Source organism: Pectinophora gossypiella, chromosome 24 (assembly GCF_024362695.1).
Source record: "Pectinophora gossypiella chromosome 24, ilPecGoss1.1, whole genome shotgun sequence".
Classification (NCBI taxonomy): Eukaryota; Metazoa; Arthropoda; class Insecta; order Lepidoptera; family Gelechiidae; genus Pectinophora; species Pectinophora gossypiella.
The window spans coordinates 7,174,769-7,708,857 of NC_065427.1; the positions used below are offsets into that span (position 1 = coordinate 7,174,769).

The 534,089-nt window shown below is 38.8% G+C and overlaps 14 protein-coding genes, 1 long non-coding RNA gene and 1 other non-coding gene across 26 annotated transcripts; 8 read left to right on the forward strand and 8 right to left on the reverse strand.

The window, feature by feature from the left end:
* The first annotated feature begins 4,100 nt into the window (after positions 1-4,100).
* LOC126377959 (uncharacterized) lies at positions 4,101-5,700 on the forward strand. Its single transcript, XM_050025993.1, has 3 exons — positions 4,101-4,681; positions 4,763-4,964; positions 5,237-5,700. Exons 1-3 carry the CDS (start codon positions 4,499-4,501, stop codon positions 5,698-5,700), a joined length of 849 nt encoding a protein of 282 aa, XP_049881950.1. The 5' UTR covers positions 4,101-4,498.
* Positions 5,701-21,549: 15,849 nt separating this feature from the next.
* Positions 21,550-78,982, reverse strand: LOC126377807 (uncharacterized). Of its 2 annotated transcripts, XR_007567996.1 has the most exons (24): positions 78,725-78,982; positions 65,578-65,899; positions 64,643-65,025; positions 63,020-63,199; positions 61,552-61,703; positions 60,746-60,853; positions 59,145-59,293; positions 58,513-58,616; positions 56,983-57,148; positions 56,360-56,469; positions 55,065-55,251; positions 54,157-54,323; positions 53,024-53,187; positions 51,824-51,973; positions 50,779-50,933; positions 49,416-49,909; positions 39,509-39,644; positions 38,886-38,997; positions 37,338-37,470; positions 36,296-36,459; positions 34,064-34,956; positions 33,190-33,424; positions 32,286-32,416; positions 21,550-32,154 (listed from the first exon to the last, which is right to left on the reverse strand). XR_007567996.1 is itself a non-coding variant. In XM_050025670.1 (23 exons), the coding sequence occupies exons 1-23, from the start codon at positions 78,822-78,824 to the stop codon at positions 32,375-32,377; spliced, it is 4,806 nt and encodes a 1,601-aa protein (XP_049881627.1). In that variant the 5' UTR covers positions 78,825-78,982; the 3' UTR covers positions 21,550-32,374. The 2 variants fall into 2 exon arrangements, 1 of the variants encoding a protein (XP_049881627.1); XM_050025670.1 differs by having other exon boundaries at positions 21,550-32,416.
* LOC126377944 (uncharacterized) lies at positions 37,372-40,612 on the forward strand. The gene is made up of 3 exons (XR_007568015.1): positions 37,372-37,484; positions 38,907-39,047; positions 40,168-40,612. It is a non-coding gene; the product is annotated as an uncharacterized LOC126377944 (long non-coding RNA).
* Positions 78,983-79,554: 572 nt separating the features above from the next.
* LOC126377814 (tyrosine-protein phosphatase 69D) lies at positions 79,555-117,810 on the forward strand. The gene is made up of 27 exons (XM_050025685.1): positions 79,555-79,805; positions 85,683-85,821; positions 87,892-88,151; positions 88,345-89,069; positions 89,560-89,632; positions 92,476-92,582; positions 93,519-93,625; positions 94,738-94,882; positions 95,897-95,976; positions 96,553-96,690; positions 97,342-97,590; positions 98,341-98,468; positions 98,983-99,098; positions 100,493-100,620; positions 100,806-100,950; positions 101,977-102,162; positions 103,607-103,818; positions 105,821-105,924; positions 107,801-107,949; positions 108,969-109,160; positions 110,541-110,690; positions 111,621-111,798; positions 112,346-112,461; positions 113,093-113,224; positions 114,843-114,997; positions 116,692-116,827; positions 117,333-117,810. Exons 1-27 carry the CDS (start codon positions 79,721-79,723, stop codon positions 117,402-117,404), a joined length of 4,407 nt encoding a protein of 1,468 aa, XP_049881642.1. The 5' UTR covers positions 79,555-79,720; the 3' UTR covers positions 117,405-117,810.
* A 12,079-nt stretch (positions 117,811-129,889) lies between these two features.
* On the forward strand, positions 129,890-130,997 carry LOC126377908 (protein lethal(2)essential for life-like). Its single transcript, XM_050025963.1, has one exon. It carries the CDS (start codon positions 130,064-130,066, stop codon positions 130,676-130,678), a length of 615 nt encoding a protein of 204 aa, XP_049881920.1. The 5' UTR covers positions 129,890-130,063; the 3' UTR covers positions 130,679-130,997.
* A 2,836-nt stretch (positions 130,998-133,833) lies between these two features.
* On the reverse strand, positions 133,834-139,866 carry LOC126377813 (uncharacterized). Of its 3 annotated transcripts, XM_050025683.1 has the most exons (3): positions 139,660-139,853; positions 138,727-138,957; positions 133,834-138,067 (listed from the first exon to the last, which is right to left on the reverse strand). In XM_050025683.1, exons 2-3 carry the CDS (start codon positions 138,757-138,759, stop codon positions 134,492-134,494), a joined length of 3,609 nt encoding a protein of 1,202 aa, XP_049881640.1. In that variant the 5' UTR covers positions 138,760-138,957; positions 139,660-139,853; the 3' UTR covers positions 133,834-134,491. The 3 variants fall into 3 exon arrangements, with proteins under 3 accessions (XP_049881640.1, XP_049881639.1, XP_049881641.1); XM_050025682.1 differs by having other exon boundaries at positions 133,834-138,957; positions 139,660-139,866; XM_050025684.1 differs by lacking the exon at positions 139,660-139,853 and having other exon boundaries at positions 137,927-138,067; positions 138,727-139,603.
* A 2,300-nt stretch (positions 139,867-142,166) lies between these two features.
* Positions 142,167-142,989, reverse strand: LOC126377914 (protein lethal(2)essential for life-like). Its single transcript, XM_050025969.1, has one exon. It carries the CDS (start codon positions 142,870-142,872, stop codon positions 142,321-142,323), a length of 552 nt encoding a protein of 183 aa, XP_049881926.1. The 5' UTR covers positions 142,873-142,989; the 3' UTR covers positions 142,167-142,320.
* Positions 142,990-149,650: 6,661 nt separating this feature from the next.
* On the forward strand, positions 149,651-158,832 carry LOC126377888 (uncharacterized). Its single transcript, XM_050025940.1, has 7 exons — positions 149,651-149,809; positions 151,079-151,257; positions 152,277-152,458; positions 153,824-154,015; positions 155,276-155,429; positions 155,862-155,996; positions 157,649-158,832. The coding sequence occupies exons 1-7, from the start codon at positions 149,718-149,720 to the stop codon at positions 157,948-157,950; spliced, it is 1,236 nt and encodes a 411-aa protein (XP_049881897.1). The 5' UTR covers positions 149,651-149,717; the 3' UTR covers positions 157,951-158,832.
* Positions 158,833-160,025: 1,193 nt separating this feature from the next.
* Positions 160,026-160,818, reverse strand: LOC126377916 (protein lethal(2)essential for life-like). Its single transcript, XM_050025971.1, has one exon. The coding sequence runs from the start codon at positions 160,682-160,684 to the stop codon at positions 160,151-160,153; it is 534 nt and encodes a 177-aa protein (XP_049881928.1). The 5' UTR covers positions 160,685-160,818; the 3' UTR covers positions 160,026-160,150.
* Positions 160,819-161,338: 520 nt separating this feature from the next.
* LOC126377845 (heat shock protein 68-like) lies at positions 161,339-163,643 on the forward strand. Its single transcript, XM_050025820.1, has one exon. It carries the CDS (start codon positions 161,480-161,482, stop codon positions 163,487-163,489), a length of 2,010 nt encoding a protein of 669 aa, XP_049881777.1. The 5' UTR covers positions 161,339-161,479; the 3' UTR covers positions 163,490-163,643.
* Positions 163,644-164,879: 1,236 nt separating this feature from the next.
* Positions 164,880-170,028, forward strand: LOC126377847 (probable ATP-dependent RNA helicase DDX43). The gene is made up of 2 exons (XM_050025824.1): positions 164,880-164,950; positions 165,056-170,028. The coding sequence occupies exon 2, from the start codon at positions 165,058-165,060 to the stop codon at positions 167,035-167,037; it is 1,980 nt and encodes a 659-aa protein (XP_049881781.1). The 5' UTR covers positions 164,880-164,950; positions 165,056-165,057; the 3' UTR covers positions 167,038-170,028.
* On the reverse strand, positions 170,017-171,628 carry LOC126377919 (deoxyuridine 5'-triphosphate nucleotidohydrolase). Its single transcript, XM_050025974.1, has 3 exons — positions 171,370-171,628; positions 171,151-171,287; positions 170,017-170,858 (listed from the first exon to the last, which is right to left on the reverse strand). Exons 1-3 carry the CDS (start codon positions 171,471-171,473, stop codon positions 170,656-170,658), a joined length of 444 nt encoding a protein of 147 aa, XP_049881931.1. The 5' UTR covers positions 171,474-171,628; the 3' UTR covers positions 170,017-170,655.
* A 297-nt stretch (positions 171,629-171,925) lies between these two features.
* On the forward strand, positions 171,926-203,343 carry LOC126377812 (titin homolog). The gene is made up of 21 exons (XM_050025681.1): positions 171,926-172,171; positions 173,034-173,175; positions 174,600-174,725; positions 179,006-179,176; positions 182,661-184,152; positions 184,357-184,494; positions 186,843-187,037; positions 187,974-188,171; positions 189,015-189,138; positions 189,785-189,920; positions 191,261-191,466; positions 192,933-193,151; positions 193,557-193,781; positions 195,478-195,744; positions 196,604-196,742; positions 198,032-198,158; positions 199,652-199,833; positions 200,475-200,538; positions 201,001-201,100; positions 202,033-202,174; positions 203,134-203,343. Exons 1-21 carry the CDS (start codon positions 172,082-172,084, stop codon positions 203,199-203,201), a joined length of 4,551 nt encoding a protein of 1,516 aa, XP_049881638.1. The 5' UTR covers positions 171,926-172,081; the 3' UTR covers positions 203,202-203,343.
* Positions 203,344-206,509: 3,166 nt separating this feature from the next.
* Positions 206,510-433,168, reverse strand: LOC126377823 (plasma membrane calcium-transporting ATPase 3). Of its 6 annotated transcripts, none has more exons than XM_050025741.1 (25): positions 433,047-433,168; positions 400,513-400,885; positions 344,788-344,855; positions 313,052-313,259; positions 253,721-253,921; positions 247,147-247,267; positions 246,530-246,695; positions 242,477-242,570; positions 241,395-241,511; positions 236,631-236,675; positions 235,339-235,493; positions 234,379-234,594; positions 233,851-234,093; positions 233,277-233,515; positions 232,742-232,904; positions 231,652-231,753; positions 231,311-231,490; positions 229,872-230,066; positions 229,528-229,734; positions 228,919-229,117; positions 228,214-228,425; positions 227,435-227,586; positions 226,828-226,954; positions 213,605-213,673; positions 206,510-208,918 (listed from the first exon to the last, which is right to left on the reverse strand). In XM_050025741.1, exons 4-25 carry the CDS (start codon positions 313,206-313,208, stop codon positions 208,700-208,702), a joined length of 3,579 nt encoding a protein of 1,192 aa, XP_049881698.1. In that variant the 5' UTR covers positions 313,209-313,259; positions 344,788-344,855; positions 400,513-400,885; positions 433,047-433,168; the 3' UTR covers positions 206,510-208,699. The 6 variants fall into 6 exon arrangements, with proteins under 6 accessions (XP_049881698.1, XP_049881700.1, XP_049881699.1 ...); XM_050025743.1 differs by lacking the exon at positions 433,047-433,168 and adding an exon at positions 432,741-432,871; XM_050025742.1 differs by lacking the exon at positions 433,047-433,168 and adding an exon at positions 432,733-432,748.
* Trnaa-cgc (transfer RNA alanine (anticodon CGC)) lies at positions 376,809-376,880 on the reverse strand. Its single transcript has one exon. It is a non-coding gene; the product is annotated as a tRNA-Ala (tRNA).
* A 14,817-nt stretch (positions 433,169-447,985) lies between the features above and the next one.
* On the reverse strand, positions 447,986-518,290 carry LOC126377874 (solute carrier family 41 member 1-like). Of its 3 annotated transcripts, none has more exons than XM_050025911.1 (12): positions 518,002-518,290; positions 492,513-492,602; positions 468,549-468,673; positions 464,821-464,925; positions 464,428-464,494; positions 455,676-455,788; positions 452,778-452,922; positions 451,785-451,931; positions 450,618-450,765; positions 449,981-450,186; positions 449,292-449,440; positions 447,986-449,120 (listed from the first exon to the last, which is right to left on the reverse strand). In XM_050025911.1, exons 2-12 carry the CDS (start codon positions 492,598-492,600, stop codon positions 448,938-448,940), a joined length of 1,476 nt encoding a protein of 491 aa, XP_049881868.1. In that variant the 5' UTR covers positions 492,601-492,602; positions 518,002-518,290; the 3' UTR covers positions 447,986-448,937. The 3 variants fall into 3 exon arrangements, with proteins under 3 accessions (XP_049881868.1, XP_049881871.1, XP_049881870.1); XM_050025914.1 differs by lacking the exons at positions 492,513-492,602; positions 518,002-518,290 and adding exons at positions 471,704-472,119; positions 472,829-472,870; XM_050025913.1 differs by lacking the exons at positions 492,513-492,602; positions 518,002-518,290 and adding an exon at positions 471,704-472,289.
* Between the last annotated feature and the right edge of the window lie 15,799 nt (positions 518,291-534,089).

Sequence of the window (534,089 nt, forward strand, 5' to 3'; positions counted from 1 at the left end):
CAATAATATTTAAAATCCTGTAGATCCATTTTAATACTTTACCAAATATATACATAATAATCGTTGTGATTAGTCGTTAAGTGTATGGTTATGGTGTAAAATATATATATTAAAAGCCTTCAAGACGGCTACGTCGGTCCTGGATTTGCGTAAAATAATTAGTACTAAATGTACTTAATATTCTTACACTGAATATAAAGCCTTTTAAATTACTCGAACGTCTAAAACAGCCAAAGAAATAAATATCTATTCGTTAATATTAATAAAATATATATCTGAACGGGATAATGAATTGATATAAACAATTGATACTTAAAAATAAATAAAAAGGAATATATTCAATATTTATTTGCGAATATTTATAATAATATATATATTGATAGAATTAAATGTTTCGGCAAAGCGCTACCGGACCGACAGAAAAAATGCTTTAACTACGTTTAAATGTTTCATGTTTATGGTATAGTTAATTGTAAAATAGCATTGGAACGTTAAACAGCTTTCTGTATTTATGTACTATTGGATCCTAGGTACGGGTGTGAGCAGTCTCAGGAGGGACATTGGGTAAATTTCAAATTAAATATAAATAAAAAAGAATATCACGAACAATCATTGAAATATAAAAATAAATATCAGTCAAATTAATATATATACAGTTAAATATATATCAGCCGTCTACACTTCAACAGATACTAGAACAAAAATGACATAATTTAAACACTGCCACTGTCAATGGAGGTGGCAAAGAGCTGACTCCACCTCGCTGCTCCGCTGTGAATTAGAAGACAATTAATCGCATATTGGAAATATATATAAATAAATATATAACAGTAGAATTTGATGATAATTTTTTGGAAAATGGCATGTTTATTGAAGCAACTTCACTAGGTTCAAACTTCATGTGTATTTATCAACCTTAAGCAAGTTCCACCAGGCTGATCAATTGCAGGTGGGTGCTTTATATATTATAATCAGCAGCCAACAATATGATGTTAAAAGAATGTATCACCACGTATGAATGTCAATGACCTTATTCTTATGCCTACAATTAGTTAATCCCGCGCTGCCCACCCTGTCATTATGTTTCTTCTTTCATATAACAAGTACTATGTCGGTTTCGCACTGAAATTGAAGGCTGTATATCTAAGAAAGTTGTTACCTATTTGTGTACTATACTTATTATTGTATCTATCGACTTAAGTAATGGCGTCGTACGCCGACATAACCTCACAGACTAAAATATTTGGCTTTAAAATATATTACAACATGTATTGTGGCTTTAAGCAAGTCAATGAATCCATTAATCATCTATTTATTGTAACGGACAGACGTCCCAACCTACATGTTACGGTTTAGCGAAATATCTATACATATATTTTATTTATATATTTAATAATTTTTTAATAATATTCCGTAGAGTTTTACAAAATTATTTTATTGTCTTTTAAAGTCATTGATAGTAAGGTAGTTAGTGGATAACATTGAGTAGTGATTATTGGAAGCATATTGCAATTAAATATACATAAATAGGTGTTTTAAACTAATATATATTGTTTGTTTAAAAGTAGCACTTGAGCAGTTACATATCTTCGCCACTAAACGTTCTGAATAGCACCATATGAGATTAATCATATCAATAAATTGTAACCTTTTAAAGTGTAACATGTCGTAGAGCTATCAACAGTATTTTATTTTAAAATTAAATTTAATTATCTCCCATCATAGGGAAGAATTTCCGTGCTGGCAACACATTTTTGTCGAACGTCAAAATGGCGGCCGAAAACTTAACTTCCCTTTTCGAAACTCCTTGTATTAAAATTTTGAATGTTTACATCAGGGCTGGTCAACGCATTCGATAGGAAATAAAAATAAATAAATATAAGTAGGTAATAAAGGAACATTACAAATAATTTAGCTACTGCATAAATCGATGTTTTATTCAAGCGCGGTATTTCTACAATAATAATTTGTAATGGATTGTAACCAAGTAACCGCCACCTCTGCCTACCCCTTCTGGGGTAAAGGCGTGCTATGTTATGTGTGTTGTGTACCGCCAGTCCTTAAAATATTTATGACAATAATAAATATAAAACTTAACGTCAATGACAATAAATAAAATCGAAGTGACTTATAAATTATATGACAATAAATTTATTATCTGTGCAATAAATAATTCAAATGGTTACAGGCTAAAAAATATGTTTCTGGAAAAAAGTATGATCTGGTTACGTCCTGTATTGAGACAATATTATTTATTACTTAAATAAAAAATTTAGATCGCGCCAAAAACTTAGAGATATACACGTAAACCTAACCGTAATAATTAATGTTTAAAAAATGTATATGAATTGGTGTTTTTTTTTGGAAATAAAGATAGTTACCTACTCCTGAGCAGAATTGTCTGGTTATTGGTTGGTGGTATCCGCCAACTGTTATCATTTTCATCCGTCTACTACTTAAAATTAACATACAAACTTACTTACTGTTACCTAGTATTGCTAAAAAGGCAACCGAATGCACCATCTTCGTGCGTCAACTTCAATAAAACCTATTTTGAACGTATATTTCGAAGAATTTACTGAAATCAAGGCTGTATGGTGCTCAGATCTTTGTCTGATTTAGTTATGGCGAATTAAAACAATAATAACAAAACAATACTAAGTATACAAAGTTTGTCTAAAAATCCTTCATAAAATAATTTCAAGAAGGAAGATCCATAGAACTGGCGAATACTCTTACTTAAACAAATTAGAAGAAATTGTATAAATAAAATAAAAGATGAGGCTGTATGGCTTTAATACCTTTGCCTGTATAGGATTATACGAGCTACACGTGCTTTCGAAATTCGAAATACCCGGCATTTATAAAAAATAAGACATTAATTTTGATAACTCTTTTGTAAATTCAGTGTTATTGCTTCCCATGTAAGTATACTTTTCCTATCCCCAGTTACTTTTCGTTCATTTGTCAATAATAAATCTAAGTATTTCTTACTTTAGGGCTCAGCCCACAATTTACTGCCTAAAACATTCTTACGTAGATACTTATGTTACGAGAAATATTCAATTTATGAATCGGACATTATATGAATGAGTGCATTCGTCGCTTTATAAATCAAATCAACACATTATTTAGTAAGTACCTAGACAATATGTTTTCTTTGCTTAAAATCTACTACAAAATTGTAATATAGTGAAAATAAGCGCCTTTATTCGCGCCTTTTTAAGCGTAGTTTTCTTCAACATTACCTCGATTTTTTTCAATTAATTTTGAGTCTGCGTAAAAATTGTGACTAAATTGTGTTTTGGCCTAAAGGTCTATGTAACCAGGCCAAAAAATTAAAAAAATGACTATAATATGTTTTACCTGGATTGAAACTAGCTAGTCTTTTACGAGGTTTTGTTAACAAATATCACATCTGAATGCGCTTATGACCAGGTAAGCGACTTTTTGAAAAATAACATTTAAAACCATTTGGATGCGGTTTACAATCCAGCTTCCGGATTTTCAGAAAACGAAATACTTACAAATAATGCAATGTGTACTTAAGCAGTTAGCGTTCAGTTGAATACGAACCTCTTTAGCGAGAATGGTGCTAATTACTGCAGATTACATCTAATTTTATTTTAAGTTATACCTGGCATTTTCTTATTCGTTGAAAAAGAAAGGGACGGGAAATCGATATAAAATTTATGGAATACACGTCAATTTTAAGCATAAATCTAAAACAACCGTCTAAAAATTTTACATTGCCAATAACCCGACAGAATTAAGTAGACAGCACGTCAAACGGATTGCATACCAGCGAGATGCCTATTTTATTCGCATGGGTTATTCATTCATTTTAAAATTAACTTGTTGACAAAAAACACCCGTCACCCGTCACCCGTCCCTTTCCTTTTCGGCGGATAAGAAAATGACGGGTATAACTTAATAAAATTAGGAGGTGTCTGCAGGAATCGGGGCCAATATTGAGTTTATGAATAAGGCCCGTATTTATAAACCGATCTCAATACCGCTCTCAAGAGCGATATCAACTGAGTCACTCTCAAGATGTAAACAGCGTCTTAAGTGCGACGTTAATTAATAGACGAATATTGAGCGCGTATCACATGATATCGATCTCAAGTTCAGGATCTCAAGTAAACGTCCTAATTGAGTGAACTATAGACCGAACGAATCAACGTTTCGTTCCTGCTTTAAAAAAATATTTCGGTTTAGGGCTTCAAACATATTAAAAATTGTTCAATTCTTTACTAAAATGTTAAAATTATTATAATTCAAACGTAGGTTATTTAAATTTATTATAAAAACGGTCATTTAACGTTTTAAAAATAATTTGTTATGATTTCAAAACGCAATGTGTAGTGAAAACAAAACGCAACAAACATCATTCTCAAAAAAAAAAGACGCGTCCTTCGCAACCACTTGTTTTGTTTTTGTATAGTTTAGACTTTAGTTATCAATAATAAACGTAAAGTAATTACTGTCCATAACGATGTCAACAATTAAGAAGCATATTTTTACTCCCCTCGAGAAGAAAACTTTTTTGGATATATTGAAAAGATACTCCTCGGTGATAGAGAATAAGGATACCGATGGCGCTTCATTACGCGCAAAAAATGAAGCTTGGGATATTGTAACCAGAGAATACAACGCAAGCCCTCATGCTACCAATCAGGTAAACAAAGTTATTTAACCTTTGGTGCGCGATTTCCTCTCGCTTTTTGCTAGTTTTTTATAATTGCATCCTTGATTTTAGGTTACAAATAAACAACTTAGGAGATTGTGGATGAACCTCAAGCAGCGGCAAAGGGAAGCACTGACAAAAGAACGTCAACATCGGCTAGCTACTGGAGGAGGGCCTGCAACCAGTGATGCAGTTGTAGACCCAGATGTGTCTGAGGTGGCCCCTGCTCTAATAGTTGGTATCGATGATGCTGTTGACTCTGATACAATTCCAGGTAAGTAATTTTCTTCTAATATAGCATCACGCCTATATCGCCGAAGGGGTAGGCAGAAGTATATAGTAAATACAAAATCACTACTTGCCAGCTATGTTTAAGTCTGAGGGGTGAGCCTATGGCCAATGGTCTAGAGCCAGAGCTGGGATTCAAACCTGGCAGTATGTTGTAAGCCACACATTCTCCAAAAACAGCTATCATCAATTCTATCATTTTTAAATATGTAAATTAGATCTTTTTTATATTTCTCTGTTTAAATTACTTTGTTCCAGTAACCGCTGACCTTGCCGTCCAAGAAGTAAATATGGACTTGCAGCCCGTCTCTTGTCTTCCCCCAACTTCTTCCCAAATACCATCCACCAGTGCATTTTCTTCATCACCATTCCCATGCGCTGTTGTTACACAAGCACCACTTGCCCTTGCCCCAACCCGGACAACATTGACACCACCTCCACCTGGAGTAGGTCCACTACTGTCTCTCACTACAACCACTCCACCACCAGCTCTCCCTACAACCACTCCACCACCACCTCTCCCTACATCCACTCCACCACCACCACCTCTTACTGCTTCCACTCCACCACCACCTCTTCCTACATCCACTCCACCACCACGTCTTCCTACCCCACCTCCACGTTTTCCTACTCCACCTCTTATTAACCCATCAAATACAGCTACCCAAACTTTTCAAAGGCATAAAAGTTCTATTCTGGATAAGGAATATAAAGACAGATAGAGACGGGCTAATGAGATTCATGAGTTGGAGGTTTTATTGTTAAGAGAAAGAATAAGAGAAGCAAAGGCGAGAGCAGACCTCGCAGAACTTCAACTGCAGCAGCAGTGTTCGTCAGGTACATCAGTATTATCTACTTGCTCATCATACTATTTTAAAAACTAGTATAGCTTTGTTAAGTCCTGGGATAATTAATAACACTTTTCATCTAATTTGTTTCAGATACTGCAACTGATGCCTGAAGAGGGGATGTGGCATAATATAATAAATGGAATATTGTTAATTTATTAAATAAAAGCATATAAGTCAATATATAAAATATGTTTTATTAAATAATTTCAAATACTATTCAATCACAAAGCACTGCTCATAAAGATTATTGGTAATAATTTTCAACAATTGAATTTCTAATTAAAAATCCAGTGCTAGTGCTTGGTATTAAACTATCTGTTTCTTCTTGTTCATCATTCTGATTCTCATCAAAAACCATGACATCATTTAAAATTAATGACAAGTTGTGTAATACCGCACATGATACAATTATATGAGAAACAGTTGACAGTTTGTTACCTAGGCCTCTAGATAAACAGGGAAACCTCCGCTTCCAAATGCCGAATGTTCTTTCCACAACATTTCTGGTTTTTATTTGAGCTCTATTGTACCGTACTGAGGGAGCATCTTCGGGGGCAGGTCTTATAGGTGTGAGAACAAAAGGTAGTGTAGGATACCCATTGTCTCCGACAAGTCTTCCATTTAAAATACCCTGCGTGTATTTTATGTAAACTGATGACATTTGAAATATCCTAGAATCGTGCATGCTGCCTGCCCATCTGGCTACTATGTCTAATATTTCCCTGCGGGGCCCTGCAACAACCTGGACATTAATAGAAAAATCTGATTTCCTATTTCTAAAGACTTCATGGTGCTGGCACCCTGGTGTTGATACAATTTTAACATGGGTACAGTCAATAGCTCCATCGATCCCGGGAAGTCCAGGCCACTGTCCATGTCTACCCATCTCTTTAAACAATTCTCTGTTTCTGTTAGCCTCTGCTCCTCGGGGAAACTTTATGTAGTGTGTATGCAATTGAGCTAGCAACTTTGAAACCTTCGTAATAATATTTGAGGCGGTAGGCTGTGATATGTGCAGTAAGTCTCCACAGACTATCTGAAAAGGCAAGGTTTGTGTAAGTCATTTATGTAAAATTAAATTACTACCTATTACTAACTTATTCCTGTCCTGGACACAGGCTTTCTTTCATTTACTCGTTCAGAAGGATATGGTGCATTGCTCTACTGTATTCAGACCTCAAGATGTTCAGATACATAGTAATTTCGGTGTTCATTGTGCTGTCACTTACACTTTTTAAAGACAAAAGTAGAATAATTAGTATTGAATAAATTCTAGCTTACCTGAAATGACGCTGTAGCATAAAATCTCAGAGTTAATAAAACTGCTATTTCCGGAGCAATCGGTAGACCTCTGTTGTCCTGTTTTTCTAAGTCACTTCTCAGTAACGATGTTATAAACAATACAGATTCTTGGCAGAATCTGTATCTTTTCTGGAACCGATCCGCTCGCATTTCAAAGGGATTTTCGGCGTCCCTGATATAAACTTTTGGCAAACGATACGCATCTTGCCATAACAAATCGTCGTAATGATCTAAATCGTCGTAATAATTGATTTCTTGTAAAATATTTTCTAATTCCATTATCGCGAGATCACAAAACCCGCACTCAAGTCACGGTTTGACGGCACTCAGCAAACACGATCTTAAGTAACATCTTGAGAGCACTCTTGAGAGCCGAGTTTCGTTTATTAATACGGCGTCACTCAGTTGATATCGTAACCCTAAACGCGCACTTAAGTTCCGTTTATTAATAAGGACGTCATCTTAAGAGCTCACTCAAGATAGATCTCAGAGATAAGAGCGGTTTATAAATACGGGCCTAAGACTGATTATGAATGAGCTGGCTCGGGCGTGGGAAGCAGTAGGCAGGCCGTGCCGCCCACGCCTCGTCTCCAACTTTCCACTTTAAAATCACTCGAATTTATTTTCTTTCAAGTATTCCACAGAACTTAAAACAGCTAAAGTAGTTTCTCAAATACACCGTAATAATATAATATGTGGCCGCCTATTACATGGGATGAGGGTAAAATTATATACTAAGTATACTAATATAATTCGGAGATAATACATGCGTTTCATAAAGACTTATGGATGCTAGATTTGGTTTTGCCATCACACACAACAGGAACAAATCAGTGTTACATCATATCCAATAGAGGATCCATTTTTGAAGTCAGGGGGGGTCACTATTCATTTGCCGCCATGACACCCTCTCATGAGTTTATCCTCTTAAGCCGAGATGTCGAGGCACAACAGTAAAACAATGGAGTTTGGATTTCAAAAGAACATTCTGTCGTAAGACATTATTTTGAAAAACACGAGAGCGGGTTTTTGAAAAATCACATACGGGAGTGATTTTTGTTAACTAAACCTCGCAAGCTAGCTTATGTTTTTTTTTTCTTTTGATGGGTTTCCTCTTGGCCCCAGACTTGCCCGAAGGCATTGACGAGGCCTAAGACGGAGCTCGCCCAGGTGCCTGTTCAGTCTGGCCTTGAAAGCACCCGGGTTATATGCATTCGGAAATACAGAAGACGGCAGATAATTATTATTTATTTTATTTTTCACTTAGCAACCTAAACAAAAACCACCTCCGACGGGCTTCGTCAACCATCAGTACCCCGGGGACATGGCACACCAACAGCGCGGATTGGTAAGTAAACCCTTGATATACAACCTTTCTAATAATAACCATAGACTAGTTTCCAACTAGTCAAATCAGATACTTTTTACTTAACGTCAAAACACGAAATTACTATGGAATGTCTTTTTGGCGGGAAACGGGAACGGGACAGTTGCTTTCTTCATTGAATAATCTAAATAATTAATACGAAGTGGTGTTTTGTGGTTGATGATCGCATTAAGTTAGTCGGAAGACATTCGCGAGTGTTATTATATTGGAGTATTCAATGAACAAAGTGTATCTGCCTATTTTCGCTTCGTGTCAAGAAGCCGCTTCATAACTCGAAAGTTTATGCGGACTTTCGAGTTAATTCGTTTGTGGTTCGGAGTAGGAGGCTTAGGTTTCATCATCATCACCTTTCACATTTCATTATTCATCAAGAAAAAAATACGTAAGACATGGCTGTATGGGCATAGTTCCCTTTGCCTTACCCTTCGGGGAAAACCAAAACAAAAAAAAAATACTATGAAATTTGTATGAAAAAGCAACCTGTGACGTCATAACGTGACTGAATGTCGCACTTATTTATTAAGTACATTTTACTTTTCATACTTACATAATTTTAAATAGAAAAAAAGGAAACGTTTTTTGGCACCTTTAGATCTGTCTTCAATTAGTAATCAGAATTTCATAATTTATCTTTGACCTAGGATAGGTACTACCCATTTAAAAAGCGCGAATTCAAAAAAATATTCAAAAATTCAAAAATATTTATTTTTCAAAATTAGCTTACAAAGTTAGCGCTTTTTGAACGTCAAACATAATTAAATTACATATTATGTAACTAGCTGTAAAACTACTACCACATCGGAATCTGTAACGCTGAGGGAAAGACGTGGCCAGAAAACCTCCCAGCACAGGGCCCTAGTCCTACTGTTTCATGTTTTCCTTTCTTTTCTTTTAATCCAGTTTGTATTACATAATTTATAGACTTAAATACAATGGTATTCCAATTACAGTCGGTGGAAGGAAAGTGAAACATAAAGAGTTTATGTGACTTTATCACAGAAACAGTGTTTTATGAGCTCCCTGACAGAAGCAGGCCTGTCCACATACGCAGCACCCGATCACGAGTTGACGCGAAAGCCAGCCATCGCTCCCTTCGCACATTTTTGAGGGAAAGGTGCGACCCGACTTCCGGACGCCACCGCGTACACGAACATTTCGAGGCGAGCATGCACCACTTATATAAAGAAGCTCAAAAATCCTCCGCCTGGATATAAAAAAAAAGTACTCTACTGTTCAAATATCATCAAGTGTTTCACAATCCTTTTTAATCCACTTACAAAGTTATTTCAAATTCAGTATTTTAGGGCCAAGTTTTTATTGCAAACATTCTTGTGTCATGAATATCCGAGGTCTAATAATATATTATATAGGTATGTCTACATACATACATAAACTCACGCCTATTTCCCACCGGGGTAAGCAGAGACCATGGAGTTCCATTTGCTTCGACCCTGACAGATTACTCTTGCTTCCTTATTTTGTTTTTGTGTTGTGTTGTTGAAAGAAAGAAAGAAGAAAGAAAAAATATTCATTCGGCATAACATTAATTAAAAAGTAAGATGATTCCGTGCTTCGGAGGGCACGTTAAGCCGTTGGTCCCGGCTATTAGCCGTAAAAACACCTCCACCAACCCGCATTGGAGCAGCGTGGTGGAGTATGCTCCATACCCCCTCCGGTTGATTGAGGGGAGGCCTGTGCCTAGCAGTGGGACGCATATAGGCTGTTTGTGTTGTGTTGTGTATCTGTGGCTCTACTAAAGCACGTTTTGTATTTCACTTAGTGATGTTACTAGGTTTTGCTTAGAAAAAACTCTAAACACGCTGACCTACTTTCAGTACTAATGTATGAGAGTGCTTCGTAGGAACTATAAAAAGAAACGGGCGCGGTTGTACAAAGATATATATTACAAAAATAGGCTAGTTTCGAACTAGTCAAATCAGTTACTTTTTACTAAACGTCAATACACGAAATTACTGTGGAATTTGTATGAAAAAGCACACTGTGACGTCATTAAAACGTGATGAAATGTCGGACGTTTACGTTTTTCTTAATTAAAATTCATAAATAAGTTAAACAGAAAAAGAAAATGTTTTTCATTAGTTTTAGATCTATTTTAATTTAGTTATCAGAATTTCATAATTTACGACCCAATTCACGCCAATGAACACTCATGGGGTGGGCTGAATAACACGACAATTTGCCATGTTTTTGACACGTAGTAATATTTATAATTTTTTTTGACGTGACTTATTGTAGATTTGCCGCAGATGGCATTAACTACTGTGATAATACTACTGCTCTCAGGTAGGGAGGTGCTCGTCGTAATCAAACAATTCAGCAATTCTCTTGAATAATGTTATATTTTCATAAATAATGTTAACTCTCCAACTCTTCATAACAGATTACCGCAACCGAACAAAATTCCCGTCACCGCCTTTTCAAAAAGGCGGGAAAACGTTCCCGTTCGAAAAAGAAGAAATCAAAATAAAAACAAATGAAGTAATATGCCAGTTCCAAATTAAAAATAATAAAGTCGTGACACAGATTCACGACTTTATTCCGTCTGACATTAAGTTATATACATACATACATAAACTCACGCCCGTAATCCCTAATGGGGTGGGCAGAGCCACAAGTAATCAAAGACAACTTGCAGCCACTGTTGATACGATGTCGTAAGCTGGATATGATGAACCTTATGGTGATAAGGGATCAGCCTATCGCCCATAACATTAGTCCATCATGTTAGAGGACACAATCCCTCTAAGTTATATAATCTAATAATAATTAAATAATAAAATAAACATTACGAACCCTAACACTATATTCACACGTGTAAAATACTGCCACATAAACTAGGTTTACCTGTATCTTAGGAAGCAGTGTTCGGCCATGGTGGTCATGTTGTAGGGAAGGTGCAAAATGTAACCAGAAATACCACTTGATATTAACTCAGAATGATGGTCTGAATCATCCCCCTGAATATTCGTTACGATGTCACAAAAGTAAGGAGCATACTCCACCACGCCATAATGCCGTTTACAACAAAAAAAACAGCAGAACCCACTTTAGGAATTGCACTAGTCTACGTAAAGTTACAAAGTAAAAGTCTAACTTTAAACAGGTTTCCGTTATTGCCCTTGAAAGAAGCTTTGTTTTCCAACGTGGTTGTTTATTCTTATTGAAATTGTTTCATCGATTTTGAGATTGTTATACCTACACGTGCCGCCTCGAGTGTTTTCAATTTAAGTCACCGTGGTCCTGTGTATAAGCATAGATTAAGGAATAATACTACGTATAGAACTGCAACTTTCTGCTCCCCACCAGCGGCTGAAGTAGGTTTACCTCACCAACCCCGGGGGGGCCCGAGTTGGGACTCGGACATATTTTAGTCTGGAATCGTGAAGTCTACGCGCTTACCGTTGTTTTGTTTTTAACAGTATAGTTTTTATTGTTCGAATTTTGAACTATTTAATCTCAAAGTAATTGCCCACGCCGGCGCGCCTGCGTGGCTCCTATAAAAACATACTTTTAATCGTGTTTGTTAATCAAAACATGGCAACATAACATGGCAATAATTTGCAATAAAATGAATGAACTTACTATAAACTGAATGTAAAAATAATGAAATTAAAATGGCAATATTTAATGGCAATAAATAGGCTCGCCCCCTATTATATGACGAGGATTCGGTGTAATACATCTGCCTACCGCTTTAGGGCTATAGGCGTGATGCTATGTTGTTTTGAAAAGGAAAATGAGATAGCAGAGGGACATTAAGAAAATAGCATGACTGAACTTTTGTCTTTTTTAGAATCAAATGGTAGTTATGTCAATGTGACAATTCTTATATAAAAACAGGGACTTGAGCATGATCGTGAGGGCAGTCTCAGCTGAGATTAGTTTATTCATCATCATCAGCCGTACGACGCCCACTGCTGGGCATAGGCCTCCCCCAAGGATCTCCACGACGATCGGTCCTGCGCTGCCCGCATCCAGCGGCTTCCCGCGACCTTCACCAGATCGTCGGTCCACCTTGTAGCGGGCCTACCCATTAAGCGTCGTCCGACACGTGGTCGCCATTCCAGAACCCTTCCGCCCCAGCGCCCATCGGTTCTCCTCGCTATGTGTCCTGCCCACTGCCACTCCAGCTTTGCAATTCTCCGAGCTATGTCGGTGACTTTAGTTCTCCTGCGGATAATAAGCAGATTCAAAGAGAGCAGATATAAGAGAAATCGTTTATCCCGACTCTAGCTTTTTCTGTACTTATTTAATTTATAGCTCCCATCACGTAACAGGAAAAGTCTCAGTTATAATATTCCGCAGTACTTTAGCCGCCTACAATAGTCAATCGTTAGAACTTTTCATATATGATGCCACAAGCGAACTCCGAGTAATGATTGGCATGTTGAAAATGGAATTAATTCTGATGAACGGGAGGTCTGTTGCACACGATCAACTGGACATAAATAATTATACACGACTCTATCCCCATTTGGGTAGACAGAGAAAAAGACAGATACCTACAGTATCGAGTAACGAAAGAATTCCAATACACACGATCTAATTTTATTTAAAGTTATACCTGTCATTTTCTTATCCGCCGAAAAGGAAAAGGACGGGTAATCGACAGGCATCAAATTTATAGAACGCACGTCAATTTTAGGCAGAAAAAATACCTTAACAAAATTTTGTATTGGCCAATAACACGACAGAATTAAGTTGACAGCACATGTCAAACAGCATATCAGCCAGACGGCTATTTTATTTAAAATTAACAGTGGTCAATCGTCCGTCCCTTTCCTTTTCGGCGAATAAGAAAATGACGGGTATAACTTAAGAGAAAATTAGGTGGTTTCTGTGGGAATCGGGGTCGTAATCCATAGTATGTTATGTTGTTATAGAAATTAATGTATAATCTATCGTAATTAATAACCTCTAAATAGCGTTTGTCGAAGGTAGTCTAGAAGAAATCGTTTTTAACGTGTTTATTCATTCATTCATTCTGGTACGTGCATTACGACGCACCCACACAAATCAACGTCCTATACAGGGTGTTAATGACATCGTAACGAAAACTTTGAGGGATGATTCAGACCATGATTCTGAGTTGATATCAAATGGAATTTTCCGTCGCAAAAGTATGGAACGGAAAATAATGTAAAAAAAAACACTAAAATTTTCGTAAATTTTCCGACATTTTATTTGGAAAATCCACTTGATATGAATTCAGAATCATGGTCTGAATCATCCCCCTCAGTAATGGTTACGATGTCACTACCATCCTATCTACTTGTATGTACTTGTACAGGGTGTAAGTGACGTCGTAACAAATACTGCGGAGGATGATTGAGCTCATTATTCTGAATTAATATCAAGTGGAATTTTGCATCGCAAAAGTATAGTAATGAAAATAACTAAAAAAAAAACAAAGAAATACATGCATTTTGCGACGGAATATTCCACTTGATATTAACTCAGAATCATGGTCAGAATCATCCCCCTCAGTATTCGTTATGATGTCACTAACACCCTGTATTGTAATCGTAGGTTTGCGTCAGACCTAATCGATACCAATTTTCCGAGAAGTTACTCGAGTTTAATCGGATCTGAATTTAATTAGGGTACCTACACACAGCGCAAGTTTGGTTTTGATAGCATAATTTGCCTTTCAGATTGGGACTGGCCCAGATTCCTGCTAACATCTCCTAATTTAAGTACTTTAAGATATTCCTATCATTTTCTTTTCCGTCGAGGAAAGGGACGGTTGACAACTGTTAATTTTAAAATGAATGAGTGAATGAATGAATAATCCGGGCAAATCAAATAGGCATATCGCTGATATTTGTATGACAAAGCAACCTGTGACGTCATAGAAAACCGAGTTATTATTACGTGTTTCTTGATTAAAATTCATAAATAATTAAGTTAAATAGCAAAAAGAAAATGATTTTCATTACTTTTAGATCTGTCTTTATTTAGTAATCAGAATTTCATAAATTACTTATCTTAAACCTAGTACACGACCCAATTAGATAGATAAAATCTTTATTTAGGTTTAAGACGTTAGATTAACTTCTTAATATTAAAATTTGAACATACTTATATGAAATGTAAGACTTAAAACTAAAAAGGGTACTAGCTCGGCTAATGTCGTATCGACCCACGTAAGGTGCAATACGACGCCGATTTTCAGCCAGACCCCTAAAAAATAATACAAAATACTTAAACTAATAACAATATTAATTATCAGCAACAGACTCTGTGCTGTTAAAAAAAAAAACATTATGCGCACTGTTCCAATTACACGGAGCTTAAAACATAGCTAGCGAAGAGTGTACGGTCACGAGCATTAATATGTATACACTTGATACCATGTCACATTAACTTTTTTGACAAATCAAACCGTAAGTCTCACTAAATGTCAAATATGGTAGTGCTACAGGGTTCTAAAGTGGGTACATGATATTGCTCATGACTGTACAAGTATGTACAGTCCATAAGTAGTAACTTATACCCCTCTGCCTTCCCCTTCAGGGATACAGGCGTGACGATATGTCATATTATACTAAGTAGGTACATAACGACCGTCTAATCTAATCTGATACGGTATAGGTTATTTTTAAAGTATAAGTATACAGAAACTCATTACTTCCTAACTTTCTATCAGAGAAGAAAAATAATAGTTTGGGCGCACGCACGGCTTTCACAAGTTGTTTATATGGGACAGAGTAAACCTGAGCTGTACTGGCCAAGTGTGCGCTGTACTTTTTATTAACGATTCCGTACCTGTGTACAGTCATAAACAATATAATGTACCCACTTTAGGACTCGGTCGCACTAACATATTTGACATTTAGTGAGACTCACAGTTCAATTTGTCAAAAAAGTTAATGTGACATGGTACCAAAGTGTATACATTTAATGCTCGTGACCGTACCTAATAGAGGCTTTCTTTGAGTGATATCGGGGTGCTCTTATTGCAGGCCACAGGTGTTAGAATCCTCTCTCCAAGCTTCACTTTTCTTCTTCTAATTTTAAAGTGCAATAATTTACTAACTGTCTATCACAAGACACTTCTAATTTGCACTATGCTTATATCAAAAGACCTTGTATGTCAATCTAGAGTTATCTCTGTGGAGGGGACGCACATTACGCCCACGGTCCCTTAAAAAAGGGATATTTGGGCCTCATGGAAGATTTTACATTGTACATACGACAAACTGAGGGGACCGCAAAAAAGGACCAGCTATTTGTGTAGTAACATTAGTGGAGGGTTAAATTGGATATTGATAAAGATATTATGTTCCTGTAATATTAAAAGGTAATATTAAAAGATGAAAGTTATTGTAACATGTAGGAGGTAAGTTATGAAGGTATCTTTACTTTTTCTCAAAAGAGCTTTCTATAGAGTTTGACTCGGTATGTTTTCACAGATTACTTATACGTAAAAATAAAACTTTATTTACACCATAAACAAAACAGTTACGGAACAAAAATATGAAACAAAACAAAAATAAAATTAAATAAAACTAAAAGAAATAAACAAAACTCAAAATAAAATAAATTATGTACAATTAACACTTAAACTAAACATTAATTAAAAAGCCCGCGTCGAGACGTACCTGGTGCAAATGTACCCATAATGCTGGCTGCATTTCCGCGTTGAACAGCCAGTGATATGCGTTGCACCAGGTACGATTCTGAGCGGGGATCCGCTCCACTATTCCTGAGGCGCCGCCCCAACTCGCGCACAAAGCTCCTGGCTTCAGCGCACCATACCCCACTCACCTTTACCGCGAAGGGCATGAAAATATATGGCCCTTCAAGAGCCTTATACGTAAATGATATAGAACAATTATGACCTCCGCTAATTAATGATGTTTCTTGTATATTTTTTTTATGTTAGTTCGCGGATAACCGATTTTGATAATTAAATAATATAATAAAATAAATCTTTATTTTCTCTTCACAAAGGTAACAAATTATGTAATCTTAACTAGGGCAATGATACATACTATAGTGCCTTTGTGAGAGACTGGTGTCTATACTAGCTGCGACCCTGTGTGACAGATCACCAGGCTCCCAACCTCTCATGGAACTCCTAGTTTATAACCTTAGAAATATAGGAAAGTGAAGCCAAGATGATAATGATGTTTCTTGATATTTTGATTTTGATGTGAGTAGACGAAACATGAGTCTGAAGTGTGGCTACACATGGATGGTTCATGGACAAAGGCCGTCACAGAATGGTGGCCACGAGATGGGAAAAGGTCAGTGGATAGACCCGCCAGCGGCGCGGTGGGAAGTTATGGATGAGGTTAGCGCAGGACCGGAAAGAGTGGGACAAAATGAAGGAGACCAGGGGGGTTAAAATGGCCACATCGAATCGAAGCAATTCATCTAAGAAAGCAATATTGCTATTTGACATTAGTTTGCACTGCGCACTTACTTTTATATGCGCAAATGTCAAATTGCAACATTGCTTTCTTAGATGAATTGCTTCGATGTGGCCATTTTAACCCCCCTATACCCAACCGTGGGATGAAAGATGGAAATGCGGGCTGATTGATGATGATGACATTTATGGATTTAAACAAAACTTCGCAATAGACAAGCTCGATTCAATCCATTTTAAAAAGTGTAGTCTCAACTTTTGAAATCGTGGTTTTGTTGAAGATAATCACGTCATAAACGAATTTTTCGAAAAGGCACTTACGCGGTCTTCTTCTATCGTGTGGGTTGTGAGGTGGAGTACCAACCTCTTCAAGCCTGGTGTCAGGGTTACTTTTAAGCCGCCAAAGGCCCCTGACATGGCTCATGTAGTGACTACTTAGTTATATCAGTAAGTAGTAACCGGGACCAACGGCTTAACGTGCCGTCCGAAGCACGGATCATCTTACTTTCGGCCAATCAGGTGATCAACCTGTAATGTCCTAACCAAACTAGGGACCACAAAGTAATTTATGTGATATGTCCCCACCGGGAATCGAACCCAGGACCTCCGGATCGTGAGCCCAACGCTCAACCACTGGACCATGGTCGTTATTACTTACGTGGTTTACTATAAGCACACCCTTATACTTTATACAAAACACCTCGTTTTACACAGACAATACACATTGACGTTATCGTATGACGACGATTGAAGACTAAAGTTATACCGAGGGGGTGAGGTAAACCTAGCTCAGCCGCTGGTGGGGAGCGCCGTTGGGAGTTGCCGTTCTTTTCCTTATTCTATGTTATAACGCTATGCATTATGACGCAACATTTACCTCAAATCCGCAAAGTTGAAAGCACGCCACATCCACATCGAAAGGTATTTTTAGCATCGCATAACTTTGGTTCGGGAATATCGGCTCTTTCAAACGAGGCGTATTGGGAATCTTATTTCATAGGGAGAGGACACTGCACTGATAACTTAGTACTGTAGACATGGAATAAAGTACTTATAATACTATTGACGTATAAAATGGGCCTCCGCCCACAGCTCGTATCGTCGGAGGATAAAAAGAAACCAGAAGCTCAAATGTAGGCGGCAACACTGTTGAGTGTTCTTCTTACTGTCCATTTTAGGGTGGTATTAACAAACTAATCTCAGCTGAGACTGTACCTCAAGATCATGCTCAAGTCCCTGTTTTTATATAAGAACTGTCACATTGACATGATCTTGAGGGCAGTCTCAAAGCTGAGATTAGTTTATTAATACCACCCTAAAATTCGTAATAAATTGCTATAAAATGTGGAGCAATGTGGAGTGTATGCACGCCGTCTGTAGGACGAGTTACGAAAAAAAAACAGTTGAAAAAAGGCAGTTTTGATTGAAAATAGTTCTTCTTTCCGATCTTTAGGAAATACATAAGTAAGTATAACATTTATAATTTTTCAGTTCAAAGCTGCGCAAAGGTTGTGTAAAAAAAAATAAGTAACTAAAACAATAATGTTTGTGTTTTTTTTCAAATATAGTATGACACCTGATGGGAGAAATAGTCAGTTTTTATCCTCATAACTTCCTCCAATTTAGATAGATACCTACTTAAAGTAGCTACCTATTATAATTTATTTTATACTAATAGATTCCCGCCCGTGACTTTTTTCCGCATGGACTTCGATTACGATACGCGACCCTTTTTTCTCATCTCCGGTTGCCATGTTACTCTAACCAATTTGCTATTAGTTTGTATATACGCGTGGCGTGTTATAAAAGAGAGATCTTTGTGTGTGTGGGAGTGCATATCAAATTTCAAGCATCTAACTTATGCAGTTTAGATTTCTTCATACATTTTTTTCCCGCTAACTCCCATTTTTCAAAATACAGCCATAACTAAACTTTATATATACTAAGGTATGCATGCATGCTAGATTGAAAACATCTATCTTACGCGGTTTCGATTTTTTCATACAAATATTTCTTCCCGCTAACTCCCGTTTCCGTGGGAATTTTGCAATATCCTGTTGCAACTAAGCTTTAATTTAACTAGGTACCTGCATGCCAAATTTCAAGTGTCTAACTTAAGCGGTTTAGATTTTTCATACAAAAGGATTTTCGCGCTAATTCCCGTTCCCGTGGGAATTCCGGGAATTCCATTCTTAGTGCACCTCTACCGTACCTTAGCTACGTCCCTTCCAAATTTCAAGTGCCTACGTTTAGCCGTTTAGGCTGTGCGTTGATATGTCAGTCAGTCAGTTTCTCTTTTTAGTATATATTTAGATTCCGACCGCCAAGCCCGTGACCTTGACGCATCCATCGTAGGGTTCCCAGGTACTGTCTGTCAATTACGAAGTCTATGTTTTATATTTTTTACCAAAATAAAGTCTATTGCGAAGGAAATTCCCAGTAGCTCAACTGGTAAGACTACTAGGAATAGGGGACGCATCATTCAAGATGGATTGGCTAATCTAATAACCTCTTGTCTTTCGCATTATAAAATTAGTGTGGACGTAGATATCTGTGAACGAATGTGATGTCTACAAGGCGGTTGTCTGTGGAAGCATGCGCCGGTAGTATGGAAGGATTGCGAACACACATCCACATAAAACCTTTTTACGAGCGCCACAAGATTGGTGCCTGTGTACCTACTTAGAGGCATAGAAAACTTTGCATACATCTTACGTACTCTGATACAGACAGACACACAAATTGTTTTACATATGTACTTACTTACGTAACATAATAAACGGCCAATATACCAACCGGAGGGGGTATGGAGCATACTCCACCACGCTGCTCCACTGTGGGTTGGTGGAGGTGTTTTACGGCTATAGCCGGGACCAACGGCACACCCCAGATAAGTACTTCATACGATCTCGTTTTACACAGACACCACACATTGACATTAACGTACACGCGCATCTGTGTGTGTGACGTCTGACGCCATACGATTTAAGTCTAAACTGTGTTCGAGGAGCGGTGAGGTAAACCTAACTCAGACGCTGGTGGGTAGCGGAGAGTTGCCGTTCTATACGTAGTATTACTTCTTATTCTATGCCAACGGCTTAATGTGCCCTCCGAAGCACACGAGAATTATTTAAGATTTCCAAATTTTACTGCAAAGCCCTGACTATTCTCATTGACATCGTAACGAATACTGTTTAGGGGGTAATTCGGAACATGATTCTGAGTTAATATCAAGTGGAATTTTCCGTCGCAAAATTCACGATTTTATTGTATTTTTTAATTTATTTTCAATTCCACGTGATATTAACTCAGAATAATCAGCTGAATCACCCCTCTTAGTATTCGTTACGGTCACTTACACCCCATACAAGTACGTACAGTAGCCATACAAGTACGTATGGGTATTGGTGACACCGTAACAAATACTGAGGGGGATGATTCTGACCATGATTCCGAGTCGATATAAGTGCAATTTCCTGTCGGGTATATGGTTCACAAAGGCGGCAAATAGTAAATGCGTGTTCTCAGTGAGGCGTTTACTAGCATACTGACGCTGAAGATATAATTAAGTACAAAAGTTCTTAGAGGTAGCTTATCTCTATCTAGGTACACTCGTATTATACTTATATGATTTAGGAACCCGACTAAAATTCCCGGCCAAAAAATATTTGGTCCATGCCAAAAACTCTCCTACAGATTAAAAAAAAACATTTGAGCTTACCCTCATTGCTTTGCCTTGAGTAAAAACGCAGTCGACGTACGGCCATCGCGCGCCCTTTTGACAAAACCGTTACAAAAGTTGATAATTTCGTCTAAAATCCATTGAAAAGTGCATCAGCAGGTTCCCGTAATACCCTGAAAAATCCTGTGAGTACCTTTTCTTTAGACGGTATTTTATTTGAACGATTGCAAATAGGAGTGTTAAGCGTGAGATTTGTGTGTTTACTTCTACATGTTTTGATGATATTTACTTCTATAAAAACTTAGAAGTTAGGGACAATAATAACCCTGCCACCAGGGGCCTGTTTAATAAAACTTACAATTGTAAATTACAATGACAATTTGATGTACATTGCGGAGTGCGATCACGAATATTTTGCAGTGTCATATTAGCTACGTAATGAACATCAATTTGTCGTTGTAATTTACAATTGTATGTTTTATTAAACAGGCCCCAGGTTGCTGACATTGGCCATCTACCACCAACCTACACGATATAAGGAGACTTATGTACATTCCAACAACTTCATGAACGCTAGCGCGATGGCGGCCTCTGTGGTCCAGTGGTTGAGCGTTGTGCTCACGATCCGGAGGTCCCGGGTTCGAATCCCTGTGGGGACATATCACAAAAATCACTTCGTGATCCCTAGTTTGGTTAGGACATTACAGGCTGATCACCTGAATGTCCAAAATTAAGATGATCCGTGCTTCGGAAGGCACGTTAAGCCGTTGGTCCCGGTTACTACTTACTGATGTAAGTACGTAGTTGTTTCACGAGTGTCAAAGGCCTATGGCGGCTCAATAATAACCCTGACACCAGGGTTGATGGGGTTGGTAATCCACCTCACTACCCACACGATAGAAGAGCGCGATGCTGAATTAGGTAAGGAAAACTAGAAATCAAACACAACAATATAGATAAATTTCTTATAATATATTTTTACATTGAAAATAATACAGGCGGTTAAATAAAAATAAATAGTCTAATAAATAGATTTACATGCGAATGTGACGTTATCGTTTATCTAACTTTACCATGCGATGTGATCAAAATAGAGAATAATCCGACAATGTTTGAAAGAATCACGTCTTTAAAGGTCTACGCCCACTAAATCGAGTCAACAGAGCGTCTAACTTGACCTTTAAAACTTAGGTAACTTTGATACTCGACGCACTTTAGAGAATTCTACACAAGTAATACTTATTATGCTGGTTTTTATTTAGAATTATTTTAAGGCGTCGAGAACGTTTTTAGAGACATTTGATAGCTGCTGCCTTTACTAACAAACTTATTTATGGAACTAACTTCTTTTTATGACAAATTAAAACTTGTTCTTTTTACGGTGATTCTTCAGGCCATTATAGATTCTAGGCTTAACACTGGAACATTTATAACTATTTAGAAAAAAGTGAGTTCATACATTTTTTTTATATTACAATTTTCACTTAACAGAAATGACTTGATGCATTACCGCTTTGGGTATCAACAGGGATGTTTTTTTATTAATCATTGAAAACGTCAATAATCAATGTCCAACATTGCCCAATAAACTTATGCCAAATGATAAAGAAATTACCACCAACTATGGTCTACGTAGAAACACATTGGGCTCGATTCCTGCAGACACTTCCTAATTTTATTTTAAGTTATATCCGTCATTTTCTCATCCGCCAAAAAAGAAAGGGACGGATGATTGACAACTGTTAATTTTAAAACGAATGAATAACCCGCGAATAAAACGGGCATCTCGCATGTGCAACCCGTTTGAGGTAAGCTGTCAACTTAATTCTATCGGATTATTGACCAATATAAAATGTTTGAAGTGTTTTTCAAATTTCTGCCTAAAATTGACGTGTGTTCTATAAATTTTATGCCTGTCGATTACCCGTCCCTTTCTTTTTCAGCGGATAAGACAATGACAGTTATAACTTAAAATAAAATTAGATAGTCGATACGGTCACGAGTACTAATATTTATACACTTTGAAACCATGTCACATTAACTTTTTTGACATATTAAACCGTAAGTCTCAGTAAATGCCAAATATGATAGTGCGACAAGGTTCTAAAGTGGGTACATGATTTTGTTCATGACTGTACAGGAATTAGCACCATTAACCTAACAGATTCGTCGTACGTCATGTTACGTCGTTTTACATTTCGCCTATTCCATGGTTCATTTTCTATTGGAGCAAAAAAAGGATTTTATGTACGGTTTCTTAGGCAAATTAAAGCACATAATAACGGGTTCTTACCGTGTTTAGGAGTAGGGAGTCTCATATCCCCATTTAAACGCGGTAAGAACCCGTTATTATGTGCTTTAATTATGATAATAACCGCGTAAACTTAAAACAATGTTCTTAGGCAAAGTTGTAACATTGACCTTTGAAACTTTCAAGGAAAAGCAAAAAGCATATCTGTTCAACATATTTTCTGTGTTGCGTAACTTAACGCTAACATTCGACGAGTTTTATTCATTTATACGTACAAAAGTGTTATTCACATCCCCTTACGAACTAAATTTAATATCAGGTTTAATAGTTTTACACGAGTAAAGAGCCAAATGACGAAATGAATTGAAATATACTAGATACCTCTCAGACACCAGGGGTATAAAACACCACGTTGAAAAGCAATTCACCATAAAAAAGCAATATTGCTATTTGACATTTGTTTGCATTGCGCACTTACTTTTATATTTGAATTTTATATTTGATTTATATTTGAATAACTTCGATGAGGCCTTATTAAACCACGAGGAGATAACTTGCAGCCACACTTTTAATATTGAAGGCCTAAGATAGATACGATAAACCAAGAAAAAAAACACGGGTCATCTGTAGCCGTAGCATAACACCTCGACGCGATAAATCAGCCTAAATAATTGGTTTATTTATCGCGCGCGATAAACGAGTGTTATGCTAAAGCTACTAAATTCTGGATAAAGCAACTTTCAAGTCATTTCGTATTTGGTTTAACTTACATTAGTATAAACATAATGAGTGTGATGATTTCGTCAAAAACATAAAATAATTAGTCTTTTCGCTTCAGTATTAGTCAATAGAGTATAAAAAAACAAAAATGTTACGTATAGAGTTGTAAAAAATGCGTAATTTATTTATTAAATTAAATAAAAGTGTATAAACCAATATTGTTACGGAAAATAAATTATAAAAGTAATTTAGAAAAATATTGCAAATAAAAAATGTTTTTGTGCAATAAAGCATATTTGATTTGATTTTGATGGTTACTACGGGAAAGCATAGTGTGGATTGATAACAGTCTTGGCTTTGACTACGAGTAATGGGATCAATGCAAAATATACTTTGGGACTTATTTAAGACTCGAATGAGCAAATAGTAAACATGCCAACAATGAGGCTTTCCAGGCTACGTTCGCCAAAAAAAAATATAGATCGCGCTGTATAGACATATTATGCATCTTTTATCTTTGTTTTTGGGTATAAATGATGACTCTTGTTATTCTGATCAAAATAAAGAGAAGCATAATATTGCAGTACTTTAAAAAGATCCCGTTGCAGTAAATCCTACTGAAGTCCTTTACTTACAAAAAAAACAAAAATGCAACAAAAATGTCAAGAAAATTACGTAAATGTCAGTCAATAAAAAAAGTTAATTCTATTTTTAAAAATGCTTGTTACAAGGGTTTATGGAATGCGTCGAATGGGTAGATATTAAAAAATTGGCACATTTATAGTAGTACGAAGGCGGTATTATAGTATTTTTTTTAAAGTCAATATTTAAAAAAAATGTTTTCTTTACATCTTACAAACTAGTTTCTCAGGCATCAGTACATACATCATGGAACATATTTGTGCAGTGTGGGGCTTAGGTTGAAGCTTACATAAGCTCACGACTATATCCCAATAGGGTTAGTCAGAGGTACAATCCATCGCAAGATGAACTAAGTACGGTCACGAGCATTAATATGTATACACTTTGGTACCATGTCACATTAACTTTTTTGACAAATTGAACTATAAGTCTCACTAAATGTCAAATGTGTTAGTGCGACAGAGTCCTAAAGTGGGTACATTATATTGCTCATGACTGTACCCACACCTCACCCCGCTTTCTGAGCTTTTGTTACATAACTCTAAAGTGAATTGAAATTTGCTATTTTATGCCAAAAACTTAAAAAAAAAAAACAAACAAACAAAAAGCCAACCCGCGCTGAAGTAGCAGGACTCCTCCGGAAGGCCTGTGCCCAGTTAGAAATATATAAAATTTTATATAAAAAAATATTTTCACAGATACACGGTTAACACATTTTTTCATATATTACGATTCAAAAAGTAAACTTTATGGAAACTTATATATTGTCATTTTAAAAATATTAAATGAATAAATTTCAATAAACTACATTTGCAAGGGCGTGGGTGTTCACCAGCAGCCTACAATGAAGCAGCGTGATGGAATATGCTCCATACATAGTTGGAAACCAAGGTCCAACAGTGGGACGTATATATAAGCTGCTTATGTTTCTACTTAGACATTCACCACACACTGCACAAGTTTTCTTAAGATTTGTTCTTGTAATTCATTTCAACATGTTACATTAATTACAGTAAAAACCTTCTACGTTCCATACAAAATTGTGTTCCATATAAAAATTATGCAGACTATTGTGCTTACATTAGGCACAAAATTTAATGATCGGTGTTTTAATGTAAAACTAATGGATTTAATGTAAATATCATGAATGATACACGTTCCATGATCGCATGACGTTACCCTGGTCAAATTCATTTATATGAATATTACATTTTGATTCATTTTAAATGTAGGGTGTGGGAGGCGAGTGAATCATCTTTGGATAATTTAGAAAAGTATGAAAATTGAGCCGAATTATTACTAAATACACGAAATGGTAGAATATTATAGGACTTAATTCTTATAAAAATAGGTACACTAAAGACTTTAGACAGACATCACATTTTATAGATAAATAATGGTTAATAACAGTAGAAATAACAAGATTGAAACTTAATAACAGAATTACATGAGAACCTGCTTTAAGGTAAATAACCTATAAATATGATGCGTTATGGGGGTGTGTGTATGACAGTAAGACATATTATAATCTATTTATTTATACTTGTCTTATGTGTAATATTTCAAATGAATAATGCTTTAAAACTTCAATGAGGAGAAAAATTGCCTATTTCTCCCACCAGAGGTCGCTGCTGCGGAGTGTTCTTAAATTTTGACAGTTCCCCATACTATTTGAGTAAACAAGCATATTGTTTTGATTATATTTTTACTCTATAACCGTTTGCGTAGCGTTTAACTGCAGTGTTATATTTATTCCCTAAAGATCGGAAAGAAAAACTTATGTTCAATCAAAACTGCCTTTTTTCAACTGCTTTTCTTTTTCGTAACTTATCCTTTAGGCTGGGTACACGACGTTGCTTTAAGTTCATGGAAATTTATCACGAATTTTAGCTGGACAGTACGGAGAACTATCAAAATGTATTAACATTCAACAGTGCTGCCACCTACATTTGAGCTTATATTTTTTTTCCTCATTTATTTTATTAGAAAGTCCATTCAACAAAGATACCCTGCTCTATAAAATGTCAACGGTGATCACACTGATATTGGGGGCGCCATATTCGTTATTACGATAAGACAAGTACAAAAACTAGATAATACACACATACATTGAGTGAAAACACGTTCAGTTCATCATTTGCGCTTTAAAATTGCAAAGGCAAATTCTACAAAATCTATGTTTATTTTGTGTGTTCGTGTCGAAAAATTACATTATTTAGCTGACCTTGCCAGTTAGTTACACAGTTTTCAATACAACAAGAAAACAAATATAATGCTTCTATTGGCTAAATGTCCCTCGGCAGTCATCGCAGTTCCGAATACAAACGAATGCTTCGATGTTCATCAGTTATTAGATTTATCGTGTAACAGAATTTGAATTTAGAACTGAATATTTTATTGTTATTTTGTTTTGATTCCCGCGTAAATAAAGAACGAAACAAAAATGTACTATGTTCTGAATTCAAATTTAAATTCACGAAAAAAGAAAATTAATAAACAATTGAACATGGAAATTTTAGAAATGCGATGATCGCCGAGTGACATGGAGAAAATAGAAGCACTGTACAATATTATTAATACGTAATAATATTAGTTATTTTTATCGTCTATTTATGGAGATGGACTATTCTTTATGTTATCTATTATCCGCAGGGATATCTGCGGGCTTAGCACCGTAAGCACGCGACTCTTTCTCGCCGCGACAGAGATCGTCTGTCTCTTTCTGTGCAGTACTGTGAGAGAGTGACGGGTGACGTATGTCGAGTCGAGAAAGAGTCGCGCGCACACGGTGCTAAGCCCGCTGCTACAATGTTAAATTATAAGTTTGACAGATTGTAACGTGTATATTTCATTGAGTAGTCCATAAATAAAAAATATATTTATATATTTGAGTGGTATATCAGCATCGTACCTACCCCAACGGGAACTGGGCGTGATGTTATGTATGTATGAGTAGTCGATCTCCATAAACAGCATTGTGATATTCATAATTACACGTTCCTATGCTACCCTTATCCTATATAGCTGCAACACCCATTTGCCTACATACCTATACCTACTATCGACCGAATATTTTACAAAGACACACTTCTTTGGTTAAACGTATATGGCGGTGTTTGCGCGCAATGGATAACTAATCATGATCAAAAAGTTTTCATAACCCACGTCGATAAGCTCAAGAGAAATTGTAGACGGGAGCAAATAGGCTACTTGACAACCTAGTCAAATCGTATACTTTTTACGAAACGTCAAAACGAAAGTTTTCTTAGGAGTTTGTATGGAAATACTGTCCTGTGACGTCATCAACAAAAGCGGTCAAACGTCGCACTCATTGTTACTATGGATAGTATTAATAAACTAATCTCAGCTGAGACTGCCCTCAAGATCATGCTCAAGTCCCTGTTTTTATATAAGAACTGTCTGATATTGAGGAGTTTCAAAGATGAGATTAGTTTATTAATGGGTGGTATAAATCCATAAATAAAATTTGAAAATAAGTCGAAAAGTAAAGTGAGATTGATTTTTTATTAACTTAGACTGGCTTCTATTTCTAGATTAGCATTTTATAATTTATCTTTGACCCAATCAAATACCGTATTACATTACATTCTTTTTTTTTGCCACGTTTTCGAGGTGAGCTATACATGCACGGTCACGAGCATTAATATGTATACACTTTGGCACCATGTCACATTAACTTTTTTGACAAATTGAACTGTAAGTCTCACTAAATGTCAAATATGTTAGTGCGACAGAGTCCTAAAGTGGGTACATTATATTGCTCATGACTGTACAGCACATCTACTCACTGCCGCACGCTCGTAAGAAAAAAAATCAACGTCTCTATAAATGTCATATAAATAACATCGTATAGTTCGTGGTAACTCTTAAAGGCTGTTCTATTGTTAAGTATAATCGCTGTAATTTACCCAAATAAAATAACAAAACATGAACCAATAGTTCATGTACTTCGGAAAAGACGCGTGCTTGGCAACTCCCGTCTATAATGTCTCTGAGACAAAAAAACGGCTAAGAACGTGTCGGACATGCTCATATTCTATAGCCGTTGTCATTTTTATATTGCACTGTTCATTGCTAAGTCACAGTTCACCGTAGACGATTTCATTTCACTTTTGAAACCTACTGACATCTGGGGGGGTTTAAAAAGCCACATCGAAGCAATTCATCTAAAAAAGCAATATTGGAATTTGACATATAAAACAAATGTCAAATAGCAATGTGGCTTTTATAGATGAACTGCTTTGATATGGTCTGTTTAACCCCCCTGTATCTGATAGCATAGATTAGCTTACTACTATCTGCCAGTTAAGTTTCGATGCAATCAGATACTTATCAGGTAAGAACCAGTCCTTAGAGTTCTTTCTTTAAACGCTAGTTCTCTGTTTTAAAATCGGCAAACAATATGATGCAAACTGAAAAAAAAGGCTAATCAATCATTTAGTTTACCTCAACGAGGTGCTATGCAAAATGGTAATATATGATAATAAACTATAATATTTACGTTACATAGAATTACACTAACTACGCGGTATATTTAGCTAAGCCTAAAATGGCACAACTTGGGACCGACGCACAAACACCCGCCAAAATTATTAGAAATCCAAAATTATTTGAAGCATTGTTGAGATATGAAATACATTTGTAATATTATTTATTACTTATTTAGCCTCCAAAAAATTATATCTTAAAAGTCAATTCTTCTATTACTTACTTGTCTTTCTGCCTACCTAATACAGATTATGGGTGACAATTGTGTCTGTCTGAGGTGTGTGAGTAAATATCTACCATAGACGAGTGATGGAATATGCTCCATAGCCCGTCCGGTTGAGTAAGAGGAGGCCTGTGTCCACCAGTGGGACGTATATACGATATTTATGTTATGTATGATTTGATGAGTGCGAAAGAAGCGAAAATTGTGTGTCACGATCTTAGTAAGTGGAATTCCTTGGTCTTCACTATCCCCAACAGGAAATATGCGTTATCTTATATATGTATATATGGATGTTATGTATGATAATAATGAAGAATTCATAGCCCTGAGTTTTCTGACAAACGACTAAAATGTATTTCACATCTCGACAATTCTATCCCGAAGGCTTTAAAACAGACCCCATCCTACTAGCATGACCTGACATTTCTATACATAAAGGTCAAAAATATTACGTAAATTTCGAATACGGTCACGACGAATAAACCATAGAACCATGTCGCATTCACTTATTTGACACATTGAAACAGAGTGGTTACTAAATGTCAAACATGTTGATCGGACAGGGTTCTAAACTATGACCGTACATATGTGTTTCGTTAGAATGGAGTCATACCAAACGAAAACCTTTCTTAATTGACAAACCACTAAAAAGCAGTCTTCACATTTATGTATTTACTTCTAAGATTATTTATTATTAATAATTATTATTATAATAAAAAATACTGGACCATAAACTTGATTTAATAGGAATTACGAATACATTTTCGAGTCTAATTTACTTTTACCATAGACAACTTTGATACTCAAACTATATAAATTGGCTATTCAAAAAAAGTATTAAAAAATATTTATTTTTAATTTTGAAATGCGATCAGCTATATATTGCACTGGAATACTGTATCTATCTAATGTACAGTCGACAAATATAATGATAGCATTTGACTTAATTCTGTAATAACAAAGACCCACCGTTATGAATGACCATTTCATTCTTTCTAAACAAAAGCTCACAACTATATCTAATTAGGGTAATCAGAGTTACGGCCATCGCAAAATGAACTAGGTATTCACACTACACCGAGCTTTCTGTTAGACCAACGTGATAGGTGGTGAGCCGTATCGCCGTCTATAATGGTCGAGCCAACTGTGTTAGTGAAAACTTCACTTAAATTAATAACTCATTGGTGCACGTCCGGTACTGGGTTTGAACCGACGCTCTCCGATTGAGAAGTTAGTATACCACAGGACCACAGTGACTGCCTCTTCTTTCATTCTTTCTCAAACAGATTGCATACCTTTCATGTACTTTGTATTTTATTGTGTATATTCATATTTCTTAAGCCCTCCTACAACTATACGTTTAATTCTTCTGGCCAGTTATTCTGTGCGCCAAGTGGCCGAACCTTCAAATCGAAGTTCGGTTTTGCTAGCCACATTAGAGCCTATCTTATATATAACAACGACCTGGGATAGACATTTAGGAGTCGCCAACGCCGGACACGGCTTGGACGCGATGATGATGATTTTATTGTGTGATTAATTTGTAAACTGAGTAAGATAAATGGGCCTTTTCACTCTAATATTCGAACGTCGTATCTTATAAGCCAAAGAACTATCAAGAACGGAGAATGCTACACCGACAAGAGCGTGGCAAGTAAATTAATAATGATGACTGCTAATATTGCAAAAACCCAACTTATAATCAATATCTGCAATGTTGCCAACTAAATAAAAATACCTTTCTGATCATTTGTTTTGTTGCCATTATATTTGTCGATTTGTAAAACATATACATCGAAATGTTAGAGTACTGAAATTGCAGTCCATCTAGCGCCCTACCATAGACAATATAAACTCACTGCATCCTCGCATTCATTCTATAGACATAACGAAAATAGAGGCCTAGATAAATTCCAAAGTAAAACACAAATTGTGACGTCATAAACAAACGTAGTCGAATGAATTCACATTTTTAAAATTAGAATATGTCAAAAATAGAATTGCAATTCTTTTTATCATTTGACATTATTTTTTATGCATCTATTTTTAATCTCATTGCACTTCTCATTGATCGTAGTATAGATTCATTTTAAGAAAATATCTTCTTCACATGTTAAAATTAAAATCCAAAACGCTGAAACGAATGTACCCCTTACTGAAATATTATGACTTCAAAATAAACACAAAAATACAGCGAGTTTGTGTCATTCTGCACATCTTTTGCTATCAAGACCTAAGCAACGTAAATCTATTTAAAAACAATATGCTACAATATATTCAGCCATAAAATATCCTTATACACAACCACATCTTATTTCATAAGAGACAAAGCTTTGTTGGATTCACAAACGATTTAGTGAGTGAATATTTATAATCTGTTTTGATAGGACTATCTAAATGTAACATAGAATTTACTTTTTCAACAAATGTAAAAAAAACCGGACCTGTCACATGTTTAGGTTATGTTAGAACCTGACTCGGACCTGTCAAAACGCGATAACGAGAGATGATGATGACCTATTCAAACAAATGATGTATGACCACAAATACTATGGTAGTTGAGAAGTATCAAAAACTAGTTTCAATAAATTGATAGCCAAACGCGAAAGCAACATCGAAATTCGTTAAAAATTAAAATAATGACAGCCATCCGAAATCAAGGAGTTAGAAATGGCAATGGCGTGAATTCATAAGTTCCTACATCCATTGCAATTAGTAGTATGTATGTACTTACATGAGCTATGTCAGGGGCCTTTGGTGGTTCAATAGTAACCCTGACACCAGGGTTGATAAGGTCGGTTATTGAGCTCACAACCCACACAAGATAGGAAGACCTTCCGTAGTCCTAAGTGGATATAACCACTTCACATTTAAGCCATATAGTAATCATAGGGACTTTGTTTTAAATTTAGAAAATCCTATCAAAACAGACCACAGAGAACTAAGTTTTAGTGCTAATTTTATTGTTGTTAACACTTTGAGCATTCCATTTCGACGTGAAGGGGACTAAATGTTAGTAAATGCTATATTTGTGTCTGACTGTACCCTTAAATAGGCTCCGTTCGTTCCATTGCCATTATCTTTGTAACGTGTTTTTCTTGCAAGTCACGTGCTAAGTTGTTACATTACAATGTAACGTTCAGTTTCTATATTTGAAATCGACATCAAGTTAAAAAAAACTTGCAACGAAATTGACAATGAAACGAACGACCTTAAAAAATATGTGTAAAAAGTGTCTTGTTTTTATACATCCATAGATTATTATATACTACATTCAATAATCATTCTGACTGGTGGCGTAAAATAACCCTACCAAATTACGGAGTGGCGTCCAATACGTACGGTGTGAAGATTTGGCGACTTCTCGATTCGGCCGCAGTATTCCCATACAACTCGTTGAGTATTTCACATCTATACAACTAGATAACGTTTCAATGTATTACTGAAGATCTGTTTGGGGTCCGCTCTATTGGCTGTGGACAAAAAGGTGGTATGTTAACGGAAACTATTCCTATTGCAAAAGTATTATGTGTTATGTTTCTTTTCAGGGCATATTTTAGTTGAACTCAATGTTTTCAATAATCATTGTGAAAAACAATGGTGCCTATTTGGGCGCTACAAACTTAACCTAATTTTAATTTGACAGCTCATAAATTAGTGCCGTCTTTCAGTTACAATATGTGCAAGAAAGGGATGCAGTTACTTTTAAGTCTTGTCAAATTGAGTTTTAAGTCAGTTATTCGATACCCGAATTGACACTATTGTCCACATAATTAAAAATTGGCAACAGCCTCCGTGGTCTAGTGGTTAGAGCGTTAGGCTCACGATATGGAGGTCCGGGTTCGATTCCCGATGGGGACATGGTCGAAATCACTTCGTGAGACTGTCCTTTGTTTGGTAAGGGCTTTTCAGGCTTGAATCACCTGATTGTCCGAAAAAGTAAAAATGATTCCGTGCTTCGGAGGGCACGTTAAGCCGTTGGTCCCGGCTATTAGCCGTAAAAACATCTCCACCAACCCGCAGTGGAGCAGCGTGGTGGAGTATGCTCCATACCCCCTCCGGTTGATTGAGGGGAGGCCTGTGCCCAGTGGTGGTTGTTGGCACACTTTGGACACTGTACAAAAAAACTCAAAGTAAGACTCAGGGGGTGGGGTTAACGTAGCTCGGCGCTCGATGTGAACTGGTGCGGGGCGCAGTTACCGTCGTATACGTGGTGTAACGGTTGCAGATACGCGTGCATACGTACGTCCTCGGGCGGCGGCAGCAGCGGCGCGTGCGCGGCCAGCGCGGCGTAGGCGGCCAGCAGCGCGGGCAGGCGGTGCGGCGCGCGGTGCGTGGCGCAGCGCGCGTGCGCCGCCAGCGCCGCGCCGCAGTACAGCGAGGCGGCGCGCGCCGGCGGCGGCTCGGGCGGGGGCGCCGCGCGCATGGCGCCGCACGCCGAGCTCAGCGTGCAGAACGACATCGCCTGCCACCCGCCGTACCTACCACCAACATGAACATTACTACACACGATTATTTTTTAATTTGGCCGTGACTTATTATAGATTTGCGACAAGTGGCATTGAATACTTGTCAGTTTTCAACACGGTGTTCCGGCTACCTGTACGTACTTGTACGGGGTGTAAGTGACATCATTGAGGGCGATGATTCAGCTCATGATTCTGAGTTAACAGCGGGGGAAACGTGGTAGCTCGGTTGGTTTCTACCTCTCACTTTGAGGTCACAGGTTCAAATCCAGCACAGGCCTAAATCAATGTTTGTCTAAATTGTTTTTAAATTCATCACGTGCTCAGTGGTGAAGGAAAACATCGTGAGGAATCCCACATTCCCGAGAAATGCATTTCCGGAGGTATTACTAACCTAACCTGAATTGGGCTAGGCTTTTGTAAAAAACCGGACCTCTCAAATATCCAACGGACCCTGTGAAAAACGGGATAATGTTAAGAGGATAATTCTGAGTAAAAATCCAATGGAATTTTCTGGAATGGAATTGAAAATAACCTAAAAAAACATGAATTCCACTTGATATTAACCTAGAATCATGAGCTGAATCAATCCCTGAGTATTCGTTACGGCGACCCTTACGCCCTGTATATAACATTGATTTTAACGTTACTTACTTGTCCACGACGACGACCGGCCCGTTCTTATACTCCATCTGCGCACCAGCCACATATTCTATCAACGCGAACGAGTTTTTATACGGCTCCACAAGCCTGTCTATCGCCTCTTCCCGTTCGCTCTTCGTCGTCGCCTCTCTCACCGCCCTTACGTACTCGTTATCATCAGGCTTCCCCGCCGTATACTCCGTAGTATGCCCTTCCAACCAATGCGAACATTTGATAAACTTAACGCTTAACTGATAGTCGTCTTGCAACGAATGCACACTCACGTTTATAACCTCTATTATTCTATCTGATGGTATACTTTCGGGGACTGTCTCGACCTTTTCGAAGTAGTACACCGGTCGGCGAAGTTCGGCTTCTTCTTCGACGGAGAGTGAAGGGGCGACGGGGGGCGGCGGCGGGGCCACGTCGGGCGGCGACCCCGCCGTCTTACCGCCCCACTCGGGAAACTTAAACTTCGTCGGCGAACTTAACTTGAAGTTCTTCAAAGACATTTTCGAAGGACTCCTAGGCGATTTTGGACCGTTTTTCTTCTCAGATAACGATGAAAATAAGTCTCCGTTCGCTATCGATTTTCGCGCGGATAAATCCCTGTTGCCGGCGCTTAGGCGTTCTAACCGCAGTTCGGTTCGGTCGAATCTGTAGTGCGGTTCGGTTTCGGACACGGGGGAACTATTTTCGGGTATGAGTCTCTCGTCGTCCGCGCAGTCGCTCTCCTGCCGCCTAAGGCCGTGGCCGTTCGTCTCTGGTTCCATAGGGGCAGTGGTTTCTGTCTTTCGTTCAGATTTCTTGTACGCAACGTAAGTGTCTTTTGATACGAAACTCGCTTTAAAATTCGCTATGAATAATTCCTTTTCGTCCTCAGTCGGCCAGAATATTTCGCATTCCTGGAAGAAATAAATTTGTATTGAATGAATAATGAAATAAATAAATATGTCGCTACTGTCGTCACACAATGGTTAACGAGGTATAAGATACCGCGTCTGTGGTATCAATTAACAAAGAGAAAATTTAAATCGAAAAAAAATCGGACGGGACTTGAACCCGCAGCTCTTGTCAAGTCAGGACGAGCGTGTTAACTATTACACCACTGTGTCCTCTTCCTGTCCATGCGAAATTCCTTCTATGTTTCGTCATTAAGCCAACGAAAAAACGAAAACACAAGTTTTTTTTAAATCGAATTTCGCATGGACAGGAGGAGGGCCCGGTGGTGTAATGGTTAACACGCTCGTCCCGGCTTGACAAGAGCTGCGGGCTCAAGTCCCGTCCGAGTCAGATTTTTTTCGATTTAAATTTTCGCTTTGTAAGTTTCCCTAAGCACGGGAAACAAAATCGACTCGATTTACACAGACACCACACATTGACGTTATCTTACACGCGCATCTGCGTGTGACGTGTGACGCCATACGATTCAAGTCTAAACTATGTCCGAGGGGGTGAGGTAAACTTAGCTCAGACGCTGGTGGGGAGTTGCCGTTCTGTACGTATTCCTTATTCTATGGTATCAGTCTCTCTCTTTCTCTCTCGCTTTTTAAGAGCTGCGCTCTTGTCGGTGGATTAATCGCCATTCCTCTCTTCTTGCCGCCAAAATCTTCACCTCCCGATACGACACGACCTGCACCTTCTCTTCAACAAACAAACACTGGAATGGTATATCACCACCAGCCCATTAACGTCTCCACTGCTGGGGTACGGGCCTTCCTTTCGGATGGATAGGGAGATTGGGCCTTAAACCACCACGCGGGCCCAATGCGGCTTGGTGGTTATTAACGACTGCTAAAGGAGCCGGGACCAACGGCTTAACGTGCCTTCCGAAGCACAGATCTATACGTAGTACATAAACTGCCTATATACGTCCCACTGCTGGGCACAGGCCTCCCCTCAATCAACCGGAGGGGGTATGGAGCATACTCCACCACGCTGCTCCACTGCGGGTTGGTGGAGGTGTTTTTACGGCTAATAGCCGGGACCAACGGCTTAACGTGCCCTCCGAAGCACGGAATCATCTTACTTTTTCGGACAATCAGGTGATTCAAGCCTGAAAAGTCCTTACCAAACAAAGGACAGTCTCACAAAGTGATTTCGACAATGTCCCCATCGGGAATTGAACCCGGACCTCCAGATCGTGAGCCTAACGCTCTAACCACTAGACCACGGAGGCTGTGTGTGTGCTATACGTAGTATTATTCATTATTCTATGGAATCAGTAAACAATGTGTAACATACCGGATCGGTGGTGTCACTGAGTACAAGTACCAGTTGCGCGGTGTGGTCCCAGAGTAAGCGCCATAGGTCAGCGGCCGCGGCAGGCGTGGGCGGGTGCTGGGCCACCGCGTACTCCCGGAGCCGCCGCCGGCCGCACACCCACGACGCGTTCACGTAGTCGCTACCTGGCGACACATGGAACAAATACGCTAGTTGCCAACTAGTCAAATCAGTTACTCTTTACTCTTCTTATCGTGTGGGTTTTAAGGTGGAATACCAGCCTCATCAACGCTGGTGTCAGTGTTAATATTGAGCCGCCAAAGGCCCCTGATATGGCTCATGTAACTCACTTACATCAGTAAATAGTAACCGGGACCAACGGCTTAACGTGCCTCGTCTTACTTTCGAACAATCAGGTGATCAGCCTGTAATGTCCCAACCAAACTAGAGATCACAAAGTGATTTTTGTGATATGTCCCAACCGGGATTCGAACCCGGGGCCTCCGGATCGTGAGTCCAACGCTCAACTAACAACTAACAAAGTTTTTCTTGATTCATAAATAAGTTAAATAGAAAAAGGAAATTGTTTTTCGTTAGTTTTAGAGCTGTCTTTATTTGATAATCAGAATTTCATAATTTATCTTGCACCTAGTACACGACCCAATTATCATCATAGTTATCTTTTTAAAGGACCGTAAATTCTCCTGCCTCCGTGGTCCAATGGTTGAGCGTGAAACTTACGATCCGGAGGTCACAAATTCGAATCCCTTTGGGGAAATATCATAGTTTGGTTAGGATATTACATGCTGGTCACCCGATTATCAGAAAGTAGGACGATCCGACCTTCGGAAAGTAGAGTGAGCAGATCTTCCCAGTTATTACTCGAAGCAATTCATCTAATAAAGCAATATTACAATTTGACATCTGCGCATATAAAAGTAACTGCGCAATGCAAACAAATGTCAAACAGCAATATTGCTTTTTAAGATGAATTGCTTCAATGTGGCCTTTTTAACCCTCGAGGTAATTATAACAATCTTACTAATCTATTTCCAGATCTTACCTTCAACTCCTGGTTTGGGCACGAGCATGACCCTAGCAGAGTCCGAAGGCAGGATGCCGCCGACGCGGTTCTTGTCCACGTTGTGAGCTGCGCGCGCACACACGCTCGGCTCCACGCATGATCGAGTTATGAGCTGGGGAAAAAAAGGTATATTTATGTCATCATCATCATCAGCACATTAACGTCCCCACTGCTGGGGCACGGGCCTTCCCTATGGATGGATAGGGAGATCGGGCCTTAAACCATCACGCGGACCCAGTGCGGATTGATGGTTATTAACGACTGCTAATGCAGCCGGGACCAACGGCTTAACGTGCCTTCCGAAGCACGGAGGAGCTCGAGATGAAAACTTTCTTTTTTTGTGGTCACCCATCCTATGACCGGCCTTTGCGAAAGTTGCTTAACTTCAACAATCGCAGACCGAGCGCGTTTACCGCTGCGCCACCGAGCTCCCGAGACCGAGATCACCGAGCACCGAGATATTTATGTATCTGTACAATATTTGGGAGTCCACCAGCTCTTAAAAACTAACTCTTCTAACTTCAAAAATTACAGTTCCATACAAACTTCCCACACCTGGTAGAGTTTCGTGAAATCCGTTCTAGTTCTGGGCGATGTACACTCTCAAATATTCAAGTTTGTAGGTGTTAGTTTTCGAGATTTCGAGATTAATCAGCGAGTGGTATTCCGCTTTTACGTATATACAGGGTATTAGTGACATCGTAACGAATACTTAGGGAGATGATTCAGACCATAATTCTGAGAGTTAATATCAAGTGGAATTTTCCGTCGCAAAATTCATGATGTTTTTAGATATTTTTTTATATTTTCAATTATATACTTTTGCGATGGAAAATTCCACTTGATATTAACTCAGAATCATGGTCTGAATCATCATACAAGTAGGTATGGGTGTTAGTGACAGCGTAACGAATACCATGATTCTGAGTTGATATCAAATTGAATTCATGAAAATTTTAGTATATTTTTTTTAATTATTTTCCGTTGCATACTTTCGCGATGGAAAATTCCACTTGATATCATTTCAGAATCATGGTCTGATTCATCCCTCAAAGTTTTCGTTACGATCTGTATACGTATAATATGGGTAGTTAAAAACATGCGTAGGATATTTCCACATAAGTACAGACATGTACAATCAACCACATTATTTATTTATTTATTTATTTATTTATTTATTATTATTACAAGTTCTTATAGCTAATTTACACCACTATCCAAAACAGACCCAAAAGAGCGTGTTAACGCGATAAATTGTTTTTAATGCAGTGTTACAGTAGCAACCCAAAAAGACCGAAGCCTGTGATAGGGTTAGCTACAAATTTCGTCTTAAAACAATGACATAAATATACATATTCAGTAGGTAGACAGCGCGGCGTAATTTTAATACAAAAAAAAACTTAAAATAGATATTAAAGGATTAGTAATAAATCCATGATCCATCCATCCATAATCCATCCATCCATGTATTAATGTACAATGTTGTCTAGTGTCTCGAAAAAAACAGGTTATATAAAATGAACTCACCAAGAACTGTTTCTCCAGCAGGTTGACAGGCGGCGGGCCCTGATACGTGTGATGTCTGTTGGCCAGCGACCGCATGCGTTCTAGCAACGCGTAGTTTTCCGCTCGGTTCACCCTGCAAATATAAATGATATCAAACCTACCAATTTTAACGACTTCAAAAAGGTAAGCTTGCATTTCCCCTAAAAGTTCCAAAGCGGACTAATGGTTAGGGTAATGGGCTCATGAACTGGAGGTCCGGGTTCGATTCCCAATGGGAACATTGTCGAAAATCACTTTGTGAGGCTGTAATTTGTTTGGGTATGACCATGGTATAAGAAGACCAGGTATGCTCAAAACTGACAGTTAGCATTTCAAGGTTAGCCCAGCTGACGTCATTTGACCCTGCGTTGCCATTTCCTAAAAAAATAAATTACCCACGACCAATGTTTTTAATTTACTTTGCAAGGAAATTTTGAACTTTTAGTAGAAAATTTACGTACAGTTTCGCACTAACAAATTTGACATTAAGTGAGACTTACAGTTCAATTTGTCAAAAAAGTTAAAGTTACATGGTACCAAAGTGTATACATATTAATGCTCGTGACCGTACAGGTAAGCTTATCTCTAAGAAGGAGATTTCTTACCTCCTAATCTCTTCCTTCTCCTGTTCACTGAGGTTGTTATACGCTTGCATCTTCTTACTGTACGTGTCTGTCGACCGCGGCGCCAAGTCGTACACGCCTTCTGTCTCTTCGCCGTTCACCATGGGTTCACTCCGCCCTGAAACAAAAAGAAAGTTTAATTATAATATCCCCAAGAAGGAGCTCGGTGGCGCAGCGGTAAACGCGCTCGGTCTGCGATTATTGAAGTTAAGCAACTTTCGCAAAGGCCGGTCATAGGATGGGTGACCACAAAAAAGTTTTCATCTCGAGCTCCTCCGTGCTTCGGAAGGCACGTTAAAGTGTTGATCCCGGCTGCATTAGCAGTCTTTAATAACCATCAATCCGCACTGGGCCCGCGTGATGGTTTAAGGCCCGATCCCCCTATCCATCCATAGGGAAGGCCCGTGCCCCAGCAGTAGGGACATTAATGGGCTGATGATGATGATTATATCCCAAAAAAAAATGAAACCCCAAGTTGGCACCCTCAGGCCTGTTGACTTAAATATTGTACCGCGTGAGAGCCCTCAGCGCTCCCCATTTGTCCGGCCCAGTAGTTAATGCCATCTGCGGCAAATCTATAATAAGCCACGTCAAAAATGTTAATAGATAAATCGCTTAACTAAAACCTCATTCTCCGACAGGTTTGGTTTGCTGTCGACACAAGAAGAAGAATCTTGGAACTCTATCGCTTCCTACCGTTTCCCAAATTGTTACCTAGTTGCAGTATTCCTGTAATCTTTCTTGTGTTTGTTTTAAAATAGTTTTCTTATGTGTGTGCAATAAAGTCAATTAGTTCGGTTACCGTATCCGCGGTTTCCTCTATCCGGGTTGTAGCTGAAAATCAGCGATTTGCTCGAAAGGGCAAAAACTTGCGCTGAGCTATGACCGTTTTGCGCTGCTGCAGCACACATACATACCTGGCGTGTGTTAAACATTTTGTATGTGGTGTGTATTGTTGTTGATTTGTATTGTATGCATGTGTGTCTGTAGAAATCATTTATATATCTATCTATCTATCAAAGTATAATTGTATTTGAATTAATTACCACCCCAAAGCCACAAAGCCACAGGCAACCGGAAGCCAACTTGTAACTGAGGTCGTTGCTAAGTATTGAAGTCCTAAACTCCATGTAAACATGGCATCTTGTTAGAAATACACTAAATGTTTTTTAAATACTTCTGTCGTGTAGGTTGTGAGGTGGATTACCAACCCCATCAACCCTGGTGTCAGTGTTACTACTGAGCCGCCAAAGGCCCCTGACATGCCTCATGTAACGACTACTAACTTTTACTATTAATTCTGAGATGCGAAACGGGGACAGATTAAAAATATTCTCTATCTATTTTTAATAAATGATAGTAATAAAAAAATTGCTATGTATAAACCAACCTTCATTGCCATCATTTTAAAAAAGTCATCCGAATATTTTACGAAAGTTATAAATTCCACCATCCACCATTTGCCATGTACTTAGTTAAGAGACTTTTTGTAATTATTACTTTTTATTTTGGTACAATCAAGTATATTTATTTGTATTGTAATTGTATTGTAATTGTATGTGATGCATTTTGTTTCAAACGAACCAGTCCAACTGTATGTAATCAATGAAAACTATTACTTTAAATGTATTTGTATATCATACTATATTTTCTATCATTATTAATGACCGCTAACATTGTTATGTCCTTTTGTAACCAGTAAGATTTTGTAAAGTAATTTTATGGAGTTAATGCGAGTATTCAAGAAAAATGTATGCAAGATTTCCTTCCTTACTTCAGAAGTCATTACTTTGACGACTTCTTTCTTAATCATTCGTTTATTTTACTTAACTGTTCCACTAGTTAAAAATAAAAACAGACAAAAGATAAAAATATAGTTACAGGATGCCAAACTTTCACGAAGAATTCAAATAAAAAGAGTGAGTTATTGACCCTGAAAGATTTTGAAACTGCAAGATTTAAGAATTTAATAAGATTTTTTTAACGTAATAAGCTTTTTGAAACATCCGAACAAAGTTCCATTAACACCTATTTTTATCATTTAACAACAATGACAACTGTCATCTACTGTGTATAAATAAATAAAATGGTTACAAAAATAGAGTTGTTTTATTTTGCTGAATCCCCAAAATATTCCTTGAAAAGACAATTCGACTAAATGCTCATAAAGCTCAGAATAGTTAAACAGAAAATCCCAATACATTTAATATTCAACATTAAAAAAGGTAGTTATAGAAACAGTGTCAAAATGACAGCACCAGTAGACTTAAACTGTCAAGTGTTTAAAAAAAATAGAGGCACACAAAATATCCGTATCTTAAAGAGGGTAGGTGTAGAAACAGTAAACGTCAATTGCCGACTTACGTCGTAAAAGAAGGACGGCACTTTTTAAGAACTGTCAAAGATTAAAAAAAGGTACACTAAAAATCGAAAACTTAAAGAGGGTAGGTGTAGAAACAGTAAACGTCAAATGCCGTAGAAAAGGACTGCAATATTTAAAAGCTGTCAAACATTAAAAAAAAGAATTAAAAAGGTACACTAAAAATCCAAAACTTAAAGAGGGTAGGTATAGAAACTATGAAAAGGACAGCAACAATCTGTACGTCTCACATTGTCCCACTACGTCATACGTTTGCACAAGAAAGAGATGGACATAGACAGATGAGAGGGACAGCAACAGTAAACGTCAAACCTCCTTACGACTTATGCGGCCCTGGTACTTCAAAAGTCCAATGGTCGATTATTGAGAGAAAATGTAAGACGAAAAGGTTTCAAGGCAGGAGTATCGAGTACCAGGACTTCATAAGTAGCAAGCAGTAACCGACACGGCAACCTTTATTGTCATTTTCCACCGTTTTGTCCCCTCAAAACAGGCGATTTCGAGTTTGAAGTACCAGGAGCTCATAAGTCGTGAAGAGGTGTGACGATAGTAACTGCGTCCCTATCATATTTCTCTCCCCGTCTCTGTCTTGTGCAGACTGGATGACACGGACAGACTGTGTTGCTGTCCCTTTCACAACAGCTCAAAGTGAATTTACCTTCGTATATTTGTCTTCTTTTTTCAATGGATTTATCGCATGTATCAGAAAGAGACAGTTATATGTTTGTCAGTATCTGTGAGACAGTTTTGCACGAACTGTTGCCGTCCTTATCATTCTTTATATCCCCGTCTCTATCTTGTGGAAATTGGATTATTGTTGCCGTCCTTTTCTTAACTGTTTCTATTTTCTATCTCCGTCTCTTTCTTGTGCAAATGTGTTGTTGTCTCTTTTTATCAAAGTTCATTTCTACCCTCTTAATAAAAAAACAATGTTTTTAAAATGTACCAGGGCTTCATAAGTTACGAGTCAATGTGACGTCAAAACTATTGCCGTCCTTATCACTTTCTCTATCTCCATCACAGTCTTGTGCAAATGAATGACGTATGGGGGACAGGGTATTAAGTGTGACAAGTACAGACTATTGTCGTCTCGTTTTGCACGACGAACGCAATCGGGACTGCGTACACCGTTTCTACCCTCACATTTTTGGGATAATATGAATGAAATAAAACACTAGACAAGATGTTTAATGAAATTATTATCTTATAACAAGAAAAAACACAATTTATACATATTTTTATTAAAGAACACAATACTGCAGCTGTAGAAAGTAATAATACAAAATTATAAATTACAACGAAAAGTCAAACACCGCAAGCTTCTTTGTTGAAAACGTTTCGAGCAGTAGACACTGGCTAAAATCCTTCCAAGAAGACTGTAACACGAATATCAAGCCAGTCGTGCTGATTCTCGAAGAACTGAGCCGATTCAAACACAGACATACCTACGTGTAACTACACTTTGCCGGCTTATACCTGCAAAAAAAAACAATATTTTGAGTAAGAAAATACTAAACACATCGGGAAGTATTTCAACAATAGCTCGAGAAAGTTCTGCAGCCTATATTACACAAAATAGGGATTTTGGGATGAATAACTTTTTATTTGAAACAACTAAGGAGGTATTAACATTCGAGCACAAATAAGCAACATAAAAAATTCTCACGAAAAACAACATAACTATGCATTATGTAACAATCCAATTACACTAGTAAAAATCACGCCCCGAGTTTCGAGTCTCGGTGGGGACACGTCTAACAAAAAACCCCTTTGAAACTGTCCCCGATGTGGTCAGGACATAACAGGCTGAAATCACCCGATTGTCCGAAAAATAAGATGATCCCGTATTTCGGAGGGCACGTTAAGCAATCGGTCCCGGCTACTATTTGCTACTACCTAAATAGTCGTTACTTGAACCATAGCCTTTGACGACTCAATAATAACGCTGACACCAAAGTGGACGAGGTCAGACGAGGGAAGTAACACACAGACATTTAAACGCTCATAAGAAAACATATATTTACTGTTATTTTCACGTCATTTGTTCCCTTGAACATTGTGACACCGTTTACCCTCATCAGAATCGTTTTTCCCTGTTTACACGAGAAAAGTAAAAAAAATAATTGTTAAATTGTAAAAAAGAAATGTAATAACAATGTACATACCACGTCCTTGGAGCACCATCTTGAAAATAAGTCACTAAATGCACTGGTTTCTAGAAATCGGCAAACGAAAACACGTAATATTTTTGCGAGTCATTGATGACGAGTTGGTGCTTTGTCGAAATTCACACTTTCACATTTACACTTTCTTTAACTTCTTCTTCTTCTAATTCTATTATACCCCTGGGTTGTAGGGCTCGGACAACAAAATTCCACTCCTCGCGATCTTTCTCAACATGCGAAAGGTTTTTAATTCTTGATCAACCAAGTGTTTTGGGTCGCCCCCTTAACTAATATTAACTTTAGTGCATTATAATTATACTTTTATTACTTAACGAATAAATCACGATGTTTTAAAGTACGGAGCGTGTTGAATATACTGGAGGCATTTTTTACCAATCAGAGGGTAGATTCGTATCGATTATTGTCGTATGGGTAAACTTTGTATGTTTCGATTTTGATAGTACCAGGATCGCATAAACTGTGAGGAGTGACTAACTATTGCCGTCCTTTTTATTCTTTCTATGCCCGTCTCTGTCTTGTGGAAACTGTTGTCCTTTTTACCATTCCTATTATTTCTATTTCCGTCTCTATCTTGTGCAGTGTTGCTATCCGTTTCACGTTTACTGCTGACGTTTTCACATTGTCTACAATCATAGACTTAGCATTTTGGCGTTTCTACAACTACCCTCCAAAATTTTAGACTTCGAATGTACTAGGGTTTCTTACGTCATTATATTTGTGTAGTTCTAAACAGCTCTAAAAATAATACCGTCCTTCACTTAATATGAGAGTAGGAAAGAGATAAAACTAGATAGAACTGTTAAACGAAATTTTAAGTTTGTGCCTGGTAGTATCCGCCATTATTTATTATAAAAACTTTTAAAAATATAATTAATATTTTGGTTTTTAACTTTTTCTTTTATAATTTAAAACGGATAATAAACAAATTCAGTAAAGGTTTTTGATATGACGGTTTTTTAGATTAATATAACATTCCTATCTCCTAGTGTACGACGAGAGATCTATAAGTATTTTATAAAATGAAAATAATGACGCTGGCGTGCAATAAATTCACTAGCGACATCTAGTTACAACATTGATTACTTCAATTTAAACTTTAAAAAAAAATTGGGCTCTGGTCACTTGAATAGGTTTTTTTTTAATTTATTGGGGCTCTGGGTACTTGATCATTTGCCGAAAAGTAGCACAAAATTGTACGAGATGTAAAGTGGAGTGGATACAAAAAAAAAACACTGTACTTTATACTTTGAGTATGTAAACTGCTACAAGAATAGTTATGGATATTACACAAATTATGACTTCTATTGTTTTGGTTTTCCCCGAAGGGTAAAGCAAAGGGAACTATGCCCATACAGCTATGTCTTACGTATTTTTTTTTCTTGATGATTAATGAAATGATGAAAGGTGATGATGATGAAACCTAAGCCCCCATCCTCGGAGTAGACTCCTAGTCTGAACCCCAAACGAATTAACTCAAAAGTCCGCATAAACTTTCGAGTTATTAAGCGGCTTCTTGGCACGAAGCGAAAATAGGCAGATACACTTTGTTTATTGAATACTCCGATATAATTAATATCACTGTCGCGAATGTCTTCCGACTAAATGCGATCATTAACCACAAAACACCACTTCGTATTAATTATTTAGATTATTCAATGAAGAAAGCAACTGTCCCGTTCCCGTTCCCGCCAAAAAGCTGTGACTTCTAAAACTCAGGTTGTCGTGATGACGTGCCCTTTGATGACCGCGTTCAATAGGTATCTCAAAGATTCCAAGGACGTCAATTTTATTATTGAAAATTAAGGGAATTACTGACTATGTACTTGATTACTATAATTTGTCTATAAAAATCATTACAACTGTACCTAAAAATTTTACTAAAAGTACAAAATTTCCTTGCAAAGTAAAAAATAAAAAATATTTGACAGGGGTAATTTATTTTTTTACGAAATGGAACGTAGGGTAGGATGACGTCAGCTGGGCTAACCTTGAAATGCTAGCTGTCAGTATTAAGAATACCAGCGGGCCTAGCACCGTTAGCACGCGACTCTTTCTCGCCGCGACAGAGATCGTCTGTCTCTTTCTGTGCAGTACTGTGAGAGAGTGACGGGTGACGTATGTCGAGGCGAGGAGGAGTCGCGCGCTTACGGTGCTAAGCCCGCTGGTCTTCTTATACTGCTGGTGCTGGTGATCTGGAAGATGTTCGTGTAGAGCACGCACCACGAAAATAGCAAAATTGATTTTTACATTGTTTCAGCACATCGAGACGTCTGGCAACGGAGACCAGCTTGACAGGTACTTACCCTGGAGGCGGCGGACCCTCTCAGGACAAGGACTCCGATCTGTAAGCGGTACTTTCACTGAGTCTGATTAAAACTGTATTCCGTGGAATATACAGGGTGTTGGTGACATCGTAACGAAAACTTTCAGGGATGATTGAGACCACGATTCTGAGATGATATCAAGTAGAATTTTCCGTCGCAAAAGTATAGAACTCAAAGTAATTAAAAAAATACATAAATTTTTCACGAATTTTCCGACAGGAAATTCCACTTGATATCAACTCAGAATAATGATCTAACACCCATACCTACTTGTATGGCTACTTATGGCTGGCTTATGGGGTGTAAGTGACATCGTAACGAATACTGAGAGGGATGATTCAGCTGATTATTCTGAGTTAATATCAAGTGGAATTTTCCTTCGCAAAAGTATAGAATTGAAAATAGGCGACGGAAAATTCTGGATGATATTAACTCAGAATCATGGTCTGAATCATTCCCCTCGGTATTCGTTACGGTGTCACGGCACTCGCGCGCGTCTCGAATTATATCGAGGATTTCGACCAATAGACGTAGCGAATGCTATCTATGGATAGACGACGCTATTGGTCAAAGCACTCGATATAATTCGCGCCACGCGATGTCACCGCGCCGCAAGGACCGATGTCGAATAGGGTATTTCACTGGTTCAAAGATAAATTATAAAATATTATTCTACAAACAAGCCAGTCTTAGATGATCAAATCAATCTCATTTTTCTTTTTGATTTATTTTCGAATTTTAATTACGAATTAAATTACGATGAGTACGATGGTTGATTGCTTTTATTGATGACGTCACTAGAGGAAATAGGTAGATACTTCACTTACATCATAATGATAATTGTAATACGGCCTCCGTGGTCCAGTGGTTGAGCGTTCGGCTCACGATCCGGAGGTCCCGGGTTCGAATCCCGGTGGGGACATATCAAGAAAATCACTTTGTGATCCCTAGTTTGGTTAGGACATTACAGGCTGATCACCTGATTGTCCAAAAAGTAAGATGATCCGTGCTTCGGAAGGCACGTTAAGCCGTTGGTCCCGGTTACTACTTACTGATGTAAGTGTGTAGTCGTTACATGAGCCATGTCAGGGGCCTTTGGCGGCTCAATAGTAACCCTGACACCAGGGTTGATGACGTTGGTACTCCACCTCACAACCCACACGATAGAAGAAGAATAATTGTAAAATTGATCTTTTTAATGTTACTCTTTCAGCATAGGCATATATTATATTAGCGTAATAAACAGCGTACACACGAGGGGGTATGGAGCATACTCCACTGCGCTGCTCCAGTGCGGGTTGGTGGAGGTATTTTGGCTAGTTGGTAGTAGTAGTGGTGGTTTACTAAGAGTGGCTCATCATCATCAATTTAATAGCCACGCTCTTTTCGGTGCAGCATTTTCCATGTTACTTTTTTAGGGAAAAATAGGGCAATGGTTTCCCTCTTGCCTTCCGCCCAGCAGTACTCTGTCTGACGCAAGACTACTGAGAGTGACGACATAACATATATTTTTTTCATTTTCGAATATGATACAAAATAAGCATACAAAATAAGTTGGTAAGTAATTAAATAAAATAATAAGACATTATAAAGAACAATTTTAAATATGTCTGTCTGTTGTCCAACATAAAACAAAAAACAAACTAAAATAACAATAAATCAAGAGTAGCGAGTTTTCCAATTACTTGTGGTTGTGGCTCTACCGGTTGGGATTTATGTAATTATCTATGTAAATAGAATAAAAGGAAATTATAATAAAATTGTCCACTGTTATCTGATATAAATCTTTTTTTTTTATTTGTGTCATCGATGTATATTTCGTTGTAGAATCGTAACAGCGCCATCTCTTGTTTACTTGCGGAACTAAAAATAACCACGTTATAAAACACATTCGATAATTCCAAGAGACATTCTCCCCCAATCATTACACACCATAAAATAATTTACGATTCTGAAAATGTTTTCGAATTTCTTCCTGGGGGACTAAAAATGCCACATCGAAGCAATTCATTTAAAAAAGCAATATTGCAATTTGCACATATAAAAGTAAGTGCGCATTGCAAACAAATGTCAATATTGCTTTTTAAGGTGAATAGCTTTGATGTGGCCTTTTTAACCCCCCACACCACATAAATCTTTATTAACTGTAATAATATCAGATGTGCGGCTTAGAAGAAAAATAAAAAACTGTTTCATTTTCATGGTGATGGTCATTTGACATTGTAAGCCGACTTTAATTAAAAAAAAAACTGTACTACTGAAAAAAAGAAAAAAAACAGCAAATTGGTGAGCGAGTAAAATGAAATTCGGCTTCTGAAACCCAAAAAAGCCGACATATTCCGTGGTAAACGCATTTTGTGTCTTATTTACTTCCACACCGACGGACAACGCCCGGGCTTTGTCCAGGACTTTTCAAATTTCGAAATGGTAATCACCCCGGACACGACCGCAACTCGAACCATGACACCCATTGAGTGAATGACTCAGTTTCTCTATGCTCGAATTACATTACAGACTGATCACCTCATTGTCCGAAAGTAAGATCATCCGTGCTTCGGTACGTTAAGCCGTTGATCCCGGTTACTATTTACTGATAAGTGAGTAATCGTTACATGAGCCATGTCAGGGGCCTTTGGCGGCTCAATCATAACCCTGACACCAGGGTTGATGAGGCTGGTATTCCACCTCGCAACCCACATGATAAGAAGCACGAATTATTACTATAAATAGCATTTTACTCTTCAACATGGCAATGGTGGTGTTGATGGTGACGTTAACCAGTCGATTCCGGCTACTATTTACTTAAGTTTGGCCGTTCAATAGTAACCCTGACACCAGGGTTGAAAAGGTCGGTCGATGATCCCGCAACCCACAAGGGAAGTTCATGGTGATCGCAAGGCAATAGACCGGCTTCCTTCCGATCGGATTCCTGCTTGGATGGGACACTTGCTACGGGTCATAAAGGCTTATCACTATTATAGACAAAGTTATGGACTTACCTTCATCATCATCCTTCACCGACTTGCTTTGTTCACTGTTCAGCTCATCAGTCTTAATCGACATCTGACTCCCATTCTCTAACAACTCGTTGTCCCCATTAACACAGGACTGTGCATCGTTTGCACAAGACTGTGCCTCTTGACTTTGGCTCTTGACGCTTGCTGTATCGTCTAAGCCATTCGTTAGGTCGTTACTGCTTTTAACCTTTTGGGGACTCAAGTCCAGAACAGCCAACTCATCCTCGGAGATAGGTTCTAGAAGCTTCGCCAAGTATTCTCTGGCTTTGGTGAATTCGACTTCTGTGTCGCCGGATCTGACGTGTTCCAGTAACGCGTCGTGGACGAAAACGTATTGTTCTTCTGTCTGCACGAGGTGGTTCCGTTGTGTGCGCGCCCGGCAGAGGAAGCCGAGGGGGGAGAGGGTGCCTGTCAGCTTCAGTTGGTTGAGCTGCGCGTCCAGCACTATGTATGTGCCAGTGCGGCCGACGCCGGCGCTGCAAGAGAAATACGAAATAAGCGGTTATTAAATTGACCTCTCCATCGGGGCTAGATGCGTCACGGCTTTGCCGATCAGATCGTGTAGTCTAATAGCAAATCGGTGGGGCGTAACCATGGTAACCACGATTCCGAGCTAGTGTAATAGCGTCGATTTTCCGAATCTCGTCTAGCCCGGTGGAGGGTAATGCAATGCCCTGGACCCCTTTTGAATCTTCTTGTCATTTGCAAGATGGGACAGGTATATTTTCGCACGTGAGTTGGGGACGAAAGATTCAAAAATACAGACCCTGTTCGGAGAATGTGTAGTGACTTGCATCATAGTGCCGGCTCGCGCTGTAAACCACTGAATTCTACTTTATGAGATTGAATTCACGTTTCAATCGTAGATAATTAATGTCACGTGGTTTCTAGGATGGACTTAACATAGCTGGCGAGTTCACTGAGTGTATGTATACTATATTTGATTTCAAGTATGTATTTATTTATTCAGGACCACTATACATCTCTGCCTCTTTCTAGGACACAAGCGCGATGCTGTGTATACTTATTGTGTGCGAGTGGCTGTGCGTGCGTGTACGTGGGTGTGTGCGTGTGTGAGTGCATATGCGAACGTGTGTGCTTGAGAGTGTGTGTGCGTGCGCGAACGTGGGTTTGTGCGTGTGTGTGTGTGTGTGTGTGCATATAGGAGCCTGAGCATGTGTGCGTGCGTGTACGTGGGTATGTGCGTGTGTGTGTGTGCATATAGGAGCTTGAGCTGGGTGCGTGCGTGTACGTGGGGGTGTGGGTGTGTGTGTGCATATAGGAGCGTGTGTGTGCGTGTATGCAAGCGTGTGCGTGGTACGTGCGTGTGTGTACTGATAGACACCTGCAGTGCACCAGCACGGTGCCCTCGTCGGCGCTGGCGGCGCGCACGAAGGGCAGCACGGCGAGCGGGTGCCGCGGCGTGCCGTGGTCGGGCCACACCGTGTAGTGGTACTGCACCACGGTGCGGCACTGCCCGGGGCTGCCCACCGGGCTGTCCTGCAGGGGGGAGGGGGAACACTTACTATTTATTTATTTAATCATCTACTTACCGTTTGAGGTTTACGCGGTTATTATCGTGATTAAAACACACAATGCCGGGTTCTGATCGCGTTAAAATCGAAAAAAAATTGGATAAATATTTGCATTTCATTTACGTATTTAGTCTATTTCTTCATATTATAATATTTATTCATCATCATCACCAGCCCATTAACGTCCCCACTGCTGGGGCACGGGCGTTCCCTATGGATGGATATGGAGATCGGGCCTTAAACCACCACGCGGGTTCAGTGTGGATTGGTGATTATTAACGACTGCTAATGCAGTCGGGACCAACGACTTAACGTGCCTCCCGAAGCACGGAGGAGCTCGAGATGAAAACATTTTTTTTTCTGTGGTCACCCATCCTATGATCTTTGCGAAATTCGCTTAACTTCAACAATCGCAGACCGAACGCGTTAACCGCTGCGCCACCGAGCTCATATAGTTATTATTAGTTTATAATTAATTAATAAGTACATACGTATTTCCTATACTGCACCTTTATTGTTCTCCCGCATTCTTGTACTACGTCTGGGTTGGCTGGAAGAGACCTCTCTTAGAGATAAATCCCCCGTTGTTTCATGTTTGCAAGTGCAATATAGAATATTTTGTTTTTGTTGAGGACGATAAATATAATAAATAACATATATTTACCCCCGTGGTCTAGTGGTTAGAGCGTTAGGCTCATGATCTGGAGGTCCGGGTTCGATTCCCGATGGGGATATTGTCAAAGGGCTGTTCTTTGTTCGAACTGGTTGTCCGATAAAGTAAGATAATTCCGGGCTATTAGCGGTGCGGAGTGGTGGAGTATTCTCCATAAGCACCCGGTTGGTGTGTGCAGTTACCCCGTTTAGCGCGGGCGCGGCGGGGCGCACGCGCATGCGCCGCACGGTGTAGGCGGCCCGCACGTCCTCGTGCTGCAGCGTCACGTGCACGCCGCCGAACTGCGCCGTGCTGCCGCGCCCGCCGTCCGGCCAGTACATGTCGCACTTACGCTGCAATTATCACTTGGCTTATAGACTCGCAAACAATCATGTATTACAGTATAGATATGTTATATTAATGTATTGATTGAAATGGCAACAAGGTTCAGTTGTCAGTAATTTTTCCTGGTATCATCTGCCCAAAAGTTTTGTTGAAAGAAATCACATGTGGGTTCTTTTTTTTTTTTTTTTTTCAAATAATATTTTTTCCTGCAGGTTATCAGCGACACCATAACGAAAACTTTAAGGGACGATTCAGACCATGATTCTGAGTTGATATCAAGTGGAATTTTCCCTCGCAAAAGTCATGTTTTTTTTTTTATTTTACTCTATCTGTAAACCAGAAACCTACATCAGTTCTAAGTCTTAGGCCGGGTTTCCACTGACGCGAAGATGAGCGGAGATGTGCGAATTTGACCAATCACAGCGCCCGAGAGAGCGAAAAACGAAGACGCTCTGTCACTCTCTCCCTCACGGTGATTGGTCGATTCCTGCACATCTCCGCTCCTCTCCGCCCAGCTCCGCGTCAATGGAAACGCAGCCTTATACGTCACGCGAGATTGACGAATAGATTGATTGTAGCACATTTTAATGCAAGGTAACCTAAAAATCCTACTACAGTTCGTCACCGTTTGGGACGTATTGGACTAGGGTTTCCGGACGTTTTTCGCTTGGAAATCCTACTCAAGTTCGTCTCGGACTAGCATTTCTAATTACGCGTATGGTATCACTTACACCTTGTAGTATAGTAAGTAAGTATCTACATACATCTAACACTATACCAATATATGGCTAACTGCTGGATGTCTATATTCATGTAGTAGAAAATATGGCCACGTAAGGTTATATCTCTCTCAATTGTCAATAGACTTGGAGTAAGGGAAGTACAGTCATGAGCAATATAATGCACCCACTTTAGGGCTCTGTCGCACTAACATATTTGACATTTAGTGAGACTTACAGTTCAATTTGTCATAAAAGTTAATGTGACATGGTACCAAATTGTATACATATTAATGCTCGTGACCGTACGCTTATTAGTTGGTATATTTGTGCCCTCACCCGGCCGCGCTCGACGAGATTGGTGATCATGACGACGGTGTGCACGCGATGTTGCCAGATCATGCGCCAGAACGCGTCCAGCGTTGCCGGCGTGGGCCCCTGCGTCGCGATATAGCGCCTGCGCCACACCAGCCATTCTAGCTTCACGCGGGTCTTCTCGCCGTCTGCAAGAGATAAAAATCTGTAATAACCCTGTTTGGATAATGTGTGATTAAGGTCCTAGTGTCAAAAGAATAAAGAAGGTGTTGTGACGGTGGGGGGGGGGATTGAGATCCTGATGAAAAAGTCAGATGATACCGGAGGGCACGTTAACCCGCCGGGCGTTGTGCGTTGGCACAGTGGTGCAGCGTGGTGGAGTATACTCCATATCCCTTCCCGTTGATTGAGAGGAGGTCTGTGCGTCTGTGCCCAGCAGTGAGACGTATGCAGGGTGTTAGTGACATCTGAGAGCGGGACAAACGGAGAGAGCAGCAAACTCCTTGCCCGGGAATCGCGTCTGGCTTGAGAGGCCTCACCGTTAACTGGGCCAACGACTTCATAGAAACCCTTGCGGCATTTAAGGCGCTATGGCACGGGGGTGTAATTGTGTAACTGATTTGACTACTTGGAAACTACCCTATTTTAAAAGAGTTGCAGTTTCATTTTTTTTTTTTGCTTAAACATAATAAATAGGAATAAGTAGATATTTTAGACATTTTAAAGTAACTTTATAAAAAGATAATTTAAAAAAATTGGCTGTTTAAGTTATGTTCCATACCCCCTCCGGTTGATTTAAGGGGAGGCCTGTGCCCAGCAGTGGGACGTATATAGGCTGTTTATTTATTTATTTATTGCAAAGCCACAGGTTATTATAAAAGGTGTTACATAATTAATAAAGTACAAGTGACACCCTGCAAGGGCACAGCAATTTAAAGTGTAGAGAGGCTACTAGATACAATAAAAAATAAATGATATTAGTGTTCTATTCTATGTTAGTAAATTATTTATATAGTGTTAATATGTTAGTTAGTACTTATTATCTATAATATATATATTTTTCTCTACAATTAATCAATAATAGGTATGTTTATGTATGTTATGTTATGTTTAAGTTATGAAAAAAAAATGGCTGTTTATGTTGTGTGGGAACTCACCAATATCGACATAGACGTCATCGAGCTCAGTGTCGGTGTCGCTGCGCTCGCTGTCCGAGTCCTGGTCAGTGGACTCCACTATGCCGGAGAACTCAATATTGAGGAACGCGGACTCTATGCCCTCTGTCAGGTTAGGCGGCGGCTTTGCAGGCTTTATTGACGGTTTTCTGGAAAATAAGGGACGGGGCATGATAAACACAATTATATTTTCATCAATAACTTGTTTATTAAAAGGTTTTTTTTTACATTTTCCATTTTAAAACATCGACCGCCATTTCCCTGTCATTCCGCAATCCTCTTCTCTCTTGCTCACTCGTCACTCTCTCTTTCGCACACCTTTACATTTCGTTTCAATTTGTCCGCCATTCCTACAGCTTTATGTAAAAAAGCTTATGATAAGATTAATGATTACCTAAATGATAAAAATGTCTGGTATTGAATGTGTTCCTCTAGTTATTAAATAACTTTGATTTAAAAGATGTGTTGCTGTTGCAGTTTCTTGTCATTTCTTCTCCTCATCCATAACACCATGCGAAATGACGTAAATTCAAAAATGTTACATTGACCTTCAACAAGTTTATCCATGATAATTACGTTGAATAAATGATTCTGATTTCTGACAATCTCACCTGATGGATGGTTGGATCGCGCTTACCTAGCAAATGCCTATTAACTCTAGCCTTGAACCCTGCAGGTGATTGTTATTGATTTTTTTTTGTTTTAACTACCTTTGTTGATAAATTATAAATAGTAGTAATTACGACAATTGGGATATAGTCGTGAGCTAATGGTATGTGTTATGTTATGTGAGCTATCAATATGCTATCGATGCCATTGGTTATTTTTTAGACCATCGATAGTGGCCTATAGATGGACAGCACTAGTAGGTATGTGTCTGTGTAACTGACCTCTGCAAGGGCTGCCTGCGGTGCAGCTTGCGCTGTATGCGGCGCACGTGTTCGGGCCCCAGGCTGGGCAACATGCCGTCGATGAAGTTGGCGTTGACGTAGTCGCAGGCGGCGCCGCGGCCCGCGCCCACGCAGCCGCGCGCGCCGCAGCGCCCGCCCGCGGACACGCACACGCGGGAGTGGTCGTCTGGGGGGAGCACCACAATGAACAAGACACAAATACACGAGAGTGGTCGTCTGGGGGGAGCACCACAGTTAACAAGACACAAATACACGAGAGTGGTCGTCTGGGGGGAGCACCACAGTTAACAAGACACAAATACACGAGAGTGGTCATCTGGGGGGACCACCACAGTTAACAAGACACAAATACACGAGAGTGGTCGTCTGGGAGGAGCACCACAGTTAACAAGACACAAATACACGAGAGTGGTCGTCTGGGGGGAGCACCACAGTTAACAAGACACAAATACACGAGAGTGGTCATCTGGGGGGGACCACCACAGTTAACAAGACACAAATACACGAGAGTGGTCGTCTGGGGGGAGCACCACAGTTAACAAGACACAAATACACGAGAGTGGTCGTCTGGGGGGAGCACCACAGTTAACAAGACACAAATACACGAGAGTGGTCGTCTGGGGGGAGCACCACAGTTAACAAGACACAAATACACGAGAGTGGTCGTCTGGGGGGAGCACCACAGTTAACAACACACGCACACGCGGGAGTGGTCGTCTGGGGGGGAGCACCACAGTTAACAACACACGCACACGCGGGAGTGGTCGTTTGGGGGGAGCACCACAGTTAACAACACACGCACAGGCGGGAGTGGTCGTCTGGGGGGGAGCACCACAGTTAACAACACACGCACACGCGGGAGTGGTCGTCTGGGGGGAGCACCACAGTTAACAACACGCACACGCGGGAGTGGTCGTCTGGGGGGAGCACCACAGTTAACAACACACGCACACGCGGGAGTGGTCGTCTGGGGGGAGCACCACAGTGAACAAGACACGCACACGCGGGAGTGGTCGTCTGGGGGGAGCACCACAGTTAACAAGACACGCACACGCGGGAGTGGTCGTCTGGGGGGAGCACTACAGTTAACAAGACACTGACACGCGTTAGGTAAACCTAGCTCAGTCGCTGGTGGGGAGCGGAGAGTTGCCGTTCTATACGTAGCATTATTCCTTATTCTATGGTAAAACTAAGAATGTGCCTACTAGCACGTTCTTACTGTTTCTGTTAAGGGGAAGACACTTAGCAATTTGGCTAAAAAACGTGGTACTCACAAGCAGTAATGTTGAGGTATCTGTTCTTGAGTCTGTTCTCTGGCCGGTGGCTGTGATGGCTCGTGTGGCCGAGTGCCGCGGACTTCGCTACCACTATCTCGTACTCTTTGCTAGAAGTAGATGGTGTATGGTTAGAAAACGTTTTAGTTTCTTCATTTGTAATTTGGGTGGGTATTGTGACTAATAATGGACTTGTTTGACAACCATACGATTGAACATTAAAGTCTTCTTCTATCGTGTGGCTTGTGAGGTGGAATACCAACCTCATCAACCCTGGTGTGAGGGTTATTACTGAACCGCCAAAGGCCCCTGACATAGCTCATGTACTACATACTTATATCAATCAGTAGTAACAGGGATCAACGGTTTAACGTGCCTGTAATGTCCTAACCAAACTAGGGATCACAAAGTGATTTTTGTGATATGTCGCCACCGGGATTCGAACCTGAGGTCTCCGGATCGTGAACCCAACGCTCAACCACTGGACCACGGAATGTTAAGATGGCGCTGTCGAGATTTAACGTGTTAATTACCTATTTCCTCATTACTCTATATAATTATTCAAAAATACAGCGTAGTGTAACGTGTGGACAAGCTACGAGTACTATGGAGGCGCGAGGTACCTGAAGCCGATGTCCCCGTCGGCGTGCAGCGCGGCCACGTGTCGCGGGAAGCAGCGCGCGCTGACGGCGGGGTGGTGCGCCGTGGCCATGCGCGGCGGGGCCGCCGTCGGCGCCGGGCCCGCCTCCGCCGCGCCGCCCGCCGCCGCCAGCGGGGACTGGGACACCACTGGGGGGGAGAAGTTACATCAATCTAAATACACCTCACACTTTGTATTATGTATACATCTACAAAAGAAGTTCTTATTCTAATGTAAACTATCATATTGGTATATATTACGTTCACATACATACATACTTCCGAGGGCACGTTAAGCCGTTGGTCCCGGCTATTAGCCGTAAAAAAACACCTCCACCAACCCGCATTGGAGCAGCGTGGTGGAGTATGCTCCATACCCCCTACGGTTGATTGAGGGGAGGCCTGTGCCCAGCAGTGGGACGTATATAGGCTGTTTATGTATGTACATACATACATAAACTCACGACTATATCCCACCGGGGTAAGCAGAGACTATGGAATTTCATTTGCTTCGATCCTGACACACTTCACTTGCTTCCTCCACATTCATCAATCGTTTCATACACTGTTTAAGGGTAGATGCCCTTCATCATCATTGGCCTTATACATCTGTTTCAGACGATTTATGACGTCATTGCCTCGAAGAAATGCACTTTCTTGGCTTTACAAGCCAATCCTAGAGCGGCAAACTCAACCGCACCCTCTGCAGAAGTCTCCAACTGGTGGATTGTTGTCGGTTTGATGGCGTTTCATTCTCCTGCTCGCCAGTGTGTCAAACCAGGTGTGATCATGAGTGTCGCGTCCATCGAACACACGCTTCTTCCACAGGTCTCGATCATCGGCGAGCTCCTCCCATGCCTCGTGGTAAATTCCAAATGAGCTCATGTCTCTTTTGACGCAATCTTTAAATCGAAGCACCGGTCTTCCGACATCTCTCTTACCGTGTGCTATTGCGCCAAGTAAAACACGACGTGGTAGATGGGAAGGTTCCATTCGGAACACGTGCCCCAGCCACCTCAAGCGCCTCTGTTTTAACAGAGCCCTTAAACGACGTGTAAAGATGGTATATTCCTTATAAGACACGACGTTCGCCTTCTCTTAAATTTGTTCCATGTAAGCTTCTTGGTATTCCCCTTTCTATCTTTCATTCTACGATGTTTTTAATAAACTCGTCGTGTCTTATTATCTTATTATATATTGTCTTATATCTTGCCTCTCCTGTCCTCAATAACTGTATTTGTCTCCTTTCCAGTTTAAAGAGCTTTATTCTCATAAAAAATATCTATACATGGTCACTTACCATGAGAACTAAATATTTTAACAAACATAGGTTTTTGTCCTGTTGAACAGGCGGAGAGGGTATATATAAAAAAAAAAAACTTAAGTATAATTGCACAAGAAAAAAAAGAATAAGAGTAGACACAGGTTTGGAGTAAGGCGGGAAGCTAGTAACAAAATTATTATTTGTACATCCTTTCCCTTACTCTTACTAGCACTTCTTCTATAACCCTTACCTGGTTTCTTATACGCGTTGAGCGGCGCCCGAGCAGCTCTCTCGCCGCCCTCTTCTAGGTAGTTGTACGCCGCGCTGATGCACTTACTCAGTCTGGACCGACACCTGGTATTAAAACTAATGTTATAACCCCTCCGAACAGAGGCGTGTGGCCAGCAGTGGGACGTACACAAAGGTGCACGTGTACGCACGTACGCATTAATTCGCACGCACACATTCAATGTTTACCTTTGTACAGATTTATGTAGATGATTAGATATAAACTTTGTAAAAAAGGTTATTATAAGGTTAATAATAAAAATCGTCCCCGATACCGACCCCGCCGGCGTGGTCGACGATTTCCCTCATTCAGCGCTTATCGCTATCGACCCGCTAGGGTCGATTAATTCTTTCAAATATTTTTCCTCTCAGACGACGCCCTGAACCGAGGTTCGCGCCCAACTGGGCACCCTCAGGCTGTTGTCTTAACCGTTGTACCGGGTGAGACCCTTCAGCGCTCCCCATTTGTCCGGCCAAGTAGTTAATGCCATCTGCGGCAATTCTACAATAAGTCAAGTCAAAAAAAATATAAGTGTGTGTGTGCGTCTGCACGTGTGTGTGTGTGTGTGTGTGTGTGTGTGCGTGTCGACTGACCGCCAGTAGACGGCGGCGACGGCGGCGGCGGCGATCAGCGCCAGCGGCACGACGCCCAGCAGCGCGGCCGTGCTCACGCCCCGCGCAGACGTCACCGAGCCCGGCGCGCTCACGCTCGGGGACGACGTGCACCACTCGCTTGATATCTCCTAAGGGGGGAAACAGGTATCATTATGTCAAAGTCGCCATACTGTGAATGTGGTCACCCGGACCAAACCATATCTCACATAGTGAACGAGTGCCCTCTGCACCGGTTCCCAGGTGGTATAGCCGAGCTGCATTGTGTGACGGATGCGGCAGAGACTTGGTTAGGAGAGCTTCAGCTGGATATATGATCCACGCAGGATATTTTATTTTTGTCTGCCATACGCAATAATAATAATGTCATAGTGATCTCACAACATTCGTTGTTGATTGAACGAGGAGGAAGCAGGCGAAGAGCTGCTTCGATTGTTGCAGAGGCTCACTACGATGAGGCTTGGCCCGTGGTATTAATTATTTACTGTATACTATACTTTGTGAGACTTTTCAGGCTTGAATCACCTGATTGTCCGAAAAAGTAAGATGATTCCGTGCTTCGGAGGGCACGTTAAGCCGTTGGTCCCGGCTATTAGCCGTAAAAACACCTCCACCAACCCGCATTGGAGCAGCGTGGTGGAGTATGCTCCATACCCCCTCCGGTTGATTGAGGGGAGGCCTGTGCCCAGCAGTGGGACGTATATAGGCTGTTGATGATGATGATGTATACTATACTGGATGTTAGTGACACCGTATCGAAAACTTTAGGGGATGATTTAGACCACGATTCTGAGTTGATATCGAGTGGAAATTCGTGAAAATGTTAATGTTTTTAATCCATATTGTGCTTCGTATAACCCAAATTAAAAATTAAAATGGCAAATTATAAAAAGCCATCAATCATCACTTTCCAGGCTATGTTCACCAAATGTAATACAAATGACGCTGTCGAGATTTAACGTGATAATTAGAAGACCTGTGGAGCACCCGTCCCGACGAGCTCTGACCTGGTGTGCGCGTGGAAAACGCAACGTGGCCCAGAGAGACCTGGCGACGCTCGGTTGACCGAGAGTTAAAAACGCTCGGCATATCATGGGAGCAAGCTACAGAGGCTACAAAATATCACGAGGAGTGGAAATCTGATATTCGAACCCTACATCCCACATAAACAGCCTATATACGTCCCACTGCTGGGCACAGGCCTCCCCTCAATCAACCGGAAACGGTATGGAGTATACTCCACCACGCTGCTCCACTGCGGGTTGGTGGAGGTATTTGGGCTAGTAGCCCGGGACCTACGACTTAGCGTGCCTTCCGAAGCACGGAATCATCTTACTTTTACTGACAATAAGGTGATTCAAGCCTGCAATGTCCATCCAACAGGGGATAAAATGATTAGAAGAAGAAGAAAAATACAGACAATTGTAATATGATCAATTGCTCTAGATATGAGGCGGTCCCTGCACTAAGCTCAGCTTGTAAATGGAGTGGGCAAAGCCAGAAAGTAACCAGAAGACAACTTGCAACCACGTGACATCAATTAAGTAAATTATAGACGATGAATAAATGGTATTATAACCTACCTCTGGCGGAGACTCCGACCCGTTGATGAGCATGTTGTTACGAGCCACGGACAGGGTCACCGCGTAGATCTTCACTTCGTACTGTGTCACGTTTGATAGGTCCACGTTCTAAAAACAAAAAGATAACGTTAATAAATTCCTAATAAATTAACGCAACGTCATAAGCTCACAACTATATTCCCAATGAGGATAAAAACTGACTATTTCTCCCATCAGATGTCGCTACTGGTGATGTATACAGTCGATTATCTGGCAACACTACGGAAGGCCGAGCTTTCTTTAACGTGTGTATATTCATCCATGACACAGGCCTTTGGCCTACTATGGATATCGGCTGTTTAGTTAACTCACAGATGTACAACAACCCCTTGTGTGTAAAGTTCCCTGTATTCTACAATGCTGTATGTACTATTAGTTTATCAATAACATAACATACATAACCAGCCTATATACGTCCCACTGCTGGGCACAGGCCTCCCCTCAATCAACCGGAGGGGGTATGGAGCATACTCCACCACGCTGCTCCAATGCGGGTTGGTGGGGGTATTTTTACGGCTAATAGTCGGGACCAACGGCTTATCGTGCCCTCCGAAGCACGGAATCATCTTAATTTTTCGGACAATCGGGTGATACAAGCCTGAAAAGTCCTTAACAGACAAAGGACAGACTCACAAAGTGATTTCGATAATGTCCCCATCGGGAATCGAACCCGGACCTCCAGATCGTGAGCCTAACGCTCTAACCACTAGACCACGGAGGCTGTTTATCAATAAAGTATATTATTATTATATGTATGAGTCACATACCACCGTGATGGTAGTTTCAATGTCGCTCTTGTTTGTGGGCATGGTCAAGCGGCTGCGCGGCTGCATCTCGGGGATCTTGCGCAGTGTCACCACGTACTGGTCCAACGAGTTGTTGTACTCCAGCGGTTGACGCCATTGAAGAAATAGAATTCCTATGGGTAAAAATATGTTATATTTTAACAAGGATTCCCAAAGACAACTAAGGTTGGAATTAATAAACTAATCTCAGCTTCGAGACTGCCCTCAAGATCATGTCAATGTGACAGTTCTCATATAAAAACAGAGACTTGAGCATGATCTTGAGGGCAGTCTCAGCTGAGATTCGTTTATTTAATACCACCCTAAGTTCGAAAACCGCTTAGAACTGCGTCACTGGAGCAGAATCGTAACCATGGAATTGAATCGTTTACCAACATTCTATTTTCTATTTGTTTCATTCTTTTATGTTTTTGCTTTTATGATTTTGTTTTGTGTTTTTACGACTGCCTGTCTGACGGTGCAACCCGCGAAGGTTAAAACAGCCCAATACAGGTTAGACCACATACCTCCAAAACGCATTTCTTCGAAATGTGAATTTCCTCACCATGTTCTCCTTCATCGCTCAGGACGTGATAATCATTAATCAATCAAACACGAATCCAAAAACAATTTCGTGATGAGGTGCTGGATTCACACCTCAGACCTTCGACATCACAGTAAGATGACGATAGTACAATATCTTCTATCGTGTGGGTTATGAGCTGGATTACCAACCACAGCAACCCTAGTGTCAGGCTTATTATTGAGCCGCCAAAGGCCCCTGACGTTGCTTATGTAACGACTACATGCTACGTGCTTCCGTTGGTGCCGGTTATTACTTACTCATCATCATCATCATCTCCCTAGCATTATCCCGTTTTTCACAGGGTCCGCTTACCTAACTTGAAGATTTGACAGGTCCGGTTTTTTACAGAAGCGACTGCCTGTCAGGCGTTCCAACCCGCGAAGGGAAAACCAGCCCAATACAGGTTAGGTCACGTACCTCCGAGAATGCATTTCTCGGGAATGTGGGTTTCCTTACGATGTTTTCCTTCACCGCTGAGGACGTGACTAATACTTCCCCGGTTTCTACTTCCTGATAGTACAACATGAAGATGTTGGTTGTGACGCGGATTACCAACCCCATCAACCCTGGTGTTGAGGTTATTATTGAGCCGCCATAAGCCCCTGACTCATGTAACGACTACGTATTTACATCAGTAAGTAGTAACCGGGACCAACGGCTTAACGTGCCTTCCGAAGCACGCATCATCTTACTTTTGGACAATCAGGTAATCCGCCTGTAATATCCTAACCAAACTAGGGATCACAAAGTGATTTTTGTGATTTGTCCCCACCGGGATTCGAACCCGGGACCTCCGGGTCGTGAGCACAACGCTCAACCACTGGGCTACGAAGGCCGTAAAGATGACGATGAAAGTCACCCTACCTTTGGGCTGATCGCAAGTCAAATTCAGCACAATAGGCGCAGATGGGGGCCGCACATCAGTCAGGACGTAGAGGGGCGTGGACTGTGGGCCCAGCCGGTCGATCAGGTCGGATGACTTGACGCCTTCCAAGGAGAAGTTGTAGAACGCTCGTACCCAGATCTTGTATGGAGTGAACGGCTCTGGAAGGAGGAAACGAAGGAGCTTTGTATTAGTCTTAATTTACTATACTCTGCAGCGTAATTTTACTGCAGCGCAATCTTTTTGCTTATCAAGTTTTCTTTTTCTGGCTTTTTGGACGTATGCTATATTTAAAATTTGAAATTTGAATTTGTCTCCATGGTTTGTTTCTTTGTTTCTTGACATTGGAGAGATATTCTTTGTGGCTGACTGTTGGTTTTCTTGTATTTTATCTGGAAATCTAATTTAATGTTCTGTATGTGTTTTTAAATGTGCTGTTTTAATTGTGAAACGTAAAATGTAATTTCTGGTGATATAATTATAGTATTTCATTTTCCCTGGTAAGTTCGTGTTGGTTTGCTCTTTCTTCTTTTTCTTTGATTCCTCTTTTCTATTTTATTATTTATCTTTGTAGATAAGGGAAATTCCCTTGGGTTTTGGTTTTTACCTGGAGCTACATCGTGTGCGAAGCCGCCCCATTCCCACGGATCCTATATATGATTCGAGTTGCGACTGCGAAGTTGCTACGATCGCTCCGACTCTGCGGTTCCTGTCACTTGCCGTTACCCGTTTCCTGACCCGAAGCTGTATCGCTTCAACGGTCCCTACAAGACGGACGGATCGACGGAATAACTACGGCTGCGAAGAACCAAATTGCTTTTGTGTTCCTTTTTATATTCCTGAGCGTTTTTTTTAAATATTATTTCCGCTATTTGTGAATATTTATTTAGGAAGCCTTTTCAAAATTCTTAAAGCCCCGTGCGGCATCGTTTCAGTGTTTGGTATACCTTTCGGCATAATATTTAAAACTTTCGTTGATCAACGGAGGTAGGTGAAGTTCGATCCTTTTTTACCGTTGTTACCTTTTAACTATGTTCATGTTAATCTATAATAATTTAAATTACTTAAATTGCATTTCCTATTAAATTTATTTAATTGTTAGCGACTCCTCTTCTTTATCGCTACAACTCATAGAATAAAATGGTCCCTGTGGCACACCAGCTTGCACCAATGAGTTGTTAATTTGCAAGCAGTTTTCACTAACACAATTGGTTCGACTGTTATAGACGGCGATACGGCTCATCGCCTACCACGTCGGTCTAAAAGATAGCTCGGTGAGGTGCGGGTACTTAGTTCATCTTGCGATAAGGTTGGCGTTTGAGAACAAACTCAGCTGTTCGTAAGTGAAACACGCTGGTTTAGTGAAAACTGCACTTAAGATAAATTAATAACTCATTGGTACAAGGTCGGATCAGAATCATGGCCTGAATCGTTACTAACACCTGTATAAAAAAATAAAAAATAATTGCAGGTCGTTGGTTCCCACTAAAACACAAGAAAATATTTGTGGAAGTCCGGGGAAGGTTTAAACAATGAGCAAATATGGAAAAGGGTGACACAAAGTTCACCAGGTGATCTTATATGCATGTAAACAAGATACTCACTCAAATTCCTCAACCGGAACCCGACGACTTTGGTCACAACACCAGATGTGTTCAGCAACGTCAGATTCTTCGTGGCCCTCGAGTACTGCTCCATGCCCAAATCACTTGGAAATACATTCTTCTTCTTCACTTCTGAAGAACTTTGGACTCCAAATATCGTCGACGTGTCTGACCTTGGCACCCCTTGCTCATAGTACAAGACATAGGCGATCTGTGCTGGGTTCTTAAGTGGCACAATCGGTGGTGGATACGATTTCTTCACAACTTCTTTGATGGGCATATCAACGGCTTGGTGGGTTTCCACCTCGTCTTTTTCATGGTGAGTTTTGATATCTGTCGCGTTGTTTTGACGTCTCTTTCTGTGGCGATGCGATCGGAGCTCCCTTTAAATAAAAATAGTTCAACGGTTATTTCCTTATAAGTATTTTTCTACAGCATACTTTGCCTGCCTGTGTTTACGTAGTCTTTTACAATAAACAAGTTATTTATAACCAATTTTGCATTACATTTACCTGCTTCGCATTTTATTATATAATTATTATACTTATTTCTGAAAGTGACTTCTAATTTAAAAACACCTTGACATTTTCTAAAAGGAGGCCTGCTATAATGTGGGAATGCGTAGAAGGCGATAATATTGTCGTCATCTGGGTGTATCTAGCAAATTTTTTTTCTGCCTTTGGTTATATAGTTAGTATAGAGTTGCACAAACACAATGGAGCGACTTACCAAGCTCCCAAAATAAAGATTATTAAAAACTAATAAGAGTTAAAGGAATCTGAACACTTTGCTACAACGACCAACTCGCAACCAGTGTGTGGGATTGCTCCTGCATGAGTCGAAACCTTACGAAAACGTGCGACCGGCCGGAAAATTCTTGGGAAGCATTCTGTAAGGGAGATCATTACAAACAGCTACAAAACAAAATGCCCAACCTTTTACTCCGATACTGTTCGTCAATGATGATGTCGTCAAACTTCTCTCGCCCGCTCTTGTACCAGGTGTAGTCAAAATCCTTCAGATTGACTGGCGAGTCGGACATAACCGCGGAGTCCTCTATGACGTCATTCACAGGCTCGTCCGACTGCTGTTCATGCTTCTTCTTGGAAACGTCTCGATCGGTGGTCGTTGGTGTTTGGGTCTTGAGATCTGATAGGTGTTTGGGCGCAGGGATCGAGGTCAAAGGCGGGGCCCATGATAGGTGGATTTCGTCTGCTGTCACCCTATTGGCTGTCAGGTTCTGTGGTGCGGACGGAACTGGAACAATGAGAACAATTTTAGTAATTGAAAACACGGCTGATCGTTTACCGGTTTGTTACGTAACTAAGACTAAACGCAGGAATTATCATTCCTGGTTTAAAATATTATCTGCGCCACGAAAGAAGTACACGGATTTGAATAGAACTAATGGACAAACCATAATAACTCTATGTAGTAACCTAACAACTACTGACTGTAATTGTTTATTTTTTAATGTTTAAAATACAATAGAGTTTTTGTACTTTATTGTTATAAAAAATGCATCATATAACTCTTATGAAAAGATTAGTATCAAAATTTGCATAGCTTTTTTTTTTAATAGTGCCAAGAAATAAGATCCCGGATTTGAATGAAGTAATGTACACGTCGTTATACTACTATGCAGTAACGCAACAACTAATTAAAATACATCATATAAATCAGGGTTAGTATCAAAATCTGTATATCTTTCTTTTATTTTTACTAGCGACCCGCCCCGGCTTCCCTCGGGTGCAATGCTGAGGAAAAATGAAATTATTTACGACATGACATTAAAAACCTCAAAATAACAGTATTTCTCCACTATTGGATGTTATTATACATATAAACCTTCCTCTTGAATCAGTCTATCTATTAAAAAAACCGCATCAAAATCCGTTGCGTAGTTTTAAATATTTAAGCGTACATAGGGATATAGGGACAGAAAAAGCGACTTTGTTTTATACTATGTAGTGATTGCATAAGGAACAGTTCCATCGTAACCTAACTACCTAGATTTTATACTTTTTTTTTACGACGGCATTATATGTGTCTATTTATGAAACGCTAACTTTTAAGAGCATTAAGCTAAACACTCTACATAATTTGAAAGACCCTTCAACTGACCTTGAAACTGACCCTTTGAAAAACTACATGCTCGCTTTCACAAATCTATTGGGGCGTAAGTTTCCCTGCATTACCGGGAACAGGTCAGGTTATAATAGGATACAGTTCTCAAAATAATCATCTGAACAAAAAAAGACACACTTCCGATCTTTTTTGTTCAACAAAACACGAGTTTAATTTAATTACATTTTTGAATTTGGAACATTAACATTATTCATATATTTGGGGTAGTCACAGGTACATCCATCGCAAGATGAACTATGTACCCAGTTGTGGGTACTGGGTACTACCCCAAATAAGCCGAGCTTTCTGTTAGACTAACGTGATAGGTGGTGACCCGTATCGTCTATAATGGTCGAGCCACCGTGTTAGTGAATACTGCACTTAAGATACATTAAGAACTCATTGGTGCAAGACCGGTACCGGGATGCGAACTCATCATCTCCCTAGCATTATCCCGTTTTTCACAAGGTCCGCTTACCCGACCTGAAGATATGACAGGTCCGGTTTTGACAACAAACATTTTGGAGACAAATAGAGCTTAACTTAGCCGCTACCCGGAGATATAACATAAGCTTGCCTAGTACCCACACATCACCTAGCTTTCTATTAGCCCGGATACTTCATACAAAAATCTCGCTCTCAACGCGTGCGTGCGAGCGAGACACACAATCCGCCCGCGCTCCCTTGCATAAACGTTTTAGACTGAAGTTTTGACAGGTTCGGTTTTTTACAAAAGCGACTGCCTCTCTGACCTTCCATCCCGCGAAGGGAATACTAACCCAATACAGGTTAGATCACGTACCTCCGAAAATGCATTTCTCGGGAATGTGGGTTTCCTCGTACGCTGAGCACGTGATTAAGCATTTATGATCCAAACATGAATTCAAAAAACAATCGACAATCATTGGTTTAGGCCTGTGCTGGATTCGAACCTGCGATCTCAAAGTGAGAGGCAAGCGTTCTACCAACTGTAAAATAAAAAAAATAGAGTAGGGGGCTGGTACTTTACGGCCGAGGGCAGCCAATACAAGTCTGCATCTGGCCAGAATGATAAGCAGCTGAAAGAATTATATACTTTTACTTATACATTAACAGCCTCCGTGGTCTAGTGGTTAGAGCGTTAGGCTCATGATCTGGAGGTCCGGGTTCGATTCCCGATGGGGACATTGTCGAAATCACTTTGTGAGACTGTCCTTTGTTTGGTAAGGACTTTTCAGGCTTGAATCACCTGATTGTCCGAAAAAGTAAGATGATTCCGTGCTTCGGAGGGCACGTTAAGCCGTTGGTCCCGGCTATTAGCCGTAAAAACACCTCCACCAACCCGCAGTGGAGCAGCGTGGTGGAGTATGCTCCATACACCCTCCGGTTGATTGAGGGGAGGCCTGTGCCCAGCAGTGGGACGTATATAGGCTGTTTATGATGACTTATTTATACATAACGGTCATAGGATGGGTGACCACAAAAAAAAACGTTTTCATCTCGAGCTCCTCCGTGCTTCGGAAGGCACGTTAAGCCGTTGGTCCCGGCTGCATTAGCAGTCGTTAATAACCATCAATCCGCACTGGGCCCGCGTGATGGTTTAAGGCCCGATCTCCCTATCCATCCATAGGGAAGGCCCGTGCCCCAGCAGTGGGGACGTTTATGGGCTGATGATGATGATGATGACTTATACATAAGTTTAAGCAAAGTGTGTTTTAATAACCCTGACACCAGGGTTGATGAGGTTGGTATTCCACCTCACAACCCACACGATAAGAAGATTCTTCTTCTTAGGAACTTCTGTTCCTCCCTAGGGAATTTCCGAAGCAATACAACATCTTGTGTCAACAACACGCTATCGCATGAATGATGACCACATCACAATAGTTATTGCTCTTATCAGCTCTGCCAATTTCTACCTATGTTTGTCTGCTGATAGCGAATCGTTTATTAATAGATCTGCATAGTTAGTTTACTTTCGAACATAGTAGACGACGAGATGGTTTCGAAATATAGAACACTGATACCTACTTTTTGAAAATCAGTGTTGCCCTCTGGGTAAACTTTCACTGAACCCTGGCCTTTTTTGGTGAACTGCGGCACCAATATACCTTTATGTTTTCCAACTAAATATTAATGTTATGTGTGTATATTTTAATGTTGTAAACGTATATGTGTGTCGTAGATTTTACCTAAATAAACTTTTTTATTGTTATATTATTATTTATATCTACTTATTAGTAGAGTAAGTCTCGGAATGTTATTTAAGTTCCTACCTACCTTAGTCCAATTCTAATGTTTGTTTAAACTACATACATACATAAACTCACGCCCGTAATCCCTATTGGGGTGGGCAGAGCCACAAGCAATCAAAGACAACTTGCAGCCACTGTTGGTTGATACGGTGTCGTAAGCTGGATATGATGAACCTTATGGTGAACCTTGTTTGAACTACTATATTATGAAATTTATTGTTTCTCAGTAAGCGAATCAAATGTATTCTTTTGAGAAATAAAGTATATTAAACCTTAAATCATAATATGTGATAAACTCCTTTCCCATTTAACAATTTGTAGACTCCGGCCCTCGCTCTATGTCCGTTAGAATATACGATAAATTACCTAAATTCATAACTGAAATTGAAAAAAATACACAAGCACATGAAACATAAACAGCCTATCACGTCCCACTGGGCGCAGGCCTCCCCTCAATCAATCGGAGGGAGTATGGAGCATACTCCACCACGCTGTCTCACTGCGGGTTGGTGGAGGTGTTTTGGCTAGTACGAGGCCAACGGCTTAGCGTGCCTTCAAAAGCACAGAATAATCTTACTTTTTCGGACAATCAGGTGATTCAAGCCTGCAATGTCCTTACCAAACAAAAGACAGCCATTGGGAATCGAACCCGGACCTCCAGATCGTAAGCCCAACGCTCTAACCACTAGACCACGGAGGCTGTTGAAAAAAATAGATGTATTTGTCTAGATGACGTTAAAAAAATACTTAATCGAAATATCGTTCAATATGCTGCAGGAGGTTGTTAACGAATCTTTTAGGTATTAATTAATAAATGTACGTAAAGTTTTATAGCATTCTGTGTGTGCGTGTGTATAAATTGGTGTGCGCACATGTGTGTGTGTGTGTGTGTGTGTGTGCGTGTGTCTGTCTGCTAGCCCTACGACACGGGTGTAAGGATTGATAAAAGTAATTGGAACTCACTTCTACCTTTCAAAGTTCAATGTGGTATAAAGTATGTTAATAAAACGGTACTACAGTTCATTGTTTGTGCTTGGTACTTCCGAGTCGAGATTTCTAAACATTCCGTTTCCTTTATGGTGAAACTGTGTGTTACAAGGTTTTATTGTATTTATGACGGCCATTTTAGGGTTAAGTGATTTGTTTATCAACATTGGGACGGTTTACAAATAACACAATCTCCTTATCCATCCATAGGGAAGGCCCGTGCCCCAGCAGTGGGGACGTTTAGTGGGCTGGTGATGACGTTTCCAAAAAAAAATAAGATGGCACTGTACAGTTTTCCTTCGTTTAACTTTCTAGTTACAGGGATAACAGACATATGCATCATTTATGCGTTTTTGGGTATAAATGATGACCCTTGTTATTACACCCAGGCACAACACATCTTCCACCCAATATTATTCTGATCAAAATAAAGAGAATCAACATTTATACCAACATAATTCTATACGTATCTGATCCAAATATCAAGCAACATTTTTGAATAATTATGTACCAGCAATGAGAAAATAGGTAATTATCACGTTTCATACACGCACAAAGGTTCAGAAAATAAAAGAGACTTAACTAGGTACAATGCAAATGGCGGCCTCATCGCGTGAAGCGATTTCTTCCAGGCGACTATAAGCCCAACCATAAGCCATAAACCGTTCGACGTCTATCGAAGTAGATATCATTCTGCGTCTATTGGTCGAAGCCCTCGATATAATTTGCGCCGCGTGAGCTGGTGTCCCTTGTCCAACTAATATGGATTCTAATTATAAATTTTAATTTGAAAATAAAAAATTTCGCCTCTGACACATACCTACTCACCAAGCATAAAACGCTCCCTTATTCGCCACGGTACGGCCACGAGCATAAATATGTACATACACTTTGGTACCATGTCACATTAACTTTTTTGACAAACTGTACCGTAAGTCTCACTAAATGTCAAATATGTTAGTGCTACAAAGTTCTAAAGTGGGTACATTATATTATTCATGACTGTACCTGAACGTCCACCAGCAAAATGATGAAAGACACGAAAAAATATCTTGAGCCAATTTTACGGTAGTCTAAAGCCGTTATGGTGGATTATAAAAACAATAGCATTGAAAGAAGTTGCGACAGGACAGGTCATTCGATCACGATTGGAACTTTAGAAAAGTCTACCATTCTGGTAGCATCATGGAAAGAAGAAAATGAAAATAACTGAAGACTAATGAAGATGCTCCATACCCCCTCCGGTTGATTGAGAGGAGGCCTGTTGTGCCCAGCAGTGGAACGTATATAGACTATATAGGCTGTTTATGTTTATGTGTATGTGTCTAATGAAGATTACCTACTAAAAGCAAAATAATATCCCTTCTTCTTCTTCTATCGTGCGGGTTGTGAGGTTAATTACCAACCCCATCAACCCTGGTGTCAGGGTTATTATTAAGCCGCCAAAGGCCCCTGACATGACTCATGTAACGACTACTTACTTACATCAGTAAGTAGTAACCGGGACCAACGGCTTAACGTGCCTTCCGAAGCACGGATCATCTAACTTTTTGGACAATCAGGTGATCAGCCTGTAATGTCCTAACCAAACCAGGGATCACAAAGTCATTTTTGTGATTTATCCCCACTGGGATTCGAACCCGGGGCTTCCGGATCGTGAGCCCAACGCTCAACCACTGGACCACGGAGGCCGTTCATACTTATGAGATTAAGATTTAGTACGATCTACTCTGACCCAACGTGCGTGTATGAAACGATTGATGAATGGAGGAAGCAAGAGAAGTGTGTCAGGATCAAAGCAAATGGAACTCCATAGTCTCGGCTAACCCCAATGGGAAGAAAAGTTTATGTATGCATGTATGAACATTGGGACAGACATGCATACATCATAGATAGCTGTCAAACACATAACCCTCCTTTTGTTTCGCTGCAATCGGGTAAAAAATCAAGCTTCTATTCACGATCGTATAAGAGTTCCGCTTTTCCTTTTGAGGTTCGGAACAAAGTGTAACTATGTTACCGACTGAATAAAGACATTTTTGAGTTTGAGTGGACAGCCTCCGTAGTCTAGTGGTTAGAGCGTCAGGCTCACGATCTGGAGGTCCGGGTTCGATTCCCGATGGGGACATTGTCGAAATCACTTTGTAAGATTGTCCTTTGTTTGGTAAGGACTTTTCAGGCTTGAATCACCTAATTGTCCAAAAAAGTAAGATGATTCCGTGCTTCGGAGGGCACGTTAAGCCGTTGGTCCCGGCTATTAGCCGTAAAAACACCTCCACCAACCCACATTGGAGCAGCGTGGTGGAGTATGCTCCATACCCCCTGTGAGGGGAGGCCTGTGCCCAGCAGTGGGACGTATATAGGCTGTTTATGTTATGTTATGAGTTTGAGTAAGTTTCCCTCAAAATGTACATTCGCTCTAGATGTGGTTCTTTATAAACAATAACTCGAAATTACCAATGCCATTTCGGGCGTGTTATGGAAATTAGCCGTGTCTAACATGATTGGCGTAAAAGCCTGAGATGGACAGGTAACCTTCTCATCATGGCTGTTGTTTCTTTTTTTAAAGAACGTCTAGGGCCGTGTGCCGAGGTTTTTCTTGCAGCTTCTTTTCGAGGAGCTCGGTAGCGCAGCGGCAAACGCGCTCGGTCTGCGATTGTTGAAGTTAAGCAACTTTCGCAAAGGCCGGTCATAGGATGGGTGACCACAAAAAAAAATCATCTCGAACTCCTCCGTGCTTCGGAAGGCACGTTAAGCCGTTGGTCCCGGCTGCATTAGCAGTCGTTAATAACCATCAATCCACACTGGGCTCGCGTGATGGTTTAAGGCCCGATCTCCCTATCCATCCATAGGGAAGGCCCGTGCCCCAGCAGCGGGGACGTTAATGGGCTGATGATGATGATGATGATATACGACTTAACCTACGATACGACCTAATTGGGGTAGTCAGAAGTACATCCATCGCAAGATGAACTAAGTACCCACACCTCACCGAGCTTGTCACGAAGCTCCGTTAGACCAACGTCATAGACGGTGAACCGTATCGCCTTCTATAAAGGTCGAGGCAACTGTGTTAGTGAAAACTGCACTTAAGATAAATTAGTAACTCATTGATGGAAGTCCAGTGCCGGGGTTCGAACTGGCGCTCTCCGTTTGAGAAGCAAGCCGGTGTACAGTCATGAGCAATATAATGTGCCCTAGGACTCTGTCGCACTAACATATTTGACATTTAGTGAGACTTACCGTTCAATTTGTCAAAAAAGTTAATGTGACATGGTACCAAAGTGTATACATATTAATGCTCGTGACTGTACCACAAGACCACAGTGGCTGTAGAATGACCATATTTATGTTCAAAAACTTCTACTACCGGCCTCCGTGGTCCAGTGGTTGAGCGTTGGGCTCACGATCAGAAAGTCCTGGGTCATACATATCACAAAAATTACTTTGTGGTCCCTAGTTTGGTTAGGACATTACAGATCACCTGACTTACCGAAAGTAAGACGATCCGTGCTTCGGAAGGTACGTTGAGCCGTTGGTCCCGGTTACTACTTACTGATGTAAGTACGTAGTCGTTAACGAGTCATGTCAGGGCCCTTTGGCGGCTCAATAGTAACCCTGACACCAGGGTTGATGAGGTTGGTAATTCACCTCACAACCCACACGATAGAAGAAGTTCTAAAACTAAACAGAGGGTACTCTAAGCCGGCGTGTGTGTATAAAGTCTTTGATAAGAGTGAAGGAAACGAAGGTGATGTCAGGTTCGTAGTAAATGTAATTCCGTGATCTCTGACAGACTTCCCCTCAATCAATCTGAGGGGATATAGAGTATACTCCACCACGCTGCACCACTGCGGGTTGGTGAAGGTGTTTTTCGGCTAATAGGTGATCAATGGCTTAATGCGCCGTCTGCACGGAATCATCTTAATCTTTCGGACAATCAGTTAATTCAAGCCTTTGTCCTTACCAAACAACCGTCTCACAAAGTGATTTCGACATTTTCGTCATCAGGAATCGAAACTGGACCTCCAGATAGTGAGCCTAACGCTCAAACCAATAGACCACGGAGGCTGGTTGTATGATAGGTAAGGTAAGTAATAAGTGTAAAGGACCGTCTGATATCTATACCGCGTCCAACACGTAAACAGACTATAAAAAGCGACAATACGGGCAGAAGGTCAGATCAATTATGAGTCACCTCACTCGACACACGGTGTTACGCGAGGATAATCTTCCGTGTGGAACTGTCGACTGTTTCTTCTAAATACATACAGGGTGTTAGTGACATCGTAATGAATACTGAGGGGGATGATTCAGACTAAAAGTATGTTACCACGATTCTGAGTTAATATCAAGTGGATTTTTCCGTAACAGCCTCCGTGGTCTCGTGGTTAGAGCGTTAGGCTCACGATCTGGAGGTCCGGGTTTGGTTCCCGATGGGGACATTGTCGAAATCACTTTGTGAGACTGTCCTTTGTTTGGTAAGGACTTTTCAGGCTTGAATCACCTGATTGTCCGAAAAATTAAGATAATTCCGTGCTTTGGAGAGCACGTTAAACCGTTGGTCCCGGGTATTAGCCGTAAAAACACCTCCATCAACCCGCATTGGAGCAGCGTGGTGGAGTATGCTCCATACCCCCTCCGGTTGATTGAGGGGAGGCCTGTGCCCAGCAGTGTGACGTATATAGGCTGTTTATGTATGTTGTATGGATTTGTCCGTCGCAAAATTCATGATTTCTTTTTAGTTCTTTTTTAAGTATTTTTTTTTAATTATTTTCAGTTCCATACTTTTGCGAAGGAAAATTCCACTTGATGTCAACTCAGAATCGTGGTCCGAATCATCCCTCAAAGTTTTCGTTGCGATGTCACTAACACCCTGTATTGACAGGTCCGGTGTTTTACAGAAGCGACTGCCTGTCTGACCATCCAACCCGCGAAGGGAAAACCAGCCCAATACAGGTATATAAAAAAAAAAACATTATTTGGATCGTTCTTCTTTTTTATAGACAATGATCTGTCCTTCGTTCTAAGAAGTTATATATTTTAGAATTTTATTTAATGTTTCCACTGTCCAAAAATATAGTTATCTTATTATACTCAAAATACTAATCGGTTCCTCGATTAGTGATTAACGTAGTTTGATTGGTTTTCGCAAAAATCTGTGACAGAGATGCTGTCTCCGACGATAAGGGCCACTCTGTCACATGGAATGCCCCTGCAAAAAGTATGTTACCAAGATAAAGGGAAACACTAAATTGTCCTCTACATACACATCTTTATATCATGTATTAAAATATTTATTGCGGTTATAATTTTACAGATGTCATTATGCGCACTGCTTTCTTTTTTCTTGTTTTCTTTTTTTGAATTCTCTGCCGCCTTCTGTATTTCCGAATGCATATAAACCGGATGCTTTCAAGGCCAGAGTGAACAGGCACCTTCTGGGCGAAACCCATCAAAGGTAAAAATAAAAAAAAGATGTTAAATCCGATATATAATCGATAAAAAAGAAGACCCATTTATCGATTCTCAACCAATGCTTTCGATACAGTTGATTACGCCTTCTCGATTGGGAAAGTGAATGAGAAATCATGTCCATAACATCTGCACATTATGGTTGTTATAGACGATTTACAGTTAACATTATCCACGGTTTTACATAGTATAAACTTCACGCCTGAAAATCCTTGTGGGAAGAGCAGAGTCACAAGTAATCAGAATACTCTCAGCCACGGTTGATATATTGATTGACGAAGTTCTAAGATCTTTATAACCGTATGATGAGAAGTGACAAGCTCTTTTTTTGACATTACTTAATGTAGATTTGCCGCAAATGGCATTAACTACTTGGCCGGACAAATGGGAAGCGCTGACGGCTCTCACCCGGTACAAAATTTAAGACATAAGGCCTAAGGGTGCCCAGTTGGGCGCGAACCTCGGCTCAGGGCGTCTGAGAGGATAATATTTGAAAGAATCGACCCTAGTGGGTCGATAGCGATAAGCGCTGAGGGAAATCGTCGACCACGCCTGCAGTGTCTGTATCGGGGTTCTGAAGTGTTTGTTGTCGCCAGCTGATTGGCCGCCTCTATAGCTAAAGTAATCCGGTCGTCGGGATCGTATATTACATCCTTCGCACACGTGACCTCATGACATATCCACGGTACTGAAAAGTATCGACGACTGACTGACGACTCGATTACTCTAACCTTTTCTAAGGACATCTCCAATTTGGTCAATGTACGTCCTTCTAGGTCTTCCTCTGCCAGCCCTACCGACAACTTTCGCTTTAATACCTTTGCTTTTTTATTTCCTTTTTTTCTATTTTTTTTTCTATATGCTACAGGAGTTTTTAACGAATCTTATAGGAACTGATTATTGTAAATGTACGTATTTTTTTTTTAACTTAATCTTTATTATCTTTATTCTTGGTTTTCTATTTTCATTGTGTATAATTTCAAGTTATTGTTGTAGTGCCCTTATCGGGTCCCTGTTTGTACTTTCCTCTACTTTTAAAACATCAGGAATGCAATAAATATCTTATCATATCTTAATATACTGCTAAGAACACCAACAAAATCACCTTATATTGGGCATTCTTTATATAGAGATATTTAAATCCAGATGTTTTTAAATTATATTCCATAAACACTATAAAGTGGCCATCAGAGATGAAAGTCAGTTTTTAGTTTTACTTCACCATCATAAAGTTATACAATCTAACATTGCTTGCTTATTATGTAAGGAGAAAGTATAATACCGCTCAGGTCTTAAGAATTACAGAGCAACCTCTTTAGTACATACATACATACATAATTAATAATAAAAAATATTTTTTTGTGACGTGACTTAATGTAGATTTGCCACAGATGGCATTAACTACTTGGCCAGACAAATGGGGAGCACTGAAGGCTCTCACCCGGTACAACATTTAAGACAACAGGCCTGAAGGTGCCCAGTTGGGAGGGAAATATGTGTGAGTTTACATTATATCTATCCTATTTAACATGGTGTTAGAAATAGTTTGATGGAAAGGGACAGAGATAGCACCCACTAACCTCGCACAATACACAAATTACAACTAAACAATTATAGATAACACAAATACACTTAAGAATGCATTAGGGATTATCTTTGAGACCCGAGTAAACATTTAAAAACATTAGTTAATATGTCAAATACTGTTACTTTGTAACTGTTCATTTATATATCAAGTAATAGTTTTTTTTTTCTAGTTTCTTGTAATGACGCTTTGAACACTGTTGGGTACTATACCACTAACTATAATGTATCTTTTGTATTATGTAGGTTTAAATAGTAACAGGTATTTGACCATCTTTCCTTAAGATAAGTTAATTACTCATTCTTCTCCTTGGTCTATCGAGCGGGTTGTCTAGTGGATGACCAACCTCAGCAACCCTGGCGTCAGGGTTATTACTGAGCTGCCCTAAGGCCCCTGACTTGGCTCATGTAACAACTATTTACATGTTTACTCATTTTAGCTCTTTAGAGAAAGATATAAGATAGACAGGACCTCTTTGCCCAATTGCTTTTGTATAGTCTTCTGTCAGGAAAGTTCTAGAAAGGTTATCAGACACTTATCAGCAGTATATAAAGCAAAGGTTGGTGGTATGACTGGCAGAGAAAGACCTAGAAGGACATACATTGACCAATTGGAGATGTCCTTAAAAGGTTCAGTATGATCTACTCTGAACTGGCTTGTGTGTTAATAAAATGATTCATGAATGTGGAGGTAGCGAGAGAAGTGTGTCAAAATGAAAGCAAACGGAATTCCAGTCCCTGCTTACCCCAGTAGGAAATAGGCGTGAGTTTATGTATCAGAAAATGGTGAAACAGAAGCCTTTATCAAAATGGGTAAGATAGAGAGTCACACAGACAGAGGGCAGCAGTAACTGTCAGTACTATTCAGAGGCGGAGGACAGGAGTCCTGGTAGAGCTTTGAAATAGAATACTCTGGGCGCTATCCCACTCGCGTCAGAGTACTGCGAGGCAGAAGACAAGAGGGAATATTAGATTTTTTCCTAAAAAGTAACATAGAGAATGCTACAGCGACAAGAATGTGGCTCTTAAATTGGTGATGTGATGATGAGAGAGAGCCTCTCTCATATGGATGGGCATTTATTTTATAAATGTTTGTGTACAATAAAATAGTTATATTAGATAACCTAAACATAAAACAAATTCTTCCTTAAAGATAATTACTGGCAAGTATTACCACTCATAGTTTTAATTATTAGCATTATAAATCTACAGATTTTGTTTATCAGATAGGTACTTAGGTGAGTAATTTAAATCACAAATTTATGATAATTAGTATTCAGTATAGTAAATAAATCTCAGTATGATATTGTAATCTATGACAGATAATTAAAACTGGGTTATTTCTTTTATTTATTTATATGTTTTAAATTCATATTACACAGTCAGTACAAGTACATGTGGCCCACAGTACTAAGTTGGTGCTCATTGCTCAATAGATTTATCAACTTAGTTCACAAAAGACATCAACACTAGCTATTGTAATTGGTTTATTGTTTACAAATAAACAAAAATATGACATTACCTATGTTTTTTCCTCCACACGACGATGATGTAGGTTCGAAAGATTGGAAGTTTATATCCGACAAGAAAGATAAATACATATGTCTATCACGCAAAACCATGCTTCAGGATTATTACATCTATTACATAGAATAAGTAAACAGAGAAAACTCACCGTAAATCCTCGTAATTTCGTTGTAATTAGCTGCATTATCACAATGAACGCATAAAATAAATATAGCAAAAATGGCTCCTAGCGTGCTACGAATATACATTTTCTACCACAATACGCACGTCAGAAACGTGCGTTTATAACTTAAACTGCACTTTTCAACCACATTTTCACTTCGATTACTGATAAAAGCGGAAATAATCTTGGTAACGATTCATTTATTCTTGTAAATTAGCTGCCATCAATCGAGTAAGACCCCGCCGTCTGTCATTCAACTTGTCAATAAACAATTAATGTTGCCATAATTGGTCATGATTACCCTACGTCTGTTTCTATGCAAATTCATAAATATAAAATTATCTATGTCAAAATTAATATTTTATAGATTCAATAAATATATCGGTTTACTAGACGTCTTGTTCTTAGTTTATTATTCTCTTGATGACCCGTTTATATAAAAAAATATTAAAAGTGATTATGAACTGGCAACAAATTAAAATACCACACCCGCATGGACTGTTCGTTTCATGGCTACGTAAAATTATATGTAGAAAAGTTTCACTTTTTGTCTATGATATTGAAAAAATAAGAATATTGTCTATGATTTATTATCAATGTTGCCATATAATGGTCGTATTTTTCCTCAATAAATTCTCAGAAAAAAAAAACAATTTAATATTTACCTTGCATAAGACAAACAAGCCAACATGGTGATAGATGTTACTCAAACATGTTTTAGTATTTGCTTGTATTTTGATTATCCTGAAAAACAAGATAGATTGTGGTAAACCTTTAGTCGGAACTGGCAACACTCACTCCCCAGTCGAATTGTTTGTTCGGTCGGCTTTGGGTGTCAGCCGCCCCGTATTTTGTGTAATATTTATAGAAATAACCAGTGCAATTGTTTTATATGTGAATAGAAAATGGTCTAATAGCCGTGCGATGTGTTTTATATCGCGCAACCCAGAGAATTGAACGTAAAAAGCTATACAATCCGCCATGACAATGCTTCGTATTGTCGGGAGCAATCCTGGGTTATTGCCCATATATTTCCTGTGTATTACGTTGTTTTATCCAATTTTAGGTGAGTAACAAATAGTTTTATTCATAGTTTCTTTCTTTTATTTATATAAATGTGTGATTCCACTTAAGTTTTGCGGAGGAAGTCGGTCTAGATTGCAGATACGCGCATTTTTTCAATTGGTGTGTTTCCTGTAGAATTAACGTAAACATTTTGCGGTCGCGAGATAGAGGAACAATATGACTAATTCCGTTGTTAGTTTTGATACAATCGGCGTATAAAGTACTTAGTTTCCCTAATGAAAGTACAGTTAGTTTGAAAAAGTACTTGGCTTTGTAGATACTTATCGCGCCAAGAGATTGTTACAAACATGTTTATGTCTAAAATAAATAAACACTCGTTACTTTATTTCAAAACATATCTATGTTCTTCCCTAATCGCTATCTTGCTAACTAGGTACTTACTTATTTTACAAAGATGCTGTTAATGTTTAATGAATAATTAGGTAACAATATTTAAAAAACCAAAAAGACTAAATATCCCCACAGGATTCGTCAAAAATGAAATTATAAACAGTCAATGAAGCTTGTGTGAATATCAAAAAAAAAACCACTTGATATTAATTCTGAATCATCCCTCAAAATATTTGTTATGATGTCACTAACACTCTATATCCAATGGTGGAATTATAATGGGTAATTGAAAAGTTATTTGTGGTTTTTACTGTGGAATAATAGTTATATTATTACAAATGTTTGTCTTCAAGGGTTCTGCCTCTATTACAGTAAACAATGGTAATGAACTAATGCTTGTATGTGCTTAGATAAAGGTAGGTAGGTAATTGAATAGATAGGAAAACAAATGATTTATTCCATTTTTAGATTTCTGATGAAGTATGTCACAAACTACACAATATTATATCACTTTTACAAAGAACAGCAAATATACCTTTTTTTTTTTTTTTTTTTATATAACTTGCAATCAGTCCTTGGACTTTCAGCAGTTCTTTTATATGGTATTATGTCGAGTGAGGCTTGTCCTTCCATTGTTGGATAGCCTTTATTGTGATAGGTTATCCCATATATGTAGCCGTCTAAGGCGTCTCGTATCGAGCGGTTCGCTAAGGTTCTGGGCATAGTGGTTTACATGGTGTGTGATTCTATCTTTGTATCTCTTTGTCGTGTTAGATATTTCTTCCCTGACAGTGGGTATCTCTAAGTATTCGTGGATTTCATCCATTCTCGTGAACCATGGGGCATTAACAATTTTCTTGAGCACATTATTCTGAAACCGCTGCAGTATCTCTATATTTGACATCCTCGCAGATCCCCAGAGCTGTATTCCATAAGTCCATATAGGCTTTAGGATCGCCTTGTAGATCATGACTTTGTTGTTCACTGAGAGTTTAGATTTCCTTCCGAGTAGCCACTCCAGGGATTTGAGTTTGCAATTCAACTCAACACGTTTCTTTTGTATGTGGAATTTCCATGTTTGTTTTCGATCAAGGTAAAATCCAAGGTATTTAACAACTGTACTATGTGGTAACGTATGTTCTCCAAGTTTGACAGCTGCGGTGTCACCATTACGTAGTGTGAAGGTAATGTGATTTGACTTGGCCGCACTTGCCTTGATACGCCAGTCTTTCATCCACTTGTGAATTTTGTTGAGGTGTGTTTGTAAGATGTGTGATGCAGTGTTTGAGTTTTCGTGAGATGTTAGTATGGCCGTATCATCAGCGAAGGTTGCTGTTATGATATTTTCAGATTCTGGCACATCAGCTGTAAATAGCAAGTATAGAGATGGTCCCAATACCGACCCCTGTGGAACTCCTGCTTTAACGTTATAGAAACTCGAGGTTGCGTCGTTAACTTTTACATAAAAGGTTCTGTCTTCTAGGTAGGATTTGAAGAGCAGATACATGTTATGCGGAAGTAGTTTCTTCAACTTGTAGAGTAGCCCATCGTGCCACACTTTATCGAATGCCTGTTGTACATCAAGAAATACTCCTGAGCAGTAATTCTTACATTCTAGAGCTTTCCTAATGTGGTCACACACTCTATGGACTTGCTCGATTGTTCCATGGTTTTTGCGGAATCCAAATTGGTGATCTGGTATAGCTTGGTTTATGTATTTATGAAGACGATGTGATATAACTTTTTCCAGGATCTTGGACAGCACCGGGAGAAGGCTTATCGGTCTGTAGGATGACGTTAGATGCGGTGGCTTGCCAGGTTTGGGCACCATGGTTATTTGAGACACTTTCCAAATGCTGGGGTAATATGAGTTTCGTAGTATAGAATTAAATAATTGCGTGATGTAGACTACTGCTTTTTTTGGTAGGTTTCTTAGTATTTCAGCGGTTATTAAATCAAAACCAGGGGCTTTTTTCAATCCTAGATCAAAGATCAATCGTCGAACCTCTGCAGGTGTACAGCATTGAATGGGAGGACTGAGTTGAAGATCGGTTTTAAGGAACGATTGGACTTCACTATCCATTTCATCTGTACCTAAGTCATCGTTTGGAACAAACACATCTCTCAGGAACCTTCCATAAGTTTCTGCTTTCTCTTCGTCTGTTTTAGCCCAACTACCGTCTTTTGTTTTAATTGGATGCTGTGCATGCTGCGGTTTGTCACGAATTTTGGCAGCTTTCCATAGCGAATGTTCATTTTTTGATGGAACTGAAGGTGCTAAATTTTGTAAGTATTGTTGCATTGTTTTGTTTTCTATTTCTGCTATAACTTTTTTGAGCTCAGCCGCTGCTTTATTGAAGGCCCTTTTATCTGCAGGATGTCGACTACAGTGCCATACTCGTCTGAGTCGCCGCTTTTCCAAGACTTTTTGCTTTACGTATTTCGACATTGATTGTTTTCTTGCTTCTATGCGAGTTTTACAATCTGGAGTGCTGAGCCACGCTGCCTTTTGGATGCTCTTTGTTATGTTTATAGTGGCATTCTCAATATCCATGTCTGACTTAAGTGGGACTTTGAGATTTATATTGTCGGTTAAATATTCTGCAAAGTGGTTCCAATTAGTATTCTTGTTGTAAAGGTACGGATTCTTAAGCGAGCTGGTTATAGTCGTACTCATAGTTAGGATGGCTGGTGAGTGATCTGATGAGGTGTCGTAGCAGCTTTGGATGACTAGGTGATGGGTTTGTAGACCTTTATGTATAAAGAAGTCTATTAGGTCTGGTAGTCTATTGACGTCTGTGGGCCAATATGTTGGTTCACATGTAGTGAGGACATGCAAGTGATTTCTCTCGGCTGTTCTTTTTAAACTTCGCCCTCTTGTATTAGTAACACGGCAACCCCAGTGTGTATTTTTGGCATTTAAGTCACCACCGACTATGAACCGGTTTCCCAGACTTTCAAAGAAGTGACTGAAGTCGCTATCGTTCGTTTCAGGTTCTCGTTTCTTTTTAGGGGGACAATAGATAGATGTGATTGTTATTGGCCCTCGATTATCTTGCACCATTATGGATGTGGCTTGTATTTTTGCTGTCTGGTATTCTGGTAATAACTGGTGTTTAATGTTACTTCTTATGACGATTGCAGAACCAGCATGTGCTGTACCATCTGGGTGTGGTGTTGCGTAGATACAGTATCCATCTAAGGTAATTGATGGCTGACTTGTAAGGTGTGCTTCGGATACCAGTAAGATATCTAGATATTGTATATTAAACAAAATGCTAATATCGTCTTTCTTGTCTATGAGACCGTTTGTGTTCCACGTTGCAATACGAAGAGCAAATATACCTAACACCCATCTTTACAAATGTAAAATATACTTTCATCATCACTAATTTAAGAGTCACCCTTTTGTCGGTGTAGCATTCCTCTCCATATTACTTTTTAGGGAAAAATTGGGCAATGGTTTCTCTCTTGACGCAAGTGGGATGGCACCCAGAGTAGTCTATTTCAAAGCCGTATTAGGACTCCTGTCCTCCGCCTCTGAATAGTACTGACAGTTACTGCTGCTTACAAAAAACTTGTGAAAATATACTTTATTGCATTCAAATAAGGTGACATTGGTGCTAATTCCTGTAAATACCATCTAATTTTATTTTAAGTTATATCTGTCATTTTCTTATCCGCCTAAAAGGAAAGGGACAGGTAATCGACAAGCATAAAATTTATGGAACACATGTCAATTTTAAGCACAAATCTAAACCAACCATCTAAAAATTTTACATCAGTCAATAACCCGACACAGTTAAGTAGACAGCACGTCAAACGGATTGCATACCAGCGACGTACCTTTTTGATTCGCCCGGGTTATTAATTCATTCACTCATTCTTCCTAAAATTAAGAGCTGTGAATCATCCGTCCCTTTCCTTTTCGACGGATATAACTTAAAACAAAAATTAGGCAGTGTCTGCAGGAATCGGAGCCAGTATCAATATCATTAAAAAAAAAAAATATTGTCTGCTGTATTATAGTATAATAATTATTATATTTTTCTTTATAGTCTATTAGTACTGTATCCCACTAATTAGATTCAGACTCTTTCAATCATATTACTTTGATGTATTACTTGAAATGATTAAGGAAAAGTTGGATTAGTTATTTTCCCTGTGGTTATTTATGTACTGGTGCCTATCTAGTTGTAAACCTATTAGTTAACCTAAACTTGACTTATATCTACAACTAATAAGAACTATGTAATACCTATACAGGGTGTTAGTGACATTGTAATGAAAACTTTGATGGGTGATTCTGACCATGATTCTGAGTTGATACCAAGCGGAATTTGCCATTGCAACAGTCTCTCTCTTTATTTAAGAGCTGCACTCTTATCGCCATTCCTCTCTTCTTCCCGCCAAATCCTTTACCTCCTGATACGACACGACCTGCACCTTCTCTTTTGTTTCATAAATGTTCTCCTAGGTCTACTCCTTCCTCTCTTTCCTTAAATTTTTCCTTCTTTGATGTTATGATGTCGTCGAAACAGTACGGAACTGAAAACAATTAAAATGAAACACAAAAATTTCATGCAGTATATCAGCTCAGAACCTTGTATTATTATAATATATAGTCATGAGACTGTATATTTTATAATTATGGCATTTTGTGTGTTTTCTTTCTCTTGATGTCATTGTATTATTGCTGTGTGTGGTGTCCTTTAATAATAAATCATTCTTATTATTAGACTGTGTTGCATTTAGGTATGTTATGTTGAATTATAATATACCTACTGCGAACCCCCTCCCATTTGAGGGGAAGCCTGTGCCCAGAATACACAGTTTGCATATTTGCCATTCAATGTTTTTCATGTATTTCCTATAAAAGGCATGACCTTTTAATCCAATTAGCATGATTAGTTAACATTATGTCTATCTTAAATGAGTTCAAAGAACTATTTATTCATTGAAAGTTGTTTACATGTAGAAGATAATTAACTAAATTGGAAGTATCTGTTCTAATAAACAATTTAGCCGAAAATACAAAAATACAAGAATGCAAACATCTATGAAATTTGCCACAATGTTTACAAGCCCACATAGACGATACGACTATTATGCACTTCCAACAATATTACGTACATACAGGTCCAATTAATAACCACCTTCTTTTTTGGAGTTGGTTACAAATACACAAGCACCGAAAGAGTGATATCGTCTGCGACACCAGGGGAGTCGGTATTGGGGTCCTGAAGTGTTTGTTGTCGCGAGCTGATTGGCCGCCTCTATTGCAAGAGTAATCGGGTCGTCAGAATCGTCCATGTGTATTTGTTAATCTGTAGTCAATTACGTTATTATAACATTACAATGTAACCCAATGCGCTGTATGACGAGAAAACAATATAAAAACTAGTACCTATACAAAATAAACAATGAATGAAAAAAACACTAAAAATTACAATAAATAAAATTAAAAGGAAAACTATCAAACAAAAAAATTGTATGCAGATTTGTATGTGTTTCTTTTTGTCTGCAGCCCAAGAACGTGTGGAAATTTACGAGTTGGTGGTCACGAAGAGCGAACTGGACGGCAATGCGACCCTCAATTGCAGCGCCATGCCTCCCGCCGAGCTATCCTGGTTCTTCAACGGCAAACCTCTCAATGCTTCTGATCGGTACGTTTACTCCTCTATTAGGAAACCTTTCGGCGCTGCAGTAGCTTCGGCGTGGTTTTATTGTATGTTTGTTTTGCTTGATGATTGATGGGATTGCATCAATGAAAGCTTCGTTTCTTGAGGGGGATTGTGTATTGACTTATTACTTGTACATTAGATAGAAAGCACATAGAATATAGACCGAGACCGGACGAACGTCATCGGGGTTGCCGTTGGTGAATATTATTATTGGTGTGTTCACGTTGGCGTGAACAAAACCTTACAACCTTCATTTCGTGCATTAGTGTGCAGCAATGTGTAAACTATGAGCCTGGTACAACCGAACTCCGACACCGACCCCGCCGGCATGGCTGACGATTTTCCTCTTTCAGCGCTTATCGCTATCGACCCACTGGGGTTCATTAATTCTTTCAAATATTATCCTCTCAGACGACGCCCTGAGCCGAGGTTCGCGCCCAACTGGGCACCTTCAGGCCTATTGTCTTATATTTTGTACCGGGTGAGACCCCTCAGCGCTCCCCGTTTGTCCGGCCAAGTAGTGGCATTTGCGGCAAATCTACTATAAGACACGTCAAAAAAGCTGGCATAAACACCAAGAGTAGCTCAAGCCTCGATAAAAATTTGATTAAAAATATAATGCGTGTTAGTTCCACCCGTTAAAAATATATAATGTTCATCAACATCTTCCTAGCGTTGTGTTGTTCACGGAGTTCGCTTACCTAACCTGAAGATTTGACAGATCAGGTCTTTTACAGAAGCGACATGCGGCTTACCCAATACAGGTTAACCTCGTAACGCCGAAGCATAATTACGATTTCGAAGTAATAAACGACGGTGGTACCTTGAAAAGGACCAAATTTTTAGAGTCGTAAATGCCTAGCACTTCAAGTACAAATTTTAAAGTGCTAGAGTTATCCGATTGGGTTCAAATTAAGTGGAGACCTATGTAATGATGAATAGAAGACATTTTTGAAAAAATTAGGTTTTTTTTTAGTTCCTCCAGAAGGACTCCCGGTTTAAGTCACTACTTTTAGTAAAATCTGAAAAATATTATTATTATAAAGGGTTATGTATTTTTTCATTAACATACATACCTATTTGTACGTCATAAATATGTGTATATACTTACATATTTAAATATAAAATAAGTAACGAGTTTTAGTTTTTATGATGTAGTTTGTGATTAGTCCCTCTGGAAGTACATTAGGTTTTTATTATTAGGAAAGAAATTAATTCATGGTGTCAGTTTTGATCATCATTAGAAGGAAAAAGGAAATAAAATGAAGACGGTAGTTTTTTTGATAATAAGATCACGTAAGCAAGTCAGTCTATATCGGTATGATTTAATCACATATAACAATTTAAAAAAGAGTTTGAAAAATATCCGGACATGACACCTAAAGTCCCTTGCAAAGGACTAAAAAAGTTTGCTTTCATATTGCTAACGATATCGATACGAAATTGATAAAATAACTATGTCATGTTGTTGATTATTATATTACCTGCGATTTATGAAAATAATGTGTATGAAAAACTACGAAATTCGATTATTAACTTGATTTTTGTTTACCTCGTCGCCGTGTGCGCACCATCTTTACCAATAGAATGACAAATTACGACAAGTGATACATATTTCTTTTTTATTAAAGCCACCTATTCACGAAATTGAATGAACTAGTTCATAGACAAAATATTTTTTTTCTCAATCGGCGCAAAGGTTTGAATTAAATTGACAGGCAAAGTTTTGGTACTTTTAAAAGTACCTTCGTTGATTATTAGAACAAACTATTTCAAAACCTTCGGCCTTTATGACTACAATTATTTGGTCCTTCTCAGAGGACCCCAGGGCTTACGAGGTTAAGTCACCCATTTCTCGGGAATATGGGTTTCCTACACATAAACTCACGCATTTCTTCGAGGCAATGACGTCATAAATCGTCTGAAACAGACGTATAAGGCCAATGATGATGATTTCCCACTGGGGCAAAAAGCAATTCTATTTGCTTTGATCCTGACAAACGGAACTGGTTTCCGTCTATTATAGTTCTCTCAAGTGCCAATTCCTTCCAGGATACAAGTAAAGAACACGACAAAGAAGATAATGGTGGATTCTGAACTAAAGGAGTCTTCAATATTCTTCACGAAGACCACACGTGGAGACGCCGGCAATTACACGTGCGTCGCCAGTTACGGGGACCAGAACGACTCAAAGACTGCTACCCTGGATTTGTCGTACCCTGGTAGCTTCGTGGCCACGAAGACGAGATACGAAGTCAACTCCACTTCTGACGACCACGGGCATGATGTCACGCTGAAATGTGTTTTTGACAGTGAGTACTTTAGAAGACCACATCGAGCACTTCATCTAAAAAAGGAACATTGCTATTTGACATTACTTTGCACTGCGTACTAACTTTTATATGCGCTAATGTCAAATTGCAGTATCGCTTTGTTAGATGAAGTGATGATCCACCTCACAAGAGAGAATAAGAATAGTTAAAACCATTTTTTTTCCTTTTCTAGTGTACTCCGATCCGGGAGAAGTGATATGGATACAACCAGACAAGGAAACGACAACACGCAACGCCACTCGCTCCAAACACAATGACAGACATGTCGAAAGCACTTACGATATAAACAAAGTAGCTTACAAAGACAACGGCATCCATCAATGCATTGCGTTCGATACTGCTACTTCCAAGAACGTCACTGGAGAAATCAACTTGGTCGTCTACACTGACCCCAGCGTGAAACACCTCGAGGTGATCGGTATAAGCAGAACACAGCTCTACGTAAACTGGACAATAGACCCCGGCAACTCGAAGATCGTCAGGTACTACCTAGCTTACTCGAAGCTGAATGAAAACGGGTTTCAATTCACCGGTGACCAGATCGAAACCAACAGTACTTCCTATGTGATCAACAAGCTCAATGCGTCGACGACTTACCAAGTGAAGTTGGAAGTGAAGACCATTCATGGGCGGACGCAAGCGCCGATCACAAACGGAACGACTTTGGAAAAAGATCCAGTGTTTGTACCCAATATCTCTATAAAGGGATTCTCTGCTACCTCAGTGACTATCGGATGGGATCCCCCTAGAGAGATTGAGAAGTACATACACTATTACCTGCTAGAAGCCAGGAAGAAGGATGGCGGTGCCCCAAGGAAGGCCTACCATTCGCGCGACTCCAGGAATTTACCGTACATGTTTGATAACTTGGAGCCACACAGCACTTATATATTCAAGGTATGTATAAAGTCTTGTCCATAGTTTGCAGAACGACGTTCAGCGTCCCGTGTCGTTAAAATCGACGGACCATTTTTTTTCCACTAAAACAGTTGACTCGACCATTATAGACGGCGATACGGCTCATCAGCTATCATATTGGTCTAACAGAAACCTTGGTACGGTGTGGGTACTTAGATCATCTTGCGATGGATGTACGATCACGAGTACTAATATGTAAACATTTTTAAACCATGTCACATTAACTTTTTTAACAAATCAAACTAAGTCTCATTAAATGTCAAATATGATAGTGCGACATGGTCCTAAAGTGGGTACATGATATTGCTTATGACTGTACGTCTGACTACCCCAATTCAATAGTCGTGAGCTTAATTTATGGGTGATGAGCTGATTAGCTGTCACATCATTCTCCTGCCTGAAACATGTCTTCATCATTTAATAGGGTGAAGTGAAGCAACGCAAGAAACTAAAGTATTTTTTCCTCCAGGTCAGAGCATGCCAGGACTTCACCAAAGAGTGCGGCAACTGGTCTGAAGAGATGGAGGCTGCCACCCTGGACGGTATGTAGTGTGCATAGATCTCATATTTGTTTTCTTTTAAACTAAAATTTTTAAGAGGGTCTATTCTGTACAGAATATGCCACCCTCATATAGCTTACATTGAGTTAGAACAAATGTGGGTTTTTTTTAACTGGTACACAGCTGTCTGTGTACTATCTGTATTGTATGACATAACTCGAACAGGTTTAGAACTAGTCTACAATCCAAAGAATAGTGTACAACAGCATGACAAAATAGAAAGGACAGAACTTAGGATAAACAATACATACTTCTCCAAGCGATGGAAAGACGACTTGGACGCGTTTCAGACGGAATGGAGAGAGATCGCTCAGGACAGGCAGAAATGGAAACTCAGAGGGGAGGCCTTTGCCCAGCAGTGGTGTCCCAGGCTAACTAATCCAATTAATACATTAAAAACATCACCACAAGGACAAAATAAAAATAATTAAGATAGTTAAAGAAGCAAGTGAGACCACAATAATCATTTAAACTTCGTAATATTATGGTCGAAAAGATCAAGATCAGAAAAGAAGAAGAAGAAGAAGTGTTCTTTTTACAAACATCCAAGCGGAATAGTAAAAATACTGAAAATAATAAAAAATAAAACATTTTCATGAACTTGATATTAAACCAGAATAATGAGCTGAATCATTTCTCTCAGTATCCGTTACGAAGTCACTTACACCCCGTACAAGTACGCACAGCCCATATAAATACGTATGGGTGTCAGTAACGTCGTAACAAATACTGCGGGGGATGATTCAGACCATGATTCTGAGTTGATATCAAGCGGAATTTCTTCATAGAAAATTTGTGTTTTTTTTTATTATTTTCAGTTCCATACTTTTGCGACGGATACTTTTCCACGCTTTTCCAGAATCATGCTTTGAATCACCCCTCAAAGTTTTCTTTACGGAGTCACTAACACCCTGGTATTGTTTTTGAAGAACATTTGTTTCCATTGCGCACTTACTTTTATATGCGCAAATGTCTAACTGCAATATTGCTTTCTTAGATGAATTGCTTCGATGTAGCCATTTTACGTATGTACAGTCATGAGCAATATAATGTACCCACTTTAGGACTCTGTCGCACTAATATACACTTCTCATCAAAAAAATCGAAACACCTTGCAAGTTTACGTTTTGTCAGGATTATCAGAAAAATGTGTACATTTAGGAATAAATGTTAAATGTCGTTTAATAGTGAGTAATATGAGCTTATCAAATCTTAATGTTAATGTTCTAAATTTAAATGAATTTTTCATAGGTTTCGTATTTTGTTAAATGAGTCATTTTTATTCCGTTTGGAGTATAAAGGAAATGGATAAAACAACACACGTAAATGAAAAAAAAAGCTAAAAAACGTTTATTTAATAACTTGTATTCCCTCCCCGAGCTCTAATTACTGCTTCCATACGGTTCTTCATCGATCGGATGAGAGTCACGATCACATGCTGTGGTATATTGTCCCATTCCTCTTGGATTGCATCTTGCAGCTGGCTAAGTGTTTCTGGGGCAGGATCTCTTGCTCGAATTCGTCTCTTTAATTCATCCCACAGATGTTCAATGGGATTCATGTCCGGGCTTCTTGCTGGCCATTCCATAATAGAGATATCGACTTCGTTAAGATAATCTCGTACGACGCCCGCGGTGTGAGCCCTAGCATTGTCGTGCATGAATATGAAGCCGTTGCCAATAAAATGTGCATAGGGCATCACATGAGGCTCGAGACACTCTTCGACGTACCGATGACAGTTTAGTGCAGGCAGACGTGGCCCAGACACGAAAGCAAGCTCTGTCTTACCGTCGGCGCTGATTCCTCCCCAAACCGTCCACGAACCGCCACCATAGCTGACCTTTTCTTCAATGCAGCATTGTGCATAGCGTTCTCCGTCTCTTCTGTAGACCTTGTTCCTTCCGTCGTTACCATACAGCATAATTTTACACTCATCAGAAAAGAGAACTTTGCTCCACTGTAGGTATGACCAATTTAGGTGCTCACGTGCAAAGTTAAGGCGCGCTCTTCGATGGTCTGCAGTTAATTTCGGCCCATTTGCTGGCTTATGCGGTACCAGTCCACGATCCTTCAACCTTCTTCTAATTGTAGAGTCACTTACAGCCACCCTTCGTACAACACGAAGCCGCTGCTGCAGTTGAAAAGCGTTAAGGCGTCGATTTCTTAAAGAAGTTGTTACAATAAATCGATCATCTCGCTCAGAAGTGACCCGATTCCTGCCAGATCCTGATCGGCGCGTGAACAAACCAGTCTCCCGATAACGTTTATAGACTCTATGAATAGATGACAGGCTTAGATGCAGTCTTGCAGCCACAACACGCTGACTAAGGCCAGAATCCAGCAATGCCACAACTTGGGCGGCTTCTGTGGGCGAAGTATCCATACGTTTTAGAAAAAAAACCTTTTTTCAGACGTCCCAAAGGCACAGTATTGAAATAAAAAACAAAAAGTTTAAGGATAGGCGCCAATTTTTAGTTTTTAAACGCTAAATGTACTCCAACCCTAAACACACATTTGTCTCAAAACAGTGATTCATTTCGTTTGTAAGATAAACAAATGAAATTCTAATTTTGAATTTAGAATTTTCGCTTATTACTGTAATGGCCAAACTGCCAGCTATACATTTATGTATTTTTTTTCATCGTATGAATTCATTTTTGTGTTAAATTCGGACAGAAACAATGAAAACGGAAGTGTTTCGATTTTTTTGATGAGAAGTGTATTTGACATTTAGTGAGACTTACAGTTCAATTTGTCAAAAAAGTTAATGTGACATGGTACCAAAGTGTATACATATTAATGCTCGTGACCGTATATGATTGCAGGTATCCCGGGTGCGCCGGCCAACGTGACGGCCAACTGCAGCGCCAGCTACGTGCTGCTGTCGTGGGCGCCGCCGAAGAACCCCAACGCGGAGATCAAAGGATACACGGTGAGGACCTCTTCCACATACATTCGTTCACTCGTGAAGTGGACGCCCTCACGCCACGGCTTAGGCTGCTTTTCCACCAGAGCTGTGCGAGATAGCTAAGCGGTGTGCAAGGAAAAAATCCACCAATAGAATCACTTCATTTTCCTAGCCTCGCTCGGCTCAGCTCTGGTGGAAAAGTGTTTAGCGAAGCCAAGTCATTCTACATACAAAACAAGCGAGAAATGTGTTGTGACGGAAATTCTGCGAAGTTTGCGACGATTTCACAATTTCGCAACGCATTCTCGCACCGCTACACTTCATCGAACGAGACATTTACCTCGCACAGCTCTGGTGGGAAACCCCTACACATTTCCACAGCACAGCTACACATCCTCGTACGACACATTTTACTCGCACAGCTCTGGTGAAAAAGCAGCCTTATGCGCCACGAGGTCCTTTTGATTAATGATTTACCCCATCTTTTGTAATCTTCTATCGTGTGGGTTGTGATTACCAACCTTATCAACGCTGGTGTCAGGGTGACTTTTGAGCCGCAAAATGCTCCTGACATGACTCATGTAACGACTACTTACTTACATCAGTAAGTAGCAACCGGGACCAGTTTAACGTGCCTTCCGAAACACGGATCATCTTACTTTGACAATCGGATGATCAGCCTGTAATGTCCTAACCAAACTAGGGATCACAATGTGATTTTTATGATATGTCTCCACCGGGATTCGAAACCGGGACCTCCGTATCTTTTATTTATTTGACTAGTTTTTGCTTTGCCGCTTAAAGCACAATATAGGACTGATTAAAAAAGAAACTAAAATATTGATAAATTTTCCGACAGGAAATTTCACTTGATATCAACTCAGAATAATGAATCATCCCCCAAAGTTTTCGTTACTGTGTCTAACAGCCTGTGTTGTAATGTAACCGAATTCTTTGCAGATGGAGATAACAGGGTCGGCAGAGTACAGGGACCGCACTGGGGTCATGAAGAAGGACACGTGGGGACCTCTGTCCAGGTTCAAAACCAACGAGTCTACCAGTGTCAGGTTTGTATAGTCTGTCATCGTCTTGTAAATCAAAACAAAAATCAAAAAAATAATATTCGGACAACATAACATCCATAGGGTTAGTAACAAAAACTTACATACTAATTTAGTTTACAAAATAAGGTGGACGATATTCGGATTTAAATCCGCGGGAAGGCGGCTTCCCGATCAGATGGCACAATAATGTATTTACAAAGATGTACTTCGATAAGACGTGCCGTTTTGAGCACAGGCACAGAATAAGGAACGGCAACCCTCCCCACCAGTTGGCTCATGTACCAGGTTCAAGATAAATCATGAGATTCCGATTTCTAAATAAAGACAGATCTAAAACTGACGAAAATCAATTTATTTTTGTCACAATGTCCCCATCGCGAATCGAACTTAGACCTCCAGATTGTGAGCCCAACTTTATAACCACTAATTTACTAATACTAATTACAAAACTACCAATAATTACCTAATACTACTATTAACTACTACTATTTTTTTATTTATTTTTTCTTTTGTTTTGTATTTTGTTTTTTCCTGTTTGTGCAATAAAGTATTTGTTATGTTATGTTAATTTAAGAGCCACGCTCTTGGTAGTGTGGCATTTGCCATGCTACATTGACCCCCGCAGCACTCTGTCTGACGCGAGTGTGATGGCGCCCAGAGTAGTCTATTTCAAAGCCATACTAGGACTCCTGTCCTCCGCCTCTGAATAGTACTGACAGTCACTGCTGCCCTCTGTCAGGTTCCAAGGTACAGTGTCTAAGCAGTGACCACATAATATACGAAATTTTGTCAGCTAGCGTTCATATAAAAGGACCATGACCGTAACTGTATGACACCCCCAATTTAACAGATAATTATTATATTTCATTAGTATCTTTAAAAAGATTACCAGTTAGTTCTAATTTCAAATTCCATAGGGTTTAGAAATAAAATTTAAAAAAGGTTTGTCGATACCCAAAATCGTAGTTAAAAACCCGAATTCAGGCTAAACCCCGCGTATTTCTAGAAAGTCGCCATAGAACAAAAATATCAAAGTAAAATGCTTCGAATGAGATATGTCTGGAACCTGTTATTAGAGTGGGACGTTTTAACTCATTGCCCTTTACATTACACAGATTCGATGACCTCCAACCGAACACAAACTACACGATCAGACTGAGTGCCATGACAAGGACGAGGCGCAGAGGCGAAGAGGTGGTGAGGCATTGCCATACTAAGACCGCGCCGCCCGACGCACCGCCGCGACCCAGGTGGAGGAAGGTAAGGACTGAACAAGCAGAGTATCCGGGGATTTTTGATACTGCAGTATCGATACTTGAAACCTCATGCTCTCGACGCTTGTTACCTCTAGTTATACTATTGTACAATGTATCGTCTTACACCCGCATCCTAAGATGTTCACATGACTCTTCCTCCACTCGACTCTTCCTCCATTCTACTCCCTCCACTCGACTCGCCCTCCACTTGACTTCCTCCACTCGGCTATTCCTCCACTCGACTCTTCCTGCACTCGACTCTTCCTCCACTCGGCTCTTCCTCCACTCGGCTCTTCCTCCACTCGGCTCTTCCTCCACTCGACTCTTCCTCCACTCGACTCTTCCTCCACTCGACTCTTCCTCCACTCGACTCTTCCTCGACTCGGCTGCAGCTGAGCCGTTTGGTATTTTAAATTGACATTTACGTCCTCGACTTGAGGGCTTTACTCAGTGGAGTCGAGCGTAATTATCATACTGCCAACATAATAATACTAAAATAATGACGTCATGAGTTTAGGTTGAGGCACCGTCTAAGAAAATCGATTTTGAGCCGATCTCGAGTAAGACCTTGAAGTCGCCTCGGAAGGTTGGCATCTTAGAATACGGGTCACTTGAACTAAGTCTGGTCGCACTGCATCGCACTTTCCTGAGCTTCTATCCCTTTCTGACACTCAAAATTGTAGTTTGCCGGAACGAGATAATGCAATCGCACGCAGCGAAAGGAGGTCAGAGTCCTCGTTAGTTCTTTATCTCTAGCAACGGCTCTGAGTGACAGAGAAGGATAAAAACATAGGAAAGTGCTAAGACAATACATTGTGCAATGGTATAACTAGAGGTAACAAGAGAGAATGATACTTTATGGATCATTCAGTACTGCAGTATCGAAACCTATCCTAAAGAGATTCTTCGACGTACGAGCTTAAAACAGCAGAGCATACAATACAAGAATTTTTGCAATCAATGATGATAAGTCAATTATACATCTTTATATAATTAATTTATTTGTTTGTCTTTACAGATACTAGACAAAGACAGATATATGTTCAAAATGTTCCTGCCAAAAGTGTCTGAAAGAAACGGAGGTATATGCTGCTACAGGTAAGAATTTCCACCTGTAGTTTAACAAACAGCCCTTACTTGAGCCATGTCAGGGGCCTTTGGCTCAATAGCAACTCTGACACCAGAGATGATGGGGTTGGTAATCCACCTCACAACCCAACCCACACGATAGAAGAAGGCTTAACAGTTTCTACGTAACAGATAAATAACTCTTTACAAAATTTCCTATATCTACCACGATAATAACCTACTCCGTCACGGCGATTTCATTGGAGACCGTTGCGTGCTATAATGTGCCTAAAGACTTGCGCGTACAGTTGTTATGACTTCCCACCGCGCTGGTTTTACAGGGACCCCGGACACTTCATACAAACAACCTCGTTTTACACAGACACAACACATTGGCGTTATCGTACACACGCATCTGTGTGTGTCATCTGACGCCATACGATTTAATTCTAAACTGTGTTCGAGGGGGGTGAGGTAAACCTGGCTCAGACGCTGGTGGGGAGCGGAGGGTTGCCATTCTATACGTAGTATTATTTCTTATTCTATGGCCGGTAGAAAGGCTCTTTAGAGCGTCCTGAATGTGTTCCCACGTTTATTACGTTTCAGAGTCTACATGGTGCGTTTACTCCCAAACATGGACGTAAAGGATCTCAAGAATCAAGCCATGCTGGACGTGATAGACTATGAGGAGGCCCACGCAGCGCAACCCGTGCTTGGCGCTTACATTGCTGATATATTCACCAAGTAAGTTTATTATGTAAACAGCCTCCATAGTGTAGTGGTTTGAGTGTTGGCGCTCATGATCTGGTTATAATGATGTAATTGTCAACAGCCTCCGTGGTCTAGTGGTTAGAGCATTAGGCTCACGATCTGGAGGTCCGGGTTCGATTCTGGGTTAGACAGAAGGCCAACCATTAAATACAAAAAGAGTTAGGAAATAAAATGGTAAATCGATCTTACAAGAATTTTATTTAATATAACTATTATGATCACTCATTTAAGAGCTCTTGTCGGTGTAGCATTCTCCATTCTTGTCTATCAAAGACCCATTCCTTCACCTCCTTATAAGACACGACATTCGCCTTCTCTTTAATCTGTTCTATGTAAGCTCTGAAAGCTCTTTTTGGTCTTCCTCTTCCTCTCTTTCCTTGTAGCTTCCCTTCTATGATGTTTTTAATAAATTCGTCATGTCTTATTAAGTGTCCAATCGTCAAAAATATCAGAAATATTATAAATATTGGAACTTTTATAATCCTAAGGGACAATTCAGGGTAACAAGACCACTGGTCATTCGATCTGCGTTACACTGGATAGGTCAGCTGTATGTAGTTATTTTTCACAGCGATCACCTTATTTTTTATGTCTGTCTCCTTAACCCAAACGTTTTTTTTTCAGCGACAATTTCCCTGCTGACAGCGAGCTGGTACTAGGCGACGACCACAGCATATTCAACCGAAGCGAGCCAACGTTCAACAATCACTCGTGCAGGCGATGTCTGAAGCGACCGCAGCGACCGGTGCCCGAGACCCCCGCTCCGAAGCTCGCCACTTCCCCCAGCACTACCACAGAAGAATACGAAGAAGATACCGAAGATCCGGAGAATACTGAGAAAGCACTTAAGAGACGCTCTATTGATAATGACAGGTATGTATCAAGAGTTTTAGCATGAGCGAAGCGGTCGATGCACTCCAAAGCAACTACTCGTAAGTTATTACAATGCAGGCCTAATGACAACATCAATAGGCAGTAATAGATAATCATTTATTCGCCTTATAATGAAAACGGGGCTACTTAAGTGCCTCTTTGAATCCTTTCTCAGCGCATCTCCTATGAATCGATTCTGGTCCTTAACACATCCCATTTACCCATCCTAGCTCATCTTTGATGGAAACACAACCTTACCGTCCTATACGTAGCGTTAATCATCATTAGTCTAAGAGCCACATTCTTCTGGGCGTATCATTATCCATGCTTCTTTTTTAAAGACAAATAGGGCAATGGTTTCCATCTTGCCTTCCGCCCCGCAGTACTCTGTCTGACGCGAGTGGGATCGTGGCTAAGTTCAGGCCCAGACATACGGGGTATAACGTAGAACCCAGGGATACGGGTGAAGACCTCAACGGTTGCAGAGGCGGAGATGGGAACCATCGGTATGGCAAGGGGCAAGTCATAGGGACTGTAACCTGGTACCTGACAAAGGGGAGCAGTAACTGTCATTACTATTCAGAGGCGGAGGACAGGAGTCCTAGTACGGCTTTGAAAGAAACGTTTGGTATTCATCACTAATTTGGGAGCCACGCTCTTGTCGGTGTAGCATTTTCCATTCTACTTTTTAGGGAATAATAGGCCACACACGTAGACATAGACGTTGAATTCTGTAATGTTTATCTTCAGAAATTACTACAGCAACATGGCGATAATGATGAACGCATCAAAGATGGTGGACGACCGCGACATCAACAAGGTTACCGACGGCTTGTTGGACTCGTCAGCCAACTACACTGTCTTCGTCGAGTTGATACGTGAGTTTATAAACAAATCCTCTTTTGTATACAGGGTAATAGTAACATCGTGGCGACAACTTTGAGGGATAATTCAGACCATGATTCTGAGTTGAGTTGAGAAGTGCAATTTTCCATCGCAAAATGGAACTGAAAATATTTTTAAAAAGACTAAAACTTTCATGATGTTTTCGACAGGAAATTCCACTTGATATCAACTCAGAATCATGGTCTAAATCATCCCCCTCAGGATTCGTTACGGTTTCACTAACACCCATACGTACTTGGGATCATTCAGCTCTTTCTTTGTTCTGAGTTAATATCAACTGGAACTTTCCATCGCAAAAGTATAGAATTGAAAATAATTATAAAAATAACTAAAAAATCATGAATTTTGCGACGGAAAATTCGACTTGATATTAACTCAGAATCATGGTCTGAATCATCCCTCAAGTAATTAAAACACATAATAACGGGTTCTTACCGCGTTTAGAGATACAAGCGTGATGCTGTTAAATTATATTGTTTGCTCCAGCGTTGGTAGACGACGTGCTGGTAGAGCCGATGTACAGTGTTTACTTGAACCAGCTGATGCCTGCGCCCAGCCCCGTCGCGCCTGCGCCCTCCACTGCCCTGGAGTACACTTTGAAGGTAACTAACAAATCAAATTATTTATTTGCGGTAAATGTGGTACATTGGTTGTTATATATGACTAAATTAAAGTTTCACACATTTAACCAAAACAATATTGGTATGCAAATACAGAGAGATTAATTATTACATTTTGTGATCAAGAAATTAAATAAATAAATAAATAAGAAATTCACTGACACTATAAAAAGGATTCTCGCTCAGTAGCTTAAACAAAGATCGTCTAAACACTCTTATAGGCAGGCCTCTGATACTTTCTGGCATTTTTTTATTTAGATTTTCCGCAAATAGCATTAATACGTTGACAGTCCCCATACATTTTTTTTTTACTTGTAAGTCTTGCATATACTTCAATTTTATTATGTTATTTTAGTTTATTGAAAAAGTAAAGGGGTGAGAGCCTTCAGCGCTCCCCATTTGTCCGGCCAAGTAGTTAATGCCATCTGCGGCAAATCTACAATAAGTCACGTCAAAAAAAAAATGAAAAAGTAAAGCTTAATAAACAGGTATTTTTGATTATTTGAACACTTTTACTAAACCTTCAGTCACTTCAGTCTTCAAACAGGTGAACAGTAGCATTCATCAAACATTTACCCGGAATTCCGTACCTGGTCATTTCTTAGTGACCCATGACCCGTATATGGATCACTGGACTGTCAATGTGTTAAATATTTTGCCTGACAATGGAGCGCTGCGGCTCTCATCCGGTACAAAAAGACAACAGGCCTGAGCGCTCACCTACGAGACTTCATACAAAACACCTCGTTTTACACAGACACTACACATTGAAGTTATCGTACACGCGCATCTGTGTGTGTGACGTCTGACGCCATATGATTGAAGACTTAAAGACCGAGGGGCGGTGAGGTAACCCAGTTCAGCCGCTGGTGGGGAGCGGAGAGTCGCCGTTCTATACGTAGTATTATTCCTTATTCTATGCTGACGTCGCCTGAGAAGATTGATTACATTTTAAAGATTTAATTGACTTTATTGCGCCAATAGCGATAAGCGATAAACGAGGAAAATCGTCGACCATCGTCGTCGTCGGTATCGGGGTCCTGAAGTGTTTGTTGTCATGAGCTGATTGGCCTTTTCAGTTTTATACAGAAGCGTCTGTCTGTCTGATCTTCATTCATCATTGGTTTAGACCTGTATGGTCACGAGCATTAATATGTATACACTTTGGTACCATGTCACATTAACTTTTTTGACAAATTGAACTGTAAGTCTCACTAAATGTCAAATATGTTAACGTGACAGAGTCCTAAAGTGGGTACATTATATTGCTCATGACTGTACTGGGGTTCGAACCTGCGAGCTTACAGTGACAGTCAAGCGTTCTTCCATCTGGGCTGCAGCGGTAAATAAAGTTATAAACGAATAAATATTTGCAGGCTACGTGCGCGCTGGCAGCGCTGATCCTGCTGATCACGATAATATTCTGCGTGATGCAAACGCGGCGCTCGAGGAAGATGCAGCCGCACGCGCACTTCGAGATGAATAGATTGCAAGCTGCATTGAGGTAACCATTTCTCCTTTTCGAAAAGTGATTCTGAGTTAATGTCAAGTGGAAATTTCCGTAGCATTTTTTTTTTTTGAAGAGAGGCTTGTGCTGTTGTTCGTATATAGGCTGTTTATGTTTTGTTTTATTAATTCTTTTCAATTCGGGACTATCCAATAATCGTACATTACGTTTTGGCTCATCAGATTCGTATGGCCGACGCTAGGAGGTCGTCAGCAACTTGTGTCAGCCACGCCGCCAGATATGCCGCCGATAGCGAAGGAAGATTTACCCGCCGCATATGCAGAGAGACATGCCGACAGCGACTATGGGTTCCAGAAAGAGTTTGAGGTAAATACGAGAGAGAAGCTCGGTGGCGCAGCGGTAAACGCGCTCGGTTTGCGATTGTTGACGTTAAGCAACTTTCGCAAAGGCCGGTCATAGGATTGGTGACTACAAAAAAAAAGTTTTCATCTCGAGCTCCTCCGTGCTTCGGAAGGCACGTTAAGCCGTTGGTCCCGGCTGCATTAGCAGTCGTTAATAACCATTAATCCGCACTGGGCCCGCGTGATGGTTTAAGGCCCGATCTCCCTATACATCCATAGGGAAGGCCCGTGCCCCAGCAGTGGGGACGTTAATGGGCTGATCATGATGAATTATATTTTATACATAATTAATTTATTACTCATATTAGCCATGACGATCATATTTACGTTGTTACCGTTTTATATTGTGTCTAAAATGTGTTGTACAACTAAATGTGAAATAAATGACTCTAATCTACATAATCGAATAAGATAAATTACGAAATTTCATTGAAATTATTTGTTTACTTACTCTTCGTAATGACATTTCACAGTACGCCGTAATCAGAATAAGAACTGCCTATTTCTTCCATCAGGTGTCGCTACTGTTGGGTGTTCTTACATTTTGAGCTTATAGATTTTACCCTCATTGTAACCGCTAGTTGGCGCTGGCATAGTGAACCTAGCGAATAATTAGGTCAACTAGTGGATAGATTCCTAGGTCAAAGATAAATTATGAAATTCAGATTACTGAATAAAGACAGATGTAAAGGTGACAAAATACATCAATTTTTCTATTTAACATATTTATGAATTTTAATGAAGAAAAATGTAATAATAATTGCGACATTTTGTCACGTTTTTCGATACACAGTTTGCTTTTTCATACAAATTCCATAGTAATTTCGTGTTTTGACGTTTAGTAAAAAGTATTTGATTTGACTAGTTGGAAACTACCCTATTAATTTGTTAGGTTGTTTACAATAAGAGGCTTGTTGTTAACTCTGTTAGTAACCTTTAATAATATAAATAAATACATAAAAAACATGTTAACATAACCTCCCTTCCACAGCTGCTACAGATGCTATCAGAATGCTTCCCGGACCGCACGACGCATGCGTCCGAAGCTCGCGAGAACCAGTCCAAGAATCGCTACCCTGACATCAAGGCGTACGACCAGACCAGAGTGAAGTTGTCGCAGATCGACGGGATCACTGGGTCGGATTATATCAACGCTAACTACGTCATGGGGTATAAGGTAAGTTATTATGTTATTATCTTTAGGTTCCTTGTCTATGGTGGCTTGTGGCTCTGTTCACACCGATTAGAAGTTAATAACGGCCTCCGTGGTCCAGTGGTTGAGCGTTGATTTCACGATCCGGAGGCTCCGGGTTCGAATCCCAGTGGGGACATATCACAAAAATTACTGTGATCCCTAGTTTGGTCAGGACATTACAGGCTGATCACCTGATTGTCCGAAAGTAAGATGATCCGTGCTTCGGAAGGCACGTTAAGCCGTTGGTCCCGGTTACTACTTACTGACGTAAGTATGTAGTCGTTACATGAGCCATGTCAGGGGCCTTTGCCGCCTCAGTAATAACCCTTAACCCTGTCAGGGTACAACTAAGTACCCACACCTCACTGAGCTCAAATATAACACTAAAGTACATCCTGCATGATTTAGTTCACGACACTTTCAGGGGGGTTAAAAAGGCCACATGGAAGCAATTCATCTAAAAAAAGCAATATTGCTTTTTGACATTTGTTTGCATTGCGCACTTACTTTTATATGCGCAAATGTCAAATTTCAATATTGCTTTCTTAAGATGAATTGCTGCGATGTGGCCATTTTAACCCCCCAGTTCTTATGCTTTCTGTCTGTCTAACATTCTAACCTGTGTACTGTCTGTCCTCTGTGCTTCTAAGGACCCCTTGTCGGACGCTAACCAGGTATTGCACCTTCCTACTATATTATATTCACGTGCTCTTTCTTATAATAAAAAAAAACACATACATAAACTCACACATATTTCCCACCGGGGTAAGCAGAGACTATAGAATTCCATCTATTCGTTTAATGCTTCTATGCTGTTCTGGAAGCAAATAAAGAACATAGAACACGTTCAGCTGCTTGTCTTCCCGGGCATGTCGTGAAATCCGACAGAGGGATTGTGTCCTCTAAATGACGGACTAATGTTATGGCCTATACGCTGATCCCTTATCACCATAAGGTTCATCATATCCATCTTAGGACCTCGTAACAACAGTGGCTGCAAGTTGTCTTTGATTACTTATGGCTCTGCCCACCCCATTAGGGATTACGGGCGTGAGTTTATGTATGTATGTATAGAATTCCATTTGCTTCAATCCTGACACACTTCTCTTGCTTCCTCCACATTTATCAATCGCTTCATACACGCACGCCGGTTCAGAGTAGATCGTACTAAACCTTTTCTAAGGACATCTCCAATACGTCCCACTGCTGGGCACAGGCCTCCCATCAGTCGACCAGAGGGGGTATGGAGCATACTCCACGCTGCTCCACTGCAGGTTGGTGGAGGCGTTTGAACTGGTATTAGCCGGGACCAACGGTTTAACAAAAATAATTAATTTTTGTCCAGTATTTTACAATAACAATAAGGAAGGTCAGACGGGCAGTCGCTTCTGTAAAAAACCGGTCCTGTCAAATCTTTATGTTACAGGAACGCAAGAAATTCATATGCGCGCAAGGACCAACCGATACAACGGTCAACGACTTCTGGCGGATGATCTGGGAGCACGGGTTGGAGCTGATCGTGATGCTGACCAACCTGGAGGAGTACTCCAAGGTGAAATGCTCCAAGTACTGGCCGGACGAAGTGCGCGGCGCCCGGGCGTTTGGCAACATCACCGTCCAGCATGTCAGCGAAAAACGGTAAGGATCCTATTGTCGTACAATGTTTACTCTGGGGCATGGGAGAAGCTCGCTGATGATCCAGATGTGTGGAGAAAGCGCGTGAAAGCTTTACAAAAAAGGTTATTATAAAATTAGTGATTATTTAGAAGATATGAATGCATGGGATTAACTGTCTGAGAACTGATATTGGTGCTAATTCCTGTAAATACCATCTAATTTTATTTTAAGTTACATCTGTCATTTTCTTATCCGCCGAAAAGGAAAGGGACGGGTAATCGACAAGCATAAAATTTATGGAACACACGTCAATTTTAAGCACAAATCTAAACCAACCGTCTAAAAATTTTACACCCGTCAATAACCCGACATAGTTAAGTAGACAGCACGTCAAACGGATTGCATACCAGCGACGTACCTTTTGATTCGCCCGGGTTATTCATTCATTTACTCATTCTTCCTAAAATTAAGAGCTGTGAATCATCCGTTCCTTTCCTTTTCGACGGATATGAAAATGACGGATATAACTTAAAATAAAATTAGGCGTTGTCTGCAGGAATCGGGGCCATTAGGCAGCTAAATTACTCAATTGTATACCAATATTTTATGTTTTTTGTTGTTTTTTTTTTTTTTAAAGAACGTCTAGGGCCCTGTGCCGAGGTTTTTCTTGCAGCTTCTTTTCCCCGGCTATACAGGTTGTGAGAAGCTGCAGTAGTTTTAGGCGGATGAGACGTTCGTTATGTAAAAATTGACGATTCAAAGTGTAACTATGTTACCATAGAATAAAGATATTTTTGAATTTGAATTTGTGCTCGATGGGCGTTAAGTTCACTTCTTCTTCGTCTTTAAGAGATACATAACATCATCTCAGGACTTTACATCTTTATCAGATGATTCAAACAGCGTTTCTGTGGCAGCTTTTAGAATGGCTGTAAAGTCCGATGCGAGAGCGACAGTAGCGGCCGCACGAATGGCATTGTAGTTGAGGGTTATTAGATGGTACAGGTGGTAAATCGGTCCTCTCACTTCTGTGTCGCCTCTCGCGCTTGTCGGCTAAAATCTGGAACCAGGTTTTATCGTGTGCTTTGCACCCATCGGCCAAAGACGTCCTCCACTTGTTCCGGTCACTGGCCAGGTCCTCCCATTTATCAGGGCTGATCTTAAAAGCAAGCATGTCACGCTTTGTGCAGTCTTTAAATCGCAATAACAGCCTTTCCACCTATCTACATAACATAACATAAGCTAACGGCTATATCCTAACTGAGGTAGTCAGAGGCATGGTACAGTCATGAGAAATATAATGTACCCACTTTAGGACCCTGTCGCACTAACATATTTGACATTTAGTGAGACTTACAGTTCAATTTGTCAAAAAGTTAATGTGACATGGTACCAAAGTGTATACATATTAATGCTCGTGACCGTACAACAAAACAAGGCATGCTCAATCCTGTGAAAAGCCACCATTGCTAGCCCTTTGATGACGTAAGTGTAACATGAGTGTTACCAATAAATTGGTATCTCCGATATTCCAAGGATTTAAATTGTATTATTGAAAATTAAGTGAATTACTGTCTATCGTAATTCTTCTTCTATCGTGTGGGTTATAAGGTGGATTACCAACCTCATCAATTCAGGTGTCAGGGTTACTATTGAGCCGCCAAAGGCCCCTGACATGACTCATGTAACGACTACGTACTTACATCGGTAAGTTGTAACCGGGACCAACGGCTTAACGTGCCTTCCGAAGCACGGATCATCTTACTTTTGGACAATCAGCTGATCAGCCTGTAATGTCCTAACCAAACTAGGGATAACTAGGGATTTTGTGTTTTTTTTGTCTTTTTGTGAATTTTAGTGGGTTTTTTTTATTATTTTTCGTTCCATACTTTTGCGGCCCAAAATTCCACTTGATATCAACTCAGAATCATGGTCCGAATCATCCCTCGTAGTTTTCGTTACGATGTCACTTAACATGTATGTGAGCTTATGTGGACTGAATTCGTATTTACTTGTATTGCAGATACTCTGATTACATAGTCCGGGAACTGAAGATAACAAAACAACCGACCAACTCGGAAGGCCAACCTATAGTCGAGAATAACGGCGTAGCTAAGAGGAACGGAGGTAAATAGAACTTATCACATAATCAATACTATTCAGAGGCGGAGGACAGGAGTCCTAGTATGGCTTTGTAATAGACTACTCTGGGCGCCATCCCACTCGCGTCAGACAGAGTACTGCGGGGCGGAAGGCAAGAGGGAACACACTGCCTATTTTCCCCTAAAAAAGTAGCATGGCAAATGCTACACCGACAAGAGCGTGGCTCTTAAATTGATGATGATGAAAATAATCATCATCATCCCCCTAGCATTATCCCGTTTTCCACAGGGTCCGCTTACCTAACCTGAAGATTTGACAGTACCGGGTTTTTACAGAAACGACTGCCTGTCTGACCTTCCAACCCGCGAAGGGAAAACCAGCCTAATACAAGTTAGGTCAGATACCTCCGAAAATGCATTTCTGGAATGTGGGTTTCCTTACGATGTTTTCCTTCACCGCTGAGCACGTGATAATCATTTATGATCCAAATATGAATTCGAAAACAAATTCGTCATACATTGGTTTGGGCCTGTGCGTGGATTCAAACCTAGGTTAGTGGAAACGTATACGTACATAAGATCACGCCTATTTCCCGTTGGGGTAGGCAGAGCCCACGGAATTCCACTTAGTACAATCCTGTCATACAACTCTCGCTTCATCCACTCTGATGATACTTTTTTATTTTTTAAAGCGGCAATTGCGTAGTTTCGCAGGTGTTAATGATTTCGATAGCTCACGACTGTAAATCCAAAAGGGTTGCCTTGTCGGGTTGTGAGCACTTTAAAAGATGGAAAAGGGAAACGGACTCACGTGTGATGAGGCTCTGAACTTGTCTTGGCTGGAATGCTGTTCCTGAGGGGCGCCCCTTATGTCTTGTTCACGGTGAAGTTTAGAAACTGGAGATGGTCACTTAGGTAGTTTTTATGATTTTTTAACACAATATGTTATGATGTCCGTACGCACACTTGACCGCTTCGGAAGAGAGCGAAATGGGTCGTTGGGACGAATGAATGGATGTATGGGAATGGATATAGGAAGAGCGGGAGATTTAAAGTGCTAACTGATAATTGATTACTTAACAGCAGGTCAAAATAAATTATGAAATTCTGATTACTCAATAAAGACAGGTCTAAAGGTGACTAGAAACTTTAATAAAGAAAAATGTAAGTGCGACATTTAAACACGTTTTTCTATGACGTCACTGGTCGCTTAATCATGCAAATTCCACAGTATAAGGAGGAGGAGGTGAACAGGTAAAGGCGTAGAAAGTATCTATGTGTCGTGATTGTTCCAAAGTTCACTTCCCTAATACGGAACCAGCGCGTTATCCAACACTTCATCATCATCAGCCCATTAACGTCCCCACTGTTGGGTCACGGGCCTTCCCTATGGATGGATAGGGAGATCGGGCCTTAAACCATCACGCGGGCCCAGTGCGGATTGATGGTTATTAACGACTGCCAATGCAGCCGGGACCAACGGCTTAACGTGCCTTCCGAAGCACGGAGGAGCTCGAGATGAAAACTTCTTTTTGTGGTCACCCATCCTATGACCGGCCTTTGCGAAAGTTGCTTAAGTTCAACAATCGCAGACCGAGCGCGTTTACCGCTGCGCCACCGAGCTCCTCCTATCCGACACTTTGCGACAACGAACACGCGACTGGCCGGGTCGCCATGTAAGGATGGACGATCGGGAGAGCAAAAGAAACAAGTGTTCGCGACTACATCAGATTTATTACTCTTCCAAAATGGTTACACAGGTTAATGGTTATCTTGTACATAATCTACTCCACACTATTACAGTAATTTCAACTTAGACCAACGTGATTGGTGGTGAACCGTATCGCCGTGTATAATTTCAGTTGTAACCCTTTGTTGAAAACTTAACCTTTTATTTACAGACATAAAGTCGGACGGGGAAAGCGCGCCGACGTCCCCGCGCGAGGCCAAAGACACTGGCGAGAGTCGTACCGTGCGCCAGTACCACTTCCTCATGTGGAAGGACTTCGCCGCGCCGGAATACCCACACTCCATACTTAAATTCATCAAGGTATGACTCATTCAACTTTACTACTGAACCGGGATTCACTTTGGTCCTGCAGTACAGTCATGGGCAATATAATGTACCCACTTTAGGACTCTGTCGCACTAACATATTTGACATTTGGTGAGATTTACAGTTCAATTTGTCAAAAAACTTAATGTGACATGGTACCAAAGTGTATACATATTAATGCTCGTGACCGTACACCAACCAACGATTTATTCAAATCAAATCAAATATAAAACTGCCTGGGAGGTTAAAAAAGGCCACATTCATCTAAAAAAAGCAATATTGCTATTTGACATTTATTTGCATTGCGCATCTAATGTGAATTACTGAATTACTGACTAATGTATTTAATTACTATTCATCATCAATTGAAGAGCCACGCTCTTGTCGGTGTAGCATTTTCCATTCCAATCTATCCTTGACTTCTCTATAAGACACGACGTTAACCTTTTCTTTAATCTGTTCCATGTAAGCTCTTCTTGGTATTCGCCTTTGCTTTTAAATAAGTTTGATTTCCAGTAACGTTTTTTCTTCTTCTTAATTTAGATGAAACTATAATTAAGTAGAATCAAAGATATCAACGCGTCCTCGCTGTCGGCCATCTGGAGTGAACTAACGGCGAAAGCGGAGCTGTGTTTTGACGAACACGTTACGCCGATTTTAAAACACATCGTAACATGCTAGATGCTTTACACACTCGATGCTAATATTACATTAGATCTCGTAACGTTGGTCAGTACACATGATGAACGTGATAGAAAGAAAGAAAGAAAAAATATTTATTCGACATACTTATTGTTTTAACATAAAATAATACAGTTATGAATGTATGCCGAAACGGTTCCACCTCAGCATAATGCCATAGCCTAGACTATGACGCTGGTTTTCAGTTGAAACCGGTAAGGTAATCAGGTAACACATTAAACAAAAAATGGACACGAAGTCTAAGCACATTTGATAGGTGGTGCGTCGTATCGTAGACACCAGAGAGGTAGTTATATGAATGGTCCTTCCAGCGAGTGAACGAGGCGTGGTCGAGCATGGTGGGGCGGCCCGTGGTGGTGCACTGCTCGGCGGGCGTGGGCCGCACGGGCACGCTGGTGGCGCTGGACTGCCTGCTGGAGCAGCTGCGCGCCACCGGACACGTGGCCGTCTTCAACACCATCGCCGAGCTGCGCCGCCAGAGGAACTTCCTCGTGCAGTCGCAGGTAACGTTGGCAGCACTGGAGGAGTATGCTATCGCCCTAGTGGCGACGTCAAAGTTATGCTGGCAGTACTGGAAGAGTTTGCTCAGGTTGCCTGTACGGTCACGAGTACTAAGATGTATACACTTTGAAACCATGTCACAATAACTTTTTTGACAATTAAAACCGTAAGCCTCATTAAATGTCAAATATGATAGTGCGACAGGGTTCTAAAGTGGATACATGATATTGCTCATGACTGTACCATGAGGACTGTCTCTAAATCGCTTAATTTATGAATGAGTAACAGATGTTAGTTATGAATGATAATATTCTTATATATCATTTATCTTAAGCGTCTAGTTGGATGGAACGAAGTTACGTATGTTTCTGATTATTTGACAGATTGTATTCTTTTATTATTTAATTAACAGCCTCCGTGGTCTAGTGGTTAGAGCGTTAGACTCACGATCTGGAGGTCCGGGTTCGATTCCCGATGAGGACATTGTCGAAATCACTTTGTGAGACTGTCCTTTGTTTGGTAAGGACTTTTCAGGCTTGAATCACCTGATTGTCCGAAAAAGTAAGATGATTCCGTGCTTCGAAGGGCACGTTAAGCCGTTGGTCCCAGCTTTTAGCCGTAAAAACATCTCCACCGGCCCGCATTGGAGCAGCGTGGTGGAGTATGCTCCATACCCCCTCCGGTTGATTGAGGGGAGGCCTGTGCCCTGCAGTGGGACGTATATAGGCTGTTTAAGTATGTTTTATGTATTATTTAATTACCTCTTGGATAAAAATAAATCCAAACCCCCATTGTTTAACTGTTGTGTCTGGTGATCTGCCGCAAGAGGTTTGTTCGTTAATTCCTTCGATAACCAGAGCTAGAGACTAAATCCGTGGCTGGTAAGGTGGTCAGTGCAACACAAATCTATACATAATCACAGCATGAAATAAGAAGGCCACCAACCTGACTGCTGCTGCGCCGGGCTCCAAACCACGGGGCCGAGATACCTATACCGCCGACAGTTCCTTGTTGTATTCACCAACTTAACACTCAGCTGAGTTGAATTAGGTATTGTCTAACATTAATAACACAATTTCCGATAGATTAAACAGTTTTATAATAAACAATTTCTATTCTATTCTATAGTTTCTTCACAATAAATTCACAGCAAACAAATTATCCGTGGCGGACCCCGTGGTCGGCGCGAACAGAGTGACGCCATATTGGTTTCGACCAATAGCGTGGAATGCCGCGGCTCGCGTAAGTCGAGGCGGCAGATTCAAATTTCAGCCATGAGTATAGTTTGCGTGCTCAAGTTTAAAAAGCCGCTTTCACAAGCGCAAATATCGGATCGCTTCAACATATCGGATCACTGATTAACACTCGTGTTTCTCCCACAGAAACAGTATGTGTTCGTGTACCTCGCGCTGGTGGAGTACGCCCACTACGGCGACACGGAGATATCAGCCGGCAAGCTGAAGACCAGCATAGACCGGCTGCGGAACACACCGGAGGGCGCCGACAAGTGCCTCATGGAGCTGGAGTTTGAGGCGAGTACAGACAAACAGTCAAGAGCATCAATACTCAATACTTTATGATCCCTAGTTTGGTTAGGACGTTACAACCTGATTACCTGATAGTCCGAAAGTAAGATGATCCATGCCTCGGAAGGTACTAACATGCCTCATGCCTAAATAGACCGATCCTGGAACGACACATTCGGCCGCAGTATCGACACGCAAATTGTGAGTCAACTACACTTATAAATTCCTACTAAACCCAACGTACTACCTAACGGCCTCCGTGGTCCAGTGGTTGAGCGTTGGGCTCACGATACGGAGGTCCTGGGTTCGAATCCCGGTGGGAACATATCACAAAAATCACTTTGTGATCCCTAGTTTGATTAGATTAGGACATTACAAGCTGATCACCTGATAGTTCGAAAGTAAGATGATCCGTGCTTCGGAAGGCACGTTAAGCCGTTGGTCCCAGTCACTACTTACTGATGTAAGTAAGTAGTCGTTACATGAGCCACGTCAGGGGCCTTTGGGGGCTCAATAGTATTCCTGTCACCAGGGTTGATGAGGTTGGTACTCCGCACAGGCCTAAACCAGTGATTGTCGCAGACCTTTTTTTTTATTATACATCGCCACTTTCTGTTAGACCAACAAAACCGTTGTTCCTCAAGATGTTCATGACAAAAACACACAACTAACTAGCAAAGGTGTTTATGGAACACGATGTTCGTGCGTCACCCAACAGGGTCCACATAATATCAGCGTCGTGCTTCACGCCGCGACTTGTGCTGAGTGAGGCCCTTTTATCTCAGGACGTCCACCACCACCTTATGATCATTTCGACAAACATCCGTCTTGCTTTTTTGTAATTGTTTTAGTGGAAATTTGATATGATGTTGTTGTCTTTTTTTTGTGTGTGGCCTCCTTTTATTATAAACTTTTTCTATTCAAATTACGTAACAGAAGCTGATAGACCCCCCGGTGCTGGAGCCCGTGAAGTCGTGCGCGGCGGGCGCGGGCGAGGAGCTGCGTGGCAAGAACCGCAGCAGCGACACACTGCCCTACGACAGGAACCGGGTGATGCTGCAACCCATCCCCGGCCGGGACTACTCCACCTACATCAACGCTTCATTTGTTGAAGGTACTACAATCATCACTAATTTAACAGCCACGCTCTTGTCGGTGCAGCACCATGCTACTTTATTAGGGAAAAATAGGGCAGTGGTTTCCCTCTTGCTTTCCACCCCGCAGTACTCTGTCTGACGCGAATGGGATGGCGCCCAGAGTAGTCTATTTCAAAGCCGTACTAGGACTCCTGTCCTCCGCCTCTGAATAGTAATAATAATAATATTAAAACACTTTATTGCACTCATCATCATAAATATGTTATATCGTAGAATACTATTAAATACTACTACTACACTACTATTATACTATTGAATAATATTAATGTAATGTGTGTATATTTTCATGTTGTAAATGTATATGTGTGTCGTAGATTTTACCTGAATAAACTTTTTTATTATTATTATTAGAATAAAGTAAAAACTGCACTTAAGATAAATTAACAACCAGGGTACTAAAATTTGAACCGGCGCTACTCGTTTGAGAAGCAAGCCGTCGCACCGCATGACCACAGTGACTGTTTGAAGTTTATGTATGTGTAATATGTATGTTTGTCTCTCCAGCGTACGACAACTCGGAAGGCTTCATCATCACACAGGACCCGCTGCCGAGCACGATATTCGACTTCTGGCGGATGGTCACGGAACACGGCGTGTCCACTATTGTTATGTTAAGTGAGGTGAGCTCTACTTTTGTTCATTAACGGCCTCCGTGGTCCAGTGACTCTTCGAATGCGGGAAACACTGATCAGGGCCAGACACAATGTAAAAACTATTGTGCCTCTTATCTCAGCAGATGAGAGGTTAAGCGTTGGGCTCACGATCCGGAGGTCCCAGGTTCAAATCCCGGTGCCGACACATCACGAAAATCACTTTGTGATCCCTAGTTTGGTTTTGGACATTACAGGCTGATCACCTGATTGTCCGAAAGAAAGATGATCCATGCTTCGGAAGGCGCGTTAAGCCGTTGGTCCCGGTTACTATTTACTGATGTAAGTGAGTAATCGTTACATGAGTCATTGAGTCATATCAGGGGCCTTTGGCGGCTCAATCATACATAACCCTGACACCAGGGTTGATGATCCTGGTATTCCACCTCACAACCCACACGATAAGAATAAGAGACCTGGGGCCTGTTTAATAAAACTTACAATTGTAAATTACAATGACAATTTGATGTACATTGCGGAGTGTGTGATCACGAATATTTTGTAGTTTCATATTAGCTACGTAATGAACATCAAATTGTCGTTGTAATTTACAATTGTAAGTTTTATTAAACAGGCCCCTGATGTTATTTAAACATTCCAGTTGGGAGAAGGCAAGTGCCCGCGGTACTGGGACGACGGCACGGCGCAGTACGAACACATCTCTGTGCAGTATGACGAGAGCGAGTCCTGCCCCTACTATACGCGCCGGCAGTTCAGAGTCACCAATAACAAGGTACAGTACAGTGATGTCCCGTTTCCGGTAATACACGGTGTAAGTGACATCGTAACGAAAACTTTGATGGATGTTTCAGACCATGATTCTGAGTTGATATCAAGTGGAATTTTCCGTCGCAAAAGTATGGAACAGAAAATAATTTAAAATAACACAAAAAGGAATGATTCAGCTTATTATTCGCAAAATTCATATATATATTTTTGTTTTTTAAATTATTTTTAATTCTATACTTTTGCGATGGAAAATTCCACTTGATATTCCCCGGGATATTCGGCTGACGGTAATGAGCTGAATCCTCTTCAGTATTCATTACGATGTCACTTGCATACCATACAAGTACGTACAGGTAGTCATACAAGTAGGTATGGTATTTTTTTGTTATTTATCCGAGTATGTATTGGTGTTAGTGATACCGTATCGAATACTGAGTGAGATGATTCAGACCATGATTCAGAGTTGATATCAAGTGGAATTTCCTGTCGGAAAATTAATGATTTTTTTTTCAGGTTAAAGAAATCTTTATTCTCAAAAGAAATTTACATTTCACTTCATGAGAACTTATAAACTAACTTAATGTAAACAAAATATAAACGGTGAGCGTGCATGAGTTGTAATAGGCTACTTGACACTCAGTGAAACGATAACAACACCTTGAGTAATTTAAACAAACTTATTTCGTAAATAAGGCAAAAGAAAAATGGTATTTTTTGGCCACTTTGATACGAAGTAAGAAAACAAAAAGAAGAGGGCATTCACAAAAAACACAACAGTTCGCACGTAATATGGAGGTGCTTAGCAGTACGAATAGTGCGTAGCGTAGTAATTACCTACATATTTGCTATTTGTGTGAGTAATAGCAGGTGGTCGCCGGCGACCGGCTAAACAATAGGCACTCGGATCGGAGTAAACATATTACAGGGTCGGATTTAGATGTTTTCTATAATGTATGTTTTTAATTGGGTTTTAAAAATGTTTAAACTTTTTGATGATTTTATTTTGTTTGGAAGTGTATTAAACAATTTTGCACCGTCATGACATATACTTTTCTTACCAAGATTTGTTCGGGCCCTAGGGATGTAAATGTTATCGGCATTACGAAGAACTCTTTTTCCTTGTTGTCTATTTGTTTTAAATGTAGTTTGTGTGAGTGTTTCATGATCTAATATTTTTTTAATTAGTATGCATGTAGTATAGCAATATGTTTGATAGATACTCATAATTTTTGTTTGTTTGTACAACTGCTTTGAGGGTGTTAGAAAGTCATAATTAAATAATACTTTTAAAATTTTATTTTGTTTGGTTTGAAGTCCTTTTAATGTTGTTTTATTGGCATTACCCCATACTTCAACAAGATAATCTAAATGTGGTTTTACAAGAGAGTAATAATAATAATTTTTTGTTTTCTTTTTTAATTATTTTCAATTACATACTTCATCAATTCTCAAAGTTTTCGTTACGGTGTCACTAACACCCTGTATACATACCGCTGCGTGTAACCAAGTTAGCGTTAAGTTTTCGTCAATTTCTTTGTGTGACGCGCTTCATCTACGGTGCTTATGAATTAAAGATTGTTATGGTGTTTGTGTTTTAAAGTACATTTGTTGTTGTCTGGCAGTCGGGGCAGTCGCAGGCGGTGCGGCAGCTGCAGTACCAGGGCTGGCCCACGGCGCCGGGCCACGTGCCCGAGGTGACGCGCGGCCTCGCCGACCTGGCCGACGCCGCCGCCGCCGCCACGCCGCCCCACGCCCGGCCCATGCTCGTGCATTGCAAGTCAGTACCCGCTACCCCACCGCACACACACACACGCACACGCACGCACACACGCACGCACGCACACACACACACACACTCACACGCACGCGCACACACACACACACACGCACACACACAGAGAGAGAGAGACCTACATGTCTTTTAGTTTACCTGCTAGGCAAAATGAAAAAGGAAAGATTACGATCTATTCTGAACCGGCGTGCGCGTATGAAACGATTGATGAATGTGGAGGAAGCAATCGGAGTGCGTCAGGATCAAAGCCAATGGAATTCCATAGTCTTTGTTACCCCGGTGGGATAAGGCGTGAGTTTATGTATGTATGCCACACGAAATAGAATTAAAAATGTTTATTATAAAAGTACGCCACAAACAAAACGACAATAACATCAATTAAAATGTTCACAAAGCATTTACAACAAAGCAAAACGGATGCTCGTCGAAATGATCATAAGGTGGTGGTGGACGAAATAAAAGGGCCTCACTCAGCACAAGTCGCGGCGTGAGGCTGCTGGGTGAATCACGGACATCACAAACAAATATTTATGACTTTGTAACAGTTTCACTCAGAATTAAAGCACATAATAACGGGTTCTTTCCTCGTTTAAATGGGGATATGAGACTTCCGATATTCACTCAGTATAGTATAGTTAGTAGCAGCATAGCAGCAGCATAGTTAGCAGTATAGTTAGTTTCACTCAGTATTGTACGAAAGCAAAATAGTTTTTCACCTTACGCTCATGTGATGGTGGCGGAACATAATTTTGCGTAATTTATAGTCCACTCCGTTTTCATCAGTCGTCCCGTTATCCCATGATTACGGGACGAAGACGGCAAATGCCATCACTTGCAACAGTGTTGAAATATCAGGGGTCTCATATCCCTGGTTAACGCAGTAAGAACCCGGTAATGGCCCCGATTCCTGCAGACACCTCCTAATTTTACTTTTAAGTTATACCTGTCATTTTCTTATCCGACGAAAAGGAAAGGGACTGTAAATCTTCCGATTTACAGCTCTTAATTTCCCGGCCCGGGCGAATCAAAAAGGTATCTCGCTGGTATGCAAATCGTTTGACTCAATTCTGTCGGGTTCGGGTGTCAACTTAATTCTGTCTGTTTATTAACCAACGCAAAATTTTTAGAGGGTGGTTTTGGATTTTTGCTTAAAATTGACGTGTGTTCCATAAATTTTATGCTTGTCGATTAACGCTCCCTTTCCTTTTCGACGGTAAGAAAATGATAGATATAATTTAAAATAAAATTAGATGGTGTTTACAGGAATTAACAGCCTCTGTGGTCTAGTGGTTAGAGCGTCAGGCTCACGATCTGGAGGTCCGGGTTCGATTCCCGATGGGGACATGGTCGAAATCACTTTGTGAGGTTGTTGGTAAGGACTTTTCAGGCTTGAATCACCTGATTGTCTGAAAAAGTAAGATGATTCCGTGCTTCGGAGGGCACGTTAAGCTGTTGGTCCCGGCTATTAGCCGTAAAAACACCTTCACCAACCGGCAGTGGAGCAGCGTGGTGGAGTATGCTCCATACCCCCTCCGGGTGATTGAGGGGAGGCCTGTGCCCAGCAGTGGGACGTATATAGGCTGTTTATGTATGTTATGTTACAGGAATTAGTACCATTATGTGTTTTAATTATAAGGTATAGGGTTTGTGAACTTAGGGTTTATGGTTAATGTTTGCAGCCTGGGCACGGAGCGGTCGGCGCTGTTCGTGGCGCTGTGCGTGCTGATCTGCCAGCTGCGCTGCGAGCGCCGCGTCGACGTCAGCGCCGTCGCCAGGAAGGTGCGCGCGCAGCGGCGCAGCACCATCGACACCTTCGTGAGTACCGCGCACGCGCACGCGCACCAGCCTCGCTATACAATCGAAACACCATCCTAGTTGGTTTTGCTAAAGATTAATATTAAATAGGTATTAGCATAAAATCACGTTGTGGGTTCCGCCAAGTGCGAAAAATGACGCGACGAGCTGGAGCGCTTTATGTTTTTAGTTGGCACAAATAGGCTGAAAATAGGGAAAAGTGGAAGATAAAAAGAGAGGTCTTTGCCCTGCAGTAGGTCACAGATTCGTAATATCAATGTTCTAAATTCAAATTTAATTGAACTCGTGTTTTTTCGAACAAATTCGGAAGTGTTTCACATTTTTGATGACAAGTATCCTTATTATCGAAACAGACAGACAGACATATTTCAGACTATACGTATATACCTACAAATCGTTAGAATAAAACATTCCAACCTAAAACGATTGTAATGTCGTCTTACTTCATTGGCCCTTTCCAATAATAAAAAAAAAAATATTTTTTAAAAATATATTTTTTTTGCAGTTACAATACGAGTTCTTACACCGTGCCATACTCAACTACGCGGAGCTTCACAATCTACTGGAGGACAGTTAAACACAAGTGAAGGTAGTTTATACGCACTAATGTTACGTCTTATACTCTCAACGGTAGGACTAAGTTCACGAACAAACGCCTAGACTATATATCCTTGAATTTAAAACAGTTTCACAGGTTTTATGGGGTTTTTACGTAATTATATGATTATTTGTATCGTTCTATACGTTTCTAGAATAACTAGTTGTTATTATGAATATTCGATATAGTGACCAAGAAAGTGAAGTTTTTGAATTTCGATGAAAACTCCGATGTTTTCTCTATAAGGCGACGATATGTAACAATGATTTTCATAAATCGTCAGCTACGAAAATAATTTGAGTGTAAACGAATTCAACTGCAAAATGTATGATTGCGTACCAGTTTAGCCGAGCAGTTTAACTTATAACCCCATTAGTAGGCTCTGCACGGCAACCACGCCGCGCGCGGCGCGAATTATATCGAGCGTTTCGACCAATAGACGCAACGGGTGCTATCTACGTGGATAGACGACGTACGGGTATTGGTCAATTACCTTGATATAACTCGCGCGCTTGCGTGCCGCGAGGTTTTGTTAATATTACTTGTCAAAGTAGATGTTTATTTTATTGTTTGGTTTAAGGATGTACAGGGCAATACAAAGACGTTTGTCGTGAATTACGCTCAAATATTATAATTTCCATTTGGAAAATTATAAAAGGTCCTTTAATGTTAAGTTGGAATGTGTAATTTCACAAGTTTATAAATGTTTATAATTGTAATTTGCTAATAGACTTGTAAAATTATACCAAGAAAATGACTTGAAATTTATTGATAAGCAACCAATTTATACCGTAATGTTTATAAGTAGTTTTTCTATTATATTAATCGGTTTATCATGCTAGCAAACGCTAATACAATGTTCATATACGGTTATACTTTATTTCTCATTTTATACAGGGTGTTATTGACATCGTAACGAATACTTAGGGGGATGATTCAGCTCATGATTCTGAGTTAATATCAAGTGGAATTTTCCGTCGGAAAATTCATGAAAATTTTAGTATTTTTTAAAAATTATTATCAGTTCCATTTCAGCTTTTGCGAGGGTAAATTCGACTTGATATCAATTCAGATTCTAAAATTGAGTTTTCGTTACGATGGCACTAACTCCCTGTATGGGTAGGTGCTTCGTGTCGTACAAGTATTTAAGAGTAAAAAGATAAGATATAAAAAGAGGAGTGTATCCCGTCGTGAAGGACGAGTAATAAAATAGAAAAGCAGCAGTTTTGATCGAAAATAAGTTTTTCCAACGTTTCTTCTTGCTAAACAGTTCAACACTGCGCACTGGGTTAAAGTGTAAAAAATATTTTGAATATCTTAAGTCTTCGTTTTCTAATATGGCAGAAAGTGACTAATAGACAGCTTTAAATTAATACACATATACGTACCTATGTAAGGAGACAACTTAAAATACTTGTAAGGCAAAAGAATTGCACAGGAATTTAATATTTTACATCTTATTATTGTTTGAATAGCACTTGACGTCAAGTTTTGTACAAAACAATTACCACATAGTCGGGCATAAGTTACATCGTAGTGAGTAGATAGGTTTATTATATGAACAAATCGCTTCAGCTTCAACTGTTTAATGGGGAGATGTGGCAACATTGACGTGTAAAAAATGTAGTTTAAAAAAATATTTTTTCACAACATTATCTTTGATATGTTTGTAGTGAATATTAAATAGGTTGTTTGTGAATCTTTTTAAGAAATCAGGTTTAAATATATCTTTAAAAGGCAAACGTAAGATAAGTACGTAAGATACACGACTTTATCACAATGGGATAGTCAGAGGTAGATCCATCGTAAGATGAACTAAGTAACCACACCTCACCGGGCACTAGCCTTGTGCAATTTGTTCAAAATCGTTAAATGTATATTGACAGTTCTAAGGCTGAATAAAAAAGATCCCATCATAAAAAAGAAAAGAGTAAAATGTTAATTTAATTATCTATGGTCACAACTCCCCATTGCATCTTTTCCATTCGACATTTTTCTAACGCCAACAATTTTTGGCTAGTAATACATATACATAACTATATAATTTTATACCTAGATGTAGATCTGCCTCTATTGTATTTAAAAATGTAAATTAGGTTTTTGTAATATTATTGTTTTTGGTATATTTACTATACCAAAATTGAAATCGAGTCCAAAGAGGGGAGGGGAATAAAAATATCAATGAGAAAAAAAATAAAATAGATATTCTATTTATTTTGGTACAGATGAGGCCATATTATATGCATTTTTGTATTATTATTTTTTTTAGTTTATTTTCTACCGTGGCATTTTGAAATAGTATAGTAGGCAGTATGGAGAAAAAAAAACAAAATGTATATCCGTACTTTGCACCCTATTCTTTAAATTATAAGAGCAAACGAGGGTATTTTTCTGCAACTGCAACATAAGGAGGTTTAAAACCAATTAAAAATACAATTTAACACGTTGATGGACAGTTTTTCACAATGTTTTGACACAAGTATTTTGTATAGACGAATGGGACACGTATCAGGAAATACACGATGACACGAACGGCTACAGCATCGGTATGGAATGCAATCCCGACTCGAGATCGCAAATTCGAGATCCCGCGGGATTGAAAATATCAAACCCGCAAGATCCCGGACTTTTCGGGATCTGGTCTAGGTCATAAAAAAATAAACTTAGGATGGCTGAAAATGATGAAAACTGCTTGTTTGTGAAAGTGAGGTTAATTAAAACATTTTTTTTTTAAAGAAAACAAAAACCTTTATTCTTCAATATTAATAACTAAATAATTAAGTTTTCTTTGGAAACCAGCATAATCAAAACAAAAAGTATAACTCAAGGAGATTCGCCCAATCCCGTCAATCTCGAATGGGATCTCGTCATATTATGCTTCGGGATTGATACCGAAAAATTAGACGAGATCTCGTGAGATCGGGATCCCGTGAAAACGGGATTGCGTTCCCTAATCATCGGTGACGTTTTACACAGAAATATACCTGTTTTATGAGACAGTGTTAACCGTTCTGTCAGATTTAGTACGTTAAGTACGACGGTTTGACCACTCTGGCTATCAACGTGTTAAGGCCAAAACTTAATACCCCAAATGAAAGCACAAAATTTGATACTACCGGCGCATGCACACGTATTAGGTGATATATCGGCACATGTATATAAAACCCGTTTTTCTTTTATATATAAAATAAATAACGATAACAGAACAAGAGTTGAAATGAAAAGTTATCTGTGTTACAAAGTGTCCAAGGTTCTATCTCAGATATGGTATTTCTTTGCTCTCATATTTAAAGTGTTACCAATAGAGTAAAATTATTTCCAGCCAGACAGACAGAACTCAAGTTCCCCTAATGAAGGGTGGTGTAATAAACTAATCTCAGCTTCGAGACTGCTCTCAAGATCATGTCAATGTGACAGTTCTTATATAAAACAGGGACTTGAGCATCTTCTTCTTCTTATCGTGTGGGTTGTGAGGTGGAATACCAGCCTCATCAACCCTGGTGTCAGCGTTATGAATGAGCCGCCAAAGGCCCTGACATGGCCAACAATTACTCACTTACATCAGTAAATAGTAACCGGGACCAACGGCTTAACGTGCCTTCCGAAGCACGTATCATGTTCCTTTCGTACAATCTGGTGATCAGCCTGTAATGTAATGTCCTAACCAAACAAGGGATCACAAAGTGATTTTGTGATATGTCCCCACCGGGATTCGAACCCGGGGCTTCCGGACCGTGAGTCCAACGCTCAACCACTGGACCACAGAGGCCGTAGAGAGACTTGAGCATGATGACTTGCCTCGTAAAAACTAGAAGCTCAAATGTAGGCATAGCATTGTCCAGTGATCCTAAGTTTTGACAGTTCTCCGTACTGTCCAGCTAAAATTTGTGATAAATTGCGCAGCAACGTGGAGCATATCCCGACTGTTTTTTTTTTTTTTTTTTTTTTTTTGACGTGACTTATTGTAGATTTGCTGCAAATGGCATTAACTACTTAGCCGGACAAATGGGGAGCGCTGAAGGCTCTCACCCGGTACAACGTTTAAGACAACAGCCCTGAGGGTGCCCAGTTGGGCGCGAACTTCGGCTCAGTGCGTCGTCTGAGTACCCCGTCTGATGTATGAGTTACAAAAAAAAGAAATGCAGCCAGTTGGAAAAGACAGTTTTGATTTAAAATAAGTTTTTCCAAGTTGTCTTCTTTCCGATCTTTAGGGGATAAAATATAACGCTATGATTTTGCAATTTAACGTCGCGGAAAAGTTTGTTGTTGTAAAATCTAATGTAAGCAATATCTATGTTTACTCAAATTGTATGGGGGAACTGTCAAAATTTAAAAACACTCAACAGTAGCGACACCTGATGGGAGAAATAGGCAGCTTTTATCCTCATTAGGAATATCACTGTGTCATTTGTAGTCAAAGCCTCAAGTCTTCCGCGGATAAATAAAAACCCTGATACCAGTATTGATGAGGTCGTTCATTGACCTCACAACGCGCACATAAGAGAAATAACCATTACATAAAAAAAACACTTATTCAACTTCCCAAAACTGTACATTTAATTTGCATGGTTTAAAAAAATACCAAGTGTGCATCGCTCCAAATTTTCGACGCCTATTTTATTAATTTTAAGTTATTTTGGAACATTTTTTAAGTCAAGTTGTATGAGACTTGTGACAATGTATGACTGTTTAATGTATTTTATACTTAGGCTAAGTGTACGTTAGATTTTGTATTGAGCTAAACGAAATATACAATATTTTGATGTTAAAAGTGACGGATGGAAGTACATACATTACATATAATATGACCAGTGGTGTGTCGTACCCGGCAGTAAGGCGCAAATGTTATGTAAAAAAAGCTTTATTACCTAAGCTTTAGGCAGATAAGATCAGAGTACAATCGTGAGCAATATCATGTACCCACTTTAGAACCCTGTCGCACTATCATATTTGACATTTCATGACACTTACGGTTTAATTTGTCGAAAGAGTTAATGTGAAATGGTTTCAAAGTGTATACATATTAGTACTCGTGACCGTACAAGAAAGAACAATTTGAAAAAGGAAAACAGCCAGTGTCCTTACTGTTAAAAAGAGTTTTTACTACGGGAACATTCCGTGTACTTACCAGCACATCATTGAATACTGTGTCGTTCGTAATGAGATTTTAAAAACATTCTCTTTTCAAAATATACTTAAATTGTATTCAGAATATTTTCAAATCTCAGTTCGAACTACACAGTAATAAACTAACCATATAAAATGACAAAATCATTTTAAAATACAAAAAATATGATTGCACTCGCAAATAATTTGTTAATCGGCCATTTTGTATTTTACAATGATTTTGTAATTTTTTTTATAAATTACATATGATGTACAAGTACTAACACGTTTGGATGGAGAGACTTGAATGTTATAGGGCTTGCACGTAAACTGGCAAACATTTTGGAGACAAGTAGCTTAACTTAGCCGCTACCCGGAGACATAACATACGCTTGCCTAGTACCCACACATCACCTAGCTTTCTGTTAACCTGGATACTCCATATAAAAAATCTCTTCATTATCGCGTGCGTGCGAGCGAGACACACAATCCGCCCGCGCTCTCTTGCATAAACGGCTTAAATAGCCAAAATTTTGACAGGTCCGGTTTTTTACAGAAGCGTCTGCCTGTCTGACCTTCCAACCCGTGAAGGGAAAACCAACCCAATAGAGGTTAGGTCACATACCTCCGAAAATGCATTTCTCGGGAACGTAGGTTTCCTCGTGAGCTGAGCACGTGATTAATCATTTATGATCCAAATATGAATTCGAAAACAAATTCGACAATATGTTGAAGCCTGTGCTGGATACGAACCTGCGACCTCAAAGTGAAAGACAAGCGTCCTACCAACTGGTCTACCACAGCTCATTTAAAAGAATTTAATTAAATAAAACAACGCCTACATGTCACCAAAATGTTATTCAGTGTTCCTATTTGTATTATTGTAGTTTTTACTTGCTCAATAGTGTCGACAGATCTTAATTACATTGTATATTTGTTAACAAACAAAATTGAATCTTTGAGGCTCTTTTTAGTAAGAAAAAATTTAGATGAACAAAATTGTTGTGCTCGATACTAACATTTTGTTCCTTAAAATACTATTTTGAATAAAACATTTTTACTCATTGTAAAACGATCTCTCCTTGTGTTCAATTTAGTTTATAATCAGCCCATGCGGTATGGGTTACGTATCGAGCGCGACGCGACACATATCGCCGGCTTCCACCAATAGACGTACATTGATCTAAGACAGCGTTCGCTTTGTATTGATGGTCGAAACCCGCTATATATATATCGCGCGCGATAGCGTACCGCGGGGATAAAAGGAATGTATGCAAGCCCTATGAGAGACTGAAGGTGTTTTTAGCTTTTGTAATGACACGCTGAGTAGGTGTGGCCAACGTTTTTATATAAAAAAAATAGCATAAGGTAGGTTAGACAAAGTTCTGAGGCGAGAGTTCTGTCGAGTGTGATAAGAGATGGCCTTTTTATTAAGTACATAACATAGTAACGCCTGTATCAGTACGCAGAGGTGTGTAGTGTACACTCACCCCCCGCCAGCTATGTTTAAGTGCCTTGTAATAGGGCACACGCCTATTGCCATTAACCGACCACAAATCCTGGAAACGACGAGCACTTATCTATGATCCAAACATGAATTCAGACTCACAAAGTACAGAATCACAGTACAGTTCAGTGATTTACAGGGATTTAAACCAGTGACAATACGATCACGCGTTTTAGGAACAGGGCCATCACGAATTTAACTATTTATTAACTACAATTTGTATTTACACTGACACTTACTTGCTATTACATCGCACTGCTAGGCACAGGCCTCTTCCTTATAAATTACATTTATTATCCGATCTAAAACACATCTGAATCTCTTCTTACTATAAGTAAACTTTGGAACATCACTAATATTTCCGCCTAAACTAACGTGATAGTCACAAAAAGCCTAAAATTATATTTGTAACTTTCTATAAATATATGTCAGTCAGAATCGAAGCAAATCGAATTCCATAGTCTTTACTTACCCCGGCGGGAAATAGGCGTGGGTTTATGTATGTGTTTTCTAATTTCACTCGACAGAATTTGGCAAAACTCCATCGGGGTTGCGAAATTTCTTATAATGGCGGGAAACCAAACTCATGCTTTCATAGTAGCATACTGACGCTTTTGTATCTGTATTTCAAGGGCTTTTGACTATAAAACACCTTTTTTATTTTAAAACTATTGCATTTTATTTTATATTTTAAAACAGTGCTGCCAGTGAAAAATATTTAATTTTACACGTTTATAAAATAGTGTAAGCTAACCAAGTATTCTTAAGAAAAAATACTTTTAATTAAAATGATTTAAAAACAATTACGTAGTCAAAAGTCCTTTGAAAATAGCTAGAGCATGAAACTAAGTATTATTTTTAGGATTGTTTATGTTTTTCAACATTTGTTTTGTAATATAAGTGTAACAAAAGTCAAAAAAATACGTCGAAACAGTTATTTTTTATCAAAATTGGCTGTATAAGTACACGGGAATAATTAAACTGTTACACATATTACAAAACTTAAAAAAAAACTATTATAATGATGGACGAGCAAATTGCATTTTTGTTTTTTTTTAAAAGAATTTTTTAATTACGTAACGAAAGCAAATATTGTGCTGTGTGTAAATATTATATCATTAAGTAGATATTCTGTATCGCGCAACATTTTGACTTGTCTACTGTAGGTTTTTTTATTTAATTTTGTACCTAAACATTCGCGGTTGTAACGTTGATGGACACTCGATAATTTGTGACTGTTTTTTTCTTAACCAAAATCATTTTCTCCATTTCTGCATCGTACTCATCACAGTATCTTTTCAGGTTCATTTTGACTTTTGTTGCTATTTAAATAAAATGTTTGATCCAACGTTTTTCATATGTACATGGCCTAAACGAAGCAAAACATAATGACATTTCTAATTTCAAACGTTAAAAAAAAATGTGCGAGTTTTCATAAAAAACAAACAACATTTTAATACAAATGAACGGTTTTCGAGTGTCCGCCAATGATGAATATTGATTTATATTCTGTTTTTATTTTTGTAAATAGTGTAATGCAGGTCATGTAATACGATATTTTTGAAAATATACCACTATTTAGAATTTACTTGTTTGATTTATACACTATAACACTACACTCCTCCCCAAACAACGACAGGATTAGCAGAACGAAGTGGGTAGCTCACTGGGACGGGCTCACCCATAAAATGCTACTTAGGTTCTATGACGATCTTGTGACGAAGCGAGTAGGCGCCGCTACTTCAAAAGCGCACCTCTGATGCCGGGCAGCAGCGGTATCAGTACTGGTTGGAGGCCGAGGAAATGGATTCTGGTAGGGCTCTAGCTAGAAGATCACCGATTGAGAAATTGGTCTGTGTGCTGCGGAACGGAAGGCGATTGGGGCAACCACCGTTCTACACGCCCTATCTATGCAGTAATGAAGGCGATTACTCCACCGCCAAGAGCGCAGCTCTTAAATAAAGAGAACACTACACTCGGAATGTCCGACTTTCCAGGTTACGTTCCCCAAACGAAATATGGATGGCACTGTACAATGTTGCTTTCCCTTCTAATTTCAGGGATAACAGACATATGCATTTTTATGATTGTTTTTGGGTATAAATTAATACCCTTGTTATTACAGGCCCCTCTTCCACCCATTGTTATTTTGATCAAAATAAAGACAAGCAAATAATATATATAGGTAGCAACATAATTCTGTACATATTATTATCTGATCAAAATATCGAACAACCATAATTTTTATATATTTATATTCTTGAATAATTATGTACCCGAGCAATGAGAAAATATTACTATACTGGCGTTACTACGCAAGATCTAATGCCGATTGGATGTGCCTACCCCGTAACTGACGTAGCGTGAAGGTGTTATACAAAAAAAATCGTTACTTGCAACCACAGATCATATAATAGCTTGCAACGATTTTAATTACGCTCGCCGGTTTTTTGTACATAAAACTGAAAGTAGCGATAAAAAGCGATAAGTGCTTTAAAAATATCAAAATATGAGGGGTATAAAATCAAAATCCGCTATAATGCTTAAGGACCAAATTTGAGTTAGTAGCACCGTTGGAAACCTCGTAAAAATTGCTTTAGAATGCTTGACTAGTTTCGTACCGAAACCCGCTAAAACATACAGAAATCTGCCCACTAAACATAGTATTAAAATCAAAAGCCCCTATAACAGTGCATACCAGTTTCAAAATCCTCCATAATTGAAACGACCAATCACAGCACCGCATTTGCGTCACATGATCAGTAAAACAGTATGGCGGTTGTTGAGTGCCGGCGAAAACTTGTGTGTGGTTTTTTAACTAATTTAATGTGAAAATATGGATGAATTAGCCCAATTTGTTAAAAAATGTGATCCTAAACATGCTAGGAAACGACCACGCGATCCATCTTCATGGAAGCGTGAAGTGGAGCGCAAGAAACGGTATGTAATACTTTGTCATTATTGTGTTCCAACTTCTTCCAAAAAAGTTTTATGCAAGATGCATCCAGCCTATTCTAAATAAGGTATTTAGCAGAACGATTATTTTTGTTTTATTTTCATTTCACTACATTGTGTTTTACTACTAATCCCACTAAACTGTTTAAATGATTTTCGCGATAAATTATATTAATAAGCAATAAACATAGTTCTGTAGCGATTCATTTTGACGTTTGTCGTTTGTGTGCGTTTTGATTTTTTTTATATTTTTTTTTCAGGTACGAAGCCAAGAAATTGCCAACATTTCCACAATGTGAGCACGATCAAAAATCTTTTCGCTGTACCTTACTTACATGTCAAGATATACGAAGGTTTCACAAAAACTTTTATAAATGTACGACGAAACTTCAGCAAGATAATTTTATTCTGAGATATTGCAGTATCAAGAAAGCGGAGAAATCCAAGCCGGATAGCAAGAGGAAATTAGCCACAAAATATTCTATATGTTCTAAAGACGGACTGCTTGTTCCCGTATGTCGAAACACATTTTTGAACGCTTTACAAATAAAAAAAGATCGGGTCCAAGGGGTAATGACCAGATTTTATAACAGCGAAGGCTCTCCCATTAAAGAGACAAGAGGAGGCGATCGTAAATCATTTCTGTATGAAGCAAAAAAACTCTCAGTACAATGGTTTATAGAAAAATTTAAAGGTCAAGAAAGCCATTACTGCAGATCACAAACAAAAAGACTATACTTGCCATCCGGATTAAATATTAGAAAAATGTGGAGGATCTATAATGACTCAAGAGATGCTGAACTAAAAGTTAAACAAAGTTTTTTTCGGAGTATATTTAACAGGTACTATAACATCGGATTCGGCACCCCGAGAACAGACGTATGTTCTACTTGTATATCTTTGCAGGAACAACTAAAAGTTGAAAAAGATGTTACAAAAAGAAACGAGTTAATGATTCAGAAAAGACTCCACGGTCTTAAATACAAAGCGTTTTACAGCATATTGAAGGAAGATAGCCAAGACACCAAAACGATAAGCTATGACTGTCAAAAAAATCAGCCTCTGCCGAAATTGCCCGATCAGTCTGCCTATTTCAGCAGGCAGTTTAATTTTTACCACTTTGCTATAGTGGAGGGCAATTCGAAAGCTAAACTCGGAAAAGAAAACGTACATTCTTACTATTGGAATGAAACAACTCACGCCAAAGGAGGCAATGAAATTATAAGTGCCGTTTACCATTTTCTACAGAATGTAGAGATCTCAGAACATATAAAAGTTCTTCGCATGGTTTGTGATGGTTGTTCGGGCCAAAATAAAAACACTGGTATGATCAGCATGCTAGGTAAATGGCTTTCTGTTGAAGCCCCAAGACATCTGAAAAAAATTGAATTGATTTTCCCAATTGTTGGACATTCGTTCATACCGCCTGATCGTGTCTTCGCCAAAATTGAAAAGACGCTGAAGACAAAAGAAGTTGTAACGTCTCCATCGGAATATGCAGCTGTGTTACAAGAACATGGATCATGCGTAGACCTAGCATCGATTCCAGTTTATGACTGGAAGACAGCTTATGCTTCCATCATTAAACCGACGACATCCTGGCACTTCCCTTTTATGAAATCGAAGCGCTTTTTTATTACTCGTACCAAAACGGAAAATGTTTTGGTACAGGGTGAAGAAGCTTATAGAACGGAGCGAAACACAAAAAAAATAATAACGAAAAAAAATAAAAAAATTATAATGATTGCTCCACAGGTTATTCAACCTAACACAATCGTACCAAAAGCATCGAAATTGAACGATGTTTATGGCCTCCTTAAAAAACATTTTGGGGACGAATGGAAAAATTTAGAATGTTTAAAATATTATAAAGATTTGGAGGGCATTGGGAATAATGATTCTCAAGATAACGAACGCGATGATGATGATGATGACTGTAATGGTTTATGCGAGCCAGGCTTTGAAGAAGTTGCCATAAATGTATAAAGTAAGAGCTATCTGCGCAATGAATACTAGTGTTTTAAGCTTGTGTTAATTATAATATTAGGGTTAAGCTCAGTTATTAATAAAAAATTGCTATTGAAAAGATCCGATGTTTTTATTTTAGGTATTTACCTAGCTACATTAGAACTAATCTAACTCATCTGGCCCTAATACATTTTGCATAACGCCATCCACCCGAGTTTTATTCCTGGTTGCAAAACCCGCCAAAATATGACAATTTATTTTCAAAACCCGCTGTAACGGCAGGTTAATTTCAATCTCCTCTATAACAAATTTTTAAATGCTTTTAACGGTTTCATAACTTTAATTTTTTTCCTTGTCCAGCCTAAATTAGTGTTGTCATGTCATAAACTAAATTATTAGCATAAAAAAATCCCAGTAAGTTGTATTGATTAAGCTCTAACGATTTTTTGTATCCTGTGATATTTTTGAAAAATGTGTTTTAGTGGGTTTTGATACTATACCCCTCATATATCGATCTGTCGAAAGTACTAGGCTCCATATTATGTCCATAAACACTAGAAATACTAGAATGTTCCAATACTGATGAAATAGGATAGAAAATATATTCTGTCTTCTTTCTGACTGACCCAAAAGCATGAATTTCTAGTTACTTCTTATCTGGAATGTTCTATTTCATACTAGATGTCACCACTTGTATCAAAATTGCAATAATAAGCAATTAAATTTATTTATCAATATTACTCAATAATCACAAAACAAAAAGATAAAAATATCAAAACAAAAGGTGATTATTAGTGATAATTTCACAATCATTTCATGAATATAGTTCGTATTGATAATACGTGGGCTACTCACGAAAAACCACGTCAGTTTTCGAGAACTCTCTATTCGCCGCTAGATGGCCTGACTGGTATATAAACCACAGAAACGGGCGGCATTTCATGTTGAATTCGATTGCAAGACACAACCACGAGTGCATTCTCCGAGTTTTCGGTGCGAATACGCGTTTAACGAGTGATTTTTACAAGTGATACCACTTCAAAGGAGATCTACCTTTTCTCTGATTGCAAATTCGGTAACATCATCATCTGATACAAGAAAAATGAAGAATTTAAAACTGGTAGGCGCTTTTGCTCTTGTATTCCTAAGCACAGGAATACTTGCAGACGACAAGTGCCCGCAAAGTTCGGGAAGGAGGAGTAGTTTGATGAACCAGATGTTACCAGATCAAGACTTCGGGCTGTCCTTCGGTCCTCACGACTTCCTATCCATGATGTCGCCTTTCGTGTTCCGTGACTACTACAGACCTTGGAGGCGACTAGCGGCCTTGACTAAAGACTTGGGATCGACTATTAAGACCGATAAAGACCAATTTAGCATCAACTTAGACGTCCAGCACTTCTCTCCAGACGAAATTACAGTGAAGACAGTCGATGGATACGTCGTGATCGAGGCTAAACACGAAGAGAAACAGGATGAACATGGTTACATTTCCCGCCAATTTGTACGACGATACTCGTTACCCGAAGGCACTGAGCCGGACTCTGTAGTGTCCCAGCTATCTAGTGACGGAGTCTTAACCGTTACAGCGCCGAGAAAAGCCATAGAAGGGGCTAAAGAGAGAATCATTCCCATAACACAGACAGGACCTATAAGGAAAGAGGCTGCCAGGCAAAAAGATACGTGTGAAAGTGATGCGTGTGTTTCTGACGAGTAAAAAGGACTTAAAAAGTGCCGGATTCTAATAGTTCTCAGATAATATTTTGTTGGTAATTTTAATTTACCTGTTTGCTGAATGGCGAATACCTATTTCTACTCAGTGATTGTAAAATTCTGGTACTTTACTTAAACAACTCTTAGGTATATCCCTTTTAAGCTTTAGCTTTTAGCTTAATTCTCTTATAAGAGCTTAAAATTGCAAAAATGTCACAAATTTAATTGAGTAAAGTACCAGAATTTGTCGTAGTCTAGTCTATAACACTAATAAGTTTTATAAGACTGATTTTAAAATAAATTTTAAGAATGAACAGCTTAAATTCCTGTTTTACTTGATAATAATAATTTAGGATAAGTACCTACGATTTTGTTGTTGAAGAGCCATGATAGTTCAGTTGGAAGAACGTTTATCGCAGGTTTGACTCCTAGCACAGATTTAAAACAATGATACCTATTTAGTTTCGAATTCATGTTTGAATCATAAACGATCATCACATTCAGCGGCGAAGACACGAGAAATGCCTTACGGATGTGACCTAACCTGTATGTATTGGGCTGGTTTGGTTGGTTTTCATTTCGCGGATCGAAACTCTTATTGAAATATCAGACAATCTGTAAAAGTTCATCAGTTTCTTGCGAAGTAATAAATTAACTGGTTGCACGCCGTTTCTGTAATAGACCTAAAACACCTATAAAAACATAAATTTTATAATTATGACAACTAATAAGTAGGTAGTTCATAATTTCACCACTGTTTACAAACAATTTTGCTGGTCTCAGTGACTGAACTTTTGCTGTTTGATTGTAAGTACCTGTGAAAAACGGGATTACGCTAGGGAGATGATGTCAGGCGTCATCTTCTATCGTGTGGGTTGTGAGGTGGATTACCAAATCAACCCTGGTGTCAAGGTCACTATTGAACCGCCAAAGGCCCTTGACATGGCTCATGTAACGACTACTAACTTGCATTGATCAGTAAGTAGTAACCGGGACTCATCTTACTTTCGGACAATCAGGTGATCAGCCTGTAATGTCCTAAACAAACAGGCGTGAGGCGTAATAGTGAACTTTAACTTATCCAATAGAGTATATTGTCCAAAAGCCCTTAGAAAAAAACGTTGATCCTTCGCATGTTTCCATCTCGTGGTCTCTTTCGTACCTAACGACAGTTATTTCTAGGTACAAAGTATTGATTTTCCCTTCCTACCAAAAGCTTAAAGCTTGTACAAACATACTTAGGTATACCGTATCCTTGTCAGGGATCGTACATTCTGGAACACAGGGCTCGAAATCGTAAAGTTACACGCTCTCGTAAAAAGTTAGTAAGTTATCCTGCCCTGTTTGCTATACAAATAATAAAACCTCACAGCTATATTCCCAATTAGGGTAGGCAGAGGTACATGTATTATGATAAACTTAGGATAAACTATACAGGGTGGCCCAGAAGTTCAGGTTTAAAATGAAAAATTAGAAAGAGGGGCTCATTAGCTACCAGAAACACCCCCATGTATGTTTAGCAATTATTTACGGTTTAGGAGATATGACCCATTTTGTACCTTTTTCTAGATTTTCTACCTTACTTCAGAAATAATCATTTTGTCGCTATCCCTTTTTTAATAATTATTTTATTTTACTTCACAACTATGCCTAAGGCTGTGTACCGCTCAATCAAAGATAAATCAAAGTCAAATCAAAGATAAAAAAAAAGTTATCGGAAGTCAAAGTGAGAATTCGACCAAAATTGTTACAGTTGTTAATACTCCGCCGGCCGAAGAAAAATAAACACATGAGATTGTCATGGACCCTGAAAGTATTTCTAAAAACTGCTCCATTTAATAGGCTTAGGCTTTTAGAAACATCCAAAAAAAAAGTACCCTTAACCCTTAAGCAGGCCGCGGACATATGTGTCCCACATTGATTTTTCGATGCTGTAGCCAGGTTTTGGCAATAAAGAGTCCACAATCTGTCAAAATTTAATCGTAAATATATACTCTATGGTTCCGAATTTTCAAACTTTGTGTATCCGAACGTAAGTGACACTGACAGCCATTCGAGTTTCGTCTGTCCGTTAGAGACGTGTTTTTGAGTGACTGTGGTGGTTTTATACAGATTATGGCGAAACAAAGAAAGATAAGTCGTGCAATTTTTTGATATGTTAGAGATTTTGAATTTTCCTAACAGGATTTGCATTATTTCTAGTTGATTTCTTGCTAAATTGTCTAAAACAAGGCAAATAATAATGTGGGGAACATGTGACCAAAGCCTGTTGAGTCGAACTTATTTGTGGGAGCTATATATCCTTTGCCTGTTCAAATCACCAATTTTTTTATACTAGCCTTTGCACCCGACGTTACTTTTGTTTTTTTTAAACATATTTGTTTTACTAAAAACTACGCATCATTTCGATTACAAACAAATTTATTATGATTATGTTATACACAAATTATACTAAATTCGGGATTCATAATAAAATGTGAAATAAATGGGATTTATAATAAAAAGTATTTGATTTACTTACCACATAATAACCTCTATAAATATAAAAAATTAATACAATTATTTTTAAATTAAATTATTTATAAATAAATAATTAAATAAGTAATAGCAATTACAATTTAAAATAATAATGATCTAGTAATCAAACACTAGAATTTATTATGAACAGACAAACATTCGACATTTATATATAGCTATCACATAAAGGATAGTCTCTATCCAGGCAATGGGATTATGTTTTCCCACATTTTTTTTCAGGACTTTCAGTGTTTTTTTTCTGAATGTGTTGATAAGGAATCATACAGGCCGCTATTCAAAGCCTAAATCCATATATAACACTTTATTTCTTACAGCAGTTCTTCGGGGCCTGTTTAAGGGTTAATAAGGGCATAAAACTAAGTAATTAGCCTTCAAAGTTTGCAAGACAGACAGATTTGAAGGAAAATTTGACATTCTCATACAATGTAGCTGCTTCTTTCTAACGTTGTTAAAGGTGCTCAAAGACATATTTTATTTTAGTATCCAATAGTATGAATCACCAACAGTGTTTGGGGATAACATTTTCCTTGAAATCTACCTATGTGTCAGCTGGGGCAAGTGGACTGTATGTGTAGATGTTGAGGTTGAGCTGCTTTCACTGCACTAATTAAAACACTCGGAGACTTGAATAAACACTTTTATTTCGCGTAAATTATGCGAGCAACAATGGAGCTTACAACGATGATGGACGAAGTGTAACAGGAAGTGACGTCAGACTAACAAACTATATTTTTTATTTTTAAATTGTGTTGGTGTTGCCAACATGTTGCGGCCTCACAAAAGAACTAAGTGCCATTAAGATATAGCTAAGTCTATCACAAAGAACTTAGGTTGAAAATATCTAAATTTGACCTATCACAAATACACTTCTAAGTCATAAAAAACATTTAAGTTAAAACCTAAGTTACCTAACATGCGTAAGGCTACAAATTATGTGCTAAAGGGAAACACACAAGTACTAATGTATGCATAAAAATAAGTTACAAGTAATAACGAAGTTAAGCCTTATTTTAAATCAATAATTATAAATTGGAACACACCTTAAAACTAAGTTCGTAAGTATGTGGTTTATATAAAGCTTAAACATCAAATAAAAGAGTTTTACTTATAATTAAGTTTTGGTAAGTATACATTTTACACAACGAAAAGAAATACACATAAAATCTTGGCATATCAAACCAAATAAAGAGTACACATAGAGTATATGTATTGCCCCTAGTACAAAAGGTAAATAAAGTAAATTGTAAATCTGTAAACTGTAAGTAATCTTATAACACTATTAGTCATCTATGGGCAAGACACACACTTTCACAATGGAGCGCACATGAGTATGACCATTGGAAGTCTTGACTTCTACAGCGCGCACGTGGCCGTCATGACCAGGTACAAGTTTTACAACTCTAGCCATTTTCCACTCCATGGTGGGAACATTATCCTCCTTCAAAATAACAAGAGACCCTAATTTTATATTAGGAGAAATATCTAACCACTTAGGTCTATTTTGCAAGAGATTAAGGTAATCCTTGTGCCACATTTTCCAAAAAGATTGTTTTACATGAGTACATAGTTGCCAAAATTTTAATCTATTTTGAGGTACATTCGATACATCCTTTTCTGGGTACATAGTTAATGCATTACCAATTATAAAGTGGCCAGGAGTAAGATAACTGTAATCGTTAACATCGCTACTGGATAAAGGGACAAGAGGCCTCGAATTTAAGATACATTCAATTTCTACTAGAATAGTATTGATCTGTTCATATGTTAATAAATGACCTTGTACTACTCTCTTAAGGTGGTACTTTGTACTTTTAACGGCAGCCTCCCAGAGGCCACCAAAGGTAGGTGAGTAGCTAGGAATAAAATGAAAATCGATTCCATGTTGAGCTGAATAATCATGCACTTTCCCTTGGTGGTCCCGAGAGGACTGCAAGGCATACAGTTCAGTTAACTGGCTCTGTGCCCCCTTGAAGGTGCTGGCGTTGTCGGAGTATATTTCACTGGGCAGTCCCCTTCTAGAAACGAATCGTCTTAGACATGCTAGGTAGGTATCAGTTGTGAGGTCGGACGCTAGCTCTAAATGAACTGCCTTAGTGGCGAAACAAACGTAAACACAAATATACCCCTTGCCCGTGACCGACCGTCTCACACGTGAGAGTTTGACATCTATAGGCCCAGCGAAATCTACTCCAACCTTCTCGAAAGGGCGACTTGTAGCAGTTACCCTTCCGGCCGGCAGGGAGCCCATCAACTGCTTCGAAGCTGTAGCCTTTTGTCTGAAACATACAATGCATTTATGCGTTATACTTTTTACAAACATTAAGCCATTTGTTATCCAAAATTTTTGGTTTAAATTAGTCAATAAAAGTTTAGGCCCTGCATGGAGCAGCCTTTCATGCTCACTTATAACAATGCACTTGGTAACATGCGAATTTTTAGGTAGAATAGCCTGATGTTTTTGCAGGTATGGTATATTAGAATGATGTAGCCTACCACCTACGCGCAAAATGCCCATGTTATCAATGAATGGATGTAAGCTGTGCAAGGGACCTTTAACAGGTTTATTATTATTAATACATGACATTTCCTCACTGAAATGAACTTCTTGTTCATGTCTGACAAGCAACATTAGAGCAGAATTTAATTCTGTGCTAGAAAGGAACTTGCGTGTGACTTTGTGAGATTTTAAATTATTAATAAATCTCATAACGTAAGCCATTATACGAACCATTTTAGAAATACTAGAATGTTTGTGAAGCTGTTGAAAAACAGTATTAGTAACGACCCCTGTAGAGACTGCCTGACTGATGGAGAATGCTGGACCAACCTTCGTCTCTGGAATGTCTGAAGGTAAGCTGAAACCGACATCAAAACAAAAACCAGGATCATGCAACATAGCCGGCCCACACCACCACATAGCGCAGTCAGCAAGTTCTTGTGGACGTACTCCTCTGCTTATGTAGTCAGCCGGGTTGTCTTTCGTGTTGACGTAAAGCCAACGACAATCAGCTGTATTGTTAGTAATAGCCTTCACACGATTCGCGACGTAAGCCGTGAGCTTTATGGGTTGCGTGTGTAACCATGCGAGTACGATTTGCGAGTCTGTAAATAAGTAAACATTGCTTATTTTGATTTTTAAATTCAGCGTAGCCCGCACCTTGGAAATAAGCATGGAGAGAAGCAGCGCGGCATTCAGCTCTAAACGCGGGACTGTCATACCCTTGTTCTGCAGGGGATTGATACGAGACTTGGAGCAAAGTAAACGTACATCTACGTCGCCTGATGGATGGGTAACACGTAAGTAGACACAGCAGCCATACGCCGTCGTGCTGGAAGCATCTGAAAAACCTATAAGTTCCACAATGTCGTCATCTGATACAGAGATGTTTCTGTTAATAAAAATTGGTTTCATCTCGGCAAGACTGGAAGAAAACTCGAGCCATTCTTTCCTAATGTCGTCATCAGGCGTGGAATCCCAGTCTGTCTTGGAAGACCATAATTTCTGCATGATAGCTTTGGCCTGTACCACAACAGGACTAACAAAACCTAGTGGGTCGTAAAACTTTCCTATGTAGGACAAGATATCTCTTTTAGTGATCTTATCACTATGAAAGGGCTCTGGACAAGTAATTTTGAATTGGTCATTTTTGACGACTAATTGCAAACCTAACGCCTTCAAACTACAGTCGTCTTGTTCGAGGTCAAGGTCGTCAAAGTGTTGTTCAGTCATAGGAATGTCATCGATCACTCTACTGTCATTGGATGACCACTTATGGGTCTGGAAGCTGCCGAGCTGTAATAGCTGACGGAGTTGTGACTTGGCTTCTAGAATGGTGTTTAAGTCATTGTGTGAGTATAGTACGTCATCTACGTAAGTGGAGTTACTGATTATGAATGATGCCAGTGGCAGGTCGCATTCATGTCGCAGTGCGAGCTCCTTGAGAGATCGTGTCGCGAGATAACTCGAACTCTTCAGGCCGTAAGTCACAGTGGTCAGTCTTATGCACTTGATGGTCTCGTCTGGGTGGTCGCGCCATAGGATGTTCTGTAATGAAGTATGGTCAGAGACTAGATTCACATTTCGAAACATTTGTTTTATGTCGGTAGTGAAGGTGAAAGTACCAAATCGAAAGGAGAGTAAAATATCAAAAAGATCCCTTTGAACTGTCGGCCCATTTAAAAGTAAATCGTTGAGCGAGACTTTCAAACTAGTCTTCATAGACCCATCAAAGACTGTGCGCAGCTTAGTAGTTTTGCTATCAGGTTTAAGTACTGCGTGGTGCGGCAAAAAATATGTTGCTTCCTTATTTAATTGCATCGTTTCTATATCAACATAGTGGCCATGATTAAGATTCAAGTATTCATGTATGAATTTTTGATATTCAGAGAAAAGATCTGGGTTTTTATGTAACTTCTTTTCCAAATTGAGAAACCGCTTGTATGCAAAATGGAAAGAGTCCCCTAAAGCGTCATTAATTTCTTCTAGAGGCAGTTTAAGTGGCAGTGCAACTACAAAACGATTCTCTTTCAACTGTACAGTGTCTTTAAATATAGATTCGCAGAGCTCATGCTCTGAAGATGTTTCAATAAAAGTTTCAGGAACACTTTCAGTTTTCCATAACTTATTTAAGTTACTAGAGATTTCGTCGTTGCACTGTGAACATTGTAAACTAACTTTACCAGCAGAATTAGACGAAGGTAGCTGGGGTAAATTGCCTCCAACTATGTAGCCCAGGTGTGTGTTGATTAGACGTAGCTGATGGACGGTGGCAGAGGATGCATGCTGCGGACGCTCACGCGGTGGCGCCAACTGGAAGCTCGGAGGCTCCGGCGACTCCGACGTCGGCAGCAGGACCTGAAATACCACATCCGCGCCCATTAGCAAGTCAATTTCACTGGGAATGTTAAATGTTTCGTCTGCTAGTCGTATATGTTTCGGCAAATGTAGGCTTGAGAGATCGAATCTATTTTGAGGCAGTTGACAAGTTATACGCTCCACAACATGGCAGGTAGTCGAAACCTTGAAGGGGCTTGTCACTGAATAAATATCCACAGGTAAGCAGCGTTTGACATTTGCCTTTGTATTGGTGATGCCTATTACGTTGACATTATTATCTGTGGGCTTCAAGTCAAGCAGCTGTACGGCTTTATCCGTTATGAAAGACAGCTGGGACCCACTGTCAAGTAGGGCCTTGAGGTAAATTGGAGTGCCATCTCGAGCGAAGACTTTCACCTTTGCTGTTGGCAAAAGAACATCATTATAGTTATTCGCTGCCAAAGAGGCAGGTGATGCAACGACTGGTGTGGTATCACTATTGTGTAAGTCGGTGTTGACATGTAGCAGAGTGTGATGTGCCATTTTGCACTCTGTGCACCGGAAGTGGTACCTACACTTTCTTGTGTGTGCACTTAGACAGATGTTACACAGGCTCTTCTCTTTAACAAACTGAACTCTTTTCTTTGCAGGTAATAATTTGAAACCGGGACATAAATATAATTTGTGATTCAACTTACAGTATAGACAAGCTGGTGGTTGAGCCGTAGCATTGGTAACTACTGCTCTGCCTGCTGGACCTCGATACTGCTCCCTTGGATCTCTGGGCTGCTGCAGCCGCTGCTGGCCAATACCTGGTTCAGCATTCTCCATCGCCAGGGCCCTCTTGGTCAGGAAGGCAAGGAAGTCGTCCATTGTTGGATCTTGCTGGGTGTCCCTCTCAAGCTGGTACGCTCGGCTCGTGAACAAATCTAGTTTGCGGGATAGAACACACAACAATATAGCATCCCAATATTGCGTATTTGGCTCTAAGTTGGATAATGCAGCAAGTTCCTGTCTAACTGTAGCAACAAATTCCCTAAGATTGCTTGCTGTTGATTTTGTTACAGGTTTCATATCAAGGATGGTGGTAATATGTTCGTTTACAATTCTAAACTTATTGTTATACCTATTGTCCAATAGAGTAATGGCCTTATTGTAACTATCTGCCGTCAGTGGTAAGTTTTTTATTAGGTCTAGCGCCTCATCTTTCAAATAAGATCGTAAATAGTATAGCTTTTGAACAAAATCAATAGATTTGTTACTATCAATCAATGAATTAAATAAGTTGATGAAAGGCGTGTAATCCGTAAACTTTCCACTGAAAACAGGCACATCAATTGCTGGTAATTTTAATTTACATGATGGGGACGAAGCTTGCTGGTTGGAATCGCGCTCACGACGACTAATCTCATTGTTTATTATAGTGAGAATGCTATAGTACTTATTTTCGACCTCTGTTATGTCGCTTTCGAGGTTAGCATTTTTATCTAACGACAACATTTTTATGTTTGAAGTTTCATATTCTGAAAATGCTTGCATTAGCTTTTGTTTTCTGGCAAGCAGTGTTTCAGTTTGCGCGGAGGAAACATTTTCCTGAGTCGACACAGAGTTGTAAATACGTGTAATTGTACCTTTGAGATATCCTCGCGTGGCAACCAGCTCGCTAGTCGTCGTCATCTTGCACAAACTTAGCATCAATCACTTACTATGTAATTAATTAACTAAATAATGTTATTTTCACTGTTTGTTATAATGTAAACAAACGAAAATTGCAATAAAACTCGTCGGCGTCGGCGGTAAAAACTCGCTGTGAGATTTCTGCGCGCTCGCTGGTTGAATGAACTACTCATACGACGCGCGCAGGCTCGGCCGATTCTGGGAAATAAACCTGCGAATGGGGAAGAGTGAAGCGGACGCGTTGATCGTGATTGGACGCTGTCAAATGTAAAGCGCCAATCAGGGACGCCGATTGCTAGGCAAGCTCGTGAAGTATTTTCCCCGGTGGCCTCGTGTGACGACCCCGTCGTCGTTCCCTCCAAATTTCTTCCTTTGCGCGCGCGACGTTGCCGTTCCGTGCTTGCGCCCCAAGAGAAAATGGCGGCGTAATTGAAATCAAAGCCGACCAAAATGGAAATTCTTGATTTCTTCTTATGATCGTCTTCTTGCGTGGCGGGAAGGCGTTGTACCAATAAAGATGGTATATATTGCGTCGCGCTGCGAAGTGTCGTCGCTCTGCTCCAAATCGTGATGCTTGTAGCGCAAAATTTCCGAAGCGTTACTTCTCCAAATCATAGGTTTTCGTCGCGCAGAACAAAACCATGGCTCGATGGACCATGTCAGCTGGGGCAAGTGGACTGTATGTGTAGATGTTGAGGTTGAGCTGCTTTCACTGCACTAATTAAAACACTCGGAGACTTGAATAAACACTTTTATTTCGCGTAAATTATGCGAGCAACAATGGAGCTTACAACGATGATGGACGAAGTGTAACAGGAAGTGACGTCAGACTAACAAACTATATTTTTTATTTTTAAATTGTGTTGGTGTTGCCAACACTATGTACCTTCATTAAAATACGAATACCAAAAGTGACTGCAAGTTTTGTCTTCGGATTGTTGCTATGTCTACCCTGTTAGCGATTATAAGCGTGATTTTTATTTACTTTTAACTGAAAATGTGTCTTTGAGCACCTTTAACAACGTTAGAAAGAAGCAGCTACATTGTATGTGAATGACAAATTTTCCTTCACATCTGTCTGTCTTGCAATATTTAAGGTCAAATTACTTAGTTTTTTGCCCGTATTAAGGGTACTTTTTTGGATGTTTCTAAAAGCCTATTAAATGGAGCAGTTTTTAGAAATACTTTCAGGGTCCATGACAATCTCATGTGTTTATTATTCTTCGGCGAAGTTTTAACAACTGTAACAATTTTGGTCGAATTCTCACTTTGACTTCCGATAACTTTTTTTTTATTTTTGATTTGACTTTGATTTATCTTTGATTGAGCGGTACACAGACTTAAGCATAGTTGTGAAGTAAAATAAAATAATTATTAAGAAAGGGATAGCGACAAAATGATTATTTCTGAAGTAAGGTAGAAAATCTAGAAAAAGGTACAAAATGGGTCATATCTCCTAAACCGTAAATAATTGCTAAACATACATGGGGGTGTTTCTGGTAGCTAATGAGCCCCTCTATCTAATTTTTCATTTTGAACCTGAACTTCTGGGTCACCCTGTATAATTATCCTCGCTTCATCGAACTTTTTGTTAGACCAACGTGATAGGTGGTGAGCCGTATCGCCGTCTATAATGATCGAGCCAACTGTGTTAGTGAAAAATACATCATCATCTCTCTAACATTATGCCGTTTCTCACAGGGTCCGCGCAGCCCTGTCTGACCTTCCAATCCGCAAAGGGAAAACAAAGGGAAAAAATGTCGTAATTAGACCTAGAAGAACATGCATTGACCAAATTGGAGATGTCCTTAGAAAAGGTTCAGTACGATCTACTCTGAACCGACGTGCGTGTATGAAACTATTGATGAATGTGGAGGAGATGTCCATTGTCCTTAGAAAAGGTTCAGTACGATCTATCTACTCAGAACCGGCTTGCGTGTATGAAACTATTGATGAATGTGGAGGAAGGAATAGAAGTTGTGTCAGGATCGAAACAAATGGAATTTCATAGTCTCTGCTTACCCCGGTGGGAAATAGGCGTGAGTTTATGTATGTATGTAGTATAGTATCCCGTATAATGCAAGAGTATCGGGTCGTCAAGTCAACATTTTAATGTATTTTTTTTACAGACCGGGTAGGAGTAAAAATAACATGCTAAGTCGACTAGGGGTTTTTAAAGTGTCTACTTTTGTTAGTAACATAATATAAATCAATGAGTTTCAATACCAGTGTAGAGGAGGGAAGTACTTTTACGACTTTGTAATTCTGCCTACATCGTTAGATTGCGGGCGTGAGTTATGTTGACTGAGTGAGTCTTCGTGTAAAGTGTATACATGTACGACCTATCTATTAAATTATTATTTTCTGCTGTGTTATAAGTTTGGATATTACAAAATCAAATTTCTTTTGTGTGAAATCAATCAATGAGGGTAGTAGGTAATTCAAAGAAAAAGTCAGAAAATAATTTTTAAGAGTTTATTGAACTTAAAATTAAAATTAAGTAATACTTTTAGATTACTTCAGTCTTATCACATAGAGACTAAACAACATCGAAACAAAAACAATTATAAGATGACTAAATGCATCACTGAGTTTTGAACTTCTGATTGAACCGATTACTTCGCGCCATTTTCTGCGGTCTGGGCTGGAGACTGGTCCTTGATTTCCTTCCTGACTGGGCCAGTCTGGGCGATCGGGACTGATCTCTCGTTCTTGATGGCTGGAACGACTTTCGGCGCGACGATGCTCAGCACGCCGTCAGACGACAATCGAGACTCGACGTTTTCAGGGTTGCAACCTTCAGGCAGGGCGTACCGTCTGCTGAACTGACGGGAGATGTAGCCGTGTTCGTCTTGCTTCTCTTCGTGCTTCCCCTCGACGATGACAAAGCCGTCAGCAGTCTTGACAGAGATCTCTTCCGGCGCGAAGTGCTGTACGTCCAAGTTGACCTGGAACTTGTCTTTGTCAGACTTGATGGTGGAGCCGACGTCCCGCGCCGCCGCCGCCAGCTGACGCCACGGACGGTAGTAGTCCCGGGACAACATCGGAGACAACGTCGCCGTCAGAAGGTCATCAGGAGTCAACGCCAACCCGAAGTCCTGGTCCAGAAGCCGGTGGCGCTGGCAAGGGTGGGTGTCATAACCAAGCAGGAATGGTACAAGAGACATTTTTTGACGTGTCTGAATCGAATTCCTCGAAAGTAGACGTTTAGGTTTAGATCGCTGTGCGATTGGGAATGCAATCGTACTAGTTGCTTCGAGCGCTTGTTCAAAATTGAATGCCGGTTTCGCCGGCCGGCGCGTTTATATAGTAAAGCGGGGCGGCCTCTGGCGGCGAGTAGAAATTTCTCGAATCCGCCGGAATTCGTTCGTATGTGTGCGTGCGTCAGCTGTTTGCTTATCGATTTTGGAAGGCCAAAGATGCGTGTGGATTATTCTCGATTTGTTTGTGTGTGTTTTGTTTGATGACGTCGTTTTCGCGAAGGATCGAGATAGGATGTTTTGATGGGTCGTTCGTGTTCCGGAGGGTTTTCTAGGACGTTTGAAGGACATTTGTGAGGACAAAGGCAATAGGTATTTTTTGCAAAGTTAATTTCGTCTTTTAACTCACCCGGCAATTGTAAAGGGAGGTTTCAATATTTTACTGAAGGTAATTTAATATTAAAAATACATACATAGGACGATCCAATTTACAATATGAGACTTTTATGAAATATTTTGATAATTTCCTTGCTTTTGGGTTTCACCAATTAATTAAAACAATTAAACCTAATTATTTTAAAAAATAAAGAGAATTTCGCGTGTGGTACGGCATTCATTTGATAGGTAATTTTTTTAGTAACCAAACGCTTCGTTGCTAAGTGTAAATACTCGAACAAGTGTAGGTAAGTATGCTATTCGTCTAGAATATTCGATGTACCTGACCTACCTACTTTGGTAATAAATAATACTCGCTTTATGGCATTATTTGTGTCATAAATACTTAAAAATGTTTTAGGTAAGGTAGGGCTTACTTAAGACATTTTTAAGAATCACGCTTTTTTATGCCGGGTACCCAGAGCGGCAAATACAAATGCTATCTTGGAGTTCAGGACAGTTCGAAAGAAATTTGTTTCAGACTAATCGAAGATTATTCTGAATATTCGCATAAGATTATTATAGACAGTCTACCAACAGGATAGCATATTTTAGTAGATAGGTTAGTAGGTAGGTACCCTCAAAATCCATTAAATAAACAACCTGGAAAATTCCTTTTCCTTTTGGCTTTTGATATGCTTTAAAATATTTTTATTTACTATCGAAATATAAAACTGTTTGATTGACAGCGAGCGTCTGGCATTCACTTTATCATTTTTTGTAAACAACATTTGTTGCCAAGTGTTTTGGCATGCATTTATCCGTCTAGAATATTCAGGTTGATAATATAACAAAATCTAGAAGTTTTTACGTATGTACTTTTGTCTGATAAACAAGGTTTTTGTTGTTGTTATGATAAGTACGATAAGGTGGCATAGCAACAATCGTTTAAGACGGCTAGTCACAAAAATATTAGCTTAATTAAATCAGTCGTATATTTTCAGCATGTCATAAAAAAAATAAACATTACCTTAAACTTTTATTACAAGTTTTACTGCTTCATTGTAATACTTTTTTTTTTGACGTGACTTATTGTAGGTTTGCCGCAAATGGCATTAACTACTTGGCCGGACAAATAGGGAGCAGTGATGGGCACATCCGATACAAAATTAAAGACAACAGGCCTGAGTGTGCTCAATTGGGCGCGAACGTCGGCTCAGGGCGTCGTTTGAGAGGAAAATATTTGAAATAGTTAATCGACCCTAGTGGATCGATAGCGATAAGCGCCCAAATCGTCCACCACGCCGGCGGGGTCGGTATCGGGGTTTTGAAGTGTTTGTTGTCACGAGCTGATTGGCCGCCTCTATGGCTAGAATAATTGGGTCGTCGGGATCGTATATTACGCCCTTCGTTTCATTATAAGACTCAATTCCTAAACGTAATGATAAAAACGGTAAGTTGGTAGGCAAAGAAAGTCTACGTACAATAAAAAGCACTTTTTTCAAAACAGGACGTAAGCGTGACTGAACATTCCACGATATCAGATGGAAAAATGCAACAACCAAACAATACGTTGGTTATACAATATACAATGAATGGTCTCGAAACTCGTCACTCGATATGGCCCTGACACCAGTCGTCCGATCATTGAACCAGCATTATACAAGCTATATTTAGCTCGGAATTGCACGCCACAGTTTGCAGTCTAGTGGTCTAGACTTCCAAACAGGTTTTGCTGTTGCCAAAGCAAATAGATCGAAAAGTGTACCTAGCAGATATTTTAGAGTTACTTATTGTTACAGTGTTTTATGTCACCTACCATTGGATTTAGTAAATTCTATATGTCAAGATATCCAACAGTTTTAAGACTACAAAAGACAACTAATAGGAGCAGTCCTGAAAACCAAAATTATCTTGTTTGGTCCACTCGTCTAACTTGAGAAGCGGTTTACAGGATAGACATCTTCTTTTCTAATAACCTGCTATTCATTGACAAAAGCATCTAATATCAATGAATCCATAACTCTGATTCATAGTCTCTGATTTCATCGTTTACCTCAAAATCGTAATACGAAAACAATGTCTGTCCATAATGGTAGAAATGCAATAAGAAATCGTACCATACATATTTTCTAATAGATAGGTACGTTAAAAAATAACTTGAACATAATTGTTTCAAACCATTCAAAGCGCATTCGCACCAGCAAATTCTGACGAATTACTTGCTAATAATAAATATATTATACATAAGTATATATTAAGGCCAAGGGGACGTGAAACCAGTCAAGGACATACCTATTATAACATAAAAGTTGTATTACGTCGGGTGGAATGTTCTAGATAACCCGTCTAGACTGCCGCGTAATATTATGAGACGGTAGATAAGTTTGAGAGTTCTCAGCCTAGTTTATACATTTCTATGGTAGTATGGCACCATCATCTAATTCTTAAAAGTCAAATTGTTTATTTTGATTTCTATAGCAGTATTTTTTTTGGTTAGTTTAGTAGTAAGCACTGCACGACATGGACGTGTTAATACATCTTATATTATTAAGATGTATATGATTACATGGACTGCTGTTCTTTTTTTGGGTAGTCGTGCAATAAGTAAATATTGTATTGTACCTATTGAAAGCAAAATCTGGTAAAATTAAGTACTATTACTTAATTTTACCAGATTTTGCTTTCACCTATGTGATACCTATGTATCACATACTAAGATAACATCAATGTACCTACCTAGGTACATAGGTATGTAGATTAGGTATCATAAAAGTTAATATTAAAACAGCCGCGCCTTTAGCCACGCATGCGTCAACCTAGTGCTTACATTTTACCTATATCTGTACAAATATCGAACTGAAACACAGGAGTTTTACAGGAAATTAGACTGTATTGTTAGGAAATGAGACCTGAAATGCTACAACATGTGGGTATCGATTTTCCCGCCAGTCTGGAATGTGTCCTGTCTAGAATGTTCTACCGAAAGTCATGTGGAATTTACACCAAACAAGCGAATGTTCAGTCTACAAAATCATCTGTGTGTAAACAAAGACAGAGAATTAGGTTTTTCTTGTATTTTATGTTCATGCGCGGTTTATGGAGTAGGTATTCTAAGAATGCTCATTTCAGTCGCAACATCATATTTTAATGTGATTTTCTTCCACTTAAATAAATTTCAAGCCGAAGAATTTCGACAAAGAGGGACCACTTGACAAGTGTTGCGAGGTTTTGGTAACAAAAATCATATCCGAATTACTAGTTTAGGTAGGTACCTATGTATTGTAAAGAATCTAGGTGTAACATAAACACATAAAACTTAAGGTCTAATAGAAAGCTCGATGATTTGTGGGTACTTAGTTCATCTTGCGACGGATGTACCTCTGACTAAACCAATGAGGGACTTTCGATGCTACGTTTCCCAAAAACGTGTCAAGTTTGGTGGCGAACTGTCATATAATTTTTTCGTGAAAAATTGGGAAAATTGGGAATTGAAAAATTCCTTTTTCATGTCGGAACCGAGGATCCTTTTGGATCTTTTTCATGTCGGAACCCAATTTTTCACGAAAAAATAATATGAAATTTCGCCACCAAACTTGAAATTTTGAGATTCACCCTATAGATAGCGTTGTACAGATTTAACGTCATAATTACCTGTTTTTTCATTGCTTGGGTACATAATTTATCAAAAGGATAATGTTATAGCAGAGGCATATACGAAGGCAACTCTGAACAACGCCATCTATATTGTTTTGGGGAACGTAGTTGGAAAGTCTCTCATTGGAAATAGTCTTGAGCTTACGTTGTGTTATGTTAAATTGTTTACGTAACTACTTACATGAAAAACTATAAAGTTACAAATAACAAAAATTATCAAATTACTCACGACCACGACCGGATCTACCTATGGGCTGATTGGGCTGCAGCCCAGGGCCCCGGGGTTACAAGGGGCCCCCAGATCCCGCTAAAAAGTAGACCATAATTTGAAAAAAAGTCTGTTAAAATATTTTTTTGCTATTAGTTGAGTATTAAGATAGGCCCCCAAGTAGTTTCAGCCCAGGGCCCCACAAATTCACGATCCGGCCATGCTCACGACTCGTCGTTACGGGTTCGAACCCCGGTGGCGACATATCACAAAAATCACTTTGTGATCCCTAGTTTAGTTAGGTTATTACAGGATGATCACCTGATTGTCCGAAAGTAAGATGATCCGTGCTTCGGAAGGCACGTTAAACCATTGGTCCCGGTTACTATTTACTGATGTAAGTGAGTAATCGTTACACGAGGCATGTCAGGGGCCTTTGGCGGCTCAATAATAACCCTGACAGAAGACTGGCTGAGATTGGTAATCCACAATACAATACAATACAAAAACGCTTTATTGCACATATTATAAACACATCACTAAAATAATTACAAATGTGACAAGAAAAGTACAATCAGCGGCCTTATTGTTAAATAGCAATTTCTTCAAGGCAACTAGGGTGAGTTAACTTGCTACATATTGGAGTCGGGGACAGGTATAAGTAAACCACCACACAACACACGATAGAGGAGAATAATGGGAATGATGGGGTGGGAGTAACCCACAATACGTAATAAGTACTTTATTGCACAGAAGGAACAATAAAGTACCTAGTAGAGATCAAACGGACATCAGAAATCAGAAATCATTTATTCGCTTAGAGTAGGTAGGTATAGAGTCAGAATATGGTAACTATAAGTCAGTGTTATCAGCGTGTAATTAAAAAAATCATTAATAATATAAAAACTATCAGTAGGTAAGTACCTACCCAATTAGCCATTTGCGTATTTACAAGTCATTAATTTAGGTAGTAAGTCTGTTTTTAAATTTTTCAGGTAGGTAGGCAAATCTTATTGTACCTACATAGGTACTTTTATGCACATGTTATGTGGACTTTCCATTGTGTATTGATGTCGAATAGATAGATACCTACCGCTTATTTGACGTAGGTCGAAATAAAATATTTAAAACACGGCTTCAGTTATCTTATTTACCTAAATAAATTAGAAATTTTACCTTGTTTACCCTACATCCATGGTCTGCACCGGTCATAGGATGGGCGACCACAAAAAAAAGTTTTCATCTTGAGCTCCTCCGTGCTTCGAAAGGCACGTTAAGCCGTTGGTCCCGGCTGCATTAGCAGTCGTTAATAACCATCAATCCGCACTGGGCTCGCGTGATGGTTTAAGGCCCGATCTCCCTATCCATTCATAGGGAAAGCCCGTGCCCCAGCAGTGGGGACGTTAATGGGCTGATGATGATGATGACCCTACACCCCAATAGTTACCTACGTGTACAGATTGCCTACCTAAAAAAATCACAAAATCCTGCAAAATCATCTAAAAACATAGGTCTCTAGGTACATATCATGAAGAAACCAAGCTCCTTTTTAACGACAGCATAATTCGTACTCGAGTGGTTTCGATGTAAGTATATTACTATATTACTGGTTTGCAAAAAACAGCTGCTGCTAAAATGGAACGGCCACCGTGGCCTTGAAGTTTCAGATACCCTGATTAACGTAACAACAATAATAACGGTTTACAACAGCTGTATTTTATAAATAACTGTAACTGTAAATTGCACAATTTTGAATATAATTTTTATTTCACTCGTTCGTCGCTCGTCTATCTACTACATAGGTAGATTGTGATAGATCATGGTCGAATCGACTCGAACTCTCTGGAAATGTCTCGGTCGAGGACAATGCGCCTGAAATGTCTATGTGTGTGTTCTTGTGTACAAACACGGACAGAGTTTAAAAACATTTTCGTGATACGATGGAAATGAAATTATAAAAGTGACGGTTTTTTTACAATTGTTTTTATTATGTTATAGTGATACTTATGTTAAACATGAATGTAATTTTATTTAATGATAACGGATTCCTTTAATACATTAAAAAAAGGCCACATATTTCTATTATATTTTGTCATAAAATACGATTTAAAAAATGTTTTGTAAATTTGCGTTTGATTTATGTATCGATGTTCGTTTTACTATCAACCTAAGAAGCAAAACCTGTGTTAATTATAAAATACAGGTATGTATGTTTTAAATTTATTTACTTATCATAAAATGTTTCGTTCCACTGGAGAATAATCATGAAAATTTACATTAGTTATAGCTACTTGACACAAGATGGCGCTATTTCGTGCAAATCAATGTAGTGCTCTCTTTTTCTGTTTTGTTAGATCTTTGTATATTCATCCTGCTGTCAAATGTTGCCTCTTGTTCCACTAGCACGATATTTTATGATCATGGTAAAATGAGAAAGCTTTACATGTAACACCGCAAGCTAGACAAAGATAAATAATGCAATTGAATATTGTACGACTACTGGAACATTGTCTTCAATGTTTGTTTACATTTAGTGATTTTTCAGTAAAATTGTCTGGAAATATTACTGAAAATGGTTAATTACTGTTGTGTTCAAGGATGTGGCCGTAACAGTAGATTAAATAAGCATTTAAATTTCTACAGTCTACCAAAAGAAAGACATAGGTAAAATTTTGTAACTATATTAATTCCGATATTTATCTATATACTCTACTTAAGAAATATAAAAGCAAACATAATAACAGGAATCCGAGTACACCCAATGCAGTTATCGCAATTCCAAGCTGCTGTACTTCCATCTTTTCTAGCTATTAGTTAAGAATATTATCAGAAGTTTGTTGTAATTATCATAAGATATATTTTAGGTTATAATTTCATTTTTTAGTAGCTTGACAATGATAATGTTCTTGTCAAAACCGTGACATAAGTTTTGAAGACTCACGTACCTATGTCTAACACAGTTTCAGCCTAATCATACTCAATATAATTATGACCTTAAACAAACATTTATCTAAATACTTATGTATCTAATATGAACATAACAACATAAGCTCACAACTATATCTCCAAATAGGGTAGTCATCGCAAGATGAACTAAGGACCCACACCTCACCAAACTTTCTGTTAAACCAATGTAGGTGGTAAGCTGTATCACTGTCTATTACTATTACTATTGGGACAACATAAGTGTTGATGAAAACTGCATGTAAGCTAAATAATTATAAATAAAATAAAAATAGCCTTTATTCGACATTTATTTATTTTTTTATTATTTATTTATTTATTATTTAATTATTTGTACGTAATAGAACACAGAAAGAAACACACAAAGAAAACAGACAGTACAGGTTAGCTTATCTCTAAGAAACAGATTTCTTCCAGCTGACCTACGTAATAAGGAGACATCCAGTGTATAATACTACAGATAGACATACCTACATACGCATACAAATCTTATGAAATTACAACAATTATACAGTTTTATTTTATTACTTAATTATCTATAAGTTTATTTATATGTCGGGCTGTCCTAGGACATAGGCCTCCTCCTTATAGCGCCATACCTGTCTGTCGCCTGTTGATCTTCTCTGACCTTGTGGTAGATCGTCTTCCCTTTTGTTTGGTCTCCCTTTTCGCCTTTTACCATCTCTGGGGTACCATTCTGTGATGTCTTTAGTACCCTTTTTTATTCTAGACCTCATCATGAGTTCTGTCCAACGCCACGTAAGCTAAATTAATATGATCATAATAGACGTAATAAGGTTGCAGGCGAACCAGGCTGCTTCAGCACATTAAACGAAAATAATATTAAGCATTTGATTTGCTTACACGGCAGGTTTCCCCGCAATCAACCATACCCCATACTTCATACCCGCTCCGGTTGATTGAGGGTAGGTCTGTGAGCAGTGGGCTGTTTATGTTATGTAATCCCAGGCAAGTGCAATGGTTGAAAGCGGCAGGCAGGGAAGAACTACTGGAAAAGGATCAGGCCAAGCTGTCCGTATCACATCGATTCTGTTCGAGACACTTCACACCGGCCAGCGTCAAGAACCGTCACCTGTGCCCTGATGCCGTGCCTTCGTTGTGTCTTCCAGGGTCTTGGTGTAAAGAAGGTATTGTGTTAAACTACCACCTATTTACCTATCGAACCTATGTCATCTACAAAATATCCATACAAAACCTAGCTAGCTATAAAACTAGAGATGTGTTGTTGCTACTTTGGGAACGTTCCCAGCAATAAAAAGGCACATAAATTAAATAAAACTTATGTAAAAAGAGCTTTATTACGTAACCTTTAGGCAGATGAGACCCAGAGTACAAGAAAGAGCAATTTTCGGGAACATTCCTAGGACCTGCACATCACTCTATAAAACCTCCTACCTACCTTCTATTAACAGTTTTTTTTTCACCCTAAGCTTGTTTGGAAGAAATTGCCGTTTAGCAATAACGCCGTCTATTGTACATCTTTTCTACTATCGGTAATTGTTATTTTTCTTATGTTTGTACAATAAAGAGTTTTTGTATTGTATTGTACAGTCATGAGCAATATAATGTACCCACTTTAGAACTCTGTCGCACTAACATATTTGACATTTAGTGAGACTTACAGTTCAATTTAAAAAAAAGTTAATGTGACATGGTACCAAAGTGTATACATATTAATGCTCGTGACCGTTACATACAAGGCTATTAAATTTTCCTCGTCATACTAATGTCGTATCGTCTCGAGATCGTAAATTCGAGATCCCACGGGATTGTAAATAGAAATCCCGCCAGATCCCGAAATTTTCGGGATCTCGACTAGTTCATAAAAAATTTAAAGTTAGCATGGCTGAAAACGATGAAACCTGCTTGTTTGTGATGATAGTGAAGATAATTAAAACAAAATATTTTTGAAAGAAAACAAAAACTTTTATTCTTCAATATTACTAACTAAATAATTGAGTTTTCTTTGGAAATCAGCATAATCAAAACAAAAAGTATAACTGAAGGAGATTCGCTCAATTCTGTCAATCTCGAATGCGATCTCGTCATAATTATATTGCTGAGGATACTAAGCCATGATGAAAAAAAAAATCTCAGTAACCAATGCTATAAAGAACTGTCATTAAAAACAATTCAATCTCAACAGAGGAATCGGAAGACGACCAGCCGACGCACACAGACATAGTGTGCAACAGTTGCGCCCGCGCAGTGGTCGGGTTCAGGTACAAGTGCGTCAGCTGCCGCGACTACGATCTGTGTCAGAAGTGCGAGATGCTGGAGGCTCACCCGCAACACTACATGCTCAGGATACCACGCCCGGTCAAGTTTGTACGTAGACCATTCAGTTTTAAGTACTAATATATAAACAGCCTATTCATGTCCCACTGCTGGGCACAGGCTTCCCCTCAATCAAACCGAGGGGGTGTGGAGTATACTCCACCACGCTGCTCCAGTGCGGGTTGGTGGAGGTGTTTGGGCTAGTAGCCAAGGACCAACGGCTTAGCGTGCCTTCCGAAGCACGGAATCATCTTACTTTTTCGGACAATCAGGTGATTCAAGCCTGCAATGCCCTTACCAAACAAAGGGCAGTCTCACAAAGTGATTTCGCCAATGTCCCCATCGGGAATTGAACCCGGACCTCCAGATCGTGAGCCCAACGCTCTAACCACTAGACCACGGAGGCTGTTTTAAGTTCTAATGAGGGGCTATCCAGGCCACGTACCACAAAAAGATATACGTGGGACAGGCTATGAAGGAAACTGATTATATTTTCTGTACTAACTTGTTCTTCTTCTATTGTGTGGGTTGCGAGGTGGATTACCAACCCCATCAACCCTGGTGTCAGGGTTACTATTGAGCCGCCAAAGGCCCCTGACATGACTCATGTAACGACTACTCAATTACAGTATCAGTAAGTAGTAACCGGGACCAACGGCTTAACGTGCCTTCCGAAGCACGGATCATCTTACTTTCGGAAAATCATGTGATCAGCCTGTAATGGTCTAACCAAACTAGGGATCACAAAGTGATATTTGTGGTATGTCCCCACCGGGATTCGAATCAATGAATGTCGATTTTGTTTTCGAATTCATATTTGGATCATAAATGATTATCACGTGCGGTAGGAAACCCACATTCCCGAGAAATGCATTTTCGGAGGTATGTCACCTAACCTGTATTGGGCTGGTGTTCCCTTCGCGGGTTGGAAGGTCAGACAGGCGGTTGCTTCTGTAAAAATAACCGGAAAAAAACAAATCTTCAGGTTAGGTAAGCGGACTCTGTGAAAACGGGATAATAATAATAATAAAAAAGTTTATTTAGGTAAAATCTACGACACACATATACATTTACAACATTAAAATATACACACATTAACATATAAGATAAGATAATGCTAGGGAGATGTTTCAACTTGAGACTATCAAACTTTCTTCCAGTTTAATCTGTATCTTTCGTCCATGTGTGTAAAACTTGTTTTGTATAATGTTTGTAATAACATTTGTCATAATTAAAACACATAATAACGGGTTCTTACCGCGTTTAAAATAGGGATATGAGACTCCCGATATTACATATCCCTATTTTAAACGCGGTAAGAACCCGTTATTATATGTTTTAATTATGATAAAAACCGCTTAAACTTAAAACAATGTATGAAGTATTTGTATTTAAAACAAATATTTTACTCAACAGAAATTCGCGGACAAATTGACAAAGAAATGGAAGAGGCTGTTCAGTGCAGAGCACGTGACACCGGCCATGTTGGACGCTGATGAGGCGGTGATGAGCGGCAGTGACAGTGATGACGAGCCCATCACCAAATACGCCAAGAACTATGACAGCGGGATTGACTTGTCAGAAGATGTAAAGGAGAAAATACGAAAGGTAGGTTTTTGTTTACATAACATACATAAACAGCCTATATACGTCCCACTGCTGGGCAAACGGCCTATGTGGTCCAGTGGTTGAGCGTTGGGCTCACAATCCGGAGGTCCCGGGTTCGAATCCCGGTGGGGACATATCACAAAAATCACTTTGTGATCCCTAGTTTGGTTAGGACATTACAGGCTGATCACCTGATTGTCCCAAAGTAAGATGCTCCGTGCTTCGGAAGGCACGTTAAGCCGTTGGTCCCGGTTACTACTTACTAGTTACTGGTAAGTGAGTAATCGTTACATGAGCCATGTCAGGGGCCGTTGGCGGCTCAATAATAACCCTGACACCAGAGTTGATGAGGCTGGTAATCCACCTCACAACCCACACGATAGAAGATGAAGACTGCTGGGCACAGGCCTCTCAATGAACCGGAGGGGGTACGGAGCATACTCCACCACGCTGCTCCGATGCGGGTTGGTAGAGGTGTTTTTACGGCTAAAAGCCGGGACCAACGGCTTAACGTGCCCTCCGAAGCACGGAATCATCTTACTTTTTCGGACGCTTAGGTGATTCAAGCCTGAAAAGTCCTTACAAAGGACAGTCTCTTAAAGTGATTTCGACAATGTCCCCATCGGGAATCGAACTCGGACCTCCAGATCTTGAGCCTAACGCTCTAACCACTAGACTAGATTTAAGGCTGATTTTTCAATAATTTAAGAGCCCTCATGCTGCTTTTTTAGGGAAAAATAGGGCAGTGGTTTCCCTCTTGCCTTCCGCCCTGCAGTACTCTGACGCGGGTGGGATGGCGCCCAGAGTAGTCTATTTCAAAGCCGTACGAGGTCTCTTGTTCTCCGCATCTGAATAGTACTGACAGTTACTGCTGCCCTCTGTCAGGTTCCAGGTTACAGTCCCTGTGACTTGCCACTTCCGTCCTGAAATGTAGTACCGATGGCTCCCATTTCCGCCTCAGCAACCGTTGAGGTCTTCACCCGTATAGGGATACGGGTGAAGACCTTAGCAAGGGTTCTACGTTAGCCACTATCTCACTCCGGCCTTCTGAAGCAAGAGGCGCCCACCCCCGCGGCAAGGACGCGCCGAAAAGAATTTGCCCCAGTGGAGGGCAGAGAAGATGACTCTGACCCTCCTGGGGCCGGGTTAATGGTCTTCTATGAAACCAAAACCAGAGGAATTACGTAATATTATGTTATTAAGATATTTTATAGGATTTTGATGGTAATCTTTTCCAAACAAAGAGTTTAATTCCCACAGGAAGTGAAAAGAGTAATGCAATTGAAACCAGAAGATAAGACACCTAAGAATACTATCAAGAAGAAGAAAGAACAGACAAAGAGACTGTCACAAGAGACGGAACAAGTTACGCCGAATAAGAAATTGAAATATGAAGAGATCACAGAAGTAAACAGTAAGTGATAAGACCGTTTAGAATTTAAATAGAATTTTGACTATTAATAGGGGTCTTACGATTGGCATGATTGGAAAAAAACATCTAAAAGTCCAGTGGTTGAGCGTTGGGCTCACGATCCGGAGGTCCTGGGTTCGAATCCCGGAGGGGAATATAACAAAAAATACTTTGTAATCCCTACTTTGATGAGGACATTACAGGCTGATCACCTGATTGTCCGAAAGTAAGATGATCCGATGATGATCCATGCTTCGGAAGTTTAGAATTGACGTGTGTTCCATAAATTTTATGCCTGTCGATTACCCGTCCCGTTCCTTTTCGGCGGATAAGAAAATGACAGATATAACTTAAAATAAACTTAGATAGTGTGTACCGGAAACAGCACAAATAGTAAATGTACTTAAGTTAACAAAATAGTTTTGATTTTGTCAGGATTCCCAGGGCCAAGTGCCCCTGAGGTGGTGTTTGCAGATGTGAACGAGATCAAAGATGGTCAAATTATGGTCGAATTGAAGCCAGAGTTCCGAGGCAGCGTCCCTGGGCCTTCAGTGTCCCGTGTTGGTCCTGGTGAGATTTTACTATTAAACATACGGTCCTGTTGTACACTGACTTGTAAGGTCACGAGCCTTAATATAATATGTATACATTTTGGTACCATGTCACATTAACTTTTTTGACAAATTTAACTGTAAGTCTCACTAAATGTCAAATATGTTAGTGCGACAGAGTCCTAAAGTGGGTACATTATATTGATCTTGACTGTACCATTGAGTTAATAATACATCTAAAGTGCAGTTTTCACTAACATAGTCTGCCATTATAATGTTCATGGTATAAGAAGACGGTATGCTCAATCCTATGACAAGCCGCCATTGCTAGCCCATTGATGACGTAAGTGTTACCATTCAATTGGTATCTCCAACATTTCAAGGACTATTAATTATTATTGAAAATTAATTGATTTATTTATTTAATTATCACATATATAAAAATCATTACAATTATACGTAAATCTTTTACTAAAAGTACACAATTTCCTTGCAAAGTAAATTAAAAACATTGGACGTGGGTAATTTCTTTTTCACGAAATGGCAACACAGGGTCGTATGACTTCAGCTGGGCTAACCTTGAAATGCTATCTGGCAGTTTTGAGCATACCTGGTCTTCTTATACCATGATAATGTTAGTCTATAGACTATTATATCCCAATTGGGGTAGTCAGAGGTACATCCATCGCAAGATGGACTAAGTACCAACGTCTCGCCGAGCTTTCTGTTATACCACTGCCCTGTTTATCAAAACTTACAAGCCCTGTATTACAAGAAATTTTCTTGTAAAAATGTTCATTATTACAAGAATATGTTTATCAAAACTACACATGCAAATTACATGTTACAAGCGTCAATATTTATTTCACAAGTATATTTTAGAATCCCTCTACTTTTTTGAAATTGGATTGGATTTTTTTCTTTTTTTTTAAATTGGAGATGTCCTTAGAAAAGGTTTAATACGATCTACTCTGAACCGGCGTGCGTGTATGAAGCGATTGATGCAGTGGCGGATTTACAAATTTGCCGCTAGTAGGCTATTCAAATTTTGCCGCCCCTACTGACCTCTAAAATTCGATACTAATTATAGTCGAGTGCACAGCGCTACCAAAAACACGGCGCAAAGTTAGCAAAATATGTTCGGTTGAAGCCCGTACAGACGTAAGAATGTTCAGTATACTGTGCATTACTAAAATGTTATAACTCTTGTCACTTGTTTCTTTGTGTATAGATATAATATCTATTATTTTACTTCTGTAAGACAAAAAAAAAATTGGGCCAAATTTGCCGCCCCCTAAAATCTGCCGCCCTAGGCTTCAGCCTACTCAGCCTACTGGTAAATCCGCCACTGGATTGATGAATGTGGAGAAAGCAAGAGAAGTGTGTCAGGATCGAAGCAAATGGAATTCTATAGTATCTGCTTACCCCGGTAGGATCGAAGCAAATGGAATTCTATAGTATCTGCTTACCCCGTGAGATTATGTATGTGTGTGTCTATTTTTTTTTGATATACGTAATTTACATGTACTTGTGAATAACTTGTAACTTGTGAACGTGTAGACTTGTAAGTTTTGATAAACACAGCACAGATAGGTGTGCCGTATTGCCGTCTTTTGTTGGGTTTATATGCAATGAAGTTGTTTTTCTTTTTTAATACTCCTTCTTTTTCAGCTCTCCCAAGGGTGACCCAAGCCGACATACCCGAAGTCCCAATAGTGGGAACTATCTCCACAATGTCCCACGTGTCTATACCGACTGAAAACAACTTGTATAACATGGCTTTAGTGAACAATATGCCCGGTATGTCAACAGAGGAAACTGTGGGCAATGTTACCGTCCCAACAGTGGGCCAGGTTACCCCAGGGTCGGGCGACCAACCAGTGATGCATGTAAAATTGAGCGATGACTTTACTGAGCTCATGATTGAAGTGACCTCAAACAATAAAAAGACGTATTATAAGTACACTGAGTGAGTGAGGACTGTATTTGCTCCGGCCGAATAGTTAATGCCATCTGCGGCAAGTCACGTCAAAAAAAAAGAAAAAAGAACTATATTTGTTTTGTTTCATTTGTCCGCCATCTTATTTATACTATCTGTGGTAAAGTTACGTCGTAATGAGGGAGTTTCTATGCTACGTTCTTCAAAAACTAGATGGCGCTGTACTGTTTTTTCTTTAACGTTCTAATTTCATGGATAACAGACATATGCATTTATCTTTGTTTTTGGGTATAAATGATGACTATTTTTATTACACCAAGCCACAATTACATCTTGCGCCCATTATTATTCTGATCAAACTAAAGCAATATAGGCAGCAATATAATTCTATACATAATGTGATCCAAACATCAAGCAACATTTATTTTTGTATTGTACCCGAGTAATGAGAAAATAGGTAATTATCACGTAGAAGATGTACAGCGCCCTAAGAAAAAGATCCTCATTATAAAAATACAGATAGTAATAATGGTTAATTAAACAGGGGTCCCCAAACTGGGCAAACTGCGCTTTGGGGAACCAATTAAGTAGGTGTGTTGGTATTCCATTAAAATATACTTTAATCTTACAGTAAGTTATAGAAGGGAAACATTTAGAAAAAAATTATGGAGAAGTTAAGCCCTTGAAAGTTACTTAAATGTTTAAACCAATCACCTACTTGTCTTAAATATTTACTAATTAGAAGTAATATGAACTTGCAACTAGTTGCAACATATTTATTTTTAACTTGTAAGTTATGTAAGTAGGTACATTTATGATCTGTGGTAGGTACAATATCTCTATTATACAACTTAAACATTATAATTATGTATACTGTTAATTTTATAAGAAAATAAATTCATTAATTGAAATAATATTATGTTGTTTTATTATTAAGTGTGTAGTAGTGGTAAGTAATTACTAATTACTTTGTGGTCCCTAGTTTGGTTAGGAATTTACTGGCTAAAGTAAGATGATCCGTGCTTCGTAAGGCACGTTAAGCCGTTGGTCTGGGATAGTGTTGCCGCTCGATAGTGCCCTATCGATAGTTTTCGATCGAACTATCGATAGTTTACCAAAAAACGATAGTATCGATAATTAATCGATAGTATCGATAGCTCTTTTTTGGCGATACTATTGATAAGCAAAACTATCGATAGTATCGATAGTTAAAAGATGAAAAACTATCGATAGTTGAAAAACAAAAAACTATCGATAGTATCGCTCTTCGATATTGCGCAAGCTATCGATAGTATCGATACTATCGATAGTTTTGTATGATCGATAGTGACCTTAATTTCGATAGTATTGTAAAAAGAATCCTATCCACTCCACTTAACAGTGTTTTTTTTAAGTTTAGAGAATTGCCTACGTCAAAACCAAATATCCACTGCAAAAACACCCACGTAATATAAAATATATTAAATACGAGCTTTAAATGGTGTGAATTGTTCCACACAATGCTACATTCAATACTATCGAAAATAAGGTCACTATCGATCGTACAAAACTATCGATAGTATCGACACTATCGATAGTATCGATAGCTTGCGCAATATCGAAGAGCGATACTATCGATAGTATTGATAGTTTTTTGTTTTTCAACTATCGATAGTATCGATACTTATCGATAGTTTTTCATCTTTTAACTATCGATACTATCGTTGCTTATCAATAGTATCGCCAAAAAAGAGCTATCGATACTATCGATAGGCCTATCGGTTGGGTAGATGATTTTGGCTGTTTACTATCGATAGTAAAACTATAGATTTTTTGGCAACACTAGTCTGGGACTACTTACTGATGTAAGTAAGTAGTCGTCATATGAGCGATGTCAGGGGCCGTTGGCGGCTCAATAGTACCCCTGACACCAGGGTTGATGATGAGGTTAGTAATACAACCCACACGATAGAAGATTGTTAAGTGAGTGTAGGTATGTATATATTATTCTTTACGTACCTACCTACTGTATTGTAAATTATTTAATTTGTTTTGTGTGTGTACTTTACTGTAAATACTGTTAATGTAGGTAACTACTTACGCAGGGAATACAATAAAAAAAACAGTGAAATTAAGTTTTAGATTCATTTATTTAAAACTAAATTACACTTAAAGTATGTTAGGAATTTATAAAAAACAGTCTTATCAATGACAGTAAGTGATGTTAAAAGCGGTAAATTTTTTGTCAGACCAAATTACTTCTTCTTATCTTTATTTTCAACTGTACCATCCTTAATCTCCTTCCTGACGGGGCCCGTTTGTTGAATAGGCACAGCCTTCTCCCCCTTGATAGCCGGCTTCTGTCTCGGCGCGGTCACGGTCAAAACTCCATCAGACGACAAACGCGACTCCACATTTTCAACCTGACAACCTTCTGGCAAAGCGTATTTCCTCACGAAATGGCGGGAAATGAACCCATGTTCGTCTTTCTTCTCCTCGTGTTTGCCCTCGACGATAACGTAACCATCCGCGGTCTTCACGGAGATTTCTTCCGGCGCGAAATGTTGGACGTCGAGGTTAACTTGAAACTTGTCTTTATCGCATTTGATGTTGGATCCTATATCGCGGGAAACCATCTGCCTCCACGGACGGAAGTAGTCGCGAGAGACCAGAGGGTTGACGGCGGTGAGAAGGTCGTCTGGAGTCAAAGCCAAGCCGAAATCCTGGTCGAAGAGGCGACGGGGGTAGCGCGGCCACTCGCGGTCGAATACGTATGGTAGAAGACTCATTGTGTTTAGATTCTTGAAATCAATTATTCGATGAAGATTCACTCGTGAAATCGCAGTTGAAATGTCGCAGAAATCGCTCGAATCAGAAGATTCACTCTTCAATTGTTCGCGCTTCGGTTGCTGATTTAAAATTCCATGTCAAACCGCGCTTACGTACCGTATTTATACTTGTCTGCAGCGTCATCTATCGAGCAGTAGATAATTCTCGAATGTACTAGACACGCACACATTGATAATTTTATTAGTGGGTCAATTAGCGCCATCTAGTAACGAGTAGAAATTTCACGAAACTATCAGGGTATCTCTGTCTTAGTATAGCTATTTCATGTTTTGTGCAAAATGTAAGAAAGAGACAACAAATCTTATTTCACAAGTAAGAAAGAGATAGAAGAAAATGTGTTTCCATTTCATGAAAAATTGCACAATATTTAATGTAAAATCGAAATATAAAATCGTGCATTATTTTTTACAATGTGCACACTGTATGTTTTTTCTCTTTCTTACGCATAGCGGTATCTTTGTCTTTTAGCCGATGTTCTCTGGAATGGTCGAGATTATTCTGCCCTAGATTATTCGTGATTGGCCTTCGAGAAAAGTGTGGTAAACTCTGCTTTGTGATTGGTCCAAATCGTGGGGTATAAAAGGAGCGGTGGGAGCGCGGGAAGCCAGTCTAATTCAGATATACGAAGCGATAACAAGTGGTAGAAAGTGAAGTTGAGTGGTGAGAAACCTCTCGAAGTTAACAAACGAGTGCATTGTTATTATATACGAGTGAAGAGAAACGAATAAATCGAAATGCCAGCTATTGGAATTGATCTTGGAACCACCTACTCCTGCGTCGGTGTTTGGCAGCATGGGAACGTGGAAATCATCGCAAACGACCAGGGAAACAGAACAACACCATCATACGTCGCATTCACGGACACAGAGCGACTGATCGGCGATGCCGCGAAGAACCAGGTCGCTCTCAACCCGAACAACACAGTGTTCGACGCGAAACGTCTCATTGGGCGAAAATTCGACGACCCGAAGATCCAAGCGGACATGAAGCATTGGCCTTTCAAAGTCATCAACGACTGCGGAAAGCCGAAGATTCAAGTCGAATTCAAGGGTGAGGTTAAGACGTTCGCGCCGGAGGAGGTCAGCAGCATGGTGTTGACGAAGATGAAGGAGACTGCCGAGGCTTACCTCGGTAGTACAGTGCGAGACGCGGTGATCACAGTACCAGCTTATTTCAACGACGCTCAGCGCCAAGCCACGAAAGACGCGGGAGCAATCGCTGGATTGAACGTGCTACGAATCATCAACGAACCCACCGCCGCTGCCCTGGCTTACGGCCTGGACAAGAACCTGAAAGGTGAGAGAAACGTCCTAATCTTCGATCTGGGAGGCGGTACCTTCGACGTGTCCATCCTAACCATCGATGAAGGCTCCCTGTTCGAAGTAAGGGCGACGGCCGGCGACACACATCTGGGAGGCGAGGACTTTGACAACAGATTAGTTAACCACCTAGCGGAGGAATTCAAGAGGAAATACAAGAAGGACATCAAGTCGAATGCTCGGGCGTTGAGGCGACTGCGTACGGCGGCTGAGCGCGCTAAACGCACACTTTCATCCAGTACCGAAGCTACCATCGAGATCGACGCCCTGCATGAAGGCTTAGACTTCTACACACGAGTGTCCCGCGCACGCTTTGAAGAACTATGTGCAGACCTTTTCAGAGGCACATTGGAACCCGTCGAGAAAGCTCTCAAAGACGCCAAGATGGATAAGAGCCAAATCCATGACGTAGTACTTGTCGGCGGCTCGACCCGCATCCCGAAGGTTCAGAATCTTCTACAGAACTTCTTCTGCGGAAAGAAACTAAACCTCTCCATCAATCCTGATGAAGCCGTCGCCTATGGCGCTGCAGTACAAGCGGCTATCCTTTCTGGATCCACCGACTCGAAGATTCAAGATGTCCTCTTGGTCGACGTGACACCTCTCTCGCTGGGCATCGAAACCGCTGGCGGCGTAATGACGAAGATCATCGAGCGCAACTGCAAGATTCCATGCAAACAAAGCCAGACGTTTACTACATACTCCGATAACCAACCGGCGGTCACCATCCAAGTGTACGAGGGCGAGCGAGCGATGACCAAGGATAACAACCTACTTGGCACGTTCGACTTGACGGGAATACCGCCAGCGCCGCGCGGAGTACCAAAGATCGACGTCACATTCGATTTGGACGCGAACGGTATCCTCAATGTGTCTGCGAAGGAAAACAGCACTGGAAGGGAGAAGAACATCGTCATCAAGAACGACCGCGGCCGCCTCTCTCAAGCCGAGATTGAGAGAATGTTGGCTGAAGCCGAGAAATACAAAGAAGAGGATGAGAGGCAGAGGGAACGTGTGGCTGCCCGCAACCAGCTAGAAGCGTACGTCTTCAGTGTGAAACAAGCTGTGGATGAAGCTGGAGACAAACTTAGCGAGGACGACAAAGGCACGGCGCGACGCGAGTGCGAGGAAGTGCTCCGATGGTTGGACAACAACTCGCTAGCTGAGAAAGATGAATATGAACATCGATTGAAGGAAGCACAACGCGTCTGCTCGCCGATTATGACGAAGATGCATGGCGGCGGCCAGGGTGGTATGCCTGGAGGAATGCCGGGGGGCATGGGAGGTATGCCCGGAGGAATGGGTGGTATGCCCGGAGGAATGGGAGGTATGCCCGGAGGAATGGGAGGTATGCCCGGAGGCTACGGAGGATACCAACAACAAGACGGCGGCTACCAAGGCCCAACGGTTGAAGAAGTTGACTAAATTATTGTGCCAACATTTTAGTTAGTTCCATCTTCTAATTTGAGATCTCTCCCTTTTTAAGACTGATTGTAATACCAAAAGATAGTTATGTAAATCGTAAAACAATTTGTGATCATCTGTTTGGTTTTATAAATAAATACCTATTTTAAGTTTAAATTATAATTTCTTTGTTTCATTTTAAACCACACGATACACAACGGTTTATTAACGTGGTCGCAAAAGTATCTTACAATCTATCTTTTTGCAAATAAGCAGACATAACTTACACAAGATTGCGTCATAAATTCTAACTACTTAAATATTTGCAAAAAAGACTCAAGATATTTTTGCGTTTACATTGGAAGAAAGAATTAATGATATTGACTTCCGGTGTTCGAGGACGACCCCAAGACCGCAACGATTTTCATACGAGTTAATATTATTATTACCGTTAGCGCAAAAAAATATCCTGGTAAGGTACTTATTTTCTAACTCAAAGACCAAGTATTAGAATAGACGGAGCGTATTTAAATACGAAAGAAAAATACTTTGTCCTTGTTCTAACTGGATATTTGAAAAAAGACAAGATTGTAGGATATTTTTTTGCGATAACGGTAATGACATTGACCAGCTTGAATCGGCTTCGTCTTAGCCGGTAGCCCCCCCTGTATTATACCTTATTCTATGCCACGGTGTTTGAAGATTACCCAAAAACGATAAAATCCATTATTGAGGAAAATAAAACATTAGGTGTGATGAGATGAATAAAATCTTGTAAGTATGAAAAATGTACAACACAACTATTATGTGTAATGTTGTTATAACTTAGAGAAAGGATATATAAAGAATGTGACAATGCTCTTTAGTTTCTCTCCTTGATTAAAATATGTAAACTTTGTGTCGATTTCTTCCTACTTTTTATTAGTAAAGTATATTGTCATACTCTTCTGTTTTCTTGGGAGTCCAAGATCTGATGATCACTCACAGTATTCGATAGGTACTAAACAAACTAAGAAAAATATTTTCTCTTTGCAAGTCAGGTAAAATATAAGAGGCTGTATGTTTGACAAATTCTTTGCTTGCCTGGACGCATCGCCGCAGGAAAAATATCAACAAAATAGTGCTGCCAGCGTGCGCTGGTTTGGACAAATTGTGCAGAATATGTTCATTTTATGGTTGTGGAGCCTGTGCAGAAAAATAATATAATAATAGGTAAGCTACATAAACTGAATCGGAAAAATGGAATAATGTGTGTAAAGTAGGGATCTAACCGTAATATTCACACATTCGCACTTCACACTTGTTTTTAAAGTTCATATGACGACGACAACACGGACATCGGACGAACGGACGTAACTTTTTCTGGCAACATTGACTAAGTACTTGTTTTAGTTTTCTTTTCTCGTTTGTGGTTTTCTCTCTGTACCTGAACGTGCTGAAGCCGAAAATTAAAGTTTTATCCAGTTTTTACTGTATATTCTTGTAAGTTACTGCATTTAGTTGCTGTGCAGACTAAAAAGTTTAGATGGAACTCATTTCGTCGGTAATTAAGGTTATAAAATATCAATTTACTTGCAAATATTACAGAAATGGCGGACTTTGAAGACGAATGGCAGGAGAGCGAGCCGCTGGCTGTAGCGGCGCCGCCGCCGAGAACTCACCATGCAAGGGTGTTCCGCCCCAACACAGGACCATCCGCCAGAGGTTCCCGGGGCCGCGGCAGCGGCACTGACTTTGGCTGGCGCGAACGCGACAGCCGGGACAACAGAAACACGGGCAATCGCAACTGGAGACCGGTGGAAGAAGGTAACAGAAAAGTGATGACCATTCCGTCTACAAAAGTAGGCCGCGTGATCGGGAAGGGCGGGAGTAAAATACGCGATTTGGAGTATGAATCCGAAGCAAAAATCCAGATCGGCGATTCCAGCGGCTACGAAACCGAGCTTACTTTAGTAGGTTCTGAGTCTGCGATTGCTAAGGTTGAGGAGCTGATAAATAGCCTTATTGAGGATTACAAGCCTCCACAGCAAGAGAGTTCGTCAAACAGCAATAAAGCCTCTGGCAACAGTGTAACTACTTCATTTTACAAGACAAATGAATTTGGTGTTCAAGTTATAGACTGGGAAAAGCTCAATAAACAATACGATGAACAACAGAAAATGCGTTACGACAGCCTACCGCCGATTGTTAAGGACTTCTACAAGGAAGACCCACAGGTGGCTGCAATGAGTCCTGGTGACGTTAGTCGCTGGCGCAAAGCAAATAATGACATACAAGTTAAACGGACTTTTGATGATAAACCTGGTTTGCGACCAATACCAAATCCTGTGATAACATTTGAGCAGGCATTCCAGCACTACCCAGAGATTTTGGATGAGATATACAAGCAAGGTTTTACTCAGCCTTCACCCATTCAGAGTCAAGCATGGCCTATCCTATTGAGGGGTGAAGACATGATTGGCATTGCCCAAACTGGCACAGGTAAGACATTAGCTTTTCTTCTTCCTGCATTGATTCACATTGAAGGGCAGACTGTCCCTCGAGATCAAAGAGAAGGTCCCACAGTGCTCATCTTGGCTCCAACAAGAGAACTGGCTTTGCAGATTGATAAAGAAGTATCCAAATACAGTTACAGAGGAATCACTTCTGTTTGCTTGTATGGAGGAGGAGACAGGAAGGAGCAGATTAAAGTTGTTTCCAAAGGTGTGGACATAGTCATTGCAACACCAGGAAGACTCAATGATTTAATTATGGCACGGCATCTTAACATAATCAACTTTTCCTACATTGTTCTCGATGAAGCAGATAGGATGTTGGACATGGGTTTTGAGCCGCAAATCAGGAAGTCCTTATTTGATGTGAGGCCTGATAAACAAACAGTCATGACGTCAGCCACATGGCCCAATGGAGTTCGACGTCTTGCAGAATCTTACATGAAGGATCCAATTCAAGTGAATGTAGGATCTTTGGATCTTGCCGCAGTGCATACTGTCACTCAGAAGATTCAGTTTGTTGAGGAAGATGACAAGGAAGCTGTTCTCTTGGAATTCATCCAGAACATGGAGCCTACAGACAAGATAATAATATTTTGTGGTAAGAAGGCAACTGCTACACACATCACCACAGACTTGGCATGCAAAGGCATAGAATGCCAGTCATTGCATGGGGACAGGGAACAGAGTGACCGTGAGGCTGCTTTAGCAGATATGGTTGATGGAACAGTCAACATTCTGGTAGCTACCGATGTGGCTTCACGTGGAATTGATATCAAAGACCTGACACATGTGGTGAACTTTGATTTCCCACGCCATATAGAGGAGTATGTGCACCGAGTTGGAAGGACCGGTCGAGCTGGCAAGACTGGTATTGCGTTGTCATTTGTCACGAGGAAGGACTGGGCCCATGCCAAGGATTTGATCAAGATTCTTGAAGAGGCAAACCAGGAGGTGCCTGGTGAGTTGGAACAGATGGCAGAGAGGTTTGAAGCTATGAAGCTGAGGAAGGAGAAGGAGGGAGGCGGTGGGAGGGGACGGGGCCGCGGCGGCGGACGCGGTTACAATCGCTATTGATTTTGTACTCTATTCTCATTAACATTTAAGGCAATCTATTTATATTGTCGTCTATTCTTTCATAGTGCATGCAGAGATTATTGGATGCGAAAAACACATATTATCATAATTATATCCTATCTATGTAATTTGATATAGGTTTCAAGAATTTGCAACTGCAAGAGAACATCTTTTTGTGATATTTAATATTTAAACTATTTTTCGCATGCGAATTCTACATGATGTGATATAGCATCCGATTTTCGCTGTAATTCTGGTCAAGTTAAGACTGCACCTACGAATTTAATGTTTAAAACATAGTTTCCACATCATAGAACAGCGAAACGCGCAGATTCACTCCGAAGATACATAGTGAGTGAAGATAAGTACATTACGTACTTATGTATGTCACGAGTATTAATTTGTACACACTTTGGTACCATGTCACATTAACTTTTGTGACAAATTGAAGTGTAAGTCTCACTAATTGTCAAATATGTTACTGCGACAGGGTTCTAAAGAGGGTACAGGGTGTTGCTCATGATTGTATGCATAATAATAATCTATTTTGGAAAACTGCAGTTCCATTAGTGTTCTAATGAAGTGTGTAGGAATAAACAACTTTTGCTATGAATCCTAAGATTGGTCTTCTAGGTCTATATTGGAATCGACGTGAACTCGCTCTTTGATGATGTCGGAAGTCGAAACCTAAACAAGTTATATTTTTTATATTGTTGTCAATACTTTAAGTTAAGTTTTTGAATCTCTTGTGTAATTATATACTGCTGGGCAGTTATTATCATGAGCCAAGTAAAAATTAGTAAAATATATTTATTGCTTAAGTTATTTGAGCTTAGCTGAAAGCATACCTGGAGAATATTAGTTTCAATCTATACTTAATATTATATTCTGGTAAAATATATGTTAGATTAAGACTCTTAAGAGTGTTATTTTTATATTCTGGTAGATATATACATTATCTATGTTATAGCGCCTAGGATTAGTGATCGAACGTTTAATGTAGCCAGATTCGACTCAATTTATAAGTTTATTTCTAAAATTTACTCGTTCGAGAATTAAAGCCGCCTTTGGTTTGGTGGTGAAAGTATTTAACCATAATGCATTTACGAGTTAAAAAAAAATAATAATAATAAAAAAAATTATTTAGGTAAAATCTACGACACACATATACAATTAAAACATTAAAATATACACACATAAAAAAAAAAATGAAAATGTCGAAATGTTAATTATGGATGATTAATTCGAACTTTACATGCTAATGGAGCTTCATTGAGTTGTGTCCAAGATATATTCTATCTTACTCCATTGTGGGGAAGAGGTTTGTGCACCTCAGAGTGGACTCAGTAGCGGCCCTAGCAAAATATCTAGGTGGTATGAGACCTCGAGAGTGGCGCCCCTCGTAAAATACAGTATTTTTCGATTAGTTTATGGCTGAAATATAACTAATTAGATCTTTTAAAAATGACGTTTACGGCCACCCATTAAATGTATGAGTTTTATGTGGCCGCTAAGAGGTCTAATTCACAGGGCAGGTGTGCCCAATCCAGTTACTCCCCTGTAGATTCGGAGCTGCCAGTCAGGGTGGTCCCGTCTGGTTGATTTTGGCGCCCCCTTCAAATACGGCGCCCGGTGCCATCGCACCGTTCGCACCGCCCTTGAGTGGGCTGGGAAGTATATTATTCATTCCTTAAATATGGGCATATTTATGACTAGAATTGTTGTAATCTTCAAAGAGAGATTTAGGCTGTTTTGATGTTAGATACAGGTAAAATACAAACTATACTTCATAATAGAATAATACTAAGTATTTAACTTTATACTTGTGCTTATTCCGGCAGACACAATCTTCATTTTATCAATCTTCATTTTATTTTAGTTTATAAAAAAAAATAGGGCCATCCTTCTAAGTGCATGTTAGAGATGGTTTTAGAACAGCCAACTAAAACAAAATTTAGTTCGTCTGCCAGAATGCGCAGCATTGATCTACATAATATGTATTTTTAGATTCCAGGTCAAGTATTTAACTTAAGACTGACTTAGTTTCTTTATCCCTGAGAGTATTACGTAATATCAAATAACAAAAGTACCCAGGCTTAGCCGTAGACTTTAGCCTGAGGTGGTTATTTATAGTTTTTAATTAGAAATATGAAAAAAAGTTGTGTTATACGACTATTTTTACATTCGTTTTATGTATAAGTTGTCAGCCTCTATGGTCCTGTAAACCGGCTTGCCTCTTAAAGCACAGGACCATACTGGGGTGGGTGAGGAGTACTGGTTGGTCTGCGTTACCGGACTTGCGCCTCAGGGCTGCCAGTTCGTTAAAGTTAATATCCAGAAACCAGCAAGTTTGCCTTGCGACTGACGCAACGCTAAGCCGCACAACTCAATCACATGACCTAACAAAAGCTGGACACTGCTGGCTGGCAACCCAAGCTGCTGGCCAAGTGCAATTTTGTATAACACAGTTGCACACAACAACTATCGACCTTTAAACAAGGCGATAAGGTTCACCACCTATCACGTACGTGGGTGCTTAGGTCATCATGCGATGGTCTGTACCTTTGACTACTTCAGTTGGCAATATAGTGCAGTGAGCTTACATTTATAAGTTACTTTTAGGCTTTTTCAATGTACCTGTAAAAACTTCCTTTCCTCAAAATGTAAACAAATTCACCCACCGTTAACCTATTACTTAGGGGAATTATTATTGGAATAGATTTTAAATAACTATGATCTCGTTTTGTGCTTGTATTTGACCGCCATTTTGTATTTTTTTCCGATGGCGGAAAGTTGAGCCTAATATTTTTGTAGTAATTCAAAATCCAGTTGTCTGTATTCTCATATGCAAAGTATGTGTAGATTTAAATCATAATGGGGATGTAAATCTCACTGGTGGTTCTTACCACATTATAGTTGTGATAAAACTTGAAAACATTTATTCTTCTAGCTTCTAAGGTTTGACAAACAAATAAAATATTATGTATGGAATGACAGATTTATTTCCAAATGTGAAAATCTTACAGGAACCTTATATTACCTTAATAACATTACACTTATCAAAAGTTATCACAATTGAGACACTTATTACTTAAAAGCTTAAACATGGGCTGAACTACATATGGCTGCATCGCACTTTCCTATGCATCTATCCTTTTCTGTCACTCAGGAAACCCTCATTTGCTAGAGCGACAAGAACATACATGGCGGAATTAATGAGGCTCAGGCAACCACCAATTTAAACAGGACCAAACCTAGCTTTATCTCTTTCTTGCACTTATTGTAAGTGAAGGACAGCACTAGTTTAAGCCTGTCATACTAAAATTAGGTTCAGTTTGTATATGCCCGAATAGTCACCAAAATGGAGCCAGAATGGAAACTAAAACACATAATAAAATTACAATAATTTGGTGTTAAAATAATTTCAAAAACAGGTTATTTTATATCAATTCTCATAAATCAATAATATGAGCTTCTCAAGCTGTATTATTTTAATGGATATTTGAAGAGATTATTTTAATTTTTAACAAATTAAGATTTATTAAAGAAAGGAGGTGGATCACTTTGTATCTGGCATGACAACAAGCCAAACACAGCCTAAATAAAAAGGAAAAGCAATTACTGGGTACCAGTAGAACCAAACCCTCCTTCAGCTCTCTTGGTCTCAGACAAGTTGGCTACTTCGAGCAGCTCAGGGTATTCTATCTTCTCACAGATGAGCTGAGCGATCCGGTCACCCTTCTTCACCACAAAGTCCTGGTCGGAGTGGTTGAAGAGAACTACACCGACATTGCCACGGTAATCTTCATCTATTACTCCGGCTGTAAAACAATAAATAATGATTTGAAAATGTTTCCAGTCATTGTTGTATAGACTCATTAGCTCATTCCTTAAGAGCTGTTTTCTTTCATAAGGGAAGGCCTGTGCTGGTAGGCAATCCAATGGGACAGATTTTTTTAAACTGTTGTGTGCAGTGATTATGGAATCCTTATCCTTCAAATCCGTGGCTGCGTAAGAAATACCAAAAAAGGCAGAAGGTACAAAAACATGTACCTACTCTTCAATCCCTTTGACATATAATATAATAACATCTATTTAAAATATCGAACTCACCTCCTACATCTATGAAGTTTTTGACAGCGAGGCCGGAGCGCGGTGCTACGCGACCGTAGCAGCCTGAAGGCAGTTCAATCTGTAGATCAGTCTTCACCAACTCCTTTCCGCGGGCCGGTACTACGTAGTCGTATGCACTGTTTTCACATCATAACATACATTAATATAATCATTGAACCTAAATCTTGAATAAAATACAGAAATAGAATGGATTGTTACCTTTTCAAGTCAAAACCGGCAGCTTTTTCAGAACCTTTCATGGGTGGAAACGCGTGCTCGGTAAGGCGCGTGAATTTTAAGGTAGAACGCACTTCGGAAGGCATTTTCGATAATTGTCTAACAAAAGATGAAATACAACGGGAATTCAGCTTGAATTGTTTTCAATTAACGGTAGTTTTAACTATAAAATTATTTATTCGGCAGCGAACTCAGCAGTTTTAGCGCGAAAAACTATGACAGGATTCACTTGACAGGTCACGTAGTGTTGCCGTGCCGAGACGAGAAAAAAAAACATCAAGTACGGTCAGGTATTAGCCCGACACGCCACGAGATGTTTATTAAAATAAATACTTAATAGATAAATAATAATCACCGACTGCCCAATAATTTTGTGCATGAAGGATGAAATTAATATAAATTAGTGATTTTCTAAAAGTTAGTTATATAGTTTAGCCAACGTTGTGCTTGTGTTGTATAAAGACTGGCTCAAAGATAATGGTTGTTCATTTCCATTGCATGCAAATTCATGCAATGTTTTTGGAAAGGAAAAAAAAAAATAAAAACATGGCTTGATTTCACTGCGATATTTGCGTATTTGTTTTTCATACAAAATATTGAATAGTCTTATTGTTGCTATATAATTTTGTGATTTTCGATAGTAAAATAAGTATCGTTATGTGTTTTTTAGTCATAGTGTAGGTAGATAATTAAGATGGAGTTTGGGAGCTCCATTCAAGGCTCGGAGTCGCAGGATTCTGATGAGCCGGCGCCCCCAGGGACAGGAGGATTTGAAGATATCAGGGTAAGTAACTCAAGTAAACTCTGTGTTTCCAAGTTACTTTTGGTCATAGGTTAATGTTACGCCAAATGTATACAAACATAGAATACTAAAGTATACACACATAGGTTCACAGCGCAGACACTGAATACAAAAATCTCGTTCTTACCGTATGCCGCTTTATTTTGTCAGTGCGAGGGAGACACACAGTCCGTGCGCGTTCCCTTACATCATACAAAAACTCTTTATTGCATGCAAAACAAAACATATTACATAAACAATTACAGACAGGTGGAAGTAAGTGGTACAAAAGGTAGCACTTTCTTCCCCACAACTTTTAGATATAGCAAATAAGTTCAGTAAACTGTATAGTTTAGCCACTAGTACACAGCACGGTAGCACAGTAGCACATAATACTAGTGTAGTATTTTATACTAGTCCGGTACTTGTCGTTTATAGATGAGAATAATTGTTTAATTTGTAAAGTTGTTAAAGTAGAAGTACAGAGCTGAGATGGTCAATCTGAGTCACACACACCACAAGCACTGTAGGAACCACATGTATACATAGGTTTTTTTTTCTAATTTTTAATGAGGCTTTGAACACTCTGGGTGATCATGCCAGGCTCATAGGTGCCTTCGCATATCGAAAAGCTTTATATGATAGTGGCTCTTCTAACTAGCAATTGACTTCTCATTAGCCAAGGGAATACATAAAGATGAACTGAACACAATTAAAGATGGTCACTGGATGATTGGGGATGGCTGGCTTCATAGCCACACCTCGGACATTCATAAAAAAACTTTGTTAAAACCATTGTATCAAAAATATTACGTATATGTACATGTATGTATGTATTTTGTTAATTTGACTTTTTCATTTACAGCACAATGCACCATCAACATCATCTCCTCTACCATCGTCTTTCAAAGGAATTGAGAATGCAAAGAAGCGTCTCCGAGCATTCTCCATCCAGAAGAAAGCCCCACTTCCTCCAGTGTCTGTTGTTAAGCCTGTTAGCACAGGAAGTAAGTATATTTTTATGAGAATTAGCAGTTGGTAAAATAATTGTGACAAATGTCAATGTATGGAGACAATAGTTTTTCAATGGCAAAATCGAAGCCCCCCTTAGATTCTTCTCCTAATCCTTTTATCCCCTGTTGGCATGTAGGGCTTGAATAGCAGATTTCCACTCCTCTCGTACTTTTGCACGACGAGACGAGAGTTAAAAACTCGGTTGATCGAGCGTCGCCAGGTCTCTTTGGTCCGAGCTCGTCAGGACGGGTGTTCCATAGGTCTTCTAAGGAGATGACCAATCCACCGTTATTTCCGTGTGTGGATATCAGCCTCCACAATATTTGCCCAGTCAATCTCCACAGTTTTGTGTTTGTAATAGTTTTAGGCCAGAAGAACTTTAATATTTGCCGTAAGCATTTATCCCTTAGATTACTTTTGGTAATTTACGGCAGACTTGAACGGCTTTTTTGTTTCTAACCATGAGCCCATCTGATCTCTTACGTTACTTAAAGCACCTTTGTGCGATATTTCACCCTTCTAACTTCAATCCAACTTCAAGTTTCATACTAACTTTGATCCCTTTAGGGGATGAACTTCCAAAAATCTAGGGAATCTGTATTAGTTAAGGTAAGTGTAAAATATTGTGCGTTAATTCGTAAAAATTGGCCTTATTATTATGTTTTGTATATGTATGTATGTACATGATAACACATTATGATTTTTGACAAGTCAAATCAATCCTGGTGTCAGGGTTGTTATTGAGCCGCCATAGGCCCCTGACGTGACTCATGTAACGACTACATTCTTACATCAGTAAGTAATAACTGGGACCAATGGCTTAACGTGCCTTTCGTTGCACAGGGTCATCTTATTTTTGGACAATCAAGTGATCAGCCTGTAATGTCCTAAACAAACTAGGGATCACAAAGTGATTTTTATGATTTGTCCCCACCGGGATTCGATCCCAGGACTTCCGGATCATGAGTACAACGTACTGAACTAAGGAGGCCGGGTTGATGGGGTTGGTAATCCACCTCACAACCCACACGATAGAAGAAGAAAATTCAAATATGAATCATCGAGGATTGCAATGAAGTTGCAGCGCTCTGGATCGATGTGACGTTAGGTCAGGTGACGTGAGGCGGGAGTGGGGATGAAGCGGTGGAGGCTAGACACCGCTTGTCAGTTACTCAGTTACGATCGAAACTCGGAGGCGGACGGACGTTGCCTCAGGCGTATTACGAATGTGAATACTCTGATAAACTGTGAAAGTGTGACATTATATCTATCTGGACGTATTTAAAGTGACTATAAGAATAAATATGACATCTTATTGTCTAAAGCCCGTACTAGATGACATACGATGTCGAACAGAGCTAAATTATACTGGCTATACCAACCCTCGGTCTATTCTGATCCGATTATTTTGCTTCAGATACTACAGTGCTAATAGGAAAGCTGAGCAGTGTGAAGGTGACACCGAAGGTGGAGAAGCTTGAAGATGAGCAGAAAAAGCTGCCGAAACCGCCCAAACCGGGTGCCAGACAGAAACTATTTAACGGTAAGTTGAGATGCTAAGTTTATAATAATCTATACGTAGCGTCGAAAACGTAACTACAGCGCCCTCTCCTACTAATAATAGTAAATTATAAAACCAAAAATATTAAAATATTAAACCAAAGTATGGAATTTAATCGAATGGCGAGAAATATTTCTCATTAATTTTGAATCTGTTTGAACCCTATAATGAGGGTAAATTTAAATCAATCAAACTATATTAAATGCTTCTTCTTCTCTTCTATAGTGTGGGTTGTGAGGTGGATTACCAACCTCATGAACCCTGGTGTCAGGGTTACTATTGAGCAGCCAAATGCCCCTGACATGACTCGTGTAACGACTACGTACATACAGCAGTCAGTAGTAACCGGGACCAAGGGCTTAACGTGCCTTCCGAAGCACGGATCGTCGTCGTATTAAATGCTGTTATTTATGGATAACTAGTGAATATACTTTTTGAATTGAAGATCCCGGAGTTTGGGCTTGTTTATTTTGTCTCGATGAGCATTGAGTACGAGGACATGTGTTGTATTGTGACCTCACGCACACTACGGTGACTTTCAAACCACACAATCAATGCGCAAGTAATTCTGTCTGTTGCTTTTCCATTTTATATTATATTTAACCTCTGATCTGATTCAAATGAAATTTGGTACGGAGATAGTTTCTGACCTAGGATAGTTTTTAACCCTCAAATCGTCCCCCAAGGGGCTGAAAAGGGGATGAGAAAACGAAAACACGCGGACGAACTCGCGTGAGAAAGGCTGGTTGAGAATAACTCTGTATTATAGGTTGTGAGAAATAATTACACACGATATTTTTTTACGCTTTATCATAAAATATTATATAGAAAAACTTTCTTGGTCCTTATTTATAAGCAAATACAAGCTATAACATGGAATGGTCGCTTATCTATGTAAATTGTACATAGTATTTTATTGAAATCTATACATAAATGAATTTCTGTTTGTCAGTCGCGCTAAAACTCGAGAACGGCTGAGTTTGGCTAAATTTAGTCTTGAAATATTCGTGAAGTCCCGGGAAGGTTTAAACTGTGATAAAATATGAAGGGTTATACGGAGTTTACTGGGTCATCTATAACACATTAATCAAATCAAATCAAATATACTTTATTGCACACAACATACAAAACAAATTCACACAGATGAAGATAGATACAACGATAGATTAATAACGTTTAAAAGCTTGAAAGCATAAGTGAAATATCCTATTGATTTTAGGGTTGCCAGATTCAATAGTGGGCCAAAGTGATTTCGATTGGAACCAAATTGAAATCGGTATTTATTATAGACTTTAATATTATTCTTGCATCGTGTTTCTTGCCTGTAATTCTTCTTGCACGTTCACAACTTTACAAACTTAAATTGGAACATATTTGTTTAGTTTAAAATCATCACCATTCGTCAAAGTCTTGGATCTGGTAACCCTAAATTCTTCATGTTAACTCTTTTTTGGTTTGCATTTCTAGCATGTAACAAAATGTTACAAGCTACGAAAATAGAACGAGGGTCTTTCCCCAAAAAATATAATTATAAATGGCGCTGTACAATTTTATCTTTGTTTTTGGGTATAATACCAACATGACAATTACTTTGATCTAATGTTTGGATAATGAAAGTTAAAAAAAAAGTTTTTACTAAGTACTGTAACTTTTCTGAATGTTTTGTTATTATAAAAATCCATATCCATATTACCTATTCCAAAATATATTTTCATAAAAAAAAATACGGTGAAAACTACGTAAGCGTAATTTAATAAAATCATATTCGGAATCGATTTTTGTTTTGTTAATGAAATTCACATCGTAATAGTCAAGCTAGTTTTAATCCAGGTAAAATTTTGTTGTTTCCCCACATTGACATCGAGGTTTTGTTGAAGAAAATCACATTAAGAGCGGTTAAAAAGGCCAAATCGAAGCAATTTAAATAAAAAAGTAATATTGCAATTTGACGTTTGCGCATATAAAAGTAAGTGCGCAATGCAAACAAATGTCAAATGGCAATATTGCTTTTTTAGATGAATTGCTTCGATGTGGCCATTTTAATCCTGTTACTTGAAGACGCTTACGTCGTTTTCACAATAAGGCCGCGATATAAGAGCACCCCATCAACTATGCATCTATCATGTGAAATTTAATTTATTTATAAAGACACCCACACAACAACAGCCTCCGTGGTCTAGTGGTAAGAGCGTTAGGCTCACGATCTGGAGGTCCGGGTTCGATTCCCGATGGGGACATTGTCGAAATCACTTTGTGAGACTGTCCTTTGTTTGGTAAGGACTTTTCAGGCTTGAATCACCTGATTGTCCGAAAAAGTAAGTTGATTCCGTGCTTCGGAGGGCACGTTAAGCCGTTGGTCCCGGCTATTAGCCGTAAAAACACCTCCACCAACCTGCAGTGGAGCAGCGTGGTGGAGTATGCTCCATACCCTCTCCGGTTGATTGAGAGGAGGCCTGTGCCCAGCAGTGGGACGTATATAGGCTATTTATGTTATGTTATTAAAGACGACACAGATCCATTTATTTGTTAGTACAAATGAAATGACAAGGAAGTGATCCCGTAAGTTGATCTTTACGAGCAACTCGGATTCTAAATAGCATCGGACATTCTAAACATTTTTTCCATCCCTGAACTGTGCATGGAATGTATAAAACACAACTATAATGTACGTTCAATGGTGCTAATTTATTTATTAATTTAATTTATTTTTAGTTCTGTGCAATAAAGTATATTTGATTTGATTTGCTAATTCCTGCAGACGCCATCTAATTTTATTTTAAGTTATACCTGTCATTTTCTCATCCGTTGAAAAAAAAGGGACGGGTAATCGACAGGCATAAAATTTATGGAATACACGTCAATTTTAAAGCAGAAATCTAAAACAACCGTCTAAAAATTTCACATCGGCCAATAATCCGACAGAATTAAGTAGAGAGCGCGTCAAACGGATTGAATACCAGGGAGATGCCTATTTTATTCGCACGGGTTATTCGTTCCTTTTAAAATTAACTTGTTGTCATCCGTCCCTTTCCTTTTCGGCGGATAAGAAAATGACGGGTATATCTTAAAATAAAATTAGGAAGTGTCTGCAGGAATCGGGGTCAATTCTTAAATTAAAAAAAAAGGCATGATTCTTAACATAACATAAGCTCAGATTATATTCCATTTTTTTTGAGGAGCTCTGTGGCGCAGCGGTAAACGCGCTCGGTCTGCGATTGTTGAAGTTAAGCAACTTTCGCAAAGGCCGGTCATAGGATGGGTGACCACAAAAAAAGTTTTCATCTCGAGCTCCTCCGTGCTTCGGAAGGCACGTTAAGCCGTTGGTCCCGGCTGCATTAGCAGTCGTTAATAACCATCAGTCCGCACTGGGCTCGCGTGATGGTTTAAGGCCCGATCTCCCTATCCATCCATAGGGAGGGCCGTGCCCCAGCAGTGGGGACGTTAATGGGCTGATGATGATGATGATATTCCAATTTTTGTAGTCAGGTATATCCATCGCAAGATGAACTAAGTACCCACGCGTCACCGAGCGTTCTACTCAGTGCAGTTTTCACTAACAGTTGGCTCGACCATTATAGGGGTGAATCTCAAAATTTCAAATTTGGTGGCGAAATTTCATATTATTTTTCGTGAAAAATTGGGTTCCGACATGAAAAAGATCCAAAAGGATCCTCGGTTCCGACATGAAAAAGGAATTTTTCAATTCCCAATTTTCCCAATTTCCCCAATTTTTCACCAAAAAATTATATGACAGTCGCCACCAAACTTGACACATTTTGATATTCACTCATAGACGGCGATACGGCCCACCACCTTTCACGTTGGTCTGACAGAAAGCTCGGTGATTTGTGGGTATGATTCCGAATCTTCTCTTCTTCTATCGTGTGGGTTGTGAGGTGGATTACCAACCCCATCAACCTTGGTGTCAGGGTTATTATTGAGCCGCCTTCGGCCCCTGACAAGACTCTTGCAACGACTACATACATCAGTAAGTAATAACCGGGACCAACGTCTTAACGTGCCTTCTGAAGCACGGATCATCTTACTTTTGGACAATCAGGTGATCAGCCTGTAACGTCCTAACCAAACTAAGGATCACAAAGAGATTTTTGTGATTTGTCCCCACCGGGATTCGAACCCGGGACCTCCGGATCGTGAGTACAACGCTCAACCACTGGACCACGGAGGCCGCATGCATTCTGCATGATTGTCGTTATAATATCCTTGAGAAAATCTTCTAAAGGAACATAAAATTCTTTCAGAATCATATACTGAAGTGCAGAAGAAGACATTGGCAGAAATAGAGGATATGAAGCGTAAGATGGAGTTGGTGGACCTGGGGATTCCATTGGGTCTGGTGTGTCCTAGCACCAATGCCATACCTGCTAAGGCCATGCCGACGAAAGCTATGCCTCCGATCAAGACATTTCTCGGTGAGTGTGTTACCAGATTTATTACACATAACCTAACCTATTACCATAAGATGATGAATAGCCGCGTTACGACGACAGTGTGGCTTTACCTTAAGGGTGCGTTTCAACCAAAGATGTGCGAGGCTACGTCGGTTATTATTATTGCGTCTCTCTCTCTCTCTCTTAAAGCTGCGCTCTTGTCGGTAGAGTAATCGGCACTCCTCTCTTCTTCCTGCCAAATCCTGCACCTCCTGATACGACACGACCTGCACCTTCTCTTTTATTTGTTTCATAAATGTTCTCCTAGGTCTACCCCTTCCTCTCTTCCCTTCAATTTTTCCTTCTATAATGTTTGTTATAACTGAATCGTGTCGTATCAGGTGGCCAGTCATATTTCCTCTCCGGTTCTCTATAGTCTTCAATATGGTTCTCTTTTCTTCATCTCTTTGCAGGACTTTTTCATTTGACATCATTTCAGTCCAGCTTATACCCTCCATCCTTCGCCAACACCACATCCCAAACGCTTCCAACCTCTCTGTCTCTCTGTGTCATAGTCCACGTTTCACTTCCATAGAGTGCAATACTCCAAATTTATGATTTAATAAACCGTTTCCATATTTTTAATGATATGTTTTTAGTTTTCAAAATGTATTTTTTCCTGTTAAATGCTTGTTTGGTTATCGCAATTTTGGCTATTATGTCTTGTATCATCAATTTAAGAGCCACGCTCTTGTCGGTGCATCATTTTCCATGCTACTTTTTTAGGGAAAAATAGGGCAGTGGTTTCCCTCTTGCCTTCCGCCCTGCAGTACTCTGTCTGACGCAAGTGGGTTGGCGCCCAGAGTAGTCTATTACAAAGCCATACTAGGACTCCTGTTCTTCTCTCTGTGTGTATTGCGTATGGCAGACAGGTCCTTAAGGTCCCCTAGCCAGGTCTCTGCCGCATCCGTCATAATGCAGCTCGGCTATGCCACCTGGGAATCGGAGTACAGGGCACTCAGGCAGGCAGGGGGCATAGAGGCTACGTAGTGAGGGATGTGTTTGCATACAACAAATAGAATCGCTTCCTTATCCTAACCTCCTTCAACGCTAGATGAACTAAGTATTCACACTGGGGGTTCAAAATCACCATCATAGGCCTTTACATCTTGATCAGATGATTTATACAGCGTTTCTGTAGCAACGTCTTGTATGGCTGAAAAGTCCAATAAGGGAGCGGCAATAGCATTTCAGCCGAGACTCGTTAGTTGGAGTGTTAAAAAGGCCACATCAATTCACCTAAAAAAACAAAATTTCTATTTGAAATTTATTTGCATACCGCACTTTTATACATATGTGCCAATATTGCTTTTTTAGATGACGTGTACTAGGTACAAAATAAATTACTAAATAAAGACACATCCAAAACTAACGAAAAACATTTTCTTTTTTCTAATAAACTTGTTCATGTATTTTATACTCCCTATCCATCCATCCATAGAGAAGGCCCGTGCCCCAGTAGTGGGGACGTTAACGGGCTGGTGATGACGATGTATTTTAAACAAGAAAATCGTAATAATAAGTCCAACATTTTATCATGTTTTTCTATGACGTCACGGTGTGCTTTTTCAAACAAATTCCATACTAATTTTGTGTTCTGACGTATAGTAAAAAGTAACTAATTTGACTAGTTTGAAACTAGCCTATTGCTTCGTTGTGGCTTTTTTAACCACCCTGAGCGTGTCTTTAATATAATATATTTATTATAAAAGGAAGCCACACGCAAACACATGACAATAACATCACTTAATAATTTTCACAGAACAATTAGGTACAAAAGGCATAGTATCAATAGAATCTCCTCATAGTAACCTCTTTAAACTAACAGCCTCCGTGGTCTAGTGGTTAGAGCGTTAGACCCACGATCTGGAGGTCCGGGTTCGATTCCCGATGGGGACATTGTCGAAATCACTTTGTGAGACTGTCCCTTGTTTGGTAAGGACTTTTCAGGCTTGAATCACCTGATTGTCCGAAAAAGTAAGATGATTCCGTGCTTCGGAGGGCACGTTAAGCCGTTGGTCCCGGCTATTAGCCGTAAAAACACCTCCACCAACCCGCATTGGAGCAGCGTGGTGGAGTATGCTCCATACCCCCTCCGGTTGATTGAGGGGAGGCCTGTACCCAGCAGTGGGACGTATATAGGCAGTTTATGTATAGTAACCTCTCTCGCGCAGCTCTTATGAATGGATTCTACTGGTTCTTAACAGACTCATCCCTCGTCCCCGCTCATTTTTGGTGGAAACCCTAAGAACCGTTTGTGTTTGATCCTTGTCTCTCATTATACAATAAGATTTGCAAAGCTTTCTTTAGATTTATACTCAAAAAGTATGTTAGTGGCTAATTGGCCTAAGATTTGTGTTTTTAATTGCACCGTTACTTTGTTTTTGCCTTTTTAATTTTAAATGTTCCTTATATTTCTGTTTGGGTTAAGTTGGACAATATAGACACATACATAGACATAGTTCGTACACACAGTTAATGAAACAATCTTCTAAGACAAGGTACAATCATTTATTTTTACTTCATTATTCATTTATTAAGGTGCTTTAAGGGTTAAAGTCACCATTTGCCTTGTACCTAGTTAATAGTTTGTTTTGTAAATATTTACTTTTATTTTGGTGCAATAAAGTATGTTTGTACATTTTCACGTTAATGGATTCAGATTCAATATCAGAAATCAGCTATTCTCAAACTGTATTGTCCAACGACCCCAAGCCCTCTATGCACCATAGTGACATTTCAGAAGACAGCCACATACACATTTTAGCAATAGATCCCTTCCCTTGCATGTAGATAACAGCTTGCCCGTCGTAAGCGTCACGCATCGGACCCACCGACGTAAGCGACGCGGCGCGCGTTCTAAACGCGGGTCGATTTCACCGCGTAAGTGGTCTACGCGTCTACAGTTTGAGATACACTATTTTTAGTAGTTATTTACTTTACAAGCTAATTTTAGGAAGTATATTAGCTGTTATTTTATGTTTATGTAATATGTAGCGCTTATTTTATTACTGTCTCCCAATTCAGTGCAAAAATGTAGTGATGCAATTCAATTTGAATTATAATAAATAAATAAATAATAATCTCAATTTATTTTTGCATCGCATTAGGAGACTACCATAGTTCATTGTGCATGAGTAGTATTATGTATAGGTAGGTTTAGTTAAGAATATATATTATAGGAAGCAAGTGGTTTAGATAAAAACAGTCGACGAAATACCTAGAATATTTAAATAACGTTAGTAATAAATGCGTAATCTGAGAGGATGTCAATGATTGATTATTGTACATCAGTATCTATAGAAACTTATGATATTATTTGTAGTATAATAAGGTCTATTTTATTATTAGGATAGTGCATAGACAACTATACTAAGTATGACAAGTAATCAATCGTGTAGGTAGAAGTAATTAGTACACTAAACTTTTTGAAATAAAGTATTTAATAAAGTAAATATAATTTCAGATACAGCAAAAATTGATGCAATCATACGAGAGGCGAAGAAAGCTAAAGCCGAAGGGAAAGAATTCAAATTCGATTATCAGAAGTTTGTACCGGATTACGATAATCCGTTCCAAAGAAAGAAAGAGACAGAAGCTGATAAAGCTGCGGAGAAAAAAGATGAAGAACAACCCAACAGGAGAGGCAAGAGTGATAAAGATAAGGAGCGGAGGAAAGGTGATAGATTTGATAGGAGATACTGGAAAGATGGCAAGGATAAATTTAGAGATAAAGACAAATTTAGAGAAAGGGAAAAGAGGGGAGAACATAGAAGTAAGGATAGAGAAGATAAAAATAAGGAAATGCAAAGAGAAAGGGACGGTAGAAGCAGAGATCGGGATATGAAGAGTAGAGATAGAGACGATAGGAGCAAAGATCGTGACAAACATAAAATTAAAGATGTCAAAAACAAAGAACGTGAAGATAAAGGCAAAGATAGAGACTCGAAGATAAAAGATAAAGAATATAAAGACAGAAAGGATAGAGAAGATTCTACACGGAAAGACAAATCAAGGAAAGATGCAGAGAGTTTAGACCATGAGAGAGATGGAAAGGAAACGGATGTAAACTTGAATGATTATTTAGTCTGTGATAGTTGGTCTTTGGATACTGAGGACAAAAACACATCTAGTCCTCAAGTGGAGGATAAAACTAAGACGGCATCTGCAAAGACTTTCTTAGATCCACTAGAGCATCTGAGACAAAGTTTAGCTAAGAAAGATTCTAGCAAGCCTGCAGATGGTCCTAAGATCAAAGAAAAACTTAAACCAGTAATAGACTCGTTCAAATTTGAGTTAGATCCGAATGACGAAAATGATGATGATACTATGTTGGATATCTTCGACGAAGATTCCGATTTGGAGAGGTATTCGCAAACTAAATCTAGTAAGAAAGACCTTTATGACTCCCCGGTTCAAATGAAATTCAGTTTCGACCGTGAAGCGAAGGATATCTCAAATGATGGTATGAATGACGACATGTTTCTCGAATCAGTAATCAATGAGTTGAAACAAGAAAATATGTCTGATGATGAGCATCATGATAAAGGGTTAGTTGAATACGACGAGTCTCCAATTAAAAGTCCGCAGGAACCTAGTGTAGGGTCAGTGACTCCAGAGCTTGATGACTCTATAAGATTGCAAAGTCAAAGAAGCGATTACTCTGATGGGTACAGATCTGTTGATAGCCGAAAGTCGACCGAAAGCGGCTATAAGTCAACCGAAAGTGGCTTTAGATCCGAAAGTAGTTTTAAGCCTGTTGAAAGCGCTTTTAAAGAGATTGAAAGTGTAAAATCCAAAACCTCTAAAGAATTTAGTCTATCGATAGAAAAAGAATTGGATGAAGCGTATGACAACAGAATGTCCAAAGATGTGGTGGATTCGCTAGAAACTTGGAGTTTTGTGTTGAAAATTTGTCAGCCTTTGCTGTTTCGACATGATAAGAATAAATGTTATAAGTAAGTATTTTAAATATTAATTGTTAAAAATCAACAATATTTATGTTGTGTCAAATTTTTGAAATTATTCAATTCCAATTCTTACTGGTTATCTTAGTGTGTTTATCTGTGGCATTATCTTCTGATTTTGAAGAAACTTTCAAATATTTTAAAGAGAGTGCCGGTTTTTATGACTAATTTTCTCTTTTTGTCATTTTTCCTCAGAGAAACCCGCACCGCTCCCAAAGTATGGTACACCCAGAACCCCAAGTTGTGTAGCTGCGTCAAGGATCGATCAGTGGTGTATGAGGAATTGGAGATGTGCAAGATGAACCTTGTCGACCGAGTGTACGGATGCGACCAGTAAGTCGATCTTATACTAATCACTAATCATTGATCTTTCATAGGCTACTTGACAAATTAGTCAAAACGAAAGTTTTCTTTGGACTGTGTATAGAAATACTGTCCTGCGACGTCATCAATGAAAGCTGTCAAACGTCGTACTTATTGTTTCTTAATTCATAAATAAAATTCGAAAATAAGTCGAAAAGCAGAAGGAGATTGATTTTTGATCATCCTAGACTGGCTTCTGTTTCTAGATTAGCTTTTTATAATTTATCTTTGACCCAGTGAAATGTCATAGTAGCATCATGGGATAAACAATTAAAGTGTTATTACAAAACGAAGGCAAAAAAGATAAACTAGATTCTTCTTCTATCGTGTGGGTTGTGAGGTGGATTACCAACCTCATCGACCCTGGTGTCAGCCCCTGACATGACTCATGTAACGAGGTTTAATCTCCTAAGGCTGAGATTTCTTGACACAATAGTTAAACAATGGTGATTAATTTTAAAAGGACAATGGGCCCGATCCTGCAGACATATCCTAATTTTATTTTAAATTATACCCGTAATATTTTTATTGGCGAATATAAAAATTTGGAAGGGTTTCTTAAATTTTCGAACATAATATTTAAAAGGTTTAAGACTTGTGCCTAAAATTGACGTATGTTAATTTAGCCTATCGATTACCCGTTCCTTTCCTTTTTGTCGGATAAGAAAATGGCAGGTGTAACTTAAAATTAGGAGGTGTCTGCACGAATCGGGGGCAATATTTAGTTTATTATGTTCGCCTTTGTTATTTTTCAATTGGATATTATTTTGGCAAAGTTAAACCTCTCTCATTGCTAAGTTACTAACCCAGTACGTTCTCATTCTCACCCACTAGGTCCTCACGTAAGCACAAAAGGAGAAAAAAATCATCCCGCACCAAAAAATCCCGGCACAAAAAAAAGTACTATAAAGGGTTGTCCATGTTTATTCTTTTTTTTTTTAATCTATCCTCTGGGGGTCTGAAAAGCAATATTGCTATTTGATATCTGTTGATATTGCGCACTTACTTTTATATGCGTAAACTGTAATATTGCGGTCTTTTCAGATCCCCTGTACTTTTCTTTTTTTTAGTTGTAGATTGTAGTTAGTTCTTCCACTCTATATATTTGCATGTCTGTTGCGTCTTTTCTTTTTTAATATTTTAATCAAGTGCGCTGGTTCTTAAGTTGGGTTTTCATTATACGAGTACTTTCGGACTGAGTGCGTTCAGATGGACGAATGAATGGTGTAGTCTTCGAATGAATGGTGTAGTCTTACTATGTAAAAATGTAAAATCTGCATCCGAGCGTACTAAACATCGGCATCCAGTCAATGTAGGTAGTGTAATTATCCGACCGTAGCGAGCCAAGTTTTCGTATAGTGAAAACCGAGCTTTACCCGCATTTCCACTAGAGCGAAGATGAGTTGAAAAGATATAGTGGCGTGTAGGTTGTGAGCTCAAAGATCAACTTCACCAACCTTGGCATAAGGATTATTAATGCTCCTGACATGGCCCATATCAGGGGCAAATTGCAGTTGAACGTTGAACGAATATCACGACAAACCAAATGTTGTACCATCGGACAGTTGGCTAATCGGGGGAAAAAATCCCTTGGGTACAACCAGTTATAGCGGGAAGGTCCTGTGTGATCCATTATACAGCCACTCGTACCAAGCGGTTGTACCACGGCCATAGACATAAACTGCCTATATACGTCCCACTGCTGGGCACAGGCCTCCCCTCAATCAACCGGAGTGGGTATGGAGCATACTCCACCACGCTGCTCCAATGCGGGTTGGTGGAGGTGTTTTTACGGCTAATAGCCGGGACCAACGGCTTAACGTGCCCTCCGAAGCACGGAATCATCTTACTTTTTCGGACAATCAGGTGATTCAAGCCTGAAAAGTCCAAAAAAAGGACAGTCTCACAAAGTGATTCCGACAATGTCCACATCGGGAATCGAACCCGGACCTCCAGATCGTGAGCCTAATGCTCTAACCACTAGACCACGGAGGTTGTTTGAACCACTAGACCACAGCCATAGAATAACGAATAATAGTACGTATAGAACGGCATCTCTCCGCTCCCCACCAGCGGCTGAGCTAAGCTTACTCACCCCCCCGGTCTTACTTTAGTCTTTAGACGTCACACAAACAGATGTGCGTGTACGATAACATCAATGTGTGGTGTCTGTATAAAACGAGGTGTTTTGTATGAAGTGTCCGCCGTGTGCAACGGGTCTCACAGGACCCTCCAACGTTCTCATCGTCTTCACTCTGGTAGAAACTTCTTCTCTATCACCAACTCTATTCGTCTCATACTATCTGTTACTCTTACAGGATTCCCGACGCGCCGTATCAAGTAGCCCGTTCCTGGTACCCCCGCATAGAACAATGCCTCGTAGAGAACCCTAAGACTGTGGATATGACCACTGAGTGGGATATTGAGGAGCGTCGCCCTGAGAAGAGCAAGCTGAGACGGTCTCAGACCCCTGAGAAGGTGGAAGAGGAGTCTCTGGATAGAGAATATCAGAGGTAAGGCATATTTGTACATTCTATGTCTCATTGCTAGGTACAAGCCTCTCTCTTTTCTTCGTTATTGAAAGGATGGAGTAAAGAATCCCTATGCTTCACTTCATGTTGATTGTAGAAATATCCAGACGCGATTCTTTACAAAAGAAAGAAAAGTTCGTTTCTAAACTGAACTGGGAACGAATAAAAATATAGAACGCGTTGAGCTGCTTATCTTACCTTGCATGTCGTGAAAACCAGTAAAGTTGGATCAACTAGTTCCGCACATATCCCATAGATGGCGCTTATCGAAGCCATATATCGCTGAAACGCGCTAACGGAGTTGTCACATCGCGACGCCCCATATACTACTTCCAATGTAACACCGTTGGATCGTCGATACCTAATCACTCTCCAACTTTGCTTAGTGAGGTATTATGCACTGTTCAGTACCTCGAAGCAACCATCTGAACATCACCCTTGACGTGGAAAGAGGGATTCTGGATTGCGGCGAGAGTAGGCTGCCGCCAAAGGATGTTTTCGGGGTACTGAACAGACCATAGTACTCCGCTAGCCACAAGTTTACCGGGTGAGAGCCTTCAGCGCTCCCCATTTCTCCGGCCAAGTAGTTAATGCCATCTGCGGCAAATCTACAATAAGTCACGTCAAAAAAAATAAAAGCTAGCCACAGGTTGGTAGTGTGACTAGGGATCGACGATCCAACAGTGTTACGTTGGAAGTTGCATATGTGCGTCGCGCCATGTGAACTTCGTTAGCGCGTTCTAGGCCTGCATTGTTTGATTTGCGCTATCTGTTGGATATGGGCGGGAACTAACTGACCAGTTGGGTTCGTATGGATCATTATAAGAGTGATAGGCTGATTCTTCATATAAGTGACTGCAAGTTGCCATCTAATTGTTGCTCTGCTGCTTAGTAATAATCCAAATGGACGTTCAACAGATTCATGGAAGCAGTAGAAGGGTGGCCAGAGGTGGAAGGACCTGGCAAGGACGACTCGCGCAGCACGACGCCCGTCCGACACGAGAGCAGGAAGAAGAAGGCGGAAGATAGCGGCAGAGAAGAGAAGAAGAAGGCCAAGAAGATGAAGCTGAGCAGCGGAGGCTGGAGTCAGGAGTCCGATGTTGAGGAGGAGAAAGCGTAAGTATATCTGTCTCTTGTTAGTTCCAAACTCATGTTAGTTCCACGCGGTGGTGGGTGGAGGTGGCGGATGGAGCCAGGAGTCCGATGTTGAAGAGGAAAATGTATAAGTCTCTTTCTCTCTGTCTCTTGTTAGTGTGCTTTGAGAGTATTCAAACACGAAGACAGCGCTATCTCTACTGTCTATCGCAACTGTCGATAGATGACAGGTGGAGCAAGGGGTCCAAGTTGAGGAGAAGAAGGAGTCGGTCTATATGCATATTTAGTAGTAGTACCACTCACCCGTCCACACACACTCACACTACTCTGCTGGACTGTGAGTGAACAAAAAAAAAACAACAACGCATTGAGGTGCTTGTCGTCATGAAAGTTGAGCATTTTCTGATAGCACTGAAAAATTATTTTTATTACCAGTCGTCAACTTATGTACCTATGTAATTTTTCATTTATATTACAAAAACTATCAAATAATAGGTTAGTTTCCAACTAGTCGAATACTAAACGTCATACGTATACTTTTTACTAAACGTCAAAACACGAAATTACTATGGAATTCGTATGAAAAAGCACACTCATAGATCATCATCATCAATTTAACGCTCTTGTCGGTGTAGCATTTTCCATTCCAGCCTATCAAAGGCCAATTCCTTGACTTCCCTATAAGACACGACGTTGACCTTATCTTTAATCTGTTCCATGTAAGCACGTTCACGTTTATCTGTGACGTCATAGATAAACGTGATAAAATGTCGGACTTTTTATTACGTTTTTCTTGATTACAATAAATAAATAATCAGAATTTATCTTGAACCTAGTACACGAGTCAATTATTTGATTTTCCAGAAAACCTGTCAAACCCGAGAAGGTGAAAGCTAAACGCAAACGCAAGCACTCGGCGTCAACAATATCATCGGAATCCCTCAGCGACGATGGCGCTAAGAAACGGAAGAAGGTCGCTAAGAAAAAGGTAACAAAGTCAAAGACACAGGGTGTTAGTGATACCGTAACAAAAACTTTAAGGGATGATTCAGACTGTGATTCTGAGTTGATATCAAGTGGAATTTTTCGTCGCGTAAGTATAGAACGAAAAATAAGTAAAAAAAAACATGTTCATGAATTTTCTGACAGCTTATTCCACTTGATATTAACTCGGGATCATGGTCTGAATGATCGCCCAAAGTTTTCATCGCGGTGACATCTAAAACCCATACCACATCATGTCGTAACGAATACTGTTAAGTGGAATTTTCCATCATGATTTGGTAACATAAACAGCCTATATACGTTCCACTTCTGGGCACAGTCAACCGGAGGGGGTACGGATAATACACGCTGCGGGTTGGTGGAAGTGTTCATTTACGGCTAACAGCTAGGACCAATGGCTTAATTTGCCTTTTCCTTTCCAAAGCACGAAATCATCTTACTTTTTCGGACAATCAGAAGATTCAAACCAAACAAAGGAAAGTCTCACAAACTGGTTTCGACACTGCTCCCAACGGGAATCGAACCTGGACCTCCAGATCGTGAGCCCAACGCTCGAACCACTAGACCACGGAGAATGTTTTGTTTGTGTGTGTCTATTTAGTAATTAATAGATTTGTATTTATTAACAGGATGAAAAGAAGGTGAAAACAAAAGCAAAACGTAAAAAGTTGGAGAAGAAAATGGCGAAGAAATTGAAAGAGAAGAAGAAGAAGAAAAAAGTGGAGAAGATAGAAGTGGATTCAGACTTGGAGGAAGAAGAGGAAGGTATTTGCAGATGCATTATAGTTTCTTAGTTTAATGCGAAAATGTTAGAGATTGGCTATTTTTAGACATAAAAGACACCATTGCATGTCTACGACGTTACTGTCTTTCCATTGCTAAAAAAGAAGAAAAACTGCGTGAAATGCTGGAGAGATTGTATGGAGTGTCAGAAATATTGGTTTGGTTAGGACATTACAGGGTGATCACCTGATTGTCCGAAAGTAAGATGATCCGTGCTTCGGACTACTTACCTGATTAAGTAGTCGTTACATGAGCCATGTCAGGGGCCTTTGGCGGCTCAATAATAACCCTGACACCAGGGTTGATGAGGTTAGTTAATTCACCTCACAACCCACACGATGGAAAAGCTGTTTATGTATATAAACGTCTATTTTTTTTTGCACGCTATCAGTAAACATGCAATTTGGAATTCTACCAACGAATTATGCAGGTAATGTTCGCTTTTAGATAATATTTTTTTTATCGAGTCATATTTAACGGGATTCGAACGTAGCTTTTGTGGAGACTTCGCGGGTTGGAAGGTCAGACAGGCAGTCGCTTATGTAATAAACTGGACCTGTCAAATCTTCACTGGTAATTGTAATAAAACCCCACACAAATAATTGAATGAACTATATTACTTAGGATATTATATTAAATTACAAGATCCACGGCTCCATACCCCCTGCGGTTGATTGAGGGGAGGCCTGTGCCCAGCAGTGGGACGTATATAGGCAGTTTATGTTACAAGATCCACACATTGAGACGCGTTGGTTTGCTCGCACTAGAGATGTGACTGACCATAAATGGTAGACTATTAGGTATGTCCCATACAGACCCTGTGGACCTGGGATAACACGAATGTTTTCTTTGGAGTTTGCATGGAAATACTGTCCTGTGACGTCATCAATGAAAGCGGTCAAACGCCGTACTCATTGTTACTTAATTCATAAATATAATTCGAAAATAAGTGGATAAGTAAAATGAGATTGATTTTTGATCATCTTAGACTGGCTTCTATTTCTAGATGAGCATTTTATAATTTATCTTTGACACAGTTAACGACCCTATTGTACAGTCATGAGCAATATAATGTTTCCACTTTAGGACTCTGTCGCACTAACATATTTGACGTTTAGTGAGACTTACAGTTCAATTTGTCAAAAAGGTTAATGTGACATGGTACCAAAGTGTATACATATTAATGCTCGTGACCGTACTACCTGGTGAGGACTGACTTGACGACAGACTGAGCGCTCTGGCGTCAATGTGAATCGTCCCTTAGCACAGGTGCTAAAAAACCATAATATATGTATTTAAACAGTATATTTCACTCTCGACAGAAATAAAGAAGAAAGATAAAAAGTTGAAGAAAAAGAAGCAACAGAAACTCAAGAAAAAAACTGAAAAGAAGAAGAAACGCGTTCGTTCTTCTAGCAGTAGTTCGTCGTCTTCCAGCAGCGATAGCAGTTCCGAGACGGAGTCTGAACTTGATAAGAAGGCGAAGAAAAAGAAGAAGAAAGAAGCAGAGGCTAGAAAGAAGAAAAAGGTATGACAAATTAATGAATATACTTCGTTTGCTAAACAAATTAACAATAAATGAATAGGCTGGTTTCCATCTAGTCAAATCAGTTAGGCACTTTTGACTAAACTTTTTTAGGGAAAAATAGGGCAGTGGTTTCCATCTTGCCTTCCGCCCCGCAGTACTCTGTCTGACGCGATTGGGATGGCGCCATTCTGGTTACAAGATGGTAATTAACATTAAGATCTCTGCCACATGAACTCGATGTAGGGTAATACATACTACACAGGCCTCCCCTCAATCAACCGGAGGGGGTATAGAGCATACTCCACCACGCTGCTCCACTGCGGGTTGGTGGAGGTGTTTTTACGGCTAATATCCGGGACTAACGGCTTAACGTGCCTTCCGAAGCACGGATCATCTTAGTTTCTAACAATCAGGTGATCAGTCTGTAATGTCCTAACCAAATGACAAAGGGATTTTTGTGACATGTCCCCGCCGGATTCGAGCCCGGGGCTTCCGGAAGGCGAGTCCAACGCTTTACCACTGGACCACGAAGGCCGCCATGTTTTACACTGAATCATCTGCACGTACGCCATCTAGGTAACGGATAGGAACTAGACTAAGGTCCCTACACCGATAATGGCCCCGATTCCTGCAGACACCTCTTAATTTTACTTTAAGTTATACCTGTCATTTTCTTATCCGCCGAAAAGGAAAGGAACGGATGATTGAAGCTCTTAATTTTAGGAAGAATGAGTAAATGAATGAATAACCCGGGCGAATCAAAAAGGTATCTCGCTGGTATGCAAACCGTTTGACGTGTGCTGTCAACATAATTCTATCGGGTTATTGGCCAATGTAAAATTTTTAGACGGTTGTTTTAGATTTGTGCTTAAAATTGACGTGTGTTCCATAAATTTTATGCTTGTCGATTACCCGCCCCTTTCCTTTTCGGCGGACAAAAAAATGAAAGATATAACTTAAAATAAAATTAGATGGCGTTTACAGGAATTAGCACCAATAAGTTGCCAAATCTCCGATGTATAGCTGTATAGATCTAGTGTTCACTAAATCTTTTAAGGGGCAAAGTACACGTTTTTACAATAAGATTCCCATTGACATTCAGAATTTGCCTTTCAACTGTTTTAAGACAGTAGCTAAACAGAAACTTTGCAAAAAAGGTTATTATAAAGTTAGTGATTATTTAGAAGATACGAATGCATGGGATTAACTGTCTGAGAACTGATATTAGGCAGCTAAATTACTCAATTTTATAACAATATTTTATGTTTATTTTTTTTAAAGAACGTCTAGGGCCCTGTGCCGATGTTTTTCTTGCAGCTTCTTTTCCCCGACTATACAGGTTGTGAGAATCTGCAGTAGTTTAAGGCGGATGAGACGTTCGTTATGTAAAAATTGACGATTCAAAGTGTAACTATGTTTCCTACTGAATATAGATATTTTTGAATTTGAATTTTTAAATACCACAGGAGAAGAAGAAGAAATCGAAGCAGCAGTCCGCTTCGGACTCCACTCAGAGCGAGGAGTTGTTCGACGTGAACATACTGAACAACATCAAGACGGAGAGAGTCACGGATGATGAGAAGAGGGAGAAGTCTCCCGTCAAACATAGAGAGATCATCAGCGTCAAGGAGCTACACGAAGAGTTCAGCTCTAAGGGGAAGGTCGCTCAAGTGCAGGTCAAACAGGTGAGTGACAATCAATTCTTCTATCGTGTGGGTTGTGAGGCAACCAACCTCATCAATCCTGGTGTTAGGGTCATTACTGAGACGCCAAAGGCCCCTTGTAACGACTGCATACTTACATCAGTAAGTAATAACCGGGACCAACTGCTTAACGTGCCTTCCGAAGCGCGGATCATCTTACTTTCGGACAAGCAGGTGATCAGCTAATCAATCAATTTAAAAGCCACAGTATGACAAGTAAACATTATGCCAAAAGACGATTATGAATAAAAAAATATGCCTAACCGGTTATGCCTAATTAAAGTAGGACAAACAACATTATGCGAAAAAAAAGGGTCCCGTCACTAACACCCTGTATGATTGAAGTCCTATTGGAGATATAATAGCAGACTTATGTGTGTATTTCAGGAAGTAATAGAAGAAGCTAAAAATGTAGAAGTAGAGGACTTGGTAGAAGAGAGACAGGAAGAGAAGAGTTTAGAAGCGATCGAGTTGCCAAAGGAACCGGAGCCGGAAATGCCCCAGACGGTACAGGAAACGGAAGCGGAACTAATGCACAAGTTCGACCTTGAAGGGAACGTAGAGGAAGAACAATTTCCGGCCGAGGAGAAGATAGAGACTGTGGAGTTTAAGGTATAGTACATGAATTATGATTATGACAGAGGAACATTGATATACTAACTCCGAATCCGAAAAAAATCTATATTAAGTAGATAGATAGATAGATAGAATACTTTATTGAGCACAATGGACACAAAATATAGAGAAAAATTTTAAAAATAAAAAACAAATAAATAAGTAATGATGAATTTAATTCATCTTTTTTTTTGGGTTACTTATACGTTGTTACAATAAAATACCAAATAATATTTTGTATTTGTCAGAAAATAAATTTAAAGCTCATGTGAACTTTATGTAAAAAAGCTTATATAAGATTAATGTTTACCTAAATTGTAAAAATTCCTGGTAATACATGTATTCCTCTAGTTATTAAATAACTTGTAATGTATTTCTTACATTGATTTTAAAGATTTGTGTCATTTCGTATCCTCGACCATAACACCTTGCGAAATGACGTAGATTCAAAAATGTTAAGTTCACCTTCAACAAGTTTATCCATTATAATTCCGTTGAATAAATGATTCTGAATTCTGATTTACGTATTTGACCCCATGAAAACGGGATAACACTAGATAGAATCTATCTATCTCTCCTAAATCTTTTATCTCCTGGATGTAGCGCTCAAATATCAGATTTCCACTCCTCGCGATCTTTTGCAGCCTCTGTAGCTTGGTCCCATGACATTTATTTATTTATTGAGGATATCCAACAGCTTATTAATTAACTAAGAATAATTACAGTAAGTACAATGTTTGTTCGCCAATCACAGGATACCACAAATAAAACAAATTGTAGAACTTGATGAGAACAGTAATAAAACTAACGATACAATGGCCCCGATTCCTGGAGACACCGTCTAATTTTATTTTAAGTTATATCTGTCATTTTCATATCCGTCGAAAAGGAAAGGGACGGATGATTCACAGCTCTTAATTTTAGGAAGAATGAGTAAATGAACGTGTCGGGTTATTGACTGATGTAAAATTTTTAGACGGTTGGTTTAGATTTGTGCTTAAAATTGACGTGTGTTCCATAAATTTTATGCTTGTCGATTACCCGTCCCTTTCCTTTTCGGCGGATAAGAAAATGACAGATATAACTTAAAATAAAATTAGATGGTATTTACAGGAATTAGCACCAATGCTAGGCTTAAAGTATATAAAAATATATATATTATTAAAAAAAAAACACATTATAAAAAAAATTCTGGAAATGTTACAAAAAGATTGTTTATAAACTTAAACCTATATATTATAAACTATTGTCATTATAAGCAGGCACAGACTAAAATTGGTTTACGTGACCACAAATAAATATAAAAATCAACTGAGTGTCGCCAGGTCTTTTTGGACCACCGTTTTTTGCGCATTTCCACGCGCACACCAGGTCAAGAGCTCGACGGGACGGGCGTTTCGTAGGTCTTCTAAGGACATGACCACTCCTCCTATACTTAAAGGTTACCTGGAAGAGATTGCTACTTAGAAATAAGGCCGCCTATTGTGCTCATTTTATTTCTCTTTTGTTTTGAATTTTGTTTTTTCCTGTTTGTGCAATAAAGTATTTGTTATGTTATGACCAATCCACCGCCATTTCCGTGTGTCGCCCGGTCAATCTCCACAGTTCTGTGTTTGTAATAGTTTTTGGTCAGAAGATCTAGGGAGATGATGGTGTAGGTTATTTGTTAACGAATAATCCTTCAATTTCTCAGGAACCAGAAATCCCTACGCCGCCCCCACGCCCTGACGAATCCTCACAATGTTCGTCACAGGAATCCATCTGCAGCATCAAAGACCAAACGTATGAGAAAGACGAGAGTCACCTCCGACCTTCATCGCAGAACAGCAACTACAGCTTCAATGACGTCATGGCTAGCCAAGTCGGGTACAAACCTATGGAGGATAATTTGGAAGGATATGAGAATTACGATATGTATGAACAGATGGCCATGGCGTATCAGAGCGACGTCGCTAGTCAGGTAAGCTCCTGTCAATTCTAAACTCCTGGGGGGTTAAAATGGCCACATCGAAGCAATTCATCTAAGAAAGCAATATTGCTATTTGACATTTGTTTTCATTGCGCACTTACTTTTATATGCGCAAATGTCAAATTGCAATATTGCTTTCTTAGGAGTCACCATGCTGTGAATGTGGTCACCCGGACCAAAGCATATCTCACATAGTGAACGAGTGCCCTCTGCACCAGGTGGTATAGCCGAGCTGCATTGTGTGACGGATGCAGCAGAGACTTGGTTAAGGGAGCTTAAGCTGGATATTTGATCCAAGCAGGATATTTGTCTGCCATACGCAATAATAATAATTGCTTTCTTAGATGAATTGCTCCGATGTGGCCATTTTAACCCCCTGGTACTTTCTTCGCGAGTGCTTCACACATATTTTCCGTCGCAAAATTAATGTTTTTTTTTTAAATTATTTTCAATTCTATACTTTTGCGATGTAAAATTCCACTTGATGTAAAATCAGAATAATCAGCTGAATCATCCCTCTCAGTATTTGTTACCATGTCACTTACACCCCATACAAGTACACATAGGTAGCCATACCAGTAGGTATGGGTGTTAGTGACACTGTAATGCTGAGCTGCTGATACTGTGCGGGATGGTTCAGACCATGATTCTGAGTAAATAAGTGGAATTTCCTGTCGGAAAATTCATGAAAATTTTGGTGTTTTTTTAAATTATTTTCTGTTGCACACTTGCGACGGAGAATTCCACTTGATATCACCTCAGAATGATGGTCTGAATCATCCCTCAAAGTTTTCGTTACGATATCACTGACACCCTGTATAATATTGAATGCTTTATCTGTATTTTTCAGCTAGTGTCACCCCCTTCGACTGAGGTGTCGCAACGCATAGAAACAGTGGTCCGGGCGCGCGGCCGCGGCGAGATCAAGTGTGACTGGCGCGCCAGCGACCCGCCCGCCGTCACCAGCAACACCAGACCCTCGCGGTGGGGTACGTATCTTATTTTACTATTTGAACAATAAGGTTGTACAGTCACGAGCAATATAATGTACCCACTTTAGGACTCTGTCGCACTAACATATTTGTCATTTAGTGACACTTACAGTTCAATTTGTCAAAAAAGTTAATGTGACATGGTACCAAAGTGTATACATATTAATGCTCGTGACCGTACTAGGTTCAAGATAAACTATGAAATTCTGATTATTAAATAAAGTCAAATCTAAAAGTAACGAAAAACATTTTCCTTTTTTTATTTAACTTATTTATAAATTTTCGTCATGGAAAACGTCATAATAAGTCAGACATTTTATCACGTTTTTCTATGACGTCACAGTGTGCTTTATCATACAAATTCCATAGTAAGTTCGTGTTTTGAAGATTAGTAAAAAGTGAGGGCCTGTTCACAATAGCAATTTGTCCGGTGATTTTTCGGCGACATAAAACGAACGAAGCGAACTAATTGGTTCATAGAATAAGCGCTAGATGGCGCTTGTTCGTAATACTAGCCAATAGTGGCAATACGCTCGCACCCTGTTACTTAAAGAGATCGCCAATGACGATAATGATACCTATGTCTTATATCTTTATCTTGATTCTCAAACGGAAAGCTCCGGGTCGAACCCGGTCGGAAGACAGAAATAATCCAAACCTTATTGAGTCTGGAAATCTCGGTTTTACGAGAACTTCACTTTAACTTCTTGAACTTTCAGAAATTGCTGAGCTAGAGGGTTCCCCCCTAATTCCCCCCACCTTTTAGATACTTCTATGCGTTTTTTACTACAACAGGTTGAATATTTTTTAAGAATAATTATTTTACTGCAACAGATAAAACATGAAACTTTCAGGAATTTCAGGAACAACGCTGGGTATCACTTTTCGAGGCTAAGTTCAGTGTCACGTTGGTCTAAAAGAAAGCTCGGTGAAGCGTGGGTACTTATATCATCTTGCGATGGATGAAATTCTGACTACCGCAATTCGGATAATCGTGAGCTTATGTTAAAGAATGAGATTAACTGTCTGGGAACTGATATTCGGCAGCCAAATTGCTAAATTGTATAACAATATATTTTTTTAAAGAACGTCTGGGCGGGCCCCTTTGCCGAGGTTTTTCTTGTAGCTTCGTTTCCCCGGCTATACAGGTTGTGAGAAGCTGCAGTAGTTTTAGCCGGATGAGACGTTCGTTATGTAAAAAAATGATGATTCAAAGTGTAATGTTACCTACTGATCAAAAAGATACAAATATGTTTGAATTTGATTGTTGTTGTTATGTTCCCCAGGCCTGAAGCCCGGCGAGGTGAATATCGTGCTCACGGGCGCCGACACCGAGTGCGGGGAGCCCGAGACAGCGCCCCCGCCCGTCTACCAGATACAGAGCCTCGCCAACAGGACTGACTCATCCATCGAGTGAGTACACTCCGAATATTTTATTTATGTTATTATTTTTCTCTTTCGAGGTCTACCACGACGCCTGTACCCGTCATGAGGCATCCAATGCGTGACGATCCGTGCCCACCGCTCAGGTTGCATGCGACAAACATGTCCATCCCATTTGGGTCTGGCGGCTTTTCTTCATAGGTCGCTGGTTCAAATCTGGCTCGAAGGATCATGTACAACTTCTGTTGGGCTGAAGGGCTGGTGCGTGATGGAAGCACAATGAAAGAAAACCTATAAGTAAATCAATATGGCGAATTATTATCAAAAAATTATGACAGCTACAAAAAAAGGAAGTTGGTTCTCAAATTGACAGCCAAAAATACGTTGGTAATGTTGGTGTTTCCAACAATCAGCGATTCTCGTTTTTGAACGCAGTGTTGTGTTTCGGACTCGATCAATTCGTTTGACACTTAACACACTACTAGAGATGGCGTGACGACATGGACGCTTGCCGGAGGGACTGGCCGGAGTACGCACAGGACCGCGAAGAATGGACAGAGGAAGGGGAGGCTTAGCCCAGCAGTGGGGTCTTGTAGGCTAGATTACATTAGATTTTATTATTTTTTGGAACACCAACAGCTTATATAGTATATCAAGTTACTAAAACTAATAAATATATTGCCAATTAAAGGTGATCGCAAATACATATCAAAGAGAGAAAGACTCATACAATTTCGACTTTGGAAATAGGAAAGTAACAAGACATAGTTATCTTTATATAAAATGGAATAAGTTCTTAGAAAGACTTCAAGTAACAACTACTTAACATTTCAGAACAATAAGAACTTATATACTATAGATCTCGTATAACATATAATATTACAATAGACAACCTATCTCTGTAAAAACTATGGTACTATGAGTCGTGTCAGATTCGCGGGGTCCAACGGACGAGGAAAATTAAGGAGCGACTGAAAAACAGCGTCTATTTCTCTGGAAATAGACACAATGCTGAGTTCGTGACCTTTACACTGTTGTGCCACATTGTATGTCGAGTATATCTACTTATTTTTAAGGTAGTTTCCAACTAGTCAAATCCGTTACTTTTTACTAAACGTCAAAACACGAAATTACCATGGAATTTGTACGAAAAAACACTGTGACGCCAGCTTAACATACATAACATAAACAGACTATATTGGTCCCACTGCTGGCCACAGGCCTCTCAATCAACCGGAGAGGGTATGGAGCGTACTTCACCACGCTGCTCCACTGCGGGTTGGTCGAGGTTATGTTACGGCTAATAGCCCCGGCTATTATATTACCAACGGCTTAACGTGCCCTCCGAAGCACAGAATCATGTTACTTTTTCAGACAATCCTGTGAGTCAAGCCTGCAAAGTCCTTACCAAACAAAGGGCAGTCTTGCAAGGTGATTTTGACATTGTCGCCATCGGGAATCAAACCCGGATCGTAAGCCGCGTGTGGAAACAAGCTTATTCACTTATATGTATGCATCTACAGATACGACGAAGCGTACATGGACATGTACGGGGCGTCAGACAGGTTACAGTACGGGGACTGCTTCGCCGCGCCCCACCCGCAGCCACCGCAACAACAGTCCCAACAACAACAGGAGTCGCAACAACAGGAGACCCGCGGGCGATCCCTCGACGATCGCATCAACCAGGCCTTGAGGGATACCGGTATGTTATTATCTTATCTATATCAACGGCCTCCGTGGTCCAGTGGTTGAGCGTTGGGCTCACGATCCGGAGGGCCCGGCTTCGAATCCCGGTGGGGACATATCACAAAAATCGCTACAGGCTGATCGCCTGATTGTCCGAAAGTAAGACGATCCGTGCTTCGGAAGGCACGTTAAGCCGTTGTTCCCGGTTACTACTTACTGATGTAAGTAAGTAATCGTTACATGAGTCTTTTTAGGGGCTTTTGGCGGTTTAATAGTAACCCTGACACCAGGGTTGATGAGGTTGGTAATCCACCTCACAACCCACACGATAAGAAGATGGCTCTGATTCGTGCAAACACCTCCTAATTTTATTTTAAGTTATACCTGTCAATTTCATATCTGCTGAAAAGGAAGGCCAATGTAAAATTTTGAGAGGTTAGTTTATTGTCTAAAATTGACACGTGCTCCATAAGTTTTATGCCTGTCGATTACACGTCATTTTCGATGGATAATAAAATTACAGGTATAACTTAAAATAAAATTAGGTGTCTGCAGGAATCAGGCCCATTACCTAATACTGTCTCTTTGTTTAGAGATAAGCTCCTTGTCTCTGTTTAATTGTGTACAAATAAATAAATTGTTGTTTATATGTTACAGTCCTTGGAGATGTGGCTAAGGATGACACTGAAAAGGATACGCCTGAAAAAGGAATTTTAGTCATGTAAGTAGTTGGTTTGCTTCAAATCGTCCTTAAACCGACCCTTGGCTATATTCCATAACACTTTGTCTTTTTTCCCTTACTCTTACTAGAAAGAAACATTAATTACTTCCGGACACCACAGACACAGACAGACAGGTACATTACATTCAACACAGGATAGAAACCACACGGAAATCAATATACAGAAAAAAAATCCAAAACAAACCAAAATCATAAAAATAATAATATTAAAAGTAAGTATCCTAAATGCAACGCACTGACGGCCCTATCATCTGCAGTGGAGTCCGGAATAAAAGGACCTCGCTCAGCATAAGTCGCAGCGTGAGCCACGACGGTGGTATTCTGCGGGCCCTGCCGAGTGAGGCCACGGACATCGCATCTATAAGTAGGGATATAGGTACATAGATACATACTACTTAAACTTACATATAATTCTTATTTTACCTTTTCGTTATATTACAGGAAATCGTTGAGCGACACGCGTGCAGCCAAACGCGTCAGTTTCGCTGACGGATACAAGCCCGGGCAGGACTCCGACGTCGAGGAACCGCCCGTTAAGAAGGTACGTTTAAAGAAGAAGAATAAAATAAATAAATTTCTTTATTTTTACCCACTTTAGGACTCTGTCGCACTAACATATTTGACATTTAGTGAGACTTACAGTTCAATTTGTCAAAACAGTTAATGTGATATGGTACCAAACATATTGATGCTCGTGACCATACCTAGACAAACTACAAAAAAAGAGCGCCGCGGGTGAGCATTGGTTCTAAATCTTCAACTGTAAATAGATGACGTGGCATGCGCAATGCGATTATCACGTTCAGGGGGGTTAAAATGGCCATAGCAAAGCAATTCATCTAAGAAAGCCATATTGCAATTTGACATTTGCGCATATAAAAGTAAGTGCGCAGTGCAAACAAAAATATTGCTTAGATGAATTGCTTCAATGTGGCCACTAACCCCCCTGTTCCACTTTGTATGGAAATAGGTGCCATCTAGTGACAGAACTGTCGTATTATTATAATTTACTACTTTGGTTTATTAATACTTTAAAATATAAATAGATGGCGTTGCATGTGGTTCTGCCCCACTTTGTAAAGAAAGTGCTGCTATCTAGTGACGGAATTGTAAAAAGATCGCGATTGTGTTCGCGGAAAAATGTTATTAGTTGTAGGAGCCCGTAACGTGGCTGTATGTATTAAAAAAAAAAAAAAAAAAAAACAAGAATAGAACAATTTAAAAAAATTACTATTGCGCGCCACCCGCCATTATTGTATTATTCGAATTTTCAATTTGAAAATTGTAGACACATTTTTTCGCGCTTACTCAGAGAAGACGAACGCAGCGTGGAAAAGAGAAACCACTCATTATATGACAGACTAAAAAGTATTTTTTTTACAATTATTTACGGTTTTATTTATGGGAAAAGATTTTGTGTATTAAAATCTTCCTCTGTGTGTAAATAATGTACTATTTGTGTACATTAAACAGGCGCGGGCGCCGCGGCGCGTGGGGTGCGCGTGGCCGTGCGCGGCGGGGCACCCCGACCACGTGCCGCTGTGGGACGCGCTGCCGCCGCCGCCGCCGCCGCCCGGCTCGCCGCCGCGCCCGCCGCAGAGGCGCGCTGTACGAGGTTAGCTTGGTTTTGTTTACAGCCTATATACGTCCCACTGCTGGGCACAGGCCTCCGATCAATCAACCGGAGGTATGGAGTATACTTCACCACGCTGCTCCACTGCGAGTGTTTTACGGCTAATAGTCGGGGTCAAGGATTAACGTGCCCTCCGAAACACGGTGTCATCTTACCTTTTCGGACAATCAGGTGATTTATTATTAATCTACAATTTCCTTACCAAAGGACAGTCTCACAAAGTGATGTCGACAATCTCCCTGTATCGAGAATTGAACCTGGACCTCCAGATCGTGAGCCTAACGCTTAAATCACTAGACTATCCATAGTGTATAGTGTACATATATAGTGTGTGTGTATATAGTGTATAGTATATAAGTACCGTAGATAAAGCGCGTCATACAAAAATACGACGGAAACTCGTACTACGAAGTGTCGATATCTCTGCTCTAACTTGTCCTAGTTTTGAGCGCTCATGTTCAATCTACTGTACTTATTATATCGATGTTTGTATATAAGAAGGTTATCTTCTAATTATTTGTGGCTCTGCCCACCCCATTAGGGATTACGGGCGTGAATTCATGTATGTATGTTGTTGTTTTTTATACCTTATTAAATATAGCTTGATGAGTATGACCGCAACACAAACGTAAATAGTAATACAGTTTAGTCACTAACGCCCTGTTTATGATCGAAGCTAGTAGCAGTACCGCTACAAACAATTACTGATACGTTGTGTTACGTTGTAACAGTACAAGCTTCGATCATATACAGGTGTACAGTCATGAGCAATATAATGTACCCACTTTAGGACTCTGTCGCACTAACATATTTGACATTTAGTTAAGACTTACAGTTCAATTTGTCAAAAAAGTTAATGTGACATGGTACCAAAGTGTATACATATTAATGCTCGTGACCGTACAGTGTGTAATGTACATTTACCCACCATTTTGTTCCAGATCTAAGCATGGCGATACCAAACTTCAGGCCGCCGGAGCCACCGCCTGGAATACTCAACTTCGCCTAGTGATCATCGCTAGTTCGTCATCATCATCAACTTATCATGTCATCGCCTCTGTCACCAAACAGCGAGGTGACCAAGTGATCACGTTATGTTGCAACTTAGCAATACTTTTATATATTGACATTGAATATATTGTAACTGAATATTCTATTGTTTGATTTATATACGGTGATTCAGAAGCCATACCCCGCACGCTTTAGGGCGCCCGCCCACGTCAGACTTTTTGTAGGACAGATAATCAGCACGATTTTTCCTCCGATTCTCTCTATTTATTATTTAAGAGCTGCGCTCTTGTCGGTGGAGTAATCGCCTTCATTACTCCATAGATAGGGCGTGTAGAACGGTGGTTGCCCCAATCGCCTTCCGTTTAGCAGCACACCGACCAGTTTCTCAATCGGTGATATTTTAGATCCCTACCAGAATCCATTTCCTCGGCCTCCAACCAGTACTGATACCGCTGCTGCCCGGCATCAGGGGTGCGCTTTTGAAGTAGCGGCGCCTACTCGTCACAAGAAGTGCGGTTTCCTCCGATTATTATGCCCGATTTTGTGACCGACTCATTTCCGAACGTTTCATTTTTTCACCGACAATCGGATCGGTCGGGATGCACCGATTTTAAATCTGACCAACTTTTTGTAGGACGTGGGAGTTGCAATATTGCGAGCAGTGCGTTCTATTTTCCTCCTACAAAAAGTCGGTCGCCGATTGTCTGACGTGGGCGGGCAGCCTTATACAAAACACTATTACACGCACATGTTACACTCCATATAAAAACCTCATTGTTATCGTGTTCTTACTTTTTAATCTATGAAAGAGGGGCTCATTAGCCACCAGAAACTCCCCTATGTATGTCCTGCGTTTATTCAAAGTTTAGGATTTACGACCCATTTCGTACTAAGCAGTTTTTAAAAAAAACAAAATTCAAAATATCTCGAAAACGGAACGTTTTTCGGGAAAAATAATGAAATTTTGCCCCCCTTTTTAAACAACAGGTTGAATATTTTTTAAGAATAATTGTACGTATTTACAAAATCATTAGTAGGGGTTGAATGTTTTCAAGAATAATTGGACGGGTTTACAAAATTATTAGCAATCAGTTTAAATCAATAAAAAAAAAACAAAAATCAAAATATCTCGAAAACGGGACGTTTTACGGCAAAAATAATAAAATTTTGCCCCCCTTTTTAGATAACCCCATGCTTTTTTTTTCTATCACAGATTGAATATGTTTTTTCAGGAATTTCAGGAACTTTGTACTAGAATCCAAAATTCTGTGGGCTCGCTTGACGAATGAAATGTACGTGTGAACAATCTAAGTATTTTAAATTGGAAGCCCATCCCTATTACACTACAACAGATTAAACGTGAAACTTTCAGGAATTTCAGGAACAATGCTGGGTATTACTTTTACATTAGCTAGGCCGTTCCCTCCCCGCCTGCCTTTTAGATACCTCTATGCGTTTTTTACTACAAAAGGCTGAATGTTTTCAAGAATAATTTGTACGGGTTTACAAAATTATTAGCAAGCAGTTTAAATCAATAAAAAAAACGTAAATTCAAAATATCTCGAAAACGGGACGTTTTACGGCAAAAATAATGAAATTTTGCCCCCCTTTTTATATAACCCCATGCTTTTTTTACTACAACAGATTGAATATGTTTTTTCAGGAATTTCAGGAACTTTGTACTGGAATCCAAAATTCCGTGGGCTCGCTTGACAAATGAAATGTATGTGTGCACGATCGTATTTTAAATTGGAAACCCATCCCTGTTTCACTACAACAGATTAAATATGAAACTTTCAGGAATTTCGGGGACAAGGCTGGGTATTATTTTCACATCAGGTAGAGGGTTCCATCCCGCCTTTTACATACCCCTGAGCGTTTTTTTAGTACAAAAGGTTGAATATTTTTCAAGAATAATTGTACGAGTTTACAAAATTATTTGCAAGCAGTTTAAAACAATTAAAAAAAAACTTAAATTCAAAATATCTCGAAAACGGGACGTTTTACGGCAAAAATATTGAAATTTTGCCCCCCTTTTTAGATAACCCCCTGCGTTTTTTTATTACAACAGATTGAATATGTTTTTTCAGGAATTTCAGGAACTTTGTACTGGAATCCAAAATTCCGTGGGCTCGTTTGACAAATGAAATGAATGTGTGCACAATCTAAGTATTTTAAATTGGAACTCCATCTCTGTTTCACTACAACAGATTAAATATGAAAGTTTCAGGAATTTCGGGGACAACGCTGGGTATTATTTTCACATCAGGTAGAGGGTTCCATCCCGCCTTTTACATACCCCTGAGCGTTTTTTTAGTACAAAAGGTTGAATATTTTCAAGAATAATTGGATGGGTTTACAGAATTACTAGAAAGCAGTTTAAATAAAAAAAAACACTTAAATTCAAAATATCTCGAAAACGGGACGTTTTACGGCAAAAATAATGAAATTTTGCCCCCCTTTTTAGATAACCCCCTGCGTTTTTTTATTACAACAGATCGAATATGTTTTTTCAGGAATTTCAGGAACTTTGTACTGGAATCCAAAATTCCGTGGGCTCGCTTGACAAATGAAATGAATGTGTGCACAATCTAAGTATTTTAAATTGGAACCCCATCCCTATTTCACTACAACAGATTAAATATGAAAGTTTCAGGAATTTCAGGGACAACGCTGGGTATCATTTTCACATTAGCTAGAGGGTTCCCCCCTAATTCCCCCCCCCCACTTTTTAGACACTTCTATGCGTTTTTTACTACAACAGGTTGAATATTTTTTAAGAATAATTATTTTACTGCAACAGATAAAACATGAAACTTTCAGGAATTTCAGGAACAACGCTGGGTATCACTTCGACATTAGCTAGGGGTTTCCCCCGCCTTTTAAGATTCCCCTAAGCGTTTTTTTACTACCACAGATTGAATATGTTTTTTCAGGAATTTCAGAAACTTTCTACTGGAATCGAAACAACGGACAACGGACCCTCTAGTGGGACGTACTTATCAGGTTAGCTCAATGAGGGACGTTCCAATCGACGTTCCCCAAACACACGATAGATGGCGTTAGTCACTTTTAACGTGATAGTTACCTAATTATTAGGTACATAATTATATAGTTGCCTATACATATTGCTTCTCTTTATTTTGATCAGAATAATAATGGGAGGTAGCTGTAATTGTAGCTTCATTTTTATCCAATTAGAAGTTTAAACGAAGAAAATACATCGCCATCTATCGTGTTTTTGGGGAACGCCGATTGGAAAGCCCCTCATCGGGTGTAAGTAGGTAAATTAAAATGAAACTACAGTTTTAAAAACAATAAAATAGATTTTCATTTATTGTGAGACGAAAAATACAACAATGGGACTTATTACCTAAAATGGTTAGTGGCAGACTGTCGTGTCAAAACAATGTTGTAGGGGTGGGTCGGCGCGCCGCGGCCGGCGCAGGCTTCGGCCACTTTATACCACATTCGACTTAATTCGGCCACTTTTGACGCCACTTTCGGCCTAGTTCAACCACTTTCGGCATAAGTTTGGACCACTTTCTGTTTAGTTTGAACACATTCGGCTCCGTCCGACCGACGCCGGGCGCGTCACCCCCACCCGCACCCACACTCCTAATTTATGTCTTTCATTGGGAAACTCGTGGTATAACGAATATCAACGAAAATAGCAATATAATACACAAAACGATACCATGACCTCTCTATTCACTGAAATCATAACTAATTTTTATTTAAACATGTGAAGTTTCAATAGTTTTCATTTTTTAACTAAGTTTTTTAAAAAGGCTTTATTGATTCGAAGCTAATACTTAATTACTTACAAGATTGTTTAATAGTTTAATAGTTGTCGCGCCACCCGTCCGGTCCGGTCTGTTTGTCTGTCGCCAGTCGGCAGCGACTCGTCGACGCGGCGTCGGCCGGCGGCGGCCTGCGTGGAACGGAACGCGCTACGAACGAATCTCACAAATAATAACAACTCTCAAATACCGCTACTATGAAACGTTCTATACAAAATTGAACATTGCCGATTCACTAAGTCGTTTGGATCTCATTTATTTATTACTAAAACAAGTGGGCGGCGAGCGGGCGGCCGCTCAGTGCGACTCGCGATATCAACTCCTCACTAAGTACATGTCTTACGTTATAACTTGAAAATGCCACTGCTGCGAATCTACGTCGCCTAGCTCTGTACGCGCGCGACCGCAGTCATGCACGTAAACCGCAGCGGGCTGCGGTGAACCGCAGCGGGCCGCGGTCGACCGCAGCGGGCCGCGTCGCGCGCGCCTCCTATTGCTCATAGAGAAAAAATTCCAAAATCAATTCGTTACACCGTAGACTATATTTTGTTTAATAAACTTGAAGTATTTATCAATAATCAATAAGTACATTATAATAATTGAATAATTAGTATTTTGTTTTCATAAGAGACTAGCATTACAAATAAATACCTTCAGCTATACAATTTTAATGTTTATTTTCTATTTTAAACATTTTGAAGATGTTTAAAGTGGACTACGTCGGTTTTTACACAAGAATACAGTTTACGGTTCTTGTATAGAAACTTTAAGTTGATGCGTCTACGCTTCGAGATATGACTTAAATGTATACTTAGATTTAGGGGAAAAAGGTCGTAAAAACAAAAAAGAAAAGTTATTGAAATTTATAACAAACACCTTAACTAATAGTTGAATAATTTAGTCCAAGTAGAGTGGGGGCGGGCCCGCGCGCGCCGGATAATATCACAGTCGCACGCGGCGACGGCGGCCGCGGCGGCACGCGGCACGTGTCGCGCGGCACGCGACACACGTCACGCGGCACGCGACACACGTCACGCGGCACGCGACACGTCCAGGCGCCGCCGCGGCGGCCGGCGTGCGACACGGCGCGCTACAAATGAAACAACTTTATACAAAAGGATGAGAGCGGCGCGCGCGAGCCCCCGCCCCACGATGTCTTTGACAAAAGCAATATAAAACATTTCATTCCGTGTAAGAGATGACACGATGGTATGCGAAAATTTTGTTTTATTTTCAAAAAACACACGTCCATTCGCTCGTCCTTGCGCTTAAATCTAAAATTAATAATTAGACAATATTTTTATTTGTTCAACAGACGCGCGCGGTCCGTCGTGACACGCGCGCGTATAATAATAAAATATTTTCAAAACAATCGAATAATTAAACACACTAGTTAACAATATAACTTATGCTCAATACACTGGTGACGGCGTGACTAGTGCGCTAGCACCGATCGTCTCTATACAACAGGTTAGTCTCTCCTCGACCATACTCGAAATCAAATACGAAACTTGATCATCCTCGTTATTCGGTTTAAAAATATGATTTTATACACAATCGTTTTAGCTAGATTATAATATAATTAGAGCGATGGCAGCGAAACGGTTGGAGGTGGTCCGGGCTCGCGTCACTTCGCGGCGGTAATACTGATATTACGCTAAATTATTGCATGCGAGGCGGACTCGAGGCGGCGTTAGACGGCCGTCTCGGTGTGCGAGTGCGAGGAGAGTCGCTCGACGTCGATGTCGTGCGGCTGCAGCGCGTCGCGGCCCGCGTCGGCGTAGTCGATGCTGGACGAGTGCGAGAACCGCTTGGAGAGCGCCGTCTGCTTGCGCAGCGCCTCGGCCAGCGCCGCGTCCGCCAGCGAGCCGCGCGAGTCCAGCCCCTGCCGGAACGCGTTCACCACGCGGATCTGCCAACCCGCCACCACACGTTACACACGCTCCACGCCGCGAGGCGACGCATTCGTGGCGCTCTGACTGGCGACACCTAACTTGGAAGATGACTATTGCAAGACGATGTCCCGTAGTGGGATCATAATTTACTACCATGAGAATCAGTATAAGAATAAGGAAACTTTACGAGAAATTTTAAGATACCAGGAGTCTCTCTTAAACTGGGAAGCTATTTTGAACATTATCATTTAAAATTGAAATTTAAAAGCTCAGTTAAACAGACAGTTACTAATGGGATATTAATTTCATTGAAATAAATATATATAATAGATAGGCTTGAGATATAAAGTACATTTTTAGTCAGAGCGCCACAAATACAACATTAAGAAGACGACACCCTCTGGTAGTGACGAGTGCACGGTTTAATGTGACCAGAGGGTGTGTCCGTAATATTCATAATGTACAACTTCAAAATGAACATAAATATAAGCACACCGAGCCATAAAAAAGAGGCGAAAGCGTAAATTCAAAAGTTCAGTCACAGATCTCTCTGTTGGTTTCGGCCAGGGGAATACAATGTGTTAGGAATACTTTGTATAGTATTCTAAACACATAAAAAAATCGATTCCTGATAATTTTACGTCAGGTTGATAAGATTTTACAGAACTTTTTATGTGAAATTATTCGAATAAAAAGTATTTTTTAATAAGGTGAAATTACTGATTCATAAAATTATTAGAAATCGATTTTTACCTCCCGCTACAATCGAACTTTATACAATAATCCTTCGAACATTCGAATTCGGTTATGACGATAATTGGTACATTACTTCATAACCGAATTATGTACACTATATTCCGATAAGTAAGTCGAAGGAACTACACAAATCAAAATGGCGATTTGATATACCCGACCATCAGGGGGGTTAAATAGGCCACATCGAAGCCGCTCATCTAAAAAAGCAATATTGCCATTTGAGATTTGTTTGCATTGCGCACTTAATTCTGTACGCGCAAATGTCAAATTGCAATATTGCTTTTCTGAATGTGCTTCGATGTGGCATTTTAAACCCCCCTAATCTGCCAATCACGAAGTGGGTATATCAAATAATCATAAATCATTCGTACGGTGAACATTCGACAACTTTTTGGAACATAATCTACACGAATAGTTACAAAGGCAGAGATGACTTTTGAATTCGATTGTAGAGGAGTACACATAATCCTGGACAAGTGAGGGCGCGCGAATCGCGACAGGCCATGCAGTGTTGTGAGTAACACACTGGCGGTCTTACCACGAAAAATAAAGCAGTATGTGGCTGCGTTTCCATTGACGCGGAGCTGGGCGGAGAGGAGCGGAGATGTGCGGATTTGACCAATCACAGCGTTCGAGAGCGAAAAACGAAGACGCTCTGTCACTCTCTCCCTCACGGTGATTGGTCGATTACTGCACATTTCCGCTCTTCTCCGCACAGCTCCGCGTCAATGGAAACGCAGCCTTAGACACGTGGTTAAGAATCTAAAAGCCAAGCAAAATCTGTATTGGGTTACACTAAAACGTCGAAGAGAGGAGACTCCGTGACACCCCGGACACTTCATACAAAACACCTCGTTTTACACAGACACTACATTGATATTATCGTTCACGCGCATCTGTGTATGTGACGTCTGAAGCCCACGTATTGGACTAAAGTAAAACCGATGCTGGAGAGCGAAGAGTTGCCGTTCTATACGTAGTATTATTCTTTAGGAATCGACCAATCACCGCGAAGGAAAAAAGCGACAGCGCGTCTTCTCTCTCTTTCGCACGTTGCGATTGTTCGATTTCGTAAGTCTCCTCTTTTCTTCGCTTAGGTGTGAACTTTGCTTAGCTGTCAAATTCATAAACACGTATTCAACGCTTGTTCATTTTTCAGTGGTAAGCCTGTACCTCTGAATACAGTCGTTTTGTAGTTAGTGCCAATCGTGTAGTGTGAGGGACTTAGGATTCGGCTCACGAGGACCGGAAACCATTTACGAAGACAAAAAATACGCTTTTCATAAAATCGACTCTTTATACATAAATATTTCCTGGCAAAATCGAAATCAAATGCACTTTATTAAGCAAAAAGTGATATTCAAATACTAGTAAGTTCTCAATTTTGTAAAAAGCAATATTTTTCACATTCGCATTTGTTCCCGTAACATTTTTATACACACTAATAATTTTCATTTGAAAATATCTACAAATGAAACTCATTTGGCATTTTTCACTAATTACTAGAGATGATATTTTTAAATGTCAAATCAGTAACATTTATTATTAATATCCAAATGAAAATACCTGTATGTATCTAACTGGATATATTCGTGCTGTTATTGTAATTTCAAACATGAATTGGAAAATAGGCCTTATTAAGTACTATAATCATATGTCCTAGGATTTTTTCTAGGACATACTTTATAAATACTTAATGAAACAGACTGACACAGCTTTTGATAACGAACGAAATAACATCATAATTACCTGTTGTAATTAAATAACACTGCGGGTACTTGATAATTTTAAATATTAGATATTAAGGCGTTTTCACATTCACCGTTGTCGGCATCTGCAAACGCTCTAATATAATTTGAATTTCGAACTCGATTAAAAAGGCCGATATCAAAAGCCGCCTCTCACCACGTAAACAGCGTCACTCCAAGGCCAATCCTCCTCCAGTGTACTCTTACATGCTGTCTGTGACTGTCGACAACACTGTCTACGCGAAGCCCCGACCCTACACATTCACTATGCACAGGAAGCGACATCACTTCGGTGTATCCGAATAACACATGTTGAAGCGGACACGTATCCGAACCTCGACGCAAGCGCTAGTCGGTAATCGGATCTCTTTGCTGTCAATTTTTGAACTTGGAAGCGGTTGAATCAAACGAGATGCCTGTCGTCAAAAAATTAAAAACAAATAAAATGCATAGTCTGTGACCGATTGCTGGTAACTGTCCGATATTTTACAAGACACTTACTCGCAGATAGGCATTCAGACATTTTATAGGTATAACAGAACGAGTATTCTATACATACAAAGTACGACTGTGTGAGAGCATTCAATCCAACCGTTAACAAACAAAATTGACCAAACGATAACGAATTTTGGACCATTTTTTTAACCAATTATGCCTAAATCAGAGGACCAAATTAAGCACACTAGAGCCTAGTATTTATATAAAAATTCACTAAAAGCTGTATATTAAAAAATGACTTCTATTTTATGATTTTTGAAGCTTGACGAATCCCTGGCGTTTCATGGTTATATTTCTTTGACCCCACGAATAGTTGTGCAAATGTGAGGCAAAATATAAACGACACTACAATGCCATGGTATGATGCAAACATAATTTAAAAGCTACTCTATTTCTATGGAAATAATCTTTCAACTTTCACCAGAAATGATTCTACATAGAGAAATTGAAATCGTGAAAAAATATCTTTAATTATTTTCTTTAATCTTCTTCGTATGTAACCTTTGGATGCACTGAAAAATAATGCTTGGATTTCCAAGATTATATTTTCATAACATCGAAAAGTTCATGCGGGACCAAAATTTACTCAATATGATATAGGTACTTAAATAACAATAAAAAGTATTTAGTACCAAATATGCTGGTACAGATTGTACCAAATATTGATTTGATTTTGGTACAAATTTATAATTTCTGACAACTTCTTATCATAATATTGAATGAGTATATTTTTCCGATAACAATTTCGACTTGCACAAGACAGGACGCAAGAAGCCCGCTGTATACTTTTACGATATATTATATGTTCTACTTAATATACTTTTTGTCACAGAGCAGTTAAGTACTTATATATTTATATTAGTGGTACTATTTCATTCCCCATTTCAGATGGGATTCGTAAACGAATATATTTCAGAAAAAATATAGAACACTGCAACACTGTATTAAAACACGAAGACCACTGTAAAAATATGTAGGAAAATGATTTTTCAATTGCGAACCGATTTCAAATACAATATTTATAATATATATTTTATAAATTGTATTTATATTGAGTGGACTAAACACTGTTCTAAATATATAACAATATAATAAAATTGAGATTTTCTTGTTGAAAATAATAAAAAGAAAATTGAAATCGATTCCATTTCAGTTCTCTTGGATTCTAAAGAGAACTATTTGTTAGGAGACGAAGATAATCAAGGCAACTGTGACACTATCAACGAATATACACAGCGCATGCTTGGAATCATGCCGTGACGCATGCAGGTTACACTGACCGATCTATTTCCATCATCCTGGAACCTTACATCTATACATATATATAAAAATATATATGGAATATAAATAGGATATCATATATATATACGCGGAATATCATACAATATTTACAGTATATATAGGTAGTGAAACTAAATGGTCAGCGCACGGACACAAGACAGAGAGCGAGGAAGAAAGAGCGGTTTAGGAGCGACGAGCGGAGCTGTAGCGGGGAAAAAATATATATTAATAGGTATATAAATCACAATATATAAAGTATAATTTGTATAGCATGTCGCTGCTACGGGCCCGCCCGCCGCGTCCAACCCCCGCAAAGTTGTAAGGTAGAAGACAGTACAGTATTGGAACGTATAAAAAAACAAACAAAAACATAAAAAAGTGAAACAAAGACGTGAGTGAGCAGGCTCTGTGTAGTCTTACAGCTTGGTCGGTGGAAGTCTTGCTGTAGGGCACTGGTATCAAGCGCTCCTGCAACTCGCCACCTATGACCTTCCGTGTGCAATGGGGGTTTCATGGAAAAGAAAATAAAAACGAGGACATGAAGTAAAGAGTCACGACACGAAGGGCCTTCTGGCTTGCTTATAGACAGGTTCTATACATAAAGAATACTGCAGTGGTTGTCCTGTGCCATCCCATTTGGCCAGTTACATTAGGCATTACTGTCGGTTTTGTTCAAGGAAGGCTGAAATTTAGATTTACTTAGACAGTATTGCTCACATGTGAACTCGTTCTTTATTTGTAAAAATATAATTATAAAAGGAAGATATTTTAATGTTTAAATTATAACATAAGAGAATGGCACAGGATACATTAGCAAGTGAAAATAATATTTTCACAAACAAGAGTGTAACATCAGAAAGTACAGAAGTATCTGAGGGACTGTTCGAAGCTGTGCTCCGCGAAGCGATGAAGAGAGGAAGATATCAAATAAAATACAGTAGACAAATAAAATATAACGCAGGGTTCATCCTAGTACCTTAAAAAGCACATTCATGGGGTGTGCACTAACACTAGAATATTCTTAAAATACACTTTCCATCCAGGGCTCCGTATATCGTATCGTAAACGTCAAAAGAATAGAAGAACATAACTATAAAAAAATCAAATACAGTAACACATTGATCATAAACATCGAACATTTATCCTGGCATGTTCCGTGATAACATTCAAATAAACATTTTTGTAAAAACCTTTGTTTGTGAGCGTGTGTTTTTGTGTGTGTGTGAGTTCGCACTCGTGTCGTGTATGTGTGTGTGTATACATGCGAACTATATCTAGTGAAGCACATAGAATGATGTTCGACCGACGGAGTTGCTCACATACCAGATATATAATATCTATTATCTATCTACCTAAAGCTACAACTAACATTTAATACAAAAGCTCTAAGTACATGGTGATTTAGCAAATAAATATGACCTAAGGCTAAGATACGTTTAAATTCAGTTTTATTATTGGTGTTTTTATAATTTAGTCCCCGTTTCTTAGTGTTCTATTTACAAATAGCGTGGCACTAATATAAGCCGAGCTTTATAATTATATCTAATATAATACAACTATATATATAGTCAGTGCATACATAGTGGTGATATATTTATATATAGTTTTGCAAGATATAATACAGAATGTATGCAGTGACGGGTAGTTCAGTACATGCTAGTGGCGCTACCTACAGTAGCGTGAAGCGAAGCGATCTAACATCGAACTAGACCGTACGACATTTAGGCCTCGGGCCACACATCTGGCCAATATTGGGCCAACATCGACACACATCACGGCCAGTTACCTTATCATTGCAGCTCCGCAACGTAGCAGTTGGGTGAAATGAAAGTTACTTTGGAGTATAGATACTTTATTACTAAAGTTTAATAAGAGACAAGAAGCGTTAGAAGTAACGAATTAATAGATAGATACCAGTTTGTACCAAGTAGGTAGAGCAGGAAATCATGCTTTTCTATTGGTAAGTTTTAGAGTGATATTTCACTATATATTCGCCGTGTACGAAACCACTATAAGCGTAATTATTTTTAAGTTTTTGAAAAAGTTAATATTTTTTATTTTTAGTAAAGTACATCTAAACTTTTGGTGTACACCAAGACACGAATTAAATTATACTTTTTAGTAAGTAATAATAGTTTATGTATATTAGGTTCTATCTTAACATTCATGTAGCAGGCAATGATTGAGTTCTACACGATGTGCATAAGAGGAAAGTTTAGTTCAGTACATATTTTATTTAATATATTTAAATATAAACGCTATACACTAACATATAAACAAATTTAAGATCACTATACCACAAATATGTTTGATAGATAGTTAAATTTGCTTGACGTCCTATTATATATAGTTTGAAGAGGAAACTGAAAATTGAAAAGAAGAAGGTATAAAATGTAAGAAAAATTTGGAAGACCAGAGAAGTGGATAGATGTGTATGTGTGTGTGTGAGTGTGTGTGAAGAATGTGAGACAATAGCTTATCATAGTGGTAGGGAAGTTGCCTCCAGCAGGGAAACAAGGCCTCCCCAATCACTGTGATACTTAAAAACAGAATAGAAGTAGGTATAAGTTTAAATCCTAGTTGGTGTCCCTTCAGTTTGTAATTTCCATGCATCCGTTGTAACATATGAACCGTCAGACCTCACGATAGCATTCAATGGCTTAGCTGCACTATAATTTCTAAAATTATATAAGTACAAAATTTAAACAAAATGTCAAAATTGTAAATTAAACAATGACAGATGGACTGCCGTGTAGTCGTGGTAGATAGACACATACAAGGTTCTGCACAATCTACGGGGTCACACAACAGGCTTCTAGAATCAAAAACATTCATATAAAAAAAACTAACATTTAGATAAAACATGGTCATCTTCAATAAACATCTAAGACGCATTCGTAAACAAAATAAAATAGCAAGCAAATTTAAATATCATCAAATTTCAAAACGTCCATAAAAGCACTTGAGTAGCACAAATTGTGGATTTGTGTATTTTTTTATAATTTTTATATATTTTTTTGTTATATAAAAATGGCACATGATTTTCCTCAATATTATTAAAGTATTTATTTTATTTTAGTACAACACATAACATTAGTATAATTTATTACAAAAAAGATGAGTAACCATGAGATTATTTACAGCAAAAATCAACTTTGTAGAATATATATTTTGGTAAAAAAATAAATAAATCAGAAAACACGTTTGTATGCGGTATATAAAACATATTTTGTAAATCTAAATGCTCTAAATACTGGTGCACCATAGTTACATTAATCTAATCAATATATTTGCGAGTTCACTATTTTCCCTTACTCTAAAACTTTGGTAAACATTAAAATCAATTCTTAAACTACCTACTGCATTTACATTTTAGAGAAACTTTAAAAAAACTTGTTCTTTTACTTGAAAAGTTTAGCAAAAATCCACGGCTAGCATCATTACACGATTATCATTTCATTATAATATTTTAGAAACTTTATATAATATTGTTTTAATGGCAGTAGTTTTTATTCGTTAATCATAATCATATATTTGTGTGCCTGCGACAATTATCACCAATATATATCGAATATCACTACCGTGTCGTTATTTAATTTGATCTTATTATCGAAAAGTTTTATTTAAATTTTAGTCGCGATTATGTTTTTTTTTTTAACTCTTTTATTTGCAGTGAATAGTCCGAGTTTTGTTTTTAGTCGTGTTTTTGTTTTTTATATTTTTTTATTTTTTATTGGGGCATTAGTCATCGCTCTGATGCGAGACGGGACTGAGCGCAGGAATGGAGCTGCCGCCGGATTGCACGCTGATCCTCCGGTGTTCGGCCAAATAATTATTGACAAATATCCTGCGGCCCGCCAAAATGTCCGCCTTTTGCTGGAAAACAACGGACGCGTCAGTCGGACTATCGGACCTTGACCCAGCGGCGACCGAGAACCGCACCTAAGTACTGGAGATAGCACTCGTTTTCAAGCTGTCTCTTTTAACAAAACAGCTAAGGTTTCTAAATTCAAATTACTAGATTGAGTTAGTCACGGTTTTTAGTTGAGATTAGTCATAATATAGTTTTTAGCCGGATTTCACTGAATATATACATATATTCATTAGGATAGTAAATGTGACAAAAACAAGCAAGGATGCAAGTGTATTTTGAGCGCTTTCTCAAGTAGTTACGTGTTTTAGTTCTGGACAAACTCGCATTAGTCGGACCGAAGTCCTAACCGACTAAAACGCGACTAATCGTGGCCAAACCGGAAATCAAAAGTGGGATAGGGGGTTGGTGTTCCAAAACCAAATGGTTAACAAAACATAATATTCAATAGGCACTTGAGTTTTGGATTTAGAACACCACTACAAGAAAGTGAAGGAGTGTTACTAGTAGAAAATGTTAAAGATATTTTCGAAAGCTTGTTAGTGCCTAACTTCTAGGATTAGGGGGCATTCACACTAGCTGGATCGGGGCAATCGAGGGCATCCAATAGCAAGTACTAGTTATATAAAAATAAAATAAAAATAGGATAAAAATACCGTGTCGGAAGCTAATACTACTGCGATCCGGTATGTGAGCTACCCGCGGCTTGCTTACTCCGTGAGTGCGACGATTCAGGATCCAAATGAAATTACCGTCAATTCAAATAAATACTTTTTATTAAAATGAGTTTTAATATTAAACTGGTCGTTTATAATGCCGGTTAAGTATGTATGTTTAACAATAAACGTTATGGTAATCGTTACAACTCAAAAATAAATTAAAAGTTTACGAAACCAACTTAAAATAAGTACATACACAACCGAGTTAATGCTAACAAAAAAATAATAAAATAAGTGAAAAAAGCCGTTTTTAATATTTTAAAAATGATTATTACTACTTTTCCTTAGTTTTCTAGTTTTGGTGTAATAGTGGAGTTTATATATTTATATAATTTTTTTATATATTTTTTGAATTCCTGCTTATAATCTACTACATTAGAAGTTTGGCGAGTTGTGATAAAATATTGTATACACATTGTTAATCTTCAAAATTCGATTATAGAACCCTTTCTATGTTATGACAATATAGGATTAGTTTGCATTGGGATATATTATCAGTAACTCTGTACTAAACATCTATTATAAAATAAAAAGAAAAAAAAAAATACAAATTGTGCATACTCACAGACACCTGTTTACATGCATACACTGTAAAATAAGCATGATCACACTTTTAAATGCGAAGCAAAAACAAATTACAAAATAAGAAACAACATTTGTACCAAAAAAATATACATTTCTCTCTACTTAGTACTTACAATCTAAACGTTGGGGCCGCCATTTTGTTACGCGGCGTTCCACAAAATGGCCGCCTCGCGGTGTTCTCACCTCGTGGGGTGGTCGTGAAATCTACTGTTGACTTATAGAACCGTTCATTTACCCAATTAAGCGACTTGTTACAATATTATTCTTGAAAAGTTTGTTATACAATAAAAATGGAACGTGTTCGATAAGCCAGAGTGTGTAATACCGACGGCGGAGGGCAGCCAACGTGCAGTACACGTAACCCATGCTCTAACCATAATGTATACTCTGTGTACCTACTATTAGTATTGGTGTATACAGGCCGATGTCTCCTATATACTTACAAACACTCCCTATGCGAGTCAGACCTAAACTTACCGTCAACATCTGAAAAGAGCGATTTTGCTAAAACTGGGCGGCCCCCACCATAAAAATACGAGTGGCGAAAAAAAATGCTATGGAATTTGCTCGAAAATTTATTCAAATGTAAATAGTTTTCGTAACATTCGAAAAACCAAGTTTTTAGAGTTATACATTTTATGTTAGAGCTCTCCTAGTGTCTCATTCATACTAAACTTTAGGTCGCCGTGTACATTACAAGAGTAAATATCAAGATCTATATAGGAAGAATATTTGATTAGAATATATATTCGATTAAATCGCAGATCTGTGTCCCAGTTTGTAAAGTTAGAAACGGTAAAAGTGGTCCCAAAATTTACTATGAAACAAAACACATCACCGCCGCGTGTCGCGGCGCGTTATTCCATGTCGCACCGACGACATACACGAAGCTACTGACAGAGGATAACTTTCAAAAGTATCTCATTCATAAAATCTCAAAGTCTAAGGATTAAAAAGTTACAATTTTAAAAGGAGAAATTTTTCAATAAGTTTCGCTTTTATAATAGCTACACAAAATATCACTGCCTCCGATATACATAAAGACGTACAAGAATTTCTAACTTATGTACAAATACTTTCGTCTAAGCAGTGTTCTTTACCGACTGGCGAGTAGAGACGTATATAAATAACCTACGTATGAAAGGTCCCCAGACTACGATATGCGCAACCGGCTAGTAAAATATCAAACTCTATGGGAACGTTAACATGAAACTTCAACAGATACAATATGAATCGGAATACATCGCGCCGGGCGCGTAACAGGCACAATTCGGTATAGGAGCCTATCGGGTCGCTAACTTCTCTATTAGTTTATTGCTATCGACTACCTAGCTCTAAAGTTTCAACACTTAATAAAAATCCTTAGTACTAGATTAAGACTCGAAATCGTTAAAGCGTACCACTGCGGTACGGTCGCGACGCGCGTTAAGTACGTTCGTTCGGACGAGTTCGGGCGCGTCGCAAACAAACTGAACAAAAGAAACGGTAAGGTGCGTTTAGTGAGGGTGTGTGTGCGGGTGGCGGGCCCGTCGGGTGCGGCCGGCCTAGAATATGGTGGTCTCCGTGCGCGCCGCCGGCACGTCGTCCGCGTCTATGTAGGCGATGTCGGGCGCCCGCAGCCGCGAGCGCAGCCCCGAGCGCAGCCCCACCGCCGAGTGCGACGACAGCCGCTCCTCCAGGTCCTCGAGCGTGGACTTGAAGGCGCGCACCACGCGCAGCTGCAACAACACAAGCTGCAGGCCCGCGCCCCCCCGCCCCACCCCCGCCGCTACCGCTACACCGCACACGACCGCACTACCTCGCCACCGATATATTAAAAGAGTGTGGTGTGGATGTTCTCTGTTAAGTTGGACGATTTGGCTGTATTCAGAGTTACGCTACGCTACCTGTGGAGAGATCTACGTGTGTCTATCGAGTATCATGCACTATCGAGAGACCTGTGCGAGTGACTACCGACGTAGGACGACTGTGCTGCGGGGTGAGCCATGCTCGCAGCTAAACGGAAACATAATGGTCTAAAAAATGTGCTAGCGAGTTCTATGACGGGCCTCAAAGTAGGGTCCTCTATGACATCACAAAGCGGGACGATGGAAGTAGGGTCAATGGGTGTCGAACATCGAATGTCGGGGGCGAAGTCCGTGGAGACAGGTGCGACAGGGCGGACACGTGACTGGGGCTAGCCGGACCATAGTGGGGAGATGCATACAGACCAGAAAACAGAACTAGTTGGAATGCGAGTCGCTGACACTCCACATTTGGCCCAAATGTATTTCAACAACGTTTTAAGTTATTCTCTCTAAATACTGAAAATCATGACTTTAACAAATATTTTAAAAGGAACTCTGTATTTTTACATAGTAATCCTTCCCGAGTGCAAAACACACTTTTTTGATCAATTTATCATAATTGCTAAACACGACAACCCAAAAAAGCGAAAAGAAAAAGAAACTCGCAAATTAAAAAATAAATGTACGCGCTTAACCGGTTAAGGGGCATGTGAAAGCTGGAGTGTCGCGACCCTTGCTATCTACGCCGCTAGTCTCGTGCTGTACCGTGAGCGTCCGCTGCTCTGCGCGCGTCGCGACGCGCGTCGCCCGCCACTACACCTCCGTCTCCAACACCGGCCGCTGCCAACAACATCGCTCTACCGCGCCCGCGCCGACACAGCGCGGCTCCGCGGCCCATTCGACACCGTCCTACGTTAACGCCTAGCTTAGCACTCTGGCCAGATATAGGACACGCACGGGTTAATAACGGACTGAATCTTTCTAACATATAAACCATTTGGCCATGTTATGTATTGATAAAACTTGATAATAAAGACTGAATTTAGTTTATGACTTTGACTTTACTTTGGAAACCCCTTACAAGAAAATATAATCAAAATACGTGATAACTAATTAAAATCGTGACTGAACCGAGTTCCGTAATAAAACAAAAACGTAAGAGATTTAAAGTTTGCCTTCACACCATGGGAAGGATACGGTTGTTAAAGTGGAAACGGATAATCGATGCTCATATTTAGTTACAAAAACCATATATCCAGATTTTGTTTTACTTAATTATTTTTTGTTCATTTTTTACATGCATCGATTAGGATATTTAATGTTTTATGGTTTTTATTTCATATATAATTCGAGCTGCCCCGGTGAAGGATTAAAAAAAATCATATTAACGTTACTGCAATGGACGTTACTACAAACACTATTTAGAAATGAATATAATTAGGTTAGGATCCCAGTTTGTTGGTGTTATCAATATAAAAATTATAACATTTATTTATAAACCGAATTCAATATTCAGTTACGTTTTGTGTTATAAAATATATTTTTATAATTATAACACCTTTTTATATATTTAGTACACTTTTAGATTGTCAAAACATTTTTTATTTCTGTATTTTTTTAAGCTAGTATTTTTGTGCAGTTTTAATAATGACACCAAAATCCGGGTATTTAACAATCTGGATTTTAAAAAGTTAGGAATTCGGTATTTGGAATTTCGGAGTTCCGTGTCCCATATCTGTCCTAGCCACAAGCAGGCCAACACGGAAGAGACCCTTTGTTGTTTGTAAAAGAAAAACACAAAATCCATAAAACTCAACATAAAAATGTGTGTTGTGTCGTTAGATGAGTGTATGCGGGCCAGCGGCCAGTGTCGCGTGATACGAATATGACTCGGGAAGAGTGCTCAACTCAAAGTAAAACAAATGGAAAGAAAAATAAATGGAAATCAAACGATAATGGGAACGATCGAGGCCGCTACCCTGAAGACACGACTACGCTACTCCTAAACAACGCAGGGAGACCTAAGGAAGGGACCAGGGCACTACCGACCTCCAGATAACCTTATTTATTGCCACAGTATCATATGGCATTGACATTTTATACTTTATGTACATTTTATTTAATTTTTTGTATTTAGAACTCAAATTCCATATGCCTCTATGGTGGTGGCTCGCGTTTACCATAACTTGGAGTTACATGTGACATTCAACAGCTGTACTTAGATCTATTTCTACCATGCCATGTTATTCTGTTACACATCTAAGGAGCCAAGGACGACCAACGTATTAGTACTTTCTGATTCTAACAATTGTGTAAATATCATTTTATATAGTACATAGAATACGAAGAATAATAGGATATTTTTTGGAATGTTGTAAGTATCCAAAGATAAGATTCAAAAACTGAAAAATATTTTAAGTCATAGCAAACTTAAATTTAGTTTAGGAATGAAAAATCTCAAAATGAACCAAACAAAAAAATAATCAGTCTTATACGAAAAAAAAAAACACAAATTATAGTTTGATACTTGCACAATTGTCTTTTCGGGGAAAAAACAGTTAATAGGAAGCTGTACAATATCACATCTTGTTAATACTTTCGATAGTACGTAAATTCGTTATTTGTCTACTTGCTACTTACCGGTTGGTCGCATCTCCTAGAGTACCACTATATACATTACATAATATGGACACTACATCAAGCCTAACAAAAGGCAAATAAACACAGAGAGGCTTCCAACTGCAAGGCAAAGGCACAAACTACGGATGACCACAATCTAGGCCCAGTTTGACGCTTACCCACACAACCCACCTGGACACAACCCGACACAGTCTAAGGTCAACATTCACAAAACAAAAATAAAACAAAAACAAAACATAATATACACTGACAACAACACAACAGCAAAGGAAAATAGGTTCGATCGTTACACGGTCGTGTGTTAGTACGCGAGCGCTCGCCATGCACTCGCTAAGGTCTAAATACCATTTCTTTTTAGAAAAATCCACTCCACACTCAAATAAATCAACGTTCCTTAACAGCAGTAACTGAACATAAAACTATATTAAAAACAAAATTATAAAAAAGTGGGGAAAATATATTAAAGAAACGAACAAGTTACTGCTAATCTGTATATCGGTAACGCGTGTTAGTCGTTCGTGCGGCCTTGCCAGGATCGTGTGGCGCACCGGGTGTGGGTCAGTAGCGAGGACGGGGTGGCGTTTCACAAGCAAAAAAACACTATCTCCAAAAATAAAAATAAAAACAGACAAAAATAAAAACAAAAAAAAAATAGTAAAAAATAATCAAACAGTCAGTATGACTCAGAGTAAATAAAAGACAGATAGAAAGAGATAGTCATATTCATACCGCGATGTGGTTGATGTTTAGTGATCTTATATACTTTATATCTACGGGGAAGTCATAGTAACTGTTTGAGGGTACGAGGGATAAGTAACATGTCACAGCCTACATAAAAGAGCATGCCAATAGGGTTGTGGTGGGGTACAAGTTAACAGTTAACTCAATGAAGTATCAAAATAAACATAACTTTATATTTCCGAAAGCGTCAGACTGTATTTTGGTACTGCGGAGCATGCAGGCCTTCGCGATGTCCATTCTAGCTATGTCACACCGGGTTTCATGACAGGAATACAAAGATATATATAGGAAAAAATATCTCTGAAGTACGAAAATATATACGAAGAGAAAGTCAAGATTCAAAATAACCGTAAAGTCTAGAAGTAATATATCTAAAATACATAATTATATTGTCATGAAACCAGGGGAAGGTAAATTAATATAAGTATATTGTTTTTGGAAAATAAAACTAAGCTTTGTTCGGTTGCCAATTTCGATAGTCATTGGAATATATAATATATAAAATAATATATATGTGTAGAAATATTTGGGATCCCGACAAAATTAGTTACCGAACAAGGTGTTTAATCTACGTTAATCATGGGCCAAAAATAATATAGCATTTCTACTATTAGTACGTTGTAAAGTGTTTCTCTGTGTAGGTTAAAATAAAAAATGTCGAACGAGAACCGAAGTATAGGAGAATGAAATGAAAATACAAGAAAAACCAATATAAAAATAAACGAATAAACGGAAAATAAAATTATAAACTTGGAAAGTTTGAATTAATTTACGAAAAACTATTTGTGTCGGTTTTTCTTTTGATTTTTTTTAATAATTCGTAATGTTTCCGGCTTACTGTATTAAAGTGTGTATACAATGAAATAGCGTATCTTCTATTTTATCTATGGCGAAATATTCTATATGGATGCATAGTAAATTGAAAATGGTGGTATTATTCGGTTTGTATGCAAAAATAGTAAAAGTATATATAAATGGACAATATCGATAACTTAGCGTTAGGATGCCCAAAGTATCCGTAGTGTTGACCTGTTGATTTTGCTGTATATATTTATATATTATAGCTGTAAACTAAAAACTTATCCCTCTTCGTATAAATACACGAACATATAGATTTCTGCCACTCCTATCTATATATTATAGTAATATATATTTATACCATATATCACTTGTATATATATACCATAGTTGCATTTTGTTACTGTACTGACTTTTAAGTAGATTAATGTTATAATTCGTTCCTTAGACTGTAATCAATATCGAAACTCGGCAAGGGGGATTTATAAGATTCTAGATTTAATTATGATTGCAGTGAAATGTAATAAGAATGTTCGAAGATATTATTTTTCATATTGATTTTTATCCATAAAGTGGTTATTTTATTTTTATATTTATACACATAAAAATAGCAACAGACTACCAATTTCGGAACGGAATTTTCTCTCATCGTCAATACCAGTGCAGTAACAAACTGAACTCAAATCCCTTAATAGCAAGGTCTATCATAAAATGACATCTTGTATCTAAATATTCGTATAAATATCAGTCTTTAAATGAAATTCTTAGACGCCATTTAATGATGAAAAAGAAACGAATAGCCGACGGCCGTATGCAAAATAATCTTAAATATAAATAAAAAATATTTTTATTAATTTTAAGCTTTACTTTTTTTTTAAAGCAGAAGCAATTACTTTTTAAAACGTTTTTAAATTATCGTTTACATAAGGCCGTTTGCGTTTGTGAATAATAGTCATTATTTATTACTAGTTATGAAGTTTATGAGATCATTTATTTTTTTTAAATACTGCCTGCTTATTACAAGACTCTTATTCACAAAATATTCACATTAAAAATTCAAATCTGATATCCTTTCAACTAGAAAATGAGAGCCAAACTTTATCGCGGTAATTTTTTTATACTAAAATAAATTATCAGATTGGAGTTTTCATTATATTTGTATGTGTGTGTACCCAAATTCTTTAACCATCGACATAATTAGACATTATATCGTTTGGTTAAAGACAGAAATGCCTACACTCCCTAAACATATAATCCCTGGATAGTGTACCTAATATTCTTATCAAGTATAGAAATCAACATTTTTATGTCGAATTAAGTTTTCATCCCATACAAGTAACTATAACACTAAGCTGAGGTCCTTTAAATTATATATAAATAATTATAAATAGTTATTTATACCCGTAAAATAATTTCTAAGTAATTCAAAATGGCTCAAAATCTACTAAATGTAATGCATGAAACAAGTACTCCTACAATGCAATGACTTCAAATTGTGCGAATTTTTACGAACCATCGTATCTCAGACGGATATCAAAGTTTTAGCTTTAGACCAAGGTTTAGTATAAAATTCTTCGAATTTATTAACGTTTCCAGCTGTATTGCCATTTTATTATCATTTGATTTATCTGTAAATACGTAAATTGATGTAATTTGATCATTAGATATTTTCAAATGAAGAAGTTTAGCTGCTATCTGAATATTTTTACATAATTCAAATAAAACTCGCCTAAAACATACCCTTCCATTTTTAAATTATTGTAAAATAGAAAAAAAATGATTTTAATATTGGACCCCAACTGAGTGTTCCCTTTGAATACAGAAAAGACAATTTAAACCGTTACCCACACAAAAATACCCCCCTTCCCTAAACCCTACATTTAAAATACGAATGTCAAAGTTGGACCCAATTTATTTCCCCAAAAGACACAAAATTCTAGCAATGGATAAACTTTGGTATGACAAGTTTGTGGAAACTTTTCGGTATTACGTCTGAACAAAATTTTCGATATTCTTTAGGATTTTGGGAAAGACAAACAAGTTTTCTTTATTGACTTTTAACGTATTATATTGAATTTAACTCATCGATCTTCGAGTGAGAACTCTCAGCGCTCACATTTGTCCGGCTAATGAACGGGCATCCCAATATCTGATACGAAAACCTTTACATTTTACATCTACCCATGGTTTTTGCCAGAAAAACACGCCACAAGAGTTGAATTCTGACCAGGGAGTTAAAACGGCTTCATCGAAGCAAAACGCAATATTGCAATTTGACACATAAATCTAATGTCCACAAATGTCAATATTGCTTTTTAGACGAATCGGTCCAATGTCGCCTTTATAACCCCCCAAATTGAGATTTCATCCCAATTTTTGTGGAAACCCTGAAAATATCTAGGGTTAAGACCCTTTCACGGCAACCGAAAAGTTTCCAGCACTCGCCATACCAGTACCAGCAACCCCATTTCTCCCCACGAGAGTACTGTGGTGCGATCATACCTGTGTCTGCAGACGCGTGAGGCCTCTGATCCAGAGGATCTGTCCAGCTCGCGGCTTCTTGTCCAGATCCGTGTCGTAGTCGGAGGCGGGTTGGATCGTCTCCTGATCCGGCTGGCCTCGACCCCAGCTGCAATGGGTTTTGGGTTAGATAAAGCTAGGCTTGCTACAGCCCTAAGATGAATATGTTGGACTAGACAAGTTACAAGTCTCTTGTCCATATAGATAGTACATGTTGAAGACATTCGTGATACACCTGGGATGGTAATAAGCAGATGCTGACAAGACTAAATACTTTGAGCTAGTAGATATGTCAAACGTTGATTATCCTAGGATGAATAGTTCTAGGAGTTGCTGTCCAGCAAGGGAATTTCGCTCAAGTGGACTTTTGTCAGTTTTATCGGCATGCTAGGGAGCACGCTGAACGCATTATGTTCACTAACACATTTGGCGATACAGCTCGCCACCTGTCACGTTGGTCTAACGGAAAGCTTGGTCAGGCGTGGGTACTTAGTTCATCTTGTGCTGGATGTACCTCTGACTACCCCAATTGGGAAATAATTTGTGAGTTTGTGTTGTTGTATGGTTTAAAAATCAATGATTGACTTACGAGAGATTCTTAGGAATCTTGCGTGTGGGCACGGTGGTGACGAGTTGCCCCCAGACGAGGGTGCCAGCGCCGAAGAACAGGCACCACAGCCACTGGTCTATCGACAGCCCCGCCGTGCTGAACGCCATGCCGCCGAACTGGATGATTATCACCTGGAATGTGGCGGCCAAGGGGTTAGGGGGCGGTAGGTTCATTTATCTGCTCATAAACATCCCGACTCTTTGACTGCCGATCGACCAAGTTAAGCAGTGTTGAGAGCGATCAGTGACAAGATGGGTGACCAGTAGCTCGTTAGTGCTTCAGAGGGCACGTAAAATCGTCGATCTAATCTCTTATTTATTATTTTGTTTATGCAGTTCTTGTCTTGGGACTGTAACCTGGAACCTGACAGAGGGCAGCAGTAACTGTCAGTATTATTCAGAGGCGGAAGGTAGGAGTACTAGTACAGCTTTGAAATAGACTACTCTGGGCGCTATCCCACTCGCGTCAGACAGAGTATTGCAGGGCGGAAGGCAATAGGGAAACCACTTCCCTATTTTTCCCTAAAAAGTAGCATGGAGAATGCTACACCGAGAAGAGCGTGGCTCTTACATAAGTGATGATGAGTTCTTGTCAAATGTTGTCAAATGACTTCAAGCGGCTTGAAAAACTTTGGTTTAGTTACTACGCTAAATACCTCAATGTACGTACAACAACGTACTTCCTCTGGTTGATTGAAGGGAGGACTGTGCACAGAACCAAACTATTCCTTTTCTCAGCTGATCTATTAAAACCCATACCTGAGAAAGTGCAGTTCCGATCCATATAGAATAGAAAATAGGGTTGGTGAAGAGTCCTTCGAAGACGTTCCTCTGTCCGTGGATCTTGCGCGCGTTGATTTCGTTGAAGAGGGTCATCATGACAAACGTGTTGAAGATGATTGTGAAGTGCTGCGTGGGCTCCGTGCCGAGCGCCTGGCCGCGACCTGATGGGATGTTCAGGATTCTGTCGCCTGAAAACAAAGATTTAGATTGAATTCTCTTTCTGGGGTCTTTGGGGGTGGGGTTTGCCTTCTTCGTTTTTCTATAACACATCGCTCCAACAGATGTGTCTTGGTCGAAAATTGCAAAAGAAAGATCTTTTCACATTCAATTGGATTTATAAAATACGTCTGACGCCAAGATAATAGAAAAACGCTGTCGACTACTAGCTTCGTTTTTCCAGATTTTTAAGTCCTGATTCGCTAACTCCAAAGTATCACAATCCTACCTAAACCCTATGATTGTAGTTTGTTTTTCCTTAGATATGAAAAAATAGCAAACTCCTGCTTTGTAGGTTTTAGTGTCTAAAGGATGCTTCATGTCGTAGAAGAGGGCAAAAATCTCTTACATACTCACCTAAAAAAGGATTTCAGGATTTAAAATTCTGGATTCAGCGGTAAATATACACTTAGGGGCTATAGGTTGAGGGAAATAAGTTAAGAGGAGTTAAGTTTCATGACTCACCTACGAAGAGCAGCGAGAATATAATGAAGAGCTGGTAGATGGCCTGTCCGAGGATGTTCTTCATCATGGTGCGCGAGATGAGCGGCTTGGTGCGACCGTAAGGCTTGCGCTGCAGCAGGTCGGGTGTAGGCATCTCCGTGGCCAGGGCGAGTGACGCCAGCGTGTCCATTATCAAATTCACCCATAACATTTGTACTGCCTGGAAGGGAGGCACGGAAAGTTAGAATTTCGGTCGAAGTATCAATGTAAAGTTAGAACCATCACAAGATGAACTAAGCACCTACATCTCACCGAACTCTCTGTTAGATCAACGTGATAGGTGGTGAGCCATATCGCTGACTTGCGATAGATGTACATCTGATTACCCCCTTGGGATATAGTCGGGAGCTTATGTTATGTAAAGTGGACGGTTTTTATGCACATGTGCTGCCAGGTATCTCGCTGGCAAACATCACCTTCGAGGCCTAGTGTCTTCTACAATTTGTCCATCTGGACATTCGTCAACCAGGTGGTTCCTCATCATCCCCCAAATTTTCGTTACTCTCACTTACATCCTGTGTATTCTATTGGAATACTTCTAAAACAGAAAGTAGCGATGGAAAGACTCACCTTAAGAGGACTGTCCTGGATAGCGCAAGCTCCAATGAAAGCGACGATGACGGCGACCACGTTGACGGTCAGTTGGAACTGCAGGAACTTGGCAATGGAGTCGTACACGTTGCGACCCCACATAACGGCCTTCACGATCGACGAGAAGTTGTCGTCCGTCAGAATGATGTCCGACGCTTCCTTCGCCACATCCGTGCCGGCGATACCCTGTAAATGTCGTTAATTAATAAATACAACAGTTATTCATCACATTAATAGGCTACGCTTGCCCAAACCAAAGCGGAACGCGTTGCCGGCTGTTTACTGTTTTTACTGTATTGTATCGTGAAAAATAATGGACTCACCATAGCAAACCCGACATCAGCCTTCTTCAACGCGGGCCCGTCGTTGGTGCCGTCTCCGGTCACAGCGACCACCTCCCGAGTGTCGAAGGCCTTCGATTCGATCATGCCCTTCACTAGCGTGTACTTATCCGTGGGGGAAGACCGTGCTAGCACGCGGAGCTTAGGCCACACCTTGTCTAGAAGGTGTTGTTGTACCTGTAGGGGGAAATGAGGGTTTTTAGATACCATAATATAAGCAGGAGCGCATCCAGCTTTTATGTCGGGGTTCACCAGGTTGCAGACAACCTATCTCTGTAGAGAATTAGATAAAATCGTAGTGGCCACCCATGACGATGTTAATTAAAGACAGACTAACAGCAGCTACACTTTGTATTGAACTTACCAAACAACAATTGAAAAAAACAATTATTATAATTTGTGTTAAGTTCTAGTATTGCTTGTCCCCTGACTCGCATGCCAATTTACTTTCTAACTATCACATTAACTGGTACATTCATTGCCATTCATTTCGATTCATAGCTTCTCCTCTCATTCGCTTTTTCATTGTCCGTTAAAACGATTTTAAGTAAAGACAGGCACATCTCATCAGGAAACAGCAACTACACTTTGTATTGAATTTACTTTCTATCACATTGACATGCACATTCATTGACATTCATTCATAGTAATAACCGTAAAAAGATTTTAAGTAAAAACAGGCACAGCTCATCAGGAAACAGAAACTACACTTCGTATTGGAATCAAAAGATAATTGTAATGAACCGAATAGTTATCATACCAACAGGCAATCTATATTTTATGCGTATACATAGTGTAATAAATCTCCTCTTCACTTTATTGATGTGTATAATGCCACCACAATCACACTAGATAGCACGTGTTCACAATGCTTACCGCCTCAGTCTAGTGTGACCGCCCTATTCGGTTGCTCACACTAGACTGACCCCAGCCAGACTGTCCCTTCCACTCAAAATGCACTCGGCAATGTTGCCAATATAAAACCAATAAAAATATCTAAAATGTTGAATCGATATTTTGTAATCGATTAAAAATATTAATATCTAACAATAGAATTTAAATTTTAGGATAGTATCCCTATACCTTTGTGATCCCTAGTTTGGTAAAGACATTGCAGGCTGATCAGCCGATTTTCCGAAAGTGAGATGGATTATGCCCTGAAAGGCTCGTTAAGTAGTCGGTCCCGGCTACTATTTAATTAAGTATACGTTACACGAGCCATGTCAGGGCCCTTTAGCGGCTCAATAGTAATCCTGACACCAGAATCATGTGGCAATTAGACGACATTGACAGAAGGGCCCTAAAGTGCACCATGTCCATACATTCTCCGTTTACAAAAAAGACGTTTCCAAGGCAAGTTGGTTTCGATTATGGCAATGTGGCTTGATCTTGATGCTGAGAAACCAAGAATATTGGCTCACCTCTCCATTGGTATCCCTGATCCGCCTGTTGAACTCCTTGCCTTCTAGAATGAGGAAGTCGTCGGTGGGTTTGAGTATGCCACACTTGACGGCGATGGAGCGAGCAGTGTTCACGTTGTCGCCCGTCACCATCCGCACTGTGATGCCGGCCTTCTGACACTTCTTGATGGCTTCTGGGACCTGAGGAGAGAGACGGGTTCTAGATTGACAGTAAGTAAGATGATTCGAGTTTCGGGTGGCACGTTAAGCCGTTGGTCCCGGTTAATACTTATTGATGTAAGTAAGTAGTCGGTACATGAGTCATGTCAGCTCAGCAGAATAAAGGTTATAATTGTACTGACCTCTGGTCGGACGGGGTCCTCGATGCCGACGACGCACAGGCAGGTTAGGTTGTTGACGATGTTGTCCTCGTCGTCCCAGTTCGGTTCTTGGTCTATGTGCACCTGTACGGGAATATTATAGTCGTAAGTAATCTTACCACACACACAGACAGAGAGAGACTCGAGGCCTTTGAAATGTGGTGTTGGAGGAGGATGGAAAGAATAAGTTGGACAGAAAGGGTTACAAATGAAGAAGTGCTAGTAAGAGTAAGGGAAAAAAGACAAATACTGAGAATTATTGAGGACAGAAGGGGCAAGAAGATTGGACACCTAATAAGACACGACGAATTTATTAAAAACATCATAGAAGGAAAGAGAAGAAGGGGAAGACCAAGAAGAGCTTACATGGAACAGATTAAAGGAAAGGTTAACGTCGTGTCTTATAGGGAAGTCAAGGAATTACCCTTTGATAGACTGTAATGGAAAATGCTACACCGACAAGAGCGTGGCTCTTAAATTGATGATGATGAAGTAGTCTTACACTCATTCACCATGACCACCATCATGACTCATCTTCTTTATCTCCTCTTGAGCTTATTTATTACGTGTCCAACCGTGATACGTAAAATGAAATACGTACCTATGGCTAATGCAATAAGTAATTTCAATGGTTGCTTGCTCATTCGCTACTTCTTCTCTAGCCAGAACACATTTAGAAGAATGGTAGTAGATTATATTGGTGCTGATTCTATCAGACGCCAAGTTAATTTCAATTTAGTTTGACAGTCCTACATTATAATTATGATTGTAACATACTTAAACCATAGACTCTATGGCATAGAGTAAAGAATGATTATATGTATAGAACGGTAATTGTCCGCCCCGCACCAATTCGTATCGGGCGCCAACCTCTCTTCCTCTGGGTCTTACTTTAGCCTTAATAGCCTTCAATATAGGCAAGGAGTAAGAGACTGTCTCTCTCGCACTTATGTGTTAGGTGGCACACGGTAACAATGAAATTTTTGTATGGAGTGTTAGAGGTATGCCTTTACTATAAAACATCATAGGATCGACCAAACTTTAACATAAATTGAATCAAATCCTCTCGTACCTGGTTGATCTCAGCCTTGCCGGGCACGAAGTCGCGGAAGGCAACGGAGATGGTCCTGAGTCCGTCGCAGGCCATGGGTTCAATGACCTGCCGCACCAGTCGGTCTTGCATGTCGCGCGTGAACTTCTCCAGGCGGCCTTCGTGTCCGTAGATGAATGCGCATCTGTAATGTTGAGGTTGGGTGGTCAGAACATTGGAACAGATTTGAAGATAAATTGTGTACTTTATGAATTTAGTTGCATTACGTGACTTTTGGCGGATCAATGGTAACAATGGCATCATCAAGACATTACATCACAGATTTACTTGAAGATTTCATAGACTTGTCACATTATCATTTAAGTAAGTAGACCTCATAAAAACGGGATAATGCTAGGAAGACCAGAAGATTTCACAGGTCCAGTGCTTTAAAGAAGCGATTAATAACTATACAACCCGAAAAAGGGGTAAGGACATGCTTTTTCAGATCCAGTTGAAAGTATACACTCTGGGGCAAAAAAGCATGGACTAAAATAACAAAACTATTAACACTTACTTCTTCAAAACAATCTCAGAGGCACCCTTGGTATACAGCCGGTAGCCACCCTTGTACGGGATCACAGTAGACATGCTTTTCCTGACCGAGTTGAAAGTGTACACTCTGGTTAAAGACTCCTCTGTATGTCTTTCGCGCACCGCTTCGTAGCTCTGCCCCAGAGCTAGGATGAATCCTAGCAGGGCGCATTCCGTCTTGTTGCCTACTTGCATTGGAGGGGCAGTTGGGTCTTGTGATGGCTGGAAGAGAATATAAACGGTGGGTTTTGAGGAGTTCTTGAATGTTTTAAAGAGGATAAGTCGTTGGGGGATAAGTACGGTTGAAATTCGCAAACGACTCCTGTTTTATCTTACGGATATTGCCCGATATTGCAATTTGGACTGATCCACAGATTTGGCACATAAAAATACATTTATTTTTTTATTCTAAAAGTAATTTTATTGATTCCACTGCTGGACACAGGTTTTCCCTTAATCAACTGGAGGGGAGCAGTATACTCTAATCGCTGCTTCACTGCAGGTTAGTGTATATTTGTTAGGGACATTTTTGCTAAAATCAAGACGGTTGAACTCACCATAATCCTGGAAGTAAACGCGCTGTTGACGGCCATCCCCTCAACCATAGTCTCTCCGACTTCGGCCGGGATATCCCTGAAGTTCGGGGTAACCTTACAGAGTTTCTCGCAGATGTAGGACTGTACGACTGTCATTCTGTTAGTGGTTAAGGTGCCTGTTTTGTCGGAACAGATGGCTGTAGCGTTGCCCATGGTCTCGCAGGCGTCCAAGTGTCGTACTAAGTTGTTGTCTTTCATCATTTTCTGGAAGGAGATTTTGGGTTAGGGAATGTTGTCTTTGAGGTGAATATTGTAGATTTAACTTGGATGGTTTATTGCTATCTCACTCTGGGCCAACCTCTGGGTCCCGATTATATCGGAGAGAACTCCGATATAATCGGACACTTAACGGGTCAGACTCGTCGACTCCCAAATTATATTAAGACATGATTTCTGATTTCTGATTTGATTTCTGATTCTGACTTTATACACTTTATCCATCATACGGTCTTTTTGCGTTCTAAAATAATATATCTTCTTCAAACTCACCTTGACAGAATAAGCAAGAGACAGCGTGACAGCGAGTGGCAACCCTTCAGGCACGGCGACGACTAACACCGTCACACCAATGATCAGATGCTTCACCAGGTTGTTGATGTACATCGCACGCCACTCCTTCTGCTCGATCACGAACGTATGAACACAGAAATTGATCACGAGGATTATCACTGTTAGCACAGCGATTGTTGAACCCGCGTAGCCGATCTGTTGGAGAAAAAATGAAAAAAATATGTCAGGATCGAAGCAAATCGAATTCCATAGTCTCTGCTTAAAATAGGTGTGACCTCAGAACAAAGTGTGACTATGTATGTTTTAAGACATAATATCTTAATATGTCTTAGCTGTCATTAAATCTATTTGGTTGTCATTAAATCGACCTCTGCTATAGAAGAAGATTAAATCGACCTACGGGGGACTGCACAGCTACGGTAACGCGCGCGGCGCGGCGTTTATCGCATGCTTCGATCAATAGCCCGTCGATTATTTACGGAGACAGCATTCGCTGCGTCTATTTGTCGAAACCTGCAGTATTTATCACACAGCACGCGATAGCGCTATCCACGCAGACCCCTGGTAATAAGATGATCATTATACGATGTAGTCATCATTATGGGATTCATCATCATCAATTTAAGAGCCGTGGTCTTGTCGGTGTAGCATTTTTCATTCTTGTCTATCAAAGGCCCTTTGACTTCTTTATAAGACACGACGTTCGTTCTTTTTAATTTGTTACATGTAAACTCTTCGTGGTCTTCCCCTTCCTGTCTTTCCTTCTATCTTCCGTCCTATGATGTTTTTAATATAGTCATCGTGTCTTATTAAATGGCCAATAATCTTGGCTCTTTTGTCCTCGATAACTCTCAATAATTTATCTCCTTTTTCTTTGAGTAACTGTCAAAAAATATGGGCTTAATACTTGTCTGAAATAAAATAATCATTATTACTTACTTGAATGGCTAGTTTGGTCAGTTTCGCTTGCAAGACGGACTTCTCCTTCTTGTGCGGGGCTTCAGGTGCGGCGGCGGGCGCGGCCACGTGGTTGTCGTCAGGTCGGGCGTGGTTCGCGCCGTGGCTGTTCGTCGGCAGCGTCGCGTCCTCATCGCCTGGGCAAGTGGGGTACGTTGGGTACGTTTGTATGGGGCAGGCGGGGAGGGATGGAGATCTTTGTTTTGGTCCGTGAACTGGAAATGACTGTAACTGCTATTTCTTTTCCTTTTAAATTATATTTGACCTTTAGTAAAAAGTAACTGATTTGACTAGTTGGAAACTAGCCTATTGTGATAAAATATGTATTACCTAGATAGACCCGACTGTTGGATTTTATCCTGGATCAAATAGGAAATTATATGATTTATGTTTTTGTATATAGCATTTTCATGTCAAAGTTTCATAAAAGTGTAAAATACGACGACTCAATATCATAGTGTTACAAAATGGGTCAGATTACCAGCATAAGTTGATCTCCACTCCCTCGCCAAGTTCCCAATACACATTCAAAGAACACTTGTGGACTAAATTATTTGTGTCAAACTCTCAATCTATTTAGTAAAGAAGTGCTGAATACAGATCTGTGATTAAAAAAAGACTTTTAGTATTATCCTTACTCTAAGCTAATAGTTTTATTGAAGACTGCATTTTTTTTTAATTAAAATAACAAAATCGCTTGTAAGTTACACTTAAAGTTACTATTAAAGGTTATCTACAGTGAAAAGTCTAACTATAACAGACATGGTATATGATGTGTCATTTAGAATCACATTTTAAAGGTTGTAGAAAAGGAGTTATTTACTTGGTTTAAGTGCTAATCTATATTAAAAAGTTATTTACTGTGATTTACTACTGTAATACAAGTCTAAGGATACGCTACAATGAAATATTGATAATCGAACGTAGTATGCTGTTAGTCGCAGTACACTTAAGGACAGATAAATTGGTTCACATTTTTGTTTTGCAAGCTCGAAGCTACAAGTAAGCTTTATCGAGTCGATATCGAGATCTCTCCGCTGCATGGGTTACGCTATCGCGCGCGATGTGACAAGTAACTCTTCAATCAAGGCTTCAATCATTATCATGAGACGCACCAATTGCTGTCTACATGTCTACATATTAGATTAAACGTCTTACATCGAAGCACGTGATAATTGTCGCGTCTCGCGCGATGCGTAACTATGCCATAGGAGTTCTGACCCTGAGTGTACAAAGGTTTGTCTCAAGCAGGGCATAGCTTAGGAGGTACTTACCGACAATGCTCTTGCGTTGGCCTTCTTTGCGTTGCTTTTTAGCTTCTATTCTCAACAATCCATTCCCATTTGGATGTCAAGCATACACATTTATGACAGCGATTCGTAGGTTCGGGGACATCATGCAGTCAACACGACAGATACACGATGCATCATAATGTGTATGTTTTTTTAAAAAAATATTTTTTAGGTTTTTTTTCATCGACGACATGGAGGTGGGGCGTGCAGCAGGCCGGGAGCGGGGTGGACAAAAAAAAAGTTGGATGTCATTGAATGGATCACACTATAATGTAGGTGGTACTAATTCTAAAGGGGTCTCGTCCAAACAATTATGACTTCATTTTTATTTTGTTGTACACTTCATCGTGGCCACAAGTGTTTGGACGCTAAATTGCATTTACAAAGGTATGCTTTTAAAGGACGTTGTTTATAACATTTTAATAGTAAAACATAGAGATTATTTCTTTATTGAGGACGAAGGGTCTAACTTCTACGATGGAATAATAACAATTTACGTCCATGCTCTCACAAGACAGGCTATTAGTCATAACACATAACATATACGTACAACGAACAAATTAACCATAACCTTGGAAAAAATAAACTTCTTATTTAACGGTCAATAAATAAAATAATCTCATGTCTTGGACGAAGTTGGTAAAAAAAAATAATATAAAATATTGTGTATGTAAGTATTAGTTTCATTTCGTAACGATACAAGACTATTTACAGTGTGGTAAGAATATTAAAACAGAATATTTAAAAATATAGTATTTTCTTTTCTTTTTATATCGTAGCTTTTACATTTTTAAACTTCTTAAAAATACCAGAATAGTTAATTCAAAAGTGTTTGTTTCGAAGTAATACGTTTGCATTAGAAAGCCAAGCCAAACTTTGTTGTATTTGAAGCTTAATTATTTTTTTTACAATTTTAAACACAAGGTAGGTATGTATCATCTGCTTGATACATAAATACAGGTGGTCTAGATATATTAAATATTTCGTTTAAATTGATTTAATTCGGTTCTTTATAGTAATTCCGAAATGAAAATATATTTTAAGTACTTACTATTTTTGCACAGAAGTGTAATTTTGTAAGATTTTTTCTATTTAACAATTTTACCAATTTCGTCCATAAAAATTTAAACTTCCCTTTTAATGTAGGGGAGGAGGGGTGCGGTGACTCGATGCCAGGGTCATAATTGGAGGACACTAGATGTAATATGCACTAAGCATAACGCCGGCCGCAGACGATGAAGATACTATGATATTTTACTGTAACTACGTATTAAATAATATGTTTTACCCAACGCAAACCTTATAACAACAAGGACATTATTCACAGTCAGAAATCTTGACAATATCCGGACTAATCCAGATGGATGGTAGCCCTAATATTATGGCTGAAATATCAACAACAAATGTCGCTATCGTTAGGCGATATGCGGCGCTGTGTGATAGATTTCTGATTTCATAACACATACGTTTGTATAGATTAGCGGCCTAATCGTGTAACTTTAATATCAATCACAATTCTGATTGGTTGAAAATAACAACTCTTGTCAATGTATTAAGATTTTAGCCAATCATAGGATAGTATTACAAATAGAAATCTGTGAAGATAGATGTCGAGTTACAAGAACCCCCAGGGGGATTAAAAAGGCCCCTTCAAAGTAATTCATCTACAAAAACAATTTTGCTATTTGACATTTGTTTGCATTGCGCACTTACTTTTATATGCGTAAATGTCAATTTGCAATATTGCTTTTTAGATGAATTGCTTCGATGTGGCCTTTTTAACTCCCCAGTACTCGACATCAGCGGCAACGGCGCGCTTTTCGTAGTCACCACACGAGTGAATGAGAGAGAACATACAACGTTCTCTTTCGCACTCGCATTAGGATAAAATATGATAGTATCTTCAGCGTGTGACAGGCTCACAGTTACAATGCTCATTTAGACTAAGCAAAGCTTTCTATATCTGTTCGAGTTTGTCAACAGATGGTAGTTGAAGCGTTTTTTACATAGGTATTTACTTATTTAAAAGCGTTTCTCATAGCGATTTCAGATTCGGTATTGTTTAGGTATACATAAAGTTTCAGAGTCAATTCTCGCGGCAACGCGCGCGACGCGACAAATACCGCGGGCTCTATTCTAAAATGCGTCTTCATCGAAGCTCATTTTGTATGTCGCGTGTACGTAGATAGCGAGTGTCGTGCCGCGAGTGTTGAGCACATTTTGATCAGCTGATATCTCTTTAGATTTCTTTTTACTAATCTTATCAATGAAATGTCAACAGTAATTTATTTTAATAGCCAGTGTTTGTAACATGGTTTACCAACATTTTTAAAAACGATAATAGTATCAACTGGACACAAAAAACTGTACTTTGCACTGAGCTCTTGACTATACTGGCGAGATTGGCAATAAATATGCCTATAGCCGTTAAAACTACGATTACACTTTAAGCATATAAAAGCTTCCCTAAATTACAATTATAACAAACTTGTCAAATTACAATTCGCGTCAGTATAACCAGAGCATTTATGTACGAATTTGATATTCATTGCTTGTTAGTAACACCGTCATAATTTCGCTTTTCTAACTAGCAAAGCAATGTACATCAAAATGAATGTAGTTACCGAAACTGAAACGGGTATTATTAACATTTACAAGCTACTGTAATGGTTTGAGCGTCTGTATGGGGCTAAATGAGCAATGTATCTGACACTAGGACTAAATTTGAATGGGGGTACCAGAGCTATTGGGTGATGCTGTTTCTTTTATTTTTCGATAGTAGCCTACGATGTAATAGGAATCATCATGTCCCTAGCTTTATTCCGTTTTTCACAGGGTCCGCTTACCTAACCTAAAGATTTGACAGGTCCGGCTTTTTACAGAAGCGACTGACTACCTGTCAGATTTTCTAATCCGCGACGGGAAACCATCCTATTACAGGTTAGGTCATATAGGTACCTCCGAAACGCATTTCTCGGCAATGTGGGTTACCTCACGATGTTTTTTCCTTGTTGTATTGTGTTCATACACACATACATACATAAACTCACGCCCATAATCCCTAATGGGGTGGACAGAGCCACAAGTAATCAAAGACAACTTGCAGCCACTGTTGATACGATGTCGTAAGCTGGATATGATGAACTTTATGGTGATAAGGTGATCAGCTTGTAATGTCCTAACCAAACTAGAGATCAGAAAGTGATTTCTGTGACATGTCTACACCGGAATCCGAACCCGGGGCCTCCGGATCGTGAGCCCAACGCTCAACCACTGGACCACGGATAAGCACCATCTAACGAGTTCTTGAGAACTATTTTTTTTAGTTCTACGGGTGATATTAATAAACTAATCTCAGCTGAGACCATGCTCAAATCCGTTTTTATATAAGAACTGTCACATTGACTATCGCCCATAACATTAGTCCATCATGTTAGAGGACACAATCCCTCCTCCGCCTTGTATGGTGTAATAGGAATATTTTTCTTATATTAATTAGGGTACTTAAGGTGTTTATCAGTCTATATTTAAGTACGTATGTTTCAAGGCACTTCCTTTATTGGATAATAATTTATAATCTACGTCTGTCGTATAAATTATCTTTGTAATATTTTTAGCGGCACCATTGACATAGTGATTACACGAGAGAATGAGGAAGTGAATATTATATTTCTCTCTCTTTTACTCTTATGAGTTCTCCGTCGTGTCCTTTCTAATATTATGGACAATTGTTATGGGTGATATTCCGATCCCTTGTCACCGTAAGCGTCACATCCATCTTAGGACTTCGTATCAACAGTTGCTGCAAGTTGTATTCTGAATAGTCGTGGCTCTGCCCACCCCATAGGGATTACGGGCGTGAGTTTTATGTATTATTAAGTAGAACGACTCGTTCAGTACGATTAGTAATTCATCATCATCAGCCCATTAACGTCCCCACTGCTGGGGCACGGGCCTTCCCTATGGATGGATAGGGAGATCGGGCCTTAAACCATCACGCGGGCCCAGTGCGGATTGGTGGTTATTAACGACTACTAATGCAGTCGGGACCAACGGCTTAACGTGCCTTCCGAAGCACGGAGGAGCTCGAGATGAAAACTTTTTTTTTTTGTGGTCACCCATCCTATGACCGGCCTTTGCGAAAGTTGCTTAACTTCAACAAACATTTTACAATGGCTTCAATGCGCGGTTAGAGTTAGAACTGTCAAAATACGGCAGCCAGTGTTGTGACGTTCATTAGCATAGGGATGTATCAATAGAGATTAGGTCGATCGATTCTTTCTATCTAACATTAGCCCCGATTCCTGCAGACACCTCCTAATTTTACTTTAAGTTATACGTGTCATTTTCTTACCCGCCGAAAAGGAAAGGGACGGATGATTGACAGCTCTTAGTTTTAGGAAGAATGAGTAAATGAATGAATAACCCGGGCGAATCAAAAAGGTATCCCGCTGGTATGCAAACCGTTTGACTTGTGCTGTCGGGTAATATTGCCCAATAGGCCAATGTAAAATTTTTAGACGGTTGTTTTAGATTTGTGCTTAAAATTCAAGTGTGTTCCATAAATTGTATGCTTGTCGATTACCCGTCCCTTTCCTTTTCGGCGGAGAAGAAAATGACAGACATAACTTAAAATAAAATTAGATGGTATTTACAGGAATTAGCACTATTGTATACCTTCTTAAACCTTTATAGAAACAGCACCACCCGCTTCTACCTTAACGTAAAACATCACAGTTCACTGACCTTTCTTCATCTGCTTGATCTCCTTGTCTTGTTTCTCCACCGCAGCGCCGAGGAGCGTGAAGATGATACCAGCTTGCGAGTTGACACCCACAGCCGTTACCAACATCTTGCCTGAGCCTGGAAACCGCGATGCAAAGAGGTTTATAGATGCTATATTAAGTTTTACCGGGTAAGTTTTTAGGGGTTAGGTTTTGTTCTGTAACTGTTTTGTTTATGGTTGAAGAGGTCATCCATCTCTCTAGCGTTATACCGTTTTTACGTAACCTGGGGGGTTAAAATGGCCACATCGAAGCAATTCATCTAAGAAAGCAATATTGCTGTTTGACATTTGTTTGCATTGCGCACTTACTTTTACATGTGCAAATGTCAAATTGCAATAATGCTTTCATAGAGGAATTGCTTCGATGTGGCCATTTCAACCAAGCCATTTGAAGATTGTCAGGTCCGGTATTTACAGAAGCTTGTTTTTTTGGAATTTGTGTTTTGTTTTTTTTTTCTTTAGTAGTAGTTCAAGAGCTGTCTAACTAAAATTAGGTGAAGTTTGCGTACGCCCGAATAGGCATCATTATGTCTATGTAGTCTTACTTTTCTTTTTGTTTTTTTTTTCATTAATTGTTTATTTTTGTTGTATTAGTTTTTATATTGTTTTTCTCGTCATACAGCGCATTGAGTTACACTGTAATGTTGTATGTACCTTTATAAATAAATAAATTGATAATGAGTTCGCGAATAATTTAATTTAATGTCTGCCCACACCATGTCTGTCTGTCTGTTTAATGTTTGCTAACTTCGTGCCCGTTGCCGTGGAGACCTTTGGTAGCTGGGGGGGCGGACACCAAAATCTTTGTGTCCGAATTGGGTCTCAGGCTCAGAGAGAAAACAGGTGACTCCCGCTCCGGCTCGTTTTAGGTCCAAAGGCTGGCCATTGCTATTCAACGCGGTAATGCGGCTAGTGTTGTGGGCACCTTTGCTCCGGGAACAGTGAGGGGCGGGTTATTTAAGGACTAGTGTTTAAGTTTGTATTTGTGACGTATTGTTATATTAATATTTAATGTCTTGTTATTTATTTAAATTGGTCATACCTTCCATAACGTGAGTACCGGATAGCACCATGGGATCAAAAGATTCTCCCTTCTTGACATGGTCCGATTCGCCCGTCAGCGATGACTCGTCGATCTGGAAGGGAATAACAAAAACAAATTAGAACACGACACGTTCACTCCAGATTGTAATCAAATTTGGTCAAAATCAAAATAAAAAAATTTGGTCAAAGTCAAAATCAAATTCGGCAACAGCTAGGCGACTAAGCTGACTCAAATTTTTGTAACAAAAGTTTTTAGTTGTATTAAAGAAATTGCAACCTGAGCAATAAAGCCGCCTGCTGGGAATTTCCCTATTTTTTCAGTTTTAGTTTACGTCAACGGTTGCAGAGGCGGAGATGGGAGCCATCGGTACGGCAATGGAGGACGAAAGGGGCAAGTCACAGGGACTGTAACCTGAAGCCTGACAGAGGGCAGCAGTAACTGTCAGTACTATTCAGATGCGGAAGACAGGAGGCCTAGTACGGCTTTGAAATAGACTTCTCTGGGCGCCATCCCACTCACGTCAGACAGAGTACTGCGGGGCGGAAGGCAAGAGGGAAACCACTGCCCTATTTTTCCCTAAAAAGTAACATGGAGAATGCTACACCGATAAGAGCGTGGCTCTTAAATTAGTGAGTGAATTTCTTTTTTACTTCTATTTGTGTATACATTGTTTTAAGTTTACGCGGTTATTATCATAATTAAAACACATAATAACGGGTTCTTACCGGGTCATCCCGTGATCATGGCACTTGCAACAGTGTCGAAATATCGGGAGTCTCATATCCCCATTTAAACGCGGTAAGAACCCGTTATTATGTGTTTCTATTTGTGTGTTCACTTTTTTTCCTAATGAATTTTCCATCATTATGCTAAGGCTAAATAAAGGCTTTATAATATGTCCTCTCTTCTTCTACTCCTTTTATCCCCTGTTGGGATGTAGAGCTCGAATAACAGATTTCCACTCCTCGCGATCTTTTGCAGTCTCCACAGCTTGCTCCCATGACATGCCGAGAGTTTTTAACTTTATAATATACAATCCATATTTTTACATATAATACGTATGTATTTTTACATACAATTTATTTGTAATATTGGAAGAGCGGGGCCTCCAAACACAGGCTATGTCGCTTAAATGGAGACCCCAATCCACCAGTAGTTAAGGCTTTATTGTAAAAGAAAACGACGTGGTCGACGATTTCCCTCATTCAGCGCTTATCGCTATCGACCCTCTAGGGTCGATTAATTCTTTCAAGTATTTTTCCTCTCAGACGGCGCCCTGAGCCGAGATTGGCGCCTAACTGGGCACCTTCAGGCCTGTTGTCTTAAACGTTGTACCGGGTGAGAGCCTTCAACGCTCCCCATTTGTCCGGCCAAGTAGTTAATGCCATCTGCGGCAAATCTACAATAAGTCACGTCAAAGAAAAAATCGGGATTTGTGCCCGGTTAATCGCAACAGATCCGTCCCCTTATTATACGGGACTTAACTCTGCCTACCCCTTTGGGGATATAGGCGTGATGCTATGTTTTATTACAATTGTATGTTAAAATAAGTAGGTAGTTAGGTGTCATATTTATAACGGCCTCGAAATAGTAGGCAATCTAATTCCATACAAAACTAACAAGGAAGCGCGAGTGATAACTTGTCATACATATTTTAAATCCCTAACCTACATTTTATTATCTTAAAAACCACAGCAAATCAAATATTAACTGTGAAAAATACATATTTACTATCATAATTATTATATTATCTCGCGATAAAAATACCGCATACCGGTGTAGTGTTATGTACCTATGTTATTTGATATTTTTATCATTTTATCGCAATGGCTCGGCCATTATCTTTGTTTGTTTGTAACTAAGTTGTAGTATCAGCGATCTTAACAAGATTGACGTAGACAGGTAAAGTAATCTTGAGTACACGGGACGATTAAATACTATAATAGGTATACTATTTATTACATAACATAAACAGCCTATATACGTCCCACTGCTGGGCACAGACCTCCCCTCAATCATCCGGAGGGGGTATGGAGCACTCCACCACGCTGCTCCACTTAGGAATCGGGGCCATTGACCAAAAATATAATTATCTTATTATACTCAAAATACTAATCGGTTCCACGATTAGTGATTAACGTAGCTCGATTGCTTTTCACAAAATTCTGTGACAGCGTGGTGAATCGAAATGCTGTCTTCGATGAAAAGGGCCCTCTACAGACACATCTTTATAATGATGTTTTAAAATATTTATTGCCGTTATAATTTTAAAGATGTTAAATCCGATATATCGAGAAAATCTATTTTATTGACATTTAAAAGAAGAACGACCCAAATATGCAATGACGAGAATGGTGTAAATAATTATGCAATATCATATACAAATATGCATGGTGCTTATAATAATCGGTCGCATAATTTGTTTTACGATTGATGGTGTGTTTACAATTAGTCAGGCAAATAAAGAATGTTACGTAACTGACGACAAATAACATAACACAAACACTAGACTGCGATAACCCAATAACCCAGCTATCTACTCGATTGCGAATCAGGTGATACACCTATAGGTACTGTAGGGAAGGGATGCCTGGTTTCTTTTTTTTAATATATTTTTTTTGTCGCTAGGGTTGCCGATTTCGTGTGCAGCATGCAACGGGGGCTGATGTTGAATTGTTAAGACGGATACGATAAACCGTTGTGGTCGCCTGTTTACTAGTCTACCGATAATTATGGGTCCTCAATTTTTTAATCCTTTAGTTGGGAAGATAAACAGCTGAACACATTGGTACTTATTCTTGTAGAAACCATCTAATTTTATTTTAAGTTATACCTAAAATTTTCTTATCCGCCGAAAAGGAAAGGGACGGATCATTGACAGCAAAAATTCATATACATATATTGATATATATCAGGATCGAAGCAAATGGAATTCCATGGTCTCTGCTTACCCCGGTAGGAAATAGGTGTTAAAAAAAAAAAAAAGGTGTTGAGTATAGAGAGTATGTATGTAAATAAATAACGAACATAATAATTTCGCCAGCAACATATTCGGTTATTCATATCGACTACAGAATTCCCCGCACTATAAATATGACGCACAGGCAGCGCCCATACAAATCTGATAAGCTCCAGATATAGAAATTATTGCTACCTGTCGACTATGAATATATTGGCTAATACGATAACAGAAAACGACTATGGAATATTTTGGCTTTAAATATTTTATTACAATGTTTACTTGTGTACCTGTGTACGTTATGAAATTTTATGCCCGCTCATATAAGTACGAGTAGTAGCATATTTTTTTGTTTTATCTTTCTATCTTTGTGGTGTAAAAGAATTATGAGTCTCCAAGCGATCAAATCAAGTACTTTCCAACTAGTCAAATCAATTACTTTTTACTAAACGTCTTTTTCCTTTGACGTGACTTATTGTAGATTTGGCGCAGATGGCATTAACTACTTGGCCGGACAAATCGGGAGCGCTGAAGGCTCTCACCCGGTACAACGTTTAAGACAACAGGCCTGTGGGTGCCCAGTTGAGCGCGAACCTCGGCTCAGGGCGTCGTCTGAGAGGAAATTACAAAACACTAAATTACTAAGGAATTTGTATGAAAAACCAACCAACCAACCAATGGATGTTTTTCTATGACGTCACATCATAGAAAAACAATCATGACAAAATGTCGCACTTTTTATTTCCTTTCTTTTTATTCAAATTCATAAATAAGTTAAATAGAAAAAAATCAATTATCTTTTAATATTTTTAACACACAGTCATACAAAACATTTTCAGGCGGAAGTTTTTTTAATTTCTGTAAAATTGACCCGATTGCACAATACATTTTAAATTGGCAACGACGATATGCAAGTTGTGTATAGGCAGTGCCTTTGTTTGTTTACTCATTATACTCGCTCCTTGTTCGAGACGGTTTACAGTGTAGTCCCCGTCTCGAACAAGGAGTTTCGTATAATTGAGATAGAACATCACTTACAGGTAGGTAAGTTCGTTTAAACTCATAATTATAAGCAGCGCTTATGTGCTTACCTTAAGGTCGTTGCTCTGCAGCAGTATACCGTCGGCGGGCAGTAAGTCTCCATACTTGATCTGGCATATGTCACCGACCACTATCTCGCTGATCGGCACTTGTTTCACCTCGCTTGACCGTATCACCGCGAACTTGTGCTCGCCTTCTATCCGTGATTGGAGCCCTCTGGAATTTACAAAGTCAACAGTTCAAGTTGGGGGACAAGATGCTCCAGCCAAGTATCCATCCGAGTTAAAATTACGAAAAGGTTACGTCAAAAGCTAGACTTTATTGCTGGTGTGGTTAGAACAATGCAGCGTGATACATTTGTCTGACATAATATAATATTACTCATCTCAGCGCATCTATACGCATTTTTATTCTTTATTATGCTAGAGCTAGGTCTTCGGATGGCTTTAATAATGAACATTTTACCACACCCAATTGCCTCGGCCATTGACAAAGACGGCGTTGCGGCTTACCACCTATCACGTTGGTCTTAACAGAGAGCTTGGTGAGGTGTGGGTACTTAGTTCATCTTGCGATGGATGTATCTCTGGCTAGAGTGAACCGTGAGCTTATGTTATTTAATAACTAATAGGTATACATACAATTGGCTTAAGATAACTGTACCCACCTGAATTGCCTTTCTTTCGTGTAATCGTTGAATGCTGTTACTATTACGACAACTATGACCGATATTAAGATCGCCAGACCCTCGATCCATTGGTAGTGCCCTTCCTCTTCGTCCAAATGTGCTGTAAAATATACAACATGTATTAATATACAGTTCTACTGTAGAAGTTAATTTAGTACCTGTGTAATTCTACTGGTGAACGGGCAAAGAACACTGAAAAGGTGTACTTATAAAGTACTTAAGGGTGGTATTAACAAACTAAACTTAGCTGAGACCGCCCTCGAGATCATGCTCAAGTTCCCGTTTTATACAGGTGTTAGTGACATCGTAACGAATACTGAGGGGGATGATTCAGACCATGATTCTGAGTTAATATCAAGTGGATTTTTCCGTCGCAATGTTGAAGGTTTTTTATGTGATTTTTTAAATTATTTTCAATTCTACACTTTTGTGATGGAAAATTCTCAGATATAGATATCTGGTCTCACAATCATGGTGTGAATCAACCCTCAAAGTTTTCGTTACGATGTCACTAACACCTCGTATAAGAACTCTCACATCGACATGATCTTGAGGGCAGTCTCGAAGCTGAGATTAGTTTATTAATACCACCCTAACTATCTACTGGGGAGGACGATGCAGAATACTCACTGGCGGCCCTAGGGCGGTGCGGGGTGTGCCACCGAACCGGGCCCCGAAATGGGGGGGGGGGGGGGCGCACCAAAACCAATCACTGGTTCACCCTGGCCGCAAACCAACTGCATCGGGTTAGATTGCGGCCACATTGAAACTCATACCGGGTGGCCGTAAACTAATCGAAACATTTTGTATTTTAAGGGGCTGAAGGCTGCCACTGTGAGGTCTTGCACCACCTAAACATTTTGCTAGGGCCGCCACTGAGAATACTGGGATAGGGGAAGTCTACACCCACGATTTTAACCGTGTTATTACAAAACGAAGACTAAAAGATAAACTACGTTTAAACGTGTAGCTAAAGCCCGCAGCCGCGGCGCGACTTTCGCAGATTCTGCATGGAATTATAATGTCAATTAGTGTTAAAATGTGTGTGGATTGATTATTTCACTACTCGTAGACTGTATTAAAGAAACGCTGATTGTTTTGCCACTTCGCATATAATTCAGTTTTAGTAGGTAATTACAAAGGTTACAAACACGTCCGACAATAAGAGAAGATCGATGAATATAAAATTAATTAAAAAAAGGAAAGAATTAATATTTTTTATAACCTTTTTCTTAAAATGTATTTTTATGTTGCAATTGTCAACAATTAGTTTCTTGGTTTAAACCCAGTTCATCTTTAGTCTTCTTTGTGTTAAAGTGTCATTCACTGTAAAGGTGTTAATCCCCTATGATGATATTTTACTGCTGTAATGACAAAAGTTCTAACAATAAATATTCAGGGTTATAATAAACTTGTGGGTGTAGAGAGTTCTTTAGATATCGGTCTTCCCCGCGTTCGCTATTTGGTATAATTATAGTAACTGGTAGGATTTTTTTATCGGTACTAGCAACATTACAGTTTGGCATTTTCTGTGTTGTTCTGTGTATAAAAATATATAATAGGATTAATAAGTTTTGTAATATATTAGGTTATAAAATATGTGTTAGTTTTGTCGCCTTGTACGGTCACGAGCATTAATATGTATACACTTTGGTACCATGTCACATTAACTTTTTTGACAAATTGAACTGTAAGTCTCACTAAATGTCAAATATGTTAGTGCGACAGAGTCTTAAAGTGGGTACATTATATTGCTCATGACTGTATATGTCAATATGTAGAATCCTGAATGAATGATATTTAAAATAACTTCTTACCACGTTACAAATAAAAAATAGACCAGGGATGAATGTGGGTTTAAGTATTTGACAACCAAGCAGCAGGCAGTATTTGAAAGTTCAGTGGAATTGTATGATAACTGAATTAAATTTTGCTTGGCTATCAAATACTTAAACCCACGTTCATTCCCGGTTTACGTTCAGCTGCTTGTCTTCCCGGGCATGTCGTAAAAACCGACAGAGGGATTGTGTCCTCTAACATGATGGACTAATGTTATGGGCGATAGGCTGATCCCTTATCACCATAAGGTTCATCATATCCAGCTTACGACATCGTATCAACAGTGGCTGCAAGTTGTCTTTGATTACTTGTGGCTCTGCCCACCCCATTAGGGATTACGGGCGTGAGTTTATGTATGTATGTATGTATGCATTCCCGGTTTATTTTTTATTTGTAAGGTGGTTTAAGTGTAAGGTTTCTTGACGATTATAAAAAAATATAAACGAGAACAATTATTACATAATACTATAGGTACGTTCTCCTACTAAGCTCTTGGATGTAACCAAATATATGTATTTGGAAGAGGGAGATGCAATTTAAAAGAAAAGCAAATGACGCGAGAATGAAGTGAGGTAGTCCAAGGTTAGCTGGAAGAAATCCCAACTATGCTTAATATAAGGATAAATTAAATGTAAATGTCCTTATTTTAAAAACGCAAAATGCTGTCGAAAATGCTGTCCGAGTGGCAAAATACTGGGCTGAAAAAATCTGAATGCCATCGAAACGACAAGAAGATTTTGAACCAATAAAGAGTTTACAAACAAACAAACACACAAGTGAAATACTCCCTTGTATTTTATTCATTCCGCCGTTAAACTGTCTGATAGTTTATCTGCCGGATAAGTGCTGGACAGGGTTTCAGAAAGTTTTTAGCGAGTAGAGGAACAGACTCCAAAAGTATTTCATTTTATCATTCGTGTATTATTTTTTAGTCTATCTATACTATACAGGGCGTCAATGACATCGTAAGAAACTGAGGGGGATGATTCAGAGTTAATATCAAGTGAAATTTCCTGTCGAAAAATGAAAATTTCAGTGTTTCTGCGACGGAAAATTTCACTTGATTAACTCAGAATCATGGTCTGAATCATCCCTTAACGTTTTCGTTACGATGCCACTAACCTGTATGTGCATTTTCTTGACGTGGTGAAAAAGTCTCAATCATTCAATTTCAAATATTACAAAGAAAATAAAATATCCTTGGACCAAGATTCCATATTCTATACCTCTGAATTCCACACAAAAGAGCAACACTAATATCTAGCCACACCTAATACATCGGGCATAAATTCAATGGCCGTCCATATGCGGCTAATGGAGATCATCTCCTATTTCGCTCGCACGCACTTACACTACATATGCAAGAGTGAGACAGTATATAACTGTTCATATCGCACCGACCACTTGCCGTTGTATTGAATTTAATAGTGTAATATCTATGAAGGATTAATTGTTATACTACCAAAGGCAGGTATAGGGTGTGTATGAATATTTATTAAGGCTGTTAGGTATTCTTGTGGGTTTATTATGGGAATAAATTATGATGTAGATACAAGAAGATAAATATATATTGTTCTGGGCTTGGGTTTGTTTTCTTTATATACAAGCTAGTAACTTTTGGAACGAGACAGAGGGCTTTTGGCTGACAGAGGGCAGCACTAACTGTCAGTACTATTCCGAGGCGGAGGACAGGAGTCCTAGTATGGTTACTCTGGGCGCCATCCCACTTGTGTCAGACAGAGTACTGCGGGGCGGAAGGCAAGAGGGAAACCACTGTCCAAAAAAGTAGCATGTAAAATGCTGCACCGACAAGAGCGTAGCTCTTAAATTGATGATGATGAACTTTTGGAACGACGACAATATATTAATTTTCGGAACTCCTTGCTTACGGCCGGTAATAAGTCTGATGAGAATCAGAGACTCCAGAGAGCATCCTTAGATGGACAGACTCAGAGCAAATTAGTCTGTGAATATTCTGGCCTGGATTATGCTGATGGCGAAGACCGAAATCAACCCTAGATCACTCAAATAAAAAAGACAAACTAGTAAAAAGATTTTTAACCGAAACGATAAGTATTAGTATTTCGTACTTAAACTGGATATAACTTGTTTTCCCATCTGCCGATGTGAAAAGTTCAGATTCAGATCAGTGATTCGTCTAATTCAATGGATTGTTAACAGTTCAGTCACATGAACTGATTACATCGATATTATAGTTTTTAAAACGTGCTTATAAGATAAATACCTTTTAGGCGTTAATAATAATATTATATTTTAATGACGAATGCTGCTTAGTTTTGAATAATTCCAAAATTAAAAAGTTGAATTCCAAATTTGTAAATAGAAATATGCTTTATTATAAGCAGCAGTCGACATTTAGATATAGAAGAAATACAAATTAGGCCGTTGTCACAGAGGTTATTATCGTGTAAGCAATTTCATAACGCTTTTAAAACTCACGACAAATGTAAGTGTGACAAGGACCTAATACAATTCCAAAGTTTAAATTCAGGTATTTTATAGGTAACACAATGTTTAATTAAGTCTTTATAGGTAATATTTTTTATTTAGTTATGAGTTTAACAAATTCTAAGACACATACAAGCAAGGTACATAAGGACAGAGAAGAGTGGATAGTCTGGGGTGCAACTACTGTTCAGTACTCAAGTGTTAGCAACTATACCAATCACATGCTACGGTACCATGGTTTATCGAATTAAAAGACCTGATTTTGAATCTCTATAAAGAAAAAACAAAACGGTCTTATGGAAAGGTTGAAGATGAAATGTTCGTGGACGTAGATGTTAGTATCACAATTAACGGGACGTAAAATAATAAAGAATGGTGTAAGAAAGAAGAGACAGATATAGAAATGGGTGAATGTAAATGAAAGGGAGAGGTAGTAGGTATTAACCAACTTCACGATCCCATTGGTAATATGTATGGTACAAAATCGGATATGCTCAATGCTATGACAAGCCGCCATTGCTAGCCCTTTGACGACGTAAGTGTTACCTCTGTGTTACCATTAAATTGGTAACTTCAACATTCCAAGGACGTAAATTTTATTATTGGAAATTAAGTAAATTACTGATTCATGTATTTAATTACTATTACTTGTTACATATATAAAAATCATCAAAACTGTAAGTACGAGTATATCTTTTACAAAAAGTTCAAAAGTAAAAATATTGGTCGTGGGTAACTTATTTTTTACGAAATGGCAACGCAGGGTAGGATGTCGTCAGCTGGACTAACCTTGAAATGTTAGCTGTCACTTTTGAGCATACCTGGTTTTCTTATGCCATGGGTAATGTCACATTAAAAGCGACGACCAAAACATAAACTGTGATCACACTGATCTATGAACAAAGATTCAGGACGAAAACAATGGGTTTGGTACCTGCAAAGACAGTAATCACAAGAATGGAGGGAAACTAAAAATATCCAAATAAAAACTGGATTAGTGAGTTAAGCTCATATTGGCAAACGAGACATCCATTTATATGCCTTGAATAACATTCGATAGAAAACCATGGTATAAGGGAGACATTAAAGATAGGTACACAGAACTACTTAAAATCACACATTCGATCAATTTAGTTGCACATTTTGTGTGTAATTTTGTTTAAAAACACGTAAAAAGTTAGCCAATCGCCTTGAGTACACTAAAACAATTACAATTCACATCTTACCAGGATCGTCTACATTCCATATCGTTATTGAAAAAAGAAAATACAGGAATTAATTCATGTATCCTTAAATTAACGTTTGGTCCTTCAATGGTCTTGAAGGTCAATTTATTCGATATTTTATGGAAAAACCTTTGATTTTCCAATATTTCTCCACTCTCTTTCTCAAAGAAGTTGAGAAGTTCTACAATCTAACACTGAATTCTATTTTCTATAAGATCATAGTTTAAAATCCTGTCCACAAAGTAGGCTCCTATCGCGTGAGACAAGATAAAAAACGCTTGCATAGTTAAGTATAGTTTTATAAAGTGGATTCCTTGCAGAACCCTCATGCAATTACGTTTTAACTGGATCTCTCACAGAAGGTATACACAAATATGTAAAGTCAGAGACTTATCGAGAAGTATTTCTATACACCTATAAAGATCTAAGCTTCACTGAAGTACCTAGATAGATAGTCTAACGTAGTATCAATATACATGACTCGACCATGCAATCGCAGATTAATACAATCACAATACTAACCTAATTTTTAAAGTTATTTTTTGGAAATTTCTGTTGGTGAGAAAGCAAAAACGATGGTCTTTTTTAAGATGTCTTTAACTGCATTACAAATTAGGGATGTCGTCTTATTTAAAGCAGTATTTGAACAGAAATTTCCAAACGGAAATATACCATTTTAATAATACAATTATATAAATGAATAAAATTTTGTCTCCGTGTAAGAAGAAAAGGCCAATTGATAAACTTTGCGAACGTCACTTCAGATACCCTTAACAAATTTAGCGCAGAGTCTCGTATTCGTGTTTTAATTATGACATAAACAGCCTATATACGTCCTACTCCTGGGCACAGGCCGCCCTTAATCTACTGGAAGGGTTATGGAGCATACTCCACGCCGCTGCTCCAGTGCAGATTGGTGTAAGTGTCTTGCGGCTAGTAGCCGAGACCAACGGCTTAACGCGTCTTCGGAAGAACGGAACACAAAATTGTAGAAAATCAGATAAAGTTGTCCAACTCACCACTGTCAGCAGGGTCTTCGGGCGGCTTGTAGAAACTCAGCCCAAGGGATACGACGGCGGCTACTTCTAGAATGATCAGGGTGACGTCTTGCAGCGCCTCCCATACTAACGTGAGGAAGGTCTTGGGGGGCTTCGGCGGGATCAAGTTCGAGCCGAACACTTCTCGCCTGTGCTGCAGATCCGCTTTCGAACCGCTAAGACCTACGGACAAATGATAAAGGGCATATTAGAATTCACTTCTATCTAAAGTAACATATTAGGTATTTAACGCGTTCAGCTGCTTATCATCACTGGCATATCGTAAAAAAGGAGGATGTGTTCACTCTAACATGAAGGACTCCATCCCATTTCCAATATCGGCGATGAGATGATCACCTGTCATCATGTGATTCGTTATATCCATCTTAAGACTTTATATTAACATCTAAGGCACTATTTGGTGTGTTTTTGGACGTGACGTGACTTATTGTAGACTTGCCTCCGATGCCATCAATTATTGCCGTCGCTAATGCACTCCCTCGCTGAGGGCTCTCACGCGGCGCAAAATTTAAGACAACAGGCTTGAGGGTGATTATATTTGAAAGAATCAATCGAACCTAGACGGTTTGGTGTGTTTAATGTGTCTTGTCTAACTCCTAATAAACTATTGCAATATTACATGTTAAAATGTAAAATCATTAGATAGTCACAAAACATTTTAAAATGGACAAAAGCTGCCGCTGAACATTACAGCAGCAGTAAATCTATTGTGAAAACACAACACGCGTCATTAAGCTCAGTATTCCGTCAGCAATTTTTTGTCATGAACTTATTAACTGAATATTATGTAAAGTCATTCTATTAGCAACCATTACGAAGAGAAGCAATTCTGGATGCTTAAATTTCAGTTAAAGAGCAAAGTTTTCAGCTGTGCTGATCAACAAATTATTCAGGTATTTACTAGCTTTTTATAGGAAAGGCAAACTGTCACTTTTTGTGAAAACTAGCGGTTGGTTTTGATATGGTTGAAAATTTTATACAATATTGTATTGTTGTATGGTTGGGAGCATCTTATTCTCTCTCTGAGTGACTCAACCCAAAATAATGAAAGCTAAGAAAAATCCAGCAACACAAACTATTCTTTCGATCTTCCCAAAAATGCCTCAACGCGAAGACAAGTTCAGCAATATTTTATGTCCCGAAGTTGTTAACCGGTCGTAACAATGTTAAGTCATTGTATTAGCATCAATCACAGGGGCTGCGGGGCTGCGTGGTTTAAGTATCGCGCGGGACGTGACAAGTAACGCGTACTTTGGCTGATTGCGAATAAAAATCATACTGTCGCATATCGTAAAAACCGACAGAGGGATTGTGTTCATTTTAACGAGTTGGACCGTTATATACGCGATGGGATGATTACCTGTCAGCATACGGTTTATAATATACATTTATTAATATGTCTATCAATAGCCGTACTACGTTTATCTCCATAGAAGCATTCGCTGTATTTATAGGACGAAATCCGTATTACTTGTCGCGTTGCGTGCGATAGCGTAACCCATGTAGACCCCCCTGGTATAAAGTAACACTGTTCTTTATTTCCCCTGATTTGCCCCAGTTTTGAGGGTGTTAGGGAAGCGAGTTGGGTTAGGCTTTTGGTATAATCGGGAATCAACCAAAATACTAAGTAAATTCTTTATATAAAAATATATTCGGGAAATACTCAAGCGGTTTGTGTATGCATGTGTTATTAAGTGTATTTATAATATATGGATGTCGACAACTTCCTGTCGTATATAGCATTAGAAAATAATTTGATTTTAGAGCGACAAGTTAAACTAAAGTTAAAAAAAAAAAATAGAAAAACAACTTCGCTAAATGGAGCAAAAATCCCGCACGTTCGAATTTCAATCCCATAAAATATATTTTTTTCTATCTGGTAACCCTAACCGCCCCCTATCGCTGCTTACGCTCCGAATGCCAAAACAACGATCCGTCTTAGTAATGCATTTAACGAGCCCTATAAATAAAACAGGAGCACAAGGCAACAAACTTTCATTTCTGGATTGTGAATAAGTAATTATGACAATGTCGATGAAAATTTGATATTAGCTATGGCAACACCAGCTGGCTGATGGCGTGATAAGAGGGTAGAATACTTAGTAGAGTGAGAATGAAAATATCGGTAAAGTTGGGCAGGCGTGGTCGATCAATGGATGGGTGATCGTTTTGTATTTTCCGTGCTTTTAGTTTTGACATATGGTGCTGGCTCCAGTACACACTATCTAATTTTATTTTAATTTTTAATTTAAGTACACCTGTAATTTTGTTATCCGCCAAAAAGGAAAAGGACGGGTAATCGACAGGCATAACCTGTGGGCATAACACACGTCAATTTTAAGCAGAATTTTTTATAAAAACCTTCCCAAAATTTTACATTGGCCAATAACCCGACAGAATTAACTTGACAGCACACGTGAAACGTGTTGCATATCAGCGAGATGCCTATTTTATTCGCCCGAGTTATTCATTCATTCACTCACTCATTCATTTTAAAATTGACAGTTGTCATCCGTCCCTCTCCTTTTCGGCGGATAAGAAAATTAATATAACTTGAAATAAACATAGGAGTTGTCTGCAGAAATCGGGGCCATTAGTCGCAAAAAAGCAAATTCTCAAATGGCTACTATCAAGACCAATTCAAATAATCAGTAATTATTTTCATATAAGTACTATACATAATAAATATTTGCATTTTCGCATAGCGCGTGTGACTTCACATCAGAAAGGTCTAGAGCGAAAGAGACATACAAAGAAGATGGTTTATTTTGACAGCTGGTATACACACACCATGCTAGAGTACAAACAGTATACATAATAGTCAAAAAACCTTCCACCAAACTCCTGTAGAGATTGTTTCTGAACGGACTCGACTACTTACTTCCTTTGCGTTATGCAGATTTCGTTTATAAACGTCGACTACAGCTCGGTCGCATGAATATTTATCGCCGTAAAAGTAATTTCTCGAACGTTCGCAACGATTTTTAATTCTCGCCCGTAAATAAGTTGTTCTATTAAGTTATAAGGCGAGAGTGAATTGCTCGATCGCCTTCACGTCACGAGGGTAGTCTTTGTTGAATTTGTAAGAAAATGTTCAGTAGCTGATAGGGTCTTATGAGCGGAGAAGATTGGTATATTGTCTGTTAATGGCCTGAGAGCAAATAAAATAAAACGCGTTCAGGAGCTGGATGTCTCGTAAAGACCGACAGAGAGATTGTGACTGACATGATAGAGCATAATAAGGGTGATGGGCTGGGAGGTTAAAAAAGACAACTGAAACAATTCATCTAAGAAAGCAATATTGCAATTTGACATTTGCGCCCCGCAGTACTCTGACGCGATTGGAATGGCGCCCAGAGTAGTCTATTTCAAAGCCGAAACAAGAGGAAAACCACTGTCCTAATATTCCTTAAAAAGTAGCATGGAGAACGCTACACCGATAAGAGCGTGGCTTTTAAATTAGTGATGAACATATGCGCATAAAAAAGTAACTGCGCAATGTCAACAAATGTGAAGAAGCAATATTGCTTTTGTAGATGAATTGCATCGAATTTCGTATCAAAAATGGCTGCAAGTTGTTTTCTGATTACTTATGCTTCTAGTTTAGTGTTACGTCTCACTGCTAGGCACGGGCCTTCCATCAGTCAACGGGAAGAGGTATGGAGCATACTCCACCACGGTGCTCCACTGCGGGTTGGATGGCTAATAGCCGGGACCATTGGCTTATTGTGCCCTCCGAAGCAGAATCATCTTACGTTTTTGGAAAATCAGGTAGATGATTTAAGCCCATAATGTCCTTACCAAACAAAGGACAGTCTCATAAAGTAATTTCAACAATGTCCCTATCGGGAATCGAACCTAGACTTTCAGATCGTGAGCCTAACGCTCTAACAAGTAGGCCACGGAGGAGTATAAGAAAAACAAAGCTTTTACATATTAAATGAATTCCAAGTAATCAATCAAGTTGAACGGAGCGAGGCGTTGTAACGAACAATTCTTAAATCGTTTCGGCAAAATGTCGCACGAACGAAACGAAGCGAGTTTTGAGAAATTGAAATGACTCGTCACTATGTACTTATAACGGATTTATTACATCATTAGTTTAGTACTGGTTTTTACCGCTAGATGGAAGGTGGAGGTTAAACGCGGTAGAAGTATTGTCGGGTGTTAGTGACATCGTAAAGAAAACTTTGAGGGATGATTCTGATCAAGAATTTGAATTGAAAATAACAAAAAAAAAAAGAAACATTAAAATTGGAATAACTGTATATAGTCGATCTAATCTCGACTATATAGTCGACAGCTTATGTTATGATTTAGTTTTTACGTCGTTGTTGTGGCAATAAAGTATTTTTGCTGATGGCAATCTTTCATTACCTGGCATTTTTCGAACCTCATGATATATTCTCTAAGCTACGTATTAAATGTTGCCATGTGGAAACGAAGGGGATATGTTTCTCCCGGGAAAATAGGCTAATCTCCAGAGGGTTACATATTTGGATCAGATAAATTTGTCAAATAAATTCTCCATTTGTCGTCTGGGGACGAAGAGTTTAGTGATGTGAAAAGAGCCTTTAAATCGTAATATTTTCGTAACATTTTTTTGAAAAAAAAAAAAAATTCTTAAGGGTTAGTTTGTACTTAAATATATTGTTGAACGAAGTATATATTATAAGTCCATTATAATCTGACAAAATATGTTACTTACTTCATATTATAATTTTTCATACTGTCGTATTAGTGACTGTAGTATATTCGAATATTGAGTTAGGGCTAGGTGTTTTTTTAATTTTTTTATTTAAACATCGTTTTAGTAATAATAATATTTTCTTTATTCAGGTAAAAAGGCTATCCATACATTGATGAAATAAATAAATAATTTTGGTTTTCGCTCACATGTAATCCGTTTGACGTGTGCCGACAACTTAATTCTGTCGAATTATTGGCCAATATAAAATCAAGAAAGGATTTATTACATTCTGCCTAAAATTTACATGTGTTTCATAAAGAAGCATGTCGATAATCCCGTCCCTTTCCTTTTCGGCGGATAAGAAAACGACCGGTATGATTTAAAATAAAAGTAGATGGTGTATCCTGGAATCAATGTGTACAACGCCATACCCAGTGATATAAGGGGTGCACCCAGCGACGCATGCTTTGGAAATAAATTAAAACATTATTTGGTTCATAAAGCCTATTATGACTTAACAGAGTTTCTCAATAACATAAAATTAGGATGACGACAATATACCGATGTAATTTGTGTATTGTTATGATTTTATTGTGATGTAATATTGAAATATTGTAAAGTAATTTATATAATGTGTACCTACTCATCGAAATATTTGTTGACGTGTAATATTTATTATGAATAAAGAATTGAATTGAATACCACTGGCTTGCTTAAGAATCTTATTCGAAAGGGACTCTAGTTTTCAAAAACTGATTATATTCAAATACGAATATATCCGTTTTGTCTCGAATCTAAGGCACATCACTACAAGGGACGTCAGACCAGGGCAACGTGTTTATACGTTTAATTTCATTTGTTGCAAAACGGGGAACGAAACAATATCGCCCAACTTTGCGCATTAATCCAACTTGTTAGGCTACCTGCTGACAATCGAAAGGAAGGAAAAACAACCGTATAACCGTTACGTACTTTTGAATTACATTTTGCTGGTTTCTTGTGGTCTGTTTTGAGGATCCAAACCTTGTACTGGGTGTCGTGAACCATACATAATCATGTAAGGTCACGAATTATCTGAATTCTGAATCACATTCCAAAACTGAAATGTGTCATAGTTATATGAAATATCTATGGGGCAAAATACCCACAAATGGGCAACGTGCCCATAGCTGTCTAAATATAGGGTAAAAAACCAACGATGTTAGAATATGTGATTAGAATGTTTCATAGTTATATGAATACCTATGGGGCAAAATACCCACAAATGGACAACGTGCCCATAGCCGTCTGAATATAGGGCAAAAAGCCCACGATGTTTGAATATGGGGTGAAACCCCGCGAATGGCCTCCAACCGCCCCTTACAGCCATCCCTGTCCACTCGGATTGCCTTGATAAATTCATCTGATTACCTGATAAATCACCACAACGATATTACCTACTGCAATGTTTTACTGTTTGTTTTACTATCCGTTTTACTGTTTACTGTCTGTTGTTCTCTTTATCGATTTGTATCGGATAATACAAATATAGCATAACTGATATCTAAGTTAATTACTTATAAGTATTATAAGACTTAACTGAATATTCTTCCTGTTATACCTGAAAACACACTGTTTCTTCTCTAATCTGTTTCTGAATAATCTGAATATTCACTGACCTCTGTTCTCTCCTCTTAATGCAATTTCATTTGCTCCCTTTGTCGACCTATACCAAACAATACAAATACCTATAGCATAACTGATATCTAAGTAATTAGGAAAATATATAAGTATCATAAGACCCAACCGAACACTCTTCCTGCGCATCGACAGGAAGCCTGGTAAAACCGTTGTTGACTGTTATATCCGAAAACACACTGTTACTTCTGCTCTGATCTGTTTCTGAATAATCTGAATGTTCACTGATTTCTGTTCTCTGTTCTAATGCACTTTCATTTGTTCTCTGAAAATTATTTAGTTTTTTCGTAATGACAGCCCGCCAAAAGCATCAACTTTTTTCTGGCCAGTATTGTTATGACATAAATAACCTACAAATCGATTACTCACTCGAGTAAAAATAAAATCGATATGATGTATTTTAATATTATTATGAATTTGATTATTTAAATTCGAGAACTGATTACAGTTCGAGACACTGCCCCGACGCGAGAATTATGAAATACACCTGTGTTTTGATTAAGTTTAGCATTCTAAACTCTGCTGTAGGTTTTGAGTAGACTGTGCAAGTTGCTGCTTTATGTTCGGAACAACTTGAGCAACGGCAGTTTGCTGAATTAGAAACTCTGGTTCATTTCTCTGTCCTGTTAATTTAGCTGAAGCTGTTGTTGATTATGAGACAGCGCACTGACTGAAAATTTGGCTGATGTTTTTGATAAAAATAAGCAGATACGTCTATTCTGGGTAACTGGAAAGTAACAGTAACATCACAAATTAATATATCTAATATCACAACTTTCTCCAGATGATGTTGGTATGTTTGCTTTGTGCTGACAACTAACGACTGATAAAGGTCTAAAAATCGGAGGCATTCCAATTTGTTGCTACTGAAGGTACGGCTTAATAGAGGGCAATTAGGCTCTCACCTGAATATCCTGATCTGCGACTGAAGAGATCGAGGCTGCTGATATCATTGACAGCTCCCTGGTATGCGTCAGCGTATGGTTTACCTCATTGAACTGCTGTTTAATCTTCTCCAACTCCCGAAGCTCGTCAACAACAAAGAACTCTTAATTGTACTGAATAATAACCTGGAAGGCATCCACTAGCTGTGGATAATGACTCCCGGATTGCTTCTGCGCCACTGATAGCACGATTGTTGATTCATGTTCTATAACTGTTGTATATGAATTGGTTAATATATGATATTTAATTGAAAACTTGGTCTTAACTCTTAGCAACTGGTTGGTATTCCTTCTAATGACAATACTTACTGACTATTTCAAACATGTTTACACTGAATTTTTGCAATATAAATTGAAGTAAAACATAATAAAATTTGTACCCCAAAAACATAAAATCAATGAATTAGTACTTTTCGAAACTCGTAAATGAACTGACTGACAACAAACTTAACAACTCAATTCAACTGATCTGATTTCATGATCTGATTTATGATTTGTTGATATCTGGTATAGTCAATCTGATTTTATGTTGATAACTGGTATAGTCAATCTGATTTAATGTTGATAACTGGTATAGTCTATCTGATTTAATGTTGATAACTAACATGGTCAATCCGATTTGATGTTGATAACTGTTATGGTCAACAGTTACATGGTCTATCCGATTTGATGTCGATAACATTAACAACTGGCTTCGTCCTTCTGATTTATCAACTGATTTGGTTGATCTGATTCGCAAATAATCTGGTCAATCTGCTTTGACAACTGATTTGGTCCATCTCATTTAACTACTATTATTGGCCCATCTGATTTGAGTCAACTGATTTAACAACTGTTATTGGCCCATCTGATTTAAGTCAACTATTATTGGCCCATCTGATTTGAGTCACCTGTTTTAACAACTGTTATTGGTCCATCTGATTTGAGCTAACTGATTTAACAACTGTTATTGGCCTATCTGATTTGAGCCAACTGATTTAACAACTGTTATTGGCCCATCTGATTTAAGTCAACTATTATTGGCCCATCTGATTTGAGTCACCTGTTTTAACAACTGTTATTGGTCCATCTGATTTGAGCTAACTGATTTAACAACTGTTATTGGCCTATCTGATTTGAGCCAACTGATTTAACAACTGTTATTGGCCCATCTGATTAGGTCCATCTGATTTAACAACTGAATTGGTCCATCTAATTAGGTCCATCTGATTTGATGTCAACTGTTCTGTATCTACTGATTTTGTACTGGGTATCATGACACTAAATTACATGTTCAAGATATCCCAGCATCTCCACCATGTCGTGAACCATACATAATCATGTAAGGTCACGAATTATCTGAATTCTGAATCACATTCCAAAACTGAAATGTGTCATAGTTATATGAAATATCTATGGGGCAAAATACCCACAAATGGGCAACGTGCCCATAGCTGTCTAAATATAGGGTAAAAAACCAACGATGTTAGAATATGTGATTAGAATGTTTCATAGTTATATGAATACCTATGGGGCAAAATACCCACAAATGGACAACGTGCCCATAGCCGTCTGAATATAGGGCAAAAAGCCCACGATGTTTGAATATGGGGTGAAACCCCGCGAATGGCCTCCAACCGCCCCTTACAGCCATCCCTGTCCACTCGGATTGCCTTGATAAATTCATCTGATTACCTGATAAATCACCACAACGATATTACCTACTGCAATGTTTTACTGTTTGTTTTACTATCCGTTTTACTGTTTACTGTCTGTTGTTCTCTTTATCGATTTGTATCGGATAATACAAATATAGCATAACTGATATCTAAGTTAATTACTTATAAGTATTATAAGACTTAACTGAATATTCTTCCTGTTATACCTGAAAACACACTGTTTCTTCTCTAATCTGTTTCTGAATAATCTGAATATTCACTGACCTCTGTTCTCTCCTCTTAATGCAATTTCATTTGCTCCCTTTGTCGACCTATACCAAACAATACAAATACCTATAGCATAACTGATATCTAAGTAATTAGGAAAATATATAAGTATCATAAGACCCAACCGAACACTCTTCCTGCGCATCGACAGGAAGCCTGGTAAAACCGTTGTTGACTGTTATATCCGAAAACACACTGTTACTTCTGCTCTGATCTGTTTCTGAATAATCTGAATGTTCACTGATTTCTGTTCTCTGTTCTAATGCACTTTCATTTGTTCTCTGAAAATTATTTAGTTTTTTCGTAATGACAGCCCGCCAAAAGCATCAACTTTTTTCTGGCCAGTATTGTTATGACATAAATAACCTACAAATCGATTACTCACTCGAGTAAAAATAAAATCGATATGATGTATTTTAATATTATTATGAATTTGATTATTTAAATTCGAGAACTGATTACAGTTCGAGACACTGGGAGCGAATAAAAACATAAATCGAGTAGGTAATGCCATTTGTATGCGGCAAATCTAAGAAAGAAAGTAATAGAAAATAAAGCGCCTCCCTGGTATTCGACCCGTTTGACGATGTCAACTTCACCTGACCTGTCAAATCTTCAGGTTAGGTAAGCGGTCCCTGTGAAAACGGGATTATGCTAGGTGGATGTGTGTGACGATGTCAACTTAATTCTGTCTGTGTGTCTGTTTAAATAAATTAATTAAATAAATAAAAATGTTTATTTCAGTAACTCACACATTAATCTATAGGCTAGGGCTAAGGCCTGCCTAGTAGGTATGCAAAGATACCTGTATCAGGTGGCTTCGCTCTTCTATGTCTATTAACAATATAAAGTGCGGGCGTCTATTTACAATATAACAAGAAAGGCGCTTAATCTATAAATACAACGATGAAACTTTGAAACGATGATTTAGGATGTCGGTCTAAAATTCCATACATTTTTATCCCGTCGATAGTGTCGATAGTCCGTCTTTCTCCTCTTCAGCGTATAAGAAAATGACAGGTGTAAATTAAAATAAAATAAGTAAAGAGGTATCTGTAGGAATCAACACCATTATCTCCACTACATTTCACCTATCTCGCGGAAAATTACGAACCCCGCGATAGTGCGTTTATTCATTAAAACAATACACATTAACAAACAAAGGCACTGTTATACTGTTGTACATGAATAGAGCAGATAACATGATGAGCTGTTTCTCAAATGAAAAGACCCTGACTCGGCGACTCTAAAGTTTACAGTAAAGCTACGTTCACACGGCATTATATTTTCCGCATGGCGTATAGATTTATCGAATTTAGCAGTGGCATTAAGAAAACTTATTGTTCACATGGAGTTTATGCCAGAAAATACCGTGTTCGACACATTGCTACGCGCCCGTCCGGAATACGTGAAAAATGTCAAATCGAAAAGCCGCCATGTAAACTTGGCATAACACTTGTAGTTGCTCGCGACTTCGTTCGCGTGGAAGAATTTTCCCTTCGATTATCGCGGGGAGCTACACATTTTTTTCCGTTTCTGAAATGAGCCTTATGTCCTTTTTTGTACAGTTTATAACGTGTATGCAAAATTTCAGCGTAACAAACAAACTTACTTTCGCATCTATAATATTAGTTAAGATTGCGCTTGTGAAACGACGGTTTCGAGCGAGATTAAGAATGTTAAATCCTTAGAAAACAGCGTAATATAAACTACATATAAATTGTGGTTTATTAAAAGATGCAAATAATATTACGGAGACGTTGCACGTACACTAACACACTCAAAGAGAAAAGATAAAAACATCGTGATGCCGTTGGTCCTGATACTAATCCAGCCTACAAGATCCCACTGCTGGACAAAAGCCTCCCCTTCCTCTTTCCATTTTTCGCGGTCCCGTCTCTTACAAGGTCTACCACGACGCCTGTACCCGTCATGAAGCACCTAATGCGTGACGATCCGTGCCCACCGCTCAGGGTGCATGCGACAAACATGTCTGGCCTGTCTGATTTTGGTCCTGAAACTATTTGCATATATATAGATATGTCTGTAGTTACACGGGTTGATGAGTCTGGTCGTCGACCTAAAAACACACACGAGAAAAAAGTTTAAGGCCTTATAACACATTAACATTATACAATACGATGATTACATTATACGATTAATCGGGTACGGTGCGTCGCGTAGATATATTAAATGCATGGCGAAATCGTGAACTCGCCCATCTGATGTATTACTACAGCGTCCGATATCTCGTGTAGATCTTTTAGTTAAAAGATAAAAAATCGTTGATATGCTAGTCTAGAAAATACCGCACACTCACCATCATCATCTCCCTAGCGATATACCGTTTTTCACGGGGTCCGCTTACCTAACCTGAAGATTCGACAGGCCCGGTTTTTTACAGAAGCGACTGCTTGTCTGACCTTCCAACCCGCGAAGGGAAAACCAGCCCAATACAGGTTAGGTCACATACTTCCGAAAATGCATTTTACGGGAATATGGGTTTCCTCTCTATGTACCGCACACTATTCTCTTTTATTCGATCATACTATTATCATTCATCATTCGTTCTCAATAGGTCGGCAGTCATTTAATTGAATGAGAATTAGATAATTTGATGGCCTGAATTTTGGTGTGCTCTCGTTCCAATTACCCATTTGATCCCCAAATCACTAAGTATGATGCAATCAATAGTGGAAAATTATATGCAATATATTATACTACCTATATAGTTATTAGAGCATTTATTGGACCTAGTTAGTGCACAGACCAAACAACAAATGTAATAGGTAAGTTTCCATTTAGTGAAATCAGTTACTTATTACTAAACGTCAAAACACGAAATTACTATGTAGGTAATTTGTACGAACAAAGCTCACTGTGGCGTCATAAAAACGTGATAAAATGTTGGATTAAATATTACCTTTTTCTTGATTAAAATTCATAAGTAATTTACATAGAGAAAAAAATGTTTTTCGTCAGTTTTAGATTTGTCTTTATAACGAGAATACTAGATACTACCAAATAGGTACGTTTCTAAGTCTACTTGTCTGTGTTTTATGTAAACGTAACGCAAACATTGTGGTTAAGGGTTTGCTAAGTTCGCGTGCGCGCATGAAACTTTAGACAGCTGTCTTTTGGTTTGAAAAGTGGAATTTCTACAGTCACAGTGTTCGATGTTGTGTTTCCTTTTATTGTAAAAGTGGATAATATCATATTTTTTACTGTTACTGTGATATTGGTACTGATGCCAGCACACACCATCCATGTTTATTTTAAGTTATACCTACCTGTCATTTTCTCATCCGCCGAACAGGAAAGGGACGGGTAATACACGTCAATTTTATGCAGAAATTCGAAAACCCTCCCAAAATTTTATATTGGCCAATAACCCGACAGAATTACGTCGACAGCACGCGTCAAACAGGTTGCATATCAGCGGGATGATAAGAAAATGCGAAATGATGTACCTACTTAGAATCAAAAATGTTAAATTGACCTTCAACAAGTTTATCCTCGATAAGTGATTCTAATTTCTGATTTCAGAAGGCGAATGTCGTGTCTGGTAATGACGTCAAATAATTGGCCTTTGATAGACTAGCATGGAGAATGCTATACCGACAAGAAATTAATGATTATAATTGTAATTTTGCCACAGATAACACGTACTACTTGGCCGGAACCATACGCAGCGTTGGCTGTGGTCTAACTAAGGAACTAAGTACCCATACCTCACCGACCTTTCTGTTACACCAGAGTTGAGAGAGAGTTGTTTCTTATTATTATGTATTACTACCCGCCCCGGCTTCACTCGGGTGCAATGCTGAGGAAAAAATGAAATTATTTACGACATCACATTAAAAACCTCAAAAATAACAGTATTTCTCCACTATTTAACGGATGTTATTATACATATAAACCTTCCTCTTGAATCACTGTATCTATTAATTAAAAAAAACCGCATCAAAATCCGTTGCGTAGTTTTAAAGATTTAAGCGTACATAGGGAAATATAGGGACAGAAAATGCGACTTTGTTTTATACTATGTAGTGATAACGACAAGCCGTTCAGCTAAGTCAACTGACACGGAAGCATAACACAATGAGCCTGCAGCCGATATTTTCAATCCCGTTACGAAATCCCAGCGACCGCGCCCCGGTGTAAATATAATATATCGTAAGCCAGTTTACTCGTAAGCTGGTTTACATAGTAACGTTACGCAAGATCCTCGCCAGGTAAACGTTGTTCGCGTTTGTTTTTTTACACTGGACGATGCGCTAGCGACGTCGGATCGGCTGGGTCAACGTACGATGGAAAATATAAAATATCGCATATCGCCAAGGGAACCCCCTGCAGCAATAGGGTTAAACTAAATCTGGGCCATATATACTAGAATCTGTTCTCTTATCTGGGCCCTATACGGCCTCCGTGGTCCAGTGGTTCAGCGTTGGGCTCACGAACCGGACGCTCCGGGTTCGAATCCCGGTGGGGACATATCTCTAAAATCACTTTGTGATCACTAGTTTGGTTAGGACATTACAGGGTGATCACCTGATTGTCCGAAAGTAAGATGATCCGTGCTTCGGAAGGCACGTTAAGCCGTTGGTCCCGGTTACTACTTACTGATGTAAGTATGTAGTCGTTACATGAGTCATGTCAGGGGCCTTTGGCGGCTCAATAATAACCCCGACACCAGGGTTGATGAGGCTGGTATTCCACCTCACAATCTACGCGCTAAGAAGATCTGGGCCTTGTTTAATATAATTATAATGTGACAATGTAAAATAATGTGACAATTGTGTCAAAATGTGACAAATTGGTCGCATTTTGACAATCTTGTCGCATTGTCAGTTTCGATTAAATAGGGCCCAGATTTAGTTTAACTCTAAGACAACATTCGCAAGAACTTATACTTCTGATTAATGATACTTTAAAACCAATCTTGGATTTTTTAGCGTTGTACCTAGAATGTGTCGTGAACATAATAACTTTTATAAGGAATCCAAAGTCGATTTGCTATCCTGTTCCTTACCTAAATTTAAAAAAATATTAAATAATTTTGTGAATGTTCGTTTGGCCGAGTGATCTTTAACCATTTAAGTTTATTAAGTGTTCTTTTATTCTTTTTATTTTAAGATTTATTTCTCTGTTGTTTCTTTATTTTATGTAGATTGTCGTCCTTTGTAGCGTTAATAAAGTAGCATGTTGTGTTTGCCTATAATTGGACGAGCACTAGTCCAGTATTTGTAAATAGGTTAAGTTACATGTAAAAGTGTTTTTGTCTGTTGGCAAACCTAATAAAATAAATAAATACAGATTGAATACTTATTTACCACGCGCGTGAGCAGAGACTATGAAATTCCAATTACTTCGATACTGACACATTTCTCTTGCTTCCTCTACATTCATCAATCGACTGATTGAATCACTATTTCTTCCATCTTCATACTAACCTCGTATCGTCCGCTATAAGCCGATCACGTGAGCTGATTCACTCCACTTTCGTGGTTTACTAGACGCGAGATTTATTATGCTTTTACTAAATTTACAATTTACAAACGTGTAAGTAAGTGGCAACAGTTCAATCTAGTGGAATTTCAATGTTATTGTTACTAAAACGTGGTCCATAGGGATTAGTTTAGTAGACTTTTACACAAAATCACGCCTATATTTCCTAATTCCATAAGATAATGATGTTGACCGTGGTAATCGAATTATTGATCCCAATCCTTTTGTTCGTAATCACGACATGCCTGGGAATATAAGCAGTTATACGTCATATTTTTAACTAGCGACCCGCCCCGGCTTCGCTCGGGTGCTGAATAAAAAATGAAATTATTTACGACATCACATTAAAAACCTCAAAAATAACAGTATTTATCCAATATTTAATGAATATTATTATACATATAAACCTTCCTCTTGAATCACTCTATCTATTAAAAAAAACCGCATCAAAATCCGTTGCAAAGATTTAAAGATTTAAGCGTACATAGGGATATAGGGACAGAAAAAGCGATTTTGTTTTGTACTACGTAGTAATGCGTCAGACTATGTAAGAACCAAGACTTTTTTGTAGATGTAATTGGGAATACATAATGCTCTATCTAAAGAACTATACAAATTGTAAAAAAAAACCGTTGTAAGTCCTTCTAAAATCAACTGCAGTGTACAAGATACGTACTGACAACTCGGAATTCAGGAATGTTTCCTGTCTACCTTTCCATAGAGTAGGTCGTGCGAAAATCCCCGTAAAACGCGAGTCGAGTCACTTAGAATGCCTTGCACCTTACAAATAAAAATCTTCGTATAGTATATCAGGGATGTTAGGGATAAGAATGTTTGGTTCCGGATACGGATATAGGAATATTTTGTTACCAGTAACGGATATTAGATTTGTAAGGTATCTTAAGAGTAAAATACAAATGATTAGATTTTATTTATGGGTCATAAAATGAAAAATTGTACTGTAAGTAATCTTATAATTTCGAGAATTGATTAGTTACGAAGTAACAGAAAAAATAAACAATGCAGGGTGTCGGTTCGCTCGGGCAGAAACAAAATCCTGTCAAAACGTATCTCATTTAGACTCCGCCCTTCATCTCTCTAGCGTTATCCCGTTTTCACAGGGTCCACTTACCTAATCTGAAGATTTGGCAGGTCTGGTTTTTTTTACAGAAGCTACTGCCTGTTAGACCTTCCAACCCGCGAAGGCAAAACTAGCCTAATAGACATTAGGTCACATACCTCCGAAACGCATTTCTCGGGAATGTGGTATAATATGAATTATACATGTATGTATTACGTGTTAAAAAAAAGATAAAAAACATTTATCTTATTATTCGCGCCACAGTGGCTGCAACGCGGCCGAAACGTCGTGATAATAAATTAACAAAAGACCTAATAGTTTTTTATCTTATTTAACATGCTTGAATCACGCATCGACCCATTAAAAATAGTTTAATATTTGTATCGGTTTCGGATATATCCGATAGTTTCGAGTTTGGAGCTCCGTAACATCCCTGCAGCAGATACCTACCTACACTCTTACGAAGGAATGCCCGGTATGACTGGAATGTTCGGGAATTTCCGCTTCATAGGTGACAGGGGCAAAGAATAAACTGGGGTTCCTATACAATTTAAAAGCGTAAATGCTTCGAAAGTCTATTTTTTTCTCGTTTTTTTCCTGAATGCATTCAGCCGCATATCATCTTGGCGACGTCGTAAAAGTCGACAGTTGTGAGTCTTCAAAATCATGGACGACAAACTGGTAATATGTGATGGTTCATCCATCTTCTATTCTAATCCTACGAGAGATCCCACTGCTGGGCAAAGGCTTTCCTCTTTCCGTTTTTCGTGGTCTTGTTCGTACTCCGGCCAATGTTTTTCTTTTTGTCTGTTTTTCTTTTTGTTTTGGTATTTTGTTTTTTTGTTTGTGTACTTATTGATTTCCGTGTGGTTTCTGTCCTGTGTTAAATGTAATGTACCTGTCTGTCTGTGTCTGTGGTGTCCGGAAGTAATAAATGTTTTTTTCTTTCTTTCTTTCAATGTCTCCAGTAAGCATCCAAGTCATCACGACCTCTTTCGAGGTCTACCACGACGCTTTTACCTAATCAGCTCTCACCGTTCAGGATGCCTTCGACAAAACAATCCGGCCCAATCCCATTTAAATCTCCATCTTAAAGAATTTTAATGTGGTTCTGTCTCAGGGATTACGGAAGAGATGCACTCTTTCATTCATGATGCATTCTATTGTACTCTTTCTATTTTGTTTTGTATTTTTCTGTTTGTGCAATAAAGTATTTGTTATGTTATGCGAGTCTATCAACGACTTTGGTATAATGATTTCTTACTTTAGTTCATCGCATCAGGCCATTCAATCTTAAGATTATGACTGTATGCATGTTAGTTTGTACGTGTGTATGTTAATGTATGATTCAATGCCGTTAATACGATTACGATCGGTACTCACGTTTTACGATTATCGTACTATTCCCGTACTTCCGGTGCGGTTTTACGGCTTTTTTTATTCGACACCGCGTTGATTGTGCTCTTAGAAACAAGGTTATCTATGTGTGCAATTCATTGCAAGTCATGAGCAATATAATGTACCCACTTTAGGACTCTGTCGCACTAACATATTTGACATTTAGTGAGACTTACTGTTCAATTTGTCAAAAAAGTAATGTGACATGGTACCAAAGTGTATAATATATATAAATGCTCGTTACCATACATAATAACGAAATTGGGGAATTAACTTAAAGTTTCCTATTGATTTTGTGAATTGTAATGGATGAACACGCGGGAATGTGTACGTCAAGATCGGATGCGTGTGCGAATGCGGAGACGTGTTTTAAATAACGAACAGAATAGTTTTTTCATATCACGTGTCAATAAAGAAATTCGATTGGTTAATTAAACCATATCTCGGTTGGCACATGCGCATTGGTGGAGTCCGCTTAGGGTCAGCGATGACGTAGAGCAACAAGGCGAGAGGGAGGCACTTTATTTTATTATTTTCTTGCACTCTTGGTCTGAGCTGAACCTTACGCGCGCCCTTAAATCGCAAAATTATGTGATCTATGGGGCAGGGGAGAGTTTCTTTTAGCCAAATTACGAAGACATCGGATTTATCTTTGTTATGTTCTACGTCTTTGGTTGAATTCCGTGAAAATGGATTTCACGTACTTAAATGTAAAGTTACAAGGTTCATATTTAGCCTTTGTCTCAACAAACACTTACTAAGATTTGACGACTTCCGACGACTTTGTACCAGTTCTTAACTGATTGTTTAAAGTTTGAACAAAAAATTGTTTGGCGAAAATCGTTCGACTTTGAGTTTTATTGCTGAGCTGTTAAACATGTTTATCTGGCCCTCGTCTGTGTTTGCGCTCTTCGATTTATTGGGGATAAATAAAACTGGATATTTTAAGGGACTGCGTGTACCTCTATTTGAGAAATGGAGGAATTTCTCAAGGCGTGAACGGCCATTTCTAAACGATCGAACGGTTTCTTTAAATACAGGGCGGTAGTGACATCGTAACGAATACTCAGGGGGATGATTCAGACCATGATTCTGAGTTAATATCAAGCATATGTGGGATAAGTTATTTTTTGCTATAGGATTTAGCATTTTTAACCTTTTGTCATAATAATTGCGTACTTTTTTAGTCGGGGGTTTTTTAAATTTTTAATTTAATTTTATTATAACGTGAACATTACCAGGAACGAAACATCGCTGCACACGATAGAAGCGAAGAAGAATAAAGTTGAGAAATGGAAAATTCCAAGTATTTGAATTCCTGTCGATACAAAAATAATAAATTATCGATACGGAAATCGCTTTTTCGGAACGATTGAACAAATTGGCTTACTTTACACTCATTAACCCCAGGAACGTATCGTCCGCAATTCATTTACAATTTTACATGCATTTTCTGGTCCCATTCAATTTGCGGAACGCGAATAATTGTGACTGCATTTCTCGATTTACATTTTATTAACGCCCGGAATTGTCGAGTCCAGTGCCGGTGTTTATGGGTGCTCTGTGATTTAAATTTTATTCTCTGTGTAGTGTGGGTGGTTTTTTTTTGTTGAGGTTATGTTTCGTTTCATTTTATAAGTAGCTAGACTCACAACACACACGATAGAAGAAGAGTAGTGAGCGGTAATTAGGACTGCTTCATCACTCGTTAATAACCAGAACTTATCCGATAAATAGGCTAGCTATCAGACGTTTTATAACATATTAAACATATATATTAATGATGATGATATATATGAAATTGCGTATAAGTAACGAGGTGAATTTTATGCAGGCCTGTATGTATTTTAAGTTGAAGGCACACGCTCACTTCATACGTTTTCCACAGACACTACACAATGACGTTATCGTATACGCGCATCTATGTGTATGTGTGTGACGTCTGACGCTATACGATTGAAGGCTAAAGTAAGACCGAGGGGGGGTTAAGGTAAACCTATCTCAACCGCTGGTGGGGAGCGGAGAGTTGCCGTTCCATTCGTAGTATTAGTCCTTATAAGATGTAGGTACAATTGTGGTACTGTAGTGTAAATCATTAACATTGTAATAAAAAAATATATGATTCCGATCGATTCGCCTTTCCTTGCCATTGGTACATATACGCCACGTTTAACGATAGCCTCGCAAAATCGATTGTCTGTACGTCAAAAGTGAATCGAACCGGCAATAAACAATTCAAATCCAATACTGGAGCCAAATATAAATATTATATGAACGAATGTGTACGTATAGTAGATGCGAGTTTATGTACGGTGCAAATAGCGAATATTTCGCAGGGAAACACAGGTTTCAATTATGGAAGTGCCGCTATATCCAATATTAAAATGCAGTTGACTTTTCAAATGGGAGTGGAGTGGATTCGTTTTGATGGTGGAAATAAAACTTGGAATCGTGTTGTTTTTACTGGACTTTGAAGCTGGGTTTTTCCATCTCTATGGGACTAACACGGGGAACTAGAAATGTGATTTACCTACTTATCGACGAGGAGTTTTTTTAGAGTTCCGAACTTCAAAAGCAAAAATAACCCTTATAGGATCACTTTGAGGTCCGTCCGCAAAGACCCTTTTTCCCGGGAACCCGTAAGGTATCAAGTTGGCTTACAACTAATACTTATGTCTGCGATCCCTTGAAGTTGTAAAAATGTCAAGCGGAAACGGCAAAAGAAATATTTTTGCAGTTAGTAAACTAATCGCGACCTATGTTCAATAGGCTTGTTTCCAACTAGTCAAATCAGTTACTTTTTACTAAATGTTAAAACACGAAATTACTAAGGAAATTGTATGAAAAAGCCCACTGTGACGTCATAGAAAAGCGTGATAAAATATCGGACTTATTATTACGTTTTTCTTGATTAAAATTCATAAATAATATTGAAGAAGTTAAATAGAAAAAAGACAATGTTTTTCGTAAGTTTTACATATCTGTCTTTGTTTAGTAATCAGAATTTAATAATTTATCTTGAACGTAGAACATGACCCAATTTATTAAAAACATCATAGAAAGGAACCTACAAGGAAAGAGAGGAAGGGGAAGACCAAGAAGACCTTACATGGAACAGATTAAAGAGAAGGTGAACGTCGTGTCTTATAAGGAGGTGAAAGAATTGGCCTTTGATAGACAAGAATGGAGAATGTTACACCGACAAGAGCGTGGCTCTTAAATTTGTGGTGGTAATCCCAACACAATTTAACCCTTATTTTCATAAGTTAGGCCTCAAAACCCTGGATTATATAAATTAATGGGCTTTAAACTCAAAGTATAATTTCTTTGCCCTTGCTGCAGCAAGGGTAAAAGTAAACCGTTTATAAAGTTCTGTGTTACGTAAGTACGGATACAGGTGGAACGAAATGAATGTGGCGCATGAGAGCGATCAAGTTGGGTAGAATCACCAATCTTTTTTTTTTGACGTGACTTATTGTAGATTTGCCGCAGATGGCATTAACTAGTTGGCCGGATAAATGGGGAGCGCTGAAGGCTCTCACCTGGTACAAAGTTTAAGACAACAGGCCTGAGGGTGCCCAGTTGGGGCGCGAACCTCGGCTCAAGGCGTCGTCTGAGAGGAAAAAAAAATTGAAAGAATTAATCGACCCTTGCGGGTCGATAGCGATAAGCGCTGATTGAGGGAAATCGTCGACCACACCGGCGGGGTCGGTATCGGGATCCTGAAGTAATCCCCGGTCGGGTGTCAAATTATGGTAACTGGTAGATATGGCTGCGTAATAATTATGCCGTCTTTTGTAACTACTTTTCTTGTTCCCAAAAAGCAATATTGCTATTCGACATTCAAATTCAAAAATTCGAAAGCATCTTTCTCATCGGCCTAAAACTACTGCAGCTTCTCACAACCTGTATAGCCGGGAGAAAGAAGCGGCAACAATTGACGCTAGCGCTTGGGCGCTTCACGTTCTTTAAGGTCCTTGTTTCAAATGTGAAATAGCAAAATTGCTTTGATATGGCCCTTTTCAAAACCCCCCCCCATATCATGCAAGGTGGGTTGGTGAATTAATTACATTACATTGTGTACGTGATTGAATTTGATGTTCCCATTTGGATCGATTTACTTTCAACGCTAGCATTATGTAGTTTCTAGTTTCACACGAGCCACGAGGCATACTTTTACCGAATGTTTAATGCTGCGTCCGTGACCTTATGGCCTTGGTCGAGGCGAGGCCGCAAGTCGGCTGGAACGACCATGTACGAACGGACCCTCGTTCAGAAATGAAGTCTGATGTTCTGTTCACGTGTAAAATGTTACATAGATACATACAATAATATCCCACTCGCATGTTCTAAGAATTCGTATTTGTTTATGTTAGGTACTTACTATATTTGCTTGAGGAGCTCGGTGGCGTAGCGGTAAACGCTCGGTCTGCGATTGTTGAAGTTAAGCAACTTTCGCAAAGGCCGGTCATAGGATGGGTGACCACAAAAAAGAAAGTTTCATCTCGAGCTCCTCCGTGCTTCGGAAGGCACGTTAAGCCGTTGGACCCGGCTGCATTAGCAGTCGTTAATAACCACCAATCCGCACTGGGCCCGCGTGGTGGTTTAAGGCCCGATCTCCCTATCCATTCATCCATAGGGAAGGCCCGTGCCCCAGCAGTGGGGACGTTAATGGGCTGGTGATGATGATATTTGCTTACTGTTTATACCTACATTGGTGCTTATTCCCGCAGACGCCATCTAATTTTATTTTAAGTTATACCTGTCGTTTTGTTATCTGTTGAAAAAAAAAAGGGACGGGTAATCGACAGGCATAAAATTTATGGAGTACACGTCAATTTTAAGCACAAATCTAAAACAACCGTCTTAAATTTTTACATCGGCCAATAACCCTACGTAATTAAATAGACAGCACGTCAAACGGATTCCATAGCAGCGGGATGCCTATTTTATACGTCATTTTAAAATGAACTTGTCGGCAATCCGTCCCTCTCCTTTTCGGCGGATAATAAAGTGACGGGTATAACTTAAAAAATAAAATTAGGAGGTGTCTGCAGGAATCGGGGCCATTAATAACTATTATAACACTAACTTTAAGTATTTATGTGTACATTTTTGTGATAATATTAGTTTAGGTACCCCCCCAGACCCCTACCCTCCCCCCGAAACAGTTGCTGACATTCCATTTCGCGTGGAGGGATGGGCCATTTCACACCGCTCTGTCCTGAGGCGGAAAAATTCAAGGAAAACAAAAGATAATATTTTTCGCTCTCGCTTCGGTGGTAGGGCTACCTCGCTGAAAACGAACTTTCCTAATAGTTGTTTTTTTAATTAGGGTTCTTAGTGAACTTTATCAAAGGCTGATTATTTAGTATACTTTGCGGAAGAAGAGTCAACTTCAAAAGTCTTATTTTCCTTTTTTATCGTTTCTATATTAAGCGCTTGTTTCATGCTGATTATAATCGTTAACTATACATGAGAAATTAAGCTTTAGTAAGATAAGTTTCACTTGATTTTCCGACTGCTCAAAAGGCACATTAATCAGTTAATCCCGGTTACAAGCCCAAACGCCTCCACCAATCCGCGCTGGAGCAGCGTGGTGGAGTATGCTCAATACCCTCTTCAATAGGGAGGAGGCCTGTGCCTCGCAGTGGGACGTGTAGACTGTTTATGTATGTATCTATGTTTTATAACATAGATTAAACCCGCAGCAGCCCTACCGCCTCTACCAGTACGTGCTAGCTAGGCTTGGCATGTTAAAAGCTATTCAAATAGCGCCGGATAAAGGGGATACTTTTCTTTGATAAAACTTTTCGCTTTCAAGCTCCATACGGACGACGTGGTTGATTCCTTTGTCGCTTATAAACAGTAACTATGACAGACGGATTGAGCACAACGTTCGGTTGATAAATGTTTTTGTATCTGATATTTATTTTTAAATGTATTGTTTCTGTGCGCGGTTGCAGATGGGAAGGAAAACTTGGATTGCGCGGATGATGGTACTGTCTTGCGTCTAACGGATTTATAGGTTTGAGAACTTGTCTCTATGGAGTGTATTGTACATTTACTTTTCTGAATTGTATTTTGTTTTTGTGTTGTGTTGTATTGTATTGTATTGTATTTTCAATAACTGTCAGTACTATTCAGAGGAGGAGGACAGGAGTCCTAGTATGGCTTTGTAATAGACTACTCTGGGCGCCATCCCACTCGCGTCAGACAGAGTACTGCGGGGCGGAAGGCAAGAGGGAAACCACTGCCCTATTTTTCCCTAAAAAAGTAGCATGGAAAATGCTGCACCGATAAGAGCGTGGCAATTAAATTTATGATGATGTATTGTATTTTGGCTGAATCACCTGCGGTTGTCCGAAAAAGAAAGACGATTCCGTGCTTCGGAAGGCACGTTAAACCGTTGGACCCAGTTACTACTTAGTGATGTAAGTGAGTATTCGTTATAGAGCCATGTCAGGGCCCTTTGACGGCTCAATAAAAACCCTGACACTACGGTTGATGAGGTTGGTAATTCACCTCACAACCCACACGATAGAAGAGATTCGACGACGGAAACTCCTATTTCGTTGGTATATTTACGACTAAAACAAAAGCTACTGAGCCGTTCAGTCGCAGGGAGTGGGGGTAACTAGGTGAATCTAAGAAAACGAAAACATCGAGTAGCCTGTGAGTCTCCACGTCCATATTTAAAGATTAGATTAGAGAGAGTGTTTGTTTTTTCCATTATTTTTTTTATTTTTTTTGTGATAGTTTACCTTTTAATTTTGAAATTGTAATTTTTTAGTGATTTTCGTGTTATTTTTCTTTTTGTTTCTTTTTTCATTCATAGTTTATTTTTGTTGTATTAGTTTTTATATTGTTTTTCTCGACAATACAGCGCATTATGTACCTTGATATATAAATAAATAAATAATAAATTAACACTTATAAAAAAAAACAAAATGCAATAACATACAAACAACAATGGAACACAAACTAGATAGCCCCGTGAGAAACACTATTTGACAGCGGTATTTAAATAGCAATTTACGCTAGCACAGGATACAAACAATTATGGAGAATTGACGTCACCTTGTGTAGACGCTGAATTATATGACCTATGTACTTAAGGCACTGTACTGTAACTGATGTATAGAACCAGCTTTCATTAGCATGGACCACGGTTATCACGATATAAGTAGTCTACGTCTCTCTCTGGAGAATATCCTACGTTCATTTGTTTGCTTGCCAAATTTCATCCAAATCGGCCCAGTGGTTTAGGCGTGAAAAGTTAACGGACAGATTTCCTTTCAAATTATAATATTAGTATGGATAATATAATTTATTTATTATTTATTCAAAGTAACAAAAAACATTTTACAATCAGAACGGTGTCTCATAAACCTATCGACAGGTTTTTGTGTACACCGCAACTCATTGTCTGTTTTTACATTTTGTAGGTAGATACAATCATGTGAGATTTTGGTCGTATGGAAAGCATGCGATATAGTATAATACTACGTATAGAACGGTAACACCCAGCCCCCCCCCCCGGCGCCAATTCGTTTCCGCCGCCGACCTCACCCCCTCTGGGTCTGACTTTAGAGTGCGCGACGCGCTCGCACTTACCTACGCGTTAACCAGCATACGGTCAGAACTATATTTTTGTATGGACTGTACAAAACGACAGATCGACTAAACAGACTAGATATACAACAAAAGACTGCACTCTAGAAAGCAAGTAAAGTACCAATACTCATAAATCTCCCAACATCTGAGCGAAAATAGTCGGTACAATACATCGGCGATACTTTATCGCCACTAGGTAAGCACGTATGCGAGCACTACTGCGGTACGTTATAATAAAATGCATACAACACTGAGTCCAATGACCTCGAATAAATTGCTATAGGTATTGAGTTTCAGCTGTTTTCATAACGTAAGCTCACGACTATAGACAGAGGTAAATCCATCGTAAGCTGAACCCATACCTCACGGAGCTTTCTTTTAGACTCACGTGATAGGTAGTGAGCCGTATCGCCGTCTATAATGGTCGAGCCAACTGTGTTAGTGAAAACTGCACTTAAGATTAATTAATATTTTAATTTATGTTTTCAGTACGCAAGCATAGGTACCTATTGTTATAACTTGTTTGTACTCTTGGTACGGCAAAGTATATTTATAATACTTACACTCCTTATGACTATAATAACTCTGCATGGATCTTTATATACAAAAATCCCTGGATAGAACCATGTCGCATTAACTTTCTTGACAAAATGAAACCAAGCCTCTGTCCTGTCAAATTATGTATCTTAATGTGACAGGGTTGTAATAATAATATACCTGCTTTTTTAATTAGCGACAGAAACATGATAAAGCTTGACCTCTTCGTATTAGTATTATTAACGCGGTAAACAATATTTAAAGTCAATTTCCAATATTATTATTTATATAACAAAGATACGGTTTTGTAAAAACGCGAAGGATTTCACCTTGACATATTATATACGGCATCAAGAATGTCTTTAAGGCTATTTTAGAGTCTCACTTCCGCCTAAAACTATTATGGTTTCGGTTGGTCTATTAAACATTTTCATATTTGATATATTTAAGTAGCATAATGTCGATAAGAACACAAAAAATAATAATAACAGTAAAATTCTTTTTAATCAAAGTCAAAATTTTAACTGCAAAAAAGTATTTTATACTTTGTATTTTAGTTAAATTTTATACAATACAAACGTATGCCAATTAATTTTCGAGCAAGGAAATAAAATTCGGGTATGGGAGTGAAATCTTTCAAACGTGTATTAATAATAGTAGATGGAATGGAATATTACCAAATGTATTATATACCTTTATTGTAGGTATATTTTAACTTTAAATGGAAAAATCCAAACCAGTGCGTTTTCCGCCAATATTTTGAAAGACAAAGAACTATTTAAACATTTACCTGCGTTTATTTTCCCATACAGTCAGCCAGTAAAGTAGAGTGGAATAAACGGCAACTTACCTAGAAAGAAGAAAAATAAATCGTTAGTAAATGTACTCTTGGGAGCCACAATTTATGGCCGTGCAAGATGGATAGTCCAGGGAATGCCATTAGGACCTTTTAGGACGCTTTAAAAACTAGTTTTTAATGTCTGGAAATGTGTACAATGTTGTTTCGTTTGTGGACTTAATAGTGTTGCTTGTTTAAGTGTGTTTTCTGTCTGCAAGGATCTTTGTATTTGGACAATAATATATAGACAGATTAACAGCCTCCATGGTCTAGTGGTTTGAGAGTTAGGCTCACGATCTGGGGCATTGTCGAAATCACAAAATGGGTCATAAATCTGACAATACATACTTTTACTTGTATATGATCTTAAGACTTGTTCATTTCTGCTTTTTAAAGACATTATAAGCCCAATTAGCTACAGGTCAGGTCACATACTTCCGAAAACACGTTTCTCGAGTATATGTGTTTCCATTCGATGTTTTACTTCACCGTTAAGTATCTCATCATCATTAATTTAAGAGCCACGCTCTTGTCGGTGTAGCATACTCCATGCTACTTTTTTTTAGGGAATTATAGGGTAGTGGTTTCCCTCTTGCCTTCTGCCCCGCACTCCATCTGATGCGAGTGGGATGGTTAAGTATCTACATGATATCAATTAAAATTATTTATAATACAAAAATGAATTCGATAATAAAGTCAAATTTAGTGGTTTATAACCAGACTTGAGATTCGAAACCTTGACGTGTATTATGGTGGTCTTTCAACCGGCCTATCATGGCTTTTAATATTCAATACATCTACCACAAATTCTAAGCCCTACCTTAGAAGAATGTATAGGTATATCTCTAATATTTTTCAAGCAATAAGCCTAAGTCTGGCCGACCCACTTTCGCAGGTAATATTCGGAAGACCGCGGGTGTCACTCAGCTTAAAGAGGATTACCGGCCGTCTACCCGCGTTTGAAGGCTATGCTAGTGAAGTACTTGATGTTATAGGGGTGTACGGGAGTCGAAAACTTTTTAGGTCTTTTCGATATCATCATCAATTTAAGAGCCACGTTTAGGCCAAGATTTCCAGGTCCCATAGTTAGGGGTTTGGATATTAAAAGGACATTCTATTTTCCGACTTTGAATGTTTGCCCAAAACTGATTTAAATATTTTGTCAACCAAAATTATATTAATAATAAAAGATTTATACATTCACACATCACAGGGTCCATTCTGCTAGTATAGCAATGACTTAAGGACTATTATAGTGTTACTTGTGTAATGGAAAACTAATAAATTTAATACATTTTATTCGCCGAGTAGCAACCCTATTTCGTACCTTCTCGATGTTTCGCACCTAGGTAGCTGACCTACACGTGTTGTCTATATGTGTGGACGGCCACAGGTTGAGCGTTGTGCTCACGATCCGGGGGGTCCCAGATTCCAATCCCGGTGGAGACATATCACAAAAATCACTATGTGATTCCTGGTTCGGTTAGAACATTGCAGGCTGATCACCTGATTTCCCAAAAGTAAGGCGATCCGTGCTTCGGAAGGCACGTTAACCCGTTGGTTGCGGTTACTACTTACTGATATAAGTGTCGTTACATGAGTCATGTCAGGTGCCTTTGGCGGCTCAATAGTAACCGTGACACCACGGTTGATGAGGTTTGTTATCCACCTGACAACCCACACCACACACACCGCCAGCTATGTTTGTCCCATGTAATAAGGGGCGAGCCTATTGCCATTAGCCGGGCACTAATCCTGGAACCGCGTGATATCAATTATCTATATTCCAAACATGAATTCAAAATCATACAACAGCCTTTTAAGATAAGCAGCTGACTGCATTCTATGTATTTTATTCCATTAGTCCAGCAATTACACATCACATCATCAGCCCATTAACGTCCCCACTGCTGGGGCACGGGCCTTCCCTATGGATGGATGGGGAGATCGGGCCTTGAACCATCACACGGGCCCAGTGCTGCTGACTGCTAATGCAGCCGGAACCAACGGCTTAACGTGCCTTCCGAAGCACGGAGGAGCTCGAGATGAAAACTTTTTTTTTGTGGTCACCCATCCTATGACCGGCCTTTGCGAAAGTTGCTTAACTTCAACAATCGCAGACCGAGCGCGTTTACCGCTGCGCCACCGAGCTCCTCCAGCAATACGAGTCAACAAAATATCTCGACCTGTCACTAACGTGCCCACGGCACTACCAACAGCGAATACCATTTATATTTAGCCGCTTCCGCGATCCAAATACACGGGAAAATGCACTTTGTGTCGTCACTATACGATGTCAAATGCCCCGTTTGGAGAGGGATTATATCGGGATCGGTAGAGAGTTACTGGCTACGAATAAAACTGTTATTCATGAAGATATCTGGGGGGTTAAAATGGCCACATCGAAGCAATTCATCTCAGAAAGCAATACTGCTATTTGACATTTGTTTGCATTGCGCACCTACTTTTATATGCGCAAATGTCAAATTGCAACATTGCTTTCCTAGATTAATTGCTTCGATGTGGCCATTTTAACCCCTCTGGTCTGTATTGGCCGGGCTTCTTCTTCTATCGTGTGGGTTGTTAGGTGTATTACCAAACCCATCAACCCTGGTGTCAGCGTTATTACTGAGCCGCCATAGGCCCCTGACATGACTCATGTAACGATTACGTACTTACATCAGTAAGTAATAACCGGGACCAACGGCTTAACTTCCCTCCGAAGCACGGATCTTTTTACTTTTTGGACAATCAGGTGATCAGCCTGTAATGTCCTAACCAAACTAGGGATCACAAAGTGATTTTTGTGATTTGTCCCCACCGGGATTCGAACCCGGGACCTCCGGATCGTGAGTACAACGCTCAACCACTGGACCACGGAGGCCATTAATTGGCCGGGCTAATATCGGGATTGTTCCGTTTATACCTATCTAGGCGCTGGCTATCTACCAATGTAGATTTAAAGTCAAAGGACGGGGAGTTTGTGATAGTGAATAAATTTTATCTACTACGTATACAACGGTAACTCTCCGCCCGCACCTCACCCCCCTCTAGGTTTTTTTTAGTCATTATTTTATTATATTTTTATAATCAGTTTTAAACTGATAAAGTGGAGTCATTAAGAAATTTTAATCCCAAAACCAAATAAACAAACTATGTTTGCAACCAATATAAATAAGCTGCTAAATTGGATAACGCTGTTTCACTTCATTAGTCTATTATGCAAATGTGTTGAACTTTTAAAAGCCTTGCTTTTAAAAGCTTGTGTTTAATTTCGTTCAGTTTGGACTTGTTCTGATGAGACGATTGTCAAGTTAAGGTAAGAATTACTGGAGAAGCCATGTACCAAGTCAAGTCTCCTTTTGTAACACTTTATTTATTTAGACGAATTTATTAAAAACATCATAGAAGGGAAGCTACAAGGAAAGAGAGGAAGGGGAAGACCAAGAAGAGCTTGCATGGAACAGATTAAAGAGAAGGCGAACGTCGTGTCTTATTATAAGGAAGTGAAGGAATTGGTCTTTGATAGACAATGGATAAATGCTACCGACCGACAAAAGCGTGGCTCTTAAATTAGTGATGTTAAAGCATTTATATTCGAATTTCGAAAAGTTATTCAAAAGGATGGTGAAACGGACATTTTCTTTTAAATTCAAGTACAAAATATTTTTTAAGAATATATACGAACACAACGCATAAATATGATTAAATAAAATAAAGCACGAAGTTCTAAAAGATAGCTACGTGAAAATTAGAGAACATTCCTTTTTTTTCTTGTTTGACCACAATCTCACTTGATGGTTGTAGTATATTCTGTTCTCTTGTAGTATATTCTGTTCTCTTGTAGTATATTCTGTTCTCTTGTTAAAATGAATTAAACACGGATGTGATAGAAGCACTGGTTTATTTTAAAAATGAAAAATCTTTGTTACAACATGTACGTTACGTACAATAGCTAATTTCCCGCTAAATCATAAAAACTTGTCTTACAGTTTTTTTAGAGGCGTCCGTAGTCTATACCCACGCATTATAAGTTAACCTTTTTTATACCTTTATTATTTAATGACAACTGTCAACATGGCCGTCTGTACCATTTGCGTTTCGGTTTTCCTATACGTTGCGTTTGGTTACACTACAGTACAATGGTAAGTGACGATGTGGTCTATGGTGGATCACGCTTACCTAGCAAATGCCTATTCACTCTAGCCTTGAAGACTCCCATATTATAACGAGATAACAGACGACGGCAGACAGTTCTAGTCCTTTGCTGACAGCAAGAAAGAAGAGGCAAAACATTTAGTGCTGATTGGTGGTAATGCACAACATAAGGATGAAATGTCTGCGGACGTCTAGTTGTCCGTAGATGGACATAAGAAGATCACTACAAATCGTTACATGTGTCATGTCAGGGGCCTTTGGCGGCTCAATCATAACCCTGACACCAGGGTTGATGAGGTTGGTAATTCACCTCACATACATAAACAGCCTATATACGTCCCACTGCTGGGCACAGGCCTTCCCTCAATCAACCGGAGGGGATATGGAGCATACTCCACCACGCTGCTCCACTGCGGGTCGGTGAAGGTGTTTTTACGGCTAATAGCCGGGACCAACAGCTTAACGTCCCCTCCGAAGCACGATATCATCTTACTTTTTCAAACAATCAGGTGATTCAAACCTGAAAAGTCCTAACAAAGGACGGTCTCACAAAGTGATTTCGACCATGTCCCCATCGGGAATGGAACCCGGACCTCCAGATCGTGAGCCTGACGCTCTAACCACTAGACCACGCAGGCTGTTCACCTCACAACCCACATCAAATAAGATCCTAAAATGTTTTATCAGATAAAGTCATGTAGACGTTAACATCATTAACCTAATAACAATTACAAGAGTGAAGCCGAAATCCGAACATGACATGACACACGTATTAATCAAACCCAATTAAACGAGCGCCTACCATCCTACAAACATACAATATTAAATAACTAATAACATAATTACTGGTACACCACTCGATATAATGAAACGACAATAACGTTGACAATTCAACCCTGTCAGTGTATCTGTTGAAGTTATGATCCACAAAGCAGGGAACTTTGAAGATAACAAGACTGGTACCGAAGTGATTACAATCTATGAGGCTTTGACGAACCTTAACCATGTCGTGGTCAGTGGCCCTCCTCACGGCGCGATCGATGCAATTCGTGCGATTTCCGAACAAACGATGCTTGAGTATAGAGTAAATGACAAACCTAGATAAACCTAACGTAAACCTTTCCAATTTAACGCATACTATCTCTCATTACATTATAATTACTTATGTTTATTTTTCTCTCTAAATGTTCTATTTGTAATGTATTTTGTTTGGTTGTTATTATGTATGTGTTTTGTTGAAATACGTAAGTTATTTAAATAAGTGCTCTATCTTTCTCTTTCTCTCATATACTTTTTTCCAAAATGTCAAAACCTATCTATGAAAATGTATGAATGAGAAGTTTTTATTACATGCGGTCAAACACTGTCAAACTTACCCTAAAATCACACATCCATGCGATATCCGATCGCGTCGTGAGGAAGGTCCCTAGAGTTATGACTTCATGAGACTATCCTATGTAGTTGTACAAGATAAGGCGGAAGATAATATTAATGGCTTCTGGCTACGGTTTAATTGTTCTAACGCTTTGTAAGTTAGGCAGTAGCCAGTTCAAGGAAACTTGTAACAAAAACTCTATTTAGTGGACTAGTGAGACTTATTTTATAAAAGGTGTCTCTAAAATATTAATAAGTATAACAGAACATAAGCTCACGACTATATCCCTATTGACACAGTCAGAGGTGACAGAGATACATCCATCGCAAGATGAACTGAGTACCCACACTACATCAATGATTAAACCAACGTGAGAGGTGGTGAGTCGTATCGCCGTTTATAATGGTCGAGCCAAATGTGTTAGTGAAAACTGCACTCAAGATAAATGAGTATACCTACTCGATTCAACCGCGGAAGCAAGAGATAAAAATTGGAACAAATCGGAAAGAAAAATGTGGATGAATTCCGACCAAATAGTTGCGTCATGCCATCTAAGGCAAACCTATAATAAGTCACGTAACAAAAGTATCGATGAAACACAAAGATGAAAGTTATCCTAAGTTCATATAAAGCAGTAGCTCGATACGGTCTGATTTCTGAATTAAATTCGCCACGCAACCACACGTAATGAAATATATGTACCAGCTTTCAAAACTCTTATAAAAATTTCAATACTTCATCACCTCACCGCATTCCCTGTAATATCTTGTCATTGAAAGCAATTGACCGTCTTTTATCATTCCTTTCTAATTTGAATTGCCGCGAAAAATTCGATAATCGCGATTCTCATTTCCGTTCTTCCAATCGTTCGATCTATTTCATTCATTCATTCGATGGCGTTCCGTAGCTAACTGCTATCTGGCGGCTGATCCAATCTAAACTAACGGCCAACATACCTGAGTCGAAATTCCCACATAGATGTGCCTAGGCTAGCGTAAGTGGATTTCTTGATCAGATTGTTGATAGCGTTTGCTAAGTTGATGCTAAAGAAAAGTTTGTTGAAATTTTGAGCATTACACATATGCAAATAAAGTTACTATGACACATTATTTGACAACCAAATAAGCCATACAGGAAGACATTATCTCCGTATTAAGTCAAGGCGACTCGTATATTTAGCATGAAACAAAAAGCGATAAAAATAAAACAATTCGACGGCTCGCGACCTTTCAAATTCCTGGCGAAATCAACAGCAAATATTGGAAAACAAAGTCACCTTACGACCAGGTTGCCTCCAATATCTCGGGCACAGTTCCAAATAGGTAAAAGTTAATATCACTTTCCGACATTTTTCCGTCGCGTCGCATCCAAAATATACCCGACGTCACTAACTCGTAAAGCTGGTATTTTAATTGTATTCGCACGTCTGGGAGTGACGTCATCGTTGTATTGACGCCCGTGAACGTCAAAAACGTCAGCGACGGGATTAGGTGTCCGTCGTATACTGAAACCGCTGTTCATGGTTCAAACTGTGACGAATATTCCGTCCTTTGTAACATACATGAAAGATATTGTAAAGTGGCTGATATTGATGCTTGTGAATGTCAAACGGCGTGTGAATGGGATTAAGTGACTCGGAGATTTGAATGCGTTGGCACTTTGATTTGCATATGACAAAACTTTTTTATTGGATGGAACGGATATAACTGTTGTCAGAGAGAAACAAGTAAGCTTTAAAAATGACATATGTAAAGGTGAGAAAAGTAATAATAGATTTTCAATGACAAGAACGCATTATATATCTGCAGAATTAAGTCAGCAATCACGTAGCTACAAATGCCTAGAATTCGTTTTCCGCGTCCGTTGCTACGGTAGAAATTGACGACACAATTTCTGTCTCAATAATGAATAAATTGTCCTGCCTCCAATGTCAAATATCTGGTTAATTTGTTGGGACTTCGGGCCCTCCACGACAACCCTAAAAGGTGCTCCCTTCCGTGCCACCGAACGATCTAAACAAAGCGAAGGAACGACAATTACTTCGTCTTCCAATTCAAAGTGCTGTCAAAATGTAATAAATAGGATAATAAAACTGAAGTGTCAATTACTCCATCGTTTTCCCTTGCTATGTAAGTTAGTGAATTGGAAATTAGAAAGGTTCTAACGGCGTACACATTTTAAATTAATCTTTATAGAGTTTAGGAAGTGACATTGGAATTATTTAAGGAAAGGAAAAATGTATCTGTGCGTAAAGTTCAAGAACGAGCAACGATACGAAAATAAAGTCGTCTTGCATTGGAACGTGGAAATTATAAAGGTTTCTTGGGGTGGCAGTGAGATTAGTCTTAGATCTTTTGTACATGCAAAGCGTCTGAAGTACCGCATATAATGTTGACAGGCATAATCTCTAATGTAATCCGACTGTAATCTCTATGGCTGGCAACTTTTGGCATTACACCCGGGGATGATATACTAACGCGATTATTTACCGGCACGCTAACATGCCCTCTACAGTTAGCAACAGAAGCAACAAAACATTAATCGAAGTGGGCAGTGTGCGTGCCAAGTATAGTACCACCAGAACTCTTAGAGCCTTGACTTTCTTCTGCACTCCTAATAGTTTCTATAACATCTTTACCAATGGGTGGACGGTCACGGATCTAGCGTAACTGGCTGGTTTCAAAAGGCGGCTGCCAAAGGGCGTAGTGAAATGTACAAATGTATGAAGCTAGAGCACTTGGCATGGCTTCGAGACGATTTTCAGTGAATTTACGATTTCGTAGTTCAGTTTTTGTAAAACAGATTTGGTAGTAAATTTTGGCGGCTCAGCAGCGTAACACTTGGCTGTACATTACATGGAAAATGACCAAATTCTTGCAAAACATGACTCTTATTGCCACGCTTCTCTGTTGAACTTAAGAAGAAAAAATACTAAGGGAGCGATGACAATATTCATAACATTTGTCCTTATTTTCGAGGCGTGAAACTTTCATAAGCATAGCTTTTGATCAGACATGTTTTCGTTTTTTTCATTTCGCTGTTTCGAATTCATGACCGTCATAACAGAAAACGAGAAAGCTGAACGCAAATCGTCGAAGTTTAGCATGGGAGTTCAGCTTATCAAAATTCATGAAAACGCCGAATTCATACCTCTTCGCTCCCAAAGGGCGTGTTGAGGGAAAAATCCCAGTAAAGGCTACATAATATTTTGCTCACAATATTCCGTATTTTTGATCGTTCGGATAACATAGTGAGGTTAAGACATCATTTTTAACTTTCAAATCAACGTTTGTAAAATATAACTGACGTCTTCTTGCATTAAAGCAACATCCAACTAAAATAAACGTTATTTTCATATATCGACCGACCGATCCACTCTGAAACGGCGTGCGTGCATGTAACGATTGATCAATGTGGAGGAAGCAAGTTCAAATGCAATCGCATAGTCTCTGCTTACCCCGGTGGGAAATAGGCAAGTTTAAGCATGTATGTATTTATTTAACCCCATTTTTAGAGGTAGCAAACTGACTAGCATAATCGAACAAAAATCTCTGTAGAGCAATTCCTTCTCTTTTCCATAAAGGTTGCTTCTTCAATTCACCCGCTCTCCACGACTTATTAATCTCATTACACAGCAGGATTAATGCGGGTAGTCCCTCTGACGAGCTGTAGTGGCGACGGGGGGTCGTATCCAGTAAACGAACCAGCTTTTATTGCCAACAACATTACCACTTTACTTGATACTCTGTGATTTACCCTTTCAACGCCCCGTTTTCTATAGTATATAGTCTGAGAATGATGTGACGGGATTGAGGTTCTTGTCTGTACTACAGATTTATTATACGATTAGAAAAATACACGATACAAAATTTCCTTGTTCACGGCACCGTGAGGAGAGGAAAGAACAAGGGAATTTTGCCCAACAGTTAGACAAAACAGACTAGAAATAGAACAGAAACATGACTCGAGGATGTCTTGAAATTGACGTACGACAGCATTTTACTGATGATGGTGAATTTTCAATTGAAAGAGCAAAAGTTCAGTCACTGAGCCCAGCGAATTATTTGTAAACAGTGGTGAAATTATGAACCATTAGTAGTCATAATTATAAAATGTATGTTTTTGTAGGTGTTTTAACCAGGAGGTCTTGAGCCAGCCAGTTAATTTATTACTTTGCAAGAAACTGATTGGACTTTAGCAGCTTATCGCGCTTGTTATAATGTATATGGGGTGTAAGTGACATCGTAACGAATACTCAGGGGGATGATTCAGACCATGATTCTGAGTTAATATCAAGTGGAATTTGCAGTCCGAATATTCATGAAAATTTTAGTGTTTTTTTTTAATTATTTTCAGTTCCATACTTTTGCGACGAAAAATTCCACTTGATATCAACTCAGAATCATGGCCTCAATCACCCCTCAAAGTTTTCGTTACGATGACACTAACACCCTGTATAATGATGACGATGAGTTTTACAAGAGTATTGGAGTAACCGAGAGTCAAAGATCTAGAAAAACTTACAAGAAAATAACGCTGACTGAAAGGGCACTGTCACATAATCCGTCTCCTGTCCTCTTTGACGATAAATGTCTTAAGACAGCAAGTGTGTGAAAAGGATAGCCTAGTAATACACTTCAGACGGGGACAAATGTATCGATTTTTGAATAAATGGTCCAGAACTTGTCGCAAAATAAATAGAAGGCCTGATTCTTTGGAAGGGCGAAGCAATGAATCTCGATTGGATTAGATTTTTTAGCGTTAAATGCCGCCACTAATCTTCTTTCCGAGATTGAGATTACTCGAGGGATTACAAAGGGCCTGCAATTACCCGAGCCGGGAGAGAAGTAAATGGCTTCATTAAATAAACGGCTTACATACGTTCTACTACTGGGCACAGACCTCGTTTCAACGTCTGGAGGAAAAAGGATGGAAATTCACGGTCTGTGACAAAAAATGTGTCAAATATGACATAGGTTTATCAATGTTCGAGATTGAAATCGGCCTTTAACGGAGCTCTATGAATAGAATTTCCAAATACTAACCACACCCAAAGTTTCTAACTTAGCCGATCGATTGGAAACAAGCGCCACTAAGCCACGGGCTCTTCCACAAATGGCATCATTACTTGCCGGCATTGTACTGGCTAATATGCTCAAGTGCAACGATTTGTTACATAACACGGACTCGGTTATGGTAACAAACCGATTAGGCAGCGTAACAATGTGAGCGTTATTGCTCTATTTACGTACAGTTATAATTAGTTGTGAGGGTAGGTCTTGGCGAGTTTAGCTAATTTGTGCCGCGGAAGATAAGTTACTGTGGCATGTGTTCGACGAAATTAATACCGGGAACGTGCGTTGGCTTTTTCATCGCTTATTAGTTTGTCGAGCGTATTGTCACTATCAGCACTGATACCTTCCTTCTTTCATAATTTCTCTTCCTATTCAGACCACGTGTCCCCTCTTTATTACAAGTTTATTTTTCCTCAATAACACCGTTTAAGGCACGTTTTCTCATATCTTAAAGTAAAGCATCTTCTTCAGTTTCAAAAGCCAATGCTGAAGTGTCATTAGTTATTCTTCTAGCGCCTTTAGCAAAGACTTAAGTTTGCTAGACTGCATGCGTATCAGTCGACGAGCTAAGTTAAGTTTTCAACTAGCGCCACACAACTTTGGCCTTACGTGTTTTCTTTACTCTTCTAAGTTGGTCGCTAAGTAGTGTCACATTAAACGTAGCAAATCTGTTTGGAGATTTATTTACTATTTGTTCTGTGTTGACTTATTATAATACAATAATCTCTCTTGTTTTAGGTACCTTTGGCCTTGGCATAATTTTGTATACAAATCGTTAAATCGTCGTCGTCGTCTGTCCGATCGATTTCGTAGTCAGACAATTTTAGCTATAACTCATTTACTTATCTCAGACTTTTCGTAAAGATCATCAATTTTTACCCGACTGCAACGAAGCAAAAATGAGCATTATGTGTTTGACCGATATTTAGTATTTTCTACGAATATGTTAAATGTTTTATTATATTTTTACAACGTCTATCTATATGAAACAAAGTGATTAATAAACTAATCGCGTCGTGATTTTCCGGCAGTGACCTCGCGGCTAGCGATAGCGTGAACCGACTGTTTCGGCCGACCTATTTCAGTCGCACCTACCGAGCTTTGAAACAATGAACCGTGCGCGAGAGAACAGGACAGACTTACATCCAGCTTCCGAGATGGAAAGAGAGAAACGCAGAGAGAACTCTAGTATCGCTGCGTTCTATTTCTGAACGTCGCAGAACATGTCTCGGAATTCGTTTCTATGTGTCTGGGAACATCAGAAATCATGTGACTAATGATCGTGGAGCTAAAACCGTGGGGATTAGATGCCACAAGCGACGATGTGAAGTTTGCTGCTAAGCAGATCTGTTGCGATCTTAAAATTCAAATATTGGACAAAATTCGGAAAAGAATCTCAGTCTGTCAATCTGACAAACATTATTTTCAGGTGACAACTGTTAAAGTATCAAACGCGTTACATCTGCCGTGGACGAAGGAACAAAGTTAATAAGTGCCAAAACGTCACCCTGTTCTCTTTGACATCAAGCAGTCAGAGCGTACAGATAAATAACTTACGATCAAAAACTTTTGTAATTTACATGCACAAATTCCATCCTATAATTCTAGAACCGCCCATCACACAGCAGAATTTCATTTCTGTGACGTGGTAAGTGCACTATAAAAAGTGTCATTCCTATTAGTCGTTATGACACGGGAGTAATGAATTCAGGCCAATTACCTTCAATGACATCATCCGCTTATGTAACGTTGTTTAAATAATTGACACCACTATCGAATGAGGGTATCGATTTTGTTTGTTGGAGAAGTGGTAGTGTAAACAGCGAAGCATAATGGCAGGGGTATTTGAATTTGAAGTAGCTGGACAAGAGATAATAAAGTCTATAAAATTGCTCGGTTTTTAATATTGTTTCGAACCCAGTTCAAGTTAATGGGTCCATTTGATATTTATAATATCCATAAACAAGGTTTAAAAATAATTTCAATAATGCTTTTATCAAGACTGAAAGATATTTTTGATATACTCGGAAATTGGGAATCCTTTTGTAATATTAAATTCAGAGCAGGAAAAGGAGTTATTTTTATATCAGATGTTTGTGATTACAGTTCGATAGGAGTCAAACTATAAATACAGTTGTCATTTTGAAGGTATAAATAGTTGCAAAGGATTTAATTGACCGACGCATGTTGAATGGTGCACGTGGGAGACGAATGTTCTGAACTGACGTATTAAAGGGAATGGGATCGTGATGGAAATTGAGAATTATGGGCGTACGCTCCAGAGGCTTGATAATGGAGCCGATTTTGTAGTAACAAAGTTGTTATGGACAAAGTTTATAAATATTTTTGGAATAAGTGTTATGGCTTGATATTTGAAATAATGTTTCGTAAATGAAGTCTTCGTGTCTAGGGTGCAAAAAAGTATAAGAAAATAGGTGAGGTACCTAATAAACTCTTCAGACATCATCTGTCAAGTACCTAAGTTTTCGCCTTCCTGATTCAGAAATCCAGAGTTTTGTCCGCTTAATGTTTTGGGTGCGTTTTCGTACGAATTCGTCTCGTAATAGACTAATATTCGTACATTTTCGCACGAGGCAAATTCGTACGAATACGCGACCGAACTAAAACGCCTAGAACCTAGCGGCACATTCGATGGACTCGCGCCTCATGTTTCATATATTTGTTGTAAACATTCCGAAAATATCAGGATTGTTTCCTCTGGTTTACCGCTGGCATTAACCTGCAACTGCTGTAAATATGATGATGTAAAGCCTCAATAACGCGCAAGGGAGCGTATGTGAAAACATATTGGTTATTTGTTTTAGTCGAACGGTCGTTCGTCTTTCGTTGCTTGATATAGTTTAGGGTTGAGAGGTTTTGGTCGGTAATCATTATCAGGTCCGTTTTATTGTTTCGTGAATTTTTCATTAACTTGAACAATTCTACTACAACATGCTGCCGGTCGACATACGTCAGGACTGCAATATAAATAAATTCAATAAATCTTTATTTAAAAATCTTATTCAAAAGATCTCTTAGCTATCTGTGAGTATTTTAAGCGACTTTAAGCTCCACTCCCACAGACAAATCGAGGAATTGGTTTTGTGGGGTTTTTATTGTACCAATATTTTTTGTATTTTTATCAAAAATAAACATTTTACTTACTTACTGAATGACGAATCAAAACGTAATCCTTGCAAAAGTGATATAATAGATGATAAGAACCTATGATAGATTTATGTTTTCAAGATATTAAATTTGTGTCTGTTACATTTACTGATCAAGTCCAAATATAATGAAGTGTCATGATAACTGCTTTTATGTCTAGGCATCTCATGTCAGTTACCATAAATCTAGCTAAAATTTCTCCCTCAATCCATCCCTAAAGATCATGAAATTCAATGAACCATGCGATAGCAAATCATCTACTTGTTCTTGAACACTATTGTATTTACGTTTATAAATTATGTAATACAAACTGGATTTAAAAAAAAAGAAAGCAAACCTTGAAACAGTAGGACTAGGGCCCTGTGCTGGGAGGTTTTATGGCCACGTCTTTCCCTCAGCGTTACAGATTCCGATGTGGTAGTTGTTTTACAGCTAGTTACATAATATGTAATTTAATTCTTGACATCATTTAAATCTCAAAAAGCACTGACTTGATTTTTTTTTAACATATTTTTCTTCGTGCCAACCCTATTCCCGGTATTAATATGAGCTATGAAAATACCTGTGCGTTCAATCATAAGTCGTACCTGGTTTGTTTCTGTATCGCGGGTTTAGAGCAGTTTCGTATACAGTTTATTCTTCGTGTTTCCGTTGGCTGTTGCCTAATGGACGCACGTGTCTTATAGATTTTTCCTTTTAATACTTTTTGTTTATTTTATAATCACATTTACATTATGCCGAGTCGATTCCCTTTTCAAATCGGTATACACTGTCTCTTTTCTATATTATTATAATCACCCAATATGTTTAGGTTTACCTTTCTATCAAAAGTTCAAATATATGTACGTTTTCTCTGTTTTATCATAAATATAATCTGATGATAAGTTTACAACAACTGTTATAGTTGTGCCAGAATTTTAGTTAGCTCTATTTTGTCTGTCGATGCTTTAATCATCAAAGAGATATACACTTCGTTCTCTAATAGTTACAGCCGATTTAAACGCCGACATTTCACCTCTACGCCGTTTGATTTTTTTAATGTCAACGAAGCGAATGCCTAACTTAAGCCTACCACCATAAATTGTATAAATACGGAAAGTCCTCCGATTTAAAACATTATATTGGTGATACAAAAGAGAACAACAAAATTAACGAGATTTAAGATATAAAACAAATTATAAATCACCAAGACAGTTGTGTTGTCTATAATAGATTTCAGCTACTTGGTGGACAGGAAGATAGAAGAGGAATAAACGAAAAAGACAACGATGTGAAAGAAGTCATTTGTATAAGCTTGCTTAATGCATTTTAAGCGCGTGATTCACGGGATGTTTTAAATTTTAGTTTAGAATAGAAGGTATAAAACTTTAGCGGGAATAAAAGAGAATGGTTTAGTTTATCCGGTTTTGTAAAACCAAACTTCTCTGTAATATATTAGCAGTATTAACTGTGTCCTTAGGTAGTGAGTGACACACTTAAGTATAAGGTAGGAAATCTTTGAATATCGAGTTACGAATTGCAAAAGTGCCTTCAAATTTGTATCCACAAAACGTGTAAAGTGAACAGCTAGTAAATATTACGACAGAACATGAGCCGATGTAAGAGCTCTTTATAGACACGATATAAACGTATGAATAAAGTCCAATCTTGGAGCGCCTCAAACGGTTTGAAGAGAGAAAAATCGGAACGCATAAACTTGAACAACACAAAGCCAAAATGAAAGACACTGCTATATATAAGGTGCGGAAATAGCGGTATCCCTGTTCCTAAGGGGTGCAGGGAGGGGGCACGGGACCATGTGACGTCACTGTGGAAATTGATTCAAGGACGAGAACGGGGCCGAAACGAAACCGGCGCCGCCACAGTACGAATTACTAGTTTATTTGTTAAGTCGCGACCGTCTTTTATTCTTGTTCATGGTTTGCAGATCCATTTTGTCGATAGCATATTGCGAGTATATTTTGATATCTAGGGCAGGCCCGGGGGTTCGGTCCTTAATAATATTGAAATTAGGTTCCGTTATACAAATAAATACTGATTAATTTATTATGATGTTGTAAATCATGTGAAATAAAAAGATTACGATTCTACTGCATTGTCAACAGTTTTTACAACCTTAAATGCTTAATATAAGTTTTAAATCAAGTTGAAAAGACTTGCTAGGTTTACGAAAGAAATGGAGTATTACAAATGAACTACTAATATATGCAATTTCAATGCCAGTGCCAATCATTCGCAGCGATATAAAATTCCATCAATGCAATCGGTATGAAATCACAAATTGTCTTCATATGACATCATTCATATGGTTATTGTAATAATTGCAAATTGGTTGTGTATTCACGGAACGGTTTATGCCATTATGTGCAAATAATATTTAAATATGAATCATTGTAGGCGGTCGAAAACAATTGAATGTCGCTAAAGTGAAATTATTTTTGTTATTGGATTGTGTGACACATTTTGTAGTATGTTAGATGGTATTATTTATGTACATCTACTTGGAGAATGGTTGTATATGCATGTGTACATTGGCCCCGATTCCTGCAGATGCCTCCTAATTTTATTATAAGTTATACCAGTCATTTTCTTATTCACCGAAAAGGAAAGGGACAGATAATTGACAACTGCTCATTTTAAAATGAAAGAATAACCCGGGCGAATAAAATAGGCATCTCGTTCATGTGCAATGCTCTTGACGTGTACTGTCAACTTTCTTCTTCTGTCGGGTTATTAGTCAATATAAAATTTCGGAAGGGTTCTTGTAAATTTCTGCCCAAAATTGACGTGTGTTCCATAAATTGTATGCCTGTCGATTACCCGTCCCTTTCCTTTTCGGCGGATAAGAAAATGACAGGTGTAACTTAAAATAAACTTAGATGATGGTGGTGGATTACTTATATTACTACCTACGCCTGAGAAAAGAAAGTGTAGCCTTGAAATAAGCAGTTTATGTAATGGCGCCCTAAGAAATAAGTAAATGTAATAATGAAAACACAGAGGGATTGGTGTCCTTTCTAACATGATGGACATTTGTTGCAGGCGATAGGCTGGTCCCTTGTCACCATAACATTCATCATATCCATCTTAGGACTTCGCACCAACAGTGGCTGTAAGTCGTCTTAGATAACTTATGACTCTGCTCTGATAATAAAACCCATTTTTTTATAGTATAACACACATACATCTTTAACATCCAAAAAGTGTTCCAATGACTGTATTTTTATTCACCAATAATGTTTCCCGCGAAATGAATATAGACTGAACACAAAATATTTAAGAAATTATGATGCATGACTCCCCGATATGAATTCCAAGCGGCATTGAGGCTGACGTATCGCCGTAACTGTCGCATCCACTATGTCGCCGGTTTATTTATGGCGTGGCCTTGTGCTTAGAGCCGAAATTTTCCGCTACCCTCATACCAAGGTCGCTAAGATGTACTGCGGCCATATCAGATAAATAGACATACATATATTAGTTATCTAGTAGAGCCGTAAGTGAACCAGAAGAGGATATACAGGCGATTTTGATACAAAATCCTAAGATGGATACTGGTTGGATGGTGGATGGATGGATGGATGGATGCTATGATGACCTGTACGGTGAGTCAAGCCAGCATTATTGAAAATTTCGATGAGAATGGAAGCGAAAAAGTTGTCAGAATTGCAGGTAAGTGGAATTCCGTGGTTTCTGCCTACTCTACCTAGCTATTATCTTTATAATTCCCGGGTCCGCTTACCCAATAACAAGTTATTTACTTCAAAACACGCACGCTGATTAGGCACATTAAGTTGTCCCGCGCTACTAGTCAAATTCAAATTCAAAAATATCTTTATTCAGTAGGTAACATAGTTACACTTTGAATCGTCAATAAGTCCAAAACAACACCACGCACTTCTTCTTCTATCGTGTGGGTTGTGAGGTGGAGTACCAACCTCATCAATCCTGGTGTCAGGGTTACACCACGCACTAGAGCAGCATGATAGAGTATATCCATACTCTACTAGGTTGGAGGACGGATCATCTTATTTTGGGACAATCTGGTGATCAGCCAATAATGTTCTAACCAAACTAGGGACCACAAAGTAATTTTTGTGATATGTCCCCACCGTGAATCGAACCTGGGACCTCCGGATCGTGAGCCCAACGCTCGACGACTGGACCACGGAGGTCGTTATCCATCCATCCATCCATTAAAACGTTGTCAAATAACTAATTCCAGCGCAAAGTCGTAAAGCGTCCGCCATATTTACTTAAAACAAACTTAGAATTATTGACACTTAAACTATACATATGGGCTCGCAATTAAGTACGGAAGGCCGTCGGACAATGGCAAGTCTTGGTTAAGACTTCGGTGACATCATCTCATCGTGACGTCACTACTTAGCGTGCGAGCCGCATTCACGGTCTCATGGCCTTAAGGTTAATGTTGACGACGGGCATTGGACAGACGGATTTTTAGCCACTTGAATATCACTCACAAAACAAAATAAAACATACTTAAGTTGAAGTCCTTTACCGAGGTAAGACGCACCGGAATTCCATATGCTTCGATCCTGACTTCTCTTGCTTCCTCCACGTTCCTCAATCGTTTCATACACACGTCGGTTCAGAGTAGATCAACAAACAAATACTTCTCTTTCTTTGTTTCTTGTTAAAGTAAAAGAGGTTCTAAAACCCGCCCAGTCGAATCTTGAGTTATCTTTTAAGAGAGTTTGCCTTTACTGTTTCATTTTTTATTTTAGTCATCTACCTATAGCCGGAATAGAGATGTTATGATTATCAATTATAATAAACAGTAAATATAATATCAGATGCGATCTCTAAACGCTAATGGAACCGTTATTTTGGTTAAAAAAAAGTAATTATAACAAGCTGAAAATATTTTTAAGCGCAGCCAAAGCCCACATTGGTTTGCAAAGACCCTTATATTAAAATCGCTTACGTCACCGCTAGCAATCCAGCATTTAATATTTAATAGTCTGTCTGTCGTTCGATGACATACTAGTTATAAATAGTCGCTAATTATTAGTCCACTCAGTCTATTAGTCACTGTAGACTACGGAATCTATAGTAATAAGTATAAAATGCATTGCTAGTGAGATCAGAGGGTCTTAAGGCCACATTGAAGTAATTCATCTAAATAAGCTGTTCACTATTTTGATTGATAAAAGAATGTTCTAATGCAGCAGGGTGTTATTAACAAAAGGTCACTTTTACAATCACTTGTTATTTGTGTATATATGAAAGAAAACAGTTACAAAACACAATACACTAAATACACGTATTGACGCTGCGGAGGTTGGGCGAACAGAGAGAGAATGAAGGGAAGAATGAATTTTAGTATGAATCCTTTGAATGAATACTAAACATAACAAAACTGCAATTTGACAGATGCAAAGCAGAAATCTGAAAGAAAGAATCATTTATTTGCTTAAACATCTGTTTAGCAATTCATCTAGAATTGCTTCGATGTGGCATTTTACCCTCCAGATTTTTAAATAATATTTAAATATGAATGAATGTAGCTAGATGTTATTTTAGTAATAAAGATGTAATAATTATGTTTCGATTTTGAGCATTATATTACAATACATTTATGAAACAAATAAAAGAGAAGGTGCAGGTCGTGTCGTATCGGGAGGTGAAGGTTTTGGCGGGAAGAAGAGAGGAATGGCGGTTACTCCACCGACAAGAGCGCAGCTCTTAAATAGAGAGAGATTACAATACTGCATATCTGTTTATTAGCGGTTCTGTAATATTACATTGCAAGCGAAAGCGTGAGGGTACCTTAAGTATTTAGATTATTTGTTGTAAATGTACGTTAGTAACACGGTATTTTATAGTAAGTATTTCTTGGAGCAATTAGTCATAACGGGTACTCCTTCATCATTGAGTATCCGCTTGTAATGTAACATTTATCTATCTTATCATTTATTTATCTTTATTTTTTTTGTATTTGTTGTTTTTTTATTATTATTATTCAAATTCAAAATCAGAGAGCAGGTAGGTACGTACAGTCATGAGCAATATAATGTACCCACTTTAGGACTATGTCGCACTAACATATTTGACATTTAGTGAGACTTACAGTTCATTTTGTCAAAAAAGTTAATGTGACATGGTACCAAAGTGTATACATATTAATGCTCGTGACCATACATTACTTAAGCATGCGTACATGTAATGCTCGAATCTCTAACATTATATTACAGGTAAATGCTGCGCACAGGTTGCGCACTGTAATGCTCGTTTCTCCTCCCTAACTGGTGTAATTTTCGGCTTTGTCATGTTACATTACAGGCGAATGCTTTACTTTGATACTAAGACCAACACTTTCCGATTACTACATTATTCTGCGAGACAAACCTAACTTGATCTTTCCCTGAACGTTACATGTATGAACTGATAGGCCTATGAATTTTGGTGGCGCAAGCACCAAAATAACGAGACCCTTTCCCAGAAGAAACACACAAACACCGACGGGTCTAGTAGACACCAAGCTAATTTGACCTATCCCTAAAGGTTCAATGTGTGGAATGGCAGGTCAATGATGTTTGGTGACGTGGGCGTATCTATTCACATTATTGTTAATGAATGACCTTCGTATGTTGATATGGTTTACCAGTAAGTGGTTACTGGTGATCCAATTAATTTGAGCCAATTGTCAACGAGTAGTGGGAAAGCCTGGAGGAATGATAACCGTTAGGTGACGTATCCATATCCTTGGAGGTGTTTTGCTTTATTGTAATTGAAGTCGGTGAAACCAGTGAGCACCGGTTCGAACAACAGTACCGGACTTGCACCAAGAGATCTTGAGATCTTGAGAGATCTTGAGTGTAGATCTTTAGTGCAGTTTTCACTAACACAGTTGGCTCGACCATTACCTGTGACTTGAAATAAATATATTATTATTATTATATTATTATTATTACAGACGGCGATACGGCTAACCACATGTCAAGTTTGTCAAACAGAAATCTCAGTGAGGTGCGGGTACTTAGCTCATCTTGTGATGGATGTACCTCTGACTACCCTTATTGGAATATAGTTGTAAGCTTATGTTATGAGAATGAGACGTGAAAGGAGTATTTATTTACGGATCCGCGCAAGTAAACTTTAAAGGTATTGAAAGGCACGCAAGACAAGGTTTTTACAGAAGCATCACATCACAGTTTAAGTCAAATGCTTCTAAAAATATATTCCCTTCATATAGCACGATCGAAAGAAAAACGAAACTACCTACTATAGTCACAGTCAATAAAAACTATTTGGCAGAAGCAGTACCAAGGACATAATTAATCGAATCCACGGCGAACCGTTTATCTTTATCAACGGAACTTTCTATGGTACAAGTAATGGTGTTTTGAAGACCTTGAGCAGCATTTTTCTATAGTACCGCATTTCTAATGGCACGGAGTTTTTGACTAAACGATTTTATATGCAACGGGGCGCTGAAAAATGTTGAAATTTAAAACATGCGGTATGAAGGAGTTTTAGTAGCACCATTACAGAGTTGAAGATTAATAACTTGTCTGTCAGATATCTCCAATCTTCTTTCATTCTTCTTTTACAAATCAATCATGTATTGTGACATATCCTCTATTATGTTCCAAAAAAAATCAAAAGCAGCTGCAAATTAAACTTAATGAACCAGAGGTAGCAATAAATAAAATTATAATAATACCTTAGCTATTTCCGGAAATTGTACACCACCCCCGAGAGCGAGATTTAACGGATAAACAATTTTGGGAAGCGATAAAAAACCATCAGCTTAAAACAATAGAGATGTGTGAAAAGGTCGCGTTGGCTGGCCATCATTTGTATGAGCTGTCACTAGCACGCGCGAGGGTACATGTGACGTCATTCTGATCTTTGAGGGTGAGACGGGTATAAAGAAAGAATAGAAACAATGTATAAGAACGTCCCGGCCACAGCAACATTAACTCCAAAGAATAAGCAAGCAAATTAACACTACAAGTCTAATAGAGTCGGTCTTAGTGAAAATATTATTGGTTAGATAGATGACCTAGAGTGATGGTTCAAGTATATTAAGAATTTGTGGAAGATTGCCAAGGACTTCCTTCAGGTAAAAACTTAAGACTGTAGACAACTGCAGCACAAGTTACTGAAGCTGTAAGCACCCCGCATGATGATGATGATGATGAAACAAAAAACAAAATGCAAAGGCAATATCTGGAGTATTGAGAAGTTTGTTCCATGAGACAGTATCATGAAATCTGCTTTCGTATAACGCGACAAAGATAGCGATACAAATAATTTGTAAAGTACGTTTTGTGAAAACTATAGATATCGCTACTCGGTAGAGTAAAGCATAAAATACCTACTCTAAAATAAAACATGATAAATTAAGGGAGAAAACCCAATTAATGACCAATGGCAGGAAAAGTAGGATTGAGGTTGATGGGCAGGTAATACATTATGTCGACGAATACATTTACTTGGGCCAAGTAGTCTCGTTCCAAAATAGACAAGCAAAAGAGATCGACCGTCGTATCGACAACGCCTGGAAGAGCTACTGGTCACTAAAGCATCTAATGAAGGGGGATCTCCCCCTTTCATTGAAACGTAAGCTCGTCGACATGTGTATCCTGCCGATCCTAACCTACGGTGCCCAAACATGGTCACTGACAGCATCTCAAAAGTCCAAGCTCAAGGTCTGCCAAAGAGCAATGGAACGCAGTATCCTAGGCGTTAAACGAATCGACCGTGTGCGAAACACTACACTGCGATCCAAAACGGGTATCACTGATGTAGGGAAAAAGTCCGCCAAACTGAAGTGGGACTGGGCCGGACACGTTTGTCGGATGCATCCGGAGCGGTGGGCACGAGTCGTTACTCACTGGATACCTCAGGGCGGGCTTAGAAGTCGAGGCAGACCGCGTAAAAGATGGTGTGACGACCTCAATGCTTATCGCAAGGATTGGCCGGAGATCGCGCAAAGTCGAGAGGAGTGGAAAAATCAAGGGGAGGCCTTTGCCCAGCAGTGGGATCGTATAGGCTAAATAAGATAATAAGATAAGAAATTAAATCTATCTCCTTATGAAACACCGACCAATACTCATCAAGTCATCAATTCAAAAGCATAAAGAGAAGTGCAGATTCAAACTAACGCTATTAATAAGTGTAAATTGAGTGAAATATCAAAGGTTATTGCGAGCTAAGTGCGTAATGCAATTCATTTTGCCCTTGCAGTGAAAGCGACGGAGCAGCCCTCGATTACTGGTAATGCGATTTGTCTCGCCTTGCACCACGTTCCGGTGCTGTTACTAAGGAATCGATTTTAGCTTTATTGATGATAGAATTCAAGAGTGGTCGCAAATGTAATTTTCTTTTGCTACTAGATTTCCTGCGTGATATTGGACTATTCCTTTGGACTTTAAGTAAAACCCACGTAAAACCTGCTATGTGCGGTTCATCATGTCTTAGAACGAATATCAATGGTTGCGTCATCTTATTGACGACTTATGGCACTCACTAGCCGCCCCGATAGAAATTGCTGGCGTGTCGTCCGTGAATCCACCTAATATAGAAATTAGTACTAAGATAAAATGACTGAACATAAACAAACAAACAACACATTAAACAAACATTAATTAATTTTAAAATTAAATTGGTAATTGGAAATAAAAGGATAGTATGATTAAATAAAACAAACTGATTATAAAAGTAAATAAAATTTAAAACATTATCTAAATATATTTTGAATATCATATAACACTTTCGATTACCAGTAATGCGATTGGAGTGTATCTACAAATAGGCCAAGCTAATATTTTCAGAGTACACATACAATAATAAACTAGTATATGAAAAGGTTCTGAAGAAAAAAGACACGTCCACTATACCAGGACAAAATATACAAAAAGATAACATGCAGCCATTTTTGATGCTCAATCCAAAGACGGATATGATAACGCACACGCGGTAGGAGTAGACACAATAGAAAAAGAAAAAAGTAATACAAAGGGAGACATACAAACATTAACATGAAAAAGTGCTTTCTTTGTTAAAAAAAAATCTTTAAAACAAACAACAAAGCTACCTTTAAAGTAGTGGAACAGAAGCTGGTTCTAAATAAAGGCAAGGTTTATTAACGATGCAAATGAGGTTACCAACCAATACAAGTTCACATTTTAGAAAGAGGACGTTGAACTGAGAAGAATTACAAAAACTATGTAAATAGAGTAGAAATATGCGAAGTAAATACACACAATCCAATAATTATGCAAGAAAATAGTTTATGGAAACAAAACAGCAAAAGACTCATATTTTAGATGCCTAGGTATGATGCTAATTACCATATTTCAGTACGTAACTTGAATAAGCAAACACAACTTATGCAAAGTTTGTATTTGCCATATCTTTTATTAGTTGATGGTAGGCCTCCTGTTTTACAACTGTCGCTTAATTGATAATCACACAATTAAAATACAGCTATTGTATTTCATCCATCCCGGTTATTTCAATTGCGTTCCAAGATTTCAAGGATGATGTGCTGAATAATTCATAAAAACTAGATTCATGTCCAGAATAATTATCTGTTGATGGACTAGTTACAAAAAGTGTAGATTTATTTCTGCTAATATCTAAATTATCATCTCATCTGATAGGACACCATTGAAGTAAATGAAGGTTGTAGTGTTGCAATGCGATTCTTTTTGTGATTCTTGATAACATTCTAGAGTATGTTCAGGGCATTATAATAGACGGTTTATTAGATAATGATAAGTGCAAATTCTACTTGAAGAGCTAATCTTCGCATTGTATTTGAAGATACAAAATTATATGTTTTATTTACATATATATGTAAATAAAACATTATAGGCTGTTTATATAAACAGCCTATATATATGTCCCACTCCTGGGCACAGGCCTCCCCTCAATCAATCGGAGGGGGTATTTAATAAATTGTTTAAATTATAAACAATTTTCATTTGTAGTTATGAAACAATAAATACTGAACATCAAACAAACTATTATTAAAACAAGTTCAAAGTTGATAATGATAGTGTTTCCGTCGAAACATCAAAGAATTTAAGTCAGTTTCCTCAATTTCGGAAAATGACGGCTACGGAAATTGTATATCGTTACTACTTTTCCCACGATATATAATGGTGTGCGTGGTACAGGGCAAGTCACCGAAAGGTCGAGTCCGGTTAATGGCTTCGGTGTAATTTTCAACTAATTTAAACGAGATCGGGGGAGTCCTTCGATGGGCTTTGATAAATTGTTCTCTACGTATAGGATCCGTGGGCTTTGTTTACACCAAACCTGTAGATTGATAAATCGATTGGAGTAATCGGCTTTTGATGTAGCATCAATCAGTTTCCATGTAAGCTGACTCAGCAGGATTAGAGAACGAACTTAATCAACCAAATGAAGTAATGCAATCACTTATTTTTGACCATTCGCGTATGACGTTGGCAGAATCATTATTTCTGAACGATGCAGCCTTAAACAAGAAAAAAGTTGAAGTTGACCATTCATATCTTGTACTTTAAATATTAAAAAAAACGGGCATTTCATGGTCACTGCACAATTATGTAGGTTCCCACCTGTACATTTACGATCTAACCAAAAATCCAAATTATTAAATGTAATATCAAACTTGGCGTTGTCCCTACGTTTAAAATTCATGCTGTGTCTTTAATTTAGCTGAATAGCTCTAAAGTGTTTTTTCAACTTGTAGAAAAGATGAGTAATAAGACATTTTGCTCTAGATAAAGACGTTATTTCGTTGGGAAGACAAAACATTGAGGATAATTTTTCGTTGTGCTGCTCGGCTAGTTTGTTTGAAGCCCTGACATTTGCTGTTTCTTGTAATTCTTGTTGCATTTTCGCGAAGAGAGGGTTGTAATGAAACAACCGACGGTTCAGTTTACATTTGTCGAGTTGTGAAAGCTCCTTGGCGAACAGTTGACAGGGTCTATCTATCAGTGGGAAAGAATACAACGAACGAAACTACACGGATTTCTACTCTGCGGCCAAGTAAATACGAGACAAATTCATGTGACAGTGATGGTGAAGTAATCAACCTGAATATCTTTTGGAACACTACGCTCCACAAAGGTGCATAATTTCTGACGCTTTAATCTATTTGAAATTCATTCAACGTTTGAAATGGGTCGTATCATTCTCATTAAAATGAAAATCCAAATTAACTATCATATCTTGTAGACGATAGCTCTTTTAAGCCTTTTGGGTTCAGTAAAAAAGTAATCCGTGACCATAATGATACATAATGTCACTAGGCGCACATTCATTCGTCTGTTTGTCTTCTGTATTATTCATCAACCTAATAAAAACCGTATCATGATCACGTGTCGTGATCTTTCTAAAGGCAAATGTAAGGTCGAAAAATTATTTTTACGTCCAACACATGCCTCCGACCGCGACATTAAAAATAACGTCAGAAGCATATTATTCGGACCAATTCCAACTTTTACGACACCAATAATTCCATAAACACTATTTATGTTTATTGATTTGAGCACCCGTCCATTACCAGATGATTTATATTTGGAGAGGAAATTTGCTACAATTAGCGTTTATATTGACAGTAAAACATGCAATGATGGGGCAGGAATATTAGAGCTTTAGTTGTAATGGTTATTGACACTTAGTATGATTAGTAGTAATGAATTCTGCTTTTAAGTTCTGTTATTCTGTTTTTAAGTTAGTAAATTGTTTTAAGAGCTTAAATCGCGTGATTGGGTAGATTTAAGTTGGTGCCACATTACTTAGTTAACTATTAGCCCATTTGTAATAGCCTGCATTGTTCAATTAAAATCTGGCATTTAGGTTCACGAGATTTGAGGGTTTTTTATTCACTGAAATGTTTTACGATCAGTCAAAACGAGTTTCACTTCATGAATCCTCAGCACAATTCCTTATATTGAATCTTATCAAAATTCATTGTTAGTTGCAGACTCACTATTATCAGCCCTGACCAGGCTTACTTTAACCACATTTACCATATCACACTAAAGAATGGAATCGTTCACACGAAAATTACCATATTCGCCACAAATCCACCCGCAAGCCGATATGAATTACCACCAGTTTCAAAGTTCAGAGGGACCTTTTTCGTTCCGCGTATCGATCTCTTCGGTTCGATGAACTGGGTCCGCTGAAAACGGTATGGATTTTATATTCGGACCAGAATTGCCGCGTGTTAACACGAAAATGTAATTGGTTGGGATCTGTGTTCGTAAATAAATTATCATCTGGGGTCGTTCACAAATGCGATTGTCTTACGCTATTTCGTGTAGATTTGTGTACTGCTTCCGTGCGTTCACCTTGTGGCGTGTCAACGACGAGTGAAAGCAAATTGACTTGTGGATTAATGTCATCTATTTGAGTAGTATTATTTCCATCACGATTGAATTTTATTTGAGGTACTGGCGATTCGACTTTTTGGTACAGTAATCAGTCCGATATCTGCCAATGCATTTTCCGCTATTCACTTCAATAAACTTCGGTTGTTTAATCTTAAATTACCAATCAAATCGGCGATCTATTTTTGCAATATACCAGTATACAACGATCTTTCACTAACACAGATGGTTCCACCTATCGCGTTGGTCTAACAGAATGCTCAATGAAGCATGCGTATGGGTACTCAATCAAATTATATAGAGCTAAAATTGAAGTTAAAACATTTCTGTCTGTCTGACTGAAAACTTATGAGTCATTCGTTCCAGTGAAGAAACGTCGGTGGTGTTAGTCATGCACAGAGTAATACACTTGTCACTACAGACATCTTCCCAGAATTGCAAGCTATTGACGGTGAAATTATTTTTGAACACTACGTTTGAAAGCTCAAAATGCTGTGGCAGAATCATTCATTTTATTTCTGAAATATGACATGTTTGACTGAAACTCTGTCATATTAATTTTGTAGCTATAACATTCATTTCGACAAGCTTATAATAGTTTTGTTAAAACCTTGTAGCTTGGTAGTTTAGTTCTATTTACTATAACAAAGGTCCATCACTGCGCTTTGTATATAACAATACTCCTATTACGCAAACTTCATCATCCGCTGAGTAGGTTATACTAAACACGTTTGGTCAATATTTGTCCAGAACAAATACCCGGCAAATTACCGTATCGCCTACGCTGTTTGGCGCTTAGTCTTTACTGTGTCCCTTTTTTATTGAAGCAAAACAAAACCCAACCTTTCCCAAGCAAAAACGAAATTCGACCGTCAATTCCCTAGAGGAGTCCGAATGGATAAACAAATAAAACCGAGAATTGTTAAGATTGGTTCGGAGCAGAATATTTTCCCGACCAAAATGGCAAGAGGATCCCTTAAATTTTCATAAAAAGGCAACAATTTTTGCATTATGCTGCGTTACATATTCAAGCTCATTGTCTTTTGAATGGAATATTATTTTAGAACGAAGACCGGCGATGAAAATAAAGTTAACTGTTTAGAAGTTGATAGAAGATCCTTTCGAACAATGTCATAAAATATGCTGCATTAGAATACACACAACACGGGAACTCACTCCAAAAATGTCAGCACCATAAAAAGCCGCTATGACCTCATTACCGCAGTACGTGTTACGATGGTCGTAAACCTGTAAGCCTTCTAAGCCTCGTCCATTTGCAAATTCGTTCTTAGAATTTTTCGATATCTCTTGGGCCCACATTTTTTCAATAGAAAACATTTGTTTAAATGTATACTGTGGCTGAAATACATTAGAGGCCATTTGATAAGATCAACATCTCTAGAGGGAGTGTCGCGTACAACGTGACACCAAGCTGAGGAAATGGGGCGTGCGTGAGTGAGGTGGCAATGGTATTATTTGTATATATTTTTAGTGTCTAAAAAAATTCGTTGATAATGTGTTGGCTTTTATTAAAAAATGGGATATTATTGAATTTTATTCCAGCACCGCCGATTCGCAATGTGATTCTATTCTAGCTACTATGACTGCAACAGTATCATTGTCCCAAGTAGATAGTCTACCAATATATTGCTATGCCTAAAACTAGGCTAAAATCCTGTCAACATACCGGAGTAAATGTTCAAGTAATCTATCACGTCGTATCTGAACGCAGCTGAGTCAGAGTATATTTTAGTGGCGCTAATTACTTTTTGATGAGGGAAGTGTGAACAAAGACATAAGATTCATTAAAAAGGACATGACGTGAGGTAACGTAGTTTGCTGTTTCGAGCATAATTAGAAGCATAGTTTTGGAGGAATGGCGGAAGTAATAATATAAGGGGTATAATAGAAAGGGTTTGATTTAAATGCAACTACCAATTTTTGATGTAATTAGTGAATTTCTGGAGAATTTCCTCGTAATTTAAAACAGATCCCTAGAAAATGGTTGGATAACAATTTCTCTATCTATATAAAAAAAAAAAAACATAAAACCAAAATTACCAACTACGAAACAAAGATAAGAGGCTATCATGCATAACACAGGAGATCTAAATCGTACAACTGCTAAAAATAACTATATTTTTGTACATTCATATCGCATCACAGTCTAAGTTTATATCCGAGACAGGTACCAGGGTCCCAGAATGGCTAAAGAGTTTGCCGTTCCGAAATAACCCGATTGAGAAGCGCGATCAATAGAGGTCCCACTTCGACCGAGTTTGCCCATGCTAATTTGTTGCCCGGCAACCATTGTGCATGTAGAGTACATCTGCCAAGTTCATTCTCTGTTACCCAAATGGCTTTGGGATAGTCCCCGCATCATAATAGTAATATCTTACGCGGATTGTGCTACAATTTTTAAATTCAGATTAGTTGTCTACCTATAAGCAAATCTTTAGTAGAAACGAAAATTTGTATTACCCATTTCCACCATCTGGTGCCAAAACTACCTAACCTTTTCAAACCTACAGAAGTTAACTCCTTTCGCACTTCAACATTACTGTTACAACTCAATTAGCCTTGTTTGTATTCATGGTATTGTACTTTAAGGGTGGTACTCTCCTGGGAAAATAAGTTGGGGTTTATTCGAGATCATTTAGACCGTTTGGAGTCGAGGGATCGCTTCGGTGAGGTACAAATTGTGACGTTTAGATATCGCTTAGGTGTGAAAGCTAATGCGGACTTAAATAAAGCTTCGTCCTTGGAGACTGTCCCTCACTTTTCGGGGTAAACGTCTCGTCTAAAAATATCCTTTAACGTGTCAAATTTTAGAGTAAACGGACGGAAAAGTTTTCAACATCAAGCGCTCAATTATTCTGGAACTTGACGTGGGAATATGCGATTGAGCAGACTAAAGAAAGAAGAGGAATCCGAAAACTTATACTTTAACGAATAATTATTTATTTTTAGTTAATCAGGGAAGCGGACCATTTTAATAGTCTAGGAAAAAGCTAGACAGAAGCATTGTAAATAATTTTGTAGGAACAACTTGAACTTTTTGACAAAATTAACTTCAGCAAGTACCTGCTCTTCCCGGACAAGACTAGTCCACTTCCATAGCACTTAACTACGCTATTACAACTGTCAGTGTACGTATATGTATACGTCGCAGGCGGTCCGGTAAATGTAACAGAGCAAACAGGCACGATACACATCACGATATTTCCCGGCAGCGTCGATGTAGCGATACTGTCACTCCAAGTTGCCGCTAGCAGACGCTAGAGCATTTTCGCAATGAATACTTTTTGTTGGAGAACTGCCTTCTTTGCCAATTTAAAAAGTGGTCTTATAAAGTTAAGTGATTGATGCTGATATGAATTTTCTTCCGATTTGCAGTGTAAAAATGTCATGTCAACGGAAAGCTTAGATTTATGCAGTATTACAACACATACTTAAATTTTGCCCACTCTCTATACGTATATAAGGAATTCTTACTGCCAGCCGAGTTCATGGCCACACGGAATGTCAACCAACGTTTACCAACCCGACGTAACCGCCCATCGCTCATCATCACGCAAAAAGCACATAACATCACATTCAGTACAACCTCAATTTGTCTTCGAAAATGGCGCCGTCAAAGAACATATTCGGAGTTTTTTTTCACCGATAAACGCGCGATATTCATCACCAGGTCCGGGGGAGATAGGACCGGGAACGGGATGTCTCGGGACGTGCGGAATCGCAGATCTCCCTGGGGATTTACCCGTGTCAGTTCCCGGCCGAAAGCGGTCGTGTTATCCGATGTAAGATTGTTGCGAGAGAAATTTTTGTTGGCGTTAATTTTATTTGGGGCGTTGTTAGCGACGTGCATAAGTGGGTGACGCGGTTGGTGGTTGTCTCGAAGGAGTGACAAAATGAACCATTATGTTTGTGGGGTAGAGAAGGAATTAATGGAGCAACGACATCGTCAACCAAAACGCTAATAGTCTACATTACTAAAATGGAAGCTCATATTGGATTGCAATCACAAACATTTAATCCAAATAATTATTCTATTTCAAGCCAAAAATATATCCAACTACATTATGTCTCCCTGTCTATACTGTGAAATATATACAAATTCGCCAGAGGGACGTACTATTAATACCAGTCTTTACCAGAAATAGAAATAGGTAAGCGTGGGTAGAAGTACTATCAATTCTAGATTCTAACATCGTATATTGATCTATTTCGGTCTTCACATAAACCTTTTAAAGGGACTTTAATAGAAATACGTGTCTAAAGGGATCACAGATAGAGTAATAGAAATGGTTCTCGATATAAAAAAAAATGCGATAATTCTAAAAAAAGATACATTTAAGACAAATTATATGTATGACTATAAACAGTTCACGTTAAATATTCAATAACTTATGAAAGAACGGACATATGTTAGTGATGATATATAACATACCTAATTGGCTTGTTAGGTTTGAAATAGAAATTATTTGTAATCAATATAGTAGCCGCTTATATTATACGTTATTATACACACGAGGGCCAGTTCACTGATGTCGTTGACTTTGCCATTGTCCTTAAAGACAAGCCACGAATGAATAATGAAATAACGGTATCTACAGAACGAGGTGCCCAATTACAATTTCTTTGAGGTTACAGTACCGTAGGACTGTATAAAATTTTCATTGGCTTTATTAATATTGACGTTTCTCTGGTGCTATGAGGAAATCAAATTGTAGAAGCTACTGCTGCATTATTCCGAAAAGATATACATACCAAACATAAGATTATGTATATAAAACGAAAGCCGACATAGTAATATAAAAGGGTAGTTGACAAGTATCAAAAATGTTTGCGCATTGTTTACACAATTCGATTTTGGAGCTTTCAAAAACTACAATAAATTCGACTATGTAGCAAAAGAAACACAAGTTTTAAAGCATAACGCTGTCGACAAAGTAGACAATGTAATGAAAAGTGTAAGTTAAGAGCGTAGTAAAATTTCACTATGCCAACACGAACTTACTATAAATAGTATAAAAGCCTCGGGCGTTTAACTTTCTCAACGATTAATGTAACTAAGTTAAAATTCTTCATCGTTAAAAAGTACGTGGCAACAATTAACAAGGGCACGAACGTGAAACACGCGAAGGCCAATTCATGTAAACATGTCTACCTATAACAGCAACATTTTCCGTCAAAATATACATGACATAATTGTCAAAGTCAAATTGTCGTTTAGTGTCACTGAAGTGGATTATCGTTATGTCAATCAACATTCTCGTATTATGATTGTTTGTAGCTACAGCGATATTGTGACGCAACGTTTACGTTAAATATTGAAAAAATGACGTTCATTCTACAAAAAAGTGATTGGTCGTATCGTATCGACATTTTATTTTGGAGCCGGGATTATTTCGCGCAACTGGGTACGATTGGAATAAAGTTTTGTTGCAAAAATTTGAATGCGAGTTTGAAAAGATTTGCGTAACAAATATTGGTATTTGGAGTTACCTATTTCCATCGAAAACTATGGACAATTGTTCTAAATTTAAAAATGCCAAAGCTGTAACGCCAGGTTGTTTACTTTCAAAGACATTAAATGCAGAGCGACTACTAAGAAAATCTGTAAAACAAAGGGAAAATTAGAGATAGGCAAACAGAACTTACGATGCCTTTGAAATTGTATAACAGAGTATGGTATTTGCAAGACACATTTCTTACTTATCGTTACACCGAATAAACGTTACACTGAAGAGCGTACGTCAATGCATCTTCCGCACTGCGCCGACAGTAGTCTGTCTAATTCAGGACGAGACCAGAGTTGAAGACTTCTTCTATCGTGTGGGTTATGCGGTGGACGACAACTCAACAACTGCCCTCCCATCAAACCTGGTGTCGGTTGTTTTTGTCAATTAAAAAAAGGTGGTATGGACTCACCATCTGTGGTCGAGGTGTAGAGTTTCTTGCAGAGCTCCTGCGGCCCTCCGAGCGCGTTGATCTTGGCCAAGCCCTCGGCGCCGCGCGTTTCCATCAGCTCGCGCAACTGCCGCAGGGAGACGCCATACTGCGCCGGCCGGCCTTCCACCGTCGCCATGGTGCCGGGCCCGCGGCCACCGCCCGCACCACGCCCGACAACCCTCTAGCTCTGGAACAATAACAAACATTTGTTACAACTAAATATATTACCATATCGTTAGTGGCAACTGGATGATAACTTAAAAGAAACCTAGCGCCGTTGTCCGACCAAATAGTAAATGCAATCCGGGGCAAATTTTCAATAAGTCACGTCAAAAACCCTAACCTGTTAGAAGGTTGACGTAAGTGAATAAATAAGAGATAAAATAAATATAGAAAAATCTAATATAGAAAGACTTATGTTATTGGTACTACAGTTAAAAAGTGTATGCTGGGGTATTTGTGATGGAATTTGTCAACGAAATGTGTATTTATCATACACCAAATACACACTTTAAACTCGTCAAAACCAAAAGCTTTTTCTATTGTCCAACCCTAAACTATCCCGAACAGTCGTTGAAATTTTAAAACAGCGCCATTTCCGACCCCTCTACAAAAATTGCTGGCTTTCGGGACACCGTCGAGTTATTTACCGTCCTATAAAGTGTTCCGTCCAGTACACGTTGTGCAGTGCATAATTAAACGATGTAGGCGTGCATTCACACCTACTGCTAGCAGGGTTACCAAAAATACTCAAGTCTCATTTAATAGTGACTGATATTTAGATCGCCTTAGTTATATGCGTTGCTAACTAATTTTGGGGCATATTTAATAACACCTCACGTAATAAAGTAGCACTGACTTTTTTCTAGTCTTAAGTCTAAAACTCAGTCGAATGATAGCCCTACGTGAAAGTGGCCAACATTGGTGCGATAAAACTATAGTCAGCACAGTGTGGGAGGACAGAATAAAGTCATGAACCGAGTATAATTCAAGACTACAGATTAATTGTTAGATATGCAAAGACTGAAAGCGTAAAGAACTTGCACTTTGCGTGGGAGGAATCTCACACAAGGAAGTAACGAAGTGGGGGTGTTCCTACTATGGATAATTGGATGATATGAAAGCATAGTAGAATTGTGTGGGAGGACGCACAGGACAAAACTGCATAATGTTACCGCAACAGATAAAGTAGAATAGAGCAACTCAAGAAGCAATAATATGCAAACATAAAGTAATAAGAAGCATTGACATTTTCACAATAAATGAAACAGTTTGAGACTAAAACCAAATGTCTTATAAAGTCGCTTCGTAGGCGTTAAGATAAGAAAATGTAAATTCTGTGTAGCTGTGATTATATAAGGATTGTATAAACTGTGTGGGCAGCCGGATATAATAAAACAGTCAAACTTGCTTCTGTAACTAACAAACTATGAAAATATAGTACAGGCATTTACATTGCTGAAATATAAAGGGCAGGAATGTAAGATAAAGATGCAGTCTTTGAAATGGAAGACGACAAAGTAGGATAAGAAAGCAAAGCCGTTGTTTTAACATTGTACGTACTATCTTGCGGATCTCGTCGAAATGAGATTTTGCATTTGAGGTTTCATAAGACTTTTAAAGCTGCACTAAGAAAATAGTTTTACCAGTAAAGTATTTCACTTGAGAGGCAGATTATGAAGGGAACATTGTAGCAACGACTTTTCTTACTTGTCTAAAATGATGCCAAAACTGCTAAGTAAAGAAGCGTTGGTGCAAAGACAAGATACGTTTTAATAATCAAAACGGCCACAATTCACTGTGACTTAATGAGCAAGCTTATTACATCCCTTATGGGGTCTTTTTTTAGCTGCCCTTGCCCGTTTATTTTGACCAGGATTGTCCAGGATTACCGAAAATGACACTCGTGTATCTTATTCTTAAGACGGACGTAATTATCCGGTTTTCGGCGTGTTTTCTTAAAAGCTTACTTTGGTTTTGTTTTATGAGCAGCGTGATTTTGTAGACTACATTTTTGGATAAATGTTTGCTTTTTAGATTGGGAGTCTGTGTTGAGTCTGAGTACACACGTGGTCGGATTACTAGGCGCTACTTTTTACAAACATCAAAAAAGAAGGAGGGTATCATTTGAGACATAAGACCAGTAGTAAAACACCCATGATGATGATGTCCTCCTAGACGTATCCGTCGACGGCAACATCCTTAGCTAGTGTTAGCCTGGGCTCTTGCATGGACACGAGCGTGACTAACAAAACCAAATTTAGTTTTGAAAGTCCTGTTGCAAACACCCATACTGAGTATACTGCCACATATTTTAGTTTTTTGTACTTACACAGAACAAATATAATAAACACAGGATACACTTAGATCTGAGAGAGGTTAGAGTAATTAGAAGAAGTCCACAAAAGCAAAATCTCTTAAAACAATTACCTCCACACCAAACTTTACAAAGTACATAATCAAATTAGATTATTTAATAAGATTTCGATTATTTAAAGGCGATAATTTTATCGCCTTTGACACAATAAAATAGATTACCCCGATTGAAACGGCGTCGTCAAATTCAAACGCGTTCTCTACACAATAAACCTTGCGAATTACTTGAATCCGGATTCATTCACTCACTCCCTTCAGATTATGAGCTCACACTCCTATATCTGCAGGTATAAGCCGATCAGACTCCCCTATTTAAAACGTGAATATCCGTTTCGAAAAGATTTAAAACGCTGCCATCATCTAGGATGAGGATTTTATCCCGTTTGGGACGGTGAATGAATGCTAAACGAAGTCATGAGCGATCGATTGGAGTGGCGTAGCTTTAAAGATTGCTGGCAACGAACTCTACTGGGTGTGAAGTAAACTGTATGACGTCTCTGTAGCTATAGAGATATTTGTAGCTAAATTGCTTTGGCCATCAAGGAACAGCTCGTTGCCATTTCCATTCGGAGTTGGTACTAACGAAACTGTCGATGCGTGTTCGGAACTACATTAAATATCATTAGGAGAAACATTGTCATAAACTTTTATATAATATTCAAGTGTTTGTTTTCTTTAGCGATCATAAACAAATAATTATGGAAACTATTGTAAAATAGTACGATTCTAAACATCTACTGACGATGAAGTCTAACACCAGCGCCTGACGTATCAAATAGAAAACTCAAGCTTGAGGAGGGGCAGGCAGGGGTGGCGAAGCGTGCCACATCAAAGTTTATACCTGCAGAAGTTAAAGTTTATGGCCCAATAAAGTCATCTGCCGCTTTACTGCACATCCATGCATAATTTCAACGCTGTTGTGGCTTAATAAAACATGTGCTCTGAACTTGTTTGCAGCAACTACGAGGTTGTTAGGTTTAAAAATCGTAATGTCTTTATTTCTTTTGGGGACGGCAGACGTTGTTACATTTACGATGAATACAAATTTCATTCTAGGATCAGTAAGTTTACTGAAGTGTGTTCCAAAAGATGTTATTAAGACTTATAGTACTAAGAGTGTAGCGTACGTAAGGTTGTGCAAAACAGAAGTACAAAGGAAACTGAACAAACTAATTCTAAAGGAAATATACTTAGCAACGGTTCAGTCGTATTTCTAAGAAGTTCTAAAGATAGAAAAGTACTAAAACACGAATCAAAGACTTCAATACTGAATTACAATCGGGTTGTTAACAAGCAAACGTAGGCAACAGTTTTGAAAAAGAGGAAACATTTAATTCTCTGATATTCAGTTAAGTGTTGTAGAAATTGTTTTCTTCTGAATGTTGGGTCTTTTGTCAAAATTGATCACAGAAGATTTCAAGTCATAAATATGTAATTTGAACGAACACTTTTGTGGGTGTAGTGCCTATAAGCCAAAGGGATAATAGTTTTCTATGTTTGGAGTAGTCTAACAAGAATACGAAAAATATTATGAAATTGTATTAAAACTCTGGGAAATTAATCTAATTTCGTCAATCAAAATTCGTGACACTCAAACAGAAAAATTAAAAACGAAGTGGATTTTCATTAAAGGCTCGAAACTTTGGTTACCAGGCAAGCATAGCCTACAAAGAGTACACCCAAAAAAGACGGGTTAAGTACACTCATAAACTGGAAGAGTATACACAAAGCGAAAAGGAGTCGGGAATATCTTGTTTTATGAACAACATTTGGAGCATTCCGAGCGGAAATTATGCCATAGCAACAAACCTGACTTACATTATGGCATTCGGTTGTTTGTCAAGTAATTGCTTACAAACGATCAATATGTTTATCAGTGTTGAAATAACAATGAAATGTTATTTGTATAAGTCGGGATGTTATTTTGATATTCCTTAATGACTTTCGATAGACATGATAAATGATGGACGCTTCCTTTCAGTTTGGACACTGAACTTGAGGAACTTGGGTCAGTACCGGAAATATATGATGCCCTTTCAATTTGATACAAGTCTATCACGGTCAAAAATAAGAGGCAAGTGAAGTAAAATTGAAAATTTGGACCATAAAAACCAACCGTCTTAGTCAAGGGAAACCAACTTATGAGAGAAAAGATTCGCAGATCAGTGCATATCTCATTGTCTTAATATCAAAGTACCTAATGATTTTTTTTAGATCTTATTTCATCTTCCCCTGTTCTGAATGTTCCACAAACCTGGTTTCTCAAATTAGTTACCACATTAACTTGAAGAATACTCCTCAGGTTATTTATATTTATTTGCATTTAAAGTGGTTGTTCTATTAACCCGAGTACCAGGGGATGAGCCGAGAGGGTTAGTGAAATAGTGACGTCACCCGTCTCGTTGGCAGCAGCATCCGGGTTGAGTGTCGTTGAACGGCCGACAATTAGGTCGGCCGAGTGGACGAGCCCATCTCCGTTGTGTTTCTGCTAGCCTGGTACCCAGGTAGTTGTAGATGGATGATGTTTGCGTATTCCTTTTATTTTTTCATGACGGAGCCAGAGGAAATTAATGTTTGGCTTGTCTGGACTAATATAGCTTGAGAAGAAGTGTTATTTTATAAGTATAAACTTTTCTTAGCTTGTTTGTGTTTCTGCTATCATATTTGTAGTAAGTTGTTTGTGGATAATTTAATTTATTATCTAAGGTACACAAAACAAACAAGTATTGGGTCTGAAAATCACATTACGTCAAAAACTAACATCACTGTTATTGACTTTATATCAATAATAATTATAAGCCAATTTTCTTTGACGCTAATCTCATAAAAAATGCGTATAACTTTATGGTTATTTTCTTGGAATTTCATGTATTTTATAATAACATTTTTGATGGTAAGCGCCCTGCATTCAATGTTTTTTTTCCTAGTGTCAAAGTTTGAATAAGAAATATGTTTGTAATTTTTGTTATATTTACAATCTTCGTTACTGCAGTAAAAAATTTAACACAAAGCAAAGCAGAGAGAGTAATGAAATATGTACCTTATTACGTTGTAATTAATAAATTAGTCAATTAACGGACGGAGGCGTTACAAGATCCAATTACACTCTCATTGAACTTAATTTTCTCAGTCACTCACTTCCCGTCTTCTTCGTAGAAGTTATATTTCTAGCAGGAATTATTGCTCTTTAAAGCCGGAACTTTGCTTGACTATCATTTTTTTTTATTTTTTTTTTTATGTTTGGTAAGGCAGTACGATCACAATACCTTTGTGAGAGCATATTAAAAAAATACGCAATAAATAAATACTACGTTTGCATAAACATTGTTCGTCACGGCTTAGATTGAATTAGCACCACTGACCGTAGCGTACCGGTCCGTATACTATGTTTTACTAATTCTATTGTTTAAAATATATTACGTGATAGTTTTTACTTTTCTTTTTTTTAACTTTTTTTGTGACGTTGGTCCCGGCTATTAGCCGTAAAAACACCTCCACCAACCCGCATTGGAGCAGCGTGGACTATGCTCCATACCCCCTCCGGTTGATTGAGGGGAGGCCTGCGTCCACCAGTGGGACGTATATAGGCTATTTAATTTATGTTTTTATGTTATGTATGTGATACTTTAAGCAGAAAACTTTCCCGGTTGAATGCACGTTGAATTTACAGTTTTTAAGTTCTCGCTACGCGCGCGATATCGGTCGGTGCGCTGTCGAAACGTTTTTGTTTTTTAAAGCTATGGTAGATGAAGATTTTGACCGGGTATTTTAGTCTCCCAACATGCATTTTAAGTATAGAGAAATATTTTTCTTTAGAAGAAATTTGATGATAATCCTCTTTTCGATCAGATTATAAAATAACAGCAGTTAGAAATATTAGTCGGAATCACTCAAACACAATAATGAGCACAGACCTATAAACTAGTTATAGCCTAGTCACATTAAGCCACAGCCTAACTTATGGCGAAGGCTAACAGGTGTGGCTAAGATATCACTCACGCAATACCGCACTAGATCACTTGTATTGATGCTTATAGATAATTGGTTTGGATATATTTGGTTGAATATAATGAATAATATAAGGAGCGGGAAAATAAAACGGCGTCGTTCTTGCTACTCCATTTTGTTTCTATTGTTTTATGATAAAATATGTGGCCAGCTAGCTAAATTGTTACATCCCGTTTTCACTAGATGGCGCTTGTCCGTGACATGCTGCCACCACCTTATAATTTATCTGCAGAAGAGACCTACCCTTCGTCTAGGTGTTATTTTGGTTGGACTCTTAAATAAATTCTTAATAATATACATAAACAAACAGACACTACTCACGCCTAAATATTATCTTTGTTTTTTCTTTTTTTTTGTCATGTTATTTTTGTATAAAGAAGGCAGACTCCACCATTAGATAGGAAAAAATAATAGCAGAAAGAGATAGGTACTTTTTTTTTCTTTATTTTTTAGGAACTTTTGTTCACACTTTTGGGCTCGTTAAGCGGTTGGTCCCGGTTACTACTTACTGATGTAAGTAAGTAATCGCTACATGACTCATGTCAGGGGCCTATCGCGGCTCAATAATAACCCTGACACCAGGGTTGATGAGGTTGGTTATTCACCTCACAACCCACACGATAGAAGGAACTTTTGTTCTCAAAACATGCCAGCTCCATTGAAACTTCACAAGTACTACAATCTATTACATATTTAAAGAGAACAATTTAAGGGGTCCGAGGAAGGGTCTGCTAGAATGCTCTGTAAGACTTATGCCTGTGTCCATAAGATTTATTTTCTCCTAAGGTTGATATGATACTTGTACATAACATAAAACATAAACAGCCTATATACGTCCCACAGCCTCCGTGGTCTAGTGGTTAGAGCGTTAGGCTCACGATCTGGAGATTCGGGCTCGATTTCCGATGGGGACATTGTCGAAATCACTTTGTGAGACTGTCCTTTGTTTGGTAAGGACTGTTCAGGCTTGAATCACCTGATTGTCCAAAAAAGTAAAATGATTCTGTGCTTCGGAGGGCACGTTAAGCCGTTGGTCCCGGCTATTAGCCGTACAAACACCTCCACCAACCCGCATTGGAGCAGCGTGGTGGAGTACGCTCCATACCCTGAGGCCTGTGCCCAGCAGTGGGACGTAATAGGCTGTTTATGATACTTGTGTGATGACAAAATTATCGCCCAGCAGAGACATGCGCAACGTGATAAAATTATCGACCGATTCAATAGATTTTGTTGAAATCAGACCCGGTTGTCATGCAGACCCGGCTGAATTGACAAAATGACTGTGACAAAATTTTAACACGTTGAAATGTTAGCCCTAAAGATAATTCATAGTGTCGGTACGCTATAGTTATAGTTGGATTTTTCGATATAAGCAGCTGAACACATCCATGCGTTTTTCTGTCGAGCAAAATAATTGTATCGGTTTTGAAGAACAGTTTATTCAATTCATTTTCCGCAAAAGCTATATCTTTCGCAGAATTCATATTTTACGTTACGTTACGTTACGATGACATTCACAAACAGACGCGACAGCTTATTTTAATCAAATTATAAGAAATCTGGTGAGTGTAAAATTCATTTTCCGTCATGTTTCATGTCACCCGTTCTGCAGCGCAAATTTTACGGTTGGTTAAGAGAACAACCCAGACCTACGGGGTATAACGTAGAACCCTTGCCCAGGGATACGGGTGAAGACCTCAACGGTTGCAGAGGCAAAGATGGGAGCCATCGGTACGGCAATGCAGGACGGAAGCAGTCACAGGGACTGTAACCTGGAACCTGACAGAGGGCAGCAGTAACTGTCAGTACTATTCAGAGGCGGAGAACAGGAGTCCTAGTATGGCTTTGTAATAGACTACTCTGGGCGCCATCCCACTTGCGTCAGACAGAGTACTGCGGGGCGGAAGGCAAGAGGGAAACCACTGCCCTATTTTTCCCTAAAAAGTAGCATGGAAAATTCTGTAGCGACAAGAGCGTGGCTGTTAAATTGATGATGATGAAGAGAACAACGTGTATTATATATAAAAAAAAACAATTATGAGAGACTTTCCCAGGCTACGTTCCCCAAAAACAAAATAGATGGCGCCGTGAAGATTCTTCTTCGTTTAACCTCCTAATTTCATGGATAACAATGGGTTTATGGGGCGGATTACCAACCCCATCAACCCTGCTGTCAGGGTTATTATTAAGCTGCCTTAGACCCCTGACATGATTTCCCACCGGGGCTGGCAGAGACTATGGAATCCGATTTGCTTCGATCCTGACATACTTCTCTTGCTTCCTCCACATCCATCAGATCATCAGAGTAGGTCGTTCTAAACCTTTTATAAGGACATCCCCAATTTATTTATAATTACATGTTTTATTTCATTTAAGTATAGCCATGGTAGCCCAGTAGGTAGAACGCTTGCCTCTCACTTTGAGGTCGCAGGTTCGAATCCAGCACAGGCCTAAACCATGGGGTGGATTACCAACCCCATTAACCCTGGTGTCAGGGTTACTGCTGAGCCACCTAAGACTATTATCCAAACATGAACTCAAAACAAAGTCGAATTCAATTGTTTAAAGCCCGAGCCGTGATTCGAACCCGTGACATTAAATAAAAGTCCAATACATGTTCTCCGAACATGGCTCCCGCGGATTTAACAAGTACATACATACATACATAAACTCACGCCTATTTCCCACCGGGGTAAGCAGAGACTATAGAATTCCATTTGCTTCGATCCTGACACACTTCTCTTGCTTCCTCCACATTCATCAATCGCTTCATACACGCACGCCGGTTCAGAGTAGATCGTATTGAACCTTTTCTAAGGACATCTTCAATTTGGTCATCGTAAGTCCTTCTAGGTCTTCCTCTGCCAGCCCTACCATCAACAAACAACAACAACACACAACAACAACATTTAACAAGTATTTAAATTATAATGACAAAGTTACATAAACAATGTATTTTAAGATATTTTCCTGTTACCATTTCAGAGATCTCATGGCATAATTAAGGAAATAACAGGGTAAATATATTATATTACACCTTAGTCATGAACACATTTGTCATTGTTTTATTTATTTACAATAAATTAATTTATGGAAATTATACTTAAATGAAATCATCATATCTCTAGCATTATCCCGTTTTTCACAGGATCCGCTTACCTAACCTGAACATTTGACAGGTCCGGTTTTTTATAGAAGCGACTGCCTGTCTGACCTTCCAATCCGCGAAGGGAAAACCAGCCCAATACAGGTTAGGTCACATACCTCCGAAAATGCATTTCTCGGGAATGTGGGTTTCCTCACGATGTTTAACAAGGGTATGTGGGATATAGAATTAAAACGGATAGTTTATTTAACTTCACTCCTTTTATTTTCTCTTTATTACAAAAAAGCAAATGCAAATACACTCCAACCCCAATCTAGTAATAGACAATCCTAAATTCATTCCATAAACAACCCAAACCACCATTCATTCAATCAATCAACCAATAATTCTTTATTGTACAAAGACATAAGTATAGAACATGTACACACGAAAAAAATAAGCACAATAGCTGTTTTCGGTTACTGTGCTTATATTCATTATGCTTCTATAGTATTCTTTCTGAATCAGAATCATTTATTCAACGTAATTATCATAGATAAACTTGTTGAAGGTCAATTTAACATTTTTGAATCTACGTCATTTCGCAAGGTGTTATGGCTGAGGAGAAGAAATGACAAGAAACTGCAACAGCAACACATCTTTTAAATCAATGTAGGATAACATTACAAGTTATTTAATAACTAGAGAAACACAATTAATACCAGGCACTTTTATCATTTAGGTAATCATTAATCTTATAATCGGCCTTAGCCCTAGCCTATAGATTAATGTGTGAGTTACTGAAATAAACATTTTTATTTATTTATTATTTATTTATATATATACGTAATAGGTAAGCTTTTTTTTTATATAATCTTCACATGAGCTTTAAATTTATTTTCTGACAAATTCAAAATACTGTCTGGTATTTTATTGTAAAAACTTGTACATAACCACAAAAAAGATGAATTTAATTTACTTAGCCTAGAATTTTAGATAGCTTTCTTACTTTCTACTCACTTTTCTACATGTATGTATATATATTTTAACTGAAACTTCCCATCCCTATCACGTAAAGTTCCAGCCACGTTCCAGCACTGGTGCTTACATCAACCGTACAATCGCTTGAACGCATTAAGTTAACCGATTTCAAACGAAACGTGGAACAATCGAGAAAAGTGCTCGCATTTTTTTACTATTTCTAGGTTGAAAAGCTTTAAGTTTTTATATAGCCTTTTACGCGAGGTATTACGGTTTTGAAATTGCCTTCTGTTAAAAAAATACATACCATCAATACAATGCTAATATACTTTATTGCACGCAACGTACAAATCAAGTTTTACACACATGGATGAAAGATACAGTACAATCTGGCGGCCATATTGCTAAGCAGCAATTTCTTCTAGGCAACCAATGGTAAGAAAACACCAGATTGTCCGAAAGTAAGATGATCCGTGCTTCGGAAGACACGTTAAGCCGTTGGTCCCGGTTACTAATTACTGATGTAAGTAAGTAGTCGTTACGTTTACAAGCCATGTCAGGAGCCTTTGGCGGCTCAATAGTAACCCTGACACCAGGGTTGATGAGGTTGGTACTTCACCTCACAACCCACACGATAAAAGAAAGAAATGGACTTTTTGCACAAAGAAGCCATCGCTATACAATTAGGACTCCGCAACACCAGGCCAAACCTCTATTTACCTAGGCACGACCAAAAACCTCATTCTTTTCTCTAAAACCTTATTTGCTCTGAGGCAATATTCAGACAGCTAGGTGTGCAATTTTTGTCCACGAACAAACGACGACCATTTTCCCTTGAACCTTGAGGTATTTTCACGTTCTTTATATGCGGCGGTAAAAACGGGCGAGTTTAAGGGGGGAGGGTGTTATGTCAAGGCTCTACATAAAATGTCCACGAACATATGACGTGTTCGTAGTCGACCCACGTCTGTTCCAACACTTTATTTTAAAGAAATGTCTGTGGTAATGTAAAATACGTCGCTTTAAGCTTTTACTATGGTTATGAATTGTACTTAGAGTGGGAAAGAGACAGAAACTTTTTGTTTAAAGGCACGGAATATGCTGACTGCGTGTTTGGCGTGCTTATTGAACTTTAAACTTGAATGAGTTGGGGGGCAATTATTATCACGCTTCGCGACTGTAACGGGAGAAGGTTAGAAAATTATTGAATACCTATTTAATAAATAAATTACGATTTGTTTTTAAGGCCTTTTCCCCAACTTGGGGGTTAAAATGGCCACATCGAAGCAATTCATCTAAGAAAGCAATATTGCAATTTGACATTTGCGCATATAAAAGTAAGTTCGCAACGCAAACAAATGTCAAATAGCAATATTGCTTTCTTAGATGAATTGCTTCGATGTGGCCATTTTAACCCCCCTGAATGCTAGACAATACCTTTATGGATATGATGAAATGTATGGTAATAGGTGATCAACCCACCGCCTATTATTAAGTTAGAAAGATATTAGAAAGAACACAATTTCTCAGTCATACAATTTTATGTTATGCCACTTTAAAACACGTCAATGTTTGCTACATCTGCTTGTAGAAGGAATTGTGAAAAAAGGGAGGGGAGGCCTTTGATTAGACACGATAAGCTAAAAAAAAAACAATTTTATGACACGCGCGGAAAGAAGCTGGTGAACGAATTCTACGCTACGTAAATGGACGTTATGTACCTCAAAGCGTTTTTATTCGTTCCCAGCATAGAAACAGTTTCATAAATAATTCCACTTGTAATTCGAGTTTGAGTTTGAATTCATGTTTGGATCGTAGATAATTCATATCACGTGGTTTCCTGGATTTGTATCCGGTTAATTGAGCCCCTTATTATAAGGACTTAAATATAGCTGGTGAGAAGTGGGTGTATATACGAATGTGGTGTGTGTGTGTGATGGTGTATGCTTATTTTACCGTGTTAGTTATGAAGTGGATTACCAACCTCATCAACCCTGGTGTCAGGATTGTTATTGAGCCGCCAAAGACCCCTGACATGGCTCATGTAACGATTACTCAATTAAACACCTTTGTCTACGGGAATATAGGCGCGCTATGTTATGTTATGCGTTATGTAATTCTACTTACTATTTTCAATCATGAACCTCTCACGCAAGTAACTACATCAATCGAAACGTATAACCGCGTTATGATCGTCGGTTCGTGGTAAACCGCACACGACCTTTTTAAAAGCGTACGGTATTTAAATGGAATTTTACATTACAAAGACCAGTTCAGGCTTCGCATGGTGCTAAAATTAACATACACATTCACACTTTAACTGCCTCTGCGGTCTAGACACCACTACCACTAGTATAGTGGTCAGAGCGTTGGTTTCTCGATCTGGAGGTACTGGGTTCGATTTTTGGTGGGTTGCGAGTGCGAGGCCAATGACTGACCTTATCAACCCTGGTGTCAGGGTTACTATGGCTCATGTAAGGACTATATAATTAATTTCATACAAAGTAGCCGGGACCGATTGCTCAACATACACTCCGAGCAGCGATCATCTTACTTTCGGACAATCGGGTGATCAGTCTGCAATGTCCTAACCAAACTAGGGATCACAAAGTGATTTTTGTCATCATCCCTGCCGGGAATCGACCCCGGCTCCTCCAGATCGAGAGACAAACGCTCTTAACACTATACCATAGAGGGCATTAATTAATACCTGGGGGGTTAAAATGGCCACATCGAAGCAATTCATCTAAGAAAGCAATATTGCAATTTGACATTTGCGCATATAAAAGTAAGTGTCAAATAGCAATATTGCTTTGACGTGGCCATTTTAACCCCCCTTGTCTTATCTTCCCGATGGGGATAAGATAAGATATTGCATTCCTGATTACAAGTGTACACTTGTTACCTGCACACATTCATAACCCCTTTACTTTCGACAAAAACAAAAATGTTATCCAAGCAAACCGAACGTCTATGCTAGTTATTCAGTAGGCGCTATGCTGTTTAGAATTCCACCAGCAAACTCACGGAAGCCTCGTGAATACTTATCTACTCGTGATTTAAGAATAAGTATGTGCTACCTGCCTTAGATGGAACGATAAAGAAAGACATTTAAAATGCTACTAGCTGTGCGTTCTTTATTTGAAAAACTTAATGTCATAAAACTATAAAATAAATGAATCTATGCAGTCTTTTCTAGCTGGAATTGTGTTTTTTGTTCGACGTTCAAATAATTCAAATTCAAAAATATCTTTATTCAGTAGGTAACATAGTTACACTTTGAATCGTCAAATTTTACATAACGAACGTCTCGTCCGCCTAAAACTACTGCAGCTTCTCACAACCTGTATAGTCGGGGAAAAGAAGCTGCAAGAAAAACCTCGGCACAGGGCCCTAGACGTTCTTTAAAAAAAATAAACTTGTTATACAATTGAGTAATTAATTGAGTAGAAATTATAATGTCAATTAAGGCAAAATAATAACAAGCTGGAAAGCATGTTTATGATGAATGTTGTAATTGGCTTACACATTAGTACTGTTTCAATTTGTTTAATTATGTCTTAACTAGATGTTATAATGTGCATAGCTGAAAGTGATCCATTAAATAAATAAGTACGAAATCTCGGAGTGAAGGATAAACAAGTTCGAAAATACGCTAAGCGAAAGTACAAAAGAACGTAACGAATCATAGCTTATTCGGTTCAGATCAATTTGTAATATTTAGTTTAGATATCCCATCGGGGTACCTATGAAGAGACTATGGAATTCCATTTGTGTCGATCCTAACATGCTTCTCTTACGCGCGAGTTTATGTATGTATGATTCAGATATATTTACAAATTTTATTAACACTAATGTTGCCAATCAAACCGAGTAGTGATGGCTTTTTTATCTTCTTCTTATTATCGCGTGGGTTGTGAGGTGGAATACCAACCTCATCAACTCTGGTGTCAAAGTTATTATTGAGCCGCCAAAGGCCCCTGACATGGCTCATGTAACGACTACATACTTATAGTCACAAGCATTAATATGTAACACTTTGGTACCATGTCACATTAACTTTTTTGACAAATTGAACTGTAAGTCTCACTAAATGTAAAATATGTTAGTGCGACAGAGTCCTAAAGTGGATACATTATATTGGTCATGACTGTACATCAGTAACGGCGTAACGTGCCTTCCGAAGCACGGATCATCTTACTTTCGGACAATCGGGTGATCAATCAGCCTGTAATGTCCTAACCAAACTAGGAATGGCTTTTTTATCCATTAACAGACTTAAATGAGATACGAGTATACAAGCAGTACATAAAAGTTGGTGCTTTTAGTTCCAAACTACCAGGGTATCAGAAATTGTCAGAAATACGATAGCGATGTCACTGTTCGCACAACGGACTGGAAATAAATCCCCAAAGTAAGCTAGACGTGGCGTGTTCGTGTGTTCACCTGCAAATACTGCAATGCATTTGCCAACTCACAATCAGTCTTCGTCGTAAATTCTTAACATGTCCCCCTAGGGGTTCCTTTGACATTGATTTAGGATATCCTTTAGAACGAATTTTCGGTACAACACTTTGTCTTGCCGACAGTGTTCCCATCTCTCTGCAAAGTACCAGGGGACTAGAAATTATGAGCAGGTCGCATACTTACGTAGCAAACCAAAACACATTATAATGATACCATTATAATTCTCTTTTACTTAAAAACAATGCAAAACATAAAACCGCAAGGTGACGTCACATTGTTGGATACCGGTTTATTATAATTGTCCATTAAATAATACATAGTAAGAAATTATAATAAATATTACATTTTGAACATAATTGACTTTGCCAATAGCGCTGTACGCCTCCGGGTGACGTAAATTACATAATTAGGTTGCATTTATTCACCCTGTAAAGCATAAATTATACAGTTATGACTACATGTTTTTCATTTAATAAATTAAATATTACAAGGAAGCACATAATGTTAGGACTATCAACAGTGGCAGCAAGTTGTCTTTGATCACTTGTGTCTTTGCCCACCCCTTTAAGGATGACTGACGTGAGATTATGTGTCCATTTGTGTACCAGGAAAGTAGACAAATAGGAGATACTTTAGAGTAAAAAGTACTGAAATTAGGTTCAAGCCTTAAGCAACTCATAAGTTCATAACTGGGAGATCATAGGAATTTAGATGAAAATTCGACACGAAATTCAAACTTTGGGAAGTTTGAAAGTCAGAAAATGTGTAATGAAGAACAAAATTGGTATTCAAACTGAGTTTCTTTAACAAAAAGAATGCCTGCTTAATCCCGCGACTAACCAGGAGCGTAGAAACTTACAGGAAATCTATTGGCGATTCAAGACATGATCCAGCTTTGCTAGCCGCAGCCGTGTTGAATCAGAAAGAAAGCATTGAATAATACATTGAGTCAAACAATGGCTAGTCAGCGATGAAGAGAAATGTTCCATGCTACTAATTATACGTTTAAGGGTATCATCGTTGTGTCTACCCCATAGGAACAAGAAGCGTGATTTAAATTGGCATGTAAGTCCTAAAGTAGGTAGATACAACCCTGAGATCACGCCTAGTTTGCCAATGGGGTAAGTCAATTTCGCTTCTTCTAATCTCATCTTCTTTGCGAGTCGATGGCAATCGATACTAAATTTTTGCTGACCAATAATTGGCCACGCTAATCTCATTAAAATCTTCATACACGCTCGCCGGTTTCAAGAACTCTTGGCCTGGCTTAATATAATGGAAATGTTAAAAGTTCAACTTAAATCTAAGTCCATAGGCACAACTACTAGTAAGTTTCAAAATTGGTTGTCTATCTACCCCGTAGCGACAATGAGCGTGACTCTAATACGGCATGTAAGTACCAGGATAGTAGAATCGTACAGGAGGTCAATCGGTTATTCAACACACGATTCCGCTTCGCTAGTGTCACCGCTAATCAGGCGATCACGTGACCTGCGGTCGGAATGCTAAGCCAGATAGGGGTTTAGCAATAAAGTAGAAGGGGTTGTCATCGATGAAAAATACAGTAAAAAGCAAGGAAAAAATCCTACGACCTTAATTTATTTATTTTAACAGCCTCTGTGGTCTAACGGCCTCCGTGGTCTAACAGCCTCCGTGGTCTAGTGGTTTGAGCGTTTTTTTTTATTTTTTTTTATTTTTTTTTATTTTACGTCCCCCTGCCGCACAGGATAGGCAGGGACCTTGTTAAGACTACATACATAGCATCCTCCGAGAATGTCTTAAATATCTATTTGCCCAATAGGGCCCTACACTCAGCACGCATTCATTCCGGCCTCTATTACCGTACAAGTTCTCGCTTTTATGCCTCCGGCACTTTCATTCATCATCTTTCATTCTTTGCATTCCTATTTCCTACTCTATTTCTTAAGCCTAGGGGATGGACACAAGGTTTTTCTTTATTTTATTTTCACGCTGATTTCTCTTTTTTATAACATTTTCATTACATTTTCAGTTATTAATCTATGACTTATTTGCTAACAGTTGCTTCCTATGTTTTATCTTAATTCTAGTTGCTTATGTCTATGGTTCATTATGACTATTATACGTATACAACAATATACTATATAATCATGGTTGCTTTAGCTGTTTTTCTTGTTTACTGATTTAACAATTTTTATTACATACTCAACAAAAGCTTTGCAGTTTTTCTTGCTGGTAATAAGTTGATTTAAATTACTCTTTTCGATCTTATCCCCAGTACGCTGTTCTAGGTCGAATCTGTCTTTACCATAAATGGGGCAATCTACAAGCAGATGGAGGACAGTTTCCGCGGTGCCAGGGTCGCAGGCTTGAGCGTTAGGCTCACGATCTGGAGGTCCGGGTTCGATTCCCGATGGGGACATTGTCGAAATCACTTTATGAGACTATCCTTTGTTTGGTAAGGACTTTTCAGGCTTGAATCACCTGATTATCCGAAAAAGTAAGATTGCGTGCTTCGGAGGGCACGTTAAGCCGTTGGTCCCGGCTATTACCCGAAAAAAACACCTCCACTAACCCGCATTGGAGCAGCGTGGTGGAGTATGCTCCACACCCCCTCCGGTTGATTGAGGGGAGGCCTGTGCCCAGCAGTGGGACGTATATAGGCCGTTTATGTAACCTCAGCAAGCCTGGTGTCAGGTTTATTAAGGAGCCGCCAATAGTCTTTGACATGACTCATGTAACTACGTATTTACAGTAAGTAGTAGCCGGGGTCAACGGCACGGGACACTGGACCTTCTAGATTTTGAATCCAACGCTCAACCACTGGAGAACCCAGGCCAATGACCTACGACCTTATATACTACACAGAAATGCATTAGGACTGCGAAATAATGGCCTGCCATTAATTTGGCGGTGCACTCACTACCTTACCCTCTTTGCACAAGCAAGAGCACCATTACTTATACTACGGGTGGTATTAATAAACGAATCTCAGCTGAGACTGCCCTTAAGACCATGCTCAAGTCCCTGTTTTTATATAAGAACTGTCACATTGACATGATCTTGAGAGCAGTCTCGAAGCTGAGATTATTTTTTTAATACCACCCTACGAGTAAGTATAAAGTCAAAATAACATTAAACATTCGTAACAATATTAAAATATTGCAAGTCGGCCACAGAAAAACGGATTTCATTCTAGTGAACCTTTTAAAAAGTCCAAAGTTGCATAGCAGCTACAGTTTTACATTTAAAGTACATTCTTTGCGTTCTTTGAATGCCGTTTCTCTTCCCGGAACGTGTTTTTGTTAAGAAACAGCACAAAAAACTTCAGGATGACATTATACTAAGTGCTTTTTTCTTCATTTGAATGGAAAATTGTATTCCAGAGCTCAGAATATGACTTGCTATTACCACAATAACTTCAATATCTGTAGCCGTATCATGGCAAACGTATAGCGCGCGCGACGAGATAATTTGAATCAAAATCAAATCAAATATACTTTATTGCACAGAACTAAAAATTCAACAATCAGACATAACACATGAATACAGTACAATGTGGGCGGCCTTATACAACACACACAGACTCAATATTTATTTATTTATTTTATTTTTACAGTTTTACATACAGCAATTACAGTAAAAACGAATTCGACTGAAACAAACACATATAAGACAACAATTATTATTACTTAACTAGAACAATAGCGAAATGCCACATCTGTGAATTTGGCCACCGAATTGCTAATATAATTGGTTTATGCGTATACGTATATTACGCGTAGCCAATAGGTCGGGATTATAGTAGGTAGTAGGGTTATCAAAACGCGCGCGATATCCATGCAGTATGCTTCGGGAGCTGATAGTAAGACTTTAGACTTTATTCGTGGACAAAAGTCTACGACCGTCCCTAGTTTGCCCAGGACATTGCAGGCTAAATTCACCTGATTGTCGGAAAGACAATGCCCGATTCCGTGCTTCGAAAGGCAATGTAACCCGTTGGTCCCGGTTCCTTACTGACGTAAGTACGTAGTCGTTACATGAGCCGTGTCCGGGGCCTTTGACGGATCAATAATAACCCTGACACCACGGTTGATGAGGTTGGCAATTCACCTCACAACCCACACGATAGAAGATTTGATACGAGCTTCGTTATTTCAATCCACGTTTAGTTTCGTTGTGTTTTCCTAGCACGTTCGATTCACTTACTAACTAATATATAGTATGGCGGAAGTTGGTACGATTAAACTTAGTACGTCGTGAAGATTTAGTTAAGGCTAATGGTGTTAGCTTTGCAACAGTCGATTATGATAAAACTGCTAATGATTTCGTCAAATAGACTGAGTTTGAAGATAGACATGCCTTGTTATATGGAAAGGTGCCCAATAAAGTTGATCTAAGTACTGTTAGATAGAAAAGAATCGATCGACCTAATATCGACTGATACGTCACTATGCTCATAAACATCACAACACTGGCTTGCGTACTTTGACAGAATGAATTCTTACCGCGCATTGAGACGATTGTAAAATGTTATCTTATTGAAATATAATCAATAAATTGTACTGAATTGGTCGTTCTGTTTAATAGTACTTAGTTAAATAGATGGATGCGAAAACTCAACTAGAGATCTAGGTACAATGAAGAAGAACTTTACTCATAATTGGATGGCATTAATTGGTAGAAACTTTAACACTCAATATTCAATATGGCGCTTTCTAGTTTCTCCGTATATTTATTTCTTTAATTCATATTTAAGTCCAGTTTTTATATCAGCCCAATTATACAAATCACATTCCTAACGTTTGGGCCGAGGTAGCCCAATTTGTAGAACGCTTGCCTCTCACTTTGAGGTCGGAGGTTCGAAACCGTTTTTTTATTTTATTATTTATTTATTTTATTTAGTAAAATTATTAATTATTATTTTTTTGTTTTTTTTCTTTTTTTTTTTCTTTTTTTTTCAGTATAAAACGATGGTATTCACTTGGCTATGTACGTGCTTACGAAGTTTGTTCCGCTTGTTTTTATCGAAAGTAAGCACAAGTTTCCCAAACCGATCCTGGCATTTAACATGCAACCTCGTAATACCCCTATAATGGTAAACTTTATTAAAACTTGTACCGGGGCGTTGTTTAAACTACTTCCATATTAAAACACCGACTTGTTTACATAACGGGCAAACTTTCCTCTTTAGCAGCCTCCCGCTATAGCTTCTCTTTTCTTGTTTCTGGTTCAGAAGACAATAGTTTTGATATTTAAGGTGATTTCTTATTAGGTTCCAAATATTTACTTTTTAGCGTTGGTCTAGCCTCGTAAAGCCGTGGTTTCCAGACACAATAGTACATAAATACATAAACTGCCTATATACGTCCCACTGCTGGGCACAGGCCTCCCCTCAATCAACCGGAAGGGTATGGAACATACTCCACCACGCTGCTCCGTTCTATCTGTTTTTACGGCTAATAGCCGGGACCAACGGCTTAACGTGCCCTCCGAAGCACGGACAATCAGGTGATTCAAACCTGAAAAGTACATACCAAACAAAGGACAGTCTCACAAAGTGATTTCGACAATGTCCCGATCGGGAATCGAACCCGGACCTCCCGATCGTGAGCCTAACTCTCTAACCACTAGACCACGGAGGCTGTTATGTCTTATGTTCATATTTAAAAGAATAAGAAACATCATCAAACCTCTCCAGTAACAAAGAGCGTAATCGACTATCGAAATCGGCTATTATTTCAGTTTTGGACAATACCTATCGACACCCGGTTATTGGCTAATTAAGGCCCCTTTCCAAGTAAATCGGCGCTTTTTAATTAAATTAAATCCCGAATAAAATGGCCGCCTCCCTTGCTACGTTGGCGAAAATTGCATTCATAAATTGGATGTTTATTTTTTCATCGGCGGAACTGCGTTGCTTTCGATAATTGAATGGGCGTAAAAATTTACGCCAAAAAAGGTGTATGATACAATTATCATACACCTTTTTTCGGGTTTTTGTAAAACTCAAGTGAAAACGTTACGTTTATTGTGAAGCGGTAATCGTAGAAATAACGGTCTAATAAACATGTTAATGGAATAGTATTTAATAATATCATCATCTCTCTAGCACTATCCCGTTTTCCACAAAGTCCGCTTACCTAACCTGAAGATTTAACAGGTCCAGTTTTTTACAGAAGCGATGACCTTCCAACCCGCGAAGGGAAAACCAGCCCAATACAGGTTAGGTCACATACCTCCGAAAAATGCATTTCTCGGGAATGTGGGCTTTCCTCACGATGCTTTCCTTTACCGCTGAGCACGTGATAATAATTTATAATCCGAACATCAATTCGAAGACAAATTCGACAATCATTGGTTTTGGCCTGTGCTGGATTCGAACCTGCGACCTCAAAGTGAGAGGCAAGCGTTCTACCAACTGGGCTACCAAGGCATTGTGTTTTAATAATATATACATACATAATATTTTAAAACGTGTTGATCATATATGTTTGACACGAATGGCACTGACAAACGTATTGGCGAATAGAGTTGAAGCTGCCTTATATCGAAACGTCAAACCTACCCATAGCAGTGTAAACCATGAGGCCATTCAATTTAGAGTCAAATTCCAGTCCCGCTTGAGACTATTATAGCACATCGACCAAAATGGCAGGAATAGTTAGAAATGTCAAGCGCTCGATACACTAAGCCGACTACAATCAATTAGGGTTGTCCGTAGTATACTTCAGTTTAACAAGTTAGCGCGGCGGACGCCGGATTTATAGCTTTGATACTTGATTGATCGTTTTATAGCGGTAAAAGTCCGTGGTCCAGTGGTTGAGCGTTGTGCTCACGATCCGGAGGTCCCGGATTCGAATTAAGTACACATTAGTTGACATATCATAAAAACCGTAAGTACCTAACAGCCGTATTTGTACTCTAATAAATAATTGTGTGTGTTACAACGTACTTGAACTAACCTATAATTACGTGTTATAATTATAAGTATATCTAACATTTAATCAATACGAAGTAATAATTCGTGAACTGTCAGTTTCGTATTGATTTAGTTAAAACAAAGACAAGAATGACGTACACTAACCAAACTAGGGCTGTCCTTAAAAAGGTTTAGTACGACGTTCGCCCCGATTCCTGCAGACACCTCCTAATTTTACTTTAAGTTAAACCTGTCATTTTCTTATCCGCCGAAAAGGAAAGGGACGGATGATTGACAGCTCTTAATTTTAGGAAGAATGAGTAAATGAATGAATAACCCGGGCGAATCGTGTGCTGTCAACTTAATTCTGTCGGGTTATTGGCCAATGTAAAATTTTTAGTCGGTTGTTTTAGATTTGTGCTTAAAATTGACGTGTGTTCCATAAATTTTATACTTGTCGATTACCCGTCCCCGAATATTATTACTTTGTACTTACAAAGTCCCTAGTCTTCATAATATTTAATCCAAAACTTTCCAAAGATGGCGAGTACCTATGCGACGCAACGCGACAAAAACTTAAAGAAGGGCCGGCAACAATGCACTACATTTCACGTTTGAATGGTTCTAGAAGGTTCGCTGAACTTGGTTTTTGTTGGTGGTTTAACTGTCTCCATAAATACGGCGATTGTGTGGCGTCTGAAGTCTGAACTGAATTCGATGGTAAATTCGTTGAAAGATAGAATGTCTACAGTTACATTTAGTCTTCTTCTATCGTGTGGATTGTGAGGTGAATTACCAATCCCATCAAACCTGGTGTCAGGGTTATTACTGAGTATGCCGCCCCATGTCAGGGGCCTTTGGCGGCTAAATAACAACCCTGACACCAGGGTTGATGAGGTTGGTATTCCACTTCACAACTCACACGATAAGAAGTTTAATTGAAATACATTGTATGTGTTTACTACCACTCCATCAAAGTAAAGCTAGAATTATAAAAGTTCATACCTTTCCAACAATTAAAACCACCAACAAACAAGAATTAAACTAGCAGAGAACAATGTTAATCTCATTTTAGTTTGAAAATTGTCTAACGAAACTGGTTGCAATGTGTTATCCCTAGGGTGTAGAATGCGCTGTCGAACCTATTACTCCGCCGCAGTGCTAAACGGGGATGCAATCAATTTATGTTGTACTAACTCGTTGGTGTTCTAAGTCTGAGCTGATAATTTAGTAGGTAGTTACTCTACGTTCTAAGTTCGTCGTTCGTTCGTGGCATGGTATATGCTCAATCCTATGACAACGCGCCATTGCTAGCCCTTTGATGACGTAAGTGTTACCACTGTGTTACCATTAAATCGGTATCTCCAACATTCCAAGGACGTAAATTTTATTATTGAAAATTAAGTGAATTACTGACTACTGTATTTAATTACTTGTCACATATATAAAAATGTTTAAAATTGTAAGTAAATCTTTTACTAATAGTTCAAAATTTCCTTGCAAAGTAAATATAAAAACATTGGTTGTGGGTAATTTATTTTTTACAAAATGGCAACTCAGGGTGAGATAACGTCAGGTGGACTAACTTTGAAATGAGAACTGTTTATGGTACTTATTCCAAATTGTACAATTAATGTTTTTGTTTTCAAATAATAAGTGGTTTTATAAGTATTTTAGACGGCTTATAAATAGCTTAGCCACTTGAAAACTTGAAAGGTCAGGTATTAAAATCACCTGGTGAACTCAAATACCAAGGTCAAGTCAAGCTAGGGCATAGAGGACGTACCTTTTTATCCGACTGCGGCGAACTAAAAGGAGGGTTATGTACTTTTTTACAGACATAAAACACAAAACCAAGACCATGTGCAGCCACATATGTTGTTAACAACATAAACATATTACAAGCTCACGACTATATACTCAATTGGGGTAGCCAACGGTACATCTATAGCATGATGAACTAAGTATCCAAGCTTCACCGAGCGTTCTGTTAGACCAACGTGATAAGTCAGATGCTCAGTTCATGTTTACGACATAACAGCAATTGGTTACTTGAAAGTTTTCTGAAAAGTATTTTAAAAATTACAGTTACTCTTATTTTATACCTCTTAAAATATTTTAATATTTATTATTATTTATTTATTTGTACACAATAAAACAGAGACAAGAAACATACAAAGAAAACAGATAGTATAGGTAAGCTTATCTCTAAACAAAGAGATTAAAAAGAAAGAAAGAAAAAGAAGATTAAGAGAATTTTTTTATTTTTTCAAAAAAGCGTTTAATAGAAGAAAAAAACAATTTCTTTTTCTTCAATTATTTTAAATTTCGCGCGAAAACGGTTGGTCACGTGACATTTCGCCCAGTGACGTCACATTTCAACAAACAAATAAACTGTCAAAGTTGATTGTTGTTGTTGTTTAAATTCGCTTTATATAAGGCAGGCAAAGAGCTGAGGACCAGCCCAATACAGCTTTGACTTTAGTAATTTAATATTCGAAAATCTCGATCTAAATAGGCCTAAGCCTTGTCTTCAGTTTTCAATATCCAATTTAGGCCAGTGCCACCTGACAGATAGTTTTTGTTTATTTTGTGAAATGTGAAGTCACACGAAGCTAATCATGGCTGCCCGTGCTACAGATAAAAAAACGCATTCTTATTTTGTAAAAATGAAATATTTCAAAAGAGATCTTAATAAAAAAAGCTATTGGATCATGATCGTTAAATATTTAAGTAGTAACCATATCCAACATATTTCATATTTTATTGTAACAATTGCCAAGCGGCCAATTATCTAGATTATTCCGATCCAAGTCAAATTCGCCGAGACATTTCAACAATTCCGGCCGGGAATACGTGAAATCCGCTCAACTCTGAGCGACGGACATGTTTTGAGTCCAACTAATGTGTGTTTGAGTTTGTATTGGGAATGTTCGATTGGCAGTGTTGTGATGGCCCGTCTGTTCGACTGAGATTGATGATTGTTGATCTTATAAGCTATGTAGGGGAGGCAGAGATGATGGTTATGTGAATGATTTTGTTTTTATAGCAAAAAGCACCCGTGCTTAGAGTAACTTACAAATTAATAATTCATTCATACATACACATAGGTATACACACACATATATTGTTACGCCCGTAATAAAACAAGGTGGGCAAAGCAACCAAAGCCAAGTAATAAAATTATTAATTAATAATTATTTATTTAAATTATTATTATTTTTTCTCTTTAAAATGATTATGTGTTTTCAGGCAATTTTTTTTCAAGCCCTAATTTATCCGCCGAATTTGGAGCAAAAAATATTTTTAACTAGGTTTAAAATAAATGAAGCACTTTCATTGCAGACTGTACGAAATCTACTAATAGGTGAGTTAATAGTAGCTCAGTAATTGGACGTTTGACGTCGAACAAATTATTAGGTGGAGGTTTCTAGAAATGAAGTACTTAATTGTTATTTACTAATCATGTTGATTGATTTGAGTCAATCAATGCTATTATTATGGTCATAAGTAGTCGAGCTTTAAACGAGCTAGAAAAGTAACAAACAATTTTCTTTATTACTCGTTTTTGAACCAACCAACCTTTGACATTAAATTCGAAAATTATATGTGGCTAGGGTTTGAACGCTATTAGATCAATAATTAAATGAGGTGAATGAACTAGGAACATGAAGTAAAAAATAAAGATACCTATATTAAAATAGATAGATAGATAAGATAGATATATTTAAATTCAAATTCAAAATCTTTATTTTCAGACTATTGTCCATAGATGTTAGTGACATAGTACTTAACCATAATGTTAGTAGACTATTTATTTATTTATGAAAATAAAATCACAAATTAGAGCCGTCTAACGGGAGGAGGTATGTGTGCGTGTAGTTACAAACATCGCGCCATCAATGGCGACTCCCAGCGGTCCACCCACACACCATATTGCCCTGACTCAAAAAATATATTCAAAACCATTTATTTTCAATTTAAAATAATTACAGAATTCTATTTGAAAGTAGCGATTGAGGAATTTGGAGGAAGCAAGAGAAGTGTGTCAGGATCGAAGCAAATGGAATTCTATAGACTCTTAATTTATGTATTTGAAAGTTAAACTCCCGACAAAGACATTCTCGTGTAAAATGTTGCCAAGACGAGATCATAATCGATCACAATGTCAAAAAGTTATCAGATCTCATGTAGAGCCAAGCTCTTAACTCTACACGCCCTAACTATACAAACCCTAAGTTCACAAACTCTACACGTTACGCTAAATATCAGGCTTGCCTAAGTCTTACTTAAGTCTTAAACGGCCGTAAGCCGTTAAGGAGTGGGAGAGCATTCGAACTGTGTCTCGCTCACACTTACACGATAGGCGGTATACGGTAAGAATGAGATTTTTATACGTCCTATTGAATATAACTGTGGGATGGGGCATGAAGCAAACGATTCATTTTTATTTAAAACAGTTTTATAATTTTGTACATTTTCCCTTATTCAAACAACCGTCCGCCATTTCCCTGTCATTCCGCAATCCTCTCTTCTCTCCCGCTCACTCCTCGCTCTCTCTTTCACACACCTTTGGGTTACGTTTCTTTCAGCCTACCATTCCTACATAATATTATTATATATTTTCTGTCCCTCTAGGGGATATTCCTTACGCGTAATAACTCTATCTTTTCTATATTTGCCTGTGAGGCTGTGACCCACTCACCAGATTGGCCATAAACCTTAGATCCCCGTTCTATGATTCACACTACTGCATTGGAATCTTCCGTCAGTAATTCGATTTGCACAACCTCGAGTCGAACCTTGGACGTGCCCTGCATATGCTTGAGCTACTGACAAGCGTATCTGTAAAGATCTAGAAGGTTTAGGGCATGTTGCATCACTCTACTAATACTCGTAAACAGTATGGTAGTTTGTGCATGGCCAGTGTACGTGGACTCCCGACGACCCGATTACTCTAGCCATAGAGGCAGCCAATCAGCTCGCGACACCAAACACTTCAGTACCCCGATACCGACCCCGCCGGCGTGGTCGGCGATTTCCCTCAATCAGCGCTTATCGCCACCCACTAGGGTCGATTAATTCTTTTAATTTTCTCTCTCAGACGACGCTCTGAGCCAAGGTTCGCGCGCAACTGGGCACCCTCAGGCCTTTTGTCTTAAATGTGGTACTGGTTGAGAGCCTTCAGCGCTCCCCAATTGTTCGGCCAAGTAATTAATGCCATCTGCGGCAAATCTACAATAAGTCACGTTAAAAAAAATATGCGGGCGATATCGACGGGCATGTATGTTGTACCACGAGTTGCCAACCACTTCGGTGACAGAACACTCCGTAAACGAGTTCCGTATCTGTACAACATGGCCGGTCGACATACGTCAGGAGTGCAATATAAATAATCTCAGTAAATTTTTATTTAAACATCTTATGCAAAAGATCTCTTAGCTAACTAAGTATTTTAAAACATAATAATTTTAAGCGAACTCCACTCTCACAGACAAACCGAGGAATTGGTTTTGTGGGGTTTTTATTATACCAATGTTTTCTGTATTTTTATGAAAAATATAAACATTTTACTTACTTGTCAAAAGCTTGCTGCTGGAAAATTTTTGAATAGGATATCAAACATTTATACCTCAGCAAATTGTGTAATGGTGTGGTGATGGATTGAGGGGAGGCCTGTGCCCAGCAGAGGGAAGGATATAGGCTATTTATGTATGTAGTATAACAGACACTTAGTCTTAGGGTCATATCTCACTAGGGCACGAATGAATGCTGTTGATTCACATGCAGAGGTGGTAGCGTTTATATAACTGCATACATATTATTGGTGGTGCGACCTTGGTTGCGTGTAGTGTGCAGTGATCTAGTAAGATAGGGCCCTTAGCTTTGATATATACATTGATGAAGAAATATTCCAGAAGACTTGGTTTTGTTCTCTATATAACGACAAAAACATTCTTTGTGGAGCTTTAAAACTTTATTCCAAAAATCAAATCAAATATACTTTATTGCACACAACATATAAAACAAATTTACACAAATGGATGATAGATACAGTACAATCTGGCTATAAAAAAAAAACAGAAAAAAAGGCAGTAAAATCTACCTATTGAGTACATTAGGCAGGTGAAAATGAAAAGAAATTTGCTAATAATTATAGAAAAGTAATAAGAGAAGACAGGAAAAAGAAAGCAGCTATTTTGATACTGTAAAGGGTGTTAGTGATAACGAAATAATACAACCGAATTACATAGTAAAGAAAACTAGGGTTACGTCAGGTAATGCCACGTATGCACGGATGGAAGAACTTAACCGCCAAATAAAACGACCGCTAGCAATTCCAATTAATCACGAGTTGGAAAAAAGGAAAAAATTGGAAAAGAGAATCTGGGAATACAAAAGCGCGACCTCGACTCGAGTTGAATCGATTCGCGAGGTGAGGGGCGAATCGAGAATAGTATTGAAAACGTGTCGAGTAGTAGGACGCGCGTAAAATATCGACATAACAACCGATGAGGGAAACGTGGATACAAAGGCTTGTGCCCTAAATAAACGCGAAAAAATTAAGTTTTTTTTATAACGGGCATTTGAAAAACGTGTAATCAGTTGATGTTTATGTTCAATTTATAGATGCGCGCTGGTGTGTTTATTTATTTATATTTAGAGAATAAACAGATACAGGCCTGTGATTATCACAAATGTAGATAAAAAATATTTTAAGCTTATATACTAATACATTCTCACCAAGACAAGTATTATGTATGTGTGTTTAACATAGAAAATTTAGTCTTTGCAAAATTTGTTACTTTGTAATTTTTTCATAAAACTTAAGAACCTAAATTTTTGCGACTTTATATTCTTACATAACACCCCATTGCTGGGCTCAGATCTCCCCTCAATCAACCGGAGGGGGTCATCATCACTAATTTAAGAGCCATGCTCTTGTCGGCGTAGCATTCTCCATGCTACTTTTTAGGGAAAAATAGGGCAGCGGTTTCCCTCTTGCCTTTCGCCCTAAGGTGATTTAAGCCTGCAATGTCCTTATCAAACAAAGGACAGTCTCAAAAAGTGACTTCGACAATGTCCCCATCGGGAATCGAACCCGGACCTCAAGATCGTGAGCCCAACGCTCTAACCACTAGACCACAGAGGCTGTATTCTTGAAGAACATATGTAATAAACAGCGACATAAATACTGATGATGTATCGATAAAGGATATGACGTAGATAATAGACGACAACTCAGTTAAGCAGCTCCCAACAATTACTATGACGTCACAGAATACAATGCCGCTGACTAACTAGTGACTAAATGAGTCTAAAGAGGAAGTAGTAACCACGATTTGTAAGGAAAACACATTGTTTACGATATTTCAAACAATGTCAGAGTAATGGAAGCCGTACTATAAAAAAAGCGGCCAAATGCGAGTCGGACTCGCCCATGAAGGGTTCTGTAACAGCAAGTAACATAATATAAAAGTAAATTACGGTTTAAAAAAAACTACTTACTTGATCTGGTTCAAAGCAATTTTCGTTGGTAGTTTGCATGCTAATCTACATCATATATTTTTTTAGTTTTATCCTCCTCTTATTTTAGAAGTTACAGGGGGGGGGGGACACATTTTACCACTTTGGAAGTGTCTCTCGCGCAAACTATTCAGTTTAGAAAAAAATTATATTAGAAACCTCAATACTATTTTGGAAGACCTATCCATAGATACCCCACACGTATGGGTTTGATGAAAAAAAAATTTTTTTGAGTTTCATTTCTATGTATGGGGACCCCCAAAATTTATTGTTTTTTTTTCTATCATTGCGTAAAAATCTTAATGCGGTTCACAGAATACACATATTTATCAAGTTTCAACAGTACAGCTATTATAGTTTCGGAGAAAAGTGGCTGTGACATACGGACGGACGGACAGACATGACGAATCTATAAGGGTTCGGTTTTTTGCCATTAGGCTACGGGACCCTAACTATCGACATTTGCAGGATAAAATGTTTAACAAATGATGAATTTTAGAGAAGCTAATGCGGGTATCTTATCTCCCTCTTTATTTAAGAGCTGCGCTCTTGTCGGTGGAGTAATCGCCGTTCCTCTCTTCTTCCCGCCAAATCCTTCACCTCCTGATACGACACGACCTGCACCTTCTCTTTTATTTGTTTTATAAATGTTCTTTTAGGTCTACCCCTTCCTCTCTTCCCTTCAATTTTTCCTCTACACACCTATCACACACACACCACCATACCACCGTGGGTATCTTATACACTTCTAAAATTTACTTTACGAGCTTTGACGTTGAAACGTAGCAACAAGAAAATGGGAGTCGCACAGCGAGCGTTCAACTCACGGCTAGAATACCTAAACGAAAGAAGATCGATACTAAATACGTACTCTACGCGCTCACAAGCAACTTTAAAACTCGTAAACTGACAGTCGAACTAGACTATATGAATTTTGATGTTGCAAAAAAGCCAGACGTTGAAAAAGCTGGTTACATAGATGATGTGTCAAAAGACGGTAATACTCTCACGCCTACGTGGAGTGTGAGAACTGTTAGACATGCCGTAGGGATTGTGAAAATTATTGGCATCGGAACTCAGACGCATAGACACCTCCAGTAAGTTTCCGAAGTTATTTCGGTGTTTGTCAATAAAATGTGACTGAATAGTTGCGGTATTTGAGTGGGAAAAATATAACAGTGATGACATGAGACTGGTATTTGACGAGGTGGTAAGTTTGCGTCGCGTATTTTGTTGTCAGAAAGCGGTAACGACCTCCAGAGTCCAGTGGTTGAGCGTTGGGCTCACGATCCGGAGGCTCCGGGTTCGAATCCCGGTAGGGACGTACCACAAAAAATACTTTGTGATCCCTAGTTTGGTTAGGATATTACAGGCTGACCACTTGATTGTCCGAAAGTAAGATGATCCGTGCTTCGAAATGCACGTTAAGCCAAGCCGGTTATGAGGATTAATTCCCTTTTTATAACAATGACTTATGTATCAATTTCGTAAAATAATGCATGACAACTCTATTAGCCAATCTAAACAGTTTAAATTGGCATGTCTGACGCAAATATGCAAACATTTACGTGAAACCTCACATTTGCTGATGTCACTGGAGCCGTCCAACTATAAACCTCAGTTTCCAGTTTATTGGACTTTGAGTGAAATCGTGTGGACGTCGACGTCTCTTCAATTTGCAAATGATTTTCAACCTGTCAACGCTGTCCAACTATCGGTTCGGTTATATTATCCAGATACATGGCTTACGCTATCTACGTAGACGTGACAAATATCGCGGGATTCGATAAACAGACGCAGTGAATGTAGATAAACGATTCACGCCGCACGCGGTAGCTAATGCCGTTGTGACCCTGTAGATAGAATGTACGTGATCGACTGACAATATTACCATTAAACACAGGGGTCACTATATAATTAAGGAACTATTTACAGTATTGTACGGTCACGAGCATTAATGTGTATACATACGTTTTGGTACCATGTCACATTAACTTTTTGACAAATTGAACTGTAAGTCTCACTAAATGTCAAATATGTTAGTGCGACAGAGTTCTAAAGTGGGTACATTATATTGCTCATGACTGTACAACGTGCATTTGTGTGAAATTATAGCACGTTTTTCTTATCGATTTAGCGTAATATTGAGTAATTTAGTACTAGTTTCTGTAAGTTTTATGGATATAGGGAGCGTTAGGTTTTGAAATACACAAGAATTTTCTCTGTCATAATCAAATAAAGGCGGCAGACTGGTCGGAGTACGCACAGGACCGCGAAAAATGGAAAGAGGAAGGGGAGGCCTTTGCCCAGCAGTGCATCTTGTGGGCTAGATTAGATTAGAGAATAAAATAAAGTACTAGGGATACATACCACGAGTGCGTGTCGCACCCGTCTTTCCGCCGCGGCGTATGGCTCCCTATTATGCTGCAGGTGGCGACCTGGAACAAGGAAGCAATATATGAGTACCAGGGAAACAGGAAAACTAAGAGCTTCTACAATATATTAACGTTAAACTAATTCTTCCCGTACATTTAAAACATAAATACCTTTTGGCTATTAACCACCATGGCAATCAAGAGCATGACCAACTAACTACCTTTAGCAAGCCATAGTTATGGCACGAAATCGGTGTGCGCGGACAAATTCGAAGTACCTAGAGTCAATAATTATTATGGCGATAGAACTCTAAAAAAGAGACTTCCCTACTTACTGTTATATAATAGTTTGCCTGAGAACATCCGTCTAGAACCAAATAAAAGTAAATATTACTTAAAAAATTATTTAAACAACACCTTTTAGACTCGTGTCCTAGCTAATTTATACTATTAATTGTTAAATTCACTGTGCTCCTACTTATAATTGACTATTAGATATAAGTTCATATTATTAGTAGAGACTTTTTCCTGCAAACTGTTTTAACAGTTTTGCAGGGCATTGACAAATTGTATTTTTAGTATTAAGATTTAATAAATAAATAAATAACAATGTTCTATGTTAGGAGATAATAAAAGACTGAACGCTGCTATTCTTCCCGGTCATATTGTATAAACTGACAGAAGGATTTTGTTCATTCCTATATGATACGACCATAATATGGGCTGATCATAAATTTTACGAGTATATATATGATTTACACTATTATTAAGACTACTTCAGGCTCTGTCCAACCCTTTAAAGACTATGATGTATATGTTCTTTACTACCAGTCGTAGGTACCAACAACAGGAACAACAACAGGAAAACTAAGAGCTCCTACAATCTATTTCCGTACAGTGTTCTATATGAAATGCCTATGTTCGTTCTAATGTGAACTTTATCGCCAATGGGTGGAATGCTAGGGAAGTATGCTTAATTAAGGTAATCGCCTGTTATACTGCTATGTGAGCATCTCTCGTAATCGCACGGTTGAACAGGCATGAATGCGTGGCCAGTGAGTATAATTTCCTTTATTTAGAATAGTAATAAGTCTTGCCATGAGTAAATTAATATGGAAGAATTATCAGAAATAGGAAAACGGTAACAGTTAGCAAAGGTGGTGCTTGAATCCGACGATCTGAGAATTTTAAGCTTCAATCTCCTTTCCAGGAGAATCACAAGTTGACTTTCAAACATTGTTACAACTGTAATGTTAAAAATTCTAACCAAACATCTTAACAACAGGCTCGCAGGTTTCATAATCTCCCAACTCAATTTAACTTTGTATACATTTTTTTTGCGATCGCTACTCCGTTGTGTTCAATAAGCAACTCCAAGGAGGTTTTATCTCGATCCTGATCAAAGTTCCAAAGAGTTTCCGACAAAATTAAGAACGACCAAGTTTTAAGTAACACTGGGTGGAGTGAGTTGTAACTTGGTTCATAAAAGCCCAGTACTTTGGAATAATTAATCTCATCAGTGTGGAAGCAATCCAGGCTGACGTTTCAAATGACTAATTTCATAATTAATTATGAAGAAGCAGGCATATTCTGAGAGCATTATTGGATTTTCGGTACGACGGTTACTACTATTATGTATGACGAGTATAAAAGCCAGCATATAGTACATTTCAAACCCAACACATATCATTTGACTATATTTCCAATTGGGGTATCACAAGATGAACAAATTACCCATGCCATTATAAATGGCGACACGGCCAACGTTGGTCTACTAGAAAGCTCGGTGAAGTTAGTTCAAAACCCTAATAATAACTATAAAACAAAAAAAAGAAAGCCTTAGTAAGTACCTAATTACTTTTCGAATACTATTGACGTAAAAACTTTTATAGTCATACCACTAACACCTATAATGATCAATACAATACAAATATACTTTATTGTACACAATATACAAAACAAGTTTTACACACATGGACGAAAGATGTATCTTTCTACTGTAGTGTAATCTACAGGCCTTATTGCTAAGCAGCAATAAGGCCGCCTTTCTTCCAGGAAACCAGTGGCAAGAAAACATTTATCACAATTTGAACCCTTAATAATCTTCTGTCAAAAGAAAAACAAGTAGCTATAATCAGAGCACTACAGACAGTAAGTTAGGTCACACCGGGTGAGAGCCGCCAAGTAATTAATACCATCTGAGGCAAAAAAACAATAAGTCACGTTAAAAAAAAGTTAAGGCACAGTTCCGGCAAGTTTGCTTATGTTAGGGCACAGTTAAAGCGACTTTTCTTATGTTAGGGCACAGTTACTGCAACTTCGCTTATGTTAGGGCACAGTTACGGCCACTTTGCTTATGTTAGGGCACAGTTACGGCAACTTTGCTTATGTTAGGGCACAGTATAGCATGTTTGCTTATGTTAGGGCACTGACGGTATTTTTAGTATTGTATTTTTATCACCTGACTCTAAAAATCAAAGTAGGTATACTGACTGACATCTGGCTAAAACAAGGTATCAATCAACCAAAACACAAACACATCTCATACAGTGGTATGCCAATTGTCATCAAAACTGTTACGAAGATAATATTGACAAACGTTTGGTTCCCTTTAAAAATTGCTAAATAGTAGCGTAGCAAATGCGAAATCAACGAAAATTACTCAAATTAAACTTCAACTAAAGGTTTTGATACTTCTTCTTTTAGTGCGGGTTATCATTGAGTTATTATTATTGCGTATGGCAGACAAAAATAAAATAACCTGCGTGGATCATATATCCAGCTTAAGATCCCTTAGCCAAGTCATCATTGAGATGAGTTGTGACTTATAATCGCCTAACATTAGTATCCCTTTTTTCACAGGGTTCGTTTACCTAACCTAAAGATATGACAAACCCGGTTTTTTTTTCTAGAATCGACTGCCGGTCTGATCTTCCAACCCGCGAATGGAAAACTAGCCCAATAAAGGTTGGGTCACATACCTCCGAAGCTCATTTCTCGGGTATGGGTTTCCTCACGATGTTTTCCTTAACCGCTGAGCAAGTGATAATCATTTATGACCCAAATATGAATTCGACAAAAATCGACAATCATGCTGGATTCGAACCTGCGACCTCAAAGTGTGAGGCAAGGGTTCTATCAACTGGGCTATTATGGCTCTTAACATGACTTATAATAATCATTATCATCAGAAATTATGGTCGATAACGTCTATTTTGGCAGAGGTCACAAGTTATACAATTTAAACGCACTTCTCCATAAGAGCTACTGTCATACAACAGTATAGGTAATCGTTTTACACCTAGTCCAGCTAAATCAGACAAACCACTGATAATTCGCGTGAATTATGTCTGTGGTCGCGTCAATCCGTTGAGACAGGTCTAACCACAATTTACCAGAAGACAACATATAGACACGCTTGGTTTTTATCAACATAACATATTCTTTATTGCACACACAGGAAATACAAATTACGAAGCAGAAGAGAAATAGAAGAGTACAATGGACGGCCTTATAAAGCGACATCACCATATCAATACATAGTACAAAATGAAACATGTCTTCTGTGTGTTCGGGCTAATCTCAAGAATTTGACGGATATTTGACTCCAAGAAGACTATAGAGTAAACATTTTCGAAGCGAAGTGGTCAAGTGTATCACTGTTTTTGAGAAAAGGCCACATCGAAGCAATTCATCTAAGAAAGCAATATTGCTATTTGACACTTGTTTGCATTACGCACTTACTTTTATATGCGCAAATGTCAAATTGCAATATTGCTTTGTTAGGTGAATTGCGTCGATTTGGCCATTTTAACCCCCCTGTTTGTAGCCAGCCAATTCAGATCTCTTCTCGTAATGATCTTCTTCGAAGTCTTACCAGGAAGTATACCAGCCAAAGTCAGTATAACAGATATAAAACAAAGGTTCATTCTGCCATTCTCAGTATTGGCAAGTCAAACGAGCCGTCCAAACAGCCCAATCGTTTCCACGCGTCACTTGAGTTAATCTCGATCGGAGCGAGCGGAACACACAGAAATGCAATTACAAGTGTATAATTGTGCGCATCCAGTGCAGGATGTTGTTCCCGGTGCGGTGGTTACGTGGAATAAGAGGCAGTCGAGACCGAAGGCGCGACCCGTGCGGACTTGCGAAGTGACTGCATAAGATAGGGGCGGAAAATCTGGGGAGAACTTTGCCAATAATAATATTCTTTTATTAGGATTTTTTGTGGTTGGCGATTTCCGATAATGTAGGCAAAGAAGCAATTTATCAGTAAACAGACTACACCCACTCTTGAGATTAGTGCGCCGAGATAGATCCCGAAATTCCTTTTTGTGAAGAAATCAGATTAAACATAAAAATAAACAGAAAGCTCTCGACAACTATAAAAAGATCAAAGCTTCAGCCTATAGAAAAGATACTGTAGTGGTGGGTATTTGTAAAAGACTTGTCTTATAAAATAAATCAGTTGTTGTCCGAACGTCGCGTGTTTCATTGCAATCACAACATGGTGGCAGCGGTAAATTGAAATAACAGTGTTATTTGTGCAGTATTTGTGTATTTCAAGCAAGTATATCGTTGATAGTTGGAGTGCGGGTTTAGTGTAGTGTGGGACATTCGTGTATTATTAAGAAAAAGTCGTTTCAACAATTAACAATGGAGCACGCGCGGCCACCGTCTGAATTAAACATGGAGGGAGGTCCTGTCAGCAGAGCTGATGCGTGGAAACGGTGGAAACAACAATTCATGATATTTATGAAGGCGTCGGGGGTGAAGAAAGAGTCTGCTAGCGTGCAGGCTAGTTTACTTGTGAACCTGATCGGATCCGAAGGTTACGACGTGTATCAAACTTTCCAATTTAAAAACGACGATGAGCGCGATGACGTGGACGAAATAATAAGAAAGTTCGACATTTATTTCGGAACAAAAGAGAACATAACGTTGCTGCGATATAATTTTTTTATGCGTAACCAAGGAGAAGGGGAATCAATTCAACAATATGTGACGTCATTACGTCTTCTCAGTAAAAGGTGCGAGTTCGGGTCGCTCGAGGAGGAGCTGATTAAGGACCGCATCGTGTGTGGGGTGCGCAGCGGAACGGTCCGGGACCGCCTGCTGCGGTGTGATGACCTTAATCTCGATAAGGCCGTCAAAATGTGTCAAGCCGAAGAAGTGTCACAGGAGACTAGTCGCCATATGACCGCGAGGGGCGCGGGAGGCGGAGATAGTGTAGTGCACGTAGACAGGGTGCAGCAGCGCGGGGCGCGGACGACGCAACGAGGGCGCCAGCTGGCCGGCGGCGGCGGCAGCGCGGGCGCAGGGCCGGCGCGCGGGCCGCGCGGGGCGGCGGCTAGCGCCTGCCGCGGCTGCGGCGGCGTGCGCTGTGTCACGGGCCGATGCCCGGCGCAGCATGTCACCTGTTACGTATGCGGTAATCGTGGACACTTCGCACGGGTATGTAAGTCGAATGCTTTTCATAATAATCACGTGAGAAGGGTGTACGAAATTGAGCGTGACGACAGTGATAGTGGGGAATTTGTCGGGTTGGATGAGTGCGAATCGTTTTATATTTCAGTGATTAAAAGTGAAAAAGTCTGTTCGGAAGAATGGTATGAAACTCTTTCGTGTGAAAATGGATCAGAAAAATTTAAGTTGGACACTGGTGCAGATATAAATGTAATATCATTCAAACAATTTTGTTACTTCGGATTTGATAGCAGTATGATAAGGAAAAATAAAATTAAGTTAGAATCATACAGTGGGAATCAAATACCGATAAAAGGAATCTGTGATTTGTTATGGTCACATAAGAATGTTACTTATAAATTACAATTTGCAATAGCGGATATGGAATGTCAAAGTGTGCTGGGACGGAAAACTTGTGAAGAACTAAATTTAGTAAAACGAGTTCATTCTATTATTTGTAACAAAAACAGCGATTTATTTACGGGGATAGGATGTTTACCGGGTAAATACCATATAGTAGTCGATGAGTCAATACAACCAGTAGTTTGTGCTTCACGAAAGATACCATTAGGTTTACGTGACCGCTTAGTTGAAGAGCTCAAGAGAATGGAAGACTTAGGCGTCATCAGAAAAGTAAGCCATCCTACCCGATGGGTGCATCCACTAGTGCTAGTAGCTAAAAAGAATAACGGCATCCGCGTGTGCTTAGACCCGCGCGAGCTGAACCGTGCAGTGCGGCGCGCGCACTTCCAGCTGCCCACGGTGGCGGAGCTGGCGGCGCGGCTGGCGGGCGCGCGCTACTTCAGCGTGCTCGACGCCAACTCGGGCTTCTGGGCGGTGCAGCTGGACGAGGACAGCGCCGACCTCTGTACTTTTGCGACACCCTTCGGTCGTTATCAGTTTTTACGCTTACCGTTTGGGATTAGTTGTGCTTCCGAAGTATTTCACGGGAAAATGAGGCAACTTCTGGAAGACCTGGACGGTACGGATAGCTTCGTAGATGATATTATTGTGTGGGGCCAAACGAGACAAGAACACGATAGGAGATTGAATGCTTTATTAAAACGAGCGAGAGAGATAAATCTAAAGTTTAACAAAAATAAGTGTAAAATAGGGGTGCAGGAAGTCACTTATTTAGGCCACATCTTTGATGCCAATGGAATGAGACCGGATAGTAACAAAGTGACAGCTATATTGGACATGCCACCGCCAACGGATAGGAAAAGTTTAGAGCGTTTTTTAGGGGCTGTGAACTACTTGGCTAAGTTTATTCCGAACTATTCCCAGCATGCTATTCCACTCACAAATTTATTAAAAAAGGAGAATAGCTGGCGGTGGGAGTATAGTGAACAGGCAGCATTCGACAAATTAAAGGTATGTGTAAGCTCTGCCCCGGTGCTGGCGCTGTACGACGTGTCGCGGCCGACCGTGCTGTCGGTGGACGCGAGCAGCGATGCGCTGGGCGCCGTGCTCATGCAGGACGGCCGACCCGTTGAGTACGCGTCGCGCACGCTCACGCCCGCGCAACGCCGCTACGCACAGATTGAAAAGGAGCTTCTCGCCATAGTATTCGCGTGTGAAAGGTTCCATCAATACGTGTATGGGAAACAAAGAATAGTCGTGGAGTCGGATCATAAACCTCTGGAAAGTATATTTAGGAAACCTTTGATGTCCGTTCCAGCACGCTTACAACGCATGATGTTAAGAATACAGGGGTACGATTTAGTGGTATGTTACAAGCCGGGAAAGTTCATGTATATTGCTGACACATTGTCACGCGCACCGCTACCTGATTTATATAGTGAAGAAATTCACAACAATGTTGTAGATCAAATCAAATTGGTAGTTAACAATTTGCCTATATCAAACAAAAAGTTAACTTTGATAAAAAAGGAAACCAAATCAGATGAACAATTTCAAAAGTTAATACAATATATTAAAGAAGGTTGGCCGAATCATAAATATAATGTTAATGAGAACATAAGGGAGTATTGGGCTATGAAAGATGATTTATATGTTATTGATGACGTAATATTTAAAGAAAATACGGTGTTGATACCAGCCGCGTTGAGGGAACAAATGTTATATATAGTGCACGAGGGACATCAGGGCATAGATCGGTGTAAGCGGCGCGCGAGGCAGGTGATATTTTGGCCGAATATATCAAGAGATATTGAACAGTATGTCAAACGGTGTAGCATTTGTCGGGAGTGCTCAAACATGCCCGCGAAAGAACCATTGATGAACATAGATGTACCAAATTTACCATGGGCGAAGTTGGGTTCAGATCTGTTCGAATACAGGAAAAAATACTTTTTACTCATCGTGGATTATTTTTCGAATTTTGTGGAAGTTTTTGAACTAAATAATATATCATCAATCAGTGTAATAAAGTGTATGAAAGAAACATTTGCACGCCACGGGATACCGGAGACGCTAATCAGCGACAATGGTACACAGTACTCCAGCCGAGAGTTTAAACAATTTGCTAATGAGTGGGGATTTGACCATGTGACGTCATCTCCTAATTACGCACAAGCTAACGGAAAAAGCGAGCGGGCGGTGCAAACTGTAAAGTCTTTATTGACCAAAGCGGTTAAAAGTGGTACTGATTTTCAGTTATCATTGCTGAACTACAGAAACACGCCCCGCGATGGTTTGAGCTCACCCGCACAAATGTTAATGAGTCGGAGATTACGATGTAAACTCCCAGTCAGCTCAGACTGCTTACAACCAAAACTAATAGATCAGTCAGAGTACAATACAATAAAAAAGAACCAATTAAAATCAAAATTAAATTACGACAAGCGAGTAAGACCCTTGTCTGAGCTGAAGGAGGGTGACCGTGTTATATGTATAAATGGAAAAACAAGAATTCCCAGCACTGTACTTCACCGAGCTGCAACTCCGCGTGCTTACATTGTTCAAAACAAATTGGGAGCAAGATACAGACGCAATCGGCGTCACTTAATCAAATGTGAGAATGCGGAATGTAGCAACATAAAAAATGAAGCGCAGAGTGTAGGCGACAGTGTGAATCCCAACAAAGATGAATGCGTACCGGAGGCTCCTCCATTAAATAAACAGTTATACTTGAAACCAGACTCAATTAAAGAAGAAAATTCAAATCAATTGGGATCCACAATGCCGCCCCCGCGATACAGAAGACCTATTACCCGTAGTTTCGCAAAGAAGCTCAATTTGGAAATAGATTAAAAATTAATTATATATAGTAACTAATTTTAAGGGGTGGTGGATTAGGATTATAACAAGTTATTATGTAAGTTTTAAAAGGGGGAAATGTAGTGGTGGGTATTTGTAAAAGACTTGTCTTATAAAATAAATCAGTTGTTGTCCGAACGTCGCGTGTTTCATTGCAATCACAACAGATACAATAAACGAAAATGTTACACTAACAAATATTAAAACTTATCCAGCGACGACATGTGGCAACCCTAGCGCCACCGGATGCAGTTCCCAGCATTGGCGGGCGAAATCGTTAAGTCGGGACCAACTTATAGCTTAGTTTAGACTGCCAAGTTCCTGGCGAGTTGACGTGTGAGGGAAGTTCTAGTAAATTACCAACTTCGAGGAGACGTTTGGTGATTCAATTAGTATTTTTGCGAATCGTACAAACGGTTAAAATAAAGAAAACAGATTAAACTCGATAAAACTGAAGATGTATGAAAGCTATTTTGTTACACAAAGTATTTGTTACAGTTTTCACAAAAAAGTAAGCAGCTGGAGACTTTAAATCATTTTTCTCTTAAAACTGGTCTTTATGAGTTATATGTACAATTTTCTCCGTTTTTTTTAGAGAGTAATATAGCTGAGCATCTATTGGTCGCAGAGGTCGACACCAACCCTGGAAGCGATGGAGATACAACCTAAGATTGAAACGGAATAAAAGAGATCCATCATGACCCGGAGAAGACGAAGCTAAATGAGCCTTTACCCAGGATTGATACAATCCAAAAAGGAAAACCAAAATATATATATGTAGTCTGATATTGCCAAGAAATCTCCAAAACTCCGCTTAGCTAGGCTCGAGCTTGTAAGTTTTCCGTTGGCTCAACCAAAGCGTCAGATTGAAAACCGCTGCTGTAAAGGGGCTTATGTGAGCTCAATTCTATTTGGGGCGGTATTAGCTTGTGTATAGTTCGTGTGCGGATTAATTTACGCGCTTTGTATTGTACTGCCGACTATTAATGATGCCATAAATCGAACTGAACTAGGCAAAGGGCACGTGAATAAAGCGAGTGTTAAAGGCTTTCGTTAAGTTGTAGTAATGAGGAAATCGCATGAACGCCAACTAATCATGTTTCTAAAGGATTGTGTGTGATTGTTGTTGAAATGTATATTATTAAAGGAATTATGAAGATAATAGATAGAGTTGACATAGTGATTATCAATAAGCTTACAGTATAACTCGTGATACCTGTACATAATTTTGAAACTATATTAATGTATTACTTAAAATCTTCTGTTCTGCTGATTTGGACATACGAAGCCTCAATGAAAGAGTCAAATAACAGATACCAGAGATCAGGATCAGGACGTCGATTATTAACTTCAAAGCCGAAAGACAAATAAAGAAATATCTGAAATGTTAATATTCAATTGCGACAAAATCAGAAATCTTGTATTAATGCAATCAAGCAAAACCATCATGCGGCTAAGGATAGAGCTTAGCGCTAATCTTTATCAGAGGCTTTCATCAACATAATGACCTCTCGACTTGACCTTCAAAGTCAAAAACTCTTAGATCTTATCCCAACATATCCGGCCTTACTGTATAAGGTACATAAGGGTGAACATAAAAAGTTTATGCAGCAGAAAAAATGCTGCAAAGTACGGAAAGTAACAATTGATGATAAAAACCATTGATGGTAAACAGAATAGACAGAATAGGTTAGACAGAAACATATTAAGCGAAATATAATATTTGTAGAAGGAATAATATAGCACTCATGAGAGTTGCAGATGTACTTCGATACTGAAGAAGACCAATATGTAATTTTTAAAATATGTACTCCTTTTTATTTTTGGGCAGCAAAAGTTGCAACTTGACGTAAAGTTATACCTCTTCAGTATAGCAAATAGGTATGACAAAGGCACATGAGGGACAGAGCTAGTTCAAATAATCAATTAGGGTTAGCGCCTTCGGGACCTGAACACAAATATTTGTGTACGTCGTCGGCGCACTGACGCATTGGTTAGCTATACTTAGTTTTATTTGTATTGGACTTTCTGCTATAGAAGTTTCTGTTTACATTACTATCGTAAATTTCGAAGAGGATTCGAATTATGATTATGAACAAATAGATGTTCACATACATAGCACACATACATACATAGCGTGTGTTAAATATTTTGCATGTGGTTTGTATTGTTGTTGATTTGTATTGTATGCATGTGTCTATCTAGATGTTGATAATGATGATGAGAAAGAAATTTTGTATAATGAATATAATATTAATAACAATGATAATTAGCAAATAAACGTATCTGAATCTCGTAGAGTCCAACTAATAGAATAAGGACATTTTAAGCAAAAAGTCTTAGTGAATTTTGACGACAATCCAATAGCGATAATACAGCCTAAATATTCCAACATTTAACAAAGTTTACTTACTTTGCTATATACGAGTTAAAATACAACAAAAATGAAAATCTGTAGTATTTAAATGGTAAAGATATTTGAGAACGAAGCAAATATGGTAGTTTCCTTGTATGTATGTTATGTACTGTGACTTTCAAGATAATAACATGAGACACAGTAACTCTGCAAATACAGCATGCATTTATTTCCGTAGACGCAAGTCATATAATAAATATTATCTATAGCTTTATGTTGTTTGTTCCTCACATCTTTAACAGTTGGACGAGTTTGATCACGTAGGAAGTTGTCATATTTGACTACTCCATTCATTCGTTGTTCTAGAGGGTTTTTATTATGCTAAAAAGTAATAGAGTTGTAAGAACTCCTAAAGTTAAATTTCAAATTTTCAGCCAAATTTTGCACCATGGAGTTCTTATAACAAACTTGATAATCGAGTGGTTAACGTTAAAAATACATAATTTTATAAGGTTGTTCGGCGATTCGCTTCACATCTAAAAGAACATTATGCTGTGAATGGCATGGCAACGGTAATCAGGGTAAAAACAGTCGCTTTAAAGGAGGAAATGATTCATAATATGATAATTACATTACAGTCACATGTCATGTGGTGACTTCACACGAGTCCTGTTACAAAAATAAATTCCATTTACACGAATATGTTAATTCAAAGTAGTTAGTTTTGTTGAAAAATACGTCGTTTTCCTGCACACATGTTACTGGTTTATTCTAGTTTTGTAGGTAAAATATTTTGTTAAGTTGTTGAAAGTCGCACAACATGACCACACCCCGGTCACTCCATACAAAAATGGTATTCTTACCGCCTAACGCGTAAGTGCGAGCGAGACACAGTACGCGCGCTCTCCTTCTTACTCCTTGACAGCTTACCCAAAGGGGGTGAAGTTAGCGTCCGATAAAAATTGGTGGGGGCAACAACTTCTGAATCATCTAAGTCATGACGTGACTCCTCGGTCGGATCCAGTAAAAAAGAAATGATTCATCAATCGATTTCTACTCTACAACATTTCCAAGAAACGACTCGAATAAAAAAGGAGTTTAAATTAAATAAGATTTTATATTTAAAAATACACCTAATAAAATACGATGAGACTAGATCCTACAAAAGAACTCATGAAAATTGTACAATTTAAGAGGTATGTTTTTAATAATAAAGATAAGCTTCTTAGCTCATCCTGTTTCTCATATCATAAAAACTTGTTATTTAAACTTATCTTAATACCTAGAATTACGTTTATATATTAAACACGAAGCGTTTTGTAGCCGTAAAACTCAGCCATTCCCCACAGATGAACGATCTTACGTCACACCTACATCAAGTTGAAAAACCTCATGTTACAAAATGGCAACGTAGGCGTTATCTTAATGTGGCATTGCGTAAATTTATACACAATTTGATTGTATCTTGCTTTTTTTTGTAGTGTAAAAAGAGGTGGGTTTATTCTATGGTTTGGGACGATTTGGAATAATAAGGTATGGGGACAGTCGATTACTATGACATTTCCGAGATAACACGAAACAACTTACACCCAGCTTCAAGGCTCACAGAATTTTGATGTCTTCATATTGTAATGTTTATGTTTATTATTGTATCTGTGGTATTTTTTTTTTCATAAAATGATATAATACGCAGGATGTGTTAAATTTTATACGTTACAATTTCGTTGGCGTAAAAATTATTTTACAACCTGTCCATTGTTAAGTTTTGCTATTACGTAGATTGGAAAACTTTAAAAGCACTTTATAGGTATACATAATCTGTACGCATTCATGAATGACTACGTAATGAATGTTTCGTAATGAATGCCCGTGACCATGTGTATATAAAAAACATCGTGTGAATCAGAATCAAGCCTCTTACATAGGTACGGCCGAGATGATGTCATATCTCAAGGCATTGGGTCAAGAAAACACTATTACGAAGGCTAATGTATATATAAGTATAAATGTAGTTGAAAATCCCAGGGCACATTTCGACACTTAACATAAACTCACGACTATATCCCATTTGGGGTAGTCAGAAGTACATCCATCGCAATGATGAACTAAGTACCCATACTACACCGAGCTTTCTGAGAGCCGTATAGCCGTCTATAATGGTCGAGGGTCCAGCCAACTGTGTTAGTGAATATAATCACATAATTTGATTGTATTAAATATGTAATATAATTAGTATGTAGTGGAGAAAATGTACGTTGTAGGTAAAGGATTACGTACGCGGTTGGACCACAGCAATACAAATTTTAGGTTCGAATATATCAACTTGTATACTGTTATAAAAATTTAACAAACTAAAGTATGTCACTTCCAAATGCGTTTTTTTTACTCATTATACAACAACGCTTTCTCTATAAATACTCAGACATTGCAACGTTTGGTCTAAAGGCGAAGGTTAGAGATATTTCAAAGAAAAACGGGTATCGGGTGTTCGTTTGTACAATAGCTTTTACCGCAAACAATAGGCCATATTCGATTACTCTCTGACCTTCTCAGCAAATAGAACGAGATACGATCGATGCAGAGACAAATTCGAGTGAGTCACATCTTCAGAAACGCCCTATCTGGCTTATGTATAATTATTATGTGTCTACCCGTCTAGACTCGCGGCGACAGAAAGGCGCTCTGGTAATGGTAATATCGCCAATTTTTACTCCAGGATCAGGATTGAGGTTAAGTGACATCTGGCGTTTCGTAAGCTGGACTCCTCGGATTTTCACGCGACCGGCTTTCTATCAGATCGCACCATGGAATGAAAGGATTGTGTAAAACATACCTGGAGCCAACAGAACAAGAGAGACACAGGACGGAAAACACGAAGAGGTGATGTTCCCACAGCTACTTATCTCCATATCACTTCACAAGCGCATGTAATTGTCCTCGAAAGTGGAGTCCCCCATCGCTAAAAGCGATTACGGAATTCCTTTCAGGCATAAAATTTGTCACCTAATTTATCAGGCACTTGACTCATAATTGGTTGTGAATTTTCGCGCGGTACCAAGGGGGCACACATTATATTATGAAATAGTAACGGAGACACGTGCTCTCACAGCAGAGAGGGACGGATTCACTGAACGTCCTTGAGGCGGGGGCGCGCGGGGCGCCTGCGGCATCAGACGTTTCAATCATCCCCGGGGGGACAGGGATGGAGATATGCGGCGGCCGTGTGTGCGAGCGAGAGGCGCGATGCCGTGCTATTGACCGGCCTGGAGACCACGCCCACCCGGGCGAGACACGGGCGCGCTGATGCTCCAAGTGAAAATCGAACGTCGGCCCGGGCACACGCGGCCGGCCCAGCTGCACCATCAAGGTTACCCTACGTAGTACTTACATCTTGCACTTCCGACACCCTTCCACTAGCTACGACTCGCACGTGCCAGGAACCTCTGCGCTCCTGGTACCACAATATCGCGATCACCTCTCTTAATCACCAGCGATCTCGGTAAGCCGTTTAGGTCGCGATATGAAAATCTATAAAACTGGCTAGCTCATACGGTTCGATATACAGACTTGGCACGCGAACAATATAGGTTGCCAGAAAAGGACGCCAGCCGGCATGAAAGAGAGGCGCCGAGACGAATAGCCGACGCAATGTATATGACATGAGAAAATAGATCTTTGTATTTTCTTAATCAAAAGCCAAAAGGATTGATAGATTCTGTCAAGCTTGATCATACAGACGTTTTTGGATGTTGTGACATTTTTGAAGGCATTTCACCTTACTTTTTAAGAATGTTGCCAATAAAATGATTCTGAATATGATTGGAAGGGATGATTTTTCAGTAAAACATATAATAAACGACGTATTGTTCGTAAACGGGAGCATAAAAGCTAATGGTTACGTAACGTCGACCTACCTCACAACGCTCGGTCCAATTTAGGTAGATATAGTAAGAAGGTAGTCTCGGAACAATTTGTGTTTTAGTTACTAAGGAATTTAGTCTTAAAATAGGCATTTGGGTTTTTCTATTGGAATGGAAGTTTGCTAGCCCAGATGGTAGAACGCTTGCCTCTCACTTTGAGGTTGCAGGTTCGAATCCAGTACAGGCCTAAACCAATGATTGTCAAATTTGTTTTCGAATTCATGTTTGGATCATGAATACTTATCACGCGCTCAGCGGTGAAGGAAAATATCGTGAGGAAACCCACATTCCCGAGTTGCGGGTTGGAAAATCAGACAGGCAGTCGCTTCTGTAAAAAACCGGACCTGTCAAATCTTCAGGTAAGAGGACCCTGTGAAAAACGGGATAATGTTAGAGGGATGATGATATTGGAATGGAATTTTGCTTAACTTTGGATCCAAAAGTCTTGCGTTCGATCGCTTGAGTACAAGAAAATTGTTAAAAATTTGGGTGTGATATCATTTGCTTCCGCGAAAAAATATGTATCTTATGCTTGAAAAGAATAATGAGAACGATCACCAACATCCTAATTAATTAACTCTAAATACAGAGTAAAACCTGATACCCTTGTAGAGGTGTACCTTGACGACACGTTACTGTATTTCGGTTGTCAACTTAAGCCAACGACTAACTGAGTACGGTTAAGGACGATCCTTCGTAAGATGTCCGCTTATATTTAGATCAAACGGGAATTCGGCGAGGTCGCGGCGTCCCGTGTACTTTTGTCATTTTTAGATTCAATTGTGGCGTATCCCTTTATGAGATCTTTATTGCCACTTTCTATGTCGCTCATACTCTTAAAGCAATTTCAATCGCGTCAAACGATTCAATTATTTTTATAACGACACATTTATCATCATTAGGATCATCACCATCGGCGTTTTCATGTTTAAAATTGAATATATTGATACTCAGATTTGTTAAATTGGGTCATTTTCATAATTTTATTGTATTAATTGAATCCAATTCTTTTCCAATATTAAAAGATACGTCTGCCGGTCCACTCAAAGTCAGTGGCCGGTCTAATTATATTCCAAGTGGTGTAAACCCCAGCAAATTAAAATCGGGATTAAATGCTCTTGTACCTCGATGAACCCACACTTCAAAATCCGTTTGACATTTACATGGCACAACTTTGTCCCCACTGCGACCCTTGCGAACTGTTCTATATTTAGCCCTGTGCAAATAGAAAACTCAATAGCAACCCATAGTTACGCAAACTCGGTCTTTTCGACCCCATAAAAGGTAGGGTAGGTACACATTACTCTCCTTGACCTGCCTGCCTCTATTTTAGCAGCTTCGCGTGCGTTGCCTCAACTATAAAGGAAATGCATACTTACATTGGGGATATTACTGGGCTGAGCAAAATCGATTGCTTTGGGATATTACGGCCCTGTATTGAATTTTCTGGGGATTTGACCTTGCATCGCAACCCTTAAACAGATCATGTCTAGGTTTGGTTTAATGCTTAACAATTTTATTATATTTTTAAATGGCTTTAAGCTGCATAGCAAGATCAAGTCGATATGGTAATATAATGTATTTTTTAATTTAAAACAATGCAAAATAAATTTCTATAATAAAAAAGATGCACAAAGCAGTATTTCTTGACGTCAATATCAGTCCTTTTGCGTCACTGAAGGAAAAATCGGAAAATGGATATGTAAAACGATATGGCCTTGATGACAGAAGAGCGGTCAGAATCAATACTAGATCGCCATTTAATCTTCCCATCTATTTCCAGAGTCATGTCTATGTAATAATGTGCTGTAAAACAATATAATAACAATTTCACAGAGTAAATAGTTATTTAATGTTTGTAAACTTGGCAGCTGTTGTACAGCTGATTGTTTCAGTGTAAATAGAGATTGTTATTATAAGGCCGAAGCTAGAAGCCATGGATCTACAGCCTTTGAAGTTATTTTACTACTAATTTTTATTGAGCGAACTGGGAAGATCAATAGACTTTTTCTATATGTTAAAATCCACTGTTGGTTCATTGCTTGTGAAACTTAAGTGGCCACAATACTCGTTTTGACGATATGGAATACATCTTTAGTACTGGCATGTAAAAGAACCGTAATTGGAGACATAAAGAGACTTTGATTCTAATTTAAAATGCAAAATATGTTCTATGTTAATCTGTTTAGTCGTATTTCTACTTTTAGGCCGTTATAGCTATATTGTGAATTGGTTATAAACATAGGGTGTTCAAAGAGAAAATTTGTCCGTATCATTTTCGAATACAGTTGCTTTATCCGTGCCCTCTGACATTTCTTCGTCCGCGTTTGCCCCTTTGTGTTTTATTTCATACGGGTCATTTATTCCGAACGAGACTGCGAAAGTAGGTCATGGATTTATTAAAATATTTTCCAGCGTGCCATCCACTCCAAATCTTCGGAATAAATTGTTATTCGCCTTACTTGGGTGACTTGGAAACACCAGATTTCTTGGACAATTTTCTGCTTGGACTTGCAGGATTCTTAAGCATAATGCATGAATAACAGTATCAGGTTACTAAGCCAAATAGGAGCCCTTCAGTTTGCTTGGAAACTTTTATAAATGAAATGGACTCTTCCTTCTAGAACAGACGGCTTCCAACAGATCGCAGTATAACATAATTTGTCTTAGATTCTTTTGGTGAATCACTATATTTATCTATTATGATCCGTATTACAAATTGTAATCATGATTCATAATGCGAATGACTTATTTTGTCAGATTTCTATGAAAAGTCGCAAAATCGCGCGCATAAGAGGAATTGCGTTACGTCAAACTAAAATAGCAAAATTGCTTTTAGACTAAAATGTGGCCTTTATGGAACCCGTTATATTGTTTTGAGGCAACTTTTACTCAACACTGCAACGTACATAGGCCGTTTATGATGCAGTAGAACTTCGCGTGCATAATGGATACCATATTAATTAGCACTATTACCAAGTCATAACCGAGGCAAATCTCAGCCATTGTCTCTAACAAGATGTGTCTTTCGTTTCTCAAGATAAATGACTTTAGTATTTTACAAGACCGTCTTTAGTTAATTAACTTAATTTCTTCATCAAAGGGCGCAGAAAGTTGCGATAGAGCGACAGCTTAAATGCATTTTGTCATTTGTCTGACAATTGGTAGCAATTGTACAGGGTAGAGCGTTGGAAAATTAAAAGGTCTTTGTGTCCTATTTCGTTAAAAATACATGCTCGAAGTGAATGGAATCCTTGAATACAACATGAAGTAATGGCATTTCTCTGCCCGCATTCGTGAAAAGAAAGTTACAATTGAAAGAAATATTAAAAATTGTGATATGCTCGGCGAACAATTTTTTCTGCTTTCAGATGCTTTTAAATTAATACGTCCATCTGTAACTGTCTCAGATGTTGTGTTGTGTACAGTAGAGTATTACTGAATTGAATTGAAGTGATTTATCACAAGTGATTTATCGCAGAGCTAATTATCACGTGATCACCAGTCGCCACACTGGTCATCATTATCCATCTTAGGACTTCGTATCAAAACTGCCTGCAAGATTTTATGGTTACTATTGATTCCCACCACATTGCGGACTGCTTGAGTTTCTGTATGTATGTAACAAGGAAAATAGTCTCTGTAGTCAAACGGATGGCCCCGGTACCGGTCAGTTTTCACTATCACAGTTGTCTGGACCATTATAGATGGCGATACGGCTCACCACCTATCACGTGGGTCTAACAGAAAGCTCGGTGAGGTGTACTTAGTCCATCTTGCAATAAAAGGTCAACGTCTGACATCTCTGACTGATCCAATTGGGATACAGTCGTGAGCTCATGTAACAAGGAAAACTTGCCACATACCGGGTTTCTTACTCCTAAGTAAATATACATAACCCTCATACATTTTCTAACACGACTTGTGACTTAGTAGAGAACCGATCGCATGTTTATAGTTGGCTAGTAATGAATAACGCTCCCCGTTAGCTAATCAGAAAGTACACGAGTATACTACGGGTGACGTAACCGTAGTAAAGTAACAGTTACGTAATACTAGGGTACGCTACGCGGGGTAACCGGATATAACTAAATACTCGTATATTTTAGGTGAGCTCTATACAATATAATTTGTCTAGGTATATGTCTAAGTAGTGATGCTTTAGTAAGATGTTTAAGTCCGATGCAGAGGTCGATCCTATTGTCATTAACCGGACACAAGTCCTGGAAACCACGTGATATCTATTATCTGTGGTCGAAATATGAATTCAAACTCATAAAATCGAATTCGATGGTTGAGAGCCCGAGCTAGGAATGAAGAAAGGAAGAAAGAAAATAATATTTATTCGACATACTAATGTTTTCACATATTAAAAAAAATACAATTATGAATGATAAACACTCCCCTGTCTTTTAGCAATAGTTTGTAATAGGTTTTTCCAGTCATTTTCTTTTCGTATTCTACGTTGACGATTGTCTACTCCTTAAGTTGCTCAACTACGTTCCTAATCGATAACCGCCTAGGCTTAGACTTGTAAAAGTTAAAATCTATGATTTCTTAGAACAGTAAATGTTACACAAAGTCAAGCTTCACTACATAGTATGAAACAAAGTCGCTTTTTCTGTCCCTATGTGCGCTTAAATCTTTAAAACTACGCAACGGATTTTGATGCGTTTTTTTTTAATAGATAGAGTGATTCAAGAGGAAGGTATAATAACATCCATTAAATAGTGGAGAATACTGTTATTTTTGAGGTTTTTAATGTGATGTCGTTTCATTTTTTCCTCAGCATTGCACCCGCACGAAGCCGAAGCGGATCGTTAGTAAATAACATTCTTAAGGCTATAGCACCCAATTTAAAGTATAAAAGAATCCAACGTGATTTTTATCGGACTTTATAGCACATTCGATAGAAACTAGAAACGTTGTTGCTAGGTTATAAAAGCTATTTCATGTACAAAGAAAGCGGGAATTTCTTCTATAGGTACGAGGTGGTTTAGGTATCATAATGCCGCCTTAGTGAAAACCACGAAGGCTACTATTTGATTTTCTTCAGCAAAACTACGATTTCTTTCAATTACTTTTTGGTTAAAAATCGCAACATTTTTTTTTTAAACTAGCTTGTTTATTTCGTGGCAAAAACAAAAATCACATTCGAATGTTATTTTTCAAAAAGGTGCTTACGTCCACTTCTTCTATCGTGATAGTTGTGAGGTGGATTACCAACCCCATCAACCCTGGTGTCAGGGTTACTATTGAGCCGTCAAAGGCCCCTGACATGGCTCATGTAACGACTACTTACTTACATCAGTAACTAGTAACCGGGACCAACGGCTTAACGTGCCTTCCGAAGCACGGATCATCTTACTTTCGGACAATCAGGTGATCAGCCTGTAATGTCCTAACCAAACTAGGGATCACAAAGTAATTTTTGTGATATGTCCCCACAGGGATTTGAACCCGGGACCTCAGGATTGTGAGCTCAACGCTCAAACCACTGGACCACGGAGGCCGTTATAAGGTGACGATACATGATAGGTGTAATGAACGCGATGACATAATATCGGATATGATAAGTATGGTAAATTCAATTTTAGTACGGTCACGAGTATTAATATGTATACACTTTGAAACCATGTCATATTAACTTTTTTGACAAATGAAACCGTAAGTCTCATTAAATGTCAAATATGACAGTGCGACAGGGTTCTAAAGTAGGTACATGATATTGCTCATGACTGTACCATACAATGCATAATTGATGAAATCTCAAATAGGGCAATGTACGAAACAAATACAAACTACCCACCTACATCGGTCCGTGTGTACAAATACGTGTCAGTTAGGGTTGAAAAAACATATATTTTTTACGAAAAAATAGTGTTTTTTTACCAATGGATGTAAACGTGTATTCATTGAGAATAAATCTGACTCGGACGGGACTTGAACCCGCAGTACTTATCAAGCGCAAGCTTATCAATGCATTCATATCTTCAAAATCGTCATTAACCTTATAATAACCTTTCTTACATAGATTCTGTTTAATCACTGTCTCGACCGGGATTCGAACCCGGAACTTCAAGATCGAGAGACCAACACTATTAGCAAAACCACAGAGACCGTCATAGAGCACGTGTAGTGGCAACCCTAGTGTCAGCGTGCATAATTTAGTGTGGAAGCGCGTGACCAGGAGACCACAAGCCCGCATGGTACCTAACTCACATTTTGGTATATTTGGTACAACCTGCGGAAATAGTACCTTTTGCGGTTGTAATTGTCCGTTATGTCATCGTATTATTGTATAGACTGTCCAATTGTGTGGATTTGTGGGTCGATTGGCCTTGTACAAACAAACATAAAACAAAACAAGTCTACAACTATAGCCCAATAGCACATCCATCGTAAGATGAACTAAGTACCCACGCCTCACCGAGCTTTCTGTTAGACCTGCGTAGGTGGTGACTTCATGAGTTGTATCGCGATTGGCCTTCTAAAGTTGTGAATTGAACATGTTTTAGTAGATTGTGAGTACGTTATGAAAGCATTAAAAATATATTCTACTACTGATAAATAAAAGAAAATGAAGGAGTTTTCTTAGAACAGGATGGACATAACATAAAACATAAACAACCTATATACGTCCCACTGCTGGGCACAGGCCTCCCCTCAATCAACCGGAGCGGGTATGGAGCATACTCCACCACGCTGCTCCAATGCGGGTTGGTGGAGGTGTATTTACGGCTAATAGCCGGGACCAACGGCTTAACGTGCCCTCCGAAGCACGGAATCATCTTAATTTTTCGGACAATCAGGTAATTCAAGCCTGAAAAGTCCTTACCAAACAAAGGACAATCTCACAAAGTGATTTCGACAATGTCCCCATCGGGTATCGAACCCGGACCTCCAGATCGTGAGCCTAACGCTCTAATCACTAGACCACGGAGGCTGTTATGGATGGACATTAAAACAAAAATTAGTGAAAAAATTCGGAAACAACCCTGCAAATACCTATATCCAAGCAACTAAAAACAAAAAGCTATTACTCAATCGAAATATTCGATTTCCAGTCAAAAGTTAATGTAATTAACGTTCATTCCTGTTTCATTGCACTAAAAGCAATTTCAAATGCCAGAAAAAAACGGAATTCCGTTCACATTTTATTCGCAGGTGGAATGTTTAAAACTGCGACTGACTCGCTGCTAAATTCTCCAAAATCTGTAAACTGCAGCATATTAAATTCTAACCTCGCTACTACAGCAAAGAGGGTAGGAAATTTCTTTAGGCTGCTAGCTATTCAATTACCGGAGGACGCTCAGAAGGATCGTTTTCATCGTCCACAAGCTGACCTGCGGTTTTACTTTGAAATTTCGACCAGGGCAATATACAAAGTGCTTATTTTAATACTCCTGGTGAAGGTAAAATCTACAGGCACGTTCGTGTGTTTAATGCTCGTCGAGTGGAATTCTAAATTTCATCTACTCTCGCCATAAGTCAGATGAGTAAGCGATTTTAGGAACCGGATAAATGAGAAAAAGTCTCTACGTCTTTTCTTCTCTCGCGTGGGTTGTGAAGTGGATTACTAACCTCATCAACCCTGGTGTCAGGGTTACTATTGAGCCGCCAAAGGCCCCTGACATGACTCGTATAACGACTACTTACATCAATAAGCTGTAACCGGGACTAACGGCTACGTCTTTTAATACAATTGTAATAACATATAAGTATGCTTTCTTGACAATGATTTCTATGTGTAATAAGGTTTGTATTTGTATTCCTTATTAGTAAGTATTAGTCCCAACGACTTACCGTCTTTTCCAAAAGCCAAGTGGTATCAATCATTAAAATATGTACATTTATTATTGAATCCCATTAATAATGCAAACAAGACCCAACTTTATTGAATCAGGTGTTTGCGGAAATCCATAAATTAAAACTTACAGAAACCAATTTACGAGTACTGACAATTTATTAAATACTCTATTCTAGGTTGTTTAGTTTGGGTACTAGCAGTAATGGCGGATATTAACTTAGGGATCCGAATACCGGATTATACTTCGGGTTTGCATTCGGAAGATCAGAAAGGGATCATCGAAGTTACAGACAAAGTTATTGGCTTTAGAATCGCTATACAATATATGTATCGCTATAAGTATATGTAAAATACGAGATAAAGTTGATTATACAGCTGCACACATATGACAAATAAATGAGAATAACAATGAGAAGAATATGAAAAACAATGAGAATGCAGCAAAAATGAGAATATAACAAAATATAATGTTTCTACTACATATGTAATTTAAAAGAGTCACTGAAATAACACACCTATTTCCTGTTGGATTAATGCGACTTGACAAATTAGATAGATAGATAGATAAAATACTTTATTGAGCACAATGGACACAAAATACAGAGATAAGGACAACATATACAGAAAAGCACAACAGGCGGCCTTAATTACTACGACCCTGACAAATCACTTTCACTTCTTTGACTCTCATCAAAGAAATAGGCGAATACATGTAAAACAGTTTAAAGATACGCAAAGAAATGTTATAAAGAATCACAACACACAGCACAAATCGTTTAGCCTGACAATGACAACATAATTTCAACTCTCAGGGAGCTTTCATCTCAGAGGAAACTATCTATTGTATCGTGATGAATATAGGTTTAAACAAGTCACACTGTATAGGCGCGGTACGAGTTTGCGTGTCACACAATTCAATAAACGTCTGCTGTGCCCATTCATATCCAGTTAGCAGCCGCAAGGGGACTATTGTTGAGTACTTAACGTTAGCTGTGTGGGTATTGGCTGAGGTAAACTATTTCAAACATCCCAGCTTTTACAAGAATACGCTGTTAACATGACGGAAGAACTAATAAAAATTTAAATAATATTCTTCCTCACCTTCCTTCTTTCTTTTACTTTTCCTTCTTTCTTTTATTTGAATAATATTTTAGAGCTTTATTTGTTTCCCAATGTGAGATCATGTCCGAGTAAAAATATCATAAAATGTATTCTTTATAGTATGTACTTATTAGTTCAAGAGGCGTGGCTCTTGTTGGTGCATTCTCCACTCTTGTCTATACTTAAGAGTAAAAAGAGGAATTAGACATGGTATGTAGCAAGAGTTACAAGGCAAGTAGCTTCTGCTCTGCAGTAAAGGTTCCTTCTTCCAGCAAATTAGCTTAGGAAAACATATTCACCCTTGGGCTGGTATAGAGGTCGACTATTATTTAATATAGAACATCCATTCTATGCAAACAACTGCAAGCCTTGTCTCTCATTTAGTTCGAGATAACATTGTTAAAGGTTTCTTGCTGTACTGTAATTATGCTATACGCAAGACTAAACCAACAACATCGCTATATTAATGACTAATTTTACGTGCTCAAAGACACATTTCAAACTTTGTTTCGTTGTAGTCAAACAAAAATAACTCATATTGACAATATTTATCGGGATCTCGTTACAAAGCAACCTCTACCGAAACATAAAGTACACGAGACAAGCCGTTATCCCGGGAAGGGTTGCTTAAAGGAGCGATTAACATTTACCTAAATTCAGGGCTCCAAACCCTTCTAAACGTGATGGCCGCTTTATCGCCGCTCACCAGTCACTTTCATTTGAAAAAGCGAACCGAGTCAAATTTTAATTTCGACAGATTGGCTTTACGTCCTCAAAAAATTGTAAGTACATATGGGTAAGCGATTTAATGACCTGCTTAATTTCGGGGATGTCCGTTGCATATTTACGAAATACGATGGAAGCCAGAAAGGTGAAGCCAAACGGGCAGGAATTAGCGAATAATTTGAAGCGACAAGATTTGAAACGCGGGCAGAACGCATGAGGGCGCACCAGACGCGCCGCTGAAAATAACCGGTCGGCAGCAGTCTCTACACGTTGCGCGCTTTTTATAACAACGTCCATCGCCTCTGTGCATAAACGACACGCGCCATACGGTTTTAATAAGCTCTTAATGGATCGTAACAGATTTCTAACAGTCCACTCGACTTTAGTTATGAGATTTGTTAAAACTTTTGAAGTGAGTTCGTCTGGAGCTTTTGTAATCATAATGATTCATAAGGATGAAGTTTGTTTCGCTTTTCAATTATGAACCACGGCCGTTCACCTCGAACTGGGCGAATGTATCTGAGTTTGACGAAGGTAACAAGTTCGAAGCTTTTACAGAAAGGGCTGCTTCGACGAGGGAGTAACTGCCCGAAGTCCTGGCGGTTACGCAATTAGTAGCACGCGAGTTCCTGCCGTGAGAGTACCTTCCAGGGCCCGCTCGTTTAATCGTCACTCTCGTCCCACCCACGTGCGATTACGACATTGTATAACTCATGATCGTGCTGAAAATTTGTGTTGGCTCGGGACTAACTTGTTTTACCTAGAGCTCGTGTTTGGACAACCCGCCTGATGTACAGCGCGGATGCTTTTGAAATGTTTACGCTTTTTACCGTCGAAAAGAGGTGGGTGCTCGATTATCGAACGCCTTTGTTCCTCCAACTCCGATAAAAATATAACGGGTATTTACAAACTTCATAAATTATGTACAATTTTCTCGTTTCTACTTGCGTAAAACTATTTTAACTAAGTAATTCCCGTCGAGTGTAAAAGTATGCGGTTTTGCTTTTAGAGTTACTTTCTACTCGTTACTTAGTAATTAAAATAACGAAGAATCTGAATATTTTAAACTTTCAGACTGATCCAATTAATGTATTTCTAAAATTACCTTCACAAAGTAGTAAAATTAGCTGTTTTTGTTTCCTCGTGCTGGATTATGAGGGCCGACTTCCCCATTAAAAATGGACGACAGAATGAAGAATGAGATGCCAATTATTACCGCACTACTAAGTGGGACAGAGATCGCGTTTCGTCTGACGGTCAGCTATCAAGGCTGCGGTTAGAAGTGTTAGGACGAAATGTTTCTGATTTTGGCACTTTTATAATCATTAAATATTCTAGAAGTTTGTAGACAGTTATTGATTATATGAAGAAGTTACAATGGCACTTCAACCATTGTAACTTCATATAATCATATTTTTGAAAGATTGTTAAAATTTTGAATAAATGACAAAACTAATATCAAGTCCACATATTCTTATTAACATCAGGATCTGTCAAACACTCTAATTCGACAAGTTTAGTGCATCAATTTTCTCAAATGCTTCGCGGATATGTTTCCGGCACTATGAATCCCGTAGTTCCAAGAATTTTCCTATTCAAGACGCAACGCTAGACAGACAACGTTGGTTTTAAGTCTTGGAAGTCGCCGGCCATTTCTCGACCCGGTGCATCCTGCAATTGCGGTAATAAAGCATCGAAGTACAACTCCCAGGAAGCCGGCGCCAACGTTTTTTATGACAACTTTACGAGAATTCTCGGGAAGTTTGCGTTTTCAACTTTACGATTCCCTTTTGGCCTGATTGTTGGGAAATGAGATTAATTATGTTTGGAGTTTAAAGAAAGAACTTGATTGGCTGCTCAAAATAATGGAACATTATTTTAAACACTCAAGAAAGGGATGGCAATGAGGGGAAGTTTCCAAAAATAAAAGCTGCTCAAAAAGGATGACCAATGCAATCTTCACATAAGTCATTTTCGCTTACTCACATTGATATCCTAAAGAGGCTCGCAATAGTTCTTGGCAGGCTTTCTATACTCTTTCAATAATTCTGTTACTACAAATCCAAGTATCCTAAATAAGTAGAAATATAGGATTACGATAGGTATATTTCTAAAAAAGTCAATAATACTGCCTAGATTTTATTACCATCCAAAATCAACAATGGATATCAGTACCGGCCCATAGACAAATATTTGCTGGTTCTTTGCGTTCGATTGACTCTAGACAAACAAGGTTGATGCGATGGCATTGAATTTAAAAAGGTGTAAAATAGGACATTTCACATTACGCCAACTCCGAACGATGGCTCGAAGGTAAAGACTTTTTGCAAGTTTGCGTAAATACCTAACATACATATAACATACCATTCACTTCTGTTTGGCTTTAATAAACAAAAAAATCAATGTTGCAAGTCTATTTAGCAGATACCTTTTAAATCTTAAAGTCTATCGTACTACATAAAGAATACATTGTTTTAAGTTTACGCGGTTGTCGGGAGTCTCATGCCCCTGCTTTAAACGCGGTAAGAACCCGTTATTATGTGTACATAAAGAATATTCCAACATTGGTATCAGGGTAATTATACGTATAGAGCTTTCCTTACTTGAAACTCTGAAACTGTTTTCTCTCTTGAGTTCTGTGCAATAAAGTATATTTGATTTTTGAAAATAGTAACATTACGTTAAGTGTTTATTTCAGAAATATCTCAGTAGAAAGGTTCATTGACCTCACTTTTGATAGTATATTGTGTGTGTTGAGACAGCGCCATGTCACGTACTTCATAATGTTTAGACTGAACTCTCGAGAAACTGATATATAAATTGCCCAACACATGCTGCATGTCAAGTTGTAAAAGTGGATAGATAATAGATGAAAATTTATAACTACATTCTGGGATGTCTAAACTTTTCAATGTCTATAATTTTTGATATTTCTTTACCCGTCATCAATTGAAATTCGATTCGCTGATAGCAAAAGAAGAAACGAGCTAAAATAATACGTTTATCTATCCGTACTATTGCAAGTATTTTGAACACATATTTGTGTCTGCAAAGTGTAGTCTACGTACGTCACAAGGCCGGCCGTTCGAAAACTACTATTCATGATCAAACTAGTATTAAAACCGTTCAGCGTTACGCAACTCCGTTGCGCTAATCTAGACAAAAAAGACTTATTTTTGTATGGAGTACAAACTCACATTTCCGTATGAAACAATTAGTGTGAGCGAGAGAAAATATTATATATTGCTTGGCGTTGTTTATTAACTTAGCCGTCGGGTTTTGTGTATAAAGTTTGATACAGTGTTGAAACCACGTCTGGTGGGAGGCGAGGCGGTGACTCACGCGCAAGATGGCGCACGGCGTACAATAAGTAATTATCGAACACGCCTGCGCAAACACTAGGTAGGTTATGTTACAGCTTATTTATGTGGCGCGTTGGAACGTTGAGTATGGTTAATAATAAAACTATATTGGAGTATTATGCTTAGAAAGCTATAGGCAACCTCCTTTTTATGTACGATTAACAGAACCGTACAGATCACTTGTATGAATGAAAATGATAAAGAGGCGTTTCGCCATGAAAGATAATTGTAAGTCGATGTTGGCGTTTAGCAAATTTGAGTTTTCAAGAGAATTCAAGCGATGTAGGTAAATGGCTGTAAATGCTAACGATGAGCCGCAACAGCGTAGTCATGGTTTTTGTTAGTGCTTACAAGTAACAACTCAAAGGTCATTTGGTGTTTACTGTAGATAAAATTGAATGTTTCATTCATTCTGATAGTTGAGTTTATTTTACGATTCATGTCGCTACAGATCCAAGCAATTTGGTCAAAACATCAGGTTGACACCAGTCTTTCAAACAACATAATATATTCGCGTGAAGGTCTTAAAATTAACAACATACTACGTGGATTGTATTTTTGATAAATCGCTTCTATTCTACTTGAAATAAAGTTACAATTGTTACTTAATCCCGAATGAGAGTGACAACAAAAAATAAACAATCAGACACAAGTTTTTAAGCTGCTTTTTATTGTGATGACATAACCGCGAAGCACCTTTAAGTCGACTACCTACTTAATATGGTACGATATTAGACCCGTACGGTCACGAGTACTAATATGTATACACTTTGAAACCATGTCACATTAACTTTTTCGACAAATTGAACCGTAAGTCTCATTAAATGTCAAGTATGATAGTGCGACTGGGTTCTAAGGTGGGTACATGATATTGCTCATGACTTTACAGTTCATAAGATGTCGCCTGTTTCGCTAGGTAGGCAGACTACGGAATGCTAGTCACTACTTTTATCAAAATCTCATTGCTTTATAGTACTCTTGACCTGGGGGTTAAAAAGGCCACTTACAAGCAATTCATCAAAAAACCATTACAACATGACATGAAAGTAAGTGCGCAATGTCAAGAAATGTCAAATAGCAAATTAACTTTTGTAGATGAATTGTTTGAGCCGTGCCAGCGCAGTTGGTAGAATGCTTGCCTCTCAATTTGACGTCCCAGGTTCGAATACAGCAAATGGCTAAACCGATTGTCGAATTTGTTTTCGAATTCGTGTTTGGATCATAAATGATTATCTCGTGCTCAGCGGTGAAGGAAAACATCGTGAGGACAGCCACATTCCCGAGAAATGGATTTTCAGAGGTATGTGACCTAACCTGCATTGGGCTGGTTTTCCCTTAGCAGGTTAGAGGTTAGAGTCTGACCGTCAGACAGGCAGTCGCTTCTGTAAAAAAACGGACGTCGCATCTTCAGGTTAGGTAAGCGGACCCCGTGAAAACGGGATAACGCTAGGGAGATGATGAGATGAATTGCTTTGATGTGGCCTTTTTAACCCCCTGGTCATTGTTTAAAACGTCCTGAATTTGGTGTGGTATTAGACTTTGCTTAGCTAACTGATCATTCAGTTGCCATGCAAAGGTCGTGACTCATCAAAAGTCAGCATCGTCTAATGTTTTTCCTTCGCCATCCAAATGCTTGCCAGCACGTGGTAAGCATAGTCGATGGTAAAAATTTATTTGTCGCCGTTTCACGTGGGACGTAATCAGAGGCGGCCGAGGTCGCCGCTCACATTACATCATTGCTGTTTTTTTATGCGATCATCGCAGCCAGACTTGAATATTGAATGGCGAAATGATTCATTATTTAATGCTCGTTTACGGCCTCCGTGGTCCAGTCGTTGAGCGTTGAGGCTCACGATCCCGGGTTCTAATCCCGGTGGGGAAATATCACCAAAGATACTATGTGATCCCTAGTTTGGTTAGGACATTACAGGCTGATCACCTGATTGTCCGAAAGTAAGATGCTCCGTGCTTTGGAAGGCACGTTTAAGACGTTGGTTCCGGGTAAGTAAGTAGTCGTTACGTGAGCCATGTCAGGGGCCTTTGGCGGCTCAATAGTAACCCTGACACCAGGGTTGATGAGGTTGGTAATCCACCTCTCAACTCACACGAGAGAAGAGAAGTGTTCATATGATTTCCGCGGCGTCTTTCAAGTTTAGAATTCCATCAACCAATTGGAGACGATTGGCTTCAATCGGCTAATAAGAAAATTGACTTCGGATAATCAATTGATTGTTTTAATTTTAATTGCAAATGAAAGAAGTGAAGGTAATTGTGAAATTGATAAAAAAATAAGCAAATAGGACCTGTTGGAATACTAGTACTAGAATTTACGAGTAGTACTCAATTCTAGAAATTAAATAAAAAACGTCTTCTGGTTTTTCGTAAAAAGATAAAAAAGGTTTCTTTTAAACTACACTGCGTTCAAAGGTTAAGTATCATTTAAACATTCAATTATCACAATAGCGGGTTTACCCTTGTATTTTAAGTATTATGATTCTAACTAGTAATGTTAGGTTAGGTTTAAAAAAATCCAATATCCCTTTAAAATGAAATTCCAAAATTTTGTTCTTTCCAAAAGAATGCATTATTTATGATAACCTGTCACTGTTCGATTCATCATGCATACATAAGATCCTTGGGGGAGGCCTATGCCCAGCAGTGGGCGTCGTACGGCTGATGATGATGACATAAGATCACGTCTATTTACCTTTGGAGTAGGCAGAGACCACGGAATTCCACTTACTACGACCCTGACACACCCTTCGCTTCTTCCAATCTCATTAGCCTTCATGCCCGATCGCCGGTTTACAGTACTCTTGACCTGGTCTTTCTTCAAAACATTCTGGATTTGATCCTGGGTTGGGGAGTATCTGGCTGCCGTCTTGTTCATAATTTGTGGCTCTGCCAACCACATAGAAGGTTACGGGCGTGAGTTTATGTATAAAAAACAGTATGTAAGTAAAGTAAAAAGTCTTAAGTGCAGTTTTTACTAACACTCTTGGCTCGACCTTTATAGACAGCTATGCGGCTTAGCACCTATCACGTTGGTCTAACAGGAAGCTCGGTGAGGTGTGGGTACAGTCACGAGCAATATAATGTACCCACTTTAGGACTATGTCGCACTAACATACTTGACATTTAGTGAGACTTACAGTTCAATTTGTCAAAAAAGTTAATGTGACATGGTACCAAAGTGTATACATATTAATGCTCGTGACCGTACTTGGTTCGTCTTGCGATGGATGTACCTCTAACTACTCCAGTATAATATAATAAGAATAAATCAAATTTATTGCCAGTAACAATTTACATTTTTTTTTAAGAAGTAGGTAATTATGAATATTACGAATACGGGCAAAAGGAACTATGCTATGGCGCCATCTAGCGCTGGTTTTCAGTCATTTCCTCTTCCTGGGATACTGTGCGGAAGTAATTGTCAACGAGGGCTAGAGGACAATAGAAATGTTTCAATTTTTCTGCATTCAATTGTTTTTTAAAGTCTGATTTACATTTAGTTTTAAAACAATTTATCCTAATTTAATTCCTCATTGGAGGGGGGGAGACCATTCCCTCTCCTAAATAGTCGTGAGGTTATTTCGTTTAGGTCATGTCATGTGTTGACGTAAGTAAAATAGTAAAGTACCCACAAAAGCTTTTTTCATTCCAAAAGACATTTGGCCGACATTAAGAGCGGCGAAGTGAAATTCGGCCGCAGCAACGAGGTGGATGTAACGACGTTGCTCTTCGGTGCCAAGTGCTCTGAACCACCACTATTTAATTACTTACTCCTCCACTCCACCTAGTTAAGTTTAAAGTCACGGCTCCAAAGCGCGAGGTGGCATGTTAAATGCTTCTGATGTACTTAAAGCCTTCTTAGCGCTAGTCCAGGATAGGAGGGATTTCTGAAAACTAGCCTGTTATGTTTGGTGGTTAAAGATTTTATATATTTTTTTTTATTTTTTTTTTTTGTTAGTCTGCATACAATACAATACATCATCATCTCATCATCTGCATCTGCTATCCAAACTAGGGATCACAGAGAAATTTTTGTGATGTCCCCACCGGGATTCGAACCCGGGACCTCCGGGTCGCGAGCCCAGCGCTCAACCACTGGACCAGGGAGGCCATTAGTTAGTGTTATCATGTCCCGTTTTCACAGGGTCTGCTTACCTAACCTGAAGATTTGACAGGTCCGGTTTTTTACAGAAGCGACTGCCTGTCTGACCTTACAAACCGCGAAGAGAAAACGAGCCCAATACAGGTTAGGTCACATACCTCCGAAAATGCGTTTCTCGAGATTGTGGGTTTCCTCACGATGTTTTCCTTCACCGCTGAGCACGTGATAATTATTTACGATCCAAACATGAATTCGAAAACGAATTCGACAATCATTGGTTTAGGCCTAGGGTTCGAACCTGCGACCTCAAAGTGAGAGGCAAGCGTTCTACCAACTGGGCTACCACGGCTTAGTTAGTTAGTGTTATAATGACTGTAATACATTCGCTCTAAATACCTGAAGTTGACCTCTCTAATGAGAATAGTCGCGGTTCTCAGATGAAGCTGATGATGTCAAAGTGTCAACGGTACCCTCGACCTCTGAGTCACAGTGACATCAATACTCGATGATAATATGACAGAACGCTTGAAATAGAATTGTTAACGCATCATGATAACACTGGAGATTTTCATATTTTTTTTATTGCAATTCTAATTTGATTTATCGATTCGGAAAGAAGGATAATACCGAAGCGTCAATACTGACTTCTAGTTTTAAAGTCTAATTAAAAAAAACTTTTTTTTCTTCTATATTTTCCGTGCTTCGGTAGGCACGCTAAGTCGTTGGCCCGGGGCTACTAGGTCATATACCTCTCAACCTGCAGTGGAGCAGCGTGGTGAAGTATGCTCCATACCTCCTCTGGTTGATTGAGGGGAGCCCTGTGCCCAGCAGTGGAACGTATAAGTATAGGCTGTTTATGTTTTTTTATATTAATTTACCACAGAGTATAAAAGTTAGAGCAGAGGAGGATCACTCAAAGACATGATAAACAGGTTATTTGGAAGTTTACCCTTTAGTAAAGGCTAAAAACAGCAAACAAGTTTTGGACAGATTAGCTAAACAACATAATATTTAATATTACTCGTGGTATAAGAAAACCAGGTATGTTCAAAACTGACAGCTAACAATTCAAAGTTAGCCTAGCTGACGTCATACCGGCCTGCGTTGCCATTTCATAAAAAATAAATTACCCACGACCATTGTTTTTATATTTACTTTGCAAAGAAAATTCGATCATTTAGTAAAAGAGTTACTTAATGTTTTTTTTATGATTATGTGACAAGTAATAGTAATTAAATACATTAGTCTGTAATTCACTTAATTTTCAATAATAAATTTTACGTCCTTGGAATGTTGGAGATACCAATTTAATGGTAACACTTACGTCATCAATGGGCTAGCAATGGCGGCTTGTCATAGGATTGAGCATACCTGGTTTTCCTATACCGTGTTGATATTAATAACATTTGACGATGCGGTCATCAACGATGGGAGGTGCTCTTCGGAAACGCTCGTATGCCTTACAAAATAAGATAGAAAAATTATGTCTGGAAGAGGTCGCGCTTAACGATAAGGCGCGCCTTTGCCCGTCTTACAAGAAGCTTCCCCTGTAAATCAAGGTATTTACAGGGGAAGCTTAAAGTGTGCAATGGGTTTGTGAACAACGTCAAATCGTACAACATCTTCAGAATACTGGGAATTGAATAGAAACAGCAGGGTCCGGCAACAATCAACGAATCAAATAGCGCATTGCAATGGAACTCATAAAACTGGTTAGCTGAACCGGTCTATCGCGAAAGCAGACCTACGCCTTTTGGTCTTATGAGAAACGATGTTGACCTACAAAATCGGTTAGTACTTCGAATGAAATGGTTGTTTTGTTAATTTATAATATATTGGATACGGAGGAATTGACAAAGATATCCAATTTTATATTTCTACAAAATTCAGGAGACCGTATAACCTGCTTGCTAAACGCATTCTTATGATTTCAATGAGGTTTTGAGGGCTTTTTAACAGCATTTTGAGGCCTGACTAAGTTTAGCTCCAGTAAGGCGAGTGTGAAAGTAAACAATCGACTGTGAGCGTATGTTCATTAAGCTGGGAACAGAATGTATCACTATGACCCATCGTATCGTATCCCAGCAGCATCTCATCGTCGTTTCTTAGAGCGATATTACATAAATTTCAATCATTCGTCAATCATGACTAAGGTACAAGTTAGTAGCTGACATGAGGCATCAGCGGATGACGTGTCGCAGCACACTACTGGGGGGTTAAAATGGCCACATCGTAGCAATTCATCTAAGAAAGCTTGCAATTTGCGCATGTAAAAGTAAGTGCGCAATGCAAACAAATGTCAAATAGCAATATTGCTTTTTTAGATGAATTGCTTTGATGTGGCCATTTTAAACCCCCTGGTTTCTATGTATTTCTATGAAATTCCCTTCTAGCGACTTGTCGAGCGGCAGACGCCACTGTCGCCTGACCTCGGATCAGTAGTGCTGCTGATCACGCCGTGTAATCTGCGTGGAACGAATTTTGCCAATAAGCGCCATATTGTTTAATGATATATGACAATTATGCTGGCTTGTGATTGGTTAGCATTCCATCTGCTGTTGCCGTCCGCAGCGGGTTCGAAATCATGACTGCAGGTACAGGACGTAATGACGTGTCGTTCGCTGCTGCCTCATGTCACCCGCTACCAACTTGTACCATAAGGATGTCTGCCAAATATTGTCAGAATACTGACCATAAACCATGTTTTTTTGGCAGACAGAATACGTCTCATTCAAATTAAGATCATAGTGCAATTATAATAAGGTCCTTAGAGGTCGCTTCCACATTAGCGATCACACGGTGTTTTAGGATCTTGTAAGTGTAAGTTTTAAGTACTTGGCTTACGTTGTTGCGTATAGGAGATAAAGAGGTTTGGTTAGACCCTTACATTTTCAGAGTATAACTTTCACTACAGGAGTAACGTGAGCTGCGCGTCACTGTCCCGCGAGGGTCACTAGTTTTCTATTCGCGTTGCCAGTGACGCACGCGCAGTGACGGCGTGCCCGCGCGCGCTTTAAATACCCAACACCAGGGCTAACACTAAGGGACACTCCTCACACCGCGATCCGATATCGCATTGATCTGCGATAAGATTACTGGTAGACCTGTGACAAAAAGTTCGACGTTCGACCATTTTGTGATGACGTCACAACTCAATATTCCATACAAGTCATAGTCACGTTTTGACGTAATCTACCCTACAGTCGTCAATTGTTTAGATATCGCGGAAATTGCACAGAACAGAGATAATAAGATCGATTTTGCATCGCGTCGCGCCGTGAGGAAGGTCGCTTACCAAGTTTGTTTTTTCAATTGATAGATCGCGAAACGTCACCGCGTTACGATTACGACTTGGCATAGCCCGCAGCAGGTGACAACGTCACGTGTTTGATAAAGATAAATACAAACATACAGGACTATTTGGGTAGCACCAGCGCGGACATATTTGGCACTCTTAAGTGGCACCGGTTATGAAAGTAGCCGCTACGGATTTTTTTCTAATCATAGTAAAAATGTTTCGTAATGATTAGCCACTGAAGAAAGAAAGAAATAAAGAAAGTTTATTCAGTACAACAAACAAGTAACAATTATAAATAAGGCCCTGGCTTCTAAACTAGTATAACTGTATTTCAGGAGCCATTGTCTTCCCAAATTGACATACTTCATTATTATTTGAGGTACAATAATATACTTTTTACTTAATAACTATGGTAATTAAAATGAAAAATGAAAAAAATAAATAAAATAAAGACTTTTTTTTCTTTTAATAGAGACTTTTTGTAATTATTTCTTTTTATTTTGGTGCAATAAAGTGTATTTGTATTGTATTGTATTGTAAATAAAATAAAGATACAACAAACAAAGATGTGTGGTGTGTGTGTGTGTTTGTGGAGAAAAGAACATAGCAACACAGTGACAAGGTGTTAAAAATACATTAGCTGTCGGAGATTGTGTGGCAGCCCTATCCGTCTGGTTGGTCCACGTAATTAAAAGCATCTGGAGCACCGAACGGCGCGAGCGCCCGTCTAGGCACCGTAATTCAGACGAAATCACACCCCATCCCATATTTCTTGCACCCACCACCCCATCTTATGGCATGCACCGATGCATTGCCAAATGGGCACCGAATACTACAAAGGGAATGGTTCCCATGTAAGACATACCACGTTCCAACTAGGACGCTATACCAGCCAGTTTATGAATAAGATAGAAAAGATTTATTACCATGAATGAGTACTTAATTTCGACCGCAAATTCGGCTCCGATATTACTGTTTGGCGTGATGCCAAACGAAATATCAATACAATTACATGTAGGAATAAAGACATGGCTACTAAACGCGTGCCGTGGTTTATGGGTCGGCTAGAACATCTCAAAATTAATGTATAGGCTAACATAATAGTAATGGTAAAAAGGGACCATCATTATGAACGGCTATCTTTTAGCTATGCCAAAACTACTACTTTATTTGTTTTATCGGTCAACAAATGGATTATTAATTCATGTGATTGGGCCAATATGTAATAGCGTTGTCAATATAGCAGACTAAGCATTTTTTGTCTTCTTGCTGTGAATATATTTTTAATATTTACAAAAACAGTGGTTGCAGAAACCCTGAATACAAAATTCTACTACAAGTTAACAAAGACTGTCTAAAATATTTTTAAGTTTTCCTGTTCTACGAACCGTTTACTACAGAATCCTTTAAATAAGTTTACATGTTTTACTCAAAACATGTTCTCGGGTTTTTCCTTCTGAAGCGGTATGGGAAAATATTTCATATTTAATATAAATACGACTTAAAATTCCCGGTTATTTTCCTCTCCGAATCCCTACATGAATAAGACATTCAGTATTCAAAAGCTCTAAGAGCGAGAACAAATTTAGAAGTCCTCCGTTAGCAATAAATGTCATTCGGAGACTTTGTATTTACGTACACACTAAAAACTCGCAAGCATACATCAACGTGTTTTATTTCGACATAAAACTTCGAAACTGATCACAGAATACTTGGCACTTCAGAATTATCTAGCTTCATCACTAAATTTTTAAATAAACTTCTATATAGTAAATCTTTTAGACAGGGCATAAACAAACTGGGATTACGTCTAATTGTATAGGACAAAACATGCCTCTGAATCTCACCTATTTGCTATTTGTTCAGCTTTTATCTATCCACTACTTACTGAACAAAGCTTTGGTCCTTCTCCCTTTTATTGCCCCAAATTACTAAATTGTATAACAGTATTTTATGTTTTATTTAAAGAATGTCTAGGGCCCTTTACCGAAGCTTTTCTTTTCTTCCGAAGCTTCTTTTCCCCGTCTATACAGGCTGTGAGAAGCTGCGGTAGTTTTAGGCGGATGAGACGTTCGTTATGTAAATTATGACGATTCAAAGTATAACTATGTGAATAAAGATATTTTTGAATTTGAATTGAATTGAATTTGAACTATCAGACCATGCGGGGTAGGCTGTAAGAGATCTCATTTAGGGACAAGCCCACTTTTTGTACTTATTTTTTGTGCTTGTTTATTTTACTAATGTGTGTACAGTTTATAAAATATGTAATAATAACCCTGACACCAGGGTTGATGGGGTTGGTAATCCACCTCACAATCCACACGATAGAAGAAGAGATAAAATATGTGCTATTGTTTCAGTTATATATTGTATGGTCACGAGCATTAATATATATATACACTTTGGTACCATGTCACATTAATTTTTTTGACAAATTGAACTGTAAGTCTCACTAAATGTCAAATATGTTGGTGCGACACAGCCCTAAAGCGAGTACATCATATTGCTCATGACTGTACATTCTTTGACCATTTATCTCAGGATCTAAATGTTAATAGTTTACAACAAAACATCATCAGTGTCAGCCGTTGCAAAATTACATCTCTTTAGAAAACGAACCATTGAAATAACAAAAGAAAAATGTATTATTTACTAGATATTATACTAGTATTTATTAATATTTTATTCCAACCCAAGTACTTCAAATGAAGTGGGTAATAAAGTTCTTGTACTAGCTGGAACAAATTGTTACTGTAAAGAATATTATATTATATTGACATACAACAGTTTCATGGCTGCATGAAATAATAATTTTTCATGGTATTTAAACATTGAAACTGTTACTACAGATACTGTTACTAGGTCCTTTTTTCTGTTCAATTTGCCTGTAATCAGTAAAACTTTCATCACATTTGATGCATTGTTATTCGTTTGGTAGAAGTAAAGCAACCAAAACTATCTTCCATAATTTTAGTGCCCAAGAACATCCATTCTCTTGAGCCTCTTCACCTTGTTCCTGGTTTCCAAGAGCATGGTTGCTAATGGGTTTGGACGGTTGGTCAACCATTCCAAATGCCATTTATAGTTATTAGGTAAAACACTGTATTATCAATCATTACAACTTATCAATTTTTCATCATTATTATTATGAAATGACAGCATTGTGCCAATAAACTCGTAAAGTTGCTTCATGCAGTTTGCTTCATATTAAAAAAATATAACCTTCATAATATTATGATAGTTCAATGACCCTTATTAATGGGGACATTGACCTTATCACTGCACTTGTTCATTTGAAATGATCAACAAAACCAAGTTATGCCAATTTCAATGAATACATCATTTTAGTTACGATCATCTTCCTAGCGTATCCCATTTTCACTGGGTCCACATATCTATCCCAAAGATTTGACAGGTCCGTTTTTACAGAAGCAACTGCCAGCCTTGACCTTCTAAACCGTAACGGGAAAACCAGCCCTATACAAGTTAATAGTTTTATTGATAACTAAAATAGAATGTTAACATTTAAGAACAGATCTGCTTACAGGTTCTATAGGATATATATTTGAAAATCAAATAATAATAGATACATTATTTCTAGTTTTATACAATAGGTACTAGTCAAGGTATAATTAGCGTGATAATAAAAGTAGCAGTTATCTTAGTTTATTAGTTACTATATGACATAGATAGGAACTAAATTATTGTGTACTGATGTACCTAATAGTCTTACAATAATGTTAGAAAGGGACATCCATATATAGGTAGGTAAGTAGTTTTATTTCAGAGTCTTGTATGAAAAACTAGTATGTTATTAAATAGGTAATATAATTTGCAATTATAGGTAGGTAACTGAAATTCTTATGGGATAAAATAAAACCAAAAAAATAATAAAATAATAATTCTTATGGGTTGTATTGTATAAAATGGGAGAGATAAAAATTATTGCCAGGATATTTACATAAATATTTTGATTAATTTGTACTCAAACTTTTATAATAAAAGAAATATCATATTTTAATGGATGTTTTTGTTTATTTTTTTTAACATAACAATAATTTTTAATTACAAGCCTTTCATTCATGCCTTTTAGTAGTAAATTAAAACATTGAATTATCAAGAATTTAAACATAAATGTGTTTAAATGATGTTTACTCAGTTATCTGAACTGCAGACTGTCACACTCGTAAAAACCAGTCTTGAATTCATTGATAAATTGAATTTGTAGGTATTTTTCCACAGTGATAGTGCTTCTGGTTTCTCTTAAAAGTTATTTTACTCACTTACCTACTTTTAATTACTGTTACAGGTAAATTATTGTATTAATATTCTTAATATTTTGTAAGTTACAGAATTTTTTATTAGGATTTAGAGTGATTTTTCAATCCTGAAATAGCAACAAAAATTGTTTTAAAACTTGTTGCATTACTATTAAATGTTTTTTCTTTACAATATAGGTAGTGGGTAGGTAAGTAGGTAGATATATTATTTTACTTTTTAAATCATTAAAGCTTTTTAGTAGTAAGGAGTTAATGATTGTGGTGAGGTTGGATCTGACCAATTGATTGTAAGCACTTCTGAAGTTCTGAAAACTATTGAAATTATGGTTGTATTGAAATCTTGAATTGGGAATATTGGGAGTTAAATATGTTTATGTATTAATTAGATTTGTGGATGACTTGGAAGGGCACCAAGTTGATATTTTTAAAACAAATGTTATTTATTTCTCTAGCAGTGATGTGGATGCAATAACACTGTGAATAATGAAGTTAGTAATGCTATGCTAATGTGCAATAAAACAGTACTAAAGACCACAGACATGCAGTAGGTATAGTTAATATGGAGTTAATTTATTCCACCGCGGCACACAAACATGGGCATACGGCGATTAGGTACGAAACGAAACCAGTTTGGAGCCGCCTAACCTAACATAACCTAACATTCAGTTGTATAATGTGCACTAATAATACCGCCTTGTGCTCCGCAAGCCGGTCTGTCTACCGGCCGATAATGCCCGAGTATTTATTTTTACCCGTTACGTGTGCACAGCTGTCTGACGGCCTCAGTGCCCGGCCAGAGAAATCACCACCAAACTCATTAGAAAATCACATAGATATTCGTCTGGAGCTCGCTGCAGGCGGCTGAGCACGCAGCTAAACCCGATTCGCTATATTTGGAATCCACTCCGAGCTACCGAGAGAAATTGCCTGCCCCAAATTGATACTTTCAAGTGCCGACACACACTAACCAGCCCTTCGGCCGTAAAATACAGCTTATTCCTACGAGGTTCTACTATAGAAATGAGGTCAGGTACCTTTGTCGTTCCCGGCAGCAAGGCGGCACCTCCACAAAACAATTCCTCAAAGAGAAATCACAAAATTATCCACAAACACGACGAGTGTTCACAGCGCGTGCAATCACTCAATTCACAGCCGGCGTACAAAATTCACAAATGACTAGTCGTACACAAGATGTAGTAAGAAAAAACACAGATTACACTAACTTAAAATCTATGATTTCCACATAAAATATCTTTAGTTGAACGGAAACGAAAAACGCGCCAACTGTCAAAACTAAAAAACTACAAGCACCAACGCACCGCGCGTCCGCGCGGTCCGAGTCCGCCTTACTGACTGACTACTGAGGCCCCTACACACGTCCTGACTATCGCGCGATTTCCGTGCCCCGCACACCCGACGACGACACGCTATGGCATCGGCATGCCTCTGACACAATTTAATTTTCATTTAAGTATTAAATACATAAGCAGCAATTCCACTATCTCATAATTTACAAAATATTATACTAACGTCGACGTTATCTTTATCGCGATGCGACAAAATGAGATAACCGTTCGAACGTGAATTCTGGCGATAAAGTAAGGCGACCGCGTTGAAAAGATCTCAGCGGACTACGAAAATACGTATAAGCCAATACTCATCTATATTCGTTCGGGATAGACGTTAGCCAGACGCGCATGCGTCAGTCGGGCAGCGGGCACGACGTCAGTGAATGACAAGCCCTGCGCTTATATTAACCGATCGATTTCAGAAGAAATGTTATATCTTATGTGTACGCTATTTTGGAATGGCTTCGAGATTTAAAACCGCAGGCAGAAATTTATGGCGCCTTGTACCCACTAAAGTATTACATGACTATTTCTTGAGTTTACTCGTTATATACTTGCTTGTCATTAAGGTAGGTAGAGAGATCATAGAATTCTGCTTGCCATTGACCCACTAATCTGTAACACTAGGTACCTACCTACTTCCGTTCCCACCTTTCTTATCAAAGCTTTCACATAATAATGATCGCTGTTTTACTGTTAATACATTTCACTGGGCCTTTCGTTTTTTAAAACATCTTTTAATTATGGTACCTAGGTAGGTACCTATAGGCTTTGTTCTTAATTTTTAGAGAGCATACGACTTTTTTGGAAATACCTAGTATTGTTACTAACGGTACAAATTTTGTTTCATAAAGTTAGACATGTAAGGGTTGCATGCGTGTGTTTTCCCAGTACCTACCTCATACCAAGTTCGGGTTAGAATGACGTCACTTAGTTATTCAGCTCGCTAACGAGCTCTGCTAAATAAATTAGCTTAAATAAATTATACAGAGAAATATTGGTGCTGATTCCTGCAGACACCACCTAATTTTATTTTAAGTTAGACATGTAATTTTCTTATCCGCCAACAAATAATAGAACATTATTTGATTCGAGATGTCTTCATTTAATTTATAATTAATTGGGTTATGTTTTAGAAATGAATGAAAAGCACAGCCAATAACTTTGGAATAAATTACTTAATGCTGTAAATGGGGTTTTACGGGCTACTAAAAATAGAACTATCTAGTTATTAATTGCAATGACATAGAAAAGCGATTAAACCTAACAAGGGTAGTTATTGAAGTTTTAATCTCTGAAAATTATGCTAATCCAACGCGTACTCACCCCACGTATATCTTATCATGGCGGGGCGCATTCCACAAGGCATAATAACTGCATTCATTTTTAATGAAATTCTCAGCAAAACGAGTTAATAACCAGCTTTATCGTGGAGTTATGGGTTGTAGTGTAGGTGTCTGCATACAATGCTAACGGAATTACAACAGCATTTTCTCGCTGGATTTTCTCTAAAGCTTAAGTAAACGATGTAAATGCGCTTGTGAATTTTTATTTTTCGTGCGAATTGATCAGTACCTGTAAAGAAAAAAAACCATTGTATTTTAAGGTAAAAACGTGAGCAATACAACGGGGCATCAAAAGATCACAATGATTCACTGTCATGAAAGCATTCGAATAACATCTTACTGAAACAGCGAAATAACCTATGACTAAAAGTTAATTATGTATTCTTGTGTAGGTACGTACGTGTGAGACGGAATATTTTATTTGTTACTAAAAACCGTCTGCAAATACGCGCGCAACATAAAATTTGATGTTGACATTGTCTTTTGATAGCACCAACGTGCAAGTGCCGCATAATCTAGTAATGACACGGACCTTGGTACGAATAGTGATCAAACATCATTATCTCTTTGAGCATGTCGCCTTGCGGTACATAGGTGTCGTGTGCGTCAGCCCTTATCTTAATCAAATTGTAATTTAGGCTTTACAGGTCGATCATGATGGCATTATGACTCTTATTATCACACACTAACGACGCTTGTACAGTGTCGCGTTGCAGAACGATGTTTACTGAAATAGTAATTCATATCTGTCGCTAACTGTATACCGAGCGGCATATAACACAAGTTTATGAGACAATTTAGTGCATAACTTTCTTGATAAGTTGTCAAGTGGCATTTTCTCAAAACTTAAATGATAATTTTAATATCCTTCCAGTTTATCGTGATTCGTGTAAGGTTCATAGCGTTGTTTAACAAGAAAACAAAACCCAAGGTGACGTTGGCGGATAGAAAACAGCGTGATCTGAAACTAGTTAACGTCTATACAACCTAAAAATACGCTTTTGTACACGTTAATGTGGGTGATTATTTCATTGTCTGCCAACGTATCCGATCACAGTACAAACGAGGTTCTGATTCACACGAAATATAAAATCTAAATGTACAACAGGTACCTCAATACAGAAAAAAATGTGGAAGGGAAATGTATTTTTTTTTTACTAATGTAATATATTTTTTTTATTAAACCTATTCACGAATACAACAAATTAATAACGATATCTAATACAACTTATGTAGGTACGTATTTTACAACAATAAATAAGTATGACTAAAATTTATATGAAATAGTAATATGAACATGATTTAAATATTCATATTTTGTTCCTTTGAATACTATATTAACAACTAGCTTATTAGATATGGTGAGGCATTGAGTAATGTGTTCATAGTTCATACACGTACTCTTTGAGTGACAAATGCGAAGTCGGAAAGTGTGTATGGTCCTTTAGAACAGAATATTCACAATTTCATATTTTTTACGAGCGTGAATCGGAACGTAAATTACATAATGCAACGTTCCGAGTTACGAAAATATAAACTAGGTTTTATTCTTATAAAACTTTTATCGGATTAGGTATAATTTTATAATTTTGAAACTAATTTTAAGTATGTATAACGTGTCGAACGATATTATGGGTACTTGCATACCATGTACTTAGTAATGCGTAGTAGGTAGGTATGTGATTTTATTTACTGTAATAATTAATTAATTGTGTTTTTATCTTTCTTTCAAAGTATGAAAAGTGCATTGCTCCGCGGCGGATTTCTGTGTGAATGAGTGAATACGTAAAACCATAGAATAAATAATACTACGTAGATATAGAAGGGATACTCCACCCCGCAATACGAACATAGAGCGAACTTGATTCTCAGTGTCCCAATTTAAGCGTCAAAGAGTAAGGGAGTGCGCCCAGACCGTTTGTTTCGCTCGCACGCACGGGGCGTGCCTAGGGAATGATCACGCGGGATTCCGATCTCGCGAGATCTCGTCAAATTTTTCGGGATCAATCCCGAAGCATAATATGACGAGATCCCATTCGAGATTGACGGGATTAGGCGAATCTCCTTGAGTTCTACTTTTTGTTTTGATTGCTGATTTCCAAAGAAATCTTAATTACCTATTTAGTTAGTAATATTGAAAATTAAAGGTTTTTTTTCAAAAGTATTTTGTTTTAATTAACCTCATTATCACAAACAAGCAGTTTTCATCGTTTTCAGCCATCCTAACTTTAGATTTTTTTATGAAAATTACGAAAATTTCAGGATCTCGCAGTATTGATATATCCAATCCCACGGGATTTCGAATTTGCGATCTCGAGAAGGGATTACATGCCCTACGTGCCATTGTGTTGTTAAAGAGAAGATTTTTGTATGGAGTGTCCAGTTTTGCTGAAACGCTCCCGGCGGCGCGGCGGTGACGTCACAAATTGCAGCGAACAATAAACTTTGCACAGAAAAAATATGCCTTGTTTCTGAGCGGCCATGAATGAGTTATATTGATAAAATTCGTAGATACCTACCTACTTAGTTATAGATAATGATAATATCACAGCTTATCGTTTTAATTTTGGATAGCGCCAGAAATCTTATAATCTAACTTCTGATTGATAAATTGGAACAAGGTTTGACGTAAGTTGTGGTCACTTTAGGATGTGATACTTAACGATAAGAAAGTGTTGCATTGAATTGACGTAAATACGATAAGCGAGTAAATATTTTAATGGTAATGGTTTGTAAGCACAGAAGTAACTAAGTACCTAATACCTAGGTACCTTTTTAGTATTAAAGTGATAACCATACTACACAGATATCTTATTTTTTTTTGTGATTTTGAACTTTTTATCTACTTTACTTCTCTTTACGTACTTAATTACGTTTGTTAGTCTAACAAGAAGCTCGATGAGACGTGGGTACTTTATTCATCTTGCGATGGATGTATCTCTGATTACCCCAATTGCGATATAGTCGTGATCATATGTTATGTTACATACGTACCTACAAAAACTTACTTAAACCCTTAGTCTTTAATGAAGTGGACATTTGTACAACCACAGAAGACAACTTGAAGTCACTTTTGACGCGAAGTCCTAGGATGGATGTACGGTCACGAGTAGGTACTAAAATGTATACATTTTGAGACCATGTCACATTAACTTTTTGACAAATTAAACCGTAAGTCTCGTTAAATGTCAAATATGATAGTGCGACAGCGTTCTAAAGTCGGTACATGATATTGCTCAACACCGTAGGTACATAACATAACATACGTAAGTACGTAACATACGCAACACCGTAGGTAAGTACATTTTATTACATAAGTACATACAAACAAATTCATGTTCGTGATCCCTAACAGTGCTTGACAGAACGCAAGTTGGCAGAAAACTTAAAAAAAATAAAGCTTCATTGGACAGTTAATGCAAATACAAAAGCGTTTTATTTTCAGAAATGGCTGCGTATTAACACGTTCGTTGCCTGTATTGTCTGAATTATTAAAAACAAAAGTGTTGAATGAGGGAATTATTTTACAAAATTTAAATCGGACTGGCATATTTTATTTAACTCGTGGATAATCCTATAACAGGCATTTGACTTTTAAATAAAAATACTTAGAGCCGTTTACTTTTTATTTCGAGGAATTTAATGTTCTAGGTCAAAGATAAATTATGAAATACTGCTTACTTACTAACTAGAAACAGATCTAGAACTAGAGACGCATGTTTTTTTTCAGAAGCAAGAAGCACTGGAGAGAAAGTCCTGGAATAAATGGAGGGAGGCCTTTGCCCAGCAGTGGGACACTTGATCATAATCTGACATAAGTGCAATACGGATATTCATTTTCTTTGCGTCTTCATACTTACAATCTTGCAAATCCCATAGCATATTTGTGTTTTGAAGTTTAGTTAAAACTAATAAATGATTGTACGAGATAGTGGAAAGTATAGGTCAGGAAGTCAGATTTATTCAGCACGTCTTGGGGGTGTAAATAATAATGAAAAGGGATTCTTTTCGAAAGCCTTTTGCTGGGGTACCCGGCGACGGTGACGTCACCAGCGGCGCGCGCACCGCCCGCATCGATCGGCCGCCATTTTGCAGCGCTGCAGCATTCCACTGTTAGACGAGCCACTTTATAGCACCTCCTTACAGCCGCTTAGAGCGCTAAATTGAAACTTTTAAAACCGAAACTAGATCGCGATAAAAGGTCACAAGTGCTTGCAAATTACAATAGAAAATTAACGCTGTTACCACACGACAAAGTTGGTATTTGGAATGGGAGAAGAAAATGTTATCGTTGGATGTAACCGAGGTTTGTAATGGCTCTGCAGGCGATTTCTCGTAAAAAAAACGTTGTAAATTTTGGGTTCTGGCTAATTAGTGTAATTTGATATCATTTCCTGGTTTGTTTTACTGAAATATCACTGTCTAACTCGTTGGATTATTCTTAATTGCACACACACATGAAAAGCATACTTACAAGGATTTATTTTAAAATAGTAAGTTGCTTGCCTACCTAAATAAAAATTTCTATCGCACCGTCCGATTTTGTTTTTATTAAATTCCATCCGTTCAAATTCTTCAAATAAGCCGACGTATTTTAAAAGGAAAAATACTAAAAACAAAGTTACCTTTGGAATTATGCACAACCGGGCCTGCACCTACTACTTACATACAACGATGTCTTAAAATTAAAAAAATAAAGAAGACCGTGCTAGCAGTTATTAGAAATGTCTTTTAATAATTAAACACCTCAAAATTATTATTAAACAGGTAGGTACCTATACAACGTAGAAAATGGCCACAGCTGAACGCGTTATATTTTTTTAAATAAGTAATATAGATTCGCATTTAACCACAATCTCACCAGGTGGTAAGTGACGATGTGGTCTAGGGTGGATCACGCTTACCTAGCAAATGCCTATTCACTCTAGCCCTTACGAGTTGGAAAAACAGATGACGGCAGACAGTTCCAGTCCTTTGCTGTTCGCATCAAAAAGGAAGACACAAAATGTCTATGTTTTATGCTCTCCTAGTCTAAGTAAGTAAGTACCTTTTTTTTTGACGTGACTTATTGTTAGATTTGCCGCAGATGGCATTTACTACTTGGCCGGACAAATGGGGAGCGCTGAAGGCTCTCACCCGGTTACAACGTTTAAGACAACAGGCCTAGGGGGTCGATAGCGATAAGCGCTGAATGAGGGAAATCGTCGACCACGCCGGCGGGGTCGGTATCGGGGACCTGAAGTGTTTGGTGTCGCGAGCTGATTGGCTGCCTCTATGGCTAGAGTAATCGGGTCGTCGGGATCCTATATTACGTCCTTCGGACGCCGATACTTTTCAGTACCCTCCCTAAGCGGAATGTACTCGGAAGCCGCAACTACCAGGGGATTTGGGTGGTGCGGAGCAGAATCGAAGTAAGTACCTAACTTACCTAAGTGTCTAAGTTAGCATATAAGTAAGTATCAACTTAAAAAAACAATTCTTCTTCTTCTATCGTGTGGGTGTGAGGTGAATTACCAACGTCATCAACCCTGCTGTCAGGGTTGTCACGCCAAAGGCCCCTAGCATGGCTCACGTAACGACTACTTACTTACATCAGTAAGTAGTTACCGGGACCAACGGCTTAACGTGCCTTCCGAAGCACGGATCATCTTACTTTTTGAACAATCAGGTGATCACCCTGTAAAGTCCTAACCAAACTAGGACAAAAATAATTGAAAATTATATTCATTATTCATTAAATTATATATTAAATTTATTGGAATAATTTTCCCATAAAATCTTTTTACGGGCCTGTCTTTTAAGAAAGGTGTGGTTAATGACGTCATAGCTGAATAAAGATGGGATGAGAGTAATCAGAAGCTCTACATTCATTCTAAGATGTTGGAGTAGGCAGCAAAAGGTTTTAACAGCAAAACGTCGAAAACAAGCTCTGAGCGAAAACATTTTGAAAAGGTTTGAAAAAAGAGTTTGTTTTCCATTCGATTTTCATGTTGTTTATCGTCCAGAGAAAAAAGGGATTTTTGGCGGGAACGGAAATGGGACGGAAACTTTCTTCATTCAATAATCTAAACAATTAATACGAAGTAGTGTTTTGTGGTTAATGATCGCATTAAGTTAGTCGGAAAACATTCGCGATAGTGTTATTATATCGGAATATTTAATAAACAAAGTGTACCTACCTATCTATTTTCGCTTCGTGCTAACAAGCCGCTTCATAACTTTAAAGTTCTTTTGAGTTAATTCGTTTGGGGTTTGGAGTAGGAGTCTGCTCAGAGGGTGGGGGCTTAGGTATCATCATTCATCATCATTCACCTTACATCATTTCATTAATCATCATTAAGAAAAAAATACATAAGACATGGCTGTATGGGCATAGTTCCCTTTGCCTTGCCATTCTATGGGAAAACCAAAACTAAAAAAAAATGAGAAAAAATGTTTTTGTAGAATTGCCAATTAACACGTTTCGGGACCGATTTTACGCAATCAAAAATTCTTAACACTTTCCGGCACAGAGCGCCCTAGACACAACCATATAAATTGTTACATACGTGACAAAGTTTATCGACGTGCATTGAGCTTGAAGATATAACATAATGAAGATAAATCACGCTATACCCTCGAAGGGGTAGGTGGTGGTACAGTATGCACACCCACTCTTCGCCAGCTATGTTTAAGTCCCAGAAAATCTGGTGATGAACCCGTAATGTCCTAACCAAACTAGGGACCTGATTGTCCGAAAGTAAGATGATCCGTGCTTCGGAAGGCACGTTAAGCCGTTGGTCCCGGTTACTACTTACTAATGTAATATCAGTAAGTAGTAACCGTGTTGTGTAGTGTGAAATGTGGTACTGTTGATACTACACCTCGCAACCTACACGATAGAAAAAGATCACGAAAAATGTATGGGAAAAATCGTGTGTCAATTTGAGTCAGAACGGGTTAAGAAGGTACGCGTCTACTCTGTTGTAAGAAACGAAATAAAAAAACATAAAACACAAAATACTTATATTACCTATACACATAGGTAATATCAACTGTAGTGATCAAATTCCGTCAAGTGTCTATTGATAAGGATTTGATAAAATGTATTAAGTATATTGATAATAATGATACCCAGTGTGCGTGTGGGTACCTATAATTAAAAAATAAAATTGTGTCTAGTAAAAGGTTAAAATTATGACTTAAATCTGTTATACAATTTATGATATATTATAGCTTTTTTTTTTGACGTGACTTTTTGTAGATTTGCCGCAGATGGCATTAACTACTTGGCCGGACAAATGGGGAGCGCTGAAGGCTCTCACCCGATACAACGTTTAAGACAACAGGCCTGAGGGTGCCCAGTTGGGCGCGAACCTCGGCTCAGGGCGTCGTCTGAGAGGAAAAATATTTGAATTGAATTAATCGACCCTAGTGGGTCGATAGCGATAAGCGCTGAACGAGGGAAATCGTCGACCACGCCGGCGGGGTCGGTATCGGGGTCCTGAAATGTTTGGTGTCGCGAGCTGATTGGCTGCCTCTATGGCAATATTATAGCGTAGTTTAAAAAAGAAAGTATGAATGAGTATTATTAGCACATATCATAACATCGCGCCTGTATCCCCGAAGAGGTAGGCAGAGGTGTATAGCATAGGTAGGCACATGGTATAAGAAAACCAGGTATGCTCAATCCTATGACAAGCCGCCATTGCTAGCCAATTGATGACGTAAGTGTTACCATTAAATTGGTATCTCTAACATTCCATGGACGTAAGTTTTGTTATTGAAAATTAATTTACTAATTTAATTATTATTAAAAATCATTAAAACTGTAAGTAAATCTTTCACTAAAAGTTCAAAATTTCCTTGTACTTAAAGTAAATATAACAAGTTCCTTGTATAGTATTATTGATTGATTGATATAAAAATGTTGGTTGCGGGGAATTTATTTTTTACGAAATGGCAATGCAGGGTGGGATGACGTCAGCTGGGCTAACCTTGAAATGTTAGCTGTCACTTTTGAGCATACCTCGGGAACGGCATACCTTTTGAAACGGGAACGGGACAGTTGCTTTCTTCATTGAATAATCTAAATAATTTATACGAAGTGGTGTTTTGTGGTTAATGATCGCATTAAGTTAGTCGGAAGACATTCGCGAGTGTTATTATATCGGAGTATTCAATGAACAAAATGTATCTGCCTATTTTCGTTTCGTGCCAAGAAGCCGCTTCATAACTCGAAAGGTTATGCGGACTTTTGAGTTAATTCGTTTGGGGTTCGGAGTAGGAGTCTACTACGAGGGTGGGGGCTTAGGTTTCATCATCATCATTAATCACCTTTCATCATTTCATTATTAATCAAGAAAAAAAAACACGTAAGACATGGCTGTATGGGCATAGTTCCCTTTGCCTTACCCTTCGGGGAAAACCATGAGCATACCTGGTTTTCTTATACCACGGGTAGGCATAAGTGTACTCACTTCTCGCCAGCTATGTGTGGATAGAGGTTCCATGTAATAGACGGCGAGCCTATTGCCATTGGCCGGGCACAAGTCCTGGCAACCACGTGATATTAATTATCTGTGATCCAAACAAGAATTCAAATACATTGAAGAATTCAGAAGTCGATTTCAGTGGTTTAAAGCGTTAGCCGGTATTCAAACCCGTGACTCTATGATGTACACGTGTTCTCCGAATAAAGTTATTACGCTAAATACCTAATCCAAGAATACGTGAATATATTATTTATCTATAGATACGTTAAAACACCTATTTAAAATTAAACAAATGAAAACTACCGCGCCGGTCGTTATAGCCCAGTTGGTAGAAGGCTTCCCTCTCACTTTGAGGTCGCAGGTTCAATTCCAGGCCGAAACCAATGATTGTCGAATTTGATTGTCGAAAAACACATGCTCAGCGGTAAAGGAAAACATCGTGAGGAAACCCTCACTCCCGAGAAATGCATTTTCGGAGGTATGTGACTATGTGACCTAACCTGTATTTTGCTGGTTTTCCCGTCGCGGGTAGGAAGGTCAGACAGGCAGTCGCTTCTGTAAAAAACCGGACCTGTCAAATCTTCAGGTTAGGTAAGTGGACTCCGTGAAACACGAGATAGTGTTAGGGAAATGATGATGAACACCGCGCTAGAAGTTATTATAGAAATGCCTTTTCATTATTAAACACCTCTGTAAAGGTAAATAGATTATCTTGCTTAATTTCCCCTGCATAATCCCTCTCAGAACTAATTTGGCGCGCCTTCCAAATTAAAATATGGCGGCGGGCGTTAAGATCAGCGGCGTCTAGCCGATGAATGAACAACTTTATTATTGCAGTCATCAGAAGTTGAAAAATCGTATGTAGAACAGAGGGGGTTCAAAGGCCCCATCGATTCAATTCATCGAAAAAAGCAACATTGCTATGTGACATTCGTTTGCATTGCGCACTTACTTTCATATGCGCAAATGTCAAATGGCAATATTGCTTTTTTAGATGAATTGCTTCGCTGTGGCCTATTTAACCCCTGAAGCAATTCATTTAAAAAAGCAATAATGTAATAGGCTACTTGACAACCTAGTCCAATGAAATACTTTTTAGGAAACGTCAAAACAAAAGTTTTTTCGGAGTTTGTATGGAAATACTGTCCTGTGACGTGGTATCGGGGTTTCGGGGTCCTGAAGTGTTTGGTGTCGCGAGCTTATTGGCTGCATATACACACCCACTCTTCGCCAGCTATGTTTAAGTCCCAGAAAATCTGGTGATCAGCCCGTAATGTCCTAACCAAACTAGGGACCTGATTGTCCGAAAGTAAGATGATCCGTGCTTCAGATGGCACGTTAAGCCGTTGGTCCCGGTTACTACTTACTGATGTAAGTAGTCGTAACATGAGCCATGTCAGGGGCCTTTGGCGGCTCAATAGTAACCCTGACACCAGGGTTGATGAGGTTGATACTACACCTCGCCATAGGGCTAGAGTGATCGGGTCGTCGGGATCGTATATTACGTCTTTCGGACGCCGATACTTTTTAGTACCGTCCCTAAGCGGGATGTATTCGGAAGCCGCAACTACCAGGGGATTTGGGTGGTGCGGAGCAGAATCGAAAACACGTTTTGGGCAATGGTTGGCAGACCTAGGTCAATGTGCAGATTTTCATTGCGAAGGAACCACGGAGCTCCCGTGGCTTTCCGCATGAGTCCCCGGCAGTAGGACATATATGTATTTATATAGTACTTACCTACTTATACACCTATACTATTTTATGTTCTAAGTAGGTAATCAGTATTGATAATACACGTTAATGAAAATAATGCGTGATAGTAGACTTGAAACCTTGAAATATTTGTTTAAAATATAATAAAAATGGTTACCATTAGATTTATTACTAAGATTTCAGTTGCTATGTTATCTATTTGTATTTGTATAATTACCGTGATAGCGACTTCCTAGAAGGTCGGTAGGTAGGTAATTAGTTTAAGTACTTACACACAATTATATTGTGGTAAGTAAACTTGAGTATTTAAAAAATATGATAACGCATTAGATAAGTGTGTTATTTTAGCTTCCCTGCTGGAGTAGCAGTGGTTCCTGTAAACACCATCTAATTGTATTTTAAGTTATACCTGTCATTTTCTTATCCGCCGAAAAGGAAAGGGACGGATAATCGACAGGCATAAAACTTATTCATATTCATTTATTTCGTAATAAGTAGTTATATTACATGTCATATGGAAAATATAATAATACAATAATGGTACTTAAGCACTAAGCGTTAAATTTTAAAGTTAAAAATTCTTCAAAGAAAGTGTGTTCGAGTACTTAGCCAGCATTTAACCCTACTTTAAAAAAAAAACATTGATGGCGCGTCAACGATTGATTTAGGCAATCTGTTATACACGGTTGGCTCAGTCACATGAGTCAGTTTGCTGGACTTGGCGAGTCTGTGTCTGACGACTGAAACCTGTCAAGGTGGAGTCTATTCGCGTGCCGTAGCGTTTTTACGGCCTGGTCCCCGCGCAGTCGATACCCATCAATATGTGTGTATACGTACACAGCAGTTTGAAAAATTACTTATACAACACACGTTAATTTTAGGCATTTTTAAAACCCTGTGAAAACTGGGATAATTCTAGGGGGATGATGATGATGGTCCAGCCGTGGAAACTACCCCGAAAATTCTCATAGAACATACAAATTCCTCGATTATAATCAAATTACTTTTTGCAATCGTAGAAGTCTCGGAACCATAATATAAGCTCTCGACTATGTAAGTACCCATATTACACAGCTTTCCGTTAGACCAACGTGATAGTTGGTAAGCCGTATCGCCATCTATAATGGTCGAGTCAACTGTGTTAGTGAAAACTACACTTAAGATAAATTATTCCAATAAAAGGCAAATTCTGAATGTCAATCGGAATCAATGATAAAAGATTCCAATTGACATTCAGAATTTGCCTTTCAACTGTTTTAAGACAGTAGTTAAACAGAAACTTTGCAAAAAAGATTATTATTATAAGGTTAGTGATTATTTAGAAGATATGAATGCATGGGATTGGCTGTTTGAGAACTGATATTAGGCAGCTAAATTATTGAATGGTAAAATAATATATTATGTTTATTTATTTTTTTAAAGAACTTCTAGGGCCATGTACCGAGGTTTTTCTTACAGGTTCTTTTCCCCGGCTATACAGGTTGTGAGAAGCTGCAGTAGTTTTAGGCGGCTGAGACGTTCGTTTTGTGAAAATTGACGATTCAAAGTGTAACTATGTTACCTACTGAATAAAGATATTTTTGAATTTGGATTAATAACTCATTGGCGCAAGTCCGATACCGGGGTTAAAGCCGGCGCTCCCCGATACTCCCGTCTCGAAGCCAAACGGTGGAAAAACGGAATCCATCCATCCATCTCTGTCATTCTTGACCTAACGAGGAACACCAGATATAGGGAGCTTGGATTTAGGCCATCGGCTGGCCATCAATCGTAGTGTGTCAATTGGTGGATAATTTCACACTAATCTTAAGTTAGACGATTTGTACGGAGTTTAGTATGCCCCTGAGTTTTGGTTTATTGTTGCGGTCATAATGGAATTTTGAAATTGATTACTTACATTGTACTATATTGAGTCCATTTGGCGTTGTCCAGATGGGAATAATAATTGCACAGGAGAGAGAGAGAGAGAGAGCGAGAGTCTACAAAGTTAGGTCTTCACTTCAGGGAAAAGACCTCATTGAAGCAATTCATTTAAAACAGCAATACTTTCTGCCATTTAACATTTGTTGATATTGCGCACTTAGATAAGTATAGGTACTTACCTAAGTGCTTCTATTTTATACCAGCTTTTGCCGCGGCTTCACTCGCGTCAAATTCTGGGTAACACGGGGTAAATTGGTACATTACGAAAGGGATGTAATTTACCAATTTTTTGAGATTTTTAGTTTGAAAACTGCGAAAAGTCCCATATAAAGTTCCACTTCCTCGTCGAAGGGATTGGGGACAGATTTCCAAAAGAAAGTTATGCACAATTTTTTTGTTAGTCTTTTTACCTTAAAAATTGCGGAATGCTCCATACCAACTTCCACCCCCCATTTTAGGGAAGTGGGTGGTTAGAAAGAAACAAAAAGGAGCCTAAGTCACTCTGCATCCCTTCAACTATCTCCACTTAAAAAAACACGTCAATTCATCGCTCCGTTTTGCCGCGAAAAACCGATAAACAAACAGACACTTACACTTTTCCATTTATAATATTAGTATGGTTTTTAGATGTATTGTTTCAATGTCGTCTTTCAAGACCCACAGAACTTCGATCCTTTAAACTGTTCGTAAGTAATTACTTGAATGAAAAAATATCGGTATTAAATGATCTGTCGTCTTACTGACTTTGAGATCTTATAATTAATTAATATAGAAACATTTCCCACATAGGATGACCTCATAACGCGTCGGAAATAAAGTAGAAGACAGTAAACCTTGGCACATGATGTTATGATCATTTTCATTGACCCTGAAGAGTGATAGGCGTTTCTTGGGCTGACCGAGCGATTTGGCATTATTATTTATTTTTCATATTGCCCCTTCTTGCCTGTTGTTAGCCTATACATAAACTCACGCCCATTTCCCACCGGGGTAAGCAGAGACTAAGGAATTTCATTTGCTTCGATCCTGACACAATTCTCTTGCTTCTTCCACATTCATCAATCGTTTCATACACGCACGCCGGTTCGAGTAGATCGTACTGAACCTACGTATTCTCAGGATATCTATGACAAGGTCTTTCTCTGTTATCTTCTCTCAAAATATTTTTTCATAAATCTCTGCGCCTTTAACACGTTGTCTCTCGAGATGGGTACCAGACACTTTGGTTTCGTGTAAATCCGTAAAGAAACTTACCTTATGGTTCGTCAGACCAGCGTTTGAGGCTTCTTTCCGGACAGCCGTTCGTTGCGTCGCCGGGGCCTGCGCCGCATATCACACGCACAACGCTCGCCACGCGGCAACACGCCTCCACACGCCGTCACACGCCTCCACACACACCCGCCCCGACTATGCACGGCACATCCTCAAAATAGTCCAAAATGTCCGTAGAAGCTAAATGTTTTCAAATTTTCAAAATTTGAATTTTGGAAGGCCTTTGATACCGTCTATTACCTACATTTAAACTGTGAAAAACGCGACGCTACTCGCGTTCTATACCCGTCCCGCTCCATATAAAGCGTTTTAGGGAGTGTCGGAATCGGTCGTCTCTCTCACTCAGCACATTAACCTGGAACAAACGAGGCTCTGATTAGTACGTGATTACAAAGTTTGTTACTTCAATGAAAGATTGCACTTGCGAAAATTGTTCACAAAATATAGGTCAGTCGTGAGGGAAATATGAAAAATCGGTAAGAGTACAGTGTCGATAGTGGTACCTTATTTGCACTGAGAGTGAAGAAAACTAATATAAGTATTAGGTAAGTACATATTCTTTATTGCACAGAACACCAGAAACAATTAAACATATACACAAGAAATATTACAGTACCATTGGACCCTTATTCTCTATAGCAATTACTTTCAGGTGACTAGTAAAACTAAGAGCAAGCGTCTCGCCGCAACGAAAATTTTACACATAAAAATGGCAAAAGCGTGGTACTTACAAACGCGAAAAAGCTAGTAAAAATTCCGTCTTAGGTTTTTGTCCAACCGGTGGCGACAAAGGTTTTTATACAAAATGGACTCGACAATTATGTTCCTTCTATGGTATAAAGGCTACGCTGCTACAACATTGCTACGTTGGCTACGACCCGTAGCATTTACGATGCCTTTACGACTTGCTACGACGGAAATTACGTATCGTACATAAAACATCGAGAACGGACATTTACTTTTTTGTAACAGAAAACAGAATTATGTAAAAATAGGTAAAATGTTGTACTGTTTATTCATGGCCAGGCCGGCCATTATGTATGTATGTTACGAAACAGCCTCCTTGTTATTGGATTGGGCTTTAGATCTGGAGGTCCGGGTTTGATTTCCGATGGGGACATTGTCAAAATCACTTTGTGTGACTGCCCTTTGGTCATTGCAGGCTTGATTGTCTGAAATAGTAAGATAATTCCATGTTCCGGAAGGCAAGTTAAACTGTTGGTCACGTATACTATGTGTCAAACACCTCCACCAACCCACCATGATTCATGATTTTTTATTTTCAATTCTATACTTCTGCGATCGAAAATTTCACTTGATATCAACTGAGAATCATGGCCTGAATCATCAAATCAAAGTGTTCGTTACGACGTCACTAACAACCTGTATAGATTCATCATCATCAGCCCATTAACGTCCCCACTGTTGGGGCACGGGTCTTCCCTATGGATGGATAGTGAGATCGGGCCTTAAACCATCACGCGGGCCCAGTGCGGTTTGATGGTTATTAACGAACCTGCTAAATGCAGCCGGGACCAACGGCTTAACGTGCCTTCCGAAGCACGGAGGAGCTCGAGATGAAAACTTTTTTCTTTTTTGTGGTCACCCATCCTATGACCGGCCTTTGCGAAAGTTGCTGTATAGGTTGAATGAGGGGAATCCTGTGCCCAGTAGTGGGACGCAGATATAGGCTGTAACATAACCGTACACCGAACAAAGTCGCGTGCGGTCACTAGTTTAATAGTTTTACGATGTTGTCATAAAATATTCAATTATTTATGCAATGCGATGCAGTGGTAACAAACAATACAATGTTACTTTACAACCCACATGTGTAATCTAGTAAGTGTGTTAACGTGAAATAAGCTGGTGACTATTTCTAAAAAGGCATTAGGAGGTACATTCATCGCAAGATGAACCCAAACCTCACCGAACTTTCTGTTAGACCAACGCGGTGAGTCGTATCGTCTTTGGAATGTGCAAAAAATATCAAGTACTTACTGACTTACCACCTTATTTTTTATTTATTATTCTTCAAGACTATAATAATAAGAGATAGTTTTTGAGTTGTCAATTTATCTTAAGTGCAGTTTTTACTAACACATTTTGCTCGACCATTATAGATGGCGACACGGGTCACCTCCTATCACGTTGGTCGGTGAGGTGGAGTACTTAGTTCATGTAATGTAGACGACAGGAGAGATTATAATCGATAAACGCGGTCGATACGGACTCGTGCGACACTAAGACTAAGACGCCGCGGGGACTGTGCGGGTGTGCGGGGCGACCCCGCCTCCGCGGCTCACCTCATGCCCCGATTGCCATGTCGACCTGTCGTCAACAGTAGTTATGAATGTTTCTCTGACACATGAAAAACGAAGTATATCAGTATCCAAGCAAATAGAATTCCATAGACTCTGCTTACCCCTATGGGAAATGGGCGTGAGTATATGTATGTAAAAAGGAAAAGCGAAGCAAAAGGTAATCAATACTTCTACAGCAGTGGTGTTGAGAAATCTCTAAACGGTCAAGTGCCAGGATTTTTTTTTATATGGGTTGGTTTATGAACACAGACAGACATATATAGTGTTGTATAGAAACAATAGGTGTCGGAGAATAGCGACCAGCTCCCCGAAAACTGGCTTACTGTGTAGAAACAGATCACCCGACGACCAAAGCCTTAGATTAAATCATAATGACAAATAATTTGAAAACTTACACACCGCGTTTTAGGACTTGTGCTGAATTTTCACTCTTAACTTATTTATTTTATATGAAATCGACATTATATTAACAATAACAAGTAAATGAAGATAATTTTACAATAGGAATTATAATATAAATGATACGATTCATAAAATAAGAATATAAAACAGTTTAGATCTTCATTAAGAGCGGTAGCGCCATCTGTTGAGATTTAGAGGAACGATTAGCGCTTGAAGTTAGATAGGGGATGTAGTGCGAAAACTTCGAGAAATTTAAACTTTTCGGAGAACCCCACATGACATAATGGCGTGAAGTTAACTTTATTTGATTCTACATACCATGGGAAGGATTGCTGGAGTGAGATTTTGTATTTAAGTAGATGTAACATATGGAATAATATGAAGTAATGTAACATGTAGCTAAGTAGATAGATAGATAAAATACGTTATTGAGCACAATGGACACAAAATACAGAGATAAGGACAACACATACAGAAAAGCACAACAGGCGGCCTTATTGCTCATGCGACAATTTCTTCCAGGCAACCTTTGGGTACAGGAAGATTTTGTAGAAGTATAATAATAGCGTGTTGTACGGAAAAACCTGTCGATAGGTTTATGAGACACCGTTTTGATTGTAAAATGTTTATTGTTACTTTGAATATAAAAAAAAACACAACGTAACAAATACTTTATTGCCACACAGAAAATATAAGATACGATAACAAGTAGGAATCTGTTGCAGGCAATCTTTGGGTAGAGGAGATATTTCAAATTATTATATCCTGCTTTTAAAAAGACTTTGTGTCTTAAGATGTAGCGGTTTAGTGCAGTATAGGAATACCATGTAGGTAAAAGATTTTGAGTAAGAAGCGACATACAACTTCCGAAACCGACATTTTTATCTGCCTTCGTCCGACGGTAAATATATCAGAAACAGTCAACCTTTTTTTGGCGTGACTTATTGTAGATTTGCCGCAAATGGCATAAACTACTTGGCAGGACAAATGGGGAGCGCTGAGGGCTCACACCCAGTAAAACTTTAATTCAAAACACATAAAACACAAAGAAAACATTCTTGGTTTTATTCTCTTGAAGTCTCGTATTAAAAACGCTCAAACGTATCAGTACCTAATCTGTTGTCATCGTCTATTATAACAAGACCTTCCCTTCCCTTCTTTTATCGTTTATTTTACACTTGAAGGTAGGAAACAGTTCGTTGATCCATAGGTCATCATTGTTTGGTTTTGTAGTACAGAGCGTTATTGAAGACCGGCCAAAATGTTGAATGTTACAGCCAAGAGAAACAAACTTGTAGCAATTATATTACACGCGCATACGCGATAAACTATTCATCTATTATATTCAATGTTTATGCGCGAAGTAAATAAATAATAAAAATATGAAATTTTTAACGCCTGTGAAAAGTTTTATAGCAATGTTGTAGGAAGACAACGACTTAAAGTTTAAGGCGCCTTTTGTTGAGATATAGACACAGCTTAGGCACAATTGATGTCGGTAATCGCTACTCGTTAATAGGATGGACAGAAGATATCTATCCTAGACCAACAAAATGATCAACCAAACCAACAAAGAATAAATCATCCCCTTAGCATAATCCCGTTTATCACAGGGTCCGCTCACCTAACCTGAAGATTTGACAGGTCCGGTTTTTTACAGAAGCGACTACCTGTCTGACCGTCCAACTCGCGAAGGGAAAACCAGCACAATAAATGTTAGGTCACATACCTCCGAAAATGCATTTCTTGGGAATGTGGGTTTCCTCACGGTGTTTTCCTTCAACGCTGAATACGTGTTAATCATTTAAACCAACAAAAAAGAAATAAAAAATAGTATTAATAATTTACCTTATTTATTATTAAACTACCCACCCGCACAGACAGTTTATTAACGAGTTTATTTAAACTACTAATCAATCAACCATCGCACACCAATAAAGCAAAACAATTTGTTCAGATTTCAAAGCCTTCATAATCGAGTCAAGGAGATCTCATCCCGACTTAGGTCATTCCTTGGGGGTGGGGAGCCGACCCCACCGGGGGGTCTCTGGTGTGGGGGGTGTGGGGGGTCTGAGGGGGTCAAGGCCGTTCTGCCGCCTCTCCGTCGGCTGTCGTGTCGGCCGCGGCACACTTTATATCAATACTAAGAAATGTGATTTAATCTGTCCTCTTGTAGGGATGCTAATAATATTTTTTACAAGTATATAAATACATATATATCTCTTTCTCTCTTTATTTAAGAGGCTGCGCTCTTGTCGGTGGAGTAATCGCCATTCCTCTCTTCCCGCCAAATCCTTCACCTCCTGATACGACACAACCTGGACCTTCTCTTTTATTTGTTTCATAAATGTTCTCCTAGGTCTACCCCTTCCTCTCTTCCCTTCAATTTTTCCTTCTATGATGTTTGTTATAAATGAATCATATGAATAATAATAATTAATAAGCGATAAGGCCGCCATTTGCCATGTACTTAGTTAAGAGACTTTTTGTAATTATTTCTTTTTATTTTGGTGCAATAAAGTGTATTTGTATTGTATTGTATTGTAATTAATATACATATTTAAAAGAAAAATAGGCCTTGCTGCGTCGGTAGGAGGGAGATGCAGAGCATACTCCACCACGCTGACCTGACCTTCTTCATCCTGTGAGGTGGAGTACCAATCATCAACCCTGGTGTCAGGGTTACTATTGAGCCGCCAAAGGCCCCTGGCATGGCTCATGTAACGACTACAACTTAGTACTTACTTAGTAAGTAGTAACCGTGACCAACGGCTTAACGTGCCTTCCGAAGCACGGATCATCTTACTTTCGGACAATCAGGTTCAGGTTTCGGTTATTATTTAATAACTTTTTATTTTGCTAAAAGCAACACTAAACCACAGACGGTAACTCACAAAATTGGAAAAGATTACGCGACTTTTTTGCTTTACCTATATCATAAAGCAAATACATTTTCACTAAAAGCAAATTGAAGCATAAATAATTTATTTTTAATATTAATTAAAAATGAAATACGTTTTCATCAGTTCGGTTTGAGCTAAATTGATTCCAATGGATGACAGATGTCCGGAAGTACCTCGGCTTAGTAAAATATGATTCAAATCCGAATTTATTGGAGGGAAAATAAATGGAAAACCGTTTTGGATTGGCCTACGTGGTGCAAAATGGCTGCGTACCTTGGGTACCAAAACACACTGAACAAAATAATTGGTTACTGTACTTACTTACTCGGTGGAGGGAAAGAGCTCGGTGGCGCAGCGGTAAACGCGCTCAGTCTGCGATTGAAGTTAAGCAAATTTCGCAAAGGCCGGTCATAGGATGGGTGACCACAAAAAAAGAAGTTTTCATCTCGAGCTCCTCCGTGCTTCGGAAGGCACGTTAAGCCGTTGGTCCCGGCTGCATTAGCAGTCGTTAATAACCATCAATCCGAACTGGGCCCGCGTGATGGTTTAAGGCCCGTAAATTTAAAAGAAGTGTTATTTCTTCTCCTCAGCCATAACACCTTGCAAAGTGACGTAGATTCAAAAATGTTAAATTGATCTTCAAGTTTATGATAATTACGTTGAATAAATGATTCTGATTCGGTGAAACGCGGGTACTTAGTTCATCATGCGATGACTGTACCTCTGAGTACCCCATTTTTTATATGAGTAGTAGGTATGAGTAGTAACAGCCTTCGTGGTCTAGTGGTTAGAGCGTCAGGCTCACGATCTGGAGGTCCGGGTTCGATTCCCGATGGGGACATGGTCGAAATCACTTCGTGAGACTGTCCTTTGTTTGGTAAAGACTTTTCAGGGTTGAATCACGTGATTGTCTGAAAAAGTAAGATGATTCCGTGTTTCGGAGGGCACGTTAAGCTGTTGGTCCCGGCTATTAGCCGTAAAAACACCTCCACCAACCCGCAGTGGAGCAGCGTGGTGGAGTATGCTCCATATCCCCTCCGGTTGATTGAGGGGAGGCCTGTGCCCAGCAGTGGGGCGTATATAGGCTGTTTATGTGTGTAGTTAGTTAAATTACTTAGGCATTTTGTTGAATAAGTATTTTAGTGCCCCCCCCCCAGTTCAACCACTCCTCATACACCCAAGGTCGTGACCTAGTTATGGGCCTACTCAACAATATGCCAAAACGTTAACGTGAAGCCGTAATTATGTACTTCTATGGTATTGATTAAAGAGTATTCTATTCATTTTGTAAGGTAGGGTTAGCACGTAGTTTTTCTGAAAAGAAAAACGCGTATTTAAAGTTACTTACTAAACAGAATATTTGAAACATTTTTTCTGTTTGTTTCAACAAAGTGTAAACTGTCCCTTCTTCTTCTATCGTCTAGGTTGTGAGCTGAATTACCAACCTCATCCACCCTGGTGTCCGGGTTACTATTGAGCCGCCAAAGGCCCCTGACATGGCTCACATGAACATGGAACTGTCCCTTTTTATAAATGTATACATTTTTTCTATGTTTCCAGTGATCGAATGTTCGGGAACTTATTTATATGCATAGCACTTTTGTATTTGAAAACACCCGCGAAAGCGGGACTAACAATACAAAAATATTTAAATTTTTTAAACTACTTATTAACTATTAACAGCCTCCGTGGTCTAGTGGTTAGAGCGTTAGGCTCACGATCTGGAGGTCCGGGTTCGATTCCCGATGGGGACATTGTCGAAATCACTTTGTGAGACTGTCCCTTGTTTGGTAAGGAATTTTCAGGCTTGAATCACCTGATTGTCCGAAAAAGTAAGATGATTCCGTGCTTCGGAGGGCACGTTAAGCCGTTGGTCCCGGCTATTAGCCGTAAAAACACCTCCACCAACCCGCAGTGGAGCAGCGTGGTGGAGTATGCTCTAGACCCCCTCCGGTTGATTGAGGGGAGGCCTGTGCCCAGTAGTGGGACGTATATAGGCAGTTTATGTTTAAACTATTATTCGATTCCATGATTTTTATGTACAAAATAAAAAGACCGCCGCGTTTTCAGAAGCCGCATTCATACATTCAAAGCACTTTATGAAGTTTAGATAAATAAACGGTAGAATATCTGATCACTACCTATTAGATACCTTTTATACGTACATACGTACAGATGTATACATTTACATTTGTAGAACTGATTTCTACAGGTGTATACATATACATCTATAGAAATCGGGCTGGTTCGAGCCATGTTGTAACGTAACGGCAGCCCTATTGCACGCCGAGGGCGGTGGCTATGACGTCACTATGCAAACGCGGAAACGAGTCTCGCTTGGCTTGTTATACAGCGAGTAGCAGAGCGACAAGCGGAGCGGTGGATTATATAGCCCTATTCCCAGTCTTATTCTTCTATCGTGTGGGTCGTGAGGTGAATGTTAAGGTTATTATTGAGCCGCCTAAGGCCCATGACATGACTCATGTAACGACCACTTACTTACATCAGTATCATCAACGTGCCTTCCGAAACACGGGTCATCTTACTTCCCATTATCTTCATTATCTTCTTTCCCATTTTTATGTCCCATTGCTGGGCATTGTTATGATTGTTTATACATACAGCATTACAGAGTAACACCTAATGCGCTGAAAACAACATGTAAACTAACATACAAAATAAACACTGACTAAAAATACACGAAAATTAGCAAAAATAAAAATTAAAAGGCAAATTACCATAAAAAAATATAATGACGTAATCGTAGACGCGCATCTTTGTGTGTGACGTCTGACGCCATACGATTGAAGACTAAAGTAAGTCCGAGGGGTTGAGGTAAACCTAACTCAGCAGCTGGTGGGGAGCGGAGAGTTGCCGTTCTATATGTTCACTATTTTGGTTTCTAAAGAATGTTCTAATTCAGCGGGGCGTTATAAACAAAAAGTCACTTTTATAATTCACTTGTTTTTTTATTTAAATGATAGAAAATAGACACTACACATATTACACGTATTGACGCTGCGGAGGTTGGGCGAACAGAGAGAGAATGAAGGAAAGAATGAATTTTAGTATGAATCCTTTGAATGAATACTAAACACTATACTTAGTATTATTCCTTGGTCTATGGCAAAGCTATGAGCAATATCAATTGAAATGATTCATATACTTGACTTCGTGGAATTAAAATTAAGACTTTATAATGCAAGGCACGCATGATCCCATTGGGCCATCGCGCTTTTCAGTAAGTGTGATATGAATATTATTAATGTACTTAATTAAATCTTCCAAGACATATCCAATCTTAGCTATGTGGGGTGACGTTATGGAAGTAATGTACTAGTAAAGTAGGCGTGATATAGCCTGCCTGTATGCATAGATTATGTGGTGATTTCCTATTTACTACTTTACCGGCAAAGCTTCGGGATTCGGGACGGGGACGGGGACAGATTCGGGATTGGACAGATTCGGGATTGGGCAGATTCGGGATTGGACAGATTCGGGATTGGATAGATTCGGGATTGGACAGATTCGGGATTGGACAGATTCGGGATTGGAGAGATTCGGGATTGGACAGAGTCAGGATTGGACAGATTCGGGATTGGACAGATTCTGGATTTGGCAAATTAATGGATTGGGCAGATTCTTGAATCTGTTCAGTCCCGCATAAGGGCTCACGACTATATCTCCAATTGGGTACACAAAGGTACATTCGTCGCAAGATGAACTAAGTACTCACACCGAGCTTTCTGTTAGCCAAACCTGATAGGTGATGAGCCGTATCGCCGTCTATAATGGTCGAGCTGGCTGTGTTCAATGCAAGACTGGAACACACATGACCATAATTACTCGTATTGACGTCTTTAGATACATGTGATGAGCCGTACGGTGTCAGATTACCAGCAAATCTTAATCCATCATGTTGGAAATTGCATAATTTCTTAGTCAACTTAGGGATGATAAGGAATTGAAAGCATTTTGTTTCTTTTACTTCCAAGCCAGCAGGGAAGTAAAAAGGGACGGCATGAAGATAAATAAATTAGAATACATTAACATTTATTATTATGCTGTGTAATTACGGAATAAGTTTAACACAATTGCGTCCTTCCTGAAGCAACGTGGTATGCCAGAGACGTATTTTTAGGAGTTATGGTTTTGACAGCGATTCCCCGAACGTCGATTCCCGCTACGGCGTTTATAAATAGTGAATTAGTGCAACTCGCTTACTCGCTCGCGTTGTAGACCAGTTGGTAGAACGCTTTGCCTTTCAATCCAGCACAGGCCTAAACCAATGATTGTCGAATTGTTTTCGAATTCATGTTTGGATCATAAATGATTATAACGTGCTCAGCGGTGAAGGAAAACATCGCGAGGAAACTCAAATTAACGAATGGATTTTTGGAGGTATGTGACCTGATGTATTATTGGGTTGATTTTCCCTTCGCGGGTTAAAAGGTCAGAAAGGCAGTCACGTCTGTACTAAATCGGACCTGTCAAATATTCAGGTTAGGTAAGCGGACCCTGTGATGAACGGGATAATGCTATTGGGATAATGAGTAAAACTCGCTCGACGTAGAGGGAAAATAAAGTGAACGCAACATATGGGAAGTGGACCTTACGAGAAGTGGTCCAAATGGGAAGTGGTCTTTATGGGAAGTGGACCTTATGGGAAGTAGTCTATGGAACTAAAGGCCCCTAAATACATGCCTGCAACACGCGTGACCAACACATACCGTTTCATATCGTATTAATTACAATAGTTACTGCTCTGTGACATGCACACTGCCTACATTATACTTTTAAATAGATGTACTTACCGGTTTTTAATTGTACTGCCACCGCTGACTAAGAGCTTTTTTACATTAAGTAAGACCGTTATTCTGCCTATTTTACGAGTATTCTCTTTGGGTGCTATGTTTACAAGGGATGGTAAATGTGATGAAGATATAGAAAGGAGAGTAAAATTGGGTAATTCAGTGAATGGGGCTATGCATGCAGTTGTTAGTAGTCAATGTATCACGCGTGATGGCTTGGAAGTGAATGTTGGGTACGGCAGAAGAAGCATGAAACTAGGTTTTATGCCGTAGAAGTCGTTGCGTAGAATCTGCGGTGTTAAATTGAGTGATAGAGTAAGAAACAGTGTGAGAAGAGAGAGATGTGGTGTAAAAGACGATATTGACTAAGATTGAGAAGGACAAGATGGTTTGGACACATAGAGCCTTTGAAGGATAATAAGATTACGAAAGCGGTATATAAGGCGAAAGTTGTTAGTAGGACTGACAGGGGAAGACCTGGAAGGACGTACATCTTTCTGTTCCTTACAAGATACGATGTTCACCTTCCCTTAAATCTGTTCCCTGTAAGCTCTTCTTGGTCTTCCCCTTCCTGTGTTTCCTTGTAGCTTCCCTTCTATGCTGGTTTTAATATATTCATCGTGTTTTATTATAATATTTGCCTCTTTCCCCTTTCAGTTCAACTTCTATGTCTCCTCTATGTTAGAGGAGGATGGAAAGAATAACACGTTTAAAAGGCCTCGAGTCTTTATCTGTCTTTCTGCGTTAGTGTCCAAGTTTCACATCCACAGAGGGCAATACTACATTACGATACATCGTTTTTTAAATTGCAATAATCTAGTAAAGCCCGGATTTCCAGTAGTAATACTTAGTTAACAACGGGTTTCTATGTCTATAATGTTTGTTACTTGATTCGTGTAGTTTTTGTATCAAATAAACGCTGATTTGACAACGGGTTTTGGGTTTTAAAATCTAGGTCATATTACGTTTTAGATGGATTGCTACAATGTTTTTTACACCTCCAGCTTTGCTACGTTCCATTTTATATTTTTTACTTCAAATTTTGCACCACTGGTATAATTTCTCACCGATACTCGCCTCGCGATTGAACACCATTCAAGTAGGTACCCAATAAATCACATCAAAGGCTGCATTTAAGCTTTTAGTTCTGTAGAAATATTAGATCATCGCATGTTTCACCGCGATAACAAGGGGGGTGTGGAGGTCTCAGGAAACATTCAATGACTGTACAGTTTTCGAGGTAAAGTGTAGCTCGGTTATTATATTAAATTATTCTTTTCATAGCCTAGTTTAGTGGTTAGAGCGTTTGTCGATCTGGAGGGGCGGCTTCTATTCCCGATGGGGACTTATCACAAAAATCACTCTGTGAAGCCAGTCTAAATGGAAGATGATCCCTGCTTCAGAAGGTACGTTAAGCCGCTTACTACATACTGATGGAAATACATCGTTACATAAGTCATATCAGGAACTTTTGGCGGCTAAATAATAACCCTGACACCAGGGATGATGAGGTTGGTAATTCACTTCACAACCCACATTGGTGTGAATGTGCATATCTACATCGAATAATCGAATATCGCAAGCAAAAAACATTCCGTGACGATTTTTATTGAAAACTTGACAATGCAAAAAAAAACAATAGAATATAATATTTAATATCTCCTAAAACTTAAAGGTTGCCTGGAAGAGATTGCTACTTAGTAATAAGGCCGCCTATTGTGCTCTTTCTATTTCTTTTTTATTTTGCATTTTGTGTTTTCCTGTTTCTGAAATAAAGTATTTGTTATGTTATGATTTATGATACTTAATAAAAATTACATCTAAAAAAACTTAATAAAACCACTCCCCACCCTAGTAGCACTCATTCGAAAAAGGGATTTTGGTAATAAACATTCCATGCTGAATTTTATTAAAACTTGATAATGCCATAATAAAAATGACATAAAACAACTTAATAAAACCATCTCTTTTTGGACGTGACTTATTGTAGATTTGCCGCAGGTGGCATTAACTACTTGGCCGGACAAATGGGGAGCGCTGAAGGCTTTCACCCGGTACAACGTTTAAGACAACAGGCCTGAGGGTGCCGGAGTCTCTCTCGTCTGAGAGGAAAACTATTTGAAAGAATTAATCGACCCTAGTGGGTCGATAGCAATAAGCGCTTCGTCGAAACCGAATTCGTCGACCACGCCGGCGGGGTCGGTATCGGAGTCCTGAAGTGTTTGGTGTCGGGTCGGGTAATCGGGTCGCCGGGGTCGTAATAAAACCATCGTTAATACACATGAAACAGGAAGACCAGCCCATCGCCCGTATAGTTTACTTTATCGAGTTGGACAGGACATAATCCCTTTGAGTCTAAGGCCTAATCCCTAAAAATAATAAGTAAGCCCTATAAAAAATCCCGCCGTCTGCCAGTCAAGTGTCAAGGCGTTACGTATTAACCGCCGGAAATCCAACATGGCGGCCGGAAGTGTCTGGCACCTGCGTTTCCGGCCACGGTTGCGGGTACTCGCGAATTTATAGTCTGTGAATAGTGGTTGGATGTGAGCTGAATTTTATGAATCTGGTTAGAAAAGTGCTCTCTTTATTTGAGTTAGGTTTTTGATTTTTATTGAATTCTTATTACTTGGTATGATGAATAAATAATTTGAATTTCAAATCTCTTTTTACTTCATGAGGAAAAGCTCCGAATAGACAGACGCAAGCATGGCAGACCGAGGCGGAGATGCTTTCCTGGAAGGCTGGCCGGAGGAAGCACTGGAGAGAGAGTCCTGGATACACAAATAAACACATAACCTTCCGTTTTGCTTCGCCGCAGTCTATGTTGTGTAAGTTGAGTTTTATCATCCCGGGAAGCTTAATATCGCGACTTGTGCCTGCACTCATTTCGAATGACCGTTTTTAAAACGATTCTGCTTCCTATCCGAAAGGGTTACTTTGTAATTGAAGTCGGCGCCTCCCTTAAGTGTTCAATTATGCAGCAGAACAAACTCTGGACCGTGAATCATTCAACGCGAGACACCACTTTGAAGGAGTAGGCTCGCTTCCTTGACATACATACATACAATGACTTACTTACGTAATACACAGAAGGGTTTAGTTTCTACAGGTAGACGATTTAAGGGCGTCTTTCAAAGACAACAGTCGTCGGTATGGATTTGACCTAGTATATACAAGGTGTTACTGACAGCGTAACGAATACTGAGGGGGATGATTCAGACCATGATTCGGAGTTGAAAGTATGAAACTTTTTTTACCTTTGATGGGTTCGCTCTTGGCCCCAGACACGCCCGAAGGCATTGACTAGTCAAGGTTTCCGACAGGAAATTCCACTTGATAACAACTCAGATATTCAGAATCATGGTTTGAATCATCCCCCTCAGTATTCGTTACGATGTCACTAACAGCATTAGAATACTTAAATATGCTTCATAATATTGCAATCTATTCTACAAGTTAATAAGCAATTTATCTTAAACTGGACTAAGTACTACAATAAAAACAAAAGGGGAGCGTGAAGGCTCTCACCCGGTACAACGTTTAAGACAAGTAACAGGCCTGAGGGTGCCCAGTTGGGCGCGAACCTCGGCTCAGGAAAAATATTTGAAAGAATTAATCGAGCCTACCCTGTACCCACTAGCCTCGATAGCGATAAGCGCTGAATGAGGGAGATATGGCCACTTCGTGAAATGATCGAGCACATCTGGAAATTATCAATTCTAAGATCTGGCCACGACATGTACAATGTACATGGTATGTTCGATTCAGTGTAATTTATTGTACAGTTTACCCTTTTCCCAGGTAAAGCTTCAAGAAGTGTTCTTAAGCTCTCTCTCTTCAATTATGCATTTAAGCGCGTTCCTGAATTGAATCTTTGATTCGCAAACGAGTGTTCACATGGAGTTGTTTGTGTTGAAAACGTGTCAGGTTACATAAGTACGTACATATGTTACTGTAAAAGCCCGAACTACGATAAATCTTGAGATTTACCAAGTCATCATCATCTGATTAGTGTTATCCCGTTTATCACAGGGTCCGCTTACCTAAACTGAAGACAGGTCCGGTTTTTTACAGAAACGGCCAGTCTGACCTTCCAACCCGCGAAGTGAAAACCAGCCCAATACAGGTTAGGTCACATACTTCCGCAACGCATTTCTCGGATATATGTTTACACACATTCACTTTCACATTATTATCATTATCTTACGATTTACCAAGTGATAATGATAAAAGTCTGAATCGTTCTTCAATAACCGTTCATTTCCGACTTATACCGGCAGGTACCTGGTTATCTTAAGATTTACCACTGAGCTGTGGTAAATGCTAAAAAATAGGTGTTTAAACGTGCCTCTGTGGCACAATTGAAATGGGTCCAGAGACCCTGAGTTCGATTTCCGATGGGGACATTTGTAACAAAAGTTACTTTGTGGGATTGTCCTTTAAGGCATTTAAGGCATTGCAGGCCGAAATCTTCTGATTATCCGAAAATTAAGATGTTTAATAAAAACATACATTACGATATAGGAAGGGAAAGACCAAGAGAGCTTACATGGACCATATTAAAGAGAAGGCGAACATCATGTCTTATTAATCAAAGAATTGGCCTTTGATAGACAAGAATGGAGAATGCTACACCGACAAGAGCGTGGCTCTTAAATTTATGATGATTAGTTTGTTTTAAAAACGTTCCATGATGTCATATATCATTAACCTGTGCTGGATTTTTTTTAAATGTGTTTCCACGAAAGATGTACAAGCGACGGTTTCAAAGAGTTTTCAGAATTTCAGCTTTTGTTTTCATTGCAGAATTTCAGAAAGCATTTTATTTTTGGTCTGTTACGAATAGGATAGATATGACATCATTTCGATTGTGTCGTGGGAGTTTTTACAGCCCATATACCTCACACGTCCGACTGCTGTGGACAGTCATCCCCTCTATCAACCGGAGGGGGATGTGGAGTATACTCCACCACGGGTTGGTGGAGGTGTTTAACGAATAATGGCCGGGATCATGGAAGCATGGGATAATCTTACTTTTTACCTGCAATTCGAGGATGAAAGAAAGGTGAAACAAAAAGTATAGCTTAAAAAAAGTTAAATTCTTTTTGGTTGATGTCTTTTATATTGAATCTCTTAGTTTTAGTTTTATTCAATTTAATTTTTGTTTTGTTTGATATTTTTGTTCTGTAAGTAACTGTTTTGTTTATGGTGTAAATAAAGTTTTTCATTAAGGGATATCGACAAAGTAATGATTTCTGAAGTAAAGTAGAAAATCATAAAAAAGGAACAAAATGAGCCATATCTCCTAAACCGTAAATAATCGCTGAACATACAAGGGGTGTTTCTGGTAGCCAATGAGAATCTAATTTTTAATTTTGAACGTGAACCTCTGGGCCACCCTGCGTATTATTCAATATATCCATTGTCATTTAAATTGCAAAATATTTGGCAGTGGAACATTCCGACAATGCTACGTCATAAATTTAATATTCACTCAATGACGTCACTACGTATCTCGGTACAGATAATAAAAGATATTATAGCACCGGCCATCGCGCGACTATAAAATGTGGTCAAGTGATATAAGGAAGTCATTCTATATGTTCCGTACATTTTCTAAATAATGTAAGGGGGAAATTGACTGACTGACATAGGTACCTACAGTTTAAGCTGCTGTAACTAAAATGCTGAAAGTATTAATTTTTATTTTATAATTATAATGTACATATAAGTACTTATAGCACAGGTTGTACCCAGTAAGTTCCAGCAGTACTTTAAAATTGTTAATCTTCTAGTATTATCTAATTGTACATATTTATGAATTATTAATGAAAAATATCCACGTGTAAAATAAACGCCACGTCACTCAGTTATTTACGAAACTCATAAATTACATTGTTTCTTCTTCAATTTTCGACATCTAAAAGCTGCATATTACCTATCTTAAATACTCAGTCCTTATAAAATACTACTTAATTTAATACAACTGGGAGCCGTGGTTACCCAGTTGGAAGAACGCTTGACTCTCATTGTGAGGTCGCAGGTTCAAATCCCAGCGCGAATAATGTGTAATAAAAAAAATAAAAAAGTTTTCATCTCGAGCTCCTCCGTGCTTCGGGAGGCACGTTAAGCTGTTGGTCCCGGCTGCATTAGCAGTCGTTAATAACCATCAGTCGCACTGGGCCCGCGTGATGGTTTAAGGCCCGATCTCCCTATCCATACATAGAGAAGGCCCGTGCCCCAGCAGTGGGGACGTTTATGGGCTGATGATGATGAATAATAATGTGAGCATCGGAAAGTTTGTAGTCCATCTGTCTATCTGATCGATCAGTAATCAACGATGGATGGGAGTTCGAAGGCGGAAATGGAAGAGGCCTACATCCAGTAATGGATATTAATGGGCGGAAAATAATAATGGCGATTGTTTATATTCGATAGCAACAGGGTTCCCGCCAATCCCTGCGGGCCCCTAACTCCAGTTTTCCACATGACGCCGCGAGCAGCTGCCAAGTGACGTGTCATTGACGTCATCGCACCGTCATCACTGATTATGTCGTAAATGGTACCATCATCATGTTAATTATCATTCAAAATTGATACAAAAAAGTCGACCATTGCCAAAATCGGCCCACACAAACAACGGGAATAGTGCGGAATAATGGCCTGTAAATGGAGTGGAATTATGATGTTTTTTATGTGAGTTATTATCTTAGATGGCATTCACTACTTGGCCGTCTGAATGAGGAGCACTGAGAGATTTGTTTGAGTGGATTATGGCGAAGAAGACACATGACGCCGCATTACCAGGGAAAACATCGACACCGCCGGTGGGGTCTAACTAGATTTAAACACGGCAGAGCGGCGCAGTATTACAGTGCGACATTTTGCCGCTGCTTTTTTCTGCCGCGCGGCGAAAAACTCGTAGTGCGCGCCTGGCCTAACAGGTGTTTATCCCGACAATTTTGAGAGACTCTACTTGGCCGGACAAATGGGGAGCGCTGGGGACTCCCATACTATTGTAAAGTTAGTAAGTAACCTATAAATTGATCTCTAATTCTCCACCCACAAGAAATGAGGTGAATAAAAATAGAGCGACTCCAAATTAATAAAAAGTAAGTATAAATAAAAATGTACGTTGGCTACAAACTTGGCAAAGGGCGTTCACCAAGTGAGCCGTTGTTTAAAAAAAAGAAACACGTGTCAATTCGCACTCGTAATCATTATAATGACGTCACCACACCACGAGTAGAGGTCACGGCTTGAAAAATCGCGAATGTAGTCATGGTTGTTGGCCGGGATTCCATCACGTGAGTTGGCGCTACTCGCTGAAATTATCAATTAATTCTCACAAATATTTCCTACTAGGGCTGTGCTGTTTCGCGAGTAGGTAAGACAGAAAAAGTCAGTCTAAAGATGATATATTTTTTTATAGTTTTTTATTAAAGAGGGTGTTAGTGACATCGTAACGAATACTTATGGGGATGATTCTGAGTTAATATGAAGTGGAATTTTCCGGCGCAAAATTCATGTTCTTTTATTTTCAATTGTATGCTTTTACGATGGAAAAATCCACTTGACATTACATACATAGATAAACAGCCTATACGTATACGTCCCACTGCTGGGCACAGGCCCCCTCAATCAACCGGAGGGGGTATGGAGCATACTCCACCACGCTGCTCCACTGCGGGTTGGTGGAGGTGTTTTTACGGCTAATAGCCGGTACCAACGGCTTAACGTGCCCTTCGAAGCACGGCATCATCTTATTTTTTCGGACAATCAGGTGATTCAAGCCTGAAAAGTCCGTATCAAACAAAGGATAGTCTCACAAAGTGATTTCGACAATGTCCCCATCGGAAATCGAACCCGGACCCCCAGATCGTGAGCGTAACGCTCTAACCACTAGACCACGGAGGTTGTTACCACTTGACATTAACTCAGAATAATGAGCTGAATCATCCCTCTCAGTATTCGTTGCGATGTTACTTACACCCCGTACAAGTACGCGCAGGTAGCCATACTAGTAATTATGGGTAGTACGGTCACGAGCATTAATATGTATACACTTTAGTACCATATCACATTAACTTTTTTGACAAAATGAATTGTAAGTCTCACTAAATGTCAAATATGTTAGTGCGCCAGAGTCCTAAAGTGGGTACATTATATTGCTCATGACTGTACACACTGTACACATTTTATATAACATGCACTCCCTATTATTTAATATTATATTTGGTACTTATACTTATAAAATAACGATTTATTTATGGCTTATTTAGAAAAGTCAGTTGTTCCAAATACACAACGTAAGGTGACATGACGTCAGCTGGGCTAACCTTAGAATGCTAGCTGTCACTTTTGAGCATACCTGGTCTTCTTATACCATGGGTATCAGCAGATCACATACGATGTGGTACAACGTGTCATGTGAGGATCGCGTCTGTCGTTTTTACATCCACCTGTTTTCTATTCCTAGTACCTCGCACGTCAGAAATCAATTATTCCCCCGAAACAGCGGCTTCCACTATAAATCTGTAACAATGCCTACACAGGGATCGAACCGGCGCTATTTCTGTAACAATAACTCTGGACAGTCTCTATCTTGGCATGCCATTCAGCGGCTTTAGCGCTTTATAAAAAAACTAGCGCTTTATAAAAACTAGCGCTTTATAAAAACTAGCGCTTTATAAAAACTAGAGCTTTATAAAAACTAGCGCTCTTTTGTAAGTTTATATTCAATGCAATTGATGTCACTCAATATGCGGTGTTTGAAAATCCACAGTACAGTTTTCACTAACACAGTTGGCTCAACCATTATTAGACGGCGATACGGCTCACCATCTATCATTTTAATATATGTTTTTGTAAACTACTTTATTTTCATAGTAAGTATAAGTAAATATTATTATGTATTGCTTCCGTGCCTCACCTCGCAGGGTCCACAGAATACCAGCGTCGTGGCTCGCGCCGCGGCTTATGCTGAGTGAGGCCCTTTTATAAAGGACACCACCACCATCGTTGACCAGTCCATACACTCAATTATTTGTATTTCTCGTGTATGTTGTTTTTATTATGAATTTTGTTTGATTGTAAGTTATGTGTTACTCCGTGTTTTATATTATATATATTTATTATTTTCTTTATATTTATATTTGTTACTGTGGTGTCCCTTTATAATAAACGTTTCTTCTTTCTTTCTATCACGTTGGTCTAATAGAAAGCTCGGTGAGGTGTGGGTACTTAGTTTATCTTGCCTTTAAATGTACTTCTGACTACCGCAATTGTGGTGTAGTCGTTAGCGTATATGTTATGTTGTTTGTTTGTTAGTCGCACAGAATTTTTCAAACTGAACAAAATAAAAGTCAAATACTGTGGAGCCGTTTCCGGGATTCGAACCCGTGAAACTAATATGCAAGGATTGGTAAACACGTTTTAATCCTTATATTTTTAAATAAACTACCAGTCCAGAGAAAATAAGTACCTATCAATTTTCTATTGGATTTGTTTTGCAACGGATGTGGTTTGATTAGACCATAATAATTTCTTGTAAATAGTTTTTTATAACGTTTTCCTATTAATATTCACTAGCAGGAAATATGTCATGCTTTCCGGTATTTGTTAGCGAAATAAGGTATCATTACTTCTTTTAAAATCCAAACTTATGAGGTATAAATGCGAAAGTAAATCTTCCGTCTGTTGAAAGTAAACCTTCGAACCAATTTAGACGTTTGATATGGAGATGGGATGAGACCTAGGAAAGAAAATAGGATAGTTTTTATCCCTAAAAATCACCCACTAAGTGGATGAAAAGGTAATGGAAAAGGTAAACGAAAATCCCTTTTGCATTTTTCTAATTGTTTTGTTTTTGTTTTGTTTGTTAGTGTGTCAGGATCGAAGCAAATGGAATTCTATAGTCTCTGCTTACCCCGGTGGGAAATAGGCGTGAGTTTATGTATGTATGTGTATGTAATTGTTTTTCTGACATTTTCAAATGTAGTTATTGTATTGTTTTTGTGTGTGGCGTCTTTTTATCATAAACAATTTATATTCTATTCTATTTTAAAAAGCCGTGCCGTGATAACCGAAGTCCGCCCGGACAAATTAATAATTGTACGTATATTCTGACAATATTACATTATTTTAGTGAGAAGGCCTACCAGTATACAAAAATGATAAATTGCCTTAACAGCTTATCTGTCGGTTGAGCTGTGGAGTTTATGTGGATTAAATACTTATATACAAGCGAATGGTTTTGGTCGGAATTTTTTACGAAGCGATCGATTTGTATACACACACATTTACACAGAAATCTCCGTTTCATACCAAACCCGTAGCATGCTGCACGATACAATGACGCAACAGAATTACTTTACGTTTCGCGTGGCCAATAGAGTTATCGCGTCGCGAGCGATATGCGCGGCATGTTACGGGTATTGCTCCCCGCACCATAACGTTTGCGTTGTCACCGGCTTGTCTAGACCTTCTGGAAAAATGGCTTTACCACAATAATCCAAGTATTATATTACGCATTATTAGCAGGCTTCCATAGCGATCCCGGGTTCAAATCCCGGTGGGGACATATCACAAAAATCACTTTGTGATCCCTAGTTTGGTTAGGACATTACAGACTGATCACCTGATTGTCCGGAATTAAAATGATCCGTGCTTCGGAAGGCACGTTAAGCTGTTGGTCCCGGGTACTACTTACTGATGTAAGTAAGTAGTCGTTACATGAGCCATGTCCCTTGGCGGCGCAATAATAACCCTGACACCAGGGTTGATGGAGTTGGTAATCCACCTCACAACTCACACGATAGAAGAAGATAGCCCTAAGAGCATGTAGACCACCCAAACATCATCGCTCACGAGTGGTCAGTAACCACAAAACTGTGTTCGCTTCATGTTGAAACTCCCTGGCGTCTCTCCAACACTCGCGCCAGAAATAGTCGCGACACAACGACTCTACGACACTGGCCATACGCTTTAATTGCCCTTACTAGCGCATTTATAATTCTATTTTTATTGTCGTTCTGTTTGCTGTATCATAATAGGCTACTTTCCAACTAGTCGAATCAGTTACTTTTTACTTAACGTCAAAACACGAAAAAGCACGCTGTGACGTCATGAAAGTGATAAAATGTCGGACTTATTATTAAGTTTTGTTGATTAAAATTCATAATAACACTAAATTGCTATGAAATTTATTATGAAAAAGCACACTGTGACGTCATAGAAACACATGATAAAATGTCGGACTTATTATTACGTTTTCTTGATTAAAATTCATAAATAAGTTATAAATAGAAAAAAGAAAAAGTTTTTCGTTAGTTTTAGATCTGTCTTTATTTAGTATTAATCAGAATATCATAATTTATTTTGAACCTAGTACGGTCACGAGCATTAATATATGTATACACTTTGGCACCATGTCACATTAACTTTTTTGACAAATTGAACTGTAAGTCTCACTAGATGGCCCTTGGCGGCTCAATAGTAACCCTGACACCAGGGTTGATGAGGTTGGTAATTCACCTCACAACCCACTCGATAGAAGAAGAAGAACTAGATGTCAAATATGTTAGTGCGACAGAGTCCTAAAGTGGGTAATACATTTTATTGCTCATGACTGTACACAACCCAATTATAGGCACTATTTAAGCTTGCGCGCTCCACCTTAGACCACACCACTGCTTAAAACCAGGCAGTATCGTGGTCAAACGTACTAAAATTTTCTAATAAAAAAAATAGATTAAAGGTTTTATGGTGGACTACAGCTGAAAGCATTCTGTTGTTGGTATTACTTGGTATGACAAATGGGGAGCGCTGACGGCTGGCACCCGGTACAAAATTTAAGACAACAGCCTTGGAGGTGCCCAGTTGGGCGCGAATTTCGGCTCAATTCGTCTGAGAGGATAATGATTGTAAGTATTTGAAAGAATTATAATCGACTCTAGTGGGCCGATGGCTATAAGCGTTGAATGCGGGAACAAAATATATGTATAAGTAGATATTATATCGTTCTTATACCTACAGGGAGACGAATTCTCTGCCGTCTTCTGTATTTCCGAATGCATATAACCCGGGTGCTTTCAAGGCCAGAGTGAACAGGCACCTTCTGGGCGAGCGAGCTCCATCTTAGGCCTCATCAATGCCTTCAGGCAAGTCTGGGTCCAAGAGCAAACCCATCAAAGGTAAAAAAAGTGATAATATTAATTTAAGATATTTTCCGTTTTTTATTATTATTATTTTTAAGTATTTTTTTTTGTATTTTTTGATAGTATATTATTTTGTTTAATAAAATACTTTGTTAAAAAAAAACTTAATTATTAGTACATTATGTATTAGTAATATAAATAATCTTAATAATTATTTACCTGTGTCCTTATTGTAATTGTAACTTGGATAAAATGATGCTGGAGTGAAGGTACTTACCTGAAAATTATAAAATAATGATTTTCACTTTCATTACTTAATTCATAATTAATCACAAATAAGTAAAGTATTATGATTCACATAAATAAAAGTTCTAAATATTTGCATGGAAAAACGGAAAATTACAACCTGCGCTATTTATTGAACGCTTCACTATTTTTTTTTGAAAGGTGAATTTTCAGTTGTTTTCATGAGCCATGTCAGGCCTTTGGCGGCTCAATAGTAACCCTGACACAAGGGTTGATGGGGTCGGTAATCTACCTCACAACCCAAACGATAGAAGACGAAAGTTTAAGTTGATTTTCCATTGTGCGCGTGCGCTCTATCTGGCGTGGACAGAGTGGAAAAGATAATACTATACACCTCAGGAACACAGGCGCGTATGCCAGTGGCACAAATTCTGGCAGACCACGTACATATAAAATTTTTAACCCGGTTTATACCCGATTCAGTAAAACTCATTTTATCTACTAAACACCCTCTAAATTTTCCTGAACAAAAAGCCTTTCATTCTACAAGGGAAGTAGATGGCACCAACGGCGATAAACCTATTGTGGCTAGGTGCTTTGTACACCTACCAACGTAACTAGAACCGCCCCATTTGCTGTTTTGTTACAGAAAAGTTGTAAATGGGGATGTTTCTAGGGTCACGATAAGTTGGCTGATGTGTATCCTGATTGTCACGACATCGACTATCGGTTATAGAGCGATGAATGTACTGTAGATAAGTTTAGTATAGATAAATGAAAATAGATCGTAGTCTAAAGCTTTTGTGATAGCATTTCGTATGACATGTTGTTGAAGTAGGTGTTACCTGGTTACGAGGTTAAAAATTTAAGGATTATATAAATTCAAAATCATTGTTTCTAAGTAATTATCATGAATGATTATCGACTGTTGAAGGTAAATTTAATTTTAGAATCTACGTCATTTCGCAAGGTGTTATGGCCGAGGAGAAGAAATGACAGGAAAATTCAAGAGCAACACGTCTTTTCAATAAATGTAGGTATACATTACGAGTTATTTAATAATTAGAGGAACACATTTAATACCTGGCATTATCATAATTTAGGTAATCATTAATTTTATAATAGGTGCATCCGTGGCAAGTTGATCTAAGTACCCACACCTCACCGAGCTCTGTTAGACAAACAACGAGATTGTTTATATGACGTGTCCGGGGTGTGATTTCGCTATACTAATCTAACAAATGGGAAAGGATATCTCCGGTTAGTCCGATCATTCGACCAGTCAAACTAAGTACCCACACCCCACCGAGCGTTCTGTTAGACCAACGTGATAGGTGGTGAGCCGTATCGCCGTCTGTAATGGTCGAGCCAATTTGCACTTAAGGTAAATTAATAACTCATTGGTGTAAGTCCAGTACCGGGGTTCGAACTGGCGCTCCCCGTTTGAGAAGCAAGTCAGTAAACCGGATCACAGTGACTATAAACTCTCAGTGCAACAGGGAAGTAGTAACAGTTAAGAGCTTTGTATTGTAAGTCTCTGCTGTTTTCTATCAACACTTTGTTACATTAGAAAAGGTCAGGCTGACATTTAACTGAGAAAGCCAAGTGTAACGTGAACTGCAATACAATTGACTTGTTCAGATGTGAAGAGGACAGATAGTGAAAGAAGAGTGAAGCACTATTGTAAGTATATGTTTTTCTTTGCCTTACAGACTATAAAGGTTTTAATATATTACGCTATTCATCAGCCGCCGTAAGTAAGTATATATAACATAAACAGCCTATATACGTCCCAATGCTGGGCACAGGCTTCTCCTCAATCAACCGGAGGGGGTATGAGGCATACTGCGTGAGCCCAACGCTCTAACTAGACTATGTAGGCTGGTAAGTATATTAAATGTACACCGACCAATGCCGACGCATCGCGGCCGATGATCGCGTAATGTACCTACCTAATAGGGCCTTAGCCGAGCTTTTACACAAAGTGTTAGTGACATGGTAACGAAAACTTTGAGGGATATTCGGACCATGAATCTGACTTGATATCTTCCGTCGCAAAAGTATGGCACTAAATTAATTAAAAATAACATCAAAAATTTCATTAGTCGGAAAGACAGGAAATTTCATCATCCCGTACAAGTACGTACTGGTAGCCATATGAGTACGTATGGGTGTTAGTGACACCGTAACGAATACTGAGGGGGATGATACAGACCATGATTCTGGTGGAATTTTCCGTCATAAAATTCATGTTTTTATTTGGGTTAAAATTCTACTTGATATTCACTCACGACTTACCTGTATGTAAGTTGTACATTTTTGCCATCAGTCACGTTTAAAAAGAGGTATGTAAACTTAGGTTCTACTCACAGAACAGATCATTAAGGTCGGTACCTAACAAGGTTCATGAACACCTACTGTTTACGAAGTTTTTGATGGAAGTGAAATGGGAGTGTTTTTGATAATTATGTATCAGGATCGTAGTAAGTAGATTAGTATCCATTTTCACTATAATAACGCCCATTATAACCGTTAGTTATTTTTAACGTTATCGCATTATTATTTTTTTACTTGTGGTCTCACTACGGCAGCGCCCTCTGACGAGAACTACTTTTTTCCTCCAGTTTAAAAATGGCCACAATCCGCGCCTTCTAACTTTACCGCACCCCGCAATTTTGTTTTTTTTTTTTAAACCGCTGACATTATTCATCCCCTTTGGGCCACAAATAGAACTATTGTACACACAACAACTCAAAAATACATCATAACACTACAAACATTCGAAAAGTGGTGAGTGATATTTTTGGTTCCCGCGCGAACCCTTGGTAAAAGTCATTTTACATTTTGAAACATTATTCCCATGATTATATTCCCGCCTAGCCTACGCTCAACGGCCACTGGGGGAAGCTGGTTCCCGGCGTAGTTACTCTGTTTACCCCCAGTGGGAAATAAGCGTGATGTTATGTATGTGTTCTAAACGTTCACTGTCAGTGACTTCACTGATTTTTTCACCAACCAATTTGGTGCGTAATGACCCGAATCGATTCGTGCAATCGATCTTCGAATCGATATCGACGACAATCATCTCGATGCAATTAACTAATTGATTAATTTTATTGTCTCTGGCAAGGGTATAGCGACTGTTTAATTTGTGCTTGATGTTTGTGGTGACAGGGTGGTTTAGTTGTTAGCGTGTTTGGTTCTCGATAAATTGGTCGCGCGTCAAAACCTAAGCTTAGCATACTTAAATATGTTTTTTTTTTATTAGTTTTGCACTAATGGTTAAGTAAACTTATATAATTACTTATATACAGAAAAGCGTACATTTGCTAAGTTAACTCTGTGGTAAGAGTCTACTACTTTTTTACGCCTAAATCGCTGAACCGATTTGGATGAAAACTGACAAATAGAAATCAAAATCTACGGACGGACTTTTACTGTGATAACGGAAGTTCCACAGAAGAATTTTACATTTCTATTAATATACATACATAAATAAACTCACGCCTATTTCCCACCGGGGTAAGCAGAGACTATAGAATAACAATAATACTATAATTTTAGTATTAAAGTTTTATCAATAATCCTGAAACGTGTAAAATGTTTTTGTGCACTGAATAGTAAAGTGACCTTGTAGCCAAGGTTATGAGCACGGTCAAGGCGAAACTGACCTTACGTGGGGGTAATTAAAAATGCAGGCCTTCGCAAGGTTTTCATTATTGTCGTATTTGTAACTGTTTGACAGCTATATTTATGTGTCTAGAGTGGATGTTTATATTAATATATTACTAATAATAAACTGTTATGAAACTCGACGGACTGAAACACGGTTCTGGAAACATTAGTTGTCTTTTGACCACTTGTTACAAGTTGTCTTTGGACAATTTTTTATTAAAAGTTGTATTAACGAAAACCCTCCTCCTCCTCCACGGCCTCCGTGGTCCAGTGGTTTGAGCGTTGGGCTCACGATCCGGAGGTCCCGGTTTCAAATCCCGGTGGGAACATATCACAAAAATCACTTTGTGATTCCTACTTTGGTTAGGACATTACAGGCTGATCACCTGATTGTCCTAAAGTAAGATGATCCGTGCTTCGGAAAGCATACAATACAATACAAATACACTTTATTGCACCAAAATAAAAAGAAATAATTACAAAAAGTCTCTTAACTAAGTACATGGCAAATGGCGGCCTTATCGCTTAAAGCATGCTACAGTTTAAAATTATTCAACCTGTCAATTTTTTACAGTTTGTTTTCTGATCACTTCGACACTGGCAGAATGGACGTACTCCTAAGTGACCCGGTGCCATAACCTAAAAAATAATAATTTAATAGTAGGTATGTTTTACTAACACATATTATAGCTAACCTAGGTGATAGGGGTGCAAGTCCGGTACCGGGGTTCTTTTTTTTTTTTTTTTGACGTGACTTGTTGTAGATTTGCCGCAGATGGCATTAACTACTTGGCCGGACAAATGGGGAGCGCTGAAGGCTCTCACCCGGTACAACGTTTAAGACAACAGGCCTGAGGGTGCCCAGTTGGGCGCGAACCTCGGCTCAGGGCGTCGTCTGAGAGGAAGAATATTGAAAGGATTAATCGACCCTAGTGGGTCGATAGCGATAACCGCTGAATGAGGGAAATCGTCGACCACGCCGGTGGGGTCGGTATCGGGGTTCTGAAGTGTTTGGTGTCGCGAGCTGATTGGCTGCCTCTATGGCTAAAGTAATCGGGTCGTCGGGATCGTATATTACGTCCTTCGGACGCCGAGGTACCGGGGTTCGAATCCGCGTTTTCCGTTTGAGAAGCAAGCCGGCGTACCACAGGACCACAGGGACCTCAGCCTCATGTTGTATGACGTTGGTGTAAGGGCTCAAACTGGATGACAGAGCCAGCGGCGCGGCTGCGATAGCGGCGCGGCGGCCGCTGTTCCGTTCTCGATGCCAGCGGCCAAATCGCGCGGTGTTGCGGCGGTATAAAGTTGTGTCTCAAATGAACGCGATGTCGAAACGGCGACAACGCATTTTCGATTGTAGTTCTTTTGTTTCGTACGATTTATTATGGGCAAATGAAGATCTGAATCCCTATAATAAACATAGGAAACAAAAAGGCGAGTTTCAAACGCAGAGACACCGCTCGACTAGAGCGCACCGCTCGTACCCCGCTCCCCGCGCCGCTGCCATCGAGAACACTTCAATATAAATCTTAGCATTTGAACGCGCCGCTCCCCGCACCGCCGCCGCCGCCGCTCCGCTGCCGTTGTCATCCAGTAGGAGGCCTAACAGAATACACGGTGAGGTGTGGGTATTTAGGTTTTCTTGCGGTGGATGTACCTCTGACTACCCTAATAAGGATATAGTCGTGAGCTGATATAACATAACATGTATAACATAAACAGCCTATATACGTCCCACTGCTGGGCACAGGCCTCCCCTCAATCAACCGGAGGGGGTATGGAGCATACTCCACCACGCTGCTCCAATGCGGGTTGCGTGAGCTTACATATTTGGACAAATTATTGTTAAGTACTATAGCAACCTGTACTTGTCCAACTAATAGCACTATGCACCTATTTCCGTATTTTAGTGTGTATTTAGTGAATCATGTCGTAGTAAACCACATACCGAAAGTTACAATAAAAGTGAAATGGCGCATAAACCGGTTATATCTGGTTGAACAAATAAATAGCGGGTGATGTGAAACAGCGCCATCTGTTGGTGATCTCAGCTCTATTTACAGTTAATTCTCTGTTGATTTATACATAACACGCATACATATAAACTCGCGCCCGCAATCCGTAACAGGATAGGCAGAGGTAACCAAAGACAACTTGCAGCCACTGTTAATACGAAGTCCTAAGGTGGATACGATGCACTTTACGGTGGGGGATCAGTCAAACGTTTGTCCATCATGTTAGAAAGGGTACAATCCCTCTGTCGGATTCCTTAAGTACTATGTCACTTTATTTTTCTGACAAATTGAACTGTAAGTCTCACTAAATGTCAAATATGTCAATGCGACACAGTTCTAAAGTGGGTACATGGTAATTATTACTCATGACTACACCATCGACCTACTAGGGTCGATTAATTCTTTCAAAGTGAGCCGAGGTTCGCGCCCAACTGGGCACTTTCAGGCCTGGCGTCTTAAACGTGGTACCGGGTGAGAGCCTTCAGCGCTCCCCATTTGTCCGGCCAAGTAGTTAATGCGATCTGCGGCAAATCTACAATAAATCACGTCAAAAAAGTCCATTCGAGAACAGTACCTATTAGGAGAGGATTAAAACAATAGTCTTTAATAGGGTGGCTAGAGAATAATGTCCAGAAGACAAATTGCAGCCAGTTTTGATACAAATAGTTAAGGTGATTAAATTAGACCATATTATGAGCTATCAAGGTAAAAACAACACGTTCTCTGGCAATTTATGCGTTATAACTGGAAAGATGAAATTAATTCTATCAAAAATAAATCTAAACATACATAAACCTACGCTTATTTCGCACCGGGGTGAGCGGAATGTAATTCCATTTGCTTCGATCACGAATTCCTGACATAACATACCTCTTTGGCTTCCTCCACATTCATCACTCGTTTCATACACGCGCGCGATAGTTCAGAGTAAGTACTTTTCCACTAACCTCCTCTTTTATTTCAAACCTAGTGCTACGCGGCTACGACACGTAACACGTAGCGAGACCTTAACCCGGCCGTTACGCCGTAGCAAATCTAGTTAGCCTCTAGGCTAGGCTATATGGAACCTAGAACCTAAGTGTCCCTGACTATAAATAGACTATATATTGCACTTCAGTTCTTTATTTAGTTCTACTTGTAATTGTAGAGTTCTGTATTTAGTTATAATTATAATTCTAGAGGTAACTTTAAAATATTAGAGCTGATAGACTGTTTTCTCTTGAATCGCGAGTTTATATTATTTAAAAAAAGATGGTCGACAGTTTATACATGTATAAGACAATTTCAAGGATAAATACTTAATGCCAAATAACAATATTACTATTGTATATTTTCAATTACACAAAAACAAAACTGTTTAAATTCTGATTTCTGAGTTGTTTATGAATATTTCGACAAAATCGTGATCTCGTTAATTAGAGATTTATATTTTTCATTTCAAAATGGCGTTATCTGAAATTTAATATGGAGGGGGTTGGTGGTGGGGGTTGGTAGTATATGGTGGTGGTGTGGTGGTTGGTGGTGTGGTGGTTTGGTGGTGGTATGATGTGGTTAGTGGTGGTTGGTGCATTTGGTTTTTTCTGTAAGTAATTTAGTAAAAAACTTAATTACTCGCGTTACACAAAATTACATATAGAATAAGTAATTGAAATAGCAACGTGTATCATAGCAACGTTTCATTAATTATTCAATCTTTGAAAACAGATATTAATTAGATTTAATTAATTTAAAAAGTATAATTTTTACATCGAAGTTTTTAAATAAAATAATATTTTGCAGAACTTCTTACTAGATGTCAACAGCCTATAGACATTTTATCTGAGAAGCTGCAGTAGTTTTAGACGGATGAATCGTTCGACAAGAAATATTGACGATTCAAAGGGTAATTAACAATGTTACCAACTGAATAAAGATACTTTTGAGTTTGAGTTTATAAAACCTGTAAGTAATATCTATTCTAACTTATAGCAGTAGATTTAACCGGTGGAGGTCTAAAACTCCGCGTAGCAACGCCCTGTGACCTGTGACCTTTACGAGTCCAACCCACTGATCAGTCTTTATCTGTCTATATTATATTAACTGTCGTTATCTTATACTTGTCCCCACCGGGAATCGAACCCACGACTTCCAATCGTAAGCCGAAGGTTCAACCACTCGACCACGGCACCGTCATTAGCCATAATTAATTATCTTGGAGATAATAATTATAATATAATAAGTTTGTCCTCAATTACTTTCTTTATTATTATTTTTTACGTTATTGTATTCCCTAGACAAGATTTATTAAAATATTAATATTATATTATTTAATATTTAGCTACTTGGAAATCTCGTCTGACCTTTACTAATAATAAAGACAATCCGTAAACTTAGTTTTTGTTTAAGTGAATTTTAGATTGGATAGGGTTAAGTGCTAAAATTCGTCTAAATATGGCCCAAATTTAGGTACCGAGTACGTTTTTATTAAAAAGGGTATAAGTATTCTTAATAAGTAGTAAACTGGTACCTACACTTGAGTTACGGTAAATAAATGGTTTTTGAATAAATATGCTTCTGGTGGAGTTTTAAATGGTTGTATAATTATCTTTTTAGTTTTTTATGTCAATAAACTCTTTATTTATTTATTTTATTTATTCGTCACGCTGCTCTGTAGTGGGTAGGAAGTTATACCAAACTATATTTTATTAGATGAGAATATGTATGAAAGTCCGATAATCTCACATAATTATCTCATAAAAACCTTAATAAATAAAAAATAATTAAATATTTTTTTCTAAACGGTCTAAAAGTGATGCCATGTGTCAAAAGGGTAGTTTACTAATTATGAATGGTATGTATGATAAAGCGGGACAATATAGAAAAGATAAGATGTTTATCGGTATTGGGTACTTCCTCGTAAGCAACCACTCTCCAAAAAGTTTTTAATCTACCATAAGTATGTTGTTGAAAACAATCTAATTACTTAACATAATAATATGTTAAACTTTAGCTATTTCGTTCGAAAAAATATAAAAAAAATATATAATGAAAAGGTGAAAAATCTAAATTTTTCCGGGTTGAAAAAAGTCAATAGCCACTTCTAACGCCATCTAGTGGGACGATGCGGAATCCCAGAGCTTTCTAGGTTAGTCCTACTAAAATTATCTCTTACCGCGCTTACAGTTTTCAGGGATATTTTCATTAAAATATAACTTTTGTATTCACCAGAGACACTTATAAAATAGACTGAACACTTAAACTTTTGAAATAAATAGTGTCACGTAATAAGTATTTGGGTGTTAGGTGAATATCTAGTTGTTATCGAGGGAGTTTTTCGTCTAAGTCAATAAAGGAGGCGTATTTTGTTACTAATCTGTATGGGAAACAATTGGCAATCGATTTTGGAGGGCTCAAGGGAAGTTTTGACTCGGGACTATAGAGTCGACTTTCAAATGTTTTACTGGGAAAAACGGGGGTGTTTGAGCCTTAAGGCGGCTGTAAGGTCGTTTAGAATGGTAATACAGGCCTGTGTAACCTTTCAGAATGTAATTACAGGACACGTGTGCTGTGTAGTCGAACGAAGTCGACAGTTTTCAGGCTTTTCGCCGTAGTCGCGGGATAGTGTCGTGCCTAGAAACGAGCTCAGTTTATATTTATCCTTAGGGATGCGAAGCACATTCTTTACGTACTTACTGACCGATTTCCACTGTCACTCCCACTTAGGATGTAGGTACTAAACACGAGCACACGCGGTTACGTCAATACTCTACCCAGAGCAGGGGAACCTACGGATATAGGGCCAAAAACCAAAAAGAAAATCTTTTTTTTACCGAAACAATAACGAGCGATCTTACATAATTCCGAGTCCGCCATTAGCGCTCGGCACGCACGCGATACTCGCCCCTAAACACAAACAACATAGAGTGCATATTTTCCATTTTTCCATGCACGATAGCTATTTTGGGTCTGCGCGTGCGATGGCAACCTTGAAACGGGAACGCACCTTTAATTTTAGCCGGCTAACCTAGATACTGGTACATTGCGAGCGTGGATCGATACGCGCATGCGTGCGGGGCGGCGCGTCGGGGGGAGGGCGGGTGACCGGCGGCGCCCGTGGCTCGCGACCGACTGCGGCGCGGCCGCCCAGCGCGGCCCAGCGCGCGTGCGCCACCCTCCCCTGCTAACGATCGACACGCGGCCACGGCCGCCCAGGCGCGCCCAGACGCGCCCAGAACAGCTGGTCGGCTACCGGGCTCCACATCACCATTATCGCACCCTCTGTCTAGTTAAGCCGTCGGCCCCGGTAACTACTTAAAACGTAAGTTATCGTAACATGAGCCTTGTTAGATGTGTCTGGTGGCTCAATAATAATGCTGACATCAAAGTTGATGTGGTCGGTCATCGACCTACACACAACCCACATGACAGTAGAAAACCCTGCGAAATTTGGGAAAACCTGTAGGTATAGATTGGAAAATTGAACCGTGAAAAGTTAAACTTGGAAAGATATGACAATATTGGATAATTATTATTATCGACACATAAAGGCGAAGCTGACGTTGCGAGTTTGCTTTGTTGAAATTACATACATAAACTCACTCTAATCCCTGATGGGGTGGGCAGAGCCGCAAACAATAAGAAGACTACTTGAAGCCACTTTGGCTACGAAATCCCAAGATGGACTTGATTAACCGTATAATGAGTGGCCGGACTTACCTTGCACTTCGCGTCAATGATAGCCATGAATCGTCTGAACCAGACGTATGAGGCATAGGCGTCATACGAGTCATCATTTGTACCCAAAAACAAAGATAAAAGATGCATATTATGTGATTTTTCTTTACTCTCATTCCAGAGACTCTGTTTTTTTAGTAATAACTAAGTTTTTAAAACATATTGATATTTTAAGTACTTCTATGCTGGACTGGAAACGAATAAAAAACAAAGAAGACATTCAGCTCTGGTATGTCGGGAAAAGCGACAGAGGGTTTGTGTTCTTTCTTACATAATGGACCGTTATTGGCCAATCTATAGGCTGGATACGGTTCGTCATATTCATCTTAGGACTTTATCAAAAGTGACTCTCTCTCTTGGTCGGTCCCTCATATCTGAGGATCGTGGTCAGCATCAGGGTTGCACCTGGAGCGTATGATCTGCCTCCACCGGTTCCTGTCCAGCGCTTCCCTTACTATTGTGTAGAACTTGGATGACGACGCGTCTTTCACTTGGTCAGTCCATCTAGTCAGTCCACTTTATCAAAAGTGACTACATATTGATAATTAAGTACTTACATAAATTGCCTATATACGTCCCACTGCTGGGCACAGACCTCCCCTAAATTAAGTACTTACTTAATACTTATAGCTCTGTTCACGCCATTAGGGGTTGCGAGCGTGAGTTTATTTATGTATGTATGTACTAGCGGCCACCAGCGACTTCGTCCGCGTGGATTTTTTTAATTGTTAAAGCTTGTGTGTTTTTCTGATGTATAAGCTACGGTATTGTTAAGTGTCATTAAAATCCTTTCAGTAGTTTTTGCGTGAAAGTGTAACAAACATCCATACTCACAAAATTTTCACATTTATAATATTAGTAAGAAGTAAGATGTTTTTTAAAAAAAATCCTAATAATAGACCACTTACTACATCAGGCTATGTCAGGGGCCTTTGGCGGTTCAATAGTAACTCTGACACTAGGGTTGATTATGTTGGTAATTCACCTCACAACCCACACGATAGAAAAAGACCGACTATATCCGAACCGCGGTTGCATAACAGTGTTTTTTTTAGGTGCAATAAAGTCAGAATCAGAATCAGAATCATTTATTCAACGTAATTATCATGGATAAACTTGTTGAAGGTCAATGTAACATTTTGAATTTACGTCATTTCGCAAGGTGTTATGGCTGAGGAGAAGAAATGACAAGAAACTGCAACAGCAACACATCTTTTAAATCAATGAGGGTTATTACAACAAGTTACAAGTTATTTAATAACTAGAGGAACACATTTAATACCAGACATGTTTATCATTTAGGTAATCATTAATCTTATAATAAGCTTTTTTACATAAAGTAAGCTTCACGTGAGCTTTAAATTTATTCTCTGACAAATTTAAAATATTATCTGGTATTTTATTGTAAAAACGTATACATAACCCCAAAAAAGATGAATTTAATTTACTTAATCTAGAATTTTGAACAACAATTTTATTTTTATTCCTTGTATTGTAAGTATGCCTTTCACAGTTTCTCGGAAGGAGAGATACATTCTTACGCACATACATAATGTTTTCATAAATATATTGACTTGCGACCGTCAGTATATTTATTTCTTTAAACAGCTCCCTTAAAGAGTCCCGACAACGCAGATTATAAATAGCGCGAACTGCCCTTTTTTGAATGATGAAAATAGTTTCTACATCAGCGGCTCGACCCCACAATAAAATACCGTAAGACATTACGCTGTGGAAGTAGCTGAAGTAGACAAGTCTAGCAGTGGGTACATCTGTGAGTTGTCGGATTCTTCTGACGGCATATGCTGCTGAACTTAGCTTGCCCGCTAGTGATACAATATGTGGGCCCCATTGAAGTTTTGAATCTACAGTAATTCCTAAGAAAACGGTGTGTTCAACAAAATCTAAATTCTCGTCGTTAATTTTAATGTTATTATTTACTTTCTTTACGTTTGGTAGAGCAAATTTAATACACTTCGTTTTCTTAGCATTTAGAACTAGGTTATTTACTGTAAACCAGCTCAGAACCTGCGACACAGCGCTGTTTGCTTCGTCAAGTTCCTCTAACTTTCTATCGATTTTAAATATAAGAGAAGTGTCATCCGCGAACAGTACAATGTCAGCTTGGTTCTGTACTACATAAGGTAAATCATTTATGTACACTAAAAAAAGAAACGGCCCCAAAATGGATCCTTGAGGAACTCCCATTTGAACATGAGAGCCCGAAGAAGTTGTACTATTGATTTGTACCTTTTGTATCCTATCACCTAGATATGAATTTAACAAACTGAGAGCTCCATTATTTAGTCCATAGTGCCTCAATTTCAAAAGCAAGGTCTCGTGATCCACGCAGTCGAACGCCTTAGACAAGTCACAGAATACTCCTACGGCATTCTGCGACTCCTCCCAAGCATCGAAAATGTGTCGAACAAATGTGACACTCGCGTCTGTTGTAGACCGACCCTTAGTAAAACCAAACTGCTGGCTGTGAAGTAAGTTATTTAAATTAAAATGACATAGCAGTTGGTCGAGAATAATTTTCTCGAAAATTTTACTAAGTACTGGTAGAATAGAAACCGGTCTATAATTGGTGGGGTCTGATTTTGTGCCCGATTTAAAAAGAGGTATAACTTTACTGATTTTCATTAAATTTGGAAAAGTGCCATTTTCAACACTCATATTAAAAATGTATGCTAGATATGGTGCTAAGATATCAATAACAGAGCTCATCAATTTGACAGACAATCCCCATAAATCTTTCGAGGTTTTAAGTTTCAGCTGTTTGAATACTTTAACAATACTACTCGGATCAACGCGTTTAAAATCAAATAATTCAGTGCAAGCAGTAACATTACTTTTCAACAATATATCAGCTTGAACAGGAGAGGACCTGAGAGATTCTGTAGTTTTTACAGGGATGTTCGTAAAGAATTTATCAAAAACTTCAGCTACATCTTTATCTTGTTTAACTAACCCAGTGCCCGATTCTATATTGTATTCTAATTCACGCGGTTTCGAAGCCTTTGTTTCACTATTTATTACTTGCCAAACTGCCTTTATTTTATTATCCGCGGTCTTTATTTTACTACTAATATGCATCTGTTTGGCTGTATAACACACGCTTCGAAATATTTTAGAATAATTTTTGACGTAGCTTTTAAAACTATCAGTGTGTGTATACGTTTTTTCCTCATATAAAGAATAAAGAGTATTTCTACTTTTGCGAATGCCTACGGTAGCCCAGTCACTGAACTTGAATGATTGACTGTTGGTAACTACCTTTTGAGGAAAATTATTTTCAAATTCTTTATGGATTATAGTAAAGAAATCCCTGTAAAAATCGTCAGGATTGTCTGTATCAAAGTTTGGACAAGGTAAGTTACTAATAAGACTATTTCGATATTTATCTATCCGAGTATCAGTAATAATAATAATAACTTTATTTACTTAATAATAACTTTATTTACTTAAAACAGGGTTCAGACATAATTTCTTAGTATAAGTAACGCTTTATAAACTTAGTCTAGTGTTCACTAGTATCTGAACTAGGCCGAGCCTGTATCTCAGATACTAGTCCCTTCCTTGTGTACAATATAAATACAATGCGTAACAAACAGAGTGAGTATAAAGCGCAGTATATGGACCAGGAAAACAATAAGCAAGCATCACAAACATAGAGCATAGAGCAACAGGGACCTCCTTGGTTCATCACAAACAATCATCAGACCATTCTTATTTTACTGTCACAAACAAATTTTCAACCTTGTCATAGTTCTGTTGTTTTAGCCAAACTGTCAGTATTTGCTTACACGTGTAATAATCAGTGATGGGTCGTGTACGAAATTTAATTTTCTGAACATTTTTAAGTACTGGGAAACTGACCAGCTGCCCACTGTGATCTGACTTAAAACAGTTAAGCATACTGTTATCTTGGAAGTCACAATTGCAAAAAACGTTATCTAAACATGAGGCAGTTGTTTCTGTAATTCTAGTTGGCTCCATAAATATATTAACAAGGTTAAATGATGTAAACAAACTTAGAAATCTAGTTGTAATTGAATCTACTTCATATAAATCAACGTTAAAATCTCCACACACTATAATGGCTTTATTACTTTTAGATATGACCTTCAGTACATTTTCCATCACTGATTCAAAAACTGTGAAGTTAGCACTGTATGGGGGTCTGTATACGGCCACAACAATATGTTTCTCTGTTTCTATACATGAAATCTCCATAGTGCCCTCTATCGAAAGTCCAGTAATATCTTTGCGTTCTTTATATTTTAAACTATTTCTGATAAAAATAAGGGAGCCACCGCGTATTTTGATCTTTCGACAGAAAGCGCTAGCGAAATGATAATTTTTAAAACCGAATAACAATTCATAATCCTTCAACCAGTGCTCAGTAATACATAAAATGTCAATAAAAAATGTCTCTAAAAATAATTCTACGTCTAATTCTTTGCCAGAGAAGCCTTGAATATTTTGGTGAACTAGTTTTAATATTCCAAGCTTCTCTTTTGTCTTATTGTCTAGTTTAAAGATGAAGTACCATTCGTGGTACATGGCTGACTACCGTCAATAAAAGATTTTGTACTGTAGAAGACAGTACAGTCAATAAGTTTACTGCCTGGTCTGGCAGATGTCTCTTTAATATAAAAAAGTAGTACCGAACATATAATTTTTTTAAAGTACTTAGATAGATATATTCTATCTGTCGTTATTATACAATTTTGAATAAACTTATTCAAATCTAAATAAATAATATTACTATGATGACAGGTTCTGTTGTAAAGGTGTTGGTTGAGAGAAAATATATAATTATTTTCCTCACTAGCTAATGAATTTGAATATGGAAATGAACAAATAATTAAGTTTCCACACTCAACAGTCATTAGTGACCTATGATACCTAGTCAATTGCTGTTTTGTGAGCCCTGTACTATTGCCTACTAAAAGAATAACGGTAGTGTTTGCATCATATTTACACTGGAATAATTTTGTGATGATTTGCGAATATGACGCGCCAGGCATGCACACATTAACAATGTCATGATCAAAGGAGTTTTTTAGAAGTAGTCCTAAACCTATGCCTATATCGTCCGAGAACACAACAGTCTTTTTCGTTAGACGTGGGACACAGTCTTTCTGGGGCGCGACGATGTTTGGCAATGCGGTCGCGACCTTTTCGGGCCCTCGCAGCGCCCCACCTGGCGGCGCAGCGGGCGCGGGTGCCGCGGGCGGCGGCGCTGTCGCTGACGCCCTGCGCCTCGGGGCTCCGCGAGTTCCGACCCTCCGCGGCTCGGCTCCCGGCGGCACATCACCGGCCGGCGCGACACTCGGCAGCGCGGCACACAGCGGCTCGTTGTTGGGCGGTGCGGTGTCGCACATCACTGCGGCCAGCGGCGCACCGGCGGGGAGCACGGCACTGCGTTTCGCAGCTCTGCGTGACGCTGCCCTACGCGGCGTGGCCCCTGCCGGCGCAGCACTAGGCGACGCGACACTGGGCGGCGCGGCTCTGCGTGTCGCAACCCTACGCGATGCGGCCCCGGCCGGCGCAGCAATAGGCGACGCGGCACTGGGCGGCGGGGCTCTGCGTGTCGCAGCCCTACGCGATGCAGCCCTGGCCGGCGCAGCAATAGGCGACGCGGCGATGGGCGGCGCGGCTCTGCGTGTCGCAACCCTGCGCGATTTGGCCCTGGCCGGCGCAGCACTAGGCGCCGCGGCACTGGGCGGCGCGGCGCCGCGTCTCACAGCCCTATGGGGCGTGGTACCTCGCGGCGCGGTCTCGCGGCGCGTGGTACACGCGGCGCTGGTGGACGGTGAGGCTCCAGAATCTGCGACCAGCCCCCCGCGCTGCAAATCCTCGCTAGACTCGCTGCGTGTTTTGGCGCGGAGTGTTTCCAGCTCCAGGTTTCGGTCGTGCACCAGAGACTCAAGCCGTTCCGTGTTAATTACTAGGGACTCTGTTGCCTTGATGTGTTCACCAATTTCCTTCTGTGCATTGTCATATAGTTGCTGTATTCGGGCTAATTGGCGTTGGAGCTCACAATTTTCTTGCCGTAATTTATATTTTTCTTCATAACCTTCATCATCATCACTATATTTATCGCTCATTGAAGTGAGATCTATGGTCATGGACTCATTATTTTGGCAATTTTCTTCACGGACTAACTCATTGTATAATGCCAAAGTTTGTTGTGACTCGTTGATAGAATGTTGGTCCTCATGAGCTTTTACTGTATTATAGGCTACAGCAAGTATATTTGAATCTACATATTTGCATTTTTGACAAGCGTCTGATAATCAGCTGAACACATTCAAGTGGCGCCACCGGCTAGAAAAACGCCGAACTATGTCGTTGGGAAAGCAAAGCTGTATTCTTTCGGTTGCGCCGTCTAGTGATGGAAATGTAAACTAATGTTGGCGCTCGCTAAAAAGAACACCATGTGAAGAATAACGTTGTCTTGGAAATAAATATAAATATAATTTAATACTTAGTAACAATGTTGTGCCTGTAAATTATATAAGAGCTTAACGTGTTGGGTTTAACAGAAAGCTCAGTCAGTTGCGGGCCTATAGTTCATCTTGCGTTGTACCTCTGACTACTTCAATTGGGATTTAGTCAATGTACTTAGCTGCAAGCTGGAATTCAGTCTTAAACAAGGAAGTCAAAAATGTTACTTTATTAAAATTGCTGAATTTTCTCGAAAAGCCTACAGCCGACAAAGATGTTCCGATAGCACGGCGTCGAGAGGATCTCGTCACCGATACATTGATTATGAATACACAAATGTCTCTTTTACATGATGATATTAATGTTGGTACTTTTTTGGAAATGCACCGATGAATTTGTAAAATTTTGATTTCAGTAAATTACATTATTAAGCTTATTGTACTTATTCCAAAAGAAAAAAAAGAACATCACGCTCCAACTAGGACCCAGCTACTACTAGCGCCCAGTAGGAGTAAACGGAAACGGGGGAGCTTATGTTATGTTACCTGTTTCCATATAGGGGATTACTGGGGACCGGTGGCAGCCAAGTTCGAAGAACGCTCGACTCTTACTGTGAGGTCGCAGGTTCGATCCAGCAATACTTTTCTTACTTTTCAATATATATTATTTTCAATACTTTTTTTACTTGTCTAATACTTTTCGAATTCATGTTTGGATCATAATTATTATTTTCTGTAAAGAGTATTTTATTATTTTTTTATACTTACATTTAGTTTCATTAAAAATAATACGACTTACGTATTTAACTCAATTTTATTTTCAAATTAAAATTACAATTTACACTACCTACTCACTGGACATCACATTATATTCACTTATTAACTTAAAAAAAACTTAGTTAGATGCACTTAGTGCTTAATTGTTCTGTGATTACAAAAAGGATGATGCATTAGGTTACACTGTAAATGCTGTATGTACCTTTATAAATAAATAAATGATCTAAGAGCTAAGAGCCATGCTTACGTCATTTAACAAGACTGGAGGCCTTATTTTTGAATCGCTCGCCTTCAACTCACGTGCGAAAATAAATTTTCCGATAGGAAAATCCACTTGATCAAACTGAGAATCATGTACTGAATCATCCCCCTCAAATTTTGTTATGATGTCACTAACACCCTGTATGCTTTCGAACGTGAGTTGAAAGAGTTCGAATATAAGGCACCGGTATTGACTGACGCGAATTTCAATATAAGTACTGAATTCATAAACACATACCCCAGACGACTTATTATGGAAGTGCAGAGTCGAAAATAATCAAGAAAACTGCGGCTAATTATGTCACGAAGTCTCAAATTGAGATCTAAAAATCTTTACATAAAATAGTAGTTTCTTATTTTAAAATCCACACTAAAAATGTTAGCCTTATTTAAATGACGTGTGTCAGGTGGCAAATAGCTCTAAGTCTATTATTTTTTTACCGTATAATATTTTTATTTCCCTAGACTGCTGTAACTTTGCACGGGACTTGACGTTTTTATGAAATATTTATGAAGCCTTTTAAGTCTTTATAGCTTTAAAAGCTAATTTTTACAGTCATAAACGTTATGTTGAGACGCACATGATTCTGATTCATTTAAATATTCTGGCTTTTCTTGTGAAGTTGCAAATTTAAGATGTCCTTACGAAAAATATTCCAATAAACATTGGTTTTAACAAAAAATTTTATGGTAAGAAAATATCAACTTAAAACAGGAACATAATTTATTTCCTACTAGGAACTTTAGATGTCATAACGTGAAAAATGCGCGAAAAATATTTAATAAGTAAATAGGTATTACCTACATGATAAAATACTTTTGAATTTCACAAATGGTAACCCTATATAGGCTTATTGTATCGAGAAAGTTCTCAAAACACTATCCAACTATTAAAAAAAAACGAAACCGCGTCATTTTATAAAAATAAAGAACGTAACGGAAAATAGACAATATTTCCTTACCTTCGCTTTTTATCGCTAGTCGAAAACACTTTTTTGTGGTTAACTTTAAATTGTGAATAAAAGAGAAAAGGTTCTTTTTCAACCGGCGCTTTTGGCGCCCCTGAGGCACTGACAAAGCATTATTAGAATTGCCATAAAACAAAATGAAAAATGTGTTGCCCTAATAACGTAGCAATATTACCAAACGATAGAAAATTTTCGGATACTTACCACCCAAATGCGAAATACTTATCTTCATTGATGTATAATTATGCTATTAAGTATTATTATGTTAATCAACTTGAATTAGGTTGAATTAGGTGCGTTTACTTGGCGAAGTTACAAACAGCAGTTGACAGTTTCAAAATTTTATACATCTCGGTCAATTCCTATGCTCGATTTTAAATAATAATTTGGTGGTTAGCTTTACTTTTAAACTAAATTGTCAAGGTTATTAATAAAATTATTATTTATTTATACATTTTTATTCTTTTTTTAGTCAATTATTAAGTAGGTATGAAGTAATTCTACTGATTGTGTTTGATAGCAAAAGAACGATTTTTTTCAAAAAAATATTTTACCATCAGACTGACAATAATTTATTGTACTTAAATAAGTATTTTATTCATGTCGAAGCTGAATCGATGTAAATGTACAAATAGCACTGTGTGGCATGAAACTCAAATTTTACCTAAATACATTCGTTTTATAAAAATGCACAATCAAATTATTGGTTTATTTCTTTATTACGTAGCCTACATAGACCGAATAGACATTGCTAGTGAATTTATTAAATATATTGCTAATGCATATTTATGATATATGGCGTGCATTCGGTATTCCATGTTCTCTATCTACTCCAATAGGATATAGGCGTGACTCTTCTATATATGCGACAACCAAAAAATCATCTCCACCAACCCTTCGTAGAGTAGCGTGGTGGGGTGTGATGGGCATGTAAAAAATTACAGCGCAAGTCAGCGGAACCACGGTATTAGAAAAGCAGGTATGCTCATGCTCAATCCTATGACAAGCCGCCATTGCTAGCCCATTGATGACGTAAATGTTACCATTCAATTGGTATCTCCAACATTCCAAGAACATAAATTGTATTATTAAAAATTAAGTGAATTACTGTGACATATATAAAAATAATTAAAATTGTAAGTAAATCTTTAGCTAAAAGTTCAAAATTCCTTGCAAAATAATTTATGGTCGTGGGTAATATATTTTTTACGAAATGGCAACGCAGAGCGGGATGACTTTAGCTGGGCTAACCTTGAAATGTTAGCTGTCACTTTTGAGCATACCTGGTTTTCTTATACCATAAGCGCAACCAAAGAAATAAATTCTCTTACTATTTTCTAGCATCGTTTTAAATTGGATCATATGGGGAGTGCTGAGGTCTATAATCTAGCCTGGCATTTTTGATATATATTTTTTTTGTTTAGGTGATAAAAATAACGTAATCACTACCAGGTTTATTGATATGCTAAGTATATTTTAAAAATCGTAATTATTTTCGCCGAAGTACTTAGCCACACAAGGCTAGATTTTTTAGCATTGATAACATTATCCTCCACTGACCAATAGTAAGGACTACTAAAATAATGTTGCCATTTGAATCTCACCAAAATACACTAAAGTATAGTTTTATGTACCGACCTAGTTCTAAAATTATATTTTCTAGGACTATAAGGCTATTCCACTAAATAATTACGTACTACATAACAATTTCATTATTTACAATTAAAATCTCATCATTTATCACATCATTCATTCAAAAATATACCTTATTTACAAGAATTATTTTGAGACGTAACTATAGTAAGACGTACAGCTGCCTAGAGTGAGTTTAGTATTTTTAAGATCAACTTCTGTTTGTGAACAAATACACTTCTCATCAAAAAAATCGAAACACCTTGCAAGTTTACGTTTTGTCAGGATTATCAGAAAAATGTGTACATTTAGGAATAAATGTTAAATGTCGTTTTATAGTGAGTAATATGAGCTTATCAAATCTTAATGTTAATGTTCTAAATTTTAATGAATTTTTCATAGGTTTCGTATTTTGTTAAATGAGTCATTTTTATTCCGTATGGAGTATAAAGGAAATGGATAAAACAACACACGTAAATGAAAAAAAAAGCTAAAAAACGTTTATTTAATAACTTGTATTCCCTCCCCGAGCTCTAATTACTGCTTCCATACGGTTCTTCATCGATCGGATGAGAGTCACGATCACATGCTGTGGTATATTGTCTCATTCCTCTTGGATTGCATCTTGCAGCTGGCTAAGTGTTTCTGGGGCAGGATCTCTTGCTCCAATTCGTCTCTTTAATTCATCCCACAGATGTTCAATGGGATTCATGTCCGGGCTTCTTGCTGGCCATTCCATAATAGAGATATCGACTTCGTTAAGATAATCTCGTACGACGCCCGCGGTGTGAGCCCTAGCATTGTCGTGCATGAATATGAAGCCGTTGCCAATAAAATGTGCATAGGGCATCACATGAGGCTCGAGACACTCTTCGACGTACCGATGACAGTTTAGTGCAGGCAGACGTGGCCCAGACACGAAAGCAAGCTCTGTCTTACCGTCGGCGCTGATTCCTCCCCAAACCGTCCACGAACCGCCACCATAGCTGACCTTTTCTTCAATGCAGCATTGTGCATAGCGTTCTCCGTCTCTTCTGTAGACCTTGTTCCTTCCGTCGTTACCATACAGCATAATTTTACACTCATCAGAAAAGAGAACTTTGCTCCACTGTAGGTATGACCAATTTAGGTGCTCACGTGCAAAGTTAAGGCGCGCTCTTCGATGGTCTGCAGTTAATTTCGGCCCATTTGCTGGCTTATGCGGTACCAGTCCACGATCCTTCAACCTTCTTCTAATTGTAGAGTCACTTACAGCCACCCTTCATACAACACGAAGCCGCTGCTGCAGTTGAAAAGCGTTAAGGCGTCGATTTCTTAAAGAAGTTGTTACAATAAATCGATCATCTCGCTCAGAAGTGACCCGATTCCTGCCAGATCCTGAACGGCGCGTGAACAAACCAGTCTCCCGATAACGTTTATAGACTCTATGAACAGATGACAGGCTTAGATGCAGTCTTGCAGCCACAACACGCTGACTAAGGCCAGAATCCAGCAATGCCACAACTTGGGCGGCTTCTGTGGGCGAAGTATCCATACGTTTTAGAAAAAAAAACCTTTTTTCAGACGTCCCAAAGTCACAGTATTGAAATAAAAAACAAAAAGTTTAAGGATAGGCGCCAATTTTTAGTTTTTAAACGCTAAATGTACTCCAACCCTAAACACACATTTGTCTCAAAACAGTGATTCATTTCGTTTATAAGATAAACAAATGAAATTCTAATTTTGAATTTAGAATTTTCGCTTATTACTGTAATGGCCTAACTGCCAGCTATACATTTATGTATTTTTTTTCATCGTATGAATTCTTTTTTGTGTTAAATTCGGACAGAAACAATGAAAACGGAAGTGTTTCGATTTTTTTGATGAGAAGTGTATTATTTTATGAAATTGAATGGATTTAAGATTCGAATGTACTTAGGAAATAATGCATTAAATGTTATTTAATGCAAAGCATTCGATATGTTTTCACTAATATCGTTATATATTAGAAAAAAATACAAAAAAAGAAACCAGAATAGTACTAAAAGTAAAATTTTAATTTATTTTAATGCCGGGACCTTAAAATATTGTATATTAAATCACTTATTTGCTATATAATGCAGTCATGCCTAGAAATACACAATCGATTTTTCAATTAGGTATTTGAATCGATTATTTACTAATAATGGTAACAGTCGATTATTTCAATATATTTAATAAATTACTAAGAGGCCTTTAACTTAATGCTAGTTATTTATTGTACTCATTTTGCTACACTACACAAGGAATGTAAAATTGTGGAATCAATTGGCGCATTTTTTATGAATATTCAATATAATTGACGTTATACTTAGGAACATTCTTAATCTGAATTTATCATTATTTAATACCTTAGTAACTTGGAAAATTAATTCGAGGACGAAATGTATATCGTTGTCATTTCCCATAATGAATGAGTTCATTAGGTACTAATATTTGTAATCCGAAAATATCTCAACCATCATAAATACTTTTGAAGTACATTTTCGGTGAAAAAAAAGTAGGTAATCTAGGAAGCGTTTTGCATTTATATTTCAAGTTTTTTTATAATTTTGGAGTTTATAATCAGTAGGTATAGTTTTTGGTTCTAATAAAATATGCGTCAATTCATTCCGCTACGGCTGCTGTGATATTCAACAACGTGCTATACAAACTAGTTTACCTATACCTATGTATACAATACAATTATAACACAATATAATTCTATTTACATCAATATCTACAAGAAACCTGGTGTCAATACCTATTCTACTTATCTAAATACTTGCATTGAACATTCTAATAGCGATTAAATATTAATATTCTCATACGGATTCACAAGACATCTAGTTAGATGTTTATAAAGCAAATAGAGAAACATTTTCAATTTTCTTTAAATAAAAATCGAATAATAATGTTTCTAGATATTTTGGGAATTAGAATATTTAGCACGAATATTTTAGAAAGTAAGTATACAATAACTAAGTAACACAGACAAAAAACTTATATTTACACAACTTAAATAAGAAAAAGATTTTGGATTGTTAAAACTCAATTATTTGCACTTTTAAATGCCTATTTAGCCTCTTTGGACTTTACAATAATATACAATGCCTTTAGTCCATTGAGTTATTTAATTATTTAATTTGTGTGTGTAAAAGTGTAAACAATACAATAATATATCATTGAAAATGTATAATGAAAATTGGAAAACCTTTGCTAATACTGCTTTGACTTGATTACATTTGCGGTAACTAATCTCATTTTAGAGAACCCAGAAACAGAAGGGGTGTTTTAATACTAATAAGTACCTAAATAATGAACGACAAGGAACAAAAACCAAGACGCCTACCACCAACTAATGAAAGCTATTCTGGCGTTTGAACCGCTCTGCTTAGGTGACAAATACAAACTCCACTTAGATAATTTGTTCTAAAGAGGATAGCAATAACAGTTCATGGTAGGAGTCTGAAGCATAAATACAACACAAAATTGACATCCAAGTCGCTCACACTAGCACTTTTCATTGTCACACTTTCATTATCATCACCACTATTAAGTATAAAACATTTAGTCGCATTTGGTCTTATTCTCATTTGATTTAGATCAGCATCTTGTTGTAAAAATGATCATATTTTCAGATATCGTGACGTTTTTGAACGTGCTCATTCTTCGGCAAAATGATGTCATAACTTTGCTCAAATAATTGCCACAATCTGAACTGACTAAATGGACGTACTTAATACTAACAGCTGTCAAAATAGGAATTTGACCAAATGCCCAATTTATTGTCTACCGACATGTCATTGAGAACGGCATCATATTTAAAATGATACAATAATCACATTTTTGGATACATATCACAGTTCGAGCTAATCGACTTCTACGATTTCATAAGCCTGTGGTATTTATCGGGCACTTATCATTCACCTAACATACGGAATACAATCGAATTGATCACACAAAGTTTACATTGTCTATACTTATAGAGTTTAATGTTTTTACGTTCTCAAGGTGTACTTTCGTGACGGCGGCATGGGGGTAATTAAGTATATGATTTAGTATGCCTTTAACTTTATAATAATAAGATTGAAATTCTCACTTATTGATTCTGATTTTTTCAGTCTTAAGCAACGATTATGGTTTTTAATTTGCTTGTTTTTTAAGAATTTAAAATTGGCATTTTTTTCACTTCGCCTACCCATCCCGCTGTACGAAATACAACCTTAGTGTTAGTCGGGTGTTCTGGCGTCCGAAACTATTTTGAAATTTGTTTGGCAGTTCTAAAACTAGCGTTATCTCTTTCTTGCGTTGGCGTTAGTAAAGGACAACACTATTTTTCGAGCTGTTCAACAATTTTTACAATAGGTATCATACGCCAGAGTTGCCCTTAATACAAGTCAGATAATTAAACATCAAGTACGCACACACCATTCATAAAATTAAATACGCTACAACACAAGACATCGCTTGATAGAAAAATATACTATCAAATCTCAACGCGAACAGACAAAGTCATTGTAGGTAACTTTGGCACCAAGTATACTTAGAAAAAAAAAACTGGTTTTAAAATGTAAGCTAGATAAAATACTGACGATCCCTAAATTCATTATTTTGTGTTTAGTTTTAATAAAGCCCATTGATTACAAAACATAGTACATACATGTAGCGGTACGGTACAGTTACGTATGAAAAACGTAAAACAGAACGTTAGCAGAATCCGTGCCGGACCCTACGGGTATTCCTTCCGTTGGTAACTTTATTTGCTAAAATACGCATGGCAAATCAATATATGACGTCAAAATATCTTTGGCCCCAACTTTCTTGGATGCAAAAAGGCGAAAAATAATTTTGAATGTCATCTATTTTGAAAAATGAAATGCTCACGAATCTCTGACCATAAAACAATCAAAATTCTAGAGTTGGCGTTTACGTCTTCAAACAACTACAATACGTATCTCTAGGAGACGATTAAAATTCCGTCAAACACATCTCCATTCTCCATTTTCACAAAATAAATGCTCTTAGCTTAGTGTATTCGTTCCTCCGTACCGTCGACGATACTCTTCAAACATTATTGCCGTATTCCATATTGAAGAGAGATAGAATCACAAAGGCTAGGCCTAAGAAGACTGATCCTAGAAGATCTCCAAGGGCGGTCAGGTAAGGAATGGCCGCGTTATCAGGATCCTTCTTCTTCTTCCACATGTAGTGGATGAGGATGTAAGCTAGGTACAATAGCACCATCACCTGGAACGAAGACAAAGTCATGTGAGAAACGATATATTTCAAATTCAGTCAGTTTAATTGACACGGTTTCTGAAGAACTTCAAAAAAATTGGGGCATTTTTGATTAAAAATACCTCCCTGAAGCAGGAAAACTGTGGATTGTAAATAACGAAAAAATTTTCAAAAACATACCTGTAGCACAGAGCACATAACGTATGTGATGCCGAAGGGCACTTGAATTGACACGAATCCTTGATAGACGAAGTCTGCGACGATCATGAAGATGATCTGCCCGCATACGGCGAGCACTATCAGCATCCTCGCCACTTTTGCTGCAGCAGCTGAAATAATAGATAATGGAAAACGTTAGCAAATTAGGGCAAAAGCTACACCTTTGGAAGATCCTACAAACAAAGCCTCCTATATTTAACTCAATTTTACAACCTGCTTGGGAAGTCTTCTTTCAATTCTTTTCACTGTTATTTACTTCTGTGCTGGGTTGAATGGATAGAACATTTTCAACTGACTTTCTTTCCAAGCAACAAGTGGCTACTAGGTACCATATTATATTTTTGTGCAATTGCAATTCGAGTGCGTTTGCAATTATTGTTTAACTGTCATTATTGGCTGGCTTGAAGGGAACTGTCTGAGACACCACAATTGTTTCCTCTATGAGTCTTCAAATTTGACCTCTTAGTAACATAGCAATTTCGCAGTTATATGTATTGTAAGATCATTGGTATTGGTATCGGCAACCCATCAGTCTTGGTTACTTGCTGATGTAAGTAAGTAGTAATAACCCTGACACCAGAGGCGACGAGGTTGGTAATCCATCTCAAAACCCACACGATAGAAGAATTGAATTACTTTCAAGAACTTACTTCCAAAGAACAGCGTCTTCCACGGCCACTCTAGCATCCTGGTATTCTCAGGAAGTACTCCAGGGATGGCTGTCTGATGAAGATGCGTGGCCAGTCTCGATGACTGCACGCACACCAGGTTCCCTCCAATGCCGTTGACTATTGGCTGGAACACTTCGTAGCCTCTGAAGTGGTCGACTGCTTGGTCTAACACGATGCCTCCGATACTGTTGGGGGAAATTTTGGTTAGGTTTAAGGTTGTGAATGTTGTGATGATGAGTAAAGAGAAGTGAAATAATATCAACTAATATCTAAGTGCTTATATCTTTCTGTCAAGTATTTAGGATTCAAGTGGGTAATGGACATTAAATGTCGCCGGCGATGGATCCGTCTAAGAGGGCAAAATACATATCTCTCCACCATTTTCACCTTTTACGCATTGAGTGAAGAAGACGCAATCCTAGAGGGTTGAAAAGGCCACATTGAAGCAATTCCTAAGAAAACAATATTGCTTTTTACATTTGTTGACATTGCGCACTTACTTTTATATGCGCAAATTGCAATATTGCTTTTTAGTAGAATTGTTTCTGTGTCCTTTTTGCCCCCTCTGGATGTCATTTTCTTGGGAATTAAACTAATGAAGTGGCAGTGAACATACCCGCTAATAAACAGCGCGGAGATGACCGGCGTCCAGCCTGTGGTGAGCACCTTCTTCGTATACTTGTTTCTGTAGACGACGAACACCCAGAACGGGAGAAGACTGTAGTACACGCACATCAGCGTGATCGGTTGCCACAGCGACACTTCTGCAAGGAAAAAATAATAGAATGAATGAATGACTAAGTATATTTATGTTGCTCACATATTAAATACATGAACAAAGTAAAACTGAAACTAAAGACAACAGTAACTGACGTAAAGAGTAAAATTTAAATTTAGCTGAGACATAATCTACAAAAAAGAGATTTTGCAGTCATTCTCAATACTAAGAAGTCATAAGATGGATATTATGAACAGTACGGTGACAGGAAATTTGCAGTCGCTCTTAAATAATAGTTGAATGATTGACTGATGATGAAGCTTATATAAAATATTAGAGAAACTACTTTTGACATCAAACTTAAGGAAACTACTACACTGATTCTTTTGAAAAACTGACTGTGTTGTAGCCTTAACAGAAAATAAAACAGCTAATTTGAAGGCTAAGCAAAGTTCAATAAAATTATTTTTAACACAGACAAGAAAAGGTGTAAAATTTCTAACTTGATTTTATACGGGCATTAGACAAACATGCTTTTTTTTCTCTAATACGTTAAAACCGAAAATAAAAAAAATATTAAAAGCCGGCTAATTCCACTCACCACATTCATCATCGCCGTCAGCCCCTTTTTTGAGTTTTGGAAAAGTCAAAGTCAACTATAAAATACCTGCGCAATTTGGGCGAACGAGAAATATGAACCGCTTTGTCAGTAAAACAGATTTTTTGTCTTAAGTTTGCCTAGGTCTGACATATTTCGGATATAAATAACGTATGAATTTCCGTGTCAAAGTTGAAACTAAACCTTATGTAAAATTTTATCGTTGTTTTAAATGTTTTTTTTTTTTTAATATTTCATTAACCTACGGCTGAGACTACTTATGGATACTCAGTGGATCTCAGATCAGATATCAGGGTAATATTAACTTGTTTTAAAGCTCGATGGATGTACCTCTGACTAACCCAATTGGGATATAGCTTCAGCTTATGTTATGTTGTGTTGCTAAAGCATATCTATAGTACCTTCTTAAAGAATACTACTTTGGAAATAAACGATGTTTTACTTACTTATCTGTTCGAACATGTACTGCGCAGTGACAGCGAGTACAGAGTTGCTGACGATGTCTCCGATGGATGCTGCTAGAGGAGTCGCTACGTTGTCCGGGTTCACCTTTAACTTGTGCGACCCGTAGATCACCATCACCATCACGAAGTCTGCGAAAAAATTTGGAAATTAGAAATCGAAGTTCATCTTGCGATGGATGTGTAGAGGTACACCCCAAAGGTAGTCTGAGGACTACCCAAATTGGGTTATATTCGTAAGCTTATGTTTGTTATGTGTGTTGTGTTCTTTAAATAGATATTTCTTCAAAAATATTTCATTTCGATGGTAAAGCATAGCATAAAATAACATAGCAATACGTTTATACTCGTATTCCAACAAGGCAACAAAATCAAGAGGAAGGAAAGGGATGGTAAAGCAGATTTAGAAAAACTACGTAAAGATGATTGTAATGAAAGAAAATGGCAGGTTTCCTAGAACTGTAGACAGGCGAAGAAGGTAAACACCAGAAGCAACGAGGAGGTATGATGATGATAAAAATGTCAAAGAAGATATTGAAGAAGACGATGATGGGAATTAAGTAAATGACAAAGTAACCTAACACGAAGCAGGTGATGACGGCTGTGAAGACGATAGACAAGATAATAATCATGACGATGATAAATTAGTTGATAAAATAACAATAATAAATTAAGAAAAAGATCTTCTTCTATCGAGTGGTTATTATTGAGTCACCAAAGGCCCCGACATGGCTCATGTTACGATTACGTCTACGACTACAACCGGGAACAACGGCTTAACGTGAACGGATCATTTTACTTTCGAAAAATGCGGTGATCAGTCTGCATGATCAGTCTGCAGTGTCCTAACCAAACTAGGGCCTCTGTGTGAAGTGAAAATAGAAAAGTGACTTTGTGATAAGTTCCTGTGATTCGAACTCGGGACGTTCAGATTGTGAGCCGTTATGATAATAATAAAGAAGAAAGTGATAGCCTTACCTAGAATGAAGCATGTGGTGGTGGCGGTGAAGACGGCAGATGATGTCAACAGCAGCACGTAGGACCCGTTGAAGGTTCTATCTGTGATCGTGTTGATGACGATCGCAAATATCGACACTACTGTCGCTGCCACTATCGCTTGAACCTGTAAAGATAGGAAATATAACGGTGAATATAAATAACATAAGTACACAGCTTAAAACTATCAATATTAGTCCCGATTACTGCATACACCTCCTAATTTTATTTTAGGTTATATCCGTCATTATCTTATCCACCGAAAAGGAAAGGAACGGGAGATTGACAACTGTTGAATTTAAAATGAATGAATAACCCGGGCGAATTATACAGGCATCTCGCTGTTATGCAACCCGTTTCATAATAACATGTGCTATCAACTTGATTATCTCGGGTTATTGGCCAATAAATTCTTTTTCAGCGTATACGAAAATGACAGTATAACTTAAAATAAATTTAGATGGTGTGAAAAGGAATCAGCATCATTGACTTTATATTCTTTGCTTATTTCCCTATGGTTTAAAATTTTGAATTTATTAATATTACATAAACTATACTATGGGCCTCGTGAGGAGGCTCGGTGTCGCTCAGCGGGCAATGGAGAGAGCTATGCTCGGTATTTCCCTGCTGGATCGAATCAGAAATGAGGAGATCCGCAGGAGAACTAAAGTCACCGACATAGCTCGGAGAATTGCAAAGCTGAAGTGGCAGTGTGCAGGGCACATAGCGAGGAGAATCGATGGCCGCTGGGGCGGAAAGGTTCTGGAGTGGCGACCACGTGTCTATAAACCACTAAGTATTCGTATGCCTACTAACAGGCTGAATGCAGAATTTGATTTGAAATACTGACAGAGTGGACATCTCTTGGACGCAAAGGATGAGGTAGACTCAAAAAGCGATAGAGGAGACCTGTAAGTACATTATCAAACTCACGTCTGTTATCTCAAATGGGGTGGGCAGTCCTAAGATGAGTACGAAAAGTATGGTGGTGGGTGATCAACCTATCGCTGGTAAAATGGTGTATTATGCTGGTTCAATCTCCTATGTCAATTTTCCCGACACGCCTGGAAAGACAACTGAGTTGTGATTTTGGCTATCAATTGTTCATGAGTTAATGTCATAAGTTACTTCTTGTCATGCTTACGATTCATTTTTCAAAACACACATTGTCCAGAGCAGGGCTATGACCATCATAGACTAAACAGCAATACTACGTATAGAAGGGACACTCCGCCCTGTACCAAAACGAGCTTGGAGCGAGCTTGACTTATGTAACCTATAATGTGAGCCACTTTAGTAAATTTAAGCTGCAAGGGGGAGCAAGAGAGCGTGCCTTGACTGTCTCACTCGCGTCAAAAGACGGTAAGAGATTTTTGTATGAAGTGTCCTAGCCGTGCCATAACTCACAAATTTAGGTCTTGCTTGGATAATTCAATACGGGCTGAACACAACCTGTAATCTTCGCTAATGACATATGAATCCGAAGTAATCATAGCGTGGATGTTTATAATGCCGTCATCATGCACGGTCGTGTTTTGTCTCTAATTACCCGTTGTACGCGTCTATTGTCATTTGTTTATGCACAGGTACTACATAAAGTTATACGTCATTTCATACATTGAGATCTGTATCGTTTTTTTTTGACGTGACTTATTGTAGATTTGCCGCAGATGCCATTAACTACTTGGCCGGACAAATGGGGAGCGCTGAAGGCTCTCACCCGGTACAACGTTTAAGACAACAGGCCTGAGGGTGCCCAGTTGGGCGAGATCTGTATCGGATGTAGTATAGAAGTAAAAAAAGACAGAAACGCGTTTTTTATTGCTTATTTACGAACTCTGTGGTCCAGTGGTTGAGCGTTAAACTCATGATCTGGAGGTTTTTGGTTCGATTCCCGATTCCAAAAAAATCACTTTGTGAGACTGTCCCTGGATTGGTCAGGACATTGTCGGTTGAAATCACGTAATTGTCCGAAATATAAGATGATTTCATCAACCCAGGTCTTAATCACATTACATAGGTAATGTGATTATGCGTTCTTCAATATGAAGTGCAGCTGAATTGCGGAATTGTATACACAATTCATTAAGTAAACCAATGCATAGAATAAGGAATATTAACGGCAAATCTCCGCTCCCCACCAGCGGCTGAACTATGTTTACCTCACCCCTCACGGTCTTACTTTAGACTTCAATCGTATGGGCGTCACACGTCACAAACACATGCGCGTGTACAATAACGTCAATCTGTAGTATTTGTGTAAAGCGAGATTTTTTGTATGAAGTGTCCGGGGTTTTTGTCTGTCTGTTCTTAAAGTAAGTATACTATTTCAATAAAAATGTCCCAGCCCATGAGCCCAGCATAATCTGTGGTTTGTGCAGGTTCCGCTGCTATCCGTTTCGCTATTGTTATGTATACTCTGTAAGTTTTATGTATAATTGTAACTGCATAGAAATCAGAGGTCCTTCCCTTACTTCTACTAGGGTGCGAATTATTATTAAGAATCTTAATAAGGGCCCTCACGGGGCATTGCAGACTCAACAAACACCTACATAGAATGGAGCTGACTGAGTCCCCTTTATGCAGATTCTGTTTAAAGGAGGATGAGACGCCATTACACCTGCTGTGCAGCTGTGAGGCTCTCATACACAGTAGAAACCGAACACTGGGGGCTACATAATGGATCCCCAGGAGGTCATGGATCTTCCTCCCGAAAAGACGCTCGATCTAATCGAACGGATCGGTCTAGATGAGGAGTTTTAAATATATGTATAGGGATTTGGCCACAATAGATCTGACTAGGTCGCAGTGGCCATTCGAGCTGAATTACTTCGAGCTCTCTCGATTTAAAAATAATAATAAATTGCATAGAAGCCTTACCTGTACTAGTGATATGTTTCCGACCACCATGGATATGACCTCCTTCCCTGACTCCATGTTGCCCAGGTTCGCCTGTGTCGACAATCTCGATGCTAAGCACATGTCCAGGTTACCTGTCGACAAACGAACTTTTGTTAGACTCAATAGTCACAGGTTTGAATCCCGAAGAAAATTTTACGCTTTTCAAAATCGTTCGGAATAGTTTACAACTTGGCTCAGGCCCCTGCCCTCAAGGCACGGTAACTGCGCCGCGCGCGAACTATATCGAGGGCTTTGACCAATATCCGTACGACGTCAATCCACGTAGATAGCATTCGATGCGTCTATTGGTGGAAATCTTATAATTCGAACCGCACGCGGTATAGTTGCCGTGCAGAACATGCAGGTATAGATAAAGAGCTGAGTTGATTTAAATGTTTGTGTTATAGTAATATTAGTGGTCGTTGGAGGTCCGATATTTACGCTAATATAATTATTTGTTTACACTATCATAAGTATCGCTTTGATAATAGAATGTTTGTTTAAATTAAAATGACGCATTGTCAAAGCATTATGATCAGTTTCATATCACATGCTTAGTTTGAACGGGTTCCTTTGAATATATATAAGATCACGCTGATTTCCCGTTAGGGTAGGCAGTGACTACGGAATCCTACGATCCTGCACAACACTTTCGCTTTTTCCACTATCATCAAAGACTTCACGTATGCTCGACGATTTAGAGTACTCTTTACCTGGAATTCGGCCTCTGTGGTCCAGTGATTGAGCGTTCTGCTCACGATCCGGAGGTCCCGGGTTCGAATCCACCGGGAACTAATCACTTTGTGATCCCTAGTTTGGTTAGGACATTACAGGCTGATCACCTGATAGTCCAAAAAGTAAGATGATCCGTGCTTCGGAAGGCACGTCAATCCGTTGGTCCCGGCTACTACTAACTGATGTAAGTAAGTAGTCGTTACATGAGCCATGTCAGGGGCCTTTGGCGGCTCAATTATAACCCTGACACCAGGGTTGATGAGGTTGGTAATTCACCTCATAACCCACACGGTAGAAGAAGAAGACCTGGCATTTCTTTAAAACATCGTGGATCTGATCGCGGTATAGGCTTTCCTCTTCCAACTCCACCACTTACACCCCCAATAATTTATTTTTTTCGTAAGTCTACTTTCATTCATTCTCTAGGGCCCTGTGCCGAGGTTTTTCTTGCAGCTTCTTTTCCCCGGCTATACAGGTTGTGAGAAGCTGCATTAGTTTTAGGCGGATGAGACGTTCGTTATGTAAAATTGACGATTCAAAGTGTAACTATGTTACCTATTGAATAAAGATATTTTTGAATTTGAATTTGAATCTAAATGTCCGAACCATCGGCACAATCCCTTTCTCAATTGTGTAGTTTCCTAGGTCAAAGATAAATTGAGAAATTCTGAATACTAAATAAAGACAGATCTAAAGGTGACAAAAAACGTTTTCTTTTTTCTATTTAACTTATTTATGAATTTTAATAAAGAAAAGTGTAATAAAATAAGTGCGACATTCGGTCACGTTTTTCTATGACATCACAGTGTGCTTTTTCATACAAATTCCATAGTAATTTCGTGTCTTGACGTTTAATAAAAAGTAACTGATTTGACTAGTTGGAAACGACCCTATTCTTGTCACTACGTTTTCTTTAACACCTATAATTCCCTTCATCATCACCAGCCCATTAACGTCCCCACTGCTGGGGCACAGGCCTTCCCTATGGATGGATAGGGAGATCGGGCCTTAAACCATCACGCGGGCCCAGTGCGGATTGGTGGTTATTAACGACTGCTAATGCAGCCGGGACCAACGGCTTAACGTGCCTTCCTAAGCACGGAGGAGCTCGAGATGAAAACTTTTTTTTTGTGGTCTCCCATCCTATGACCGGCCTTTGCGAAAGTTGCTTAACTTTAACAATCGCAGACCGAGCGCGTTTACTGCTGCGCCACCGAGCTCCTCATCACATTCCCTTATCACACAATTTCTTATTCTATCAGTTTTTCCTTTGATAATACCTATTTATAACTGTAATCATGATACTAAAGTGTGATTTTTAAAACGCAATTGGCAAAAATATTATGTACCTAAAAGTATCACGTGATCAGTAAATAGCTATTGCGATAATCGGCAGGTACTTAGCTGATTATCAATTTGGAGCATGTCTAGATTTCGGTACTTCATAGGTAATACAATTTCATGTAAGTACTTAATATTATTATGAAGATTTCGATGAGAGTGGTTGAAGCGAAAGTGATGTGTCGGTAGTAAGTTTCCCTCAGGACTGTTGTCTTAAACGTTGGTTGCGCCATAATTATTATATGTTTGAAATTTGAATTTTGACTGGTATGTTCGCGCCACTTCCTGTTCCCATCCTTTTCCCGCACACACCTATCGTCTCTGCGCGAACGAGAAGGAAGATAACGCGATAGTTCCGCGTTTCGTCGCTTGGAGGCGCTAGTCAAGAAAAAGAAGATGGCGAAAAATCTCTTGTCAACACGCACGCGCTGGTAAAAATAAAATTCAAATTTCGCGTAAAAGGACATGTACCGGTGATTAATTCGACAAATTAGCTGTAATAAGGTTTACCTCGCCGCACTGTGTTGTTTGTGTGTTTGATCGAAGTGTATCATCATCAATCAGTGTTTTATGAACCCGCCGGCTGAGGTCAGACGCGCCGCCACCAGGTACTGTGCCTTTCCTTACCCTTGCAAACTGTATTTCTTTTGTTCCATATCCGCAGCAGTTTGTACAGTCGTGAGCAATATCATGTACCCACTGTAGAACCCTGTCGCACTATCATATTTGACATTTAATGAGACTTACGGTTTAATTCGTCAAAAAAGTAAATGTGACATGGTACCTATTAATGCTCGTGACCGTACTAGTCCATCCAGCGTGACATACCAGTTGAATTTCGAATTTATCGTAACCGCATATACAGTCCATTAATATTTTGTTTTTACACCCGCCAAACCAAACGTTGTACCGGGTGAGAGCCTTCAGCGCTCCCCATTCGTCCGGCCAAGTAGTTAATGCCATATGCGGCAAATCTACAATAAGTCACGTTAAAAAAAACTTATTTCTGCCTACCCCAACGGGAAATAGTAACGTGATATTATGTACATGTATGTCAATTATTAAAGAAATATGTCATCATCTCCCTAGCATTATCCTGCTCCTGGGTCCGCTTACCTAACCTGAAGATTTGACAGGTCCAGTTTTTTACACAAGCGACTGCCTGTCTGACCTTCCAACCCAATATAGGTTAGGTCACATACCTCCGAAAATGCATTTCTCGGGAACGTGGGTTTCCTCACAATGTTTTCCTTCACCGCTTAGCACGTGATAGGTAATCATTTATGATCCAAACATGAATTCGAAGACAAATTCGACAATTATTGGTTTAGGCCTGTGCTGGATTCGAACCTGCGACCTCAAAGCAAGAGGCAAGCGTTCTACCAACTGGGATACCACGGCTTTCTATAATATTAATGATGTATGTATGAGTGTATTTTGACAAGATGAAGAAAACACGTGGCCGTAATCAAAGCCACGAACCTTTTATTGATGTGACTACATACATAAACTCACGCCCGTAATCCCTAATGGGGTGGGCAGAGCAATAAGTAATCGAAGATAACTTGCAGCCAATGTTGATACGGAGTCCTCACATGGTTATGATGAATCAAATGAGTTATTGCCTCTTGATTTGCCTCGGATTGCATTAACTACTTGGTCGGACAGGTAGAGAGGACCGTTTCTCAGTACTTTACTCCAACTATAGTGCAATAAATCATTGAAAATATCATGCTAAGTACATAAGATCAATGATCCCATATTAAACAGTATTCTGCAATTTTAACTCTAATGGCGAAATCATCCAATTTTTTTGTTAGGCTAAAAAACAATAGTTAACTTAAACGTGTGAAAAATCGAACAATAGTAAGAAATGATTGTTCTAAAAACAAATATTTAAATACAAAATTGTTCTTCCAACAATTTGTTTGCGTTTTAGTAAATTACCTACTACAATTATTTAAGTAAGTATAATGCATATTTTCATGTGTTTATAGTACAATTCTTCAATTGTTTAAACAGTTTCATTTGTTTTAAGTATTTTAAATCCTTAATGTAGTGTCTGTCTGTGTAAAACTAGGTATATGAAGTATCCAGGGTGTACCTAGGTCTTACATAATGCCTAGTTTAATCAATGTCGATGCTTACGTAACAGACAATAAGCTAAAATTAACATATCGTTACACTGTTACGCTGAACAATAGGAATTTATGCTAGAAACAATAAAATTGGGTTTCCTAGAAGTAAAACAATCACGAATTAGCACTTAAACCATTATTAATAATAAAATTGATAATAATAATTTACGACCTATTGAGGAAGGCTCTCATTTAAACAGTTATTAATTAAGAATAATACACTTATTAATCATCTTCTCCCTAGCATTATCCCGTTTTTCACAGGGTCCCCTTACCTAACCTGAAGATTTGACAGGTCCGGTTTATTACACAAGCGATTGCCTGTCTGACCTTCCAACCCGCGTAGTGAAAACCACCCCAATACAGGTTAGGTCACATACCGCCGAAAATGCATTTCTCGGGAATGTGGGTTTCTACACGATGTTTTCCTTCACCGCTGAGCACGTGATAATCATTTATGTTGATCGGCTTTTGTGAAGTAGACATTATGATTTTTTACTTTTAAAAGTTTGCGCGGTACACACAGTTTGACGATTGTACTCGTACCTAATCTATGTGTGTCATATGGACGATATTATAAAACGAACTGAAATTTAGGTACCAATTTTAGTTCGACACTTGTAGATTTGCCGCATATATAGCATTAATTACTTGATCGGACAAATGGAGAGCGTTGAGGGCTCTCACCCGGTGCAAAATTTAACCCTTTCACGGACAGAGACCGTGGGTCATTGATGGTTCATAATAGGTAGTATGACACCTTGAAATCGGAACGTCTGTAGACGTTCTGTCCTTGAAAGTGTTAAGACAACAGGTCTGAGGGTGCCCAGTAGGGCGCGATCCTCGGCTCAGGGCGTCGTCTGAGATGGTTATATTTTCGAAAAAATAATCGACCCTAGTGGGCCGATAGCGAAAACAGTAATAAGTGAAGACAATAAGTGCCCAAATTTTCAAACTTTAATTTTTATTATGTCGTTTGGTCCTAGCATGTAAACCCAAATAAGTCGTGTCGTTCTGTCAAAATACGAACAAAATCACGTGTCACGCACGCTAGGGAAAAAAACGAACTTATCGATTTTGACAAAATTTATCGAATCCATTGATAATTTTAGCGCTGCTGGCCTACACTGGCTTGCTGCAAAGCGGTTAAATGACTAAACACAAAAGACACACGTGTGACCTTTTTATGTGTCGCAGACGTCACGAAAAGGGTTTTTTTACATAAACATGTAATTTAACGTTGTTTTAGAAGTATTTTGCTGTAATCTCTCATAATACCGACAACTATGATTGTCGTGTCATTTCCGTCAACACAACAGCTAGGTACGAAACGATAAGAATCTGTCGTTAAGTTCAAATGAGTTGTACGGAAAACCGGTCAGGAGGTCTATTACAGCTACGATTCAGAGTCACTGTTGTCTGTGATGTATATGTATAAGAGAGTAGATTCGTAATCATATTTACTTATGTTGATACCTGCGTTCCTACTTACGTGTGTGTCTTTTGTCTTGGATTAAACGTCGTAGTGGAAAGCCGTGGTTTTACTGGTTCCCTATCAAGGTTGCCTAATATAGCCTAGATTGTTCATTGTCATGTGGTACTCCGGCTTACTTCTCAAATGGGAAGCGCTGGTTCGAACACCGGTAACGGACTTACACCAACGAGTTATTTTTTTTTTTACATTAGCCAAGTATGTTCGCTCAACTATGCCTGATGGTAAACACAGAGAAGCCCTAATTGCAGTAGCAACTGAAAAGGAGTCAGTTTCGAATCAGTTGGTTTTCTTTTTGACGTGACTTATTGTAGATTTGCCGCAGATGGATAACTACTTGGCCGGACAATTGGGGAGCGCTGAGGGCTCTCACCCGGTACAACTTTTAAGACAACAGGCCTGAGGGTGCCCAGTTGGGCGCGATCCTCGGCTCAGGGCGTCGTCGTCTGAGAGGAAAAATATTTGAAAGAATTAATCGACCCTAGTGGGTGGTTAGCGATAAGCGCTGAATGAGGGAAATCGTCGACCACGCCGGCGGGGTCGGTATCGGGGTCCTGAAGGGTTTGGTGTCGCGAGCTGATTGGCTGCCTCTATGGCTAGAGTAATCGGGTCGTCAGGATCAGGAAGGACAGTCTCACAAAGTGATTGGGACACTGTCGAAATCACTTTGTGAGACTGTCCTTTGTTTGGTAAGGTCTTTTCAGGCTTGAATCACCTGATTGTCCGGAAAAGTAAGATGATTCCGTGCTACGGAGGGCACGTTAAGCCGTTGGTCCCGGCTATAAACCGTAAAAACACCTCCACCAACCCGCAGTGGAGCAGCGTGGTGGAGTATGCTCCATACCCCCTCCGGTTGATTGAGGGGAGGTCTGTGCCCAGCAGTGGGACGTATATAGGCTGTTTATGTATGTATGTTAAGTATGTATATAAGATTTCCAGACAGAACACCTCTTCACAGTTTGTCAGACGATGCCTTCACTTAAAGATTACATTGTTCAGAAACAATGCACGTCCTCGATCGGGTAATCACTCGATTGATATTTATTTAACCGTAATTTCAAAACATTGGAAAGTTGCGTAACTGTGTAAATCGCTTCATCGTTTTCGATGAAAATTGGCATAAGTATATACTGAGTGTTAGTGACATCGTAACGAATACTCAGGGGGATGATTCAGAACATGATTCTGCGTTAATATCATGTGGAATTTTCAGTCGCAAAATTATAGATTTTGTTTTTTTTTTAAATTCACTTGATATTAACTCAGAACAATGAGCTGAATCATTCCTCTCAGTATTCGTTAGGCACTTTAAATTTTATAGCCTTACAAACTCATAAAGAGAAAAAACTACATATCTTCTTCTATCGTGTGGGTTGTGAGGTGGATTACCAACCTCATCAACCCTGGTGTCAGGGTTATTATTGAGCCGCCATAGGCCCTTGACATGACTCATGTAACAACATATATTACAACGATACATAGATCGACAGAATTTGACAGGAGGAGGACCAGAGGCCTATTTAATAAAACGTACAATTGTAAATTACAATGACAATTTGATGTATATTGCGGAGTGTGTGATCACGAATATTTTGCAGTTTCATATTAGCTACGTAATGAACATCAAATTGTCGTTGTAATTTACAATTTTAAGTTTTATTAAACAGGCCTCAGGTGGTGTAATGGTTCTCCCGGTCGTCCCGGCTTGACAATAGCTGCGTTTAAGTCCCGTCCGAGTCAGAAATTTCTCGATTTATTTTTACAACAATTAATTTAAGTCGTGCGAATCAAAAAGTCTCATTACAAACATCATAAAAATGTACAGTAATAAACTATGAATGTGGTTTGTAGGTAATCTGCGACCTAGAAAAACAGGATTAGCAACAATATTGCTCAAATGATTAGATTATTGTTGTAAATAATATTGTTCAAGTGTGAGCGGGATTGCCCCGTTCCTTGTTGGCAGATAACGCGCGGATTAGAACCTATTGGAAGTAAATAAGGTTGTTATTGAAATCATTACTGTAGGCATAAAATACCTAAGTAGTTTACGTGGATTTTTTATACTTGTTTTGTCTGTGTGAGTCTATTATTTATTATTATGATTTCTTTAGATTATGGTTAGGTATATTTTTAGTAAATACTTATGTATTAAATTATATTGAGTATTTATTAATATGTATGTATAGAGTAACTTTAGTTTACTTAAAGGTATTTATTTCTTGTTGCACCATCCCGCATCCAAATTTGTTAAATGTTTGTTTCCTAGGAGTGATTGCCTGGAAGAAATTGCTCTAGAGCAATAAGGCCGCCCAAATTGTTCTGTATTCATGTGTTATGTCTGATTGTCCATAATTTAGTTCTGTGCAATAAAGTATATTTGATTTGATTTGTTATTTTCCGATTGATAATGTTGATTTTGACTTCTAAAACTAGTTTTATCTTTGTCTTACATTTGTCGTAAGTGAAGGACGGCACTATTAAGTTATACTTACCTGTAATTTTCTTATCTGTCGAAAAGGAAAGGGACGGATAATTGACAATTTCAAAATGAATGAATAATCCGGGCGAATATAATAGGCATCCGGCTCATATGCAACCAGTTTGACGTGTGCGGTCAACTTAATCTGTCGGGTTATTTTCTGCCTGAAATTGACGTGTGTTCCATAAATGTTAGGCCTGTTGATAACCCGTCCCTTTCTTTATCAGCGGATAAGAAAATGTCAGGTGTAACTTAAAATAAAATTAGATGGTATGTACAGGAATCAACGCCAATGTACTGACCCTGTTAAGTTAAAAGTATGAACTTACCCTTCTCTAATACGATTTTCGAATAATATTATTAACGAAGATGTTGGTTTGTATAATATCTAGGCTTGCCCATTGTCGGACAAGGCTAAGGTGCTATATAAATGTGTAAAATTGTGTTTACGTAGGCGATAATCCAGGTTAGTCCGATGGGGGTGGCGTGGTCAATGTTTGACAAAACCCTCTTTATTAAATAAAGATATAAAAAAAAACTTACCCTTCAGTCCCGAGAGAGATGGTACTAACACGAATATAGCTGACACCTGCACGAACACATCCCAGTCCTGAAATCCAAAATAGGTGGTTTAGTCTAGCTCCTGGATGTGCCCCTGATTACCCCAATTGGAGTCTATACCCCATGAATTTTATGAATTTTAATCAAGAAAAACGTAATAATAAATCCGTCATTTTATCACGTTTTTCTATGACGTCACAGTATTCCTTTTCATACAAATTCCGTAGTAATTTCGTGTTTTGACGTTTAGTAAAAAGTAACTGATTTGACTAGTTGGAAAACTAGCCTATTTGAGAATTGCCATCAATGTAGCTCTGATCGCATCATTTCGTGAGAAAGGTCGCTTAGGGAAATATGAATAAAGTTGCTACTCACTCGAACTTGCCCTAGAACGAGGCCAGCACCAATGGTTCCGCAGCCAGCAATGAAGAACGGGACAGCTACTTGCATCAATGTGTGGTACCATTTCTCTTCTCTTTTCTGTCAAGAACAAAAAAAATAATTGTTAAATAAAATAAGACAAAGACAATAAAAGACAATCTGCGAATTAGCTACCCACTAAGAAATAATACTACGTATAGAACGGCAACTCTCCGCTCCCCACCAGCGTCTGAGCTAAGTTTACCTCACCCCCTCTCGAACATAGTTTAGACTTGAATCGTATGGCGACAGACGTCACACACACAGATGCGCGTGTAATATAACGTCAATGTGTTGTGTCTGTGTAAAACGAGGTTGTTTGTATGAAGTGTCACTATTTAACACCGATACCGGCCGCGCCGGCGTGGTCGACGATTTATCATTCAGTGTTTATGGAACACGATGTTCGTGCCTCACCTAACAGGGTCCACATAATCAGCGTCGTGGTTCTAGACGCGACTTGTGCTGAGTGAGGCCCTTTTAATTCAGGACGTCCACCACCACCTTATGATCATTTCGACAAACATCCGTCTTGCTTTTTTTTGTAATTGTTTAGTGGAAATTTGATATGATATTGATGTCTTTTTTTGGGTGTGGCGCCCTTTTATAATAAACTATTTCTATTCTATTCTTCCGTGATTCGGAAGGCACGTTAAGCCGTTGGTTCCGGCTGCATTAGCAGTCGTTAATAACCACCAATCCGCACTGGACCCGCGTGGTGGGCTAAGGCCCGATTTCCCTATCCATCCATAGGGAAGGCCCGTGCCCCAGCAGTGAGGACGTTAATGGGCTGATGATGATGATTCTATTCTATAACATTCCACTCACAATTCCACCGGCAGCCACATGAGAAGCGCTTCGCAAGTTCTGTATGTATACAGTGCTGAGCAGTAGTTTCTTAACAAACTTCTTCATTTTACAACATTTCAATCTTAGTCTTTTTATTATTTTTTTTAACAGGAAGCTCGGTGAGGTGTGGGTACTTAGTTCATCCTGCAATGGATGCACCTCTGACTACCTCAATTGTGATACAGCCGTGAGCTTATGTTATGCTATCTTTGATCAGGCATCTCTCCAGTCTAATCTCTTCCAGTTTAACATAAAAACAGCCTATATACGCCCCTGCTGGGCACAGGCCTCTCCTCAATCAACCGGAGAGGATATAGCATACTTCACCACGCAGCTCCACTGCCGGTTAGTGGAGACGGGTTTCACGGTAAATCACAAAGCACAAGTATTCTATTCAATGAAATTCTTGATTAATGGTTTTGTGTGATCTAATTCGGCCCGCATCACGTAAAGAAGAAGACATAGAAAGCGCAAGTGTATCAAATAGCTTTGACAGCTGACATTATCGACATTTGCGCAATGGTAAGCTTAAACCATAAATAAAGCAAGAAGTTGAATGTAAAGAAGTACTAAATGTTAAGAAAAAGAACAATTTAACTAATGACGGACTTTCCTGGCAACGTTCACCAAAAAAAAAAACTTTAGATGGCGTTGTACAGTCATGAACAATATAATATGCCCACTTTAGGACTCTGTCGCACTAACATACTTGACATTTAGTGAGACTTACAGTTCAATTTGTCCAAAAAGTTAATGTGACATGGTACCAAAGTATACATATCAATGCTGGTGACCGTACAGTTTCATCCTATTTTCTCATTACTCGGGTAAGTACATCTATCTAATTATATCAGCCTAAATTCATATCCAATTTTGGACGTAGGAGGCCCACGTTTTCCCACTTCCGACGATCTTGGGCTATCGACATCCAGCCATATCCTGCGTGCCGTGAGATTTCCTTCCATCTCATTGGTGGTCTTCCTCTCGGTCTTGTGAATGCTCGTGGGCGCCACTCTATCAATCTCCGGGTCCATCTTTCCTTGCTCATTCGAGCAATGTGTCCCGCCCATCTCCACTTGCGTTCGGCAATTACTTTTACCACATCCCTAACCTTGGTTTTAGATCGAACTCAAGTATTTCTCTTCCGGATACATAATTATTCCAAAATATAATGTAATCTCAGAAGCATATATAAAAATCTGGTTGCCTGATATTTGGATCACATTATGTATAGAATTATGTTGCTACCTATATTGCTCTATGATCAGAATAATAATAGGTCGCAGATTCAAATCCAACACAGGATTTTGCTTTCGAATTCATGTTTGGATCAAAAATGATTATCATGAGAAATGAAGGAAAACATCGTGAGGAAACCCACATTCCCGAGAATTACTTATGTGACCTAACCTATGTTGGGCTGGTTTTCCCTTCGCGGGTTGGAAGGTCAGGCAGTCGCTTCTGTAAAAAACCGGATGTGTCAAATCTTCTGGTTAGGTAAGCGGACCGTGTGAAAACCGGGACAATGATTGGGGGATCTTCTTCTGTCGTGTGGATTGTGAGGTGAATTACCAACCCCGTCAACACTGGTGTCAGGGTTATTACTGAGCCGCCATAGGCCCCTCACATGACTCATGTAACTACTACGTACTTACATCACCAAGTAATAACCGGGACCAACGGCTTAACGTGCCTTCCGAAGCAAGGATCTTTTTACTTTTTGAACAATCAGGTGATCAGCCTGTAATGTCCTAACCAAACTAGGGATCACAAAGTGATTTTTGTGATTTGTCCCCACCGGGATTCGAACCCGGGACCTCCGGATCGTGAGCACAACGCTCAACTACTGGACCACGGAGGCCGATGCTTGGGGGATGATGAAGAAGTAGTTCGCCGCTCTACTCGAACTCGTCGTGACCCTGGGCACCTCCAGAGTCATGTGCTAGACTGATTCGTTATGCGGATGGGTTTATTTATTACAAATACATTTGTAATAAATTATACAATGTATGATAAGATAAATAAACCACATTTATGATAAACGACTCATAAGGGAAACCACACCATTCAAGTATGACAAACTGGCAACGGATATAGTACTCAAGGGTTATTGATAACGTGCTTAATCACTCCAAATTGTTGGAATATTACTCATACATCATATTTATCACACTACTAATCTTCGTGGATTTGCATTCAGGTGGAATAATAAATTGAAACGTACAATGGAGCTGATTCCTGCAGACACTTCCTAATTTTATTTTGTTATACCTGTCATTTTCTTATCCGCCGAAAACGAAAGGGACGGATGATTGACAGCTAAAGAGATGGCATCGGATAGAGGGAAGGGGAGAAATGGGAAGGCCTTTGCCCTGCAGTGAGGTGTTCTTTTTTTGACCTGACTTATCGAAGATTTGCAGCAAATAGCATTAACTATTTGGCCTGATAAATGAGAAGCGTTAAAGGCTATCTCCCGGTAAAAAACATAGTTAAGCCGTTGGTCCTGGTTACTACTTACTAATGTAAGTAAGTAGTCGTTACATGAGCCATGTCAGGGGCCTTTGGCGGCTCAATAGTAACCCTGACACCAGGGTGGATGTGGTTGGTACTCCACCTTACAACCCACACGATAGAAGATTTGCCGCAAGACATTAACTTCTTCTTTGCGAGTCGATGGCGATCAATACAAAATTTTTGCTGACCAATAATTACTTTGTGGTCCCTAGTTTGGTTAAGACATTATAGGCTGATCACCTGATTGTCCAAAAGTAAGATGATCCGTGCTTTGCAGGGCACGTAGACATTAACTACTTGGCCGAACAAATGAGTCTTACCCCAGAGAGCGGTTGCTTCTCAGCATCGGCGTCGTTGAGCTTCTTATCGGGGGGGTCCCCGGGACTCTTGAGGTCGGAGTTTATCGATGCCATCGTGTATGTTGTGTCTGGACTGCCGATTTCATCTGCACGAAGAGAAAATTCAAATTATTCATCAGTTCTGCCACTATTCCATTGTGGTACAGTCATGAGCAATATCATGTACCCACTTTAGAACCCTGTCGCACTATCATATTTGACATTTAATGAGATTTACGGTTTAATTTGTCAAAAAAGTTAATGTGACATGGTTTCAAAGTGTATACATATTAGTAGTAGTGAGGAGCTCGGTGGCGCAGCGGTAAACGCGCTCGGTCTGCGATTGTTGAAGTTAAGCAACTTTCGCAAAGGCCGGTCATAGGATGGGTGACCACAAAAAAAGTTTTCATCTCGAGCTCCTCCGTGCTTCGGAAGGCACGTTAAGCCGTTGGTCCCGGCTGCATTAGCAGTCGTTAATAACCATCAATCCGCACTGGGCCCGCGTGGTGGTTTAAAGCCCGATCTCCCTATCCATCCATAGGGAAGGCCCGTGCCCCAGCAGTGGGGACGTTAATGGGCTGATGATGACATATTAGTACTCGTGACCGTACACCGGCTTGCTCCTCATATGGGGAACGCCGGATCGAACCCTGGTACCAGACTTGCACCAATGAGTTATTAATTTATCTTAAGTGCAGTTTTCACTAACACAGTTCGCTCGACCTTTATAGACATTTTTTTTGACGTGACTTATTGTAGATTTGCCGCAGATGGCATTAACTACTACACACAAACCACACACTACTACTACAAATGGGGAGCGCTGAAGGCTCTCACCCGGTACAACGTTTAAGACAACAGGCCTGAGGGTGCCCAGTTGGGCGCGAACCTCGGCTAAGGGCATGGTCTGAGAGGAAATTCAACAATCTAGGGCACGGAGGAGCTCGAGATGAAAACTTTTTTTTGTGGTCACCCATCCTATGACCGGCCTTTGCGAAAGTTGCTTAACTTCAACAATCGAAGACCGAGCGCGTTTACCGCTGCGCCACCGAGCTCCTCAATACTACGTTATAGAACGGCAACTCTCCGCTCCCCACCAGCGGCTGAGCTACGTTTACCTCACCCCCTCGGACATAGTTTAGTCTACAACCCTATGGCGTCAGACGTCACACACACAGACGCGCGTGTACGATAACGTCAATGTGTGGTGTCTGTGTAAACGAGGTTGTTTATATGACGTGTCCGGGGTGTGTTTTCGCCATACTAATCTAACAAATGGGAAAGGATATCTCCGATTAGTCCGATCATTTTTCCGGTCAAACAAAATACACACACCTCACTGAGCTTTATAGACCAAAGAGGTGGTGAGCCGTATCGCCGTCTATAATGGTCGAGCCAACTGTGCTATCGAAAACTACACTCGAGATAAATTAATAACTTTGTTGTAAAGTACTTATTTTAATACTTATATTTATTAAGTAGGTATCTATATTTTATATAGACAACCCTGACACAGAATTTCACTGTTAGTAAAGATATTATTGCTTGCAAACAACATTATGTTGGAGTCAATAACGACCATGTTAGTTACTAAAATAATTGCTTTACTAAAATTGACAGGCACACGTTACTAGGTACTTGTATTTAATAAGATAATATTGTGATTAGGATTAAGATGTTCCGTATATCTAGATAGATAGAAAGAAGTATCGCTTTTTACTGCTAATGTCAAAGCTTTTGGCAAAGCTTGTCCCAAAACGAACGTCAAAAATAAACAGAAATGCCTACACATAAGGTCAGCGCAGTAAGGTAAGGGCAGCGTGGTGGAGTATGCTCCACACCTCCTCCGGTTGATTGAGGGGAGGCCTGTGTCCAACAGTGGGACGTACCTATATAGGCTGTTTATGTACCATAAGGTCACGCGTATTACCAAATTGGGGCAGTCAGAGGTACATCTATCGCAAGATGAATTTCTTCTCTCGTGTAAGTTGAAGTTGAGGTGGAATACCAACCTCGTCAACCCTGGTGTCAGGGTTACTATTGAGCCGCCAAAGGCCCCTGACATGACTCTTGTAACGACTACTTACTTACATCAGTAAGTAGTAACCAGACCAACCGCTTAACGTGTCTTCCGAAGCACGGATCATCTTACTTTCGGACAATCAGGTGATCAGCCTGTAATGTCCCAAAAAACTAATTTTAGTAAATTTCGTGATATTTCCCCACCGGGATTCGAACCCGGGACCTCAGGATCGTGAGCCTAACGCTCAACCACTGGACCACGAAGGCCGTTTAAAATGTGTAGGATTACAGATATACTCGTAGATAAAACACGTAGATATATAACTTTAATATCACATAAAACCACTATTCTTCTATCGTGTGGGTTGTGAGGTGGAGTACCAACCTCATTAACCCTTAAAATACTTTAAAAAACACTTTGTAATCCCTATAGTTTGGTTAGGACATGGCAGGCTGATCACCCATTGTCCGAAAGTAAGACAATCCGTGCTTCGGAAGGCACGGTCCCCGTTAATATAAACAATATGTAGTGGTTACATGAGCCATGTCAGTGACCTTTGGTGACTGAATAGTAACCCTGATACCAGGGTTATGAAGTCAGTCGTCAACCCCTCCAGCCCACGGATGATAAGAAACTGATCGCACTTTATACGCACGCCTACTTGCTGCGGGTGCTGTGGTCTGTGGTCAAGCTAAACCTTCGCATAAACGAATTCACCGGCCAGTATCATAACAAATAGTCGTACGTTCAAAAGTGCATTCCTCAGCATAATATTGTGAAAGCAGCGGACCAAGGCCTTAGAATTGAATTGAAGCCTACTTGTAATGGACGATAATACTGTCCAAACAAATGGGAATAAAAAAAAACAAAGTATGACGTAAAGTAATGTAACCTTCAGATGGATAGTTGGGAAGAAAAGTGTTTATGTAACTCATTAAAATAGATTGATTAGAATGACAACAGGAGAGAGCTAGTGGCAGTCTGATATATCTGTTATTCCAATCGGTATGTTTAATGTGTATTGGGAGGTTTGTGCCCAGCAGTGGGTCGTATATATCTACGAATTTCAAACTCCGATTTCTTTGACAGCACGCTTGGTTGTTTCGTAACTTACCCAGCATAGTGTATCCACGCATTTTCCACCAAACTTTGTCCATTTGCATTTCTAGTTGAGATTTAATCGTCAGAAAACCCGCCATTATGTTATTTCCAAACTTTAACACTTTTCCACGCGAGAGTACACAATAATTTGCGAAAAGATTGCTAGAAAATTCAGTTTAATTTTATAAGAATTAGTTTTTTTATCGATTTTACTTCGTACTTTTAAGTAATTCGTTTGTTTACGAAATATTATTAGGTAACGTTCGCTTCAATGTCGCAAAAGTTTATTTTTTGATTATTTTATTGTCACTGGCCACTTTATAAGCAGTTTTTATTTTTTAAACTTTGAATATCGAACACATATTTTAAAGGCACAATTTTTGAACTGGTTAGTTCGAATGTTGAATGTAGACTGAAGACTTGCAAAACCTATCACAAGAGCGAAAAAGGCGGAAGGTAAGTTCGTTCATTTCCTTAAAAAAAAGTGCTATTAAGCGATTTCTGGGTTACTTGCCTGATTAAACATTTATTCAGTGGATTAAGATACAAATGAAGTAAAAGTTAAGCCTCAGGTACACGATATATTTAGTAGATTTACTAATTGTATGATGTCAAAGGTAAATTATAGAACTACTAAATTCGAATTATAATAAAATAAAATTATAAAAAACCGACTTTTACTCATATTTTATAAAAAACGTCATTCCCGATTTGTCACTTCGTAAAAAGTAGGAATCTTATTTGACTTAGGAATGCAGATTGTTATCTAGTCTATTACACTAAAAAGTGTGTGTTACCTTTAGATAGGTAAGTACGTAAATACACAATGAATCAGTAAAGAAAACATTCGCCTTTCCGTTCTATAATAATTATCAATAATTACTATCTGGAATTTATTCCATTGCAATTTCAAGTTTTCTAATTATTAAATACCAACTTATAACATTTCCATTAAAAAAGTTATTTAATTTTATACATAATCGCTTCATAATAATTGCATATGGAGTATAACAATTTCAAAACACTGATAATTATACCCTACATCTCGTAATATTTCGTAAGAATCACTCAAGCACTTGTAGTAAACACTTAATTCTTTAGAAAACTTAACACCATTTCGATATTGCGTTGTTTTTACCAGTTTTTTGTCAATATTTATCAAAATGTTAATGTGTTCTGTTCCATTGGCGAAAGAAGACTAAAGTTAATATGTAGGTATTACAATAATACTATGTATATTAGATAGTAGTCACCTACGACTTGAAAATGTAAACATACTGAGATATCACTGGAAACGTTTAATGTTATAAATTAGTTTGATTGACTGTTCTGTTTTGTGTTTAAATTGTAAATAATTTCTGGTCACATACATATAAACTCATGCTTTTAATAACTTTGGGTTGGACATAAAATCTTATAAATCTCCTTTTTATTTTACTCTGGCAATACTAAAAATAGTTCTTAAAACAACACACGGACACTTCATACAAACAACCTCGTTTTACACAGACACTATACATTGACATTATCGTACACGCGCACCTGTGTGTGTGACGTATGACACCATACGATTCAAGTTTAAACTATGTTCGAGGGGGGGGAGGTAAACCTAGCTCAGCCGCTGGTGGGGAGCGGAGAGTTGCCGTTCTATACGTAGTATTATTCCTTATTCTATGACGAGGTACACAGAGTATTTTTATAAGGTATTTTAGAGACTAACTTTGTAGTCAGTCATAATTAAAAAAAAAAAAAAACATCCAAGCCCAATTCCCACTGTTTATTTTTTAAAGTTTTACAACAAAAATGCACTTAAATATCACTTTTGAGTAATTTAGAAAAAACCATTTCTAGTACCACGCGCACACACTTTCGCCATCTTTTCTAATCTCCCGTCCCTTTCACTCCTTACCTCTCACTCTTCCGCTATATTCAGTTCCTTCCGTCTTCGCTCGTATCTTCCCTCCTTCTCGTACACCTGTACCTCGCATATCCTGTTTCTCTGTCTTTCAATTCCGTCTCATTCCTTCTCCTTTATCTTACCATCACCTTACTCTCTTACACCTCAAACACCTACACACACTCATACCCCACATGCAATAACATAAAACAATTGAGCAAGCCAGATGTACATGCGTCGCTAGATGAACTAAGTACCCGCGCTTCACCGAGCTTCTTTAAGACGTGTGATAAGTGGTGAGCCGTATCGCCGTCTATAAAGGTTGAGCCAACTGTGTTATGGTGATGTGTGTGATGGTGTTGAAAAAAATATAAAAGAGAATATAGGTACTGGACAGTAGGTATTTGCACCAAGGAGGTTTATTACTCTAAGGGTGGTATTAATAAACTAATCTCAGCTTCGAGACTGCCCTCAAGAACATGTCAATGTGACAGTTCTCATATAAAAACAGAGACTTGGGCTTGTGTTCGTTATTTAAACATTTCCCACGCATTTGAAATTCCCGCCCTTTCCCTTTGCTGTTGTTGTTTAAATTCGCCTTATATAAGGCAGGCAAAGATCTGAGGACCATATTTCCCTTTGCCATTTGACAAGGACAGACGGAACGACCGCCATATTTAAAAAGAAACCACTTCTTCCGATTGCCGCGCGGACTACGCAAGTACCTCGCATCAAATATTAAAGAAAACCTCAAAAACCAAAATAAAACCTACATGGAATGCTTTCCCGACGATTGTGAGTGTTTGTGAAGTGAAAACAATATTGGATTTAACATTGGCGAGACAAACTGTAAGTTTTTTCCTAATTCTTCCACTGTCGCAACCCCCCTCCATTATATTTCATACAAAACCTCCTTGGTGCAAATACCAACTGTCCAGTACCTATATTCTCTTTTATATTTTTTTCAAATCAAATCAAAATCAAACGCAAATCAAATTGTATAACTACAGGTTAACAAATACAGTTTCCGGGGTTTTTTGACGTGACTTATTTGTATTTGTACTTACTTATTATTTGCCACATATATGGCTTTAACTACTTGGCCAGGTATGACTTCGTCAATAACTGTCACAGCCAATGAGGGATTTCCCAGGCTATAAGTATTCACCATTAAACAATATAGATGGCGTTGTACAGCTTTAATATGATAATTGCCTATTTTCTCATTACTCGGGTACATCATTATTCCAAAATGCAATGTTATATCAAATCAAATCAAATATACTTTATTGCACAGAACTAAAATTTCAACAATCAGACATAACACATGAAAACAGTACAATTTGGGCGGCCTTATTGCTCTAGAGCAATTTCTTCCAGGCAACCACCAAAAGGAAACAAACATTTGCAAACAACTTGGATGCGGGATGGTGCAATAAAAAATAAATACCTAAAAGTAAAACTAAAGTTAATATAATAAATACTCTATACTATACGTACATATATTAATAAATACTCAATATAATATAAACCATATATACTAAAAATATACCTAACATGTTATAGCAGATATTAATGCTTGATATTTGGATAAAAAAAAAGCAAAAAAAAGAAAAGCAGCATGGAAAATGCTGCACCGACAAGAGCGTGGCTCTTAAATTGATGATGATGATATTTGGATCATCATGTTGAATTTTGTTGGTACCTATATTGCTTCTCTTTATTTTGATCAGAATAATGATGGGTGGACGATGTAATTGTGCCGGGGTGTGATAAAAAGGGTCATCATTTATACCGAAAAACAAAAATAAAAGATGCAAATGTCTGTCATACGTGCAATTAGAAGGTTGAACGAAAGAAAATCTATATTGTTTTTGAGGAACCTAGCCTGGGAAGTCCCTCATTGAATTTTACATTAATGTCTAATTTCCTTTGCAAAATAACATGTCGAAGTAATGAAATAGGTTCTCTATTTTTACTCATAAAATTTTATGTAATAATTTACTATGGCATAATGTTACTTGTCCTATTATTAGTTAGGCATAGTATTAATTTGTCATAACTTTTTAAGCATAATTTTGAAATTCATAATTACTATAAGCACAATAATTAGTGACAATAATGACATATAAGCATAATTATTATAAGCATAAAAACTATACTCCGAATAAGAAAACTTTTGGCACAACTTTGAACATTTTCGAAACTTACTTTTTCCTTGGCTGCATTTGGTTCATGATTGTCACTTTTCATATTTTTTGACTCTATTTCATGCTGTTGGTCATCATTCAGTATACTTTTCGTGTGAAAGATAAACATACTGGCGGCGTAGGGGTGGCCCAAGGGCCACCCCGGCCGCACCCTAACCTACTGTTATGCCTTGTAAAAGTTATGACAAAACACTATGATTCTAAAAAAGATTTATGGATACCTATTTATATGTGAATCAAATTTATGCCAACAAATATTAGTCCAAAATTAAGTTATACCTAACAAACCAGTATTCCTAGATGTTATTATGGGAAAGTAGTATTATGCTAAAAAACGTTATGCAAAAAGGATTATGATAATTAAAATTATGACAAAACTATTTATGCATTTTAAGAGAATCCCAATGAAATACGATCAAGGTGTTATCATTTCATTTTCAAGTCAACATAACTTATTAAAAAGATATAAAAATGTTCATAAATTAAACTTAAAATTATGATTACCATATATTGATAGCTTATGCAACTAGAAAATATGTAAAACTAAAATTAATATAAAAATACAATAGAAGCCATATGAAATAAGCAACATAATTATTTTTTCACTTTATCTTTGACGGTAAATTATTATGATAAGTTTGTCATTTATTGCAAACATTATTTTACTAAGAATGTACAGTTGTTTCATTCAGTTGTCTAAATGAAATAGATAAGATAATATTAACTATATGCCTTTGGCATAAAGTTCATCATTGTTTAGATAAAGTAATATAATAAATATAAACTTTTGAGTTATATTGTACGTCGCATATAAATACTAATGATATTGTAAAGAAGTTCTAACCGGTGATGGTAGATGGCGCTGTTAGTATTATACACAACTAATTATAACTTAGCGATTGGTACCATGTCACATTAACTTTTTTGACAAATTGAACTGTAAGTCTCACTAAATGTCAAATATGTTAGTGCGACAGAGTCCTAAAGTGGGTACATTATATTGCTCATGACTTTACTTAGTTCTGTGGGGGACTGAGACTAGGTACGTCCAACTGCGGCATATCTTACTAAGACACCATGGGGGCGCCAGCAACAAAATGTATGATGTTGACACAATGTGATGTTGCATGTTGGTGTTTTGTTTTGTTAGTTATGCAACAAAATAGGTACCTGACGGTCTAAAATATTGAAGCAATTTTTCTAAAAATATATTATTATACATCAGTCTTAAAACAATAATAAATAATTAATAATTAAAATAATAATAATTTAACTTATTTTTTTGTGTTATTATAATTTATATAACCTAATTATATATTTGGAATTAAAAGATTTAAACATACTTACTAAAAACGAGACACATGTAAAGTACCTTACTTATCGTTCCTTATGTTTGTATGACGGCTATAATTATCATTTAAAGTAACAATAATTATAATTACTAACCTAACCTAACTGTATCAGACCAGAATTAAATAATATTTATTAGTTTAAAAACTAAAACTGGACTAGGGAAAAATCACGCTTTCAAAAGTATGAAACAAGAACGGTCTTTTCAGTTCTCTGAACTTCTTCCGATATTTTATTCTTTTTATCATACTTGCTAATTTGTAAGTACCTTGAATTAATTTATTTTCTGTACGTAATTGATGAAGGTTTTGTTTAACTTATTTTTTCGAACACAATTTCTGTGAATGCCCCCGATTCCTGCAATTTCAAGTTATACCTGTCATTTTCTTATTCCCCGACAAGGAAAGGGACGGATGATTGACAACTGTTAATTTTAAAATGAAAGAATAAACCCGGGCGAATAAAAAAGGCATTGCGCATACGTTTGACGTGTGCTGTCAACTTAATTCTGTCGGGTTACTGGCCAATATAAAATTTTGTAAATTATCTTAGATGTTTTTTAACATTTTTGAATTATGCGAATAAATCATGAATAAAACTAATTCATTCATTAATTCATTCGAATGTTTAGGAGATAGCCGTGGTCGTTTGCCAATTTGTCCTAACAGTTTGCTTACCACTACATAAGTACGTTACAAGTAAAAATGTTTGTACATCCACTTTATTGTAGTGTTTAGGTTGTGTTGATGTTATTATCAACCAGATTTTCATTTTATATACAAATAAGTATGATAAAATTACAACACAAATAGTTGTTGTCTTCAAATTTTTTGCACTATCAACTGTTATGTCGAAATATAAATTCCATGTCTTTTAAATAAACAACAGCGGAAGGACGGGAAAATTCCGATCATTATACACGTAGCTTTACAACTAGTTATAAAGATTTGTACTATCAGATTAGAAATACAACAACAGATCTGTTAAGACTTATCTTGGTAAAGAGTTCATCTAATTATAATGATTTATGGGTATTTGCTTTTATGGCTAGACGCGGTGACATAATCTAATAAAAAAAACATACTTAAGTGTAATCCACTTGTTACAACCGCACACAGGTAGGTGATTTGTTTCTTTTTTAAACTGGGCAAATGAAGACAATTATCTACAATAAGTCACGTTAAAAAAATATCCAGGCTACAAACTATAATGGTTATTCTTTGTTCTTCCCTAGGTCTAAAACTATCTCTATACCAGATCCATCTAAATCGGTGAGGTGCAAGTCAAGTTCATCTTGCGGTTAACAGCCTCTGTGGTGCAGTGATTGAGCGTTCTGCTCACAATCCGGAGGTCCCGGGCTCGGACAAATCACTTTAAATAATAAATAAATAAATAAAATAAAAAGAGTTTATTTCGGACATGTTCCACTTTGTGATCCCTAGTTTGCTTAGGACATTGCAGGCCGAACACCTGATTGTCCAGAAGTGCCGTTACGCCGTTGGTCCCGGTTACTACTTACTGATGTGAGGAGCTCGGTGGCGCAGCAGTTAACGCGCTCGGTCTGCGATTGTTGTAGTTTAGCAACTTTCGCAAAGGCCGGTCATAGGATGGGTGACCACAAAAAAAAAAAGATTTCATCTCGAACTCCTCCGTGCTTTGGAAGGCACGTTAAGCCGTTGGTCCCGGTTGCATTAGCAGTCGTTAATAACCACGAATCCACTGGGCCCGCGTGGTGGTTTAAGGCCCGATCTCCCTATCCATCCATAGGGAAGGCCCGTGCCCCAGCAGTGGGGACGTTAATGGGATGATGATGATGTAAGTAAGTAGTCCTTACTTGAGTCATGTCAAGAGCCTTTGGCGGCTGAATAACAACCCTGACACTGGTTGGTTGTTCATCCACCTCACATACACGATAGAAGAAGAAGTTCATCTTGCGATGGATCTACCTCTGACTGCCCCAATTTGGAGATACTCGTGACCTTATGGTAAGGTACGAGTATGTGTTATTTAAGATATGAGGGTGATATTAATAAACTAATCTCAGCTTTGAGACTGCTCTCAAGATCGTGTCAATGTGACAGTCTTAGGCTCTAGACAAACGGACCGCATTTCAACTGCAATCCAACCGCAAATTGCAGTTCAGATGCAGTTTGAATGCAGTTGACACGACTGCAATAGAACTGCAATCGAACTGCCCGTTTGGTTTTTTGGCAGTTCAAAATGCAATTTGGCAGTCGGATTGCAGTAGAAATGCGGTCCATCTGTCTAGAGCTTTAGGGTGGTATTAATACATCAATCTCAGCTGAGAATGCCCTCAAGATCATGCTCAAGTCCCTGTTTTTATATAAGAACTGTCACATTTACATGATCTTGAGGGCAGTCTCAAAGCTGAGATTAGTTTATTAATACCACCCTTATATAAAAACAGGGACTTGAGCATGGTCTTGGGGGCAGTCTCACGTGAGATTAGTTTATTAATACCATCCTTAGTGTGGATGTACTTACCTACCTAAAATCGTGTAAAAACGTGTTGTACTTCCGTAAATAGATAAAAATAAGGCAGACGGCTTGATGAATACTTATACAATCTCTGATTAATGTTATCTTTATCTATCCACACAAGTTTTATAAAAGCAAAAGTGAAATTCCCTGCTATATGGTTACGATATCATTCATAACACATACTAACATAACATAATATATAAACAGTGTTCGCGCGACAACAAACACTTCAGAACCCCGATACCGACCCCGCCGGCGTAGTCGACGATTTCCTTCATTCAGCGCTACCCACTATATTCAAATATTCTTTCAAATATTTTCCTCTCAGACAGCGCCCTGACCCGAGGTTCGCGCCCAACTGGGCACCCTCAGGCCTGTTGTCTTAAATTGTGTACCGGATAAGAGCCCTCAGCGCTTCCCATTTGTCCGGCCAAGTAGTGAATGCCATTTACCAAGTCACGTCAAAAAAAAAACAGTCTATATTCTGGGTATAATCCTCAAACAACCAGAGAGGGTATGGAGCAAATTCCACCACGCCGCAACATACGCGTTGATGAAAGTGTTCCTGTGTGTTATGCGTAGTGTGTGTGTGTTGTGTGTGTTTCTAATAGCCGGTACCAACGGCTTTTATGAAGTAGGTATACGAAAATAACTCTGTGTGTATATATTTTTTTAAATTGGTACAAGTAAAGGTTTTTGTTACTGCTACTTTTCCTCTATCATACACATCACCATCTCTAATTAAAGAGCCACGCTCTTGTCGTCTCTTACCGCAATAAGCGAAATGAAAGTAAACGAAATTTTTATTATCATCAAACATAATAATATTGACAATAACAACAGATGTTCAAAAACGTAATTTGCGGTCTTCTTCAATCTATAGGTATAGTAATATTTCGATATTATCTAAATTATGCTAGATATGTCAGTCGCCCAAGATATTGCACGGAATATCTTATCTAAAGAATAAATCTGAAAAATATGACATTTTAAGAAATCTTATATGACGCAAATAAAGGTACTTAGTAATGCGATTAACTACTTTTATAAATCGAATTTCTATAGGTTGTTCATATTTATTAATATATTGGCAACGATTTCTGCAAACACCTCCTAATTTTAAGATATACCTGTCATTTTCTTATCCGCAAAAAAGAAAGGGACCGACGATTGACAGCTGTTGATTTTCAAAATAATGAGTGAAGTGGGCGAATTAAATAGATATCTCGCTGGTATACAAACCGTTTGACGTGTGCTGTCAACTTAATTCTGTCGGGTTAATGGCTAATGTACTTAAATATTAATTAATAATTTGGAGGGTTGTTTTAGATTTGTGCCTAAAATTGACGTGTGTTCCATAAATTTTATGCCTGTCGATTATCCCTCCCTTTCCTTTTCGGTGGATAAGAAAAGGACAGGTATAACTTAAAATAAAATTAGATGGTGTGTATGTACTGGAATCAGCACTCTTCAATTCATTAATCGTTCCAAATGCAATTCTTTCTTGGACAGAAAGAAAATATATAAAATATTTTCAGCAGTTGATTATCCCGAGCATTCTGTAAAAACTGACGAAGCAATTGTGGCCACCCTAGTGGATTATTTTTATATGGGCGATGCAGCCTTCCTTACCCCTGAATGTGTGACTATACGGTTCATAATTTAACGAGTTAGGATTTCAAATATAACGAATGAAGCTTTGTGTTATAGTACCTAGACCATTATCCGGAATTTGATCTAATGTGTAGTCACTGTGGTCCTGTCCTGTCACATCCTAAAAGCTCGGTGAAATATGGATACTTAGTCATCAAGCGATGTCTGCAGCTCTGCATATATTTTTTTTATTTGATCACCGATTTATAGATCTTAATAGATATAATATTAACATATAAGTTGGGAGTTATGTTGCTTTGCCAAAAACTATTTTATAGTTTGGCGGAACTTAAATATGATCAATATGTATGTTATCTTGAATAAAAAGAACCTTTTTTTGTAGATAACTCTAGGAATATAGATCATCCTGTATAAATAGTAATAATTACTAGTCACGACGACATCTTTTTAAAAATAGCAATGAATATATAATACCTCTTAATGAGGATATACCTGACAACATAATTACAACACTTTATTGATTGCTTTTTACATTTCCTCGCACTATCTCATGACAATCAATGATTTGGTAAATTTTACAATCGACATAATGATAAGTGTTGGCAATCATGGCGCAGAATAAATAAACAATAATGTATTTATTTATTTATAATACACGGAGCATTTGGAGCATAGAATAAGGAATAATACTACGAATAGAACGGCCACTCTCCGCTCCCCACCAGCGGCTGAGCTAGGTTTACCTCACCCCCTCGGTCTTCATCGCGTTGGATTTTGCGGTGAAGAGGTGGCAAAGTTATACTAGGTTGTCTACACATTATATACGGTTAATATGTATATAATGTGTAGATATTTATTATTTATTTATTTAAGTATTTATTTGTGCGTGTATGAAACGATTGATGAATGTGGATGAAGCAAAATGTGTCAGGATCGAAGCAAAAGGAATTCCATAGTCTCTGCTTACCATGGTGGGAAATAGGCGTGTGTTTATGTATGTATGTATTTATTTGTACACAATAAAACACTCCCATACAACCACTGCCCTATTTTTCTTTAAAAAATAGCATGGAGAGAAATGCTACACCGATAAGAGCGTGGCTCTTAACTTAGTGAACAAGCACCTTCTGGCTCGCTCCATCTTAGGCCTCGTCGAAACCTTCGGGAAAGTCAGGACGAAAGAAAGATAATAAAATAATAATAAAATGGACAGTATAGGTAAGCTTATCTCTAAAAGAGATTTCTTCTACTACTTACTATAGTAAAAATTTGTGCGCGTATATAAATGTTTATCTATAGTACATATATACTGTGTTGCTACATAAAAAAATCAAAATGTAAAATAGTAAGTACCGTCGTGCCGTAGGTACTTATCCTTAGGTACCTATAGTTAAGTGTTCACAAATAGTAGCAGATAAGGGTTAAGAGTTGTTAAGTGTTAACAATAAGTATTTCTTAAGTGCATACAACTTGACAAATTGCGCAACTAAATACCTATATCTACAGGAAAATCGATATAGAAACTATTTTGCTTCTATGCTGAACAATAAAAAAACCGCCATATAATGGTCGGGTGTAGTGATTTGCTTATTCAAATTGTTCTTTCTTGTACTCTGGTCTTATCTGTCTAAAGGTTAGCTAATAAAGGTCTTTTTACATAAGTTCTGCGCCTTTTTTCTGCCGGGAACGTTTCCAAAATGGTAACGTTAACTCAGGGGTCTGATCGCCTGTATCCATCTTAGGATGTCGTATCCAAAATGGCTCAATACATTTGGACCTGCGAGCGTTAGTCAATTATGTTCGAGATCTACACAAACCATGGTTTTAGTTTTAACCAAAGACCAGGTTTTTTTATCTATTGGAAATTTTACTCACAGAAGCAGGTCGCGGTTGATGTGTCATATAATCACGACAATAAATCATTTGCTTAGTAAAACTTTTCCTTCTTCGTCCACTCTTCCATTCATCTCTGTCAGTCGTCAAGATGGCGACTATAAGATGATGAAGAATGGAAGAGGAATATATGTTGTACGGTCACAAGCATTAATATGTATACACTTTGGTACCATGTCACATTAACTTTTTTGACAAATTGAACTGTAAGTCTCACTAAATGTCAAATATGTTAGTGCGACAGAGTCCGTCCGTGTGGTTTCTTCTCGTCGCGGGCGAAGCCCGCGACGGGGAGACATTCACGGGGCGTAGCCCCTCTAATGTGGCGGCAGTCGCCGCCCGCAGAAACGGGCGTGGCACGGGGTTGGGACACGGCGGGCGAGAACGCCCCTCCGTGAGCCCGATGTTACGTCCGTGGTGCCGCCAGCGAGGTCGAGCCCACCGGGTGGTTCCCCGTTGGGGGAGGCCCAGTGAGCGCCCGTCAGCTGGCGGTGGTGTCGCGTCCGGTGAGCTGCTCCGTCGCCGGGGCAGCTGGTGTCAAGTCGGCTGGAGGGGGGGGAGAGGACTGCTTCCACTGCCACTGGAAGCGTCAACTCATCCCCCGTGGGGGTGGCCACAACCCAAGTAGCAAACAAGAATTGTGATTAAGTCATATATGTCTAAACTTTAGCTAAAGTGAGATTTATCCAAATCAAATAGGACTTATTAGGACTTCATAAATTCTTTTCCTTCTTTAATACTATATAGTTTTCAACAAATCCTACTTTAGATAATTTAGAATACACAAAACCAAGTTAAGTATTCTCAAAACTATTTAGTCTTATCTCAGCCTACTGTTAAGTCTAAAAGTATATTTTTACTTTACTCAGATTATTTGAAGGCTCACTTAATACTAAATTGATTTACTGAAGTATCAGTTTAGTCTTGTAAAGTAAAAAATGAATTGCCTAGATATACTTAAGGCAATTTTAATACTAAGCTTTGAGATTAGATTAGTTAAGATTATTTGTTGCTCTTATACAAGACTGTTTTATTCGTTTTTGACTACAATAAGTAAAACATAAGAAAAGTCTATTCACTGGACGATAAAATCGAAATAGAAGCAAGCAGAAAGATGGACGAAGTTCAAAAAATAAAAAGATCTGGTGGTTTTCGAATGCAGAAAATTAAATACAGAAAATTAACCTGTGATAATGCACATCCTACTGTTTTTGTTAGCGATGCGATATCTTCTTCATTGCTATCAATTTTTTCTATCGATTAGTATAACACAATCATTCAATTTTGTCAAAAAAATCGTAAGTTCCTGTTTTTCAATTCCGAACCAGCGTGTGGCGGCCCAGGTACCTACGTCTCGCACAAATCTTCTCAAAAATGATTAAACTAGTCTAACCTAGTCTAAGCGCACGGCAACACTACACCATGAAAAATCGAGTTTTATATTAAAAACCTGCTAAGTTCAAATTTAAAAGTAGGTACCTATTAGTCTAATAATAAATAAATACTTTTCTTTCTTCTTTCATTCTTTCTTTTAATAATTTTAAAAATGTACCTATTTTTAACTAAGCTTTATTCACAATCATAAACAAAACATATTTATTTTAAGTTTTGTGTATGGTTAAATGCATTTAAAGTGGGCATTAGATTCGATTCCTTTATTTTTTTAGCTTGATAAAGTCATCGGGAATTGGGCCGCCTTTTTTAACAATAATGTTTTTGGTGGAATTAGAAACTACCGTGCACACGCACGTCGTTAATCAAATTGCAAGGGTTCTTCGTGTATACAATATTCAACGGATACTCGTTAATTTTTACAAAAATCACATTGTATCCGTTGGCAATTAGAAGCGCGGTGATCGTACCAACTTTGCGTCAGCGAACCATGTACCTATGAGAATGTATGCGCGGTGACTCGTTAGCAAATTGAGTTTGTTTGTAACTAAAAAACTTTGCTAACGATAATATTGAACTTGGCTCTCATTTCACATTTATGTTTTTATCATTACTTTTTGTAGGTAAGTACATATCCTCGTAACGCGTGGGTCCTTTTAAAAGGACAAATTCAAAACTAAAAGTCGACTTTATAAAAATAAAACATTTGAATACCTATTAAACTTGTTTAAGATTCGTTAAGTTAAAAAAAATATATGCCAGTAAAATGGATGAGAGTTGTGTTGTATCATGGGCGAAAAGCTGACAACCTATCACCGCTAAACACCATGTTCCAACTTGCTTACCTACCCTCATAGTACTTGTCGAATGTGGCATCAAGTGGTTCCATGATCACTTAGTGCTCTGCCTACCCCGATAGGGCATATAGGCGTGATATGTTATGTTAAGTTAATCTACATACCTACCACAAAAAGACCGGCTGTCATGAGTTTTGATTACTTACTGATTCTTACATCTATAGTTAGGTACAGGCACTAATTAGGTATTATGTTAAGCGTTCATAATAGAATCTAATTATTTAAAAGTTGCTAGTTTTTTTTTTCCTTTGTATTCATCTAATTACCTATCTGCATACCAAATTTTAACTTTCTAGGTCATCTGCAACTGGGTTAGAGTTTTGATCTATAGGTCAGTCAGTCAATGATAAAAATGAGGATTTTTGGATATTAATATCTAAATAACCGTTTTAGATAAGCTTATGAAATTTAGAACACATATGTATGTTGCAAGTCTCAATATATGAGCCAAATTTGATACGTTTATGTGATATAGTTTTTGATTTATGAGGGGGTCAAAAGTGGCTCCAGATGGTTCGTGTAATATTACACACGGTGCGGCTCGCCAGTTCTATTTCTTGAACTTGGCTTGACACGCTACCGCGTGTCTAGATACTTTTCTTTCTTCTTTCATTTCATTATTTCTTTTAATAATTTTAAAAATGTACCTATTTTTAACTAAGCTTTATTCACAATCATAAATATATTTTAAGTTTTGTGTATGGTTAAATGCATTTAAAGTGAGCATTAGATTCGAATCCAATATGTTTTTAGCTTGATAAAAGTCATCGGGAATTTGGCCGCCTTTATTAACAATAATGTTTTTGGTGGGATTAGAAACTACCGCGCACACACACGACGTTAATCAAATTGCAAGGGTTCTTCGTATATACAATATTCAACGGACACTCGTAAATTTTTACAATAATCACATTGTTTCCGTTGGCAATTAGAAGCGCGGTGATCGTACCTACTTTGCGTCAGCGAACCATGTAGGTAACCTATGAGAATGTATGCGCGGAGACTCATTAGCAAATTGAGTTTATGTTTGTTAGTTCCATTTCTGATAAATATTAAACAATTAAGTAAATCACATTCCTATCCAAGTAAGAACTTAGCATAACAATATTGTTTATCTTCCACGAGTCGAAAAACTTACCTCTTAAACAAACATACTTTCCATACGTTTTAAAAGCTCGTTCGATTTTAATTGTTACTTGTTACATAGCTAATTCTGGCACAAAATAAACAAACATGATTTTACGACAATACTTCAGTAAATCAAAATAGAGGATAACTTTAGATATAAGAGTTTTAAGTAGGAATTCACTAAATACTTTTTGTCTTAAGTGGGTATACTCCTAGACAATTGAAGTAAAATTTATCTTAACTAGTACTTGATGAAGTGCAACTTGACTTTACTTTTCTAAACTGATTCTTACGAAATCAATTGTTTCTAAAGTCTTACTTCATTTAGAAAAATATTACTTAACGCCATTTTGCACTTACGGGACGAAAACAAGTAATTTTTTTTGACAATATTATCGTCAAAAACTGAAGTAAATTAATATAATATTTCTGTTGTAGTAACAATTACTGCGTTCAGCTGTCACATATTAATAGAAAATGAATTTATCTGTACCATATGTCACCATTTTTTTTATTTGCTGAATAATCAATACAAATTTTATTATTATTTTTCTGGTATATTCAAGGCCCTTCTGTTTTTTAACACTTTCTATCGATTTTACACGAGAAACAATCATGCGTTTATAATTTCCTGTATGTGAAACGGCGGAATAACCTTTTGTTAAAATAACAACTAGTATTTTAGTCGCCATTTTCTTACAGACTTCATTTCTTGTGTTAATGTAAATGTTCGCCATTATATTCTAAAATAAAGACGCGTGAAGTAAAAATCGTTTTAAGTATGACCTGAAGTTTTACTTCGTTAAGTTACAATTGACTCAGTGCAATTCAATCCTATAGTCTTAACTAAGTATTGTAGATATCTTCAAGTATACATTCTTGGTATTAAGTGATACTACAAGAATTCTAAGTTTAGAATACGCAAGAACATTGTCTAAAGTAGGGTTTAAGTCTGACTTAGCGTTGTCTTAAGTCTGTCTTGTATAAGAGTTAAAGTATGTGCCCACTTTTACTAAACTGTGTCTTCAAGATATCTTGAGGGATATCTTGGAGACATATAAGACTTATCCAAGACAAGGGCTTGATTTAGTCTACTTGCCTTCAAGATATCTACAATTCTCTTTTAAGACAATCGGTTGCTACTTGGGAATCCTGACTACTCGACGGGGAGTAGTGGATGTGGGCAGCCCCGGTCCAGTCCGATGTCCGAGGGGTCAGTGCCCACCAGTGAGTTGGCCCAGCAGTGATGCCAGGCCTCCCACGATGATGGGCACAGGGTCAATCCGTGAGCGGATGGCAGCGAGGACGTTGTGCAGCAGTTGGATCGTCTGCTCCAGCACTTCCAGTTTCTCACTGGATGGGGCCGATGGTTCCTCCACTTGGGGCTTCGCCTTCTTCCCCCCCCTGGGAGGGGCGGCGACCGCTTGGTTCGGCGTCGGTGTCGGCTGCGGCTCGACAGTGATGGAGGCTGCAGGGGCAGGCTTTGCCCTCGCGCGGATGCGCTTCGGCCTGCGCGGCTTGGGCCCGTCTGGGCCGTTCGCCGCGGCCATAAGCGAGCTCCGCGCGGTCGGCTCGCTGCTGGGGTCCACTGTTGAGGGTGGAGGTGGCAGTGGGGCTCTTCTTGCTGTGGTCATAGGCGCGGTTCCCGCCTTCGTGTTCCGCAGCTCGCGCAACTTGACCGGGCAAGAAGGGCTGTTGGCCGGGTGTCCCCCCCCGCAGTTACAGCAGGTGGCTGGAACCTCCCGGGGCCGCAGGCAGTCTTTGGCCGCATGGCTTTCGCCACAGCGAACACAGGCCACCGGGCGATGGCAATTGTGGCTGCTGTGGCGAAACTGTTGGCAGCGGTGACATTGGGAGGGCCCCTTGCGTCCTCTCCATGCCTCAACTTTCACACCGGGCATGCACAGCAGCTCGGTGGTCTCGTAGATGGTGTGGAAGTCTTTGGTCCTCTTCATCTCCACAAAGAAGACGCACCCTCTTTTGCCCTGGATGGGGCGGACGTATTCTGGGCAGAAGCCGCGGTTGCGCAGCTCCTCCTCCAGCTCGGTGGGGTTCGTATCCACGGGCAGGCCGAGGATCGCCAGCTTCAGCGAGCGCTCCGCCGGGGGGGCGTACGCGAACCAGGAGAGTCCCGTGGCTCTCTCCAGGGTGGTGAGGTACCGCTGGTAGAGCCGGAACTCTTCCTCGGTCCTCGCCAGGAAGCGTACGCCCTTCCCGTACGGGCGCGCGTTGGGGACATGGCCGAGCACCTCCCGCAGCTGGCGGAAGTGGTGCGGCCAGTTCGGCAGCTGGTCCACCACTATTGGTGGTATTTTCCTGCTCGTGGGGGCGAGCGGTGGCTGCTGGGCGGTCTTCTTCGGCGGCGATGGCGTGGGCGTCGTCCGGAGGGACGGGCGCGGAGGCGCATGCGGCGGCGAGTCCGGGTTGGTATTTAACACCGCCGCGTATGATCGCGGCGGTGTTATCTCCGTGTCCGGCCTGGACATGGAGGGCGGCGAAAAAGGGTTGGTGGGCGCGAAGCAGAATGTGCGCGGCGGCGACGTCTCCATGTCCAATGAGGGCATGGAGAGTGCAACGGGCGGGCTGGTCTTCGTGCGGAGTTGCGGCAGGGGCCGCTCCGGCGGCGTGGCGGTCCTCTTTGCCGCGGCCTCTGTTCCCGGAAGTTGGGGCAGGGGTCGCGGGAAAACGGGCGGCCGGTAGGTCCGGGCGATAGGCGGCAGTGCGGGCGAAGTAGCGGTGGCTGTGATGGCGTTCGATAGGCGGGTGCTCACGAACACGCGAGACATGCGCTTCGACACACCGGCTGTTGGGGGCGCCATGCTCACCCCGTAAGGACGCAGAGCAAACTGTCCAGTTGCGCGATGCCGGGCGGTCCGCTAGACAGCGCACACGCTATCACTCCCTCCCCGGTGAGACCCGCTGGTGGGAGGCCGGGGGTGATAGGAGTGATAACGGTGTTACCTAGCGAACGTGCGGAATCTGGAGGGTATTTTTAAATAAAAATACCCCCCCCAGCTTCTTTCTTCTTGTCAGGCAGCAGTGTGGGTAGACAAAGAGTGCATCCGTGCGCATGCAGTGGACAAGCGATCCTGCGACAGAGTCCTAAAGTGGGTACATTATATTGCTCATGACTGACCACACATAGAGTGGGATACGAACAGGAGCATGACGAGCGGGGAACACATCTGCATGCGGACTTTATAATTATAACTAGATGTCGCGTGGTTCGCTCGCAGCAAGCTGCTCGCGTGTCCTGTATTAGTTCGAAGCTTTGTATAGAATTTGACCAAGACTTAAATAGGTCTCGTGAAATCAAAAACGTTCTAGGTGCTATAGTTTTGCCAGGCCGTAGGGTGTTTTCCTGATGCGGAGCAGTTTTCCAAGATGACGTTCCGATCACACCCCTATACATCAATTTTAGCTCTGAGACATTTTCTGGAAAAACAAAAATTTGTATGGCGGCCATCTTGTTTTTCGGCCATTTTGTTTTTTTTCACCCGCGATAAAATTTGACCAAGATTTAAATAGGTTTCGTGAAAATAAAAAAGTTCCAGGTGCGATAGTTTTGCCAGGCCGTAGGGTGTCTTCCTGATGCGGAGCAGCTATCGAAAACCCAGATGTATTTTCACACTTGACATGACGTTCCGATCACATTCCTATACATCATTTTTACCCCCGAGGCATTTTCAGGAAAAACGAAAAATTTGTATGGCGGCCATCTTGTTTTTGCGCCATTTTGATTTTTTTTCACTCACGATAAAGTTTGACCAAGTTTTAAATAGGTTTTGTGAAAAAAGAATCGATCCAGGTGCGATAGTTTTGACAGGCCATAGGGTGCCGCCCTGATGCGGAGCAGCTTTCCAAGATCGAGAAGTATATCCATACTCAACAAGACGTTCTGATTACATCCCCATACATATTTTTTACCCCCAAGGCATTTTCAGGAAAAACAAAAATTTTGTATGGCGGCCTTCTTTTTTTTCCGCCATTTTGATTTTTTTTCACTCACGATAGAATTTGACCAAGATTTAAATAGGTTCTGTGAAAAAATAATCGTTCCAGGTTCCATAGTTTCGCCAGGCCGTGGGGTGTCTCTCTGATGAGGAGCAGTTTTTGAAGGTTGAGTAGTACTTAAATTCTCAACATGATCTTCCCATTACGTCCCTATACATTGTTTTTACCTTCGAGACATTTTCTGGAAAAATATTTTTTTGTATGGCGGCCATCTTGTTTTTCCGCCATTTTGTTTTTTTTTTACTCACGATAGAATTTGACCAAGATTTAAATAGGTTTTGCGGAAAAAAAATTGATCCAGGTATAATAGTTGCGCCAGACTGTAGGGTGTCTCCCTGATGCGGAGCAGTTTTCCAAGATCTGGAAGTTTTCCCATACTCACCGGAAGATTTGGATCACTTCCCCCATACATCATTTTCACCCCCCGTCAAATATGTTAGTGCGACAGAGTCCTAAAGTGGGTACATTATATTGCTCATGAATGACCACACATAGAGTGGGATACGAACAGGAGCATGACGAGCGGGGAACACATCTGCATGCGGACTTTATAATTATAATACCACTAAGGAGTAAGGGAGAGAGCGCGAACTTTTCTCTCGCTCGCACTTCCGCGATAGATGACACACGGTCTTCTTCTATCGTGTGGGTTGTGACGTGAATTACCAACCTCGTCAACCCTGGTGTCAGGGTTACTATTGAGCCGTCAAAGGCCCCTGACATGACTCATATAACGACTACGTACTTAAAATAGTAAGTAGTAACCGAGACAGACGGCTTAACGTGTTTTCCGAAGCACGGATCGTCTTACTTTCGGATAATCAGGTGATCAGCCTGTAATGTCCAAACCAAACTAGGGACCACAAAGTAATTTTTGTGATATGTCCCCACTGGAAATCGAACCTAGGACCTCCGGATCGTGAGCCCAACGCACACGGCACACGACAAAAATGAGATTTTTGTATGAAGTGTCCGGGGTATGCCCATACTATGCTAACCTGTTGCTCCTCCACCTCTACAGCTACACGTTCCCCCCAATGGACCTGGTTAGTTTACTTATAATAATAAACATTTGTACTGGTTTTTATTGTTTGTTGATTATTTCCTCAACATTCAATGTGCATTGAAAGGAAAGATGCAGGCAAACACACTGAGGTCACCCGATTGTCTTTCACAATCCGCGTTTAGTCTTTCATAAATGTGTGTGTGTAATTATTACCGTGAGCCTTTAGATAATGCTAACGTCGTCTTCTCAATGAACCTAACTAACGGCTTACGTGGTCCTGTGGTTGGGCATTGGGCTCACGATCCGGAGCGGGTTCGAATCACAGTGGGGACAAATCACAAAAATCACTTTATGATCCCTAATGCATTATATCGTTGGTTAGTTAATCCAATGAAGGGATTTCGATAAGGTTTCCTTAAAAGTACTTTATTCTCCTTAATCCTTCAGGTAGATCAATCACTTGATCCGTATAAATGTGACGAATAATTTCGCTCTGATCCGATAAAGTTACACGAGCAGACATGACAGGCGATATTTGCAAATAAGCACATAGTAACATATTAATATCAATAACTGTAAGTCATCCCTAATCCAATATCCGGTTGAAATTGATAATTAATTAATTATGTCACCAACTGTAATCGAATATGCAATTCATCTTAAAAAAACAATATTGCTATTTGACGTTTGTTTTTCTTTTTTTTCTTTCTGGTTGTCGTTTGCGGGCTGCGCCCGCGACGGGGGGACACCTCCGAGGCGTGCCTCCCTGGTGTGGTGGCTTTCGCCGCCCGCAAAGACGGGCGGGGCACGGGGGCGGGCTACGGCGGGCGAGGTTCGCCCCTCCGTAGGCCCTTTGTTTGCGCAGTTACTTTTATATGCGCCCCACTCCCCTGATATTCATCTATAATGTAGGAGAGCTGTATGGGCACATTAGATTAGAAGAAGAAGAATTAACTTACCGCTAATTGTGAAGACTGGGTTGCTGTTGAGATGCGGCGACTGCTCGTCGATCTTGGCTGGTTTGACCACATCAGGCGCTCCGACCATACCTACAGACAAACAGACGTACTTTAATAATATATTAAGGTACCATTACAAAATAAATATTGTAGAAAAAGAAGATTTCAAGCTTGATATCCCCGTACCCGTGTCCCCGTATTACTTATTAAGACCATTGTACTGTGTTCATGCAATTAAACGATCTATCTATCTATCTATCTAAATTTGTGTTCCATAAATTTTATGCCTGTCGATTACTCGTCCCTTTCCTTTTCGGTGGATAAGAAAATGACAGGTATAACTTAAAATAAATTTAGATGGTGTGTATTCGAATCAGCAGCATTACTTACCTAAGCAACAGTTTTTAAGTCATATATCAAGTCATAAAACATTTTTAAAGAATTTAATAACACACCTTATATAAGTTCTTTTACTTAAATTGAAAAATATCGTCGGATTAAAAATGATTTGTGTAACGAAAGTAACGATATAAAAAAATAAATTAAATTTTTGAGCGGTCACGGTCAGGGTAGTATTTTTGAATCAAATCGATGATAACATAACTGGCGAAGAGTGGGTTTATACAGGGTGTTAGTGACATCGTAACGAATATCGAGGGGGATGATTCAGACAATGATTCTGAGTTGATATCAAGTGGAATTTCCTGTCGCAAAATCATAAAAAAGTGTGTTATTTTAAATTATTTTCCGTTCCATACTTTTGCGACGGAAAATTCCACTTGATATCAACTCAGAATCATGATCTGAATCATCCCTCAAAGTTTTCGTTACGATGTCACTAACACCCTGTTTATTACTGTACACCTCTGTCTACCCTTTGGGGATACAAGCGTGATGCTGTTTCGATGATCATACACCTACCTACTATTTGACATGATCGATAGTCCATCGGGCTCTGCTTGTCCGGCCAAGTAGTGAATGCCACATGCGGCAAATCCACAATAAGTGACGTCAAAAACTCCCTGCTACAGTGTTTAATAAGTAGGTATTTTCAGATTTGTTTTTTTATTATTATTAGTTGACATATTGTAAATTATTTTATTTTTTTAAGAAATAAATAAAAGTACTTAACAAAAATACAAAGTGATTTCGACAAACAAAGTGATCCAAATATTAAGCAACAATTATTTTTGTACTGTTATACTTCTGCCATAACATTGTATTTTGGAAGAGTTATCATGTAACCGAGTAATGAAAAAATAGGTGGTTATCACGTTAAAACTGAACAACGCCATCTACATTGTTTTTGGTGAATGTACTCTGGAAAGTCTCTCATTAATTTTGCAGAAATGAGACCAACCTATTTCATTCACGTGTCCATTGAAATAAGTTAATGTTTACATTAAAAAGTATGTCACAGGCTCTTATTATGAAACTCAACACCCTACTTCCATAATTATGTAGGTACATACGTAAACTCAAATCTGTAATTCTTAGTGGGATAAGCAGAAGCAAAAGTTAAGCATGTTAGAACGGATGCAATATTTCTGTTATTTCTAGGAATAAAACAGCTGTTGGCAGCAAAAATGCGAACAACATAACATAGTTACATAACATAACATTATGGCCTCGATTCCTGCAGACACCTCCGAATTTTATTTTAAGTTACTTAGTTTATATCCGTCAATTTCGTATCCGCCGCAAAGGAAAGGGGCGGATGATTGCCAACTAGTTCATTTTAAAACGAATGAATAACCCAGGCGAATAAAATAGGCATCTCGCGCCTCTCTAGCGGTCTTCTTCTATCATGTGGATTGTGAGGTGGAGTACCAACCTCATCAACCCTGGTGTTAGGGTTACTATTGAGCCGCCAAAGGCCCCTGACATTGCTCATGTAACGACTACTTACTTACATCAGTAAGTAGCAACCGGAACCAACGGCTTAACGTGCCTTCCGAAGCACCGATCATCTTACTTTCGGACAATCAGGTGATCAGCCTGTAATGTTCTAATCAAACTGAGGATCACAAAGTGATTTTTGTGATTTGTCCCCACCGGGATTAGAACCCGGGACCTCCGGATCGTGAGCCCAAAGAGTATTACTTAAACCATGTATATTTATGTACAATAAACGGTAGTCAATGAAACATCGTAACATTGCTTAAGAAGGAAAATAATTGTCACCAAAAACTCGCAACTACTCAATTTTGCGGAGACTGCAGCCTTAAGTTCTCTTGAATAGTGTAGTAGCTCTTGTTAAGATGTACGGTCACGAGCATTAATAATATACACTTTGGTACCATGTAACATTAACTTTTTTGACAAATTGAACTGTAAGTCTCAGTAAATGTCAAATATGTTAGTGCGACAGAGTCCTAAAGTGGGTACATTATAATGCTCATGACTGTACAATAGCCCATTCTAAGTTCCAAATGGTTTATTTTGGAGACCGTTCATTACAACCGCGGACGTCAGTGTACACTAACTAGGGAAGTGTTACAGGAACGTATCGTTTACGCCCGCCGTTGCTACTCGGACGTCCTGAGACGTAACGCACTCAATTCTAATTTAATTTACGCGCATAAAACGCCATTTGAGATATAAATAGAGATTTGCAGCATGAAGAGCTGATTTTTAAGGTGATTTCGCGTATAATAACGAGTTCTTACCGCGTTTAAAATGGGGATATGAGACTCCCGATATTTCGACACTGTTGCAAGTGATCACGGGATGACTGATGAGATTGGAGTGGAGTAGGTAGATCCATAATTTTCTATGGGCAGATATATCTGTCTACCCTCTTTCTTTGCCGCTTGTTTATGTTTTTGATATCGGAATGTTCGGAACCATCTGAACTCGCACCAAACTCACTACGACAAACCGCACTCACTGTGTCCTCACGTTTTGTCACCACATTAGGCCGTTTCAAGCTTTTTACAACACCTAATATACTGGATTCCCGTTACTGTGTTTTTTAATTATGATAATAACCGCGTTATTTCGCGTACTTTACATACACAGTTGGAGTTGGACCTCATGTTGCAATCCAAACAACTGGGACTACAAATCAGGTGATCAGCCTGTAATGTCCTAACCAAACTAGAGATCACAAAGTAATTTTTGTGATTTGTCCCCATCGGGATTCGAACCCGGGTCCTCCGGATCGTGAGCACAATGCTCAACCTCTGGACCACGGAGGCCATTTTATTATCTTAATAAGTATTTTAGTTTATTTACATATTTATGTGGGTTTTAATTCAAATAACTAGCGCGCCCTACATCACGGTAGCATAGAATAAGGTATAATACTACGTATAGAACGACAACTCTCCGCTTTCCACCAGCAGCTGAGCTAGGTTTACCTCACCCCTACTTAGTCCCTTCTTCTCTTTCCTTGCAGCTTCCCTTCTATGATGTTTTTAATAAATTCGTCGTGTTTTATTAAGTGTCCAATCATCTTGACCCTTCTGTCCTCAATAACTCTCAATTGTTGCATCTTTTCCCTTACTCTTACTTCCACATTAGTAACCATTTCAGTTCAACTTATTCTTTCCATCCTCCTCCAACACCACGTTTTAAAGGCCTCGAGTCTCTCTCTGACCTTCTGTGTCAGTGTCCAAGTTTCACATCCATAGAGGGCTATACTCCATAAGAATGTTTTGATGCATCGTTTTGGAGAAGTATTAAGTAACCATATTAAATTACTAACCCGAAAATAGTACAATCAAGTCATTAGTCCAATACGGTCAAGTTACACAGAGTGATCGACAATGTGTAGGTGATGTAGGCCGCAGGAAGGATCGATATTTCGTTTTACAAAGAAATAGTGACGTCATTCTGCTTTGAGTATGATGTTCTAAGAGAGATTGATATGGTTTTTCATTATAAAGGATACATATTCAAATTCAAAAGTATCTTTATTCAATAGGTAACATAGTCACACTTTGAATCGTCATTTTTTACATAACGAACGTCTCATCCGCCTAAAACTACTGTAGCTTCTCACAACCTGTATAGCCAGGGAAAAAACCACGGCACAGGGCCCTAGACGTTCTTTTTAAAAAAATAAACATAAAATATTGTTATACAATTGAGTAATTTAGCTGCCTAATAGCAGTTCTCAGACATATTTTCTAAATAATCACTAACCTTATAATAACCTTTTTTGAAAGGCGAATTCATAGGTAAGTATTAGTCGATTTATACAGGGTATTAGTGACATCGTAACGAATACTGAGGGGGATGACTCAGACCTTGATTCTGAGTTGATATCAAGTAGATTTTCCTGTCGGAAAATTCATGAAAATTTTAGTGTTTGTCTTGCTTTTTCGTAATTGTTTTAATGGAAATTTGATATGATGTAATTGTCTTTTTTTGTGTGTGGAGCCCTTTTGTAATAAACTATTTCTATTCTATTCTATTCTAAATGATTTTCCGATCCATACTTTTGCGGCGGAAAATTCCACTTTAGATCAACTCAGAATCATAGTCTGAATCATCTCTAAAAAGATTTCGTTACGATGTCACTAACAACCTGTATTATAGAAGATAAATATTTCCTTAATTAAAAACAGACCTTTCAGTTCTTTAGTATACCCCCGCGGCACAGTAACGGAGCCGCGCGCGACGCGATTTATATCGAGGACTTCGAATTTCAACCAATTGCCGTACGATGTGTATATCCACGTAGATAGCATTCTTACCCTTTTTTATATAAATTGGGAATCAAACTCGGAACCTCTGGTCTAATGGTTATTACTATACGATATGACGCCATTGTTAAACTGTCACAATAGGAAAACAATTACATGATTCAACACAAGATTTACGTTTACCTTAGTGCGTCTGCGCATGCATTTGTCAATAGATCAGAAATGAGGAAAACGTATTAAAGACAAGTCACCGATCTTTCACACACGCGATACATAGTGACGAGAGACGAATTAGGATTCCGTTTTTGAATGTGAAAAGCCATGAAAGTTGAGTGAGAAGTACTTCTTTGATAAATGCTCACCCAACTTTCATGCAAACGGATTTCACGAATAGCAAATCTCATTTAGGTAGTAGGTACTATAGAATAAGGAATAATACTATGTATAGAACGGCGAGGAGGAACGGTGAGAAGCTCGGTGGCGCAGCGGTAAACGCGCTCGGTCTGCGATTGTTGAAGTTAAGCAACTTTCGCAAAGGCCGGTCATAGGATGGTTGACCACAAAAAAAAAGTTTTCATCTCGAGCTCCTCCGTGCTTCGGAAGGCACATTAAGCCTTTAGTCCCAGCTGCATTAGCAGTCGTTAATAACCACCCATCCGCACTTGGCCAGCGTGATGGTTTAAGGCTCGATCTCCCTATCCATCCAAAGGGAAGGCCCGTGCCCCAGCAGTAGGTACGTTAAAGGGCTGCTGATGATGATGATGATGATGATAGAACGGCAACTCTCCGCTCCCCACCAGCGTCTGAGCTAGGTTTACCTCACCCCCCGTCGAATATAGTTTAGACTTGAATCGTATTGCGTCAAACGTTACACACACAGATGCGCGTGTACGATAATGTCAATGTGTAGTGTCTGTGTAAAACGAGGTATGAAGTGTCCAGGGTGAAGTAGTACTACCTAAATGAGATTTGCTATTCGGTTGAGTAGAATTTTCGTATAATAGTTTGTAATGAGTACACTAGCTTAACGCCACCTGTGGTCCAGTGGTTGAGCGTTGGGCTCACGATCCGGAGGTCCCGGGTTCGAATCCCGGTGGAGACATATCACCAAAATCACTTTCGGAAGGCACGTTAAGTCGTTAGCCCCGGTTACTACTTACTGATGAGGAGTAATCGTTACATGAGCCACGTCAGGGGCCTTTGGCGGCTCTATAATAACCCTGACTGGTTTGGTGAGGTTGGTAATTCACCTGACAAGCCACACGATAGACGAGTGTTTTTTTTTTGTAAATAAATGAGTAGTGAATGTAGTGAGTTTCGTGCGAGTTTAGATGGTTCCGAACATTCCGATATCAAATACATAAACAAGCGGCAAAGAAAGAGGATAGATAGATATGTCTGCCCGTAGAAAATTATGGATCTACCTACTCCACTCCAATCTCATCAGTCATCCCGTGATCATGGCACTTGCAATAGTGTCGAAATATCGGGAGTCTCATATCCCCATTTAAACGCGGTAAGAACTCGTTATTATGTGCTTTAATTATTAACTAAATAAATACATATATATATAATATAACGGCCTATATACGTCCCACTGCTGGGCACAGGCCTCCCCTCAATCAACCGGAGGGGGTACGGAGCATACTCCACCACGCTGCTCCAATGCGGGTTGGTGGAGGTGTTTTTACGGCTAATAGCCGGGACCAACGGCTTAACGTGCCCTCCGAAGCACGGAATCATCTTACTTTTTCGGACAATCAGGTGATTCAATCCTGAAAAGTCCTTACCAAACAAAGGACAGTCTCACAAAGTGATTTCGACAATGTCCCCATCGGGAATCGAACCCGGACCTCCAGATCGTGAGCCTAACGCTCTAACCACTAGACCACGGAGGCTGTTAAATAAATACATACAGAACCCCAATAACTAGACACCGTGTCACACTTACCTAGTTTTCATGACATTGAAAGTTCACTACGTCATCTAATACATGCTTTGTTTTCCAGTTGTACTTGTTTCCCCACTGGCATCTTCCTGTTATGATTTTACTACCTTACACACACACAGTCATACAACCAAACTAGAAGTTTTACCTATACTTAGTCACCATTCGTGTATCACGCCATGTTCCTTCCGGCTTAGTCAGAAAGTCATCATCGATCGATCGTAAAGAAAACATAGTGCATTCTTCTATCGTGTGGGTTGTGAGGTGGATTACCAACCCCATCAACCCTGGTGTCAGGGCTATTATTGAGCCGCCAAAGGCCCCTGACATGACTCATGTAACGACTACTCCCTTACATCAGTAAGTAATAACCGGGACCAACGGCTTAACGTGCCTTCCGAAGCACGGATCATCTTAATTTTTGGACAATCAGATGATCAGCCCGTAATGTCCTAAGCAAATTAGGGTTCACGAAGTGATTTTTGTGATTTGTCTCCACCGGGATTAGAACCCGGGACCTCCGATCGTGAGCAAAACGCTCAACCACTGGACCACGGAGGCCGGAGGCTATATGTACTGAAAAATAATACTCCGATACCCATAAAGAGAAAAGTTTGAAAATAACTGACACTATACTGACGAGATTCGAACCCGCAGTTCTTTCTTTTTTTATTTGTTCGTTCTTTTTTTTTGTTCTTTTTTTGTCTTCTTTTCTTTTTTGCTTACTTTTTTATTTCTTCAATCTTTTGCTATTTTGTGCCAGTTTGTAACCAAAATGTTATAAATCCACTACACTTCATTAATATTATCGATTCACATGGCTCAGTAGCGAAACGTGGTCTGATGTAGTGAATCGATCAGTTCCATCTGCTGATATCGATAATTGAACTTCGAAACATGAAGTAATTGCGAAAGAATTGCAATTTAATAAATTGCTTAGTTATTTGGACGTGAAAGAGGCCAAGTCGGAAGAGGAAGGCCATTAAAGAAGGCGAATATAACTCGGTCAAATTCAGGATGTGTTCTCTGTATTTTGTGTCCATTGTGCTCAATAAAGTATTTTATCTATCTATCTATCTTAATTGCGTTTTGTACTAGGTTCAAGATAAATTATGAAATTCTGATTATTAAATAAAGACAGATCTAAAACTAACGAAAAACATTATCTTTTTTCTATTTAACTTATTTCTGAATTTTAATCAAGAAAAACGTAATAATAAGTCGGACATTTTATCACGTTTTTCTGTATCACAGTGTGCTTTTTCATACAAATTCCACAGTAATTTCGTGTTTTGACGTTTAGTAAAAAGTAACTGATTTGACTAGTTGGAAACTAGCCTATTCCAGGGGCCTGTTTAATAATACTTACAATTGTAAATTACAACGACAATTTGGTGTTCATTACGTAGCTAATATGAAACTGCAAAATATTCGTGATCACACACTCCGCAATGTACATCAAATTGTCATTGTAATTTACAATTGTAAGTTTTATTAAACAGGCCCCAGATGTGCCGTACCGGTTACCACCGCTTTTTGTTCTCCTTCTATTTCTCTTTTGTTTTTTTATTTTATATGTGGGCAATAAAGTATTTATGTTGCTAATCCATCGCTCATATTCCGTTGGCTGGTGAGGACACAATCATCAGCCGTACGACGCCCACTGCTGGGCATAGGCCTCCCCCAAGGATCTCCACGACGATCGGTCCTGCGCTGCCCGCATCCAGCGGCTTCCCGCGACCTTCACGCAATACCTTTCGATTTTTATGGTATATCCGGCCGGGATAAGTAGCTTCTTGTATAGCGTGGGTTGTTAGGTGGATAACCAACTTTAGCAACCCAGTCTAATAGATTAGCTCAAATACTTCCAAAACACATTTCTCTGGAAAGTGGGTTTCATTTACGATGTTACAATCCACCGATTCATTTTATGATCCAAACATGAATTCGAAATAAAATCGAAAGTCATAGTTTTAGGCCCGGGCTGGGATTCGACCATGCGACCTCACGGTATAAGTCAAGCGTACATCCAACTAGGCTACCACGGCATAAGATAAACAAAGGCCGTATTTATGTTAATTTAGCGCATTCTGATATCAAGAATATAATTTTGGGGCCTTCAAAACTTGGCAATGAAAAATGTTGAATACAGTTGGGAAAGAAAGTTTAATCTTGGGTTTTTTCTTTTTTGAAACAAAAAGTTTTCGAGGTTTTCTGTGCCCTAATTTTTTTCACCGATGACACGCTCCGGTACTTAAAAAAAGGGAGAATTCGTTAAAAAGAAAGGCTGTTTTCAAAAAAAAACATACCTAAGTGAAAAAGTTATGAAAGAAAGATTTTCGATTCGACTGGCCTATCTATCACCTACCTACCTACATAGGTATATATAGAAACTTTAATGGGGTAGGCAGACCCAAAAGCAATCAAAGACAACTTGCAGCGACTAGTGTCACATGTGTATAAATCACGGAATAGAAGAAAGAGTTTTTGGAAAGACCCTAACGCGCAATTTGGAAGAGAAACGCTATCGCCGGATCAACGCCACTCTCTTTTGCTACTACTCCGGCACGAATAGCTCTATAGCGCAATGATAGCTCTAATGATTCTTAAATTGTACATTTTATATTTTAGTTGTCTTTATTTTTTCGTAAGACACTGCTTCTCAAAAAGTATATTTTTTTGATCAATAAGTAGTTGAACATTCCAAGGTTTGCAGCTTTCCTGTGATAAGGAGGGATCACCTTGCATGATAGTCGATATTTTATTATTTACACTGCAGGTATAATGCAGTAGCGAACCTTTTAATATACTATCGCGGAGCTCCGTGCGTCGTAAAGATTGCGGACGAATGCAGCGCGAAGTTGGTGTATTTGCTAATACTTGTATGGCGCGCGTTTCGCGCTCACTCGACCCTTCCGACCACTTTCATCTATTCCGTGGTATAAATATTACATTAAGTCAGAAAGGACATAATAGTCTCGACCGATTTAAATGATATCGCAACAAATTATAACCACCTGAAGGAGTTTTTTTTGATCTCCCGTTGTTCTAATCTAGCAGAAAATGATAGGGAACTAGCTACCTATACTTAGGTATACTTATTGTTATAAAAATTACATTAAAGCATAATTATTTTTTTTTTAATATCTCATAGTAGGTTTGCCCCTCATGGCATTATGTACTTGGCCAGTCAAATAAAAAAGACCTTGAATTACACGCGAATTAAAAATTACGAATTCGCAAACACAGTGTGAATTTATACAAGAAACAATTTTCTATCTTTTAGTAAACCTTGTAACACTAATTTGAATTGTGGTTTTATTGAAAAAAAAAACTGAGTTTAAATTCCGCCGTTCATCGACTTTTGCCGCCGACTGTACTTGCTTGAAATTCTTTGGGTCAAGGCCTAAAGAAAACTAAAGTTGCTGCAGATACTTTGAATTGTATTATGGATTAACTTTGCACGTGAATTTTGTGGAGTTTTGTTTTATAATAAGTACTTATATAAGAATGTCTTATTCAGTTTAGGTAAGTAGGTACCTAACTTAGTTATGTTCACTTTATGCCTGCCTGGTCTGGGCTAGTGTATTTTATTCAATGCAAACACAGGCCTTATGGTCTAGCGGTTAGAGAGTTAGGGTCACGATCAGGTTCGATTCGCGTTTGGGACGTTATCGAATTCACTTTGTGAGACTATCGCAGGTTTAATCACCTGATTGACCGAAAAAATAAGTTGATTCCGTGCTTCCTAAAGCACTTTAAGTTGTCGATCCCGGCGTATTAATCCAAACACCTTCACCAACCCGCAACAGAGCAGCGTGGAGATAAAGTATGATCCATACCCCTTCCGTTTGATTGTGGGGACCTGTGCCTAATAATGGGACGTATATAGGCTATTTGTTATGTGTTCAATGCTAAGAATAAGGCATATAGATCGTGGTATAAGAAAACCAGGTATGCTCAATCCTATAACAAGCCGCCATTGCTAGCCCTTTGTGACGTAAGTAATACCACTGTGTTACCATTAAATTGGTATCTCCAACATTAGGACGTAAATTTTATTATTGAAAATTATGTGAATTACTGACTAATGTATTTCATTACTATTACTTGTCATATAGTATAAAATCATTAAAACTGTAAGTTAATCTTTTACTGAAAGTTCAAAATTTCCTTGCAAATTAAATTAAAAACATGGGTCGTGGGTAATTTATTTTTTACGAAATGGCAACGCAGGGTGGGATGACGTCAGTTGGGCTAACCTTGAAATGTTAGCTGTCACTTTTGAGTATACCTGCGGGGTTAGCATCGTAAGCGCGCGACTCTTTCTCGCCGCGACAGAGATCATCTGTCTCTTTCTGTGCAGTTTTGTGAGAGAGTGACGGGTGACGTATTTCGAGGCGAGAAAGAGTCGCACGCTTACGGTGCTAAGCCCGCGTGTCTTCATATACTATGGCATAGATAATAGAATGAGAAATCAGTCAAGTATAGAGTGATGTGTGACCCATAATAGGTTGTATGGCTTCCCCGCCAGTTCCAGTCTATGGAAACATAATCGGACTGGCCACGCGTGGATGCGGTAATCCGAAGATAATAGATACATACATACCTATACTCACGCCCAGGGGTTACGGTAACCAAATCCGTTATTCGATTACAATGTCTCCAACCTTTTTTTTTTTTTACTGATATGAACCATTCTTGTCATCATTTATTGGATATGAGATATGGTCGTCTACATTGCTCAATTGGGTAATGTACTAGGTTCCAGATAAATTATGAAATTCTGATTACTTACTAAAAAAGACAGATTTAAAAGTAACGAAGAACATTTTCTTTTTTCTATTTAAAAAACATATTTATGAATAAGAAATCAAGAAAAACGTAACAATAAGTCCGTCGTTTATCACGTTTTTCTATGACGTCACAGTGCGCTTTTTCATACAAATTCCATAGTAATTTCGTGTTTTGACGTTTAGTAAAAAGTAACTGATTTGACTAGTTGGCAAATAGCCTATTAACCGTTTTTTATTATTAGCCGTTTGAGAACTTTTACTAGCTCCTGATGCGCTCAGAACCTCAAAGTTCTGACGTGGTCCCTCAGTGACGTGGTCCCTTTTTAAAGATATGCTCGGGAAAAGCAGCGGAACTTGTTTTTTATTCGCTTGTAATAAAGCATTGAAGGCTAGACTAGTCATCGAAGGGAAACCCCATCTCTGTATTCTACGGATAGTCTACACTATAAGTACTACAATATTGAAGGGCAGTGGTTCTCAAAGTTGTCTGGGAAACGGCCCATCTAATACAAGTTTAGAATCTCGGGACTCACCTCTAGGAATTAAGAAATCTGACGCATATACAATTGAAGACCAAAGTAGGACCGAGAGGGGGTGAGGTAAACCTAGCTCAGCCGCTGGGGAGCGGTGAATTGCCGTTCTATAGGTACGTAGTATTATTCCTTATTCTATGGCCATAGTTTGGGAAACCCTGATGTAGGTCATACGATACCACAGTACGACCGCCATCATTAAATAGACATAGTAATTATCATGCCAATTATAGATTCACAATTACCAATGACTCGTGATGGTTTAGTAGGTATACTTAACGCGTGCCTTTTCCCAAGGTTGCATATTCGAATCTCAGGTTGGGCCTTATACGACTTAACTATGTTTTATTTAATATAGACATCCTGTTATCCATAACAGGCTGGATGGAGCCATAATATAAGAACTTGCAGCCACTTTTGGTACTTAAACTAGTGGCATAGAATAAGGAATAATACGTAGAACGGAAACTCTCCGCTCAAGAGTCTGAGCTAGGTTTACCTCACTCGGACATATTTAGTTTAGACTTGAATCGTATGGCGTCAGACGTCACACACACAGACGCGCGTGTACGATAAAGTCAGTGTGTGGTGTCTGTGTAAAACGAGGTTGCTTGTATGACGTGTCCGGGGTGTACTAACCGCACGCTATGATGGCCGTTTTGACGTAAAGGAGCTAATATAACTACGTTAACTACGTTAAAGGAGCTAATAGTTGTACTTTATTGTTCGGAGCAAATTACTTCGCATAATCCGTTCCGTTTTACAACTTAAAATATCCCCAGGAAGATAAACAGCCAAGCCACTAGACCCTTCTTTCTACACATACGATTACTTACGCCTATTTCCCATTGAAGTAAGCACAACCTACAGACCTACCTGAAGATTTGACAGGTCCGATTTTTTACAGAAGCGACTGCCTGTCAGACCTTCCAACCCGCGAAGGGTAAACCAGCCCAATACAGGTTAGGTCACATACCCCCGAAAATGCATGCGACTTAGTACGATCCTGAATTCCTGATACATCACTTTTGCTTCTTCCACTCGCATCAAAATATTCATACATGCTCGTCGGTACTATACGACGCCATCTGACCATCTTTCTAAACCTAACAAAAACACTCAAAAGAATAACAACCGGATTTGTAAGCATTTAATTTCGGTAGAGACGACGAGAAATGATTTGTCGCAATCGTCACGGGCCGCCGGCGCTTGCGCACGATTTCATAACGAACGGTAGCAAGGGCCTATTGCGGTGATCTAAAGTAAATAGCTTTAGAAAACCCATTAAGGGCCCAAGAAAGGAAAACGTTGGATAATATTTTATAAGTGTTAGCGGAACGGAATTTAGAGGTTATAAGTGTAGGTATTGTAAGTCGGGGACGCAGCGAAATACTTAGAATGTTCCATGCTTATTAATCGCAGCATCCAGAGTAATACTAAGTAATAAATCATCATCATCACGTCGTCCAAACCGTATTCGTCGATGGTGACTCATAAATATCTATCCCGGGTCGTTGTCGTGGTGGGCTCTGATGTGGCTGGCGAAACCGAACTGCGACTTGAAGGTGCGATCACACGGCACACAGTAAAGCTGGCCTGACGAATTGAGTGTGTAGTTATAGGAAGGTTTCGGTCGAGTCTTCCGTATTTGGTGCTTTGCGTCGAAATCTTGTAAACGCTTCTCTTCAAAGAGAATATATATACCTAAATGCGAAATCACCTTTTTACATCTGAACCGCTGGACCGATTTATATGAAAACTATTTTAGACTTGAATCTGATGTCAGACGTCACACACAAAGATACGCGTGTACGATAACGTCAATGTGTAGTGTGGTTTTGCCACTATATAGAGTCCTTATAGGCTAGGTTAGATTTCTTAACCAATTAACCCTTTCACGGACAGAGATCATGGAATCATTGGTGGTTCATAATAGATAATATGACACCTTGGGAACGGAACGTCATTAGACGTTCTGTCCTTGAAAGTGTTAATAAAGGGCCATGAGATACTATTTATCCTGCTAAATGCACCCATTTTATTTCTGCTGGTCACAATTTACATAATGTTCATCGATATAAAAAGACCTATTTATTACAACTGAACCATCTCATTGATTTGCTTCACACTTTCAATCAGTCAACTGATTCTATTATGATTTATTCATCAATATTCTATACTATTCTATTCAATTCTATTGTTGTCAAGTCGCCACGCGCTCTTGTCACGGCACCAGATGAGTTGGTATCTAATAGTAGCAATTAAATTATTCGCTTACTATGGGTCTAGTGAGGAGGCTCGGTGTCGTTCAGCGGGCAATGGAAAGAGCTATGCTCGGTATTTCCCTGCTCGATCGAATCAGAAATGAGGAGATCCGCCGGAGAACTAAAGTCACCGACATAGCTCGGAGAATTGCCACGCTGAAGTGGCAGTGGGCAGGACACATAGCGAGGAGAACCGATGGCCGCTGGGCGGAAAGGTTCTCGAATGGCGACCACGAGTCAAACGACGCTCAGTGGGTAGGCCCGCTACAAGGTGCACCGACGATCTGGTGAAGGTCGCGGGAAGCCGCTGGATGCGGGCAGCGCAGGACCGATCGTCGTGGAGATCCTTGGGGGAGGCCTATGCTTAGCAGTGTGCGTCGTACGACTGATAATGATGATGATGAAATTATTCTATCGGAATATTTATCTTCCAACTACTATTTTATTGCACCGTTAATTAGCTGGACTGAGGGTAATAAAATATATAATAGGTTCACCCGCTTATCAACATGGACATGTCGTAAAAATCGAATATATTCTACTAGAGGCCGCCTCCAGCTTCCTACGCGGACTTTCATACAACTTCCAACCCCTGTTTTACCCCCTTAGAGGTGGATTTTCATAAATTCCTTTCTTAGCAGATGTCTACACCTTATAAGGATTCCAAGTTTGTAAGTGTTATAATTTCTGAGATTTCGTGAATAATATGAGAGTGGTACGTCGCTTTTTTGCAATACAATACAAAAACCCTTAATTGCACTTAAAATAAACATTAAAAATAAACAATTGTAATCAGTTAAGTTGTACAACAGGCGGCAGGCAGTACCTACAATATCAAATTGCATTTTATACCTTGTTATCACGTCGAGCCGTGGTAACCCAGTTGGTAGAACGCTTGCCTCTCACTTTGAGGTCGCAGGTTCGAATCCAGCACACGCAAAAACCAATGCTTGTCGAATTTGTTTTCGTATTAATGTTTGGATCATAAATGATTATCACGTGCTCAGCGGTCAATGAAAACTCACATTCCCGAGAAATGCGTTTTCGGAGGTATGTGACCTAACCTGTATTGGGCTGGTTTTCCCTTCGCGGGTTGGAAGGTCAGACAGGCAGTCGCTTCTGTAAAAAACCGGACCTGTCAAATGTTCAGGTTAGGTTAGCGGTCCCTGTGAGAAACGGGATAATGCTAGGGGGATGATGACCTTGTTGCATCCATAAGTACTATACAAATAGATCGAACTAAATCACAATCACATTTTTGACATAACATGATTGATTGTAAGGTTACCGCGAATCCGATGGATTGCGATACTTAAAGATAAAGTATAGAAACGCTCAGTGATTGCGTTTGATACAACTTATGTATGTGTACTTATCGCTACACTGCAGTTACGTGATGATAATCATGCTATGATAATTCCGACAGGTTACTGGTTGAGAGCCCTTAGCCCACATAAAACATAATTCTATTCATAATGTGATCCAAATATCATCATCATCATCAGCCGTATGACGCCCACTGCTGGGCATAGGCCTCCCCCAAGGATCTCCACGACGATCGGTCCTGCGCTGCCCCAAATATCAAACAAACAATTATTTTTATATATGCTTCTGCCATTACATTGTATTTTGGAATAATTATGCACACATGAGGAGCTCGGTGGCGCAGCGGTAAAGAGGATCTCGGTGGCGCAGCGGTAAAGAGGAGCTCGGTGGCGCAGCGGTAAAGAGGAGCTCGGTGGCGCAGCGGTAAAGAGGAGCTCGGTGGCGCAGCGGTAAACGCGCTCGGTCTACGATTGTTGAAGTTAAGCAACTTTCGCAAAAAAAAAGTTTTCATCTCGAGCTCCTCCGTGCTTCGGAAGGCACGTTAAGCCGTTGGTCCCGGCTGCATTAGCAGTCGTTAATAACCATCAATCCGCACTGGGCCCGCGTGATCGTTTAAGGCCCGATATCCCTATCCATCCATAGGGAAGGCCCGTGCCCCAGCAGTGGGGACGTTAATGGGCTGATGATGATGATGCACAACGCCATCTATATTGTTTTTGTGTGAACGTAGCCTGGTAAGTCCCTCATTGATTGTACTTAATGAGCTGTCCCAAAAAAAAAATTTTTTGGTAGGATTTACCGGGTATTTTTCTTTAAAAAACCACGTTGTTAGATTTTTGCCCGCTTCTTGTCTTCCGCTATAACACGTTTCAAAGGATATCATAACGTAAGCTCACACCCAATTAGTCTAATCAGAGGTACATCCATTGCTGGGGTGCGCCCAGCGACGCATGCTTTGGAAATAAATTAAAACATTATTTAGTTCATAAAGCCTATTATGACTTAACAGAGTTTCTCAATAATATAAAATTTGGATGACGACAATATAGCGATGTAATTTGTATATTGTTATGATTTTATTGTGATGTAATATTGAAATATTGTAAAGTAATCTATATAATGTGTACCTACTCATCGAAATATTTGTTGACGTGTAATGTTTATTATGAATAAAGAATTGAATTGAATTGAATTCACCGAGCTTTCCGTAGGACCCACGAGCCGTATCGCCGTCTAATATAATGGTCGACCCAACAGTGTTGGTGAATATTGGACTTAAAATGAATACGTAACAAAATAACACATTGGCGCAAGTCCGGTACTTTATGCTACCGGCGCCAATGTGTTGTGTGGGTTACCAAAGGCAACACGGTGTTCATCGTTTGAGAAGCATACTAGTGACACACACATAGAATCGATTACGCGACAGGAACGCTGCAATAACCTCCTTTTTGGAAGTCGGATAAAAAGTAGCGTGTATAAGTAAGATGTATAAGATTCTAATACCGAATGAACAGTATTTATTCCTCTTTTGTTAGCCGCAAGATTTTATGATCCAATCTTCACATAGATGCGAGTAAACATAAATATTTATGTCTTATTTTATGAGACTAATATAACTTAACACGAAACATAGAGTTACACTGAATAGAAATATGTAAAGAGATGAACTACCAATTAAAATTATACCCTATTGTTTGACTTCATAGCTTGTTACAGTTTACCCAATATTGAAAGTAATTGCGTAGGCATACCCATTCAACTCCGGTTACTGACTCCGCCGGTACCGATACCGACCTCGCCGGCGTGGTCGACGACTTCCCTCAATCAGCGCTTATCGCTATCGACCCACTAGGTTCGATTAATTCTTTCAAATATTTTTCCTCTCAGACGACACCCTGAGCCGAGGTTCGCGCCCAACTGGTCACCCTCAGGCCTGTTGTCTTAAACGTTGTACCGGGTGAGAGCCATCAGCGCTCCTCATTGGTCCGGCTAAGTAGTTAAAGCCACCTGCGGCATATCTACAATAAGTCACGTCAAAAAAGAAAAATCCATGCAACATTACAAAATGGAATGGAAAATCAACATACATCAATGCCTAGACAGTTCAAAACTGACGAAAACATTAATTCATTTATTTATTACATCATGTAATATAGTAATTACCATAACAGATATAGACAAATAGACATAGGGACTTTACTTTTCAGGGACGAGCTAGAATATCCCTAAAGGGGTAGGTGGAGATGTTTATTTTATAAAATACCAGTTATTATTTTGAATAAGTAAAAAAAATATTTAAAGCTCACGTGAAGCTTACTATACGTAAAAAGCTTATTATGAAATTTGATTACCTAAATGATAAAAATGCCTAGTATTAAATGTGTTCCTTTAGTTATTAAGTAACTTGTAATATACCTACATTGATTTAAAAGATGTGTTGCTGTTGCAGTTTCTTGTCATTTCTTCACCTCAGCAATAACACCTTGCGAAATGACGTATATTCAACAATGTTAAATTGACCTTCAACAAGTTTATCTGTGATAATTAAGTTGAATAAAAGATTCTGATTCTCATAATTTATACCCAATTCGCCAGTTATGTTTAAGTCCCATGTAACAGGGGGCGAGCCTTCTTCCATTAACTGGGCACAAAACCTAGAAACCACGTGATATCAATTATAATAATATTTATGATCTAAACATGAATTCAAACTTATAAAACGGAATTCAGCGGATTATAGCTAGAGCTGGGATTCAAACCTGTTACATTAGGATGTTACTATTATGTATGATGTATTTTATTTGTTTCAATGCTTGTTTTGTATGTGTGCGTATAGTCTATTATTTATTATTATAGTTTTCTTAGATTATGGTTAGGTATATTCTTTAGTAAATATGTATTGGGCAGAAGGCAAGAGGGAAACCACTGCTCTATTTTTCTCTAAAAAGTGGCATGGGGGACGCTACAATGACAAGAGCGTGGCTCTTGAATTAGTGTGTGTGTGAAATATGTATTATATTGAGTATAATTTATTATATTAACTTTAGTTTTACTTTTAGGTATTTTTTTTTTGTTACACCATCCCGCATCCAAGTTGTTTGTAAATGTGTGTTTCCTTTTGGTGGTTGCCTGGAAGAAATTGCTCTAGAGCAATAAGGCTTCCCAAATTGTGCTGTATTCATGTGTTATATCTGATTGTTGAAATTTAGTTCTGTGCAATAAAGTATATTTGATTTGATTTGACATTAGGATGTAAATCACGCGTTTTACGTACGGTCACGAGCATTAATATGTATACGCTTTGGTACCATGTCACTTTAACTTTTTTGACAAATTGAACTGTAAGTCTCACTAAATGTCAAATATGTTAGTGCGACAGAGTCCTAAAGTGGGTACATTATATTGCTCATGACTGTACAGGAGTTCTCTTTAGTCAAGGTATTTTTTTAAGAATAAAGACATTAGCTAAATTAAAACTCAATTGATATGCATTCAGTACGTTGTTTAAGGTCCTTCCTACAGTTTTCCGCGTCGTGTTACAGGAAGTATGTTATTTAGTAGACAAAGAAAATAACGACTTTGCTAATATTGTTTCCTCATCTTCATACCTTATTTATTTCGGGGGTAGACAAATTGGGTAATTGTCATCTGCCTACCGTTAACCCGTTGTCTGCCCGCTTACCTAACCTGAAGATTTGACAGGTCCGGTTACAGAAGCGACTGCCTGTCTGACCTTCCAACCCGCGAAGGGAAAACCAGCCCAATACAGGTTAGGTCACATACTTCCGAGAATGCATTTCTCGGGAATGTGGGTTTCCTCACGATGTTTTCATGATATAAACATGAATTCGAAAATAAATTCGAAATTCATTGGGCCCCTGTTGGGATTCGAACCTAGAACCTCATAATAAGAGTCAAGCATTCTTCCAACAGGGCTACCACGGCTATAGATTGAGTAATTATAAAAAATATAATCAAAGAAACGATTAATTATCGCGGAGGAAGCAAAATAACTATTCAAATAGACTTAAGTACTTTATAGCACAAATTAAAAAAAAACTTACACAATACAAGTAATAGGCTCATCTAAGAACATGGCATTTGCGTCCTAATCGCTTGAAGCGATCTTTTCCAGCCAACCATATCGCGAGGAAAGTACGCAGAATTATAAATTATGACTGGTAAAGTTGAGAACATAGATTTTTCTGTCAAGATTAAGGTAAGGTTTGGTGTCAGGATCGAAGCAAATGGAATGCCATAGTCTCTGCTTACCCCGGTGGGAAATAGGCGTGAATTAGTAAGTAGGTAATGGAAATCAAGACGGCTAGCTAGCATGCTTTCTATGGTAAATTTGCAGGCCGGATGGATCCTTGGTTATCAAAATTTTATCGAATACGTTTGGCAGGTATAGGGATTTAATATTCACGATTTAAAAAATGATAAAGTATATTTGATTTGTTTTAATTCCATCATCCTTTTTCTATCTTCGGGCAACGTGGCACTCTTATTTTGTTTTTTTTCTTTTTGTTTTGGTTTTCCCCGAAGGGTAAGGCAAAGGGAACTATGTCCATACAGCCATGTCTTAATGAAATTATGAAAGGTGATGATGATGAAACCTAAGCCCTCACCCTCGGAGTAGACTCCTACTCCAAACCCCAAACGAATTAACTCAAAAGTCCGCATAAACTTTTGAGTTATGAAGCGGCGTCTTGGCACGAAGCGAAAATAGGCAGATACACTTTGTTTATTAAATACTCCGATATAATAACACTCGCGAATGTCTTCCGACTAACTTAATGCGATCATTAACCACAAAACACCACTTCGTATTAATTATTTAGATCATTCAATGAAGAAAGCAACTGTCCCGTTCCCGTTTCCCGCCAAAAAGCCCTCTTATTTTGTTAATATGAATAGGCATTTTCAAGGTAGGTAATTGGCTACTTCTACTTGACAGTTGTAACAATAAAATATCAAATATGTCGGATATGGTAGTTTATCATTTAACGATAATTATCCAATAGTTTTTTTTATTAAGACCATTTTTAAATATTTTATTTTTACAAAATAAGAATGCGTTTTTTATCTGTGTATTACAAGACCCGAAACACGGGCGGCCATGATTGAGCTTCGTGTGACGTCACATTTCACAAAATAAACAAATAATATCTGTCAGGTGTCAAGTTACACAGTTTGACAGTTTTTTGTTTGTAGAAATGTGACGTCACTGGGCGAAATCTCACGTGACCAACTGTTTTCGCGCGAAATACTAGTGATTCAGATTCTATAAATACTTATATACGATTTATCTTCAAATCGTCTTTTACTTATAGGTATAAGTATAGATTGTGAATAGGGTTGCCAACCGAAGCCTACTGTAATATATATTATAGTTTCTTACTATATTTTAGGACCTAGGTTGTAGGTATTATACATACAAGAGTACCTAGCCAATTGCCTACCTTGACTTTTCTGTAACTTATTGTATTGCATTAACTACTTGGCCTGCGCTGTCACTTAAATAATAAAAATAAACATAAAAGTATTTTTATATTATTTATTAATATGAAGAATTAATTTTTCTACCGAACGAAAATTGATGAAAATTTGCGAATAAATCCCACTATTTCACTCCTAATCCTGAATAAATTACGGAAAAAAATTTAAGTACTTTTTATTTTCTTCAAAAATATTTAAAAATATTGTACCCAATTGCCAAATAATACTTTGTTCGCGTTAAAAATGTGGCAACCCTAATTGTGATTTAAATGGCCAGTTGTAAAATCCGATCTACTTCACACATTGTTTGTGTGATTACTGCGATATCTTTAGACTTTGATTATTTTAATAATCAGTGATTATTAATCGCATACTACACGGGTCATCGTATGATTCAGTTACAAGTTTGAATTCCGTTAGATTTGGCTATGACGTTATTACAGTCCTTGATCTGAGATTACAACAGGCCTGAGGGTGCACAGTTGGTCGTTGGAGACGAATAATATTTGGAAGAATTAATCGACCGATAGCGATAAGCGCTGAAAGGAAATCGTCGACCACGCTAGCCTGGTCACCCGTCTTTCTTGGGAAAGACTGCGGGTGCTGACAACAGCATATTGAAGGCATACCTTGACTTTAAGAGCCCTATGGGTGTTGGCTTTCTGAGTATAAAAATAGAAATAAAAATGACTTTTAAACTGTGCGGGGAAGACCGGCATACTGTTCTAAAATTTTAGTTTGACTGAGTTTACTGAAGAAGATATTATTTGTAGACCAAGTCATATGATCGGGTATGATAGATAATTTACTTAGCTATGTTTATAAGTCTAAATATAAGAGAAAGCGCCGTAATCTTTTGATATACAATCGTTTATTTAAAACCTGGCAAGTAGACGGTCTTCCCCACATTGACCTTAAAGTGTATTTTGTGGCGTTTTTATTTTATTTTACTTTTGTTTTTTTTATATTAGATAAGTTTAGACGTAAGATTTAATATGGGTCTGAGAAGCCTACAATAATATTTTATTTATTTATTTTATTTCTCTTTTACGTCCTGATTTGCTCACAGTCCAACTCGAACTAAAAACGGTGCTGTAAAAAATGATTTCGCATCGAACATAGTTTGTTTAAAGTGCGTGTGACCGTATTGGCTTCTCACCTCTCGTCGGGGTGTTTGTTTTGAAAGCAATGCTCGAGTGACCAAAACATTGCTGTGGGTATACCTTTACAAGCTAGTACAAGACTCAAATATACTTCTAATGAAGAGCATTATTATCTTTTGTGACGTGACTTATTGCAAATAGGATTCACTATGGTCTACTCTGAATAGTAGTAGGTAAGTAGTACTAGTTACCTACTACTACTTAAGTAGTACTAGTTCTTCGCAGTAGTAGGTACTACTTACCTACTACTATTCGATTCGATTCTACTAGGGGGGTTACCGGGTTAAAAAGGCCACATCAAAGCACTTCTATTTGACATATTATGTTTGCAATGTGCACTAACTTTTATATGCGCAAATGTCAAATTGCAATATTGCTTTCTTAGATGAATTTCCCCCTGGACTTTGTCAGAAAAACACAGCCAGAAGTATTTTTTAGCTGTTGCGAATGTTGATCTGAAATGTAGCTACATTTGCTAATGAAGGAAATTTTTGTATTATATTTTTGTGCAATAACGTGTATTGTATTTTTTCTGGGCGAGCTCGCTCCATCTTAGGCCTCGTCAATGCCTTCGGGCAAGTCTGGGGCCAAGAGCAAACCCATCAAAGGTAAAAATAAAAAATATAAGAAGGACATTATAAAATGCGCAACCGATAGTTGATAAGCCGATAAACTACTCGTGCTAAAGACATATAGATAATTAATACTCAGGAGAAGATAAATTAAATATGATAAATGTTATAAATCAAATTAAGAAGCTATTTTTGTTGTTTTAATCGGATTTTTGCAATTAATTACCTAAATACGTACACATTAGGTATTTACTGTTCCAAAATTTGCACGACCAACGATAGTTATTGACAAGAATGTTATATTATCTCACTCAGGTATTTTACGTTATTCGATCGCTTGTATAAACAGTTGGGTTGGAATGATAATAATCATATTTAACATTTTTGAAGAAACCTCTAACCTACAATAAAACGTTTATATTGTCATCAAATTTTGAATGCGTCATCTTTTACGTCACTTCTTGAATTGCTTCGGATGATATTAACTACTTAGGTTGAAAAATAAAGAGCGTTCAAAGCAGAAGGGCTCAGGGCTCTCGCCCGGTAATAAATTAGGACGACATCCCAGAGGGTGCTGAGGTGACTAAGGGTGGTATTAATAAACTAATCTCAACTGTGAGAATGCCCTCAAGATCATGTCAATGTGACAGTTCTTATATAAAAACAGGGACTTGAGCATGATCTCGAGGGCAGTCTCAACTGAGATTAATTCATTAATAAAAATCTCAACCCAGAGAATACTTAGGATTAAGTCAGATACAAAAGGTGTAGACTCTTTCTAACATGATAGAGTCTATCTATCAGATAGACTATAATTATATTCACGTTGGGCTGATCCCCCGTCAGGACGTGGTTCTTAGCTCTGCCCACCCCATTAGGAAAGACGGGCGTGGATTTACATACACCCTTGTTTATGACCATTGATCATCTGAACAAGGCATAAGATATTTATGACTCTGTTGTTTTCATGAATTTTCACATATATCAACAACCTTACAACATCTCGAAGATAACACGAAATGATTATCAAGAAAACTCATTAACAAAGGAAAATTACATGAAAGGTCGTCAATTGGATTTGTTTTTAAATAGCATTTTCTATTAAAATCCGATTCGTCGCTTAATTGCGGAAGTAAATATCTAGTCCTCACCGGATTTTACGAAGAGTTTTATTGCTTAGTCATTATTAATAATTAATTATTATAATAACTGTAACTTTTTTCTCGGAATAATAAATATTTATTAGACATAAGCTAGCTATTACTGTATGTACCTAATTATTATTTAATTATTGTGACCTATTTCTGTGACAGGTGGCAATCGGAATATTGCACGTAATTTGCAAAACTATATTATGTATAAACAATTTAACGTAAGCATACGCCCCTAATCCTTAACGGGGCAGATAGAGGCGCAAATAAACAGGTGACAATTTGCTAGGTACTACTTTTTATGCGAAGACTTTAGATATATGAATATATCAATACACATGTATTATGTAACGACCAACATGTACTTAATTACATTATACATGTCACCTGATCCAATATTTTACGCTAGAGTAATTAACTCCTTAAATATTATATTTTTATTATAATTTTACAAATATATGTAACAAAAATTATTATTAATAAATATATATTTATTACTTAATAATAATTGTATCGTATTTAATGTAATAATTGAATTATTTTACGTCGATTAATTCTTTCAAAAATATAATCATCTGACACGACGCCCTAAGCCTAAGCTCCGCTGCCAAAAGGGAACCCTCAGGCATATTGTCTTATATTTTTCACCGGGTGAGAGCACTCATAGGTCCTTATTAGTCCGCAAATCTACAATAAGTCACGTCAAAAAAAAAGTTGTGATGCATGCCTACTCTACCACGCTGCTCCAGCAGTGGAGAAGTTCGAACAGGTATTAATATTATTTTGCGATATGTAGGTACGTTCTAAATAATGGAAAACCCGTCCTAACGACAATTTTATCAGATAAAACTATTGTTAATCTTTGTAATATTTATTTTATTATACTACTTATTACGTTGTAGTAAATGGCACAATTATTACATTTTACTAATTTTACATTGTTATTATTTTATCTGTCGAGCATTGTAAAAATAATAATTAATTTTATTTACATTAATAAGGATTCTTAGCATTGTTTGTTGGAGGCTAAATATATAATAAAATAAATATTATTAAGTTTTTACAATAGCTTACCAGTGAAAATAGAGTTTATTTTCGCCACTATTATTATATGAAAATATTATAAATAGCACACGTTTTCCTCACTATGTTTCGCATGTACTTAAGTACATTTAGACCATATTTCAAACACGTTATAAATTGTATGTAGCTCCATTTTATTAGTTATTATTTTATTTCTGAGTAATATTAGTAAGTTATTAAATATAATTAGTAGCCTAGTCGATAAAAAATATTCATGTAGTCTTAGGCCCGAAAGTACGGGCTTAAAGTTATATGGACTTAAGGCCTGAAGTATTTTTAAAATCCAAATACCCAATTGTTTAACTATTTTGCCTGGAAATCTGGACCGCAGAAGGATATAAAAAATAGCCTTTTTAAAACTTCCTTACCTGAACTTAACAATAGGGTAACCATACAAGTCGAAATCTACAAGCGACATGCAAAGTTCAAAAACATTAAAAAGCTTAAAAAATATATAAAAAATACATGCAAAAAATATTAGAAAATAAAATGTACTCACTTGCAGCTTTATGTTCACTGGTGTATTAAAAACTAGTATCACAGGATTTTAAAAATATAACAATTAATAATTAAAACAATTTTTATATTTTACACACACTTGCACACTTATTTTTAAAATAAAACGTAATTTAAAATTATTATAAAAATAATATTTACACACTGGTAAGTTCGTATTTACATTCCTGTGCAAAAGTTTATAGTTTGTGGGGGTCAATTACATTTTCGTCGTCGTTAGAGTGCGGGTTCTGTCGCGGAGACGTGTGCGTCCGAGCGCGGCAGCGTTGTGACTGAATGTCAGGTAGTTGGTGTCGGTATTAATATCAGGTGAACAACTATTGATATGATAAGAATACAAAGGCGACCAAGATGCGTCGCCGTGGGGTTGCCTCGAACAATACTACCGAGGGACCGGTTTTAGTGAGCCTATGAGCCACCGTGTGAAATCTTTGACGCGTTTCTGGATTTTTTTTAATTTAGGGTTCGCTTCGTGGCCGACGGTCGCAGCAAACCCGGTTCAATGTGGTTCAGTAATTATTACTGTATTTTGAATATATAATTATATATTTTATTAATAATAGGTAATTAATATCTACTTAAAATTTATTTAAGTAATGCGGATATTTAATTATTGAAAATTATCTAAAGTTTATAACGTATAATAGGTATAAGATAACGATTACATTCTTAAGTGGGCTAATCAGAGCGATTAGAGCCAGTAGAGATCATTTTAGCCATTTTCGAAGTGGTATTAGATTATCAACATAACATAAACAGCATTATATAAGCTCACGGCTCCCGATTACTCACACCGCACCGAGCTTTCTGTTCAGTGTTGCCAACTTTATTTTCATCAGCCCACCAAATGCGGCCGTGCAAACCACCAGAAACCACTAAAACTGAGCGATCTCTCAAACCACCAGAATTGCACTAGATAAAATACGTACATACATACATAAACTCACGCCTATTTCCCACCGGGGTAAGCAGAGACTATAGAATCACTAGACAACCCAAAGCCGAATCAGTGCAATCAGATCGTGGGATGTTTTTTCCCCCTCTTTAGCGCCGCGTCGTAGGTAAAGACGTGCTAGAGACAGGGTAAATTATTCAATTATTATTAATAATGATTCCTTAATGATATACCATATAATTTGCACTTAGCAACTGGACCACCAGTGCTTTCGACTATTTGCAACCAATCCCTTAAAACTGGGTCACGTAACCAACAATCACGAAACTTTTGGGTGTACTGTGGCTTAGGCACCTTGATCTTACTCAATATGAAACCTATTGTATGTATTACTAATAAATAAACTTTATATTGGTTCTTTCGCTCAAGTAACTCATAAACCATATTCGGTTGTGTTAGTGGTTAAATTCGTCACTTACCGCTAACTGGAAGGACTCTAATCCACAAAAAAATCCACTAGCCACTAAAACTAATATTTTTTCGCCGAACCACATGTCTAAACCACCAGATCTAGTGGAAAATCCACTAAGTTGCCAACACTGTTTCTGTTAGACCAACGTGATAGGTGGTGAGTCATATTCGCCGTATATAATGGTCGAGTCAAATGTGTTAGTGAAAATTGCACTTAAAATATATTTAAAAATCATTGCTGCAAGTCCGGTTCTGGGGATCGAACCGGCACTCTCCGTTTGAGAAACAAGCCGGTGACACACTGGACCACAGTGTCATAACAACACTACGTAACAATTGTGTAGATACGTAATAATACGTATAATGAATTAGGTACTTAATCAAAAACAGTAAAAAAAGTAAATCTTTTTTATTTATTTCCTATAGGTACAGGAGAATGAAACGCCATCAAACCAACAACAATCCACCAGTTGGAGACTTCTCCTGCAGAGTGTGCGGTAGAGTTTGCCGCTCTAGGATTGGCTTGCACAGCCATGAAAGAAAGTGCATTTCATCGAGGCAATGACGTCATAAATCGTCTGAAACAGACGTATAAGGCCAATGATATTGTCATTAATGTTTGGACGGCATGACGTGCGTTCTATAATTACTTTTTATTAAGTAGTTATTATTTTCAAAATAGGGGTGTTAAAAGGCCACATCAAAGCTATTCATCTAAAACAAACAATTTTTGTTGCTATCTGACAGTTGTTTGCATTGCGGCACTTACTTACTTTTATATGCGCTAATGTCAAATTGCAATATTGCTTTTTTATATGGCCTTTTTAACCCCCCAGTTCAGTTCATCCATCCATTCCCAATATGTATATTTAACGTGTATTTATCTACTCGCCTCCACCAATCCGCATTGGAGAAGCGTGGTGGAGTATGCTCCATACCCGCTCCGGTTGATTGAGGGGAAGCCTGTACCCAGCAGTGGGACGTATATAGGCTGTTTATGTTATTTATCTACCTACGTTTTGACCATACAAATCATATATTTTCATGATCCTTATATATTTTTCTTCTCTCGTAAGCGTCGTGTGGTTATACGTAGTATTTTAGAAGACGGGAGTTTTTGATCTGACGACAATAGAATAACCGTTTTCGTTACCGTTACCTGCTCACAACACAGGTACAACCATTGCCAAGTTTCGAAGTCCATCTTTAATAATGAAATTCATACTTCCAAAACTGTATCAATTTGGCTTGATCATTCTCGATCCAAAAATAGATTTTAATTAACTGTAGATGGCACTGCCATTAAGCAAATATTAACTCCGCATAATTTGAAAATACTTTAAATATTACGTAACGGTATGGTTTGAAATTAATTTAAATAATAATTTAATAATATAAAACTATGTACATACGTCTCTCTGACCGCAAATTAAATTACAAATGAATGGGTAAAAGTAATAACAACTGTATCTAGAAAAATCTAGAATATAATTAAGTAAGTAAGTATTCTGTTTCACTCAACTTTGCAATTTTCAATACCGCACGAGTTTTTAGAGTTCCGTAAAAAAAATAAAGAAAATAACATCACAAAACAAATACTTTATTGCACAAACAGGAAAAAATAAAATACAAAACAAAAGAGAAATAGAATGAGTACAATAGGCGGCCTTATTGCTATGTAGCAACCTCTTCCAGGCAACGTACCTACACGTGGCGGGAAAACTCCTCGCAAGTAATTTAGGTAACTCAAGTAATTATGGGCGAAACTACCGCCATTACCGAGCGCAAATCCTGTAAACCACGTGATATTAATTTTATTTATGATCTAAATATGGATTCATACTCATAAAAGTTAGAGACCGTTAAAATATATAGAGACCGAACCGGGATTCGAACCAGGGACACTACGATGCAAAACACATAATAACGGGTTCCTACCGCGTTTAAAGTAGGGATATGAGACTCCCGATATTTCGAAACTGTTGCAAGTGCCATGATCACGGGATGACTGATGAGATTGGCGTGGAGTAGGTAGATCCATAATTTTCTACGGGCAGAGTACATATCTGTCCCGAACCCGTTATTATGTGTTTTAATTATGATAATAAACGGGTTTTTTTTTGACGTGACATATTGTAGATTTGCCGCAGATGGCATTAACTACTTGGCCGGAAAATAACCGCGTAAACTTAAAACAATGTATACTACGATGCAAGTCACGTGTTCGCTGGGGTATCGCGGATTTTGGTAAGTACTTCCTTATACAATTGATCACTAAATATAATTTATTCCTTTCATTTTGTGTTTTATAAAAAGAAAAGGTATTTGTGATCTAAAAAGGGTGAAAGACCCCATTTTTCCGGTTAACTAATGAAAGTAATCCGAGACCAACTTATAACAAGGCATGCGGCAAAAAAATAATAAAGGAGCTTTTAAAAGTTTGACCTCTCGACCCGAGCCAAGGGAAATCCGAATTAGGTACAGGAAATATCTGCGCGTGTCAATACAAAGTCTCATAGAACTTGACCACGATATCCGACGGAGCATAGATTATAGATATTTGAAAGCGAGCCATCGACCTCTGAAACCGACCCGAGGGAAAAACTTGGCAAATTATGGGATAAGTTTTTTTTAACAAAATAGTGATTTTTGTTCGAAATTGTTACCAGGAGTTTTAACCAGGCAAATGACGGGTTGAAAGTTACATGCGTACTTACTAATTATTTTTCAAAATTATTTACCAACTATCTGTCTCAAATAGATGGGACTTGTAATTGTGACAAGTAACATTATATTATAAAACACTAAGTAAAGAATAAATTAAATTAAATAAATTAAATCAAATATTTTTTTAAATAAGTACTTAAAAGAAAAAAAAACATCATTAAATCCACCACAGGCTTCGTCAAAATTTTTCAAATAAAATAAATTCATTTTTTGTATTGTAGATTTGCCACTAACGGCATTGACTACTTGGCCGGCCTAATGGGGGTCGCGGAAGGCTCTCGACGGTATAAATTATCCTCGTTCCAAAGTATAGAGCTTACTTAAATATTTTATTATTGGTGAATGTTTCGCGTTTTTCTGTAATGAAACCTGGTAAACGCAGATATATGTACCTAGTCTAAGGTACAACACGCTTACCTAGTAAAAACCTATTCACAGCCTTGAAGACTCCTATATTGAGAACGCCAAGTACCTAAGTTAAGTATACCTTAAGTAGTGCCTATGAACTAAAGTAACTAAGTAGGTAATCCATACTAATATTATTCATGTGAATATAACTTTGCTGTATGTTATTTTTTACGATTTACATGAACCGATTTAGATAAAATTTGGTGTGGAGATAGTTTAAGACCTGGGGAAGAAGATAGTATAGTTTTTATCCCGGAAATCGCCCCGTAAAGGCCAGAAAAGGGGATAGAAAAAACGTGTCGCGCGCGGTAACTGAACTCCACGCGGGCGGGTAACTAGTTTTATAATAATCTATACTTTTTCCTCCATTGGGTTAGTCGCGGGGAAATCACCTGTCTGTCGTGTGGGTCGTTAGGTGGATTACCAACCTCATCAACCCTGGTGTCAGGGTTATTATTGCGCCGCCAAAAGCCCTTGACATGACACATGTAACGACTATATACTTACATCAGTAAGTAGTAACCGGAACCAACTGCTTAACGTGCCTTCCGAAGCACGGATCATCTTACTGTCGGACAATCAGGTGAATACCCTGTAATGTCCTGACTAAACTAGGTGATTTTTGTGATAAGTCCCCTCCGGGATTCGAACCCTATGTATATTGACACCGAATTTATTAGTAAGTAACCATTGCACACACGGGAGAAATAGAAGGAGTTCCATAGGCGGCCACATTGCTAAGTAGAAATCTCATCCAGGCAACCTATGAGAAATCACCCCTGTGGGGCTGAAAAGAGGATGGAAAAAACATGTCGCGTGCGGTAACTGAACTCCACGCGGACGGGTAACTTTAACTAGTTTTATAGTAATATTATACTTTTTCCTTCATTGGGTCAGTCGCGGGGAAATCACCTGTCTGTAGGTTAAATATACTTATTACAATTTAACATCACTACCAATTAGGCGATACAAGTACGGTCACGAGTACTAATATGTATACACTTTGCAACCATGTCACATTAACTTTTTTGACAAATTAAACCGTAATCCTCATTAAATGTCAAATATGACAGTGCGACAGGGTTCTAAAGTGGGTACATGATATTGCTCATGACTGTACATCTTATCCTTGGTTTATTTATAACTGGGACGGTACCTTGACGGTCACATTTTAAGATACCTACTTAATTATTTATACTTTGATAATCGTTGTCCATTAGTTACTGTAATATTTGTAGACCGTTATAGACCAGCTTGCTCCTCAAACGGCAAGTTTTAACGGACTTCACCAATGAGTTATTAATTTATCTTTTCACTAACACAGTTGGCTCGACCATTATAGACAGCGATACGGCTCACCACCTATCACGTTGGTCTGACAGAAAGCTCGGTGAGGTGTGGGTACTTAGTTCATACATACATACATACATACATAAACTCACGCCCGTAATCCCTAATGGGGTGGGCAGAGCCACAAGTAATCAAAGACAACTTGCAGCCACTGTTGATACGATGTTGTAAGCTGGATATGATGAACCTTATGGTGATAAGGGATCAGCCTATCGCCCATAACATTAGTCCATCATGTTAGAGCACACAATCCCTCTGTCGGTTTTTACGACATGCCCGGGAAGACAAGCAGCTGAACGTTTTCTATGTTTTTTACACAGCATAGAAGCATACTTAGTTCATTTTGCGATTAATGTACCTCTGACTACCCCGATTGGTATATAGTCGTGAGCTTATATGTTTAAGCGAAGGTTGGCCACCACAATGTGAAATAGACGGATTGCAATCATTTTGCAATCATCTGTTAAGGAGTTGGTAGGCGCAAGGTTTTCACTGCATCATGTATAGAAGGGTGGTTGCATGTGAGTGTTACTTTTACATGCCGTAAATGGCATTAACTACTTGGCCGGACAAATGGGGAACGCTGAGGGCTCTTACTCGGTACAAAATTTAAGACAACAGGTTATATTTTGTTAGTTATAAATGAATGGGATAATTTAATCATGGGGTGCATGAAAGGAGCCTCCCCGAGCGGCGCATTGAAGTTTTCTCGCGCTCGGCGCACCCTGGTAACAGTCTGCGGACGGTTTAGTCGGTAACGCAGACTGGCCGATCCTTTCACCACGATGGCGATCCAATGTCTTCGATCGTCATCGACTCGCAAAGAAGAAGATTTTATCATGTTAAGTTTCCTTCTATAACTGGACGTAGATTTTCTTCTTCTATCGTGTGGCTTGTGAGGTGGATGACCAACCTCACCAATCCTGGTATTAGGGTTGTTATTGAGCCGCCTAACGACTACGTACTTACACGAGTATGTTTCTAACCTAGATCAACGGCTTCGGCCTTCCGAAGCACAGATACTCAGGTCCTAGAATGTCCTAACCAAGGTACATTGTAGTCAAAAAATCAAAAAGTAAAAAGCAGTAAAAATGGCTTTCCTTATGTGAGTCATATTAATGCAAGATTATATAAGTATGTTAGTATGATAACTTACAAAGCAAGAAAAGTACAGGTGACGACATAATCTAAAACGTTGTTTTTTTTTTTAAGAAATCTCAAACTGATAATATCTGAAACTCCCACTCGAAAGAATCTAATCTTAATACATTGTGTATTCATTTTACGTGCAAATCTTTAGAGATAGTCTATCGAATAGAAAGATTTAGACAAAACGCAGTGATATATGAGCAGTGGCACAACTACTATCTAACATTGGTGCTGATTCCAGTTTTTTTTTTGACATGACTTATCGTAGATTTGCCGCAGATGGCATTAACTACTTGGCCGGACAAATGGGGAGCGCTGAAGGCTCTCACCCGGTACAACGTTTAACATTTACAATCATCTGTCCCTTTCCTTTTCGGCGGATAAGAAAACGACAGGTATAACTTAAAATAAAATTAGGAGGTGTCTGCAGGAATTAGGGCCTTTATCTTTATATACAACCCATACGAAGTAATTTAAGTTTCGCAAATTTTTATCGAAATCCGCCACTTGATGTCTGTGCCCAGCAGCATAGAATAATACTACGTATAGAACGGCAACTCTCCGCTCCCCACCAGCGTCTGAGCTGGTTTACCTCACCACGCGGACAAAGTTCGGACGAATGGTGAAATTATTATTTCCATTCAACAAAGAGCAACAGGGTTCTTTTGGAACGCTATCATTGACAGTTGTGGTACTTACGTACTTGGATGACTTGACAAGAGGGCGCTGGTGTGCGCCATCCCTATTTATACATTTTCACTTACACAGGTAACCTGTGCTCTCGTCTAGGGGTAGTCAGAAGTACATCCATCACAAGATGAACTAAGTGCTCGTACCTCACTGAGCTTTCTGTTAGACCAACGTGATAAGTGGTGTAGTGGTACCACAGGACCACACTGACTTTTTTATTTATTATGCAACTGTTCTGTCAAAAACGACTATTTCATAGCTAAGAGAATATTTTATTACATTACATTATATCATCTTCTTCATCAGCCCATTAACGTCCCCACTGCTGGGGCACGGGCCTTCCCTATGGATGGATAGGGAGATCGGGCCTTAAACCATCACACGGGTCCAATGCGGATTGATGGTTATTAACGACTGCTAAAGGAGCCGGGACCAACGGCTAAATGTGCCTTCCGAAGCACGGAGAAGCACGAGATGAAAACAATTTTTTTTTTGGTCACCCATCCCATGACCGGCCTTTGCGAAAGTTGCTTAACTTGAGGAGCTCGGTGGCGCAGCGGTAAACGCGCTCGGTCTGCGACATTACATTATATAACGAACAGGAAATACAAAAAAAAGAATAGAAAGAGTACAATAGGCGCGATCATTGCTAAGTAGAAATCTCTCCTAGGCAACCTTTGAGTATTAGGAGATAAGATCGTGAGTACTACTTGCTACATTTCGTCACGTCTTCACGTCGTCACAACTGTTACAAACCAAACCCCACACGTCAGTAAAAACATATTGTTTTGTTCCCATCATGAATCATTTGGGATTCTTCATTCGATGTGTGTTCACCAAATGATGAAAACTCATTGAGTCAGTTTCTCCCTCATATTCGACTATGTTATTATTATACTACGAAAGTTTATGACGTATATATTATCCTGTGAGGTAAAGTAAGCAGTGATTAAGAAATCTATAAGGTAAAAACTTTAAAGGAAAAAATACGTCCCTTTAATGACGTATTGCGGTAAATTATCCGCCCAAGTATAAAACGCCATTTCCGGCCAAGTAATTAATGCCAATTGCGGTGATTTTATAAGTGATGTTGTAGAAAAAAAGTACGCAAATAAAACTCGCAGCACAAAATCAAAACTCCTAATAACAGATGAGTGTGCGGGTAATACATCTGACTAATAGATCATGATTATGTTAAGATGGCGGCCACCTGATAACGTTGTGACAGAATCACGCGCATATTCCCGCTCACTGCATTATCACGGAATCCCCAATCCTGAAGTTATTAACAGGTTCGGTTTTTACAAAATCGACTACCATCTGACCTTCCAAGCCAAAAGGAAAACGAGCCCAATTAAAGGTTAGGTCACATCTCGGTAAGCACATTATCGCGGTCATTTGGGCATAGAATAAGGAATAATAGGTACTACGTATAGAAAGGCAACTCTCCGCTCCCCACCACCGTCTGAGCTAGGTTTACCTCACCTCCCCTCAAACATAGTTTAGACTTGAATCGTATGACGTCAGACCTCACACACGCAGATGCGCGTGTACGATAACGTCAATGTGTGGTGTCTGTGTAAAACGAGGTTGTGTGTATGAAGTGACCGATGTTTTCCTTCGCCTTTCTGCACGTGATATGACTAGTTACATGCATTTCGTTAATTCTTTATATATTTTTTAATAAATACATCATATATATACTATTCAACTCTACGTACGTATACTATACACGGGGATACAGAAGTGATTTGTTTATTGAAATAATTCGGATCAGTGGTAACCTACTAGGACCCCTATACCGACCCCGCCGGCGTGGTCGACGATTTCTCTCAATCAGCGCTTATCGCTATCGACCCACTAGGGTCGAATAATTCTTTCAAATATTTTTCCTCTCAGACGACGCCCTGAGCCGAGGTTTGCGCACAACTGAGCACCCTCAGGCCTGTTGTCTTAAACGTTGTACCGGGTAAAAGCCTTCAGCGCTCCCCATTTGTCCGGCCAAGTAGTTAATGCCATCTACGGCAAATCTACAATAAGTCACGTTAAAAAAAAACATAAGTAACCTACTCCATTAGTCATTATGTATACTTGTAATAATCATTCCCATCTGATGTACGTTGAAATCACCACGTAGGATAACACTTAAGAAAGTCAATTGCTGCCCATCGTCTCGACAGCCACTATCTAATAATATATCTAATTTGGACCATGTATTTTACTCGAGGTCGTTGCCATGAGCTTGCGAATTATGTGGTGGGACAGCTGCTTCCACGTGTTGAAAAGGTAAATGATTTTGGAGTGCTATTTGATAACAAAAAGACTTTCCGGGATCATATGACCGAAGTGGCAGCTGACAGCTATCACAGGTTGGATCTTGTGCTGCGTAATCCTCGTGATTTTCGCGATGCCCATTTCACCAACCAAATTTACACTGCCTTGGTCAGGAGTAAGTTGGAATCAACTTCTACGGTCTGGAAGCCTCACGAGAAGTCCTATATTCTTCTCTTGGAAGAAGTACAGAAAGCTTCCGTTTCATTTATAAAAAAACGTGTGGGTATTGGCCCCGATTCCTGCGGACACCTTCTAATTTTACTTATACCTGTCATTTACTTATCCGCCGAAAAGAAAAATGGGGAGGCCTGTGCCCAGCAGTAGAACGTATATAGACTGTTTATTTTGTATATGTATATAATGTATACATATATTATGTATACCTGTGTAAGGTTATAAAAACTCTTTAAATATATTTTTTTATGAAGGCTTAGGTTAAGGTAGGTATTTATTGTATAGACCTTTGTAGCCTTAAATAAACAGTTTATTATTATTATACTTATCAACAACAAAAAATAATATATTTTTACCACTTTACATACCAGAAAATGAACACTCGCCAAAAAAATTCACTATTTCTAAGTATCCCTAATCAATGAATCTTAATCGAAGATTACAATTTACGTCATTAATTATGTATAATAATGCAATTATCAAATCGTTTAATAACAACTGATTAAATAAATTATTAATTAGTCGTCTGAAGTCGACAAAGGGGCAAAGTCAATGATGTGCCCACATTTTGCAGTAAAGACCACACTACATATATATATATATATATATATATATATATATATATATATATATATATATATATATATATATATATATATATATATATATATAAATGTGAAATGTATAAATGTGGGCACATAATTGGCTTTGCCCCTTTGCCCGTTTGTTTTATATATATAAGTGCAACAGTATAATATATAATCTATATACTATATAAAATACTGTTGCACTTTTTCCTAACACCATAGCAACCAATAAGTACTTAGTAATCCAAACTAATCCAAAGATGCCAATCCGTACATTTTCCTTAACTTACAGTCGGTTATTTACCGCAAGACCTCTGTCCTACCTGTTACGATGATGTCATGATAATAGTCGGATTTTCTTCACCACAACACAAGCGCTTTAATGCAGTATTTCCCGAAGGAAACGTGTATTGAATTCAAAAGAACTGTTTTTTTTTTAATGAGACACCACATTTTGTATGTACAGTCATGAGCAATATCATGTACCCACTTTAGAACCCTGTCGCACTACCATTATGTTACATGTAATGAGATTTACGGTATAATTTGTCAAAAAAAAATAATGTGACATGGTTTCAAAGTGTATATACATATTAGTACTCGTGACCGTAAGTATAATGATAGTGATGTGTTCGGGAAATCACTGAGAAGGTAAATAAAGTCGCGCCTGTGTTCCTGATGGGGTGAACAGAGCCAAAAGTTATCAATAAGACATCCTCAACCAATCCTGTGGGGTTTGATGGCAGAGATAATGAGAGATTTTCCAGGCTACGTCCCCTATAAAAATATAGAAGGCGCTGTTCAGATTTAACTTGTTAATTACCTATTTTCCCATTGCTCGGGGTACATACACATATATACATACATACATAAACTCAAGCCTATTTCCCACCGGAGTAAGCAGAGCCAATAGAATTCCATTTGCTTCGATCCTGACACCTTCTCTTGCTTCCTCCACATTCATCAATCGCTTCATACACGCACGCCGGTTCAGAGTACATCGTACTAAATCTTTTCTGAACTAAGGACGTCGGGGTACATATTAATTAAAAAAAAAATATAAAAAAAAAATATTAAAAATAAAAAAATAAAGCAAAAATATAAGTTCATTAATAAAAAAATATGATTTATTTTTAATTAATCTAATGGCAGAGGCATATAATATAAAAAATAATGTTGCTTGATATTTGGATCAGATACGTATAGAATTATTATGTTGCTTCCTAATATTGCTTCACTTGATTTTGATTAGAATAATAATGGGTGGAAGATGTGTTGTGCCTAGGTTTAAATAAGGGTCATCATTTATACTTTAAAACAAAGATTAAAGTTGCGTATGTCTGTTATCCATAAAATTAGAAGGTTAAACGAAGGCAAATCTCTACAACGACATCTAAGGATATTTTTTTTTCGGAGAACGTAGCCTGGAGAAAGTCCTTCATTAAAATTAGAAGTAATGTGTCATATTTATTAGCTATGGAACGTCACATCATCATCAGGCCTTTACATCTTTATCAGATGATTCAAACAGCGTTTCTGTGGCAGCTTTTAAAATGGCTGTAAAGTCCAATGCGAGAACGACAGTAGCGGCCGCACGACTGGCATTGTAGTTGAGGGTTATTAGATGGTACAGGTGGTAAATCGGCCCTCTCACTTCTGTGTCGCCTCTCGCGCTTGTCGGCTAGAATTTGGAACCAGGTTATATCGTGTGCTTTGCACCCATCGGCCAAAGACGTCCTCCACTTATTCCGGTCACTGGCCAGGTCCTCCCATTTATCGGGGCTGATCTCAAAATCAAGCATGTCACGCTTTGTGCAGTCTTTAAATCGCAACAACGGCCTTCCCACCCTTCTTTTTGCAAAGGCAACTTCGCTCAACAGGGTACGTCGTGGTAAGCGACTGGCGTCCATTCGATGCACATGCCCCAGCCACCGCAATCTTCGCTGTTTAAGCATCGCGGTGATACTGGGAAGCTGTGCAATTTGTAACACTCTCTCGCTCTATGGAACGTAAGTCTATAAATATTGTACATAGATTAATTATCTCCGAATGATGCCAAGTCTATTGCGTTTTGGATTCAACCAGATCGTACCGTGCAAATATTTGGATACTTTAAACAAGACATCTAACAGCCGAAGCCTTGGTAACCCAGTTGGTAGAACGCTTGCCTCTCACTTTGAGGTCGCAGGTTCGAATCCGGCACACGCAAAAACCAATGATTGACGAATTTGTTTTCGAATATGTGTAATAACATCCATTAAATAGTGGAGAAATACTGTTACTTTTCTGAATTTTAATGTGATGTCGTAAATAATTTCATTTTTTCCTCAGCATTGCACCCGAGATAATTTCATTTTTTCCTCAGCATTGCACCCGAGCGAAGCCGGGGCGGGTCGCTAGTTTGTTATAAGTATATGCTTCTGTCGCTACATTCTATTTTGGAATAATTATGTACTAATGTAAGCCTCAACAGTTGCAGAGGCGAAGATGGGAACCATCGGTACGGCAATGCAGGACGGAAGGGGCAAGTCACGGGGACTGTAACCTGGAACCTGACAGAGGGCAGCAGTAACTGTCAGTAGTATTCAGAGGCGAAGGACAGGAGTCCTAGTACGGCTTTGTAATAGACTGGGCGCCATTTCACTCGCGTCAGACAGAGCACTGCGGGGCGGAAGGCAAGAGGGAAGCCACTGCCCTATTTTTCCCTAAAAACGTAGCATGGAAAATGCTGTACCGACAAGAGCGTGGCTCTTAAATTGATGATGATGATGTACTAATAATTATGTACCTGAATAATGAGAATATAGGTAATGAATTATCACGTTAACTGATAACTAACTTAACTTTAATTTTAACTTTAGTTAACTAAAAGTTAACTGATGATGGTAAAGTTAAGTACGCATACATAAGTACACATTTCTTCCAGGCAACCAGCCGCAGCAGCAGATGACTGGTTGCCTGGAAGAAATTGCTGCTTAGCAATAAGGCCGCCAGATTGTACTGTATCTATCATCATCTGTGTTAATTTGTTTTGTATGTTGTGTGCAATAAAGTATGTTTGATTTGATTTGATTTTATTTAAAGGTTTACACCGCCATCTATATTGTTTTTGTGAATTTACCCGGGAAGTCCGTCATTTGATGATAATGAATCATTCCTGATTGACGTTAAAGATTAGTTGAAAATCATTCAGTAAAATAACGCAAGTTACAGATTATAATATTCGATATATTATCGTTATAGGGTTCCGAACCGCAAAAGGAAAACGGAACCCTTATAGAATCACTTTTTTAGTTGTCCGTCTATTCATCTGTCTGTCAAGAACTTTTTTCTCGGGAACGCGTGAAGGTATCAAGTTGAAATTAACATTTAATACTTAATTAAAGCACATAATTACGGGTTCTTACCGCGTTTAAATGTTTAATATCGGGAGTCTCATATCCCCATTTAAACGCGGTAAGAACCCGTTATTATGTGCTTTAATTATGATAATAACCGCGTAAACTTAAAACAATGTATTTAATACTTATGTATATGGTCCCTTGCAGCTTATAAATAAAAAAAAACAAGTTTTTAAATCAACAGAATCCGAATACATGGCAATTTGAGAGCTTTTTTTTGATGAGAGTTATTGTAGCTTTGCCGCAGATGGCATTAACTACTTAGGACAAATGGGGAGCGCTGAAGGCTCTCACCCGGTACAACGTTTAAGACAACAGGCCTGAGGGTGCCCAGTTGGGCGCGAACCTCGGCTCAGGGCGTCGTCTAAGAGGAAAATTATTTGAAATAATTAATAGACCCTAGTAGGTCGATAGCGATAAGCGCTGATTGAGCGCACTTAAAAAAAATATGTTTTTGCGATTACAATTTTCTTTGTGATGGTAAACTAATCGCACTAAAACAATTAGTTTTTCAACGACAAAATCTAAACTAAGAAAGTTATATCGTTAGTATTATAAATATGATCTGTGCTTATATTATCATCTTTGTTCTTCTTCTATCGTGTGGGTTGTGAAGTGGAGTACCAACCCCATCAACCCTGATGTCAAGGTTATTATTGAGCCGCCAAAGGCCCCTGACATGGCTTATGTAACGACTACGTACTTACATCATCATATTCTTTGTTATTACGGCACTTTGTACGGAACCCTCGGTGCGCGAGCCAGACTCACATTTGACCGACTTTTTTATTTTATTGTTGATAGCGTGTTGTTATAATGAATATCTGAATCCGAACGCGTGACTTACGCGTGTCACGGGTTCGAATCCTGGATCGGGTTCATAACCACTGAATTCATGCAATACAAGAAATAAACATAAAATTGCTATTCAAAATTCTAGATTAAGTAAATTAAATTCATCTTTTTTGAGGTTATGTATACGTTTTTACAATAAAATACCAGATAATATTTTAAATTTGTCAGAAAATAAATTTAAAGCTCATATGAAGCTTACTTTATGTAATAAAGCTTATTAAAAGATTAATGACTACCTAAATGATAAAAATGTCTGGTATTGAATGTGTTCCTCTAGTTATTAAATAACTTGTAATGATGTGTTGCTGTTGCAGTTTCTTGTCCTTTCTTCTCCTCAGCCATAACACCTTGCGAAATGACGTAAATTCAAAAATGTTACATTGACCTTCAACAAGTTTATCCATGATAATTACGTTGAATAAATGATTCTGATTTCATGTTTGGAACATAGATAATTGATATCAGGCGGTTCCAGGATTTGTGCCCGGCTAAAGGCAATAGGCTCGCCCCCTATTACATGGGAAATAAACATAGCTGGCGAAGAGTGGGTGTATATACTACACAGCTCTGCCTACCCCTTTTTGGGGTACAGGCATGATGATGTGCAGCTTTAGTCAATACATAACAATTTGGTGTTGAAAACATAACATTATATATATATATATATATATATATATATATATATATATATATATATATATATATATATATATATTTTACAATATTTTACAACTCGTATACTTATATATATATATATATATATATACATTGGAAATGCAACATTATTGTTCGTGAACTTTAAGGCCATTCTCACACGACGCGGATTTATGTGCACCGCGTGGTGTTCGTCTGTTATATCCAATTGGAACTGACGTAAGTTGGCGGCATACATAAGTTCTAACTGGATATTTGCAAAAAGACAAAAGATACGTGGATATTTTTGCGTTCACCGTAACGATATTGTCGATTTCCAGTGTTCGATGAACTGGCTAGTTTCCAACTAGTCAAATCAGTTACTTTTTACTAAACG

What these genes read in the sequence shown, in the direction of transcription:
- LOC126377959 (XM_050025993.1), top strand. Translation starts at nt 4,499, where the DNA reads ATGTCAACAATTAAGAAGCATATTTTTACTCCCCTCGAGAAGAAAACT. An exon ending in GCCCTCATGCTACCAATCAG is followed by an intron (nt 4,682 to 4,762) that starts GTAAACAAAGTT and finishes CCTTGATTTTAG; the next exon opens with GTTACAAATAAACAACTTAG. An exon ending in TGACTCTGATACAATTCCAG is followed by an intron (nt 4,965 to 5,236) that starts GTAAGTAATTTT and finishes ACTTTGTTCCAG; the next exon opens with TAACCGCTGACCTTGCCGTC.
- LOC126377807 (XM_050025670.1), bottom strand. Translation starts at nt 78,824, where the DNA reads ATGTATATTCGTAGCACGCTAGGAGCCATTTTTGCTATATTTATTTTA. An exon ending in CCGCGCCCGCGCTAAACGGG is followed by an intron (nt 50,934 to 51,823) that starts GTAACTGCACAC and finishes TCCCCCCTGCAG; the next exon opens with GACAGCCCGGTGGGCAGCCC. An exon ending in TGCTGGAGAAACAGTTCTTG is followed by an intron (nt 37,471 to 38,885) that starts GTGAGTTCATTT and finishes TTTTTTCCCCAG; the next exon opens with CTCATAACTCGATCATGCGT.
- LOC126377814 (XM_050025685.1), top strand. Translation starts at nt 79,721, where the DNA reads ATGACAATGCTTCGTATTGTCGGGAGCAATCCTGGGTTATTGCCCATA. An exon ending in CGGAGATCAAAGGATACACG is followed by an intron (nt 92,583 to 93,518) that starts GTGAGGACCTCT and finishes AATTCTTTGCAG; the next exon opens with ATGGAGATAACAGGGTCGGC. An exon ending in CAGCATGTCAGCGAAAAACG is followed by an intron (nt 103,819 to 105,820) that starts GTAAGGATCCTA and finishes CTTGTATTGCAG; the next exon opens with ATACTCTGATTACATAGTCC.
- LOC126377908 (XM_050025963.1), top strand. Translation starts at nt 130,064, where the DNA reads ATGAAGAATTTAAAACTGGTAGGCGCTTTTGCTCTTGTATTCCTAAGC.
- LOC126377813 (XM_050025682.1), bottom strand. Translation starts at nt 139,723, where the DNA reads ATGCTAAGTTTGTGCAAGATGACGACGACTAGCGAGCTGGTTGCCACG. An exon ending in CACGCGAGGATATCTCAAAG is followed by an intron (nt 138,958 to 139,659) that starts GTACAATTACAC and finishes CCCGCAAACTAG; the next exon opens with ATTTGTTCACGAGCCGAGCG.
- LOC126377914 (XM_050025969.1), bottom strand. Translation starts at nt 142,872, where the DNA reads ATGTCTCTTGTACCATTCCTGCTTGGTTATGACACCCACCCTTGCCAG.
- LOC126377888 (XM_050025940.1), top strand. Translation starts at nt 149,718, where the DNA reads ATGGTTAATTACTGTTGTGTTCAAGGATGTGGCCGTAACAGTAGATTA. An exon ending in CTACCAAAAGAAAGACATAG is followed by an intron (nt 149,810 to 151,078) that starts GTAAAATTTTGT and finishes ATGTAATCCCAG; the next exon opens with GCAAGTGCAATGGTTGAAAG. An exon ending in AGAGATCACAGAAGTAAACA is followed by an intron (nt 155,430 to 155,861) that starts GTAAGTGATAAG and finishes TGATTTTGTCAG; the next exon opens with GATTCCCAGGGCCAAGTGCC.
- LOC126377916 (XM_050025971.1), bottom strand. Translation starts at nt 160,684, where the DNA reads ATGAGTCTTCTACCATACGTATTCGACCGCGAGTGGCCGCGCTACCCC.
- LOC126377845 (XM_050025820.1), top strand. Translation starts at nt 161,480, where the DNA reads ATGCCAGCTATTGGAATTGATCTTGGAACCACCTACTCCTGCGTCGGT.
- LOC126377847 (XM_050025824.1), top strand. Translation starts at nt 165,058, where the DNA reads ATGGCGGACTTTGAAGACGAATGGCAGGAGAGCGAGCCGCTGGCTGTA.
- LOC126377919 (XM_050025974.1), bottom strand. Translation starts at nt 171,473, where the DNA reads ATGCCTTCCGAAGTGCGTTCTACCTTAAAATTCACGCGCCTTACCGAG. An exon ending in GCCGGTTTTGACTTGAAAAG is followed by an intron (nt 171,288 to 171,369) that starts GTAACAATCCAT and finishes ATGTGAAAACAG; the next exon opens with TGCATACGACTACGTAGTAC. An exon ending in AAACTTCATAGATGTAGGAG is followed by an intron (nt 170,859 to 171,150) that starts GTGAGTTCGATA and finishes ATTGTTTTACAG; the next exon opens with CCGGAGTAATAGATGAAGAT.
- LOC126377812 (XM_050025681.1), top strand. Translation starts at nt 172,082, where the DNA reads ATGGAGTTTGGGAGCTCCATTCAAGGCTCGGAGTCGCAGGATTCTGAT. An exon ending in CGAGTGTACGGATGCGACCA is followed by an intron (nt 184,495 to 186,842) that starts GTAAGTCGATCT and finishes TTACTCTTACAG; the next exon opens with GATTCCCGACGCGCCGTATC. An exon ending in CACCAGACCCTCGCGGTGGG is followed by an intron (nt 196,743 to 198,031) that starts GTACGTATCTTA and finishes TATGTTCCCCAG; the next exon opens with GCCTGAAGCCCGGCGAGGTG.
- LOC126377823 (XM_050025741.1), bottom strand. Translation starts at nt 313,208, where the DNA reads ATGGCGACGGTGGAAGGCCGGCCGGCGCAGTATGGCGTCTCCCTGCGG. An exon ending in TCAGGGATACCAATGGAGAG is followed by an intron (nt 230,067 to 231,310) that starts GTGAGCCAATAT and finishes TTCCCCCTACAG; the next exon opens with GTACAACAACACCTTCTAGA. An exon ending in CTGATGTCGGGTTTGCTATG is followed by an intron (nt 229,735 to 229,871) that starts GTGAGTCCATTA and finishes CGACATTTACAG; the next exon opens with GGTATCGCCGGCACGGATGT.
- LOC126377874 (XM_050025911.1), bottom strand. Translation starts at nt 492,600, where the DNA reads ATGGTCGGAGCGCCTGATGTGGTCAAACCAGCCAAGATCGACGAGCAG. An exon ending in ATCTCTCTCGGGACTGAAGG is followed by an intron (nt 455,789 to 464,427) that starts GTAAGTTTTTTT and finishes GTTTGTCGACAG; the next exon opens with GTAACCTGGACATGTGCTTA. An exon ending in GAAGACGCTGTTCTTTGGAA is followed by an intron (nt 449,441 to 449,980) that starts GTAAGTTCTTGA and finishes CTATTATTTCAG; the next exon opens with CTGCTGCAGCAAAAGTGGCG.